Source organism: Dipodomys merriami, unplaced genomic scaffold (assembly GCF_024711535.1).
Source record: "Dipodomys merriami isolate MVZ:Mamm:240054 unplaced genomic scaffold, mDipMer1.0.p SCAF_4, whole genome shotgun sequence".
NCBI classification, from domain to species: Eukaryota; Metazoa; Chordata; class Mammalia; order Rodentia; family Heteromyidae; genus Dipodomys; species Dipodomys merriami.
In genome coordinates this window covers 29,127,204-29,619,703 of record NW_027205603.1, presented here as the reverse complement: position 1 = coordinate 29,619,703, position 492,500 = coordinate 29,127,204, and the positions used below count along the sequence as shown (strand labels likewise).

Sequence of the window (492,500 nt, the reverse complement as noted above, 5' to 3'; positions counted from 1 at the left end):
GTATATGCTTTCAGATGGCCTATACCAGGCAGGGTATGAGCAAATAGTATATGGTTGAATGATTGAGTAATTGGTGAGAGTCTTCAGGAGACTTGAGTATAATCCAGGCCTCTGCTTTCTCCTCTAATTAATTGGTCATGGAAGATTCCTGAGATCATGGGATTGGGATAGAGGAAAATGGCAAATATAACCTCGAGTTAGCTGTCAGTACTATTCTCTTGTGCCATTATATAACAGGATATTTGGACAGACACACTTTTACAAATCGGTAGACTGTATATAACCCATAGGGTATGAAGGTCCACCCTATCACACATTCTCAAACAAGGAAAATAGCCATCCACAAAACACTCTCAACGTAAAAAGCTTGGCATGGTTGTACATGGCTGTCATCTCAACTATGATGGGAAACATAAATAGAAGGATCAAAGTCCTGGGGGAAAAGTAAGACCCTACCAGAAAATTACTAAAACAAAGATTGGAGATGTGGCTCAAGTATTAAGGTATCTATATGTTTAGCAAATGTGAGGCCCTGAGTTAAATTATCCCAAAACTGATAAAGTTACAGAACAACTGATATAGAGGTTCATGAATCATTCTCCCCTTATCATACACAAAATTTAGAAGCAAATTAGTGAGTTTTACATAATTATGTTGGTTATCAATACCATCTTATTTCTTCTAGATGAATGTTCTCCAATAGAAACATAAATGTGCATGATAAAGATACGCAATGTATGAGATTTAAATTTTATTTATTTTTACCAGTCCCGGGGCTTGAATTCACAGCCTGGGCATTATCCCTGAGCTTCTCAGGCTCAAGGCTAGCTTTCTACCACTTGAGCCAAAGTGCCACTTCTGTGATTTAAATTTTAAAATACTCTAAAGAGTAAAAAACAATAACCAAAACTACTTTAATAATACTTGTTTCTTAACTCAACACTTTCAAAATACCATCTTGGCATATTATCAGCTTTAGTAGTTGGGTGCTAATGACTCATATATACAATCCTAGCTACTCAGGAACCTGAGATCCAGAGGATTGAGGTTCAAAGCCAATCCAGGCAGAAAGTCCATGAGACTCCATCTCCAAAGAAATATTATCAAAAAGTAAGGGTGAGCTGGCTGCCAGTGGCTCATGCCTGTAATCCGTAGGAAGCTGAGATCTGAGTGCTGTGGTATGAAGCCAGATCAAGCAAAAAAGTTCATGAGATTCTCTCTCTAATAAACTACTCAGAAAAAGGCTGAAGTGGAGCTGTGCCTCAGTGGTAGAGCACTAGCCTTGAACAAAAAGAAGCTCAGAGATAGTACCCAGGCCCTGAGTTCAGTCCCCAGGACTGGTACACAAAAAGCAAGGCTGGAGGCATGGCTTAATGGGTAGAGTACTAGGCAAGCAAGCTGAGTGAGAACAGACACCCTTAGTTCAAACTTCATTGTCAGTATGTATGGAGGGAGTATTAGTGGAATCTTTCATATATTTCATATATTTCAATCTTAAATTAAATTTCTACTCATCTCAGCCATATTACTAGTAGTCCACATGGACACCTGCTACTGAGATAGCCAACATAGCCTAAGGGTCTATAATGACAAAGAGCAGAGAAGTTGACAGAGGCTTTTCTTTTATCTTTACAATCAACTGTTTCTGATTAGTTATGCAGAGAACAGTAGAGAAACACAGCACTTGGTAGTAAATAGGCAACAGGAGCTGTGTTTATTTCTGCAATAAAGAAGCAACATCTGTATGGACATCTGCAATTGAATCTCTACCTGAGAAGGTTTGTGGGAAGATAGACTCTTGCCCCATGGTCCATCTGGATTTGTGTGCTCTAAATAGAGTAACTAAATGAGAATGTGGTAGGAATAACTATCTTAGTCCCTCTCAAGTTGTTGATGACAAAAACAAAAAACTCATAGTTTCCTTAGGAATGTGGTACTGCCTTTGGCTTGCATTTTAGAACTGGAGGTAGCTTCAGTGTTACTCTTTACTTGGTCTTTACTCCATAAGTCAAGGAGTGAGTTACTTTATTCCTGCCATACATTCAGATGTGTACAACAGGGTAGGGTCCACAGTTCTCCTAGACAGTCTCTGAGATGAGCTCAAGCCAGTACTCTGCTCATCACTGACCTTTCATAACCTCTCAATCAGGGGGATATTTTTTTATCTCTGTATATTGGTAATACTTGAAATCTAATCAAAACAATAGTAATAAGCACTTGAAAAACTAGGCATTTCCCCTTTCCTAAGGTTGTCAAGCTACCTCTGATAAAGGTTTGAAGGAAGAATCACCATATCCATTGTCTTGTCTCAATTACCCCTCCAGTCAGAAGGTTTCATATTTAGAAACTAGCTTAGATCTTCATATTAGATAAAATGATCTAAGACCTATAAACATTCCTTGTGACCCATGGGAAAGAAGCCTGGCTAACAGGCTTTAAAGGGCAAAAGGATCCTAGATTCTTCCCTCCCACATTCCCTCTTATCTCTTCTCAGCAATCCTTCTCTGTAGAAACCACCAAAAAGAGAATTCACAGCAGGAACATGTAGGAGAGCTCATTGATGTAAATAATACAAATCACCCTCCCAGAACAGGCGTGAAGCCAGGAGGGAGGAGAATGGAGTGAGACAGAAAGACAGGAGCTCTCCAGCACAAAATTCAAACATTGAAAATAAATATATGCCATGGCACCTATTATTGTTTCAACACATAATATCTTTGCCATACTGGTTGTCTTAATGTGCATCTTAGGGGACACTCTGGATTTTAATTTTTGTTTTTGCTTGTGCCCACAGTTCTTGAATGTCAGCCAAACTATGTCAGAATCCATTTTGTATTGAGATACATAGCTGTTTCATATTTTGCCTATTGCTTGTATTGTGTAGCAGTAGCATAATTTATTTTACTAGTTCTCTAATGATAGGCATATGAATTGGTAGTAAGGTTTTGACAGAAAATAATGCTATCGTTAATATCTGTGTGTATACATAGGCAAGCACATGTATACAAGAATATTTAGGGTATTCATTCATAACTATGATAATATCGATAGAGAATATGTTCTACTTAATTTCTTCCTTAAAGATTGCTTCTCAATAGATATTTTGCAGGTCATTTGTTGGTGGCTTGTAGATATGTCATGGCTTACTAACTGGGCAGTAGGTAGGGCTCATCTCTATGCTGCATTTGGTCTGTATTCTTTTCTATGTGGCTCACAATATGCAAAAACACCATTGTAGATATTTATATTCTGAACAAAGATGGAATTATTGTGTTTATATCTTGTATTTGTCCATTCTCTTTTCTTTCCTACATTATCCAAACTTTATGGATTCTATTATTTGCATTAGTATTCTCTTTTATGTATTTTCTGATTGATGTGATGGTTGGTCCTACCACTTTTCTCTTAGCTGCTGTCCTATATTGCAGTGGCTGGAAAGTAAATCATTCTTACCTGCGGGTCCTTTATAGCTAGAGCTTGTTATGGTTTGGATATGAATAAAGAGTCCCTTACAAGGCTCATGTATTGAGTGTTTGGTCCTTAGCTGATTGTGTTATTTTTGGGTTCTGGAACATTAGGAGGGGGAGCCTCGCAGGAAAATGCAGGTTACTTAGGGGGGAGGTGTTGGAGGACTTTTAAGGTCCTTTCCTATCCCTCTCTTCATCCTGTCTGCCAAAAGATGAAGAAGCTTCCTCCACCACATTACCATTCCCATAATATTCTGCCTTATCCTGACCCCAGAAACAATGAAGCCCAAAACCTTAAAATGGTTCCAACAGATATTTGATCAGAGTGATGCAAAAGTAACTAGCACAGAAAATTGTTAGCAGAGAAGTAGGGTTGTTGCTGTGACTACCTGACAATGTGGTTCTAATCTTTGAAGCTGGTTTGTGGGAGGAATTTGGAAGGGATTGGAGAAGCAAGCTAGAAAAAGCCTAGGCTTCTATAAGCAGAACATACTGGAGATTCGGGTGGGAACCCAGACCTGGGTGCTGACAGGAATGTGGTCAGCCAGGGTTGTTCAGAGTTTAGGTGAAAGTGAGGACTCCATTGGGAACTGGGCTACAGGTCATTCATATTACACTCTGACAAATCCATGTATTAAGATTTTGAATTAGACCAAGTTTAAAATTAATGAAATAACTAATTTGGCAGTGGAAATTACAAGGCAGCATAACATTTAGGCTGTGGCACGATTATTCCTAGCTGGTTTCAGGCAGCTTTACAGTGAGAATTAAGAGCAAAAAGCAGAATAAAAAAGATTTGAAAAATATGCAGTCTGCCAGAGAAACATCAGTTGAAAGTTGTAGACAAGTTGCATGTGGTTGTTAAGGAGATTAACACCATTAAAAAGAAGCCAGGTACTTTGCAATGAGACAATGGAGAAAAACTTTAGGATAGCTTATGAAAACTGGCCAAACCCTAACCATCAGCAGGCTTTAGAGTGTAATATAATGAAGTTATTTGAAAGATTTTTCTCTTAAGGAAAGCCCCTGGGGCACCCTGCTTATACACTATCACCAATGATACTATTTTATTGTTGTTGTTTTTGTTGTTTTGATGCTCAGACACTCAGAAGCTATTACAATTGTGGTTCAAAGGAGCCTGTATACTGCTCAAGCTGATGTCAGACCTGGGTGTCATTTATATGATGCTGATCTTTTCAAGTGTACATGCAAGTCATGGGATCATGGAGATTTTCACCAAGATTCCAAAGGAAATCCTGGCAGCACAAGTGATGTGTGGCCAGATCAGGACACCAATAGAAAGCCCCCGTAATATGTGAAGCTAAGAAGGTGAAGCTGAAGATGGAGTAGAGACCCTAGTATATTAGACATTGGACACATCAGAAATGTGGAAGAGCTGATGAGGAAGGCCATAGGCAGAATGGACCCAGCTCAAGAGAGAAGCCAGGAGATGGCACTGCCCAAACCCTTTAGGGTCCAGATCATGTTGCCTTGTTTTCTGTTTGGCAGAAATAGAGCTACAGGATTTAATGTTTGCCCTTCTGGGTTTTAGCCTTGCTTTGGTCCCATTCCCCCTTCCAATGCTCCATTCTAAAACTAAATGCTTTTTCTATGCCATTGTATCTTCAAAGCATGCAACTGTCCTTCTCATAGGGGCCTACAAATAAAAGTTTGCCTTGAGTCTCAGGAGAGTTTTTAAACTGGGACATTTCAACAATGTTGGAATTGTTAAGGTTACTGGAAATTTAGTGCAGCTAAGTCAACCTCAGTCCTTGTGTCTGGCATGATAAAAGTGACAGAAAAGTTCATTAAGAGGGGCTGGAAAGGTGGCTCAGTGGTAGAGCGCTTGCCTTGCATGCATGAGGCCCTGGGTTTGATTCCTCAGCACCACATAAGCAAAAAGAAAAAAGCCAGAAGTAGTTCTGTGACTCAAGTGGTAGAGCACTAGCCTTGAGCTGAAGAGCTGAGGGACAGCGCCCAGACCCAGAGTTCAGGCCCCATGACCTGAACCACTCCCCTCCCACCCCCCTCCCGCAAAAAAAAAAAAGTTCATTAAGAAAGGTATGTGCAGCAAAAAAGGATGGTATATGGCATAGACATGCCATGGGCAAACAGCAATTCAACTCTCAAACAAGGCTTACCTAGAATACATTCTGTTTGTAAAGCTAAGTTTAACAGATAAATATTTGATAAATAAGTCATCAGCTGTGGGCCTGAGTACAAATTCTCCAGAGGAGAAACAAATATCTAATGACAAAAGACTTTAAATAGCCATGATAAAAAAAAGTTAAGACAAGCAGCAATCTAGTTATTTCCACTCTGTACAGTATTTTAGGATACTAATTAAGATTGACAGCCTTGTTAGGATCGCTAAGCTTTTTCCATTACTATTAGGAACATATGGATGTAAACCTGTAATGGGCTGTTATCATTAACTTAGAGCGCACCTGCTCAGGGTGCCTTCCTTCCCCTTGTAACCGGTCTGCATAAGCGGCCCAACCTAGCCTGGGGTGGTGGGCGGCAGCGGCAAATGACCCTAGGGCCCTGGTTCCTCTCCCCCACATCCCCCCCCCAAGTCTGCGGAAGCAACTCAACCCAGCTCAGGACGGCGATGATTGCAGTGGGGCAGCCCCAGACATGCAGTGCCTTGTGGTGCCTCTCTACATAGGCCCGTGTAAGCAACCTGGCTCCCAACAGCAGTAGGGTTCCCTTCTGGCTACATCCCATCCAGCACCTGTTGTAATTATATTTTGTAATTCTAGCCATTCTAACTGGGGTGAAGTGGAATCTCAATGTTGTTTTGATTTGCATTTCTTTTATGGCTAGAGAGGTTGAGCATTTTTTTTTTTTTTTGTCGGTCGTGGGGCTTGAACTCTGGGCCTGGGCGCTGTCCCTCAGCTCTATCAGCTCAAGGCGAGCGCTCTACCACTTGAGCTACAGCGCCACTTCCGGTTTTCTGGTGGTTTATTGGAGATAGGAGTCTCGCGGTCTTTCCTGCCCGGGTTGGCTTTGAACCGCGATCCTCAGATCTCAGCCTCCTGAGTAGCTAGGATTACAGGCGTGAGCCACCAGCGCCCGGCTTTTGAGCATTTCTTTATGTGTCTATTGGCCATTTTTATTTCCTCTTCAGAGAAGTTTCACTTTAAGTCTTTAGCCCACTTATTAATCATGTGGTTGTTTCTTTGAGGATTTGTTGTTGAGGGATTTAATTTTTTGAGTTCCAATTATATTTTAGATATGAGACCCTTGTCTTTTATATGGCTAGTGAAGATCTTCTCCTAATCTGTGGGCTTTCTATTGATCTTGCTGCTATGTCCTTTGCCATGCAGAAGCTCTGCAGTTTCATGCAATTCCATTTGTCCAACCTTTCTTCGATTTGTTGTGTTTCTGGTTCTCTATTAAGAAAATTTCAGGGGCTGGGAAGGTGGCTCAGTGGTAGAGCTCTTCCCTCGCATGCATGAAGCCCTGGGTTCGATTCCTCAGCACCACATAAGCAAAAAGAAAAAAGCCGAAAGTGGCACTGTGGCTCAAGTGGTAGAGCACTAGCCTTAAGCTAAAGAGCTGAGGGACAGCGCCCAGGCCCAGAGTTCAGGCCCCACGACCGGACCCCCACCCCCCACCCCCCAAAAAAAGGAAATTTCAGCCTCTGCCAAGGAGACCTAGGGTTTCTCCTGTAATATTTTCAGGGTGTCTGCTTTGACTCTGAGGTCTTTGGTCCATATGGAGTTGATTCTGGTTCAGGGTGATATATAAGGATCTAGCTTTAGTTGTCTACAGGTGATTAACCAATTTTGCCAGCACCATTTACTGAAGAGGCTTCCTTCCATTCTATTTTTTTAGCTCCCTTATCAAAGATTAGGTGGCTATAGGTCTGTGGGTCCATTTCCAGGTTTTCAATTCTATTCCATTGGAATAGAATTGTGTTCTTGTGCTAGTACCAAGCTGTTTGGATTATTATGGCTTTGTAGTAGAGTTTGAAATTTGGTATTGATATTCCTCCAGCAGTGTTCTTTCTGTTAAGGATCATTTTTGCTATTCAGAGTCTTTTATTCTTCCATTTGAATTTTTGGATTGCTTCTTCTATTTCATTGAAGAATGAGGTTGGAATATTGATAGGCATCACATTGAATTTGTAGATAACCTTCAGAAGTATTGTCATTTTCATGATATTGATCCTTCCAATCCAGGAGCATGAGGGGTTTTTCCACTTTCTAAGTTCTGTTTGGATTTCCTTTTTCAGGTTTTTGAAGTTTTCATCATAGAGGTCCTTTAGTTAAGTTAACTCCTATGTATTTTATTTTTTGTGGGTCTATTACGAATGGAGTTGCTTATTTCAGCCATGCTTTTCCCATTGTTGGCATACAGAAAAGCCATTAATTTTTGAGGGTTAATTTTATACCCTGCTACTTTGCCAAAGTTTCAAATCAAGTCGAGTAATTTAGGAGTGGAGTCCATGGGATTCTTTAAATACAAGATCATGTCATCTGCAAAGAGGGAGGGTTTTACTTCATCTTTCCCTATTTGGATCCCATTTATGTTTGCATCTTGTTTTATTGTTGTAGCTAAGCATTCTAGTACTAAATTGAAGAGAAGTGGAGAGAGTGGACATCCTTGTCTCATTGCTGAGTTTAGAGGAAATGGCTTTAGTTTTTTTTGCCATTAAGTATAATGCTGGCTGTAGGTTTGTTATATACATGTTCAGCCCCTTTGGAAAGCAGTATGAAGATTCCTCAAAAGACTACACATAGAGCTCCCCCCATGACCCAGCAATCCCGCTTTTGAGCATTTACCCAAACTATCACAAACAAGGATATACTAAAGCTACCAGCACAAGTATGTTTATCACATCATTCTTCATCATAGCTAAGATATGGAACCAACCCAGATGCTTCTCAGTAGATGAACGATCAAGAAAATGTGATACACACACACACACACACACACACACACACACACACACACGCAATGGAATTCTATGCCTCCATCAGAAAGAGTCACATTGCCCCATTTGTTAGGAAATGGAAAGACTTGGAAAAAAATTATATTAAGTAAAGCAAGCCAGACTCAAAGAAACATAGGTTCCATGGTTTCCCTTATCTGCAATATCTAGTATATATCTAGGACAAGCACAAGAAGTCAAAAGCTATGTATACAAGATGTTTTAACTTTGTTGCTATTATTTTTTATATACTTATAATGTACTATGTGATTTTTTTGTCGTTGTTTCTTTGTATGTTTTCCCCCCATGGTACAACCTCTGTTGTCACTATTTGATTCCGGTGTACTGCATCTTGTATATACATTTTTCTAATTTGGGGAGGGGAATGAAATAACAAAATGCTGATATAAGGATACAAGATGACCCACTATAACAATGAGATGGACAAGACACTATGTTGAAAACCAACTTTACAACTTAGCTGGCAGAGGGGGAGGTGGGAGATGATGGCAGAAAGGGCAGGAGGAGTTGGGGAGGTGAGGAGGAAAGGAATGGTAGGGGAAACATAAAGGAGGAGGTAACAATGCTCGATAGGAAGTGGACTCATTACCTTGCTCATTTAACTGTAACCCCTCTGTACAGTATCTTTACAATAATATATATATTAAAAAGAAAAAAATCTCTTATATGAATAATCCTGTTTTGTATCTGGTTGTGGGAAGACACACATTAACAGAAGATGCACTGGGAGTGATTCAGGGAAACAGTACAGAAAATGAAGATAAGGACACACTACAGTCCATCCAGTGAAGAGACTGACAACCTGATGGGGTGGAGTTATGTCTGGCACAAGATAGAGCCTAATTATGTCATTGATCATAATCAGGGAAGTTTCCTGTTTCAAGGAAATACGCCTGTAGGTGAAGTAATTCAAATATTTGAGAAATATAGAGCAAATACCAAAAGCCACCTTATCCCACTGGTGACTGGGGGATAAAGAGGAATGGAACTGGATAAACAAGAACTCACTGATACATTTTCTTCAGGGAATCAAATTTGATACCTTGATAACTCTCAAGTGGATGAGCACACTCACTATTAGAGTAACTTTTAAAAGCCCAGAAAAAAAGTGTATTTGGGGGAAAAATCTGCCCCCCTTTAAGTATAAAAGAAAAAAAGTTCAGAGAAGGCAGCACAATGAATGTTTTATGTGAAGCCAAAAGACCCACTAAAGGATAACATCCTTCCAAAGATTATGCCTCATAAGAGGACCAAGAAGACACATAATTCACTGGAGTCACAATGTCACTAAGAAGCTAAGTGTGATATCTACACCAGAGATGACAGGAGGAGGGGATGTCCTGGGCCATGTTCAATGTATACATAGGAATGTTATATTCACAGTCATTGAGGCCTGATAGTCACACATACCTATCTGAATCAAGCATTCTACAATATTGTAGCTGGTAAAAACAGAGGTATATCGTGGCACCTGACCCAGTAGATTTTGTATATCTGGTTAGCCAAGGATCATATCTCCATAGGTAACACACAGGGGCAGCCAGTAACTACTACCCAAACAGATAAAAATGGAAGAGAAGACTGAGGGAATTCACTAGATAGTATGTTGGAAAAATGAACTATGTAACTTGGAGCGGGAGGGTGGAAGGAGAGAGAAAAAAACTGGGAGAAAATGATGGAAGGTTGACACTGTTCAAAAAGCAATGTACTCAATATCTGGCTTATAAAATTGCAACCCCTCTGTTAATCACCTTTACAATGAAAATTGAAAATGAAAGTTAAAAAAGTTATAGTCTCTTGTTCAGGTCTTAGACCTGAGTAACTTCAGGATTCAGAATCTAATCAACTAATGAAATTTCCAATCTTATGCATCCCAAATGAGTGTATGCTCTAATGACGCTCTTAAGTTATCTGAAGAAGACTTACAGTCATTATATGTTAATGATAATAGACTGAAGAAAGGTAACTCCTCAAACTTTAGAGTACAATCTAACAAAGCGTCTCACTTGATGCTGTTTCTAAAGACCCAATGTGTCATCAAGGTTCCTATTAAAATAAGGGATGCTCTTTTAGGGGAAGCAGTTATCAAATGAAATCTGGTTGAAGCCCCCCATAAACTCTAAGCTATATATGACCCATGGCTATTTCCTAAATCCCCAAATATATAATTGGGAATATTGCACTCCTGTTTCCAGGGGAAAGTAATCAAGAAAGAGCATCATCAGAAGGGATCATTCTGACTAAAATGTAATGTTCTTCCCCCATGGTATATACCCTGTTGTCACTGTATTTGACTCTGGTACCTTAGAATTGTATATACGTTTATTTGAATTAGGGAAGGGAAGGGGAACAACAGATTGGTTAGACAAAGGACAAGGGATTAACCAATGCAACAGCGATATACACAAGACAATAGGTTGGAAATGATCTGTATAACTTGGGTTAGGGGTGGGGAGGAGGGAAACTAGGAGAAAAATGAGGGAAGGGGTAACAAGTTTGACAAGAAATATACTTATTACCTTACTTATGTAACTGTAACTCCTCTGTACATCACCTTGACAATAAAAAAAATAAAAAATAAAGCTAAAAAGAAAAAGAATTATCATGTGTCAGAAGTAACCAACTGCTGTGTAACAGGTAGTCATGCTTTTCCATATAGAGGTGGAGAAAAATACATGGGAGGTGCTCTACTTTGGCAATTCTGGGTACTCATTTCTAGCACAGTAACTATGAAAATATGGACAGTCTCTTCATCTTAAGAAGGGTATGCTGCCCAAAGGCTCTGAACTTGGAGGACTAGAGATTTGGATGACCTCACTAGATCTGCCATTTGATAGCTCAAAGTCAAGGAAATTTAGAATGACTACAAAGTCCCCAAACCAACTTCAGTAGCAGAAACTAAAAATTCCTCCCACTAACTCTTCTAAATTTCTCTATAAGAGCAGGTCTAAAAGCTGTTCCCAAACCTTCACGGAGAATGTGAGCTATGCACAGTTCAAAGTGTGGACTGTAATAAGCGTGCAAATGCAACTCTCAGGGCTCTGCTGTGGGATATGGGTGCCTGATGGCCCAAGTTTCTGGCTTTGGAATCACCACTGAGATCATACTTCCTACTGTCTACTCTTAGTAACAAAGTGGACATGTGTGAGGGCCACTCAATACTACTTCAATTTAGGACTACATAAAATGTCCACTTTTGCTTGAGAATTATTTATTGGCATGTCTCTTTCAATCCTTCCTTTCCTACAATACAAATGAATGCTGTTTTTCTTACTTTCTTCTTCTTTCATTTAAAATTTTCATACACTTAATATTTCTATCTTGAGATCTTTTCTTTTCCTCAGCAGATCTGGACTAAACAGAATTAACATATTATCTCTCCTATTTTTTTCTCTGTTGGTTACTTCTATTTGCTAATGCTTATTATAAAATATTGGGGGGCTGGGAAGGTGGCTCAGTGGTAGAGCGCTTGCCTTGCATGCCTGAGGCCCTGGGTTCGATTCCTTAGCATCACATAAGCAAAAAGAAAAAAGCCGGAAGTGGCGCTGTGGCTCAAGTGGTAGAGTGCTAGCCTTGAGCTGAAGAGCTGAGGGACAGCGCCCAGGCCCAGAGTTCAGGCCCCACAACCGGACCCCCCAAAAAATAAATTAAATAAAATAAAATATTTGTACCCACAAAATGTACATTTCAATTGTAATGGTTTATAAGCAATAGTATAAATTGAGTGGGGAAAAGTTGAAGTATCTACTGACACATTCATTTGGTTTATTACAGAATTTTAAAATGGCAGATTTTCAACATATTTGAAGGGAAGGATAAGGGAGAACCAAAATGTTCTTTCATTGGCCAGAGTTTTCTATTGTATTTAATTATAGGTTTCAGTTGTTTAAATTCAATTGATCCAGATGCCATGATTTGATTGTCCAAACCTATCAATGAAAGCCATGTAAACTTCCATCAAATCATTTAAAACCATCTTTTTAAACATTGTTTTTTCAATTTTTAAATTCACTTTTTATTGGTATATACTATTTGTGCATATTTTGCATATTTATGGCTTCAATGTAATGTTTTGATTTATTACTTTTGGTAATATATTGCTTTCTTATAAGTAGCTTTAGGCATGTATGTCCTTCAGTTCATAAATCAGAACTCCATTGTTGTAGCAGATATATAAAATTCCTAAAAAAAAAAAAAAAAAAAAAAAAAAAAACCTGCACTCTGATCCAAACGGTTATCTCTATCTTGAGAAGTAAGAAGTGAGAGATAATGTTCCCTTATAAATGGGCAACAGTACAAAAGAAAAATTGAAAGCTGTCCTATTAAACTGGAACAGATTAATCTCATAAATGTATTACTTTAGTCTTAGATTTTTCTCTCTAATATTATCAGTTACTTTCCTCTCGGATTTTATTAAGGTTTAAGCTTTTTCTTATTTGTGAGTTTTAAGCAATTCCTGATTTGACTTTGATATCAACAGATATGTTCTGACTTCTCTCAAAAGTAGGTTTGCATTGCCTTGTGAATATAACATCTACGCTATTTTAAGTTGTTCAGACCGAAATTACTGTGTCATCACAAGCATTGTATACACTTCAATTTTTCCATATCTGATATTTCAGAAGAGCAACATACCCTTTACTAGTTTTCTACCTCAGCCCCAAATCAACCAAAGGAAAAATAAAACAAAAGGAAAACAAAACAAGGGTCTGGGAAGGTGGCTCAGTGGTAGAGCGATTGCCTTACATGCATGAGGCCCTGGGTTTGATTCCCCAGCACCACATAAGCAAAAAGAAAAGAAAAGCCAGAAGTGGCGCTGTGGCTCAAGTGGTAGAGAGCTAGCCTTGAGCTGAGCTGAAGATCTGAGGGACAGCGCCTAGGCCCAGAGTTCAAGCCCCACGACTGGACCCCAAAACAAACAAACAAATAAAAAAAAAAACACAGGACATTAAAAAAAAAACAAAGAAGCCGGGCGCTGGTGGCTCACGCCTGTAATCCTAGCTACTCAGGAGGCTGAGATCTGAGGATCGCGGTTCAAAGCCAACCCGGGCAGGAAAGACCGCGAGACTCCTATCTCCAATAAACCACCAGAAAACCGGAAGTGGCGCTGTAGCTCAAGTGGTAGAGCGCTCGCCTTGAGCTGATAGAGCTGAGGGACAGCGCCCAGGCCCAGAGTTCAAGCCCCACGACTGACCAAAAAAAAACAAAAAACAAAGAAACTCTCTTGTTTCCATATCTTGGAGTTCATTTTGATTACCATCACCTACATGGCCATATGTACATAGTCCTCTGCTAGGACTATGCTAGGCATGTACTGATGATTGCAAATGAGGGAAAATATGGAACCTATGTGTCTTTGGGTCTGGCTTACTCCACTTAATATGACTTTTCCAAGTCTTTCCATGTCCGTACAAATGAGGCAATATCATTTTATTTTCTGATAGAAGCAAAGAATCCCATTTTGTTTATATACCACATTTTCTTGATTCATTCATCTACTGAGGGGCATCTGGGTTAGTTCCATGTCTTAGCTATGGTAAATAATGCTGCGATAAACATAGTTGTACTGGTATCTGTTAGGTTTTTAAAAAGAGGACGCCGAGTAAGAACTGCACCAGCACGCACGTGGTATTCAGATAAGGGGTTTATTCAGTAGACCTGCTTGGACCAGGCAAGGGTGGCACTCCACGTGGCTGGGAAAGGCCTGGGAATGAGAGAGAGCTGGGAAGAGAGGAAAGAGAGAGAAAAGAGCAGAGAGAGGGGTAAGAACAGTAGCACTCACGTGGTATTCAGGTAAGGGGTAGACCTGCTGGGTCCAGGCAAGGTTGGCACTCCACGTGGCTGGGAAAGAGAGAGAGCAAGAGAGCAAGAAAAGAGCAGCAAGAGCTAGAAACGAACAGAGAGAAAAAAGAGGGGGCAGCAAGAGAGCAAGAGAAGAGCAGCAAGAGCTAAAAAAGGGAGGGTCTGGGCCTGGGCTAGCCCTTATGTAGGGTATGGGTGGGGAAAGGTGTGGCCACATCAAATTCAGATGTGACATCAGCAGATGCAGATGTGACCTCTTCCAGGTGTCCCAGTTGCCTAGGTAACGCAGGTACTGGGTGGAGACTTTGCTGCGAGGAGGGTGGAGTCTGCTAGCCATCCAGGAGCGGACTTTACATTCCAGCCTTTTAATAATCATGAAATAGGGCGAGGATTCTCTCTGGCTACTTCCTGCTGACAAGGGGCGTCGACAATAGGGGTAAAAGGCTGGAATTTGGTCTCCTCCCAGAGAAGGCAGTGAGCAGCAGCTGTCCCTTGGTGGCGTGAGTCCTTAGATGAAATCTGGAGAAGTCTCATGAGCATTGAGGGGCTGGAAAAAAAATACTAGAGAGCAAATAAATGGCAAGAGGAAGGACTTGGGGCTGAAAATGTTGGTAGAAATGTCCCTAGTTACTTCTGACATCTGGCGACTAGGTAGAGAAGTCAGGTGACAAAGGCAAGAATATAAATTCCTGTTCAGTTAATAGGTAGACAGGTATAGACATTGGCTGGGTAGGCTTCTTACTTCTACTGACCTCCCGGCTCAGGTTAATTTTGAAAGGGCAGGCACAAAGTAGCTGATGTGACATCATCTCCTCTTACTCCTTTCCACGTTCCCTTGTTCCCTAGACTGGCTGAGTCTAGGTGCTCGTTGCTGGGATGGCTTGTCCCAGTTGGTATTCAAGATTTGAACTCAAGGCCTGGGCACTATCCCTGAGCACTTCTGCTCAAGGCTAGCACTGAACCACTTTGAGTTATAGTACCACTAGTATTCAAGGAGGTTTGAACTCAAGGCCTGGGCACTGTCCCTGAGCACTTCTGCTCAAGGCTAGCACTCTATCACACTGAGTTATAGTACCACTTGCAGAGTTTAGCTGGGAGACGGAGTCTAAGGGATTTTTTAGCCTGAGCTGGCTTTGAACTGAAATCTTTGCCACAAAAGCCCTTTATTATTTCCAATTAAAGCAACAAGGAGATCAAGTAGAATAAGTAGAACTTACCTGGTTCTTATCAAGAATTGCCAACAAATATTCTGAAATGACAAAACTCATTAGATGTGATGAAAATTTTAGCATAGATATGCCCAGTATTTTAGAACCATGTAGTCAGTAGTAGAATACACAACACAAAACAAAAAAGGCAAAACTCAAAACCTAAAATTTTGACAACATTTAGACATCTTTGCTAACAAAGCACATCAGATGGTTGGGCCTCAGTTACTAGGGCCTGTGAAAAGAGCAACTTGTTAGCAAGGCACCTTAGAATAGATGGAGTAGTAAACTTAGTGGAAGGTTAAGGGTCAGATGGGGCCAAACCCTTAACCCACCACGTGGCCAAGATGGCGAATTCAAGATGGCGAATTTCTGAAAGAATGTAAAGAAAGCCTGAATAGATTAAGCCTACACTGGCTAGCCTTTGAGAGGGAACCTAGAGGGGGGTCCCTGGGACCCAGCCTGCGTCACACTCTTCAGGGCACAAGCCAAAAAGTAGAGTCAGTCTGGTGAGTGAATAAGAGCTGACCAGGCAGAAGCGGCGTCCCGAATTCCCCCAGAGCCCTCTAGAGAGAAATGGCCAAGCCCCCAAAGCCAAGCGTCCTCGGCTTCAGAGGTGACCGCCTTTCAGCTAAAGGCCGTAGGAGCTCTCTGGCGTAGCGCCACGTCTGGACAGAGACTGAGTAACAGAGAGCCGTAGAGTAGTTTCACTCACCAGAGTAGAGAAGTGTGGACGTGGATGTGAAGGCAGCAATGGTATCGATGCGTTGATTCCACCGCAGACAGATGGGTTCGCAAAAGGCCGTCAGAACTGCGGGTATTCCTCAGAGCAAAAAGGGAAGAACAAAAAAAAAAAAAAAAAAGAAAATGAGGGGAAAAAAAACAGAGAAATCCCAGCTATCCTGACTTTAAGCCTTTATCCGAGTCACGGCACCATTTATGTTAGGTTTTTAAAAAGAGGACGCCGAGTAAGAACTGCACCAGCACGCACGTGGTATTCAGATAAGGGGTTTATTCAGTAGACCTGCTTGGACCAGGCAAGGGTGGCACTCCACGTGGCTGGGAAAGGCCTGGGAATGAGAGAGAGCTGGGAAGAGAGGAAAGAGAGAGAAAAGAGCAGAGAGAGGGGTAAGAACAGTAGCACTCACGTGGTATTCAGGTAAGGGGTAGACCTGCTGGGTCCAGGCAAGGTTGGCACTCCACGTGGCTGGGAAAGAGAGAGAGCAAGAGAGCAAGAAAAGAGCAGCAAGAGCTAGAAACGAACAGAGAGAAAAAAGAGGGGGCAGCAAGAGAGCAAGAGAAGAGCAGCAAGAGCTAAAAAAGGGAGGGTCTGGGCCTGGGCTAGCCCTTATGTAGGGTATGGGTGGGGAAAGGTGTGGCCACATCAAATTCAGATGTGACATCAGCAGATGCAGATGTGACCTCTTCCAGGTGTCCCAGTTGCCTAGGTAACGCAGGTACTGGGTGGAGACTTTGCTGCGAGGAGGGTGGAGTCTGCTAGCCATCCAGGAGCGGACTTTACAGTATCTTTATCTGTTCCAAAAAGAGGTTGTACCTCTGTATGGAAAATGGACAAATAAAGCACATCTGCTAGAAATGTGGGAGAAAAGTAAAATCCTAATGAGAAAAAAAAGCTGACTGCAAATACTTGGAAAAACCTCATTAGTAGATATTTATTACTTTCTGGATCTAGAAAAATTATTAAGAAATATTTTGTCAATGCTACTTTTCCTTGAAGTATGACAGTGAGTAAACTCATATTTATTTCTCCCCAAAACATCCACACAGATGTTAGAACTTTTATTGAGAGGACTTCTACAGATGTTGCCCTGTTAAGTATTCATTTTATGTCTTTATAGCCTGTCAGTTTTTCAGATACAAAGACTCCAAATCCTTTTCAATATTCTGGCTTAGATTTCTAAATAAAGCATGAGACATCCCTTTGATCTGGCTAATTATAGTTGTAATACTCACTATAAAACTTTATTAATGAAAAGAAGAATTTTTTTACCATGATGTATTTCTATCCTTTCTTTCCAATTAGAGGCATTTGGTATAGATGGTCAAAGAGGTAATCACTGCTGCTTACAATCAATGTGGTTGGGAAAGGGGCTCCATTTTTCAGATCCTATGCTGCATTCAAGTTTTTCACACAGGACAGTAATTACCATTTCCTATTTTTCAAGTTGACAACATATAGTTGATAATACATGCTCCTTATAATATATATTATATATAACATATAATACATATATACTATATTATATATACTTATGTAATATGTATAATGAATTTACATATTTATATTATAAGAAATATATTATCAATATGGCATCATATATGATATATATTATAATATATTACATATAATATAATAATACATGTTCCTTAGGCAGCATGTTAAAAATACTTTAATCAATGGCCACAGAAATTTTTATAGAATTAAATGCTATAAAATTCCTATTTACATTCAGAAATACATTGGGCAGCCAACTCTGATCAACATTCCTCTATGTAGACACAGACAAGCATATTTCCCATGGGCCTCAAAGAGTACTTATTTCTGTGTCCACAGCACAGATATATATACATATATATATACATATATATAATGTGTATATATATACATATATATATGAGTCTCATCTGAAATGTTAAAAATTATGTTGTCAAAACTATTTCTTTCAAACATCATTCCTTTTTTTTCCATTTGGTGTTGAAATTCATAAAGAAAAGTATCATTAGACTGGAAACACTTGCAGTAAAAGCAATTTCAGTTTTTTAATGTGTATTTAATACCAAATGCTATTTGCCTAAAAAATAGATGTAGAAATAAAATTGAGTCTAGACTTCCCAGAATAGTGAGATAGTGAAGAATGCTTAAAATCAAAATGTCTAACTTTCAACAGTTGTCTATCTTTACTCAATGTGAGGCATGAGGAGGAATTGGAAGATATTCAGCTGGACACAGAAAGACAAATACAGCATGAGCTCACTGATATGTGAAAACTAAGAGTTTATTTCATAGAGACAGAGACCAACAGTAATTAGCATAGCCCGTGCTCAGGAGAGTCTGGGAAGAGTAAGGGGAAAAGGGGTCGGGGTAGATAACAAGCACCAAAGTCCAGCTACACAAAAGGAATTCTGTCTTTCCAGTGTTCTATGGTATAGGGTGACTATGGCTCTATATAGGATCTATATGTTCCTAGAAATGCTAACTTATCAGTAAAGGTCTAGAACAGAGAAATTCAAAGAAATTCAAAACCCACAAGAGACTGAAGATGCTAATAACCCTGACTGGATTATCTCACAAAGTGTATCACATGAAAGTCCATAAGTATGAACAAATAAATTAACTAACTCATTAAATAAATAATTTTGAATGAAAAAAAGGACCAAGGAGTCTTAGGGGTATATTGCAGCCTGTAGAGCATTGCCCTTTCCAAGCATCTCTTCTGAACATCCATGCTGAGCCAAAGTTATATGAAAGAAAATCATTCCAGTCTACACACAAACTCACTTTGAAATTAAACCCAGTCCTGCAAGACTTATTTACTGCTATTTCTGATTATTACAAAGGCTCCCCTCCCTCTCAATTCTACACTGTCTGTGCTAAAATTTTGTGAAGTTGTCAGGATTCTGGTGTTGACACTGCTTTCTTTAGGGGCAGTTTCCTTCAGTCATTAGTCAAAAAATGTGAAATAATTTGGAAATCATAGCCAATCTGTTATATGTCATGATGGAAAACACCATAGAAACGATAGTTTGCTAGTTTTATTTTCTTCTTTCACAAAGATTTTACTGTCTATTTAGAAGATGCTGATTTAACTAAAATGTAACTCTCCCTATCTTGCCTAAACCCTTTTAGACTAATTTACACACACAGAAAGAGAAAATTTTGCTGTAAGAGCTAGTATGAATTTCATTTTATGAAGGCCAGTGGTAAAAATGACATTAAGCTTTTGGTAAATGCATCACCCATGTTAGAATCTGCAATAATAGCAAAAAATATTCCAAAAGAATATAGTTTTTTTTTTCACATTTGACTGGGAAAACTCAAATCTACAACAAATCTGGCTTCTGTGGACACCAGTCCAAATAATTTATGTAATTCACCACTTGCAACATTTTTGCTTTATCTTCTGGCATCCGTACCATTAGCTTTGTATCCCACATGCCAGATATTTAATGTTGATATATGTATAGTGTTGCTGTTTCCACAGGGACTACAGCATGTGGAAACTCCATACACTTATATAGGGCATAGGGGCATAGAAGACAAGGCTGTAGTCAGGGGCAAACCTCAGGACAGGAAGGTAAACAACTTGAAGGAAAACAACTTGGAGGTAAACAACTTGAAGGTAAACATCTTGAAGTGAAACAACTCTTGGGGGATAATGGAGGATTAGAAACTTTTAATCTGTGACTGAAAAGAGTCATTCAGGGCAACAAAAGAGGAAGCAAAGTGCAGGTGGGGATCTATTTAGAAGAACATAAAAGGAATCTTGATGCATAGTTCTACACAATTAACTAGGAGGAACATGAATGGCATATCCTGAAACACACCACCTGAGCCTGGCACTGGGCACAGGACCTTTGCCTTGCAAGGAGGAAGGGGTGTCCCACTCCCCCCCCCCAGAGGAATGCATGCCAACATATACCCTCATGGCACACAGGAACTCAGATGGGGTCTTGAGAGTCAATGCCTCCCACATATAGAACATATTAAATCATCCCAATTATCCCCAAACTTCTTTATCTTTACAAATCCAAGTAAGGCATTTGATTGGCACTCTCATTTAATCTCTTTTAATCTGATAGGATCCTTTCTACCACTCTGTCTTTTTCAATGTTGCCATTTTGGAGTAGATGAGTTCTTCACAGAACACTCCATGGTGTGGACATGTCTTATTGCTTTCCCTTCATGGTTAGATTCAAGTTAGAACTGTGGGTAAGAATCCCACAGGGGTGATATGTTCTTCTCAATCTGTCAGCAGGCAACATATGGAAACCTATGTCATATGTCTTTTGACTGGTGATGTCAAGTCTGGTCATGTGGATAAGGTAGAGTCCACTAGATAGCTCTGGTGGCAACACTGTTTTTCATAAGCCAGTTGTGAGATGATGCTCTTAAAAAGCAGGAGAATGAATGTTGTTCTAGAAATCTTCATCCAGCAGATGTGCTTTATCCAGGGCAAAGTTTAAGAATCCAGTATGCTTGTTGCTTTCTTTCTGTTTCCACTGGCTGGATACAGGTGAACACAACCATAGGAGGAGGCAGAGTTACAAGGTTATAGACTGGTGCTATGGTTTGGCTGTGTCTTGTCCCTTAAGGGGTCATGTGCTAGAAGCATGGTCTCAGTATGGTGCTAGGAGAGGTGGTGGAATCTTTAAGACACAGGGCTTCGTGCAAGAAGACTAAATTATAGTGACATTGTACTTGGTCTTTAGGGTTGAATTCTTCCAAAAGTGAATAATTACAAAAAGAGTAAGACTGGTCCCTCCTCACTGTGTGGCTTCCTGACTTACCACCTGACCTTTTTTCCAGTGCACTCCTATCATGGTGATGTCACCTGTAACAAAGTTTTCATCAGAGCAAAGCAGAGATCAGTGTCATGCTCATGAACCCTTAACTGTGGACCAGATAAACCCACCTTTCTTTACTTAGCTTCAGGTATTTTTTTAATAGCTACTGAAAATGGACTGATGCATCTATGCCTCTTAAATCACAGTATGGGAGAAGGTCAACTGCTCAACCAGAACACCTATTCTGGGAGAATGCAAGTAAAATAACTTCTTCACAAGACCCTAAGGTTTTTGGCCTATTTGGAAATGTGATTGTCATCATTCTAAATAGTACTTCAATAACTACCAGCATGTTTCTGTTCTATTAGTTTGAAGAATTGGTTTTAGTTTGTAATTGTGCTTAGTAACAAGTACAGCTGAGGAAGAGCCTTCATCAAACACTTCATAAGTACTGTAGTGCACAGATTTTGTACTAACTGGATTTTGTACTGTTGTTCAGTTCTATTCATCCACAGAGGAGTATTTTCCTGTGGAAATTCAACTAGTAATTATATCAATCAATTCTTCCTGAAAAGTGACAGGATGTGTTAACTTTGATCTTTCAAACAAATAGACTATTATCTATGGAGATCCTTCATCTGAAATTTTTATTGAGGTAAAACATCTGTATTTAAAATTTTAAATCTACATTCACATACTTATTTAAATGTATCATATATATCATTCTCAGTAAGTAATTCCTTAAAGGAGGAAACATTTCCAGACATCTATTTTCATAATTCTCTTTTTATGACATAGGTTTCTTTTGAGAAGCACTAAGATTTTATGTCTTTAAAATAATATCTATCTTGAAAAAGGAATTAAATTCATTTATTTTTTTTTAAATGTGTGCTTGCCAATACTCCCAAGGCTATCTACAAATTCAATGTGATACCTATCAATATTCCAACCTCCTTCTTCAAGGAAATAGTGAGAGAACAAGAGTAACTATCTTGCTCAGGCGAAGTTTCATGATTAAGCCCTGCTGGCCAAGATGTTTCTGAAAAGTGTAATTGTATTGAGAGGTATTATTATGTTGAAATTGACCAGAACCTGCGCAGATTACGGAAAGAGGTTGATTATACTGAAACCATCAGGCCCTAACTACCTCCCCACTCAGATGACCCATCCGGTTCTGTAACCCACTGCTGATGCTAATCGTCCTGGATTGTTACCCTTAGCACCGAGCCAATCAGATTTGTATTCACATGTAATTCTGTTTGAACACCTGGATAATGTATCTTTTTGTCACCTTGCCTTTATAAACGCTGCTGGAATGTCACTCGGGGTCTCCTCCCTCCCTCTGCTTTGTCAGAGTGTATGGGACCAGGCCCTCGCCTAGGCTTGTTCAGAATAAACATTGCGTTTTGCAGTTTGAGTGTCTGAGTCTCTGGTGGTCTCTGGTGGTCTTTAAGGAGTGGACATTTCAATAGAAGAGGCAATCCAAAAATTCATATAGAACAATAAAACACCCTGAAAAGCTAAAACGATCCTCAACAGAAAGATCAGTGCTGGAGGGATATCAATGCCAAATTTCAAACTCTACTACAAAGCTATAGTAATCAAAACAGCTTGGTACTGGCACAAGAACAGACCTCAGGACCAATGGAATAGAATTAAAAACCCAGAAATGAACCTACAGACCTATAGCCACCTAATATTTGATAAGGGAGGTAAAAAAAAATAGAATGGAAGAAAGACAGCCTCTTCAGTAAATGGTGCTGGCAAAATTGGTTAACTACTTTTAAAAAACTAAAGCTAGAACCTTATATATCACCCTGCACCAGAATCAACTCTAAATGGATCAAAGACCTCGGAGTCAAAGTAGACACTCTGAAAACATAGGATGGAATAGGAGAAACCCTAGGTCTTCTTGGCACAGACTGAAATTTTCTTAACAGAGACCCAGAAACACAACAAATCAAAGAAAGATTGGACAAATGGGATTGCATGAAACTGCAGAGCTTCTGCATGGCAAAGGACATAGCTAGCAAGATCAATAGAAAGCCCACGGATTGAGAGAAGATCTTCACTAGCCATACAATGGACAAGGGTCTCATATCTAAAATATACCTAGAACTCAAAAAATTAAATCCCCCAACAACAAATCTTCAAAGAAACAACTGCTCAATAAATAAGTGGGCTAAAGACTTAAAGAGAAAGTTCTCTGAAGAGGAAAGAAGCATGGCCAATAGACACATGAAGAAATGCTCAACCTCTCTAGCCATAAAAGAAATGCAAATCAAAACAACATTGAGATACCACCTCACCCCAGTTAGAATGGCTAGAATCAAGAACTCTAATAACAACAGATGCTGGAGCGGATGTGGACAAAAGGGAACCTTACTGCATTGTTGGTGGGAGTGTAAACTTTGGAAAGTAGTATGGAGGTTCCTTAAAAGACTCCACATAGAGCTCCCCTATGACCCAGCAATCCCACTTTGGGGCATTTACCCAAATGTTCACAAACAAGACCACACTAAAGCTACCAGCATAACTATGTGTACTGCAGCATTATTTACCATAGCTAAGATCTGGAACCAACCCAGATGCCCCTCAGTAGAGGAATGGATCAAGAAAATGTGGTATATATACAATGGAATTCTATGCCTCCATCAGAAAGAATGACATTGCCCTATTTGTTAGGAAATGGAAAGGCTTGGAAAAAATTATATTAAGTGAAGTAAGCCAGGCCCAAAGAAACATAGGTCCCATGGTTTCTCTTATTTGCAATAACTAGTATATGTCTGAGTCAAGCAGAAAAGGTCAGATAAGTTGATGTTAGGGTAAGATATGTATTCAAATTTTTTTTCTTTCATGCGATTGTTTCTAACACATTTATAAGATTATTTCTTTGTTGCTTTGTATAATCTCTGCTTTCACTGAATTTGATGTTGTTATAATTTGTGGAGTGGAAGGGAAAAAACAAATTCTTTAAATAGGGATACGGGGGACCCATTGCAACAATGAGATGTACAAGTCGTTATGTCGAAAATGAACTTTACAACTTTGGTGGGGGGTGGGGAGGAGGGTTGGGTGGGGGGGGCAGAGGAAGGATGGAAAGGGATGGGAAGGGGAAACAAAGGAGGAGGCTACAATGCTTGATAAGGAATGTACTCATTATCTTGCCCAAGTAATTGTAACCCCTCTGTACAGTATTTAAATAATAAAAAAAAAACTCTGAAAAAAAATATGTGCCTGTTAGTATAATATATATCAGTCACTTTCAGAAAATGTCTGCAACTTTGGAATGTTAGCTTTTTGGGTAACTGCAAAAAATACTATCTTCAACTTTAGTAACTGTTTTAAATACTTTGCCATAAAATGAGTCTTACGTTAAGGATATTTTAATAGTTATTTCTCATTTTATTATAAAATATTGTAAGCATTCCATCATGCTTTAAAGGCCATGTTTAAAGTTTTAGCACATAGATGTTCTGTAGAACTTTGTATACTCTGGCTTAGCTTCTTTCCTATAATAACCTGCATATGAATAATTCAATAAATAAATAATATGAAAGGTTCATGGTTTTGGACTTTGTCTTGTTATGCCCTGCTTTTTATTGAGGTCAACCTAACTGCTACATTAATGATCACTTATACATCTTTGTCACAGATGATCATTTTATTAAAAGAGATAACTTCTTGAAACATAGTCCTCCTTTTGTACTTCCTTCCTTCCTTTCCTCCTTCCCTTCCTTTCTTCTTTCCTTTCCTTCCTCTTCCTCTGTTCTGCCTTTTTATCATTGCCTGTACTGGCACTTGAACTCAGGTCTCATGTTGTTTCTCCACTTTTTCACTTATTTTAGGTGCTCTAATACTTGATTTATGCCTTTTGTTTCACTTTTTGCTGGTTAATTGGAGATAGAATCTTGCAGATTTATCTCCTTTTGGTTGGCTTTGAACCACAATTCTCATATCTCACCTGCATAAGTAGCTAGGATTACAGGCATGAGCTACCATTGCCTAGCCTCCGTTACTTATTTTATGGTAGATTTTTCACTTTAGTGAAAAGAGAAGTGATGTATGGTTTGCGTTTTATAATTTCTTCTTTGGCCATTGAAAAGCACAGCTATAACCTGTCAGTGACAGTGTGTACTTCAGTTTAACAGTATAGTTAGCAATTGTCTAAAATTACATAATGTAGTTGAATATATTTTTTCAGTTTTCAGTGGTATTTTCTATTTGTACTTGTTCACAAAAGAATACATTTCAGTTGGTCTTCATAACCCATTGATTATTTCAGTCCCTTTTATTGCTGTAACAGGAGGAACTCATGTTTCCCCAAACAGTTGTGTGGCTTTCTGTTATCTTCTGCTACATACAAAAAAAATCTCAAAATGAACAATTAAACAACATAAAGCCTGGCAAAGTTTTTAAACGTGTAAGTACTATAATGCATGTTTGAGACTTGGTAAAATTAGTGGACCTTTTGTTTTCAACTTCTATATGCTCTTCTTTTTACTACATTTGTGTGTGTATGTGCATGCGTGTGTGTGTGTGTGTGTGTGTATGTGTGTGTGTGAAAATACCATACAGAAGGGTTACAATTACATGAGCAAGGTAATGAGTACATTTGACATAATGTCTTGTACATCTCATTGCTGCAATAGGTCCTTTTTTATCAGGTCGTTAGCATGTTTTCACAGTACTGCTTGCTAATAGTAGAAGTGTCCATACCTACTTTGAATTTATTTTTATTGATGTGGGTAAGGCAGTGGGTAGATTACAGTGTTCATCATAAATCTGAGGTTTTGTTTGTATAACTTCATGACACATTCCCACCTAGTAGCATGGCCTTCAAAAAGTAGTATTAGGGATGTCAGCATTGTTCATGCTTACTATGTCTGGCATTGCTGCTCTGCCTTTAATCACAGCTTCTCTGGAAAATCCCTTTTTTTGCAGCCTATTTTGTTCATTTAGTTGAAAGTAGATAATAAAATACCTTTTTTACTTTTAACCTTGAATATTTCTTAAAACACAGATACTGGTAGAATTATTACTCATTAATGTATACTTTTCCCAATTAACCTTTTTTTACCCTATAAGTAGACCATAGGGTTTTTTTTTTACACTATAAATAGATAAGGGAGAAATTTGAATACTGTCTTCCCCAAACCCAGTGGATCATGTCACAACCTTGATTATGCATATTCTTCCTTAGAGACTATTAGCATTTCTAGAAATTAGAGTAGCAAGAATTTTAAAATGGATTTTTGATGTGACAATAGTGAGAATTCACTTTACATTATAACTCCTATTTATGCATATACCTTTGTTAGTTTATTTTGCATAATTGTAATAAAATACTTGAGGCTGTGTAACTTCATAAGTAAAAGAGTTTTATTAGTTCTGAAAATTCAAGAGCAAGCATCTGGTGATTGTTTTCTTGCTGATAGAATCTCAAGGGACAGGGGCTGGGAAGGTGGCTCAGTAGTAGAGTGCTTGCCTTGCATGCATGAGGCCCTGGGTTTGATTCCTCAGTACCACATAAGCAAAAAGAAAAAAGCCGGAAGGGGTGCTGTGGCTCAAGTGGTAGAGTGCTAGCCTTGAGCTGAAGAGTTGAGGGACAGCACCCAAGCCCAGAGTTCAGGCCCCACAACCGGACACCCCACCCCACCGTCCCCACCCCCAACTCCCCCCCCCCACCAAAAAAAAAGAATCTTAAGGGACAAAGGACACCACTTGGCATAAGGCAGGAAGCACAGTTTCATATGTCTGTATCCTCAGCCCTCTGTCTCTTTAATCATGGGGGCTCTCCTCTAAAGACTTTATCTAATTCTAACCACTTTCCAAAGACCCCCTTCTCTAAACCCCAAGTCAGAGTATGTGTCTCTTACTTTCTTGCAATGGGAATTAAATTTTAGTACTTGAAACCTTAGGAGACACTCAAACTATATTCCAAGCATTAACTATCCATAAATAAATGAATTCCAATATTACCATGTGTGATGTACTCTGATATTTTTACTGTTTTATCACACTATTGCATTATTTAAAAAAAGTATCTTTGACATAAACTTGGAAAAAATTTTGCTATTGTGCTCTGATACCACAGACTGTTAGGTTTTTAAAAGAGGTAGCCGAGTAAGAACTGTACCACGCACGTGGTATTCAGGTAAGGTGTAGGTTTATTCGTTTATTCAGTAGACCTGCTGGGACCAGGCAAGGTTGGCCCTCCACGGCCGTCTGTCCCCGGGTTAGGCCTTATATAGGGTAGGGGGTGGGGAAGGGTGTATCCAGGTAAAGGGAAGTGGGATCAGGTGGGAGAAAGGTGTGGCCACATCAGATTAAGATGTGACCTCAGAGGATGCAGATGTGACCTCTTCCAGGTGTCCCAGTTGCCTAGGTAATGCAGGTACTGGGCGAGGTCTGTTCACCATCCAGGAATGGACCTTACACAGACCCTCAAAAGAAAGCTGTCTAGTACAGCAGCAAAGACAAGTGTTCTGGAATCAGGTTGGTGTTGACATCCCAGCTTGCTTAAAACAGCCTTCAGATTCTGTATAACTTATTTAAAGTCTCAGCTCTGTTTTCAAGACCTGTAAAATGAGAATTTTTACTGATCTTTCCATAGTAATGATATTAAATAAAACTACATGCGGTAAAAATCAGTTGTCCAGCTCTAGGCATATCTTGTATGCTCAATACATAGTTAACCATTGTTAGAATAATAATAGTAAGGTTTGGACTTCTAGTAGCAAAACTCCAGAAATGGCAACTAGAGGTAGTAGAACAGTAATAAAAATTCAAGAATAGAGAAAAGAAGGCAGAAATGTGGATACAAATTCTGATTCTAATTTCTTGACTAACCCTTGAAGGGCAGCTCCATTACATAGTGTTTAGAATTGACTTTTGTTAAGACTCTGTTTCTACCTTTTTTAGAATTCCAGATGGCCCAGATTCATTTTCTTCTTAATGATACTCTTGTCACTTTTACCCTGTAAAATACATAAGCACATTCATTTTATCAATGAGAAAATTAGGACTCAAAGACACTGTCACTTCTTCCTTATGGTCCTAGACTTTTAAGACCATGCTATGAAGGCTAGGAGACTAGGAGGAAGTTGGCAATTATGTGGATGTGATACTTCTTCCTGGAACAAAGAGCTTTGCTTTGCCCATTTTTCTAAATTTCAAAATTGAGTCAGATATCTATCCCACAAGAAGTGGGAGATCAACAGCTAGAAAATCTGTATCTCCAGAAGAGTATGGAAGGGCTCTGAGTGAAGACAAGAAAGGCAAAGTGGGCGCTTGGGTCAAAAGAAACAACACCAAAGATGCTACCTTATCTAGCAGGAATCTGCTACACACCCTGTACACATCCTACACCATCCCAGGGCTACAACATTGTATGCCATGTTCAGTTAACAGTAGTCTTACCAGTCAGTCTGCATAGGTAACTCTCTGAGTTTGGGATTTCACCCTGGGCCCTCATTTTATATATGTGCCTTGATTGTTACCTTTTCAAAAAGTAAAACTGTAGAAAGGCCATTGATTTAGACTAAGTTCCAGCACTAGGCTCAGCAGAACAAAGCAGTACAGAATGTAATCACAGTAGCTTCAGCATTAGTTAATTGCAGGAGGATCTGTAGCCAATTAAATTGTCTCTCTCTGTTTTCTACAAATGCTGTCAGATCATATTGTTTATAGTAGAGTTCTCTGAACCTGGTCAGGTTATGTGGGTTTCCTGGTCTAGTGATCATTTGGTTAGTTTCATTTTTTCTTATTCAAATAAACTCTGCAAAATTCAGTTGGTCTAAGGATTTTTTCTTTTTTAACAGACTTGGTAAGAATGTTGAGTAATCATGTGTAGAAATTTATGGAGCCATTGTGTCTATGTTTCCTATAGGTCATGGTTTACCCTCAGATCCCAAGTTCCATCAATTTGGGTTTTGGAGTATCTGACTGTGAGCAAGTTTTGTCTGGAATGATCTGGAAGTCATGTTAGACTTACTGTCATGGGACCTGTAGGCAAACCTCAGATGTCTGACAGGGTCAGACAGAAAAGGAAACTGAACTTAATTCAGTAGAAAGGTGTGAGGCAGGTTAGGATGAGGTGACAGAGAAACCAGAAAATAGCTGAAAACAAGCCAAAGTCAGGAACTAAGTCTAAAAGAAATTGATAAATGATTTAAACATTTCATGGATGAATAAAATGCCATATTGCAATAGTGGCCAACTCATTGGGATTCTCCTTGGCAGAGTGACTGGTGCTTCCCCTCTCTTTGTCTGGCATTAGATAAAGAAGCTTCACCTAAATTATTAAGATGCTGTTTGCTAAATAATCTTTCTTTTAAAGCTGCAAAAGTTAAATTAATCCTTTTAAGAAAGTACATGAATCTATCACATCCGTCTTTAAGACATTAAGCAACTTACAGTTTCCTTAGATGAACCCTATTTCAGTGATACTTTGGTCAAAAAGAGATATGGGAGCAATGGACAAGAAGACTATATGCTGAGCAAGAGCTTCTCATCCATCTTTAGCTTCATTTCCTAATTCCTACACTTACCCTCCAGCTAGAATATTACAATTGGCCTTAATCTGCTTGAGCTAGTCCTTGAAATTCTTTAGGTAAAAAATTAATTTTTTTCAAGTTAAATATCACAGTAATTTCTATGCTTCGTGTTAGGAAAATGGAGGAGAATGGAAAGGGAATAGGCCAGACTCATCATCAACAGATGAGGACTGTTTATTGAGGAACAGCAAGGGGCCCAGACCTCCCCATGGGTTTGGAGGTTGTGCCCAAGAGATGGGACAGGAGCTGGGTTTTTATAGGAGGTCCAAGCAAGCAAGCAGAGGTTAATGGAAAAAGAGGTGGGGGCCTTTCAGTTGGGCCCACAATGGGATGTTTACAGCTGGGCTTAGGTGGATTGCCCTGCCTGCACTTCAAACAAGTTCACACATACCTGCGATTTTGCCTGGTGTCTGTATGGGCCTGGGAAAATTGGGAGAGGTCAATCATTCATTTGCACTAATTTATACATAGGATAGGACTAAAAAATAAGGAGAGACATTATTGATGTAAAGTTAACTAAAGGTCACCAAAAGATCTTAGGTCCCTTGAAAACAAAGAGTACTTATTTTGTACTTAACATCATCATTTAAGAGTGAGGCAGAATAGATTAGGGAAAGTGAGGCATGGTAAACAGCAGCCAGAAATTCAAAACTTCAACTTAAATACAGAAAACTGATCTTCACTCAGCAACTTCCCTTAAGATTAAGGAACCAAAGTTGTTTTGGGAGAAAATGAGGCAAGATAGAATAGGATAAATAAGACATGGTGAATGACAGCCAGGAATTTGTAAACAGTGGACTTATAAACATAGTAGCAGCATCTTCTTTATTTTAACTCTTGAATTCTTTCATAAACTGCAATATTAGCACAAGGGGAAAAAAAAGCTTTTTTCCCCTGACTTTGCTTGTCTCAAACAATTAGTATGCTCTAAAAACTGAGAAAGGCTGTCATTTTTTAAAAGAAGACATGTACCACAGAGTAGCAAATACTTGGAAAAATGGCTCCTCATAGCACACAGCACTTATTGCAAAGGATGAATGTTTGTAGCAGTATGCATTCTTTATGTCAAGGATAAAACACCAGTTTTAAAATATATGGCAGAAAAAAGTCTTTCCCAAACATAGTGGTCAAATTGAAAGTATAGGTCAGTCTTAGAGACCCTGAGCCCAATTAATAAAAGTGGAACACCAAGAGTAATTAAACAAAGATAAATACCTATCTTCACAGAAATTTAAATAAGTTAGACCCTGCCTTTGACATATAAAAACCCCTGATACCAAAGAGATCAGTCTCTCCTAAGTACCCACACTTTGTTAATGTGCCTCTGCTTTTCTGCTTGCCTGCTTGCCTGTTTGTCTGCTTGTTTGCTTATTCAATAACGTTTTGTCATGTTTTCTTGGCCTTGTGACTTTTCCAGAAATTCTTATTCTGAGATCAAAGTCAAGAACCCTTGCAGAGACTCTACTTCGAAAGGGAAACCTCACAAACCCTCATCTGGGTGACGGGAGCAGTTCTTTAGAATTTAGAATGGTGGGCAGCAGAAAGGAGGTTGTTAGCCTGACATGCTTCTTTCCCCAGATTTGCTGACAAGTCGCCCTTTTGAAGCAGGTGGCTGATAACCAGCTCCCTCTCTATTACCTTGGTCAGTCACAGCCATAAATGGTAACAGCAGGCCCCCTATCTACCAGTCAGGCAGCTGCCATAAATCTTAGCCCACCATAATGAAATCCTCTGCTTGCATGTCCTGCATGACTTCTGCCCTTAGCTTCTCTAGGTTGTAACCCCCCCCCCCCAACAAAGGACAGGCACCATTTCTCCCTCTCCATGAGGGAGATGGCCTTGTCAGCCCCTTCTGACAATAAACTCCTTTTGCTGTGATTGTGTGCCTGTGTGATTTTCTGGGATGGTGCTTTCAGAGGTAACTAAAATTGGACAACTCTTAAAGGAGCAGCGTTTGTTAGATACCAGCTAGGTGCTGTGTAACAGAACATGAGCTTGCAGGTCCCCACCAAGGGTCTTTTTGTTATGAAAGGAGCAGATAATCTGTTGGGGGTTGTAGATGACCTTGAGTCAGTTAAAACCAAATTTGACCCAGGGTCTAGAACTCTTCCATTTGAAACTCCAGTCAACTTTAAGTATGCAAAGTCCAGCACTGTTATCTTTTTTTTTTTTTTTGAGAAATGGTTAAACTTCCCCAAAATAATTTATAGTGACCACACTGAGGAGTTCATTAGAAGATCAGGGATTGAAAACTGGATGGAAATAGATATATTTTTGCATTTGAAGGTAGATACTTTTAAAAGACTAAGTAAGAGAGGGAAAGTGTTTTGCTTACATCAGTTGGATCTGTTTCTTGGGCCTCCTTTAGGCCTTGCTTAAAATGTTTAACTCTGAACTTTCTTACTTAGCATGGAAGAGGCTTTGTTGCCCTAATTCCTTCTCCCTAAACTGAGTTAATTTAGAACAAAGTAGTGAAAGAAACCTCACTCACACTCCTTTCCTCTCTCTCTCCCCTTCAGTCTCCCCTCTCTTTCTCTCCTCTACCCTCCCAAAAGAAAGGACTTAAGTATGAAAGACTTCTACAATAGATTGGGCTGAAGAGTTAAGTCTGCACAACGAAAGCCTCACCTTTGACTCCTAAGTATTAACTAAGTTTCCTGAATATGCTTTTCTTCCTCTTGGTAGATAATTATATTTATGCCTAACATTGATTAAAATGATCAACCTAGTTAACAATTGTTTTAGGGCAAGAAGCAGGCAGGTTAACAAAGAAAAGTGCTAACCAATCTTTGCTCTTGGTGAATTAAACAATGATTAATGATCATGAATGATCAAGGAGGGAACAAAATAGACTCAGAGTGGCTAGTTTTGGAAAAAGATGAGTGGAATCTTAGATTATGGTTTGTATCATGGCTGTGAAAGTATAAAGAAATACACTCTGTAGTGATGTATCAGAGGTCTGACAATATGTGAGGAAGGTCCTTTAATGAAGTAAATGGAGGGAAACAGATATCCTTGCATTTTGCTGTTTTTCAAGTATATGTATTCACCTTAAATCGCTCTGTATACTAAGGTATTTGGGGGTGGTATTTCCTGAACTGCTTCAATGGCTAGCCAAGCCTAGTAAGCAATTCAGGCTTAATTACTAAAATCAAGCTGATTAGGCTAATGTAAATGTAAGATTAGTTTATGAATGAACTTGCCATATATTCAGAATTTTCTTCCCAGTAACAAGAAATATGTTGGATTAGATACCACTCATCCAATAAAATCTAGTATTAGATAAATGTGAATGTCTAAGTCATTTATTTATTTATTTATTTATTGTGAAAATACTGTACAGAGGGGTTACAATTACATGGGCAAGATAATGAGTACATTTCTTATGAAGCATTGTAGCCTCCTCCTTTGTTTCCCCTTCCCATCCCTTCCCATCCTCCCCCTGCCCCCCCCAATCCTCCCTGCCACCCCCCACCAAAGTTGTAAAGTTCATTTTCGACATAACTACTTGTACTTCTCATTGTTGCAATGGGTCTACCTGTATCCCTATTTAAACGATTTGTTTTTCCCCTTCCCCTCCACAAATTATACCGACATCAAATACAGTGAAAGCAGGGGTTCTACTGTGGGGGAGGGACATACAAAGTGTTAGGTTTTTAAAAAGAGGTAGCGAGTAAGAACAGCAGCACTCACGTGGTATTCAAGTAAGGGGTAGGTTTATTCAGTAGTCCTGCTGGAACCAGGCAAAGTTGGCACTCCACGTGGCTGGGAAAGAGAGGAAAGAGAGAGAGCAGAGAGAGCTAGAAAAGAGCAGCGAGAGAAGACAGAGAGAACTAGAAAAGAACAGAGAGAGAGGGTCTGGGCCTGCACTAGGCCTTCTGTAGGGTATGGGCAGAGAAAGGTGTGGCCACATCAAAATTCAGATGTGACCTCAGCGGATGCAGATGTGACCTCTTCCAGGTGTCCCAGTTGCCTAGGTAACGCAGGTACTGGGTGGAGACTTTGCTGTGAGGAGGGTGGAGTCTGCTAGCCATCCAGGAGTGGATCTTACACAAAGCAACAAAGAAATAATCTTATAAATGTGTTAGAAACAATCGCATGAAAGAAAAAAAACATTTGAATACATATCTTAGTTAAAATATGAATAAACCTAGTTTATCTGCTTCTTATTCATTCTGAACATGCTGTGCCTTGGAGGGGATGATCCGCTGAAGACAGGATTCACCCAGTGACTCACTCAGGAGTATCTCCCTAATTAGCTCTAATGAAGGGGTGGGCCACTAGGACCAATTACGAAAAAATAGCTGCTTACTGCTTTCATTGAGAAATGTGTACTGTGTTTCAACTAGTTGGAAAACCCTGCATAATTAAATGCATTCATATAGCAAGTATCTGACATCTATATGTAACACATTCTATTAGGGGAAAGGACAGAATGGCAAGCAAAGTTAGATTATTTCCTTCCATCACCACACATCATAGAAGACCCAGTTGCACAAATATACATAGAATAAGCATGAAAACACATGACATTAGTAATTGTGTTAAGTGCTTTGAACAATCGCAAGATAGTTCCTTCACTACTCCCTGAGTTATTTAACCCCAAACATAGTGCTGGCCTTGTAATTCAATATTTGATCACTGAATACATTTATGCTAGTGGTAAATTTTGTTTTTGTGCGATATAGAAAAGCTAGGTGTATGTGAAAGTGTATGAAAAATTTCCTTATTAAGAAACATGCTCCTAAAAAAAACATGAAATGGTACTCAGCCATAAAATATTTATATAAAGTAGTTCAAAATTGCTTGTTTCCTAGGCTGCTACTTGAAATTTGTTTAAAAAATTCTAATCTATTCTAGTTTTAAGGAAAACCTAGAAATTTGAATCATACCCATCTCTTGTACAAAGAAGGTAAGATGTTTTGATATACAAACTGTAGGATATGGAAGAGATATAAACATATGCACACACATATGTATGTGTATGTATACACACATACACACATCTTTGATATTTGTGCTGGTATTGCAGCTTGAACTCAGAGCCTCATACTCTCACTTGACTTTTTTGCTCATGGCTGATTATCTAATACTTGAGCCACACCTCTACTAAGGTTACTATGACTACTTTTCTTTTCTTTGCATCTTTGCTTCTTTGCTCTTTCCTTCCTTCTTTCTTTCCTTTCTCTTTGCTTTCTTTCCTTTTTTATTTCTGCTGACACTGGGACTTGAACTCAAGGCCTCACACTAGCTTAGCTATTGTGCTCATAGCTGGAAATTTATCACTTTAGCCACACCTCCAGTCCAGTGTTTTCCTAGTTAATTGGAAACAGCGTCTTAAAGACTTTTCTGCCTGGCTGGCTTTGAGCTTCCGCTCTCAAAGTCTCAGATCTTGAATAACTAGAATTACAGGCATGAGCAACCAGCACCTAGCTTGCTTTTAATGGATGAAATAGTCATAATTTTTAGTGACCTATGTCACTAAGAAGAAATTTTAGTATCACCTATTCTCCTAAATTCAGTCACAAATAAATACTATAGGACTTTGATGTATTAGGACAAGGCATGTTCTTCCAGATCAAAGAAACTGGGATTCATCAATTGAAGATTCTAAAGACTGTAGCTTCTAGAAATAAAATATGCTCTTGACCCCAGTGAAAAGGAGGATTGCAACTTCAACTGCAGTAAAGCTGCAGGGCCTCTAATCTTGCAGGCTGTGCTGACAACTTAAAGGATCCCTTCTTAGCTTTAGATATGAGCAGCTTTTCTATGATATCAGAACAAGGCTGTTTCTATAGATATTTTTCTTGCTCCTGCCTTCCTCCTTCCCTTGGAAGGATCAGCCTGTAAACAGATGTTTGGATGCACTTGTTCTCACTCCCTAATTTAACAGCCTGGTGGTGGAATGTTAGATTACCTAGTAGTTGAACAGGCAGGAATCTGTGCAGTTGCTAACACTCCTTGATAAATGCATTGGGTATTGTAGAGCCTCATAAGAAAATTAATGAACAGGTTATTTGTTTAGAATGGATAGACTCCTTATCTGGCTCATTCTTTGCTCATTTGAATTTGGTTGCTTTGATTCCTTAGAGACCTGACTGGGGAGCCCACTCCAAGATCTTGTTATTATTCTCCTGATAGTCACAATAGCCAACTTCCTGGTATACCATAGTCTCTTCAACAAGCAGCCATGTGCTAAATGGAAATGGCCTCTCTCTGGCTGGCATAATTAAAAACTTTACTGGATCATGAGGATACTGTAATCTTTGATGGACATATGAGACTGGAAATTCAGGCTAAATATGATGACTGAGAACAACATCCACATGAGAATCTGAGAAGAAATTTCCTAGGAGTCTGTTGACTTGGATGAGGTTCTTGCACCAGGCTTAATAGAGCAGACTGATATCATGTTAAATCTAACTAGCTGAGTGTTAATTACAGGAGACTCTTATCAAATTAAGCTGTAAACATTTAAGTTGTTTTTCCTTCACTCTGATGTCTATATACACTGTCAGATCATATTGTTCCAAAGAGTTCTCTCCACCTGCTCTGGTTTTGGCAGCTGCCTAATTTATAAGCTATTTTTGTTTTCCTTTGTGGAAGTAAATTCTACAAAACTTCAATGGCCTAAAGATTTTGCCTTTCAACATCTTTATGAAAATTTGAAAGCCTCCAAAGATCACAGAAGTTTTTCAAAATACAGCCTTTCTGCAAAATGATATGCTTTCAAATTTCATTATCTTTTGTTCCATCCAATCAATATTTTATATTAAACTGATCTATCAACAGTATTATAACAAATTCATGTGTGGCCCATTAGCATTTTTTATAATTACTGGAATTACTTATTTTAAATCTGGGATTTTAGCTGGCACCCATGGCTCACACCTGTAATCCTTGCTACTTGGGTGGCTGAGATCTGGGGATCGCAGTTCAAACCATCCTTCATGAGATTCTTATTTTTGATTAACCAACCAACCAACCCAAAAATAGGTCAAACTGAAGTTCTGGCTCAAGTAGTTGAGTTCCAGGCTTGAGTACAAAAGATAAAAGTAAGGGAGGATACACAGCCCTGAGTTCAAGACCCAGGAGCAGAAAAAAATAAACTTAGGATTTTATCATCTCCCAGGAGATTCCAGTATTGGAATTTGGACTCAGTGGCTTTAGTTCTTGCTTAGGTTCTTTTTGTTCAAGGCTGGTTCTCTACCAGTTGAACCACACACCTGGTCCTACACAATGGTTGTTCTGTACATTTTCTTATGACAAGAGACTGATCTCCCAGTCAATCTCTCACTGTGGGATTCTTTTCACTGTGTAATGTTGCAGACTCCAGAGATGACTTGTGCTTTTCATATTGGGGAACAATCCTTCCTGAGAGCTATTAAAATAGTCCACTCAAAATTTCCTGTCTTGCCATCTGTATTGTTTTTCTTAAAAATTAATATCTTATTATGGTTCCTTCAATTGTATTAAAACTAGCTCTTATATGCTTTATTTCACTTTGAATATTATCATGCATCAATAGCTTTAAATAGATACAGATCCAACCTGCTAAAGTTAATGGTAATGTTTTCTTACTGATGCTCAAGTGTGCACATTTGGGAGCAGTGGAAGCTTTCAGCTGGTTCTCCCCTCCTTTCTACCCACAACTGCTAAATGTTGATTAAAGCACCTTTGCAGGATCTTTGGGGTTCTTTCCCATTCCTAGAATGGAATTAGATATTCTCAGAGAAGTCTGGATTCCTTAATGCAGAAATAACCCCAAAGAATCTTGTTTCTGGTGGCTTTCTGTAAACACTGCTATTGGAATAAAGGTTCAACCATTGCAGAAATGGCCAGAGAAAAAGGTGGTTTGTTGTTGCTGATGCTTTTTCATAGTGCACATGACACTTCCAAATTAACTTGAACATTACTGGATCATTTTGAAGGATTTTGTTATCTTACATTAACCAGCTAATTCACTGATTTAATTTCATAATAAAATTATAATTTCCTGCATTGCTTATAATTTTAACCCCTAACCAATGAAAGCATGTTTCAATTATGTGAAAATCTTTATTACATTGGGAAACAGACTTTCATTCAATTGTCAATAAAAATATCAGAAAAAGTGGGATGTGTAATAGTCCTCAAGGGCTTTTGATCTGTTAATAATACGCTAGATATATTCATCTGTCCCAATGAGTAATATCTGGGATAACTTAATTCCTCTCTAGTAATTAACTCTATTTAGGCTAGATGACAGAAAAAGAGATTTTAGAGTTTAGCAACATATCCTCTCAACCTGCAAGTCTACAGCAAGGTTAAAAACGAAAGGCCTTATGCAGAAGAATCTTCCTATAGTAAAATCCAAAGAGTGGGGTTTTTTTTGCCATTTTTCTAAGGAAGGATGGTATCTGAGCAGTTTTGCTTCCTTTCAACATTCTTGCATGTAGCATCACAAAGCTCGGGCTCTGGAACATGAGTTCCAGAAGCTAGACGGAATTATCAAGGAGTCTGCCAATATTCTCTGGCATTTGGAATTTGGCAGCAAGTTGCAAAATATCTTTGCTTAGACAATTCTGGTTTTCTATAAACCCAAATGTCTGAGAAGTAATTCCAAACTTTCCTGACCACAGATTTCCTTCCATATCTTTCAATGATATTGCTTTTCATCTGTGTGGGTTATGGCAAATGACAACCTTGTAGAAACATCTCACACCACACTTTTTTGTTCTCTTTCTGTAAGCTCTTTCAAATTCCCTAAATAATTCATGATTTTAATTAATAATTTTAAGCATAAACTTCCAGCTTGGCACTGGTGGTTCAGGCATATAATCCTAGCTACTCAAGAGGATGAGATTTGAGGAACACAACCACAGCAGGAAAGTCCATGAAATGCTTATCTCCAATTAACTACCAAAAAACTAGAAGTGGAGTTATGGCCTAAGTGGTAGGGCACTAGTCTTGAGGAAACAAAAGCTCAGGGATAGCTCCTAGGCCCTCAGCTCAAGACCCATGGGCACCTTACACACACACACACACACACACACACACACACACACACACACACACACACACACATGATAAACCTATTGTTGTAAGGTGAAATTATTCCAGAAACCATATCTTGGAAGATAGAATATAGGAGTCTGCAGTCTGCAGGCAACCAGTTGTTACAAAGGCCTGCAACACCCAAATACACTTAATATGGATAGGAAACAGGCTAGAGGCAAAGAAAGAGCAAAACAATACTTACAAAGAAATTCAGCTTGCATGGAGTGCTGAATTGGGACGCCATGATGACCATAGATGAGCCAGGAGACAGAAGACAGGACATGATCACAGAGTCACAGGTAGCATTGCATAAGATGGCTGGGTTGGGTTGGGCTGAGCCTAAATACAGTCTCAGCCAGGGGGTGGGGGGGTTGGAGGTCCACAGGAAATTCCTAGTCCCAGGTACTGGACTGACAGATCCTAACAGCCAAGTGCCGGCCCCTTCCTCCAGGGTTCCCGCAAGCCCATCACTTGGGAGGCAGTTGATGGGTGGGGGTGTTTCCTTCCTCCAGCATGAAGACAAGATGCCAGACTGTACTATCTACCATGGGGCCAACATGGTGCAGGCCAGACCTGATTTCCTTACTTCACTATCAAATGTAATTCATTTTTCAAGTCTTTATCTTCCTGTGCCTCACATTCTAACATAGTCTTGTGGCCATGGTGACCCCTGATTGGCATAGAGAATGTAGCTGTCACTTGGTCCTTCTTCCCTTCATTTATCACAGAGGATACCTGCTGAGTTCTTGAATTTGAAATAACCATGAACATGGCAAATGCCATTTATTATAGGCAATACAGAGCAATTTCCTTATATGAAAAGGGTTTTCTACTTCTTCCCATTGTGTTGCATCATTTAGTCGCTGGGTACACAGCACATTATTGTAAGGTATATTAAATAGGTAGGTTTCAATGAAGAGAACACCACGTGCTATTCAGGTAGGAAAAGAAGTTTATTTACCGAACTGCTTCCTCTGTCGTGCATGGTGGACAAGCACTGTCCCAAGGCCAGGGACAGGAAGAGGTGTGGCCAGGTGGGGGAAAGGTGTGGCCACACTGGATCCAGATGTGACCTCAGGGCCTGGGACCCTCCTATGGTCAGATGGGAGGCACGTGACCAGAGGTGGCTCAGGATGTGACCTCACAGGAGGGGGCGGTGACTGCTTCCAGGTGTGCCAGTTACCTAAGTAACACAGATGCTGGGTGGAAACTTAGCCAAGAAGTTGCACAGGGCCTGCATAGCCTGGGGCAGACCTTACAATTATAACTTATAACAAGCATTGAAAATCCAAATGTATGGTAAAGACGTTGTATTTGTGGAGTTCAAGAAAGGAGGAAATGGAGGTCTCTTCCAGCTGCAATGCCAGTGGGAGCACCAGACCTCATGCTCGGAGTGTCGCTGAGAACTGTTCTAAGAAAATGGCAGACAACCCTGACATGGGGGAAATCACCAGCTTCGATAAGGCCAAGTTGAAGAAAACCGAGATGCAGGAGAAGAACACCTTGCTGACCAAAGAGACCATTGAACAAGAAAAGCAGAATGAAATTTCCTAAGAACCTATAGGGTCTGCCACCCCTTTCCCCTAACCACCACCCCCATCTCAGAGACACCTCTTGATGTGAAGAAAGAGCCACCTGAAAAATGGACACAAGCCACCAGCCTGCACTGTGAACCCTGGGCGCTCCGTGCCACTGCCATCGCCCTGTGAGTCTCTGAGGGGACACCACTCCCCCTCATTGGACTGCCAAATTTTGTTTGCCCTGGGATGTTACAGAAAATTACTTGCGTGATGAATGAAAATACACCTCATGGCAGAAAGAAAGGAAGAAAGGAAGAAAGAAAGAAGGAAAGAAGGAAGGAAGGAAGGAGAGAGAAAGAGAGAGAAAGAAAGGAAGGAAAGAAGGAAGAAAGAAAGAAAGAAAAAAAGAAAGAAAGAAAGAAAGACAGACAGAAAGAAAGACAGAAAGAAAGAAAGAAAGAAAGAAAGAAAGAAAAAGAAAGACAGACAGAAAGAAAGAAAGACAGAAAGAAAGAAAGACAGAAAGAAAGAAAGAAAGAAAGAAAGAAAGAAAGAAAGAAAGAAAGAAAGAAAGAAAGAGAAAGAAAGAAAGAAAGATGGAGAAATACAAGAGGCCATGGGGAGAAACTTTTGTAAGGAATGGAGTTTGCAGGTATTTTGAGAGATGATTGCTTTCTGGAAAACCCAGGAGGCTAGACATCAAAGAAATGGGAAGTATCATTAGCATTGAAAAAAAGGAGGCTGAGTCTAAGTAATTTCTCACAGCCATCCTGGTGCCTCTTGCTGGGTAGAGCGAGTTCTCCATCCAGTGCTGAAAAAGCCTAGAGGTAAGAGAGGCCATTCAGTTGGGCACCCAGTGCCTCACACCTGTAATCCTAGCTACTCAGGAGGCTGAGATTTTAGGATTGCGGTTCAAAGCCAGCTCGAGCAGGAATGTCCGTGAGACTCTTATCTCCAATAAACCACTAGAAAACCGGAAGTGGTGCTGCGAAAAGCCACATTTTGAAAGATCAAATCTTGGAGGCTTTATTAGAGTGCAATCTGTCTGCAGGCAGCCAATTGTTTCAAAGACCTGCAGCCCACAAACACACTTAGGAAAAGCCTAATCCCACATTATGAGAAAAGCCTGAGAGTTAGGAAAACAGAGGTGGAGAGTGAGAAGCTTGCTTGACATCTTCCATGTCAGTTCAAATTCTCCATTTGCCATAAAATAGTTCTGAAAAATGCTATATGTTAGTTTTGGCTTCCTTTGTGTATTTGCTTTGTGGGGATAGGCGTCAAACCCAAGGCTTTGCTCATGCTAGGCAACTGTTCTACCAGTGAGATACCACACTCAACTTATTTCACACACTTTTAACTCAATGTAAAACCATTGTTTTCACTTTGGTTATAAATAAGTTTATGTCCCTTAGAAGGTAGAAAGCCAATAATATAAAATGTGAAGTTTATATACTGAAAATGTGTCTGTCAGAATAGAAATGTGAATAAAGGCAGGCTGATGGGAAAAAAGAATTATGCAAAAAATTATTTATTGGTTAATGAGTCTTGAAAACTTTGATCGTCCTGGACAATTAAGTAAATTCAAATTATTGCTGGATATCAGCTTTTGTAGGAGAAACTATCACTTTTATTCCTAGCTGCATTAATGAAATACTGCAATCCAAACAGTAAAACTGAAGATATTCTCAGCAAGAGAAGCCAGACATTTCCTCTTCCCCTATAACATTCACACCAGGAACCAGTCATCTAGGTATAATAAATTTCAAAAAGGACATGTTTACTTACTGAAACATTAAAACACTTTCCCCAAAATTACACCTTTACCATTGTAATGGAATGAACATGTCAAATAAGTTGTAAAGGGGATCAAAACAAATGAAATATAAACTCTGAAAGAAACCCTGGCATCTTAATTTGATGAAATCCTCAGTAATTTCAGTGTAAGTAACCTGTGGTATGCAGTGTCACATGTTTTAACAGGCTGCTTTGACATCCCATGAATATCCCAAAGGTGTGTACCTCATTCTACTCATAGGAAGGTGCTGAAGGTCCAGCCTAAGACATACAATTAGAGAGAGTTGGATTATTTTTCCATTTGACACTTGACTTCCTATCAACAAGAAAGAATTATATAGCTTTACTATATTTATGACTCTCTATTTGCTTAGCTCTTCTTTATTCTAAGAGATAAAAGATGCCTGAAGATGTACCCAGTGCCCTGTTGACTATCCACATTTATTTCATGTTTCCAGATGTCTGAAAGACAACTAGCTGCCCATCTACCAATTTTCCTTGTGGTGTTTCCTGATTTTGCCTAGGGTGGAAATATGACCAAATAAAATTTCCCTGGCACAGGATAGAATCCCAGCTAATGATATGATCACAAGCTACTGAAGTGTTGCTACTTCATAGTAGAGAATAGCTAACCTCCATTACACCATTTTCTCTTTCCCTTCTTCTTACTTGGTTGTGATGATGGGGTGTCCTCATCTTTTTCTCAGAAAAAAATAGGTTGTTCATCCTAATGTGGTAGAACCAAGACCCGAAGACAGGTTTGGGGGGATTCAATGACACCACAGAGTCACTACACAAATCTTAGGCCACCTGGCAGGAGACTGTCACATGGTGAGAGAACACTAATCTTTTTCTTCCATTAAGCCAAACTCCATTCTGAACATCTGCACTGGGCTCATTGCTGTATCAATCAACTTAAATAGGAAAACTAAAAATCATAAGTATTGGTGGGCACTGGCGGTTCACACTTGTAATCCTATCTATCTACTCAGGAGGCTGAGATTTGAGGATTGAGGTTCAAAGCCAGCCCTGGTAGGAAAATCTGTGAGACTCTTATCTCCAATTAATTACCAGAAAACCAGAAGTGGCTCTGTGGCTCAAGTGGTAGAGTAGTTGTCTTAAGCTGAAGAGCTCAGGATAGCACCCAAACCCAGACTTCAAGACCCACGACCAACAACAACAAAAATCACAAGTATGATTTTAAAGCCTTTGCATTGTAAAAAATATAAAGTGATTTTATAACACCAATGTGTGTATTGTGACAATTTTGAAAGAAGGCATACAAAAGAATCTTAATTTATAAAAATGAAAATACATAAGAAACAGATTTTGTGCAGCTTTATTAAAAAGAGGAGATTACATAAAGCCAAACTGTAATCAATATTTACTGCTATTGTTACCATTTGATTAAAATTATAAGAGAGAGAAGGATCCTTTAAATTGGACTGTAAATAATAAGGCTTTGGTTTCCAAAATATACATGGCCAGAAAAAAAGAGCTTTCTCTCATATGGATAAGAAATGATAATACCTGCCAAAATCTTGAAAATGATTTTTGCCAAGAACTAGATGAGTCAAAAGAAATTTGCTGGCAAAAATAAATGCACAAGTTTTGAAATTAATCACATTCTTTGAAAAATGTTTATGATATACCCTTACCATTTATGATCCCTATGAAGCCTGACTAGATTACTAAAGCCAGAGCCAGACTGAACATTGGAAATATAAAACTAGATTCCAGAATGGAGGGGTTTATTCATCTCAGTGTTTTGGCTCAGATTAATAGCAGTGCATTTTGCACACATGAGTTATCTCACTCTCCAGGGTAACCAAAGTATACAAACAGGCTTACTGTTTATTGTTTAATTGGTAAGAAAGCACACTCCCCAGAGATAGAAATGGACTGAAATGCTCTGCTATGAATGAACAATTAGAAAGGTGCGCTTGAGTTACAATGGAAGCATACTTACTGATCTCTGTCATATGTTTTCTGCTGCCATGTTCCTGGACATGTGCATTAACATGATAATGTCTCAAAGTTCTTTTGTTGAATCAAGACTTTCTCTAAGCACCTTCTTTCACTGATAACCAATATGCCACTCATAATTAAAGCAGAGGAATGAATAGAGGATATCGTTTTATACGGCGAGAAAACAGAGAAGACACATCTTGCAAGATCGAATCTGGAGTCTTTATTAAAAGGCCACTGACTGCATGGACGATACCTATCTCAAAGACAAGCAACCAGCAAGTACATTTATACTCTTAGGAAAGTGCCAGAGATGAAAGAACGAATAAAAACTACCAAAGAACCAATTCAGCTCCAATGGAGAGCTGAAGTTAACACCATAGTGACCAGAGAAGAGCTAGGAGAAGAGAGACAGGAAATGAACACAGAAACGCATGGCATGGTATAATGGTTCCTGAGCTGGTCTGGGCCTAAATAGGGTCAGGTCAGGGTGCAAGGTCACAGGAAATCTGTCCCAGGCATTGGACTGACTGGTTTAGTAACCTCTCATCCAAGTTCCCACCCTTGCATAAAGGGATTCAGGTACTTGCATCACCTGGGAGGCAGCGGATTCACCTTCCTCACCATGAAGACAAGAGGCCAGACCCTACCATCCACCATGGGGTCAAGATGGTGCTGTCCAGACCCTATCTCCTCACTTCAATAGTTAGGGAAGAGAAAAAGAGAACTTCATATGTCTCATCCACAAAGCCTCTAGCGTGCATTCTATTGCTGAGCCACATTGGCAGTCTTTTTTTGCACTGGTTATGTTTGAAATAGTATCTTACTTCCTACCAGAATATGCAGTTGGAGTACAGTCCTCCTAGTTTAGGCTTCTCCCCATAGCTGGGACTAACCATGTCAATTTCTTCTGCTGAGATGGAGTCTCCTAGACTTTTCTGCTATGGCTGACCTTGAACCACTATTCTCCTGTTCTCAACCTCTCAAATAACTAGAATTAAAGGCAGGAGTCACTAACGCCCAGCTGGGTACATATTAATTGGCATAATGTAATAACAAGTAAAGATTAATTCATACACCAAATTTGCTGAGTGTAATTAAAATGTAGGGCCCAGGGATCCAGGCCCAGTAGCTCACAGTTATAATCCAAGCTGCTCATGAGATGAAGAGCTGAGGATCATGGCTCAAAGCCAGCCTGCAGAGGAAAATCCATGGGACTCTTGTCTCCAGTAAATTATAAAAATAAAATTACTAGAAGTGGAACTGTGTCTCAAGTGGTAGGGTACTAACCTTGAACAAAAGAAATTAAAGGATAGCTAACAGACCCTGAGTTCGAGCCCCAGGACCGGAACAAAAGACAAAAAAAGAAAGAATGACATTGCCCCATTTGTTAGGAAATGGAAAGACTTGGAAAAAATTATATTAAGTGAAGTAAGCCAGGTCCAAAGAAACATAGATCCCATGGTTTCCCTTATTTGCAATAACTAGTATATGTCTGAGTCAAGCAGAAAAGGTCAGATAAGTTGATGTTAGGTGAAATGAACCCCAAGATAAGGACTCAAATAGTTTTTCTTTCTTGCTATTGTTTCTAACATATTTATGAGATGATTTCTTTGTTGCTTTGTATATCTATCTCCCATGGTATAACCCCTGTTTTCTCTGTATTTGATGTGGTATAATTTGTGGAGGGGAAGGGAAAAAACAAATTGTTCAAATAGGGATACAGGTGAACCCATTGCAACAATGAGAAGTACAAGACGTTATGTCGAAAAACAAACCTTACAACTTTGGTGGGGGTGGGGTAGGGATGGTAAGGGGGAAACAAAGGAGGAGGCAACAATGCTGGATAAGAAATGTACTCATTACCTTACTCATGTAATTGTAACCCCAATGTACTCATTACCTTGCTCATGTAATTGTAACCCCTCTGTTCGGTATTTCCACAATAACAAAAAACATTAAAAATTAAAAAAAGAAGAAATTAAGGCTTAGGGTCATTATGTATCTCTTGCTTGTACTGTGACCAAATCATTGTTGGATTTTTTTGCTTAAAAATAAATTGGAAACAAGTGCAGCAATGGTAGTCACTAGACACTATGATGAAAATGAACTAGATTACTTGTGGGTGGGGACTGGAGGGAAAAACTTGGAGAGAGGGAAGGGGTTACATTGTTCCAAAAAAAATGTATTCATCATGTAACTCCCTCTGTACATCACCTTTATAATGATAATAAAAATGCATTAAAAAAACATGATTTCAAAAAATTTCAGAAAAAAGCAAAAATTAAAAAATATAAAAAGTTTCTCTCCAAATACTATGCAGTAGAATAATCAAGTATTTTTATTTATGCTCTATAGAAGGACCTATAATTTATGTCTTGATTTGGGAAACCTAAGCAACTCCATTTTACTTAAGACCCCATCTCAGTTCTGAGACTTAACTCATGACCCACTTTAGCCCCAATGCCAGGAATTTATGACAGAAAGCCATGCACAAACAATTCTTGGAGCCATAGATGGTGTTTGCTTAAGGCAGGTGTTTGCCCCCGAGTGATTTTGCCCCTGAGTGACCATGAGCTAAGGGTTTCAGTTAAAACCATATAATATTGAGACCAACAGGTGCTTCAGAGCCCAGGGCAAAACATACCATGCATACTGTTGGTCCAGGTGTGACTCATAACCATTTGTGGTCAAGCTGTGGACATATTTTTCTATAAAGGTCCACCAATCATATTTGCCCACCTTAGCTTGCTTTAAATGTTAACCAATCATATAATTTTTATGTGAAAGTTTCTTAAAGTTGTTTGATCAATACTATAAAAAAAACTGTGCTGATTCTATGCTGGGGGCCTCTTAGCGTCACCGGTTACCGAGTGCGCCGAGGACCAGGCTCGAGCTTGCAATAAACGACTCTGCTGTTTGCATTGATCGTGGTCTCTGGTGGTCTGTGAGGGGGCATTTGAAAATGGAGTACTTCACCTTTATTTTTGAGATGAGGAAAAAAGGGTATCTTGATGTCACATGGCATATGTCGGAGGCATTGACTCTCAAGACCCCATCTGAGTTCCTGTGTGCCATGAGGGTGCTGCATTCCTCTGGGGGGAAGGAGGACACCCATTCCTCTGTGCAGGGCAAAGGCCCTGTGCCCAGTGCCAGGCTCAGGTGCTGTTTTGGGATATGCCATTCATGCTCCTCCTAGTTAATTGTATAGAACTATGCATCAAGATTCCTTTTGTGTTTTTTAAATAGACTCCCACCTGCAACTTGCTTCCTCTTTTGTTGCCCTGAATAACTTTTCAGTCACGGATTAAAAGTTGCTAATCCTCCATATCCCCAAGAGTTTTTTACCTTCAAGTTGTTTACCTCCAAGTTCTTTTCCTTCAAATTGTTTACCTTCCTGTCCTGGGGTTGGCCCCTGACTATAGCCTTGCCTTCTATGCTCCTGTGCCCTATATAAGTGCATTATGTTTCAATAAACTTTGTCGGGCTGGGAAGGTGGCTCAGTGGTAGAGCGATTTCCTTGCATGCATGAGGTTGTGGGTTTGATTCCTCAGCACCACATAAGCAACAAAGAAAAAAACCGGATGTGGCACTGTGGCTCAAGTGGTAGAGCGCTAGCCTTGAGCTGAAGAGCTGACCTGACCAAAAAACAAAACAACAAAAAAACTTTGTCTATACCCACATGGTATGGTCCCTTTCTACCTACCAGACACCGAGTTCCCAGGTCTCGCTGTGTGAACAGCAACAATGAGTGTTTTCACACAACAGCATATTTTGAGGTAATAAATTGGACTCTAATGTCAGCAATCTAAACCACTTCTAAACTGTAGTAAAAATGAGTAAAAATGGATGCTATGTTTTCTTCAGTATCTCAAGATTTAAAATGAAAGCAAACTTACGTTCCAGATTCTGGAAAATATAAAAAGAGGTTTGACAATTGCAACCATTTTCACCATATTTCTCTCTTCCTGGTTTGTCATTCCCAAATGAACCTGAGGGATATATGTCATTCTCTTCTTTGAACTCTGGTACTTTCTGGTATGAAAGGCCATTGTTTGGGAGTCTATTCATAGGAAATTAAGCTTGTAACTCATACCTCCTAACTTACAAGATTGCTGAAAGTGATGCAGCTGTTTAGAAATTAGCTTTTTCTCTCTCTACCGCTTTGACAGAGGTTAATTGTAAATAGCTAAACAATAATACATAAAATCTACTGGCAAATCTAGCATTTTCCTTTTACTTTCTCAAAGAGAGGAAGCTATGATTCTTTTTTTAAGAAAAAATCTTTTAGGTAATTGTACCAAGGGGTTTTTAACAAGTAAGTTTGTGAACAGGATGCATCTTCATTGATGTCACTGCTTCCATTGTTCTCCCCCATCTCTCCAAACCCCACCCATTTCTTTAATGTTCCTAGTTCTATTTTCATATGTATACACTGAACATTATAGGCTTGCTTAAAATAATGTTACTAAGATTAGAAAGAGATAAGTCATCTATCATTACAATTGGTTTGATTTCATTATTTTAGAAAGGACGTGATTACATTTTGCTTTGTATTCCTTAAGAATGTTAGTCAGCTTTCTCTCACTGTAGCAAATACTTGTGATAAGCCAACTTACAAGGACAGTGTTAGGTTTTTAAAGAAGAAGCCAAGTAAGAACAACACCATGCACATGGTATTCAGGTAAGGGGTGGGTTTATTCATCATTCTGGCTGTCACCAGCCATGTTGGCACTCCAAGCAGCTGGGAAAGAGGGGCATCTGGCCCTGGGCTTGGCCTTATCTAGGTTAGGGGCAGGGAAAGGTGTGACCTCAGCAGATGGAGATGTGACCTCTTCCAGGTGTGCCAGTTGTCTAGGTAATGCAGGTACTGAGCGGGAACTTTGCTACGTGGAAAGTGGAGTCTGCTCACTATCCAGGAGCAGACCTTACAGACAGGTCGGTTTGGGCTCATGATTTTAGGGGTTTCAATCCACAGTTACTTGACCCTGTTGCTCTGGGCCTGTAGCAGCCCAGTATATCAGGATATAAGCTTCAAAGTGGTCAGGAAGCAACAAAAAGCTAAGAACAGACTAAATCCTGCTAGGCACAATAGCTGATCCCTGTAATCCTAGTTACTTAGAGCCAGAGATCAGGAAAATTGTGGTTCAAGGACAGTCTGTACAAAAAGTTGGCAATACAAACTTGTGGATCCACATCTGTGCATATATATACATATATATGTATATATGTATATATATATATATATATATATATATATCACTGTTCAAAGCATTGTTGATTGAAACATCATCATCACTAGGTGCAGGATTGCATTTAATATATCATCAAGGGGCATGGTCATCTCAAGACCCTGAACCTTCTGTACAACTCTATGATGTCACATGAACTGTGCCACCTGCCAAGAGTCATTGCTCCAACTCTGAAATCAGCTCCCTGTAATGAATGAATAAGCAGATTCGAAATACTGAATGAATGATGCTGTTGTATACTACTTATTTAAAATATGCTTTTTGCTCCCCATTCGGGTTACTTGTGAATATTTTTACATATATTGAACTTGTACTGATTTCTCTTCATTAAAAAGAAAATTACACCACTGTCACAATTCAGATACTCCTATTGTATTTGATGTCTTTAGGAAGCTTGCACAGATGAAGAAACCTTTTACAGTCAGTGCAGGAAGCTGGAAAGAGTTGGTCCCTAGGATCAGAGCTGGTAGAAGGCAGCCAGGGTGAAAATTTAGGTACCCCGTGTTTCTGTTGTGTGGTTTCAACTGCATAGCTGTAAGAGATGTTTAAGAATGATAAGCACTGCCACTGTTGGTGATATACAGTGTTTTCAAAAGCATCCATGCTCTGTTTAAAGTTCCATGAAGCACATCATTGCTTGTCAACTGTCGGGATGTACATAACTAAATAAGATGAGGCATGATAGCTAGTAGAGGGAGGCATGCAGCATATCTTCAATGAGAACCACAAGGCCTATCAATTATTTCAGCCTCTAAATACCCAGCATGCCACTGCATATGCTCATGGTACCACAGTGAATGATTTAGGATTAATTTTAAATCTTGGCTCAAGTGGTAGTGTAACCAAGCACACGTCCTTGGATTCAAACCCTGCTAGGAGCAAAATATTTTTTAAAAAACAATCAATAAAATAAAAGTAAATTATTAAGTCAGGTGCAGGTGGCTCACACCTCTAAGCCTAGTTACTCAAGAGCCTGACATGAAAACGTTGTGATTTCAAATCAAGCACAGGGAAAAAACTGCCAGACTACAACTCCAATTAACTAACCAAGAGCTGGACAGGAGATGTGGCTCACATAGCACCAGCTGTTTATGCAAGCTGAGCCAGAACTTGCAGCTTTGAATTTGAGGCTCTGAGTTTCAGTATTCAAGCCCTGGTAACTACCACCATTAAAAAAGAAGAAGAAAATAATTTTTTTAAAGAAAAGAAAATTAATTTTAAGTCTTGCTAGCTAAGAACAATATTCAAAGGGCACAGAAGGAAACCAAACTTGGGCAATTATTTAATCATACCATGAATAAGATATACAAGAAAGGAAGAAAAGTAAGTTTTTCCCAGGAAGTATATTTCTTCAGAAAAAAAATTTAATGGTAGATCATTTGGCAAATGAGCAATCCATCTCATCTTAATGAAGAGGTGTTTTTCCAGTCTCAGGGTAAATAAGGTACACTTATGTGTCACGTTACAATGTTTCATCAGTAAATATTTGCATATATGTTTCATCAGAGAAGATCTGCATATAACACAGGGTGCTATAGGACTGTATCACTCGGTGATACATCAGTGCATCCTACAATGTTTGTGCAATGACAAAATCAATGAATGATGTCTCTCAGCCATGTCCTTGTCATAGAGTCATGACCACAATTATCATCATCTACTCAATTTCCTGTTCATATTAACTTCAAGTTCAATAGAGTAGGACATTTTCATTGTTTGATCAGCACTGGACAAAAAATTACATTTTAGTTTATTCATTACTAGTTCATAATTTGAAAAATGAACTATTTGGGATCAAATAAGATGATGACTTTTGAACAAATTTTAAAGTACTACTTTATGCCATCCTGGTAATTTCCATGTTCAATGGATTGAATGACAATGTTTCCCTTACTCTAATCCACTAGTCTTATTTGGTCATGGTATGACAAATTGGCTGCCTGGGACTGGTAAAACTCAGCTATTTGAGATTGAATGAAACTTAGCGATTTGTTATTAAAAATACATTTGTAAGTTAGGTTTTGATTTGTTTCTGTACAAAATTGGATTGTAGTTTGCTATATAAAAACACCAAGAAGAGACTATATAGAGATAGCCTCAAGGTAATGACTTCTTTGCTTATTGAATTAGTAGAGGTCAATTGGTGGTTCTTTATTATCCATCATCAATGGCTCACCTATTAACAGTTCATTCAAGATCACTGACTTTTGATATTACCTCCAGCACATATATGGGTTTTTTTTTCCGGGCCTTTAGTGTGCCTCATTCTGTTTACTTAAACAGTGCCTGTACTATGTTGTTCTAATTATTAAGTTTTAAAACATATGTTGCTATCTAGAGGTTATTCCCAGATCAGTCGTGGGGCTTGAACTCTCGGCCTGGGCGCTGTCCCTCAGCTTTTCAGCTCAAGGCTAGAGCTGTACCTACCACTTAAGCCATAGTGCCACTTCTAGCCTTTTCTGTTTATATGGTGCTGAAATTGAACCCAGGGCCTCAGGCATACTAGGCAAGCACTCTACCACTGAGCCACCTGCCCACTCCCTCCTCAAAATGATTTTACCTCTTCTTGATTTTCTCTGATCTTACATTAATTCCAGCATAAGCCTGTGTAACAAGTTTGATAAAGAGAAAAAAAGTTTTAAAAAAAGAAACAAAGAAGGAAGGAAAGTAAAAGAGATGGGTGAATGAGATTGAAGCATAAGGGACAGAAAGATTTATAGTTTTGTGTTATTTCATTAAAATTGCACTTTATTATGTAGATTAATAACATTAAAGTATCTATGAATATAGTATTACTTCCCATCTAAGTATAACTTTGACTTAAAGTATTTGTTAGGTGTTTGTTAGGAATTATTGCTATAATCTTATGGGCTTTTGTTCTATGTACCATAGATTTTAATTCATGGTTGTCAGCATAAACAAATATAGTTGATATTTCCATATGAACCTGAAACACAGCAAGATTTTTTAGCCTTTCTTACTTGTATAGAATTCTCTTAGACTTCTCATTTAGAGAATCATATGGTCTTGTGAATAAAGGCAATTTTAATTCTTGTATTCTGGTGCACATTCATTTAGGTTTTCTTTTTTCTTATCTTATAGCTCACAATATATTTTTAAAAGGTACCCCTTATCAAGTTAAGGAAGTTCTCTTATATCTGCAGTGTACTAAGGGTGTGTGTGTGTGTGTGTGTGTGTGTGTGTGTGTGTGTGTGTGTGTGTGTGTGTGTGTGTGTGTGTGTGTGTGTGTGTGTGTGTGTGTGTGTGTGTGTGTGTGTGGTGTTGTTATTGTTGTTTCAACATCAGTGGAAGTTGAATTTTTTTGAGCCTATTTCAGCCTATTTTGAGATCACCATGTAAAGAAGACTGTGTTGACATTCCTTATCAATTGACTGCAATTTTCCTCCTGGCCAGCCACATGAGACACAGGATTGTTCTAAATGCCAGTTATGTCAACACTGGGTTTTATTTCAACATCACAATGGCCTAAAAAGACTAAAGGATCCTATATCTCTCAAAATAGTCCAAGACAGGAAGCTGCACTGGAGATTCATCTTGAACGTGGAGCACCTCAGCTCTCTGCCCCTAGTAAGATGACCTGTCAGGAGTCACCACAAATTGTCCTGAAATAAATGTTCTCCCTTTGACAAATGACTCCCAAAAGATATCACAATATATATATTGCTTTCTCCTACATCGCCTTAAGAATTATGGAAGTGACTGGAACATAGATGAGTAGCCAATGTGAGATTAACATAGAAGTTTTAGGTTTCCTTATCAGCATTCTCTGCTCTTATAGAGGGAAGAAGATGGCTTCCCTTAGTGATAAAGGGTCTTCAATAGGCTTTCTAAATGTTAAATCAGCCAGCATTTTTGCAACAGAAATAACTTTCTCAGAAAATTATTGGTACTGTCACTAACTTCTGTTGGTTGATATTTTATTTAAGTTTTACTCAGGTGTGTGGGTTTTTTTTATTATTATCTTTAAGTCGTTGTACAAAGAAGTTCCCATTCTACAAAACAGCTTATGAGTACAAAGTGTCTGACAACATTGTCACCATCTCTCTTAACCCATCCCTTCTCTCTTTTTCTTTGAGATTAGGTGATTACCGAAATGTCACATATTTCACAATATTGTGGAACAATGTTTGTTTAGGGCCTTGCACCTGCTAGGCAAATGCTCTACCTCTTTTGTCATGTGCTAGGCCTACTCTTAGGTCTATACATATTTGTGAGTTTAGATAGATAGATGATAGATAGGTTGATAGACATATAATGTGTACTTTATACATAACTTATTTGTATATGTATTTTATGTTAGTTGTTCTCATCTATCTTCTTTCCAGAGGCATGCCTATTATATTTATGTTCCACAAAATAATCAGCTTTATCTATACTATTTTGTGAGAGGGGCAACTAAAGTTATCTTGTGATGTTTCTTTATTATGTCCTTCATCTTTCTTTAGGCTTGTAAGGTTTTATTTCTAACTTCTTGAATTGAAATGTAAAGTCATTTACTTCTAATCTTTCTTCCATATTTTTTGGAAGATAATATCCTCAGGCCATTTTGCTTCATCTAAAAAGATTTTTTATGCATAATATCTTTTGTTGTATACTTCTTTGTGACTCATAATTTCCATTGTGTTTTGAATTCACAAGTTATTCATGCATGCTTTCAAATATCCATTCATTTGGCTTAGGCCTATTCTAATTTGCTTATTTTCCATTAATAATTTCATTACATTTTAGCACAGAGTGTTTTCAACACCCTTTTACATTCTTACACCTTCTGAAGCTCTTCCTTTCAGAAGCATCTTCTAAATTTCAGAGGGGACATTTTCATTTATCATTCTCTTCAATCTTGTTAAGTCCTCCTACTTTTAAAATGGCACTCCACTTATTTGTTTTAGTATTTATTTTTTCCTTTCACAATCACTTCAAGTAGAATTATTTAGTGATGCCAGAGGGTTTATTGTCAAGAGTCTAACACATCCTCCTTTTGTCATGGCTCCTGTCATACACTGGATATGAGTTTCCAGGAACCCTCATCTTTTCTTGAATGTTTCTTTCTTGTAGAACCAAGCTAACTTGTTTTTGAGAAATCCTATTTTTCATCTTATGCCACTTCCCACTAAGTCGCTAAGGTTAGATTCGCTCTAATATCACCTGGAAAACATTTTTCATTAGCTCAGGGTGTTTACACAAGAAAGACAGAGTTAGAAACAGACACCCCGAGGGAAATGCAGATCCAACACTTAATTGTATAGACATAATATGAAATTTATCTTGCATCACAAGCCACAGCAGAATCCAGACTTCTTTCTTTTCTTTTCTTAGACTATGAGGCAGAATGATACTATGAGAGGCAGACTGTCCTTCTCCAGACTATGCCAGAACCTCATTCACCTCAGTCCCAGGCCCATCTTCTGTTCCAGTGTGGCATAGTGGTGCAGATCAGGGCATTTCCCTGATATCTCCTCAGAGACTTTTTGTGTAATGGAGTCAGGAAGATTAGCTCATCTATTTCACTGTCTCCATGGAAATGTTTTCCAATACTTCCTTTCTGATTCCTTCTCTAAGTTCAGTTTCTCCCACATTCAAATAAAACAAACACTTATGAAGCCTGGAGACCATATTATCCCTATTCTTTTCATCAAGTTACAGACATGGTCATCCCTCAATGTCCCCCTCAGATACCAAAAGCCACAGATGCTTAGGTCACTTATATACATACAATGGTGTAGTATTTGCATTTAACCTACCCATATCTATCTTCATATCCTAGAAAGCCAGGTACCAGTGGCTCATGCCTGTAATCCTAGCTTCTGAAGAGGTTGAAATCTGAGGAACATGGTTTGAAGTCAGCCTAGGCAGAAAAGTCAATGAGACTCTTATTTCCAATAAACTAAAAAAAGAATAAAAATAAAAATCCCAAAGTGGAACTGTGACTCAAGATGTCGAATGCCAACGTTGAGCAAAAGAAGCTCAGAGAGAGCACCTAAGTTCAAGCAAAAGGACTGGAAAACAACAACAACAATCTCTAGATGAGTGTAGCCCCTCATACAATGTAGTCACTGGGCAAATAATTGTTACATTAAGTTGTTAAAGAAATAGTGATGAATAGTCTATTCAGGTGAGATCTATGCTTTGCAATACTTTGTCCAGGTTTTGTTGAACCAGGGGTGTGGAGCCTATAGATGAAGAAAAGCCCTGCCTATACATATTTGGTCTCCCTTCCTATAGACATCCTTGCACCATTCCTCCTCCAAACTACATTTTTCGGAAAGCAGAACTTCATATCACAGTCAGGTCAGAAAGAAGTCCTTAAACCCTGTCACAAAACTGCTACAGCTGCTCATTCTCACTCCAGGCAAAAGTTTAAACTCCTTGGCCAGACTGGAAAGCTTTCTGAGCAGCTTCTGCCTTCATTCCTTTCTGCATCATATTGTGTTTAGAAGAGCAATGAAGCTTTGTGCCTCTTGTATTTCTCATATGGTTTTTTTCACTTCTGAAATTATGTCTCCTTAGCCTTACAGGGAACTTCTATTCATACTACAAAACTTAGTAGATCCTCAAGTAAAATTAATCTCTAGGTGGTGTGCATGCATGCGTGTGTGTGTGTGTGTGTGTGTGTGTGTGTGTGTGTGTGTGTGTGTGTGTGTGCGCGCGCCAGTCATGGGGTTTGAACTCAGGGTTTGGACACTGTCCCTGAGCTTTTTTTTTTTCTCTCAAGGATAATACTCTAACACTAGAGCTATAGGTCCACTTCTGGGTTTTTGGAGACTACTTTGGAGGTAAGAGTTTCATGGACTTTCCTACCTGGGCTGGCTTCAAGTCATAATCCTCAAATCTCAGCTTCCTGAGTAGCAAATGAGCATGAGTGCCTGGCACCCAGAAGTGGGTGCTTAAATATATAGCATGATAAGTATTTCCCTAGATATTCCTTTCCATCTATTCATGATACTTTCTTTAACTGATCATTTATCAACAGGTTTCCACTAGGTGACTACAGACAGAAATTTGGTGAAATATAAGAACTAGATAGTTTGGTTTGTTAGTAAAGAAAAAACTTGTAAATGCTGTTACAAAATAAGAGCCATTTGTATTTCTTGTATATATTGTTATAAAATAATGGCTAAAAACTGACTTGGCATTAGAAATCCAATCTTGAAATTCTCACTTTCCCAATGAATTTTTTTAATAAGTTTTTTTTAATTGTGAAAATACCATACAGAAGGGTTACAATTATATGAGCAAGATAATAAGTACATTTCTTATCAAGCATTGTTGCTTCCTCCTTTGTTTCCCCTTACCATCCCCCTCACCAAAGTTGTAAAGTTTTCTTCAACATAAGGTCTTGTACATCTCATTGTTGCAATGTATCCTTATTTAAACAATTTGTTTTTTCCCTTCCCCTCCACAAATTATGTTACCAATGATCTCTGAATGCCTGGGGTTGGCTATCAGTGCTGGCCAAGAACCTCACAATAAACCACAAGAACAGCTCAGTTCTTCTTAATGCAACAAGTATTTAAACTGCTGAAAAGCACTAGATCCTTACTTGAGCCCACAATTTCACTAAAAGAAGAACGAAAACATGGTCTCCTTGCTTCCATTTCCTGTCTGTGTCTGTCCTCAGCTGTTTACCTGTTAGCCACTTTGGAATCCAAGAACAGAACTACTCAATGACACATTTACAAGGTAAGATATAGGAATATGCCCTAAAGGAAAGGAGCAGCAAGACTTCCACAGGGCAGAACTTCTGCTGGGCAACAGTGATGAATTGGGACTAGATGCTCCTGTCAAGGGAAGATAGTGATAACAGCTTCTAGGAACCTGAACCTGAGACAATGATCACCAAGCCATGTTTGACTCGGACTATTCAATCATTATGCATGCATTTGTACACTGTCTTAAGTTATTTCTCTGTTAGGACTTCAGGCTCCTGTCAGCACTTGAAGAAGGGCTATAATGCTTAACTTACCTTTCCTGAAGCTCCCAGGTCATGTAATAAACCTCCTTTGTCTACCTTCACCAATTTTCATCTTATTATTTAGTGTGTGTGGCAAGTGGCTGGACCTGATATGAGGAACCTCTCCTGGTAGCTGGGCTTGGGCCTAAGACTGCAGCCTCATTAGGAGTTGAACATATCTCTGAAACATAAATTATATGATAGATCTATGCAACATTTGGACACCTACTGACACCATCAGTAGGCCTAATCTGAGGATAATGGGTATAGAGGAGCACCTAGAGACTGAAGTTAATGGTTTAGGAAATTTATTTCATAGGATCCTACAGAGAACTTCCCAAGCATGAAAAATGATAGGCCTATTCAGATACAAGAAGCTTTTAGAACCTCAAATAGACCAAAACAGAACAGGATATCCCACTGTCACATTATAATCTGCACAGGATCAATTCAGACAAAGGAAAGGATCCTTAAAGCTGTCAAGGAGAAAAGATCAATCACCTATAAAGGGAAACCAATTAGAATAACGTCAGATTTCTCAGAAGAGACAATTAAAGCAAGTAAAGCCTGAAATGATGTAAGCCACTCACTAAAGACAAACAACTATCCACCAGAAATACTGTACCCAGCTAAACTCTCCTTCATAACTGAAGGTCAAATAAAAACTTTCAATAGCAAAGAAAAACTGAAACAATATATCTCCACCAAACACCCCTACAAAAGATATTTAAAGATGTCCTACACATAGAAAACCAACAAGACTACAATAAAGGCCAAGAAACTGCACCCAAACTGAGAATCCAAGAACCATAGGAAGAATCCTGATGTTGCAGCCCCCAAGATGGTGGAAAACTGTCAGGAACTACCAAATACCTCTCAGTCCTAACTCTCAACATTAATGGACTTAACTCTCAAATCAAGTGACATAGGCTGTCTAGTTGGATTAAAAAGCAAGATCCTTCTATCTGCTGCCTTCAGGAGTCATACCTTGCCCATAAGAACAAATTCTGAAAGTGAAAGACTGGAATAAAATCTACCAAGCAAACGGCCCCCATAAAGAGGCAGGAATTGCAATCCTAAATAATAAGATAATAAGATAAAATAGACTTCAAAATAAAATTAGTGAGAAGAGATAAAGAAGTTGCTACATACTAATTAAGGGATCTCTCCTTCAGAAAGATATTACAATTCTAAATATCTATTCACCAAAAAACGGAGCACCCAAATTTATCGAAGAAACACTACTTTCCCTCAAATCTCACATAGATCCAAAGACATTAATTGTTGGAGACTTTAACACACCCCTCTCCCCACTAGATAGATCAACTTGGCAAAAACTCAACAGAGAAACCACATATCTAAACAACTGCATAGATCAACTAAATTTAATGGTCATCTACTGAGTATCTCACCCAGTAGCATCATAATACACATTTTTCTCAGCAGCACATGGAACATTTTCCAAAATAGACCACTTATTAGGTCACAAAGCAAACGTCCAAATTCAGAAACATTGAAGTTATCTCTGCATTCTCTCAGACCACAAGGGAATAAAATTAGAACTCAACACCAAAAGCCAACAAAGAAAGTCCTGTAACACATGGAGGCTGAACAACACACTATTGAATCACCAGTGGGTCATGGAAGAGATTAAAAAGGAAATTGAAATGTTCATGATATTCAACAAAAGTGAACACACAAATTACCAGCTCCTCTGAGACACAGCAAAGGCAGTACTCAGAGGCCACTTTATAGTTCTGAGTTCCTACATCAAAAATTGGAGAGATCTGAAACCAACAATTTAATGAGACATCCGAACCTCCTTGAAGAAGAACAGCAAGCTAAACCTCAATCCAGTACATGGAAACAAACAGTTAAAATTAAATTAGAATTAAATGAATTAGAATTTTAAAAAAACATAGAATCAACAACAAAAAAGAGTTGGTACTTCAACAAAATTAACAAAATTGACAGACCCTTAGCAAATCTTATCAGAAAAAGAAGAGAACACACCCAAATAAACAAACTCAAAGACAAGAATGGAAACATCACCACAGAAACAACCAAGATTCAGAACATTATAAAGGAATATTTCTCAAACCTTTATGCTCATAAGGTTGAGAACCTGGAAGAAATGGATGATTTCCTAGCAAATATTGACATGTCAAAACTAAACCAAGATGGGTTAACCCAACATAACAGGCCCGTATCAAGCATTGAAATAGAAACAGTAATGAGAACTCCCATCTAAGAAAAGCCCAGAAGGACCAGATTGATTTACAGTGGAATTCTACAAGGCCTTCAAAGCAGAGCTCACACCAATAATCCTCCAACTCTTCATTGAAATTGAAAGAGAAAGTTCACTAACAAACTCTAAGAAGCCATCATAATCCTCATTCCAAAACCAGCAGTGACTCATCAAAGAAAGAGAATTATAGACACATATCTTTGATGAACATCTATGCAAAACTTCTCAACAAAATTTTGGCCAATCTACTTCAACAATTTATCCAAAAAATCATATACCAGGAAAAAACAGGATTCAACTCAGGGATGCAAAGCTGGTTCAATATGTGCAAATCAATTAATATAATTCATCACATCAAGAGCAAGGATAAGAACCACATGGTTGTCTCAATAGATGCAGAAAAAGCATTTGAAAATATCCAACACCCCTTTATGATGAAGGTTCTGGAAAAACTAGGAATCCATGGAACATTCCTCAATACAATAAAGGCTGTATATGAAAAACTTACAGCCAACATTATACTTAATGGCGAAAAACTAAAGTCATTTCCTCTAAACTCTGGAATGAGATGAGAATGTCCATTCTTTCCACTTCTTTTCAATTTAGTACTAGAATGCCTACCTACAGCAATAAGACAAGATACAAACATAAAGGGGATCCAAATAGGGAAAGATGAAGTAAAACTCTCCCTCTTTGCAGATGACATGATCTTGTATTTAAAGAATCCCATAGACTCCACTCCCAAATTACTTGACCTGATTCGAAACTTTGGCAAAGTAGCAGGGTATAAAATTAACTCTCAAAAATCAATGGCTTTTCTGTATGCCAATAATGAGAAGAGTGCGGGGGGGGGGGGGAAGCAACTCATTTTGTAATAGCCCCACAAAAAATAAAACTTAACCAAAGAAGTGAAGGACCTCTTTGATGAAAACTTTAAAAGCCTGAAAAGGGAAATAAAACAGAACTTAGAAAGTGGAAAAAACTCCCAGGCTCCTGGATGGGAAGGATCAAGATCATGAAAATGGCAATACTTCCTAAGGCTATCTACAAATTCAATGCGATACCTATCAATATTCCAACTTCATTCTTCAAGAAAATACAAGAGGCAATCATATGGAACAATAAAAAGACCCTGAATAGCAAAAAATAGCACAAGAACAGACCTCAGGACCAATGGAATAGAATTGAAAATCCAGAAATGAACCCACAGAACTATAGCCACCTAATCTGTGATAAGGGAGCTAAAAAAATACAATGGAAGAAAGACAGCCTCTTTAGTAAATGGTGCTGGCAAAATTGGTTAATCACCTTTAGAAAACTAAAGCTAGATCCTTATATATCACCCTGCACCAGAATCAACTCCAAACGGATCAAAGACCTTGGAGTCAAAGAAGACACCTGAAAACATTACAGGATGGAATAGGAGAAACTCTAGGTCTCCTTGGCACAGGCCAAATTTTTCTTAATAGAGACCAGAAACACAACAAATCAAAGAAAGGTTGGACAAATGGGATTGCATGAAATTGCAGAGCTTCTGCATGGCAAAGGACATAGTTAGCAAGATCAATAGAAAGCCCATGGAACGAGAGAAGATCTTCACTAGCCATACAATGGACAAGAGTCTCATATCTAAAATATACCTGGAACTGAAAAACTTAAATCTTCCAACTACAAATCCTCAAAGAAACATCTGCCCAATAAATAAAATAGCTAAACACTTAAAGAGAAACTTCTCTGAAGAGGAAATAAAAATGGCCAATAGACACATGAAGAAATGCTCAACCTCTCTAGCCATAAAAAGAAATGCAAATCAAAATAACATTGAGATACCACCTCACCCCAGTTATAAGGACTATAATCAAGAACTCAAATAGTAACAGATGGCTGGATGGGATGTACCCAGAAGGGAACCCTACTGCAGTGTTGGTGGGAGTGTAAACTTGTTCAACCACTTTGGAAAGCAGTATGGAGGTTCCTCAAAAGACTCCACATAGAGCTCCCTTATGACCCAGCAATCCAACCTTTTGGCATTTACCCAAATGATCACAAACAAGACCATACTAAAGCTACCAACACAACTATGTTTATTGCAGCATAATTTACTATAGCTAAGATATGGAACCAACCTAGATGCCCCTCAGTAGATGAATGGATCAAGAAAATGTGGAATTCTATGCCTCCATCAGAAAGAATGACATTGACCCATCTGTTAGGAAATGGAAAGAGTTAGAAAAAAATTATATTAAGTGAAGTAAGCCAGGCCCAAAGAAACATAGGTCTCATGATTTCCCTTATTTTCAATAACTAGCATATGTCTGAGACAAGCAGAAAAGCACAGATAAGATGATATTAAGCGAAATGAACCCCAAGATAGGGTGGCAAGTGGTTTTTTTCTTCCTTGCTATTGTTTTTAACGTATTTATAAGCTACCATGTGATTTTTTTTGTTGCTTTGTATGTCCCTCCCCCATAGTATAACCCCTGTTTTCACTGTATTTAATGTTGGTATAATTTGTGGAGGGGAAGGGAAAAAAGAAAATGTTCATCCCTGGGGCTTAAACTCCAAGCCTTGGTTCTGTCCCTTAGCTTTTTTTTTCTAACTGCCAGTACCGTACCATTTGACTCCACTTCTGTGTTTTTGATAGTTAATGGAAGATAAGAGTCTCACAGACTTTCCTATCTGGTCTTGCTTCAAACCAGGATCCTCAGATCTGTCTCCTGAGAAGCTATGATTATAATAAACATGAGTCATTGGCACCTGGCTTTGGGCTATTAATTTTTTTCCACTACATATTTTGTAACTTCTCTGATCTGCATCATCTCTCATTTTTCGTTTCTTTCAATCTCTGAACTTTTATATATTTTAATCTCTTTTCCTCTCCTCAGTATCTCCTTTTGCTGTTTTTATACACTGCCCATTGACACAAAATGATAGTTGATGTCTGTCATTTTGCAACAAAAACATAAGAAAATGTTCTATAGGAAAACAAAACCTTATGTATTGTTTTAAGTATACAGATACAGGTTAATCCAGGGGGTTAAATATTCCAGAAGGATTAAAATATCATCACAGCCTTCTAAGATAATCCATTTTGGATCTCACAGCACCCTGGTAATAACAAGGCCCAGCTATTTCCCTGATGATCTATAGGTTACAGGGCTACATGGAGACTGTTTATTTGGAAGAGCTATGTGCCTTCTCATATTTATCTCATGCGAAGATTCTGGTGCAAACAGCAGTCATCAAGACCTGATTTGTATTCTGGAGAATACAAAACTGAGTCTACCACATGGTATGACACAGTACAACCTCTCTAACTTGGGCCATACATTCATCTCTATAAATCCTAGTCAAACAGCAACAAAACCAAAGTCCTTGTAGGCTCCTCTATGTGTTACCTTAAATTATTGTTATTACAATGTTGCTTAAATATACACATATAAAACCTAAGATAAAAATTGCTCAGGCATCTAGTTCTGTTATTATTCAAAACTGAAAGCAGTTATTCATTAAATAAAAACAATATTAGAAATCAAGAAAATTAAAAGTCATTCATGTGCATTTAATGCAATTGATAATGCCATTTTCTGAATACAAATCATGACTTCACTAAATACCAACTATCAAGGTGTAGGTTGGTTTCAGTTGGACAAGTTTATATTACCATGCATCCTAACATTTCCAAGATGCTCTAAAACATTAACACGGAATGTCATCCAGTCAACAACAGAAACTTTTACTCAGTTCTGGACATTGGAAACTCAAGATGAAGGTGCCAGCACACTTAGTGTCTGGTGAGGGCTACCGTTCTTGTTCATTGATGGCATCTTCTTACATAGGGCAGAGCCCCCATGGTCTAATCACCTTCCCAAAGTCCCTCCTTACTTTGGAAGTCAGGGCTCCAACATGGGAACTTAAGGAAAGCATTCAGATCACAGCACTATGTAGCACATGAAACCTCATTTCTCTCAACTTTAGTCAATCTATTATTTAACTTTTATACAGCAAAGATACAAGGCTCCACCCAATCACATCATCTGTTGGGAGCCAAAAGGGAGTCTCTCAGGGTGATAGGCTTGACTATCTCACTGGAACATCTTGAGGCTGTTTACAGAATCCGGTCTTTTCATCCTGCCCCAAATACCCAGTAGCTGCTAACGACCACCTTTTCACACTGCCCTAAGCAAACATCCTGCAGCTGCTACGGCCAATGAAAAAGCTTCCTTATTCTAAGCCTATAAATACCCCTGTGTGAAAAATAAAAATTTGCTGCTTGATCAGAATCCTTGTCTTGCTGTCATTCTTTGTGTCTCTTGTCCCTTCATTCCTTCTCACTTAGGTTCATTGCCCTCATTGAAGTCCTGTGGGTTGGGACAATCATCTACATACTAAGTCTATTTCTGAGATTTACTCATTGACAAACACATACAAAATAGTTTTCTGATGCCAATATAAGTGTAAATGGAGGCATTCTTATAGTCAATGCCCTAAAATCGTGTGATAGCACTTGGTTATATATTAGACATCTGGAATAACTCACTATTAGTTTTTATGGTTGGGATGAATATGAAAATAAGAAAGCATAATTTACAATATATCATAATTAACTCTGAGATCCTTTATAATATATCTGATGCGCCCAGAGGTCCTCAGACAATAGATTGTGATGACCTAATGCACTGAGAAAATTATTTTAACCTGCAACTGGATTCACCCCAACTAGAAGAACTATAAAACAAATTTAAAGGACTCAGGCATGGCTCATAAATAGAACAACAGTCTCTGAGAGAGGAAATGGGATCAAGTGATTATTTTACTTAGTTTTTTAAAGTAAACAATTGGTGAAGTTTCTGTGGAGAAAGGAAAACCTGAGGTAAAGAGGCAGAGATCAGTCAGGCTGGACCTGAAGAGGAGAGGAGAAGAGGGAGGAAATCCAGAGGGCTTCATGTTAAGTTTGTGGCTGAACATTGGGCTGCCCATGTACAGAACAAGTTTCCTCAAGGCTAGGAGAGAGAGACTCCTGAAACTGGAGAGTAGAACACAGGCATCTCAGATTGCTAGCTTCAGCCACTTATCCTGCATAAAATAGGGAAATTCAAGAAGATTGCCCTTGAACTTGAAGGTAATCTAAAACCTGGAAAACAGCAGAAATTCACCTCTGTGAGGTCAAGGTCTTAAGAGTTAGAAATGAGATTTGAAAGGGTTTCCACTATTTAAAAATAGCAGTCACATGCATATAATTTTCTTTAATTGTTTAGATACTTGTTTTATGAGCTAATTTTAAGTTCTTACCATTTTAATTGGAATTGATACTATAGTCTTTAATTTGCATAGTAGGTATATAAACAAAGAAGTACTTAAGTTAGAGCCAACTTCCTTTGGAGTTTTGTTGTCTCTAATTTGACAGAACTAATGGAGTAGATAGCTTTTTCCAACTTTCATGTTAGATACTCTTATTTTCCTTTATTATTATTGTTATTGTTGTTGTTCTATTCCTGGAGCTTGAACTCAGAGCCTGGGCTTTAACCTCTAAGCTTCTTTGGCTCAAGACTAGTGCTCTACCACTTGAGCTACAGCTCCACTTCCAGATTTTTTGGTGGTTATCAGGAGATAAGAGTCTCATGGACTTTCCTGCTCAGGCTGGCTTCCATTCATGATCCTCAGATCTTAGCTTCCTGAGTAGCTAGGATTACAGCATCCAACTTACTCATTTCCTTTTAAATCAAAAAGGGCTCTAACCTAATGTACAACAAAGAAAGGCAAGTCCAGAGTAGATCCAAATAGCATTGGTTTCTGAAGCCATGGACTATCTGTCATCACGGGCCATCCATCATCTTTGCTTTACCTGTATCTACTTCCAGTGCTATAAGGTGAATTATCCCATAGGCCACATTTAGAAAGACGGAATATGGAGTCTTTATTACAACACTAGTAGTCTGCAGGCCACCCATTGTAACAAAGGCCTAGAGCCCCCAAATACACATAACATTGTTAGGAAACAGACCAGAGAGGAAAGAAAGAAGAAAAACAATACCAACAAAACAATTCAGCTCCAATGGAGAGCTGAGTTGGGATGCCTTTTACTAATTGTGCCTTGCATTTTAGATAACTATTCTCATGGGAAAAGTGAGGACCCATACCAACCAAACTGTCAAGCGAATACTTCTTAGACGGTACCCAGCCAATTTGAGTCAGGAACCTCTGAAAACTTCGCCCTTTACATCAGGAAGTAGCTCCAGAAGAAACGATCTCTGATCATACTCCAAGCCTGGAATCCCTAGTTGTTGTTGTTATTATTATTATTGTTATTATTATTACACAAAGCAGGGAATATTAGCATTCTTCCCACCTCTGGTCCTCAGCTCCACCCAGACCTAAACTACTTCCTGCCCTAGAGTTCCCACTAGAATAGCTGGCCACTCCCACTCTCTGCCCAGACCTACCTGTGCCCAGAGTACCTAACTGCACAGCCCTAGAACTACCACCCAGGCCGACACCATACTGTGCTCCCTCTCCCGGGGGAGATATGGCCCCTTTAATAAACCTTATAATACTTTCTCCTGTGCCTGGCTGCCTCTGTGTGGGCTCCTGAGATTGCCAGGATGGATCCTAACAGTTTATCCTGCCACTTGAGTGTAGAGATAGAGCATCCCTCTTCAGTCCAGCCAAGAGGGACAGTAGATTGAGTGAAGGAAATTATTTAAGACAGGTCCCTTCAGTTTTTAAGCCAGGTAAATTCCAGGTGTTCCACTGCAGAGTGTAATTGTTTATATCTAAGTTCAAAAATAAATAGTGCAGATTAGAAGCAGATCAAAAAACACATATTTAGAAAAGATACAACCTTCATTTAAACTAACAAGTGGCCATATCTGACAGTAACTGTGGGTATCTGTGTAGGCAGCGAATTCAGGGCTAACCAAAGCTGCACACAAGGGAAAAATTATAGAGAGCTTAATTTTGTGGGTAGAGAGAATTTGAAGAGACTTTGCCCAAATCCAAAAGAAAAAAAACATGAAATATTACACACATACATGTACTTATGTGTATGTATATACACATGTGTACATGTGTACTCACATAAGAGACACAGAGAGGTGTTTTACCAGATGTTCAGTTTGTTCCTTTTTCAGTCTGCCGAGAGCTTTCATGACTCCTGATGGGACTTAACCTATTAGTCAGTGACTGCTTTGTCCCAGTTTACCATTGCTACCACCGTGGTGACAAGGAGAGATACAGAGAATAAGCCCTTTCCAGAAAACTCAATTTATTTCCTAAAAAGAAAAAAAGGTCAATAATTGAATTATGTAAATTAGCCAGTGTTTTGAGGGTATGAGGAGTACTGGGATTTGAACTCAAAGCCTCTACCTTGCAAGGGAGGTGACTACTTCTACATGTCAACTATGTCTCTGGCATGTTTTTGCTTTAATTCCTTTTTACATTGGTCTTTGCATTGTTTCCCAGGGCCTACCTTGGTCCAGGATCCTCCTACCCATGCTTCTGACATCACTCAGATGACAAGCACATACCACCACTCATGGCTTACTGATTGAGATGGAGACTCATGAACTTTTGTTTTGGACTGGAAAAATATGTGAGTCTCCTCATCTTCACCACCAGAAAAGCTAGGATTACAGGCAAGATCCATAGCTTTCAGTTATTTGTTTTATTATAATTGTTGTGATTAAGTAGTTATGCAAAGGGATTACAATTCCATAAATCAGGGCATAAGTAAAATGCTTCCTGGTCAATGTCATTCTTTCCTTCATTCTCTCCCATTTTTCCCATCCTGTCCTTACCCTCAAGTTGCATAGTTCATTTTTACATAATGTTCATTGTATATAATGACTACATTTACTTATCCTCTTTCCTCTATTTCTGTGCCCCTCTTTGTTCTATCTCCCAAAATAATTTTGAGGGCGAAAATAAGGTTGTTGATCTTATTTAGAGATAGATACTTATTTAGAAGATGGCATTTACCTGTGGGCTTAATCTTCCATAGGAAGAGCTAAGAAAATTATGGGGAAAAGGGAGGCCAGGCCAGACTGACTTTGAATTTCAGCTTTAAGCCACCTATAGGCACAGCACTATGTGGGTTCAGGACAGCTGCAAATGGACATTATGTCCAACTTCAGGATGGAGGCTGAGGCAGGAAGGTTGACCCAACACATTGTCTGAATCCACTGCCTCCTCATTCTTCAGTATGTCTGAGCTAAACACAGCTGATATCACTAACTGGTGCCTGCTATACATGAAAGAGATACATACAAGACCCAGGAAGTAGGAAATGTTAGACTCTTTGTTTTCCTGCTCTTTAGCCAGGCCTCTCAGTTCAGGGTGAATTCCTGCTCCTTTCCCTGGGGAAGGAGGTTTCTAGATCCGTTGCCATATGTCATCATGTCAATGCATACTTCCCTATCACCTGACAAGTCTATATAGACCTTCTAGTTTGTCACACTGCCTCCTGAGAGCAGTCTTGTCAAGTGATAGGACAAAGAGTATGATTCCATTTTGTCTATAAAGCAAGTCAGATGGAGTGATGGGAGGTGACTTCCCAGGGCAGCACAACTAGTCAACAATGAAAATGGTACTCAGACATAGTGCTTTAATCTGGTTACGGACTACATGTCACTCTACTATCATTGGTTACAGTGCCTTAATTTCCTAAACTAAACCACACTGTGAATAAACATTAAACTGCTTCCATTCTGATGAAGCACTGGGCCAGTGTGACCACTGCTCACAGGATGAAGACACAATTATCCACAGTTTTCACTGTCTGCTGAGAGCTAGGGAACTTGTTCCCAACCTCTCCTCCACTCTCTCCTTCCAGCCTACCCTGTACCCCACAGTCCTCTCTTCTCCAGGTCATCTCCTTTTCTAGTGACCTCACAGATGCCTGGTGTTGACATCAAACATGAAGTTTTAAGAATTCTGCCTTTTCTTGTTGGGATCATTAAGGTTGTACTAGGTTATACTTAGCTTTAAGTATAGCATATGATAGCAATAAATGTGGTATAAATAAACTATTTTTTAAAGTTAAAAATCAAAAGTAACTTATCTCACAAAAAGTGTTATCCCTTAATATATAAAGATGATGAAGGAAAAGATCCAACATTGGTATAAGAAAGTGAGGCAGAAAACAATTATACAGTATTAAAATATGCAAGTTTCTCCCTAGGAAAATACACAAGACCTCATTTATAATAAGCAAATAAAAATCAAAACTTCATTGAGACTTTAACTGTTTAGTAGTGTGTTAGCTAGTAGCCTAAGTTTTATGACTCCACACACGAGACAAGCATTGTGTTTTCTATTTCTATAGAGTTCAGTGTTATCAAATATCAGAGGCAATGATGAGGAACTATTCTGTGGGTGTACTAAGGATAAGGATATTATTCAGGGTTGCCACAGCCTTCAGAAATAGAAAAAGGGCAATAAGTTATAGACTCCAATGGGAAAACATTGTTATTTTCTTTGACCTGACTGAGGTAGTTCTACTGTTGTGAAATGGCTCATAAAGTTGTCTTCTTCTCTGGGTACAATTCTGAAAAGAAAAAAAGACAAGAAATTCTCAATGTTGTGTACGTTTTTGTTCTTTTTCTAGCAGTAAAGAGAAAGCTCTGGAACATTCTGAGTAAGCTCCTAAGCATAATGTGGCTGTGAAAGGCAATCTCAGTACTTTCCCTTCTCCTTTCACAGGGGTGTAGATTAGTGCAAATCACAATGTGAAGGGTTTGTGTGTTTGGTACTGATACTGGGGCTTGCACTCAAGGCTTCATGCTCTTGCTTGGCTGGCACTCTACCACTTAAACCATACCTCCAGTTCTGGCTTTAGGCTGGCAAATAATGGTAGTTTCGAGTCTCCTGTTTGGCTGTATTTCCTGGTTGGCTTTGAATTTCAGTCCTCAGGTCTCAGCCTCCTGAGTAGTAGTTAGGATTACAGGTGTGAGTCACCAGGACCCAGCTTTACAAAGTGAATTTTAATCTTGAGAAGCAGGTATTTGTAGGACCTGGAGGAAAAGAGACTGAATATGGGATCTCATGGCAGTGAAGTGGAGCAGAATTAAGGACATAGCAAGATCACAGGTGATTGGAAAAATATCTCCTGGATATTTATTTTCAAAAAGTCTTCCTGGGGCTTTTTTTCAAATGCTTTTCATATTGAATGGTATCATGAAAGGGCTGAACTCCAAATATTGTGACACTTTATGGAGTCATTATTTAAAATACTTCTAAAATGCCAAATAGAACATAATGTTAATGAAAAAATCCATTTTTTCATAGTGCTGACAAAGTTAGAATAAAAAGATAATCCCTAATGGGAGGGAGGTTACAGCTAGAATTAATATACATAATGAAGGGGTGTCATGCTTGCATTGATACAAGTCTGTAAGAGAAAAATAACATTCTGATCTCCTTTGAATTATACAAACCTGTAAAAGAGAAGACTAGTTTTTATCATAACTGGAAATTTTCATTTTGCTCTGGGAATGAAGCACAAACATTAGCTATGCTACATATTGAAACTAGAAGCCTGACATCAAAAGGCATCAGTCCAGAGTGGTTAGGGTTATAGTCTGTAATCAGAGGTACTTACGCAAAAATTTCAAATGGAGGGCTCAAGTTATACAGCTCAGAAATATTAATACCCTTTAGAATTGGATTAAATGTCTTCCCCAGATTCACTGGTTCCTTCTGGTATTTATTAATTTCAATGTTTGTCCAAGGTGCAATGGGACATGCAAAGAGAACCACAGGCAGCAGGATTGGGATCCAGACCCCAAAGTCTCTCATGCTGAGGTTTGGAGCTATGAGCTTTGCCTAAGAGATCGATGGACTCCAGAACCTATTTAATAATGTGGGGTTTCCTTTGGACCTAAATAAGAGCTCACAATTTATATTTGCTCTAAGAGGGAGAGAGTGCTTTAGGACAACTCCAAGACAAGGCACAGGGCTCAGAGCTAATACAAGAGAAGCAATTTGAAATTGAAAGGTGAAAAATGACTTTCCTAGTGGACCCTAGGCAACCAGGTTGCTGAAAAATGAGGGAGGGAAGCAGTAAGTGGCCTTCTTTGTCCAGGATCATAGGGAATAATGTGGCGACGAGGCAACAGTCCCTGCTGTGGAACTTGCCTAAAGCATATCCACTAAACTTCAGCCGACTTCCATCTGAAAGTGTTTCTTTTGACCTAAATCTGGGACTCCAACTGGAAGAAGGATTCGAGCCATTACAGAGTACAACTTGAAGTAAAGCAGAATATATAATACAGCTCAGGATTTGGTAGAAATAGATGACAACACACATCCTAGAAGTCAAAGAGAGAATGAGAGATATGGTGATGCTTCCAGAACAGCTAGGCAGCAAAGAGGAATGAATGGTCCATAGCATGGTAGGACAGAGTGTGTGCTCAGATGGGGTAAAGGAGGCAGGCTCCTGTGCGAACAGCAAAGCCATGCAGTGAGGGCAGTGGTGCAGATGTGTGCAGGCTGGTGTGGAGCCCACACAGAACGCTGGAAGAAGAACAATTAGTGAACGCTTTCACAAGAAGTAATTCCTGAGCTGAGCAGTAATAGGGAGACTACTGGGAGGCACAGAAAAGGGAAATTGGGGGTTTAACTGTGTCAGATGGGATGAGAGCAGAGATTGTCTTGGTCTGTTGCTCATTGCTATGACAAGATACCTGAGTCCAGCTAGTTTGTAACATATTGAGTTTATTTGGCTTCTTCATAGTTCTGAAAGCTAGGAAGTCCATCATGCCCACATCTGCTCTCTGCATCTGATGAGGCCCTAATTCTGCATCATAACATGACAAAGGAAGTCACATGGTGAGGCAGAAGAGTGTGAGCTCATGCTCTCCTCCTCTTCTAATAAAGCCATCGTCACCATAGAGACCCTGACCTCACCTAATCCTATCTCCCAAAGAGCCTACCTCCAAATATCATTAGTACTTAAAGTTGGGGGTTAAATTTCCAACATTTGTATTTGGGAAAACACATTGACACCATAGCCAGTATATCCTAGAGGTGAGATGAGGGAGAAAGTAAGTCTTGCAGAGTTTGAGCTTACTTTCTACCTAATGTGTTGTCACATGACCAGAGATGCCTCTAGGTTATAAACTTCCAGCAGTAGAAAAAAGGAAAGGAAAGAAGCTGATAAAGTAGGGTGGCTGGCTGGAAGCTGGCTAAAGATGAGGGCAGTTTAGGGAAGTAGTAATGAGATCCGCAGCAAGGCATCACAGCCATGGATTGCATGTACCAAGAGAGGGTGCCCAGTCTGTACATCTGGGATTGCAGTAGACAGGAGAGTAGTCATACAGGTAAAGATAAGGGTTCTGTGTCACGTGAAAACCCTCCCACCTTCAGGTCTGACCACTTTCCTGCATTTGTGTCAAATCTGGAGCTAGGAAGGTTTCCAAAGGCACAGCCTAAGACACAGGATATGAGACTCACATGGGAAAACTACTTCCTTTCTGTCACCTGTGTGATAATACCTTTAAATTAATGAAGATTCTTCCTTTCTTAGGTGATATGCAGTAGTAAGCAAAAGGTTCAGGGCTTTGATTTATGCTTTACCTCTTGTAATTTGCAGGAGTATCACTGAGATTTAAGTGTTCATAAAAGACTAAGTGGAGCTGGAGGGGGTAGCTCACACCCAATAATCTTAGCTACTCAGGAAGCTGAGATTTGAAGATTATGGCTTGAAGCCAGCTCAGGCAGGATAAGTTAGTGAGACTCTTATCTCTAATTAACCACCATAAAAGCTTTAAGTGGAGCTGTGACGCAAGTGGTAGAGTACTAGCCTTGAGCAAAAAAGCTCCGGGACAGTGTTCAGGTCCTGAGTTCAGGCTCTAGGTCAGGCACAAAAAAAGAGACCAACTGGATAGAACTATCTTGATTCTGTGTCCAGAACATCTCTAGTGTTCATTACCATAAGCCTGGGAAATGCTCTGTGATGGTTAATGGGTAGTACAGTCCAAAAACAATCCTTTCACATTATAAAAAAATGTAAAATGAATGAGACTATGACTCATCTGTGACTCCATTAGATGAAGTTGTAATGCCTAAGAACCAAGACCTGAATGCTTTACAGTCTAAACAAAGCTCTATTTGCAAATAATGTTTATGCTTATGACAGAAGTTTACACGAACCACTGCATTTTGTGTTGTGCATAGTCAATTCTGGAAGGATTTAACACTTGAGTGTTGTTAGCTGTTTTAACCCTTTCCAGAGAGATTTTCTTTGTTGCCAAGTTACTTTAATTTCTTCCTTTTGGGACTACTTGTAAAAGGGAAAAATATTCTTAAAATTTATCTTTAAAATGGTTGATAGAATAAACAAAGTACTCTCATTTTATTTAGAAACGAGTTGTGCTTATGAAGAAATACTATTGATCTTATTAACCATAGAGCTTGTTCATTTAGTATCCAAAAACAATTCTACAAAAGTTGCTGCTTTAAAATTCTCCATGGACATGTGATCCTGAGGTTTTTTTTCATTTCCCTGAAAGAATCCCCTTTTTGTTTCACTGTGACAACACTGGGGATTCCCGTTCTCCCCCACAGCACAGACCCATGTGGAAATGAGTCCTCTCCTAACCATCTGATCCATTGTCCCTAGCTGTTGCTTGAACTCAAGTTTTAATAAACTTCTAAGAAAGGGAGTTGAAGACAGTGAATCTTAACAATGTAGTAATGAAAACTCTGAACTGGTTCATTTTTTGATACCTAGGAATCTTGATCCTGAGTAAGCCCAGCCTTCTCACTCATTTGGTCAAAGTAAACAAAAGAAAAATAAAAGTAAACTTGATTAAAATATTATCATAATAAATAAAAGTAACAGTAGAAAGCCCATTCTAGTTTTAAGATAAGCTTCACACAAGCTAATCAGTGGCCTTCATCACTCACCCTTAATCCTTAAATTTTCCTTATAGCACTTATTGTTAATCACACTTTATTTTCTAACTCTCATTCCTGGTCCCATCCCAACTAGTTTCTGATAGACTGAATACATGCTCTCTTTAGCTCAGTGGGTTTTCAGACTCTGGATCAGAAATTGGAATACACTTATGCATTCAGCATGTAACTGCCCACTTAGTACTTTCTCTTACCATTGTATTGGATATGCCTTCTCTCTCAACTTCTGCCCACTGTGATATAGTCCTATGAGAACAGAAATGATATCATCTTCATTTATGATATTTTCAATGTAAGATGTCACCAAGAAGAGCTAGAGAGTGCCAGGCATCTCAGCTTCTGGACAGTTCCCTCTGGCAGAAATACCCACCTGAGTAACAGAGCAGCTAGGCTGACTTAGGTAGAAATTAGTTTCAATTGTTTCTTAGCTTAATCATGAAATCATAGGGAGCTTTGAAAGATTACACTGATTTTTTAGAGGTTTATACCATACTGGGAGAAAGTCACTAACCACACCTTTTGGCTTGCTGTAAGCAAATCTGATGGTAACCGGGCTGTGATATGCTCAGTTTTAAAGTGGGTGTCAGCCCTAGTGTGTGTTGTCCACAGCTTCCTCTAGAGGCCCTGTCAGGGCAGAGGGCAGCTGCGGCCTGGGCTCTAGAATTACATTTTGATTCAAATATTAGATCTTTATTTGAAAAACTAGGGTAATAGTATTTACTTCATGTTTGTTCAGGGGAGAAATACATCAATAAAACAGGACAGTGTATATTTATACTTGAAAACCTGATTTTCCTCCTGTTTCATTCCACTTGGGACCATTCATGTAAAGGCTCAGATTGATGATGGCATTTGGCCTAGAAAGGCCTCTGGAATGATTTGCCATCACCCTAACTGGGTGTAGAAAAGAGGCGTCTCCTGTTCTTGCCAGTTTCATTGTTGTTTTTATCCAGCCTAAGTGTAGACACAAGTTCTGGAGCTCCCAGACAAGTCTCCAGTCAGCCACAAGATGGAAAAAGCCACTCATGGTAGCATCTTCCTACCCCAGAATTTCTACCAAGTTCAAGTTCAACCCAACTCCATGAACTTCTCCGTCAAGTCCTATGATTATCACCTGTAAGCAAACGTGAAGCAGATTTCTACCAAGAGTGAACTAGCATCAGAAATAAAATGGTTGAAAGGATTATGGGATTGCCTGGAAACAGACAATTCAAACAATGCAGGCTATTAACCTTGAGTACTGAGAAAGAAACCTAACAACTCAGAAAAAAAATCTAAAGAATAATTTTTGTTGTAAGCACTAAAGAGATTATTATATGTATATATATACATACATATATATATATATATATATATATAGATGCATACATAAACAAATAGATGGAAGCTTTTCCTTGAAAAAAACCAGTCTGGAAAACATTGTAGACTGCAAAACTCACATAGAATTGATTCCTCTGTTATGACAGTGAAGCATCTTTACATAAGCACAGGGGCCCTATGGCATGCTTGCCAATACAGTGAGATTGCCAGCTGTCATAAGGAGTCAAGAGCATCAAAGCCTGAGTGTCAGTCCCATTGCCTAGAAAATGGGAGCAATACCATATCTACATTAGGACCAAGTGAAATTAAATAAAACAGTTCTAACAGTGTTCCCAGTAATTACTCTAAAAGATAAGGAGACAGAAATTCCACTGAGTGAACACTCATTGCTCTGGCCCTAAAGCTCTCACACCCTTCATTTTGTCACAACTCATTCCAATGTGAACAGAACCCATGACCCTGGGAATAGAAGGGTAGCAGATCCTCTGGGTAAGTCTACTTTCTGTGAGACTCAGGACAAGTGAACTTCACTATTCCATCCAACAAGCAACTCAGCTTGAAATAGTGGTATGGCTACCCCCTTACAGGGTTGCTATGAAAGTTAACCATGAATGAAACATGATTAACAGCCTCTCCCCATCTTTTCTTTATCTTAGACCCCCACTTATTTCCTTTTTAGCATTTCCAATTTTATTATTCATGTCTGCCCATTTTTCATTTGTATCCCAGAAGGAGAGACAAATGGAGCTCACTGTTCCAGTTCAACTAAATTCTCAGCCCCAACATAGAACTGAGAATATTTGTTGGTTTGTTTATTTGTCAGGCTTGAAGTTAGAACCTGGGTACTGTCCCTGAGCTCTTTTTGTTCAAGGCTAGCACCACTTTGAACCACACTACCACTTCCAGTTTTGTGATGGTTCATTGGAGATAAGAGTCTCACAGACTTTTCTTCCCAGACTGGCTTTGAACTGTAATCCTCTTAATCTCAGCCTCCTGAGTAGCTAAGATTATAGACCTGAGCCTCCAGTGCCTGGGCCATGGTGATACATTGAGTGATTACTTTGTATAGGCACTTGGTGTGCATGAATTCATCAATTTATCTAATCTTATCAATGCTGTGTGGGAGGATCCTCAGCTCTGTTTTACAAGAGAGACACTTGAGAGAGTGTAGTGCTCTCAGATGTGAGAGACAGGGTTTGGCTCAAACCACCTCTGTCTGAATGAACAATGCTTGCTCCTGCTGTCCAGTCATGGACCTGAGTGGACATTGACTGTCCTGGGGCAGGGAAGGAAGTTTTTCTAGGCTCCTGAAGAACCCACTTCTGGCATGTGGATGTTGACACCAGGTCAAACTGGGAACAGGATTAGTTTTTATGAATAAAGCCTATTAGGAGAATTGCTTCTAAAGTTATTTCTTCTCATTTTTCTTAGTAAATTGTCTTTCTTTTTTTAGTACATTTTTTCATCTTTTTTTGTATATATTTTTATTGTAAAGGTACTGTAGTTGTCTTTCTTTTTGCTCAACCTTTTAGTGTTAGATAATTCTAGAGCTTAAGCTATGGACAACTTGTGTTCTCCATCCATACTCTTTAATTTGTGATCCCGTCCAGTCTCTAGCTTTGTAGACCACCTAAAGCTGCTGACACACAAGTCTGCCCCACCCACCTGGATATCTCCATATCTCCTAGGAGTCGTTCACTTCCATATTGTATTGTCAACTATTTCTACTCATATGTCAAAATTTACTTCTCTTGGCCCTCAGGTTGAAAGTGACCTGAATGTCTAGCCATGTAAATAAATCTTGGCATCATCAGCCCCCTCCCCTTTTCTGTTTCTTACACCTCATTAAAAATTCAACTAGTCACTTTCATTGAATCTAACTCCAAAAATACCCAGAACCCAATCACTTCCCAGCATCTCTCCTCCTATTTCCTGGCTCATGCAACCAGAAGTGTTTGCTTGAATAACTACAAATAGGTTTCCTGGTTCTATTTGGACCCCTTGTTTCCTAAATCTATTCTCAACAGAGTACTCAGAATGCTCAACATAAGACAGATCATGTCACTTCTTTGCTACACTCACCCATTATGCTTGGCTAAAAGTAAAAGTCTTCTGGTGAGTCTTACTTTATCAGGTCCCTGTTGTTTCTCTGAATTCTTATCCTTCAACTTTCCTTCAAGTCGCTTGATCCCAGTTACCCCAGTCTTCCTCACATTGTCTGAACCTGCTCTTGTTTATGGCCTCGTTCTTATCTATCTGTCCTTCTGCCTGGAAGTCTACTTTCAGGTCTTATTCCCAATCTCACTTTTTCAAATGAATCTACTTTGCCCTTTATGTTTGCCACTTCCTTTTACCTTCTACTGTCATCTAGTTTTTAGTTTTCCTGTTTTCATTTTTTCACAAAACCTGTTAACACTTCTAAATGTAAAATAAGAATTTATAATTTATATTTATTACTCACTAACTGTCCTCTACCCCTAGAATGATATGAAAGAGGTCATGGGACTTTATTTTGATCACAGAGGTATCCAAATCTTAAAACAAGAAGTTGTAAATATTCAAGAAATATTTATTTGGTGATCAACATTAAAGGTACTAAGGCATTTCTATATCTCAGAGTTTTCCAAACTTATGAACACTTTTGAGAAAATAGAACTAGAAAAACAGGGGATTGGCGGGATTTGAGCAATGAGGGAGAGTGATGGAAGGGTTTGCATCAAGATGCATTGTGCTCATAAACTGACATTTGTAATTGAAAACCTTCTGAACAACTACTTAAAGGTAATAAGAAAAAAAGAAGATAGTTTCTAAACTATTATGCTAAGTGGGGAAGATGCCATGAAAGCATAAGGAATGAAAAAACTGAAGGTGGAAAGAATAAAAGGCTGAAGCAGAAGGCAAAAGGAAAAATTAGAATCCAAGAAGAAAAGATGGGCAAGTATGAATAAGAAACTAGCAAAGTTAAAAAAGGAAATCCCATATATGAATTATGAAATGAAACCAGAAAGCGGGTGCCATTGAGTTCAGATTAAAAGTAGACTTATAGAAATCTTCCAAAATTACTGTTCAAACCCTTTTTTGTTGTAGAAGAACAACCTTGATCTTTTTTCTAGTCTAATCATAACACAAATAGTTCTTTAAGTACCAGTAAGAGATTGTATTCGATGTCAACATATTACTAATCTTGTTATTTGAAAGTTTCATATGACCTCCATATTATTATGTTAATTCAAATATTTAGCATTTTTCATACTCATTTCCCTGCCCAGACCTATGACCACATGTGAAGGATTTTTTTAAATAACACTTGCATTAATGATCTCCATGTGGTGAATTCTGTTAACATTTGTGTGTTTGAAAAGTATTTTCCCTTCATTTAGGATACAGGATGACCCATTGTAACAATCAGATGTAAAAGACAGTATGTTGAAAACAAAATTTACAAATTTGTGAGGGGGATAAAGAAGAGGGAGGAGTTGGGGAGGTGAGGAGGAAAGGGGTGGTGGGGGAAAAATAAAGGATAGGATATGACAATGCTGGATAGGAAATGGACTCATTACCTTGCTCTTGTAACTGTAGCACCTTTGTACAGTACCTTTACAATAAATATATATATTAAGAACAAAAAAACCCTATCTTACTAGGTATGGGAATTTGAAGTTGACTCTTTTTTCTCAAAAGAAGTGTAAACGGCCATGCATGACCCTACATAAAGAAATCATCAACATCCTTGTTCATTTCGATAAACATTTTTTTCTTTATATGTTTTTTATTGTAAAGATACTGCACAGAGAAGTTACAGTTACATGAATAAGGTAAATGAGTACATTTCCTTCCAGTACTGTTACCCCCTCCTTTATTTTTCCCCTACCATCCCTTTCCTCCTCACTTCCCCAACTCCTCCTTCTCCTCCCCTCCGCCCTGCAAAGTTGTAAAGTTTATTTTCAACATGCTGTCTTGTACATCTCATTGTTACAATGGGTCATCCTGTATTCTTATTTCAGCATTTTGTTATTTCCCTTCCCCTTCCCAAATTAGAAAAATGTGTATACAAGATGCAGGACACTGGAATCAAATACAGTGACAACAAGGGTTGTACCATGGGGGAAGACCATACAAAGAAACAAAAAAAAATCACATAGTACATTATAAGTAAATTAAAAAGAACAAGAAAGATAAAATCTGTGTCCCTATCCTGGGGTTCATTTCACTTAGCATCAGGTTATATGGTCATATGTACATAGCTTTTGACCTCTTCTGCTTGTCCTAGACATACACTAGTTATTGAAGATAAGGAAAACCATGAGACCTATGTTTCCTTAAGTCTGGCTTACTTCACTTAATAAAATTTTTTCCAAGTCTTTTTATTTCCTAACAAATGGAGCAATGTCATTCTTTCCGATGGAGGCATAGAATTCCATTGTATATGTATACCACATTTTCTTGATCCATTCATCTACTGAGGGGCATCTGGGTTGGTTCCATATCTTAGCTATGGTAAATAATTCTGCAATAAACATAATTGTGCTGGTAGCTTTTTTGTGATCATTTCGGTAAATGTCTGAAAGTAGGACTGTTGGGTCATAGTGGAGCTCTATGTGGAGTCTTTTAAGGAACCTCCATGCTGCTTTCCAAAGTGTTGAACAAGTTTATACCCCCACCAACAATGCAGTAGGGTTCCCTTTTGGTCACATCCCCTCCAGCATCTGTTGTTATTAGATTTCTTGATTCTAGCCATTCTAACTGGTGGAAGTTGGAATCTCAATGTTATCTTGATTTGCATTTCTTTTATAGCTAGAGAAGTTTAACATTTCTTCATGTGCCTATTGGCTATTCTTCTTTCCTATTCAGAGAAGTCTCTCTTTAAATCTTTAGTCCACTTATTAATTGGGTGGTTATTTGAGGATTTGTTGTTGGGGGATTTAGTTTTTTTGAGTTCTAAGTATATTTTAGATATGAGAACCTTGTCTCTTGTATGACTAGTGAAGATCTTCTCCCAATCTGTGGGCTTTCTATTGATCTTGCTAGCTATGTCCTTTGCCATGCAGAAGCTCTGCAATTTCATGCAATCCCATTTGTCCAACCTTTCTTTGATTTGTTGTGTTTCTAGGTCTCTATTAAGAAAATTTCAGCTTGTGCTAAGGAGCCCTAGAGTTTCTTCTCTTCCTTCCTGTAATGTTTTCAGGGTATCTGCTTTGACTTCGAAGCCTTTGATCCATTTGGAATTGATTCTGGTGCAGGGTGATATATGGGGATCTAGCTTTAGTTTTCTTAGCAGAAAGAACAGTGCTGGAGGAATATCAATACCAAACTTAGAACTCTACTACCAAGTCATAGTATTCAAAACAAGAACAGACCGGAGTACCAAGAATAGAACTGAAGACACAGAAATGAACCCATAGACCTGTAGCCACCAAATCTTCGATTAGGCAGCAAAAATAATAGAATGGAAGAAAGACAGCCTCTTCAGCAAATGGTGCTGGCAAAATTGGTTAAACACCTGTAGATAAACATCATTTTATATGATCATTTGCACATAGCTATTGAGCCATTATGATCCTCTCCTAAGCATAACCTCCTTTGGACTTCTGTGTGAATGTTTAGAGTTCTATTCAATTTATCATTTCCAAGTGTAATTTTTTGCCTTGCATTATCCCTTGGGTTCACTTGTAGATTTTTAGGCACATTCTAATTATTACAAATGAAGGAAACCATGGAACCTATGTTTTTTGGGGGTCTGGCTTACTTTGCTTAGAACATATAAAATGATGTTTATCAACATGAATTCCAAGAAGTGAAAAACGATCTTTTTTCAAAATTTTACTCTTTGTGGGCTTTTTCCCCCCTATTTTTCACCTTCTGTTGCATATTTGATTTCTGTACCTTTTCTCCTGCATGTAAGTTTATGTGATTTGGGGAGAGTAAGGGAAAACACAGAAATGGGGGGGGGGAAACGGTGAACTAATTCAGCAATGATTCTCACTAGACACTATGTTGGAAGTAAATTATACAACTTGTGGGGAGGGGGAACAGAAGAGGAAAATCTGGGAGAAAATGAGGGAAGGGGTAACGCTATTCAAAAGAAATGTACTCAATACATGACTTACATAACTGTACACCTTCTGTACATCACCTTTACAATAAAAGAAAGAAAAAGAAACAATAAAAATAAAATAAAGTAAAAAAGACTAAATGTAGGATTTTTCTCCTCATAGAATGGTAAGAAAATTGACTTTTGACCCACTATTAGCACTGGAAAGTGCCATGTTTACAGTAATTATGAAAACAAATATGTGCAACTAAATATCAAGGGAGGAAGAAGATTGTACAGCAGGTCTATACTGAACTGCTTCAAAGCCAGGCTGACACTGTTCTCCCTTCGCAGTTATTTTTACCTGACAAAAATACCACATAAATGAATACTTTTTTCCAATTTCTTGCTCTCTGTTGAGAGGAACAGCAGCTACAGTCAAAGTTCACATCATGTTTTGTACGCTCTTTTCTTAAAAAAATATGAAAAGATTTTAAATGTCAGCTCTCAAAGACTGAAGAGGGTTCTCAGTGAGCTTGAGCCTTGTACACATCTCCCACACCAAGGATGCAGCCTAGAATAGAGTCAGGAGTGAGGGAGAAAAGTGGGCATACTTGACTGGGCCATGTGTACTGTTATTAATAATATTTTAAAGCAGTGGAATAACAGGCTATATAAAAGCCACTTACAATTGATTCTCTCATCCTCACAATATCCTTCATTGTAAGCTCTATTAAGCTCATTTACAAAGGAATAATTTGGGGTTCAGTCAATGGAAGAATTGATATTTATATTCTGATTATTCTGATGCCCTAACCTACCATCCAGTCCATCTATATGTATAAATTTATGATCCTTATTAGCAATTTTGATAGAACCTAACAAGTTATTTAGCAAAACATCATCTCTTTATTGAGTTCTTGGTTACCTGTCCTTTAGAAAATTATATTTAATTAGCAGAATACAACAGCAAAGATTTGTATTCCATGTATTCTGGGGGACAGTGTGCTCTGAAGGCATGAAATATGCAGTTGGGTGTGTCATGACTTATTTGTAGAAAATTGATAAGCCAATAAACTGCTAATAGGTAGCTATTGCTAGTTATACAAGTAGGAAACTTAGTTTAGTTCATCTTTCTTTTCTTTCTTTGTATGTGTGTTATACTAGTTCTGGGGCTTTTGTGCTCATGGCTGGCACTCTATCAATTGAGCCATGTAAGTTCTGCCTTTTTGCCACCTAAAAGGAGTTAGAGTCTCTCTGATTTGTCTGTCCTGGTTGGCTTCTAATCATGCTCTTCAGATCCTCTGAGTAATTGGATTATAGATGGATATAAGCCACTGGCATCTGGTCATTAGTTAATAAATGAGAAGCTACATATTAAATGTTATTATTCTGAAATACTTAAATTCCAGTAGCAGGTTTTTTTTAAAGTGGAGCATTATAAAAGTTGGCTCCTCACAACTATTTATGTGTCCTAGTACATAAGCAATAGAGGGAAATAAAGGATAAAAGTCAGTGAATCATCCAAGTCCAAGAAAAAGTCATAGTGTCCACTTTCAAGGAGTTTGGAATTACCTAGTGTTTGTCGTGGGGCTCTTTCTTTAAAAAAACAGATAAGAAAACATTAAACAGATAGGAAAAACAGCTCAGTATTGGCCTTTGTGTGTTCCTTGGAGGACATTGTGAAGAGCATGGTGCTACCCTTTATGGTGCTGTTGTGACTTACACATTGTAGGAACTTGTTGAAGAGATGGACTTCACCATTTTATCCAACTCAGGATTTTTATTAAAGGAAAAGCTCTGAGAAAGCCATTTTGGTAGCTATTTAATGGTTCACAAGATTTAAGTTTCTTACACATGTAACAAACCATCTGGACACTTTGAATCTGAAATTACTGGAAAGTAACCAAAACAAAGCTTAACTCATACAGACCATCGGGTCTTTGGTCTCAGGTTGGCTGCTATGCTGAAAGCATGTCACCACAGCCTATTCCCCACCTTCCAGGACTTTGAAGAATCATAGAGCTACTTAGCAACAATGATGTAACAGTTTCCCAGAAGATTCACAGATCTTGTGAGTGGTTCCCTTGTCTTTGTAGCTTCTGAAGCACAAGACTCCAAATGTTTCCGAACTACCATTCCTCACCTTGCTTGTGACTCAATGTCATCCTGTCTACAATAAGACAAAAGACACCAGGATAGTGATTGGCTCATTAATTCCAAAAAGATATGCCATTGTAGCCAGATCTGACTTATTTTTAGTAAAAATTAGCTCTAGTAAAGCATTCTTTCATTAATAAAACATCAGTGATACAGATTTGGAACCACACAAAAAACATATGCTATTCCCCTTCCTAACCTCTGTAAGGTGAGAGCAGAAATGATATTGATATTGATGTTTCACTGACAGATTTAGGTTTAAAATGTTCACTGTTGGACAAAAGAAAAGTTATTCAATACTTTGAAGTGATGTTTATACTGTAGTTAATAATTAATATTGAATAATTAATAGGTTGTTCATAATTAATGGGTTGTTCATAATCATACTATTATGCTAAATTAGATATATAGATATATAGATATATAGATATAAACCAAAGTTGGATTTCTCATTTTAGCCCATTATTTTTAAAACTAGATAAAAGTAAAGCTTGGGCCAGGCACTGGTGGCTCACTTCTATAATCCTACTATTCAGGAGGCTGAGACCTTAGGGTTACAGTTCAAAGCCAGCCTGGGCAGGAACATCTGTGAGATTCTTTTTTTTTTTTTTTTTGTCTTTACATTTTTTTATTTTATTTTATTTTATTTTATTTGAGAACATACTGTACAGAGGGGCTACAATTACATGGGCAGGATAATGCATACATTTCTTACCAAGCATTGCAGCCTCCTCCTTTGTTTACCCTTCACCTCCCTTCCCAGCCTCCCCCCTCCCCCCCACCCAATCATACCCCCCTCCCCCCCACACACCGACATTGTAAAGCTTGCTTTGACATGACATTTTGTACTTCTCATTGTTGCAACAGGTCCACCTGAATCCTTAAACGACTTGTTTGTCCCCATCTCCTCCACATGTTATACTGACATCAAATATAGTGAAAGCGGGGGTTACACTGTGGGGGAGGGACATACAAAGCAACAAAGAAATAATCTTATAAATGCATTAGAAACACATGCATGAAAGAAACGAAAACATTAAAATACATATTTAAGGGTTCATTTTCCTAACATCACATTATCTGACCTTTTCCGCTTGACTCATACCTATACTAGATATTGCAAGTAAGGGAAACCATGGGACCTATGTTTCTTTGGGCCTGGCTTACTTCACTTAATATAATTTTTTCCAAACCTTTCCATTTCTATCTGTGAGATTCTTATCTTCAATTAACCACTAGAAAACTGGAAGTGAGCTATGGCTCTAAGTTGTAGAGCACTAGCCTTGAGTCAAATAGCTGAGGGCAGTGCCCTGCCACAAGTTCAAGCCCCAAGACCAACAAAAAAGCAAAAGAAAAAAGAAAAGCTTGGGCAGCTACTTGTTTTTCTCTGTGCCAGTCCCTGGGCTTGAACTCAGGGCCTGAGCACTATCCCTGAGTTTTTTTGTTTTTTTTTTGCTAAAGACTAGGTCTCTACCAATTGAGCAATAGCTCTACTTCCAGCTTTTTGTTGGTTCCCCAGAGATAAGAGTCTTGTGGACTTTCCTACCCAGGCTGGTTCCAAATTGTGATCCTCAGATCTCAGACTCATGAGTAGCTAGAATTACAAGTGTAAGCCACCAACACCTGGCAAGCTTGGGCATCTTTTGGATATAGAGAGCTTTGTCTTACTGCCTTTTGGCCTGGTGACCCCCACAGCAGTGATGAACTCACTGTGGTCATCTTTAGGAAATTTGCAACCACATCTAAGCTCCTCAGTGTGGCATTCCTCCTTTTTCGTGCTACAAAAGCTTTTCAATATAGGATTCAGCTGAAGGTAAGGCAAAGGGTAACAGACTACACTCAGAGATGACTAGTAACTGAAGCCCCAAGTGTGCCCAGAGACAGAGCACAAGTACGAGCAAGAATTTTTTTCTAATAAACTGTTTAATGGTTACTATCATTATCATATTAAGAGGAATTCTACATATTTCATCCCATTCCATCCTTGCTCTAGGTCCATACAGGTGAAGAATATTACATGATAAAGGGGAAAATAGGTTTTGAAGACAGACAATGATTTGCCTAAGACCATTTGGGTGAGGAGTCACAATGCCTGAAGCTCATGCAATAGAAGAAAAATTGCAACCGGAAAGGGATTATAAGTTTTGTTAGTAGGAGTTCTGTCACTGGAAACCTTAAAAGTATTCTAGGAATTTAAGAGAAATAATAAAAATAACAATGTTGTTCTAAAAAGCGACATTGCAAAGCTACACCTATGTGAAATAGGAGCTGTTCTCTCAGGAATGTGATTTCTATATAAAGCAGACAGACTTGCTTTCCTGGGTTAATTAGCTGGCCATCTAGAGAAGCCTTTAAGGGCTTTAAAACCTAAGTCTTATAATTCATTACACTCAAGTCTCAACATTGCAATGATCATACTGGATCCATCAGAATAAAGTGTGTGTGTGCGTGCGTGCATGCGTGCGTGCGTGCGTGCGTGTGTGTGTGTGTGTGTGTGTGTGTGTGTGTGTGTGTGTGTGTGTGTATGTGTGTTCCAGTACTGGTCTTAAACTCAAGGTGTTATGTTCTTACTTTGCTTTTTTGCTAAAGGGTGGCGTTCAACCTTGAACCACACCTCCACTTCCAGCTTTTTTCTAGTTAATTGGAGACAAAAGTTTCATGGACTTTTTTTTTTGCCTGGGCTGGTTTTAAACTGGGTTCTTAGATCTCAGCCTCCCGAGGAGCTAGGATTACAGATATAAGCAACCAGTGCCAAGCTGAGAAAAGTTGTATTTGAAATTTCTTGGTCTAGGAAAATAATGATTCTTACAATTCAACCCTCTGGAGATGGAGAAATACTTAGAGGCTAAGAATCATGCTCTGGGCTTCTCATTTGTTCTAATAAGGGATTTGAAACATCAATGTCTTCACAATTCTGTTTCCAATCTTTCACAAAAGGATGTTGTCACATACATTGTGTACAGACACTGAAAAATACCAAAAGTCAGTGAAAAGAATATTTTACTGGCCGGGCGCTGGTGGCTCACGCCTGTAATCCTAGCTACTCAGGAGGCTGAGATCTGAGGATCGCGGTTCAAAGCCAGCCCGGGCAGGAAAGACTGTGAGACTCCTATCTCCAATAAACCACCAGAAAACCGGAAGTGGCTCTGTAGCTCAAGTGGTAGAGCACTCGCCTTGAGCTAAAGAGCTGAGGGACAGCGCCCAGGCCCAGAGTTCAAGCCCCACGACCGACAAAAAAAAAAAAAGAATATTTTACTGTACCGTCTTTGAAGTGCTATCAAAATTACTTTTCTTGTTGTGCTTTGTTTACAGTAGATTCTCAACGTCATGGTTTTTCACAAGATATTTTTACTGCATTGCATGGACAACAGAGATGCATCTACAACCAAATATTCCTCTTATCAATTTTACTGTGCTCTTAGATAAACAGACATTGGTTTAATATTTAAGTATTTTAGCTAAATCTCTTAGAGCTTCAGCCCTTATTTGTTGGTTCATTTCTTTGCCTCAGATTTTCTTTCTTGTTACTCAGAATAAAGTGGATTTTTATTTCATAATTAGACCTCCAAATATTTTTCTAATTTGCTGCCTGCTATGTCCCCTTCTTCAGGATGTGGTTTCTTCATCCTGCCAACGTGTTGCTCCCATGTTAGTTAAACTGCTCATTTCAAGCCATCCCTATCACTCAACCATTAAAGATGGTGATATGCTAAGCCCTTCCAATGTTCTTCAAAATGAATATTCCAATTCCCACCAAATCTCTATCAATGAAGAGAGAACAAACAAGATTACAGTGATGTAGCATAAAGATTAAATTCTTTCTAACTAGAGTGTTTCCCACAAAACAAACTTTTTAAAGTCTTTTTAAAATCAATTTTACAAATTGATTTAAAATATAAAAATTCATTCAAGAGGAAAACTTTAAGCTTTGAGTAAAAAAGTTTAAAAAAAAAGAAGCCAAGTGCCTGTGACTCTCACACCCATAATCCTGGTTACTTTAGGAGGCTGAGATCTAAGGATCCAGGTTCGAAGCTAGCCCAAGCAGGAAAGTCCATATGACTTTTATCTCCAATAAACTACCCAGAAAAGCTGGAAGCCGTGCTTTGGCTCAACTGGTAGAAAGCTAGCCTTGAGCACAAAGAGGCTCAAGGCCAGCTCCAGTCCCAAAGTTCAAGTCCAAGGACAGGCAAAAACAAAACAAAACAAAACACAAAAAAGCTAAAGGACAATGTCCAGACCCTGAGCTCAAGCCCCAGTACTGGCACATAAAAACAACTAGGCTGGAGATGTGGTTTTCAAGTAGCAAAACACATTCCTGACAAGCATAAGTTCAAATCTCAGTATCATAAACAAACAAATTAATCAATTTATTAATCAATAACTTTGAGGATATTAATGTACTAATATTCTAGCAAAGTCACGTACAAGCAAATGATGACATCATTTTTCTTCATAGATCTTGAGCAAAAAAAATGCCATGAGTTTTCTAAGTGACTGCTGAGCCACCACTCAAGCACATGTGGAACAAGGACACAATAGAGCTAAAAATAAAACTAGTGCCAACAGTTTGCTGACCAGTGTCCCCTGAAGGATGATTCAGTGGAACAGAACTGAAGTAGACATTTCTGAACAGGGAACTGCAAGGCTGGGGAAATCTAATCATGTTCTCTATCCATTCTATTTTATGAAATCCTCAAGTTGCATATTTTTTTATATGACACCCAGACCATGAAATAACCTAAAGTCACTTAGGAACGGTTTGGCACACTGGGGGCAGGGATGGAAAGTAGGCTTCTATGCCCAGTTACTCTGTAGATCTGGATGAGCATAAAAGCAGAGCATGATTGGTAAAAGTACATTTTACGATAGTGGATGAACAAGAGAAGGTTTTTCTGGTTCCTGTATCTGGGCCAGTGCCTTAACTGTCACACCAGGGGAGAAGAACATTGTCTAGTTTCCACAGAAAAGATCAATTTCAACATGCAGGAAAATTCTGAGATTTAAAGTAGCCTTTGTAGATAGGAGAGAGACTTGATAAATGGGGTTACATCAGAATAAAAAGTTTCTGCACAGCAAAGGGCATAGTCACTAAACTAGAAAGACAGCCAACAGACTAGAAGATCTTTATACATCAGACAAAGCCCTAATATCCAGAATATACAAGGACCTCAAGAAACTAAACCCTCCCAAAGCTATTAAACCAATCACCAAACAAATGAGTAAAAGATGAGACTTCCCAAAAAGAGAGGTAAGAATGGCAAGGAAACACATGATGAAATGCTTATAATCCTTGACCATAGAGGAAACGCAAATCAAAACAACTCTGAGATTCTATCTCACCCCAGTTAGATTAGCCAACATTGTGAATTTTAGCAACATTAATCCCTGTTGGAAGGGATATGGGGGAAAAGGAATCCTACTGCTCTGTTGGTGGGAATGTAAATTAATATAACCCTCTGGACAGCATTCTGCAGATTCTTTCCTTCTTGCAACAATGAGATATACAATACGTTATGTCAAAAAATGAACTTTACAACTTTGGCAGGGAGGGGGGGAAATGGGAAGGAATGGGAAGGGGCAACAAAGGAGGAGGCTTGATAAGAAATGTACTCATTACCTTGCTCAGGTAATTGTAACCCCTCTGTATGGTATTTTCACACACACACAAAAAAAAACAGAAACTAAACATAGATCTTCCCTACCACCTTCCATACCACTCTTGGGCATCTACCCAGAACATGACAAGCCAGCCACTATAAAGGCATTTGCACATTCATGTTCACTGATGCATTACTCACAATAGCCAAGTTGTGAAAACAACTCAGATGTCCTAAAATAGATGCATGGATCCAAAAAATGTGTACTTAAACACATGGAATTTTTTTGGGGGTCAGTTGTGGAGCCTGAACTCTGGTCCTGGGTGCTGTCCCTCAGCTCTTCAGCTCAAGGCTAGAGCTCTACCACTTGGGCCATAGCGTCACTTCCAGCTTTTTGTGCATATATGGTGCTAAGGAATCAAACCCAGGGCCTCATGCACGCTAGGCAAGCACTCTACCACTGAGCCACCTTCCCAGACATACACAATGGACTTTTATACATCTATTAGAAAGAATAATATATCATTTGCAGGGAAATGGATAGACTTAGAGCAAATCATGTTAAATGAAATAAGCCAAGCTCAGAGAGACAACTGGTACATGTTTTCTCTCATATGCAGAAGCTAGATCTAAAATACACCAGAACATAACTGATATAGGTCTCTAGGTATTCATACACAGTGAGAACAAAGCAGAATACTCTTAGGAGAGGAACAGAAAGGCATAATGCTTGCATCTGCTTATATAAAATACCATTTATCAAAATGAACTCCAGGAAATAGAAATAAGAGGGTTTTTTTCTTTTTTGCTGCTTTTCTTTCCTTTTTATTCTGTTTGTTCATTTATATATCTTGGGAGTATAAGAGGAGGGATAGAAATGGAGGGACAAAGGGTAGACAAATGCAGCAGTGGTACTCACTATATACTATGTTGGAAATGTACTTGCACTTGTAAGTGTGTATCAGAGGGAAAAACTGTGACAGAGTGAGGGAAAGGGTGACATTGTCCAAAAAGAAGTGTACTCTTTTACTGATGTATGTAACTGTAACCCCTCTGTGCATCACCTTTATACTATCAATTGAAAATTGAAAAAGTAAACTAGCTTTAGCTGTCTCAGCAAAGAATGATAGCCTTCAATGGTAGCCACATTGGTGGAGATTTGGGATGTGCCCTAAGTACCAGCTTGTTACTTAACAAGGTTATTATACAAACTATTAGACTCCGTGTAAAAATATCTGCCACTTAAAACTAAAGATATTGCTGATGAATAAACATCAGTGATCTGGTGTGCCAATTAGCAATCAACTCATATTTTATCCTTTCTTGTAATTATGAGCCCTCACTCTGTGCAGACAGGCATCTTGGCCTTGGGGACTCTGCTCTGAATGGAATGGCATGATGACTCTTAGGAAAGCCAAGTTTTGTTATACTAGGAGTAGGAAAGGGAAACAGTAAACAAATCACGAGCCAATGCAGACTATCTTGGAGGATACATTCTACAAAGAAAGGAGGGTCTTGGTGGAGGAAGAAAGGGGCCACTAAAAGCAGCCAAAGAAATCCCTTCTGTATAAGTGTCTCTAGAGCTGGCAGGGGTTAGATTAAGAATGTGGAGGGGTGGAAAGACCCACAGGAGCAGGTCTAAGCGGATGCTGTCAAGATCTGAGTCAGAGCTCAGTAAATGCTATGATGTTGACGATTTACCCTGAAAAGTAGCCCATCTAATGTGTTCCAAATTAAAACACAGAGAGAGAGGGCTGGAAAGATTTTGTTTTAAAGTCCATAGGAGACACCCTAGGTATTTGAATCTAAAGAGCTCCAGGTCCCTTCTTAGGAACTCTTTCTGTTGGGTGCCCACAAGAAAACACACAAGCAGTAGCTGGTAGCTTCTAGAATACTTTGTGCTATGTGATGATGATGGTGAAATGGTGATGATGGTGATGGTGATGGAAATTATGGTGGTGACTGTGGTTAAGGTGGTGATGATGGTGGTGATGAGGAGGGGGATTGTGATGATGGTGAAGGTAGCATTGGTGATAGTGATAATGATGATAACAATGGTAATGATGGTGATGGAGGTGATGATGGTGAGGCTGGTAATGATAGTAGTGGTGATAATAATAATGAAGGTGATGAGGGTGGTGATGGTGATAATGATGGTGGTGATGGTGATCATGATGTTGAGATAGTAATTGTGATAGTAGATTGATGGTGGTGAAATGTTGTTGATGATGGAGAAGGTGATGATAATGATGTAATTCCTTTTGAATTATAACAACCTATCTTCTTGTTTTCATATCTTCTCTCTTCAGCTTCTGTACATTTTTAAACTATCCTAACTTGACCATCCCATTCTCTGCTTGACAGGTCAGATGTTTATGTTTGTCACTATTAAGGGCTTTGAGGCATTATGTTATATCATTCTCATTTCCTGGAGAAAAATGAAAGGGAGACATATTCATATCAAAAATGTAAATGGACACCAGAGTAACTTTTAAACTTAAATGTTCAGTTAATACATTTAAAATATATTTAATTTCTAATTGTAAAAGGCCACTTAAAACCCAGTTGTTTAAAAGGCTTGCATAACTGCAGTGTCAAAAACAATTAACTGTCACATACTAAATAGGAAAGGTTGGCTTCTAAAGACCTCAAAATGCAATAGCAAAAATGTTTGCCAACACAAACCTGTGAAATATTCTAGGTACAAATATCCTTACATTTGGGCAGCTTGAGTTGCTGTTTACTAAAGGATATCCTTTGAGGAGTAGCATGAACTAAGCATTAAAGAGAAGTGAGACTAAATAAAATCTATTTTTACTCCAAGGCAGCATTAAGGAAATAGATGCAACATACAAAAAGCTGAATTTGGGGAAATCTATAATATAGATATTTCCTCCTTCTTTCGCATCTGACTACTTTTGAATCTTCCAAGTGCCAGCACGGAAACCGGCAAAGCTCTGAGGCATTCCATGCCTGTACATGCTAAGTAGTTGGCCAATGTCTACAGAATGAGTGGCAGCAGGGATGTGGATGGCTCCCTAACAGTAGCACATGAATTCCAAACCTTGTTTGGAAATTATCTGGAGCCAATTGTAATTTCCCTCCCTGTTCCCAGTGCCCGCCAAGTACATTGAGAAAAAGACATAAGCAGCAGATGAAGATAAATGTATGAGCCTTATCATTGGTGAGGCTGAATGGAGTGCATGCCTTAGGACTGATGTCAGAGTGAGTTGTCAGTCCGCATCTCACCAATGGGCACACAACGTCTCACACAGAGTAAGATGTCAGCCAGCATCTCACCCATGGGCACACTGGGTCTCCAGTGTATACTTGTGAGCTAACTGAGTGCTAATCTCTTACTGTAGCTCTCTTTCATGAGCTGTGAGAGCAAGGGATGAGAGTGGTGATTGAGAAAAGCAGAAGGACCACCTGCTCATAAACCAGACCTACTAACTAGGAGCAGGAAGGTCATTTTCTTCTCCTGTTACCCACTAATTGGTGGTGTTATCCTCCACCCATGGAGATTGACTAAGTGAAGAACAGATGATACCAAAGTAGCTTCTCAGGACACAGTGTGACTGGGGATATCCTGTCTCATATTTCCATTTAAACTCCCCAGGATTCCTCATCATTACTTAATAAGTGGGAAAGGGCTAGAGGAAAGAAAATCCCTTAGTTTAACCTCTCAAGAAATGTGAGATGTAGAGCAAAAATAATATCCTCTTCTTGATCAATATTTGAAAAACAAGAAAAGATATTTGAAAATTAATCTTAACCTAATGAAAAAAATAGGAATGATATTTGCACAGATATAGGATCCAAGGAGAGATGCACATGAAAAATAAATATTTGAAAGATAATAAGTATCTTTATAATTTTTTCCAAGTTTTTCCATTTCCTAAAAGATGGGGCAATGCCATTCTTTCTGATGGAGGCATAGAATTTGTATAGATAGATAATTTGGGTAAATGCCCAAAAGTGGGATTGCTGGGTCATAGGGGAGCTCTGTGTGGAGTCTTTTGAGGAACCTCCATATACTGTTTCCAAAGTGATTGAACAAGTTTGCATTCTCATCAACAATGCAGTAAGGTTCCCTTTTGGCCACATCCCCTCCAGCATCTGTTGTTATTAGATTTCTTGATTCTAGCCATTCTAGCTGGGGTGAGGTGGTATCTCACTGTTGTATGGCTAGAGAGGTTGAGCATTTCTTCATGTGTCTATTGGTCATTCTTATTTCCTGTTCAGAGAAGTTTCTCTTTAAGTCTTTAGCCCATTTATTTCTCGGGCAGTTGCTTCTTTGAGGATTTGTTGTTGGGGAATTTAATTTTTCGAGTTCCAGGTACATTTTAGATATGAGACCCTTGTCTGTTATATCGCTAGTGAAGATTTTCTCCCATTTCGTGAATGTTCTATTGATCTTGCTAGCTATGTCCTTTGCCATGCAGAAACTGCAATTTCGTGAAGTAAGCCAGGCCCAAAGAAACATAGGTCCTACGATTTCCCTTATTTGCAATAACTAATATAAGTTGAGTATAAGCAGAAAAGGTCAAAAGCTATGTACATATGACCATAGAAGATGATGTTAAGTGAAATGAACTCCAAGATAGAGACACAAATTGTTGTTCTTCCTCCATGGTATAACCCCGGTTTTTACTGTATTTGATTCCGGTGCCCTGCATCTTGTATATACAATTTTCTAATTTGGGGAGGGGAAGGGAAATAACAAAATGCTGAAATAAAGATACAGGTTGATCCATTGTAATAATGAGACACTATGTTGAAAACGAACTTTATAACTTTGGGAGGGAAGGGAGGAATTAAGGAGGTGGGGAGGGAAGGAATGGTAGGGGAAAAACAAAGGAGGAGTTAACAATGCTCATTTCCATGCTCATGTAACTATGACCCCTTTGTACACTATTTTCACAATAAAAGAACATTTAAAAAAGTATCATGGGGCTGGGAAGGTGGTTCAGTGGTAGAGCGCTTGCCTTGCATGCATGAGGCCCTGGGTTCGATTCCTCAGCACCACATAAGCAAAAAGAAAAAAGCCAGAAGTGGCGCTGTGGCTCAAGTGGTAGAGCGCTAGCCTCGAGCTGAAGAGCTGAGGGACAGCGCCCAGGCCCAGAGTTCAGGCCCCACGACTGGACCCCCCCCAAAAAAAAGTACCATTAGCCAGTAGGGAAATGAAAATTAAAACATCAGTAAAATACCACTCTACAGTAGATTATTTAAAATTTGAAAATTAACAGTAGCATGTGTGGGCAAGAAGGTAGAGTAACTAGAACTCTCATTCATGGTTGATAAAAATACACAATGGCATAGCTACATTTGAAACCAACTTTGCAATCTCTTATAAAGTATGCCATTCCCATTCATAGAAAAATACCTAAGAGAAATGAGGCAGATGTCCACAGAAAGACTTGTACACAAATGTTCACAGCAGCTTTATTAATAATTAAAAGAAAAAGCTAAAATGTCCACCAACTGATAAACAAAAAAATAAAGTGTATCTATACAATAGCAAACTATACATAACAACAAAAGAAATAACCATTAACATATGAGACAATATAAACAAATCTCACAAGCATTATTTTAAATGAAAGAATAGAGATACAAAAATCTCCACACTGTACATTCCATTGATAAGCTAATCATAAAAAGGCACAAGTACAGGGTCAGGAATAAAACAATGGCTACCAAAAGCTTGCAATTGGGAACAGATGGACACAGAAATTTGGGGGTGATATAAATATTCTACATCTTCATTGTGATGGTGCTTATACAGCTAAATGATTTGAAAACTCAGTAAATTACATACTTAAATTTTTTTCGATAAATTCTACCTTAAAAAAATCTTGCTTTTTTTGTTAGGAAATGGATAGACTTGGGAAAAAATTATATTAAGTGAAGTAAACCAGGCCCAAAGAAACATAGGTTCCATGGTTTCCCTTATTTGCAATAATGTGTAGTGCAAGGAGAAAAGGCCAAAAGCTATGTACATATGTCATATAAGAGGATGCTAAGTGAAATGAACTCCAAGATAGGGACACAAATATCTTTTTTCTTTCTTGCTATTGTTTCTAATGTATTTGTAATGTACCATGTGATTTTTTTTTTATTACTTTGTATGTTTCTCCCCCACAGTATAACCCTTGTTTTCACTGTATTTGATGTCGGTGCCCTGCATCTTGTATATACACCTTTTTCTTTTTTTTTTTTTTGATTCATCTCAATTTTAATTATCCATTATGAATGTCTTTCTTTTTTTCTCTCTCTCTTTGAGTTGGCAAATCTTGTTGTTGTTTTTTTTATTGTGAGAATACCATACAGAGGAGTTACAATTACATAGTCAAGATAACGAGTACATTTCTTATCAAGCATTGTTGCCTCCTCTTTGTTTCCCCTTCTAATTCGGGGAGGGGAAGGGAAAAAACAAAATGCTTCAATAAGGATATAGGTTGACCCATTGTAACAATGAGATGCACAAAACACTATGTTGAAAATGAACTTTACAACTTCGGCAGAGGGGCGGGAGTAGTTGTGGAGGTAGGAGGGAAGGGATGGTAGGGGGAAAACAAAGGAAGGGGCAACAATGTTCAATGCTCTTAATTCCTTTTGAAATCCCTGATCTACATTTAACACACACATTTGTCTGAATATGACACAGTGTCAATGATAAGAATTCCAGGGCATTTTTGACCTACTACTCCAAATGGAGGAGGAATGTACAAATATTCTGTGAATTTTGAGAATTAACATATATGTGGGTAACCGCTCATGTAACTGTAACCTCTCTGTACAGCATTTTTACAATAAAAAAAAACACACAAAAAAAGAAATCTTGCTTTGGAAAACAATGAATTATAAGTGTCAGACACCACTGTCCAAACTGCTCAAACCATCTTTTAAAAATGCACAGTAATTTTTGAAGTTAACTGAAAAGAACACTTGAGCTACACCCCCTCACAGAGTACAAAGACATAGTTTACAGTGACAGACTTTCCAACAGGCTTTTCATGTAACATTCCTTAAATTGTATTTCTAATTTTTCTTGTGCTAGATCTAATCCTGCCTTGTTTGTTCATCATGGCCACAGGAACAATTGACTAGCCCCTGGATCTACCGCACGGTCTGTCCAGTGTCGGGGAGCTTAGAAGTTCCCTGTTCTTTTACTGAATTGAATGTTCTGTCCCCTCTTACTTTTAAAATTAATCATGCATTGCTTGGCTCTATTTGCCTTTATCCCTACTATAGATTTTGCCCATCAACTCTCATTTTAATTCCTGATTTATCACACTTGCTGCAGATTTCCCATATTTGTTTCAAAACTCCCTGATGCTTCTGCCAGATACACAACAGCCGGCTTCAATATGGTCGTAGTCTGTAGGGTTTGGAGAAGCTGTCCCTGTGGTAACAAAAAGGAGGCTCTTGTCATTAGAAGTCACTCATAGTGGAAAGGCTGGAACATGCGTTGCCTGAAAATGCAGCCTTTGAAAAGAAACAAATTTGAGGATATGAACAGAGAAGGTATTTCCCCATTTCAACCTTCTTACCACTTGATTAATTTAATGCCATTGTAATTAAACATATTTAGCAAAGGGATATAATTAGTAAATTTGAATAATCTGGAATGTTTGAAGAAGACTGCTTGCTGATGTATCCCTACAGGAGATTTACAAATACTAAAATGAAGCAAAAAATTCTGAAAAGAAAAAAACCACCCACATATATGTTAATTCCCAAAAGTCACAGAATATTTGTACATTCCTCCTCCATTTGGAGTAGTAGGTCAAAAATGCCCTGGAATTCTTATCATTGACACTGTGTCATATTCAGACAAATGTGTGTGTTAAATGTAGATCAGGGATTTCAAAAGGAATTAAGAGCAATATATATGTTCTCTGTCTGTCTCCGTCTCTGTCTGTCTCTGTCTCTCTCTGTCTCTCTGTCTCTGTCTCTCCCCCCCCCCCCATTATGTGCTACAAAGGGAGAACAATTGGGCAGAATTATGTTTGGTTTCAACTCAGATATGTGACATTCCTGGTCTAAGGCACCTAGCAAGTTGATGCCAGGACTCGGGGTATAGCTGCCCATGGAACTCCTGCTTGTTCTGTTGTATTGCAATGCCTCCTTGCAATGGAGGTATTTGTGGTACTAGGTTTGAATTCCCAAGGCCTTATGCTTGCTAGGTGAACACTGTAACACAATGATTACTGCTCCCAACACATTTTTGGTTTTGGTTTGTTTTTCAAATATAGTATCATGTTTTCCCTTGGGCCAAACTCAGACAAAAATCCTTCTATGCCACTTGATAAGACCAGAGGCCTGTATCACCAGACCTAACCCTCTCCATATTTATTATAAAACTACAATCATGCATCTTTAAAAAGTGTAGACAAGTTGTTAGGTAGATGTTATGAAACATTTTAATTGCTCTGACAGAGTATCATAGAATCTACGTTTTTAAAAAGTATATGGGTTGTCTCCTATACTCCTAGAATATATGGTGTGGTAGGTAGGTAGGTGGATAGATAGATAGATAGATAGATAGATAGATAGATAGATAGATAGATAGATAGATAGATAGATAGATAGATAGATAGATAGATAGATAGATAGATAGATAGATAGATAGATGATAGATAGATAGATAGATAGATAGATAGATAGATAGATAGATAGATAGATAGATAATAGCTAGATTACATTTATACGTATTGTGAGGGGGGGGATACAATATTGTTTAGTGCTGCGAAGGACATGATGAAAAAACAGTTTGAGACTGAGCCAAACAAAGCCAGGCATCTCTGGCTCATGCCTGTAATCCTAGCTACACAGGAGGCTGAGATCTGTGGACTGAAGTTCAAAGCCACTCCGGGTTATCTCCAATAAACTACCAAAAAAAAAGCCAGACGTGGAGCTGTGGCTCAAGTGGTAGAACATTAGCCTTTAGAAAAAGAAGTTCAGGGATAGTAGCCAGGCCCTGAGTTCACATCCCAGGACCAGAAAAAACACAAGTGATGCCACAAAAAAAGCACATATGCACAAAGCTACTGCTGGCTAAGCATGGTATGGTGTTTTATAATAAGTAAGTGGTAAATACTCTGAAATAATGAAGAAATGGTTAGTGCGGCATATGCATAAACTAGCAACATAATTGTTCATTATTCAGTGCTCTGCACTATATGTAATTGTGTGTGTATGCTGGATTTTTTAGTACTGGCTTTCAGAAGGTTTGTTTTAACCAAGTATTTCAGTGTGCTTTAACAGTTGGGGGTGACAATGTCACTAGACAAAAGGAATTTTTTTAGCTCTGCTACAATCTTATGGGGCCGCCATCACCTACATGGCCTGTCACTGGCAAAAACATCATTATGTGTTGCCTAATTGTATTTTTAGAGTATACTAAATCAAAATAATATAGTGGTTTTAACTTGTTCTAGAAACTTTAAATAGCAGTTGGCAAGTGTTGGTCTATAACAGGATACAAAGTAAATATTTTAGACTTTGCAAGCCACATATGGTCTCTGTCACATATTCTTCATTCTGGTTCATTTGTTCATCTTGCAACTCTTTAGAAAAGCTAAGAACCATCTTTACACACAAAATAGGCTTCAAGCCAACTTCGGCTCTCAGGTTATAGTGTGCAAACTCCAGATTTAAATCACCATTACTTCAGGGGAGATGGAATCCAGGGCCATTCACAAAGTGCGTTTGGCAGAGGCTGAGCACCTTAAGGGTGAGCCCCTCCCCGCCACCAGTGGAGCAGAACTGTGGGTATTCAGATGTGTGATCAGGAAATTCACAGGCCATCGCTCTCCCTGCAAGCATGTGCACTTCTGAAGCACCTGACATGTTGTAGTAAAGATAACATAAAATGAAGGCAGTGTGTCCCAAAGAGAATAGACTGGGAGAATATTTATACATTTATTTAACTCTGTATTTACAGTGTTTAGAATTTATTTCCCATGATTGAAGCTACAAGAACCTTTGAATATGTGAATATTCTGTCGATCAAGCTTCTACCTGTAGCACTGGACAGCCTAGATCAACAAAGGAAATTGAGTCAGGCACCTAGTTTTTCAGGAGGCTGAGATTTAGAGGTTCAAAGGCAGCCTGGTCAGAAAAATCTTCCACTTTCCATAAAGCATCTAAAATGAAGGTGGTAGAGCACAAGCTGAGTAAACAAGCTGAACAAGGTTGAGGCCTTGACTTCAAACTTTGGTACTAGAGACTCTGACCAAGAAGCACTGGACATTTAGATGCACATGTTAAAATGTAACCTTTCTGTACAACATTTTGAAGTTCAGAAAATAAAAAACTTACCAAAACAAGCATATTCTTCTGCAGATGCCCCAAATGTCCTGAGTGAGTGAAAGAAACAAGCAAGCAAATGAATCTACACATGTAACTAACATTTGTTTGCCATAGCATAGATTTGGAATGATCTGGAATGTCTCCAACCATAATGGTATTGAGAGTGGGGATGGAAATTTTAGGAGGTAGGGCCTAAGTAAAGGAAAAATGGTAAGTCTTTGGTCATGCTGGAAAATGGGCTCAGTGGAGATGTCAAGGTGCTGGTTACTCCTCTTCTTCTCTCTTTGCTTCCTGGCTTGCATGAGGCGAGATGCTCTCTCCCTCCTTGGGTTCCTGCCAGGGATAGACTGCCTCACAAAGGCCCAAACACAATGGATTCAGCCTACAACAAACTGAAACCTCCAAAACTGTGAACCATAATGTTTTCCTTTTTATAAGCTGATTCTCTTGGGTATTTTATTATAGTAATAGAAAGCTGAATAATATACCACTTTGGAAGAAACGTTATAAATCATGTATGTTCTTACAAAAGAAATAAACTGATTTCAATCTTCTGAAAGAATGAAATTCTGTAAATGGTGTATAAGGTGATAAAATGCATATGTATTCAATGAATTTCATGATGTCAATTGTCCAATTCATTATATTGAAGAAAAGCAACCTATCAGGAAGGGACCTGATGCACAAAATATAGGATAGGGCAGTAACTCTTCTAAAGAGTCAGTGGGACTTATCATCTACAGGTAGGTGATCAGTCTCAAAATCATACCCTAGCCATTGCTCTTACTGTCCCATAGCATCTGCTTGGCCACATAGAGACTAGAGTTTCAGTATTTACAGGAAAATGTTTTAATTAAAATGCATAATCAATGTAACATAACTGGCTATCACATCACACATTTGAGTAGGTAATAAAAGTAAAAAGATATTTACTAATTACTAAGATGATTGTGATCTGTAAAACTCAAAATAGATACACATATCAGAATATCACATTGCGCACTATAAATACAGAAATTTTTAATTGCCAGTAAAATTGACAATTAAAAACTGTAACACCATTCTTTGTCATCTATGACTCCAAAATGCTATCTTAAGAAACTGATATGTTAGGGTGTACTGGTGGCTCACACCTGTAATCCTAGCTACTCAGGAGGCTGAGATCTGAGGATCATGATTCAAAGCCAACCCAGGCAAGAAAGTCCATGAGACTCTTATCTCCAGTTGACTACCAGAAAACTGGAAATGGCACTTTGGCTTAAAGAGGTAAAGAACTAGCTTTGAGCAAAACAGCTCAAGGATAGCACCTAGGCCCATGACCAACAGAAAAAAAGAAAAGAAACTGATATGTTGAATGGTAACTCCTTTCACAATTAAAGATTTATATATATAAATATATATATATATACATATATATGACATATGTGAACTAAATATGATAGTATATATTTATGTGTGTATGATAGATAGATAGATAGATAGATAGATAGATAGATAGATAGATAGATAGATAGATAGATAGATAGATAGATAGATATTGCATTACCATAGCAAGGCACCAATGACTCACTTTCAATTATTTTATTGTTTTAGTGTGCTGATGGGTTAAAGCAATTGTATTCTTCTCTGTCTTATACTTTTTTTATTAACATGAACTAATGTGATTGGTTTTCATTAGTTATGTTAAAGGCTTCATGAGTGTGTGTGTGTGTGTGTGTGTGTGTGTGTGTGTGTGTGTCTGTGTGTGTGTGTGTCTGTGTCTGTGCGTGTGCACGCATGGTCCTTGGGTTTGAACTCAGGGCCTGGGTAGTGCCCCTGAAGTTTTTTTTTTTTCAAAGCTAGCAGCCTACCATTTTAGCCATAACTCCACTTCCCGCTTGTTGGTGGTTAACTGGAGGTAAGAGTCTCACGGATTTTCCTATCTGAATTGCCTTTGAACCACAATCCTAAGATTTTAGCTTCCTAAATATCTATGATCATAGGTGTAACCCACTGGCACCTGGCTTATTTGGGGTATTTTTCTTTTTCATTTGAAAGAACAGGTACTGAAGCTGGGCAACGGTGGCTCATGCTTGTAATCCTACCTACTCAGGAGGCTGAGATCTGAGGACCATGGTTCAAAGCCAGCCTGGGTAGGAAAGTCCATGAGACTCTTATCTCCAATAAATCTCTCAGAAAACCGGAAGTGAAGTGACACTGTGGCTCAAGTGGTAGAGCACTAGCCTTGAGCTGAAGAGCTGAGGGACAGTGCCCAGGCCCAGAGTTCAAGCCCCATGACCGGCAACAAAAGGAAAGAAAGAAAGAGAGAAAGAAAGAGAGAAAGAAAGAGAGAAAGAAAGAGAGAAAGAAAGAGAGAAAGGAAGAGAGAAAGGAAGAGAGAAAGGAAGGAAGAAAGGAAGGAAGAAAGGAAGGAAGGAAGGAAGGAAGGAAGGAAGGAAGGAAGGAAGGAAGGAAGGAAGGAAGGAAGGAAGGGAAGGAAGGAAGGAAGGGAAGGAAGGAAGGGAAGGAAGGAAGGAAGGGAGAGAAAAAGAAAAAAAGAATAGGTACTGAGTTTTATTTTTTCTTAATATATATTTTTGTTGTAAAGATATTGTACAGTGGGGTTACAATTACATGAGCACAGTAATGAGTCCATTTCCTATTAAGCATTGTTACCCCCTTCTTTATTTTTCCCCTACCATCCCTTTCCTTCCCACCTCTCAACTCCTCCCTCCCCTCTATCCACCCCCACCCCTGAAAAGTTGTAAAATTCATTTTCAACATACTGTCTTGTATATCTCATTGTTACAATGGGTCATCCTGTATCCTTATTTCAACATTTTGTTATTTCTCTTCCCCTTCCCAACTTAGAAAAATGTATATACAAGATGCAGGACCCCAGAATCAAATACAGTGACAACACAGGTTGTACCATGGGGGAATACAAAGAAACAAAAAAAATCACATAGTATGTTATAAGTACATTAAAAAGAACAGCAACAAAGATAAAACCTCTTGTGCCCCTACCTTGGGGTTCATTTTGCTTAGCAACAGGTCATATATACATAGCTTTTGAGCACTTCTGCTTGTCCTAGACATATACGAGTTATTGCAGATAAGGGAAATCATGGGACCTATGTTTCTTTGAGTCTGGCTTGCTTCCACTTAATATAATTTTTTCCAAGTCTTTCCATTTCCTAAGAAATGGGGCAGTGTCAATATCTGGGGTATTTTCAAGCCATATGGTTAAACTGATAGCTGGCTCTTCTCATTCAATTAACCAAGCTCTGCAAAACTGCCCTTCCTTCAACTTTCTAACATTGTAAAATGTGTTCTTTGTACTTGCTCTGGGTTTGAAAATTTTGTCATGGTGTTTAAAGACAAAAGTAACACAGTCTGTCCTTTTATACTTTCTTTAAACTTGCCTCCCTTACATAGTATAGTTTTTTTAATGTATATACACACAGAGAATAAATGGGAAATTGTACATGTTGCACAATTTCCAAATGTCAGAAACACAGCACAAGTGCACCCAGGAATGCAACATTTATGAAAGAAGTGAAGGATGTGACAGTGTCAGTGTCCCCAGCCTGAAGCAGGGAAATTCTGACTTCAGTGGTTGCCAAGTGCAAGCCCTAGGGCCCACCCTGCCAGGCTGTGTCACAATCACTCAGGATGCTTCTATACTAGTGAACCTACAAAGGACTCTGGACTGTCTCCGAAGGTTGGTGCACTAATTCTGCAGTGGGACACAGGGCATGGGTTTTAAATAATCTTTCTAGGTTATTCTGAAGTACACACACACATTTGAAAAGAATACCTTGATCAGAAACACATAGGGGAAAAAACTTATATGGACTTTTTGCAGGCTCACTTTAAAAGGTATTTAGCTGCTATACAATAATAAAGCATGGAGTAAAAAAAAAGATATTCATAACCAGAAAACAGGATTGAAAGGGATTTCAGAATCTTTTTCATGTGTAACCCCTGATTACTTGCATTTAGCGACTGCAGACATCAAACAAGAGTTTTCATTTGTTAAAACAAAAATTATCATGCTCTTAGAAACTAACACTCTTATTTTCAACAGGTAGCTTTGGAGGAAAAACAAAGTTATTTCTAAGCACTTTTCCTCTTTGCATTGACAACAACAGGAAAATCTTGTGAATAAGAGCAAAGAAAATGTTTAAATATAAATAAAACCTAAGCTAAGTACTGATTAAGACTATATTTCAACAAAAAAGTAACAACATAGAACCCAGTGCTGGTGGTTCATGCTACTCAAGAACCTGGCATCAACCGGGCGCTGGTGGCTCATGCCTGTAATCCTAGCTACTCACAAGGCTGAGTTCTGAGGACGGTGGTTCAAAGCCAGCCCGGGGAAGAAAGTCCATGAGACTCTTATCTCCAATTAACCACCAGAAAAACAGAAGTGGCGCTGTGGCTCAAGTAGTAGAGTGCTAGACTTGAGCTGAAATGCTGAGGGACAGCTCCCAGGCCCAAAGTTCAAAACCCACAACTGACAAAAAAAAAAAAAAAACAAGAACCTCACATCTAAGGATTGATGTTTGAAGCCAGCCCTGGCAGAAAGATGGTGAGGTACTTATCTCTAATTATTCACCAAAACACCAGAAGTGGAGCAATGGATCCAGTAGTAGAGCACTAGCCTTGAGCAAAAAATAGTCTCAGGGACAGCATCCAGGTCCCAAATTCAAGCCCCAGGACCAGTTACAGAAACTAATAATGAAATTAATAATAACCACACATATCAAAAGCAGTTTGGTCCATGACCTCTGTAGCCCAGTTCAGGAAGCTGAAACACATCCTCTGTGACAATGGCCCCAAAAGTCACAGAATGGATTACTAATTGCCAGGTCCTATGCTTTTAGTCTCTTAGTAACCAGAACAAAGCAAGTATCCATCCTAACCATTCCCATAGGCCATCCTGCCACTAGTCAGCTGTCTCTAGCTTACCCCAACTGATGATCTCATCTTGAGGCACACCTGGTGAATCCCTTTTCCCACTGCAAGGCTTTCCAACTTCTCTGCTTACCTTTGAGTCCCTGCAAGCTAGCTGACTCCTTGGCTATGTAATATGCAAATACACAATAAATACCGTTTGCTTTTTTCATTAGATAACCTTATTTCCATATAATTTTCAGGATACCTTAAAAGGAACTAAAAAAGAATTAACCCTATTATTTAAGAACTTCTATTTTATAGAATGGAAAAAAGACAGCCTCTTCAGTAAATGGTGCTGGCAAAATTGGTTAACTACTTGTAGAAAACTAAAGCTAGATCCTTATATATCACCCTGCACCAGAATCAACTCCAAATGGATCAAAGACCTTGGAGTCAAAGCAGACACTCTGAAAACGTTACAGGGTGGAATTGGAGAAACCCTAGGTCTCCTTGGCACAGGCCCAAATTTTCTTAATAGAGACCCAGAAACACAACAAATCAAAGAAAGGTTGGACAAATGGGCTTGCATGAAATTGCAGATCTTTTGCATGGCAAAGGACATAGCTAGCAAGATCAATAGAAAGCCCATGGATTGGGAGAAGATCTTCACTAGCCATACAACAGACAAGGGTCTCATATCTAAAATATACCTCGAACTCAAAAAATCAAATCCCCCAACAACAAATCCTCAAAGAAACAACTACCCAATAAATAAGTGGGCTAAAGACTTAAAGAGAAAGTTCTCTGAAGAGGAAAGAAGGATGGCCAATAGACACATGAAGAATGCTCAACTTCCCTAGCCATAAAAGAAATGCAAATCAAAACAACATCGAGATACCACCTCACCCCAGTTATAAGGGCTATAATCAAGAGCTCTAATAGTAACAGATGCTGGAGAGGATGTGGACAGAAGGGAACCCTATTGCAGTGTTGGTGGGAGTGTAAACTTGTTCAACAACTTTGGAAAGTAGTATGGAGATTCCTCAAAAGACTCCACATAGAGCTCCCCTATGACCCAGGAACCCAACCTTTTGGCATTTACCCAAATGATCACAAACAAGACCATACTAAAGCTACCAGCATAACTATGCTTATTGCAGCATAATTTACCATAGCTAAGATATGGAACCAACCCAGATGCCCCTCAGTAGATGAGTAGATCAAGAAAATGTGCTATATATACACAATGGAATTCTATGCCTCCATCAGAAAGAATGACACTGGAAAGACTTGGAAAAAATTATATTAAGTGAAGTAAGCCAGGCCGAAAGAAATATAGGTCTCATGGCTTCCCTTATTTGCAATAACTAGTATATGTCTGAGACAAGCAGAAAAGGTCAGATAAGTTGATGTTAGGTGAAATGAACCCCAAAATAAGTATTCAAATGTTTTTTTTTCTTTCATGCAATAGTTTCTAACATATTTATAAGATAATTTCTTTGTTGCTTTGTATGTCCCTCCTCCACAGTATAACCCCTGCTTTCATTGTATTTGATGTTGGGTATAATTTGTGGAGGGGAAGGGAAAAAACAAATGGTTTAAATAGGGATACAGGTGGACCCATTGCAACAATGAGATGTACAAGTCATTATTTCGAAAAACGAACTTTACAACTTTGGCTGGGGGGGAGGGGGGAGAGGGGGGAGGGTAGGAGTGGGGGGTAGGAAATGGGAGGAGTTGGGAAGGGAAAACAAAGGAGGAGGCAACAATGCTTGGTAAGAAATGTACTCATTACCTTGCCCATGTAAATGTAACCCCTCTGTACGGTATTTTCACAATTAAAAAAAAAGAGTTGTAAACTTGAAAAAAAGAACTTCTATTTTAAAGCATACATACCAAGTTGGGGTGATAGGAAGTGGGGGACCGGGGATTCGCAATGAAGGTCTGGGAGAGAAGTCCATGTACAGAACTGCAGGAGGGAGGAAGAGGAGGGAGACAGCACAGGCACTGGCTCAATAAAGCATTTGAATTAGTTCCTTGAATGAAGAATGAGTGAACAACTGATGCTTTTATCATTAGTTCATTTCTTTAGTTACAGAAATGAATAACTGATGCTTCTATCCTAAGAAATACTAGGAAGGTACATTCAGAGGAGCAGCTCCTGAATGAAGAGCCAGATGGGCAATGGGAAGAAATTACACAACTCACATAGACCTTAGCAGAGTAGCTGCGACTGGGGGTGAGGGGGTAGTGTTAGGCTGTATATTGGCCTAGTTTACACTGAAGTAACCAAATACCTGAGGCTAGGGATTTTATAAATTTATCATTTAGCTGAAAATTCAATATTCATGGATCCATCTGGTTGTCCTCTGTTAAAAAAGACCCAGATGACATGGTAATGATGGGCATGTGCACAGAAGAGACATCCAGAGACCAAGTTCACTCTGCTTATAACTCACTGTCAGGGAATTACCCACTCAGGGGGATCAGTGGTAATCCCTTCCAAGCTCCATAATTGAATTACAACAGGCCTCACTGCTTACAGCTTCCAGCACCAAACTGACAATGAAGTCTTCAGCAGCAAATCTTTGGGAGACACCCCAACCTATATCCAAACACATCAGACTACTATAGCATTTTTTAGTCTCTTTGCCTTTCAAATTTCAAAAACAACTTTAAGCTTTATCCCAGGCCAAGAAGAAGCTGAGGTGAAAGAATACTGTCTACTACATTAGGAAGAGCTGATTCCACCTATGGAAAATGGGGATATTCTTGCAACATGAGCATTAAGGAAGCTGAAACACAGTGCCCATTCAAGTCCTTACACTTGCTTGGCTTGCTTGGTTGAATGGTGCTCTATACTTGAGCCATGCCTCCAGTCTGTTTTTGCCAGTTATTTTCAAAAAGGAGTCTCATGGACTTTTCAACTATGGTTCACTTCAATCTATGATCCTCTGGATCTCAACCTTTTGAGTAGCTAGAATTAGAGGCCATTAGACCTGGTTGAGCCTTTGGGATTTTGTAACATATCACACCACTATTCATACCACTAAAATTAAGAAGAAGGAGGGTTTTTAAGTGTTTTTTAATCTCCTGAAAATGTAAATGAATGTGAAATACCCAAATGATTGTATAATACTTATATCTGATTTCCAATAATCACCAATTTAATTGTTGAAAATATCATCTCCAATAGCTAACAAAAAATAAGCAATAAAATGGAAAGACCAACATCAAAATAGCACAGAGCTGGAAGTTTGTGAAATTAGCTAAGTTCTAAGTTTATTTTTTTAAAAGTCTCCTTTTCTCAGTAGTCATTTGTGTTTTTTATTGTAAGGATGTACAGAGGAGTCACAGTTCCATGAGTCAGATAATTAATGAGTACATTCCTTTTTGAACAGTGTCACCTCTTCCCTCATTTTCCCCCAGGTTTTTCCTCTATAACTCCCTTCCCCCACAAGTTGAATAGTTCATTTTCAACATAGTGTCTAGTGAGTATCACTGCTACATTTACTTACCCTTTGTCCCACCATATCTGTGCTTCACCTTGCCCTCTCCCAAACAGATAAACTTACATATAAGACAAAAGGTGCAGAAAGCAAAAACAGCAACAAAGGAGAAAAAATTAAAAATAACATAGAATCTCTTGTTTCTGTTTCTTGAAGTTTATTTCAATAAATATCATTTTACATATGATCATATAAAATGCTGCTTATTGAAATCATCAGTGGTTTATTATCACCACAAATTGTTTTCAGATTTCAGAGACAGATTACATTCACATGGATTCTATGTTGTAAATGGCCAACATATTACATTGAGCCTTACAAACCAATTTGATAGTTTCCACATACTCTTGTTGATGTTTGAACCACCACTGTTGGAATCATTGTCTCATAATATATTTTCTTACCTTCTAAATCATTCGGAGGAACCTCTACCATTCTATAAACTGGAAGTGACACTAAGCTAAAAAAGAGGCTTCTCAAATCTCTTTCCTAAGAATACCTCTCAGGCCCAGAGAATCTCAAAAAGAGTTGGGATGAAAAGAAAGCAATTCCTACATTCTTGACAATAAATTCCTCCAAACATTCCCATTTTCTCGGCCTTCCTATGTTTCTCTGTTGCTCATAGAGCTGTTTAAATTCTACTAGCAAAATGATGATTTTTATGTGTATACTAACCCAGGCACTGAGCTTGGGAAAACAAAGATATAAGATGAATATTTCTGGTCCCAAGGAATTTGCTGTCAAGAAGGGGAAATCAACAAATAGATCAAGACCATAGCTAATCTATTAATTCTTTACTTCTTCCATTTGCCCCCTTTCTTTTTTTTCTTTTCTTCCAGGTAGTCCAGGATAAATAAAGCTGGATCCGTACGATTTGGGTGGGGATGATCATCCAAGCTTCTTCAGAAATCTGTCCATGTGTATGTTGGTAATTAAGACATGCCCCTTATTTCATTTACCTATTTGTATATTTATTGACTGTCTACTTACAAAATACATGATAAATTCAGTGATTCAAAACAAACAGGATAAAAAAATTTATTCCTACTCTTGTCTTCTGTTTTCCTCATTCCCTCTCTTTATTGCCATAGATGACTGGTATTCCTTATTTTCTTTTTCAAACTAATTTCTCTTATTTTTATTTGTGAGCTATAACATTAAGACAAAGGAGTACAGAAAATATATATGATAATAAATTAAATGTTGTCTAACAACACAATGGATTATTACACAGCATGAAAAAGGAATTAAATTCTGGGACACATTACAGTGTGGGTTTACCTTTAATGAAAAAAAAAAAACTCGACCCAAAAAGACAAAATAATGAAAGATTCCATTTATACAAAATGTCCAGAATAGACAAATTGGTCGGATGGAAAGTAGGTCAGAGCCTTCCAAGGCTGGAGGAAAGGAAGAATTGGGGTCTTTGACAGATACAGAGCTTCTGTTCGCAACTATGAGAACGTTGTGGTAAAATGATGGTCATGCCTGTGTCTAATGCTACTGAATTGCACAACTAAAAATGGTTCAAGCTGTAAATTTCTTTTTTTATTTCTATTTAAACATTTATCTTGTGGGCTGGGCACTGTTGGCTCATTCCTGTAATCCTAGCTACTCAGGAGGCTGAGATCTGAGGATTGTGGTTCAAAGCAGAGCAGGCAGGGAAGTCCATGAAACTCTTAAATAAAGTACCAAAAAACTGGAAGTGGTGCTGTGGCTCAAGTGGTAGAGCATTTGGCTTGAGTTGAAGAGCAGAAGGAAAGTGCCCAGGCCGAGTTGAAGTCCCACGACAAAGAAAAATTATCTTTAAGTAATTGTGCAAAGGAGTTGTTATTTAACAAAGCAGTTTATAAAACAGTGCAGCTTGATCGGTGTCATCACTTTCAACATTCTCTATTAAGTATATTTTATCAGAAAATTATATGAGCAGCCAAAAGAATAATTATAAAATTAACACTCATGTCAATTTATTTTTATATCATTATTTTTATGACACATAACCATATGATAGATGCAGCTATAGTTCATTCAATTTTGATTGAATTCAATAGGCAAATATGTCCTCACATTTTGTAATGTCCCATTCACATTCTAGAAATAAAATGTACCCTGGTATTTGTTCGACATAGAATTTTATATCGATTAGGTCATCTGTTAATTGTACAATTTAAATCTTTTATGTTATTGATCTGGGTGCCAGGGGTTCACACCCTGTAATCCTAACTACTCAGAAGGGTGAGATCTAAGGATCATGGTTTGAAGCCAATCTGGGCAGAAAGTCCATTCAACTCTAACCTCCAATTAACTATCAAAATGCCAGGAGTAGAACTGTGGTTCAAGTGATAGGACACCCACAAGCTTTGAGCCAAAAAGCTGAGACAATTCCCAGGCCCTGAGCTCAAGCCCCAGTACTGGTAAAGAAAAAAAAAAGCTAGTGTGTGTGTGTGTGTGTGTGTGTGTGTGTGTGTGTGTGTGTGTGTGTGTGTGTGTGAGAGAGAGAGAGAGAGAGAGAGAGAGAGAGAGAGAGAGAGAGTATTGTATTGTTTTTGTATCATTGATATACAGATGAGTTATAGTTACATGAATCATGTACAGATAAACTCCCTCGGTGTCTCTGATCGAACAGAAATTTAGGGTCCCAGCATACACTTTATCTCAAGAGATCCACACAAATCAAACTTAAAACAGATAGAGACTCATTCTAAAACATAAAGAATCTCAACAAGGAAAACTTCAAAAAATATTTATTTATTTATTTATTTTTGCTGGTTTTGGGGCTTGAACTCACAGCCTGGTGCTATCCCAGCCAAGGCTACCACTTGAGCCACAACACTACTTCTACCTTTAACATTTGTGTGTGTGTGTGTGTGTGTGTGTGTGTGTGTGTGTGTGTGTGTGTGTGTGTGTGTGTGTGTGTGTGTGTGTGTGTGTGTGAGTTTTGGGGCTTGAACACAGGGCCTGGGCACTGTCCCTCAGCTCTTCAGCTCAAGGCTACCGCTCTACCATTTGAGCCACAGCGCCACTTCCGGCTTTTTCTGTGTATGTGGTGCTGAGGTATCGAACCCAGGGCCTCATGCGTGTGAGGCAAGTATTGTACCACTGAGCCACCTTCCCAGCACCCAGTTTTAACGTTTTAACACCCTTTAAAAAAAATTCTCTCAACTAAGAAGAGAAAATATGTACTTAAAATTTTCTTCCATGTTTATTTTGACTCCTTGTCATTTGAGTTTATATTACAAATAATGTTAACTTAAAATTATATATTTGTAGTGAATTAAATACTTCCATTTCACTATACTTGTTTGGAAATGTTATCCTATTGTTACACTTTTAGTGTAACAATACACAAGAAATTCTAACACATTTAACTTAATCACTCCTCCTTCCTTTTTCTACCTTTTTTTTTTTGTCATGTACTGGTTTTCTTTAGAAGACAAAACTTCAAAAAACAAGGGGCTGGGAAGGTGGCTCAGTGGTAGAGCACTTGCCTCGCACACATGAGGCCCTGGGTTCGATTCCTCAGCACCACATAAGCAAAAAGGAAAAAAAGCCGGAAGTGGTGCTGTGGCTCAAGTGGTAGAGCACTAGCCTTGAGCTGAAGAGCTGAGGGACAGTGCCCAGGCCCAGAGTTCAGGCCCCATGACCGGAACCAAAAAAAAAATTCGTTTAAATAGGGATACAGGTGGACCCATTGCAACAATGAGATGTACAAGTTGTTAGGTCAAAAAACGAACTTTACAACTTTGGCTGGGGGGGAAGTGGTGAGGGGTGGGAGATGGGAAGGGATGGGAAGGGGAAACAAAGGAGGAGGCAACAATGCTTGATAAGAAATGTACTCATTACCTTGCCCATGTAATTGTAAGCTCTCTGTACGGTATTTTCACCATTAACAAAAAAAGACAAAGCTCCAATGACCCTCATCCAATTTAATTCATTTTAGATATAATTCAGGATTATTATTTCAATGCAGTGAGTGTTATTTTAAATTTGCTGTCATATTTTCCACTTTCTGAGTCATAATTCATTCTGTTTCTCAGTCTTTTCTTCTAGAATCACATTCTTCCTGCTTGTTTTGGAACTTCCTTTAATAAGGACATGGACACATTGTATGGCTGTGGTTTATCATGTTTGACATGATCTTGTTTGCATTTATTATTTTTCCCTTTTTCCACTGCATTCTAGAAAATTCCATCTGACCTATATTCTGATTAACATGTTCTCTTTTCCACTAAGCTTAACTTGCTGGTAAACACAAACGCATAACTAGACTGAAATTTTAAGCGTTGTGATTTTTACTTTTCATGAGTCTTATATGCATGTTTGATTTTTTTTTCAGTTTTCTAGGCTAATTTTATAGTTTTCCACACTAGCAGATATTGTTAAACCTCTTGCTTATTGTTTAATGCAGCACTATTGATGATTTTATGATCTCTGTTGACAACTGCAATATCAGGAAGCTCCTGTTACTCTTTGCTATTTGTTATTTTTGATGATACTTATTAATGCTTCCTTAATTTTAGATTTTTGGTAGTTTTGAGGTTTTGAATTCAGGACTTTATGCTTGTTAGGCAAGTGTGCTACTATTTCAGACACTATCTCTGATAGGGTAAATTGACTTTGCCAGAGAACCACAGAGACATCCAGATTCAGAGAAGAAAGCAAGATATATTGCCAGGAAAGGGGCCGGCAAGACCCCTTCTCACAAGGGAGAAGCGAGAAGCAGCACCGGCTATTGTCTGAGGTGACCTATATAACCTAGGAGTTTCGGAGGGTCTAGAAGGGGCTAGGGAGTGGAGATGCTGGTGTGGACATGAGGGCCAGGGGCTTCATCATGGCAGACTAGGATTTATGGCTGCTGTCCAAATAGTAGCTAAGGGGTCCTGCAGCTGCCCAGACCTGAAGGTCACTCTAAGGGGCTCTTGTTGCCTTATACGGTGGTAGCTGCCCCAGAGAAGTGCCATCCCAAGGTAAAAGGGGTTGGAGGCTGATTATTTACTGCCTTTGCTAAGTGTTGCTTAGGAAGGGAGCATGCTAAACTGTGGAGAGGGGAAGGAGTGGACTAAGCTATGGGAAGGGAGCTCATTTCTCTAACAATCTCAATCCTTTCTTGTTTAGCTCTTTTTCAGATAGGGTCTTGTACTTTTGCAAGGACTGTCTTCAGACTACAATCTTTCTATGCATGTCTCCCAAGTAGCTGGAATTACAAGTATGAACTACCATAGCTAGTTCTGTTTCTCCATTTTCATTGATACTTTAGCTTCGTATTTACCGTAGCCTGTTTGTTTCCTTTGGCAAGTTTATTTGTGGGGACTCAGACATAATAAAAGAGATATTCCTTTTCAACCTCCTCAACTCATCCCACTTCAACTCAATTCCTACTTTATCTCCTCCTTCTACTCAGGTTCTCCCAGGCCACAGCCCATCCAGCGCCATTCTATACAAATTATATCTACAGGCATCCTTCCTGGTTGGCCCCACTCTCTCTGGAAGTTTCTTCTGGTGGTCATCTCTAAGACATGTACCACTTGGCCACTAAAGCTTCTGTATGCTACAGAGACTGTTGGCAGGCAACATTGAATACTGGAGCATTGTGTGCATTCACTACTTACAATTTTTATTAAAAATTGGAACTATGATTTTCATGTTTTGTTAATTTGAGGAAGAAAACTACATAAAATATGTTTACTCTGCCATCATCATTTTCCATTGGAAACAAAGACTAGTTTTTTCATAAAACATACCAAAACACATAAAAGAACATCATGTACTGATGAAGGAAGAGAAAGGGAAAATGGACCTGAGAGACAATGAGACAAGGAAAGGAGGTTTCCATCTACCAGAAAGGAAGAGGCCTGTAGGCTACAAAGCAGTGGAGTACTGGGAGATTCCTTGTTTTTGTGTAAGGGGCCATACAGAGGAGATGCAAAAATCAGGAACAAAGGCCTCGAGGAGAGGGCTGACTAGAGGGAAGGACCTAAGTACTCACCAAATCCCCTCTAGGACTTTGTGAGTGGCCTAGAGATGAAGAGAGAACATATTCAGCAGGGGCAACTTAGATCATAGGAAGAGGAGCATTTCCTTCCCTTTCCACATAAAAGATAAGCCACCAGGATTCTGTTGCCCTTGGTCAAGGAACATGTGTTAAATATGACAAAAAGGAGTTTTCTACCAGGCTAGGTAACAGACATTTGGAACCAGTCATTAAGTTGATGCATAGAAAATAAAAAAAGTAGGGGCTGGGAAGGTGGCTTAGTGGTAGAGTGTTTGCCTTACATGCCCAAGGCCCTGGGTTCAATTTCTTAGCACCACATAAGCAGAAAAAGCAAGAAGTGGGACTGTGGCTCAAGTAGTAGAGTGCTAACCTTGAGCTGAAGAGCTAAGGGACAGAACCCAGGCCCAAAGTTCAAGCCCCACAACCAACAATAAAGAAGGAAAGGAAATGAATGGAAAGGAATGGAAAGGAAAGGAAAGGAAAGGAAAGGAAAGGAAAGGAAAGGAAAGGAAAGGAAAGGAAAGGAAAGGAAAGGAAAGGAAAGGAAAGGAAAGGAAAGGAAAGGAAAGGAAAGGAAAGGAAAGGAATAATATTGACCACATTTCAGAGTTTATGAGATAAGAAACACACCCATTATGAAAATGACCATTACACTAAGAAGGAAGACAGACAGACAGGCAATGTGTAAATGCAGCAGAATGGAGGGAGGAGGGTTTATTTGTGACTCAGGTGGAGAACTTGAAGATTGGCCTTCAGAAATGAACAAGAATTTTCTACTCAAAAAGGAGAGCTTTTCTAAGCCAACAAACCAACAGGGCAAAAGGCCTAGTTTATGGTGTGTTTACCACCATAGTTGAGCTTGCAAATATTAATGTTGATCTTATAATCATGAGATTGCTACATTTAATTTAGCACTATAATCAATTTAATTGATGCTCTCTAACTACTAGCATAGGGGCATCAAATAGAAGTCCAAGGAAGTTGATGTTTCAGCTTCAGACTGAACATAGTAGAGACCAAGATTAATTTCTGAATTTGAGATCTTTGCTTTGTTTACTGTCTGAAAGTTACAATAAGCCTCCATATGGGCAAAAAAAATCAACATACCTGGATGTGGTGGGAGGCCTACTTTACATCATTTCTCTGTTACTAGAAGTAACATAAAATGTAACTATTCAAAAGCATTATCATCTCTGATAACTGAATGATGAACCTAACTATGCAGGGAATTAGTGAGCTTTCTGACTGCATGTCTTCTATTAAAGACTAATTAGGGAAATTGTTTATGAAAATAGAAGCACTAAGAGAAATTCTTTATGAGTACTTATCCCAAGAGAAAGTATATTTGGTATAATCCAATATTTTGCTTACTAAAAGGGTGTGATGTATTGTAAAGATGATTCATGCATTTAATACACACAGGTAGTGTGCCACCGTCCAAGTATTCAAAGTGGAGCACAGAGCTACTTCTACCTGCAAAGGGTTTGCGATCTCATAGAGATCACTACTGTTCTGCATTGAAGTGTTTTCCATCCAGGCCTTCCCCAGAACATCTACACCTCTTAGGACAAGAAAATGATGTTTGCAGGTTTGTTTTCAGAACCTGTTTCTGTGTCTAGCATCCTTAACTTCTGATAAACAAACAAGTGTGCTTATTTGCTATCTACTTTATGCCAGGTATTATAAAATAAGTGTCCTTAAGAATAAGAATTGATTCTCCAAGTTTCCTCTATTCCAGTTATCTTTATCTTTAACATGGTGTTCTGGCTACTGTAGGACAATGTGTGTATTAGTCAGCTTTCTGTTACTGTAACAAATACTTGAAATAATTACTTATAATTGGAAAAGGTCTATTTTGGCTCACATTTTTACAGATTTTAGTCCATGAGCTGTTAACCCTGGTTGTTTTGTGCCTTCATAGAAGGAGCATGTAGTAGAACAAAAACGTTTGTCTCACAGCCTGGCAGTGAATGGCACAAAATGAAGAAGAGATTCAATCCCATAATCCCCTTCAAGTGCACACCTCCATTGACATAAAAACCTCCAATTAGGTCCCACCATTTACTATTCCCACTGCCTCCCAATAGTGCCATACCAAGGACCAAGCCTTTAACATTTGGGCATTGGGAAATATTCAAGTTACTAAACTATACCAAGCTATTAATGACAAAACTGTGAAAGTAATTTTGATGTGTATTTATTGTTAGATGTAAAATACATACTTTGCAAGAGAAGAGTAATCTTTAGTACCAGGTAAACCATGGTAATAACTGGAATATAACTTGCTTATTAGGACATGTTAGGCTCAAGCTATACATATCTTTCATATATCCACATACATAGACATGGATGTAGTGATAGACACATATTCTCAGGGCTTTTTCAAATGGTAAAATGAACATGTAGTATGTTTAGCCTCAAATTTTTGTTAGATATAGATTCATTTTAATATGTTATAGGAAAAAATTTAATGAGCTGTTAAATCATTGATTTTGTGGATATTATTAACATAGTTTAGGATGAGGAAACTCTTGTCCACCCTTATGGAACCTGATTTAACTACAATTTAATAACAAAAATGTAAGTGTGTAATAGTGCATACGTTGGTAACTGCATATGACAAAAATTATGAAGGCAGTTTTTGTGGGAGATTTGCCTCTTGGGCCATCTAGGTGATGTCAGGGGATGTTGACAGCACAGGAAGAAGAAAGTGCCAGGGCTGGGAAGGCGGCTCAGTGGTAAAGTGCTTGCCTTGCATGCATGAGGCCCTGGGTTCGATTCCTCAGCACCACATAAGCAAAAAGAAAAAAGTCGGAAGTGGTGCTGTGGCTCAAGTGGTAGAGCACTAGCCTTGAGCTGAAGAGCTGAGGGAGAGTGCCCAGGCCCAGAGTTCAGGCCCCACAACTGGACCAAAAAAAAAAGACAGTGCCAGTGAGAAGTGGTGTGGAGCAATGGCTGGTTCAAGGCCACTGGGTTCTTGTGCTTCTACTTATTTCATCCCATTAGCCTGGGAAATCACTTACTCTTTCCAAGTCTCAGTTTTCTGAATGTTGACAATCTACCTTGAGATGGTAGAATCGACTGAAATGCAGGAAACTTTGATGTCAAGTGCCATTCTGATCTGGCACCAGTGGCTTACTCCTGTAATCTTGGCTATTCTGGAGACTGAGATCCAGAGGATAGTGGTTTGAGGACAGAGCAGGCAAAAAAGTCCACGAGACTCCCTCTCCTAAATAACCAGCAAAAACAGGGCTAGAGTTGTGGCTCAAGTGGTAGAGCACCAAACCAAGCAAGGTAGCCAAGTGAGGCCTCTGCATTCAAGCTCCAGTACTGGCAAACATAAATAAATAAAACAACATGAAAAAATTCCTGAAATCACTTCTGGACTGGTAATATGTTCATATGAAATACTACAGGAAGCTGCCTATATACTCATACTACCAACGATTTGAGACCCCATGGGAAAACATGGATAATAGATGCTGGTATCTACATCAACAGTCATTCCCTGCATGGCACTCGTACTGTCTGCCAAAGGCCCTCCCATTCATCAACTCACAGAGGATCCACTCCCATGAGTCACAGCCTGACTTACAATCCACTTGATTGGCTTCTTTCCACAGTTTCTTATTGATATTACCACCAACGCCATCATCTAAGGTTAAGGTTATACTTTGAAATTAACATGCATCAACACTAAAGCATTGTACATGTATTAAATGTTATTAGGTATCTCTTTTTTCACTTTGCATAAGGAATGGCTATCTGAACACTTCAGTAAAGTTAGCAGCTGTCTAATTTTTCTGAAAGAAGAAAGAAGGAGGAGAGGGGGAAGATAGACAAGAAAGAAGAGGAAAGGGAGGACGAGAGCAACAGCAACAGGTACACCCAATGAATGCTAGACTCATCTTAGGAAAGTATTGGCTGATGGTCTCCAGGTATTCTCCAAATTATGGAAGTTCTCCAAAATACTGAATCTGTCCAGTCTGAACTGATTGTCCACAAGTGTTGGTTCCAATCTCAGCAAAGAGCAAACACATAGTGGCAATTAGATCAACAGGCACTTGAAGCACAGTGTAGCAACAGATCCCAGCAAGCCCTTCAACATGTGGTTGGTCCTGATCCTCCACCTGCACTGTGCCTCCTTTCTGGGATCAACTCTCGCTCTGTCTTGCCATCATCTTGATATTCATCTAGCCATCTGTCATGGAAAGAGAAGACAACAAAAGAGAGACAGTACTGAAAGTGTGATTATTAAAAAGAAAAATAAAATATGCAAATGATTAAAGGGGGCATCAGAGATAGGCTCAGAATTGTAAAAAAGCATTTAAAGCTGAATTGCCCATGGTTCTTGCCTGTAAACCTAGCTACTAGAGACTGAGATTGGAGATTTGCTGTTCACCAGTTCAATGTCAAGAAATATCATTCAGGCAGGAAAGTCTATGAGACTCTTATCTTCAATCAACTAGGAAAAAGCCAGAAGTGGAGGTGTAGCTCAAGTGGTAGAGTATTGACCTTGAATGAAAAAGTTAAGGGTTCAACACCCAGGCACTGAGTTCAAGCCCCTGGACTAATACTAAAAAACTTAATAAGACTTCAAGTCACATTAAATGATCATTAGTTAACTTCAGAAAATACTTGTTGTGTACTTACATGGCAAAGTCAACTTGCTTTAGTTTAAGAATTTGGAAGTGTTTGGGAGATTCCTCTGCTAGACTGCAAATATATATTTTAGTATATCTTAGAACTGGCACCAGTGGCTCAGCTATCATCCTAGCTACACAGAATACTGAGATCTGAGGATCATAATTTGAAGCCAGTCCCAAGAGTTAATTAAGTCCTGAGACTCTTATCTCGAGTTAACTACCAAAAAGCCCTAAGTGGAGCTATGGCTCCAGTTTTAGAGTACCAGCCTTGAACACAAAAGCTCAGGAACAGTGCCCAAGCCCTGAGTTCAAGCCCCAGGACTAGCATACATACACATACACACATTGGTAAATATTTTTCATTTGATGTGTTCTTTGCAGTAGATTTTATTCCTCTCCTGTCCTGTGACTGCTCAGTGTATATTCAGTGCTAACCCAAGTCTGTTAAAACTCTAGAGAAATACATCATGAAGCAAGACATGAAAAAAGTGATAAGAAAGGCACACCTTTCAGTATTTGTTTTCATAAATCCAGTAGATTAATCCAACACATAATCAATATAAAATAGTATGACTTTTTAATCTTTGAAATATGGTGTGTATCTTGTACCTTGCCGCACATTTCAATTCATATTAAACACAGTGCATGAGTTCAGAAGATCCACAGCTTGAGGCTTTCATGTGGGACCCATAGTTCAGGAGGTGGACAAGCTTTGATGTGAATCCTGACTCTACCAATTATATTTTACTAAGAAACTTTTCCAATTTTTGCTGGACTTCTTTGACTGAGAAGTAGAAGTACCACAGAGCCACCATAGGCTTGTGGGAGGATCAAGTGAGTTCTTGTGTGGAATTCTGGGTCTAGCAGGGAACCAATTCCTGAGGAAGAGCTCAGGGATCTTCGAACATTCCTTCTAGCTGACAGAAGCCAAGCAAAACTTAGATGATGATGCACCACAGAATACATCCCTCTGTTGTGTTTAAAAAAAAAACTCATAATAAAGTTATAAAGAATTTCTCTGAGACCTTCCTTTGCTCATAATCAGAAGGGAAATTGAGTTTAAATAGCTGATACTCTATCCTGGGAAAAGAGTGAAAATCCATGTGTTCTAAAGTCTCCAAAACCTAAGGAGAATTTTCAGACAAAATAATTTTAGAGCAAAGCCAGCATTTTCTTAAGGAATCTCTTCCTAGTAAGATAATTCACAAAACTATGGTGGAATAATGGCAACAACTGATGGATACACTCTGAATTAAAACTTTCTAAAGTGCACTTTTTCAAGGCACTTGGAAATCTGGCTCCCTGGCTGGCTCACCTGGTAGCCATACATCACCAAACTCTTCTGGACCAGTTTTCCCATTTGTCAAGGCATGAAGCCAAATGTTACTTCTGGTTTCTTCCACCTCTGAGAGACTAGCAAGAACATATTCCTCTTTTTGTACTTCTCTAACCCTAGGCCCTCAGAATCAATGAGCAAGAAGATAGAAATATTGTCATGAACAACTGCACTGATAGTCTTGGTCTGGTATTTAATTATGGAATGCAGTAAAACACCTTAATTTTTAATTAAATCTAATTCTCAATGTTTTGAATTATTCTGAAATATAGGAATAGGTTACATCTATCTTGTACTTCTATTTCCTTGCCTTACCAGTGACGTTAATTTTGGCTCTTCCTTTCTTCCTTCCCTCCCTTCCTTCCTGCCTGCCTTCCTTCCTTCCTTCCTTCCTTCTTTCTTCCTTCATTCTCTCCCTCTCTCTCTCTGTCTCCCTACTTCTCCCCTTCTCTCTTTCTTTGTACTCAGTACTGGGGCTTGAACTCAAGGCCTCATGATTTTGCTTAGCTTTTTCACTTAAGGCTGGTACTCTATACTTGTGCCTTACCTCCACTTCTGGCTCTTTGCCGCTTAATTGGAGATAAGAGTCTTGAGGATTTATCCACTTGAGTTACCTCTGAATTGAGGTCCTCAGATCTCAGCCTCCTGAGTAGCTCGTATTACCAGTGTAAACTATCCATGTACACCTTAATTTTGGATATGATGAGTATATGATTCTTATCACTGCTTTACTAATTCTTGATTTTGTTAAGTATCATACATGGAAAGGATAAGCTATCTTTTTTATTTCTTTTATTATTTCATAGTCACTTTCACATGCAAAGCAAAAAACCTATACTGTATAATATTAAACATAGCTTCACATGATACCAAATAACTAGAAGTGATATAGAACCAAATGTTGTATGAATACTGGCCAATATAGTAGTCAACAACCATCTGTGTATGTTGATCATTTAAAATGTAGCTTAGTACAACCAAGTAACTGATTTTTAATTTAATTTGATTTTAATTAATTTAAGTTTAATTAGCCGTATGTGGCCAATGTCTACCATATTGGGTTGTGAAGACACCAGATTTAAAAAAATAAAATAAAAATCAATTCTTTGGAGAATTAAAAATACTTAACATATTATAATTTATAAACAAAGGTGAATGTTCTTCCAACATTTGCATGTGTGGCCTTCTGTCTAAAATTTTCTTTATTTTGCTATTGCTTTAATGACAATGACATTTACCATCCTGGAGCCTATAATAACTGGAAGACATTTATGCAACTACATTATGCACATGCTTTGACACCTTCAAACAAAACCTAGAAAAATAAAAATCATTACTACTATTTTACATAAGAATAAGCTCAGAGGTAGTTGATAATGAATTGTAATTCAAAGGTAGTCCCCAAAACTGTCAATCTTTGCTCCATCCATTTCTCACTAATAAAAAAAGAGATTCTTGAGAAAAAAAAAAGGTTTCTTCCCATAGTTTTAATTTTATAACTAGTGATAACTACTCTGATGCATGTGAATTTTAATGAATAGAAGATCAGAGACATTTTGTGAATTTTGTTCATAGTAATTCTTCACTAAGTTTCAAATGAATAGATATTTCTTTTAACCAAAACCAGTAAAATAACAAAAATAATAATAAAATAAAATCCAGTCAGTCAAGTAACATATCCCTCTGCAGTTCTGGCAGAGTGTACACTAGGTTAAGGGACAGTGATGTCAAACCACCTGTAAGCAGCACACCCATCTCTTCTGCTTCATTTAGAGCTTATAACTTCTCATCAAGCAAGAAATGGTTGAAGACAAAGGGGCTCTTTATTATTATTTTAATCTCTATATATCCAGGACTTGAGATAGTACCTGACATCTAGCAATCTTACAATAACTTCATATAAATAAACAAATGAATAAAGTAATGTATACAATGCAATGCACAAGTTCTCTCCATTTGAGGAATATGGTCCTGAGTCCTAGCATTAGTGCTCATGTAATGGATTAGGTTTCCTGTGGGGCTGCTAGAACTGCCTTATTGTTGGACCCCCCTTGTCTACTCCACTTCATGATAGAATAGAATAGAATAGAATAGAATAGAATAGAATAGAATAGAATAGAATAGAATAGAATAGAATAGAATAGAATAGAATAGAATAGAATAGAATAGGTGGTCAGTTACAGTTGCCCAGAGATTGAATGAGTAGATGAACATCTCTAGGTCAATTGGTAGTGTACAGATATCAATTTTTAAATTTCTAATTTTAAGGTACCTTTGATATTCTATTCATGGCAACTCTATAAAGTATGTAGAGAATATTTAATTGTTCTTATCATAAAATTTTAAAAAGTGAGGATCAGGAAGCACACAGCTACCCTTGAAATTTAATTCTCTTACCATATCTATATTTTACTACGATGAATAGGAGTTTAGAATTCACACACATAACTAAATTTATATTTAACTGATTCAAATAAACTAAGAGAAATAGACATTATTGTCATTTTACCCATACAGACATAGAACCTCAGTGAGATTGAGAGTAACGTCCAAGTTTTCAGAACTAGTAAGGGGCTTTACAAGTATATGAGATCTGGAATCAAAAGCCTGTTTTCTAGTTCCAATCCAGGTTTCTTCCCATCTCTGCAAACTTAACTCTAGAAGAGAAAAATATTGACTACTACAAAGTGGAATGACTAGTGCTGATAAGGACAGCTTTCTAAGGAGAGGAGGCAATGTAGGATGAACTACAGCTCAGCAGCTGGGAGAAAACACAATGGATATGAGTTGAAGGACAGAAAGGACATGATCCTGCATGATTTTGCATAAATATAACATCACACCTGTTGCACAGAAACAGCACTTCTTGACTGCTCTCTTCCTCTTCAGACTTAACAACAATGCTCTCAAGAAACCATCCATTACCTATGTAAATGGACAAAAATATTAATTTAAGTCTTTAGTATAAAACATAGTAGACTTGTGATTTTATTCATGGGGTCTCCAAATGTTCTTTCTGAAGTACATTTGACAGCTGATTTGGGAATAGAAGTTTATGCATCTAATTACACCAGTAGAGAAATGAAAGCATCAATGAATGACCTAATTACTCAGAGTAGTAAAAAGAGAGAAAAAGATTTCCTGCTAGGGACACAAATTCACTATCAAGTCATTACAATTATCTAAATTCACATGAGAAAAAAATCAAGAGAGAAATGCATGCTCACATAAAAGCACTTCAGCTATGTTAAGGTATAAAAGATTGATATGTTTTAACAATAATGGAAGTCACAATCAATCAGCACTCTTAATGTGAACATTTAGAAGTTAACACTGCTTATTGTACTTGTCAGGGTAATTAAAGAAAAGAAAATGAACTAAGGAACAAAGGGGAAGAGAGAAAGAGGGAAAGTGAAAGATAAAAGAGAAGAGAAGAGAAGAAGGAGGAAAGAGAAGAAGGAAGGAAGGAAGGAAGGAAGGAAGGAAGGAAGGAAGATGGGAAAATGAAAAGAAAGGAAGAGAAGGGGAAAGAAAAGTGATGTATTGAAAAATATAAACAGAATTGTCATTATCAAAGATGATATTATTTACTAAATTAAAAATCCAAAAGAATTGGTGACTAGTGCAATAAGAGAGATAAAAGGGTTATATAATATATATTAATATAAATCCAGTGCACTTCTATTGATCATAAGGACCAGTTAAAAATATAACCCAATGAAAGGTATGATATCAAATTTCTGTAAAAATGTAAGAATCAAAAAACAAACCTTTAAACAGATATGGTATACTTGATGTAACAATTACTTAAAGAATGACAGAAAAACAATCATAGAAAACAAACTGCTCCATATTCACAATTAGAAAACATTATATATATATATATATATATATATATATATATATATATGTATGTCAGCTTCACATGAACTATTTGAAAAGTTGAATGCAATTAAAAACCAAGTTCATCCGAATGTTTTACCAGAAAATCAACACGCTGATGGCAACATTTTTTTGTGCATGATAAAGGCTCAAGCACATAAGAGGAATGTTTGAGTTACAGTAAGGCTCAAGGTATCCAGTATCAAAATTTATTATAAATCTATAGTAATCATGGCAATGCAGAATTGGTGCTGGCATGGGTAAGAATAGACAACAGAGAAAAGGATTCGGAATTGACCTACGCCATTATACAACCTAGACACAGGCAGTCATTTTTTTGCCCAGCTAGTGTGAAACATTAACAGAGCTACAAGTGGAAATCATGTGAACCATGATAATGATCAATGTAGAAAATTCCAATTGCTTGAAGACCATTGAACACTTTTGTAAATACATCAAGAACTCTCCTGCTGTTAATTAACATGTATGTGATGATAAAAAATAGCACTAATATTTGATACACAATCATTTAAAACATTAGACCTCCTGAAAATCAAAAGGTATTATTTCTTGAATAAAGGAAAAACAAGAGGAAAAAAAATCACTTAATAGTAATTTGAACAGTGTTATCTCTTTTTTTGTCAACTAACTTGCAATGCCGAGTAAGCATCTTTTCTGTGCCTTAAGCTTCTTTCTAAGTTTGCATCAACGTTCAACATCTGATCTTTTGTATTTTCAGTTTCATATAATTCAATGAGAATACTTTAATTACAAATGTTATCAACACTTTTCATCCTTTTGTCATGATTACTTTCCTTCTTTATAGTATAAATTTTTCACTGGGTCCTCTAGCTGTCTAACCACAGTACGGTAAAAATTTCCAAGGTCATAATTTTCTTCTACAGTACAACTTACGTTAGATGGGAACTTCACTTCCTGTATTATCATTTTCATTCTATGATGCAATTTATCTTTCATTTAGATATCATTACAAATTGTCCAATGCCCTTATCACAGTGAACAAGAAGGCCATATAATTACATACTTTGCTGTCTGTCCAAATACTTAATAATAGAAGTGTGGTGACCAACAGATGGGCTTTGAAAAAGCAGTGTGTTTGGTCACTGGTCAGGACAGGCATTTGTTATTTTTGTAATAAATTGTGACCTAAGATGCTGGCAGCATCTTGTGTTTTATGTAAACATATTAACATATTTACAATTAGTGGAGTACAGTAACTGAATTTAACCACGTGGTAGTGGGACTTGTTTCAGGTAACAAAATCCTCCTAACTAAATTTTACATATGCATAAGCCATGTAAAACAAGAACTACTCACCTATGACAAAGGTGACTTTGAAGAGCCCTCAGATAAAGATGAGTAGCTCATTAACAGTGTTGATATCACTGGTATTTTCCAAGTTTTTATTGAAAAAATGAAAGTGGATTCCACTTTCACATCACACAAAAAAAATCAGTTACAGGTGGAGCAAATATTTAAGTCTTAAATATAAGGTTTAAAATAGATAGGTATGTGTGTATAGGACTGAGGGACACAGAAGATGGATAATATAAAATATAAATACATAATACAAATGTATTGATCATATTTAAAATAGTGGTACTAAATTAAGCAGAAAAAATTAAAGGTCTCCATCACCAAAGTTCTACAGAGCAGAAATGCTATGGCAGTCCAGCTAGTTCCTGTATCCTTTCTATATCTGTGATGTAAGCGCTCATGTTCTCCAGGTGTCTCCCAGCTGCAGGTGCTATGTAAGTAATGTTTCTGTGGTGAAGTATGGCCAGTACCCATCTTCCTTGCCTTAGAGACATGGTTATTTGGGGCTTTGTTTCTCTCCTGTATTCTGTGACCTTCTCTGACAACCCAGAGGTGATGGGATAATAACAAGATGAAAGGACTTTGTGTCCTTGATGGCAGGCTGGACAGAGCCACCACAAGCATCAAACCTTGGTCTATTACTTGATGTGAAATAATCTTATATTTTTAGAACAGATTGAGTCTGCAATCCTAGGTACTTAGGAGGAGGCTGAGATCTGAGAATCAGAGTTCTAAGTCAGCCCAGGCAGAAAAGTGTATGAGATTATTATTGCCAGTTGACCACTAAAAAGCCAGAAGTAGAGCAGTGGTTCAAGTGCTAAAGCACTAACCTTGAGGGGGGAAAAAATAAAGGCACAGGGACAGTTCCCCAATCCTGAGTTCAAGCCCTACTACTGAAAAACAGAAAAGAAGCAGCAGCAACTTATATTTGAAACAAATGAATTACAAAATTGAAAAATATCCTTTAACTTAGCAACTGAATTCCATGATTTTAACCTAATGCAGGACTCCTCAGCCCCAGAACTATTGGCATTTGGGGCTTAATAATCTCTTTATGAGGTTATCTTTATGCACTGTAAGATAATTACCGGTATTCCAGGTCTCCAGGGATTCTGGAAGTGTGTGCAAATGCGCACATACGCACACATGCATGCCCGCATGCACATGCACACACACACACACTCTTACACACACAAAACAAAAACAAAAAACAAAAAAAACAACTTCTAGGCATTGCCAAATGGCCCAGGATTAGAAGTGGCAAATTATACCCATTAGATGATGTGACCACATGATTATGTCAGAAGCTGTACTTCTGTAATGAGACATCTCATTTTTTTTTTGTCCAGAGTTGAACTGGCAGCAAAAAAAAAAAAAAAAACAACTATCCATTAACCAGAGATAGATCTATTGATTATGTAAAAGCATGGAATAGAATATCACACAGTTGAGCAAATAAATTATATAAAGTACTATGCATGAAAGCGAATGAATCTCTGGAATGTAAACTTAGTAAGAAAAATATCGTCATAAAAGACTTTATATCAGACATCACAGTTTTCACAAAGCTGAGTAGTATTTTTAAAGATATTTACAATATGAATCCAACTTTTTAGTGCAAATATTTTTGAAACAATTATTTTTTAAAAATCAGTATGGATACACTGGGGAAGAATAGGAAAATCAACTGCAGGGAAAATCCTTGGAGATAGTAATAGTCTAACCTGAAATTAGACTTTCTATATAGAACATATTTTGACAAGGAAAGAAAAACATTATCCTGGATGCTCTGCTTATTGTAGCAATACTTTTCTTTTACTAAATAAAGTATAGGATGAAGGGAGGATATAACAGTTAAAAATTGGGGGGGCCAAGTGTGGTGGGACATATACTGAGTGCCAGTGGCTCATGCCTGTAGTTCTAGCTACTCAGGAGGCTGAGATCTGAGGATCACGGTTTAAAGTTAACCTGGGCAGGAAAGTCCATGAGACTCATCTTCAATTAACCATCAAAAAGCCAGATGTGAAATTATGGCTCAAGTTATATAGTACAAGTTTGAGCAGAAAGCTCAAGGAAAGAGCACAGACTAAGTTCAAGCCCATGGAACCCCTATCCCCACCCCCAAAACAACTAAAGCAATAAGGACTGGATGTATGGTTCAAGCAGTAAAGTACTTGCCTTTCCAGTGCAATACCTTGATATCAAAACCTATTACCACCAAAGGAAAAAAGTTGAATTTTCAGGCCATGTTATATAATTACTGGCAACTTTCCCTGAGTTTCTAATAGCCTAATTCCATCAGAGATTCTTGTCAAAATTCCCAAGTGTCCAGTGAACACCTGGCTCTTTTCCTAGTCTGCTTCCCATGCTTTATCTTTCCTTGGAGGGGGTTCTTCTGTGTTCAGTATGACTCTTTACCAAATGGGAAATATTTACTAAATACTTTATTAAATTTAATAATTACTTCCTATGTGTCTCCCACCAATAGGCCCTGTCCACCTTTTCAAGCCCGGCCCCTGGCAAATTGCCTGGCACGAAGCAGCCCTTTGGGAACAGCTCAACTCTGGGAATCAGTCCAAGACCGCATGAATCAGAATCTCCTAGTGCGCTTGCATTAAAACAAACAAACCAAAGCTGCATACTTCAGGTCACTCTATACTGACTGAATCTATACTGACTGAATCACGTGGGTCCACTTATAAATCTTTTTTGTTTCAGAAGCTCATATAATTCCTAGATATTCTGAAATTTCATAGTTTGCTGACATTTGGAGGTTTAACTCGTTTTCTTTTTGTCCTCTGTGGCTAGATAGCTATAGACAAGCTGTGTTCATATAAAAAGAAAAAGCAACTGATATGTATAGCTGTTTTTATTTTAAAGAGCAGTAAAGAAGCCAGCGATATGGTACACTCCTGTAATCCCAGCGTTACAGCGGGCAAAGACAGGAAGATTGAGAGTTCAAGGCCAGCCTAGGTGGAATAAGTAGATTTGTCCTAAAAAAAAATGAATGAAAAGGAAAAACATTAAGCCTGAGAATTTCACTGAGGGCTTTCCCATACCTGCAGCAAGCTTTTGTTAATGACTATTTCATTGAAAGAAAAAAATGAATATGTTAGAAGTTTGTTGCTTGCTTTCTAGCAAAACTCCTTTTGATATGAGTGATTTAGAGAGCGCTCCAAACATGTTCAAAGTTACAATGTTCCCCCTCTTTTTTTCTTCTGTATTTTTTATAGAACTATGTTGGTTATAACAGCTTCCCTTTGAATGTTCAGTCTATTTCTTACAATAAATCAATAGTTCTTTCCTTTACCTGCAATAGTCCCTTGCCAGGATGGACTATAGTTTTGTCTCTTGTCACTTAGTACTCTAATTTATGTTTTCATGGTATGGGTTCCATCTTCTACCAACATTTCCTACTATCATCACCAATGGAAGGTGATTATTTATTTATTTATTTATTTATTTATTTATTTATTTTTATTGTGAAAATACTGTACAGAGGGGTTACAATTACATGGGCAAGATAATGAGTACATTACTTATCAAGCATTGTAGCCTCCTTATTTGTTTCCCCTTCCCATCCCTTCCCATCCCTCTGTGATCTTTTTTTAAACTACAGTTAGTAAAGCCTGAAATTTCTATTACTGCTCTGTTCAGATCCATGCCCAAGTCTCAGCCCTCACTCTACCATTCTTTGTGAAAATCATCTAAAAGGCACAGCTCTCTACAATGATGATCTCTGCAGCAACATGTACTCCTCAGTGAGACCCCTCTGCAGTTACACACTTCTCAGTTACTGACAGCTATCAGAGACATCGCCCCACTGGGGAGCCATAGAAGGCAGCATTCTATGTCATTCCTTTTTTCAATTGCCCATTTCCGGCCTCCTTCTAATAATTTATTGTATTGATCTTGAACTTATTTACTTTGGGTCACTTTTCTTTCTACTGACTACTACTACCTTCCCCTTCCTGCTTCCATTCTCTTTGGATCTTGTCAAAAATACATAGGCTTCTTTTTTTTCCCCTTGAGATGAGCATTGCAAGCTTTCCTAACTCCTTTTAGAAACCATTACTGAAAGTTCATTTGCTGATTTGACAATTTAATAAATGGTCATTAATTAAACTGTCTATACTACCAATACCAGGCACCAGGAAAATAATGATAAAACCTGGATGATTCCAAATTTCAAAACTCAAAATCCAGTCTACAGAGACTACTGATATAAACATAAGAAGCAGAAGATAGGAGTGGGGAGGAGGCTCAAGGTGTAAAGAAGAAGGTTGTGGTTTATACCTGTAACCCCAGCACTACTCATGAAGCAAAAGCAGGAGGCTTGTGAGTTTGGGGCCAGTTGGAGCTACATGGAAAGACCTTGTCTCCCAAACACAAAACAACAACAAAAAACAGTAATAAATGATCTCACTACTGGGATATAAGTTGATACTTGCAATTGCATTTTAGTTAGCTGTGAAGAATATACATTCTAGGATCAAACTGAAGTAAATTTAGTGGATATAAATATGATGAAAAGTGTCTTTGCTATCAAAGTAATTTTCTTCCTTTCTGTTTATCTTGAGAGACTGGTTTTCCTGATGGGTTCCTGCTTTGGTCAGGTGGTTTGGCCCTTATTAATTACATTTCAGTTATATGTATCCTATTTCTGAGCACTTCAATTAAGACATCCTATTAGAATCTCCTTGACTTTCAATTACTTCCTGTTAATTAAGCCACATCCTTTTGCAATTTGTGAACCTGAGCTCAGCCAGTGTGAACAGAGGGGCGGAGCCTGCTGGATTAGGGATAAAAAGGGAGCAACCTGGCTGCTCTGTGTGCTTGCTTGCCAGATTCTTGGCTGATCGCACCCCTACTGTGGAAATAATCTTTGTGTACCGAGTTCCTTTGGAGCTAGTGTCTTTATTCTTACATGACAAATGAACATTGCAAGTTATTTTTAACATAAGAAAGTGGTAAATAGATTGTATTAATGAAATAGAATTGACAGGAGTTGTTAAGAACTGTGGCAGAAGTAAAAGATAAAGAGAGGGGGGAAAAAGACCAAGAATGATCCCCAAACAGTTAGCTTGCTGAGGGCTGTGGGATGAGGGCCACAGAAGAGGTATATCTGTAATACTATCCAATACACATGAGCTCTTACTTTCCTACTCTGCATCTTGCCTCTCCCCTTTACCCTCTCCCTCTTCTCCCACCCATCTCTCCCTTCCATTCTCTCTCCCCCTTCCTCTCACCCTCCCTCCTTCTCTTTCTCTCTCATATACCTTAGTATTTCCAGAAAATTCCCTTAATAATAACAACAATCTGTTTCTGTAAATTCTGTGATAAGCTAACCTTACAAAATTTCACTTAGCTATAATTTTTTAAAGAAAAAATATTTGCTCAACCTGAGTCTTACATGAGCTGTACATCTATCCCTTCTTTCTCCTTCTCTTAATAAATTTGCAGTACAAACTTCTTATCAAGAAACCAAATCTTACCTGGACCAGTCCCATCATGACTAATCACAACTGTCTTCAATTTTCCAAGAGACACTGCTTTAATGGAAAAAATGTCAACCTGTGCAATGAAAAAAACTAAACTCAGTGACCCCTGGGATCTTTCCTTTCTATAGGAAGCACAGTATCAATGAATGTGCATTACTATATTGCTGTAAATTACCACTACAACTCCTATAAAATTACTGCTTACTACTAATGAGCAAAGTTCTATATACTATGCTTTGTGGGAGACATACAAACACGTTCCCTGTAGTTCTTGGCTCTGGTCAGACATAAAGTCTAGTAAAAAGATTTCAGAAATTGAATCAAGACATTTATTTAAATACCTATTACTCTTGATGACAGTAACTATTCACATTAGCCAGACTCTTGTGAGAATCTTCATGCTTTAACTGATTTAAACTTTAGAATCACCATTGAGGTAAACACAACTCACCTGTGCCTCTTACAGGGAAAACAGCAGCACACATGGAGTCCAAAGTGGCTTACCCCATGTCATTGTCTTCTGGGTGACAGAGGCAGGACTCAGACCAGGAAGGAAGCCTCCAAGCATGCCTGTTCTCTACCATTGTTTTATCTCTCCATATAGGTATGCATTCAAATATGTATATACCCATATGTATACATGTGAAGTTTCACACTAAACTATATATAGAAGGTGGTTGAATTATAAGTGCACACTCATGAACACATTAATGAACTTGTTAGAATTTGGAGTACAATATTCAAAAGTAAAGCACTGCAAAAGTCTCAGAGCATTTTCAGAACAAGTTGTCTCTGACCTTCTCTTTCCCTCTTGTTTCCTGCTGTCTCTTACTCAAAACAATCATAAAGAAGAGATAAGTTAGGTCATGGAGACAAGAAATCCCCTCCCACAGAGCCCCTATAAAAACTCAGCATCACTACTCTGTCTATCTCTATTTTTCTGTGTAGGAACTGGCTATAAGGAAATTCTCAGACCTGCTTTGTCTGATAGGTAAGTTGTAAGATCCCTCACTCCAAAGGAGTCCTGCCCAAGCCCATGAGAAAGGATTATTGCACAGAGAGGCTTAGAAGAATCTGCACAGATGAGCTTTGCTGGGTTCACCTTTAGTTTATTAACATTACATCATACTTTTTTGTCTAGTCATATTTCTGCATGACTGTCCATCCTCGATCTTAAAATAAAAATGGATGGGAGGGGGAATAGCACAAACAATCCTTAGCAAAAAGAACAGTGCTGGAGTAATATCAATACCAAATGTCAAACTGTACTACAAAGCCATACTACTCAAAACAGCTTGGTACTGGCACAATAACAGACCTGAGGACCAATGGAATAGAACTGAAGACCCAGAAATGAGCCCACAGACCTATAGCCACCTAATCTTCAATAAGGGAGCCAAAAAGATAGAATGGAGAAAGGCAGCCTTGAGTAAATGGTGCTGGCAAAATTGGTTAAACACCTGTAGAAAACTAAAGCTAGATCCGTATATATCACCTTGCACCAGAATCAACTCCAAAGGGATCAAAGACCTCGAAGTCAAAGCAGACCCCCTGAAAACATTACAGGAAGGAACAGGAGAAACTCTAGGGCTCCTTAGGACAGGCTGAAATTTTCTTTTTTCTTTTGGTCAGTTGTAGGGCTCAAACTCTGGGCCTGCATGCTCCCTGAGCTCTTCAGCTCAAGGCTAGTGCTCTACTACCTGAGCCACAGTGCCACTTCTGGATCTTTCTGTTTATATGGTGCTGAGGAATAGAACCCAGGGCCTCATGCATGGGAGGCAAGCACTCTTCCATGGAGCCACCTTTCCAGTCCCTGAAATTTTCTTCATAAAGACCCAGAAAAACCTTTCTGGGATTTTGGCTTGCTTTGCCTTAAAACTGCAGCTCAATTGGACAGAAGTGAGTATTCTATATTATTGAGTATTCTGATGCAGGGATGTAGCATATCTCTGTATTAATCTACCCCTTTTTGAATGTCTTCAGTAATATTTTATAATGTGCCATGTGAAAGTCTTGCTTTGCCCACCCCAGAACCTATTGTGCAATGGATTCGTGGATGGAGTATGTGTGGTGGCAGGGATGGAGGATGTGCATGGTCCCAGGACTCGGACCTCACCCTAGGACTGCTCCAGCTCCCATGCTATGGTTCCCTATCTGTTGGTTGGGGTCCTAGAGGGATCCAGGCCCTGCTCCCAGTGTCCATAGCCTCTAAAATGCACATTTCTGTGGTTCTTTTCTCCCTTCTCCTCCTCATTCCTGCACTGCTTCATGATGTCACCTCCTCTTCTACATCCTGCAGGACTTATCCCCCTTCCATTTGGAAGACTTCCCAGGAAGGTTCCAAATTATAGAAGGGGAAGTATGAGGATCCATTTACTTCATAAATCTCTGCACAGCCTTCTCATCCTTCCCATAGCTACTCTTGCTGGATTCTTTTTTTCTGAATTGTTTCTTACAAATGATGGGACAGTCTGCTGATACCAAACTCCCTCTACATTGTCTTTCCTTCCAAGATCCTGGACTCTCAAACCCTAATTGCTTGTTTTGCTCTCCAAAGCCTTTAAACTCAATTGTAAGATACGTTGTTAAATATTTCCAGGCATTCTCAGCAGGACATCATTTTGTTACAAGCTAGTCTGCCCAATTTAAAGTATAACACTTGGTGTTTAGTTGTTGTTATTGTTGTTCCTTAACAGAAAAAAATCAAACTAAAACACTCTAGACTTATTTGTGGTTGCCTTGTTTCTGATTAAATCCATGTTCTATCAACTCCCGAGTATTACCTTGAACACCAAGAAATAACTGCAACCCGCTAATCCACCTGTATCCTGGTAGGTATCATCTGGGAAATTTTGTTTGCATGTCATTTGTGAAAGAAATTAGAGAAAGGATAGTGGGTGAAAATTAATGGGACCCTTCCACTTACCTGTCCACACTGAAACCTGGCTTTGTTGCTTTTGGATTGATGAAGCCTTCGTTTCCCTGAATCTCCTCTGGTTCCAATGAGATTGATAAATACATTACAGTCTGTTTCTGCTCCTGGTTTTCTGCCAGTGTAGATGTGAATTTCATAAACCACCACTGAAATGCCAGAAATATGATATACTTGAATGTTGTTAGAAACTCTAAGAGGGAATGAGAATACTCTTAACTTAGTTGATGGGAATTTCTCTACCGTACTTGGTCTCACCCTTTTTTTTATGTATACCCCCAGGCACACACACTCCTGACTGCATTGTTTCCTCATTCATAAGGCTCTCAGCTATTCTAATAACTATTTCAAAATAATTATTGTTACCAATTATGTACTTTTATGAACCACTACTACCACCATTAGTGTAAGAATTTGTGTTTTAAAAAAAAAACACCTCTCCTCTCTCTCTCTCTCTCTCTCTCTCTCTCTCTCTCTCTCTCTCTCTCTCTCTCTCTCTCTCTCTCTCTCTCTCTCTCTCTCTCTCTCTCTCAATTAGATAAAAGGGGCAAATTTTACCATAAAGCTTGACTGTTCCAATCACAGCTGGTCACTCATGCTGCTAGATTTTGGAGATTACTATTCCAATAATGGGGATTTTTTTCTTTATTGCTCCTTTTTTTAAATTTAATTTTATTTTATTTGTGAACATACTGTACAGAAGGGTTACAATTACATGGGCAGGATAATGCGTACATTTCTTACCAAGCATTGCAGCCTCCTCCTTTGTTTACCCTTCACATCCCTTCCCAGCCTCCCCCCTACCCCCAATCACAATCCTTCTCCTTCCCCCCTTCCCCCCCATAAAAAACAACTCTCTTGAGAAAGAAAAAGTACACGATCCTACAGAGATACAAATTTAAATATAATTTTTAAGAAAAAAATTTATAGCAAATTATAATCCACTACATATGACCTTAGAATTAAGGCCATTTATGATACACTGAGTAAAAGTCACTAATTATATAAGAGATTACTCTTGCTGATAATACCAATAAGAGCATCATTCTGTATTCCAAAATCCTTGGACTTTTATAAATCATATTCTGTGCAACTGAGCAGTTGCATTTATAGAAATTCACATTAACATTTTCCAAAGAACCCAGACATGAAAATCTAACAAGTAAGAAAACAAGGTAAGTGAGAGACTTCGTCTGTTTCTAACACGTCTGACCTTTAAAAAGACAAATGTGGTATATCGGGAAATGGTATAAGCATCGAAGATAAACCAGTTTCTTTGTGCAGCCTTACATATTCTAAAATACCCCAGAGTGAAACCCAGCAGAGTTTAAGCAGAAAATTAGAACACTTCTCATGAATTTAGGACACCCAAAACAAAGAAATCTTTCAAACCACTGATGGAGAAGAGCTGGTCAGAAAACCTCTAGAACTAACTGCTTGCCCAGAATTAAGTGAAAGCTAGAAATCTTTACGAAAGGAAAAGGATGTTTTCATATCTTTGTAGGTCTCTGTCATGTCTAATTTCTACCACCCTTCTGCTCATTTTCTATCTAAAATGGAGAACTAATTTATTTATAACTTTTTAAAGGGAAATATTGAAACACATGAAGTCAAATCATTAAATTAACAAAGGATTAAAAGGTTCATCTGAGCCAGGTACTGGTGGCTCATACCTGTAATGCTAATTGCTCAGGGGGCTGAGATCTAAGGATCATAGATAAAACCAGCTGGGGCAAAAAAAAAAGGAGAGATGAGATTATTCTTCAATTGAATAGCAAAAAATGAGAAATGGTAGTGTGGCTCATGTGGTAGAGTGCCAACCATGAACATAAAAGTCAAGTGAGAGCACAAGGCTTTGAGTTCAAGTCTTAATACTGGCACACACTGAAATTTATCCAGGATTATATAGTATTACATAATCCAGATTAATTAGTATGAATTATTCAGATTATATAGTATTAAGAGCAACACTCAGCCTGGCCCAGATTCTGTAAATGGCCCTTAATGATGTCCTGTGACTTACCTGCTGACCTGCACTTGGTTTCAGGTATTTCCTAACAGCCTCTATCCGGATTCTGCCATAAATTGACCAGGTTAAATATGCTCATATTCAAAAATAGTTACTGGCCATTTAAAACTCAAAGAAGAAGCAAATAGAATGAAAATCTAGAACAAAATGATTATCATAAATGGCTACTAAATTTTATCTTAAGTCTCATCAAAAAAGAGATACTAGTTTAAATTAGAAAATAAAAGGAAACACAATCCCACCCAGAAAACTATTTTGATGGAATCTGTAACTTTGGCTTTATTATATTTGATAGCATAATTTACAAAGCATTTGCTATAGTTCAATAACAGTTTATAGACTCTTTTTTTGCAATTTTTTTATTGTGATTACATGATTACATAAATTTCACAGTATTGTGGGATAGTGATACTTAGTTAAAGTCACAAACATTCTAACCTTCATGGGGCAAATTGTCTTTATCATGGTCTATAACATTTATACGTTCTATGAGCTTTGACAATACAGTTATTTCTTCCACATTGGGTGATCTGCACATTTCTTTCCTTTTGCTTAGTGTCAGCTGTCCCCTCTTTCCCACTCATTCCCTCCCTCCCATCACTGCCATTGAGTTGCTTAGTTCATTTTAATCAACGTCCGGTGCAGCATATTCCATTGTGTATAGATACCACAATTTTGGATCCATTCATCTGTGGTGGGGCATCTGGGTTGTTTCCATATCCTGGCTATAGTGAATAGTGCTGCAATAAACATGGAGGTGCACGTGTCCTTGTATATTGGTTCCTGTTGTTCAGGGTAGATGCCTAGAAGTGGTATGGCTGGGTCATAGAGGAGGTCCATATTTAGCTTTCTGAGGACCCTCCAGACTGCTTTCCAAAGTGGTTGTATAAGTGTACATTCCCACCAGCAGTGTAATAGGGTTCCTCTTTCTCTGCATCCCCTCCAGCATTTGTCGGTGGCTGGCTTTAGGATGTGGGCCATTCTGACTGGGGTAAGGTGGTATCTCAGGGTTGTCTTTATTTGTATTTCCTTCACAACCAGGGATGGTGAACATTTCCTCATGTGTTTCTTTGCCATTTTTATCTCTTCTTCTGAGAAGTCTCTCTTTAGTTCCTTTGCCCATTTAGTAATTGGTGTGTTGAGTCTGGGAGGGATTAGTTCCTTGAGTTCCTTGTATACACTGGATATTAACCCCTTGTCTGATATATTGCTGTTAAATGTATTTTCCCAGTTATTTGGCTGTCTTTCTAGTTTGGTGTTATGTCTTTAGATGTGCAGAAACTTTTATTTTAAGGTAGTCTCATTTGTCAAGTCTCTCTCCAATTTGTTGTGACCCTAGAACTCTGTTCAGGAAGTTTTTGCCTGTGCCTGTAAGTTCAAGTGTCTCTCCTACTCTGTCCTGCAGTAGTTTCAGAGATTCAGGTTTGATGTTAAGGTATTTAATCCATTTTGAGTTGATGTTAGCGCATGATGACAAGCTGGAGTCCACTCTTAGTTTTCTGAATGTGGCCACAAAGTTTTCCCAGCACCAGTGGTTGAAGAGGCTGTGCTACTTCTACTGTACGTCTTTGGCTCCTTTGTCAAATATCAGCTGACTGTAGGCGTGTGGTTTATTTCTGGATCGTCTATTCTATTCCACTGGTCTCGGGTTTGCTTTTGTGCCAGTGTACCAAGCTGTCATTGTTATTATGTCTCTATAGTAGAGTTTGAAGTCTGACATCGAGATCCCTCCCATGTTGTTTATCTTGCCTAGAATTGTTTTGGCAATTCTAGGTCTTTTGTTGTTCCATAAGAATTTTTGGACTGTTTTCTGTATTTCAGTAATGAACGACATTGGGATTTTAATAGGAATTGTATTGAATTTATGTATTATTTTGGCAGTATGGCCATTTTCATTATAGTAAGTCTGCCTATCCAAGAACATGGAAGGTCTTTCCATTTCCTGGTGTCCTCTGCAAATTTCTTTAAGTTTTTATAGTTTTCATTATATAGTTCTTTTACATCTTTGGTTAGGTTAATTCCTAAATATCTTATTGGGGGGTGTTATTGTGAAGGGTTGTTACCTTGATTTCCCTTTTTGCTTGTACATTGTTAGTGTACAGAAAGGTTTTTATGGGTTGATTTTGTATCCTGCTACTTTGCCAAAGTGGTTTATAAGTTCTAAGAGTTTGGGGGTGGAGTTTTTGGTATCATGGAGGTATAGTATCATGTCATCTGCAAAAAGGGAAGGGTTGTTACCTTGATTTCCCTTTTTGCTTGTACATTGTTAGTGTACAGAAAGATTTTTATGGGTTGATTTTGTATCCTGCTACTTTACCAAAGTGGTTTATAAGTTCTAAGAGTTTGGGGGTGGAGTTTTTGGTATCATGGAGGTATAGTATCATGGCAAAAAGGGAAGGGTTGTTACCTTGATTTCCCTTTTTGCTTGTTCATTGTTAGTGTACAGAAAGATTTTTATGGGTTGATTTTGTATCCTGCTACTTTGCCAAAGTGGTTTATAAGTTCTAAGAGTTTGGGGGTGGAGTTTTTGGTATCATGGAGGTATAGTATCATGTTGTCTGCAGAAAGGGATAGTTTAACTTCTTCCTTCCCTATGTGGATCCCATTAATGTCTTTTTCTTGCCTTATTGCCCTGGCTAAGGGTTCCAGGACTATATTGAAGAGGAGTGGAGACAGTGGGCATCCTTGCCTTGTTCCTGATTTTAGGAGAATTGGTTGTAGTTTTTCTCAGTAAGTATAATATTGGCTATTGGTCTGTCACATATGGCTTTTATTATTTTAAGGAATGTTCCTTCTATTCCTATTTTCTCCAGAGCTTTTAAAATGAATGAATGTTGTAGCTTATCAAAAGCCATTTCCGAGTCAATGGAGATAATCATGTGGTTCTTGACCTTGGATCTGTTGATGTAATGGATTACATATATTGATTTACGTATGTTAAACCATCCCTGCATCTCTGGGATGAATCCTACTTTGGTTGTAATGTATGGGTTTTTTTGTGGGTTTTTTTTTTGTGTTTTTTTTTTTTTTGATGTGTTCCTGGATTCTGTTGGCTGGAATTTTATTGAGGAGTTTTGCATCTGTGTTCATCAAGGAGACTGGTCTGTAGTTCTCTTTTTTCTGTTGTTGGTCTTTGCTGGTTTGGGGATGAGTGTGATATTGGCTTCATAGAATGAGTTTGGGATTGTGCCCTCTGTTTCTATTTCCCTGAGGAACTTGCAGAGTATGCGTATTAGTTCCTCTTTAAAGGCCTTATAGAATTTTGTAGTGATTTTCCTTGTTGGAAGACTTGTGATTGCTTCCTGTATCTTATTGTGATATTGGCTTATTTAATTGATTTATTTCTTCTTTTTTTTAGTTTGGGCAACATATATTTCTCTGAAAATGCATCCATTTCTGCTAGGTTTTTTTTTTCCTTTATTGAGTATAGCTTCTGGAAATAGTTTTTTATAACTGTTTGGATGTCTTGGGTATTTGCTATAATTTTTCCCATGGCATCCCTGATCTTATTGATTTGGGTTTCCTCTCTTCTTTTTTAGTTAATCTTGCCTGTGGTCCATCAATTTTATTTTTAAAAAAACAGCTTTTTGTTTTATTAATTTTATTTATAGTTTTCTTAGTCTCTATCTCATTGATTTCAGCTCTTATTTGGTTATCTGGCTCCATCTAGTAACTAGGTCCAATTTTTTCATGTTTTTCTAACAGTTTTAATTGCAACATGGTTTGTCTCTATTTTCTTGATGTGAGCACTGAGGGCAATAAATTTGCCCCTCAGGACTGCTTTTGCTGTATCCCACAGGTTTCTTTGTGATGTGTATTCATCTTCGTTGAATTTTAGGAACTTTTTAATTTCTTCTGTTACCCAGCCAGGTATTGCTCAGAAGTGTGCTGTTCAATTTCCATGTGTCTGACTAATTTCTACCATATGTTTTGTTATTGAGAACTAGCTTGATTCCACTGTGGTCAGATAGGATACAGGGGATTATGTAAATCCCCTTGTATTTGCTTAAAATCCTTGAATGAACTATGATATGGTCTATTTTGGAAAAAGTTCCATGAGCTGCTGAGAAGAATGTGTACTGTGTCATTTTAGGTTGGAAAACTTGGTACTGTCAATTAGTTCCACTTGAAATATGGCCTCACTTAAATTCTGTAGCCTCTTTGCCAATCTTCTGGTTGGTAGACCTGTCCTTTGGTGAGAGTGGGGCATTAAAGTCTCCTAGTATTCTTGTATTTGGATCTATTTTATTCTGTAAGTTTGAGAGTATTTGCTTCACATATTTGAGTGCCCCAATATTTGGGGACTATAAGTTGATAATGGTAATATCCTCTTCTTGGATTGTTTCCTGTATTAATATGCAGTGCCCTTCTTTGGCTTTTTGTATTGATTTTAATGAAAAGTTTATTTTGTCAGATATCAGGATAGCTACTCTTGTTTTATTGCTGGGGTCATTTGCCTGGTAGATCTTTCTCCAACCATTCACTCTGAGTTTGTTTTTATGTTTGGCTGTAAGGTGGGTCTCCTGAAGGCAACAGATGGATGGGTCTTGTTTTCTGATCCAATCTGCAGTTATTTGTCTTTTGATTGGTAAATTGAACCCATTAATATTTATGTGTATTATAGAGAGATGCATTGTGTTTCCTGTCAATTTCCTGTTTTCCTAAGTTTTTCTTCTTTCCTTTCTTCCTGTGCTTACTAAATTGGACTTCCAGTGATACCTGTCTGATGAGGATTCCTATTTTTGATTGCCTTCTTCAGGTTGTGCTCCCCCTCTTAATATTATTTGTAATGTTCGCTTATATTTAATAAATTCGTTTAGTTTTTCTTTACTATTAAAAATTTTAGTTTCTCCATCAAATGTGAATGCTAGCTTTACTGGGTATAACAGTCTGGGCTGGCAGTTATTGGTTCTCAGGGCTCAGATCGTACTTTCCCAGGTCTTTCTTGCATTCAGTGTCTGTGTGGAGAGATCTTCAGTGATTCTGATTTTTTTTCCCCATAATAGTATAGCTCCTTTTTGTTTTGTTTTTGATGCATGCAAGTTTGTTTCTTTATCATTCCGATCTATCGTTTTTACTATAATGTGCCTATAAGAGTTTCTCCTGGGATCGTGTGCCTAGAATTGTTTCTCCTGGGATCCTGCTTGTTAGGTGTTCTATATGCTTCTGTTATGTAGGTAAGATGTTCTCTTTTAAGATGGGGGAAAATTTTATTGATAATCTTGCTGAATAGGTGTTGTATTCCCTTGCTTTGATATTCTCAACTTCATACATTCCAATTATATGAAGGTTAAATTTCTTGGCCTTGTCTGCTTGCTCTTGGATTTTCCTTTGGCATAATGTGATTTTTCCATATCTGTGACTTTTTTTCCAGTTGCTGCATTTTGTCTTCCATATCCGATACTGTAAATTCCATTTCATTCACTCTGTTAACTATGGCTTTCATTATGGTCTGAATGGAGAAAATTGAGCCATTTATGGCTTCTATGTTGGTTCTCACAGTATTAATCTCATCTCTTAGTGAGGTGTATACTGCATCCACTGTTGCATGCATCCCCTATTTGAAATCCTGCATCTTTTGATATTTCATTTCTGTGTTCTTTAAATTTCTGATCTATTTCTTCCTTTAATTCTTGAGTCATTGCCTCCAGCATCTCTTAGATGTAACATTTGTCTTCCATTCCTGCTTTGCTTCCACTGGTGCTCTACCCTGGGTGGCTGCTGGCTTTTGGCAGTAGCTTGCTATCCTGGGTGTTGATAAATTTTGTAATATTTCTCTATGATTTTCGCATGAGGATTCAAGGATTATTGGAGACTAATCTGAAATTCTGACTGTTTTGGTCAGTAGATGGCTATCTTTGCTTGGTTCTTATTGATTCCTGGATCAATTGTTGAAGTTTGCTCTCAGCCCTGGGTTGGCTGAGTCTTTATCTGGTCTCAGTTCTGTTGGAGGAGAGGTTGACCTCCAGCTGCTAGTATGACCCACATAGGGTTCTCAGCTCTCTGCTGTAGATGACTGGTAGTTCCCGCCTTTAGCCCATGACCGAGCAGCCTAGACTGCTCATGCTTACTCCTACAGGTGCTCTTGTTGAGATGGGGTGTGCTGGATGTACTCCCCCAGTTGCTGGAGTCTGCTATAAGTTCCTGGCTATAATCAGGTACTGGTGGCCTGAGCTGTCCAATCCCCAGCCTGGGATATACAGGTCAAGTTCTGGTGAGCTTTGGGATTCTGGTTCTCCTGCCCTGGAGACACAGGTCTTTTGTTGTCACAGGTGCGATTCCCAAGGGTTGCGGTTCTCTGCTTTCCCCCAACTCCTGCTGAGGCATGTGCTCAGCTTTGTTTGGGACAGGTGGGTTATGCAGCTCAGGTGCCCTATGCCCAGGCCCGGCTCTGGCTCCCAATCCCCTACCTGGGGCATGCCAGTTGGACCTGTGCTGCTGGGTATCCCACCTGGGGTACACATCCTGGGGTACACAGTTCAGATTTCTTCCACTGCTGGCTGCTGTGGCCCACAGCTGCTGTTCCCAGCTTGGGCATTTAAACTCCCTTCCAGGGGTGCTCTTGATCTAGCCTGGCTGGCTGGATGTGCTCCACAGCTTTTACAGTTCCCAGTTTTAGTGGGACCTGTAGTCCAAGTGTTGGGGCAGGGGCAGGGTCTGGATCAAGTTCTGGGGGTTACCACCAGCACTGGTCTCCCTTGGGGGGGATATGCTGTCCCCTGCGGGGTACTCACCCTGGAGGTGTTTGGGAACTCTCCAGCTGTTGTTTTTGTGCAATGCAGGTCACTGGTTGCCACTGCATGTGTTCTGCCTTCAGTTGAGATGCTGTGGGCTCGGGCAGGTGGTGGCAGCTCTGGGTCAGTGTTTCTCCCCCTCTCTGCCTCTGTTGATGCTGACTGGATTTAGGCCTCAGGCTGCTGCCTCTGTCCAAAGGGTGGGGGAGGGCTCTTCATGCAGGTTCTGAGCTCCCAGGTTTCTGTCTCTGTTTGTGCTCTCCAGATCAGCACCAGCTTCTACACTGACATTCTAAGGGCAGACACCTGTACTTCTGGGATTCCTCCCTCTGGGTCATGGGGCTGAGTGGCTTTGGCAGGATGGAGACACACGGGGGGGGGGGGGCCGGGGCCTTTGTGCAGACTCTGAGCTCCAAGGTTTCTCTGTTTGCAATCAGCAGGTCTGGCACGAGCACTTCAGGTAGCACCTCAGGCACCTTCTGCACAGGTGATCTGCAGATGACCCCTCTGGCTCTGGGATCTCCGGGGTCTCTTGGGTCTCCAGCAGTACCCTCTGGACCAGGCTGGCCACGGTTTGGCGTGTTGCTGCACAGCCAGCAAGGGTTGTGGGAAGAGGTCTTCACACTTTTTTTTTTAATTTTATTTTATTTTATTTGAGAACATACTGTACAGAGGGGCTACAATTACATGGGCAGGATAATGCATACATTTCTTACCAAGCATTGCAGCCTCCTCTTTGTTTACCCTTCACCTCCCTTCCCAGCCTCCCCCCTCCCCCCCCACCCAATTATAACCCCCTCCCCCCCACACACCGACATTGTAAAGCTGGTTTTGACATGACATTTTGTACTTCTCATTGTTGCAACAGGTCCACCTGAATCCTTAAACGACTTGTTTGTCCCCATCTCCTCCACATGTTATACTGACATCAAATATAGTGAAAGCAGGGGTTACACTGTGGGGGAGGGACATACAAAGCAACAAAGAAATAATCTTATAAATGCATTAGAAACACATGCATGAAAGAAACGAAAACATTAAAATACATATTTAAGGGTTCATTTTCCTAACATCACATTATCTGACCTTTTCCGCTTGACTCATACCTATACTAGATATTGCAAATAAGGGAAACCATGGGATCTATGCTTCTTTGGGCCTGGCTTACTTCACTTAATATAATTTTTTCCAAACCTTTCCATTTCCTAACAAATGGGGAAATGTCATTCTTTCTGATGGAGGCATAGAATTCCATTGTGTATATATAACACATTTTCTTGATCCATTCATCTACTGAGGGGCATCTGGGTTGGTTCCATATCTTAACTATGGTAAATAATGCTGCAATAAACTTAGTTGTGCTGGTAGCTTTAGTGTGGTCTTGTTTGTAAACATTTGGGTAAATGCCCAAAAGTGGGATTGCTGGATCATAGGGGAGATCTATGTGAAGTCTTTTGAGGAACCTCCATACTGCTTTCCAAAGTGGTTGAACAAGTTTACATTCCCACCAACAATGAAGTAAGGTTCCTTTCTGTCCACATCCCCTCCAGCATCTGTTGTTGTTAGAGTTCTTGATTTTTGCTGTTCTAACTGGAGTGAGGTGATATCTCAATGTTGTTTTGATTTGCATTTCTTTTATGGCTAGGGATGTTGAACATTTCTTCATGTGTCTATTGGCCATCCTTCTTTCTTCTTCAGAGAAGCTTCTCTTTAAGTCTTTCGCCCACTTATTTATTGGGCAGTTGTTTCTTTGAGGATTTGTTGTTGGGTGGTTTAATTTTTTGAGTTCCAACTATATTTTAGATATGAGACCCTTGTCCGTTGTATGGCTAGTAAAGATCTTCTCCCAATCGGTGGGCTTTCTATTGATCTTGCTAGCTATGTCATTTGCCCTGCAGAAGCTCTGCAACCTTATGCAATCCCATTTGTCCAACCTTTCTTTGATTTGTTGTGCTTCCGGGTCTCTATTCAGAAAATTTCGGCCTGAGCCAAGGAGACCTAGGGTTTCTCCTATTCCATCCTGTAATGTTTTCAGAGTGTCTGCTTTGAGTTCAAGGTCTTTGATCCATTTGGAGTTGATTCTGGTGCAGGGTGATATATAAGGATCTAGCTTTAGTTTTCTACATGTAGTTAACCAATTTTGCCAGCACCATTTACTGAAGAGGCTGTCTTTCTTCCATTCTATTGTTTTAGCTTCCTTATCGAAGATTAGATGGCTATAGGTCTGTAGGTTCATTTCTGGGTTTTCAATTCTATTCCATTGGTCCTGAGGTCTGTTTTTATGCCAATACTAAGCTGTTTTGATTACAATGGCTTTATAGTAGGGTTTGAAATCTGGTATTGATATTCCTCCAGCAGTATTCTTTCTGTTGAGGAGCGTTTTTGCTATTCGGGGTCTTTTATTGTTCCATATGAATTTTTGGATTGCCTCTTCTATTTCCTTGAAGAATGAGGGTGGAATTTTGATAGGTATCGCGTTGAATTTGTAGATAGCCTTGGGAAGTATTGCCATTTTCATGATGTTAATCTTGCCAATCCAGGAGCATGGGAGGTTTTGCCATTTTTTAAGTTCTGTGTTGATTTCCTTTTTCAAGATTTTAAAGTTTTCATCATAGAGGTCCTTCACTTCTTTGGTTAAGTTAATTCCTAGGTATTTTATTTTTTGTGCAGCTATTACAAATGGAGTTGCTTTCCTAATTTCAGCCACAATTTCTCATTGTTGACATACAGAAAAGCCATTGATTTTGGGGGGTTAATTTTATAACCTGCTACTTTGCCAAAGTTTTGAATCAGCTTGAGTAATTTGGGAGTGGAGTCTATGGGATTCTTTAAATACAAGATCATGTCATCTGCAAAGAGGGAGAGTTTTATTTCTTCTTTCCCTATGTGGATCCCCTTTATGTCTGCATCTTGTCTTATTGCTGTAGCTAGGCATTCTAATACTAGATTGAAGAGAAGTGGAGAGAGTGGGCATCCTTGTCTTGTTCCTGAGTTAAGAGGAAATGGCTTTAGTTTTTCACCATTGAGTATAATGCTGGCTGTAGGTTTGTCATATACAGCCTTTATTGTATTGAGGAATGTTCCATGGATTCCTAATTTTTCCAAAACCTTCATCATAAAGGGGTGTTGGATCTTGTCAAATGCTTTTTCTGCATCTATTGAGATAACCATGTGGTTCTTATTCTTGCTCCTGTTGATGTGATTAATAATATTAATTGATTTGCGTATATTGAACCAGCTTTGCATCCCTGAAATGAATCCTGTTGATCATGGTGTATGATTTTTTGGATGAATTGTTGAAGTCGATTGGCCAAAATTTTGTTGAGAAGTTTTGCATCAATGTTCATCAAAGAAATGGGTCTATAGTTCTCTTTCTTTGATGAGTCCCTGCCTGGTTTTGGGATGAGGGTTATGATGGCTGTATAGAATGTGTTCGGTAGTGAGCTTTCTCTTTCAATTTCATTGAAGAGTTGGAGGAGTATTGGTGTGAGCTCTGCTTTGAAGGCCTTGTAAAATTCCGCTGTAAAACCATCTGGTACTGGACTTTTCTTAGCTGGAAGGTCTCTTATTGCTGTTTCTATTTCAATGCTTGATATGGGCCTGTTAAGCTGGTTTAACTCATCTTGGTTTAGTTTTGGCATGTCAATATTTGCTAGGAAAAGGTCCATTTCTGTCAAGTTCTCAAACTTATTAGCATAAAGTTTTGAGAAGTATTCCCTTATAATGTTCTGAATCTTGGTTGTTTCCGTGGTGATGTTTCCATTCTCATCTCTGAGTTTATTAATTTGGGTGTGTTCTCTCCTTTTTCTGATAAGGTTTGCTAAGGGTCTGTCAATTTTGTTAAGTTTTTCGAAGAACCAACTCTTTGTTTTGTTGATTCTTTCTATAGTTTTTTTTGATTCTAATTCATTTAATTCTGATTTAATTTTGATTATTTCTTTCCATATACTGGATTGGGGTTTATCTTGCTGCTCTTTTTCAAGGAGGTTTAGATGTGTCATTAAATTGTTAGTTTCCGATCTCTCCAATTTGTTGATGTAGGAGCTCAGAGCTATAAACTTGCCTCTGAGTACTGCCTTTGCTGTGTCCTAGAGGAGCTGGCAATTTGTGTGTTCATTTTTGTTGAATAGCATGAACATTTTAATTTCCTTTCTAATCTCTTCCATGACCCACTCATGATTCAGCAGTGTGTTGTTCAGCCTCCATGTGATACCGGACTTTCTTTGGTGGCTTTTGGTGTTGAGTTCTAATTTTATTCCCTTGTGGTCAGAGAGAATGCAAGGTATAACTTCAATGTTTCTGAATTTAGACAAGTTTGCTTTGTGGCCTAAAATGTGGTCTATTTTAGAAAACGTTCCATGTGCTGCGGAGAAAAATGTGTATTCTGATGCTGCTGGGTGAAATGTTCGGTAAATGTCTGTTAAGTCTAGTTGATCTATGCAGCTGTTTAGATCTGCAGTTTCTCTGTTGAGTTTTTGCCGAGTTGATCTATCTAGTGGGGAGAGTGGTGTGTTAAAATCCCCAACAATTAATGTCTTTGGATGTATATGGGATTTGAGGGAAAGTAGTGTTTCTTTGATAAATTTGGGTGCTCCATTGTTTGGTGAATAGATATTTAGAATTGTAATATCCTCCTGAAGGAGAGATCCTTTAATTAGTATGTAGCGACCTTCTTTATCTCTTCTCACCAATTTTAATTTGAAGTCTATTTTATCTGATATTAGGATTGCAACTCCCACCTGTTTATGAGGGCCGTTTGCTTGGTAGATTTTGTTCCAGCCTTTAACATTGAAAATGTGTTTGTTTTTACGGGCAAGATGTGACTCCTGCAGGCAGCAGATAGAAGGGTCTTGATTTTTAATCCAACTAGACAGTCTATGTCGCTTAATTGGAGAGTTCAGTCCATTAACGTTAAGAGATAGGACTGAGAGGTATTTGGGAGTTCCTGCCATGTTATCTACCTTCTTGGGGGCTGCAAAAACTGGGTTCTTCCTAAGGTTCTTGGATTCTCAGTTTGGGTGCAGTTTCTTGGCCTTTGTTGCGGTCTTGTTGGTTTTCTATGTGTAGGACATCTTTAAGACTCTTTTGTAGGGCTGGTTTGGTGGAGATGTATTGTTTCAATTTTTCTTTGCTATGGAAGGTTTTTATTTGGCCTTCAGTTATGAAGGAGAGTTTAGCTGGGTACAGTATTCTTGGTTGATAGTTGTTTGTTTTTAGGGCATGGCATACATCATTCCAGGCTCTTCTTGCTTTGATTGTCTCTGCTGAGAAATCTGAGGTAATTCTAATTGGTTTCCCTTTATAGGTGATTAACCTTTTCTCCTTGACAGCTTTAAGGATCTTTTCCTTGGTCTGGGTTGATCCTGTTTGGATTATAATGTGACGGTGGGATGTCCTATTCTGGTCTGGTCTATTTGGGGTTCTAAAAGCTTCTTGTATCTGAATAGGCCTATCTTTTTGTATGTTTGCAAAGTTCTCTGCTAGGATCCTGTTAAACAAATTTCCTAGACCATTAACTTCTGTTTCTAGGTGCTCCTCTACACCCATTATCCTTAGATTGGGCCTTCTGATGGTGTCTTTCAGGTGTTGGATAGACCTATCATATTTCTTGGACTTGTCTTGGATGGTTGTATGTTCTTTCTCTATAATATCTAGGCTGTCTTCAATCCCTGAGATTCGATCTTCTGCATGGTCTAACCTGCTGTCAAGACTCTCTACTTTGTTTTTTATCTCTTTTCCTTCTAATTGGTCAGCTTTGATGGCTTCAAGTTCTTTGTTGAAGCTCTGTTTTAGGTCTTGTATGAATTTCTTTACTTCCTTAATTTGGTGTTCAGTGTTTGTTCTCAAATCACTTAGTTGATTGGTTATGGTTTCTTTGGACTCCCATTCTTTCTGTTGGGTTCCATTTAGCATTCCCTTTGTGGTCTCCCTGACTTCCTTCAGCTCTTTGTTAATGGATTCCATGAATGCCTTTAGTGATCTTTGTGTATTCTCTACCTGGTCTCTCAATTCCTGAATTACTCTTTGATTAGCTTCCTCCTGTCTGTGAGATTCCTCCAGTTCTCTTTCTTCCCATTCGTGGGATTCCTGCAGTTCTCTTTGAGTGTTCTCTGCCTGCTCACGCCATTCCTCCCTTTCTCTTTGAGTGTTCTCAAGTTGTTCACCCAAATCCTGTATCAGTTTTTGAGTAGCTTCCTCACGCTTATGATATTCCTGTATAAACTTCTGGGATGCCTCCTCTCTCTCCCTATCACGCTCATACAGAGTCCTTTGTACATTGTCAAACTTCTCATTTATCATGTTTGCTAGTAGTGTTTGTAGAGCTATTTGGGAACTCTCCTCTGGATTATTCTTTATCTGTTCTAATCCCTGATTATCAAGATTGGGAATTGAGATACCCGAATTTTCCATTTTTCTTGTGTTTTTCCGGCTTACTCTGCCCATTTGAGATGAAGATTGCACCAGTTTTGTGCTAGAACACTATCTTAAGGCAACCATCAACCAAAGTTTGCGTTTGTACAGTCAATAGTCTACAGATACAATCTAGTTCAGCAGATACATCTATTCAACATCAAACAACTATATGTTAAAGGACTTCGAACCCCAGAAAAGAATTTGGAAAACCAGAAATTATTAGGATTAGGGAGAGATGTGGGTAAAAAATATGAATAGATTGGTGTGGGGAGGCACAGGGAGAGTTAACTATGTCCTAATCACAATGCAGGAAATGGGTTGGGTAGGATGCAAGTAGAGAGAGAGAGAAAAAGAAGAGACGGAAATGGGAATGAAAAGAGACCAGAAAAAAAATAGAAACGTAAAAATTAATGTATTTAGAGAGGAATGTGAATATGTTGAGAGAAGGGGAGGGACATAGAGGAGATGTGAAAGACTTTAAGGATGGGAAAGGGAGAAGAAAAGATCAGAAGTTCAGTAGAGCTAGACAAAAAACAAAAAGATAATTAAGAAAGAAAGAAAAAGAGAAAGAAGACAAGAAAAGAAAGGAAAATGCTCATTCACATATTCCTAAAATAAAAATTATAAGATGAGAAAAAAAAAGTTACTGGAAAACAATTATTTTTTCAGAAGAGGCAAAAATTAAAGATTAATAAAAGTTTTAGAAGGGAAAAAATTTATATATATATATATATAAGGTAACAAAAAACAAAAAACAAACAAAAAAAAAGAAAAGAAGAAGAAGAAAAGAAGAAAGAAAAAAAAGAAAAAAGAAAAAAAAAAGGGGTTGGAGGGGTGGGAAGAATCCTGTATCTCCCTTTTGTCTGTAACCAGTCTCTTGTTGGAGTCTCTGGTCAGCTTGAGGTCCTGTGGCTTGATTGGTTTCTTAAGTCGGTTGGTTGGAAGAGGCAGAAAAATGCTCTGCTTTACCCAAGATTTTGAGATCCCCCTCCCAGGTTAGTTTTCTGGGAGGGTGATCTGCTTTGAGAATCACAAAAGAGGGGGATGTGGTGATGAGGCTAGGTTCTGGGTAGAGTTGAGGCCTTTCAACAAACAGTAGCTTTTCCCTGGGGCTATTTTGTGATAAAGCTCACAGCGCCCAGCCTGGAGCCATTCTCAGGGTTTCTGTTTTTCAATTGATTGTGGTGGCTGCTAGAGGGAGGGGCAGCCTCTGGCTCTGGTTACCCAGTGAGGCAAGCCACTCTGGTGGCTGGCGCCTGAGCTGGGTGACTTTTCCCTGGATGGAGCTGAGTCTGGCAGGTCACTTCGCGTTAAGTTCTTGTGACCTGCTAAATGACTCCTTTTATTCCAAGGCCTGAGTTGGAGCTAGCAGCTCCTCCGAGCTTTGTCGGTATGTAAGATGGAGATCACCAGTGCTGGGGGGGGGAGGGGTGGCCTTCCCTCCTCTGCTCCCTGAGAAGGAGTGAGGACGTTGGGCTTGTACTCACGCCGCGTCTTGGATCTTGGGTCTCTCTGGTCTGCAAACAGCAGGATGAAGATGTCCGCTCCTTGTTGATTCTTGTTGGTGTTGAGTAGAATCCGCTTGTCCGCTGCGTCTGGCTCCTTCGTCCCGGACTCTCTGTGTCTCAGGTATGACCCCGCGGCCGCCGCCGCGACCCTGCCACCGCAGCGGCAGCTGATGTGTTTCCTTGGCTTCCCCTCTCTTGACTAACTCTCTGTCCTGTGATGGCACACTTGGTGTGATTCTCTGGCTTAGGACTGTTCACTGGAATTCTAAAACTGCTTTCTATGCGAGAGCTTGTTCAGATTCCAGCTTCTCCTCCGCCATCTTCCCGGAACTCAGTCTTCACACTTTTGTGTTCTGAAATTTTTCCTTTTCTTTCTTTCTCTTTTTTTTTTAACCTCCTGTTTTTTTTTCCTGGGTGTTCGTCTTTTTGCTGTTGTCAGTCTCTTGGGCAAATTAAGCATTTAAGCATTAAACTCAAACTCTTTATTTGGTTGGAGAGAGCTGTGGTGTTTCCCTACTGTCCCATCATCATCTTGGCCCCCTCCCTGTAGATTCTTTTTTAAACTGCTAGATTCATGCTAAAAAAATACAACTCTAAACTTTTTCATGATTCTTATGGCCATATAATTTTTCTCCTTTTCTAACATAAGCCAAAGGGGAATTTTAGAGAATGTTTGGTTAAGTCAGATACTAGTGACTCATGCCTGTAATCCTAGATACTCAAGAGGCTGAGATCCAAGAGGACTGCAGTTTGAAGCCAGTCAAGGAAGAAAGTTTAAGAGACTCTATCTCCAATCAATCAGCAAAATACCAGGATAGAAGTGTAGCCCAAGTGATAGAGCATCAGACAAACAAGCAAGACAAGCAAATATACAAATACTTGACTTCATTGATACTACAAAAATAAAAATAAAAATCCTTAGTTAACATGTCACTTGTATGCACCTAAAATATTAGATTTTATTTTGTTTTGTTTTGTTTTGTGCTAGTCCTGCTCTTAAATTTGGAGTTTGGATATTCGCCCTGAGCTTTTTTGCACAAGACTAATGTTCTACCACTTGAGCCACAGATATACTTCCAGCTTTATTGTTTGTTTGTTTTAATTAATTGGAGATTACACAAACTTTCCTCCCTGGGCTGACTTCAAACTGTGTTCCTCAAATTTCAGCCTTCTGATTAGGTAGGATTATAGGTGTGAGCCACAAGCACTCAGCTTATTAATATCCTTTTCGCCATAGCTTTTTCTTTCTGACAATTAGTAACTTCAGTGGTTTATTCATTTTGATAATATCTGCAAAGCACAGAACAAAATGATTTTCTTCCTATTGTTCACAATTATCATCCAACTAAATTGTCGTCCACACAATCCATTTCACCAAGTTTTCACTGGTGTTTGCAATGTCATCAGTCTTCAACCCTCTCACCCTTCTGTTTACATATTACCAGTTTTCTTCTCAACAACATTCTCATCACTCAAGCAATGAGTGATGAATCTGTGTCAAAGCTCAGCATTTTTTTTATGTCTGCTTTCTTTCTCTTATTTGTTCTTCAGGCTTATAAACAGGTGGATGATACAGTAAGATTGCACAGCATCTTATTAGTGACAAAAAGTCTCTCAAAATCTTTACTTGTGGGTTTATTCTCAAATACTATTATGGGCTAGAATCTATGACAAGTGTTTGTTAATGAAGATTTAACAGCATCAGCTCAAAGCATTAACATATCTATAAATAGCATCCTTTAATTCTTAGATTCTTCTATCTCTGCTAACTGTAGCAAATGCTGAGTTTCAAAAATAATTAATAGATACTTTTCAAGGGACATATCATTCATTAAAGATAGGACCTATTCAAAATGCTATATAGTTGTCAGGGAGTGTGCTGAATTAAATTCCCCTGATTTCTCATAATAGGAGAAATTTGTAGGATACAACAGGTAAAACATTTTTTCCAGGAAAGAAATGAACATTTTTCCTCTGGGTCAGTCTGACTGCAATGAATAAATAAACCTGATTAAAATTTGGGTTACTTTTGAACCAGTAAGAAACAAAAGGCACCACACACTTTTTTTTCCTATTTATATAACAATGCTCAGATGAGTTGCATCCACCTTGCCCACTTCCTCACCTCTGTCAGCTTTCTGTGCAGCCTTAGCCCACCCAAGAATCTTAGGCTGAGAATTGCATTCTTCTCATCTATTGACTTCTTATTAGTCTTTAGAAAGCCTCTTTAGAAAATCAGTGCTGGAAAAAAAATCTGTTGTTGATAACAAACATCTCAGTTTCTTTTAGAATATTCATTCTAGGTGTTTGGGTTTCTTTACCACAATGTCACTGGATCCAAAATCCAGTTTCTTGATTTTCTTTTGGAACAATTGATTTATGCAGAAGTTACGTGGTTTGAGCTGAGTGTTCATAAATTCCACATGATCAAACTTCTCTGTCCAAAACTGTGGATCAGGGAAGAGCCCAGAACCAGAAACTATGTCTTCTGTAGCTATGTCTTTGATTCTTACCAACACCAGATAAGGACAGAGCTCATGGCATAACAAGCCAACCACCAGAAAAACATAGTTTATGTCTCCTTATAGCTCTTAAAGGCACTCTATCAGTACTTGTTTTCAAGTACAGGAAGAAGTGGCATAGCAGGAGATACTTATTAGGCTCCAAGGAGTCCAACAACCTCAAGGACTAAGAGGGAAAAGGGCAAAAGCAGGTGGATACTGAGACTTCCAGCTTCTCACAGAGTAGGGCACCGGTGCCTCGATGATTTACTGCTACGGATGCCTGGACCGCCTCCTCAGGCCTGGCTTGTGTGAGGTCAAGAAGAAACAGGTCTAACTGAAACAGGAGGAAGAATCCCTGTTTCTCACCATTTAGAACTAGAATTTGGGGTTGTAAAGTAAGCGCCAACCAAGGATCAAAAGTGTCAGATACTGAATTTGAGTTCCAGTCTTGGAAAAAATAAGAAGAAAAGAACTAGGTTTTATTTGTCAAAAGGGCATTATTTGTCAGAATCCCAGCAAATATATCAGCAGACTATCATGACATTGTAACTGAGACTTTCCTACATTTTTTTTTACCTGAGGGCTTTAAGGTCCTCCATGGAATGACACTTACTGCTTGGGAGAATGTGGGCCTATGGAAGGCCTAGAACATAACTCCATTGATTTCTGAAACAGCTTGAAAAGATTTTAGATTGTGAGAGAAATATGCTAAATTTCATTTTTTTCAGCAGTTCTCAGATCATGAACTGGGGGCCTCACACGTGTGGTGGGCCATCTCTCTGATTCTTTTTTTCTGTGGGGTTTGTGTGTGTGTGTGTGTGTGTGTGTGTGTGTGAGAGAGAGAGAGAGAGAGAGAGAGAGAGAGAGAGAGAGAGAGAGAGAGAGAGAGAGAGAGAGAGAGAGAGAGAGAGAGAGAGAGAGAGAGAGAGAGAGTGCGCACACGTGCACATACATGCTCATGTTCTGGTCCTGGGGTTGGAATTCAGGACCTGAGCACTGTCCCTGAGCTTTTGTGCTCAAGGTCATCACTCCAACACTGGAACCACAGCTTCATTTCTGGTATTTTTCTGGTTATTGGAGATAAGAGTCTCATAGATTTTCCTGCCTAGGTTGGCTTCAAACTGCAATTATCATATCTCAGCTTCCTAAGTAGCTAGGATTACAAGCATGAGCCAATGGTGCCCAGCTTTCAACTCCTTTGTTTTGGAGAGGGGCTCATTTCCTATACAGATGTGTGCCTAGCCCATGTTTTTCTATTACTTGCTTTCCTTCCTATCTGGTATGACAAATTCATACCAGCATGCTCAGCTTCTCTTGCTGAGATGGAGTCTCATAGATCTTTCTGCCTGGGGCTGGCCCAGAAACATGGTTCTCCCAATCCCAGTCTCCTGAGTAATATGATTTCAGGTGTAAGCCACTGGAAACATCCTAAATTTGAAGTTTATGAGAAAGACTTCTGTTTTATTTTTATTTCCTGAAAAACACTTTTTTCTATCTTCTCCATATGTCCTCCCTACCATCTCTTCTTCCTTTGATGACTGAAGTCTGAGTGATAGGTTAACCAGTGGTCCTGGTAGCTAGGAGCAGTATGGAGAAGGCATCTGAGCTCCATTATCAGCTGTATTCCCAGGAAAAGTGTGGAAAAGGCTGAGCTTGAGTAATGGGCTCACTGAGACACAGCCCTCGTTCTGACAGAAGAACAGTATTCATGGACCTGGAAACCAAGGCCAGCCTGTGGCATGTGTTCCCATTAGCACTCATGACACCCAAGGACAGATGTAATGACGCATCTTGAGGGGACTCACGAGAAAAGAGGGTGACCCTCACACCAGAAAACTGCTGCAGATGAGAGGTGGACATCCAGGAGCCATGATGTTCACATGCAGCAAGAGAAGGCTCAGAAAGGAAAGAGCTTGAAGGGACCAGCTTTACATAAAAACAAAACAAAACAAAACAAAACTATATATTGGAAATGACTGAGTGGATTCTGAGTTAAAATTGTTATACTTTTCAGCCTTCAATGGAAATAGGGGCTTGGATTATTTTGAAGTCATTTTGGTGAAGTAAAATTTACATGTAGTAAAATTTACTCTTTTAAGCTGTATACTATTATGCATTTGGGTGAATATTTATAGTTCTGGAACTCTTACCATTATCAAGATAGATGATGGATAGACAAGTAGATAGATAGATAGACACATAGATAAATAGGTAGATATTTCCATCACAAGAATTCATTCATGAGGGCTATATATTTTAATCTGAAATTTAGAATGAAAAAAATTATGCTTTTTGCTTCCCTAAACATGACCTTTGTGAAGCTTCAACCCTACTGAATAATGGCAAATATAGAAGAGTTAGACTGACACCTGGACCACATATAGAAACATTGTCTCGTATGAGATACCTGTCTGTTTAAAGGAATTTACTAAATGTATTTGTTAAGGTTATGGGATTTTAATTTGAGTTCCATTCAAAGGATCATCCCTTAAATTCCTATACAGTTAAGGCCCTTTTCATTTCCTCAATGGCCCCTTTCTTGCTCACTCAAGATGAAGTGAAGGCATCAAATAAGTAAGGATAAGTCAGCCACACACAAAGCTGATTGGGGGATGAGGGATAAATACTCAAACATCACAACTTCATATGTAGAACTTAGTCCTGGCCCCTGTCTGGCCACTCCTATCTCCCATGTGTGTCTTTGCATGCACAGAGCATTAAGAACCAGTATACCTTTCGGAAAGAAATGACTGTCACCAATCCAATATCCAACATAAGCAGAAAAGTACTTAGGACCAAATAACATCAGTCCAAGAGATAAAAGTGGAAAGACACAGGCCAAATACATGATCCACACTCTGATGTTTGTTATTGTCAGAATATAATAATTAATTTGGTATGTCAGGTAATTTTCCTTGTAGATATAGGAGAACTTGTCAGAAAAAAAATACCCTCACATGCAATCTCCTCAACTTAGGCTAACTTTGAAAAAAGCATGAAAAGAATAGTTTGTCATTATATCACTTAAAAATCACTGAAAAGCATAGGTGATCTGCCATGCAATCATAGTTCACAGGACTGCCAATCCAGTTGGTATGAATGCATACCCTCTGCAGAGGTGTGCTTGACTACATATAGGGCAGTATCTTGGTATCCCACTCCTCAACTTTATTTTCTCAAAGGCAGGACCTATGTCTTTAAAAAAAAAAAAAAAGGTTTGATCCTTGACCTCCAAGAGAACGCAAATAAATACCATTCATCTATCCACCACTAAGGGTTACATATTGCTCTCTGCTGGTTGCCCAAGATCTGTGTAATGGGAATCATCTAGAGTTCTGTGGCTGCTGACACTAGACATAAGACTGACACACACAATTCTCAAAGTATAGCTCAGTCCCAAAGCAATCTCCATCGTAAAAGTAACAGACTCCATCTCTTCATTTTCAACTTTCACTTGCTCACCCGTGTATCTCAAAGTCTTCCTAGCTCCCTAACCTTAGTTCCTTATGTGCTGGTGAAGCGGATATCACAATTTTTACTTCCCAGACCTAATTGTTTCTAAGTACTGCTGTCCACTAGCCTATGAAATTAATGAAGAAGGGAGATGAGCCAGGAACTATAATAAGCACCATTCACTGTTCACACCAGTCTAAAAGTTCCTTCTAGGGGAATTCATTTAAAATGTGCCTTCATCTTCTTCAGACAGTAGGACTTAAAAATGTCATTGCCTTCTATCAAACCATCTATCTGAGAATGGATCTCTCAATTTGTTATCAGAAATGTCTCCATTTCTCAAATGAACAGTAGAGTCATGTAAAAATATCCTTTTAAGGCTATAGTGATATAGCTCTGAGGTAGAGTGAAATAGCTCCAAGGTAAGGTACTTTCCTAGCATGAGAAAGGCCTGGGTTCAAGTCCCAGCACATAAAAAATGATAATCTAACTATATCCCTAAAGCTGTAAATATTCTCCTGACAAGATACATTTCAAATTTCATTGGGGGGCTGGGAAGGTGGCTCAGTGGTAGAGCGCTTGCCTTGCATGCATGAGGCCCTGGGTTCGATTCCTCAGCACCACATAAGGGGAAAAAAAAGCCGGAAGTGGCGCTGTGGCTCAAGTGGTAGAGTGCTAGCCTTGAGCTGAAGAGCTGAGGGACAGCACCCAGGCCCAGAGTTTAGGCCCCACGACTGGACCCAAAAAAAAAAAGAAACAAACAAATTTCATTGGGAAATGACACACAAGGCTAACCCTTTACAAACATGTTGCATAGACAGTACACACACACAAACATACAAACAGAGAGAGAGAGAGAGAGAGAGAGAGAGAGAGAGAGAGAGAGAGAGAGAGAGAGAGAGAGAGAGAGTCAATGACTTGGAGCCTTGTGCTAGGGAAAATCAGCTTACAATTAGTTGGAATCATATTTCAAGTAGGTCCCTAACTGGAAGAGTCTTTGCTCAGGCCCTTCCTTCTAAATAGTTAGCTCCCCAAGTTAGAAATGGTGGCTGGTGCCAAAGGTTCTCTGAGCCAGTCAGACTCCTAATGCTCTCTAGATGGCAAATCATCCTGAGCCATGACCACTCAATACCCTTTGCTCCACTTGGGAGACTAGCTCTAGATACATTTCAAGTCCCATGCACTTGACAAAAATCACTTAATGAAAAAGTCCAAGGTGTCAGCTAGAAAGCCAAAAACTCATTTATCACCTAATCCTTGTTATAGTACACACAATATTTTCAGGGAATGTGTTTTGTTTTTTATTTCTGGGACACTTTCCTAATCAGAAAAAAAGGAGAGGGAAAAATGTAATTATTTGCATTTGGGGAACTACCCTAGACCTTTGCTTGAAATCTTGACACTTGGATTCATGATGCTCAACTATTGAATGATTTTGTCCTACTGGCTCCTTAAATGATCAGTTTCCCTGCAAGAGATCAGTCCTTTGCACATGTGCGCCTGCACACATTGCGGGTGGGCTAGGGGATACACAACCCCAGGGAAACCTTCTAGGAAGGGACTTGGGCACTGGCACTCTACAAGCAGTAATGATGTACTTCCTGCAGACAAACTCCTGGGCAGAATCTTTCATTTGAGTTAATTAATGAGCTTATTTAGCTTTCTTTCAGGTCTCCAAGAATTAAGCTTTCTCAGCACTCACTGTGGTGTGATCCTGTTGATACAAACAGCCCAAAGAAATCAGAGCTCAGAAACAGATGGTAAATGAGAGTCAGTGTTAAACACGTGCAGACAATCCTGTTCCAGCTTGTGCTGAAGGTTGTGGCTCAAGACTGTACTTGGTGGCAGTTCAGGGCTGAATCTGCATGCGTCTCTTGGTTGAAATATTTATCTTGCTGCTTTGGGATGTATAAAGAAAAAAAGTATGGCTAGGACTGGATGAGAAAGGGAATGAAATGTCTTGCTATTTAATGAAAGGTTGCCAAGAAGACATCACTGAAAAATTCCCTGGGATAGAGATCAGGCTGAATGTAAAGGAGTTGATCACACAGAGGCCTGGAGGAAGACAGACCACAGATAGGACTGGAAAGGTAGAGGCCTGAAGGCTTTAGGAACAGCATGTAGGCATGATCAGGGACCACTGGGACTGTAGTGGGAAATGAGTATGGCCTTGTAGAATATTGTGACAGACATATCTTTTATTCTCCATAAGATAAGAAAACACTGAATGGCTGAAGGCAAAGAATGCCAGAATGTGTTATTTTAAGCTGGGCACTAGTGTTATGTGTTTGAGGAGAGTAGGCACTAATCCTAAAGTATTCTTTGGGATACCATTCTCTTATGATAGTCCATAAGTGATCTGGAAGAAAAAGGAGAAGAAGAAAAGTTAACAGGAAAGGAGAAAAAATTAGTTTAGTCTGAGAAGTTCCTTCCTGATACACGCCTCACCTGCTCCTGAGGAAAATCCAGAAATTACTATGATTCAAGTTTTCCTGGAATAGTCTCAACATTCACTTGCCTTGGTATGATTATTAACAGAGCCATCTTCACTCTCAGAAAGGTCCTGTCTTAGATGGTAAATAGCATGGATGTCAGATAAGAAAGAGACACTCAGATATTCTACTCAGTTACCCTACTCAGTCTCAAAGTCAAGGACAGAGACCAACATGCAAAGCCAGACTGCTCATTCTGAGACACAACTGTCTTCTGGATGAAAAGGTCTGTTTCACATGGAAGTCACATCTGCCCTTGAACATGGATAGGCATAGTGATACTGGCAAAAGCATTACAGAATGCTCACTTTGATAATATTATGTCATTTTCAGGGGAATGGTTGGGCCTAGAAAAAGCAGACAGTCTCAGAGAGACAAAGGGCACATGTCTTCTCTCAATTGTAGAAGTTTGATCTAAATTATAAACATATGGAAATATATACACAAACAAATTGACTAAACTGTGGTATCTTCAGAGGAGGACTCCAATAGTATAACTCCTTTGAACAACTAACAAAATAAATACCAGAAAGCTGAAATACCTGTTTTGTTGGTGGGGAGGAGAAGATGAATAGAGAGAGAGGTGAATATACTTGTAATACTCGATGTATGTATGTGAAAGTAAAACCGGATGACTTGAGCAGATGAGTAGGATTAAGAGAGATAGGGGAGAATGATGAAAGGGGTGACATTGATCAAGATACATTGTCCTTATAAACTAAGATGTTTAATTGAAACCCCTTTTGTACAACTTCCTTAAAGATATTTTATAAATTAAAAACTTTAAAAAGAATGATCACTTTTTAAAATAATATTTTTAAATTAGTGAAAAAAATTAAAGCAAAAAATCATATATATATATATATATATACTGTAGTTATACAGTATATATACTTAATTATATATACTGTAGTTATACAGTATATATATTGTAATTATATATACTGTAGTTATACAGTATAACTGGAGTTATACTGTAGGGAAACTTCCTATAGAATGTCAATGGTTTTGAAGCAACACATTTCAATTACAGAAGTGTTTCTATGTATTTTCAGGGAGTGATTTCTTGAGTTGGAATAATCCCCTAAACACACCTTCTGCTGGCTTGCCAAAGACTAGCATCAAGCATTTCCTCACCCACAACTATGGCCTCAAACCTCACTTTCATTACCATCCATCCTTCCTCCTGAGAGCTGGACCTGAAATTGTGCCAAGGCCACCATGAGCTGAGTCGGCATTTCTACCAGCCCTGGGCACCCCTGCCAGGCCATCAACTAAAGATTCTTAAAGACAACAAGCCAAGGGCAAGCAGCCACTCCCTCATGCCTTTGACTGCCAACATGGCATCCGTTGAATAAATCAGAGGAAAGTATGAAACTAGCTTAGCTTGGCAGTGCTAGGCCCAAGAAGAGAAGCTGTGAATAACCAGCAAACCAGATCAGCTGCCAAAGTGTGGTGATTTATAGACTAATGGTCTCAAATACCCTTTCTTTTTTACAAAACTTTCAGTTAATCTTTCAAAAAGAAGAGGCAAAGTCACAAAATCAGCTCAGGAGGAAAGTGCTAACTGAAGGGAAAACACTTCTTTTGTGCCACTAAATTTTATGTATATATATATATATATATATATATATAATAACTATACATTATATATATCACTTCAGTAGATATATATAAATATATAAAATTATATATGTTATATATATAAGATATATTCATATATATATCTATATATATCTATATATATCTCACTCTTCAGTAGATGCTGGAGACTCCACTGAGAAGCTCAAAGATAAGCACTAATTAATTTTTTAAAAATAACTTACCCTTCCTCATCACTTCTTATGCTCTTCCCAGAGCCAACTTCAGAATATTGAAAGCTGGACAATCTGAAGATGGGACTTCCATCTTCCCTCTCCTGAACTCAGAGACAAGAGGAAGCCACAGTTCATTAGCCAATGGCTTGAATCTTTTGTGGGTTTTAAGTCATAGGAATGGTAAATAAAGCCCTTTGTGGCACGAAAAAGGATGCTTCAAAAGGTGGCTTTGACATGTCCAAATGCCTCCTTGTTCGGTGGTAAGTGTATAGTTACACTGATGTGCCATTATTTTCTCGTTTTTTATTTGAATAATTTTCCCCTAAATGAATAAATATTCAATCTAGGGCCTGAATTGTTTTTTCCAGAGCCAGAGAAAACCAAGACTGGATCAGCTTCTGTCTAAGGATCATGATCACCTTATATTATTTTGTTGGAAACAAATGCCTTATGGAACTAGTTAGTGTGCTTCCACTAAGAAACTACCATCTGAAACAAGAAATACTAATGGATGCAGTTTCATTTGTAGTTTGGAGAAAGAAACAAAGATTCAGGAAGACATGCTGAGCCTTTACTGCTGTTCAAGTTAAATGAGCCCAAAATCAATAGTTCATTGAAAGTACAATGTAGTTTCCTTTGTAGCTTAACTTTTTTAAAAACCTATATGACTGCTTTCCACAAATTTTGCATGTAACAAATTGTGAACGCACCAAGTAAGAGGCAATTGGAAGAAATACAAAGATAGTTGCCTAACAGAGTTTAAGTAAAGTTCATTTTAAAATAATGCAGCCTGTAAAGATTCTACAAAAGTGAGACACCATGATATAACAAGCCAGAAAGGTTTCTTCAGTTTTTATTTGTGTGATTTTCTTCTCAACGTCTAAACATTTTTATATATGTAAATACCATTTTTTAAAGTAGGAGTGGATTTTTAGCAGGTGTTAGCACTGGATGAATACAACGATTAGGTCTGAGTGAAAACCAGAATGTTATATATCTTAGGACCACTGTAGGTCTTCCATTTCATCACCTTCTGAAAATCCTTGGATATTATGTCCCTCACATGCCCCTCCTAGGGCAGACAGAATGAGAGGGCTCTGGAGCCTGATATCTGATGTATTTAATGAATTGTGGGGGGGGGGGCAATACTCGGACGTGAACTCAGGCCTAAGTGCTATCCCTTAGCTTTTCATTCAAGGCTGGTGTTCTACACTTGAGCCACAGCTGCACTTGTGACTTTTTGTGGTTAATTGTTGATAAGAGTCTCATGGACTTTGCTACCTGGGGTGGCTTTAAACTGCAATCCTCATATATTAGCCTCTTGAGTAGCTAGGATTATAGGTGTGAGACACCAGTGCCCAGCTTCAATGAAATATTTATATAAGAAAATGTTTTTTCAAACCATCAACATATAAGCAGATATGAAGAATTAGTGTTATTAAAGATTTCTCCTATCCTTAAGATTGTATTATTTAAAATCATTCTTGTCATATCTAAATTAGTTAGTACATATTTTCCTGTCCACAACCAAGTTCTCAGTGCCATCCATCTTTCTAACAAGGTTTGAGAATATATTTGATGGATCTCCTGCTGTCTAATCAATAGGGTGTAAGGAAGAAATCTAGACTCTTCATGGAAGTTTAGAGGAAACCAGCATGAAGTAGAGTAGCTGGTAGGACCACTTCAGTTTGGGAATATGTTGAGCCCAAAGCCTCCAAGAGCTACAGAGATAAGACTTGTGGAGAGAGTTGAAAAGAATTAAACTCATTCAGGGCAGAAAGAAGAGAGTCATTATTTGAGCCCTGAAGACACAGTAACTTCTGGAGATACAGAATGCTGTCTGAACCATCAGTGTTTCCTCCACTGCTCTCACTGTGGCACATGCTGTATACTTGACACCTGTACTTGTACATGTGTCTATCTTCATCTGGGCAAGGCAGGTGAATGAGTGGTATCAACTATGGCGCATGTGGATGGCACACTGGTAAACCACCTAATGGAATACAGACTTACACACATGAAAGAGAACAGGCATGAAGACAAAAGGATGCTATGCTCTGTGTAAACAGTAAAGTTAGAGGCTAAAAGGGAAGAGAAGAATCAAACATTTAAACTCCCATATTCAAAAGAAAAGAAGCAAATGGAAACAGTGATGATAAAAATACACAATATTTCTTAGACTATTACAACACACAAATAAATGAAACTTTTTTAACGAAAAAAAAAAATAGGATGAAGCAGCCCAAGAACAAGGTTGGTTTCATTTGCTGAAGGTGAATGGTAATGGATAGCACCTTTTGAGTGGTTACTGGGTGTTCCAGGAACACTGTTGTGTGTGTTTTCCTGTGTACTCTAAGTGCATTGTTACTGAAAACAATCCTATGATGTAGGCAACCCTACGATGATGACTTTATGCAAGAGATGTTGTTGACAAACAAAGGCTTGGTAGTTTACCAATGGTGATACAACTGAACACATAACAAAGCCAAAACTAGAACCCAGTGGGTCTGCTTTGAGAGCCTCTAAAAATCTCTGACTCTTCAACTGAGAGATCATGAGAATGGCCAAGTACAAGAGAGAGTCCAGAGACACTAAGAACACAAATTTACTCCCACTTATATCTACATATACACATTCTCTCACACACATATACATAGATGGACATGCACACACACATAGTCACATACACATAAAGGCATATATATGTGCATCCATGAATGCATCCATGTACATCTGTGAAAACAAACATGCACACATATGTGCACACAGTCATTTAATTTCTAAAATTGAGACCAAGGCAATATGTGAGTTATGCAACAACAGGAAAAAAGAATATTCTGGAAGAGAAGTCAGGTGCTCCTAATACTCGTGACTGATGATATTCATTAACATGATTTAGCTATGAAGAAAGTCACGTTTAAATGACAGCAAAGCAGTTTAAACAACGATGAGTTGGCCACACACAAACACCTGCATATACTCCTTTTCATCTCGGGCAACACAAAGCCCAAGGCTCTAAGGCAGGGATAGGCCAACTACATACCACTTGTGAGCAAAATCTGCTAGCTACCCAATTTTGTACAGTTCAGGGGGTAAAATTTCTTCTTATTTCTAAAAAGGTTTGAATAGTATTTATTGACAAAGGAAAGTTATAAGACATTGTAATCTCAATGTCCACAAAATAGTTTTATTGGCACCCAGATCCATTGTTTGATTCTATATTACATACAGCTGCTGCCTCGTGGTGCTGGCAGCGCTGAGTTGAGTAGCTTTTATAGACTTTACAATCCACAGAGTGCAAGATATTTAGTGCCTGGTGCTTTATGGAGACATGGCCATCCGCTCTTCTAAAGCATCTTAATTACTCAAATTTTGAAGCAAACTTCACAAAGGAGATTAAATTAGCTACCTGGCAATGGTGCTGCACTGGTTCTCACAATGGGTATTTCTCTCCATGTGTCTCCCTCATTTTCATCCTCAGCCAGCCAGGAATCCACAGGTAAACAAAAGACTTCAGATGTGGCTATGTTTTCTAGTCTAACTTCTTCCAGGTACCAGCTGGGGTCTTTCCCACTGTTGTCATGTCCAATGCGTATCTTGTAGATTTCTCCAATATCTTGGAGATTAATCTGTAAAGCAAAAATGGGGAACAAATTAAAACTCCTATATATCCGATTTGGCTTTTCAAATTCTACATTCATATTCTACCTTGAACTCAACACTTACATTTTAAGATCACAAATAAGTTCTCTTAGCACTCATTATTTATGCCAGCAGGAAATAATCTCTATTGCTGAGAAAATGAATGCCCTGACCATGGATAAAGCAATAGATTAAACCCAGCTAGTTCTGACTACATCATAATTTTAGTAAGCCACCATTATTATCTTGCAAAATAAGTAGTTTTTTATCATTGGTAATTCATGCAACTTGTTCAGTGGTGAGACCTGAAAAATAAGATAACGTAATTATGGGGTGTTACTCTGGATTAAATTTTGCTATTAAAGTAAGATCTCAGGGAACAGGGATCATATGTTCTACTGGACTTAAACAAGGATTAACCAGTCCAACCTGAAGCAGGCAGAATTTGTATTGGAAAGCCTGTAGTTTTGCAACAATTGGCAATGTGACTAAATCCCTATGTACTACCACCCCTTCCAAATACCTAACCAATGGGAACAACAAATATAAGCAACATTTTTTTCTTTTGAAAATTCCTAGTGGTCATTTGAAAAAAAATGGAAAAATACATGTCACTCATTTTCTCTTTCTGCCATAATAAACCACACAAAATGAATGACTTACAGTCGGATCCATAGTGTTTCTCAGTTCCATGAGCCAGAACTCTAGGCACAGTGGCTCAGTTAAGGCCACTATTCAAGGTCTCCTGGGCCAGGATCAAGATGGTAGTTAGATTGACCACTCTTCAGGGACTTTGGGAAAGTTTCAGCTCTCAAATTTATTCAAACTATTGTTAAGAGTCCAGCTCCTTATGGATATAGGAGTGAATCCCTGTTTCCTAAGCACATGGTCCTTGTTTCTTCCAAGAGCAAGGGCACATCAAATTTCGTGCTTAGAACTTCTGTCTCTCATTAGGAAAAAAATTCTAGAGTTGCATGAAATTTAGATTATGTACACTTGATTAACAGGCTTAGTCTCCTTACTTGAGGAAGGCTTTGTTTGTTTATTGTTTGCCAGGCCTTGGGCTTGAACTCAGGGCCTGGGCTCTGTCCCTGAGCTTTTGCTCAAGGCTAGCACTCTCCCACTTGAATCACAGCTCTTCTTCCAGCTCTTGACGGTAACTTGGAGATAAGAGTCTCATAGACTTTCCAGTCAGTCTGGCTTCAAACTCCAGTCCTCAGATCTGGGCTTCCATGTAGCTAGGATTGCAGGTGTGAGCCACCAGTGCCCAGACTTAAGGAGGCCTTTTAAGGCTACAAGATGTGGAAACCTAATTAAATCCATAAAATCCTTTTGTAATCAATTAATTAAGAGCAGGTCCAAAGATCATGAGATCAAAAATTGTAGCCAGGCTCAGGACACTCAGGCTGATAAGCCTAGATACTGAGGATGCTGAGATCTTGAGGACCACAATGCAAAGCCAACTTGGGCAGAAAGGTGTGTGGACCTCCACCTCCAAAATAACCAGCAAAAGCCAAGGGAGAGTCTCTACCACTACCAAACAAACAAACCCAGGCAAGCACAAGACCCTGAATGCAAACTCCAATGTGTTCAAATGATAATAATCTTACTGTCACATACTGTAACTAATGATCTGCATCTTTTTCACCCTTTGATATTGATTTGATATTCACCCTTTGATTTTGGTCCTCTCATATTATTGCTAGAACAAATTGTTTATAGAAATTCCACTATGCACAAGCTTCTTACTATCAGTGGACTCCAAATATTCTCTTCAACGTCACAGATAGTAGGGAATAGGATAGAATTCAGAAGCCACAACCCACCAGACACACTAAGAAAAATAGCTGAGAGGACAAAACTCCAGTTTTGATACCAAAACCAGAATTGGTTTTGAACGTTTCTTCTCCCCTTGTTGGTTCTTCAAGCTGCATCAAGTTTAGCAACATTTTTAGGCTTCAGTGTTGCCATCCAAACAACCATAGCACAGTCTGAGGATTCCTGATCCAAAGGTTCAAATTCTGAAATGCTTCACAATACAACACTTTCTGAATATTGCTATGACACCAGGAGTGGAAAATGGTATGCCATGAAACTCTGTTTCATGTGCAAAATAATGAAAATACTGTATTTAGGATATATGTATATGATGCAAATAAAACATAAATAAACTTCATGTTTAGGCTTATATTCCATCTCCAAAGTATCTATCTGTCTGTCCACCTATCTATCCTCTATTTATATCTATCTGTCCATATCTAGATAGATAGATAAATAGACAGATACATGGACCTAACATAAATGAGCTTCATGTTTAGCCTATCTGTCAATCTATCTATATATAAGTGGAGAGACAGATAATTACTGCAAAATCTGAAACATTTCATTCCAAGCTTTCAGATAAAGTATACTCAACCTGTATTACCAATCTTATAAAGAACTATAGCACTCACTATTGCCAGCAAATTTTTGCTCATTTAAAAGCATATACTGTAACTATAATAAAAAGATGGAAGGATACTGGTCAAGTTCTTACTGAAGAAAATAAAAATTAGTGTTTGGCCATCATAAGTGAAACTGAAATTGCTAGCCCTGTCTAACATTACTGGTAGAAGCAAAATTTGTAAATAATTTAATGAGGCCATGTTACAGGAGCTAAATTATCCATTTGTCATTATACATCTAGGTCAGCCAACTAAAACTAGAATTAAGATGATCATACCGTAAGCTAGAGCTATAATAGATTGCTCACAAAGTACATCTAGCATGTTAACCAAACTGGTTCAGAACTGTCAGTTCTACTTTAATACTGTCATCCTGAGCTTTACGTCATTTTCAATCAAACAAAATATATGCTATGGCAAGAAATTATTCTTTTACTTTACAGTTCTTCGTTTCTGCATTGAACTTCCAACATCTGAAAATAAAAGGACAGTGGTTGCAAACTGTAGGAGAGCTTTCATCATAAAGACAGACCACACCACGGTGCAGGTATTCTTCATAAAAAGGATTACGCTGAAAGTAGGGCAAGGGACAGATGAAAATAAAATTGTTTTCAACCTGAGAAATAAAGAGACACAAAAAGAGAAGCAAAGGAATCTGGAAATGTAGTGCATTACTGTTGCTCTAATGCGACATCCTGAAACCTGAAATAGTACCAATTAACTTCCACTAGACAACCTGTACATGGAGAAAAGAATTACAAATGGATTTGGTTCGTTGAAGGGGGGGGGGGGGGGTGCGCATGCGCACACACGTGCATTTGCCAGTACTGGGTTTTGAGCACAGGGCCTCACATCTTTTTATTTTAATCTCACAGCTGGTACTTTAACACTTAAGCCATGCCTCCATTTCCAATTTTTGCTGGTCATTTGCAGATAAGAGTTTATTGAATTTGTCGCCCTGGATGGCTCTAACTCATTATACTCAGATTTCAGCCTACTAAGTAGCAAGGATTATTGGCTTGACAGACTGACTGCTGGCATAGGTAGCTGAAATTCTTAACACAAAGCAGTTAAGTCTATACTGAGTTTAAGGGAGAAAATATTTTGTTTATCACATTTTTAGGTAATTCTACTTTTTATATATACTACTCCAAGAACATTCCAACTCTGTGCGGTTAAGTAGATAAAACCATTTGAAATAGTAAGTAGATGTAAGCATTTGAACATTTCATAGATAAGTCCTTCTCTAAGAAAGCACAAAAATGGGGGAAAACAGATGTTATAATTCCTATATGAAAACAGGTATGTAAAAAGTGATTGGATACATTTCAAAGAGAGAAATAAGCAGAGCAGAGGTACAAGAAAATGTGAGGAGATGATTCAGTACATAGTAGAGGTGAGGAGGCATCTGGACTTTGACGATAAGCAGCCTATCTATTTGGCAGAGAGAAGACACAGACCAGGCAACGAGGACCCGGGGCTGAGGGTGTGGCCCCAGTGGCAGAGCTGCTCAGCATACGCGAAGCCCAGTAAAATAAAGAGGGATAGTGCTTCTTGAATTGGATGTAATTGTTCCTGAAACTAAAATTCAAAGTGTCTCAAACAGTAAGAATCAATTATACTTCCAAGTATCAATAAGTACTTAAAAACTGAACATGCTGCTCTAGGAAATTAACTTGAAGCAAGTATTGTTAGCAGGCGAGGTGCCCAGCAGAACACTTTGGGGGTACGAGCTTTTGGGAATGGACAGACAGCATTCTTTAGCACTATTGCCTTGTAGTGTTGGGAATCTCAGGAAGATAAGCGATATATTAATGAACAAAATGGGGCAAATGGACTCATTAAGACTTCAATAAGTAGTAGAGATCATAATAGTCATTACTATGAGTGTTACTAACAGAGATCAAAAGAAGAGGGTGAAAACAATGGGAAAAAAAACAATTTCCTTTGATTCTACAAGTGTCTGTGTTTTAATGTTGTCCTTCCCACAGCATGCTGGAGATCAGAGAGGAGGACAGTTCAGAGGGAGGAGAGTTAAGGACATCAGTGTCTTAGTGTTTTCCATTCTCCCATGTCTTGGAGTCATGCAGGAGGTGTCTCCACCTTAGGCTTCTAGAATCAAATAGGCTAACTGGGACAGAATCCAACTCTAGGAAGCAAGGCAGCACTGAGCTTTTCTTTAGACAGAAGTTGAGGTGCTCTCACTTCATTTCATTTCCCTGTTGGCCAAATGGGAAGAAAGAAAAGAAAGAAAGAAAGAAAGAAAGAAAGAAAGAAAGAAAGAAAGAAAGAAAGAAAGAAAGAAAGAAAGAAAGAAAGAAAGAAAGAAAGAAAGAAAGAAAGAAAGAAAGAAAGAAAGAAAGAAAGAAAGAAAGAAAGAAAGAAAGAAAGAAAGAAAGAAAAGAAAGAAAGAAAGAAAGAAAGAAAGAAAGAAAGAAAGAAAGAAAGAAGGAAAGAAAGAAGGGAAGGAAGGAAGAAAGAAGGGAAGGAAGGAAGGAAGGAAGGAAGAAAGAAAGAAAGAAAGAAAGAAAGAAAGAAAGAAAGAAAGAAAGAAAGAAAGAAAGAAAGAAAGAAAGAAAGAAAGAAAGAAAGAAAGAAAGAAAGAAAGAAAGAAAGAAAGAAGGAAAGAAAGAAGGGAAGGAAGGAAGAAAGAAGGGAAGGAAGGAAGGAAGGAAGAAAGAAAGAAAGAAAGAAAGAAGGAAGGAAGGAAGAAGGAAGGAAGGAAGGGAGGAAGGAAGGAAGAAAGAAAGGAAGGAAGGAAGGAAGGAAGGAAGGAAGGAAGGAAGGAAGGAAGGAAGGAAGGAAGAAAGAAAGAAAGGAAGGAAAGTCTTTAAGTTAGTTATACACAGGAGTTGCTATTCAAAGATGTTGTGAGTACAATACATCTTGATCGATGTCACTGTACTGGCCAAGGTAGATTACCTTGTGAACATATTTTCACCACACAGGAGCAGCCCTTGAGGGCTGAGGACAGAGGGTAGAACAGGAAGGAGGGAAGGCTTGTTCACAACAGCCAGCACACATGTTCTGGTGTCTCATGTTCAAACCACCAGAACTCTTTTCATTTCATAAAGCTCATTTGACTGAACCAGTTGGAAAAATCATGTAGTAATTTGAGGGAAACTCCAAAAAGAATTTAAAACTTAGTCCAAGAAAAGGATACCTTCATTTGTTCATGAAAATGGAAATATTAATGCAAATAATAGTAGAAAAGACTCAAAAGTGAAAAAATACTGATTTCAATAAACTAAATTTCCTTATTTAATTAGACTGTACAGTGTTCACTCCATTTTTCAATAGCATTTTCTAATAGCATACTAGTAAATGGGTAGATATAGAAATGGGAATAACTATATTTCCTGGGCAAATAACATGTTCTGTGAATATTCATATAAGCAGTTTGGGGGGAAAGTTTTCCTTCTTTTAATATCTACTTATTTATTTGTTTGTTTATTTTTATACCATACTGGTGCTTGGACTCAAAACCTCATGCTCTTCCATAGCTTTTTTGGCTCAAGGCTCTTGCTCTACCACTTTAGTACCAGCCCTACTTCTGGCTTTTTGCTTATTTGGAGATAATCTCATGGTTTGTCGGACAAAGCTGGCTTCAAACTTCAATCCTCAGATATCACCTTCTTGAGTAGCTAGAAATACAGGTATGCATCACTGGTGTTTGAACAAATATCTACTTTTAGATTCAGCTCATAAAACAGACACTTTTGGAAAAAAAGCTGACCACCTAGTTAGATTTTTCTAATGACTACACTAAATTTCTTCATGAAAAGATTCTACATTTTCTCATTAAATTCTGTTCTAGACACAAATTTTATGTTATACAGACTATAACACATATTATCCTTTTAAGACACTTTCATGTTATAAAAATAGCCTTTCAATTACTTATTTTTCATGTATTGTTCGTGTAATTTACCTCCATGTCTCAATTCATACACATTTCTAGTCCTTCAAGAAAATGTGCTTGCTTCTAGGTCAGACAAGAATGTGGACATATCAACAAGACACTTGAGCTCCAATAAGTTAAAAATTCTGAAAATTTTTAAGTTAAATTTCAAAAGAATGTACATGACACCACCACCACTACCACAACAACAACATAAAAGAGAAACTACAAGCCCAAATCCAGCAACCAAACTTGACAGGCATGTGCAATTTGTCCTATTATACAACATGTAAATAGGATATTTTCTACATCTTGTCCTGGGTAAGAATTTTTGGCATCTCTTAAACACAGAGACAGGAAGCAAGAGTACCTCTCCTTCAGGGGCATTTCTTTTCCAGGGGCCCTTTCTGCACACCCATACTGTCATTCTTTTTGAAAGAACTGAAAAGGAAATCTTATCTGTTTTGCTGAGTAAATTATACTTAGTTTTCTTAAGGATACAAGCGCATAGACCATTTCAGCTTCCTCTTAAAACCAAACAGGGGTCCTATCATTCTTGGCTTTGTAATATGAAGCTTCTGTACTGTTTTTGTATCTTCCTGTGAATACTTAATTATATAAAAATGATCTGGAGATCATTATGTAATGTAAAATAAGCCAGGCACATAGCTTAATAAAGAGGCAGGAAGGACTGTAACTTGTTATCTATTGATCAATTTCTCCCCATCCTTCCCTCTCTTCTCTTCACCCTAGCCACTGATGACCACTGCTCTATTGCATTTTCTATGAGATCAATGTTTTCAGTTCGACAGGTAATATCAGGCAGTGTTTGTCTTTCTGTGCCTGGCTGGTACACCACAGCATGCAAGAAGTTCTGGTATGCTGATGCACAATAGGGTGACTACAGATAATGACAATAAATTGTACATGTCGAAGAGCTAGAAGAAAGGATTTTGGAAGTCTTTGACATGAAAGAATGATGAATGTTTGAAAAGATAGCTATGTTTAATCCTGTTTATATTGCCCAGTGTAACCATGTATCAAAAGATCATTTGTCCATCAATATGCTTTATGTTTGGACAGTCATGGGGCTTGAAGTCAGGCCCTAGCCACTGTCCCTGAGCTTTCTATGTTCAGTGCTAGTGTTCTACCACTTAAGCCACAGATCTACTTCTGGTTTTTGTGGAAGTTAATTGGACATAACTGTGTTACACACTTTCCTGCCCAGGCTGGCATCAAACCATGATCCTCAGATTTCAGCTGCTTATATAGGATTACAGGCATGAGCCACCAACATACAGATAATATGGTGCTGATTTTTGTGCTTTTTTTTACTAGTGAAAATAATGTTAACACAAGGATCTATTAACTCATGCCTGTAATCCTAGGTACTTGGGAAGCTGAGATATGAGGATCAAGGTTCAGTGTCAGTGTGGGCAAACAAATCTAAGAGTCTCATATCTCCAATTAATCCGCAAAGAACAGAGTAGAGGTGGCTCAAATAGTAGAGTGCCAGACTTGAACACAAAAAGCTAAGCAAGAGTGAGAAGGCCCTAAGTTCAAGCCCTAGTAACAGTACAGTAAATATTAACTAATTAATTAATAAAAATTAAGAAATTAAAGAAGTTTGTGAAAAATAGAAAATAAAAATAAAAAGGTACTTATTAACATTTTATTATTAGTTGTAGTATCATCCAGAGATCCATTTCTGGGAGATGAGTGATGGGGCCTATAGCTAGCTCCCCTTTAGTCATCTGTCTGGCTAAGGTACCAATTTTTATCAGGAAGTAAATGCCCTCCAATTGGCTACCATAGATAATGTGAGGTGCTGAGGTGGTCCTACCTCAACTTGGTATAGTTCCAAGTGTTGCCTGGACTACTTGGATTACTCATAATTGTGTGTTTTCCCCTCCCTATATTCACAGATAGAATCAAACTGCTATTCAACAAAGCCATTTATGATTACAATGCATCTTGATCTTGATCGATGTCACTGTACTGGCTCAGGCAGATAACCTTAGTACTTATAAACAGATACACTTATAAACAGATACACTTAGTACTTATAAGCAGATACATAATTAAAATGAGAAGCAAAATACTCATATATTCAAGATATTCATAAAATAAATGTGTGCTTTGAATTTTTTGCATATATAGAAGATGTAAATAACTTGTAAAACATAAAAGTGAGAGATTTTCCCCATCATTTAAACTAAATAGTTAATGATGCATTTTTTATAAACCTCTTTCTCTTATACTCCAGTAATAGAAACTATGCAGTACTGGCAAACATCAGGATCATTATCCAAAATCTTGGTGATTACATTGAGAAATGAGATTTCTGCAACCAGATATGCTTCTCTCTGAGTAACTTTTCTCTATGCCATTTTGCAGGTTGCTTACACCTTTTATGGAACTGGATTTACTAAAATTTCAAATAGCACCAGGCTTTACCCTGTAAAGCTTTACCCATTTATTAGCACTGCTTTACTTATTAAAATCAATAAATAATTAAATATATACTATTGTATATAACCTTCATTATAATACAACTACATTTTTGTAGCTTTTACCTCCACTTTTCTCTCTTGGACATAATTATTAATTCATGGCTTTTCACAGTCTCCACTTTCAATTATCTACAGTGATGATTATCACTATTGTGATTATGGTATTTGTACTTAGCCAATGAAAGCCTCTTCACATCTGCTCCTCTGTTTTTTTAGAACTGACCTTGACATTTTTGAACCTATCATTGGTTCCAGACAGAAAAAGGATATGCTAGAGCAGAATTAGCCTGGTAATTTTGTGATTATTTTTCTGTCAAAGACATGGAATCAATTTTTCTCCAGATATTGAGGTTCCTTTGAGGAAAATACATTATTAGGGGCAAAATATGGAAACTCCAAGACACAGGAGAATTGGTGACAAAAGAAAGAGCAGGGGCTGGGAAGGTAGCTCAGTGGTAGAGCGCTTGCCTTGCATGCATGAGGCCCTGGGTTCGATTCCTCAGCACCACAGAAGCAAAAAGGAAAAAGCCAGAAGTGGCTCAAGTGGTAGAGTGCTAGCCTTGAGCTGAAGATCTGAGGGACAGTGCCCTGGCCCAGAGTTCAGGCCCCACTACGGACCACCCCCCCCCAAAAAAAAAACAAGAAAGAGCAGCTGCTATTGAGACAATTAATGGTGACAGATTAGGAATAGGCATCTTTTTATTCCTGCACTGTGTTTACTTTTAATTAAGCAAACATAAATATCTAGAGTGGCATTACCTAAGCTTTGTGTTCTTTTTATTATATATATATATTTATTGTAAAAGTGTTGTATAGAGGGGTTACAGTTATATGAGTAGGGTAATGAGTACATTTCCTAGTAAGCATTGTTACTTCCTCCTTTGTTTTACCCCTACCATCCCTTCCCTTCCCACATCCCCAACTCCTCCCACCCCCACCCTGATACTGTAAATTTCATTTTCAACATAGTGTCCTGTCGTCACAATGGGTCAGCCACCATCCCCATTTAAATGTTCTGCTATATCCCTTTCCCTCTCCAAATTACAAAAATGTATATGCAAGATGCAGAACACCAGCATCAAATCCAGAGAAAACAGGGGTTATACTGTGGGGGAAGAACATACAAAAGAAACAAAAGAATCACATAGTGCATTATAAGTACATTAAAAACACTAGCAAGAAAGAAAAAAAACCATTTGTGTCCTTGTCTTGGGGTACATTTTGCTTAACCTTATCTCATGTGGTCATATGTACATAGCCTTTGACCTTCTCTGCTTGTCCTAGACATGTACTAGTCATTGCAAACAAGGGAAACCATGGGACCTATGTTTCTTTGGGCCTGCCTTACTTCATTAAATATAATTTTTTCCAAATGTTTCTATTTCCTAACAAATGGGGCAATGCCATTCTTTCTGAGGGAGGCATAGAATTCCATTGTGTATGTATGTGTGGGGGTATATCTCACATTTTCTTGATCCATTCATCTACTGAAGGTCATCTGGGTTGGTTCCATATCTTAGCCACAGTAAATAATGCTTCAATAAACATGGTTGTGCTAGTAGCTTTGGTATGACTTTGTGATCGTTTGGGTAAAAGACCAAAAGTGGGATTTCTGGGTCATAAGGGAGCTATATGTGGAGTCTGCTTTCCAAAGTGGTTGAACAAGTTTACACTCCCACCAGTAATGCAGTAGGGTTCCCTTTTGGCCACATCCCCTGCAGCATCTGTTGTTACTAGATTTCTTGATTATAGCCATTCTAACTGGGGTGAGGTGGAATCTCAATGTTGTCTTGATTTGCATTTCTTTTATGGCTAGAGATGTTGAGCATTTCTTCATGTGTCTATTGGACATTCTTATTTCCTCTTCTGAGAAGTCTCTCTTTAAATCTAGCCCATTTATTAATTGGGCAATTATTTCTTTGAGTATTTGTTGTTGAAAGATTTAATTTTTTGGTTCTAAGTATATTTTAGATATGAGACCCTTGTCCATTGTATGGCTAGTGAAGATCTTCTCCCAATCCTGTGCTTTCTATTGATCTTTCTGGCTATGTCTTTTGCCTTGCAGAAGCTCTGCAGTTTCATGCAATCCCATTTGGCCAACCTTTCTTTGATTTGTTGTGCTTCTGGGTCTCCATTAAGAAAATTTCAGCCTGTGCCAAGGCACCCTAGAGTTTCTCCTATTCCTTCTTGTAATATTTTCAGGGAGTCTGCTTTTATTTTGAGGCCTTTGATCCATTTGGAGTTGATTCTGTGCAGGGAGATATATATGGATTTAGCTTTAGTTTTCTACAAGTGATTAACCAATTTTGCCAGCACCATTTACTGAAAAGGCTGCCTTTTTTCCGTTCTATTTCTTTAGTACCCTTGTCAAAGATTAGGTGGCTATAGGTCTGTGGGTTCATTTCTCGGTCTTCAGTCCTATTCCATTGGTCCTCAGTTCTGTTCTTCTGCCAGTACCAAGCTGTTTTGAAATCTACGGTTTTGTAGTAGAGTTTTGAATTTGGAATTGATATTCCTCCAGAGCTGTTCTTTCTACTAAGGATTGTTTTTGCTATTTGGGGTCTTTCATTGTTCCATATGAATTTTTGGATTGCTTCTTTGGAATAGACATCTTTTTAAGGTAAAGAGTTTATATTAATTTCCAACTTAGGCCTGGCAGAATGGCTTCCCCAAAGAAGGGTGGTGAGAAGAAGAAGGGCCATTCTGCCATCATCAAAGTGTGACCCAAGAATATACCATCAACATTCACAAGCACATCCATGGAGTGGGCTTTAAGAAGCGTGCCACTCATTCACAGAAGTTTGCCATGAAGGAGTTGGGGACTCTAGATGTGCACATAGATATCACGCTCAACAAAACTGTCTGGGCCAAAGGAATAAGAAATATCCCCTATCAGATCCACATGAAGCTATCTAGAAAACACAATGAGGATGAAGACTCACCAAACAAGCTGTATACTCTGGTAATCTATGTCCCTGTTACCATGTTCAAAAATCTACTGATAGTCAATGTGGATGAGAACTGGTGAGTTTCAAATAAAGCTATGAAATTGCTTTAAAAAAAAAAAAAGGTGTTTATAAGCCAGGTGGTGGCTCAAGCCTATAATCCTAGCTACTCAGGAGGCTGAGATCTGAGGATCAAGGTTCAAAGCCAGCCCAGGCAGGAGAGACCATGAGACTCCTATCTCCAATAAACCACCAGAAAACCAGAAGTGGCGCTGTAGCTCAAGTGGTAGAGCGCTCGCCTTGAGCTAAAGAGCTGAGGGACAGTGCCCAGGCCCAGAGTTCAAGCCCCATGACCGACAAAAAAAAAAAAAGTGTTTATATACACTTTTCTAGCTTGGGGAAGGGAAGGGAAAAAAACAAAATGCTTAAATAGGGATAAAGGTTGACCCATTGTAACAATGAGATGTATAAGACACTATGTTGAAAAATGAACTTTAAAATTTAGGCAGGGAGAGTGGGGCAGGGGGGGAGTGTAGTTGTGGAGGTGGGAGGAAAGGGAGGGTAGGGAAAAAACAAAGGAGGAGGTAACAATGCTTGATAGGAAATATACTCATTACCTTGCTCATGTAACTGTAACCCCTCTGTACAGTATTTTTACAATAAAAAGTATTTTAAAAATTAAATTAAATTTAAAAAGACTTTATATTAATTTTTCCAAATGAACACATTAAATTGCTCTCCTCATGCTTTCCTTGGAGTAGGAGATGTCTTCAATCAATGAGCTTGCTTCCACTGATACTTTCATTCACACCCTTTCTACAAATCACAGTAGAGTAAGGAAAATATATAGTGAGACTCCATTTCACCTTAGGGCCTTCCATGGAACCAGACCCCATAATTTTTAGAATGTATTTTAGTCAACTCAAAGTTACTGAAATGAATATGAACATGTTTGTGTAAATTATTTAGGCGCCTGGGTAAATCTGTGTTTTTGGATGGGATATTGTGGCATCCTTAGCATTGGCCCTTGTCATGCTTTTGAATGGATGTTACTGAGCTCTCTCATGTGTCCCCCTCCAGAATCTTCCCCAGTTCTCAGCTTCCTGGGGCAGTGGGCATTGCTTTCTCATTTCTCTCTTCAACCTTATATTTAGGACTTTACTCCTGAAGACCTGGCCTGATAGGTGTTCCTTCACTGTCAATTTCCTCCTAGTTTTTGCTTTGTGGTTTGTAATATCTTCCTTCTGTAGAATTTTTTGCCTGAATTGAAAAAAACAGGAAGGACCCGTGCTAGTAGCTCATGTCTATTGTTCTAGCTGCTCAGGAGGCTGAGCTCTAAGGATCAAAGTTTAAAGACATCCCAGGCAGAAAAGTTTGTAAAACTGTTACTTCCAATTAACCAGCAAAATGTCAGACTGGAAGCAAAGTTCAACTAGGAGACAGCCATCTATGAATGAAAAAGCTTAGGGTGAGCACAAGATCCTGAGTTCAAGTCCTAGTACTATCACAAAGCCCCAGCAAGTATCAATTTACCTGCTTATATAACTCTTCCTAGGGATAAAGATAGGAAAGGGTGTTCTTTCCAGTGAGCAGGGATGCTAAGACTCCAGCTCATAGAAGCTAGTCAGGGAAAACAGCTCTCTACCACTTCTACGGTGGAGAGATCTCTCAATAGAGGGAGCTAAGCCTGAAGTCCTAACTCAGTTCTGCTTAGAGAAGAAGTCTTTTTCAAGATTCTTTTGATGGGATTCACTGTTCGGGTTTGATGTGAAATAGAAGCAATTTTAAACGAAAAATTTTCCATCTAAAGAAACCTGATTTGTTTAAAATGAAGTATCTCTTAGGGGTGATGGAAGTGAAAAGACAAGAAATCTCCTGTCAGAACAGGTCATCATTAGCATCACTTATTTCAGCCTCAACTTGTATTTTTGTAAAGACACTATTTACTGAATCCATTTCACAGTTGAGCAAATTGAGCTAAAGTAGCTAGTTCCAGGAAGCATCCAAATGAAGCACCCTGGCCTCCAGTGAAATTCAAATGAAAAGTGTCAGTTAAATTCATTGCTAATCACGGTAGCTTAAAATGACCTTGTCATAAAAATGACCTAGGTAGTTGTGAGTATAAGGCATCTGTGAAGTTTTTAAAAAGGTTGAAGATTTTTGGACTTAAATCTTGTGGAGCTTTGTTGTTTTCAATTTTCTTATCTTATAGAAAACTTTGGGTGTGACCAAAGCTTTTAGTTTGGGTTAAGCTTCACAATAGCAAATATAAGCTCTATAAGGGACTACCACATTTCTGAACTTTGAAATGACTTTCATGGTTCCTTTGTGAAAATAAATTGAAGCACAATGCATATTAATTATAACTTTCTGTAACTAGAGAATTTTCTAATACTGAGACCTGAGTGTAATCAGTTCAAATAGAGAATTAATGTTATTTCTCTACAAAGGAGAAAATTATTAAGCATTTAAATGTTTGAACATCATTTGAACTAATAAATGGAGTAAAACAAGGTATTCTAGAGTCATCAAACAGCAACAAAAATATTCTGTATTGGTGAAGAAATTGTTTAGAAAATTCTGACATAATTTAGAAGAAATTGTAACATAATTCCTTTTGTATAAAACCTACTTTTAATTTTGCATGAAAAATATGTACTTATTGTATGAAAAATATATTCACAGAGAATTACTTTTCTGTCTTGTTTTTAGATGCCCCTGACATTTCTCACATCACACCATCCAAAATCCCCACCCATGTAGCATTTTAGAATGGCTCATTCATCACCAGCTACATATACTAGGGGCTTTTCCACACCAGCATCTTTGTGCTCCTATTCTCTGACCCACAGTCTGCTCCCATGATCTGGTAACCAAGTTTTTCCTATACCTTTTCAAGATAAAAAGTTCTAGCTCAACTCCACCACTTCCAAACACATTCCATAGACACCAGCCCTACCTTATGGCCATGTCCTCTGTCTTTGGATTCCCAAGGGGGGTGTGTGTGTGTGTGTGTGTGTGTGTGTGTGTGTGTGTGTGTGTGTGTGTGTGTGTGTGTGTGTGTGTGTGTGTGTGTGTGTGTGTGTGTGTGTGTGTGTGTGTGTGTGTGTGTGTGTGTGTGTGTGTGTGTGTGTGTGTGTGTGTGTGTGTGTGTGTGTCTGTCCATTCCTGAAGCTTGAACTCAGGCCTGGGCACTATCTCTAAGCATTTTATTTTTGCTCAAGGCTAACACTCTACCACTTGAGTCACAGTCCTATTTCTGACTTCTTTGGTACTTATTTGGAGATAAGAGTCTCACAGTGTTTCCTGCCTGGGCTGGCTTCAAATCATGATCCTGAGATCTCAGCTCACTGAGTAGCTAGGATTAGAGGTGTGAGCCACTGACACCTGGCTTTTGTATGTTTTGATAGTACTGAAAGTCAAACCTAGGGCCTGGCACATGCTAGAGAAGTGTTCTGCCATTGAACCACAGCTCCAGCCTAAAATTTCCAGTTACTAATCTTCTGTTCAAGCACTTATTCACGGTTGTACTTGGAAAGCTTATATTAAGCAAAGTAAGCCAGACCCAGAAAAATTGGTTTCCCTCATTTATGGTAACTAGAATGTGCCTATAAATCTAAAAGTAAATACACTGGGTGGTGTGGGTCTCTAGGCAGTCACACAGTGAGACCAAAGGAGGATATTCTTAGAAGAGGATCACATAGGTGCAAGAGCTGTGTGCATTTGACCATATAAAACAACGTTTATCTAAAGGAATTCCAGGATATGGAAATAAAAGGGATTTTCCCTTCTTTGTTGATATTGTTTTCTATTTCCTTTTGTTTGTTCATTTATCTTTCTTGGAGAGGGTAAAGGAGAGCACAGAAATGATAAGACAAAAGATGAGCAAATACAACAGTGGTACTCACTAGACACTATGTTGAAAATGAACTATACAATTCATAGGTGTGGATAGGAGGAGAAAATTAGTAGAGAGCAAAGGAAAAGGAGACACTGTTCAAAAAATGTACTCTTTAGCTGACTTATGTAACCATAACTTCTCTGTATGTCACCTTTATAATAATAATAAATAAATTTTGAGAATTTGAGTTCATTATATTATCAGACATTATATTAGCAGACATCCCCACCAATGAGTTACACAGCTCATAGGTATGGATGGGAGTGGGCAAAGGAAGAGGTGACATTGTTCAAAAAATGCACTCTTGGGCTGGGAAGGTGGCTCAGTGGTAGAGTGCTTGCCTTGCATGTATGAGGCCCTGGGTTCAATTCCTCAGCACCATATAAGCAAAAAAAAGCCAGAAGTGGCTCAGTGGTAAAGTGCTAACTTTGAGCTGAAGAGCTGAGGACAGTGCCCTGGCCCAGAGTTCAGGTCCCACAATCGACAAAAAATAAATACATAAAAATAAAAAATAAATGCACTCTTTATCCAACTTACATAATTGTAACCTTTCTGTATGTCACCTTTATAAGAACAATAAATAATTTTTTAAAAATTGAAAGCTTATTATAGCATCAGGCATTATTCTATGCACTGGGAAGAGAGAGCAAGGAGTAAAGCAGATAAGGTTTGGGGACAGTCTGGGATTTTAAGCAAGAGAGAATATAATCTGGTTAATAATTTTTAGATGTGATGCCTATATTCTTTGAAGGAGGATTACAAGGAAACAATAAATGGAAAGCAACTATTTATGAAACTGATCTAGGTGAGAGAAGATGGTGACTTTGACTGATGTTTGGGAAGAAAATTGTTGGTCTGATTTTACTTGAGTCAATCTACAACTTTTTTTTTTTTTATTTGTGAACATACTGTACAGAGGGGTTACAATTACATGGGCAGGATAATGCGTACATTTCTTACCAAGCATTGCAGCCTCCTACAACTTTTATTTTATCAAATACTACACCCTAAGGTTCTTCCTAATAGATGGACTAAAATGCCATCTATTTGCTTTCTAGGTTAGAAACTATTTATTGAAGTTCCAATCTGTATTCAGTACCTCTTCCTGCCTTTTCTTCACATAATCTATTAGACCATTCAGGAAATTGCTCCCTCTATTAAATCTCTCTTTGTTTTCAGTGGCTACTAGTAATTTCCACATACCTCTTGTTGTATAAGTCTTTCCTACCTTCATAGTGACCCGTCCTGAAAGCTTTTTAGCATGCTTCTTTATACTTTTTAGAAAACAACTTTCAAAATTTTAGTTCATCCAAGAAATCTCCATATACTCACAGTCTCTATTAAATACTATTCCCCTTTTGCTCATTGCAACTGTTTATAATTGGAGCAGCAGTGTTTAATTTTTAAGCCTCTACCTTGCTTGTAAGCTACATCCCCCAAGGTTTCACATTTACACCTGTGAAAGAGCAGACTCAGAGCTCAGCAGTCATCACACAGCTAGCAGACAATGGGATTGTAAGTGGTGCTATGGTCACACTGGTAGGAACCAGTATGTTATCCTTTCATATTCATGTTGTATTAAAATTTCTGAAGTAATAAGATCCTAAGAAGCAAAGACAAAATGTGCATGTCTAGACATAAGTTAATCCCCATTATAATAATTAGCTACAACTGAGCCAAATATGAGCTCTCTTTCTGAGAAAAGATTGACAGTAGCAAATAAGCCATAGTGCAAACACCACTTTTTAAAATCTAAAATATTGACCTGAGATTGTTCCGTCTCTCTGTGACTGTCTGTCTATTTATCTGCTTATCATACTCACACACAGACACACATGCAGTTTCATTTTGTTCAAATAAAAAAGTTTCCAAAAGATAAAGGTCTTTTTTACTGACTTCTGGAGATTTCATGTGTTTTGCATTTAGTATAATGTTTGATAAAGGTTTGCTGATTTTTTTTCTTATATTGAGGTATACTACATCTATTCAGAGATTTTTATCAAAAAGGATGATGAATTTTATCTAAGGCTTTTTCAGCATCAATTGAGATTATCATGTGATTCTTATCTTTGATTCCATTTATGTGCCATATCACATGAATTGATTTACATATGCTGAACCAATCTTTCCTATCTGCATTGTGTACAATTTTCTCATTGTGTACAATCATTTTGATGTATTGTTGAATTACATTTGCAAGTATTTATTCAGAATTTTTGTGTCTACATTCATCATTGTGTACAATCATTTTGATGTATTGTTGAATTACATTTGCAAGTATTTATTCAGAATTTTTGTGTCTACATTCATCAAACTAATTGATATTCTCTCTCTCTGGTTTTCTGGTTTTGGAATAAGTGAGATACTGACTTCATATAATGACTTTTCTAACATTCCTTCCTTTTCTATTTCATGGAATAGAAATAGAACTTATAGTACATTGGTATTTGCTGTACTTTGAAGGTCTGGTAGAATTCAGTCATGAATCTATCTAGAACTCAGCTTTCCTTTTTTGAGAGGAGTTTATTATTATTATTGCAATATCATTGGTAGTCACAGATTTATTGAGTCACTTTTGGTAGGTCAGGTGCATCTAGAATTGTATTAATTTCTTGTACATATTCCAGTTTATTTGATTGTAAATTTGCAAAGTACAGTATTTCTTCTTGCCCTTCTTTCTGGATTACACTTTGATTTGTCATGGAATACAAATGGGTACATTTTCATCTCTAATTTTATTTATTTGGATTATTTCCATCCTCTTTTTAAGTCAGATTGGCTAAGGGTTTATCCTTACTTATCTTTTCAAAGAATCAACTTTTTGTTTCCTTGATTCATTGACTAGTTCTTTTAGTCTCCATTTCATTGATTTCTACCCTAATATTTATTATTTCTTTGAAATCTGATAGCTTGGAGTTTGGCTAAGTCTTGTATTACTAGGAGCCTGAGATATACCATTAGGCTATTTTGCCATGATATCTTTGTATTTTTGTTTTGTTTTGCTTTTTATGTGGGAACTTATAGCTATAAACTTCCTTCTTTGTTCTGTCTTTGCTATGTCCCAATGGTTCTGATAAGTTGTGCTTTCATTTTAATTAGATTCCAGGAAATTTTTAATTTTTTTTATTTCTTTAGTGACACACTCATCATCCAACAATGTATTGTTTGGTCACTACATTTTTCATATTTTCTGTAGTATCTTTAGCTGTTCTAATTTTATTCTAGTATAGTGTTATTGCATACAGGTAGTCATTTCAATTTTCTTCGTCTGCAAAGATTTACTTTATATTCTATATATTATCTATTTTAGAGACTGTACCATGGGTTGGTGAGAAGAATACATGTTGTACAGTTGCTTAATGAAATACTCTAGATGTTTGTCACGTCAGTTTGGCTTACAGTGTAATTTTTTTATTTTTATTTTTATTTTTTATTATGAACATACTGTACAATTACATGGGCAAGATAATGAGTACATTTCTTATCAAGCATTGCAGCCTCCTCCTTTGTTTACCCTACAGTGTAATTTAATTCTGGTGTTTCTTTACTAATTTTTTTTTAATCTGGATAATGCAGCTATTGGTGAGCATGTGGGTTCTGAAGTCTCCTATTATATGACTGTGTTGAGAGTCTGTGTTTTTAAAGTCCAATAGCACTTAGCAAATTTGGGTACATGATATTTGGTACATAGATGTAAATAATTGTTATATCTTTATGATAGACTTTTCCCTTTATTAATATAAAGTGACATACTTTGTCTGTCTTCTGACTAGTTTGAAGTCTTCTTTATCAGATATGAATATAGCTATTCCTGCTTGTTTTTGCAGTCCATTCACTTGGGAGATCTTTCTCTAGCATTTCACTCTAAGCCAGTATTTATTTTTATCTACTGATAAAAAATATCTTACTAGATGCACTTCTTATAAAGCAACAGATGGTTGGATCTTACCATTTGACCCAACAAATCATTCTATGTCTTCAGATTAAATAATTGAGTCAATTGAAGGTTAAAATTGAAAGGTATGTGGTAATTTCTGTGACTTCTTTGCTTATCTTTTCATCAAGTGGAATTTATTTTCTTTCTTGTTTTCCTGTTTGTATTGGTATTCTTCCTCCTCTTCTTTTTGCAAGACTTTAAAAAACTATCTTCAGCCGTGTTGAGTTACTTGGTCATAAATTGTTTTAGTTTTTCTTTCTTATGGGGATTTTTATTTGTTTTTAATTATGAACGCTAACTTCATTAGGTTGAGTACTCTCTATTGGCAGATACTAATTTTCAGCACTTAAAATTCAACAATTCAATCTTTCTTGCTTTTAAGGATTTTGTTAAGAGAACTGCTGCTTTTCGGATGCATTTATCATGTAAGTGATATGACATTTCTCTTTTGCATCTTTTGGTTTTCTTTTTTCATTTCCTGAACACAGTATTTTAATTATAAAATATTTAATTATAAAATTAGTCAGAAGACAGACAAAATATGTTGATTTATAAAAATAAAGGGAAAAATCTATCATGAAGATATATCAATTGTTTACCTGTATTCTTAACTTGTCTGTTGAATATTCTACAAGTCTCCTCTGTCTAGATGGGCTACTCCTTCTCATTAAGTTTTCAGATAGTACTTTATTATGATTCCTATGCCTTTATCTAACAATTTTTATCTGTATGATTCATACATTTTGTCTTTTAAAAAGTCTTTAAGTTCTTCAAGATTCCTTACAAACTTCTTTAATATCTTTTGTCTTCTGATTTTTTTTATGTCTCTCTTATTTTCAAGTTTTGAAATTTTTCCTTCTATGTCATTTACTCTGCTGGAGAGGCTTTCAACTACATTTTTTATCTCTAGGATCCAGGATTTTTTTCCCCTCAGGATTTCTGTATTTTACTTAGTCCCTTTTCCATGTGTTGTATTGACTTCTTCATTATCTTTAACTATTTATTTGTATCCTCTTTGAGTCCACTCAGCTGTTCGTGTGCATTTGACTTTGATTTTACTTAGTTTACCTGAATTCTCTTCAATTTCATTGAGTTGTTTATATGTATCTTCTCTCCTCTCAGTGATCCTTGTTGTTATCATTCCTTTGAGCTCAATATTTGATATATTATCCTCTTCACAATCATCCCGATCCTTTGTTTGAATTGAATTTTGGGGGTGTCATATTGCCTTCTTTTTTTTTTTTTTTACTATGTCTGTTGTATGTTGAGATTTTCTAACTTGAAGTCAATTTGTGGTTTGGGATTATAGTTGTCTGATATCTTCTTGTTGAATTATTTCCTATGCTGTGGCAGAATTAGGAATTGACTAGGTTGATAAATCATTTCTTATCACTGGTCTGTGTGTATAACTTAAAAATAACAAATTCTCCAATTCAATTCCAAAGTAAATAGCTATATAAAGTAAAATACAATTGGCCTGAACTCTGGGCCTGAGCACTGTCCCTCAGCTCTTCAGCTCAAGGCTAGAGGTCTACCACTTGAGCCACAGCACCACTTCTGGCTTTTTCTGCTTATGTGGTGCTGAGGAATTGAACCCAGGGCCTCATGCATACAAGGCAAGCGCTCTACCACTGAGCCACCTTCCGACCTAGCCTTGGCATTATTATTAATACAACCAATCATGTTGTATATAAAGTAAGCTAACATTCTTGCATGACATAATAAGGGGTTAGGAAAATAAAATCTCTGTAGGAGTTAAAAATTAGATAGTGAGCTGGACTCCAGTGGCTCACGCCTATAATGCTAGCTACTCAGGAGGCTGAGATCTGAGATCGCAGTCCAAAGCCAACCAGGGCAGGAAAGACCATGAGACTCTTATCTCCAATAAACCATCAGAAAACTGGAAGTGGTGCTGTGGCCCAAGTGGTAGGTCACTCGCCTTGAGCTGAAGAGCTAAGGGACAGCACCTGGGCACAGGGTTCAAGCCCCACGACCAACAAAAATTAGCTAGTAAAAAATAAGAAGAATGAGAGAAGCTGTAAAGAAGATGGGGAGAGAGGGAGAATATGTAAGATTACAGGTACACAAAACACTAGTGTGAAGGATATAGATAAATTGTGGACAAGGGAGTAATCGTTAGGGATTGAAGAAAGATAGAAAAGTTAATATGAAAAAGTCAATGTTTGAAAGTGGGAGATAGGATAAGTAAAAGAAAAAATAAGGAAATATGACCATGTGTAACGAGATAAAAGAATTTTAAAAGTTTTATAAGTTTTATAAGTTTTATCTTCCTTGAGGAGAAGAATGTATGTCTGCTGGAGTTCATCAATAAAACTGATGTTCTTCTTCAATATCCATACTCTCCAATATCGGGGATGCTCAGCTGATAGAGTAAGGTAAGGAAGATCCTGTGTACCAGCAGCAGCTCTCTGGAGTTGAACTGTTCTCCTTATTCAAGAATAGCAGGTAGCTGTTTGTGCTTTGGTGGTTAGTAACAGGATCTCAGAGACATGGTAGATAAGTACTCTGTCATTTTCATAGCCCACATTTTGCACCTTGCCCAGCTCTGGACATCCACTGGCTACTCTGGTTTCTTCCTGGTAAGCTCTTCTTTTCTTCACCTGAGATTTCAGTTTAATGTTTCTTTTGGAGGGTGAGGAGTAAAGAGCTCCTGTCACTAGATTATGTGCACTGGCTGCTGACTTTCTGAGCTTCCTTTGGGTTGGAACAAGAACATGGACCCCAAATGCTACTCTCTAGCCACTGATACTCTTGGGCTTGAGCAAAGGTGCAGCCTTCAAAATCTGTACTTGAAGTCCATCTGACTTTGGTTTGGGAAAAGGTTGAATTTGTCTGAAGCACAAAATGCTATGCTCTAGTTACAGGCATGTAAGCTTTTATCTCTTTTATGTTGTTTGTAGCCATGTAGCTACACTCCAACTCACAAGCCTAAGGAAAGATGAGTGGATTCTTATCCTAGCTGTTTCTCTGAAGGTTTTTGGTGGGCTTAAGAAAGTCTTGTTTTCCCCCTACTTTCACTGTATTTGATGTCAGTATAATTTGTGGAGGGGAAGCGGAAAAACAAATCGTTTAAATAGGGATACAGGTGGACCCATTGCAACAATGAGATGTACAAGTTGTTATGTCGAAAACGAACTTTCCAACTTTGGTGTGGAGAGTGGGGGGAAGGATTGGGGAGGGTGGGAGGAGAGGATGGGAAGGGATAGGAAGGGATGGGAAGGGGAAACAAAAGAGGAGGCTACAATGCTTGATAAGAAATGTACTCATTATCTTGCCCATGTAATTGTAATCCCTCTGTACAATATTTTCACAATACAAAAAAAAGGCCTGTTTTTATGTTAAGCTGGGCAGCACTGTGTACACAGTTGTCTGCAGGATTGATTTGACCTCAAACAGGTACACAGCAGCCATTCTATTTCTGTTTCTGTACAATGTCCTAGGTAGTTGTGCAGAAGTTTGTGGATGTCCAAAGACAAAAGAAGAGAGGAAAAAGAGAAAAAGAAAGGGAAAACAGATCCAAACCAACAAAGAGAAAATAAGAAACTTGTAAAAGTTAGGGGTAGGGAGAACAAATCATGTCCCATTTCTGTTGAGTGGATTTCAACTGAAGTTTACCTTTTTTTTCTTATAAAAACTGAAAGTTTGATGATGTTGAGTTTCTATAACCACTTTCTTTTTGTTTTTGTCTTTCTTGCCAGTCCTGGGGCTTGAACTCAGGGCACTGTCCCTGAGCTTCATTTGCTCAAGCCTAGTACTCTACCACCTGAGCCACAGCGCCACTTCTGGCCTTTTCTGTTTATGTGGTACTGAGGAATCAAACCCAGGGTTTATGCATGAGAGGCAAGCATTCTACCACTCAGCCACATTCCTAGCCCCTATAGCCACTTTCTAACTAGACTTTTGCTGGTACCTGTTCCTAGTTTCCTTGCTTGCCTCACTTTTCTTGACCATATAAGTGCAGTTTTATTTCAGTTTTCTGGAGATATGCAGAAACTAGTGCCTCTGTGCAGGCCACCATTTTGAGAATCCCCCACACATTTTACTTTAACAACTTTTATTGATATATAATTGATACATACAACTGTATATCACTAAGAATATAGTTTATTGAATACAAGAATATGTTTACACCCATGAAGTCACTACCATATCAAAGTAATATATATTTCCATCATTTTAAAAAGAAGAGTATTTTAAAGCTTGATTCCAACTTGTAAAGTGGTTTTTCTAAGACGAAGAGTCACTCAACAAGCATTCTATAAAAACATTTTGAAAAGAGTTCTTCCACTTTTTTTAATGGGCACTATCATTTTGTGATCCATGGTAAACATCTCTAAAAACAGAAATAAAATGGCCAAAGCAAACTAGCTAGGCAACTGATGTCAGCTTAAACAATCTACCAATAGAAAGAGTGTAAGTAATCAACACACTAGGAAAGTGCATTCTATAGCCAGTACCTCTCACAAAATACACTCTCAAGATGTATATCTAGTCTAATACCAATTAAAGTACAAGATATAATTATGAAGGGAAGGAATCCTCTGCAAATACTTCATGGAAGCTATTGAAAATCTTCTCAGGAACACAATGAGGTACACACAGTTCTCTTTAGAATAAAATACAAACAGAGCTTCTGAGAAGTTATATCATTTTCTCCAATCCCTAAGGACCTTAAGTTTCAGAACAGGGACTTGAACTCAAGATTAGATTTCATAACCTATGTCCTCTCAAGCCTATGTCACATAAAACCATGAGGACAGTTTGTCCCAAGATCAGGACTTACTACAGAGGAAAAGAAACAAAACAGGAAGAGTAAACTTCTATGTGTCATAGGTGTTCATCAGATAGATTCTTGAGTCATCCTTTTAAACTGTGCATGTCCTACATGGTCACTCATGTATGGAGACAGTCTAGGCCTCTCAGAGGAATGTGTAGGAATGTTTTGAACAAAAGTTTGCACAGGACTACATCTGAAGTCTTGCCAATATTCTAGAGCTCTCCATGGAATTAGGTCATATTTGCAAGAGCAAGTGATAAAGCAATGTTAAAACTGATAACATCTAAAATGTCCTTTACCTTTGCAGAATGGGAAAGTTTGTTGGGTATTTTCCCTTTTTTTTCTGGGTAAGCTAACAATATTCCTTCAACAACTCTTTTGCTCTGCAGCAGTGGCCTGGTTTTTCCAGGCAGTGTAATTTCTATTTGAATTACAGGCAAAGTTGACCATTTTTCTAAGTGCTGACAGTAGGCTATAGCACATTTCAACATATAGTCATGGTGATGCAAAAGTTAGAGTAAATGAGTGTAATAGAAACCCTTCTGAACCAGATCTCCAAGAAGGAGCAGGCAGCACAATTCTCCCGAGGAGAGGGCACAGGCAGGCATTGATCAGCTGTATCTCTGGAGTCTGGGAGATGATAGTGCAACTCTGTCCCCCAAGTTAATGTGACAAACAAGACCAGAATTCCTTTCCTAGCCTGGTTGGCCGTTGTCAAGTAATACACTCTGAATCTAGCCAAAGGAGACTGGGAGTATTCCACAGAAGCCCAGTAGGTATTGTGATTGCCTGTGGTTACTTGACTTAGGAAGTCCTGGAGAGAATTTAAGTGTGATTAGAGTTCAATGCCTGAGGCTTCACTGTCATGCTTGAACTGTAACTCATCTGCCTGGCTCACAAGCCATGAAGGTTGGACTGTACTAGGTTTCCCCTGAATGACTCTCTTCATTACTCTCAAGAAGATTCTCACAGATAATGAGAGTTAAAAACTCAGTTTTGACTTGTGGCACAGAAATGTTAATACCAATAAACTGTGTTGACTACATAGAATAGGGAGACTGAATTACCCCAGTTGGTGAAGAAATAGAAATTACTATATCAGAGAGTTGTATGAGTCTTAGGAGGATTGTTGGAAATATCACTCCTACTTCCTTAATTTCTAATTCAGTAGATACCTGAGATCAGAGAGAGGGGGGGGGAACAGAGAGACAAAGAGATAGGGAAAGAGTTCTAGAATCACATAAATGAGAATCCACTTATACATGAGACATGAGCTTGAATACTAGTAGAATTTCAAAAGGTAAAATTAACATATGCTTATGCTTATGAAGCAAAGGAAAACAGAATTGGAAACTGGATATTGATGGCTCACACCTGTAATCCTCGCTACTTGGGAGGCTGAAATCTGAGGATCATGGTTCAAAGCCTGCCAGTGCAGGAAGGTCTGTGAGACTCTTAGGTCTACTTAACCAGAAGAAACCTGGAAATAAAGCTGTGGCTCAAGTTGTAGAGAGCTAGCCTTGAGCATAAAAGCTCAAGGACAGTGCCCAGGCCCCAAGTTCAAGCCCCAGGACCAGTACAGAAAGAAAGAATCAGAAATAAACATTTATAATAAATTTAAACAACATTTTAGGTCTTCGTAAAATTCACATTGAAAAGTCATACATGTGGATGAGATATTTGAACATAAATGTATATATGGTATGCTTAGATTGAAACAGCTGGCAAAACATTTGCATATTTTTGTGCTAGTCCTGAAACTTGAACTCAGAGCATAGTAACTGTCCCTGGGCATTTTTGCTCAAAGCTTGCACTCGACTACTTGAGCCACAGCTCTACTTCCAATTTTTTGGTGATTAATTGAAGATAAGAGTCTCAGATTACCTGCCTAGGATGGCTTTGAACTATAATCCTCAGATCTCAGCCTCCTGAGAACATACACATTTTTTTAATTGTGAACATACTGTACAGAGGGGTTACAATTACATGGGCAAGATAATGAGTACATTTCTTAACAAGCAACATACACATTTTTAAAGTGAAAATAGCTAACGTACACATTTCTGTTTGTATTAATGGTATCTTTATGTTTTACTCAGAACTGATATGGTATGATTGTGTCTGCTGTGTATCAACAAGCTGTAGCAAAAAGGATACTAAAACTGTTCCAAAAGGAATGTCCATTTATAAACTGTTCTCATTTAATTATAACAGCTATTTCCACTCTAGGTGGAGTCTTTGGCCTTTGATGAGGAATAATTAGAAATTGAACTTTGCAGAAGAGTAGGAAGGAAGGAAATAAGTTGTGAGTTATCAATTTCAATTTATTTTTACAATCCTGAGATCATTGAAAAAAGTAAAAATGTCAAGATCAAGGAATAAACTTGAATTAAAATCTGCAAACTGTAGAGATTATGTCCCACAACAGCCATTTGAATCCCTGTATTTTTACCATTAAAAATAAATTACTGGCCTATCTAAACTTTGAAATCACTATTTTTTGGGCCCTAGGGGCTCATGTCTGTAATCCTACCTACTCAGAAGCATGGGATCTGAGAATCATTGTTTGAAGCCAGATCTGGAAGACAAATCTGAGAGAGACTCTTCTCTTCCACTAACTAGCAAAAAGCTAGAAATGGGGGTGTACCTTGAATGGTAGAGAACTGGCCTTGAGTGAGAAAGACAAGCAAGAGACCGAGGGCCTGGGTTCAAGCCCTTGTATCAGTACAAAATTTAAAAAAGAACTCCATATTGTGTTCACATTTATCTCTGAACACTTCACAGTACCCACAGATTACCACTTTGTGTTTGATTCTAAGCATATGTTTCAAACCTCTTACATTTGGAACAAATGAATATTTGGCCTGCTGACAGATTCTTCCAAAAGCTAGTGGTGCTTGTGGGGCTTGAACTCAGGGCCTAGATACTGTCCCTGAGCTTTCTTTGCTCAAGGCTAGCATTCTAGTGCTTTGAGGCACAGTTCTATTTCTATTTTTTGGGTGGTTAATTGGAGATAAAGAGTCTCGCGGATTTTCCTGCCCACGCTGGCTTCAAATCATAGTCCTTAGAGCTCAGCCCCCTGAGTAGCTAGAATGACAGGTGCAAGCCACTGGTGTCTGCAAGTCCTTTCTATGATCAACTGTGGTGATCTGCAATTAAGACTCTTCTATATCACCCTGGGCAAATCCATCCTCTTCTCCAGTGCTCACTCAGGCCTAGCCCCAGAACCAATGCCAGCATGCCTAGATTCTCCTCACCAGAAGAGTGAGCATCACATTTCATTTGTTGCCATCATGTGAAATTTATCTTTCAACAAAGGACACTCATAGATTTTGGTGGAACTAACTTGGAACAATACTTAGCAATTATCAACTACTCAGTAGAGGAAAAAAATAATTCAGTGCATGGTAAATTTCAAGGGACTTAATGTTTACGAAAGGAATTTAAATGGTCACTGGGAACTGCACTTTGACACTCAAATTCAGTAATGAATAATTATAATTATAAAGGTTGGAAGCAAAAAAGTAAAGGTGGTTTAAAATCTATTTATACAGTGACTGCATGTAAGAAAATGATTGGCCAAAGGAAAGGTCCAAGTACTCCAAATATTCAGAGACAGTATTTTTTAAAGTCTTGGTGTTGAGATCAACAAATCCAGCTAAGCCCCATCCTCCACCACTGATTGCTTTATGAGAAGCAAGTCTTTTCCAGTATGCAAGACATTTAAAAATATTGCTTAGTGTCATTTTTTATTCCAAAATAAGTACAAATTCATGCTGGTGCCATATGTAAATTATGTTTCTTTCCAAAAGCTGTGGCAAGGGTTTTAATGACATTTCCTAGAACATATGTTCAGGTATATGCATTATTCTAAAAGGTTGCTCATACATGTGTTCCAAACACATGTGCACACTCTGTTTAAGAGCAGCAAAAAGTGTTCTTTGCTCTGAGCTTTCATCCAGATTTCTCTTTCACAGAACTCTCAGCAGTATTGACTTATTAAAATGATACCGCCTGCCAACTGGAATACTGTCAAACGTTTTTCAGCTTTTCCTTCAACACTGTACATCAGAAGAAAATGCTCTCATGATCACACTGCATCACAAATGACTTTCTCATTCCCACCTTAAGTAGTATAGCACAAGTTGCTACCTACTTTTCAGCACTGACCTAAGCATTATAAATGGCATTCATCTCATCCCTGGGCTTAGGGTATGTTGTATACGCAATGCCCTAGGAGATAGTGCCATTGTTTTTTTAGCAAAGCTACCAAATGCAAAATAGATTCTTATTTCTTTTACAGTACAACGATTGTTAAATAGTCATCTTTATGTAAGCATGCACTTCCGACATAAAACTGAAATAAATACAGAGTGTAAGGCTTTTATGAATAATGCAGACACCAACTACTTACACACTGCATAGATCTGACTTTTCCATTATTCAGATGACAACAGTAGACTCCATGATGTCCACTGAACTCCTATTGTAGATGCCATATCACCAGGCTATTTTGATAGACTTGAGACTTAGGCCTCTTTTGGAAGCACATATATAAATCTCACTGATACTGATCCAAGTTGAACATTGCAGAATGAAGAAAGGGAATGCAGATACAACACTATGATTTGTTTACTTATGACAATGTAAGGGTTTATGCATACCTAAGCTGTATGTACACCTAAACTTTAGAAAGATATACAAGTTAATAAAATAAAATTCAATCTTGCATTAACCTACACTTGTTCTAGATAAAGGCGATGAAGAAAGTAAATAATATTGCCCAGATTTTAGAAAGAGAGACAAGGAAATATAGTAAAAGTCTTAAATAATGAAGGTTAAAGTACCAACTTAAATCACTTAGATACATACTGACTTAGTCAAATATTTACTAGAATTAGATCTTTTAACAGAATGGGTATCTCATATTCATTAGCATTATAACTATTAGCTGCGTGCTGATGTCTTATGCCTGTAATCCTAGCTGAACAGAAGGCTGAGATCTGAAGATCATGATTTGAAGCCACCTCAGGAAGGAAAGTCCATGAGACTCTATCTCCAGGTAACCAATAAAAAGTCAGAAGGGGAAGTATGGCTCAAGCAGTAGAATGCTAGCCTTGAAAAAGAATAGCTAAGAGACAGTGCCTAGATCCTGAGTTCAAGCACCAGTACCAGCAGAAAAATAAATAAATAGATACATACATACATATATACACATACCCACAAACACACATATAATTCATTGTTTATGCTACTTGATAGGTGATTCTGGAAGACACATATAATTACAAATTTAGATGACTCAGTGAGGCTCACTGAGGTAAAATGAGCAGCTTCCTGAAGAAAAGAATAAAGAAAAAAGCAATTCGAGTTGCTTTCCAGTACCCATTCATCAGACCCTATGTTAGTCTCTACATCCCTGAGACAAAATCCCTGACAGAACAACTTAAAGAAAGATTTGACTCAGAAGCTTTAGTGATCACCTAGCTGTCTCCATTACTCTGGGACTGAGATAAGCTGAGCATTATGGTAGCAGAAGCGGCTGCTCATCATACAACAGTGGTCAGAAAGCAAAGATAAAATGCCACACCAATGAGCTTTCTCCATTTTCCTTTTATTCTACCTGGGCCCCCAACCTATGGGATTGGGCTGCCTATATTCATGGCATGTTTTCCCCTTATAACTGCCTGGAAAGACCTTCACAGACATACCAGAGGTATGCCTTATTAATCTCCTAGGCATTTGGTGCATGAGATAGCATGCTATGAGCTTCAACAGGACTGAACAACTCTTCCTCTGTGGCATGGCTGTTTGTATCCCACATGTCCTCTCTCTTGAGTTGTCTCCACTCATTGCCTGTAATTTTTTGTTCATTATTGTTGACATCTCTGACTTTCTGGAATCTCAACTGCAGTTGAGGGTCCACCCTCTCAAATTCACACATTACCCCTCAGGGACTGTCTACAGGAGCTCCATCCTTGTCACACATTGTCTGCCCTCCCAGGCTTTCCTCTGAAGTCTGGGTAGCAGCCTCCATGATCCCATAATTCTTATGTCCTCAATGCTTACAAAATCTACATTATGTGCACAATGCCAAACTAGCCACCAGCCAAACAGTAACTAGGATTCCCCCAGATTATAGCTGTAGGGATCTCTGAGTGCCTAAGCACCTATCATGATAGAATCAAATCTGGGAAAACAACTTCATAGGCAGCCTTGTACAAACAAGGTGTCTTGGAGTTGGGTGTCCTAAAGTCGCTCCCTTTTCGAAGTCTTTCAAATGAGTTTACTCTTTCATACCTTTATACCTCTATTTTGTGAGGGTTGGCCACTTCCATTTGGCAGGGGTAATCTTTCCTATTGTGTTGAGGTAAAATACTTGACTTTTAATGGCACTAATCTCTTTACAAGTCATGCCTTCCTTAGTCCCCATTTTCCATGGTTTTTCTGACCAAATCACAATTTTCTTAAGTCTTCTGATCTGCTTTTTGCTCCAAATTTTCACTATAAACTTGGCTAAAAGACACTAGAATAACTGTATCACAACCTGGATGCTAGACTGATTAGAAATTTCCTTCACCAGATAAATTAGTCCAGTCACTTTAAAATTCAGCTTCCTGCAAAGTTGCAGGGCATTGATAAGATGTACACAAGTTCTTTTCCAGAATGTAACAAAATGGTCTCTGGGCTAATTCCCAGAAGAATCTCATTCCCATAAGAAAATTCAGGAAACTAGGCTTCAGAGTCCATACTTCTACTGGCATTCTGGTCTTCTAAAAACCCTCCAGAATCACCCACTGAGCTCTGCTTACAGCATTCTAGGGCTTCTCTAGCTCAGTCTTCCTACAATGGCTTAAGAGCCATGTGGTCAGGTTAAATCATAACCATGATCTCATTTTCTGTGTTATCCAGACGTCCCCTCTGTAACAACGTTTTAAAAAGTGGAAAGGTTTTATTTTGGGTATAGTTTCAGAGGTTTCCATCTGATCTCAGAGATTATGCCTGGCTCCGTTTCTTTGGGCCCAAAGTGAGGATGAACATTATGGTTATGGGATTCTATGGAAGAAAATGTTGCTCACCTCATAGTGGTCATGAAGCAGAGAGAAGGAATTGCCTATGCTAGCAGAACTTCTCTTTTTCCTCTTTTATTCTATCCAGGCTCCAGCCTATGGAATACTGCCAATAATTCTCAGGTAAGTCTTCCCTTAGTCAATCCCTGTGAGGGAAACACCCTCACAAACACACCTGGAAGAATCTTTAACTCATCTCTCAGCAGCTCCCTTCTAATCAAGTGGAAAATTAGTATTAACAATCACTCATTCAAATTCTATGGGGAATCACTGATGGAGTAACATTTTTTTAAAAAGCTGGAAAGTTTAATATGAAGGCAAATTATGCTCATATTACCTGATATATTAGGAATTTCAGTAATATAATAATGAACTATAAAAACTTGCTCCATAAAATATAGCCAAGTGTTTTCAGAAGATTAGGGTTATAGCCACATTTTTTTTGTCAGTCTTGGGGCTTGAACTCTGGGCCTGGGCTCTGTCCCTCAGCTCTTTAACTCAAGGCTAATGCTCTACCACATAAGCCACAGTGCCATTTCTGGCTTTTTTTTCTGTTTCATGTGGTGCTGAGGAATCAAAACCAGGGCCTCATGTATGCGAGGCAAACACTCTACCACTGAGCCAGCTTCCCAGCCTTAGCCACACTTTCTTTACTCCTGCAAGTTAATAAACCCAGAATGAAAACACATCCACTTGAAACTTAGCTAATTGCAAATCATAGAGGATGTGACACGACATAAGATGGTGATCTTTATGCTCATAGCTGAAGGATGCTACACAATGAGCTGAAGAAACACAATCTGCCTCCCTTCACCCAGAACAACCTAGAAAATCTTTCTAGAGAGTTACTGGGGACCTGGGTTATCTGGGTAGAGTTAAAGCTCCATGCAGTGGACATTAGTTTATTGAGGACAGAGAACTTCTTGAATAATCATCAAGTAGCCACCATATCCCTCATCTTGGTTCTAAGACATATTCTGGTATATAAAGTAACCCCACATCCTCTAAACCTCTCCATTTGGTTGTTGGTGTGTGTGTGTGTGTGTGTGTGTGTGTGTGTGTGTGTGTGTGTGTGTGTGTGTGTGTGTGTGTGTGTGTACACACACATTTCAGGGCTGTTTATGATGGTTAATTTTATATAAACCAGGCTGGGTCACAGGGCTCAGATATGTATTGAAAGGTTATTCTGAATGTTGCTATAAAAGTGATTTTTGATTTTTGATGATATTGGTGACTGAGTAAATTAGATTACCCACCATATTGTCCGTGGGCTTCATCCATTAGTTGAAGGTTTTAATAGAACAAAGATTCACCTTTTTCAAGCCAACAGATATTTTGATAGAGACTACTTTTGAATCTCAAATATGCCAGCCTACCCTACACATTTTGGACTTGCAACTCTATAATTTACAAATTTAATGAATTATTTAATATAAAATTCTCTATGAGCCAGACACTAGTCATACCCATAATGTTACCTAATCAGGAAGTTGAGATGAAAGGATCACAGTTCAAGGCCAGCCTAGACAGTGAAGTGTGTGACTCTTATCTCTAATTAACTATCAGAAAGCCATAAGTGGAGCTGTGGCTGAAGTGCTAGAGTACTAGTTTTGATCAAAAAAGCTCAAGGACAGTGCGTAGCTCCCAAGTTCAAGTCTTAGGACCAGCACGCATGCACACATATGTGTACGCATGCACACACACATATACAAGATATAGCAAATCTTGTTATTAATGTTTTTCTGAGAACCATAACTAGTACAGGGCTGTATATTCAGACATTGAGTGCTCCAAGAGATAACTTAGGTTATCAAAAAGTATGGTAACTATACACAATGGAATTTTACACAACCATTAGAAAGAATAATTTAATGTCATTTTCAGGGAAATGGATGGACCTAAAGCAAATCATGTTAAGTGAAGTAAGCTAAGCTCAGAGAGACAAACAGTACATGTTTTCTCTCATATGCAGAAGCTAGATCTGAAACACACTAGTACATAATAAATTACACAGACCTGTAGGCATTCAAATACAGTAAGACCAAAGCAGGATACCTTTAGGAGAGGAACAGAAAGATAAAATGCCTATGTACATCTGATCATACAAAATAATATTTATTGAAATGAAATCTAAGAAATGAAACAAGAAGTTGGGTTTTTAATGTTTGTCTTTTGTTTTGTTTGTTTATATGTCCTTGCGAATGTAAGGTGAGGCACAGAAATGCATGGACAATGGGTGAACAAATACAACAGTGGTACTCACTAGTCCCTATGTTGAAAATGGACTGTACAATTCATGGGTGGGGATGAGAGGGCAAAAGTGGAAGAGAGTGAGGGAAGGGTAACATTGTCTAAAAAGTAATGTATTCTTTACCTCACTTATGTAACAATAACCCCTCTGCACATCACTTTTATAATAATAAAAATTTTACAAGATAAGGTCAAATTCTAGAAAATAAGCTGATATACATTAGAAAGGCATATTAATGCATCTTGCATTCACACTGATATGCCTGAAGAAATAAATGGATACAGTGAGATACTGATCTATGTTACAACATGTTTAAATTATTTATGAAAGCCTGTAATGATCTAGCTGCCATAATTCCTCCTAAGTACAAAGAGGAATGCATCATTCTCGGTATAGCAATGTTTATTCTTTGAAGGACTAGTGATACTGCTATCCCCTGGTCTCTAACCTACATAGGAAATGCATGTAAGGAGAGATAGGAGAAGCTTGACAGAGCTCAGCCCACTAAGTGTATGTCCATCACTTCTAACAAGGAATCTGTCCTCTTGCATTCTGTATCTTGGCTAACCATAAGGAGTCATCATTCACAAGGGTTCAGATGCCTTATGCAATGACTGAATTCCCTAGCAGCCTGGAAATCATTGACAATATTCACTTGCCTCTGTGTCACCTGCAGATAAAGAACGAAGTCTGGAGCAAGAAGAAACATTTCCACCACGTGAGCATGCAGCTGGTGGCATTGCAAGGATTTTATAACAAAACACCCAGTGTTCAACCAGGTTACCTTGCTGAGTTGTATAAACTCAGTTACTTTTTGGAACAAAGTCCAATTATTAACTTGGCACAGTTTCCCTGGGTATAATATGTAACAGAAGAAACATTTAGAAGAATAGGATAAAAGTCATGGGGTAGAAGAGGTCATGTTGTGTATTAGTGCATTTTACTTGTCCTTCTACTTTTTGGAAAATTTGAGGGCATAAATTTTATTTATTCTGATGCTAGAGCCCAAACTTTATAAAGAATGTCAATAATTCCATCAAAAGATGGATATTACACTTAAAAGATAGCTAGGAATTAGAAATAAATAAACATCCAGGTAAAACTAATCCAGAATAGAAAACTAATATATGGGCACATTTATGGAAGTTATATTCAGATAGTTAAATAACTTTGGCAGAGAATAATCAGGGATGCTTATGAAGTACTCTGTCTGGGATGATCTGCACTAATCTCAGTATCAAATGTCATTAAGTTTTCTCCCAAAGCTCAGGCACTGCCCATGTACTGTATTGATTCTGTCTCCTTTGTGAGTGAACTTCAGATGTCGATGAAGCTCAGAAGAACTTGTGGAGCTTTTTCAACCTCGCGATCATGTCCTGCTAGAGCAAAACCCAAGCATCTGTACTGGAAAGTTCCAATGTTTCTATTGACACACAATTTTTTAAAATTCCCTGTGGATTTAAAAAGTAAATGTTCTTTATTTTTCCAGATGTAAAATTTGGTATAGAAACAAAAGATCTGACTTATTCATTGCATTGTTATTTTTAATATAATTTCTTGCCTTTGATCCACTTGGCCTGTCTTGAAGATTTATGTATTAAAGTCTTTTTTTACTATTAATGTGTTTTTATACAAATTCTGTAGTTTTGTTTATTGGTATTGCATCAAAGAAAGCTTTTAGAATCACAAGGTGTGTTTTTTCACATTTAATACTTTTTTCTTTAATAATTTTTGTTGTTAGAACTGTAACACATGCTTATTTTACTGTTTCTTTTTCCCTGGAAAAGATTGTCCACAAGCTTTAGTTGTTAGCCTTCCAGAAATAATTGGAAAAGTTACAAGTGATCTTCAGTGGCATTAACATAACCAACTACTCATGTAATCTATCCCACACTACACAATGTTTAGTCTCAGATTCTCCATATCAAACTACTAACACAAGGTTACACAGTCCAGTTACTGAATCTAAAAGTAATTTCAACTGTATTTTGAATATGTGGTTAACATCGGCTGTACACACAGGCTTGTTTGTCTCAATATATTCTTTCACCTTTAGAGCTTATTTTTCTTTAATTAATTCTAAAAGTTATTTTAGTTGTATATATTAATTGTACAAAGAAAGAGGTTTCATTGTGCTATTCCCATAAATGCATTTGGTCATATTTACTCCTCAATTACATTCTTGCTCTAAGTTTTCCTAATCCTTCTGTATTTAACATAAATAGATTTTATTCTGACCTTTTTCAGAAGTACATACAATAGCTTCAATCATATTACATTAAATGTATATGTTAAGTTGCAAAATAAAGCTTATTTTTAAAATCTTCCTTTGATTCTTAACCCCTTAAGCTAGCTCCTATCCTTCACACATCCCATATTTATTATCATATGGTTTATTATATGTATAATTTTAGTTTTTAATCAAAATATATGTGTATTTATATGTAACACATATTTACATATAAATATATCTTTATAGGTGCATTTATATGTGATATGTGTGTATTCACATAATACATTTCTTAAAGGAATAGCATACATATTTTCTCTAATTTTTCACCAAATAATATATGCTATAAATCAATTTGAGTATATATCTGTATCTATATAGATATAGATATATACCTCAGTTGTTATATAATAAGCAGCACTTTTAAGAAATTACCCATGACCTTTCCCTCCATCGCACTGAAGGGACAAAGCTGTGCAATGCCACGGAGCCTCAGTCTTAAGCATGTCCTCACTGTCACATCCACTCAGCTGACTTCTATAAGAGTTATACTAGTGTTCACAGATCTCAGGAGACTCCTCCCAAAGCCTGATGTTTATCACTTCTTTTTCTGTGATAACCTACACTATCTAATTATCTTACCAACAACCCCAAAACTCCACTCTGGTATTCCCCTCTAGCCCTTTCTGTGAGACAGCTAGAAACATGCAGAATCTAATTGTGTCAATCATCACATAAACAACCAAAGCAGCTCTGAAATTTCACTTGAAAACTGAGCTCAAATTAGACTAACACAAAATGTTTGGCAAGTTTTTAAAATAATATTTTATAACCTTGGTTGCCTGGCAAATTTAGGAGGATGTAGGAAACAGTCACAGAGGGATAATTGTGGCTGCTTTGAGGTTGAGATTTTTATGCAAAATCACAGAGAAAAAACTAAGCCATGCATATAAAGAAAGTCAAAGCTCTTTCTTCTCTTGAGATTAAGTGTAGTATGTTACCTAACTTCAAAGGAGCATACCTTCAACATACCTTTATCCTAGTGGAAAAGTCCACCAGCTAACTACTAGAGAAGAGTTTGCTTCAGACTATCCCAGGAAAGAGATGTAAATACTTTTCATGATCCCCTAAAGCTTTCTGCAGCCATAATTCTTAGTGGTACACTAATTGTTAACATTTGTGGAATCCCTTCCTTGTCAACTCATTTATTTCTTATTTTATGGTTCTGGACCATTCAGATCCGTGTTTAAATGTGTTGAGTAAAAAGGGTACATCTTTCTGAGTCTCTAACTTTAGGAAAAAAAAGAAACAAGGGGCTGGGAAAGTAGCTCAGTGGTAGAGCGCTTGCCTTGAATGCCTGAGGCCCTGGGTTCGATTCCTCAGCACCCCATAAGCAAAAAGAAAAAAGCTGGAAGTGGCGCTGTGGCTCAAGTGGTAGAGCGCTAGCCTTGAGCTGAAGAGCTGAGGGACAGCGCTCAGGCCCAGAGTTCAAGCCCCATGACCGGACTCAAAAATAAATAAATAAATAAATAATAGGCTGATGGTGGTAGAGTAGTTGTTTGGCAAGCACAAGGCCCCTGGGTTAAAACCCCAGCATAAAGATGGCAGGGCAGGAGGAATAAGGGAGGGGAAGAAAAAGGGGAAGTAGAGAAGGAAAGGGAAGGGAAGGGGGAAGAAGGGAGAGAAAGGGAAGAGGAGGGAGGGGAAAGAAGGGCAAGGGAAGGGGAGAGGGAAGGAAGGAAGGAAGGAAGAAAAGAAGGAAGGAAGGAAGGAAGGAAGGGAGGGAGGAAGGGAGGAAGGGAGGGAGGGAGGAAGGGAAGGAAAAAGGGTGGGAGGAAGGGAAGGATGAGAGAAGGGAGGTAGGGAGGGAGGGAGAGACAGAGAAATAAAAAAGAAGTAAGGAAAGAAGGAGGAAAGAAGGAAAGAGAAAGAAGGAAGGAAGGAACAGAAGGAAGAAAGAAGGAAGGAAGAAAGGAAGGAAGGAAGAAAGAAAGAAAGAAAGAAAGAAAGAAAGAAAGAAAGAAAGAAAGAAAGAAAGAAAGAAAGAAAGAAAGGAAGAAAGATTAATTATGTTTTCCTAAAATGCTTTCATAGCAACTAGATGAAACTTTTAGTTTTGCTTATCTTTTTTTTTTTGTATGCATTTTGATCAAAGTTTTCTGGTCTACCTATTCCAAATTGACATTTGAATGTATTTCTCCTTTTTTGTTTGTTTCCTCATTTAAAAAAGCCTATAATCTCAATATGTAATACTTTTTACTGAATACAGTGGCTGCATTTTCTTTATAGACCCATCCTCTTACTTACAGGTAGGTTTCATCTAAACTATGGTTCACTGAAAATGTCCATATTATTAATAGCCAGAGGAAAATAATTTCTCTAATTAATAGTCTACATCATTTATACTCTTAGAAAAAATAGAGAAGTTAATTTATGTTGTTAAAGTTTTACATGTATTCTGAAGCCCTTTAGTGTGCATAATTCTGTGAAAACTTAATAAAATGATAAATAAGTCTACTAATATAACAAACTTTTCAATTTGAGTTTTAGAGTATGAAGTTCAAACGAACATAACTGTCACCTTTACAATTACAAAAAGCTTGAACATACTTCAAATTAACAACTGTGTTTGTTTCTTGGTGCTGAGACAAAATGCCTAAGATAAATAACCTAAAAAGATGAAAGTTTTAGTCTGACTTATGGTTTCAGATCCATGGTCACATGGCTATTGTTTCTGGGCTTTGACCAGGCATACATGACAAAGAGAATGTGGTGGAGCTGAGGTGTTCATCTCATTGTGGCCAGGAAGCAGAGGGTAGCCATAGCACCAATGTTGGTGACATGACAGAAAGGACAGAAAGGAAACAAACCTAATTACAAATGGTAGCACAGTGTTATATATACTACTGGGTACAAGATATGTGGTATTTTACCTAGAAAAGACATGACATTTGTTTAAAAGAGAGGAGATGGAAAGAACTGAAGTTTGTGAGATACTGTTATTGTTATTGGCAGAAGACATCTGGAACTAGAAGGAGGTAGAAAAAATACAGTTTATAATATATACAGTAAACTGAAGTAGCTCATGGATTCTGAACTGTGTACACATGTGTGCATATGTGTTCTTTTGTGTGCACATGTGTGCATAATATGGCTTGTACAGAACTACTTGACCTGGATCTGCGGGCAAGTCTTCAGTGACCACCTAGCATTTGTCATAGACAAAATGTATATGAGCAACTGTAAAATTCCAATTATGCTCAAATTGTACTCTGAAACATCAATCATGTTGAAATGAATTCACATTTTCAAAACAAGAATTACAGCCAAATGGATTGTACTTTATTTTTACCTTAACATCTGTTGTTACATCTATTTCTTATCCGCCTTTCTGGTTCCAAAGATGATGGGGAGGACTCTTCTAATAAAAAAGTATTCTTTTAACTATATCCTTGATAGTAGTTCAATGCACAGATCTCTTCAAGTTTTGAGAGATCCGATTCTAACATTTACCTCATCTCTCCAATAATGTCCCCACTGCCACCATCTCTTTCCATTCAAAGATAGATGATTTTTCTTCCTTTGGGAAAAGCCCTACTTTGTACTATGCTGAATCCTCTCTCTAGTCACCTGTCTCTCTTTAATAACTTGAAGTTCAAATGGCACATGTCTAGGGCCCTGTTCCTCTGTCTACCATAATACATGCTTCAATGCCCACTAATCACTCAGCAAGATCTGTAACATGGCTCTTCAGGAAAGCATTAATATAGCCCTGCTGGCAATCTGTCCTTCTTACCAGCTCTCATTCCCATGTCTGATAAGTACCTGACATTTGATTCTTACATTCATTTCTTACGCCTTCTCTAACTAAGTTCTACCTCCTGGGTGGCTCAAAACAACAGAAATGTGCTCTCTCTCCATTCTGGAGGCTGAAAGTCTAAAGAGGTCAGTGGGCCAGGCTATCTCTGTTGCTTTGGGGAGATGCTGCTTGGCCTACTTCTAGCTTCTAGTGGTGAGGGTCTACACCTGAAGCTTCATCTCTCTAATTGCTGCCTCTGTGGTTATATGATATTCCACCATGGGTCACCAGTCAGGTTAAGGACTTGGCCTACTGTATGAACACATGTTAATTTACATCCCAAGCACATCTGGTAAAGAGCCCATTCCCAAAGAAGTTCAGATCCACAGACAGAAGAGTTAAGTTCTCAGTGTGTCTGGGGGTGGAGGGGTAGGAGGTTTAACAATTTAACCTTTTAACAGTAACCTAGATTTGATTGAAACACCTCTGTCCCTATGCTTTCCAAACACAATAAAAATACTCAAATTTGCACTTTTACAAAAAATACTAAAAATTGTACATTGATTTTCTGGTATTGTATAATCCTCACAGCAACTGTCTTAGAGAGGTTAAACTATTTCTGACTGCTTCATAGGACATAAAATTATAAAGCAACACTTCATAAACACTCAAGATACTCACCCAGCCAATATGTGAAAACAGAATATCTATTCCAGTTTTCACTTACCATGGCACTATGCCTTCCCAGTAAGTCTGCGGATACCAACACCAGCAGTAATTGATGTAGCAATCAGGACTTCACTGCTGGTCTTTGAAACCATGGTTAATACAGTGATAGGACTAAAAGCAAACAACAACAACAAAATCCAAGAGATATAGGACAAAACAGAAACAACTACAGGTTTCAAAAAGAAGGGAGGAAGTTCAGCAATTTAAGACTAGAGTATGGCTCACTTTAGAGCAGGGAAGATGTAAATATGTTGGTTCTTTGAAGGCAAGGTTTAAATAGAACCATTCAAACTGCAGGGAAGAATAACAATGAATGATGAAACACAGTCTTGACAGAATATAATGAAGTTAAGTCTGTGGTCAGAAGGGGTGGAGAGAGGAATTAGAAAAGGCCACTTTTTCTCTTTCAGGTTTTAGCTGTACTAATTACCTAGCATTTAGTTCAGCGTGTATAACAGTCAGCATTCTTAATCTTTTCTCCACACAAAGGATTTTGGCTGCTTAAGAAGTAGGCTAGGCCATACAGGCCAAATTCTTTTGGTGATACTCCAAAAATAAAAATGACTGTCATCTAAGGCCAAATATTTTAATATTTCTAATTTAAAAAATTTGGCCTTAGAACATCTTAGGGTGTTTGATTATTTTTAAAATTAGGTTTAGCTTTATTTGAGGCATGATTGGCAAATTATGTACTTTTAAGCATATAATGAACAATTGATCCAAGACCTACTATCATAGTAAATATATGTATGTAATACATGTTAACTATCATCATCATGCCATGTATTAGAACTTCAGAATTTGTTCATCTTATTCCTAAAATTCTATCATTTGACTAATACTTTCCATTTTTCTCATCCCTCTGACTGCTAACAAATACTATTGTACTGAGTTTCTATGCACTAAATGCTTTTAGATTCCATATGTGAGATTATAACATTTGTCATTCTCTTTCCAACATATTTCACTAAGGACAACACCCTTGAGTTTCAACTATGTTATATAGCAAATGACATCCATGTTGTTATTTATGGCTGAATAATATTTTTTTATGTATATATCCTACCTTTTCTTCATCCTGTGATGTACACTTTGAGAACTGTTCATGTTGTTTCTCATAATCACTATACACTTTACCTCACTACCAATATTATACAAAGGTTCTACTTTCTCCACACACTCACCAACACCTTTTATCTTTTTTTTCCTTTGAGGCAGTACTGGTGTTTGAATTCAGTACCTCAGGCTGAGAAGGTACTAGACCACTTGAGCTATACATTCAGCTCTTGTTTTGGTTGTCTTTGAGACAGGGTATTCTTTTTGCTTAGACTGCCATCCTCCTATATATACTTCCTGAATAGTTAAAGTGACAAACTTGTTCCTATATGCTGTTTCTTATTGGTTGAGATGGGCTCTCACTGATCTTTATCTAGAGCTAGCTGTGAACCATGATCCTGATTTCCTCGTACCAAGTAGTTTAACAAACTACCATGCCTGGCTTGCTATCTCTTTATTTTTCAATGGTATCTATCCTAACAGCTTGTCTGACTTAGTTTCCTAAGTGGTATTAGTGGCATTTAACACTGGAATTTCACATTCTTAGATAGTCATATTTAGTGCATAGAAATATAACTGATTTTTGATGTCAATTCTGTGTCTCACCAATTAATGTACCTATTAATTAGTTTTAACAGTTTTGTTGTGGAATCTTTAGAATTATCCATATAAAGATCATGTCCTCTGTAAACAGAAACTACTTCATATTTTCTGACTTATATGCCTTTTATTTTCTCACTTCTTGCATAATTGCTCTGACTAGGACTTACCACAGTACACTGAGTATAAATACCAAGAACATATAATGCTATCTTGTTCCTAATTTTAAAGTTTTCAGAATTTTTATCCAGGGCCTGGATTTGAGCCTAGGGTCTTGCATCCACTAGGTAAACACACTACCACCAAGCTACACACATATTTAACATTTAAAACTTTTGAGACAGGGTCTCACTACATAGCTCAGACTAGCTTAGAACTCCTTGTGTAGCACAGGCTAGTTCTGACTTCTAAATCCTACTGCCTCCACCTCCCTAGTCCTGAAATCTAGGCATGTGACACATTTTCATCATAAGTGATGATAACAATGGGCTTATTGTATTTATCTTTCATTAAATTGAAATACATTATATTACTAGTTTTATCACAGGATGCTGAAATTTATGAAATTCTATTAAAATGACATGATTGATGCCTTCATTCAATCAGTATGTCATATTACACCTAGAGATTTGTGCATATTAACTATCCTGGCAACCCAAGAATACACTCTACTGAATCTGTTTGTGTGGGAGAGTTTGGTTTTTAGTATTTAGTTATGGCAAGTCTGAACCCAGAGCCCTGTAGTTGCACAGACTTTGGAGGTTCCCACTCAAAGGTAAGTGTTTTCACTATCTCTCCTTTTTTGGAGATGAAAGTATATCCACTCCCTCACCAGGACACAATTTTAAGATAAGCACCAACTCAGAGCCCTGTAGTTGTGAAGTCTTTGAGGGTTTACAATCCAAATAGGTATTTCACTCTATTTCTCTTCTATTGGATATGTAAATAGCCCCATACCACCACTGAGCAGAGTTTTAAGAAAAATACACACCTGCGCTGTGTCTTTGCACCAATTTTAGAGGTTCCCAATCATAGACAGGTATTCCCTTATTTATCTCTGCTTATCTTTGTCAGGGAAGGTGTATTATGTTTCGGAAGTGGGGATTATAAACAGTTGTAATCAGTGAGTAGGTATGTTATAAGGTTTAAAATGGTTTGGGCCAATGGGAAAACACCATGAGCCAAGTTGGCACAGTCTCACTGACTACTACTAATCAACTGAGTAAAGAAAGCAAATAAATAAATAAAAGGAAGAAAGAAAGCAAAGTGAGGATGAAAGAGTAGAAATAATGGTAAATGGGTTGAGGTGAAGTTAGAGTAAAGATTAAGATATGCAATGAAATATAGTAGGAGAAAATCAGAGTAGAAGGATGTAGTAAAGGAAAGGAACAGAGGGAAGAAAACTAAGACCTAAACTCTAAGTAAAAGAGAAGAAAAATTTTTTTAAAGGAAAGAAGAAAAAAATATATACATAAAAATACAAAATTAGAACAATTATGTATGTTTGAAGTAATAATACTAAAGCTAATATTGCTCAGTAGAGAATTAGGTGATCAATTTATACTCTGAATTAAGTATATACACAGTTAAGGAAAAGCCTAGTGATCACCATAGGCTGTGTATCCAGTTGTGAACAGAACAACAATGAAGAAGAACAAAAAAACGCATAGGATTGTACCAAAAAAAAAAAAAAAGAAAGAAAGAAAACAAAAACAAGAAATGGACAGAGAATAACAATAGATGCAAAAAATAAAAGGAGTGAAAATTTTTAATTAAACAATAAAATAAAGTTATAATTGGGGAGAGGGGGGCGGGGAAAGTATTTTCAACTTATTTGGCGGGATCTTCTGTCTTTCCTGTGTCCTCTTTCCAGTCCCTTGATGGCGTCTTTGATTTGCTTGTAGTGGTTGGTTTTCCTTGTTGCTTGCTTGATTTCTCAATTCAGCTTGTTTGGGTAGGCAGAATAAAGTTGTGCTTTACAGGCTTGGGGACTTAGGTATGATCTGCTTTGTGTGTGTGTGTGTGTGTGTGTGTGTGTGTGTGTGTGTGTGTGTGTGTGTGTGTGTGTGTGTGTGTGTGTGTGTGTGTGTGTGTGTGTGTGTGTGTGTGTGAAGAGGTGGCTGGAGACTGTAGTTTGTTGCTGCTGCAACTGAGCTTAGGAGTGGGTGGGATTTGTGTGTGTGTGTGTGTGTGTGTGTGTGTGTGTGTGTGTGTGTGTGTGAAGAGGTGGCTGGAGACTGTAGTTTGTTGCTGCTGCAACTGAGCTTAGGAGTGGGTGGGATTTTGGTCCGTCTGGAGTCAGTGGCTTTTCCCAAAGTAGCCAGCCTGCTTTGGGGCACCAACCTGGATCCTCTGTCGACTGTTTTATAGGCTGTCTAGGTTTTATTTCTTATTTTTAATGAATTTTAGTGAGATTCCTGCAGGTGCTAAGGTGCTGGCTTGGCTGCGGCTGCGGTATGTTTGGAAATCCTTTGCTGCCTGCAAGGGGTTGTGGCCGCCTCCACTGGCTCACCAGGGAGTGAGTTTGTTCCCCCCTGGCCCTGTGAGGGCCTCTCTCAGATCAGAATCCTTGCCCTGAAGAAAAATGGTGCCACTGTTGCTCCTTTTGTGTGCTGCTATCTGCTTGCTGTTATGGCGAAGTCTATGCCAGTATCATATATGGCACTCTTCTCCAGTGGGAGAGCTGTTCTTTGGGAGGAGTGGGGATACTCACGGTTTCCCTTGGCTTTTTGGCCCATCTGCATCTGCGTCGGACAGTGATCAGCAGGATGTGGGATTCTGCTTCTGATCATCCAGTCCGTGCTGAAGGTGGGGGAAGAGATGCCCCCCAGTCTCTGGCGCCTTTACTTTGGTTTTGTCTGGTGGATCCCACAGCAGCCGCCTGGGGCAGCGACAACCACTTGTGCTCAACTCTGTCTTCTGGTGCAAACTGCCTGAATTTTTCCTCTCTAGGCAGAATCTCTGTACTATTACAGCTCACTTAGTGTGATTTTCCCGTAGTGAATTATTATTGAACTGCAAACACTGGTGTCTTGGGGGGAGCTCACATATAGCCCAGCTATATCCCCGCCATCTTCCTCAGGTCCTCGATTTTTTATTTTTCCTTTTATACTACTAACTTAGGGGTTAATTTGTTCTGTTTTTCTAGTTTCTTTAAAGTAAAGTTAGGTGATTTATACATGTTTTTTCTATTAAATGTAAGCCTTTCAGCTATACAATTTCCTCTTAGGATTGCCTTTGTTGTGTTCTTTATCTAATTTTATTAAGCTTTGGTATGGTATCTCCATGTTTGTTAAAGTTCATTTTTTTATTTTCTCTTTGATTTCTTCTTTGACCTACTCTAATAATGTTTAATTCCTATACAAATGTAAAATTTTCAATTATCCTCCTGTTATTGATTTGTAGTTTCTTATATTGGTGGTCAGAAAAAAAAAACCTTGATATGCTTGAAATGGGAAGACAGAGGGAGGGTGGCTAAATACATAAACAAAACAACATCCAGTGAAATTGTGTCTATAAGAAAATTATTTTATGTTTGATAAGACACATAGCTAGAAAGTGAGGTGCTTAAAAATATCTTCTTATCTTATGGTGGCTTTCCTGTCTACAGTGAGTAATTTATCTCCTGTTACCTTTAAAATTCTGTCTTGAGTTTTGACAATTATAGTATTTCTTTTTTTGATGTTTACATTTTTTTTATTGTGAAAATACCGTACAGAGGGGTTACAATTACATGGGCAAGATAATGAGTCCCTTTCTTATCAAGCATTGTTGACTTCTCCTTTGTTTTTCCTCTACCATCCCTTCCCATCTTCCACCCCCTCCCCAAAGCTGTAAAGTTCATTTTTCGACGTAAGGATTTGTACATCTCATTGTTACAATGGGTCCACCTGTATCCCTATTTAAACAAGTTGTTTTTTCCCTTCCCCTCCACAAATTATACCAACATCAAATACAGTGAAAGCAGGGATTATACTGTGGGGGAGGGACATACAAAGCAACAAAGAAATCATCTTATAAATAAATTAGAAACAGTTGCATAAAAGCAAAAACAATTGAATACTTATCTTGGGATTCATTTCACCTGACTTATTATATGACTTTCCAGGTGACACTTGGGCCTCATGAATGTAGCTGCATATTACTCAAATTTGAGGCATTTTCCACCATTAATTCTTGAAATAAACTGCCCTTTTCATTTTTACCTTCTAGAATTTCAAAAATGCATATGTTTTCACCACTTGATAATGTCCCATAAATCCCTTAGGTTTCTTTCACTGTATTATATCCTCTTTTCTTTCTTTTTTTTTTTTTTTTTTTTTTTTTTTTTTTTTTTTTTTTGGGTCCGGTCGTGGGGCCTGAACTCTGGGCCTGGGCGCTGTCCCTCAGCTCTTCAGCTCAAGGCTAGCGCTCTACCACTATGAGCCACAGCGCCACTTCCGGCTTTTTTCTTTTTGCTTATGTGGTGCTGAGGAATCGAACCCAGGGCCTCGAGCATGCAAGGCAAGCGCTCTACCACTGAGCCACCTTCCCAGCCCCCTCTTTTCTTTCTTGTCCCTCTCACTGGCTGCTTTCAAATCACTTGTCTTTCTTTCTTTTTTCTTTTTCTTTTTGTAGGTTATGGGGCCTGAACTCTGAGCCTGGATGCTATCCTTCTGCTCTTCAGCTCAAGGCTAGCACTCTACCACTTGAGCCATTGCACCACTTTCAGCTTTTTTCTGTTTATGTGGTACTGAGGAATTGAACCCAGGGCCTCGTGCATGCAAGGCAAGCGCTCTACCACTGAGCCACCTTCCCAGCCCCGAATCACTTGTCTTTCCCTTCACTTTTGTCATTATATTCTTTCAGGGTTAGGATTTCTCAGGTTTGTTTGTTTGTTCATGCTCTTTTTTTATTACTTATTTATTATTTCTAAGCAGTTATAAGAAGGGGTTTCAATTCAACAAGTCAGCTTATAAGTACAATGCACTTTGATCAGTTTATTTATGGTTTCTACTTCTTTGTTGAACCTCTGGTTTTGTGCATGAATTGTTTTTCTTAATTTCAGGTAGTTGTCTGTTTTATTGAAATTCACTAAATTATTTTAGGACTATTATTCTAATATTTTTTTGCCTATCAATTCAGAGACTTCCCTTTCTTTTAAGATACTTGTTTAGATTTGCATTAGTATACTTTGGTCCCATTGTCCTTTCTGATCTTTATACCATTACATTATCTTTAGTGCATTTAATTTGAAGAGGTAAACACTTCTTCCAGGCTTTAAAGGTTATGTTGTCAGGAAAAGATCATCATCCATTGCTTGGTTTCTAGATAAGCCAATAAGTAGAACCTCCAGGCATGTAGGGCTTTCAGTCAGGCTCTCTAGTTGAGGAAAGTCATTATTTGTGCTCTGAGATTGACTAGGAATGATACCTTGGTGCTTTAAATAGTAGGCACATTGGCTGGGCTCTGAATTAGCAGAGCTTCTGGAAGAGCTCTTTGGTCGTTCAGGGCCATTGACCAGACTCTGTGGTCAGACAGAACTACTGGTCAAATAGCAGAACCGATTGAATTCATGAATGGTTGGGGACAAGCCAGTCTCTACAACTATCTTTAGGTAGGTAGGAGCCTAGGCTATGGTCCTGGCCAGACAGTGTCTCTCACTGATATTTACATTCTGGTAGAACTACAAGATGGGTTCTGAAGTTGTGTTTGACTATAAACTCAACTCTGCAATCAAGCAGGGCTACAAGCTATTTCTCATAAATATGCAGGACCACTAACTGGACTCTACACAATTTTTATTGATGTTGTATAGCCAATTAGTGTTCATACTTGTCTCCCAGATTGGAAGTATTTACAGGTTTTGCCCTGTAGTTCAGCAGAGTGGTTTCATTGGTTGGACTTTCTAACCTACTGGGCCTATGGACTGTGCTTATCAATAAGGCAAGTCCATGGATTTGGTTTTATGGTCATTCATGACCATAGGCTGGCCCTACGACTAGGCAGAGTTGTTAGCCATTGAGACCACAAGGTAGACACACCATATAGCAAGGATGCTTGCTTAGTTTCTTTTCTTGGCAGTCTCAGACTGAGGTCTATGACAAGACAGGATCTTTGCATGGGCTTCTTGGTCAAGCAGGGCTATGAGTTGGGCTCTGTGGACATCCCATACTAATGGCTGTGGTCTCCAGCAGTAGAACCAAATATGCCATCCTCTGGACTGACAAAGTTGACCATTCCACAACATGAGTGAGGTCTGGTCTCTCTGGTTAGCTGATTATAATATCAGCAGGGTAAAGTGCCATTGTCAAGGTCAGCAAACTAGTCACTGTAAACCATGCTCTTTTTCTCTGCTCCTGGCTGACTCTAGATCTGGTGTTCCCTCTAAGGCAAGACAAAGGTGGGTCTCTCACAAAATGCTCTAGCACAATGAGGCTGTCTTCTACAAAGTGGAGTATTTGAGGAGCCCTATTGATGCAGAGCTGTGCAAGTGGAGGGAAAAGTCAATCTAGTCAGAGTAAAAGACCATCCTACCTTCCCGATGCTGCTCTTCCAGAGATTTATAGCCAAGGGGCCCCCTTAGCCTTACTTTTGCAATTTTCACCCAGCCATTCTTGTCTGTAGGAGGTTGCTGGTTGATCTTTCTAGAAGGGTACTAAAGTTGCCAATCTCTTGTTCTGCAATCTTTCTGAAGTTTGACTGCATTTAATTTCCAAGTTCATTATACATTAAAGAGAAACAAATACACTGACTTTTCTTGAAAATAATTCATAAATTAAAATTTGTTGGTACAGATTTAGATGTCACTTTGTGGCTGGGGATGATGAAGTTCAGTCGTGCCTAAGGTCCGTCATCCCCAGGAAAGCCAATGTGTGTCAGCAGGACACCACTGACGGCTGCTATTTCTAAACTGCTGCATGGTTTGAAGTAACATATTATTAAACTAGAAGTTTTATACCCACTTGAAAAATAAAAGGAGAAGAAAATAAGGAAGAAAGAAAAAGAGAGCGGCACATAAAGAAAAAAAAATAAAGTTGTACCAAAATCCAAATGACATGATGCCATCCATTTAACTATTTATTGGCTGACAGTTTGAAAGTACACATGGACATACAACTTTTAAGCGGTTTAAAAGGCCCAGGATAAATGTTCCTGGTATTACTTATGCACTCACTGGCTTGCTCTAGCCCAGCCAACCTCGTCTTGGCTCCCTCTGTTCCTTCCTCCTACTCTAGCCTCCAGACGTTTCTACTGAGACTCCAGTGCCAGCAATAGCCACCTACTAACCATCTGCCAGAGCTGCCTTCCCGCCTTCATTCATCTGAAAAACTGCTTGAATTCTACCCCATTGGAAGCCTACCCAAATTTGTGGGCAGGATCTTAAGAGTCAGTCTCAACAGTGTAATGATGTTTTAGACTTCATATAAAGTGCCTTAATTTCTAATTCTTTTAATCTACCTGGTATATTGTCCCTATTTTTGCAAAGGAAGAAAGTAAAGCTTGGAAATGGTAAATGGTTTGTCCATGTTCCCTTTAGGGTTGAGGAACATCTGACCTTCAGGCCATATAAGGCCCATGAAATCATTTGACACACGACAGGATAGACATTGGTGCTTCTTGTTAGCTTCCTGAGACCATTATACTTGTATTAATAATTGTGTTTAGTCCATGAGTGATGTTATAATACACAAATGCCCTGCTAGGGCATTATTCAGTCTATCATGAGGTATAGAAGACTTATATCAAAAGAATACACAGTTTCCCTATAAACTCATCATAAAAATTGACTTTATATAATATTAAACCAGATACATAAGCTCTTTTACCAAGCAATAGAAAAGTTGTGTTTCCACTTGAAAAAATGTGGTAAATAACCTCAGCTAATCTCTGGGCATGAATATAAGTAAATGGTAACCATGTAAGATACATGAGATGCCTTCATGGTACCTTCAAAATGAGAAATTATAGCGGAAATTCAGTGATGTCTCAACAAGTCATTTTCACTACATTTTCATGCTTTGAGTGTCTAGTGTATGAATTTCTAGCCTATATCAAGCAGTAGATAAGATTCAAGAGCAAGGAACTGAATGAAGACCAGTCCCTGACTTCTAGGAACTCCTTTCTCTTGGTCTTTCTAAACTTCCTGTGGTAATAGACCTTTTGGTCTTACATTAGACTTAATTGTCTTCTGATTGATATCTCATAATCCTTCAGCCTGGTTCTTGGTGACATTCTAGGTATACTATAGAGATGACTATAATCTGCCAAGGACAGATATCAAAATGACTACAAAGTCATTGGCATCATTTTTCAAACATTCATTTTAACTTTTTTTTTTTTTTACTGGACCAGGGTTTGAACTCTGGGCCTCACATTTGCTATATAGGTTCTCTTATTTACTTAGCTACATATCCAGTCCTGTTTTCAATTGTTTATTTTTAGATAGGGCCTCACTTCTTGCTCAGGTGCCTGAGTGAGTATTTGTGTTAGGTTTCCTATATAACTAGAGTAACAAATGTGCATCACTGAATCCAGCTTTTATGAGAAGAGGGGAAGAGAGGGCCTTGTAAACTTTTCTGCATCGACTGGCCTCAAACCACAATCTTCCCAATCTCAGCATCTCAAGTAGCTAGGATTACAGGCATGAGCCACCAGGACTTGGCTTGCAAACCATTTTTGAAGTTTACATCCTTCAGTCTCTATCCAGTCTTCTAATCAGGATACCCTTCACAATCAGGAAAATATGGCAGCTGTCCCACATTGTCACATGCTGTATGAGCCAAATACATAAAAGGGGATTTCTCATTGTTATAACATTAACTAGATAGTCAACTTCTCAATAACATCTTGGCAAGTGGCTCTTAAAATTCACAGATTTGGTCACATAACAGTGTAGGCTCAAAGTCAAACTTATATAGGGTCAGTACAAGTCATAATCACAAATAAAAGATTTAATGGAGGAATAGATATAAGCCAAGCACCAGTGGCTCAAGCCCATAATCCTAGCTACTTAGAAGGCAAATATCTGAAGATTGCAGTTCAAAGGCAGCCCGGGCAAGAAATTCCATAACCCTCCTATCTCTAATTAAACACCATAAAAACTGGAAATGAAGCTGTAGCTCAAGTAGTAGAGCAAAAAACTGAGAGAGACTATTCAGGTCCTGAGTTCAAGCTCCAGGACTGGCACACACACACACACACACACACACACACACACACACACACACACACACACACACACACGATAAAAAATAAGAAGATGTCAAGTATGATTTCTGAACTGACAGATTGAAGCCTCCATCAATCTGCTCCTGCATAAATGCAATGACAAATATTATTTAAATTCATTTTCCTACAAATCTGAGGAGCATTTATTCAATAGAAACTACAAGATGAGAAGAATTGTTCATAACTTGAGCTACGGTTCTCCATATCCACAACTCCAAAGTACTATGTACAGAAACTCTGTAATCATGTAAAACCAAATAATGGGAAGATAATGCAGTCAAGACATAACCGTCAAACTGCTGAAAGTCAAATTAAGCAGCGAATCTTGTAGGTAGCAAAAAATAAATAATTTGTTACATACAAGGGGTCCTCAATAAGCTTAGCAGGTGACTTCTCATCAGAAACCATGAACTCCAACAAGCCATAGGCTGGTCCCCTCACAGTACTGAAAATAAACAAATCATCAATCAAGCATTCTATGTTTGAATCAAGTTATTCCTAGATAAAGAAAAACATAACTCATCACTAACCAATCAGTCCCTCAAGAAATCCTAAAGAGAATGCTCTAGACTTATTTAAAAGAGCTTTAGAAACTAACACAAATGCCTATCACTGAGAAACTACCAAGTGGGAAAACAGAGAAACAAAAAAAAAATCAATATTCAGAATATATGAAGAACTCCAGACTCTTATCCAAAATATGAATAGAATGCCAAACTCATTACAAAAAGATAAGTAATTCAATTTAAAATGAGCAGGAGATGTGATTACAGATTTCTCCAAGATAAGCAAATGTACAGCAAGCACAAGAAAAGATGCTCAACCCCATTAGTCATCAGCAAGATGCAAATCAAAACCACATTGTGGTATCACTTCACACCCACTAGATGTCTTTTTTAACCAAAAACAGACAATAGTGAATGTTAGTGAAGGTGTGGCAATGGAAGAAACTTTGCACAGTCCTGGTGGGAATGGGAAAATAGGGCAGCTACTTTGGAAAAGTTTGGCAGCAATTCAAAATGTTATCATATGATTCAGTTACTATATGACCCAACAAATCTAGGTATATACCCCAGTGAAATGGTAATGTATGCCAACACAAAAACTTGTATAAGCTACAAAGTAGAAACAGCCCAAGTACCTATCAATAAATGGATAAAATGCAATGTTTCCACACAATAAAATATTATTTAGACATTAAAAATATTGATACATACTGCAATGTAAATTAACCTTGAAAACATCTTGTCAAATAAAAGAAGTCAGACTCCATGTTGCATACATCCATTTGTATGACATGTCCAAAGCAAGCAAATTCATACAAAGAAAGCACATTGCTAGTTTCTTAAAGGCTGGTAAATAAGGAGTTAGAGTTTTTCTAATTAGCATGCTTTTCTTTAGGGATGAATGTATTCTAATATTAGTAATGATAGTTGCATGAATTTTTAAATGTACTAAGCACCATGAAGTAGACACTAGATGAATGAATATTACAGTATATGAGTTGAATCTTGAAAAGCTCTTTTAACAAAATGATAACTTTCAGAGTTTTTCACATACTTGAACTTATAAAATGACCAAGAAACTTTCATTAGAAAATATTAATTACTCTTTGTGGACAGAAGAGAGAATGATTTAATGTGTTGTAATGATTAATAATGGCTAAAGTCTACCAATTGCTTTTGGTGTCTTGGTAGGCACTGTACTGTATAATGTAGATGCTTCAAAATTGATCAAGAATAACCCTATTTCTCAGAGTTTGCTATAAAAAAAAAGCAGCAGTATTAATTAAAATAATAAAAACTGGGCTTGGAAGGTGGCTCAGTGGTAGAGTGCTTGCCTTGCATACATGAGGCCCTGGGTTCGATTCCTCATCACCACATAAGCAGAAAAAGCCAGAAGTGGTATTGTGGCTCAAGTGGTAGACTGGTAGCCATGAGCTGAAGAGCTGAGGGACAGCGCCCAGACCCAGAGTTCAGGCCCCATGACCAACAAAATAAATTAAGAAATAAGTAATAAAAACCTAGATGCCATTTACATGTTGAACAATACCAAATATTCCATTAATCTATGACATCATACTCAATATTTAATAAATGAAAGCTATAAGCAGGCAGGTTATACAGCTCCTTTTGTGAGTTGTAATATATGCAAATATTTTTTGAGCACTGTGGACCCTACAATGAAGATTAATTCACTGAATCTTCATCATAAGGCTATTGAGGAAATGGGAAGCAAAGAGATATTTAAGCACCACATCTGGGTCAGCAAAATTCAAAGTGGCAGCCTTAAAACTTTCGTCATTTGACTGCTTATATAACTGAATGTTACACCCTTCCACCAGCGCATAATGAACCCTTGTGTACAGCATGTGTAAAAGTGCTATGTAAAACGCATGGACTTGGACAAGGGTGAGGACAGATTTTTTTTTTTAAACTGGTCGTCAACATAGGTAGTAAAGTTTTTCTACTCTAGTCTTTTAACTTTCTAAGATAAATTTTTTGACTTTACACAAATAGAAGAGAACCAAAATCATATATTTCTATTTTTACTACTGTTTCCAACTAATATAGGATAAAAGATTTCATGTATATCGAGACAATTTAATTGGGCATATGTGGATCTACCTACTTAGAGGGCTGAAATTGCTAGGATCCCAGTTCCAGGCTTTTGGATGGAAAATCTTTATGAGACCACTTTTTTTTTTTTTTTTTGCTATTTCAGGTAATTGAACTCAGGGCCTGGGCACTGTCCCTGAGCTTCTTTTGCTCAAATCTAGCTCTCTACCACTTAAGCCACAGCACCACTTCAGGTTTTTTCTGTTTATATGGTACTAAGGATTCTAACCCAGGGCTTTATGCATGCTAGGCAAGCACTCTACCACTAAACCACATTCCTAAGCCTCTAAAACCCCTTTTTAATGAAGAGCAGATGCAAAAGTGTGTAACTATTGTTGTAGCTACCAAGAAAACTAACCAGCAAATCAGGCCCAGGTTCATCATGGGACAGGAAGCATGATCCTTTCTCAAACATATCAAGCAAAAATGAGGCCTGAGGAATGGATCAGTGGTAAAAAGTGTCTGTTTAGCAAGTTCAAAATGAGCTTGCACTAGTGCCCACAAAAGGAAAGACATTTTAATGCAAATAGGACACTGAAACAAACAAAGTTATGCCATCTTTGGGAATTCATATTGTTATTTATCTTAGCAAAAATTTCATAGTTCACACCAATTTTACCTTGAATATATCTGCACTGTTGGAGTTAAACAGCTGGTGTTTTCCTGATCCAAGGATAATGGGACCCAAATATCTTGTTCCTCCATAGACATAAAGGGATACTGTTGCTGTGGTGCCTGCACTCTCAAGATCCCCAGTGATAATGGTCACCTTCCAGTCTCCATCTGCAAGGGAAAAAGTAAGTAGTAATGGAAGAAAGCCTCAGTAATAGAAAATGCAGATATCTACCCTGTCAGCTTGGTTAGGAAATGAATAGTTTGTGGAATCAAGAAGTACTAAAATAATTGCTTTTTATGAACCTTCTCTTTGGAGGCTAGCATGTGGAAAAGTTGGGGGAACAGTATACCATTTTAATTATAAAGCACATAGGAGTGAGCTCTTGAGAAACAAAGATATTACATGCAAATCAGCTGAGTTGCAAACATTTAGAAGCTGGTGTTCAGCTGACAGGATTAGGTATTGCTGTCCAACCTGTAAGGTGGACAGACAGATATGTTTTAATAGCCTGATGTTAGAGTATTGTTTACCCCAGGGGACAGGCCTGTCAGTGTGGGGTTAGTGACAGTTTGGTGAATCTAGCAGAAGAATGGTAAAAATGTAAGAGATGTAAAAAGAAGGAAAAAAGAGCTAAAATTTTTTTTCATGAAAAAATGCTGAATTCTTCTAGAGTTGAAATGAACCAAGTCAGGGGGACATGCTATACAAGATAAATAGAATCTTGCAGAAGGGTGAAGAGAGAGCACATTGGAAATAGAGAAAGACAACGCTTTGTATAAGCAGAATAAATAAATGCATTTCCTGCCAGAAGCCTAGGAAGATTGGACAAACAGAGCATGACAGAAAGCATTTTTTAAAACAATCTATGCATATGATTGGTTAAGTTGGGAAGATAAAGTGAGATCATATTTGTTTTAGCATTTGGTGTGCTTTGAGAGAAACCCTTGCAGCAAGAACTTTCCCCTCCCCCCTGCAATGGACCACTGTCATACAACCAAGCCTTACCTGTATCCTACAGGCCTCTCTACTAGAACTCTATGTAGGACTTGCTTCTCTGCCTGTCACACACTACCCCTGAATGCAGTAGCAATTTGAAGACACTTTTACTGTTATTTTCAGATGCTCTATAAACACCTACTGCCATGTACATAATTTTTACATTTCCAAAATATGGTTAAAATCCATCACCATCATGAACAGTTGAGTCCTCAGTAAGTTCTCTACTCAGAAGTCATCTTTCCTCTTAATATGTCAATTCTACTCCTTTCTGTCATCATACATCCATAAAGATCATCATTTGTTTGTTGCTTGCTTTTTTTTCTAATAGGACTAGGTTTTGAACTCAGGGCTATTAGTTGAGCCGTGCCACCAGGCCTTTTGGCTTTAGTTATTTTTCAGATAGAGTCTCATGCTGTTGTTTTTTAATTTTCTTTTGTTAGCCTTTGTAATGAGATCTTCCTTCTTGAGTAGGTGGGAATACAAGTATGCACCAACATGACCAGTTTATTGATTAAAAATTTTTCTCCTAGGTTAATCCCAAACTTTGATCTTGCCCAGCTCTACCTCCTAAGTACCTGAGTTTATAGGCATGAGACACTACAACAATAGGCCTTTCAAAGTTCCCTACCCAGTTTCATTAAAAAACACACATCAAAGAAATTTTGCATGAAACTTTGGTACCAAAACTCAGAAGGAGTTATAGAACCCAAAGGAGTGACCTCCACTACTTCTACCTCCTAGCCACTTTACTTTAAGGAAGTTGGATTCCTGTGGAAAAAGAGGAATCATGAAATTTTCAAACTATGATCTCATCGAGACTCTTATAATGATATTCATTCTTACAGGAAACCTCACACCTGTGATTTGATGCATAATTCAAACAAAGAATCTCTTCCCTCTTTTTTAGGTCTCCTTTCCTCCCTCATCCTTATCTCCTTCTCTGCAATTCTGGCCAGCCCTGGGATTATCTTCTGCAATCATGGGAGGAGAGAGTCTTGAGCTTGCATATAGGCTTGGATGTCTTGTTCACTAAAATAGAGCTGAGTCACAAAGAGCCAGATCACTGATTCACCTCATACTTCTGTGTTCCTCCTCTTGTAATTAGACTGTCACCATTACATAGCCTTTAGTGCAGGAATAACTAAAGAAACCTTTCAACCATCACTTTGGCTGATCTCTGATTTCTAAGCATATTTTTCTTTTTGGAAACTGGAAAATGTCTGTTTCCATAATTTTTATAATATATTAAAAAATCAGACCACTTGCCCCCTTTAAGAATTCTTGTTTATATGTGTGTGTGTGAGTGTGTGTGTGTATGTGTGTGTGTATGTGTGAAAATTGAATTAAGTAAACTGAGGGGATGGGTAGGGTTGGGAGAGGACAATGAAAGGGGTGACACTGATCAAGATGCACTGTACTCACAAACTGACATGTTAAATTTCAGTCACTCTGCACAATTACTTGAAGATAATAAAAATATAATTTAAAGCATAGAAATAAAAATAAAAAAGAATGTCTCACTATCCATAATAATAAAAATAATTAAGAATATTTGTAGCTGAGTATAGTGACAAATACTTGGACTCCCAGTACTCAGAAGTCTAAGGTAGTAGAATCTCCACAAGGACAGCCTGGCCTACTCCAAGAGAGATCTTGTCTCAAATAAATAAAATAACATTCAGACAGTAACATAGAAAAACATTCTAGTTCTATATTTAAATAAAAATTCCACTATCCTATAAAAACAGTCTATTTATAACAGAGCTAAAAATATGTGTGCAGCTTATTTTACTACTTATTTATGTCTCAAAACTACTTTTTTCTGGTAACTTCTAATATTAAACCTTCACACACCAAAAGAGAGAAAGAGAAAGAGAGAGAATAGTTCAAATACTTTATCCATGCAAGCTTCTATTGCTTGTTTTTTCTCTGTCCAAACAGCTACTATCTATTCAGGCCCAAGACCTCACATAAAAAAATACTGTTGTCTCTAAATCTCTTCAGAAAATTACAGCTCTCAAAGGAAGAAAGAAAAATTCCTTGTAATTGATTTTTAAACATTTATCTACATTTAGCAGTGTTCTGAAAAGGTTTTTTAAAGTTAGTTGGTTATGCAATGAGCCAATCTACCATAGCCTGCCCCGTTTCATTCCTTATGTATTGGCTCTCAAGCCTAACTTGAGACTGTGGCAGTAGCTTCATTTAAACAGATCTTTCTGCAGAAAAAATGGATATTTTTTCCTTAAACATTATATCCTAGGAGGTTTATTTTTCTTTTCTGTTAATATTAATTTAAAGCTGGGTGCCGATGGCTCACACCTGTAATCTGAAGAGGCTGAGATCTGAGGATTGTGTTTCAAAGCCAACCCAGGCAGGAAAGTCTGTGAGACTCTTATCTCCAATTAACCACCATAAAACCAGAAGTGGCACTGTGGCTCAAACGCTAGAGTACTCACCTTGAGCAGGGACAGACAGAGCCTGGACCCCAGAGTTGAAGCCCCATGACTGACATCATCATCATCATCATCATCATTATCATAATTACTAGTTATTATTATTATTATTATTATTAAAAGATAGTCTATATATACTCTCTGATCTCTAAATGTCTCATAATAAATTTGTATTTCTTTTCCATAATGTAGAAAAGCTGAATAGGAACTTTTGCTTTTATAATGAAAAGTAGGTGCTCTGCCATTTCCATTGTCATGGAGCAAAGTGCAATCAGTGTTAAGTGTAATTCAGCCAGGAAATCCTAAATGCCAGTGCATATTGTTATATCAACATGAGACTTTCATTAAAATATGTGGATCAGCTGACTTATCAGCTGGTATTAAATGTTCATATTATGCACAAGTAGTGTGTTGGTTATTCAAAAAGAACTCAGAGAGACTATGTGAGTTCTATACCAAATCAGACTTTACACAGTTGAGACATCCCACCTATTACCAAGATTATTAACAATTCAGGAGCAGGACAAGGACAAGCATTCTTCCTTTGAAATGATCATAGACTAGGGCTAGACAACCTATGGGTCTTTGGGCTTAGCTTGTAACTTGTTTTTGTAATTCAAATTTTATTGGAACAAAGCTATACTCATTTGCTTATGTTTTGCTTGCATGGGTTTTCTCATGCTATCACAGCCAAGTTAAGAGATGCAACAAAGACTACAAACAGCTATAATAGTAATGGGATTAGGAGGCTGAAACCTGGAGGATCATGGTTCAAAGCCATCCCAGGTAGAAATGTCTGTGAAACACTATCTCCAATCAACTAATAAAAAGCCAAGCAGTAGGCTTGCTGAAGTTGAAGAACCAGCTTAGCAAGCAAGTTGAGTAACTCCCTATATTCAAACCTGAGTGCCACCAAAAAAAAAACAAAACAAAAAAAAACAAAACAAACAGAAAAATCATGTAGTACATACAAAGCCTAAAATGCTTATGATCCAGCCTATAAATTTGCTGACCCATCCCTCAGACCACCCACACACCTCAAAATAGGCCCTTTACTATGCATTAAAACATGGGCTGTTCAGATTCTGTATATAGGATTTATGTAATGGAAGCAGAGGTTTAATGCTATTGATCTTTCCAGTTCACATAACAATCTCTAGCCATGCCCCTATCAAACCATAAATGCTAGGTTTATTACCACAGGCAACCTGACATACCAGTCTCATTCTTCAGTGACAGGATGCATTATTCAAAACCATCCTCACTGATATCCCAACTCCACTTGCTCTTTTGCAAGATGGCCATTTTACTAGTGTATGAAGAAGTGAAATCTATTCCCCCTTTTGAAGACTCTGGGCTGCCCTTGCTCAATGCAATACAGCAGAAATGACTTCTCATTCTCTGAGGTCAAGTATGTCTGGGTTTGTTAGAACTCTTACTCTTGAGCATTTCTTCCTGACAAAAATGGACAGATGAGGAGACTGGGAAATTATATTATTTTTAATAAATATTAACATGGCCAGCCTCAAAAGTGGAAATCAGGAAGTAAATTGAAAAGTAGCTACCATACCTTTTAGAAGCTAAATAACAGGAACTTGGAGGCCTAAGAGGTTATATCTAAGTCAGCATTCTCTTTAGAAACTATAAAAAGATGCAAACTATGAATAAAGACAGAAAACTAAGAATCATATGTAGGAAAAGGAAGACCTATCAGTCACCAATTGTCCCTGTGCTTTGGATCCTAACACATCACCATATTTTAGAACAATAAACAGCACCCAATTTGGCCACCTAGAGCCATTCTGTGATGGTTGAGCTTGCTAGAGGACATGACCAGGTATTGCTCCTAGCTTAGAAAGTATAAAGACTACAGATCAGAGCCTCTATTTTCAGTCCTTAATTTCCATTCCCTGTGTAGGAAGGGAACTGGTTCTCTTCTCCATTTCTTCCAATCTGCTGTTACAATAACATAAATCCTTGCTAAACCTTTTTACGTTGTGAGACTCCCTTTTTGTGAGATGCCCAGAAATGCTTTTCATGAGTGAACCTCTAAGGGAAAATTTTATTCATCCTCAGTGACAATCCTGGACCCCAGCAACCAAGCTGTGAAGAATCCTGGCACATGGAAAATCCCTGTATATTGTCAGACCATCAACCAGCAATATTGAGAAAGCAGGTGGGAAGCCTGGCCACACACTTCTCTGTCCACAACTGTGGCACTACCCCCACTAAAACCACAGGAGAGGATCCAAGCAAGAGTTCCCTATAAATTGAATCAACCCACTAAAAAGTGAAAGATCATATCAAAGTATTATGTGGACCCATTAAGTTTGAGGGTAAGTCCCTGAATAGCTGTTGATAATTCAACTAGCTGCTGGGAAAGCATTTTGCTAGTAAGGATCCACTCTTCTCTTTTTATGAATAACATTAGCAATTTTGTCACAAGATCTGAATATTAGCACATGTGCACTAAATTCCCTCTTTCATGTGCCCCAAGTAAATGAGAAACCATTTTTCTTAAGTGTTTTCTTTCTCTCATCGGATGTTGTTGAATTTCAGCATGGTACTAGTGAGTTATGTTGATACCTGTAGCTACTGGAAGTTCTACAAATCCTTTCTTAAGTTCTTCACATTGTACCTGCATCTTACTCTGTGCATTCCACTGCAGGGATTACATGCATTTGCCTTGCTCAGAAAATTAACCCTGTTGTTAGTTACAAAAACACCTGTGTCTGGAAACATTTTTAGTTACTTGGAAACAACCCTCTGACTACCCAGAGAAGGATGCAAATAAAGCTCTTATTGTGTGATTGTTAGTTTGATGTGTGTATAGTTAGTACAATTTGGTACAATTTTGTATAGTTAGAACAGTTTGGTAATTATATAGTTTAGTAATTGTATTGTTTGGTGCTTACCTTAAGATGCCACAAATCTAAGGAAAACTACAGAACAGCCATGCTTTACTCCACTCATAGACAGAAGGCATGGTCCTGTGAGGCTCTCTACAGAGTGGGATGCTGGAAGATGCACTGAAAGTGAAGAGCCCCGGTGGGCTTCTGCATATGGCAACATGCTCCTCCTAATTACAATCAGGAGTGCAGCCTGAGAAGTATCATTGTGCATAAATGTTTGTTTGGTGGTGGCTAGTGAAGCTGAGTGCTTCAGTGAGAAAGATGAAGAACTTGGGAAAGGAAGACCAGAAAGTTAGGCAGACCCATCTTAAAGAAGCCTTTCAAGGGTCCCCCAGACTTCAAGTAATGAATCCATCACACTCTGTGAGAGAGGTCAAGATAGATATTCCCCATCATATCCATGACAATATTTTGACGTTACTTCCAGATTAGTGTGCCTGTCAAATGTTTATTCTAGCTTGTTGCTTGTTTGTTTTATTGAGACAGGGTCTCTTGCCATGTAGCACAGACTGGCCTGGAAAGCTGGAACAGCAAATATGTGTGCTACCATATCTGCTCTAGTCCTTTTCATAGCACTGACGCACACTGCTCAGTTATCCATCACAAAGCAGTTCCTGCCCCTCTGCAGTCTCCTTCCACACAGTGACCTGCCTTGTAACATCCTCCTAACATCCAGATGGGTGCCTTTCTATCTCTAGGATTTTGCACCTCAAGTTTGCATGTACAGTTGAAATGTCATCTCCTCTAAAAAGCGTGTACAAACATCCTTCCTATAACTAGAACCAACCACCTACTCAAGTTGGACTCTTACAAACTTCTACCTTTAGTCATGCAAATAAGCTCCTCTATAGATCAGAGACTGGGCTTACCCCACCCTTCTTCCCCATCCAGATAACATAAACATTTCAGACAGCAAGTTCTGGCCTTAAAAAAATAAAAAGGTTTCCCCACCTCCAGTGCCTAGTACCAGAGACACACAACAGCTCAAGAAATCAGTGAAGATTTTGTGTCCCTCCTGTCAGACTAATAATAGATGCTGGCAGGGATGTGGCCAAAAGGGAATGCTATTACATTGTTGGCAGGAATGTATACTGGTTCAACCACTCTGGAAAGCAATATTGAGGTTCCTTAAAAGACTAAATACAGCCAGGCACCAGTGGCTCATGCCTATAATCCTAGCTACTCAGGAGCTGAGATATGAGGATCATGGTTCCAAGCCAGTCCTGGCAGGAAAAGCCATGAAACTCATCTCCAATAAACCACAAGAAAACTGAAAGTGACACTGTGGCTCAAGTGGTAGAGCACTAGCCTTGAGCTGAAGAGCTGAAAAACAGCGCTCAGGCCAGTGTTCAAGCCCTATGACCGACAAAAAAAAAAAAAAAAACTAAACATAGAACTCATCTAAGATCAAGCAATCCCACTTCTGGACTTTTACCCAAATGATCCACGAACCAAGCCACACTAAAGCTACCAGCACAACTATGTTCACTGCAACATTATTTACCATAGCTAAGATATAGAACCAACCCAGATGCCCCTCAGTAGATGAATGTATCAAGAAAATGTGGTATATATACACAATTGAATGCTATGCTTCCATCAGAAATTGTGGCATATATACCCAATGGAATTCTATGCTTCCATCAGAAAGAATGAAGTTACCCCATTCATAAGGAACTGGAAAGAATTGGAAAAAAATCATATTAAGTGAAGTAAGCCAGACACAAAGAAACAGACTCCATGGTTTCCCTCATTTGTAACAATTAATGTATGTCTAGGATAGTCCTAGCAGAGGATCACAAAAGCTCAAGAGCTATATTCATATGACCATATAAGATGATGCTAATCGAAATGAATTCTAAGATATGGAAATAAAAGTGGGTTTTTAATGTTGTTTTTAATGTACTGTATGAAGTTCTTTCTTTTTTTCCTTTGGCTTATCCCCTGTAGTCACTGTTTTTTATTCTGGTACCTTGTGTTTTGTACATACATTTATCTGATTTGGGGAAGGGAAGGAAAATAACAAAATGGTGAAACAAAGGACAAATGATGAACAAATGCAACAGTGATACTCACAAGAGTTAGCTTGGAAATGAACACTACAACCAGAGGTCCAAAGGGGAAGGAAAGTGGAAGAAAAACAAGGGAGCAGTTAACAATGTTCAACAAGAGATGTACTCATTACCTTGTGTAACTGTAACCCCTCTGTACATCACCTTTACAACAAAATTTAATTTAATAATAATAAAAAATCAGTGAAGATTTACAAAGAACATTAAGGGGTCTGTTAAGAAGTATTTTGAATGACACAGGCTACCTTATAAGGAAGAACAGTCAAGACCTGACTGAGATCTTCAGCACAACATATAACTACCTCATAATTAACAAAAACTAGGTCTTTCACATGATGTGTCATCAGTGTCCTTTTCTATAAAAAGGACAAGGACATCATTTGCCTCATAATCAGTCTTATTATTAGCACAAATATAATGGAAACAATATTGGCCTTGTATTACCACATTTTGAAAGGCATGTAAATACATTTCAGGGAGATTTAGCAAGGACTGTAAACATAGATTTTAATTTATTCTATTTTGAAATAATTTTATCTCCATATTATTCTATGTATCTAACCTCACAAGTCTTTCAAAATATAACCTTATAAGAGGATCATAGGATTTTTAAAAAAAATAAGTACTTTATAAATATTTTTTAATTTTTTCAAGAGACAAATAGCATTAATCTTATTATCCATGTAAAGCAATGGAGAAATTATATGCTGCTGCGGATGGGAGTAATAAATTTGACAATGAATTAGAAATGATCATGCTTCCATGAAGAGAAAGATGACCCATATTACAGGGATCAGAGAACACCACAATGGGTGACAGAGGCAGCAACAAGTTATGTCTGCTTCAGCCCAGGTGTGCACATACTGGGACCACTGCTGAGTGTTCAAGACCACAGTACATTGTGACACAGTGAAAAATGTAAAGCTAACAAATATTGAGCACCTAAGATGTAGCAGGCTCATTCAAGGTACTCTGTGCATGTTATTAACTAATCCTCACGTAACCCTCAGAGTTTCTAGTACTGTCTACCACTCATAGGAGAGTGAGGCACAGAGATTCCCCAAGCTGAGCACTGTTAACCAGGAAACCCAGTAGTTTCCCGGTCACTGTTGAAGTAGGATACTTGGTCTTAACTCAGTTTACCATGTAACACCTGCTTGCTTAGTGTTTTCCACTCCTTTTCATATGTTGCTCCTTGCTAGAGAGGATAGCATATACATACCAAACTCATGCCCAGTATTCCAGGTTCCCAAGGACCTCCCTCAATCTGGATTCCAATGTCTCAGAAATGACCTTTCTGACTTTACCTTATCTCAAGTTTATCTTTCCTACTGGATGCCAAACCTCCTGCATGTGTCTCCTCTTTGGTCACCAATATTTTCTTGATCTTCCTGCAAATATTTGCTATGTGTGCCCCCAAACTCATATGCAGCCTACTTTCAGCACTATATTGCTATGTGTTGGTCATTAGAATAACAATGTATAATCTTCAACCTATTTAGGAGCTAAGTGTTGGGGTACTCATATTCACATGACCTATCCAATTCTACCACTAGAGTTACCTTCTGCTGTGTAACAAAACATCCTAAAATGATATTACTTCAAACAGAAATGTGTTTTACCAATGAACCTGCAGAGTAGCAAGGTCTGGCAAGGACGGTCTTCTTTGACCTACAGTTTCAACTGAGACTGTTCAGCTATACACAGGACAAGCTGCTTCCAGTCTCATGACTGGCCAGGTAGGGTAGCTGCTGTCTGTATTCAGGATGATAGCTTTGGGTACTACTCCATGCCAACATCTCCATGTGGTCTGGGTTTCTTCAGAGGATGGGGTTAGGTTCCCAGGAGCAATATTTGTAGAGACCCAGCCAGGCATAGTATCACCTTTATGTGACCCACTATAATTCCTGATACACTGTGACCATGAGGGGAAGGAGGGGGGCAATACTAAAGGTTGTATTCATAGCCTCATGCTTATCAGGCAAGCACTTCACCACTTGAGCCCTAGCCTGATTAGTTCCATCTTTTGATAGAGAATGGTCAAGATCCTGAAGAAGTACATAAGATAGAAAGTGTTGTTGCAGTTATGGACATATAAACAATACTCAGTCTACCTCACAGGTATTCAGCAGCTTTTGGAGATGTCTTCGCCAATCCTTGAACATTGGATGATGTCAAGAGACATCCCTCCCTTCTCTCTCTCTCTCTTTTTCTCCCCTGTGTGTGTGTTTGAAAGAGAGAAAGAGAGAGAGAAATGTGTATATAATTAGTATCAAGTAGGTAGAAAGCGAGTATATTGTAAATACCCTGTGAAATCTATAAGGTTAACCAAAAAACAAACCAACCAAAACAACCAAAAATTATCCAGGCTAAAATGTCAACAGTCCTAAAGTTGAGAAACCTTGCCTTTGATTCATTCTGACAGAGTAATTCTATTTTGTTCCATATCATATCATCTTTCTGTGAATTATCTGTAAATGCAAATTGGCTGAGGAGTAGCTGTCCATGGCAACGCTTCTGCATGTCTATGCATATTCTGAAGATGCTGAAAGATCGGTGTTATAGTTACGATGTCAAACCCATCCATCCTGTTACTATGTTGAATTATGCTATCTGAAACAAGAAAACCTATGTACCAATGTTCTAGAATTGATGTAGTATAAATGAGTATCCAAACACTAGCTATTTAACATTAGGAGAAAACAAAGCTAAAGCCAAGCTGGGGCTTAGAAAAGACCATATTATCCGCCAGGCAACTCAGCTCCAAACAGCCAACTCGAAGACACAGCAAACAGCTTGGCTCCTGCTAAGAATTCCTTAAGCATCCCTTTCTCCCCTTTTGATTCCAACTTGTTTTCACATTAGCTTTTTTCCCCATGGACCCCGTTGGACGTCATTAACCTAGTTTCAAGCATGCATGTTGAAACTGATGAGACAATCCTGGAAGCTGTTTCTCTGGCTCTTGGCTTCACACATTTTGGACATTGACCCCATACTTTCCCAGGTTCCAGGTATCCACATGGGGTATATTCCTAAGAGGGAAACAAGACTGATGCAACAGGAAGAAGACTCAAAACAAAGGAGGTCAGGCAGTCATCTGGCCATTATCCATATATCTATAGCAAACTATGAACTTAAAGGGGCAATCCAAAGCCATCTACATTTGATTTGGAATGCATGATGTTAGTTTAGGATATTTATGCTCTGAATTATGTTTAGCTGAGACTAATCACTAAATTCAACTTTTTTTCCTTGAGCAGATACCATTTGAGTAGAGAAGCTAGCCATGCACTGATGGGCAAACAGAATGGAGAGTAAAAAGAAAATATTTTAATAATCTTTACCACAGATAATCCATCAAATTACTACTAATCCTACTACAAAGAGTTTTCATTGCCTTAAATATTTGGGTTAGTGTTGTAAGAATGTTAAAGTTCCTTAGGTCAGATCCCTGAGAATGAGTACAACACAGTTTCGCATCATGGTGAAAAGCCAAACTCCAGCACTGGTTTTCCATACACACTTCTTAACTTCACACAAGGTTTTCATGCTCCTCATTCCTGGAATGGTATTTTTAAACCCTCTCACTATATAACACAGTTCAATGTGGATAAATTATAAAAGAATCTCAAGCATCCAGCCTCAAGAAAGAAAGAAAAATCCCCTACTGCCAAAACAATAATAACCATAAAATGGACTATTAGCAGAAATAGAGTTGTAAGCTTTCAGCAAACCAGAAGGCTGGGATTGTCCTTGTCAACAATGCTAAGACTCTTGGCTTGGAGAAGAGGAAGCTGGGGCCACAAGGTAAGCCACAGGGGCTGGACCTTTAGCCAAAGTTTAGGATCCAAGTAAATTATAGCAAAGGAAGCTTAGCAAAAATGCAATCTCTCTACAGGAATGCTACAGAAATAAAAGGTTCATCAGAAAAACAGCAAATATTAAAAACATCATTGCACTTGAGCAGGAAAAATGTAGAAGGTCAAAGATCTAAAAATCTAGTCCAATAGGACAATTAAATAAAGACAACCACATAGAACATGAATATATACACATACCATCAATGATCCAAGTCTGAAGGAGTTCCTTTAACATAAAAATAATACAGACTAGAAAGACTAAAAACAGCTATACAGACAAACTAGTTGAACTAGTTGCGTTCAACTTCTGAATCTTGTGTTTGCCATTTGTGTTATTGTAGGAAAGCTGGAGAAAAAACTCATCCTTTAGTTTCATTGCCTGTCAAATGGAATGGTAATACTGCTTATAGTCTAGAATTATTATCAGAAAATTATTTAGTGAAACCACTTAGAATATAAAATTAGTATTCTCTTCAACATTGTACCCAAGACCTAGTAGATATTAGGAATATGATGGCTTGGGAGGGAGAGAGGAAAAGATGGAGGGAGGGAATAAGAAAAAGAATTAGTGTTAGAGTAAATTAGACTTTGCTGGAAAACCACGCATACTTCAGGGCACAAAGAACAACAAATGGTTTATTGCCAGCAAAGATACTGGCAAGACCCTTTCCCACAAGACAGAAGTACCTGCTATTGTCTTAGGTGGCCTTTTATAGCCTCTAAGGTTTGGGGGAACTTGCTGCCTTATATGGTTATTGCTGCCCCAAAGGAGTGCTCTCTCAGGTAAAGGGGTAGAGGCTAATCATTTACTGCCTTTACTAAATGGGTCTAATATTGCCCAGAGAAAGAGCATACTAAGATATGAGAGGAGGCTATTGGGCTAACAATTAGCGTTGAGGCTGGGCATTAATTAGTCACTCCCTAGCTACTTGCCAGGCAAATTTGGGGAAACTGTGGTTCAAGGCCAGTCTGGGAAAAAAAATGTTTGCAAGGTCTCATCTCTATTACTAAAAGTGGGATGTGGTGACTTGCACTTGTCATTCCAGCTGTGCAGGAAGGTTAAACAGAAGGATCATGGTCCAGTCTGGCTTGTTCAAAAAGCAAGACCACCTGTCCCCTAGGGCAGAGTAAAAGACCCTGAGTTCATACCCAGCACCAAAAAATATAGCATTTAAATTTATTATAGAATATACATTTATTTGATTCAATAAGTGGGCTTAGCATAGGGGCAAGACACAAGGGCAGCATGCAAAAGGCTTCACTTCAATTCAGTGTTGCATAGCACAATATTGATGCACAGTCAAGTTCAGTCTAACTCAGCAGTCTAACTCGGTAATGCAGTTAGTTCTTCTACAAAATATGGATATATATATTTAGAGTTGTACGTTGTCAAAGTTAGGAAATGCATCTTAGATGATCATAGGAATTTAGCATGGTTAGGCACTAGTAATGATTCACAACTGTACTTGGTGTTAATATCATAAAATTAAAATGAACTTGCTAATTCTTTTCCCTTCCACTCTTATGCTGAATAGCATTGTGGTCCTCTTTCTCTCCATTGTGATTCACAGAAAAAATGGTCTACATAAACATGCTTCTGGTATCTTCAAAGCCTTCACATCAAGATTGCTTTCAGCACTCTTTACCATGCTTCATGGACTCAGCCTTCATGGGCTCTGCAACTTAACTTTCTATGGCACAACTTAGCTCAGCTGCATAACTCCAAAACTCAAAATGTATTTCCAGAATTACATGCCAAGAAATATTAAAAATTATATTCTTCAGAATTTGAAAGCATAATAAAAGAGAATGACTTAAAAACAATACTGCCTAACATGAGACCTGTGACTATGAAATCATAATTTTTAATGAAGCCATAAACAACAGAAATTATTTATTACAATAAAACATGTAAAATAGTTTATTGTAATCAAAATTACATTTCATAAAGTACAACTAACCATCTATGAAAACACCTCTTCTGTCCAATGTATCTTCATTATGTTCAGTATTACAGAGTTGATTGATTGTGTGGCTTTTCTCACTGATGAAATATTTCCAACCTTTTCAGTCTTAATTATCATCTTCAGTTTAAAAGGATTCATTTTTACTACTCAAAATTCCCCACAAAATTCTAAAAGTGATGGATCATTGTTCCACTTAGAATGCAACTTCAAGCCTTAATACTTAAAGATTTTTTTGTAAGACACAATACTAAGCGATTACTAGAATATAGGTACGGGAATACTATGAGCTTCTAGAACATTAGTAAAGTTATGCTCATAGAAACAGATTCCACACAATTTTTTCCTTATAAAATAAATGGCACAATGAAGTACAATTTCTGGTATCAGTAAATACAAGTATTAGGTTAAGCTAGTCATCACAGAGGACAGAAACATCTCATTGGGTACACTAGTCAGCAGGGCATTAAGAATATCACAATATTAGCACTAGCCCTTGCCTAGTTTCAGCTTACTGAAAAAAGAACACATACATTTGAAAAAAACAGAGGCCTATTAGCCTGGCATGCTGATTAGTAACCTGTATTTATCCATCTCATTAAAATAAAGTTTAAAATGTAAACACATTAACTATAGAATTATAGGCTGATTTGAAGAGTACTCAGTGAAAAATGGTAGCAGAAAAGACTTAAATAACTTACAAACCAATATACATATCAATAAAACATAATTAATAGAAATTAATCACTTGCAAGATGATTGTTTTCCCCATACACTTAAGGAAACCTTAAGGAAAAAACTGCTTGGGATTAAAGTTGCTCATGTTCGTTTTTAATAAATCAGACTATAGTGTTTATTGTTGTATTCACTTGAAGTACTTTTAATCAGCAGTTTCAACTTAATAAGATTGTACTGTAAAATGTGCAGGGCAGGTAATCTGGAAATAGAAACAGATTATATCAGGTGATTAAAGGAAAAAAGCAGCGACAACATTTACCATTGGCTTCCTCTTGTATTTTAGGCTGATGATTTATTTGCATTTCTGCAAAAATAAAAATGAAGTGTAGTTAATAATAGAACTGTCTGATGACATTATAAAATGGGGAAGAAATAAGTATGATTTTAACTCTTTATCAACAGCAAATTCTTAGGCTGTTTTTTGTTGTTGCTGTTGTTATTGTTGTTTTCCATTTTGTTTTCTGAGACAGGGTCTTACTACGTAGCTCAGGTTAGTTTTAACACATATTCTCTTGCTGCTGTCCCCAGAGTGCTGAGATTATGGACAAGTGCCAGCCAACATCCCAAATGCTAGCCAAAATCCCGCTGATTTTTTGAGGTGTGGTATGCCCGTACCCACTTGAAATCTCTCTTGTGCTCAGCTTTTGCATTCACAGCTGGCACTTTACTATTGAGCCAAACTTCCAGCTCCTCTTCCACTAGTTAGTGGAAGAGTATATAGAGTAGGGCATGTAACAATTCTAAGGCAGAACTTTGCATATATTTGTACTTTCACTGTGACTAATAACCATACAGGAGACACAAAAGATAAATAGAAAAGGAGACACTCTAGGCAACTGGAGACTCATTTTCCATGCAGTCCAGATGGAACAAAATCATCTTGCACTTTCTCCTTCTGATGGTTTCATTGATCCTCACCTTGATGATATAGTTCAATTTCTGAATGGATTATGCCCTCAGACATGAAGGGAAGCCATCTGACAAATAGGAAAAAAGAAGAAATGAAGGAAAAGAGAAGAACAAAAGGAAGAAAATGATTATTTTACAATAAGCTCGAGTCACTGTCAGCTTTTATATAGCCAAACACAACTCAAACTATCACATACTCATCATGGTGGTAAAAGTGTTATCATAACTGTGGCTTGAAGAATAAAATATAATGGAGCCAGCCAGGAAGTGGATCAGTCCTTAGTTACAAGCTCCTGTGAGGGCCACAGAAGCTGTAGAGTTAGAACAAAAGAAAGGTCAGGTTTAAGATTTTGTGCCTCATATCTTGTCCAGCCTAAAAAGGATGGCCCACCCACCCACCGGTTTTAGTAATAAATTCTTTCATTTTAATCTTTCCTTTATCATTTCATCTTTCCTCTATCTTACTTTCATTTGACTTCCTTTAAAATCTTTCCCTGGTTGTCTGAAAAACTTATTTTCATTTGACTGTCTTTAAAATCATTCCCTCATTGTCTGAAAAAAGTTACTTTAACATAGTGACAACACTGCCATTTTAGAAAATATGCATTGGTCCAGTATTACCTCATGCTGGTAGATTCCCATTACAACAACCAAATTTCTGTGTTAGAAGCTATCTAATGCAGAAAATATTAAGTCTGGATTCAGAAAACCAGCTTCCCTACTTGTTGGCTTGTGATCTTACCCTCTTGAAGCTTAATTTCATTGGCTAAATTAGCTGCCTCATTTGAAGGACTGCTAATATGAAATGATACAAGAGTATTTTGTGTGCTGTTACAGAAATATTAGTATTATATGACTAGAACTAGTTCTTAGTATCCCATATTCATTCTTCCCATCCATCTGTCCATTCAAAAAAGCAATTGTCTTCTGAGTGCTGGGCACTTTTCTAACTGCTAGGCCTACAAAAACAACATAGGGGAAAAAAATCACCTGGAGCTTCAGTGTAAAGGAAGAGAACTCATATGTAAAAATATAAGTGAGACAAAGTACAGTGGGTAATGTAAGAAATACAAACAAATATACTTACAGTCTCTTTTTCTCCCTACAGCAAAGTAAACTGATCAACTAAATGGCAGAAATTGAGAAGTACAAAGGAATGAAGATCAATAACAATAACAATAACAAAAAAATCAATGCAAAGGAGATATCTGAGCTGAAGACTGGACAGTCAATGACCTTCTGACAGATACTCTTTCTGAGGAAGGGCACCATAGAGGGAAAGCAACAGTGACAAAGGTATAGAGATACATGGATTTTGTGTGGCTAAGGCACAGAAGGCTGGCAGACAAGGCAGGGTTGGTGCATATAAGTGGTTGTGTATCGATATGAAAATATCAAAGGAAAAAAAAGAAAATATCAAAGAATTTGGAGGCAGAGATACAGGGCCAACTTGACCACACTAACCTTAAAAATCACCACATGAGCTTGTGCTACCCAACTGTGATGATCACTTATCTCTCCCATATTTTTCCCCCAAAACTACAAGAGATCCCATTTCCTTTTGATCATTGCAACTCAGTGAGCTTTCTTTTCCTCTTCTGCAATCAACTGACACATTACAATTTATTTCACACATTTAGGTAGCCCCTAATTATGCAGTCTTGCTTTCTTAATTAGGTTTTGGTTAATGCATTGCATCTTTCTAGCTAGATTAGATCCATTTCTTTTAACTGCCAGATATGGTGGTACAGGTCTGTAATCCCAGCCCTCAGGAGATGAAGATAGGCTAGTGTTTGAGACCAGCAAGGGCTATATTGAAAGATTCAGTCCAATAACAACAACAACACACAAAAAAGTTTATTTTATAGATAAAATGAAGCTACTCAGCTTTATGTTTAGAATAAAAGCTTTTAATTAATGTAGAGTCTGACCTCCTTGTTTTAAAACCTATTAGCTTATAATCATAACATATTCTTGATCTTTCTAAGCCTGCTTTCTCATGTGAAATTATAGAAAATAAAAGTACTTACACAAGAAAAATACTGCATTAAATGCACACATTTATTGTGGTTTTGGACATGTTATCAATGATCAACAAATGCCAGTTAGTATTGTATGTCCTCACTGCCCAGTACTTGGTGCTTAGTTGGTGTTATAAGAAATATATTTGGCCTGATTGCCAATCAGCGGAAAAACATCTCCTATTTTTCAGATGTGCTGTAAAGAGATGGGCCTGGGATAGTAATACTTGTACCAGAAGATTTGGCTCTCATTCTAGTTGCCTAGAGCAGAAGTCTCTGACTAAGACCCCTGGCCCATGCTCAGCCAACCAGATGTCTCTCTTAATATCTTAATCTAAAAGATACATAAATTGTGACCAGAAGACACTGTATATAGAGCACATAGAGGCATAGAGGCTCTTTTGTGTGTGTGTGTGTGTGTGTGAGAGAGAGAGAGAGAGACAGAGACAGAGACAGAGACAGAGACAGAGACAGACAGAGACAGAGATACAGAGAGACAGAGAGAGACAGAGGGAGACAGAGAGAGAAAGAGAGAGACAGAGAGAGGGAAAGAGAGAGTGAGTATTGGCCTGGGGCCTTCACTTAGGAAACTGTGCACTATTCCTGAGCTTTCTTATTCTAGTACTCTATCACTTGAGCCACAGTTCCACTTCCAGCTGTGGGCGAGGGGGGTTAATTTGAGATAAGAGTCTCACAGACTTTCTTGGCATCTTGTTTTCATTTCTAATACTTATCCTTATTTCTTAAAGCTGGATTCCATGAAAGTCCTAGTCAAAGCTTTCTAAAACTAGTTTAGTTTAGTTTAGTTTGGTAAATTTCTCATTCTTCAAAGCAAACCAGAGTTTACTTACTGATTGAATTTTATCTATTTATTCATTTATTTATTTAAATAACAGATATTTTATTATCATGTACTAGTCGTCTAAGGAAGGTTTCATTGTGACATTTCCATACATGCATGCTGTGTACACATATGTGTTCCAACCAAACTCACCCCATCCCTTACATTGATTTTTTAAATCCTAATCTCTGGTCCTGTCTAGTATTCAGTACATTTCTAAAATTTTTCTTCTATGATTCCTTTTATCAGGAAATACTAAACAAAGCAGTGTTGTGATACTGAGAACTGTTTTAAAAGGCAATACTGGGAACAGATTAACAATGACTCCCTCTAGATTTGTGCTACACTCAGAGTCCTTAAGACATCAAGTCAACTAGACAACTTATTCTTAACTTCCTTCAGCAGCCATCAACTCCCTCAGTTGTTGATTTTTTATAGGTTTTATTCATATTGCCATCAAATCGTATCTGAACTATTTCTAATGAAGAGAACAGAATAAATTTTACATGCCTGGGGTGAAAATTGTTTGCAACGTGCATCTATTTTCTTCTATGTTTCCTCATACCTGCCCAGGCAAGCGTCCAAACCATCCTTCCACTCTTTAGTTTCTAAATCAAAATGTGCTGTAAGAAAACAGTGAAAAAGAAAGACAAAGAGAACTAGCCAAGGTTAGGAGTTGAAGAAAATTCATCTTTATTTATTTTTTAATGAGAGCAAGGAAATTCCTCCAAGGCCCCTTAGAGATGGGAGGATTGGAGCCTCAGGGCTTGAGAAGCACAGTGAAGGCAATGCTACCCAATGGACTACAAGGCAAGCTGGAGGGATCCCTGTAGTCACCAGAAACAATGCCTAAAACCCCAGATCTTCCAGGGGTGTCCTAATTAAGAAACAGAAAGGCAAGAAGGGAATTCTGTGTTTTAAGATTCTCTGAGACAAACCAAGGAACCCACTTGGGTGATACTGGGGAAGGGGTAAAAAGAAAAAGACTGAATGAGGTTAGATTTTTATCTGAGACATACATATTTTAGATAGGACAACCACTGTTCTCACTGAAAAAAATGGTAGAAGAAGCACTTAGAGTCTCTGACTCCACTCATCCTGGAAACACTGCCAGCCTAGCCCTGCGCTCATTCTGTCAGATTCTCACATCACCGCTTGTCACTTTCGCACCAAGGAATGGCTCAGACTGACAAAGAGCACCAAAGTCAGCAGCAACACAGATACATGCTCAGAATAGCAAGAAATGATTAATACTGGCCTCTTTTAGGAAGGAAAAAACTTAGTAAAGTTAAATGATTGCTCACTATCTCATGATAGGTTTTACTTCTAGTCTCCCCATTTTTGCACAGTATCAAAAGGTCTATATATCCTTTTTAAATTTGTATTGATCCTCATTCCTCTCTATTTCTCAGAAAGGGAAAAAAGTAAATCATTTGCACATAAACTAACTACTTTAAAAACAAATAAATGCTTAAAGCATTTTTAATGAGCTATCTGAAATGTCTTGTAAAGATAAACCTACATGAAGATTAAGGGACCTGTAAGGTTTTTTCCAACATGGGACTCCTTATTTCCTTTCTTTCCTTTGCTCTCTCCCTCCTTCCTTACCTAGTGGAGCTACCATTTGAGCCACACATGCAGATCTTATTGCTTTAGTTTATTTTTCACATAGGGTTTCATGCTTTTTGCCTGGGCCCAATCTCAGATTTGACTCTTCTACCTCTGCCTCTGACCTAGCTGGGATTACAGGTATGAACCATCACATCTAACTTGTTTTTTGAGAAACAGTCACATCATCATTTGCCAATCTAGTCTCAATATTTTTTTGGATTTTATTTTTATTTTTTATAGTCTCAAAATTTTGATCCTGCTCTTAGTAGATTTTAAATTGAGTAAAGATGAGCTTAGTCCTGGCTAGAAAAGTAAAGAAAACTTCATGGAATAAAGAGCAGTTTGTCTTGGGCCTTGAAGGAAAAAGAATTTCAAAACTAGATGAAAGGATAAAATAATCTAAACTCATGAGTTAAGAGAGGACATATCCCTAGAGAAGGTCTAAGGAAGAGAGAAAAATGCACTCTGGTGGGAAGAATTAGAAGGGAAGACTGGAAAGGTCAGTGGGCAAGGGGGTGGGATGATTCCTTTTAAAGCTGTCATTATAAACTAACTCCTTCATACAGAGCTGACCTAGGTAAAAACTGCCCTTGCTAACTGTTCTTGGGCAAAAGAAGACTGACATTTCACCAAGCCTGCCCCTGCTTCTACCCATCCACAGTTAATATACTCAGCACTGCCTTGCTAACTTAGCACACACAGCCTGAGCAGCTTCTATGCTCTATGTCCATTCTGTGAACACTGAAGGTCATTGATTACAATCTCCTGAAGGCCCAGATTTTCCTGTGTGATTTTCTAGAAATGACCTCCAAGTTGGCTCAAGGGCATTAAGCAAGGAAAATCCTTCATGAATAATGATGGAATAGTGGGCAATTATCAGCTTTTCACAAGTTCACAATCTTGCTTGCATCAAGATGTGATCCCACTGTGGCCTCAGTAGTGCAGTCATAGAAAAGGCACTAGCTCTCTCCCCTGCCAGCCAGTGAAGACTGTCATAGTAAATCAACAATTTTTAGTCTTTGGTTAAAAATCTACACCATTTTGACCCATTGCAACAATGAGATGTACAATATGTTATGTCAAAAAGCAAACTCTACAACTTTGGGCGGGGGGGGGGAGAAGGGGGGTGCATGTAGGGTGTTGGAGATGGGAAGGGATAGTAAGGGAAAACAAAGGAGGAGGCAACAATGCTTGATAAGAAATGTACTCATTACCTTGCTCATGTAATTGTAACCCCTCTGTATGGTATTCTCACAATAAAACAAATAAATAAATAAATAATTTTAAAAATGTACATCAGTGGGACATTAGTCTTTTCTTTTATAAATTCCTGTGTTAACTCTAGAACATCTCTTTGGCTCTTTATTATCACTAACACTTCAAAGTGGAAAGTAAATAATCATTTGGTTTATATGATACTCAATGAGATTGGGGCAAAGTTAGACCTTTTAGATTCCTTGTTCTATTCTGGATCTTTTGTTCACTATATTTTCTTTTAGTGTCTTGATTAAGACACCAAGAAGTGCCTATAGGACTCCAGAACAAGGGTTGAACCAAAAGTTAAGCAACTGAGATGGGACAGCATCAGCAAGGGCATTGAAGGAGGAGAGCAGAGGCCTGATCTGCTGACCCTGACTTCCTCTGGCTGTGCAGCTAATGTCCTTTTCAGCATCTGTGGTTCTCACTAGTGAATTCCCAAGGAAGCAGTGAAGGCCTTCCTAGTCTTCATGCCACAAGCTGACTTGTCTGCCTAGAAGGACCCTAAGTAATTTCACTTGAACAGCAACCGTCTTCTCAGCAATTAGTAAGAAGGCATTGAGGACTGTGAAATGGAGGTTGGGGTTGAGTGCACAGAGTGTGCCTCTCAGAAGGTTCCAGGACTTGCTAATGCTTGATTTACTCCATAATCTTCCTTTAGTCTTGCTAAATCCTATCTTACCCAAAAGAAATAAATGATCTCAACCTTTCTAAAAAAAAAAAAAGTGACGAATGCTGATTAGCAATGAGGCAAGAAGATTGCAAAGGTGCTAGTTGTGATATCAAGTTTAAGGAATACTGCTGCATCTTGTCCTTGTTCCTTAATTAATGTGCCTCAGGGTTGTTCCACCTTCCTGACCACCAGGTAGTTCAGGGAGACAAAGCTGCTCATGCTGTTGTATGGCTACAAGTCAAGTTAGTTTTGCGTGGCGGGGGGGGGGGGGGGGGAGTCAGTTGTTTGCATTTAACTTTTCAATTACTGTTCAGTCTCTTACTGTTTAGAACAGTCCTGAGTAGGGCCTTTATTTCAAATAAGTTGTGCCCACAAGTTTATGTCCATGTCTCTGGGAAGCAGATGAGGAACAGTGGAGGGCGACCCTGAGTAATTCTTCCCATTACTCATCTGCAGGCTAAAGACTTTGGCTGTAGTTGACCCTTCTAGACTGAGTGAGCTAACAAATGCATAAGCCACATTGTTTCTATTAAACACTTTTTTTTAACAACTATTAAAGTCACAGTTCACACTGTATAAATATATATAATACTACAAGTATTATATATATAATATGTATACACACACACACACACACACACACACACACACACATATAATTACTACAAGTAACACAGAAAACCTGAAGACCCCGAAATTGATGCTAACAAACCTTGCAGTACATACATAGCACATTATGGGATCCTCTCAAAGGATATTAAATAGTATATTAAATAGTGCTTCCCTGTGGGTAACTAGGCCTCAGAAAGTGACTTTATTGGAAGTAAGGTCTTTGCAGATGCAAATACTTAGGCTGAGGTCATACTGGAGTAGGGTGGGCCTACAAGTAAAAGAGATGTAGACAGCTGAAGGAAGACAGTCAATGACCATAGCAAGCAAGTGAGAGTAAAGCAGCTATAAACCTCTGGTTGTCTTAGTTTGCCAGCAACTGCTAGGAGCAGGGAGAAGCCAGAAAGATCATCTCCCAGAACTTCAGGGGGAATGTGGTTCTGTCAACACCTAGATTTCCAACTATTGGCCTTCTAGAAGTGTGAATTAATTTCTATTGTTTAAAAGCACCAGGCTTTGTGGCAATTTGTTACAGTAGCATAGGAAACTAATACAAATAATAAGAACATGCAAATCAATTTGTAAAGTCATTTAGATGTTGGCCTTCTTCAAATACAATCTCTTCCCACTTAAACTCAAATAACCAAACCTTCTGCACAAATGGCAAATGTTCCATGGTTTATACTCTTGTTGATATTAAACATATGAAAGGCAGAAAAAAGCAAGTATTTTCAGGTACAGAAATAACATGGAGCCATAAGGATGCGGGTGTTAGTGGAAAGAGTAAGGAAGAAGAGTGTGAAAGCTCTCGGGAAGCAGATGTGGCTCCCAGAAAGCTCTCCTCCCAAGCAAGCTCTTTGTATCGCACCTAGGCATTCCCCTGCCTGCTTGTGTTCTTTCTACCTGCATCCCAGCATGCTACAAGTGCTTGCTCTTTCAGGAAGCTCCAAAGAGCATAGTCCATGTGTCCTTTCCCTCTCTTTTCTGTGATGTGTTTACCTAACCATTTCTGCCCTCCAAATGCATGTCTAACTTCAGGTGTCTTCTGCTCTGGGCTACAGTCTTCCAGACTCCATCTGTTTTAAAGGACTTTCTCCTGGACCTTTCACATGCAGAGAAAAAGCTCTGGAAGTAATGAACCACTACAAGTGGCATCCAAGGAGTTTCTCCCTACTACAGAAAGGAATATACTGAATTAAGTCTTATTCTTGGTGCCACACTCTTCTCCTTCTTCACAAATTAGAGAAATAGAGTCTGTCCCCTCCTTATCTCTTTATATTTATAGAACAGGGAGGAATGATATTTAAGTTCCTCCCAAGGGTAGGAAGAAGCAGTGGGATAATGGTAGGGGTAAAAACTTATAATGGTAGGGGTAAATGTATGTACAGGCATGAACAGAGGTGGAGAATAAATCTACATTATTTCAAGCCGGGCACCGGTGGCTCATGCCTGTAATTCTACTTACTCAGGAGGCTGAGATCTGAGAATCATGCTTCAAAGCCAGCCTGGGCAGGAAACTCCATGAGACTCTTATCTCCAATAAACCACTCAGAAAACCAGAAGTGACACTGTGGCTCAAATGGTAGAGCACTAGCCTTGAGTTGAAGGGACAGCACCCAGGCCCAGAGTTCAAGCCCCACGACCGACAAAAAAAATCTATATTATTTCAAATTTAAAACAACACAACTAAGTTGATATGACATCAGAACATAATGAGAAGGCCGTGGAGGAAGCATTTCCTAGCTCTCTGACGTGGGACAAAGCTGAGCTGCCTGAGTACTGTGAATAGAGCAGACCTGGAAGAGTTACGTAGCTCCTCTTTTGTGCTGCATGGGCCCTGCCACACAGGGAGGCCTGTGGTGTGGGTTAAGCCCTGAGTAACTACTGAGAGACAGAATGATTTCTAGCAAGGCCATTAAATGCTAGAGGCCAAATCTGAATAAGACTCTGAAGGGTAGACAGGGTTATGGTGTGGAGTATAGTAAGGAAGGGCTCACTTCCTGAGTTTGAACAACTCATCCCAGGGGACAGAAGTGAAGTGCAATTTGTTCAAAGTAATGACAAGTAGTCTAATTTCTCAAGATCACAAAGGAAATTATAAATAGCAATTGTAAGAGATTAAAAAATGGAGGCCCTGGGGCTGGGAAGGTGGCTCAGTGGTAGAGCATTTGCCTTGCATGCATGAGGCCCTGGGTTCTATTCCTCAGCACCACATAAGCAAAAAAAGAAAAAAGCCGGAAGTGGTGCTGTGGCTCAAGTGGTCGAGCACTAGCCTTGAGCTGAGGGACAGCACCCAAGCCCAGAGTTCAGGCCCCACGACCGGACCAAAAAAAAAAAAAAAAAGTGGAGGCCCTGAGTTTAAATCCCAGTACAACGAAGGAAGGAAGGAAGGAAGGAAGGAAGGAAGGAAGGAAGGAAGGAAGGAAGGAAGGAAGGAAGGAAGGAAGGAAGGAAGGAAGGAAGGAAGGAAGGAAGGAAGGAAGGAAGGAATTAGAAGGCTTCCTTACAATGCTTAGCAAAACTATCATTTACTTAAGCAATCAATAAGAGTTTTGCATGATGTGCAATCCCAAGTAAATGACACAGGTCCACTATCTAAAACACACACACACACACACACACACACACACACACACACACACACACACACACACACACAGTGTTATTCACAACAAACACACTCTTTGGGAGAGACAAGAACTGGCAGTACCTTTCACAGGTGAAGATGGACTCAGATGCAGCACCTGGCTCCATGACTACAATCTTTTCACAGTACCAGTACTGGGATTTGTCACAGGCCTCGCAGCGCAATAGCACCTTCTGCAGTTTTCCAAGTGACACTGCTTCTACTTGAAATTTATCAATCTAGTGCAGGAGACAGAAAACCCCCACGGAAATAACTAGAGTCCACTAGATAACAAATGCTGGCAATAATAAGAGCCCAAGGCTGCCAGAAGCAGCCTTTAAAAGAGATCATGTTACTACAGTTAGCATCAAATAAGGAAATAAAGGAAGAAAAATAAGCAAATTACTTTTTTATCTATTAAAAATGTATTTCTGGTACTGCATTTTTTTCTCTTTGTAGGTTTATTTTCCCTGTTGTAGTGTCAGCAATCTAAAAACCAAACAAACAAAGGCCTCCAGTCTGTGGCTTGTCACTCACTGGGACCCTGCCCTTGCGAAGCAGCTCATTAGGCTAGGGGTATCATGTGGTCTGATGTGGAACATTTCTTTTCCACAATTGCTGGGATACTTGAAGAAATGTGGGGCACTCTTCTCTTTCTTGCTGCTTTCTTCAAAACTATTCTTTGCTCCTTTCTTTTAAAATGAAAATAAGAGTAAATTCTGGCATTTGCTGTGAAAGTGCATCCTTAATCTTCCTTCTTAAATATAATCATTTGTCATGTCAAAAATGCACTGACATTTCCAGAGAGAAGCAGAAGGAAGTGGTGTGTTGACTGAAATCCTTACACAACGTTTGCTCATAGTTGGCTGTTGTTAACAATGACCATACTAAAACCATCATCTGAGGTTAGAGTCATGAATTTAATTAACTCTGATGAGTGTCTAGAAATGACAGAGGGTCCTTGGCCACTGCTACTCTAGTTCACATTGAAAACAGAAATCCACCGTTGCTTGTGCTGTCCACTTGGGCCTGAGCTATTACTACGTTAAATTTCAATTTGGTAAGTGTAGACACAGTCCCTGTGTCTTGGGAAACTTGTTGCTTCTTTGGTATTTAGATGAATCTCATTTCAGCCAGCCCAAAACCTCTCCCAGGTCAATGCTGATGTTCCTGTAAACCAGATGAAAGATGTGTGAGCATCTCCTGAGCATGCCTCTAAGGATGGATGCCTTTAAGGGGACATTTATAATGCCCCATACCTGTTGTAACAGTGCTGCTGATTTAAGTACATGGTTTCTGGGACCAGCCTGGGTTTCATCTGCTGCTTTGGTAGACTGAGCAAGCTAGCCTTTTCCCAGCTCAATGCCCCTGTCTCCTACTTCTTGATCTGAGAGCTTCACCTGGTAGAAAAATTCTGAGAGATTTTGGCGAGGTGCCCCTGAAGGCCCCTAAGAAGAAGAAACCCCAAGACTCACGAGTGTCCCTATGTGGGCTTTTCTCCCTTTCCTACTTCTCTGCCCCCACTGCAGCTTAATGTCCTTCTCACAAGCTTAATGTCCTCATGTGCCAGCTAAACTACCTGTCTCATGGTCTTTTCCGGGACAATCCAAACTACAATATGTTTGCTTGTATCTTAAACACCTTTAAGTTTGAGGACAATTAAATGGAGCCTGTTAAGTATGTTGGGGCCTCTGGCCACACCACTGGAACATGGGTAAAGAAAATGACAACCATCCCTCATGTGAGCTGTGGCTGGAATAATTCTGATGAGGAAACTCCAAACTTATTGCCCAAATTTTACCCTCTTGAAACTATTTGCCATTTCCTTTCACATGCCATGCACCAAAGAAAAGAACTGAAAATATAAAATTTTACATGAAGCCCTGTGCTGGTGGCTCATGCTGTACTCTAAGCTATTCAGGAGGCTGAGATCTAATGATGGCAGTTTGAAGCCAGCCCAGGGAAGAAAAGTCCCCATGACTTTATCACCCATTAGCCATGCTAAAACCAGAAGTGGAGCTGTGACGCAAAGTGGTAGAGTGCTAGCCTTGAGCAAAGAACTCAGAGACAGTGTCCAGGCCCTGAGTTCAAGCCCCACAATCAACAAAAATTAATGAATTAACTTAAATTGTTTTTTTTAATCTAAAATGAACCAGGGAAGAAACATACTCTTATGTCTCTCACTCTAAACTTCAAAACTGAGACTACGAACCCCACAAATTTCTTTATGCACTGATTGCAAATATGCCTCCTACCCCCCCCACACACACACTAATATGGGCCCCATACACTCTCTAGTAAATGCTATGCACAAGGGTAAAATGACGACCAGTCATGCAGATAACATGCAATGTCATCTAGTATCATCAATCAATGAAGCACTGCCACAAAATGCTATGTGCTGGCTGGCTAGCTAGCAGGTGGCCAGATGCTCTGAAGCCCTCACCATCTATCAGAAAGTGTGGAGCCACCAGGGCTCTTCACAGGATAATGTCACCGATCAGTGAAAATAATGTTAGGAATATCATGATAGCCAAAACTTGTTTCTGCTGTAAATTCATTTGCTCATGATAACAAAAATTCGGCATAATTTTGTTTTTGTCTCATCCAAAACAGAACTAGCTTTCCTATTCCAACTAATTTTAAAGACCAAAAGGCACTTTTGTTTAACCTACACTGATAAATGAAAAGAATTGGTGGGCTTAGTTATTTTTGATTCTTTATAGTTTTTCACAAACAACAACAAGAAGAGTCTGAGAAATAGCATTCTCCAGCTGGACTAGCAAGTCTTCTCTTTAGATAACTACTATCCCTAAGTAGGGCTTTATTTTCATATACAACAAAATAACACTAAAATTAATTTGGTTAATAATAGATACACTATTTTAACTTCTCACGTATCTACCATATAGAAAGAATCATTCTTGTATAAAAAAAGGACAAAAGAGAATAATTAAGAGGTTTGAATATGACTATAAAACAGTTGGTTCCATTCATCCTCTTAAATTAAAGCCACTGTGCTATTATTTGAAATGGCCTATAATGATCCTCCTCCCTTTTAGAACTATGCTTTTTAGAACTGGCTTTCCATCCAGACAGAGCACTTTCATCTTCCCTGATATCTTTCAGCCTAGTTTGTTCCTTTTCTTATACTATTACTGATTTTTAATGTTTTTTTTGTTCTCTTTTTATCATAGGTTGGATGTGTTTCATTTTTCTTTCATGAACACTTTCTAAAACAAAGCACATTAGCAAGTCGGATCAGGAAAGATTTTTCATGTCAGCATCTTTCCGATGGTTAAATCACATGAGAGATTGCTAAGAACCAGGGAGAGTCCTTCCCACACACTGACCTGTCCTCTTCGAAATCTTACTGGCATGTTGGATTTATGCAGCAGCCTAAGGCCAGAATCTCCCCTCTCCCCGTAGAGACAGAGAGAGACCTCAGATTCCGTTTCCGCTTGCTTCAACTGCCCAGTGTAGACTTCAACTTGGTATTTCACTACTGGCAAGGGGAGAAAACAGGAAATAGGAGCTCCTTTACCTCAACATTCACACAAACAGAACCCAACTCCAAGCTATAGCTTTAAAAAAAAAAGCATGATTATTTTTCTAATTTGAACATTTGTATTTGAGGTATTTTAAACCCTTTGATTTTAACTTTAACAATAAATGGACATTTTTACCTCCAAAACAAATTCCTAGAGGGTTTGTAGCTTTTTCAGGAGAAATTTTAAAAAAGGTTAGTCTACGTACAACACAGGAGGATATTTTATGCTCAGTATTTTAGAGGAAAGGATGACAATGTTATTGTATATAATGGTTAAAGTTGAAGCATGTGAGGTTGGCTGATAAAGTAAATCAGTGAGCTGATGGGGGCCAATACAGTCAGGTGAGACACAACCATGACATTTCCTCTCTCACACAGCCTCGGACTGGTGACTGACTCTAGTTGGACCATAAGAATCACTGTGAGATATATTTTATTCAAGCTCCACCAATGGCTCATGCTGTGACATGAAAAAACTCAAGTCACTTCTAACTGACCAAAACTACCATTTTCTTAGAAGAAATATATTCTCCAACTAAATAGTCCAGAAGTAAATCTAAGTGGCTACAAAACAATTTATATACATATATATTGTGTATATACATGTAATGTTTGTAAATTTATAAAATTTATCTATACAATTTATATATATATACTTGTAATACATATAAATTGTGTATTTATTTATATATAGTATATATATATATAATATAGACATTATGTTGGAAATGAACTATATAATTTGAGGGGGAGATATGTCAGGAGGGAAAAAAACCGGAGAAAATGAAGGATGGATAACATTATTCAAAAAGAAATGTACTCATTACCTGACATATAACTGTAAACCCCTTTGTACAGCACTTTTACAATAAAATTTTAAAAATAAATAATATAATTTATAAATCTACAAATCTAAAATATAGATAATTTATATATAAATACATGCTATTGAAGATTAATAACACACATGGAAAAATAGGCTGTCCTTCTTTCATGACAGGAAGCTCACAGACACTGTCTCCATCTGCTTGGATCTGAGAGAGCCACACATCTGCTACAAAATCTAGTACCTTCTTGCTCTTCATATGTTGCATGGTGACCTGAGATTATAGGAAACAATGATCATTTGATGCAACACTCACAATTTCTGAAATAACCCCACTCATAGTGTGAAGTCCAAAATCCTCAAAACAATGAAAGTGCATGATAAGTTCCTAATCTCCTTATCTTAGCCTGCTGCCAGTGGCTCATGCCTGTAATCCTACCTACTCAGGGGACTGAGTTCTGAGGATAACAGTTTGAAGCCAGCCTGGCAGGAAAGTCCATGAGACTCATCTCCAATAAACTACTTAGAAGAGCCAGAAGTCATGCTGTGGTTCAAGTGGTGGAGTACTAGCCTTGGGCACAAAGAGTCACAAGGAGAAGAAACCAGTCCCTGAGTTCAAGCCCCAGGACCAGAGAAGAAATTCCTAATCTTGGTAGATACTTTTCTCTTGTCATTATATTTTAGTCTTACTGATCTGCTCATAGTTCCACAAACTGGATGCATTGCTTATCTGTTTTTGTCCGTAATTGTATCCTGTATTATCTGATTCATTACCATGATAAATCTAAGCCTTTGTTATATGGTTTAGACTTAAACTCTTCCAAGAAGTCTTTGTGATTCCCTAGTCTGGTATTCTTGATTCCCAAGTCTGATCCAGTAAGTTCATCTCGGTATTTCCTTGAGCTCTCACAAGGCAGTCTTTGGGTTGTTTGTTGAACTGAATAAGTGAATATATAAGTGAGTTACGTATGGTGACACACATCCATAATCCCAGGCAGACTTAGGAAGTCTGCAGACTAAGTCCAGCCAAGGCACGTGTGAGACCACTATCTGATAAACATTCTGAAAGGACTGGGGGTATGGCTTAGATGGTAAGGCACATTGTTTGCCAAGCTCAAGGTCCTGAGTTTAGCCCCCTGTGTTGCTAAATGAATTGCCAAATAAACAGGTATTTTTGTCAATGCAGGTGATAACATTAAATCATATATTTGATCGTTAAAATGATATGAAAATAATAATAGAGATAAATATACTCTGAGAGCACACTGGAACCTTGTTACATGCTTATATTTTTGACTTGAGAAAAGTAGTATTAATGTCTAACTTGGTGCTAGCTTTGCCTTACTCCCACAGATTCAGCTTTCAGAATAACCTAGACATTATCAATAGCCACCAAATGCCTTACTAAGTATTTGTGTTTATTTTTTAAACACTCTGTGTGTATATTGAGTATATAATGAGAATGTAAGTATTCTATATAGCTTTGCTTTAAAGAACAAGTGTTTGTGATACTTCATAGTCGGATATATAAAAGCATCTTTCTCAGCCTTTTTCACCCAATACTTCAAATCAAATGTCCTTACAAATCAATTCCCATGCAGCCTTTGCCTCTTAAGTCCCTGCATTTCACATTTCTTCCCCCTGCACCTTGTGCTAACACCCTGTTAGTTAAAGCACTGGACACTGGGAATCAAAGATGGTGTTTACATTTGACAGAAGGACTAGCAAATGCATGAATTTATCTTCGTTCAAATAAGCCAGCACAACTTTTGAGGGTATTTCTATAAACAGCTGGAGTCTTTTGAGATTAAATATTTGACTGGAGATTTTGTGAGAAGAAGCTTGTACTTCCTGCTGCTCACTGAACTGAAAAATCCTCAAAAACAAACTACTTTCCTTACTATATTTCAGAAGTTGATCATTCCCTTGGGTGATTATTTCTAGAACTCTCAAGTCAGGGAGTGATAAAAATAAAAGGAATTGAAAAATATTTGTGAGATGCCTTAAAACTTCTTGGTTCCAGGGCTTTGACTTTAGGGCCTGAAGTTCTCATTTAGCTTTCTTGCTCATAGCTGGAACTCCACCACTTGAGCAACACTTCCAGTCCAGAGTTTTGCTGATTAATTGGAAATACACTCTCAGACTTTTCTACCCTTGATCCCTTTCAAACCTAGATCCTCAAGATATCACGCTCCTTGGGGAAGGGAAAAAACAAATCATTAAAACAGGGATACAGGTGGACCCATTGCAACAATGAAATGTACAAGTTGTTATGTCGAAAAATGAACTTTGCAACTTTGGTGGGGAGGGGAGGATTCATGAGGGGGTGGGGGGAAGGATGGGAAGGGGTGGGAAGGGGAAACAAAGGAGGAGGCTACAATGCTTGATAAGAAATGTACTCATTATCTTGCCCATGTAATTGTAACCCCTCTGTACAGTATTTTCACAATAAAAATAAAATAAAAGATATCACCCTCCTTGTATCTAGGAGCTAGGTAGGAACCACTGGTGTCTAGCTGAATATAGCTATTCTTTGCTTAATTTAGCTAATCTCAAGATTATGTGTAGTTCATATCAAGTAGGTTATACTATATATAAATGGTGACAAATTTACTCAAGCCTATGATCCACTCCAACTCAAAGGCTTAGAAGATCCAGAAAGTTTCTAGAGAGTTACAATTCTATTGGAGTCCATTTGTCCAGATAAAATATACTGCTTTAAGAAGACATTGGGCCAGCATCAGAATTCCAACTTTGTCATATCTGTAGCATCAGAAGGATTTTAGCCTTGTCACCTCTGTTAAAGTATGAATGGACTACACCTCTACAAGGCTCTAGACTGCATCTTGGCCTTCTCTTTCTCCTAACCATGGCTAGACCCTGCAATATCATTTGCATTCCCTAAACACCAAGCAAGATTTTATAATTTCCCTTCAATTAGGACTAACACCGTACAGAGTATTTCATATATATTAAAAGCTTGTTAAGTGAACAAAATGTGTCTTATAAATTTATTTTATTCAACATACTTGATAGATGAAGTTCCTATTCTTGTGTTATTTTTCTAGTGGAAGTCATAAAGATATGGAACAATATCAGGGTTTTATACAGATTTTTTATATAGAAAATAAAATAAAACAGGTTGAGGTGATCAGCCACTGGGAATATACTTTAGGTTATGAGGCAAATGCCTCACTTGTGGCAGGAGACTCATGTGGTTTGAACACCAAGAATGAGGGCAGAAAAGTGCAAAAATTACACACACACACACACACACGCACGCAGGCATCAGAGAGGTGGTCAAGGGAGAAATTGGGATGAGGATGTGATTGGTTAATTTTCACTGAAGATTAGTTCAGCTGTTCTTTGAAGCCTGGTCACAATGTGTGGGAAGAAGAAACTGGAGTGCTATTATAGAAGTCTTTCGCAGTAAAAACGAGAGAACAAACTGATAATCTGGACTCTACTGATGGCAGTAAGATGGAGCAAATAGATAAAATGTGAGATATGGTTCAGCACTAGAATCAATTGGAATCGTTAGGGCCTGGATTTGGGGCTGGAGAAATAAACAAGTGGAGACAGACACTGCCTATTCAAGTGAGAAAGACTGAGAATAAAGCAGGCTGGTGGTGGTGATCAAGAATCCTGACAGAGGGCTGGGAAGGTGGCTCAGTGGTAGAGCGCTCCCCTTGCATGCATGAGGCCCTGGGTTCCATTCCTCAGCACCACATAAGCAAAAAGAAAGAGCCGGAAGTGGCGCTGTGGCTCAAGTAGTAAAGCACTGACCTTGAGCTGAAGAGCTGAGGTCCAGAGTTCAGGCTCCATGACCGGACCCAAAAAAAAAAAATAAAGAATCCTGACAGGTTTCATTTTTTTCCATTTGATATGCCCAACTTGTGAGACAGAGCAGGCATAATGAGCCCCATCTTACGCAAGGTTTACAGAAAAAGTTGCCTAAATGACTTTTTAGAATTCAAACATCTTTCAAGACCTTTAACATCAACCCTAAAGATTATAGCTTGATTTTAAATAGTCAATTCCAGGGAAGAAAAAAATAGGAAACCCAAGATTAAAAGACAATTATTAAATTTTACCTGGTACATTGGCTAAAATTCATTCCTATCATTCTTTTTCTTAATATTCAAACTTAGTTACTATCTGACTACATTCCGACTGAGGCCTCATCGCACATTACCCTATGTGTATCAAAAAGGCCTGAAGCCTTAACTTTTTGCTGCAGCTCTGAGGGAGTTGCCAAATGTGAATATTATGGGAAAGGCAAGATGACTGTGAAAGCATGCACTAATATCAAGCTTCAAAGCCAAAGTCAATGTTGGGATAAATAAGGGAAAGAAAAAGGGTGGCGTTTCAAAAATGTTATTTCATTGAAACACAAACTACTCATTTTCCTTTTTTAAAACTAAGGAACAGTAGTGTATTTATAATATAGAATATTCAGCACTTGCTTTAATTTCCTAAATGAATAGAAACCATTTTAGGAATGGTCTCCACAGAAACTAGAGTTCATTCACTGAGCTCCTCCTGCTGATTTACAATTGTACATATTAGTTGTGTCACAAGAGAACATTACAATAAAAATTCTTGGTTTCTTCAAAACTTAAAATTCCTGGATTACTTTAAGAAATTTCAGCCAAGTAGCTAAATACAGTCCTAAAAATAGCTGACCAGAATAGTTATATGGTGATATTTACAATGTCTGAATTAACATACGAGAATTCAACACTGGGATTTAAAACCCATCCATCATATCACCCACCCATTTTGTTCAGAACTCAACAAAAAAGAAGAAAGGAAAAATAAATTTAGCTCCTTCTAGAGGCCTTCCAGAAAAAAATTAGATAGCTCTCTCTCACAATACTCTCTCATATAATATATATATATATATATTTCTTTAAATAAACCTTTCAGAAAGATTATATAAAACATAATAGGTACATGCGTAGAGAGGGATAATTTCACTGGCTTAAGAAAATTAAAATGAAAATTAAAGAGAATCAAACATATTCTGGTTTATAGTTGGGTTAATGGTGAAATGACTTCTTTAAAGACATGAACTATATCTGAGCCATGTTGGCATGAACATGCCATCCTCTGAAGCAACACACACACTGAAAGGAATTTAGATTCCAGTGCAATTTTTCAAGGAATTCTTAATAATACTTGTGTGTGCTATGGCTTCTGCCCAATGGTCATACTTTTTCTCCTACACCAGTTCCCAAACATCTCAAGCCCCTACAAAAATATACACTATGCATTTCAAAAACTAGTAGTAGATTTTACCTGAAACATGTGTTTCATGCAATGTAGTTTTGGAATTTCTACAAAACTGATCTTTTCTACATTATAATCCACTGTGACTCTCCAAGATATGCTCTTTCATTATAGAAACACTGGGGGTCTTCTTCTTTTTTGGGGGGGTCCAGTTGTGGGGCCTGAACTCTGGGCCTGGGCACTGTCCCTCAGCTCTTCAGCTCAAGGCTAGAGCTCTCCACTTGAGCCACAGCGCCACTTCCGGCTTTTTTCTTCGTGCTTATGTGGTGCTGAGGAATCGAACCCAGGGCCTCATGCATGCAAGACAAGTGCTCTACCACTGAGCCACCTTCCCAACCCCTGGGGGGTCTTCTTATGAAAGCAGCTGCAAAGCCAGGCTGTCACATTAGGGAATTAACCTCTGGGAGGTGGGTGGGTATTAAAGGGGAAAATAACTTCTCTGGATGTCTCCTGTAAATACTGTTTTCTAAACACCCTTCTACACCAAGAGAAACCAGGGCTTCATGAACATTAGCTAATTCCAGGGTTTGGCAAAAAAAAAAAAAAAAAGTACTAAAAAGCCTGAACTACACTTTAATGAGTGAGAGTAACAAAGCTTCCTACAGTGGATGGTGAGATATCCAAAGGATAGAGAAGCTTAAAAGGCCAAATCAAAGATTATTTCAGCACAAAATGAACTATAATGAAAACAAATTAACCCTATCAAATAAAATAAAAATCTTAAATACATGCTCAGACAGTCGTCATACCTTTGTACATGATGACTGATTATAAGACCCACATGGATACCAATATTTGTAGATTCTTAACTCCTTATTTTAAAAAAAATGACATACTAGCTGGTTCCAGTGGCTCATGTCTATAATCCTAGCTACTGAGGAGGTTGAGGTCTGGGGATCACAGTTCTAAGCCATCCAGGCTCTTATCTCCAATTAACCACCAGAACTGGAGGTGAGAGAGTGGCTCAAAGTGGTAGAGCACTAGTCTTAAACAAAAAGCCAGGAGTGGAGCTATGGCTCAAGTAGTAGAATGGTAGCTTTGGGGCAAAAAAAAATGCTCAGGAACAGCACCTAACCCCTGAGTTCAAGTCCCAGGACTGACATAGATACATGAAAAGGAAAGATATAGAATTTGCATAAAACCAACTCATATCCTTGCATATAGTTTAAATCATCTCTAGATTATAAAATAATGAACACAATATAAATACTACAAAAGTAGTCCTATCCTGTATTATTTGGGGAATAATTATAAGAAAAAACTTTGTCCTTGTTTGGTACAGACACAATTTAAAAAAATACTTTCCATCTATTATTGGTTAAATCTGCAAATGAGAACTCAGATATAGAGAACTGACTATATAGAATTCTACTACATGTAGTAAAATGCCAGTTAATGAATGGAGAAGTAACAGAAAAATCAGAAAATCACTGTCTGGAAACCATCAGTAATAACTGATTCAGACAAAACTATCTATGGACGTTGTAATTAGTGGGGTGAAAATGCTACTCTAAGGAAGATATTTCCAGGACTGAAATGTCATTAGGACTCCTATCAGCATTTATCTCTCATGATTAAAAGACATATTACACATTCATAGTTTTTAAGAGAATAATAAAACAGGGTACAGAGCACAGTATAACAAATGGAGAAACAAAATGAAATAAATTATTTCTTCACTTCATCACTTCCCTTTTTTTACATCCCTTTGGTGTATAAATTATAGTTGTCATTCTCAATACTTTTGCTAAATCAGGTATTCATGTGCAACTGCTTTACTTTGCTCTTTACGAGAATTTATCCTCAAGAGGTGGAATGGACAGCCCCTATCACTCGGCTCCCAGAACTTAGCACTTCATCCTTCAATAGCTTCTGTTTGGCATGCTTTTTTCTTCCAGTTGGAAAAACATTTCATAGTGATGTTGCTATATCTTCTGCTACAGATTCAATATGGTTTATTCCCTCCAAAACTCATGTTACAATCTGCTAACAATTGTGGCAGTGTTAGAAGATAGGGTCGTTAAAAGATGATCATGTCATTATGAAGTCCTCATGGGATAGGATTGTAATGAAAGTAGGTTAGACTTTCCTTGTTTTTGTCTCTTCTGCAGGGACTCATTTTCCCTTCTGCTTTTTTCTATCATGTTACAACATAACTTGAAGTCCTTAGCAAATATAGCTGTCCTATTTTGGATTTCTATGCAGAACCACAAGAGAAATTTCTTTCTTTTAAAAATTACTCAGATTCAGACATGTTATTATATCAACAGAACTGGCTAAAACATTCAAATTTTTCTCAAAGGTCCTAGGGAAAACATAGTCTATACAATGATAACAGATTGACTTAACTCTGGGGTCTTTTCTAAAATGCTTCTCTTTCCCAGTAATTTACAAATATAGAAGCTGTAATTTTACGGACACTTTGAAATTTCTATGGGTTTTACATCTTATTAGAGCACTTTCCTTGTGTCTGTTTTGAAATCTCATTCTTCACAGCATCTAGCACAATGAAGGGATACATTAGGTATTCAGAAATACTCCTTGATTGACCGCAATGTAGTTATATATTTCTGTGTTATAAGAATATATCTCATTATATTAAGCACTTGATGAAAATGAATCAATAAACAATTCAGAAAAATCAACATTCCCTCATCTACTTTCATTATGCAACCAATGATGAAAAAGTAAAACTCACAAATACAAAATTATCAAAAAACACTTAAGTGCTTCATATTTTGTAACATCATATCAGTGGTATCTAGTTTCAGACTTCAAATACCTAAAACTAATGCAGCACATACTATAAAGCAATCAGTGACAGACAGTATTTAAAACTAGAGAGTAGTCAGGTGCTGGTGGCTCACACCTGTAATCCTAGCTACTCAGGAGGCTGAGATCTGAGGATCGTGGTTCAAAGCCAGCCGGGCAGGAAAGACCGTGAGACTCTTATCTCCAATAAACCACTAGAAAACCGGAAGTGGCACTGTGGCTCAAGTGGTAGAGCGCTCTCCTTGAGCTGAAGAGTGAGGGACAGTGCCCAGGCCCAGAGTTCAAGCCCCATGACCAACAAAAAACAAACAAACTAGAAAGTAGAGATGTTCTAGAATTTTAACTATGTTATCTTACTCTATTATAATCTACTGCTTCTACTTGGAAATCTCAAGGATTCTAAGAGTTTAACTCCTTTTTAAAAGCAACTAAAGCCCAAAGCTAGTGCTTACAATCTCCATTTCTAGATTTCAGCATATAATAAGACCACTGACTAAGTAATCTCAGTAAAATTAATTTTATTGGGCCTTTGACTTAACTTATCTATAAAACAGGGATATTAGTAGTGCCAAAATCAAGGAATTGCTATTAGGAAAATTTTGATAGTATTTGTAAGGCACCTACTGCATTGTAGGCATTTAACAAATACTAGTATTGCCATGGTTAACTTAAAAGATAAAAGTAAGGAGCCCCTGTGAATACAGACCATGACTCTGTTTTACTAAAAAGGCAAAATACAAATAGCTACATATACAAATTAAATATTAATACTGTAAGGTCCGCTCCTGGATGGCGAGCAGACTCCACCCTCCTCGCAGCAAAGTCTCCACCCAGTACCTGCGTTACATAGGCAACTGGGACACCTGGAAGAGGTCACATCTGCATCTGCTGAGGTCACATCTGAATTTGATGTGGCCACACCTTTCCCCACCCAATGTCTATACCTGTCTACCTATTAACTGAACAGGAATTTATATTCTTGCCTTTGTCACCTGAATTCTCTACCTAACATAAATGGTGCCGTGACCCGGATAAAGGCTTAAAGTCAGGATAGCTGGGATTTCTCTGTTTTTTTCCCCTCGTTTTTCTTTTTTTTTTTTGTTCTTCCCTTTTTGCTCTGAGGAATACCCGCAGTTCTGACGGCCTTTTGCGAACCAGTCTGTCTGCGGCGGAATCAACACATCGATACCATTGCTGCCTTCACATCCACCTCCACACCACTTCTCTACTCTGGTGAGTGAAACTACTCTACGGCTCTCTGTTGCTCAGTCTCTGTCCAGACGTGGCGCCACGCCAGAGAGCTCCTACAGCCTTTAGCTGAAAGGCCGGTCACCTCTGAAGCCGAGGATGCTTGGCTTTGGGGGCTTGGCCATTTCTCTCTAAAGGGCTCTGGGGGAAGTCTGGATGCCGCTTCTGCCTGGTCAGCTCTCCTTCACTCACCAGACTGACTCTACTCATTTAATGGGGTGCTACGAATCACGCCTGAGCCGTGAAACCCCTTTGAAATGTCTCCCGCGCTCCCTGGAAAGCCAGAGAGCCTCATTTTTATGCCATTCTCAGAAGCACAGTTTTTGCTACTGCAATGGTAAATGGTCAGAAGTTTAATTTCAGGCTCTTTGCTCTCTCTCTGCCATTCATGGGCAACTTTCTACCCTTTTTTTCTACAACTTTTTGGCTTGTGCCTTGAAGAGTGCGACGCAGGCTGGGTCAGGGACCCCCCCCCTCTAGGTTCCCTCTCAAAGGCTAGCCAATGTAGGCTTCATCTATTCAGGCTTTCTTTGCATTCTTTCAGAGATTCACCATCTTGAATTCGCCATCTTGGCCACGTGGTGGGTTAAGGGTTTGGCCCCATCTGACCCTTAACCTTCCACTAAGTTTACTACTCCATCTATTCTAAGGTGCCTTGCTAACAAGTTGCTGTTTTCACAGGCCCTGGTAACTGAGGCCCAACCATCTGATATGCTTTGTTAGCAAAGATGTCTAAACGTTGTCGAAATTTTAGGTTTTAAGTTGTGCCTTTTTTGATTTGTGTTGTGTATTCTACTACTGACTACATGGTTCTAAAATACTGGGCATATCTATGCTAAAATTTTCATCACATCTAATGAGTTTTGTCATTTCAGAATATTTGTTGGTAATTCTTGATAAGAACCAGGTAAGCTCTACTTATTCTACTTGATCTCCTTGTTGCTTTAATTGGAAATAATAAAGGGCTTTTGTGGCAAAGATTTCAGTTCAAAGCCATCTCGGGCTAAAAAAATTCCTAAGACTCCGTCTCCCAGCTAAACTCTACAAGTGGTACTATAACTCAAAGTGGTTCAGTGCTAGCCTTGAGCGGAAGCGCTCAGGGACAGTGCCCAGGCCTTGAGTTCAAATCTTGAATACCAACTGGGACAAGCCATCCCAGCAACGAGCACCTAGACTCAGCCAGTCTAGGGAACAAGGGAACGTGGAAGGGAGTAAGAGGAGATGATGTCACATCAGCTACTTTTGTGCCTGCCCTTTCAAAATTAACCTGAGCCGGGAGGTCAGTAGAAGTAAGAAGCCTGCCCATCCAATGTCTATACCTGTCTACCTATTAACTGAACAGGAATTTATATTCTTGCCTTTGTCACCTGACTTCTCTACCTAGTCGCCAGATGTCAGAAGTAGCTAGGGACATTTCTACCAACATTTTCAGCCCCAAGTCCTTCCTCTTGCCATTTATTCGCTCTCTAGTATTTTTTTTTCCAGCCCCTCAATGCTCATGAGACTTCTCCAGATTTCATCTAAGGACTAACACCACCAAGGGACAGCTGCTGTTCACTGCCTTCTCTGGGAGGAGACCAAATTCCAGCCTTTTACCCCTATTGTCGACGCCCCTTGTCAGCAGGAAGTAGCCAGAGAGAATCCTCGCCCTATTTCATGATTATTAAAAGGCTGGAATGTAAGGTCCGCTCCTGGATGGCAAGCAGACTCCACCCTCCTCGCAGCAAAGTCTCCACCCAGTACCTGCGTTACATAGGCAACTGGGACACCTGGAAGAGGTCACATCTGCATCTGCTGAGGTCACATCTGAATTTGATGTGGCCACACCTTTCCCCACCCATACCCTACATAAGGGCTAGCCCAGGCCCAGACTCTCCCCCTTTTTTCTCTCTCTGTTCGTTTCTAGCTCTTGCTGCTCTTTTCTTGCTCTCTTGCTCTCTCTCTTTCCCAGCCACGTGGAGTGCCAACCTTGCCTGGTCCCAGCAGGTCTACCCCTTACCTGAATACCACGTGAGTGCTACTGTTCTTACCCCTCTCTCTGCTCTTTTCTCTCTCTTTCCTCTCTTCCCAGCTCTCTCTCATTCCCAGGCCTTTCCCAGCCACGTGGAGTGCCCACCCTTGCCTGGTCCAAGCAGGTCTACTGAATAAACCTACCCCTTATCTGAATACCACGTGCGTGCTGGTGCAGTTCTTACTCGGCCACCTCTTTTTAAAAACCTAACAAATACATTATAAACATATTCATATTTTACATGTATTTGCATATATTATGTTTTCTATACATATTTATATAGATAGTGAGAGAATGCATGTTTAACCGTAAGAAAGTGTTATAAAAAAGATTTGTTAAAAATTAACCATCAGAGTGTTCATCTAGGATCAGTTAACAATGCAGAGTTTTTGTTTTTGTTTTTGTTTTTGTTGTTGTTGTTTTTTTGTCAGTCTTGGGGCTTGAACTCTGGGCCTGAATGCTGTCCATCAGCTCTTCAGCTCAAGGCTAACGCTCTATCACTTGAGCCACTGTACCACTCCCAGTTTTTTGAGTGGTTTATTGGAGATAAAAGTCTCACGGACTTTCCTGTCCAGGCTGGCTTTGAACCTCGATCCTCAGATTTCAACCTCCTAAGTAGCTAGGATTACAGGTGTAAGCCACCAGTGTCCGGTGCATTTTTATTCTTATACTCACTGTTCTTCAGATTTCTTTTACAATGAAAAGTTACCTTTATACATATTACCATAAAACATAATTTTAATCATTTATTGATTGATTTAGAGGGCAGGGTCTCCATTTCACCTCCAGTTGTACTGACTGATCTTTTCAACTTAGTTTTTCCTTGGATTACAGGTGTGTGCCATCAAACCTGATTTAAAAACCATTTTACAAGAATGAATCCATGGGCTGGGAAGTTGGCTCAGTGGTAGAGCATTTGCCTTGCATGCCTGAGGCCCTGGGTTCGATTCCTCAGCACCACATAAGCAAAAAGAAAAAAGCCGGAAGTGGCGCTGTGGCTCAAGTGGTAGAGCTCTAGCCTTGAGCTGAAGAGCTGAGGGACAGTGCCCAGGCCCAGAGTTCAGGCCCCCACGACCGGACCCCCCCCCAAAAAAAGAATGAATCCATATTGTGTGTGTGCATGCCTATACTAGGGGTTGAAGCCAGTGACTCTCACTCTTGCTTTGCTTTTTCTCTCCAGGTACTCCATTACTTGTACCACAGCTTCACCTCTGGCTTTTTTCTGGTTAATTAGAGATAAAAGTCTCACAGACTTTCCTACCCAAGCTGACTTTGAACCTTGGTACTCAAAGTCTTAATCTCATGAGTAGCCAGGAGACACTGGCGCCTGGCAAGAATAAAACAATTTTTCACTCTATTTACAAAAACTGATTTAAATTATTTCTCATTTGCTTCATGTGGCTTACTGGCTTCTTTTCATTATAGGATGATACTTAAGTACAAAACAAAAAGCATTTACCCTCTGTAAACTCCATTCTGGTTGTCTGCTGGATCCATCATGTCCTATTCTTATCTTATATATCTCCCCAATGCTTCCTATTTCAACCTGAAAAATGCAAAAGGGAAACATTAGCAGAATGTTTTACACTAAGCACATTAAAAGTTTATTTTCTCTTCTTCAAACTAAATGCATTTTATTGTTATTGTTGGTGGTAGTGGTGGACCTAAGACTTGAAAAGCTCTCTGGGACTCTTTTAAGTCTACCAATGAAGTCCTCTCAAACAAGAGTCATAGTCAGGTGCCACCAGTGGCCACACCTGTAATCATATCTACTCAGGAAGCTGAGATCTGAGGATTGTGGTTCGAAGCCAGCAAGGGCAGGAAGGTCCATGAGACTCTTATCTCCAATTCACTACCAAAAAGCTGGAAGTGGAGCTGTGGTAGAATGGTAGCCTTGAGCACAAAAATTCAGGGGCAGCAACCACTCCCTAAAGTTCATAAGCAACACTTAAAAAAGAAAAGAAGCTATTTATGAATCTCACAGAGAATCTGAGACAGAAATATCATGAAACTTGACTAAAAATACTCAGGAAAGACTCAGATGAAAGAATAAGATAAAGAACATGCATATGCTCGGCTTTCTGACTACCACACATTTCTCACTGGAAGCCAACACTTTCTGAATTCCAACAACAGAAAGATGGCTCTTATTTTAAGAATCAACTTTTACCAAAGAAAAGCTAAATATATAACAAATTTTACAAGTCTATGGGAAGTACCTGTGAGTCTAGAACTTCCTTCCACTCTGAAGGAGTCTCTTAGACTCCTAGGTAATGGGAGTGTTCTGAGATCTGAAGAAGAAAAACTTGCCCACAGCGTACATGCACATGTACATGTACACAGAGTGCATGATTAGCTTGGACACAGCCCAAGAATATTTGTTAAGCAGAACAATGGAAAACTGGACAGAATAGGCTTTGGAATTACTTTGACCTCAGCTGAAACGCTTGCTGTTGTAAACTGGTGGTGTTTCACATTTATGGGCCTATTTTCCTTACCTCTTGAATGGATATAATATATAACTTTCAGTTCAACAAATAAATGTTTATTAAAACAAGAACCTGGAGTTTATGCAAGGCCACACATATGAAATGATGAAAATGATGGTATAATCCCCAATTTGGGGATTAGCCTAGAGAAGGAGATAAATTTATAAATAGATAATTTACCTTATTATTTAATGGCTTAAATTTTACCCAGTATCATTGTTTATGTTGCAGATAACTGATTATAGATATGAATAGGCAAGTACTTACAGGTTATGTTTGACTAACATCATTGTGTACCTACAGACTAGATCCTGAAAGGGCTAGCACAGTCAAATTATCAGAAGCCATCATAATTCCTCTTTTATATATATCCCATGCTTTGAGAGTTCTTGTAAGTGCTACCACTGATGGAAAATAAACTGAAAGCACTCACCTTCCTTCAATATCTTAGTACTGTCCTTGCTGCTGACGCTGTTGAATCATCTCCCCTCCTCTGCCCCCTGAACAAAGGTGTACCCACTGGTCTTGGAAGAGAGTTTGAGAGAGAGGGCACCTCTGATGCTGAGGGTGCCTGGACAGCACAGATGCTGAGATCTCGAAATTCCTCAGTCAAAATAATGTTGCTCTCTCACCCTGCCTCCAACTCACCCGGCCTGACTTAACTTTTTCTGCCTACTATTTAACACGACCCTTGTTGTAAAAGGGGAGGAGTGCCATTTCCCCTTCAACCTGGCTGAAGGAGACTTTGGGTACCCTTTGCATTTTTTCCTCCTGAATAAAATCTGTTTGATTGTTGAGTTCATTTTTCTGCTCTCTTTCTTTTCTTACAACTACCATTTTCTACCCATAGACTCGTAGCTAGATCAGCCTTGGACTTCTTATGAAGCCAAGCCTAAAGAACCGTGCTGGCATCAGCTGGGGAGAAGGAAAAGAGAGAGGCTAATCCCTCACTGACAACCTGACCTACCACCCATTGCCTTCTTTCTGCAGCTAGTGTCCATGACAGAACATAGCTCTTCCCACCATTGGAAGTGGTAGATCATCCCACATTTTAGTTCTACTTAGTCTCAAGTGTTTCCTTTCTTAAATGAAAATAAACTGGAATATCAAGTGTGTGTAACCTCAAATTTGTCTAGCAAATAGAACTATCATGCAATACAATCAGCTCTGATCAGTATTAGCCAGGTGCAAATGTGTGACATGCAGTTCCTCACATAAAAGACCTGTGGAAAATAAGGCATTTTACAATCCATTTAAAAGACTTCTTTAACCAAGGCCTGATCCCATCACTAGAATAACAGCTTGGAAATGGCTGAGTCTCTGTTCTCACATCACACTTAGGAAGATAGGCTAGTAGGAAATATACCCTATGTCACTGACAAAGACAGGAAGAGTCTATGGCACTAGGAGCTCAATGTAGTCAGTACCTTATACGTTATCCATACATATTTTATACCTATCAGGCACCGTGCACAGAGCATACATTTCCAGCCTTCTCTAAACCTCACAATAAGACTTTCAAGTGAGGATTATCACCTCTTTGAACTAAGTATAAGACCGAAATTTCAAAGTACAGGTACTATTGATTTCAATTTAAATTTGATATCCAGGATCTATGGCCTCTGTTCTGAACCAATTTACTATACATAGAACATCCTATACAGAACATCTTGAAATTTGTACAGAATGGATATTATTTCCTCCATTGTACAAATAAAGATAATGCTGGCCCAAAGAAATTAAATGACATATTCAAGATGATGCAGCTCATCATATGGGAAAACAGGACTCCAATCCAGCTTTCTTGATTTGCAGCCTGGTGTTGTAACTAGGATGCTCAACCTTGACTGCATTTTAGAACTACTAGGGGAGCTTTTTAAAACATCACTGCCCAAACTACATCCCAGACAAAATAAACTAGACTCTCTGGAGGTAGAACTGGTCTTCATTAAACTTTAAACCTCCCCCAGTAATTCCAAAGTGCAATCATGAAAATGTATACCATCAACTCCAAGATTCTGCCTTGGGGAAAATTTCCTCAGAAAGATATCCATGCGATTTATCATCACACAAAGATACACACATCATATGTATATGCATTCTGAATTCTAAATAATTATCATTAAGTAATTATCATTAAGAAATATATGCTTACATTATAATTGAGCCCAAGTGTTTCTCCATGACGTCAGAGAACTTCTTTTATTCACTAAAATTTCATTTAATGATTGCAAAAATAGAATGAAAGGCTAAGGTCAGAAGATTCAGAAACCATTTGGGTGTTAGGAAGTGCACGTACTTTAGTGCCAAGTAGCCTTGGCTTCCTCATGACTAAGATTGGCTTCAATCATACCCTTGACTCAGACCATCTAAGAATGCAAAAGAGATCTTCTCCAGGGAGAATAACTGCTGTTTAACAGCAGAATGGAGAGGTATTGTAGCTTTCACCCTGTAGGAGGTTTCAAATTAGTGAAGTGGAATGTAACTGTCCTAATTGAAATTTTGCCAAAGCTCTGAGGAACTAGACAGGGAGCCAGCTGTATTCAAAACAAAGCATCTCTGTGGTATCTGACACCAAGAAATAAAAGAGAAAAATTAGAACAGGACAAAACTTTATAACACAGCCTGTGAAATGACAAAAAAGTGATTTCACATCCATCCAAGTCAGATGAATAATAGTTAAGAATACAGGCATGTATATGTAAGAGGGGTTTCCACTAGCAGAAGAAGCTCCTGAAAGTTTATAATCTGGTTATATTTTGAGTTGAAGCCTATGATCTACAAGGCCTTTCTCAAACCAATGGCCTGAAATAAGCTATGTTAAAAGAAAACAATTTTCTTGTATTAATTTCTTTGTCTATATAAGACACATGAGCAAAAGAGTATATTTTCTTTGATTATTATATAGGCATTAAGTTAATTTATGAGGATTATAGAAAACTAGCTATTTATTTGATACAAGAACAACATACATACATAGAAATGTTTCAACAATATTCAAAGAACATTAACGTTGTTTGAACATTATTACTTCTGATGTTGTTTACCTGAAACTCGGCCTTGTGCCTTGGAAGAAAGAGCTGTTCTGGGCTGTCTTTGCTGAGACTTATTGGTCCAGTAACTCCTTCGTCTCCATATATCCAGAGTGTGACACTGGCTTGAGTCCCTGTATCTCCTGTCAGCACTGACACTTTCCATTCATTCTCTGACAGAAGAGTCTCACTAGTTTGGGAATGTAGAATTTCTTCTGGGGGGATAAAAGTATTAGTGGCAGATCAGCTACAACACCAGGATGACAGAATCTTTTGTAATAAGGCGACCCAAGAATAGCAAGACTATATGGGGTTAGGAATAAGGACACTGAACTATAAGGACTCCAAGGAATTGTTTTTGAGCTTGTCTCCCCATAGCAAGGTTCTGGTCAATTGATATCAATTTAGTGAAATACCAAGTATATATTGATCTTTCACTGTCCTTCGTTTGTCCAATTCCTCTGTGTCCAAAGATTTTTTCATAAATTTGCCTGCCTGCTTGTCTTGTTCATATATAACTACTTACAACATAAAGTAACACAAAAGTGGAATTAAAACAAGTTTTCAAGTGAGATATAAAATAACAAATTGAACACAATTTTTTGAAATATTTCTGAAACAAAGCCTGAAGGGAGAGGACAACAAAATAGATTTGGAACTGAGGATTTTTCCACATATACAAAGGGTTCCTGAGGTACTCAGAGCAGGTGCCTGTGAGAACAGGTGCCACGTAGGACGAATATTCCACAAGGCAGTTCCAGTGGCCAGTCGTGCCAAAACAATCACTTTTTTTGTAAAAATGTTAGGAAGTTCCATGCTAGAAGTCTCCACACTGGGAAGTCTTCACACTTTCTTGAGCCTGGAGCATCATCTGTGTATCAGAGGCATAACAGTGCTAATAACAATTCCCAAGCAACCCATCACTGGTTGCCTGCATTTGTTCCAACAACAGTACCTTCATTTTTACAAGATCTTATAGATATAGCTTCTACAGTGATAACTACAAGCCCACAAAACAACCGAAAAATTCGTTTTAAGTTAAAACAAATGAATTTTAAAATAATAACAATGCAAGAAATTAAAAATGCCAACAATTGCTGTGAAAGTTTTGTTTTCTCCGTGTGTTGGGGAATCTCTGTGATTATGAAAACAGGCACTTTCTCTTCCATCCAATAACAACCATTATTCATCAAGCTCTTACTCTATGATGTTCTCTATGTGACTGTATAATATGCACTTTTCATTCCATCCTCATTACAAACCTATGAGATGAGTCAAATTATGAGATCCTTGTTAAGACATAGAAATAAGACACAGAGGTTAAAGCAGATTTTAAGTTGCATAAGCAGACCACAGAATGTTTAACTCAAATGCCCATGAACTCAAACCAGCTTGTAGGTATTTTAAGGTCACCTAAACACAATTTAATAGATCATAAAAAACAGTGGGCTTGCTAGTATTTGAGATATTATTCTGTGCCAGCTCTCTCCTAAGTCTTTAACATTCATTCTTGTGTCACTCTTACTCAATCCTAAAAGGTACTGCTTTCTATGAATGAAACAGGACTTAAAGACTAATGGTCTGCCCAGAGGTACACATGCAGAACCAAAGATCTAAGCTTCAAACCCAGCCCGATTAAGTGTAAATCCCAAGCCATTTGGGGGACAAAAGCAAAGGAGAGCAGACCTAGAAAACATAAGAATAATCGATGCAACAAAATTCCAAGCATCTTAATTTTCAAAACCAGATATTATATGTGAAAACCCAATTACATCTTAGTCCATCATTTCTAGTCAAATGCAGACTTTCCTCAGAACCAACAGCACTAAAGTACATCATAAATCAAAAGAGTAGAGATGCTAGTCGGCAGGGACTCTTTAAGGTACTGAATCATTTAATTAATATCATGTGCGTTTTTTAGTTATGTAAAAGGATAACTTTTAATTAATTCAAGAAAATGTTATTTGCACTGGGCACTGGTGGATCAGTAATCCTAGCTACTGAGGAGGCTAAGATCTGAGGATCATGTTTGAAATCCAGCCTGAGCAGAAAAGTCCCTAAGACTCTCATATACCAAAAAAGTTCAAGTGGTGAAACACTAGCTTTGAGCAAAAAAGCTCAGGGGCAGCACCCAGGCCTTGAGTTCAAGCCCAGGACCACCACAAAAAAGGAAAGAAAACTATTTAATTTCTATTATTTCCTGGGCACTATGCTCTAAAAATAATGGTATAATAATGGTACTGATTAAAAGTTTAAAAAGCAAATAATGAGTCTTCACTTTGAAATACACTCTTTTTAAAAATTCTTTTATCCTTGCATTCTGGGATTTGAAAAAATCTTTAAATAGTTATGCAGGGTTTCCATTCAACATGTCAATATATAGTACATTGCATTTTAATCATTGTCACTCCTTCCATCATTCTTTATAAGCCCCACCCATTCCCTCGTTACCTATTTCTATTTTCACATAAGTATACTGTATACTATATCTGGAGATACACACTTTCTAGTGAAATATTTGTATTTGAGACCTAAAAATACATCCATAGAAAAAAGTAGTTCAGCCAAGTTCAGCTGTAGCAGAGAGCAGGCAGTAATGATGGGCAGGTGTGTGTGTGTGTGTGTGTGTGTGTGTGTGTGTGTGTGTGTGTGTGTGTGTGTGTGTGTGTGTGTGTATAGGTGTGTTCATGAGTGAATAACTGTGTGTGTATGCACTTGTATATAGTTTAGTTGTTTGTTTTACAAAACTTGCAAATGTGTTGATGGTCTCTTAAGAGTACCTTCTTCCTGCACTAATATTTTTATATCATTTGCACAAATAAAACACACAAGGAGGATGCACTCATGTTACAAAAATGGATGACTTAATAGAGTATAATCTATAATACAGAATGATGCATTAAAGTTGGTCCTGTTATCAATTAAATATGAATCCCATCTAATGCCATGATCTTCTGGACATGAACCAAACCCCATTAGTCTCAGACAATAAATTTCTCCATCTAAGAACCATAAAAGCATTCACTTTTCTTGACATGAAGTATAAAATATTCTAAATTGGAAAAATATTTTATGAAAATGCTAGGTTAGGCAATTGACTCCTTTTGGATCTTCCTGAATAAAATCCATGATACCTAAATGACATTCAGATGACGCAAAACTTTCCTCTATGGGGTAATATAACATTTTAATTACTCAAAACAAAACAAAACAAAATTGCTAAACCATTGTTGTAGCTGCAGGTCTATTGTAGCTTTGTACCAGAAACATAAAGGATTAAAATAAATAACAAATTCATTGATTTGAACAATTTACAGGTAGATCAAAGTTGAGGTCAGCTTAAAACATGAATCACTGTCAGAATAGACCATTTAAAGATAAGCTATACAAAATTTCACATCATTCCAAAACAGTATTTTGAAAGCTAATTTATGTTCAAATGTAAGGCAACAGTAGAAAACAAATGCCATTTGTTACTTGATAGCTCAGATTAGAAAAATGGACATGGTTGAACCGTAACTTCAAAAGAAGTAGGATCATCTAAAATATAAGAAGAGCATTCTTCTCAATGTTATAATGCTACAATGGAAAAATACCTATTTCTACAAAACTGACATGTTCATGTCAGTGGTCTGTCATGCATGCATCATGTCTTCCAAACTGAACAACTGACTCTCAATTTAAGGTATAATAGACATTTGAACAAAAGCACAAAATGCACAAAGCTTGTAGGGCTAGCTAACAAATAAAAAACCAGATCAACTAATCAAAGGTATCTTGATATGCTACAAGGCTGAATGGATATCATGAAGATAAAAACTAGTCAGTATCAAAGTAGAAACCTTGATTGAAAACATCACTTACAGATTTTGCACTGAAAGCATACTATCTATAAAATATGCTAATGACGATAACATATACCAAAATGCAATGAAGATGCCTCGAGGACATATTACAGATTCATAGTATATTAACTGATATATCAGGTCCACATTAAAGGAACACAATTATTCTAATCTGCTCTGGTTTTTATGAGAAGATTGGCTCCTGCTTGAAGTTGACATTTTAAAAAGAAATATTCATAAAGAAAAGTCTTGAGTCACACTTTCAGCTTGGTATTTTGCTGGTTAATTAGAGACAGAATCTCACAGACTTTTCTGCCCAGGATGGATTCAAGCTTCAGTCCTCCAGGTCTCACCCTCCTGAGATTACAGGCAGAAGCCACCAGCACACAGTTTATTTCTGCACTCTTTTTTTTTTTTTTTTTTTTTTGTCGGTCGTAGGGCTTGAACTCTGGGCCTGGGCGCTGTCCCTCTGCTCTTCAGCTCAAGGCGAGCGCTCTACCACTTGAGCTACAGCGCCACTTCCGGTTTTCTGGTGGTTTATTGGAGATAGGAGTCTCACGGTCTCTCCTGCCCGGGCTGGCTTTGAACCGCGATCCTCAGATCTCAGCCTCCTGAGTAGCTAGGATTACAGGCGTGAGCCACCAGCGCCCGGCTATTTCTGCACTCTTAATGGGAACTTCTTACTCTTTTTGTCATATTAAAGATTACTTCAAGTCAGGCACCGGTGGCTCCTGCCTATAATCCTACCTACTCAGGAGACTGAGATCTGAGGATCATGGTTCAGCCGGGGCAGAAAAGTCAGTGAAACTCCAATAAGTCACCATAAAACTGGAAGTGGCGCTGTGGCTCAAGTTGTAGAGCGCTAGCCTTAAGCTGAAGAGCACTCAGTCCCAGAGTTCAAGCCCTGGGACCCCCGCCCCCACCCACACACACACACACAAGATTATTTCAAATTCTCACTCTATGATAAATGAAAGGTCATATCACCTTAAACTGTAATTAACTTGAGTATATTCCAGGGAGGGTGGGATGGAATGGTACAAAGGGTCAAACTAAAACAAGATGACATACATGCTAATGATAGCTGATGCTGAGTAGTGGGTTCACGTGGTTTGTTATTCCATTCTCTCTACTTTTGTATACATGTGAAATTATTTTAAAAATTAGTCTTTAAAAAACAAAATTCCTAAAACCAGGCACTATGGCCCACACCAGAAATCCTAGCTACTCGGGGGGCTGAGAACTGAAGATCATGGTTTGAAGCCAGCCCAGGCAAGGAAGTCTATGAGACTCTTATCTCCAATTAATCAACAAAAAAGCCTGAAGTGAACCTATGGCTCAAGTGGTAGTATGGCAGTCTGAGCACAAAAGCTCAGGGACAATACTAAGGCACTGAGTTCAAGCTCCAGTTTGGGCACAAAACAAATAAATTAAATGAATAAAAAATTCCTTCACATATTCTAATAAAGTTAATATTATAATATTATAATAATATAATATAGAGGAAAACCTCTACAAACATAATAGTAACATACACTTCTGCTTACTACAGCAAAAGCACTATTTATTTTATATGTAGGTTATAAGTTCTAAATTCTCATCCCCTTTTGGCATAAGAACTTATGTCAGATCTTTCTTTTGGATAAATAAGCATTTTGAACAAAAAAGAGACAAGTTAATTTTGCCTATAAATCCTCATCCTTAAAGCTATATGCATCTTGTTCTAGCCCCAAAGTGGGCTGACAAACACAATCTTCAATAAAGAAAACTTGCTTTTAGATCTCTTTAAAAGTAAGAAATAAGTATTCTAAAATATTGCAACTAATATGTTTTCATATAAGTGGCTAATTTAACCCAAATCTGTCCAACAAGACAGCCAAATTGTAAATATAAGGGAGAAGTATTTCTTGCAAACTACAGGACTCTTTCACAGATGAAGAAAACTGAACTACTGAAAGTATTTTATAGGTGTAAAAAAAGACAATTTTCTACTCAGCAGTGAATTACAAACTTTTAGGTAATACTCATACATGAAGACCTCTTCTTCCATATAAATAAAGTCATGGATGTCTGTAAAACCTCAGTTAAGACAGATCATGAGCTTTTCCTAGATGCCATTCTTGTCAGAGAAGCTTCATTAACTGGAGTTCCAGGGTCATGGTCAAGCCTAAAATTCTGTGTAATGTCAACAGTCTAAACAGATCAGGAAAAAGTTAATCTCCAACTTCTTATCTCAGTCTTCAGCTTACTGTCCATTTCTACCATATGGCCATTATCTACAATGAAGAACTTGTAAGTCTTTACAATGGATTAATGATTCAACTTTTATTTTGTATCTGGGATCCCTCTGTATCTTCAGATCCCTTATTAGTTTTAGTTTTATATCACTGTGAATTTCAGAATTTATCTAAATCATTTAGCTGTAAACTTCAAGAGGACTAAAATCTAATCTATTTGTCTATCACTGTATTTCTTTACATTTAACATTTAATTATGCATGCAATACATACTGGACAGCTGGTTACTTCAAAGAATGGTTTATCAAGATCTATATTTATCATAAAGCCTAATTTTTTTCATTTTTACAAATTACTTGATGCTATAGTTTTAATGATATGCCAAAGGTCCAGATCCATTGTTAAGAGCTTGGCACGTAGGGCAGTTCTCTTAGAAAATGATGAAATTTTTGGTAAGTAGGGGCTTTTAAGAGATTCTCAGAATTTCTCTTTCTCTGTCTCTCAGAGCTCTCAAGTTTGACACATAATCACTTGTTTGCCCCACTATGCATTCTCATTCCATCACCGCATCCCTAAGCTGATGCTGCTGAGGGCCATCCTCACCAATCCTACTCTATGCCACTCTGTAGACTTTGAACCTTCAAAACTGAGTTAAACCTTTTCTATTCATTAATTCACTACCTCAGATATTTTGTTTTAGTAAAGTTAATACACTTGGTCTACTTCAATTAAAAAGTTGTACCTTTCACGCCTTAGAATTTTAACAACAGTTAACACTTTTAATGGTTTTTTGAGAGCAGAAAAATTTTCATATACCATGTAGAAAGTTCATTTCTAGTGATTTCAGGCTGCATGCTATTTTCAATCAAGTCAATTTTATTTTTCTTTCTTTTGCCCATTGTGGGGTTTGAACTCTGGGCCGGGCGCTGTCCTTTAGCTCTTCAGCTCAAGGATAGCACTCTACCACTTAAGCCACAGCACCACTTCTGGCTTTTTCTGTTTATGTGGTGCTGAGGAATCAAATCCAGGGCCTCATGCATGTGAGGCAAGCACTCTACCACTGAGTCACCTTCCCAGCCCCCTCAACCAAGTCAATTTTTACTTGAGGTGGTCACCTCTACTTTATGTACCTTTGCTTCTTGATAGAAGATGGAATTCTTTGGTGAGAAATTTTTAACTAAGCATATGTAATGTTACCCTTTACACTGCCCACACATGGTATGACATGGAAATAAATATAGAACTTGACATGGAAATATAGAACTTGGACTAGATTAGTGCAGTAAAAATGAAAATGCTAATTACCTGTTGGTTGATGTGACAATACTATAGTCTTATCCATGAGATATCCACTATTTGTTACTGTCTCAAGATAAGACACTCAATTTTAAAAACCACTTTGTTCAAGATTCTATATTCTATATTATTTGTTTGCCAAGATTTTTTTTAACTTGGTTTAAAGACAGTAGTCCATGTCCTTTGCCCCCAAGAATGAGTAGATTTGACACATAGAATTTGTCAGATATATATTATACAGTTTCTATGTCAGAGTAATGGAGATTGTTTTTTGTTCTTTTTCACACTTCTGTTAGAATTAAGGTTTCAGGCATAAAATGTATTCATGAAATGTTTGGAACAGTTAAATATGATGTCATCATTTACCACAATCTTTTGTCAAGTCATTGTTTTCAGGTAAGCATTAAATTTTAAACAAAGAAGTAAACACATTTAATATCTATACATTTATTACAATATAAAACTAAATAATAAAGTCAGGTGCTGTAATCCTAGCTACTCAGGAAGCTAAGTTCTGAGAACCATGAGTCAAAGCCAGCCAGGGCAGGAAAGTCCATTAGCCTCTTATCTACAATTAACCACCAAAAAGCTGAAAGTGGAGCTGTGGCTCATGTAGACCACTAGCCTTGAGCAGAATGAGCTCAGGGTCAGCACTCAGGTACTGAGTTCAAGCCACAGGACCAGCACCAAAAAAAAAAAAAAGAAAGAAAGGTAATACTTTAGAAGTAACTCCTTTGGTATCACAGAATATGCACTATAAAAATAATGTGCTCTTCTGGAGTAGCTACAAGGAAGAAGCAACACAGATACTCAAAGCAAAAGAAGCAGCAAAAAAATGCTTTTGCTTACTTGTAGCTGAAGTAGGCAAGGGCCCTCTGACCTCAGAAGCTGGAAGCATTTTCTTCTGGTTCTCTGACTTCTGGATCTGTCCTTCTCTTTGGATGGGTGTTGCAGACATTCCCATTGGGTTTTCTCTGCCAACTGAAATTAAGAGTTTAAAAAGTGCCATCCTTTCAAAATCACTTTTTTCTTCTCTGAGGGTTCACCATATGTTCAGCTAGGGGAGTTTAAATTTCCTCATTGTTTTTACTTCAATGCCTACTAGAATCTTTTTATTTTGCAGTACATTGTTACCTAGAAAATGACTTTTTATTCTTACCAGAAGGCTCTGCATGGATGGTATTCCTATAAAATCTATTTGCTGCTTTGTAAATTCTAGCAACAGTTTAACATGACAATATGAACCAAATGACTTATTCAAGATGTTTTTCTTACAGATTTTAAAGAGGAACATTTTTGATAATCTACTACTTGGCTTTTCTCAAGAAACAGACTAAAGTTTTATTTAAGCAGAACTTCATGGAATTTTACTTGAATATGAGACTATGAGAATAAAAAATATACATAACTATAAGGAAAGAAAAACATTACCTACGTTAATGCCTTTATTGAGAAGCAAGTTGTTTTAGTTTTGTTCAAAAATGCATATCTGTAAATTAGTTTAATAAATACTTCAATTTTATAGCACATGCTCAATAGTAATATTTGTATTTGAGATTTCAAAGTTTAAGTTGCTCGTGTTTATTCTTTAATATCAGACATAAGGTAGGCACTTATGTTTTAAATGATAGTAAATCACTCTATGAATGTCAAGTTTATAGATCCCATCAGCAAAAAAAAACAATCTATGGATTTCAGATTCTATATAATATGAGTAATAGCAGCTTCTTAATACCACAATTGCACTCAACAACTGAGATGACTCATGAAGTAGGAGGGTATGCCCATCTCAGAGGTATGGAGTGAACAACTCAATCAAATTAGTAATAAACAGATGATACAAGATTGTTTTTTCTAAAGAACTACTCGTGACCTCATTGTGACTTTATATTCTTCCAGTACCATGTATTACAATTTCATAATAAGCTTTTAAAAATTTAATTTCTTGTAAAGATGCTGTACAGAGAGGCTACAGTTACATCAGTAAGGAAATGAGTATATTTCTTGTGGAGCATTAGTACCACCTCCTTTGTTTTTTTCCTACTGTCCCTTTACTCCCTTACCTCCTCCACTCCTCCCCCCAAAAAGCTGTAAAGTTCATTTCCAACATAATGTCTTGTGAGTACCATTGTTACAATGGGTCATCCTGTGTCCTTATTTCAGCATTCTGTTATTCCCCTTCCCTTCCCCAAATTAGATAAATGTATATACAAGATGCAGGGTACCAAAATCAAGTGCAGTGACAACAGAGGATATACCATAAGAGGAAGACCACACAAAGGAAACAAAAAAAATCACATAGTACATTAAAAACAACAACAAAGAAAAAAAACCTCTTGTGTCCATATCTTGGGGTTCATTTTGCTTAGTATCATCTTCTATAGCCATATGTACATAGCTTTTGAGCTTTTCTGCTCATCTACTCAGATTCTCCTAGACATACTCTAATTATTGCAAATAAGGGAAACCATAGGACCTATATTTCTTTGGGTCTGGCTTACTTCACTTAATATGATTTTTTCCAAATCTTTCCATTTTCTAACAAATGGGATTGTGTCATTCTTTCTGATGGAAGAATAGAGTTCAAAAATATGGAACACTTCACAAACTTGTGTGTCATCCTTGCGCAGGGGCCATGCTAATCTTCTCTGTATTGTTCCAATTTTAGTATATGTGCTGTCAAAGTGAACACTATAGCAGTAAGCTTTTAAATACCAAACCCTAAAAACATCAGTTATTCACATGGCTTATTTTTATGTTACAATACTTAGACATTAGATATTGATAATAAAAATGTTTTGATATTAAAAGTGATCAAAAGTAACTAGCTGTATGTTCACTGGGAGTAAATGACTATTAGGAGAGAAAAATATTCCTAAATATAACTAATTTAGCTATGTACAAATAATATAGAAAATCAAGAGTATAAAAGAATATAAACTAATCTTCCAGACACTATCATAGCCTTAGGAATAAGCAATGCATAAGACATTATTTTTTCAATATTGATGGGGTTTCCACCTAGAAGGCACGTATCTAAATACTAATCACTAAAAATAACAACAAAAACAATCACTGTGGAATTGATATGGGTTAAAATAAACCCATAAACAATGTATAAAGGGAACATAATGGAAAAGAATGTGTAGCTCAGAGATTTAAAAATAAGCAAGGAAAAAGGAGTCTGCTGTTTGTGGTGAGCACAACAGGGTTGAATAGGCAGAAATGAAAATGAACACTTCTACCTCTCTATTCTCTCAAGACTGGCCTCTCAAAATTATACCCTAACCTCCAAAAAAAGAGGCTAACATTTATTTGTATAACATAACAATAAGAAATTCAGGACATAGACAATGTCCCTTGGATATGTACCATCTATCCACCTGTACAGAGGGATTCTCACTTTGCCTTCAGGCCAAAGGAATCAGAAGGAGGTCCAAACTCCACCACCAAGGCAGCCCTCTATCATTATTCTGAATTGGAGCAGCTTCACCAGTGTACTCTTTGTCTCACATTCACAAATTTTAAAAAATGTGAATATTTATTAATAGCAATGTAAAATAGCACTCATGATGAAGGTTAAAGAACTAGACTTGTCTAGATGGAAATGATACCTATATCTAGATAGCTTGGGTTAAATAAGTAATTATTTACTTCAGATAGTATCTCATTATTTCCAAAATTTAAGCTATCCACCATACTTAAAAGGTTGTAACTCTATAAAAATCAACTAGAAAAAAATCTTTCTTTTAAAAGAAACATAAAACTACTGAAAAATTACACAATAGCAGCAACTAACTTCTGACAAGTTCTTCAGAATAAGACTGCAATATACATAATCAGTATCTGATGAACTGGATTACATGACAGTATTTCATTTTGATTTTTTATATTTGAATTCTCTTATTTAGATTTTGTTTGACTTAAGTGAAACTTAATTTTCCAAATACATCTTAACACAAACTTCTGGTTGAGCCTGAAATATTATCCTAATAAGAATGTAACCACTGACCCATATCTTTCATCTTGCATATATCAAGATACTAGTAGCAGGCACCTCATGACTTATATACAGAAAATGGGCTGCAGTTACAATAAAAGGAGGCAAACTTTTGTGCATTTTATACTCTACTACCTAACAAATACTTGAATAAGTTCATCATAACTCAGTGTCTTATGAAAGTGTCAGTACAATGAAGTTAATGAAAAATTACAAGTTGAGTGATGTAAATTCTTCTAATACAAGTGAGGGCTTGTATATGGAATTATAAGATCAACTTGTTATGTGGAGCAATGAGAACAAACAAGTTTTAAATAATCAATGGATAAGCTTCAGAATAATAACTGAGTATGAAAGCTTAAGAGAGCAGGTATCTTCATACTTTCTCCTGAACGTAAGAATCATAGGACTGTGAATATAAATTCATGAAAAAGAGAACAGAGAAATTTCACTGCACTAGCTAGCATAGCTAAATGGCACTGGAAAACATGAGTTTTTATTAGCAATTCTTTTTTTAAATTTTATTGCAAAGATGATGAGCTGGGGGTTACAGTTACATAAGAAGGCAATAAGTACGTTTGTTTTTAATCTTTGTTACCCCATCTCTCTTTATCTCCCACTTATTCCTCCCTAACCTCCTCCAAAGTTGTAATGTTCATATCCAACATAGTGTCATGTATTAATGTTGCTGTGGTTCATCCATTGTCCTGCTGTTTCTGTGATTCCTTTTCCTTTCCACATATTGCATTGTCTATTGTGCAAAACATGAGGGACCAAAAAAACAAGAAAAACGAAGAAAGAAAAACAATAGAGAAAAAGGAATGAACTATAACAAGGTCTAATGAGAACTCTTGATTCAATTAGTTGGAGTTTATACACAATAATTAAGCTAAAGCCTAACAAAATTATACACAAAGAAATTAAATCACAGAGAACTTAAGTTATTCAACGTGAGTTAAAGTGATGAGATGCATTTCTTGCCTCTCAGGAATATACTGACTGTTGTAAAAGGTACATTATAATGTACTCTTCCTTTCTTTAATAACAACAGCAGCAAACACTGTGCAGCACTTACTGAGTATCAGCCACTCTCCTACTAAGTATCTGGTATATATCACTTCATGCAATTTTTGCACTACCACTGAGTGTGTGGACACTGACAGTGTTGGCCTCAGAACCTATATGTTGAAACATTAGTCTTGACCCTCAACCCAATTATGCAGTCAAGCATATCACTGTTTGATGGGTAGACTCTGTCTAACTGGACCTAATCCTAGGCAGGAAAAAAAAGTGAACTCCATGTGATGATGGGCCATGCTAGACCAAACAGTGTAGACAGACAATGACATGAAGCACACGTACTTGAGATAGGTTGGGATCACTTATTCATGATATGTGATTAGAGACAAAGTGCATTCTCTATGAGAAAGTCTCCTCTGAAGTCTCTTCAAATACAACCTCTTCCCCTACACAAGTTTCCTCACAATACCTCACAATTCTGCTTTTTAGAAAAACATGAGGAAAGATTTATACTGTAAAAACAAACTCTAGATTTGGGCTGTTCTATCTCTCTGTTGAAATACAAATAATTAAAAACTAGCAATAATTTCAAGAGGATTCTTTGGTTTACGTGTGCCAGTATTGGCTTGAACTCAGGACCTCTAGCTTTTTCTGCTCAAGGCTGGTGCTCTACCACTTGAGCCACACCTTCAATTCTGGCTTTTTGCTAGTTAGTTGGAATAAAAAGTCTCATACGCTTTTCTGCCTGCGTTGTCTTTAAACCTCAATTCTCAAATCTGTCTCCTGCATAGCTAGGATTACAGACATGAACCACTCCCACCCAAGGGTCTTTTTTTTTGCATAGAGCAGATTCAATCAAACAGATAGAGATGATTCTAAAAGAATAAAGTGATCTGGAGAATTACTATAAATATTAGAATAAATGTTGCATCATTCTCAAAAGTAAAAATTACTATGAATCTGTTGTGGTGGGAAGAGGAGATCAAAGCCAGAGGCATGCACATGTTAGTCAAGTGCCACATCCACCTGTCTCTGTAAGAGATTATTAACACTTTCTGAGTCATTTAATCCTTTTGAAAAATCTGATGGTTGTGGTTTTTTTTCCAACTTCAAATGTACATTTGTGCATATCTGTACATGATTTGTTGACTCAAAATATGTTTACTCACAATTTCAAGTGTTCACAGATTTAGGCAAAAAGTTATTGTAATACAATGTTATTATTCTCATTTACATATGACAAAATTGAATTTGAGATGTCAAATTATTCTGCTAGCATATAAAACCCAAACATTCATTTCATTCAACAAATACATTCTACACGCCTACTTTGTGCTCTGCCCTAAGCATACCATGGGTATAGGACAAATGTTATCATTCATTAATCCATGGGGAGGGAAGCTAGGATAAATGTTAGGCCTATGGAATAACAAGAAGAAAGCATAGAAGGGCACATACTAGAAGAACATATAATCTTCATTTCCTCGATCTGGCAGAAAATCCATCATTTCTTCTAAAAGTGAACTTATTTAAGTGCTGGTGACTCATGCCGGTAATCCTAGCTGAGAATTGAGGATTGAAGTTCAAGGGCAGCCCAAGCGGGAAAGCCTGTAAGACACTTATCTCCAATTAACCACTAAAAAGCTGTGGTTCCAGTATTAGAATACTAGCTTTGAGCAAAAAAGCTCAGAAACGAGGCCTCAACCCTAAGTTCAAACCCCAGATGCTTCATTTAAAAAAGAAAAAGTGAAGGTAAAAGTAAGGCTAAATAAAACAGGACTTTCTGAGGAATATTCTAATGCAGCCAACCTAAGTCTTTGTACGGGAACCTCTGTATTTTTCTTTTGCCAAAGTGTTCAGAGTCTAATGATTAGTCAAAATAAATCCCTTAGAAAACTTACAGCAGATTTTTCATCAGGAACTTTTCACTGTTGTCCTAGATGGGAAGAAATACAAATTTCTGTGGAAGGCAAAGGTCTCAAGTACACATATGGATTTCTTTAATACCAGGATTTCCTTCTAATATAAATAGGGAAATATTGCCAGACAGTTTTTAAAAAAAATACGGATGCTTCCATGCATTCCTCAGATCTCTAAGAACTCACATTGCTCTAATAAAAATTATAAAACAATGTCTCTGGTCTTCTTGCCCTGACTAAAACAGGATGTTTTCTCTATAAAACATGGTGGGGGAGGAGAACACACCAATCATGCTCTAGTAATAAAACTAAATTTTGGAGTTGTAAAGAATTATTTTGTTTCTATTAGTTCTGGACTGACAAATGTGGACTCTTATCTTTTCATTATGTCACCAAAATTACTTCTTATTCTCATCACTTTTTCTGGTTATTGCTATCTTTTCTTTCTGTTCCCTTCCTTTTCATTTCTCCTTTCCTGATGTGTTGTTCCTCTGCTTCCTCTTTTCCATTGCTCTCCTGCTATACCACCTTATATCCTTTACATGTGTTCAAGACATCTGCTTCCCTCCAGAGCTCCAGAGGCAGATGGCTTACACATTTTGTTGAGTGGGAGTCCACTCTGTACCAGCCTGTGGGAAATAAAGGGTGCGGTGACTAGGGGTGTGGATGACAGCAAATTAAGACACATGAGCTCAATAATTTGCAACATTTTAAATATGATAACTAAGGGCTGAAAAGAAATGGGTTCAGATATAAACAGAGAACCAGATATACTGTCATGTCAAATCAAGACCATGTGCTTAATTTCTAAGATACTACACTTGCACATAAACACACACTCACATACTCGTACACACACACACACACACACACACACACACACACACACACACACACACACGACCATATGTGGACCCTAATAAAAGAAGACAGCAACTAAACAACTGTCACACTAATAAAGAAAGTCCAGACTTTAAGCCAAAACTTACAGAAGAGCAAATTGGAGATAACTTTAAAACTCAGTAGTTTTACCATATTAACTTTCTGCTCAAGAAAATGTATTTTAAGCCTTATCTGTTTAAAGATCTCTGATTTTTTCATTCCAATTTGCTAGAGTATCAAAACTTATATGAGAAAAACTAGCTGTAAAACATTTACCTTCCTATCCTACTTTAGGATTTTTTCTAAATCCTGTTTTTAATCCAAATCCTACTTTTTTCATATTTATGTTAATTCTTTGTACTAAAAACATTAAAATTAATAACAAAGAAGTTAATTATTTCTCATTCCTTCCTCTCTAAGAAACAAAAGATTCAAATATGCACACACACATGAGTACCCACACACATGCACTGCAAAAACTTACGAAGGATGCTAGGCACCTAAAGCTCGTGCCTGTAATCTTAGATACTCAGGAAGCTGAGATCTAAGTATTGTGGTCCAAAGCCTGCATGGGCAGGAAAGTCCTTGAGACTCTTATCTCCAAATAACCACACACATAAAACAAATTGTTTCAATAGGGATACAGGTTGACACATTGCAACAATGAGATGTACAAGATGCTATGTCGAAAAATAAACTTTACAATTTAGGTGGTGGGGGTGTAGTTGTGGAGATGGGAGGGAAGGGAAGGGAAGAGATGGTAGGGGAAAAACAAAGGAGGAGGCAACAATGCTTGGTAAGAATTGCACTCATTACCTTGCTCATGTAATTGTAACCCCTCTGTACAGTATTTTCACAATAAAAAATTTATTAAAAAAAATAAACAAGAAATCACATAATACATTAAAAACAACAACAACAAAGAAAACAAGCCAGAAGTACGGCACTGGCACAAGTGGCAGGTCACTAGCCTTGAGCACAAAAGCTCAGGGACAGGGCCCAGAGCCCTAGGACCAGCACTAAATAAATAAATAATTTTTAAAAAAGAGTTCAATATTATATCTAGAATTATGTAAAGCATTGGAGAATTTTTCTTAGTAAAATTGGATGAAATTATCATATACTATATAAGTCATTATAAAGCAAACCAAATGTAAAGTATTTTACATTACACATACATTGGATAACTTGTGGATAGAAACAAACATTCTCTTCTTTGGTATAAACAACTGCTTTTGCCTTTCCATCTGGTTGAAGTCCAACAAACAGCCCTGGGCTCTTCACAGATTCCAAGCTTATAGATGCATTTTCCAAGTTCTTCTTAATTTTAAAATGACAATCAGCATCTCCGGTACCCTATAATTCATATTACATGATTTTTTAAATGTGAGAAAACACAGAACAACAAATTGAAAACCATTCACTTCATAACAATATATTTTTGGCTCTTGAAACACCTGAAAACATATGAACCTCTGAATAAATGGCATCCTGTTCCATAAGGTCCAGAAACAGATCATATGATGAGCTTAGTTAAGGGCACATACCTCTGCCAAAGGATCCCAAACCACAGATATGCAGTTTGCACTGCATTTCATTTCAGAAGTTGTTCACCTCTACAGTGTGCAGAGAACATTAAAATGTGAATGTTTATATATATATATATATATATATATACATATGTATGTATATATATATATACATAAGTGAAAATGCACTATTAGGCTATTTTATCATTTTGTGAACATCACAAAATGCATCTACACAAATATGCATAGTATAACCAACTGCACACACTTAAACTAGGGGTGTGTGTATGTGTGTATAAAATATCTATTCTTTCTAGGGCTATGATGATCTAAACAAGAATAAATCAAGCAGAAGAGAAAATGCTGTAATCAAGAGATGCAACATATAGAAGATAGTGTAGCACATCACACTATCTTACACAAAACCATAAAGTACTAATAAAAATATAGCAAGTGAACTTAGTGGGGAAAAGAGTCAGGAGGGACAAAAATGGGAGAAAATGAGGGAGGAGTCGCACTGTTCAAAAAGAAATGTACTTGTTACCTGACTTACGTAACTGTAACCGCGGTGTACACCACCTTTTCAATAAAATATGCGTATATATTTATATATACACATATGTATATATATATATATATATATATATACATTTTATATAATAAGTAAGTAGGAGAATACCCAGCATCTGGTCATGGTATGAGAAACCACCAGGCATCTGGGTGTGGTGGAAGACTACCCAGTGTCTGGCCATGATAGGGGACTACCCGACATCTGGTATTCTGGTAGCACTCTCACACTGTAGAGAGTGTTGACTCTCAAGACAGTAGGAAGTTTGAGTTATGGCAGAGGTAGAAGTAGCCCACCCAGCCACCTTCCTTTTTTATGTTCCTGTCTTGTGGATCCTTGTTTTCTATGTTTTTTGTTGTTCATCTGGTCATCTCTGGGGAAATGCAAGTCTAGCCTCCAGCTGGGCATGGTCCAGGACTGCTGTGTCCCAGAGGTAGGGCACAGGTGGCCTTGGCAGGCCTGGTTCAGACATCTAACTAAATCCTGGCAATGTGAAAATTGTCTAAAATTGGGTAAAAGTCAGCCAGCCCACCAGGTGGGTTAAGAGATTAGCTTCAAGTAACCCCCTCCCTTCCTCCATAGGAAAGTATTCAAAGGCCGCCTGGTATGCTAAAATGCCTGGCTAACCTGGAGAAATGAGGCCCAGCTAAAGTGTTTCTTCAGAAAGTTTTGTCTTAAATCCTGATCATCTGCAAGGGTAAGATTGGAAAAAATCCATGGGTTTGTTGTTGTTGTTGTTTTGCCAGTCCTGGGACTTGAACTTTGGGCCCAGGCACTGTCCCAAAGCTCCTTTTGCTCAAGGCTAGCACTCTACTACTTGAGCCACAGTGCCAAGTCCAGCTTTTTCTGTGATTAATTGGAGATAAAAGAACTTTCCTGACCAGGCTGGCCTCAAACCATGATCCTCAGATCTCAGCCTCCTGAGTACCTAGGATTATGAGTAAGAGCCACCTGGCACCTGGCAAACATCTTTTTTTAATGCATGAAGCTGTTAGCATTGTAATCAAGAGTTATCTGGTTTAGCAAAAATGTAAATATTTTGAGGACTTAGGCTATATTTCCCTCCCCTGTTAAAATTTTGGGTAAGTGTCAGAAATTTGGGTATAAAGGTTTGTTTGTCACTGTTAAAGACATTGCCTATTCTGCCTATTTGTTTGGAACTGTTTTGGATTTTATCTGTCGGAGATCAGGAGGAAAGAATATGAAAAAAACTTAGGATGGGACTATCTTCAGGGGTATGGGGTGATCTGGCAAAGGTGTAGCTCAGCCAGACAACACATGGTGGAACAGGCCCTACAGAGGACCCATGCATGATGGGATAGGCCCTAGTAGGGGCTCCACACATGGTGGGGGAGCTGGCAAAAAAGTGTTTCATCTAACCCTAAGGAGTTGGATGGATATATGCCCATTCTATAGGATGTGTCTGATGGCTCATCTTCATTATGTCTCTTTTCCCTTGCAGATGGACATTTAAAAGCTGATGGTAAAATGGGTAATGTAATTAGTCTTTCTAAAAACTGCCCATTAGGATGTTTCAAAAGTTATAAAAGTTTTAAAAGAGGGTTATAAAGGCTTAACTTTTGATGTAACTTGGTTTCTATGCTATTTTGCAATTAGATGCATTTTGGTAAAAAAGCAAAAAGTTTCTCTGTTATTCATTTCTTAAGTCTGGATTCTTGGTGCAGTGTATAAAACTAATTTGAGTTCAAAGGTTTTCTGAGAGAGCTCAGATACAGAAGAAAAAAAACTGGCAGCTTTAAAAAATGAGGCTGTGAGGACAGAAAGGTAAAACTGACCTAGTGCTTCAGGGTTTCTAAGAATTATTCAATGCAAATGAAAGCTAAAGTATAAAATGCTAGGCTTGGAAAGGAGATCAGAAATAGGTTCCTGAATTTAAATTTGGAAGTAAAAATTGTCCTGTTTGTTTCAATGTGAAACAAAGTGGAGAAAGGAAAAATTAGGGCTAACAAAATGATTGTTTAATTGCCATTCCAGTTAGCCTTACAGGTCTTTTGTAGCAATTAGTTAGGCCCACAGAGAAACAGATGATTCTTACAAGTTTGCCAGAAGTGACTTTGACGCTTAGTAAGTTCCACATAAGACCATGCTTAGGGAGTATTTCTACTGACCTCCTTTAGTTGCTTCATTGGAGTAAAGTGTTTTTTTGTTCTCAGATCAATGAGAACTGCTGTTCAAAGCCAGCCAGGGCAGAAAAGGGTCTCTGTGAGACTCTCATCACTAATTGGCCAGCAGAGTGCTGAAAAAAAGCAGAAGTGTGGGGTTGTAGTTCAAAGTGGTAGAGCATTAGCCATGAGCTAGAGAGCTCAGGGACAGTTCTCAGGCCTGAGTTCAAGTCCAGCAGCCAAGCAAGGGAAATGCCAATGGAGCATTTATTCCTGTGTGAAAAATACACTCCTGGGACAAAGCAACAGAATGTCTAGAAGCAGCTAAAAGGCATTGCTCAAATCGTAGAGATGATGTCAGATCCTGGAGTCATGTGTTGGAGGTCATGGGAAAATAGTTTGTAAGCATTCTTTCTAATGCCCATGTCTGTTTACTTCATAACTGGGCAGACTAGTCACTGACTAGTCACTATCTGTGATAGTGACTAGTAAAAAGCTAAGGTTTTCAAATAGGTGTGTGTGTGTGGGGGTAGTTTAAAATCCCCCCCATCTGTTCAAAGCCCTAACTGGCAGTAATTTGGGGCTGGCACCATCCACACAAATTCAGGAAAAGAAGTTTGTGGAGTTTGTGGACCTAAGATCATGTCCCTATTGAGAGCTGTCTAAAGGCCTGCACACGTAACTTAGACATTATTAAGGTAACCAGAGGTCAGGTTCCCTAAGCAGCCAGAAAAATGCTTTTACAAACCAAAGTGCTAACAGGCTACACTGTAGACCCAAAAAGTCTGTGTGGTTGTTAAAAATTAATTGTTGTATGTACCTTACAGTTTGGAGTAAATATTGTTCCTTAATGACATCTGATCCTGGGAACCTCTTGGTAAAATAGACTAAGGTTTATAGATCCCTGGCTAGTCATGGTCAGTATCCCTGATGAAGTTACAGAAGATGAATCTTCTCCCAGCAACTCCCCTTAAGATCAAGAGAGTAGAGTCATTTTTTGAAAAATAAGGCAAAATAAATTAAAAGAAGAGGTATGAAAAACAGTGGTAACAAATGGCAAGTGTGGAGACTGCACTTGGATGAGATGGTTACAGGCTCAAGCCTTCTATGTCTGTCTAGAAAATCCTAACCTTATTAAAAAGAAATCTCATTACCAAAAGTTGTCACCCTGGTAAGTTGCCCCAGGCCACTGCCAAAAAATTTGCACTGATACTACTGTAGCCTAGCCCAGATCCAGCCCATCTCTTCCAACTTGGAGATTCCATTTGGGTAAAGTTCAAGAATGGCCTGACAGTTATCTGGAGGGGACTCTACATCTTCATCCTGACCCTCGGCACCATGGTGAAAGTAGACAGGAATCCTGCCTGACTCCATCACATGCAGCTGATTCCTGGAAGAAGGCCACTTTGGATCTGCTGGAACTAAGACTATTGTGGGACATTCTCTCTGTAAATCTTACCCAGCCTGACTGGGTAAGACTGGCTATGTCATTATGCTACTGAAACAGGTATATGCCAGGAGAGCCTCATTTGTAAAACTTTGGTTAAAGTAACTTGGGTAGGCTCTCAGTTCTAAGGGCTTGATGCAGCTTTCTACTTGAGAAATCAATTATCTGATTTTATGTATATAAAACCAGTGGGGAATGAAGTAAGGGAAAGACTATGTCTAAGTGGGTCATCTTGTTTTCACAACCATCCTAGCTCCTAACCAGATAACAAACGAGGCTGTCCACCCAGATTCCAAGGTCTAGAGGTGAAACAAGCCATCCTTTGGATTGCAGATGCTTAGCTCAGTGGATGGAACAGGAGGGGTTCTGTTTTAGAAGATATGCAAATCAGATGCACCTGTTGTTGAGCCCTAGAAAAGATATGCAAATTCAGGAATCCCTGCTTCTGGTGCCTCTCCTGATGCCTTTATGTTAGGGCTTTGCCAGCACCCAAACGTTTGGTCTTTTTCTTTAAAAGTTTAGTGGTTTTTTTTTTGCTACCCTTTGTCTTGTATATATGTTTATCTGATGTGGGGAAAGGAAGCGGAATAACAAAATGGTGATGAAAAAGGACAAAGAGTGAACCAATGCAACAGTGATACTCATAAGACAATGTGTTGGAAATGAGCTTTACAACTTGAGGGGGAAGCTAGAGGGAGTGACAATGGGAGAAAAATGAGGGAGGGGGAGTAATAACGTTTGACAAGAAATGTGTTCATTACCTTATGTAACTGTAACCCCTCTGTACATTCCCTTTACAATAAAATAAAACAAAATAAATTTTTAAAGAGATAGGATATAATTCACTGAAAGAAAAAAATTAGTGTGAGCTATATTGGGGGCTGCAGATATTTGAGACAAGAGTACATCTGTAGTCACCAACCTTTAAAAAGACTCCAAATTTGACCTTTCAAAATGTGATGTCTTTGTTTTCTCATGACTGGACTTGTATCTGATTTATGATACAACCCTAGCAACTATACATAATAGTATTCAAATGCACTATGATTTTCAATCACTAGCAGCACAAGTTTACACCAACATTGACCATATACATGTGAATAACTCATTACACTCATAAAATCATTGAGTAGGCAAAAGAAAATAGGATTTCTCAGATCAAGATGAGATTTGTGAGAATGAATTAAAATTACCAATAGCAATTTTTTAATGTTTAAGTAAAATATGATTTATATTTTATTGTAATCTTATTTATTTTATAATTCATTATAATCTTATTTATTTATAATCTTATACTTTTTGTAAGGGGTTAATTTTGCTAGGAAACACAGGCTCTTTACTTTGGCCTACAAATTAACTGGAAGCAGGATGAAGGCTAGCAGTCCCAGAATCCTCCATTTTGTACCTGGGTCCTGTCATTTATTCTGAGCAATTATTCTCTGTAGTCACCCTGGAGCCATCTCAGAGTCCAGGAAGGACTAGAACAGCTGCCAGGCATCAATGACTCTTATTGTAACAAATCCTCACTTGTTAAATTCTGAGACAATTGACTGTCAAACCACCTATCACTACCTCTGACAACACACACATGTAACTTGGGACCTTTCTAACTATGCCTACTTTTTCACCCTCTACTCCCCAAAACTCTCTATTTAGTCTAAGGTAAATGTCTATGTCCCTGAAGATGATTGGAGATATATTGAACTGTTGTCTTTCCATAGCTGCCATCTAATAAATTTTTTCTCTGCTTTTCACCATATCTCTTTGTCATATATGGGCAAGAGGAACTCCAACATGTGGAACTGGACTTGGTGTCTAAAAGTTCATTTTCATTTTCAGCACTGTTCTAGTATTATATAGTGACTAACAAAAATGTAATTCTGACACATTCTAAATTTAAAGAGTTAGAAGAACCAGAAGGAAGAAAAGTTAGGTGAGGTGAACTGGTTCACAACCAATGGTCCAAACCAAGGAATGGTGATTAAACTCTAATACAAATCATATCATGACCCCTAGGTGCCTCAGAGTGGACTGTGGGAGAGCCAGACATGGCCTGAACTCCCTGCCACCAGCTCCCCTAAGATGTCAATGGTAGCTGTTAGAGGTCCCTAGAGTGGGACCCAATTGAATTTGTGGGCCCTTCTTGTTTGTCTTGTCGATTTGAGTTGTTTGTCTCTATTTCCCTTTGTGATATTGACTGGCTTTATTCTTCCCCCAAGGATTTGGTTTCATGGTTTGCTCTCAGGGCAGAAGAGACTTGTGGTTAGGGCTAAACTGGGGAAGGCCCACTCATGGTGGGAGAGGCCCCTACTCAGCCTTCAATTTTTGTGTTCCTGTCTTGTCTGGTACTGATTTCTGTGTCTTTGTTCGTTATTTGGATATCTCTAGGGGGAGTCAAAGTTCTAGCATCTGGCTGTAGCCTACTCAATGGCCCAGCTGGAAGTTGGAGGTGGGGCACAGGCAGCTTCAGTCCTGGTTCTGATCCTTTGTTAACTTTGGCAACTTAAATTAAAATTCTAAAGTGCTCTTGTCTAAAATTGAGTAAAAGACAGGGTCAGCCCACCATGTGGGCAAAGGGTTAGCTTCAGGTAACCCCATACCCTTCCTTTATCTAAAGGTATTCAAAGGTTAATTGTTATACTAATAACTTGCTAACAGAAGCAAACCCTAGAGAATGGGGCTGAGGGATGCTAAGGTGATTTATTAATTTTTTAGCAAAGTTTTGTCTCAGATCTTGGTCATCTGTAAGAGTAAGATATTTTGTTTGGTTATGGGCAAAAGTACCTCTTGCCACTAAAATTCCAAAAATGTATGGCCAATATTCATTTTTGAGTGCATTAAGATCTTTATGCACAAGGGTCTATGTGTGAGAGTGTGTGAACATGTTCAAAATAAAAGCTCTTAGAACTATAATCAAGCTGGGTGCTAGTGGCTCACACCTGTAATCCTAGCTACTCAGGAGGCTGAGATCTGAGGATCACAGTTCAAAGCCAACCCAGTTAACCAACAGAAAAGCAGAAGTGGCACTGTGGCTCAAGTGGAGAGTGCTAACCTTGAGCTGAAGAGCTCAAGGACAGTGCCCAGGGCCAGAGTTCAAGCCCCATGACCAATCAAAAAAAACAAAAAAACCTGTAATCAAAAGTTGTGCTTGGGCTGGGAAGGTGGCTCAGTGGTAGAGTGCTTGCCTTGCATGCATGAGGCCCTGGGTTCGATTCCCCAGCACCACATAAGCAAAAAGAAAAAAAGCCAGAAGCAGTGCTGTGGCTCAAGTGATAAAGCGCTAGCCTTGAGCTGAAGAGCTGAGGGACAGTGCCCAGGCCCAGAGTTCAGGCCCACGACTGGACCCCCCCCCCAAAAAAAGAGTTGTGCTTGATAAGAAATGTACTCGTTATCTTGCCCATGTAATTGTAACTCCTCTGTACAGTATTCTCACAATAAAAAAAAAGGGGGGGCCAAAAAAAAAAGAGTTGTCTGGCTTATCAAAAATGCAAATCTCTTGAGGACTTAGGATTTATTTCCCTCTACTGTTAAAAAAATTGAGGTCAAGTATCAGGAATTTAAGTATAATAGTTTAATATTGTTAAAGACATTGCCCATTCTGACTAGTGGTCTGAAATCGCTTTGTTATTGCAGTCAAAAATAAAGAGAAAAGACTAAAAAACAAAATGCTAATGGGCCAGTGGTGGCCCATCTTCAAGGCATAAGGGTTGATCTGGCAAAGGTGCAGCTTACCTTGCCCTAAGGATGGGTGAGAGGGTAAGCTGGCACAAAAGCAGATACTCTAACCCTAAGGAATCAGATGGGGTTGCCCATTACATAAGATGGCCCATCTTTGCTTCTGGTCTCTTTTTTTTTTTAATTTTATTTTATTTGTGAACATACTGTACAGAGGGGTTACAATTACATGGGCAGGATAATGTGTACATTTCTTACCAAGCATTGCAGCCTCCTCCTTTGTTTATCCTTCACGTCCCTTCCCAGCCTCCCCCCTCCCCCCCCCTCTTTTCTTACAGATGGACATTAAAAAAACTGAGGTGTGGTGGGTGATAGAATTAGTAGTTAATATTTCTAAAGCTGTCCCTTGGAATGTATGAAATTTTAAAAAGCTTTAAAGGAGGTTTGAAAAGGGTTTATCTGTGATGCAATCTGGTTTCAATGCTATTTTGCACTTACATGCATTTTTTTTTTAAGTGAAGAGGTAAAGGGACCTAATGTTTCAAAGGGATTATTCAAATGCAAATAAAAGCTAAGCTGTAACATGGTAAAGGAGAGGATAGTAAAAAGGTATGGAAAAAAGTCAAAACTGGGATCCTGGATAAAAATAAAAAAGTAAAAATTGTTCTAAATGTTTTTCAAAATGAAAAAGAAAAAAATTTAGACTAATGAAGTTCACTAAAGTATATATGTTAAGGCCTTTTTTGGTGCATAATGTTTGCTTCTCAAGGATGTGCATTTCCTTGGATCCAGAGCCTATTCTCCTGCATTCTTCATTGTAATCACAAAGGTTTGATTTGGTAATATTGGTTTTAATTAGTGCTATATTCAGTGAAAAATTAGAAAATAATTGTTTAATAGCTGTTTAAGTTTTTGCCTTTATAAATTTGTTGATGAATTACAGGCAGGCCAACTGATGACTACAGATGATTCTTATAAATTTGTCAAATATAACTTTGCCTCTTTATAAGTTCCAGGTAAGACCATGTCTGGGGACTATTTCTACTTATCTCCTTGTTGCTTCAAGTAGAAAAAAGGGGGCTGTTTGACAAAGACTCTATTTTGGAGTCAGCCCAGGTAGTTCCCATGTGAGACTCTCATCTCTAATTAACCAGCAGAGCACTGGAAGAAGTGGAAGGTGGAGCTGTGGCTCAAAGAGTTAGAGTGCTAGCCTTGAGTTGGGGAGCTCAGGGACAGAGCCCAGGCCTTGAGTTCAAGTCCAGTGACTGACCAAGGAAATGCCAATATGGAAAAGACATTCCTAGCTTGTGTTGGAAATGACAGGTATCTAGAGGCAATTAAAAGATACTGCTTAGATGGCAAAGATGACATCAGATCTTGGAGTCACTGTGCTTGGCCCTTCAAAATTAATCAGAGCTGGGAGATCATAAGAAAATAGTTTATAAGCATACTGATCTAATAATGTCCAGGGTTGTCTGTTTTGTAACTGGGTGGGAACTTACACCCTTGCCTGTCAGTCATCTGTTATAGTGGGTAGCAAAAAGCTAAGGTTGTCAAAAAGGGGATAATTTTAAGTTAATAAAATGCCAGCCCCCAGTATCTGCTCAAAGCCCTAATTGACAGTAAATTCATCTTTTCAGGAAAGGAAGTTTGTGGACCTGAGATCATGTCTCTATTAAGAGCTATCTGGGAACCTGCACAGGTTGTTATTATACATTGTAAAGGTCACAGAGGTCAGGTTCCCCAGTTAGTCAGGAAAATGCTTTACAAACCAGAGTGCTATACAAGCTACAGTACCATAGCCCAAAAAGTCTATGCAGTTGTTAAAAGTTAAATATTGTATGTTCTTTCCAGTCTGGAGTAAATATTGTTCCTAATGACATATGATTCTGGCAACCCCTTGGTAAAAGAGGCTAAGGTTTTAGGTTCCTGGCTAGGTAGGGTCTAATGCCCCTACCCACCTTGAAGAAGATACAGAAGATGAATCTTTGCCCATCAACTCCCCTTAAGGTCAAGGAACCAAAGTCAATTTCAAAATAAGACAAAATAGATGTAAAATGAGGCATGGGAAAACAGTGGTAACAAGTGTGCCAATGTGGACACCGCACTTGTGAGAGATGATTACAGGTTCAAGCCCTCTACGTCTTCCCCCACTCAAAAATATTCTAACCTTATTAAGAAATATGGTTAATAAAAGTTGTCACTCTGATAAATTACCCAGGGATCACTGCCTAAAACTGTCCTAAAAAACCAGAACAGGGACAGCCTCCAAAACCTGTGTACTCAGGGAAAACAAGGAAATTATTGGGACATTTCATTAAAGTCAAGCTCCCACCATAGGTTAAGTTAAATATGCTTTCTTAACCAGTCTATAGAACATGCAAGCAGGCCAGCAAGAGGTATGCAATCAGTCTGAAAGATGCTGGGAGATGCTGCTACACGCTGCTATGGCCCAGCCCAGATCCAGCCTAGCCCTTCCAACCTGGAGATTCCATTTGGGTTTAGAAGTTCACCAAGAATGATCAATAGCCATCTAAAAAGGACTCTACACCATCAGGTTGACCACTCCTATGGCAATGACATCCTTAAATGGCTACATCATTCCCGGCTCAAAGGAGAGAATAGAATAGAAAGTTCAAGCCTCCCAGTACCCTTTAGACTAATACTTTTGCATGTGTCCTAATTTTTGTCTTTGAGACTGCACTAGTATCTGGAAATCCACATGAACCAGTGATATAGGAGAAATGGCATTACTAGGGAGGTACAGACAGACCTCTATTCCCTCCTCCTATAAAGGGGGTTCTTGCAACCCAGTAGAGTTTAAGCCCAAGATAAAATATAGCAGAGACAACTGGGACACAGGGTAAACACAGGGCATAAGACTATGTAACAGGAAGGGATCCAGACATTCTATTCACTATTCAAAGAAAATACCAGGCTAGCCCAAGGAGGCCTACTTGGCTGTAGCGAGGAGCATATTGCTGGCTTTGTTTAAACTCAAAACCCCCTTACTCTATTAGGCTTGGTCTTATCAATTCACTAAGTACGACCAGGGATGCTAGCTGCTGCCAATGGTAACCAGCCTCGACTAATGCTGGGAGATGTGCAGGAAACTGGGACTTGCTCCCCCCTTTCAGCACTCCTCCTATACTTCAATTTGCAATAAAAAAAATTGTAGTAAATGATAGTTTTGAAGTATTCTACCAATTACCTAACCATACCCGGTTTACCTGTACAAATGGGCTAACTAGGTGTGCCTCCTCCTCTATGCTTAAAAGCATCCCTCTATTATGCATTCTAGTGTATATTCTTCCCCAAGTGTACTTATATGATGGGGATGAGGGAAGAACCCTAATCTACCCTCCACCTTCCTTACCCCAATGGAAAAGAGTCCTCATCTTGGTACCGGTTCTAATGGGACTGGGAATTGTGGAGTCAACTGCAGTTGGAACTGTGGTTCTAATAAAAAGAGAAAAAAGGGGGAATTGTCTACTTAGGTACACACTGATCTTAGCCACCTAGAAAACTTCCCTCAGCTTGAGAATCAAGTAAATTCCCTAGCTGCAATGGTCCTACAGAACCAAAGGGGCTTGGATCTCCTCTTTCTCCAACAAAGGGGTCTATGTGTGGCTCTAGGAGAGAATTGTTTCTTTTATGAAAACAATTCAGGGATCATAAGGAATAGTCTGTCTCTGGTGAGAAAGAACATCAAGCTACAATGGGAAAAGGACAAACAAGAGAAAAGATGGCTCCCAAATTTGTTCACTTGGTCTCCCTGTATAACTATACTCATTTCAGCCATTGTAGATCCACTCGCTCTGTGACTGCTGGCCATCATGGTTGGGCCTTGCATAATAAATTGGATTATTGGAATAATTCAAAAGAAAATTACCTCTATCAAACTCCTCATGCTCAGACTGACCTATTCTCAAATTCCCCCAAAAATATATGGGGAAAATGAATCAGTGATTTAATTCATGCACAAAAACCAGTGGGGAATGAAGTAGGTTATACCTTTAATCCTGAAGTCTGACAAAAGTAACACCATTTTGTGCCTCAAAGGAAAAAGGCCTCTGACCCCCAGAGCTGTTGTTTAGTGGGTTCTGCAAAAAAAAAACTGCAAGGTGTTTGATCAGTGAGGTTCTGTGAAAAATCCAAAAATGTTCCATCCCAGTATTTGGGAAAGTAAGTCTAAATTTACTAATAATGCTCAGTTTTGCTTCTGTATGTGTTTCACAAAACAAAAATAATCTATACATCATTTATCAAAAAGAAGGTGGGTTTTTTTTCCTTTAGAAGACTAGCTCTGAGCTTTCTCTGGGCTGCATGATTTGGGAAGCCTATACCCCTTTGCAATAAACACTTCTATAATTGGGCTTATTAATTGTAGTGCCTTTGTATTCACACTGATTGGGTTATAACACTTTCCTATTTCAACCTTTTACAAATATGAGGTACCATTAACTTTTTAATTATTTGAAAGTATATTCTGAGTGAAGAAGAAAATTTAGTTAAATGTACAATGAGAAAATCTTCCCTCTATTTATATAAACTAACCTCTTGCCAAAAAAAAAGTACCCTGTTAGTGTGGGGTGTTTCTCTGTGTGTCCCTTGGTAATGATCACTTTGGTACATTAAGTTTGTTTTTCCTACACCTCCTACAGCTGTTTTTTCCTTTGATTCCATGTTAGTTCTACCCAGGCATTTGTGACTAAATTTTATTCTTTTAATTAACAACGTTAGAATCATCCTTCGCAAACTGCATGTTGTTTGTTTTTAACTTGAATTTCTACTACACCTACAGGATAAGAATTTTATGGTAACAGTAGGAAAAAACATTTTTTATAGAATCAACATTCTTGTTTTCCTATAAGAAATGCTTCGAATATATAATGTCAAATATTTGGAATTCAGTTTTTTTTCTTTTCAAAGGATTATAATAAGAATTTGTTGAGTAGTACCCAAGATTGAAGCACTATTAAGTTTTTAAGATACAATGATATGATTGTGCATTACTATTTACCTCTATGCACTCTCAATCCCTTTAGACACTGTGACCATGTTTTACTATATGCAAATGATGAGGATTGTAGCTAAGAGGATTGTTATCACTGTTTCCAAGAGCACTGTTATTCTATAGTTTAGAGATTTCAGATAACTCACAGAATAAGTAAAAAGTATGTTCTTCATTGTTAGGCGTCAATAGTATTTCTTCAGAGTACAGAAGAATGTACATTTTTACTAAAACTACAACCAAAATTGTAGATAGTGAATTTTAAAGTCAGACAACCAAATCAATGAGCTATTAAATCCACCATAGCATAAAGAAACTACAATGAGAACAGAAGAATTAAAATAAACTGATGAGTTTTCTATGGAGTCTTTAAACCTGAGTACTGTCCCTGAGGCTCCTTTTGTTCAAGGCTAGCACTCTACCATTTGAGCCACAGAGCTACTTCCAGCTTTTTCTATGGTTAATTGGAAATTGAACTTTCCAACCTGGTTTCAAACTGGGATCCTTAGATCACAGCCTCCTGAGTAGCTATGAATACAGGTGTGAGCCACCGGCTGAGTCTCTTCTTTTTAAAACTACTCAAGTAGGAGTTTAAAATTCAATGTTGTTGAAGTGACAGACACCATTGAAAGGAAGCATTAGAGTGCTTATTTAAGTCTCTGTTGGTTACCCAGGTCTGTTGACTCAAAATAATTGTCTACCTGGAATCCAGAGGAGAAGCCTCCTCTAATCCCAGTGACCAGAGACAGCCTGTGTGAGATGCCATAGCCAAGGAGCCAAACCCAATGGAAATCAGAGTAAAAATTGTAGGCATTATGCCTACCTTTGGTCCTCAGCTCCATCCAGACCTGGGCACCTCCCAGCCCTGGATAGTGAAGGGTGCCATGTGCTCCCCCTCCAAGGGAAATATGGCTCCTCTATTAAACCTTATGATAATCTTTCTCCTGTGCCTGCCTGCCTCTGCGTGGTCCCCTGGGATGGATGTGAAGGATCCTTTCAAGAATAAGCTGGATCATGCATGATGATTATGTTGGGGTATAGGAAATACACCAAAATATGGCACCTTGGAAACCTGAGAAGTTCTAAGACAAAGAAATTGAGAAAAATCCAGAAGCAGGAACTGCATACTCACCTAATTTGAGTCACAGAAACTTTGGTTTAAACCAAGTCAGAAAACCTAGGAAAGTTATTCTTTCTGCTATATAACATATATATTCTATATCCACAGTGAGAAAATCTCCCACAGAGATGCTAAAAAGTATTTGAACAGACAATCTTTTCATTCTCCAAATTACACAGTCACTGTAGAAGGGTTTGTAGGTGAGAAGAATGGGATTCTTGACTAGCCTCTCCATTGTCTATCTGAACAAGACTCTTGAATTTAAGAGTGTAAAGAATTTTGAAAAGAGTCATGAATGAAACTCACAAGATAAGGAGCAAATAGAAAGGAAGAATAAAGTAGGGGCAAATAAGACAGGAAGAAAAGGCATACAGCATGAGAGATGAGGGCTCAAATAGGCAGTCCTCATCCCAGGAACATTTACTTCCAAACTGAGGTGAAGGAGGCTCTGTTTAAACTTTTCCTAGATAGTTGTTGTGTAGCAGTCTTCAATCATTTTACTAAGTTCCTGTTTTGATGTTATCACCCAGACAAGGAGAGAATGGATATACAGTAGCTTATAATCAAGGGGTCTTGTAACATGTGTCTGATAGGATGGAGAATTAGAGATGAATTATAGTACTTGACTTGAATTGTATAAGGTGGACAATAAATGAATTTAATGATGTCATGGGGAATTAGAAATAAACTGTAGTATTTGACTTAAACTGTGAAGTGAATGATGAATGGATTTAAAATATGAATGTAGTAACTGTAACTCCTCTGTACAGTATGTTCACAAATAAAATCAAATTAAATTAAAAAAATATGAATGTAAGTAAGCTTCCTCTGGCTAAGACTTTCTTGGTACCTAACTAGTTATTTTAGGTTTTGTAACCCTACTACTGCTCTTTCCTGAACTATGTGTTCCCCAACTAAGCTGAGCCATTAACATCCTTTGTTCTGTTCCTCTGCTTCCCACCGCAGCTTCGGCAGGAAGCAAATGATATCCTTGGGTGGAAAGTTTATACTTAAAACTGGCTGCGGCGTTGGTTGGAATCCGAAAAAACAGCTTTATGATGTACGATTGTAGCTCCCCTTTTCCTCCCCTTCCCCCGCCCCTGTGGAGTAATGTTTAAAAAGCCAAGGTAGGCCGGTGGTGCCTGGGGCCATCTATCACCTGGGAACCCTATGTCAGGTACAATCCTGGCATGTCAGTGCTCCAGGGCTCAACAAACTCATATGTTTTAATTGCGGATTGTGTAGTCTTCGCTGCTGCCATTCCCTGCTACTTGTCTATTTATTGTAACCTTAAAGATTCCTTTTTGGCCAAGGGATTACTGAAATGGGACTCATCTAAGACAATTGTTTAACATTTAAAAGAAGGGTCTGTGTGCCATCCTGGGGCTTGAACTCAGGGCCTGGGCAATGTCTTTGAGCTTTTCTTGTTCAAAGTTAAGGCTCCACTTTTGTATTTTTGGTAGTTTATTGGAGATAAGTGTCTCACAGACGACTTTCCTGCCTGAGCTGGCTTTGAACCATAATCCTCAGATCTCAGCCTCCTGATCAGCTAGAATTACAGCTGTGAGCCACTGCAGTACTTTCTTAAATGTACCTTCTTAAGAGGATTAACTTTTGCTGCTCTGAAATAAAGACTATTTATGTCAACATCTAAATAATTTAGGTATGGTTTCAATTTTGAAATTTAGAATTCCAGGCAAAGGAGGGGAAGCAACAGTTCACTCTGCCAAGGACAATACCCAACGGAGTGGCCAAGGTCAGTGTGACATTTTATTCATACATGAAACATTTAAATCTTTTAGCTATTTCTTTTAGTCTTAGTTCTTGATTCTCAAGATGTCTTCTAATTTCTGTCACTTTCTTCTATCTATCTTGGCCCAATTCTACATAAAAATACACATCCCCACACACACACACCCAGGTCAGGCTTATTTTTGTGGGATCCTCCAATAAAACTTGTATTAAATAAAATGTCATACTTTTGTTAATCTGTCTTTTAGAGAGATATCAGTCATAAAGTATAATAATTAAGAGCATCAAACTGAAGTGAAGAGGCTGAGTCTAAGTAACTTCTTACAGCCATCCTGGAGACTCTTGCTGGGTATAGGAAGTTCTCAGTGCTGAAAAGCCTAGAGGTGAGAGAGGCCATTCATTGAATTGTAGATGCCCAGCTTTAGGTGAGCTGGAGAGCTCTACTTCAGAGAAATACAGGTGTCATAGCCTTAGGAAAGCTTAGCATAGAAAAATGCTCTGATTCTGCCTTGATTACTTCCTTAAATGGCTTGAATCTAAGATTTCCCCTATATGGAAAGGTCGAGGCATATTCTCCCTATATAAAATAAAGTTCTGCTGGTACCTGAGCTTGAACCTAGTAAGATCTGTATTTGCTTAGCACCCACCCCACGCATGTGGTCTTTGCTTTTAAACTCTTTATGTAACCTCTGTTCAGGGCTGCAGATCTTGGAGACAGGAGTCCATCTACATTCTCTGGCCTCCAAAAAAGACTCCAAATTCAACCTCTCAAAATGTGGTTTCCCTGCATTCTCCTAACTGGATTTGCATTTGATTTGGTGTACAACAAAATTTAGAATGGAAATACTTCAACTGTAGTTTTTAATAACTACACAAAAGGAGTCATCAGACCACTTACATATGTCAGTTTGGGGTTGAAAAATTGCTGTTACTGTTTGCTTTTTGGATTGTTTGCTATGTAAGCATGGAATGAAGAGTGCCACAGCAGATGTTAAGAATGTACTCAGCTTCGATCATGCAGTAGACACTGAAATATAATCTGCCTACTCACTTTACTTTTCTTGGTGACAGATCAGGAAATTCTGTTGGCTACAAGGAGCTACAAGGGAGGCACACTATGATTCCTATAATTTACCAAGGATTCAAGAGGCACTGGCTTAGCAATATCTTATTAATTATAAATAACTGTTCCAAAAACGGATTGGGATTTTAAACTGAAATAACAAGAAGATTAAATCTTCCACATTTAAGCCCACATTTTATTTATTTTCTTATTGTAAAGATACTGTACAGAGGGGTTATAGTTACTCATGTAACTGTAACGTGTACTCATGTAACTATAGTTACATGAGTAACTGTAGTGAGTACAAGAATAAAGTAGTGAGTACATTTCCTGTCCAGCATTGTTACCCCCTCCTTTGTTTTTCCCCTACTATCCCTTCCCTCTCCACCTCCCAACCTCCTCCCTTCCCCCTCCCAAGCTGTAAAGTTTGTTTTCAACATAGTGTCTTGTACATCTTATTGTTGCAATAGGTCAACCTGAATCCTTATTTCAGCATTTTGTTATTCCCTTTCCCCTCCCCAAATTAGAAAAATGTATATAGAAGATGCAGGGCACCAGAATCAAATACAGTGACAACAGAGGTTATACCATAGGGGGAAGAACATACAAAAGAAACAAACAAAGAAAAATCACACAGTACATTAAAAACAACAGCAACAAAGAAAAAACCTCTTGTGTCCATATCTTAGGGTTCATTATATTAAGTGAAGTAAGCCAGACCCAAAGCAACATAGGTCCCATGGTTTCCCTTATTTGCAATAACTAGTATACATCTAGGATAATCTTACCAACAAGCAGAAAAGGTCAAAAGCTATGTACATATGACCATATAAGATTATGCTAAGTGAAACAAACTCTAAGATAAGTCCACATTTTAGAAGGCAGATGGCCAGAGGAAATGACTTGAATGACTTCTTAAACTTTACCTTAAGCAAAATGTTTCCACTGATGTTTAGATATAACAAGATTTTATCTGCCACTCTGAAACGATGCCTGTGATGCCTGTGTCACCTTATGATGGGAATGACACTGAACTGGCATGTATTTATAAAACAATCCTTATATTTTAAACACTGTAATATTTCCATATTAAATGGTGAACTATAGACTGAGCCACCCAGTGTCTTCTTAATTCTCTTCTACTCTAGCATAAGAGACTCCTGGAAGTCATAGCCCACTGCTAGGGTAAGAAACCATGGGCTGGATCCCAGAAGGAAAAAATGGTGCCCTGATAGTCACACAATGCTTCATACCCATCTTAGAACTCCCAGTGTCACCTGTTCTTTCACAAAGTTACACTCTAGGAGTTGCAGTACCTTAAGGTAGTTAAGTGTAGTATGCTGAATAAAATCTATACACATATGTATCTATGATTTCTGATTTTCCCTTTTAAAGGTTCTATGTAGCTGTTTCATTTTTATTTAGCTCCTGCTTCATATATATATATATATATATATATATATATATATGTATCTTGCTAAGTAGGTAGTGACCCAATCTCTCTACATATCACATATAAGGTATGTTCATCTTCAAAAGGCTAGAGAATCCATATTTTAAAAAAATATTGTAGGGCTAGGAAGGTGGCTCAGTGGTAGAGTGTTTGCCTTGCATGCATGAGGCCCTGGGTTCAATTCCTTAGTACCACATAAACAGAAAAAAAAAGCCAGAAGTGGCACTGTGGCTCTAGTGGTAGGGCACTAGCCTTGAGCTGAAGAGCTGAGGGACACTGCCCAGGCCCATGACTGACAAAAAAAAAAGTATTGTAAAGGTGATGATAGAGGGGTTATAGTTATGAAAGGCAGATAATAAGTATATTTCCTTTTGAACAATGTCATCCCCTCCCTCATTCTCTACCAATTTTTCCCCTCCTGACTTCCATCCCCAACACGCTGTATAGTTCATTTCCAACATGTGTCTAGTGAGTGTCACTGCTGAATTGGTTCACCCTTTGTCCCACCGTTTCTTTGCTTCCCTTTCCCCTCCCCAAATCAGATAAATATATAAGACAAAGGGTATAAAAATAAAATCAGAGAGAATAAATCAAAGACAAACAGAAAAAATGCAAACAGTACAATAAAAAACTCTTGCTTTCATTTCTTGAAGCTCATTTTGATAAGTATCATTTTATGTGATCATATGTGCATAGGAATTGAGCCCTTGTGATCCTCTCCTAAGAATATCCTCCTTTGTTCTCACTGTGTGAATGTTTAGCATGCTGCTTAATTAATCAGGTACAAGTGTAATTATTTGTCTTTTCTATCTGTTGGGTTTCCTTGTAGATTTATAGGCACATTCTAAATACTACAAATAAGGGAAACCACACAACTAATTTCTTTGGGTCTGTTTGGCTTACTTCATTTAGTATTTTTTTCCATATCTTTCCATTTTTTATGAATGGGACAATGTCATTCTTTATGATGTAATATAGAAGAATTCCATTTGTGTATATATACCTCATTTTCTTGATCCATTCATCTATTGAGGAGCATCTGGGCTGATTCCATATCTTGGCTATAGTAAATAGTGCTGCAATGAACATGATTGTGCTGGTTGCTTAAGTGTAGCTTAGTTTGTGCCCAGGAGTGGGATTTCTGAGTCATAGGGAAACTCTATGTTTAGAGTATTTTGAGGAATTTCCATATACTTTTCAGTTTAAATTCCCATCAACAGTGTAGTATTGTTCCTTTTTAGCCACATCCCTGCTAGCATCTGTTATTGTTAATTTTGTTGATAATAACAGTTCTAATGGGTGAGGTAGAATCTCAATGTAGTTTTGATTTACATCTCTTTTATGGCCATAGATGTTGAACATCTCTTCATGTGTCTATTAGCCATTCTTATTTCTTTTTCTGATAAGTCTCTCTTTAAATCCTTAGCTCACTTATTAATTGGGCTGTTGTTTCTTTGAGGATTTGTTTTGCAAGGGCTAATTTTTTTTTAGCTTGGAGTGCATTTTAGATATGAGGCCCTTGTCTGATGCATAGCTAATAAAGATTCTAAGATCTCAGAGTTAGCTTGCCAATTAAGGCCCTGCCCAGGGTCCCTACCTGTTTACAAAAAATCTGTTAAGTTTCTATTTCTCTGAGGTTGTATTGTTTGTCTGGTGTGACAAATTCCCACCCCAGTTACAACAGTCTCCTTACTCTCTTTCTCGGAATGTGACAGTCTCCCCAACTCCTGCAGTCCACAAAACACTTTCATAACACCTCTTCTTGGAACTGACTCTACTCCCAAATTCCCATAGTCTGTGTAATGTGACCTATGTCACTGTCCATGTGACCCATTTGACTGCCCCCTAAAATTCTGTTTAAATTCAGCCTACACCTGTCCATGGCTGCTGTCTCCCAGGTCTGCCCCCTAATAAAGCCTTGAGCTCATACTGGTCACTCTCACTTGCCTCTCATTTCTTACAAAGATCTTCACCCAGATCTTCACTAGCCATACAATGGACAAGAGTCTCATATCCAAAATATACTTGGAACTCAAAAAATTAAGTTCCTCAACATCAAATTTTCAAAGAAATAACTGCTCAATAAGTAAGTGGGCTAAAGACTTAAAGAGAAACTTCTCTGCAAAGGAAAAAAGAATGTCTAATAGACACATGAAGAAATGCTCAACCTCCCTAGCCATAAAAGAAATGCTAATCAAAACAACATTGAGATTCCACCTCACCCCAGTTAGAATGGCTAGAATCAAGAACTCTAATAACAACTGATGCTGGAGGGGATGTGGATAAAAGGCAACCCTATTGCATTGATGGTGGGAGTGTAAACTTGTTCAACTACCTTGGAAAGCAGTATGGAGATTCCTCCAAAGACTCCACATAGAGCTCCCCTATAACCCAGCAATCCCATTTTGGGGCATTTACCCAAATGATCACAAACAAGACCATACTAAAGCTACCAGCACAACTATGTTTATTGCAGCATATTTACCATAGCTAAGATATGGAACCAACCCAGATGCCCCTCAGTAGATGAATGGATCAAGAAAATGTGGTATATATACACAATGGAATTCTGTCAGAAAGAATGACATTGCCCCATCTGTTAGGAAATGGAAAGACTTGGAAAAAAATATATTAAATGAAGTAAGCCAGGCCCAAAGAAACATAGGTCCCATGGTTTCCCTTATTTACAATAACTAGTATATGTCTGAGACAAGCAGAAAAGGTCAAAAGCTATGTAAATATGACCATATAAGATGATATTAAGTGAAATGAACCCCAAGATAGGGACACAAGAGGTTTTATCTTTCTTGCTATTGTTTTATAATGTATTGTATTTATAATGTACTATGCGATTTTTTTTTGTTTCTTTGGTATGTTCTTCCCCCACAGTATAACCTCTGGTTTCACTTTATTTAATTCTGGTGTCCTACATCTTGTATATACATTTTTCTAATTTGGGGAGAGGAAGGAAAGGGAAATAACAAAATGCGTAAATAAGGATGAGATATACAAGACACTATGTTGAAAACGAACTTTACAACTTCGGGGTGGGGGTGAAGTTGGGGAGGTGGGGAGGGAAGGGGTGGCAGGGGAAAAAAACAAAGAAGGAGGTAACAATGCTCATTAGGAAATGTACTCATTACCTTACTCATGTAACTGTAACCCCTCTGTACAGTATTTTTACAATAAAAAACATATATATATATATATATATATATATATATATATATATATAAGATCGTCTCTCGTTTTGTGGGCTTTCTATTTATCTTGCTATCTATGTCCTTTGACATTCAGAAACTCTTCAGTTTAATGCAATGCCATTTGTCTAGTCTTTCTTTGATTTGTTGTGATTCTGGATCTTTACTTAGGAAGTTTCAACTTGTGCCTGTGAGCCCTAGTGTTTCCCTTATCCATTCCTGTAATATTTTCACACTATCTGGTCTTACATTGAAGCCTTTGGTCCATTTAGAATTTATTCTGGTGATATATAAGGATCTAACTTCAGTTTTCTGCATGTGTATGCCAGCACCATTCATTGAAGAGGCTGGCTTTTTTTTTTTTTTTTACTGTTTTTGGTTCCGTTATCAAATATTTGGTGGCTATAGGTCTGTGGGTTCATTTCTGGGTCTTCCATTCTATTGCATTGGTCCTCAGGGCAATTCTTATGCCAGTACCAAGATGTTTTTATTACTATGGCTTTGTAAGCTTGGTATTGATATTTCTCCAGCACTATTCTTCCTGCTAAGGACTGTTATTGCTATTAAAGGTCTTCTATTAGAGAATATCTGTCTTTTATCCTGAATTCCTGTTATAATGTTCTATATATGGAATTTTGAATAACAAAATCATTTATGTTCTATGCTCTTATCAATGTAGATCTACACTTTAGCTATGTTCATCCAAAATCAAACAGAACAGCTGCCTCTGTTTTTTTCTCTTTTATAAAAAGAGAACTGTGAAACTGCAATGTATGATTGTCTGTCTTAGTTCCAAAGTGTGCAGGAAATTGTGAACCTAGCATTTTATATGAAGAAAGCCATCAGGAAGGGCAAAAGGATGGATTGCCAGCATTGACAAAAAACATCAGCTGGGATGTCTCAGAGTAGTGTTCTAGCTACTCACTTCAGACTCCATCATTTACTTGACAAATTATCAACAAGGCTAATTCTTAGACTGCTAAAGAAGAAAATACAACACCACTCATGGTATTAATGTGGCACTGAAGTTCTGCATGTGTCTTGACTTTTGTCTTCTCATAGATTCTTTTTTTTCCATCTTGTTATGCTACCTTCAATCCTTTTCAATGGCTAGAAAGTAGACTGCCATAGGCAGTCTCACTCTGACACAGCATGAGAGCTCTGAGCAAGTTATTGAACCTGACCTAACACACAGCTTCTGAATCTGAAGAATGACTATGCCAAAACTTCCTCTGTGGCAGGACAATGTTCCTGTAATCTGTATGTTCTTATCCTCCTACCCATGATAACAAGCTTGTTTAACAGAGCATCAAGTTCTTCATTCTCTCAGCCTAATCAAATAAATCTGACTTTCATGAAGTAAGGAAAAGAAGGAGGCATGCGATCAGGGTTTTAGGGAAAGATGATAATAATGACATAAGTTTTCAATGTAGGACAAAATGATTCTGCTATAAACTTTCAGAAGGTATTCACTTTCAGACCAAATAAACAGTGCACTGGAGAAAAAATGGTAAAAACAGAAAAGGGGCACACAGAATGAAAGGGAAGGAATCAAAGAACCATGAAAATTACCTTCTGATAGCTAATTTTCACTCATCTTGACTAGAGAAGGATACATAGAAAAAGCGTGGCTATGTCTTCCAAAGATAAATAATGTGTAGGACAGTGAACTAAGTGGGAAGAACCTACCCTCTATGTGGATGGGTTCATCCAATAGGTGGGGGCCAAAATGGAAACAGAGCTGAAGAATGGGTAGCTTACATTCACTCATACTCAATCTTTTTTAGCAACTCAACCTTTGTTAGCAATAAGCAAAGATACTTCATTCTGTACTCAAGGCAGAGACTCTGGAGACTAAAAACATTCTAATTTCTCCCTCCCTCTATCTTCTAGAAACTTACTCAAGTTCTCCTTTAAAGCTAGATGTTCTATTAGTAAGAAGGGAAAGGGAGGAGCTCTGAGTTTATGCAAGTTTAAATTGCTTCAAAGAGAAATAGATGGAAAGAGCATTAATATAAAAGCTAATGTTGCAATATAAAAATCAAAATTGCAATTTGCAATTCTCCATAGGAAAATTATGAACATATAAAAGATGCCATCTTAGTTGTCTCCAACATACCCTCCTAACACTCACGGTATTAAAGAAGGACCCTAATAATATCTAGAATTTAAAATTACTTCTTGTCAATATATTGGGTTTCCAGTGGTGAAAATCTAAGAATTAAAAGGAGCTGTAAGAAAACATTGAACTGGACTTTCTGGAGCCTAGAAACATTCTTCTAAAGGTGATTTTCAGAACAGCATCAGTAACTATACCTGAGAGCTTATTAGAAATGTAGAAACTCAGCAAGCATGAAGCCCTAAATTCAGCCCCCAGTATAGGAAGGGGAGGGGAGTAAGGAGAGGGAAGAAGGGAAGGAGAGGGGAGAGGAGGGAAGGACAGGGAACAGAAGGGGAGGGAAGGTGTGAGGAGGGGAAAGACAAGGAAAGGGGAGGGAAGAGAACAGGAGGTTTGAGAAGAGGAGGGACAGGGAGGGGAGGGAAGGGAAGGGAACACAGTAGAGAGTGGTGGCACATATCAATAATCTCAGCACTTGGGAGGCTAAAGCAGAAGAACCATAAATTTGAGGACAATATAGACTATATAGTAAGTCCAATGGTAGCCTAATTCACTAAGTGTGACACATTATCTAAAAATAAAACTATGTAGGGACTTGTTCTCATCCCAGTTTTTTAAACTCAGAATATGCTTTCAATTCCCAGCTGATCCCTGGGAACCAGAAAACTGCCTACAATGAGAGGCTCCCCTCTTCTGATACACCCCTCCCTTGTAATACCAGACCTCCCCATTTATCAAAAAGGGGTCCACCCATAGAACATTCAAGTTCCAAAATGTCCACAGGTAAAGTAAAAAAAAAAAACATTTAGGACATACTGTTCTCATGTCTATTGCTAGTGAGTTTAAAATACGTGCTAAGAGACATAAGAGCAGATGCTTACTGTTCCATCACACAGGCCATCCTTAATCCTCAGATACATCTGTGTGTTCTTTGTACTTTCAAACATGCAAATCCCAGAACTGATTTTATGCACTTTCCAGTAAGATTTTTCGGACTGGTTTCCTGCTCCAGTGCAGGTCCCATCAGACTGGAGACACAGGGCCTGACACAGGCTTGTAGCCAGCAGAATCACAGCACTGTTGAGGAACACGCCCTTTAGAGGGACAAACAGAAAGGCAGTGATTAACAGATTCATGTGGTGTTAGAAAGAGAAGACTACAGAGTCAGTTTTACAGAGGTTGCAGTGACCAGGATCTCACTAGAAACGTGGATGCTAAAAATAAACACAAGAAATAACTAGTTTAACTGTAGTACTGAGTGAAACAAAACTACAAGAGCTTAATTAACATTAATGATTATGTATTTAAAGTGTAAGCATGAGCATCATGTGCTACAGCGATCTTTTTTTAAGTAAGATACAAAACACAAGTATTTTTCCTAAGAAATTTATAATCACTATAAGCAAATAATTTTGATATTAACATAAAGCAGAATAAAACAAAATGTGCTATAAGAGAACAATATAATCCATGAACATCAAATTTATGGCATAGGAATGAATGAAAAGAGTAGCAAATACATCTAAGGTATACTTAAGCAAATTCAGTGTATCATTAGCTTAAGAAAATACAAAAACGGGCTGGGCACTGGTGGCTCATGCCTGTAATTCTAGCTACTCAGGAGGCTGAGCTCTGAGGATCATGGTTCAAAGCCAGCCTGGGCAGGAAAGTCCATGAGAGTCTTATCTCCAATTAACCAACAGAAAACCGAAAGTATAGCAGTGGCTCAAAGGTAGAGCACTAGCCTTGAGCTGAAGAGTTAAGGGACAATGCCCAGGCCCAGTGTTCAGGCTCCACAACTGACAAAAAAATTTTCAAAAGAAAAGAAAATACAAAAGCCTCCTGAAAGCTAACTAGAAATGTACTAACACTATAGAAAAATGGATAAAATACAATCATAAAAATCACAAAAGGTGTATTTTTAAAAGTAACCTAAAAGTAGATGCTTATTTTTCTAGAAAAGTGTCAAACAAATTCTTTTTTAGAACCATACTCAATGCTGAGATCGGTGAGATGGGTATTTTCCTACAATGTGGAACAAAGTATAGCAGTAAAGAATTTACCCGGTTGTGCTGGGAAGGTAGCTCAGTGGTAGAGTGCTTGCCTTGCATGCATGAGGCCCTGGGTTCGATTCCTCAGCACCACATAAGCAAAAAGAAAAAAAAGCTGGAAGTGGTGCTATGGCTCAAGTGGTAGAGCACTAGCCTTGAGCTGAAGAGCTGAGGGACAATGCCCAGGCCCAGAGTTCAGGCCCCACAACCAGACCAAAAAAAAAAAGAATTTACCCTTACGTAGAGAGGTCTATAAGCCTTTGCCTTAGCTTCTGAGAGGTAGATTGTCATGTCTACTAAGAATGCCTTTGACCTATGAGCCAGAGAGTAACAATATGGCCTAGGGTAGAAGGCTTTAGGTCACAAGGTGTCACTCTCCTGACACTGAGATCAGACACTGACTCCCTACATTGTGGAACTCCAGTAAAGATTCTAGACACCAAGCTTCTGCTGATGTCCTTCTTGCCTAGAAAGTAGCTCTGCCTGAGTTCATGGAGAAAGGATGAGTACAAATTCCAAGTTGGTTTTTCTCCTAGGCTAAAGCCTGTATGTCCCTTCACTTAGCAGATTTTAATCCAATCCCACAATATTTGGTTGTTCTGTAAGTCCTGGTTCTATAAGACATACTAGTGAATTGTCAATCCTGAGACAGTGCTCCAGGAGCTCCTGGTGTGAGAAGTAAAGTGGCAGAATAGACACTTCTATCTACATGTGGGTTTAACTTTTTTTTTTTTTTTTGTCAGTCATGGGGCTTGAACTTTGGGCCTGGGCACTGTCCCTCAGCTCTTCAGCTCAAGGCTAGCACTCTACCACTTGAGCTACAGTGCCACTTCCGGCTTTCTGGTGGTTTATTGGAGATAAGAGTCTCATGGCCTTTCCTTCCAGGTTGGCTTTGAACCACTATCTTCAGATCTCAGCCTCCTGCATAGCTAGGATTACAGGCCTGAGCCACTGGCACCCGGCCTATGGCTTTAACTTTGACAGGGGTAAAAATTGGGGAGAAAGAACAGATAATATTCTCTAAGAGCATTAAAAGTTTTAAATTCTTATTTTTAAATTCAATTTCTAGTTTATAAACTAAAGTAACTAATCAAACATACAGTCAAAGGTATATTTCAAAATATATATTGCAGGATCAGATCTAAAAAGGTAAAATGAAAAGAAATTAAATGTTAAATACATACACATACAAAGTTCTAATGTTTGCATTTTATTGAATAATGTAAAATTGTGTTGCTTTGAATAAAATAATGAGAAAAAATATTTTTATATAGTACGTATTAAAGGTTTGAAAAGCAAACAGACTTTCAGTTTGAAACATGTTCTACCATCTACTAACTACATTAGGCAGACCAAAACTCTTAATAACCCTGAAAGTCTTTTCCATAACATTTAAAATATAGATAATTATATTTGTATTAATCATCAAATATAATATATTCATCATCAAAATATAATTATCAATAAAAATATAATTATCAGTATTCTTATGATTAATAAGTTTAGTCTTGTATCTGGGGAGGTTCTCAGTAAACAATCTAAACCAAATATGCCTTCTCAAAAAGTATAGTTATTGGGCTACCATGACAATATTTTTAAGATAAATTCATAGACATACTCTATAAAGAATCAGATAAGAGCATCAGCAAATTATCATATATACATAATCACTGAAATATATAAATCCTAATTGTTAGAACAAAGTCTAATATATCCATCTGTTTGACACCACATACGTGATTCTCTGACTTTATTAAGAATCTCCACATTCATAGTTTTCTATTCCAATTTCATTTAGGCAGAACAAGTTTCTCCCATAGTAGTTTTGCTGCTAGGATCCTTATTGTTTTTCAATGCAGGTAAACAGAACAATAATAGACATAATGCCACCTAGTGGAAAGAGATCTGACTGTAGCAGTATGGCTCAAATCATGGTTCAAATCAAGTTTTCTTCAATAAGACAAACCAAAGGAACTACTTAGAAGCATAAACTTAAATGACTTTCCTAAAGTTCACCTTGACAAGAATCACGAATTCTTTTGAAAGGTCGGCATAGCCTGCTGCTGATTCTTCAGCTCTTCTGCCTTGGCGATCAAAAACTAGTGTGTGTCCAGGCACCAGCGCTGACTCAAGAAGTGCACAGCGGCTGTGTTGATAAATCACTCGCAGCTCAGTAGGGGTACCTCTGCCAGCCTAGAAGAAAATGGGTAAGTTACCAGAAAAAAATACAACTGTCTTAAGCAAAGTCAAAGCTCGACAAAATAAGCACCAGGAAATCAGTATTTGAAGGGGTAATGTGCGGACCAAGGGGAGAGGAGTAGACAAATAAAAAGGAGAAGTTAAGGAGAATGTAGTCAAGAATTCAATGTACTAAAATTAAGAAAAGTGAGGAAAGAGGAGAGTTGGGAGGTATGCATAAGAATATTGAATGGGAAGACATTGATCAAGATGTGTTGTTATTCATAAACTGTTTTGTTAAGTGTGAATAAATAAGCAAATAAATAATAAAAATGCCTTGAGGGATTCTGGGAAGATGGTAGAGTAGTAACAAAGAAAAGTCAGAGCTTGCTCTGATCAATTAGAGGTATGAAGCATTAGCAGGAAATCCAGCCAAGAGAAGATATCAGGTAAATTGTAAGCAGTAATGAATTGTAAGCTTCTAAAGAGGAAAACAGCAAACAAAACATTTTCACTTAAGCAATCACAAATCCACAGCTTAGTGCAGACTGGCAAGAATATCTGCAGGCTGGCAGAAACACTGAGCAACCCCTGGCACACTGGGTTCTGTGGTTCAGGATTTGTATAGGCTAGTCTCCTGAATAATCTTGGTTGGTGGTTTATTGTAGCTTCATTAAGATGGGGTGACAGCTGGGTGATGGTGTATGGATTGTGAAAGTGGGTCTTAGATGGAAATTAGTTAATTTCCATGCTTAAAACAATTGTCATTTCTCCTTCACTGTATGGAGTTTCAAAGCTGTGATAAACCACAATCTTGTTTCTGTTGGGTTCTAAGGTGTATGACCTAAGGTGTATCTTCATAGTCTAGAAAGACATTACTTACCCGGGAAGTAGGAAGGAGATAGAGAAGAAAGTCCTGTTGCAATAATTCTAGGTATAAAGGTTAAATAGAATGGGAAGAGGAGGGATTTAAGCTTTATGAAAGGTTAATAGGAAAGTGTAATAAGGTAAGCAGAAAAAAACCCCTAAAGTTGTGTCATGTTAAGGCACAGTAGAGATGATGTTACTAGTAATTTGTGTGTGTGTGTGTGTGTGTGTGTGTGTGTGTGTGTGTGTGTGTGTGTGTGTGAGTGCAAGCGCGAGCAGAGATAAAGAAAAATACATAACACTAATGATCAAGGAAGGGAACAGAGAAAAAGGGCAAAAAGAAAAAGATAAGTAAAAAAGGCAAGCAGGCAAAAATAAAACAACCAAAAGCAAAAAATAAAACAAAACAATGAATAAATGCTACTTAGGTAGTCTAGTAACTACATAAGTATTTAAGTACTTAGATTATGAGGTGGGAGGGCTGGGAAGGTGGCTCAGTGGTAGAGCGCTTGCCTTGCATGCCTGAGGCCCTGGGTTCGATTCCTCAGCACCACATAAGCAAAAAGAAAAAGAACAGAGGTCTTAGATTATGAGGTGGTAGAAAGAGAGCATGAATAAGATTTTCTCTCATAAACGTAAGGGAATGTACATGATGAGGGTTATGGGGAAAGGGATAAAATTATGACTTGAAAGAGAAGACGAAATGATAGGTAATGGTTTTTCAGTTAAAAGGAAGGGAGCAAAGCAAACTCCAAGGTTATATGGCAGAGATTAACAGCAGAAATTAAAAGATTTTTCTGATTTACAAAAGACAGAAAACTAGAGTTTAACTACAACACAGAAAACGAACAGTAGAACCAATACAGGAACAAAGACAAACAGACTTATACACAGCAATTATGAATTTCCCTGTAAGTTGCAATCATTTTAGGTGTAGGTGTGACCATGTTGCTTCCCTCAGAAGGCCTTATATGGAGGACAGGCTTGAGGTTAAAATGAGGCTGATACCTCTATTATTTGGCTCAGTGGGAGTCTAAGGCTGTTTAACCGCCAGGAGTGGCTTGGCTACCTCTATAAAGTGGCAAGATGTGCCAGACTTTTTGAGTCTCTGTACCTTGGTGGCACATTCAATGCATGTACTAGGTTTCTTGGGGGCATCCTGGTGCTTCCTGTGGCCTCTGCTCTGGGTTGGCTGGTAATCTCAAGACATTGTCTCCTGGTATAGCTGCCCACAGGCTTTTGCAGCGTCTGGTTTCCTGGATGTGGACTTCACAGCTTAAAGGGTTGGTTTTTTTGTTTTTGGGTTTTTTTTTTTGTACTTGCTTTCCAAGTCTTTTATAAATGATTTAAATACAAGCTCTATAGCAAGTTGCCCTCTATGCTGCCAAACTGCACCTGCCTCTTATCACTGGGTTCTAAAAGAAGCCCTTTCAAAATGGTTACTGTCTCAAGAACACATACCTGCTGGAGGACATGTCCCATCTTCCCTCAGTGCTCCAAGGAGGGACCAGAGCTCACTGGTGAACTTGAGTGACTAGAACAAAGACTATCTAGTAATCTCAGAAAAGTTCAACTGACCTAGTAGAGCAGGTAGTAACATAGCTGGTCATATTTAAGAAACCATCTAAGGACTGAGCATGCTGGCTCCTGCCTGAAATTCCACTATTCCTGAGGCAAAGGTGAAGGATCATGATCCAAGGCTGGTCTGGGAAAAGCACAAGGTGCTATCTAGAAAACAACTATAAGCAAAAGGACTAGGTTATGACTCAAGTGGTAGAATGCTTGCTTAGCAAGAATGAGGTCCTGAGTTCAATCTTTAATTCAAGAGGGGAAGAGCAAGAGGGGGGAGGGAGGAAGAAACCATCTAAGGTTCATTTAGTATATCATTGCAACTAATGTAGATCAAAACTATAAAAACTGTCACTAGGTATTCTCACATCCATACCAGGTGTGAGAAGTTAAGTTTCATAGTAAGTAAAAGGACTCTACCACCACCATAGGGTTACCTAGTGAGAGGCTTAGAATTTTAGTAAAGAATGGTGATGAGATATTACTTCAACTGTTGATTCAGAGTAGATTCACATACTACAAGTCCACAGAAGATGAGAAACAACTTCTTGGAGAATATTTAATTAATTATTTAACCTGTACTTACAAATAACATAAGTACTTCTTTCAATAACTATTTCCTTTCTTAAATTAAATGAATTAGAGTTATTATGTACTATTGTATTAGAAAGCTGAGGTACAAGTCAGATTGACTGAGTTATATTACTGCCTCTACACTTGCTACTCTGTGACCCTTGGTAACTCAGTCCTTCAATTTTTCATGTTCTGCTTCAGATAAAGAGCAATAATGATGAATTCTCTCACAGGACAGATTGAGTATTAAATATTATAATACATATCAATATTTAGAACAGTGCATACTAAAACATGTTTATATTTGAAATATGTTTATTTTAAAAACTATGTTTCAAACCTATATTAAGTAACATAAAGCATAATTAGGCAAAATTATTCCTTCCCCCCTAACAATATGGTCCCTAAAGGGAACATGGTCATGTCAGGTAGTTTCCTTTTCAAACTTTATTAAAAATGTTTCATTGTTATCAGAGAATTGGTCTACTTTCTCTAGTTTAAATTTCCATTGTTAAAATCTTGAACCATTTGTGCATTTGTATCTTAAATTTCAGTGAAGCTAACAAAAAAATGTAGAAAGTGCAAGGAAAATATAATTTATTAATCTCATCAAAGTATCCTACTCAAAAAAAACCTCAATATAGGCACAATAATACTTCCATATGACAGATAAAATATAGTACTGCTAAGTCTAGTGGCACCTATCTGTAACCCCAAGACACGGAATGATCAAGTGGTTGAAGGCAACCTGTGAAGTACAGTGAGATGCTGTCTCACACACACATACAGAAAGATGATGATGATGATGATGATGATGATGATGATAATAATAATAATAATAATAATAATAATAAATAGGAGGAGGAGGAGGAAAAAAAGGAAGAGGAGGAAAAGGGAGGGAAGAGGGAGAATTCTACTTACCATTCCAGTGACAAATCCATTGTCAAGAGCTAGAGAAAGATGCCTCATCTCATGACTTCGAAAAATACATATATTCCCCTTGTTGAAGATAACATCAAAAAGACCTAGAAAACATTTTTAAGAATTAGAAATAATGGGAGTCTGAAGGAAGATGGCAGAGGAGAAGCCGGAGGCTAAACAAGTTCTCATATAGAAAGCAGTTTTAGTGTTCCAGTGAACAGCCTAGGCTAGAGAAGCACACTAAATGTGCCATCACAGTACAGAGAGTCTGTCCAGAGAGGAAAAATCCAGACAGCTTGGTTAAGGAGACAGATGTGAGCACTTGCCAGTGTCCACAGTGGCAGCAGTGGCTGCTGCCGTGGCTACCATATCAACAGAAAGAGCCCGGGACAAAGGCGCCAGACGTAGTGTGTTAACAGATTCTACTCACCACCAGCAAGAACTGACAAGGAGCAGAAATCTTCATCCTGCTGATTGCAGACCATGGAAGGCTCGGAAACCAAGAAACTGGCGTAACTCCAAGACATCCTCACTCCTTCTCACTGAGCAGGGGTGGGAAGGTAGCCCCTCCACCACCACCAGAGAACTCCTTCTTTGATATTGACAAAGGCCTGGTCCTAACAGCTAGCTCCAACTCAGGCCTTGGAAGAAAACAATAGGCCATTCAACAGATCATAGGAACCTGACCTGCACTACTCACACCCAGGGGAAAGTTGCCCTTCCCAGGCAGAGAAAGCTCCACCCCCAGAGGAGTGACTTTCTTCACTGGGTAAACAGAGCCAAAGGCTGCCCCTCCTCACTGCAATTGAACTCAGTAAACATAAATCCTGAGAATGGCTCCAGGCAGGGCTTTGTGTCTCAGGAGATAGCCCTTCAGGGAAAAGCTACTGATTGCTGATAGGCTCCAACCCTACCCAGAGCCTAGCCTCATCAAAGAAGCTCCAAGCTTGAAGAAACAGCCATTTCCCTCCCACTGAACTAGCCTGGGAGGAGGACCATGAAGTCCAGGGTAAGGCAAAGCTTTCTGCCTGCTCAAGCAAACTGACTTAAGAAATCAATCAAGTAATAGGAAAACCAAAAACCAAACGCAAACCAGAGACTCCACCAAGAGACTGGTTACAGACACAGGGGAGATACAAGATCCTACCCCACCCCCCACCCCCACCTACCGCCACCTCCGAGCAAAAAAGAAAAATCAAACAACTCTATTCTCTACCTAATTTTTTAAAATTAAAAAAAAATTGTTTTCTATTTTTTTCACAATTTTTACTTTAGTTGTGTGTGTGTGTGTGTGTGTGTGTGTGTGTGTGTGTGTGTGTGTGTGTGTGTGTGTGTGTGTTGTTTTTGTTTTTGTTTTTTGAAAAATCTCTTTTAACCTTTTGGTACTTTTTTTTTGCATGACTTAATTGCTGTTCTGCTCATCTCCAGATATATAACCATCATCAATTAGACCTCATCTTTCATTGTGTGCATACTTAATTCAGAAATTGATTACTCAATTCACAACCTCTTAGACTTAACTCTTTTAATAATAGTATTATTTCTTTATACTTATATAATTTTTAAGTATTACATTTTAAAAGTTTTTATTCTTTATTTTTTCATTTTCCCTTTTTATCTCTCTCATTTTGTACATTTCTTCTATCAGTACTACTTCTTTATACTTACATAATTTTTAAATGTTTCATTTTTTTACATTTAAATTTTTGTTTTTTCATTTTTTCTTGTTTCTTTATCTCTCCTCTTTCATTCTGTTATATCCGTTTCCTCTCTGAAATGAGGGAATGATGAAATTCACTCTTTCCTTTACCTCTCCACATTCCTGTAATCCTATTTTTCCCCACAATTTTCCCTAAACCTATTAATTTCTGGTCTGCTGAATCCCTCTTTGACATTCTTAGCTCATTAATCCATAATTGTTTGATGTTGAATTAGATTGTATCTGTTGAAATAGATTGTATTGAAGCCATTTGACTACATCATTCAATCTGTGCAACTACAGGACTCTGATTGATGCTTGCCTTAAAATAATGTTCTAGCACAAAATTGGTGTTACTTTCATTCCAAATTGGTAGAAAAAGCCAAAGAAACGCAAGAAAAATGGCAAGTCCAGGTATCTCAACTCTCACTCATGAAAATCAGGTGACAGAACAGTAAATGAAAAATCCACAAGAGAGTTCCCAAAAAACTTTACAAACACTACTGGTAAACTTGCTGAATTAAAAGATTGAAAGACTGCAAAGGACTCAGTGTGAGCATGATAGTAAGAAAGACAAGGCTAACCAAAGATGAATACAGGAACTTCACGAGAATAATGCATCTAAACAAAAATTAATACAGGAATCTTGTGAGTGTGAAGAAATGAATCAAAGATTAATACAGGAATTGTGTGAGCAGGCTGAGAACAGAGAGAAATACAGGCATTGTGTGAGCATGATGAAGCAAATCAGAGAGAATATAGGAATTGCGTGAATGGAATGAGAATAGACAAAGATCAATGGAGGCATTCATAGAATCCATAAACAGACAGCTGAAGGAATCCAGAGAGGCCAGAAAGGGAATGTTGAATGGAGCCCATCAGAAGGAAAGGGAGTAATGAAAACATAACGAATCAACTAAGGGATTTGAGAGTGAACACTGAAAACCAAATTAAGGAAGAAAAGAAGTTCATAAAAGATCTAAAACAAAGCTCCAACAAAGAATTTGAAGCCATCAAAGCCGACCAATTAGAAGGAAAGGATATAAAAAAACAAAGTGGAAAGTCTTGACAGTAGGTTAGACCATGCAGAAGATCAAATCTGGGGGAGTGAAGACAGCCTAGATATTATAGAGAAAGAACAGACAAATATCCAGTGCAAATCCAAGAAATATGATAGATGTATTCAACATTTAGAAGACACCATTAGAAGGCCTAATCTGAGGATAATGGGTAGAGAGGAGCACCTAGAGATTTTAGTGAACAGTCTAGGAAATTTATTTAACAGGATTCCAGCAGAGAACTTCCAAAACATGAAAAATGATAGGCCTATTCAGATACAAGAAGCTTTTAGAACCCCAAATAGACCAGACCAGAACAGGACATCCCACCGTCACATTATAATCCATACAGGATCAATTCTGACCAAGGAAAGGATCCCTAAAGCTGTCAAGGAGAAAAGATCAATCACATATAAAGGGAAACCAATTAGAATAACCTCAGATTTCTCAGCAGAGACAATTAAAGCAAGAAGAGCCTGGAATGATGTATGCCACACCCTAAAGACAAACAACTATCAACCAAGAATACTGTACCCAACTAAACTCTCCTTCATAAACTCTCCTTCATAACAGAAGGTCAAATAAAAACCTTCCATAGCAAAGAGAAACTGAAACAATATATCTCCACCAAACCACCCCTACAAAAGACACACATAGAAAGATGTCCTACACAGAGAAAACCAACAACAAAGGCCAAGAAACTGCACCCAATCTGAGAATCCAAGAACCATAGAAAAAACCCAGTTGTCACAGCCCCCAAGAGGGTGGATAACATGGCAGGAACTACCAAACATCTCTGAGTCCTATCTCTCAATATTAAAGGACTTAACTCTCCAATTAAGCAACATAGACACTCTAGTTGAATTGAAAAGCAAGATCCTTCTATCTGCTGCCTTCAAGAGTCACACCTTGCTCATAAAAACATATTCTGAAAGTAAAAGGCTGGAATAAAATCTACCAAGCAAATGGCCCCCATAAACAGGTAAGGGTTGCAATCCTAATATCAGATAAAATAGACTTCAAATTAAAATTAGTGAGAAGAGATAAAGAAGGTCGCTACATACTAATTAAGGGATGTCTCCTTCAGGAGGATATTACAATTCTAAATATCTATTCACCAAACAACGGAGCACCCAAATTTATCCAGGAAACACTACTTTCCCTCAAACCTCACATAGATCCAAAGGCATTAATTATTGGGGGCTTTAACACAGCACTATCCCCACTAGATAGATCAACTTGGCAAAAACTCAACAGAGAAACTGCAGATCTAAACAACTGCATAGGCCAACTAGACAACAGAAATCCATACAATATTCCACACAGCAGAATTAGATGCACAATCTTCTCAGCAAAACACAGAACATTTTCCAAAATACACCACATTTTAGGTTACACAGTAACTTGACCAAATTCAGAAACAATGATATTATGCCTTGCATTCTCTCAGACCACAGGGGAATAAAATTAGAACTCAACACCAAAAGCCAACAAAGAAATGCCTGTAACACATGGAGGCTGAAAAACACACTTTTGAACCACCAGTGGGTCATGGAGAGGATTAGGAAGGAAATTCAAATGTTCATGATATTAAACAAACATGAACACATGAATTAGCAGCTCCTCTGGGAAACAGCAAAGGCAGTACTCAGAGGCAAGTTTATAGCTCTGAGTTCCTACATCAACAAATGGAGAGATCTGAAACCAAAATTTAATGAGACATCTGAACCTCCTTGAAAAAGAGCAACAAGTTAAACCCCAATCCAGTTGACAGAAAGAAATATTAAAATTAAATCAGAATTGAATGAATTACAATCCAGAAAAACCATAGAAAGAATCAACAAAACAAAAAGTTGGTTCTTCGAAAAAATTACCAAAATTGACAGACCCTTAGCAAATCTTATCAGAAAAAAAAGAGAACACACCCAAATAAACAAACTCAGAGATAAGAATGGAAACATCACCACAGAAACAACCAAGATTCAGAACATTATAAGGGAATACTTCTCAAACCTTTATGATCATAAATTTGAGAACCTGAAAGAAATGGCAATTTCCTAGCAAATATGCCATGCCAAAACTAAAGCAATATAAGTTAAACTAACGTAACAGGCCCATATCAAGCACTGAAATAGAAACAGCAATAAGGGACCTCCCATCGAAAGGCCAATCGAAAGGACATACCTAGAAAAATCAATAGAAAGCCCAGGGATTGGGAGAGGATCTTCATTAACCATACAATGGAAAAGGGTCTCATATCTAAAATATACTTGGAACTCAAAAAACTAAATCCCCCAACAACAAATCCTGAAAGAAACAACTGCCCGATAAACAAGTGGGCTAAAGAGAAACTTATCTGAAGAGGAAATCAGAATGGCTAATAGGCATATGAAAAAGTACTCAACCTCTCTAACCATAAAAGAAATGCTAATCAAAACAACATTGAATTACCACCTCACCCAGTTAGAATGGCTATAATCAAGTAATCTAATAACAACAGATGCTGGAGGGGATGTGGATAAAAGGCAACCCTGCAGCATTGATGGTGGGAGTGCAAACTTGTTCAACCACTTTGGAAAGTACTATGGAGGTTCCTCAAAAGACTCTATATAGAGCTCCCCTATGACCCAGCAACCCCACTTTGGGGCATTTACCCAAATGGTCACAAACAAAGCCATACTAAGGTTACCAGCACAACTATGTTTATTGCAGCATTATCTATCATAGCTAAGATATGGAACCAACCCAGATGTCCCTCAGTAGATGAATGGATCAAGAAAATGTGGTACATGTACACAATGGAATTCTATGCCTCCATCAGAAAGAATGGCATTGCCCCATTTGTTAGGAAATGGAAAGACTTGGAAAGCCAGGCCCAAAAACATAGGTCCCATGGTTTCCCTTATTTGCAATAACTAGTACATGTGTAGGACAAGCAGAAAAGGTCAAAAGCTAGGTACATATGACCAGATAAGATGATGTTAAGCAAAATGAACCCCAAGATAGGGACACAAATATATTTTTTTTCTTTCTTGCTATTGTTTCTAACATATTTATAATGTACCATGTGATTTTTTGTTTCTTTGTACGTTCCTCCTCCATGGTATAATCCCTGTTTTCACTGTATTTGATTTCAGTGCCCTGCATCTTGTATATACACTTCTCTAATTCGCAGAGGGGACAAGAAAAACAAAATGCTTAAATAAGGATACAGTTTAAACCATTGTAATGATGAGATGTACAAAACACTATGTTGAAAACGAACTTTACAACTTTGGTGGGAGGAGGAGGTCGGGGGTTGGGGAAAGGATTTGTTGTGGAGGTGGGAGAGAAGGGATGGTAGGGGGGAAACAACGGAGGAGGCAACAATGCTCAATAGGAAATGTACTCATTACCTTGCTCATGTAACTGTAACCCCTCTTTCTATACAGCATTTTTACAATAAAAAGTACAAAAAAATTAGAAATATTGCATAGCTTAAAAGCAATTTAAATGCATTTTAGTAATATATATTTCCATCTTTCAATTAAATGTTTGTGATTTATCAAAAGACAAAGTGTCTCTTTTAGAATATTTGAAAAACCATAATATAATAAATGTATATCCTTTATTCTTCATGGGTATATTTTTGCACTTACATCCATTTGATTGCAGGTAAATTTCTCTTCAAAGTGATTTGTTTCATTGTTCACGAATTGTTCATTTTTATTGTTCCCTTCAGACAGTTGTACAAAGGGGTTTCAATTTAACATGTTCATTTATGTGTACAGTCCATTTATGTGTACAATGCCTTTTGAACAAAGTTATCCCATCCATATTTATCCCAACTACATCCATCTCAAATTTCCTTTTGCAGTTTTCACATATGCAAATTTGGTATTGTGACTATTTTCCCATCATTTCTCTTTTTATTCATCTATCCCACTCCTATTCGATTTCCTCAGTCAAGATATGTTTCAGCTTCCTGGTATTCATGTTGTTGCAGTGCTTCATAATTGCTCAAAGGCATCATGGACTCTCACTCCTATATATACCATCCTGTAGTTGGCTTGAACCATCTATAAATGCATATGGCCCTAAGTGTCTTTTCAAATATGTGTATGTTTTAGGAATAACTTCCATGTATGAGAAAACATGTGCACTTGGCTTCTCTTTGTCTTTGTGAGGCTGGCTCACTTCACTCAGTTTGAGTTTCTCCAGGTCCATTCATTTTTAATCAAATGACATAATATTATTCTTTCTGATAAATACAATTCTATTGTATCTATAAGGTCCCTGTAAATAAAATGAGCTTTTGAGCCATAACTCATTTCACTTCCTAATGAGTTGAAGTGAGTTTTAAATATGTATGTGGTCTACAAACTACATAATCACACACATATAAATATATAATATGAAGGTATACAAAGTATGTAATTCACTATATTGGTATTTATAGAATGATTTTATAATAACCAAATTTGATTTCTAAACTGAACTTCTTTCTTTTCTAATAAACATGGCTAATTTTTTAATTATCAAGGTGATGTTCAGAAGGGTTACAGTTACATAAGTAAGGTAATAAGTACATGTCTTGTCAAACTTGTTACCTATTCCCTTATTTTTCTCCTGCTTTCCCTCCCCACATCCTCCCCAACCCCAAGTTGTACAGATCATTTCCAACATGTTGTCTTGTGTTCATAGTTATTTCATCTGTTCTTTGTCTCACCATTCTGTTGTTGTCCTTTCCTTCCCTAATTCAAATATGGCTCATTTTGTATTAACTCAACACTTTAAGCCTAGCCAATATATACCAAATAAAAGAGGATTTCTGTAGCTATCCAGTAATTTAGGATTCCCACATCTCAACTTTTAATATAAAATTACCCACCTTATTATACTGAATTTTTGCCTTACATTAAGAAATGCAATTTCCAAACTCTACTTTTTTTCAATTAAATACTTAGTCAACCACATTTATTTAAGAGTAAAGTGCACAGGATACCTACATTTTTAATGGATTTCACTAAATATTTAAAGTAATATTTTTAATGTAGGTTTGGAAATTAGATCAACAGTCCACTCCAAATGGGAATCTTTTTGCATGATCCATCTCTAAGTTATTTTTGTCTAACTAATAAAATGCATTTTAAAGACTGTATTAATTAACTAAGGAGGTTCATAAAATTAAATCATGATGATGAGTGATTACAGATATTCAGAGAGGTTAGAATGGTACAAAAATGAGGAAAAAACCAAAGCACCACTATCTAGCTCCAGAATTTTTTCTGAGGCATCATATCATGATGTATGCCTTGCCTCATTATTTGTGGTCATCCTATCTCAGCCTCCTGAGTGCTAGAATTGAAGTAGGAAAAACGATGTTCAGCCTAGTTCGAAAGCCTTTTAATCACCCAAAGGAACCCACTAAGAAGTTGATCCCTATTCCTACTCCATACTCAGCAAACGTTTTACTTTCTACAAATTTACTTCTTCAGAATACTTCACAAAGATGTAATTCGTTTTATGTGACTTTTTATGTCTAGCTTCATTCATACAGCACAAAGTTTTAATAGTTCATGTTGTAGCAGTACTTCATTTTTTCACTTTTATTCAATTTTATTGCATTTTTGTTCATTTGTATTGTTAAAACTTTTGTTTATGCATTGATTCATTGATATGCATTTGAGTTGTTTCCATTTGGAGCTATGGTGAATAGTCCTTCTAAGAACATTTTTATATACACTTTTGTTTTCAATTCTCTAAGGTATATTCCTAGTATAGAATAGTTAGATCACAAAATGATTCTGTTAACTTTTTAAGGAGCCCCTAAAATTATTTTTCAAAGCCACTGAATCATTTGTACATTCAAACAAGTAGTACACAATAATTCTAATTTCTCTGTATCCTCATCAATACTTGATATTTTCCTCTATGTTTGTGTAACCAGATGAGAAGTAGTATATCACTTTGGCTTTGATTTATATTTCTGTAATGACTGAACAGCTTTTCATGTTTGTTGCCCATTTCTATACTTCTTTTGGATCACTGTCTACACAACCTCCTGGTTAATTTTTTAATTGGGTTGTCTTTCATTATTCAGTCATAAGAGCTCTTAATATATTCTGAATGCTATACTCTTACCAGGTCTGATTTGCAAACATTTTCTTACTTTTGTAGGTTGTCCTAGAATCTTTCGAAATTATCCTTTGATTTGAAGCGATTTTTTTTTATTCTATAGTGTTCCATTTATTTTTCTGCTGCTTGCATTTCAAATAAAATGGTGACTCTTTCAAGGACATGCAACTTACACGTATATTTCTTTCTCAGACTTAGTTTTAGTTCTTACATTTCAGCCATGGGCCCATTCTGAGTTAAATATTTTATAAGTAGTGAGGCAAGGATCCAACATCATTCTTTCGCATTTGAATATCCAGATGTCCCAGCACCATTAGTTGAAGAACACTATTCTTCCTTACTGGATAGTCTTGGCACTCTTATTGAAAAACTGTAGATCATTTCAATTTTATTCTATCCTTATACCAAAACCACATTATTGTGATTATTATTGCTTTTGTGTTGCTTTTTTAAACCCAAATGTAAGTTTTACAAATATGTTCTTTATCAATAAGGAGTCTCAGTGGTAGAATGCTTGCCTTGCATGCATGAGGCCCTGGGTTCGATTCCTCAGCACCACATAAGCAGAAAAAGCCAGAAGTGGTGCTGTGGCTCAAGTGGTAGAGCGCTAGCTTTGAGCTGAAGAGCTGAGGGAGAGTGCCCAGGCCCAGAGTTCAGGCCCCAAGACTGACAAGAAAAAAAAAAAGATCCCTTGAAATTTCTTTTAAAACATAGAAGCAGCTTTTCCATTTTATTATAAAGGAGTATCAGAATTTTAATGATAGTTGGACTGAATCTTTAAATCACTTTGAGAAATACTGCCATCTTAATAATACTGAGATTTCCAGTACCATAAACACGGATGTCTTTCCCTTGCTAAGTGTTCTTTCTTCCAAAATGTATTCTTGTTCTCAGCATACAAATCCTACTTCTTGGATGAATTTATTCCCAAGAAATTGGTGCTATTATAAATAGACTTATACAAATGACTTTTGGCATTGATCTCATTTCCTACAGCTTTTGTGATTTGACTTGTTAGATGTAATATTATTTTGGTATAAATCCTTGGCGATTTTCTATATATAAGATCCAGTTATCTGTAATAAAATTTTACTTCATTTTTCAACTTGGATTCATTTTTTTCTTGCTAGAATATTCAGTAAAATACTAAAAAGAAATTGTAGAAACAAGCATTTTTATCTTGGTTCATATTTAGGGGTAAAGATTCAGTCTCATCACTAACGATAACCATAGCTTTGAAGTTTTCTATAAATGTTCTTTACCATTTAGAAGACACTACTATCTATTCTTAATTTATGTAGTCATTTTTTAATCATGAAAGGATGTAGTTCATTACTTTTACCTTTTCCTAATCCTTGCACTGCACTATACAGGGAACATTTTATGAAGTGTATCCATGGTCATTAATGAGGCATCAATTTTAACACTGCAGACAATATGCATGGACCTTCCCATTGCAACAGTGCAAAATGGAGACATGGAACAGTGGCACAAAGAATGAAGCTGGGGATCCAAATTAGGGGCAGACCAGATCACTGTCCTTTCATTCTTATCCTTTACTGTGTATGAAGGTGGAGCTCATGCTAGTGTCCAGAAAAAGAAACAGTGTAAGAATCTATCTTTCAGAAAAAGCAATGTAGGAACTAGTCAGTTAATGATCTATTACTCTAAAACTTCACACTTCAAAACAAGAATTTATTAACCTACAGTTTCTGAAGGTCAGGGGTTTAGAAGTAACTTTTCTAGGTGTCTTTGGGCCAGGATATCTCATGGGGCTCAATCAGGTTGCTGGTTGTAGCTATCTGAATGCTTGACTGAGGCCAGAAGACCCTCTAGAGAAATGAGTCACTCACATGGATATAGGCAAGAAGCCCTGTGAGTTCCTTGCCCTCCAGCCTTTTAAAAGGTGCTTGCATCTCTTTATGACATTACATTTGGAGTCCCACAGAGTGAGTGATCCAAGAGAGAATGACAGCAATAATCTATAATGCTTAAGTTATTAGCATAATTACTTTCACAAAAGAGTTTCATTGTGATATTTCCATACATAGATAGTATGTACTTTGATCAATGTCACCCTATCTAGATTATTCATTCTGAAGCCCCATCCTTCTGCCTTCCTCCATTTTAACAGTTTCATTGAGTTTCATTATGTTATTTTCATGCAATATGTAATGTGCTTTGAGGAACACCATATATTGCTTTCCCCTCCCCTCACAAAAACTTGTCTCCCAATACAGTCCCTTTTTAATAATCATGTCCTTGTAATACCTTCTTTGGTGTACTCTTGAAAGTCATTTTCTCCCATACTCTATTTGATAGAGGGAAGTCACTAAGTCCATCCTGTACTCAAGGGAGAAGAATTAGAATCTTCCTTTGGAAAATATCAGTCCTATTTATATGGGTTTTTTTGTTGCTGTTGCTTGTTTTGTTTTTTGTTGGTAGAGGGGTTTGAACTCTGGGTCTGGGCACCAGACTCAAGGCTAGCGGTCTACTACTTGAGCCACAGTGCCACTTCCAGTTTTCTGGTGGTTAACTGGAGATAAGAGTCTCACGAATGTTCCTTCCTGGGCTGGCTTTGAACTGCAATCCTTGGATCTCAGCCTCCTGAGTAGGTAGGATTAAAAGTATGAGCCTCCGGTGCCCAGCTTATAAGCATGTTTTAAAAACCTATACATTAAAGAATACAGTTTCCAGGAAGCTGGAACATGTGTTTGGCAAGGGGAGGGAATGAGCTCAAGGGAAGTGGCATAGATAAATGGAAAGCAGAAGGGTAGGCAAATGCAGTCATAATATTCAATATACACATGTGAAAAATGGAACTAAGAAAGTTGAGGGGGCTGGGGGCTGGTGGCTCACGCCTGTAATCCCAGCTACTCAGGAGGCTGAGATCTGAGGATCACGGTTCAAAGCCAGCCCAGGCAGGAAAGTCCTTGAGACTCTTATCTCCAATAAAGCACTAGAAAACCAGAAGTGGCATTGTGGCTCAAGCGGTAGAGAGCTTGCCTTGAGCTGAAGAGCTGAGGGATAGTGCCCAAGCCCAGAGTTCAAGCCCCACGGCCAACAACAAAAAAAAAAAGTTGAGGGGATGAGTGGGGTTGGGAGGGATGGGGGAGAATGATGAAAGGGTGACTTTAATCAAGATGCATTGTACTCCTAAACTCAAAACTCACATGTTAAATTGAAATCACATTACTTGAGGATAATAAAAATGAATAAAATAAATTTAGTATTATTAACTTTCCTTTTTTTTTTTGTCCGTTTTGGGGCTTGAACTCTAGGCCTGAGCTCTGTCCCTAAGCTTTTCAGCACAAGGCTAGCGCTCTACCACTTGAGCCATAGGACCACTTCCAGTTTTTTCTGCTTTTGTGATGCTGAGGAATCGAATCCAGGGCCTCATGCAATCAAGGCAAGCACTCTACCACTGAGCCACCTTCCCAGCTGCATTATTATCTTTCCTGTAGAAACATATATATCATCATATATATCATCAAATAAACACTCCCAAATTAGAAAATAAAAACATACTATTAAAACCCAATACAACTATGTACATAAACCATCCAGAAATAATCCAGAAGGCGGAGGACAATGATATATTATTAACTCCCAGTTGGGTGATATTGAAAATACTTTAAATGTATGCTTAATCCTTTCAGGAATAATTAAAATTAAATCAGAATTAAATGAATTAGAGTCCAAAAAAACCATAGAAAGAATCAACAAAACAAAAAGTTGGTTCTTCGAAAAAATTAACAAAATTGACAAACCCTTAGCAAATCTTATCAGAAAAAGAAGAGAACACACTCAAATAAACAAACTCAGAGATGAGAATGGAAACATCACCACAGAAACAACCAAGATTCAGAACATTATAAGGGAATACTTCTTGAACCTTTATGCTAAAAAATTTGAGAACCTGGAAGAAATGGATGATTTCCTAGCAAATACTGACATGCCAAAACTAAACCAAGATGAGTTAAATCGACTTAACAGGCCTATATCAAGCACTGAAATAGAAACAGCAATAAGAGCCCTCCCATCTAACAAAAGCCTGGACCGGATGGATTTACAGTGGAATTCTACAAGGCCTTCAAAGCAGAACTCACACCAATACTCCTCCAACTCTTTAATAAAATTAAAAGAGAAAGTTCACTACCAAACTCTTTCTATGAAGCCATCATAACCCTCATCCCAAAACCAGGCAGGCACTCATCAAAGAAAGAGAACTATAGACCCATTTCTTCGATGAACATCGATGCAAAACTTCTCAACAAAATTTTGGCCAATTGACTTCAATAATTCATCCAAAAAATTATACACCACAATCAAACGGAATTCATTTCAGGGATGCAAACCTGGTTCAATACATGAAAATCAATTAATATAATTTATCACATCAACAAGAGCAAGGAATTACATGATTTTCTCAACAGATGCAGAAAAAGCTTTTTTTTTTAAATTTAATTTTATTTTATTTGTGAACATACTGTACAGAGGAGTTACAATTATGTGGGCAGGATAATGCGTACATTTCTTACCAAGCATTGCAGCCTCCTCCTTTGTTGACCCTTCACATCCCTTCCCAGCCTCCCCCCTCCCCCCAATCCCAATCGTTCTCCTTCCCCCCTTCCCCCCACCCCCGCACTGACGTTGTTGTAAAGCTAGTTTTGGACATGACAACTTGTACTTCTCATTGTTGCAACAGGTCCACCTGTATCCTTAAACAACTGGTTTTTCCCCATCTCCTCCACAAGTTATACTGACATCAAATATAGTGAAAGCAGGGGTTATACTGTGGGGGAGGGATATACAAAGCAACAAAGAGATAATCTTATAAATGCATTAGAAACACATGCATGAAAGAAAAAAAACATTAAAATACACATCTAAGGGTTCATTTTCCTGACATCACATTATCTGACCTTTTCCGCTTGACTCATACATATACTAGATATCACAAATAAGGGAAACCATGGGACGGGACCTATGTTTCTTTGGGCCTGGCTTACTTCACTTAATATAATTTTTTCCAAGTTTTTCCATTTCCTAACTAATGGGGCAATGTCATTCTTTCTGATGGAGGCATAGAATTCCATTGTGTATATATACCACATTTTCTTGATCCATTCATCTACTGAGGGGCATCTGGGTTGGTTCCATATCTTAGCTATGGTAAATAATGCTACAATAAACATAGTTGTGCTGGTAGCTTTAGTGTGGTCTTGTTTGTAAACATTTGGGTAAATGCCCAAAAGTGGGATTGCTGGGTCATAGGGGAGTTCTATGTGAAGTCTTTTGAGGAACTTCCATACTGCTTTCCAAAGTGGTTGAACAAGTTTACATTCCCACCAACAATGAAGTAAGGTTCCTTTCTGTCCACATCCCCTCCAGCATCTGTTGTTGTTAGAGTTCTTGATTTTTGCCGTTCTAACTGGAGTGAGGTGATATCTCAATGTTGTTTTGATTTGCATTGCAGAAAAAGCTTTTGACAAGATCTAACATCCCTTTATGATGAAGGCTCTGGAAAAGTTAGGGATCCATGGAACATTCCTCAATATAATGAAGGCTGTATATGATAAACCTACAGCCAGCATTATCCTTAATGGTGAAAAACTAAAGTCATTTTCTCTAAACTCTGGAACAAGATTAGGATGTCCACTCTCTCCACTGCTCTTCAATTTCATATTAGAATGCCTAGCTACAGCAATAAGACCAAATGCAAACATAAAGGGGACCCAAATAGGGAAAGATGAAGTAAAACTCTTCCTCTTTGCAGATGACATGATCTTGTATTTAAAGAATCCCATAGACTCCACTCCCAAATTACTCGACCTGATTCAAAACTGGCAAAGTAGCAAGGTATAAAATTAACCCTCAAAAATCAATAGCTTTTCTGTATGCCAACAATGAGAAGAGCGCAGCTGAAATCAGGAAAGCAACTCCATTTGTAATAGCCCCACAAAAAATAAAATACCTAGGAATTAACTTAATGAAAGAACTAAAGGACCTCTATGATGAAAACTTTAAAAACCTGAACACGGAAATCAAAACAGAACTTGGAAAGTGGCAAAACCTCCCATGCTCCTGGATTAGAAGGATCAACATCGTGAAAATGGCAATACTTCCCAAGGCTATCTACAAATTCAATGTGATACCTATCAATATTCCATCCTCCTTCTTCAAGGAAATAGAAGAGGCAATCCAAAGATTTATATAGAACAATAAAAGACCCCGAATAGCAAAAACGATCCTTACCAGAAAGAACAGTGCTAGAGGAATATCAATACCAAATTTCAAACTCCACTACAAAGCCACAGTAATCAAACAGCTTGGTACTGGCACAAGAACAAAACTCAGGACCAATGGAATAGAATTGAAAGCCCAGAAAATGAACCCACAGACCTATAGCCACCTAATCTTGCGATAAGGGATCTAAAAAAAATAGAATGAAAGAAAGACAACCTCTTCAGTAAATGGTGCTAGCAAAATTGGTTAATCACTTGTAGAAAACTAAAGCTAGATACTTATATATCACCCTGCACCAGAATCAACTCCAAATGGATCAAAGACCTCGAAATAAAAGCAGACTCCATGAAAACATTACAGGAAGGAATAGGAGAAACCCTAGGTTTCCTTGGCACCGGCCAAAATTTTCTTAATAGAGACCCAGAAACACAACAAATCAAAGAGAGGTTGGACAAATGGGATTGCATGAAACTGCAGGGTTTCTGCATGGCAAAGGACATAGTTAGCAGGATCAATAGAAAGCCCACGGATTGGGAGAAGATCTTCACTAGCCATACAACAGACAAGGGTCTCATATCTAAAATATACCTGGATATCAAAAAATTAAATCCCCCAACAACATATCCTCAAAGAAACAACTGCCCAATAAATAAGTGGGCGAAAGACTTACAGAGGAACTTCTCTGAAGAGGAAAGAAGGATGGCCAATAGACACATGAAGAAATGCTCAACCTCCCTAGCCATAAAAGAAATGCAAATCAAGACAACATTGAGGGAGGCAACAATGCTTGATAAGAAATGTACTCATTACCTTGTGCAGGTAATTGTAACCCTTCTGTACAGTTTTTTAACAATAAAAAACTTATTAAAAAAAAAAGAAATGGGGGCTGGGAAGGTGGCTCAGTGGTAGAGCGCTTGCCTTGCATACTCGAGGCCCTGGGTTCGATTCCTCAGCACCACATAAGCAAAAAGAAAAAAGCCGGAAGTGGCGCTGTGGCTCAAGTGGTAGAGCGCTAGCCTTGAGCTGAAGAGCTGAGGGACAGCGCCCAGGCCCAGAGTTCAGGCCCCACAACCGGACCCAAAAAAAAAAAAAAAAAAAAAAAGAAATGCCATGGGTCAATATTCAAGACCTGAGTGCATGTCCAGGTAAAAGTATAAGATCAAATTAAATTCATAAAATAAAATCCCCTTTTCTCCTAAAAACAAAACAAAACAAAAATATTGAGATACCACCTCACCCCAGTTAGAATGGCTAGAATCAAGAAATCTAGTAACAACAGATGCTGGAGGGGATGTGGACAGAAGGGAACCTTACTGCATTGTTGGTGGGATGTAAACTTGTTCAACCACTTTGGAAAGTAGTATGGAGGTTCCTCAAAAGACTCCACATAGAGCTCCCCTATGACCCAGCAATCCCACTTTCGGGCATTTACCCAAACGATCACAAACAAGATCATACTAAAGCTACCAGCACAACTATGTTTTTTGCAGCATTATTTGTCATAGCTAAAATGTGGAACCAACCCAGATGCCCCTCAGTAGATGAATGGATCAAGAAAAATGTGGTATATATACACAATAGAATTCTGTCAGAAAAAATCACATTGCCCATCTGTTAGGATATGGAAAGACTTGGAAAAAAATTATATTAAATGAAGTAAGCCAGGCCCAAAGAAACATAGGTCCCATGGTTTCCCTTATTTGAAATAACTAGCATTTGTCTGAGACAAGCAGAAAAGCTCAGATAAGCTGGTGTTAGGTAAAATGAACCCCAAGATAAGGACACAAGCGGTTTTTTTTTCTTTCTTGCTATTGTTTCTAACGTATTTACAATGTACCACGTGATTTCTTTTTGTTGTTGCTTTGTATGTCCCTCCCCCATGGCATAACCCCTGTTTTCACTGTATTTGATGGTATAATTTGGGGAGCAAAAGGGAAAAAAACAAATTGTTTAAAAAGCGATACACTGACCCATTGCAACAATGAGATGTACAAGACCCTATGTGGAAAAACGAACTTTCCAATTTAGGTGCAGGGGGGGCGTTTGGGGGGATGTAGTTTTTGGGGAGATGGGGAGGGAATGGGAACGGATGGTAGGGGAAAATCAAAGGAGAAGGCAGCAATGCTTGATAAGAAATTTACTCATTACATTGCTCATGTGATTGTAACTCCTCTGTAGAATATTTTCACAATAAAAAACTTATTTAAAAGAAAATATCCCTTGAGGTTTGGTGTTAAAACCTGAACAAAAATAGCAACTGAGTTTTAGGGTTAAAAATCTTAAAAGTTACAGTTGTCCAGACCTTCCTCTCAGTTATAGTATCCCCCCAAAGAGGGCAGAAGAAGCTGGACACTGGTGGCTCACACCTGTAATCCTAGTTACTCATAAGGCTGAAATCTGAGGATCATGTGTCAAAGCCAACCCAGGCAAGAAAGTCTGTGAAACTCTTATCTCCAATAAACTACACCCACAGTAAAGCTAGATGTGGAGCTGTAACTCAAATGGTAGAGCACTAGCTTTGAGCAGAAGAAGCTCAGAGGCAGTGTCCAGGCCCTGAGTTCAAGCCCCAGGACTGGTACAAAAATTAAAAAGAGTAAAGTAGACTTGTCTGTGACTTTCATTGTATAAACGATGCCGTTTATAATATCTTACAGCTCCCATGGCATTTGAAAGAATTTCTCATGCTATGTGTCTGCTTTTAGGTCCAATATTACCAAGATAAGTTCAACAGCACTCAGGAATACAAGATTCTAACTTAATAACTATGAAAATAGCTACATTCACAACTGGCTTAATAAATGAATAGAAGGACTAGCTTATATGAGAACATAATATTGTTCTGTGGAGAAAATTATAAGTAAATTATAAACTATATCTCAGAGATATATTCTTAAAATAATTTTCTGCAAAGATGTCCACTAGTCAGCATTCATCACAACACTTTCTAGACATATGAAAATTCATTCATTAGTGTGAACTGATGGGACACTGAGCTCAACATTAGGTAATAATCCTGCAAGTCATCATTATGATTACTTGTCAGTTGCACTGAGAAAAATTATTCACTTTCTTGCATCTGCATTTTTAATGCTGTTCATTCTGCTTTCTGTATTACAGGACTAATGTATGAATATTCTAGAAAAATGAAAGCTAAAAGCTTCTGGTTTTGTCATGTATTTGTGTCATATGTTCCCTAGGGCTTCCTCATGGAACCAGAGCTTGTATTCCAAGAACATTAATACAAGAAGGGAAGGCAGTGGTTACTGATGAAGAAATTTTATTCAGTCTCAAACATGGAAGCAAACTGTTTCTCTTTTTCCAGGTCTTTGCGATAATTTTCTCCATCTTAAGGAGCTTCATGTTGTTCCTGTATATGATAGAATAATCCAGATGCCTCCAGTCATAGAGGTTGTTTACCAGAGATGACTGCTGATTTCAAGAACCGGATTTACGCAGAGACTGGGATCGATGAGGAGAGTTAAACATTTTGCCTGCTCAACTGTAGGTTGCTATCATTGATCTGAAGGATGAGACCATGCAAATAGGAGCCTCAAGCTTTGGAGAATATTAAAGGAAAATTTCAGACTGTTTTCCAACCCAGTTTCAACTTGCTTCATTCTCATTTCCTTAATAAAGCTGCATTTCTATTGTGAAAAAAAAAAAAAAGAAGGGAAGGCAGAAGATGCAAATCTTATTTTTTGTTACTCATAGCTGGTGCTCTTCCACTTAAACCACACTTCCAATTCTGGCTTTAAAAATTCTCATTATAAATGTGATGTACAAAGGTGTTACAGTTATAAGTCAGATAATGAGCACATTTCTTTTGGGACAATGTCACCGCTTCCCTCACTCTCTCCTACTCAGTTCTGGCTCTTTGCTGGCTAACTGAAGTTAAGAGTCTCCTGAATTTGTCTGCTTAGGCTTTGAATGGAGATTCTCAGGTCTCAACCTCCTGAGTAACTAAGATTATAGGAGGGTAGATCAGAGGAAGATGATGAAGGGACCACAGGGAACCCATACAATTATCTTTTAGAAATCAGAGCTTTAGAATTTTACTGAATAGTCTGCACCTAGAGTCACACCAAGTGAGACATAATTGTACAAAGACTTTTGCCAGAGAGGAAAATTACAGGAAGCCTACTTAAGAAGTCAGATCCGAGTACACATCAGCAGCTACAGCTGCAACTGCACAAAGGCAGCCAGAGAAAGGCAGGCAAAGGCAACACCAGAGACAGAATGTGCACAGCTTTTCACTCACCTTCAACATGAACTGGATGACTGAAAGCAAAAATCCACATCCTGCTGGCCACATCAGATGGACATGAGAAAACTCATCACATCACAGAGTCCAAAACTCCAAAGCAATGTGTGAGTACCCCACAAAATCCATCCTCACTCCAGCCCAGAGGAAAGCTTCTGGAACAAAAGCCTCTGCCCACCTGAGAAGAATGCCAAGTCTGATACTGACATAGAGCTAGCAAAAGAAGCTAGCAGGTAACACAGGCTTGCAAAGCAGCAAGTGCAGCACCATTTCTCAATGAGGCAAAGCAATCTGACCAGTGAGATACAGCTCTACCCAGAGGAAGGCTGCCCCACCCAGAAGGAGCTCCACCCAGGGAGGGACAACTTTACTGCCCCTCTGCAGCAAACAAAGACATTCCAGTCATATGGCAGCTAAATTTGCAGCTTTCCTGGTGCAGGAATCAAAAACCCAAAAGTCTGTAAAATTTCACTGAAAAAAAAGGAAAGAAAACTGGATAGGCTATAAAAGCCAAGAGCAGCTACAGGCTGGGCCAAAATAGTATTAGAACCTAGCCCCTCTGGGAAAAGCCACTGATTCCAGACACCACAATCCCACTCACACTCAAGCTCACCTGCAGAGACTCCAACCTACAGAACTGAATAACCTCTTTCCTGCATTATACACAAAGTGGATCCCCTCTCTTGCTTAGTCTGGGAGTAGGATACAAAAATTCCAAAGTTTGTAAGGCAGAACATTTTTCCTGCCACTCAAACTGATTTGAGAAGCCCCTGAGCCACAAGGAAAACTGACTACTGCAAGGAAACCAAAGGATCCATCAAGAGACAGGATAGTGGACATAGAGGAAACACAAACTCCCTCAACTAAATTGAAGATTTTTTTCTAATTCTAATTTTAATTTTTTCTATATTTATTTTTTTCCTTTTTTCCAATTCCTTTCCTTCTTCATTGCTGTTCTGTTCATTCCTATATACACAGTCTATGACGATTACTAAGCTTCCTCCTTAATTATATGCATACTTAATACAGGCTATCTTTTGATTACTTAATTTTCTATTTCTCAATCTTAGTATTTTTATTTTAGTATTATTACTTTATAAATATATAAAATTTTAAATTTCTTTCTTTTTTTACTCTGAATTTAGGTCTTAGTTTCTTCCTTATTTTCATTTCCTTCTCTATATTACTCTATTCTTATTTTCTCCTCCTTCTACTCTTAATCTTTCTTCTAATTTCATCTCAACCAGTTTTCCTTTATTTCTGGCCCTTCACTCCATCTTCATTTTCATTGATCCCTAGTTGTTTGTCTTTGAGCTAGACTTTATCTGTATCCATTTAGACTATGTCAAAGTGGCTCACCATGCTAATGGTTCAGACTGCTTTAAAGTTCATGACACATTTGTTCATTGATTACAACTATATATAATCGCTACTCCTGAACCATAATATCCTTCCCATAACAAAGAAAAGGAAAGATAGCTCAGGAAATACCTATGACTGTGAACCTCTAGAATTGGTGCAATTACAGGGCTTGGGATTGGTTTTTGTCTTAAAATTGTATACTGTGGTGGTATTGGCTCTGCTTTTGAATCCAAATGGAGAGGTAGGCTGAAAATACCTATCTATGATTTTGAACCTCTAAGGTCTGTGCTATTGTTTCCAATTGGGCAGATCAGGCCATAGAAACACCAGTAATCTAAACTCCCACTCAAAATAAACATGCAACAGTCTTCAAATTAAAATCAGTAAGAAGAGATACAGAGGACACTGCATACTAATAAAGGGCAACAGACTTCAAATTAAAATCAGTGAGGATACAGAAGGATATTACATACTTAGGATATTATATACATAGGATCTTTCCTACAGGAGGATATGATAATTCTAAATATCTGTACACCAAATGCCAGAGCGCCCCAATTCACACTTAAATCACTTAGATCCAAACACATTGATTGCTGGTGACTTTAACATACCAATGTCAACTCTAGATAGATTAACCTAGCAAAAACTGAACAAAGAAAACTCAAAAATTTAAAAAATCTGCATAGACCAACTAGACTTAACAGAACTCCACAGAATATTTTACCCATCACTATCAGAATATATATTCTTCTTGGAAATACATGGAGCATTCTCCAAAACAGATGACATTTTAGGACACAAAGCAAATCTGTACAAATTCAGAAATGTTGAAATTACTCCCTGTGTTCTCTCAGCTCACAATGGAATAAAATTATAACTCACACCAAAAGCCACCATAGAAAATTCTGTAACACATGGAAACGGAACACTTTGTTTAATCACCAGTGGGTCAGTGAAGAGATCAGAAAGGAAATTCAAACATTCATGGTATTTAACAAAAATAACACTCAAAATACCAGCTCCTCTAAAACACAGGAAAGACAGTACTAAGAGGAAAATTTTTAGTTCTGAATGGCTACATCAACAAATTGGAGAAATCTCAAACCAACAATTAAATGATGCACCTTAAGCTCCTTGAAAAAAGAGCAACAGGGCAAACCCCAATCCAGTAGACAGAAACAAATAATTAAAATCAGAATTAAATAAATTAGCATCCACAAAAACCATAGCAAAGATCAAAAAATGAAGAGTTAGTTCTTTGAAAAACTTAACAAAACTGACAGACCCTTAACAAATCTGACCCCCAAAAAATAGATGGAGATCCAACACTTCTTTATGATGAAAGCTCTGGAGAAACTAGGAATTCATGGAACATTCCTTAATATAATAAAAGCTATATATGACAAACATATAGTAGTATTATACTTAATGGTGAAAAGTTTGAAACATTTCCTTTAAAATCATGAATGAGATAAGGATGTCTGCTTTCTCAACTCCTCTTCAATATATTATTGGAATTCCTAGCCAGAGCAAAAAAGGCAAGAGAAAAACATAAAGGGGATTCAAATACGGAAAGAAGTAAAACTCTCCCTCTTTGCAGATGATATGATCCTGTATTTAAAGACCCCCATAGAATCCTATCCCAACTACTTAAGCTAATCCAAAACTTTGGTAAAGTAGCAGGGTATAAAATTAAACCACAAAAATCAGTAGCTTTTCTGTGTCCCAACAATGAGAAGATCAAGACTGAAATCAGAAAAGCAATTCATTTTGTAATAACCTCAAAAAAATAAAATGTAGGAATTAACAAAAGAAGCAAAGGACCTCTATGATGAAAACTTTAAAAACCTGAAAAAGGAAATTAAAGCAGAACTAAGAAACTGGAAAAATCTCCCATGCTCTTGGATTGGGAGGATTAACATCATGAAAATGGCAATACTGCCCAACGCTACCTACAAATTTGATGCAATACCCATCAATATCTCAATAACATTCTTCAATGAAATAGAAGAAGTAATTAAAAATTCATATGGAATAAAAGAAGACCCCAAATAGTAAAAAAACAATCCTTAGCAGGAAAAACAGTGCTGGAGGAATATCAATACCAAATTTCAAATTCTATTATAAAGCTGTAGTTATAAAAACAGCTTGGTACTGGCACATGCACAGGCCTGAGGACCAATGGAATAGATTGAAGACCCAGACATGATCCCACAGACTATGGCCACCTAATCTTTGATAGGGGAGCCAAAATCATCAGATGGAAGAAAGACAGCCTCTTCAACAAACGGTGCTGGTAAAATTGGCTATACTAGTGAGGGAAACTGAAGTAAGATCCTTATAGATCACCCTCCACCAAAATCAACTCCAATGGATCAAAGACCTCAAGGTAAAAGCAGAGACCCTAAAAATATTACAGGAAGGGATAATGGATACATTAGGGATCCTTGGCACAGGTTGAAACTTCCTAAATAAAGATCTGCATACACAATTAATCCAAGAAAGGCTGGATAAATGTGATTGCATTAAACTTCAGAGCTTCTGAATGGCAAAAAAGGAAATAGATAGCAAGGTAAATAGAAAGTGCACAGATTGGGACAATATCTTCTATAGCTATACAACAGACAAGGGCCTCATATCTAAAATATACTTAGAGCTCAAAAATTAAACCCCCCAAAAACAAATCCTCAAAGAAAGAACCACCCCATTAATAAGTAGGCTAAAAAACTAAAAAGATTTCTGGAGTGGGAACAAGAATTGCCAATAAAAACAGGAAGAAATGTTCAACATAGCCGGGCGCCGGTGGCTCACGCCTGTAATTCTACCTACTCAGGAGGCTGAAATCTGAGAATCACGGTTCAAAGCCAGCTGGGGCAGGAAAGTTTGTGAGACTCTTATCTCCAATAAACCGCTAGAAAACCAGAACTGGTGCTGTGGCTCAAGTGGTAGAGCACTCGCCTTGAGGTGAAGAGCACAGGGACAGCACCCAAGCCCAGAGTTCAAGCCCCACGACAAAAAAAAAAAAAAAGAAAGAAATGTTCAACATATCTAGCCATAAAAAAATGCAAATCAAAACTACATTGAGATTCCACCTCACCACCGTTAGAATGCCATTATTAAGAAAACAAATAATAACAGATGTGTGCAGGGATGTGGCCCAAAGGGAATGCTACTCCACTGTTGATGGGAATGTAAACTGGTTCAACCAGTCTGGAAAGCAGTATGGATGTTTCTCGTTGGAACTGCCCTACGATTCAGCAATCCCATTCCTGGGCATTTAGCCAAATAATCACAAACAATACCACACTAAAGCTACCACCACAACTGTGTTTATTGCAGCATTATTTACCATAGCCAAGATATGTAATCAACTCAAATGCCCCTCTGTAGATGAATGGATCAAGAAAATGTAGTATATATACACAATGGAATTTTATGCTTCCATCAGAAAGAATGACATTGCCCCATTTGTAAGGAAATGGAAAGACTTGGGAAAAAATCATATTAAGTGACCCAAAGAAACATAAGCTGCATGGTCTCCCTCATTTGTTATAATTAGTATATGCCTAGGGTCACAATAGCCCAGTAGCCCAATAGGTATGTACATAAGACCACACAAAATGATGCCAATCGAAATGATCTCCACAATATGGAAACAAGAGGTTTTTTTTTTGTGGGACAGGGATTATTTAGTCTTTCTTCTTTTCCTCTCTGTAGTGCACTATTCACAGCTATTTCTTTTGTCTTTTTTTTCTCTTCTGGTTTATTCCCTGTGGTCACTGCTTGTGATTTTGGTACCCTTTGTCTTGTATATAAGTTTATCTGACTTGAAGAAGGAAAGGGGAATTCACAGAAATGGTTGGACAATGAGTGAACCAATGCAACAGTGATACTCACTAGACACTATGTTGGAAATGAACTTTACAACCTGGGGAAGGGAAGCTGGAGGGGAGGGCAAGCAGTAGAAAATTGCTCAAAAAGAAATGTATTCATTACTTTACTTATGTAACTGTAACACCTCTGAACTCACCATCACAATAGAAGAAGAAGAAGAAGAAGAAGAGGAGGAGGAGGAGGAGGAGGAGTAAGAGGAGGAGGAGGAGGAGGAGGAGGAGGAGGAGGAGGAGGAAGAAGAGGAAGAAGAGGAAGAAGAGGAAGAAAAAGGAGAAGGAGAAGAAGAAGAAGAAGAAGAAGAAGAAGAAGAAGAAGAAGAAGAAGAAGAAGAAGAAGAAGAAGAAGAAGAAGAAGAAGAAGAAGAAGAAGAAAGAAAGAAGGAGGAGGAGGAGGAGGAGGAGAGGAAGGAGAGGAAGGAGAAGAAGAGGAGGAAGAGGAGGAAGAGGAGGAAGAGGAGGAAGAGGAGGAAGAGGAAGAGGAAGAAGAGGAAGAGGAAGAAGAGGAAGAGGAAGAAGAGGAAGAAGAAGAAGAAGAAGAAGGAGGAGGAGGAGGAGGAGGAGGAGGAGGAGGAGGAGGAGGAGGAGGAAGAGGAGGAGGAGGAGGAGGAGGAGGAGGAGGAGGAGGAGGAGGAGGAGGAGGAGGAGGAGGAGGAGGAGGAGGAAGAAGAAGAAGAAGAAGAAGAAGAAGAAGAAGAAGAAGAAGAAGAAGAAGAAGAAGAAGAAGAAGAAGAAGAAGAAGAAGAAGAAGAAGAAGAAGGCATGAGGTACCAATGATTGGCAAGAATGAACTACTTAAGTGGCCTAATGCTGGTTTAAATTCATATGAAAAAGAAGCAAATTTATAAATTAATCCATGCCTAGAAATCTTCCTCTTTTCAGCCCCCAGAACTGAAGTGACAAATATTTGATCCACTGGCTTTACCATATTTGTCTGTCTTCTCTCCAATAGCATCAACCGTGCCATCCGGGTGCAGACGGACAAACCCTCCAGTCAGCCTGTTATAGAACTGAAGAGTGTTTCCTTTTGTAAACTTCCAGCTCTCTGCAGCCCACTAAAAAGAAAAGCAAAACAAACATGCCTTATGAAAAGATACTACTAAGAATTATCTTTACCAAAATTACAGTTTTGTTTAACACATAATATAGCTATTTCAATATTGAACTAAATAATTTAAAGTTCAAGGCAAAATCTTACTGTTTCTTTACTCTTAAGTTCTAGCTTCTGCCCTGAGAAGATGAAGCAAAGAGAGAATCATTAATTTCCGCAGTCATGCTTTTTTCAGTCATCATAAAACGTAATTTTCCAAGAACCAAGAACACTTACTTGCAGAAAAGATACTATTATCCCTGGCATATATTTCTCTGACAATTTTTCCATCACCCTCTCCTTGATCCAGCCATCTGCGGAAATAAAAATGTGTCAATGATTTTCAAGCTAAACCTAAACCACTAACACTTATCTAGCCAATTCAGCAGGAGCTTGGGAAAGGCACTGACATGTAGTAAGAGTAGCATAGAGCAATACAGAATAGAAAAAGAAATCCTAAAATGACTGTAAGAATGAAAGGCGAGGTGGAAGAAGCTGTCTTCTGGTGAGATAAAATTCTTTTCCCTCATCCACAGGTGAATCAACCAGTTAGCCTGATAACCGCCAACTGAACCAAGCTCCAACCCAAGTCAGTTATTTGACACATGGTCATTAATAGCTGCATAAATGAAGTATAAAAGACATAGCAAAATAATTCAAATAAAGTCAGTTATAAGTCAGTAATGTCATCAATGTTTAAAAAGCAGCATTTACCATGCATATTTACCATTTGGGACCTCGGCAAGGGGAATATACTTGCATGATAGAGATCTCACCCTCCTAACTAATGTGTAGAGAAAAATCACATACTAAGGACCTGTCTTAAATTATCAGTAAATATTCCATTACATAACCATATAAATATTCCATTTGTATAACATTCTAAGGAGCTATCTCAAATTATCAATACTCTGTTCATATAACTATTCCATTTATATAAACATAATTGATGATATTTCTCTATAGAAGAAGTGAATGTTCATAAAAGTGATGCACTGACATATCAATGACCCACAATAACTGAATTTGAGCTTGAGTCTGATTCTCTGAGATGATTTTGCTGGGCAATTTCACGAACCTGTGACAGAAGAAGGCATACTCGTGGTTTGTGGTTGGATCTTTGACCACAACATCATCAAGAAACCAGCCATTTCCTAAACACAAATCAGAGGAAAATGTAATGCAAGTAAGTGTGTTTGTATTTTGGGGGGATTATTTCAAGGTTTTAGGTCTTACTTCCAAATACATATACAGGTCTGTCCAACATAAAGTTTTCCTACTGCAAAACCATTTATTACAGAAGTAAATGTTAGAAACATTTCAATACTTTTGTTACACATGAACAAAAGCACAGAATTATTCTAAAGCTGATTATTCTAAAGTGATATAAATTTCATATTATTTTCCAAACAAATAAAATTTAATAATTCTGCATGTGCTCTTAATAACTATATTCATAATCTTAGACCTAAGATCTTCCAAATAATGTGCATTTAATGAGTTAGTAATATTATCTATTTCTAGAATATTATTAAAATTCAAATTTGGACTAAATCTGTATGAACGAGGCCATGTGTGGTGGCTTATGATTGTAATCCTAGACATTCCGGAGGCGGGGGAGGGGAGAATGAAAGGTCAGAAAGATGGTGGTGCAAAATGTTAGTGAAACCCCAGCTCAATAAATAAGCTTGGCATAGTGATTTATGCCTGTAAGGATTCATGCCTGTAATTTCAGCTACACACAAGATACTGGTAGTAGGACTATGAGCTGAGGCTGGTACTAGGTAAAAACTTAAGAATTTAGGGGGGTATAGTACCAGAATCATATGTGTGGTGTGTGTGTGTGTGTGTGTGTGTGTGTGTGTGTGTGTGTGTGTGTGTGTGTGTGTGTGTGTGTGTGTGTGTGTGTGTGTGTGTGTGTGTGTGTGTGTGTGTGTGTGTGTGTGTGTGTGTGTGTGTGTGTGTGTGTGTGTGTGTGTGTGTGTGTGTGTGTGTGTGTGGTAAAAGAGTAGCCATTCTCCCTCTGACCTTGTCCAAATGATTACCACATTCTGGGAACTGAGCAGAAATATCTTTATAAGAACTCTTGTCCTGGTGGTAGATGCAAACATTTGATAAAATGCCTCCTCTAATCAAAGAAATCAGTATAAAACCAAAAGAAATGACTGAATGTACCACATGGTATACTTACTCTAAGATAATTGTAACCACCCACCCTCTCCCACCCACCTACCTTCTCATAATAAAATCCCTTGACGTTGGGAGAACTCACTGAGCCTAGTATCAGATGCACTGCACCCTTGTCTGGTTGTTCACTGTTCTCTTTTCCTTTTTTTTTACTAACACACTTTTTTAGTTTCTATCTAAATGGGTTTATAATTCTTTTTTTGTAATAATTTCATAAACTCAGTGCCTCAGGGTAAGGTAAAAGCCTCCTCCCTTTTGGAAAACTCCCGGGAGCTTCACCAGTTCTGGTAACACAAAGCATACAGGCAAGTGAATGTTATACTCTCCTTTGAAATGTTGAAGTTTAATTTTCTAACTAATGTAGGTTAAAAGTTTTATTTTATTTAATTCATTGATAAAATTTGGTAGCTTTAATTTTTTTGGGGGGGTCCAATCATGGGGCCTGAACTCTGGGCCTGAGTGCTGTCCCTCAGCTCTTCAGCTCAAGGCTAGCACTCTACCACTTGAGCCACAGTGCCACTTCCAGCTTTTTTTCTTTTTGCTTATGTGGTGCTGAGGAATCAAACCCAGGGCCTCAGGCATGCAAGGCAAGTGCTCTACCACTGAGCCAACTTCCCAGCCCCTAGCTTTAATTATTTTTAATTAGTCACCCTGGTTTTGTCTATGCAAATACTGAGCTCAAAATACAACCTTCCCCAACTAAGAATCATTAGTAAATGAGTGAACACTGATCAGCTTTTGGATAAAACTTTTTATCAAGGCGCTCAGTGGCTTTCACTGTCTGATGTCAGCTTGTTCTGCCATTTCACCCTTCATCATACACTTCTCTAACTGAGCAGAGACACACATCTCATGCTTCCCTAGATCATGGTTCTCAAACTTCAGCACACTTATGAGGTCAGCAGGAGGGGTTGTGGAAACACACACTGCTGGGTTCACACTCACAGTTCCTGATTCAGTTGACCTGACACAGGCAGCCAAAAGAATCATTTCCTAGTCTGCACAGGAAAGAAGAGTATCTCAGGGAGTGGAATTTTCAGGGCTAAAAAGATAACAGATCCAAGAAAATGAGGGTTGGCCTTCTAGCTAGACTATTATCCTAAGAACTGGTTTTTTAACAAAATCTCAGACAATGCTGAAGGCCTAGGAACCACACTTGGGCAATGACTGCCCAGGACAATGAAGAGATACACTGCTGTGCTTTGTAGATGCCTGAAATGTTTATCCCTAAATGTTGATTTTATTTTTAAATTCTGCCCAATAACTAATAATTACTTGTCTGCAGAGGGAAAAATGTTACCAGAATTCTGAAACAGATTTGAAAAGCTACTGAAAAGCTGATAAACTCGAAGGGTAAAGAGGAATTGACCTTAAAAATTTTTAAGTTAATAACATCATAAAGCTACATTTTTAGTGTACTGTTTCCATGAGTGAGAAAGAGTCAACTGGAACTAGAACTAACAAAGATGAGTTCCTAAAGAAAGCCAACTTTCTGTAGGGATTAGTGGGAAGAATAGGAGTCAAAGAGTGAATTTTAAGTTCTATTGAATGGATTATTTTCTCATATAAGGCATAGGATATTTTATATTATTCAAAACCCTACTCATTAATGTAATAATAAGTGAAATTACAGCACCCACAAAGATCAGTTATTTTGGTTTATACATTTTCAGACATTTGTATGCCTATGGTCTGTCTATATCCAATCAAATTGTGTCCCACTCTGTAACAGGCTGGTGCTCTGCTGTATGGCTTCAAGCTATGTGCTCATCATATTGCTCCCTCTTTTAGGTTACAAGAGACAACTCACGTTCTTTGGTCAACTCCATCTTCTATGCTGACTCTGGAAGTCATACAACACATGAAGTGTAGTACACTGGCCAGGCCTTGAGCCTTGAATGACTGAGAGCCTTTCCAACTTGTATCAGACTGTTATGTGAACAAACATGCTTTGTGCAAAGCCTCTTAGATTTGGGGAAACATGACAGAGTAATGCATCTAACATTATATAAGAATATTGCCACATTTTTCTTAAATATTCTTGGATATGATTTTTAAACTTCTATAATACTTTAGTGCATTGATATACTTAAAATACATTTCCTACCATAAGATTGGATACTATGCATAATACAACGACTATTCTGAAGAATTCTAAGAATGTATAGTATAGTGGTTTACTGAGGTGAAGACCAGAAAACTGACTGAGGAGAGAGTGCAAAGGACAATGATGTGGTTATGAGAGAGCAATGTGGGGGATATAATGACAAGACACTTCTGTGTCCTAACTGTATTAATATCAATAGCCAGGCAGAAAGTGTTCTAGAGCTTTACAGCATGTTATCATTGGGAGAAACTGAGTAAAAGCTTCAAGTCTCTCTTCATTATTTGATACAAACTTTATTTGAACATGACATCTCAGAATAAAAGAGTTAATTAAAATCTATCTTAGAATAGCTAAATCTCAAAATGTTTATCACTTCAAATATGAAGTATTTTTGGTCATATGGAATTGACTTAATTAGTATCAGTTGCTTCTTTGGTATGAAATTCACTTAAAACTCATTCTGTACCACTAATTTGTCTCTACATCACTACGACTGTCACCAAACTATTTTAAAAGCTGTCATTCTGAGACATTGTAATGAGATTCTTCCTTCTTGATCTTTCCCAAAATTTTCTTGGCTATTATTGTCTGTAGACTTTTCTGGGTAAATAATAAAATTATTTTTACAGTTTTACTGTAAAATAATTTACACAGAAAGTTTACCCATTTAAATAGGCTCAGTGGCCTGTAGTATATTTGATGGTTATAGCTGTAACTGCAGTTGAGCACACACCACCATACCCCAATTTATTACACATTGTCATCATCATCCCCAAAGACATGCTATACCTATCTACATCTTTCCTTACCTCCATCCACCTCATCATTCAGCTCTAGACAATGGTTGTCCCTATTCTAGATAATTCTCTATTCTGCACAATTCCACTCTAATACAATTGGGTTTACATTTCTTATTGTTAATGTTAATTTCTTACATATTTTATCATTTCTGATAAAATATCATTTCTGATGCTACGTTAAGGTAATATATATTTTCTAACAAATTTACTAATATGTAAAAAGATAACTTCACCAGTGCTCTTGTTTCTTTTATTCTTTACTAGTAGTTGTATATAGAAACCTCAAAGTTTTTTCATTTATGTGTTTATAATTGTATGCAACTTCTCAATCTAATGTTGGGTATCTACTTTCTCTTTTTCATTAATTTATCAAGTCCAGTTTAAAACAGTTGACTTTTTCTAAGATCCAGTTTGTATTAGTCAGTGTTTATTGCTATGACTTGGTATTAAAAAAACCTTAAAAGAAAGAAGGCTTTCTTTTGGCTCATGGTAGCCAGGAAATAGAGAGAATGAGAAAGAGGCCAGGAAAAAACACATCTTCCATCGACTCATTGGTTAACAGTCTCCAGAGAAGCCCCAACTCTAAAAATTTCCAGCACCTCTCCCAAGCAGCATTACCAGCTGTAGACCAAACCTTCAATACATGATCCTGTAAGGGGCATTTTATTCAAACTACAAACACCATTCTTATTGATTCCTCTGTTTCTTTAAATGTTACATCTCTGATAGCCATTTTTTTCTTTTCTTTTTTTTAATTGTGAAAATACCATACAGAGGGGTTACAATTACATGGGCAAAGTAATGAGTACATTTCTTATCAATCATTGTTGCCTCCTCCTTTGTTTCTCCTTCCCATCCCTTCTCCCCTTCCTATTCCTCTCCCACACCCAAAGGTGTAAAGTTCGTTTTTTCAACCTAACATCTTGTACATCTCATTGTTGCAATGGATCCACCTGTATCCCTATTTAATCAATTTGTTTTTTCCCCTCCCTTCTACAAATTATACCAACATCAAAGAGAGTGAAAACAGGGGTTATACCATGAGGAAGGGACATACAAAGCAACAAAGAAATCATGTTGTAAATATGTTAGAAACAATCACAAGAAAGAAAAAAACCATTTGAGTCCTTATCTTGGGGATCATTTCACCTAAAATCAACTTATCTGACCATTTCTGCTTGTCTCAGACATATACTAGTAATTGCAAATAAGGGAAACCATGGAACCTATGTTTCTTTGGGCCTGGCTTACTTCACTTAATATAATTTTTTCCAAGTCTTTTCATTTCCTAACAAATGGGGCTATGTCATTCTTTCTGATGGAGGCATAGAATTCCATTGTGTATATATACCACATTTGCTTGATTCATTCATCTACTGAGGGGCATCTGGGTTGGTTCCATGCTGCAATAAACATAGTTGTGCTGGTAGCTTTAGTATGGTCTTGTTTGATCATTTGGGTAAATGCCCAAAAGTGGGAATGCTGGGTCATAGGGGAGCTCTATGTGGAGTCTTTTGAGGAACCTCCATACTACTTTCCAAAGTGGTTGAACAAGTTTACACTCCCACCAACAATGCAGTTGGGTTCCCTTCTGTCCACATCCCCTCCAGCATCTGTTGTTATTAGAGTTCTTGATTATAGCCATTCTAACTGGGGTGAGGTGGTATCTCAATGTTGTTTTGATTTGCATTTCTTTTATGGCTAGGGAGGTTGAGCATTTCTTCATGTGTCTATTGGCCATCCTTCTTTCCTCTTCAGAGAAGTTTCTCTTTAAGTCTTTAGCCCACTTATTTATTGGGCAGTTGTTTCTTTGAGAATTATTTTCTTTTATACATTTTCTTAAGACTTCCTTATTTAACATGTATCTTCTTGACTTAGTGCTATTTTTTTAATCTTATTTTATTGTAAAGATGCTGTACAGAGGGGTTACAGTTACATGAGTAAGACAATGAGTACATTTCTTGTTAAGCATTGTTATTAATTTTTACTCTTTTTTAAATACCACTTAAAGGTTGTGATTCATGATAAGAAATTCATATTTTAGCCTTCTAAATTTCCTGCCACATAGCTCCTAAAAGCCTCAGAATCTCCAAAGTGATGTACTTTTTGTATGCTGAGAAGGCAGGCAGCAGGAGACTCGGTGATATGCATTGCTTCCCCCAGAGGAGCCTACCTCCAGAACTCCAGGAGAGATAGATGTCTTGAGTGTGGAACTGATTGTCAGTGCCTAATGACTTAATCAACTGTATGTATGCAATAAGTTCACCATAAAAAAAGAACAACTTCAAGGCTGTTGTAAATAGTTACTCAGAAAAAGATAAAATCTAAAAATGACATGAAAGCTACAGAGCTTTTCCCAAATACCATGCCCTGGGTACTTTTCATCAAGCTATTCATCTGTATCCTTTAAAATATTCTCTATACGGGGCTGGGAAGGTGGCTCAGTGGTAGAGTGCTTGCCTTGCATGCATGAGGCCCTGGGTTCAATTTCTCAGCACCATAAGCAAAAAGAAAAAAGCTGGAAGTGGCTCTGTCGCTCAAGTGGTAGAGTGCTAGCCTTGAGCTGAATAGCTGAGGGACAGCGCCCAGGCCCCAGAGTTCAGGCCCCACGACCAGACCCCCCCCAAAAAAAATATAGATATATAGATATATAGATATATAATAAACCAGTAAAGGAGCCAGATGTCAGTAGCTCACACATGTAATCTTACCTACTCAGATCTGATAGAGGTTTGAAGCCAGCCTATGAAGGAAAGTCAGAAAGACTCTTATATTCAATTAACCACTGAAAAGCCAAAGGTGGAGCTGTGGCTCAAGTGGTAGAGCATTATCCTTGAGCACAAAACCTAAGGACAGTGCCCAGGCCTTGTGCTCAAGTCCCAAGAGTGGCATAAGAAGTCAGGAAGGAAGGAAGGGAGGGAGGGAGGGGGGAAGGGGAAGGAAGGAAGGAAGGAAGGAAGGAAGGAAGGAAGGAAGGAAGGAAGGAAGGAAGGAAGGAAGGAAGGAAGGAAGGAAGCGAAGGAAAGGAGGGAGGGAGGAAGGGAGGAAGGGAGGGAGGGAGAGAAGAGGGAGGGAGGAGGGAGGAAGGGAGGGAGGAAGGAAAAGGAGGGAAGGAGGAAAGGGAGAGAGAGAGGAAAGTAATGTTTCCTTAGCTCTGTGAGTTACTCTAGCAAATGACTGAACTCAAGCAAGGAGTTGAGGGAACTCCCACTTTAAGTGTTAAGCAGTTGATCAGAAAATTTGGAGGCCCAGTCTTGCACGTAAGGGCACTGTTGTGGGATACAGCCCCTAGCCTGCAAGGAAACTTAACCTCAGATTGGGTCAGAATTAAATTAAATCATACGACACCCAGTCCACTAGAGAATTGCCAGCTGAGGGGGCAAATACATTTGGCCAAAGAACTATTCTGGGTAAAATGTAAAAAGACTAGTAGGACAAAACAGCTAATTATTCCTACCAAAAATACTCAAAGTGAGTTTTTGAATATGCTTTTGAATTTTTATAAATGATGTTATTCTTTTCTAATAGTCATTCATATATGATCCTATGTTGAAAGACCAGAACCCAGAGGAACAGATGAGAAAATTATTTTTTCATCCCAATCCATTTAAATCTAATCAAAGAAATTCTCCTTGTCCCTTGAAGAAAATCCAGAAAGTTTAGAGTTATACCTTAGTATGTCTGAGGGAATAGTTGTAGGACCTGCAAAGGGTAGAAAAATTTATGGATGTTCTAATCTCTTACATAGTATTTGTATACATCTGACAAATATACTCCCAAAAACTTGCTTGCCTCTAGATTGCTTACGATCCTCAACATTTTTGTTGGTACTAGGGTTTGAAGACAGAGACTTGTGCTTGCCAGGCAAGCTCTCTACCATTGAGCCATATCCTCAACACTTTTTGCTTCTGTTATTTTCCAAAGAGTATCTCTCTTTTATGCACAAGTCAGCCCAGACTGTGACCAGACTGGCTTCAAACCATGATCCTCAGATCTCAGCCTTCTGAGTAGCTAGGACTACAGGTGTGAGCCACTGGCATCAGAATCACAACTTTTTTTTCTTTCTTTCTTTTTTTTTTTTTTTGAGGCTCAAAGTGTGATCTGCATGATCTCTACCTCCTGATGAGTTAGGATTATATGCATAAGCCACACTCCTTGACTTTAATTTGTTAATCTTACTCATTTTTTGTCTTCATTGATTATAGGTATATACTTTTGGGTTTCTTGAAGCCACATTGAACCAACATTGTTAACTAGATAATTTCTTTCATTAATTATTTAAGTATATGTTCACTATGAGAACTTTGTCCTTTATATGAAAATTAAACTTTGGTACATTTTAGGCAGAAAATGTATTGTTAGATATTTTCAGCTTTTTTAATCTTTTTTCATTTTGGTATGTAATCTTTAAAACTTCTTCGTCAAATGGAGGTTACTTATGGTTGTTTATATAGCAAGAAAATATATTTATTAGAAAAATGTATCATCTCCTGAGAAGAAGCATAAACAAAATGGTAGCTAAAAACACTGCTGAGACCTGTCTGCCAAAACAATCTCTTTTTGTTGTTGTTGTTGTTGGTTGTGGGGCTTGAACTTTGGGCCTGGATGCTGTCCCTCAGCTCTTCAAGCTCAAGGAGAGAGCTCTACCACTTGAGACAAAGTACCACTTCCAGTTTTCTGGTGGTTAATTGGCGATACAAGTCTCATGGAGTTTCCTGCCCAGGCTGGCTTTAATCCACAATCCTCAGATCTCAGCCTCCTGAGTAGCTAGGATTACAAGCATGAGCCACCAGCACCCTGCTCAAAACAATCTCTTTAACAAATTTCTATAGAACAACCATTAACCTTCAAGAAATGTCACCCACAGAGGACAGTATTGATTTCTCAATCACCAGCATACTGGAATACTGCCTTCTACTACAACATATATACACAGAATCCACTGATTTACTTAAATCATCCTTTCTAGCATGTTATGTTTTCCTAGAGCAGCCATTTAGCCAAATCTATGTAACTTTGAAGAAAAATAGATCAATTTTAAAGGACATTTATGGATACCATTTTTTTTGGTAGGTCATGGGGGTTGAACTTAGGGCCTAGGCAGTGTCCCTGAGATCTTTTGCTCAAGGCTAGCGCTCTATCACTTAGAGCCACAACTCCATTTCCAAGGGAAGATAATATTTTTATTTCAGATATTTATTACTTAGAGATGAGGTTTTTACAAATTTTTGTCATCATTTACTGATCATGCACAGGGTTCATGTAGAATCAGACTCCATTATCTCTCTGTGAAAGAGCCTTACCTGGGCCAAGTCCATCATGACCTATCACAATCTTGTACAAATTTCCAAGATGTACAGCTTCTAAGAGGAAGGAATCAGTCTATAAACCAATCAAAATAGCATAATTAGACATAGATTATGGCTTCAATTTCTACCAAAAGCATTAGTTCAAATGTAGTTAAAGTAATTGCAAGGGCTACTAAAGGCTTTCAGTAATTATGTAATCATGAGGGGTCAAGTGGTAGAATGTCTGCCTAGCAAATACAAGTCCCTTAATTCAACCCAGTGTTGCCAGAAAAAAGTAACTGGAAAAAGTACATCCATTAAGCAAATATACAAATCTATGTATATTTTTTAAAGTATGAACAAAAACAATACTAACTTGTAGAACATAATAAATTTTCAAGTACAGTCATTTTCATTTCTATTAAAAAAATTGTCATAAGAGTACAAATTTGGGGTCTCTACAAGTAATCATAGCATAAATGCATTATTTAGAAGATACTATATATATATGTTCCAAGATAAACAATTCTTGTCTATTTTAGGATGGAATTTTTTGGCACATCAATGAGTCATTTTCAATGTAATGCTTCTGAGGAAAATATTAAGATACTGATGTAAAAAATACTATAACGTGGGCTGGGAAGGTGGCTCAGTGGTAGAGCGCTTGCCTTGCATGCTCGAGGCCCTGGGTTCGATTCCTCAGCACCACATAAGCAAAAAGAAAAAAGCCGGAAGTGGCGCTATGGCTTATAGTGGTAGAGCGCTAGCCTTGAGCTGAAGAGCTGAGGGACAGCGCCCAGGCCCAGAGTTCAGGCCCCACGACCGGACCCAAAAAAAAAAAAAAAAATACTATAACGTTTATCTTAAGTTATAAATTTTAGGCCAAATAAAAAGCCATGGTTGTGCTCCAATAGTCTACATAGTATTACTATGGATAAAAGTGAGCCCTTTGATATAATCTGCAATAATGTTGTAAGTCTCTACTTTTGGCGTGCTGGACAGAGGTTGAACACAGGACACTGTTTGCTCACTTGGGTTTTTTTCATCAATGCTGGTTGGTCATCTATCACTTAAGAAAATTAGAAACTCTACCACTTGAAACAGCTGGAAGTTCTACTTTTTTCTGGTTAGAGATAAGAGTTTCTTGCACTCTTCTGCCTGGGCTGGCTTTAAACTACAATCCTAAGATCCAAGCCCCCTGAATAGCTAAGATTGTAGATATAAGCCACCAGCATCTGTGTTTTAAATTTCTATGAAAAGAAAATACATAGTATAGAATAGCTGTTGAAACAATCAAGAAATAAAAGATAATCTTTGGGTTTGGATAGATACTATATATTTTTAATTTTTTTCACATACATTTTATCCTTAAAAGCTACTCAGGAAGAAAAACATATTTTCTATACAGAAAGGTGAGGTGCAGATTTAGAAGCATCTGCACTACTTTTGAATTTATTCTATAAGTAGAATCAAGAATAAAACTAATAGTTACTAAAATAATTAACATTTATTAATAAATATAATACTGCATTATGGATATAGGTTCACAGTATGGTTGTTACCTTTTTATCCATCACACAAATCTTTTAGAAAAGGAGGAATGTCAGAGAAGTAACAGATATTAGCGAAGAACTGAAGAATTGTGATATCTATAATAAAAAATGCAGTGGCACTTTAAGGAAAATGAAGTATACAATTAAAACATACTAAGGACTAGTTGTGTAATCAAGGAAAGCTTAAAAAACAAAATATGATGGAAAGAAAAACATAGGAAGCAAGGGAAAAAAGAGGAAGGAGGGAGACAAAAGAAGATATATTAATATTATATGCATATCAATAGTAATTGAAATAGAAAAAAGAAATAATATATTCAGTTCCTATTTTCAATAGTCGAAGTGGTATAGAATTATCCACATTTAACAATCTAATGATAGGTTTAAAAATCAATAAAGGCAGCAAAAGACTAGAAAGCTCAAGTCCCCATTTCCTCATAGAGACAACTACAACAATACAAGAGCTCAGAATATTCTCTTTGAGAACTTTAGAAACCACTTGACAGTAGAAGCACAGACCAATGTATAATCAATAAGGGCTTTATCTAAAAAGAAAAGGAAGTTAGATATTTCTCTTTCCAACTCTGACCAGGTGTGTGCAGTACAAAAAAAAGGAGATCTCTCATATTCCAAATCCTCTCTCTGAACAAAAAGAGAATGGAGGCTGTATCTAAACCTCTGACTTATCCAGAACCTGTCTGAGAAACAGGTGGTCATGTCTCTTCTGAATTAGAACCATGATGGGGAAAAAATAAAATCCCTGAAATTCTGGAAATTGGAGTCTACAGCTTGATGCAGCTACAGAAATTCCTCAGTACAGCAAGGAGAGACAACACATAGATGAAAAGAATATAGAGTACAGATGTAAGCTTTTAAAGGACTTAAGATAATTAAAAGTATAAACACAGACTAACTATCAAGACTTCCAACCTAAGGAAGCAGATCAGAAGCTTTCTCAACATGACTTTGAATGAGAAGAATCAGGAGAACGAAGGGTAGACTATGTTTCAAAGAGAAAAAAAGGAGGAACATCAGAAATCAAAAATGGGTGACAGGACTGTTAGAAAAGCACAAACAGAAAGGAGATGAAAAAAAAAAGGAATGGAAAAATCGGTCCACGATTCCAATTCTGGCTCCCAGGTGGAGAAAGGACACTTCAGTTACAACTACTAGGCAAGCCAAGCAGCCCTGGTGAACAAAGACTCTCAATTAGTTCTTGGAAGCTTGAAATCCAGTATGTGTGATTTGTTGTGACAAGGATTTTGTTCTACAGGTCAAGTCAGAATAAAAAAGAAGCCGGGCGGGCTGGGAAGGTGGCTCAGCGGTAGAGTGCTTGCCTTGCAAGCCAGAGGCCCTGGGTTCAATTCCTCAGCACCACATAAGCAAAAAGCAAAAAGCCGGAAATGGAGCTGTGGCTCAAGTGGTAGAGCGCTAGCCTTGAGCTGAAGAGCTGAGGGACAGTGCCCAGGCCCAGAGTTCAGGCCTCATGACCGGACCAAAAAAAAAAAAAAAGAAGCCGGGCGCCAGTGGCTCACGCCTGTAATCCTAGCTACTCAGGAGGCTGAGATCTGAGGATCATGGTGCAAAGGCAGCCCGGGCAGGAAAGTCCGTGAGACTCTCCAATAAACCACTAGAAAACCGGAAGTGGTGCTGTAGCTCAAGTGGTAGAGCGCTGCCTTGAGCTGAAGAGCTGAGGGATAGTGCCCAAGCCCAGAGTTCAAGCCCAACGATCAACATTAAAAAAAAAAAAAAAGAATTATGCTACTTTCCATTTCTTAGATCACTATAAGCACCATCTTGAAATGGTATTAACTGAGTTTGAGAGCTACTAAAGATAAACAGTTGCAAGTCAGAGAGCCTAAGGACATATTACTACAATGATAGACAAGTAATATATTCATTGCCTACCTCATACAACTGTAACCCCTCTGTACAGCATCTTTACAATAAAATAAAATACAAAATTGAACTCAAAATCAATGGATACATATCATGTACTCATTTTTTTTTCTTTCATGAGATTGTTTCTAACACATTTATAAGATTATTTCTTTGTTGCTTTGTATGTCTCTCCCCCACGGTATAACTTCTGCTTTCACTGTATTTGATGTTGTTATAATTTGTGGAGGGGAAGGGAAAAAAACAAATTGTTTAAATAGGGATACAGGCAGACCCATTGCAACAATGAGATGTACAAGTCGTAAACGAACTTTACAACTTTGGTGGAGGGGGGGAGGAGGGTTGAGTGGGAGGGGTGTAGGGGGAGGATGGGATGGGAAGGGGAAAAAAAAGGAGGAGGCAACAATGCTTGATAAGAAATGTACTCATTATCTTGCCCATGTAATTGTAACCCCTCTGTACAATATTTTCACAATAAAAATAAAAAAATAAAAAATAAATAAAAATTTTTAAAAAATCAATGGAGAAATAAAGACCTTCCAAGATGAGCATACATTGAAGGAGTTCATGACCATTGAGCCTGCGTGCACAAAACACTGAAGATTCTTAAAGAAATCCTACACACAAATGAGAAAGCTAGTCACAACAGAGCTCAGAAAGAGACAGACATTTCACAAGAGGAATAGAGGAATAAATGAGAATTAGGAAAGGATCAAACATGTTCAACTCATAACTCCGAAGATAAAGTGAAAGAAAATAGCAGAAAGACACTAGTTGTTGAAATGAAACAGCTTTTAAGAAATGTATTTCCACAAAATAAAGTTATAAGAAAAAAATTTTAAGAACTATACTAAAAACAACCAGAAAAACAATAACACCACAATAAAATTTTATGACTTGGCAAATACCTCTCAGTAATAGCTGTAAACTGTTTTAAATCTCTAGTTAAAATATACAGATTGGCTGAATGGATTTATAAGTAAGATCCAACAATTTGTTGTCTGAAAGAGACAAAGACAAGCTGTACTCCTATTCAACAAAGGACACTTTATACAAAACTTTAAAAAGATAAAGGTCATTATTTATTTAGAAAGAGAACAACCATCAAGAACATACAATGATTATAAATTTATATGTAACAAATGTTGGTATGCCCAATTTATGGTGTATTTATTTATTAACCATAAAATAAAAACTATTAGACATAAAGGCACAGATAAGCCCAGGTACAATAATAGTGTATGACTCCAATATTCTAGTCTCATCAATAGATAGACCATCCAGACAAAAAGTCAGCATAGAAACTTGGCAGTTAAGCTAACAATAGATTAAATGGTCTTAACAGATATCTACAGTATCTACAGATATCTGCAACAGCTCTAAAATACAAATTATTTTTCAGCACCAATGATACTTCCTTCAAAATTAATCACATATTGTAGTCCATTAAGTGGGTCTGAAATAATTTTTAAAGAATATGGAAGACTATTTGAGAAGAGGCAGGAGAGCAGTGGAAAGGAGGATGGGAAACAAGAGAGAGTAATGGAGTAGAAAATATAATCAATAAACATTATATGCACATATGAACATATGATGATGAAACCCATTAAAAATTATGGGAATTTTATACCTCTCCCCCAACAACATTGAAGTTCCCTTCATTCCAGGCTAAAAGGCCGTCAGCAACAAAACAAACAACAAATATTATGAGGATATCAAGGAGAAATATTGTTGGTAGGAATGTATATTAGTGCAGCCTCTATGGAAATCAATATGATATTCCTCAAGAAACTAAAAATGGAACTCCCTACCAAATAATCCTGCTGTATTATTTCTGGACATATACTGAAAGGAATGCAGATTAAAATATAGAAGAGAAAGCTATACACCCATACTTATTACTACTCCAAATAACCAAAGAATAGAATCAAAAGCCCATCAATTGATTAATGTGTAAAGAAAATATGATATGTACACACAGTAGAGTTCTATTCAGCCCTAAAGAATGAAATTATGTCATTTACAGGAAAATGGATGAAAATTGAGATCATTGTGTTATACAAAGTAAACCAGACCCAGAAAGAATATTATGTGGTTTTTTTTAATATGTTAAATTCAGATCTACAAAATATCTATAGAATATATACAATGGAAAAAGATAACCAAAGCAAGTCACTGTGAAAATAAGAATGTAACACTAATAGAAGCTTTAAGAGAGAAAAGGAGACAAGGAAATTTATAAGGCATACATAAACTAAATGACAACACTAACTCCTTCACCATCAGTGAATTTTTAACTATAAATTACCTTCACCAAAAATATATTATATATTATACATTTTATATATACTATTATATATAATTACATTATATATTATATTATATATAATTATATTATATAATATGCAGAATTATACATATTATAATATATAACAAATATTTATATAGTGGTATATAATTATATTATATAGTATTATACATAATATTATAAAATATATAATAAATTATATTATATATTATACACATTAGAGAGTTAAAAAGAGAGAAAGAAACAAATGTAGAAAGAAAGAACAAGAGAGAAAGAAAGAGAAAAAGGAAGGAAGAAGGAAAAGGAGGAAAGAAGGACGGAAGGAAAATTGGAAATGAAAAATGAAGGAAGTGAAAAACCTTAAAACTATAGAAGGTATCACCAACTGGCCAGATATAACAGAAGAATGTATATCATGAAAGTTTACATTCAAACAGCAATAAAGAAAAAAAACTTCTTAGCAAACACAATCACAGCTTATATGTTATAATATATTATAATATATAATACAAGCATAATCACAGTTTATATGTTATAATATATTATAATATATAATATAATATATAACATACATTATAATATAATAACATAATATCTATAAAAATATTGTAATGTATTATGTATTATAATCACAGCTTACATTATATATAATACATATATAATCATATTATATATGTAATATATAATATATAATATTACACATAGGGCCAAATTTTGTTAGAAAAACATCTAACTATATGCTCTCTATACAAAACTGATTTTGGATCTAAGAACACAGACAGAAGCTATAAGTGCATGGAAGGGAAATAATATGCCATGTAACAGAATTTAAAGAGAAAGTGAGTGGTCATACTTATACCCAACAAGCTACACTTTAAGTCAACTTTTTCAGAAGAAATAAGATTGTCACAAAAAAGACATTATATGTGACAAAAGAGTTAACTCACCAAGAACCCACAACATTTATGATCATTTATGAACCTACTTTCAAAGTGCATACTTTGACAGAATTAATGGGAGAAACAATCACAGTAATAACAAGCAACTTCAATGTTCCATTTTTAATAATGGAGAGAACAATAAAACAAAGTTTATTTCTTATTAATAAGAAATTAATTAAACCCATTACTAGTGTAATTACACCCATTACTAGTGTAATTACACCTGTAATCCTAACTACTCAGGAGGCTGAGATCTGAGGATCGCATTTCAAAGTCAGCCAGGGCAAGAAAGTCTGTGAGAATCTTATCTACAATTAACCACCAGAAAACTAGAAGTGTCACTGTGGCTCTAGCCTCGAGCAAAAGAGCTAAGAGACAGCTCCCAGGCCCATGACCAACAACAACAACAAAAGAAATTAATTAATTTTTTATTTAACAAAGCCATAGAGCTAACCAACATATACAGAACCATCAACCAACAGAATATGTAATCTTCTCAAACACACAGGAAACATAATTCAGAAGAGATCACAAGTTATATCTCAAACAAGTCCACAGATTTAATCACATTAAGATTATATGCAGAATTTCAAACTGGTGGAATTAAACTAGAAAAGAAAATATTACAAGAAAACTGGAGTATCTACAAATGTGTACAAATAAACAACTTCCTCTTTAAATAACGATTGGGTAGAGTGACATCAGCAAGATGGCAGAAAAAGAGGCTCCTGCTTTCCCTACTCCCAAAGAGGTACCAAATAAACACTACACATAGATCAATAGCCTTAGTGAAATGATACATGTATTGAAAAGATTTTTTTTTGTTTTGTTTTGTTTTTGTTTTTTTGTCGGCCGTGGGGCTTGAACTCTGGGCCTGGGCGCTGTCCCTCTGCTCTTCAGCTCAAGGCGAGCGCTCTACCACTTGAGCTACAGCGCCACTTCCGGTTTTCTGGTGGTTTATTGGAGATAGGAGTCTCACGGTCTCTCCTGCCCGGGCTGGCTTTGAACCGCGATCCTCAGATCTCAGCCTCCTGAGTAGCTAGGATTACAGGCGTGAGCCACCAGCGCCCGGCTACATGTATTGAAAAGATTTTTACAAGTTGAAAACCCACATCAAAGCAAGCAGGAAAAAGCTGGCACATATATTAACCCTACCAAATAGTGCTTTGGTTGAGAGAGAATTCCAACTTCTAGCTTCTCCATGAGGACAAAAGTTTTCATACCCTAAGTAGATGGCACCTGAGAGACAGACCACTGAGACAACTATCACAGGGAGCAGCTAGGGCTCAGCACCTCAAGACTCAGTGCAATCAGCAGAGGAAACTGGCTACTTCTAGTCTCACCCTGAAAGGGTTTTGACTGCACAAGTCTGGATAGATAAGTCCCTGAGACTCTCATCTCCAATTAATCACCAAAAAAAGCCAGAAATGGAACTGTGGCTCAAATGATAGAGCACTAGCCTAGAGCACAAAATCTCAGGGGCAGTACCCAGACACACACACACACACACACAAAGAGCTCAGACACACACACACACACACACACACACACACACACACACACACACACAGAGCTCATGACTTAGTACAGAGAAAGTGGGAGTTCCCAGGTTCTCCCTAGAGAAGGAACTAAGTCACACATCAGACATCCCAGCATTTCTATATACTTCTTACAGGATTGCCATCTATCCTGTCTAGTTGGGGCACTAATGTACTTTGAATATTCCAGTCTCATGGAAGCTACAACAATAAACAATGAACAGATACAAATGTTTTGAGACATACACTGAATTTCTTTATGCACACTAAATCTCTGGCCAGGCTTACTGGTGAGTTCACTTCCTATATGAAGCCAGTGTGATAATGTTATAAATGGTAGCTCTTATCTAATGTTTAGAAATCAACATAAAGAGTCAAGAAACAAGGAATTATGTTCTAAACCAAATAACCTGATAAATCAGAAATTAACTCTAATAAAATGGAGAGAAGTATATTACTTAACAGAAGATTCAAAATAATAGTCACAGAGATGTTTGGTTAGAAGGGACAAAGAATGAACAAACAAAATTTCAACAAAGAAAAAGTACAAAGAACAAATAATCCAAATAAAAAACAAGCAAAGGACCTAAAGTGACACTTCTCTATAGATGATATGGAAATAAGCATAGAAAGATGCTCAACATCACTAATTATTAGATCAGTGAAGATCAAAACCACAATGATGTATCATCCATACATATTGGGAGTTATTATTTTAAAAATTACTGTGTCTTGGCAAGGAAGTAATTAAGTTCAAAACACTCTCACTAGACTATAAAATAGTATAACTACTATGGGAAAGACTACAGTAGTTTCTCCAGCATATGATCCAGTAATCTCACTTTCAGACATATATCCAAAATAACTGAAACACTGATTTCAAAGAGATATTTACATTATTATTCACAATAGCCAAGAGTTTAGAGGCCAGCCATATATCCCTTGATGGATATAAACTAATAAGTAGAATGTGATGTGCATGTACACACAGTAGAATATTACTCAGTCTTAAAAATCTTATCATATGCTATAACATAGAAAACATTAAAGGCATAACACAGAATGGGAGAAAAATAAAAACAAAGACTTTAGAATCTCACTTATCTGTGTCATAGAAACAGGAAGTACAATGGTGGCTATCTGGCACTACCAGAAAGTAAAAAGCAGTCGTTATTGAATAGTTGTATATGTCCAATTGTGAAAGATGAAACAGTTCTGAAGATTTGTTGCGCAATGGGAATATAGATGCATCCTGACTTATGATGGGTTACCTACTAATAAACCCACTGGAAGTTGAGAATGCATTTAATATTGCTAATATACTGAACATCAGAGCTTACAGTAAGTGCCCTGTAAGTGAGTGGAGCCTTAGCTCTCTCCTCTGGTGATTACATGGCTGACCAAGGGCCCCTCCTGCCAGCATCCTAAAGAAGCTCCATGTATGCCATCTTCAATCCACTTTCTTATGAAGTAGAAACTTAGTTAAGTAGTACTTAACAGTGCTCAACTTTAAGTGCATTTAAAATGCACTTAAAACATAACAAAATCATTTAGATGTGGAATTTTATGGATATTTTTACCACAACTTAAAATTTTTTTTAAATCAGACAAAAGAATGTCTATTTACTTACTTGTCCTCTTAAAAAATTAAAGGAGCTCTTTGATCTAAGTAGTTGTCTGGATCCTGAATCTCCCTTTTTCCCGTAGACTGAAATGTAGACATTTGCTACTGTTCCAGCATTCCACAGTTCACCCGTTGCCACGTATACTTCATATGTTGTTACTAACAACAAAAGAAGCAGCTTTAGGTGCCTAAGATTACTGACATAACTGACAATTAAGTGCAAAATCTAATCAAGAGTTCTAGGTACAGGTGAGATAAAGCATCATTGGCCAGTGAATGCAGCTGTAAAAACTACATGAGGATTCTGAAAAGAATAATTGAACAATAGTGTGGAAGAAGTGGATTGGGCAAGGATAAATTTTTAAAGTAACCCCAATCATTAGGGTTTACCATTTTTTTCTTCCTAACAATTCCTCAGCTTGGACTTAATACATGAGAAACCTGAAAATAGGCACTGGGATCAGAAAAAACCCTCCAGTTCTGGCTTAGGAGCACGAAATGGAACAACTCAATACATAGAGCTGGTAAAAATGTTCTATCCATTCCTTCTCACTTCTCTATTCTATTACATCTCAGTGTCTGTGAAGAAACTTGAACCCTCTGCACTTCTTGTGGAAGTGTAAAATACAGCAACTATTATGGAAAACAGTATAGTGAGTTCTTAAGAAATTAAAATAGAATTACATATGATCCAGCAATCATACTTCTGAGTATATTGCCCAAAGAATTCAAAGCAGGATCTCAAAAATGTAGTTATATTTGTACATACACATGCACTGTGATATTATTCATTTTATGTAAAAGACTGAAACAATCCATATGTCTTGATAAATAGACACTGTAGTATATCCCAAAACACATTAGTAGTCAGACTTTAAAGAGAAATAAATCTGGTTACAGGCAACACCATGGATGGGTCAGAAGGACTTCACAGTAAATGAGATAACCCAGTAAACAAATGAGATACTTATGATTATATTTATATGATATATCTAAATAGTTAAGATCATGGAAGCTGGTTGTAAGGCTGGGAATGAAGAGAAGGGGAATTGCTACTTCATACACATAAAAGTTTTGGCTTTCAAAGTTCTATAGACCTTTAGCCCAATAGTGTATATACACTGACCACTACTGAAATGTATACATAGGAATTTTTAAGACAGTAAATTTAATAGTTATGTTACCACAATTAAAAATAAAGTTTAAAATAAATAAAAATAAAGTTGGAAAAATAGCTCACACTGCTTAGGAGAGCCACATTTGCATTGTTTCCTTAGCAACTCTATCCTCCAAAGGAAAATAATCACATAATTATAAAGCATTTCTTCAGGTATATATGATCGTATCGTGGCAAACAGTTTTACTTTTTAAGTGACAAACACTGCCATAACTCTTTAAAGAACGAAGTGCTGCTACACCAACAGAGGTAACTGATAAGAGAAAAAAATTATTAATGCAGTATTCCTTATTTTTAATCTTCCAGTGGAGGCTGTCAGTCATCTTTAGAGACACTGTTTCAGCATCATTGCTAGCATATTAGGTAAAAATATGGTTATCATTTGTTATATCTAACACTACCCTAGATAACTAAAGGCTTACCAAATTTGTACATAATATACAAAGAACACAGAGAAACTGAAAAGAAAATATACAACCAGGTGCTGGTGGCTCAGGCCTATAATCCTAGCTACTCAGGAAGCTGAGATCTGAGGAATGTATACATATATGCATATATGAATACATACAAATATATATGAATATATACATGAATAAGTACCAAAAACTGCAAGGGAAGTGATACTAATCAGAGTTTTTACAATTAAAAGAGTTGAAAATAAAAGAAAACTGATCTCTGCATCATTGCTAACAATGGGCAGAAATAGGACACCTAAAAAACTTCTGCTGGGTGATGCTGTAGGCTGATGAGGACTAATAGTGAAAATGATTACCAATGGTAAGCAAAAAGTACTTATGAATGATGACAAAAAGCTTGTGCAAACTCTCTCTTTTCAGTAAATAGGGCTATTTCTGTCTTTTCAAATCATCTTAACTTCAGAAATGTAACAGTATATCTTATTTAAAAACTACAAAGGCTTCCTCAGCCTGTGCAAATGCTGTGGCAGCCTATGTTCTCTTACAAGTTTATACAAAAATTTGATTATATACCTAAGTATAACATTAGAAAGAGCTCTTCTGAATTGTCAGAAAATACTCATTTCATTGAAAAACTCAGCGACCACATTATAGTGCAATATAGCTAAAACTGGGGAAAAAAGCCATTTTTATTAGTTGTCCACTTACTAATTTCCACATGCATTTTCCCCTTTTTATTCAAAGCAGAAGTTTTTGGAGCCAAAAGCACAAGTTCAGGTCAATTCAGGACAGTAACACCTGAATTTATTTATTTATATTTTTACTGTGTAGTTTTAACATCTGAATTTGATGGTAAGAATCAGTGACTTATTTCACACTGAGTAGGTCAACAGCCTATTTATTCTCAGCTTCATTAAGACAAGATTTGACATATCTCTGCCTTCGTACAAATGTTAATAAAGTCATTGAGCAATTGTGTTTTCAATTCCTAATCCAAAATAAATTTTCAAAACTAAGAGAAGCCTGATAGGAAAAGTACACTCATTTACATTTCTTAGCCCAATGTTTTACTGGTCATCCAATTTCCTCATGGCCTTCTAAGAATTAATTTTCTTGTTTTGATTGAGAGGCATTACTGTTGACCTACCAAAAGACTATGTGATAAGAACATATTACTGAATTCCAGCATATGAAACAACTAAAAAATATTTAGATGCTGCTGCTACACCAACAGAGGTAACTGATAAGAAAGTAGAGTTTAATTCATTCAGTTATAGAGTTCTGCATTCAGTTACAGAGTTCTCTTGACCTTCAGCATTTCAGCAAGTATTATCTGTGGTGATTCAAGTTGGATCTTCCCTACCTGGAAGGACCCACTGTCCTTTACTTAAAAGAGGAAATTCTCGGCAGATTTCCCCATCATCTTTATCTCTGGCCAGCCATCGTTGAACAGGTATGTAAAATTGTTTTCCACAATTCATGTTCTGCAATTGTATCTACAACAGAAATACCATTACTTGCAAAAAATTATCAGAATCAAATAAAAGGTTTTGTCCAAGCCTGATGTTTATGCCAACAATTGTTTTTAATATGAGAAAACTTCAAATTTCTTCTATTGACATTCCTCTATTTTGAAACTTTTCTGATTTCTCTACTTTGTTTTGTTTTGTTTTGTGCCCGTCCTGGGTGCCCCAGTCAGGACACGGGCACTGCCCTGAGGCTTTTTTTGCTCAAGGCTAGCACTCTACCAATTGAGCCACAGTGCCACTTCTGGCTTTTTCTGAGTAGTTTGTTGCAGATAAGAGTCTCACAAACTATTCTGTCCCGTCTGGCTTTGAACCATGATCCTCAGATCTCAGCCTGCTGAATAGTTAGGATTACAAGTGTAAGTTACCAGCACCTGGCTAATTTCTGTACTTTGAAATGCTTATATCAAACATCAATTTACACCAAATTTTTGTGTAATTAATTTATAATTTCATTTATAAAGAATTTCATTTTATAATTTTATTTATAAAGAATTTAATTAATAAAGAAATTTCATATATAAAGTAATTTCATTTATAAAGAAATGTTTTTTTAAAAAGAAATGTTTATAGTTTTTAAAAGTCTATTATTTTAAATCTACTATCTGTACATCACCTTGACAATAAAATTAAATTAAAAAATACATCTACTATTTAAGGTGAAACATTAGCATGAAGTTAGATTTCACACACTATAGATTTAAATTGATACAGTTCTCTTCTGGATCTTTAGCAATGCTTGCGATTCAAGCAACTTGTGAGTCTGTGACATCATATCTAACCCAAGGAGTCAAACAAGGATGTTAATAAATCCTAGTAGGAGCTCAAAAATGCTTTAAAAAAATTACCTCACAATAGAAATTATGTTTCCTGATTCTAAAATCTAGCCTTTCATAAATGTACAATTACTCTTTTAAAAGCTTCAGTGGAGTGTTATTATTAAATTAACCTTATTTTCACTAGCATTAAAGACAGATATTTTTACTTTAATGGGCTCAAGAAGTAACTCTGTTAAAAGATTTTCAGCACCCCAACCTATTAAAATCTGTGAGTCCCAGACAGGCCCAGGATTCACATTTTTAAGTGTCCATCAATGCTTCTAATGCAGTGTCACTTCAGCAAAGCTATCTTATAACAACATAAGAGATCCACCTGTTTGCAAGATGGCTACTGCCATGATTATTTGAGTTGACTTTTTTTTCTTCTTTTGTGCCAGTACTGGGGCTTGAAATTAGGATCTCTTTTACTGATGTTTTTGCTCATGACTGGTGCTCTACCTCTTGAGCTTTGAACTTCTGGCTTTCTACTGGCTAACTGGAAATAAGAATCGGTAGGTTTTGTTTCCCTGAGCTGGCTCTCAACCTTAATCCTCAGATCTCAGCTTCCTGGCTAACTAGGGTTGTAGATGCGGGCCTCTGGGAGCTGGCTGACTTAGGTTTTGTAATAAAGCCCAAAGCTAGTCATTTAAAAAACAAAGTGAACTAGCATTTTGTACTTTTTTATTTTGTAATCTTCCCTAACTAAACATGAAAGAATTAGTTTCCTTTAAAAAGTGTGATTGTTTTTGCATATATTGAATCATATTTTGTTTTTATTCAAATCCATTCAGATTATAGGTACAATTTTCTTACTTAACAATTCAACTTCTAAACTGTATAAGATTTGAAGAAAAAATTCCAAACCTATCATCCAGCATTTAATTTGGCCAAATGAATAAATATATTAAGTATGTTGTATGCTTAGAATAAAATGTTGAACCAAGAATGTATCTCAGGGCTGGAGCACAATGTAACTCAGTAATATAATACAGGCTTAACTTCAATACCTCTTTCCTACAAAAATAAATAAATATATTATCTCTCCACTGGTACTGAAAGAGATGAAGAAAACTTCAGGCAAACAAGTTGCCTTACAATGACATAGGATTTGCCACAGACAAAAAGACTTAGAAATTTCAGCCTGATTTTTATAGCATTCCTTTGTAATACTACGTAATCTTTTCAGATCACTTAAAACTGACACAGCTTCCCAGCTTCATGAATATAGTATTGTTTATCAGTTATCAATCAAGTGAGATAGCAGAAATATTAATGGTAACTTTCATAAATTAGTTTCGTTTATTGAAAAGGAAAAAGGAAAAAGGTAGCATTATATAAGTATCAGTTTCCATGAATCTTTTCTCAAAAATTATAAAACTGTAGAAAAGCGTTTGCCAAGAATATCAAGATGTTCAATGACTTCTGAAACTGTACTATCATTTGTTTTGAAATGGCAGAAAATGCAAATGCAACATGCACAAAAATGAAAATGTTGTATGATTTCCAGTGTTGGGTGATCTGTTTCTACTGTCAATCAGAGAATAATAGAAGTTTTCTATGCTAAACAAGGTAGGCATTTAAGCTATTTTTCCTCTTAAAAATACCCAAGAATAGCTGAGCACTGGTACCTCTTGCCTATAATCCTAGCTACTCAGGAGGCTGAGATCTGAAGATTGCAGTTCAAAGATAGCCCAAGCAAGAAAGTTCATGAGACTCTTATCTCCAATTAACCTCCAAAAGGCCAAAAGTAGAGCTGTGGTTCAAGTGGTAATCATTAGCCTTGAAAGAAAAAGAAAACCACTCAGGGTCAGTGCACAGGCACTGAATTCAAGGCTTAGGACCAGCATGTGCGCTCTCTCTCTCTCTCTCTCTCTCTCTCTCTCTCTCTCTCTCTCTCTCTCTCTCTCTCTCTCTCTCTGTACATGACTTGCTTTGTAGAGTACACTGAATTCCAGTATTGGCATCCATGTCTAATAACCAAGACAATGCTGTGACTTTGCAAATCTTTTTTTTTTTTTTTTTTTTTTTTTTGGTCCGGTTGTGGGGCCTGAACTCTGGGCCTGAGCACTGTCCCTCAGCTCTTCAGCTCAAGGCCAGTGCTCTACCACTTGAGCCACAGCGCCACTTCCGGCTTTTTTCTTTTTGCTTATGTGGTGCTGAGGAATCGAACCCAGGGCCTCAGGCATGCAAGGCAAGCGCTCTACCACTGAGCCAACTTCCCAGCCCCCTTTGCAAATCTTTTTGAAGAAAATCTTATGTACTACTAGTCACCACATAATCAGCAACCTAAGTATATAAAGAAGCTCTGTGAGTTGATCTGAAGTCCCAAGGATTCTCTTTTCTTCACGCACCTCATGTCAGGTGCGTCCCTCAATCAATTAATGAATAAGATTATATGATATATGACACTGTTTTCTTGAGAAGTGAACTGACTAAAAACATTAGGTTTGATTTTATAAACTCACTATAAGTATGAAATACTCCTCTGAAAGATGATACCTTGGAGGAATCTGCAGAAATTTTGCCAGAAACATTTATACATCTTTAGATTTTGCCAAAAGTTTTGATAGATCTTTACCTCTTTACAATGCCAGGAAGGTGCATGTCCAGAGTTAGTATGACCAATACGAATCTTAAATGGTACTCCAATATCCCCAACTGTGATCTATAAAAATCAAGAAAATTTCTTTCAGTGTAATTTCACAAAATCTATTTTAAAACAGCACAGATTAGACATTATATATTGATTATGTGGTACATTCATCCAGAAGAGAGATGTATAAGCCAGGGACTGGTTGCTCAGAGAGGAGTTTACTCTGGGAAAAAGAAGAAAAAAGAAAAGAAGGAGGAGAAGGAGGAGAAGGAGGAGGAAGAGGAGGAATAGAATAAAAGAAGAAGGAGATGAAAAAGAAGGAAAAGGAGGAAGAGGACGAGGGGGATGAGGACAAGGATAAGGAGGTGGACAAGGATGAGGAGAAGGAGCAGGAGGAGCAGGAGGAAGAAGAAGAGGAGGAGGAGGAGGAGGAGGAAGAAATATAATTAGAATTACAAAAATGTACACACCTAACAGAGCACTAAAATACATATCATCTTCTTTAGGTGCTATGGGTTGAACCCATGATGAGCTATATCCTCAGCCCTACAAAGCAAAAATTTAACAGAACTGAAAAATAAGAGACAACCTACTATAATAAGAATATTTTGAATAATGGGTAAACAACTACAGAGAATAATAAGGAAACAGACTTGAACATTACACTCCAACTATATCTAACATCTATAGAGTATTCCATTCAACAGCAGAATATGCAGTCTTTTCAAGTGTACAAAGAACATTCACCATGACAGACCGTATGTTATGTAACAAAATCGAAAAATAACAGAATCAATGAAACCAAAGTTGACTCTTTGAGAGAAAAGATGAAATTAACAAATTTATAACTATCTAACTAAAAAAAGATGTAAATTGCTAAAATAAAAAATGTAAGCAAGGCCATTACCATACAGAAATAAAAAGGGTTACAAAATATACTATGACATATGAGGAAATTGTAGCTACTGGGTAGGGGGAATCATGGTTAGAGGCCAATCCAGGTAAAATAAAAAGGTTGTGAAACACCATCTGAACCATTTAAAAAAACTGGGCATAATGGTATATTCCTATCATTCTAGTTATGCAGGAATGATACAGAGCCCAGGCCAAAAAAAAAAAAAGCATGATCCTATTCAATAAATAATGAAAGTGAAGAGGGCTATTGGTATGGCTCAAGTAGAAAAATACATGCCTAGCAAGTGCAAAATCTTGAGTTCAAAACTGCAGTACCTCAAAAAAATGTGTATAATCGTATATCAACAAATTAGATAATCTAGATAAAATGAACAAATGTCTAGAGCACACCCCAAAAGGAAAGACAAAACACAACAGATCTATAACCAGTAAAGAAAATGGATTAATGGTCAAAAACCTCCTTGCAAAGAGAAGTCTCAGACAGAAGTCTTCATTGGCAAATTCTACCCAATGTTTAAAGAAGACAGAGTAATACCAGTTGAGTACAAGTCTTCTGAAAATAATATTTTAAAGAAAACAAGTGAGAACACTTCCTAACTCATTCTGCAAAGCTAGCATTATGCTGGTACCAAAGCCAAGCATGGATATGATAAGAAAACACAATGATAGTCCAATATGCCTAATAAGTACACATGCAAAAATTTTCAACAAGGGGCATCAGGCCTGGCTGCCAGCTGAGCATTGTGGGAAAGGAGCTCTTTAGGACCAGCCCGTGTCGATGTGAGGGCACAGGGCACTTAGGGCAAGGTGCCTGTCTTGCCAAACACCCGCCGCAGGGCCTGGGCGAGCTGCTGCTGCAGCCGGCGGGACTGAAGGATCTGGCCAGGCAGCTGCGGCCCCAGGCGCTGGATGCCGGATGCCCGATGCCGGATGCCCGCGGGCCCGGGGTCGGCAGCCACGCATGAGCCTGGGGGATCAGGGGGCTCGGGGCGGGGCCCCAGTGGGCCTGAGGGCGGGGATCCCCCGGGGCTGCTGGTTGCAAGGCCCCGGCTGGGTCTGTCTGGTGCTCAGGACGCTGCCCTGGAACAACCCCGGCCGGGCCTGGACAGCACCGCGCTGCCTGGCCGAGGCGCAAAACGTGGCCTTCACGCGGCCCAGGCACCCGGACAGGCGTCGGCCCAGGTACGTGCCCAGGTAGGTACCCAAAAAACAAACAAAACAAAAAAAGTTCAACAAGTGAGCAAACTGAGTCATATTGAACCCACCACATTATCCCACTATAACCAACTGAGATGTATCCAGCTCCATGGAAACTTATTTAATACACAAACAATATAATAAACTACATAAACACAATGAAGAGGAGAAACCTGGCATCATCATAATGCAAGAAAAAACACCTGATAAAATCCAACACAATTTCATTTTTAAAGTAGGGCTCAAAGAGAACTTCCTGAGTATGATAAAAGACACTTCAGAGTGTACTATGTGATTTTTTTTGTTTCTTTTGTATGTTCTTCCCCCTATGGTATATCTCCTGTTGGTTTTGGTACCTTGGTATTGTATATACCTTCATTCAAATTAGGGAAAGGAAGGGGAACAGAATGGTGAGAAAAAGGACAAGGGGGGAACCAATGCAACGTGATATACACAAGACAATATGTTGGAAATGGTCTATACAAGTTGGGGGAGGGAAACTAGGAGAAAAAACAGAAAAGGGGTAACAAGTTTGACAAGAAATGTACTTATTACCTTACTATGTAACTGTACCTACTCTGTACTTCACCTTAACAATAGAAAAGAAAAGCCTATAGATAAATGTCCAAAGACAAAAACCTTGCATACTATCCCATAAACTAAGAATAGGGCAAGGATCCCAGTTTTTAACATTTCTAGTCAACATTATACTGAAAGCTCTTAATGGAACAATTCAGCAAAAAGAAAAATTTTAAATACCAAATTATCTGTTGGCCATTAGTGGCCCATGCTGTAACCCTAGCTACTCAGAAGGCTGAGATGTGAGAATTGCAATTCAAAGCCAGATGGAGCAGGAAAGCCCAGGAGATTCTTATTTTCCATTAACCACTAAATAAAGCCGTATGTGGCTCAAATGATAGAGCACTAGGCTTGAGAAAAAAAAAGAAAGAAAGAAAGAAAAGAAAAGCCCAAAGACAGTGCCCAGACTCTGAGTTCAAGCCCCAGGACTGCAAGCGCGCGCGAACACACACACACACACACACACACACACACACACACACACACACACACACACACACACACACACACACACACACACACACACACACACACACACACACACACACACACACACACACACACACACACACACACACACACACACACACACAGAGTATCCAAATTAAAAAGAAACACTTTTGGAGTTGTTAGGGGTCCAGGTAAAAGGGAATCCAAAGCGATCACATAAAATGACTAACAGGGGCTGGGAAGGTGGCTCAGTGGTAGAGCTCTTGCTTTGCATGCATGAGGCCCTGGGTTCTATTCCTTAGCAGCACATAAACAAAAAGAAAAAAGCCGGAAGTGGCGCTATGGCTCAAGTGGTAGAGCACTAGCCTTGAGCTGAAGAGCTGAGGGACAGCGCCCAGGCCCAGAGTTCACGCCCCACGACTGGACCCCCCCCCAAAAAAATGACTAACAAAGATAGAGGTATTGTTGAAAAAAATACTAGGAATGTACTACAAGTCACTGAGTTGTATGCTTAAAGCTATAAAAATGGTAACTTTTGTGTATTTTACTGTAATAACAAAAGAGCTATGAAAGCAATAACAAAGAAAAAGAAAAAAGGGGAAACTCAAGTTTGTCTACAAATTCTTTTAATCCTTGCTTTTGTAATCCTTGCTATTCAGGATGGAGGTTCAAAGCCAGCCAAAGCAGAAAACTCCAGCAAAATGCTGAACCAGAGGTATGCCTCAAATGATAAGAGCACCAGCAAGAAAGCTGAGTAAAAAAGCAATGTCCTGATTTCAAGGTTCAGTACCACTTCCCCTTAAAAATTAGAAAGAAATAAAGAAAACTATTCATATGAACAAATCAAGCCATGATCAAAATTGAAATGAAATTACTACACTTCATGATGTCACTAAACTTAATGAACCTAGAATCTCTATAAATGAGTAGTGTAAGTCATACTGTGGTATAAGTAAGCCATGATGGGCTTACAAAACAGAAAGTGCTAAAATGTACACTGCAGAACTCAGAAAAAAAATTAAACTATGAAAAGTTTCCTGTTGGAGAAGGAAATGGATGAGGGGTTAAAGGTGCTTTTTTCAAATTATAGAACTATATGCAGCCCTAAAAAGTGCATGAATGTACTATTTGATTTAAAGGAAACATGAGATAATAAAATACAAAACAAAGTAAGCAGCTCATACAATTAAAGATATAATTACTTTGAAATATTTCTTATACATGAAAAATAATGACTTAATCCTTTTTTATTTATACTGACCACTAATGCATTTTGACTTTATTTTTAAAATGTATAGAAAGAATTGTTACATTAACTATGTGATTTTTTTTGTTTCTTTTGTTATGTTCTTCCCCCATGGTATAACCCCTGTTTTCACTGTATTTCATTCTGTGTCCTGCATCTTGTATATACATTTTTCTAATTTGGGGAGAGGAAGGAAAATTTAAAAATGCTGAAACAAGGATACAGTTTTGCCTATTGTAACAATGAGATGTACAAGACACTATGTTGAAAATGAACTTTACAACTTGAGGGGCAGGGAGGAGTTGAAGAAGTGGGAAGGGAAGGGATGGTAGGGGAAAAACGAAAGAGGGAGCAACAATGCTCGAGAGGAAGCGTACTCATTACCTTACTCATGTAACTGTTACCTCTCTGTATAGTATCTTTAATATATATATTTAATATATATATAGAGAGAGATAATTGTTACATTAGTCTAATGGGAATGGTTGTTTCCAATGGTTCAACCTTTCCTGTGAACTAAGTACGCAGGTTATAATAGATCAAACACAAAGTGGAGGTAGATATCCTAAAAATATAAAAGGTTTTTTTTTTTTTTGGGGGTCCAGTCGTGGGGCCTGAACTCTGGGCCTGGGCGCTGTCCCTCAGCTCTTCAGCTCAAGGCTAGCGCTCTACCACTTGAGCCACAGCACCACTTCCGGCTTTTTTCCTTTTTGCTTATGTGGTGCTGAGGAATCGAACCCAGGGCCTCAGGCTTGCAAGGCAAGCGCTTCTACCACTGAGCCAACTTCCCAGCCCTATAAAAGGTATTTAAAGATACCCTTTTGATCATGAGTTGATTTTCTCTCCACCTGTTTCAAGACAGTCCTTGCATATATCCAATGCTTAATTCAGACTGACATTGTAAATTATTAAGTCTGTGTTGACCTATTTTAAGTCCTTTCATTGATTATCATATCTCTGATTTTAACTTCACATGGTACTGGTCTCCCTGCTACATCTTTGTTCCTCTTTTTCTTTATAAATGCTGAGCTCGGTGAGTCTAGTCATGGTCTATGAACCTGATATGAAAAAATAATAAGTAAAAAGTAGTAACTAATAACTTAATAACAATTTCTTTAGGTTCCTTGTTTGGTCATTTTGTTTTTCCCTTTTGACTTAAGACTTTGAAGCTTATCTCTAGTGTTGATGAAAGCCACCTATACACAAACCATAAATGTTGAACATCTCATATTTCTGTGAAGATGTTGTCTCTTCCCATATGGCAGATTTATGTTAAATGTGGCTGAGCAAAACTGTCATGAGTTTCTTTTGATTGATCTTCTACAGGCATACTGTGTTATAATAGAAAGAGCCCCATTTTGATAAATTGTACTTATTCCAAGGTAGCTGCTAGCTGTAGAACTTCTATTAACAGATTTTACTCAGTTTATTACTTACAGTAAAAATGTCTTCATGGCCATCCTGAAATCGAACTCCATCTGTTCCATAAAGATATATGGGAGCTGAACTTCTATGATGTCCATATAATACAATGTAAATCTGTGAGCTGGTCCCTGCATTTGGAAAGTCACTAGTGATTATGGAAATTTTCCAGTTAACACCTATGAAAGCACAAACAGAACAAAACATTATGGCTCCTTATAGAAATGATAAACTCAGAACAGAAGATCTTCAAAAAAATAGAAGAATACAGGGCAGAGATAACTTACTCTTCTACAACTGCCTGGAAAATCGCCTCGCCTCAGCAGAAGATTTCAGTTGTTGTTTTTAAAATACTCAATAGAATTACACATTTGTAATCCTAGCTACTAAGAAGACTAAGTTCTAAGAGTTGATGTTTAAAGACAGCCTAGGCAGAAAAGTCTCTAATTACCAGCAAAATAACTAGATTAGATGTATGGCTCAAGTGGTAGAATGCCAGCAATGAGTGAAAATGCCAAATATGAGTATAATGAAAAATAAACAAATAAATAATAAAAATTAAAATTAATCAATTAACTAATAAGGTGAGAGCAAGATGTGGTGGCACATGACTGGTAATCCTAGCAGCTGGGAGGCAGAGGCAGGCCAATTACAAATTTAAGTCTAGGTCTCCCTGATATATGGATGCTAAAGCCAAATACAAGAAGATATGGCAAAGTAACAGGACTCAAGAAACAAAGGACAGCCACCCATTTTGTCATATCATTGCTAAATGACTACGTGTTCTTGACCATATATATAGTAGATATATACACACAACAGAGGGGAGCCAGGAAGAGGAACAGAATAATGTGGAACAGACTACACTAAAATAACTTGTATTATCAAAGCTCATAGAATTCACAAACTGTAGACCATGATAATGACAATTTGCCTTGTGAAAGTTAAAATGTGTTTGTGACTCTAAGTATCACTATTCCACAATACTATGAAATATGTGAAATTTATGTAATCACCTAATCTCAATTAAAGAAACAAAGTAAGAGAAGGGATGGGTTAAGAGAGATGGTGACAATGTTGTCAGACACTTTATACTCATAAGCTGTTTTGTAGAATGGGAACTTCTTTGTACAACTACTTAAAGATAATTTAAAAAGAAAAGAAAAGAAAAAAACAAGTTTAAGTCTAATCTGGGCTTCATAGCAAGTTTCAGATAACCTGGGCTACACAGCAAGGCCCTGTCTCAAAAAAAAAAAAATAATAATAAAAACAAAGAAAACAGCTAGAGAGAGACCATTATCCTACTATGATTCGTCATGAGTAAAATCTGAGTCACCAAAGAAATTCCCTGATGCTTACAGTATTTTGACAAAATATCTCTAGTATTTTTAGCTCAACCATGTATACAATCAGAATTTTGCCTTTTAAGTTTTTTGAGTTTAGATATTTTTGAAACATTAAATTCCAAGGATAAAGTGAAATTGAAAAATTATCTGATATAATTCATTATTTTAAGTAGCCCTAATTAACAGATGAAATAATTGAATTTCACAAGCATTAAGGAAAATTTGCATTATCTAGCAACAACTAAAACCAATACCAGAAAATATATGATTCATCAGGAATATTACAAAGACTGATTAGTCATTACAGTATCTTAATAGTAATAAGACATCACTTTCAAGATTTCAGTTTAATTTTTCCAAGGTTCTTCAAAGAAAGCACCAAAATGTTATTGATAAGAAAAATGAAGTAATGAGAAATCAAGGAACATCCTAAAGATCATATAAAAAAGAATATAAAGCAAATCCTAAAAAGCTTCTACACACTGAAGGATATAGTTACTATGTTTTTTAAAAAGGTGATCTTTGCCATCTATACATCTGACAAAGATCTAATAACCAGAATATACAAAGAGCTCAAAACCCAAACCCAAAAAAACCCAACAACCCAGTTAATAAATGGGCAAAGGAGCCAGACAGACAATTCTCAGAAGTACACGTGGCCAATAAACACATGAAGAAATAGTCAACATTTCTGGCCACAGAGGAAATTCACATTAAAATAATACTGATGTCGATCTTCAAGAACAGAACAACAAATTATGCTGGCAAGGATGTGGGGGGTGGGGGGGAGGAACTGTTGCTGGGAATGTAAATTAGTGCAGACACTAGAATTCAGTATGAAGATTCCACAAAAATAAAAATAAAAATAGAACTATCTTATGAGCCAGTAGTACCATTCCTGGGCATTTTTCCAAAAGATTACATCATAATATAAAAAGACACACACATCCATGCTCACTGCTGTAGTATCCATTATAGCCTAGTAGAAAAAGCTCAATGTCTACAATAAATGAATAAATCACTTCGTTAAATGGGAACTATTTAAAGTATATAATTTTAATGAATAAATCAAGAAAATATTAGATGATAGTAGATAAATGGATAGACATAATTATATCTAGATACTATAAATATTGATATAATGGACTTGTATCCATCTATGAGGAAGAATCATGTCTTTTCAGGACAATGCATGTGGAAAAATGCATGAATGTGGAAAAAACTGTAAGTGAAGTCAGACTCAGATAGACAAAGGTTCCTATTTTCCTTCTGAAAACATATACCGGACTATTCACCTATACACACAAAATATGGAAGAAGCAGGGCTGGAATCTCATAGATTAAGTGCTTTGAACAATTGACAGCTTAATAAAATGAAAACCAGAAAGCTGAAACATGTTTGTCTAAGGTGTGTGAAGTTTAAGGGAAAGGGACAGAGGAATGGAGAGAGAAATGGTATGTAAATACAGTCTTAATACTCGATGTACATACATGAAAATGGAACCAACTAACTTGAAGGGATGGGTAAAGTTGGGATAATGTAGGGGGGAGAATAATAGAAGGGGGTAACTCTGATCAAGATGCATTGTAATTATAAATCAACACATTGAATTGAAACCCTTTTGTAAACTAACCTACAGATATAAAAATAAAGTAAGATAAAGTTCAAGAACAACCAAATTTTAAGATGAGACATTTGAATTCAACAAGGGTAAAAGAAAACGCAAAAAGTTTAATGAATCAAGTTCTTTTACACCTTGTAAATATATATTTTGTTCTTTTTGCTCTTTTCTAGCATTTAGATTTTTAGATTTTTTTAGCATTTAGATTTTTGTTGTTATATTTCCATACATTTACATAGTGAATTCCATTCAATCCCACCCCATCACTGATATATTTTGATTTCACAATTGCATTTAACATAACCAGTCTTAGAAAATTCCTACATATCAGCATTTATAAATATATCATTTGAAATAAGGAAAAAATATAAAAAACAATTTTTAAAAACCTAGAACCAAGGATGTAAATAGGATTCTACTTACTATTAGACTGTGTTTTTCTCTTCCCCAAATTTAAACCAAAGTATATTTTTCACATTGGTCATTCAAATAAGTAATCAAACCCTAATTGTAAAGCTTACTTTATATGGTATAATAAGTATATGTTAAAGTAATATTTGTTTGGAAAACTCCAGTTTAAAACAGAAAATTACATTTTGTTTGTTCAATCATGGCAAAAAGCCATGATAGCCATAATAGGCCACCAAATTATGTTGGCAAGCAATCCTTTATTAAATAAAAAATCAGTATAAGATAATCACCTTTGATATATTTATTTTGCCAATCTCAGGGCTTGAACTCAGGGCCTGGGCCTACTCTGATGTTTTTGCTCAAGTCTAGCACTCTACCACTTAAGCCAGAGCTCCACTTCTGGCTTTTATTTTTCTGATGATTAATTGGAGATTAGAGTCTCATGGATCAAAAAACGAACTTTACAATTTAGGCTGGGGGGCGGGGGGCGAAATGTAGTTGTGGAAATGGGAGGGAAGGGATGATAGGGGAAAAACAAAGGAGGAGGTAATGCTTGATGAGAAATGTACTCATTACCTTTCTCATGTGGTTGTAACCCCTCTGTACAGTATTTTCACAATAAAAAACATTTAAAAAATAAATTAATTTTTTATAAAAGTCTCATGGACTTTCCTCCTTTAGTTGTCTCTGAACAACGATCCTCAGATCTCAGCCTCCTGAGTAGCTAGGATTACAGGCATAAGTCACTTAATACCCAGCAACAACCTATTTTTAATAGCATGAGAAAAAAAAACTTCAATTGAAAACGTAGAGATGTTCTAGCTATTTTCTGCAGAATGTCTGGTATGTCAGTGCTCATTGGAATAAAATGAAATAAATGTTTTTTCTGCATCTATTGAGATAACCATGTGGTTCTTATCCTTGCTCCTGTTGATGTGATGAATTATGTTAATTGATTTGCATATATTGAACCAGCTTTGCATCCCTGAAATGAATCCTGTTCGATCGTGGTGTATGATTTTTTGGGATGAATTGTTGAAGTCGATTGGCCAGAATTTTGTTGAGAAGTTTTGCATCAATGTTCATCAAAAAAATGGGTCTACCAGCAATCCCACTTTTGGGCATTTACCCAAATGTTTACAAACAAGACCACACTAAAGCTACCAGCACAACTATGTTTATTGCAGCATTATTTACCATAGCTAAGATATGGAACCAACCCAGATGCCCCTCAGTAGAAGAATGGATCAAGAAAATGTGGTATATATACACAATGGAATTCTATGCCTCCATCAGAAAGAATGACATTGCCCCATTAGTTAGGAAATGGAAAAACTTGGAAAAAATTATATTAAGTGAAGTAAGCCAGGCCCAAAGAAACATAGGTCCCATGGTTTCCCTTATTTGTAATATCTAGTATATGTATGAGTCAAGCGGAAAAGGTCAGATAATGTGATGTCAGGAAAATGAACCCTTAGATGTGTATTTTAATGTTTTTTTTCTTTCATGCATGTGTTTCTAAGGCATTTATAAGATTATCTCTTTGTTGCTTTGTATGTCCCTCCCCCACAGTATAACCCCTGCTTTCACTATATTTGATGTCAGTATAACTTTGTGGAGGAGATGGGGGAAAACCAGTTGTTTAAGGATACAGGTGGACCTGTTGCAACAATGAGAAGTACAAGTTGTCATGTCCAAAACGAGCTTTACAACGTAGGTGCGGGGGGGGGGGGGGTAAGGGGGGAGGATTGGGATTGGGGGGGAGGGGGGAGGCTGGGAAGGGATGTGAAGGGTAAACAAAGGAGGAGGCTGCAATGCTTGGTAAGAAATGTACGCATTATCCTGCCCATGTAATTGTAACTCCTCTGTACAGTATGTTCACAAATAAAATAAAATAAAATTTAAAAAAAAAATGGGTCTATAGTTCTCTTTGATGAGTCCCTGCCTGGTTTGGGGATGAGAGTTATGATGGCTTCATAGAATGAGTTTGGTAGTGAACTTTCTCTTTCAATTTCATTGAAGAGTTGGAGGAGTATTGATTGAGCTCTGCTTTGAAGGCCTTGTAGAATTCTGCTGTAAAACCATCTGGTCCTGGGCTTTTCTTAGATGGGAATTCTATGCCACCATCAGAAAGAATGACATTGCCCCATTTGTTAGGAAATGGAAAGACTTGGAAAAAATTACATTAAGTGAAGTAAGCCAGGCCCAAAGAAACATAGGTCCCATGGTTTCCCTTATTTGCAATAACTAGTATATGTCTGAGTCAAGCAGAAAAGGTCAGTTAAGTTCATGTTAGGGAAATGAACCCTAAGATATGTATTCAAATGTTTTTTTTTTATCATGCGATTGTTTCTAACACATTTATAAGATTATTTCTTTGTTGCTTTGTATGTCCCTCCCCCACGGTATAAACCCTGCTTTCACTGTATTTAATGTTGTTATAATTTGTGGAGGGGAAGGGAAAAAAACAAATCGTTTAAATAGGGATACAGGTGGACCCATTACAACAATGAGATGTACAAGTCGTTATGTTGAAAACGAACTTTACAATTCTTCGGTGGAAGGAGGATGGGATGGGAAGGGGAAACAAAGGAGGAGGCTACAATGCTTGATAAGAAATGTACTCATTATCTTGCCCATATAATTGTAACCCCTCTGTACAGTATTTTCACAATAAAAAAATGAAATAAAGCCCTGTAACTGTGCTCCCTTAGAAATGTACTGAAAGGGCAAGAGAGAATCAATGCTTGCTAAACGTGCAAGAATCAAATCAATAGGGAAAAAAATTGTACTTCGCCTTTTCTAAACAACTAAAATTGAAAAGGATGAAAAGTATAAACACAAAAATCAAAATAATGACATATGATGTGTATTTACTAGGGGTTTTTGCATCTCCCTAAATCATTAAGTTCATTAAAGATGTAGATTTGCAAGGGAATACCTCAAAACCTGAAGAAAATTTTAAATGTGAGAGATTCATCTTTTAGTTTACAATTTACACTTCAAACAATCAAAAGGCATCATTGAGTGATTACAGGGGCCCACCATCTGAAAAGCAGGAGATAAAATATATGATGTCTTTGTGAAGAATGAAAATGAACTAAGATTCCTTGTGTTAAGTGAAACAAGCCAGACTTAGAGAGACAAATACCATATTTTCATTCATAAGTGGAATCTGGACTAGTACTCCAATATCAAAGCAGAAAAAGATATTATTAGAAAATTACAGAGCAATAACCCTCATAAACATAAATGGAAAATATAATCAACAAAATGTTGTCAACCACAAATTTTAAGCTTATCCCAGGAATGCAAATTTATTCAGAAATACCTCAAAGTAATTCATTTTGTTAAAAGAAGGAGAACATGAAATTATACTCAGCATCATTACTCATCTGAAACCACAGTGAGAGACAGTGTGACATATACAGAAAAATTATGTACAACTGAAAGCAGTGAAAATACCAAACTTGATAAGAAATGAGAACAACTGCATTCATATACAAAATTGGAAGCAATAAAATGGTAAAACAATTGGAAAGATGGTCAATGAAAATGTAATTTGATATAATTTAAGAAGACCCCATAACAAAATAAGATGAATCCTTAATCTAGAGTAAATCAGAAGAGAAATGCATAAGTAAATTCTCATGTGAGGAAGCAGATAGATTAGAGTGATATAGTTACACACTAAAGAATTCTAGGAACTGCAGGACACTACACACAGAACAAACTGTCTCTCAGAGCACTCAAAATGAACCAATCCTGGTGACACTTGATTTCGAACTTCCAGCCAATGAGTGAACAAAATTTTGTCATTTTAAGACACCAGTCAGTGGTACTTTATTACAGCAGTACCAGAAAACTGAGTAAGTTTTTGATAATAAGAAGTAGGTTGTTGCTGATAATAAGACTGTAACTGTGGCTTTGGCACTGGAAATGGATACAGGTATATATTTTGAAAAAGTTTAGATTGCCTTGAAAAAACAATTGTGAAGTCTCAGATGAAAAGGAGAATCATGTTACTAGAACCTTGATGAAATTAATTCTAGTTCTCCAGTGAGGGAAACTTGAAAAAAATTATGATCTGATGATAAATGATGAAAAGAATAGTTACAAACTTGGATATTTAACTGATGAGACTTCCCATAAATATATGGCATAGTTTCTTCTTGTTTCTCTTACTAAAGTTCAAGAAGAAATAGACTAAATGAAAAGAATTGTTAGGCAATGAGGAATAAGCAACTGATGATTAAGAGAATTCTCAATCTTTCTACATATCATGTTCTGGAAACATGCTCTACAGACATGCAATGTCATGCTAATAAAATATAAATTGTATAGACAAATATAAAGTGATCATTAATTATATCATTAGGCATTTGACTTACTAATCCATTGAACAATCCCAGGAGAAAATGAAGATGGAGATATCCAATAAGGTGCTAAGGAGTTTTGTTTGTTTAAAAAACCTCACCATATAAGAAATGTACGCATTATCCTGCCCATGTAATTATAACCCCTCTGTACAGTATGTTCACAAATAAAATAAAATAAATTTTTAAAAAAAAACCTCACCATACAAATGAAAAACAATTTCCTTCATTTGCAAACAGCTCAGATAATCAATGCAACAAAACTAAACTTGAATTTCACAATAAAAATCGGCAATAATATGAACAGGAAATTTATTAAAATTTTAAAAGTGACTCAGTGGTCAAGAAAATATGCATAATTTCCTCTGTAACTAGAGACAGGCAAATCCATATAATACATTTTTTCATCTCTGAAAGGGGCAAAAGTCTTCCATTTTAAAACTGACAATGTGGAAAAACACATTTGTCATCAATATAGTTTCAATATGCTATTTTTAATGACAATGTCAATGAAGAATATAGAGTGATAGGCGATCTTCAGTGTCACACAGAACCATTTTGAGGTCTAGACATGTTAATTTAGTTTTACATAAGTAATCATTCTGTTTTAGTTTCTTCATTTGGAAAATGGAAAACTGCATTTCTCGTGTAGTTCTATTCACAAGATCCTTTTTGCACATAGTTCAGTACCTGATACATAACTGCCACCCCAAAAAAGAGAACTTACTGTAATTGTAGTTGTTTATAGAATTTCATCATTTGTAGCAATTAGAACACAAATTCAGTAGAGGCCTTACTACTCCCAAAGTGAAACTCTGGCTCTTGGAGGGCAAAAAACAAATATTATAAATATTACAAGGGTTTATACCCTCTAAAACTCAAAATTGACAAAATATCATTGCTTAGTATTTAATTCTTATTATTAAAAAAAAAGCAATGGTAGACAAAGGCTTAGTAATTAAGGTTTTTAAAATTACATCTTAAGGGGCTAGGAAGTTGGCTCAGTGGTAGAGTGCTTGCCTCACATGGATGAGGCCCTGGGTTTGATTCCTTAGTACCACATAAGCAGAAAAAAAAAGTTGGAAGTGGTGCTATGGCTAACGTGGTAGAGCGCTAGCCTTGAGCGCCTTGAGCTGATGAGCTGAGGGACAGCACCCAGGCCCAGAGTTCAGCCCCCATGACCGACAAAAATAAAAATTACATCTTAAGACAGGACCCAGTGGCTCATATCTGTACTTGAGAAGCTGAGACCTTAGGATTGCAGTGCAAAGCCAGACAGGGCAAGAAAGTCTGTTAGACTCTTAATCTCTAATAAACCAGGAAAAGGCCAGAGTGGAGATATAGGTAAAGTGGTAGAACTCCAGCCCTAAGCATAAAAACCTAAGAGACAATGCTCAAATGCTGAATTCAAGTCTCAGTACCAGCACGTGCACGCGCAAGCACACACACACACACACACACACACACACACACAAGTTACACAGAAATCATCAGCCTTGTACACTTCAAACAAAATCATCACATTAATAAAATTTAATCTTCTGAAATACAAAATGGAGAAACATTACCTGTGCTGTCAAGAAACCTGAATGATTGCAACACATACAGAAACTTATAAACAAAAAAACAAAACAAAACAAAAAAATAGTAAAAAGAGGGATCCAGCCTCCAGGACACAACTATGTAACAACTAGATTACAAAAATATCTATAAGGAAATGTATATTAAATCACATTGGCCAAATATAAATTAAAGAATATTTGGGGTTAGTCTATGGCTTAACATTAGAAGTAAAACTCCAAGAAAGGCAATAAAGTGTTTGATCTTAGCTATTGTGCTTGGGAAATTGATTGTGTGAATCAGAAGTAGCCATAAAATCACTTCTTGGTAGCTCAAGATATAGAATGAATGGAAGATAACTGTTTCTCTTTTCATGCCAGAAAAACCTTCATCTCTACCCCTTGCCTCTTAACACAGCAAGATACCAACCTTGAGTGTCCAAGACATTGATCCACTACTTTACCAAATGGGCAACATCATTCTTTGGAATTTTCTCTGACTTCCTTCTGCACTTTGCTTATAAGCATTCAGCTGACTTGCTTCCTCCATCTTTCTGAGGTCTCTTTGCACCCAGGTGCATAGGTCCAAGTTCTCTGGCTATCAATAATTTGCTTTAAAAGTTTTTTCTTAGGGGCTGGGAAGGTGGCTCAGTGGTAGAGCGCTTGCCTTGCATGCCTGAGGCCCTGGGTTCGATTCCTCAGCACCACATAAGCAAAAAAGAAAAAGAAAAAAGCCGGAAGTGGCGCTGTGGCTCAAATGGTAGAGCGCTAGCCTTGAGCTGAAGAGCTGAGAGACAGCGCCCAGCCCAGAGTTCAGGCCCACGACTGGACCCCCCCCCAAAAAAAAGTTTTTTCTTAGGCAGTTTCCTAACAGTATTTAGATATCCCCTTGAATGTTTGTTTACTCACTTTAATCAGGACAAACTGATGGTCTTACTGAGATTTTTGTATTCTTTTTTTTGGGGGGGGGTCCGGTCGTGGGGCCTGAACTCTGGGTCTGGGCGCTGTCCCTCAGCTCTTCAGCTCAAGGCTAGCACTCTACCACTTGAGCCACAACGCCACTTCTGGCTTTTTTCTTTTTGCTTATGTGGAGCTGAGGAATCGAACCCAGGGCCTCATGCATGCAAAGCAAGCGCTCTACCACTGAGCCACCTTCCCAGCCCTGAGATTTTTGTATTCTTAATACAAGACAGGCCCTAAATATATTGTATAGTTTAACTTTGTTACTAAATTCAAGAAGATAATAGACCAAGTCAATACTTTTATTGTAGTATTTTGGTAAGTACTCCTTGAAATGCATATGGATTTCTCTGTTTTTCTGGGCCTTTAATTTCTATGGTGCTAGGATATTTGTTTCTACAGCTCTTCGCCAAGTTGGAAAGCAAACTTTGGAACCAGTGAGTGAAGTAACTGGACCATCCACTTTTTTTCATTCAATACACCATAGACCCTCCCAGTTAGTAAGATAATAAAGATGCTAGGAAAAGCCTGATAACTAAAAAAGCACATGGAGGTAGTAGACATTCTAAACCTAGGAGAAAAACCATGCCATTAGATAAGGCAAAGCTGTAACTGCTGGCGAAAACCGAATGGAACTTCCACTTACTCTAAAGCCAGGGAAATTTTAACTGGGTGTGATCTATCTATAGATACCCATAGTCTGTAGATAAATACTTATTCAAAGTAAAGGTCTTTCAGTTGGTGATCCACCAGTTTTGGCTGTTCCTAGTTGTGAACATTCTTTCTGTGTGGTACTCAGCTATATTCTATTAAGATTGCAACTTTAATTGAGGAGGGTGGGTGAGAGGGAGAAGGGAGTGGGATGATAAGTCTTTTGAAGACATAAACTCACTGTGCAGAGAGAAGGACCAAACTCAAGGAAATCTCAGATCTATAAGTTAAACTGTTGCATGTTTATAAATGCATGTAAATGTCCTGATGTAATATTTGATCTTGGAAATAAAAAGTTTTCAGTTAAAAAAAAGCAAATTAAAAAAAAGCAAATATATTTACATATGGGGGAAAATTCCATTCAGACATATAAGCCCTCAGTCTCCTGAGCAGACTCTGAAGAAGAGGGAGATGAGAGATACTTTACTAGCAAAAGCAATTCAGAAAAGGAATAAAAGTTGAAATATTTTACAATAATCAGTCTCAAGGGTTAGTATATAACTACATTAACCAACAAGACCCATTTTGACACACAAATAGACAAATAAATGAAATGAATGAAAGCATAATTTTATTTTCACCCAGAAAACTCAACTTACCCTTTATAATTCAAAGAAAGAGAAAGACTACATAGCTTTTTCAACAAAAAGTAGCTGGAGTATTTCATATGGATTTCCATATGAAATAAAATCACAGCCCTTACCTTCTTACCATTTGCCAAAACAAAATAGCTTAAAGTACTATGAATAGACCCAGTATATCAATTAAACTTGTGAGGTTCTTAAAAGAATCTCATTCTTAAATGAATGTTATTAAGACCAAAAGTTCTTAGATAAGACTTCTAAAACATGAACCATTAAAAATAAACAATTTTACCAAATGATAAATCTTTTACTCACTGAAAGTCTTCACCACTAGGAAAATAAAAATGCAGCTAATTAAAAATGGCAAAGAAACACATGAGGAAATGTTCATCATCTCTGGCTGTAAAGGAAATGCAAATAAAAACAACCCTGAGATACCGCCTTACCCCAGTAAGAATGGCCCACATCTTAAAGTTAGCCAACGACAAATGCTGGAGGGGATGCGGAGAAAGGAACCCTTCTGCACTGCTGGTGGGAATGTATACCAATACAACCACTTTGGAAAAGAGTCTAGAGATACCTCAGAAAGCTTAATATAGACCTCCCCTATGATCCAGCCATACCACTCCTAGGCATCCTGAGCAACAGGAACCAGTATACAAAGACACATGCACCTCTATGTTTATTGTTTATTCACAAATAGCCAAGATTTGGAAACAACCCAGATGCCCCACTACCGATGAGTGGATCCAAAAATTGTGGTACCTATATACAATGGAATATTATGCAGTCATTAGAAAGGACAAAATAATGGCATTTGCATGGAAATGGATGGAACTAGAACAGACTATTTTGAGCAAAGTAAGCCAAGAAGAAAGAGACAAACAGCACATGGTCTCCCTGATGTGTGGATGCTAAAGCCAAAATACAAGAAGATATGGCAAAGTAATAGGACTCAAGAAACAAAGGACAGCTACCCATTTTGTCATATTATTGCTAAATAACTCCGTGTTCTTAACCATATATATGGTAGACCTATGCACACAACAGAGGGAAGCCAGGAGGAAGAACAGAATAAATGGGAACAGCCTTCACTAAGCAAAAGGAAAGAAAAAATAACTTGTATTGTCAAAGCCCATAGAATTCACAAACTATAGACCCTGGTAATGACAATTTGCTTTGTGAAAGTTAAAATGTGTTTGTGACTCTAACTAGGTATCACTATTCCAAATATTGTGAAATATGTGAAATTTATGTAATCACCTAATCTCAATTAAAGAAAAAAAGTGAGAGAAGGGATGGGTTAGGAGAAAAAAAAGAAAAGTTACTTTCTAAGAAATCAATTTTTGTTTCATTTGGCTACCAAATGTATGAATGTAGACTGCATTACATGTCTTTTATTTAGAGCATTATAAAAAAAAACCCAGAAATGAATTAACAGAATAATTAAATACATAAATTTTGATAATTGTTATTGTACTCTTTGCAGTTCATTTTTTTTTCTTTTCTTCTTTGGCTCATTACCTTTCCTCAATGTTTTTGATTTCTGTATCCTTTGTCTTGTATGTAAGTTTATCTGATTTGGGGAGGGGAAAGAGAAGCCCAGAAATAGTGGGACAAGGGTGAACTAATTCAATATTGATACCCACTAGATACTATGTTGGAAATGAACTATACCACTTAAGAGGGAGGGGGATTGGGAGGGGAAAACTGGAAGAAAATGAGGGCAGGGGTGATACTGTTCAAAAAGAAATGTACTCATTACCAGCCTTATGTAACTTTAACCTCTCTGTACATCACCTTTAGAATAAAAATATTCTCAAAAAAAATATATATATATATAATGCAGCCTATTAGACTGGAAGCAAACATATTCACAACATACATATACCTAAAGATATTGTACTCATAATATATAGGAACTCTTGCAACTCTAGACTTCAAAAACCATATAGAAAATAGTATTTTCAAAAGACATTGTGGGGGCTGGGAAGGTGGCTCAGTGGTAGAGCACTTGCCTTGCATGCAGGAGGCCCTGGGTTCGATTCCTTAGCACCACATAAGCAAAAAGAAAAAAGCCGGAAGTGGCGCTGTGGCTCAAGTGATAGGGACAGCGCCCAGGCCCAGAGTACAGGCCCCACGACCAGACCCAAAAAAACAAAACAAAACAAAAGACATTGTGACAAAAGTCATATGAATATTAAGCACATGTAAGGATGTTTGGCATCATTAGACATTAGAAAATGACTAATGAAAATTAAAACATAAAAAGACTCTACAGAGCTGGGAAGGTGGCTCAGTGGTAGAGCACTTGCCTTGCATGCATGAGGCCCTGGGTTCGATTCCTCAGCACCACATAAGCAAAAAGAAAAAAGCCAGAAGCAGTGCTGTGGCTCAAGTGGTAGAGCGCTAGCCTTGAGCTGAAGAGCTGCGGGACAGCGCTCAGGCCCAGAGTTTAGGCCCCACGACCGGACCAAAAAAAAAAAAAAAAAGACTCTACAAAGCACTCACTGGAATAGCTAAACTTGAGAGACTAATAGTACCAGGGGTAATTAAGTGAGAGCAACTAGAATTCTCACACATTGAGGTAGGAAGACACCTACTTTGTAAACAGCCATTTCTTATAAAGTTAACATACAGTTAGTATAAAAACCATCAACCGGGGCTGGGAAGGTGGCTCAGTGGTAGTGCACTTGCCTTGCATGCCTGAGGCCCTGGGTTCGATTCCTCAGCACCACATAAGCAAAAAAAGAAAAAAGCCGGAAGTACTGCTGTGGCTCAAGTGGTAGAGCGCTAGCCTTGAGCTGAAGAGCTGAGGGACAGCGCCCAGGCCCAGAGGTCAGGCCCTACAACCTGACCAAAAAAGAAAAAAAAACCATCAACCTCACTCCTATTACTTAGAAGTAATTTTTAAAAAACGTTCTTCAAAAAGATTTGTACGTGTTTATATACCTCATATTCCTACTAGCCAATTAACTACTGAGTGTTGTTTACAGAGAATGTATGTATGTATGAAAAACAAACAACAGATTGAAGTAACAATGAATCAAAATAAATTACTAAAAGTGAGGAAAGAGGGAAGGGATTGGCTGCAAAGGGGCACAAAAACCACTAGCTCTAATGTACTATGAGTTTTTTGTTTCTCTTGTATGCCCTTCCCCCATGGTATAACCCCTGTTTTCACTGTATTTGATTTTGGTGCCCTGAATCTTGTATACATTTTTCTAATTTGGGGAAGGGAAGGGAATAACAAAATGCTGAAATAAGAATACAGGATGACCCATTGTAACAAGGAGATATACAAGACAGTATGTTGAAAATGAACTTTACAACTTTGTGGGGGGAGAGGGAAGGGAGGAGTTGAGGAGGTGGGGAGAAAAGGGATGGTAGGAGAAATATAAAGGAGGGTGTAACAATTCTTGATAGGAAATGGACTCATTATCTTGCTCATGTAACTGTGGCCCCTCTGTACAGTATCTTTACAATAAAAATAAGTATTTGTAAAAAAATACACTGGCTCTGAAAATATCCTCTTTGTTGAGTACTTCTATTTATCAAACTTCATTAATTCATATGTTTGAAACTGAGGATACAATGTAAATTATACCAGAACTTTATTCCCATAACAAAAAACAGATGAAAATTTATGGTTAAGGAATTATTCCAAAGGTTCATCATCTGCGAGTGATATTAAGAATAGTAATTCTAAAATGAAAGAACAAAGAAATAAAAGGGAAAGAAAAACCAAACAATATAAAACAAATTCCCAGAACTGAAGAACACAAACAAATGCATAGTAAAACAAATGTAAAAAAATCTACAAATGATAAAATTGCATTATTTCTAATGTATAATACTGTATCATTTTAATCAGGCATGAGAAAAAATAAAGGCATTTTATACACTCAAAATTTTAAATAAGGGGCTGGGAAGGTGGCTCAGTGGTACAGTGCTTGCCTTGCATGCATGAGGGCTTGGGTTCGATTCCTCAGCACCAGATAGGCAAAAAGAAAAAAGCCGGAAGTGGCACTGTGGCTCAAGTGGTAGAGTGCTAGCCTTGAGCTAAAGAGCTGAGGGACAGCGCCCAGGCCCAGAGTTCAGGCCCCACGACCGGACCCAAAAAAAAAAAAAAAAAAGAAAGAAAGAAAAGAAAATTTTTTAAAGAAAAACATAACTCCCATATACTCTATCTTACAAATTATCAGAAATTGATCCATCAAAACTCAGCCTAAAATAAGAGTAAGGTCTAAGTTTCAAGAAGCAGGACTTTACAGAGATTCTCAGAATATTGCTGAAGAAAAGCTCCAAGGTAGTGTTATATAGCAGGCCTGGAGAAAAAACAAATCCCTAATGGAGAGTTGGAGGGAGAGGTGAGAAGACATTCTGATGAAAGTCTCCAAGAAAAACAATGTTCCAAGGGGAAAAGAAACATGGAAACAAATATACACATCTGTACTGGCAGAGATGTAAAGTGCTTGGGAAGGATTTAGTAATGAATTTTCTCTCTATGGAAAACAAAAGGTAGCTCAATAAAAAGGCAATGTAGAAATATACTGAAAGCTTACGCTGGAGAAAATGTTTACAAGGTTATCAAAATAAAAACCCTGATGTAACAAAAAAAATTACTGGTAAAAATACAAACAGAAAATGAGAGATTGAGGACAAAGAACATCAATAGAAAAAATTTTAATGGTATTAAAAAACACAGAACTTAGTAAACAACAGAAGAAAGCTTAAAGGAAGATGCCTCTAATGGAGAAAGAATTGAATATGCAAAAAGTCAGAACATAAACAATCATTTAAGACCTAGATTTCTGATTAAAACTGGCCATAGATGTGTAAATTGATAAGTAACTACAATGGAAAATTCACCCAATACATGAAACTTCTGAATTACTTAGCTTTCAGGGCAGATATGCTGTGGGCTTTTAATGTCAGGCAGAAATGAGTGGGTCAATTGTCTATACATAGTCACATCCAACTTAGCATAAACTGTAGACTTCATTCCTGTCTTGCTCAGGACCAACCAGGTCCATCATGCCACATACTTCATATCAATCAGACACTTCATTTCAACCCAATTTGCCAAAGTCTACATAATTATGCCTAGTGGGTGACTGAACAGGACATACCAAGCTGAAACTAATATTAACCCTGTGAAAAAAAATCAAGAAACAGACTGCATCTCCATAATGCTACATTATTCTGTGCCTTTTGGAAGGATATTAAGAACAGAACCCACTATGTGCAGGGAAATAAACAAAAGCCACAAAATGACAAATCTAGAGAGATCTCAATTGGTCTTTCTTAATGAAAGAGAAAACTAATTGGGCTATATTTGGTATTCTGAAACAAATTCCAATGTCATTCAAATGGCAAAACAAGTAAATAGAAAACTTAAAGGGGGAGTGGAGTGTGTAGTGGGATCATTCCTTTGCTACAATCCATGGGAATTATCCCTTAAGTCTGCACTAAACTGCAGATTTGCTCAGTTAAACTAGTAGCTTCTCCCCATCTCTCCCATAATATGTATTTATTTACATGATTCTGGTGTTGACCATTTGTTTTATCATGGTCAGTAATTGTAAAATAAGGAAGAAACAGACTACATGCCAAACAACCAGAAAAATTGGCAAGGCTTTAATTAGGCCAAAGGTAACAGGCTAAGATTGGATTTCAAGTAATTTATGTCAGGCCTAAAATAAATGTCAAGGCAACCACTATATTAAATACATTTATAACCATAAATACATAAAGTAGTCATATATAAGTAGTTTAATGGTACCCATTTCTCATTCTCATTAATAACTATCAGTATTGATACAATGAATTCTTGTGTGAAAGTCATGTTTTACCACTAAGTCAACATTCTATTTTAATTTACTTAACTTTATTGATTCACCTGAGCTTCAAAGAGTCTTACTTAGGTAGCAGTATATAGATCCCAGCCATTCATCAACATTAGTGTTAGAAAAGATAAGAACTATTCTCAAGAGGAAAAACAGTTAATAATTTTTACTACTTGCCTTCTGTTGTTTTGTAAAGCTGCATAAATCAGAAGTAAATATTGGTAAGAAATTAAAATATCTATGCTTAGAGAAAAGACTGATGGATGCACATGTCAGGAAGATTTGTAATCGTTAAAAAATCCATCATTATATATTGTGTCTAAAGTCTCTACTAAATATTTTTGTCATCCAGGACAGGATGAACAGATCTGCTCTAAGCCATCAAATATCCTAAGACTTGTCACTGTTTGGAGGTTTATTTTTTTCATCTTAGAAAATTTTATCAGCCATACGTTGTTATGTCTTCAGGAAATTCTTTTACAAAGCACAAACGTCTCTGAAAGATAAACCTTTAGGAAGAAAAAAACAATGAAACACCTTGAAATTGACAGCACAAATATGCCTTGTCAAGCACACTGTCAGGAATTTTCTCTGTGATTCATTATCTTTAAATTATATTTGGGGGGATCACGGCAGGGGAGGGGGTGGAGATGGGAAGAGATGGGAAGGGGAAACAAAGGAGGAAGCAACAATGCTTGATAAGAAATGCACTCATTACCTTGCCCATGTAATTGTAACCCCTCTATATGGGAATTTTCACAATAAAAAAAAGAAGAAGAAAAGAAAAAAATTATATTCCAACCCTGAAAGTTGTAAAAAAAATTAGATAATACAAATTATTCTTTTTTTATTGTGAAAATACTGTACAGAGGGGTTACAATTACATGGGCAAGATAATGAGTACATTTCTTATCAAGCATTGCAGCCTCCTCCTTTGTTTACCCTTTCCATCCCTTCCCATCCTCCCTCTCTCCTTACCCAATCCTCCCCCCCCCAAGTTGTAAAGTTCGTTTTTGACATGACAACTTGTACTTCTCATTGTTGCAACAGGTCCACCTGTATCCTTATTTAAACGACTTGTTTTTCCCCTTCCCCTCCACAAATTATACTGACATCAAATACAGTGAAAGCAGGAGTTATACTGTGGGGGAGGGACATACAAAGCAACGAAGAAATAATCTTATAATTGCGTTAGAAACAAATGCATGAAAGAAAAAAAACATTAAAATACACATCTAAGGGTTCATTTTCCTAACATCACCTTATCTGACCTTTTCTGCTTGACTCATACATATACTAGATATTGCAAATAAATTATTCTTATGGAAATATAAATTAGTTATGACCAACAGAATATAATAAATTATTTTCCAAAACAGACCCATGTTCATTTTAGCATTCCTTATCACTCTAGTTTTGGAGATAGTCTAAATTTGCTTTTGAACTTTTTATAATATGCTAATGGCTCCTTAATTTTTAAGTAAAATAAAAATGTTCAGTGCATATTCATGCTTTATCTGTATGAAATTTATGTTTTTGCTTTTAAAACTATTCTCAAATATGCTAGTATGAGGAAAGTATTCTACTTCGGATTAAAATAACTTTGACTTACTATTCAGCCCTGCAGAGTGACAAAAACTCTCAGCCTCAATAAAAGTGAGTAAAAAGTGTGTTTTCAGGGCTGGGAATGTGACTTAGAGGTAGAGTGCTTGCTTAACATGCATGAAACACTCAGTACCACATAACCAGAAAAGGCCAGAAGTGGTGTTATGGCTCAAATGGTAGAGTGCTTGCCTTGAGCAAAAGAAGCTCAGGGACAGTGCTCAGGCCCTGAGTTTAATCCCTAGGACTGGCAAAAAAAAAAAAAAGAAAGAAAGAAAAAGTGTGTTTTCAGGGCTGATCTGTATACAGAGGATCAAACCACAAAATTCAAGACTATTTATGAAGCGAAATACAAACATTAAAGTGAAAACCCTTCTTTATTAGACTCTCTCTGTGAGTCTTAGACCCCCCCCCCCAGTCACACTGCAAACACTATTGTTGATCTGAGGTGGTACTCTGAGAATTAGCTGGCAGTGTACATGTAAAGAACCCAGAATACTTGGCATCAAACAAGGCCTAAATGTTAGTCATTTTTATCTTTAAAAAAAAAAACGTCATACTGAATGTACATTACATTTATTTTAACTATCTCAGGACCCAACTGAGTACATGTGCTTCCTGACTGGAAGAAGACCAACTTTTGAGAAGTATAATAAAGGCATTAACATTGATGGACTTTTTAAATAGTTAAAATACATTTAGCATTGTGTGCCAGGGGTCTATGCACAGAACAAGTTCTTTAGTACTCTTATAACCTAAAAGGTAATTCCTCATGAGGAATGTTGTTGTAATGGTCCCATTCTCCAGATGAAGAGACCCACACTACAAACATGAAATATGGCTTCAGTGCTTAAGTTTAAACACCTTGAAAATAGTGTTTTTTGTCACTGAAAAGAGATGAAAGTGTCACATAAAAGTCACTCTTACACACCAAGACAATGACTCATTAACTCAATTATTGTTAAGAATTGTAAGGGCCCCTACCCTCCTTAAAGCAGGCTTTTCCTTGAGATCAATTTTGATCTTTTAACAGTTCAACTTCTGAACTGCAACTTTTGGCTACAAATAGTTTATTTTATTCTGAAAACTCCTAAACTTCTGAGTTTAACACTTGAAAGTTATCTCTATACTGTTGGGCCATCACCCCTCTTCCAAGCAGATTCAGCCAACCCTGAGACTGCCAGAGGGCAAGTCTCCATTTCAAGGTGATTGAGCTTCTGAAAATGTGTTGCACAGCTGCCATCTGGTGGGCATACATAAAATTTCACCACACCGCCTTAAGATCCAAGAGCCTGAACTCAGGTAAGAAATGCAAGTCCTGAATTACTAATTCATGATTATAATTTCAGTTTAATTTTCACAATATTATTGGAGCCGCCCAGGACATTCTTTGATGTAGTATTATTGTAAAAACCATATGCTGACAGCCTGATATTTCTTAAATCTTTGGTGGTTGTGATTTCTCCAACCTCCTTCAGTATATCTAAAAGGCACACTCATTCTAAATTTAAAAGAAAAATAATCCTATAGCCAGCATTATACATGATGGTGAAAAGTTAAACACCATTCCTCTAAAATTAGGAACAAGACAAGGATGTCTGCTCTCTCCACTACTCTTCAATATAGTACTGGAACTCCTACCTAGAGCAATAAGGCAAGAGACAAACGTAAAGGGAATCCAAAGAGAGAAAGAAGTGAATCTCTCCCTCTTTGCAAATGACATGGTCCCACAGAATCTGTGGGATTAAGGATTCTTTAATCCCACAGATTCTTCTAAGTTACTTGTGCTGATCTGAAACTTTGGAAAAGTAGCTGGGTATACAATTTAAAAATCAGTAGCTTTGGGGGGGGGGGCGAGGGGAGGTTGGGAAGGGGAAACAAAGGAGGAGGCTACAATGCTTGATAAGAAATGTACTCATTATCTTGCCCATGTAAAGGTAACCCCTCTCTACAGTATTTTCACAATTAAAAAAAAAAAAGAAATTAATGTCCAAAAAAATTCAGTAGCTTTTCTGTATGCCAACAATGAGAAGAGTGAGACTGAAATCAGGAACTCAATTCTACTTGTAAAAGCCTCAATAAAAAGAAACCTAGGAATTAAATTAACCAAAGATGTGAAGGACTTCCTGTGACGAAAACTTCAAAAAACCCAAATAAAAAGGAAATTAAAGCAGCTTTAAGGAAGTGGAAAAACCTCCCATGCTCCTGAATTGGAAGGATTAACATGGTGAAAATGATAATACTGCCCAAAGCTATCTACAAATTCAATGCAATACCCATCAAAATCCAAAAACCAATCTTCAGTAATATAGAAGTAATTCAAAAATTCATATGGAATTAACAGAAGACCCAGAAAAGCAAAAACCATCCTTATCAGGAAGAACAGTGCTGAAATAATATCAATACCAAGCTTCAAACTCTATTACAAAGCCATAGTAATAATAAAAATAAAAAACACCTTGGTGCTGGCACAAGAATAGGCCTGAGGACCAATGCAATAGAAGACCCAGAAATGAATGCACAGACCTATAGCTTCCTAAAATTTGATAATGAGATGGAAGAAAGACAGCCTCTTAAACAAATGGTGCTGGCAGAATTGGCTATACACATGTAGAAAACTGAAGTTAAATCCTTATATATCTCTCTGCACCAGAATCAACTACAAATGGATCAAAGACCTCAAGGTAAGAGCAAATACCCTGCAAATATTACAGGAAGCAATAGGAGATACATTAGGACTCCTTGACACAGGTCGAAACTTCCTAAGATCCAGAATCACAAGAAATCAAAGAAAGACTAAATAAATGGGATTGCATCAAACTCAAGAGTTTCTTCATGGCCAAGGACACGGCTAGCAAGATAAATAGAAAGCCCACGGGCTGGGAGATTCTTACTAGCTATTCATCAGACAAGGGCCTCATATAAAAAATACACCTAGACCTCAAAAAATTAAACCCCTCAAAAACAAATCCTGGGACTGGGAAGGTAGCTCAGTGGTAGAGTGCTTGCCTTGCATGCATATGGCTCTAGGTTTGATTCCTCAGCACCAAACAAGCAGAAAAACTAGAAGTGGCACTGTGGCTCAAGTGGTAGAGTGCTAGCCTTCAGCTGAAGAGCTGAGGGTCAGCACCCAGGCCCAGAGTTCAAGCCCATGACCAACCAGAAAGAAAGAAGGAAGGAAGGAAAGAAAGAAAAAAAGAAAGGAAGGAAGGAAGGAAGGAAAGAAGGAAGGAAGGAAGGAAGGAAGGAAGGAAGGAAGGAAGGAAGGAAGGAAGAAAGGAAGAAGAAACAACAACCTAATTGATAAACGGGCTAAAGATTTAAAGAAAGACTACTATGAAGAAAAAATAAAAATGGCCAATAGACACATGAAGAGATGTTCAACATCTCTGGCCATAAAGAAATGCAGGTCAAATGAACACTGAGATTCCACCTCAGCCCAGTCAGAATTCCATTATCAAAACTGACAATAATAGATGTAGCAGGGATGTGGCCAAAAAGGAACACTACTACACTGTTAGTGGAAATGTAAACTGGTTCAACCACTCTGGAAAGCAGTATGGAGTTCTCTCAAAAGACTAAACATAGAGCTTCCCTATGACCCAGAAATCCCACTCCTGGGTACAAACTAGGCTACTCATTGCATTATTTATCATAGCCAAGATATGGAATCCACCCAGATGCCCCTCAGTGGATGAATGGATCAAAAAAATGTGGTATACACAACAGAATTCTATGCTTTCATCCGAAAGAATGACATTGTGCCATTTCTAAGTAAATAGAAACACTTGGGGGGAAAAAAGTATACTAAGCAAAATAAGCCAGACCCAAAGAAACTAGGCAACATGGTGTCCCTCATTTGTAGTCATTAAAATACACCTATAAAGCTACAAGTAAATGCAATGGATAGTAAAAGACAAATAATTACACCTGGACAGAATTAATTAAACAGCACTCTTAACATTCACACAGTGAGAACAAAGTAGGATATTATTAGGAGAGGATCACAAGGGCTCAAGACCTATGCACATATGATCATATAAAATGATGCTTATTAAACTCCAAGAAATGGGGCAAGGTTTTTTTATTGTACTATTTGTAGTTCTTTCCTTTTTCCTTGAGTGTACTCGTTTTTGTCACTTTTTTATTTCTGTGCCTTTTGTCTTATATGTAAGGTTGTCTGATTTGGAGAGGAAAGGAGAAGCACAGAAATGGTAGGACATACAGGTGGACTCATTGCAAAAATGAGATGTACAGTCGTTATGTCGAAACGAACTTAACAACTTTGTTGGGTGGGGAAGGAGGACTGGGTGGGGGGTGGGGAGAGGATGGGAAGGGATGGGAAGGGGAAACAAAGGAGGAGGCTACAATGCTTGATAAGAAATGTACTCATTATCTTGCCCATGTAATTGTAACCCCTCTGTACATATTTTCACAATAAAAAAATCTGTAATGCTAAAAAAGAAAAAAGAAATGGTAGGACAAAGGGTGAATCAATTCAGCAGTGAAATCCACTTAGACACTATGTTGGAAATGAACTATACAATTTTGGGGAAAGGAAAGTTGGGAGGGGAAAACTGGGAGAGAATGAGGGAGTGGGTGACACTGTCAAAAGGAAATGTATTCATTACCTGACTTACGTAATTGTAACCCATCTGTACATCACCTCTAAAATAAAGTTTTTTTAATGTTTAAAGAAAAAGAATTTTTTTTTCCAGTCATGGGGCCTGGGTGCTGTCCCTCAGCTCTTCAGCTCAAGGCTAGCACTCTACCACTTGAGCCACAGCGCCACTTCCAGCTTTTTTCTTTTTTGCTTATGTGGTGCTAAGGAATCAAACCCAGGGCCTCAGGCATGCAAAGCAAGTGCTCTACCACTGAGCCACCTTCCCAGCCCCAAGAAAAAGAATTTCTCTACCTCTCTGCCTAAAGAACAAGGACAAATATTTTCAACCTTTTATCTCTTCTTTCTTCATGTGAAAAAAAAAGAAATATGCAGTTAAAAAAAAGGGGGGGAGGGCATTAAAAAAAACAGGTTGGATCTAAAATATACCTGGAACTCAAAAATCAAATCCCCCAACTACAAATCCTCAAAGAAACATCTGCCCCAAAAATAAGTGGGCTAAAGACTTAAGGAGAAACTTCGCTGAGGAAGAAAGAAGGATGGTCAATAGACACATGAAGAAATGCTCAACCTCCCTAGCCATAAAAGAAATGCAATTCAAAACAACATTGAGATACCACCTCACCCCAGTTAGAATGGCTAGAATCAAGAACTCTAATAACAACAGATGTTGAAGGGGGTGTGGACAGAAGGGAGTGTAAACTTGTTCAATCACCTTGGAAAGCAGTATGGAGGTTCCACAAAAGACTCCACATAGAGCTCCCCTATGACCCAACAATCCACTTTTGGTCATTTACCCAAATGATCACAAGCAAGACCATATTAAAGCTACCAGCGCAACTATGTTTATTGCAGCATTATTTACCATAGCTAAGATATGGAACCAACCCAGATGCCCCTCAGTAGATGAATGCATCAAGAAAATGTGGTAGATATATACACAATGGAATTCTATGCCTCCATCAGAAAGAATGACATTGCCCCATTTGTTAGGAAATGGAAAGGCTTGGAAAAAGTTCAATTAAGTGAAGTAAGCCAGGCCCAAAGAAACATAGGTTCCATGATTTCCCTCATTTACAATAACTAGTATATGTCTGAGACAAGCAAAAATGGTCAGATAAGTTGATGTTAGGTGAAATGAACCCCAAGATAAGGACTCAAATGTTTTTTTCTTTCTTGCTATTGTTTCTAACATATTTATAAGATATTTCTTTGTTGCTTTGTATGTCCCTCCCCCGTGATATAACCCATTTTCACTGTATTTGATGTTGGTATACTTTGTGGAGGGGAAGGGAAAAGAAATTATTTAGGGATACAGGTGGACCCATTTGCAACAGTGAGATGTACAAGATGTTATGTTGAAAAACGAACTTTACAACTTTGGCGGGGGTGGGGGGACATGGGGGAATGAGATGGGAAGGGATTGGAAGAGATGGGAAGGGATTGGAAGGGATGGGAAGGGTAAACAAAAGAGGAGGCAACAATGCTTGATAAGAAATGTACTCATTACCTTGCTCATGTAATGTATGGTACTTTCACAATAAAAAAAAAATACAGGTTGGAATACTGATATGATACCACTATATGCCATCAGTAATGAAAGAAATTTATCTCTCTGTTCCCAAGTTCATTTATATATTGAAAAAAAAAGAAGAAGAAGAAGAAGGCAGAGGTAAGAAGATCAAGGTCCCAGGCCTTCCTCAAACAGAAGTACAACACGCTATCTGAAAAACAAACTAAATTCAAAATGGGCTGGGATGTGGCTCAAGTAGTTGAACACTTGCAATCAACAAAATGCAGGCTGAGTTCCAACCTAAGTACTATCAAAAAATAATGAAAATAATAATAAAAAAGCTAGACATTGTCTTAACAAGAAAAAATTACAAAAATAAGCCTGAAATTTCACCATAATTCCTTGTATACAATAGATACAAAATTAGTGTTGTCTCCTAATATTTTTCTAAAGTTAGTGACTGTTTTATTTCATTACAATTTCTATAACTTCTATATTTTGATTAAAAAAGGAACTCCCTCAATGTAGATAAAGACTATTTGATGTAAAGGTGGTATTCATTTGATAAAGTAGCATTCATAAATTTATGGATTTATGACATTATGAATTAAAACCAAACAACTATGCTTTATGTAATTACTTTTAGCTCTTCAGTACTAAATATATGTTATCTTACCACCTCCATGTGTTCTTCCAAGAACATCAATCATTCTACTTTGTGTCAGTTCTGGACAGCAGGCAATATATTTCCATGTTTTATAAAACCTGTTCTTTAAAAAATATTTATTCTTCAACTATCATATATTTACGGAATGGAAAGGAGTCTTAAAAAGGTTTCCTGGTTAATACAACAACAATATACAATTATTAAAAATAACTTGACTCATAGTCAAATTTATGTATCTAAGCAATTACATGTTTTTATTTATATTTGTTTTATTAAAGCAGACAAATATACAAAGACTCTCAACTTGAAGAGAATTTCAAGGATAACATTCTTCAATCCTCCAAACTTCTTTAATTTCCCCTCACAGAGAATGCTTTGATTTTTCCTTTTTTTCTTACTTCTTCAGATTTCTTGACCTTTTACAAATAATTTTATAAAATTGTAACTCCTTTTTCCCACAATTTTATTAGCATGGATTAGTTGTATTATTGTGATATGTCCATCATATATACATATATATATATACATACATATATATGTATAAAGCATGATTAGGCTTACCCCCATCACTCTCCCTCACTTCCCTCCCCAATTTCCAAACCAGTTTCAGCAAGCTTCATTGTTCCACCTTACACATGCACATAAAATATTTTCAGCAATAATTTATGTGCATATGTGAAACACTATGATAAAAACCTTTTGAACAACTAGAATACACTTTTAAAAAAATGGACAAGACTGTAAAACAGGTCCTACCTGTCAGGGATGCTACAGAGATGGAGTAAGAACAAGAGTGTAAGGAGCTGTTCATAAGGTTAAAGGATGTGATTTCTAAGAAAGGCAGCTTATGACTCCTGACCCATGAAAGTATTGAGAATTCCATTGGATAGATGCTCTGAGGGAAATAGCCTAACATATTTGGCACAAAAAAACTAGGAGACTGTGGTGAAAGCCTTTCAGTAATAACTTTTATCAAATCAGGAGTTAAAATTAATAAATGAAGTACTGTAAGGCTATATCTATTCAATTTATTCACCAGTAGAGTTTATACAAATGTTAAGACAAAGCTGACAGTACAAAAAAAGAAAAAAGAAATTCTAGTACTATGCATAGTTTGATGTCATGGAGTAAAAAATACAGATACAAGAAATTATATAAGTTTAGAAGACACCACATTAAAAACTGTAATTCTTGGGAAAACCAACAGTGGAATGACAAAAGTGAAATCAGTTTATCAAAGCTAGATTTTCTATAGTGAGGTCATTTTGAAAGAGTTAAGAAATCCTTACTCTTGAAAGAATACATTGAAAAATGTATTAACAAAAAAGTCGAATTAATACTGAAATTATAAATTATCCTTCATTTCTGCTTTCAAAATGAGTTAAATTTTATTGGTTATCCTCTTCCCAGATGAAAATATTTTCACCCTCAAACATATAATATATCCTTAATATATTTCCATTGCTAATATTTAAGGCTATCACAACTTGGAAAATACCTAATAAGTAAGCTTGACCAAGTATAATGAAACAACAGTAACAGTTAATATTTTCTCTTGCTGCTTGGTTGAGATTTGTTTTTGAGTGCTGCAATCTGTTTTTTAATAAGTTGTTATTCCCATCAACCATTTTAAAGGTATTATTTGTCCAATTGGTATGACTTTGTGTGTTTGAGTTCACACCACCCACAACTAATGATGTATGCAAGAACAAACTTTTCTTTAAGTATGATTGAAATTTCTTTAAATTACTTTCTTCTTCTATGTCCATGAGGTTGATGCTTTCTGGCTTCCTTCTTTTATACACCTTATTGAAATAAGTCAGATCAAATGAATTACCAATAGCATCACTGGTGAAGTCTTTTCTCATATTTGCTGTACTCTTCTTAACCTTGAGTATGTTTTTGTTTGACAGTAGTAAACATGGATGTATTTTCATCCATAAATGGAAACCCAAGGAATTTTCAATATCAGAATCTTTTCGATAAGCAAATCCTCGGTCTTCATTTTCTGACTTGATAGTAACAGTCAGGATCGGGCAGTGTTGACCACAAATAGCATAGAGTCTATCCAAAGAATCGCCTTCTTGAAGTGCAGCATGAGACATATTACTGCTAGGTAATGGTTGGTTTTTTATGGTATTATCAGAGACAGGGTGGACTTTGTTACTAACAGTTGTAAAGGAATGAGTGACAGATGTGCACACTCTTTCTGACCCATGATTACTCTTTTCCTCTGTGTGATGATTTGGTACACTCTCTTTAGCACAAGTTTTATTCTGAACATCTGAAAAATCATCCCAAAAAGGCTCAGAGTCACTACCATGAGGTAAGTTAAAATAATTGCATTTCAGTTCCGGAGGTTGAGTCATTTCCTCCACTTCTGAAGAGGACAATTCAGCCATTCTTGGGCCTGGGGCCAGATTTCCAAAATGTGAATATGGCACATCAGTACTGCTATTATCAAGCAGGGTATCCACTGATGTGGTGTCTGCATTGCCGTACATACCAGGATGTTCAGATGACACCCTGAGCAAATGATTTTCTCTAAGGAGCCACTTACCTTTGTCAATAAGTTCTCCTTCCTCTTTGTCACTAAGGATCCAGTTAGGATCATTTTGTTTTGCATCATTTTCCACAATGTCATGAGCATGATAACTGCCCTGCACATCATTAACATCACATTTACCTTGTCTTTCATTCAAGGGTTCCTGTAACATAGGTGAACTACCAGATACCTGTGCAGAAGAGACACAAGACTGACCTTCCACATCATAAAATCTTGCTTTCCTAGCAGAGTGAAATTCCACAGAATTATAAGGATAAACTTGAGATCTATGTATAGACCCAGGAAAAAGGGATGGCTTAATAATGTCTGCTTTCCCATACAGCTTTTCTATTGTCCTTTTAACAAATCCTTTGTTGTATTCTTTCTCTTGAGCAATATCATCACTATTGTTGTGGTCATCACTAGATGTGTTACACGGCTGCTCACTCTCACTGTGTGGTCTATCATCTGTCCAGTCAGAAGTCACTGAACATTTGGAACATTTTTTTAAATCAACAGAAGACTTGCAATAACTACTGTTTTCCATGCTTTTCACCATTGTTTTAACTCTCGACTTAGTTTCTTTTGCACTGATGTCCTTTTCAGTACTTTGCTTGGAATCATAACAAAAATCTAAAGATGGTGGTGTCACTTGCCTCCCACTGGCTGTCTCAGAAATCACACCTTGTCTTTTTTCTCCTGTTATAAGATTCTTATTAGATTTGTCTATCAATTCCAAAATTTTATTGGCTTTTAACTCTTTTTCAAATGATTCTTCAGTAGAATTCTCTCTTACATTTACTGTATTAAATATATCAGTGTCCTGGTTTTCTAATTCCTCAAAGGACTCCAATTCTGAAATGTTATTTCTTTCACTTGATATGCTGTTAGTTACGGAACCTGGTTCTTCAGAAGTTCTAGATTCTTCCCTATCAAAGGATGTACTTTTATCCTGAAATTTCTTTAATGAATGATTTTTAAATTCATCTATAGAATTACACTTATCAACTTCTGGATCAGATTTATTTAGGAGAAGGGCACAAGGACTTAAATTACTGTCACTTTGATGTGACAACGATATGTTTAAGTCATTATTATATCCAGAATCTGCTAAAATATTTAGGTCTTTCTGGACTTCATTAACTCTTTTGTACTCTTTGGTTAATTCCAAATTATCTGTATGTTCGTTTTCTTTGGAATTTAAAAAGCTGATGGTATTGGAGACTTGGATGGGACTATGGTTATCATAAACTGGGCAAGCTGCCTTATTGATATGATCCTCTTGAGCATAATCCTTATGGGAAGATATACCATTGGTAGCTAGAAAATAAGCCTTATTCATGGAAGTCTGATCCATTGTACAACCATCACTAGTGAAAAAAGTATGACTGTGGTTACATATAATATTCTCAGTACATATCTTACCTGGAGAATCACATAACTTGCTAGTCATCTCTGAAACACAGAACTCAGCGCAACAGGCCTCACTGGAAGAGTGGCCTCCATCCAAAGACTTTCTTTGTATTCTTTCACTTTCACTGCACTTAGGAGCTTCCTGAATGTTGTCAGTGGTACAATTTGAAGAAGGACCTGCAGGTATCATACCTTGCCTTTTCTCTATGGATTCACTGCAGTTTGTGGTAGATTCTACTAAACAAGCAACAGCAGCCTTCAAGTCATCAGCTTCCTCTGTAATAGCAACATGCTTTAGAAACTCCAACAATGCAAGTATTTCAGATCTGTTAGTAAACTCAGGTGCATCACCTTGATGGAAACTATTCATACTCTCCTTTAGGTTCAGCACCAAGAGCCAAGCAAGAAGGAGATTGGTGGATACATTATATATTGCTGAAGGTAAAGAGACACCTGAAAGTGGACCTGGCATTTGAAGAACTCCATTCTGAATCTTATGAATACTAGGCACTGAAGCTTGTAGTTGGCGAAGCAAAAGGAATGGTAAAAGGTCTTTTGTCATGTTGTCTTCCATATAATCTACTTGAATGGCAGCCTCTACACTTTTCCCTTTTATTTCCTGGTACACAAGGCTTACCTCTGGTTCAGGCTTTTCAGTAGATATCTGAGTTTTAGTGTCATGATCATTAATAGCTGATTTTGTCAAAGTACAAAATTCATGCAGGGAAATTAAATAAGCATCCTCCAGAGATAAATCCTGGCTTTCACAGAGATCTTTGTTAAGTTCTTCACCATCCTCTTTGGCAATAAGAGATTTACATACCTCTTCACATACATTATCTCTTACCAAAGTGGCATTTTTAGTTACATGCTTATTTCTTTCCATAACAAAATTATTTCTTTCTTCAGAACTTGTATGAGAATTATTTCCTGGAAAACCATTACTATTATAAGTTACCACATTCCTTTCTTTTTTGGATAGTGAAGCTGATTTCCTAGTTTCTAATGTTGAATATGGGTTTATGTTCTGCAACCATCTCTGTATATAATTTTGAACTGAATGATGCGCTATATCCTCAGGAAAATCAGCTTTTTTCAAGGAAGCTAAAGAATTTTCTCTGGTTGTGACATGTTGTTTACTTACAATAGCACCTGATTTCAATTTATCCCCTTTTTGTTTTTTCTGGCTCTTCAAAGTTATACGTGAATCATTAACTTTTGGAATGGAACTCTTTTTTGCCATTCCTCTCAAGTTTCTAGATGCCATTTCTTCTTGAGACTTTAGTCCATGAAAACCTTTTAGTTTTTGCTCTAGGCTAAACACATGAAATAAACTTCTATTTTCCATGGTACTTTTGAAATATTTAGACTCATTAGGAAGAAATATTTCATCTCCTTGACCAACTTCTCTCTTTTTAGGTCCTCCCAAGCTTACTTTCTGTAATGTTTTGAATTTTCTTTTGGCTAAAAGTCCTTGGGTCTTAAAATTCTGAATCGTATTTAATTTATTTCTGTGGATATTCTTGGAAACTGTGGGACTGAGATTACTTTGGGAACAAAAAATATTTGATTCAATTGCCTTATCATCTGTATGGGTATCTTCCTCACAAAGCATGCCCCCTTTAAGGGGACTGCCTGAATCTTGCAAGATGGCTTCCTGTGTAATTCTACGTCTGTTTATTCTTGCACTAACATTGGAGAGTCCTTTGGCTGCAATAGCTCCATCCTGATATCTGGAATTTATCACTTGCTGGTGATATTTCTTCTTCTTCCTTTTGCTGGCAACAGATGGCAAAATCTGCTTTTCAATTTCTGGAGGATTGGTTAAGCCACACCGAGCAAATTCATTCACTAGTCTACCAAGTTTTGTCGTGTCAGTAGAGGATCCCAGTGAAGCACGAACCTCAGAAATACTTCTGTCAGTTTCAGAGCTGCTCCTTGAAGAATGAGCTGCATCTGCTGAAGCAGGATCTAATCTATTGGTGGAATTATCATAAGTTCTCAAGTTTTTGCTATCAGTTTTGCTGTCTGATATTACACTATTAACCACACACTCCTCTATAGTTGAGCTTTCTGATATGGTTGGTGGTAAACCATTATTATGTGACATCTTTAACGTCTTCTGACTTGTAATTTCTATAACACCAGAACTTATTGCACTTGACTTAAGGAGTCTACTTTCCTTTTTTCTTTCTAAAGGTGACTCCATCTGCTCATTGTTACTAATCTGAAGAAGTACCGGTTTGTTAGATACTGATGACATTTTACTGCAAGAATGTGTGAACATGTGATACTCAGATTTGTTTTCTCCACCTTCTCTTTCTTCACTATAAGAAAATTGTTTCTCCTGAACTTCTGTTTCAGATACTAAGGTCACACTCCCTATCACAGATTTCTTTTGTCTTACTCTCCTTGGTCCAGGTGTAGGGGGCCTATAAAAATGATTCTTTACTTGATTCTCACTCTGCTGGATGTTATCTGTGTCCACAGCAGTATTTTCCCAACTAGCAGAACTGTAAGTCTCAGCCTTTCTATCTGTCCCTTGCATGTTTATTTCCTCTGTCAAACTACCCTCTTGCTTGCTGCCTGAAACATCTCCAGTAAAGGAACATGTTCCAAGTTTTAAACTAGATGACTGATTATCTGTTCCTCCTGAAAAACTGTCACTCTGTTCAGCATTATTAGAAAGATCAGCTCTATTAACAGTGGTTGTCCACTTTACGGTTTCCTCCTCTTTTATCTTGAATCGAACTTTCATCTCAATGGTCACAGTACCATCTTGATTAAAAACAATTGATTTCTCAATATCATCTTCAGAAGGATAGATTGTTAAGTTCTGAGAATCATGTTTTTCTAAAGCCAAGCAATTTTCATTAGCAAAAGAGTAGTCTGAGTAGTAATGTGTTTTGTCAGAAGAAACAGAATAAACCTGGGAACTTGGGATTGAAGGCATATGTGTGCTCACTTTCAAGATTTTTAAGAATAAAAAATGCCCACATCAAAGTTCAATATGGAAAGCAGAAAAGTTATAAATATCCAATGTAAGAGGCAGCAAAAAAAAAGAAGAGAAAGGAAACATTAGTACAAAAATATATGTTTTCTGTATTTCATAGTATAGTTATGTATCCAAACTCTATGCATTCAATAAATATTTGAGAAAACTTACTATAACACCTGGTATATCCTGTCTTTAAACCACTGGTAAAGAGAAACCTACAATTCTATGTCAATGAGGAAATTAATAGAATTTTAGCAACTTCAATAACATACTTTAATCATTAATTTAATATTCACTACATAAACATGGTAGTTGTGTCATATATTAAATATGACACAAAAGAGAACACCATTAGACATAAGTCTGGATTTTTACTGTTGTTGCTTTGAGATAGTTCTTACTACAATAGCCCAGACTAGCCTTAATCTTCAAGTGTCTCAGTTATAGTTATGTGCCACCACACACACCCACCTTCAATACCCACAGCCCTTTTTTTTGGGGGGGGGGGTCAGTCATGGGGCTTAAACTCTGGGCCTGCACACTGTCCCTGAGCTCTTCAGCTCAAGGCAAGCACTCTGTCAACTTGTGCCACTGCACAACTTCCAATTTTCTGGTGTTTAAGTGGATATAAGAGTCTCATGGACTTTTCTGCCCAGGCTGGCTTTGAACCACGATCCTCAGATCTCAGCCTCCTGAGTAACTAGGATTACAGGCGTGAGCCACTGGTGACCAGCTTTAATATCACTTTTAATGTGCTCTTACCATTAATTCTGGTACTTTTGCTTCTCAAATTCAGTCAAATTCTTAGTTCACCATCAGCTAATCACATTTAATGTTTCAGTTTAAATCCAAAAATATTTTCATTATTTTTTGGTATACTTTTACCAAAATTGTAAGTGAAAATGTTTCACTCTTAATTTATTAAGCAAAACTTAAAGCCCACAGATTTTTTTAAACGATCAAAAATCCTAATCAGAAGCCACCATCAGACACAAAAGAAGGGTAGGCTTGATGGCACACACCTGTACTCTCAGCTCTGGGAAAGTTAAGGCAGGGGGACTACAAGTTCCAGGCTACTCTGGTCTAGTCCCAGATTATCCTGGGCTATTAAACTGCATTTCGTCTCAAGAAAAGAAGGGAGATGGAAGGCAAAAAAAAAATGAAATTATTTTAGTGAAAGGGCCAACAGTTCTATCAATGTGTAACATACAACTGGCAGCCTAATGCCTATAAAATAAGTGCACAATGATGATATATTGAGTACACTGGTGAAATAATTAAATGACAGCAGTGTGTTTTACCCATATAAGCAAAAAGAATATTACTTCTTAAAACGCATATTATTCCATTTATAAAGACAATGAAAATTTAAAATTGGAGTATAATGTATATCAGTATTTTAGGATAGAGCTAAAGTTTCTCTGTAAATACTAAACACAATGAATAATGAGATTAGCACTGACTTAAGAAAGCCCTCCTGCTTTGATATCCGAAGATAATGCCTCACAAAGCAGCAAACACAGGGAATTAACCTATATTACTGTTAATCAGCATGAACTGGTTAAATGAACATTTCTGTTAATAAAAAGAGGTCCTATGGACTGAGAGTGTGTGTGTGTGTGTGTGTGTGTGTGTGTGTGTGTGTGTGTGTGTGTGTGTGTGTGTGTGTGTGTGTGTGTGTGTGTGTGTGTGTGTGTGTGTGTGTGTGTGTGTGTGTGTGTGTGTGTGCGCGCGCACCAGTCCTGAGGACTGATCTCAGAGCATGAGCACTGTCCCTGAATTTTCACTCTACCACATGAGCCACAGCTTCACTTCTGACTTTTTTGGTGGTTAATTAGAGATAAGAGTCTCACAGACTTTCCTAGCCAAGCTGGCTTTAAATCACAATCCTCAGATCTCAGCCTCCTGAGTAGCTAGGATTACAGATGTGAGCCACAGGTGCCTGGCTGAACAGATTATTTTTACAGGAATAATTTCAGAGGACAAAGCATATAAATTTGAAAATAACACAGCATCTCCAATACTCCACCAAGCTCAGCTATGAATGCTTCATGATACTATTCAGAAAACAAAAGGCAACTATCAGCTATGTCACTTAAACAGGTTACATAAAATTCCTCTCCAAAACAATAATTAGGCTACTTTATTAAAAAAAACTGTGTATGGCTTGCCCATGTAATTGTAACTCTTCTGTATGGTATTTTCACAATAAAAAAAAAAACTGTGTACAGTAACTTGCACCTGTAAATCTAGCTACTCAGGTAGCTAAGAGGAGGAGGATTCAATTAAAGACTAAACCAGAAAAAAGATTCCTAAGACCCTCTTTCAAGCAATATCTGGGTATGCTGGAACACATCTGCCATCCCAGCTTTAGCTGGGATGAGCTTGGGAGGATCAAAGTTCTAGGCAACAGGGCAAAAAAGTTCACAGGTCCAGACAAATAACAAAACTCTATCACAAAAAAAAAACAAACCAGCAAATAACCATTGCAAAAAAAAAAAAAAAGAGTTTGAAATGTGGCTCAGCAGTAGAGTGGGTTCAAACCCTAGTACCATAAAAATTAAAATATAAAAGCATAACTCCTCAATTTAAATATATATATATCATTAGTTGACTTGGAAAAGTCTTTAAAAATTACAATAATCTCTTTCTGACTACAATCTCTTTCTAACTATAAATACCCAATTTCATTTTAGGATTTTTTAAGCCTCTCATGTGTTCTGTGTTAAATAAAATTGGTCATTAAAGCACTGTTGAAAACAAGAAAAAAATCTCTAGACTAAAGGCCTACATATTTATAAGTTACTTACTCTTTCTGTTTTCTGACCTAGCATTTCCCTTCCGGTGCACACGGTGAGAGATCCCTGGTAATCTAGCAGGAAGCAAGTACTTTTGGACGTCATAATTTCCTGGTTTAAATGGCTCTTTTCCTGCTGCCACCACAGCTCCAGAACTCAGAATCACTGCCTGGAGACTAGGAACCTAGAAGAAACCAATGAGTCATGGTCCTTATGTGAGCAAGTTTTCTTCTTTTCATGTAGTAATTTTATAACTGAGTGAATCAATTCACCATCTTCAAGGCTTATAAAAAGATAACCACTCATTTTCTTAGGCCTCAATGATATCTACAAAAATAAGTGAAAATAACAACCACAAAAAAGCAGAAACATAAGCCATTGGGAACCTACATACTAGCTGAAGCTGAAGAGAAACAAGTTGGTCTTTGGTCCTAACTGAAAAAAGTCAAATATGCCCTAAGCTGGTCGCTGGTAGCTCAAGCCTGTAATCTTGGATAGTCAGAAGGGTGAGATCAGAGACTTCAGCTCAAAGAGTCTGAGAGTCTTCATCTCCTATTAACCCAACATAAAAAACTGGACAGAAGACAAAGCTAAAATGGCAGAGCATCAGCCATGACCAAGAGCGTAAAGAGAAAGCATGAGACTCTGAGTTCAGGCCATAGTACCAGCCAGGGGGGAAAGTCATACATTTCTGCCCAAAGTCTGATGCAATCAAGTACATGGCTGTACTCAGAGCCACCTAGGAAAGGGCTTATTGAAAACAGTCTGGATAGGAAATGTGGTCTCTTGAGAACATATTATGAACTAGAGATCTGCTAGGAGGCATTCCAGGAAAATGTTTTGTCTAACTAGATTGTCAGAACTTGATTCTGTGCCAAAGGAAGACATAATAGAAGAGGAAACTCTCATGACCAAAACCCAGATTCTAAGGGCAAAACAAAATCACTCTATAAGCTCAACAAGGGGTACAGGGAAACTAGAGAGAAGGCAAGGAAGGAGTGATGAGAGGAGGGAGAGAAAACTTGCCCACTAATGCAGAGAGAACTTTAACAGAGAAATGGAACTTTAAAAAAAGAAGGTGGGAGACTGGAAAGGAACAAAGAGATCTAGAACAGAAACAGAACTCTAAGAGAACTTGAACAAAGAATTGGAACTCAGAGAGAAAATCTGAGCATAGAAGATGTGGACAGAAGAGAGAACAAGAACAAAGAGAACTGAAGTAGAACAGAAAGAAAAGAGAAAAAACTAACAGAGAACTGGAAGAACACTAACAGGGAAGTGGAACATAAGGAAGGAACTAGAACACGAGAGAGAGAAGCACAAGAGAGAGCTGGAATGCAGAACTAGAACAGAGAGAGAACTAGGGCAGAGGGAACTGAAACAGAACTATAACTGAGAGAAACGGAAACCATATATGAAACAGAGAGCAAGCTGGAACAGAAAGAACTAGAACAGAGAACAGGAGGAACTTAGAAACTTATAAGAAGAACAGAGAAAGAACTGAAATTCAGAGAGGACTGGAACAAAGAGAAGTAGAACAGGGAAAACTGTCACAGGGAGAACTGGAACTCAGAGAGACCTGGGAGCCAGGGAGGTCGCTAACAGAGAGGACTGGAACACAAGGCAAGAACTGGAACTTGCAAGTGTAATAGAACTAGAACAGAGAGAACTGAAGCGAAGGGGGGGGGGCTAGGACACAGGGAGCAGGGGAACAGTTGGAGGAGGCCAGGGTGGAGGAGGCCAGGGCGGGGGAGGCCAGGGCGGGGGAGGCCAGGGCGGGGGAGGCCAGGGCGGGGGAGGCCAGGGCGGCCTTTTCCAGGTCCTGACTCCCACCTGGCCCCAAGCCCACCCGGTGCCAGCGGGACTTCCCCACCTCTCCCCCACCATCCACCTGGCTCACCTTCCTTCCATCCGTGGCATACAGTTTGGTCACTGGGCGCTGCATGACCACGGTCAGGTGCTGTAGAAAGGCCTCAAAGCTCTGAGTGACCCTCCTGGTCAGTAGGACTGTGCGCCTGGTCTTGGGGTCACCATTCCGGAACACCAGGAGCCGCCTCGGGGCGCAGGGCATGCTGGGAGCGGCAGCAACAGTGGGGTGGCGGGACGCATGCGCACTTATGGCGAGGCTGCTGAGCCAGGGCCTCGGGCGCCTGCGGGCCCTGTCCAGGTCCACCGGCTGCACCTTGCGGCCATGCGAGCACAAGTAGGACTCACCATCCTCCAGTTCCTCCAGCCTAGTGATATTATGCCGGCCTCGGGGGGTGCTGATGTTCCTCACCCCGAAAGGCAAGGGCACCTTCCTGGACAAATTATCCAGCAAAGCGTCGAAGGTCTTGAAGGAACGAGGGTTGATCACCACCCTGACTCCTCCGAACTGGGGGTCTCCGCTCTTATAGAAGCTGATCCGCTTGGCCACCACAGGATGAGTGATGCTTAAATGACGGCGGGAGGGAACTTGACCTTCAGAAGTTCTATGAATGGTGGAAAAACTAGTAGAAGGAGTCTCACTCATGTTGGTTGAGACCTATAGAGGAAAGCAAATTGTTCAGAATAACATTCTGCAGATGCACCATAGAGAATATATGATAATCCTAATGCATGCTAATTATATTTGATAGACATGCAGGATATCCCTAGGATTGTATTTATTCATTATGCTAACAACTATTGAAGGAAAATTTGAAACAACCACAGTAAAAAAAATATATACACAAAGCAATAAATAAGAACATTTATAATTGAAAAATTAAAAGGCTGCAGACAGTAATAAGGACCAACATAAATTATAATGTATACTCCCACTCAGTGGAAAACTTCAGCCATTAAATATGGCTTTATAGATGTGTAATTTGGGTCATAGGCCAATGACCATGACAAGTTGGGCATAGTGACTTGATTTTGTATTCCTACAACCCCAGCACTAGAGAGGCTGAGGCAGGGAAATCACAAGTTCAATACCAGCTTGAACTACATACCCAGACCTTGAAAACAAAGATGATAATCATTACATATAACTGAGAAAGTAGTTTGAAAACCATATATGCAATTATGTTGACTTACATAGGAACATCCTTATACTAATTGGGAAAAGTCCATAAATATACATGTAAGCCAGTGTTAATGCACATTACCACAGCAAGGCAGAGCTATGAACATTTGTAGGACTTATTTTCATTTTTGTTTTCCTTCTACTAGAGATATAGCCCTGAGGCTCTTACATGCTACACAAGCACTCTACTGCTAACCTACCTCCCCAGCCCCATTTCATATTTATTTTACACTGACTGCTACCTTTCTTGAGACTTTGGAGTTAATAAAGTTACACAATTTACAAAACAGAAATCCAGAGTTTTATAATTCATCACTGGGTTCTGCTGGTCAACAGTAAGGGGGGAAAATAGGAAAAGATTTTAAAGTTCATATTGTCCTTTGGATGGAACCAAATGAGTATATCTGAAGGATAATATGTACCCAGCAATAAGTTCTAGAAGGAAATATCACATAGACCTTCAAATATGAGCCATATTTAGTACCAGATGTTTCCACTGTAAATTAGAAGGGGGTGGGGAGATGCAGGCAAATCATCTGACACATCAACCTGAGCTGGCCATTTTTCCTTTACAACTTCTCCATCAAGCTAGTCTTTCTTGTGTTTTTTATTTTATTTTATTGTAAAAATGCTGTACAGAGGGGTTATAGTTACATGAGTAAGGCAATGGGTACATTACTTGTCAAGCAGTGTGTTACCCCTTCCCATGTTGTTCTCCCACTATCCCTTCCCTCCCTGACCTCCTTCACTCCTCCCCGCCCCCCACCCAAACTTGTAAAGTTCATTTCCAATATACAGTCTTATGGTTATCCTTGTTGCAAAGGGTCATCCTGTATCCTTATTTCAGCGTTTTCTTATTCCCTTTCCCCTCCCCAAATTAGACATATGTATATACAAGATACAAGGTACCAAAATCAAGTACAGTGACAACAGGGGATACGCCATAGGGGAAGAAAATACAAGGGAAACAAAAAAAAACACATAGTACATTAAAAACAACAACAAAGAAAGACCTCTTGTGTCCCTGTCTTATCTTGGGGTTCATTTCACTTAGCATCATCTTATATGGTCATATGTACATAGCTTTTGAGCTTTCTGCTCATCTGATAAAATTATCATAGATGTATACTAATTATTGCAAATGAGGGAAACCACAGGACCTATATTTCTTTAGGCCTGGCTTATTTCATTTAATATTTTTTCCAAGTCTCTCCATTTCCTAACAAATGGGGCAGTGTCATTCTTTCTGATGGAAGCATAGAATTCCATTGCATATATGTACCAGATTTTCTTGATCCATTCATCTACCGAGGGGCATTTGCTATGACCATGTTCATCGCAGCATTATTCACCATAGCCAAGATATGGAACGAAGCCAAACTTGCAGTTTAGCTTCTACTAGGATTTATCTGGCTCTAGACTCGTTTTTCAGTTTATAGCCTTTTGTGACTACTTTCTATTGTTTTAAATCAATGTAATTATTAGTGTCTTTTGATAATAAACAGCCCTGCAAGCCTTGAAAACAAATTGAACAAATAGATGTGATAGGTATTGTGAAGATACAGAAAGGCAAAACTACCTTCTAAATCTAGCCTGGTTCACTCACTTAAATGTTCACAAGCTGTCAGTGAAGACTTTTCTTACATCCCCAAGATTTGCAAATCTTATTTGTATGTAATTTAGGATAAAGCATTGGAAGATCAGCCTGAAAATTAGATGTCTCCTCCCTTCCTGAGAGGTTTAAAGTGTTTACAGTTCTTAAGACAATAAAGGGAGCCATCACAGACATGTGCATCAGAAGCTGGGAAATCCAGCTTTGCAGTGGAGTCAGCAAAACTACAGCCTCCTCTCATCCCACTCTCATAAACTGTGGTCTGACCTTGGGCAGCCTACATAATCTCCTTACCTTCATCAACTATTAAGGGAGCACCTGGCTCAAGGGTACATGGATACAGTTGGATAGGAGGAATAACTCCCAATGTTCTATAGCACAGTGGGATCTGTGGCTGACACAATTAATTGAGTAGTTCAAAATAGCTAGCAAAAATGATAACTCTCCTCAGTAATAAATGTCTGAGGTGGCAGATATGCCATTCACCCTGGCCTGATTATTACAAATTATATATGCATGTCAAAATATTACAGTGTACCCATAAATATACACAGTTACTGTATGTCTATTAAAAATAACATGTAAAGAAGATTGGTTTCTTCTGAATTTAAATAAAAGATTCCAGAGCTCTCTACCACCAATGAATTTTTAGTTTGATTGACTTATATGCTAAATCTGAAAATATTTAACATGAATAGTACTTGAGACACATTTTCCATCCCATTTTGAAAATGATATTTGTCAGTATATAATTGTAATTTGTGTGTGCGTGTGGGTGCGTGTGTGTGTGCGCGCACATGCATGCTTGCCATGGGTACTGTCCCTGAGCTTCTTTTTGCTTAATGCTAGTGTTCTACCACTGAACCACAGTTCCACATCAGCTTTTTCTGAGTTTAATAGAAACAAGAGGCTCATGGACTTTCCTGCCTGGGCTTCAAATCACAACCCCCAGATTTCAGCCTCCTGAATAGGCAGGATTACAGGAGCTCTGGTAACCTGGTGACTACATCTGTGAACATATCTGTGCAAGCCATATGCTAAAGTTTTAGAGGAGTTTTGTGTTTGCTTTTAGCTAAAATAAGACACAAGAAATGTTGTACGGGCACCACAGAGAACTTGGAAGATAAAAACAACAGAACAAGGATGAAGATATGGCTTAAGTAGAAAAGTGCCAGCAGAGTAAACAAGCTGAATTAATGAGAGATCCCTGAGTCCAAGCCCCAGTACCAGCAAAAAATAAAATACTTGCTTTTGTAATCATAATAATAGTAATAATAATAATAAGGAAACACCCCCACATTGACCCTGTTCCCCTGCTATCAGCCCTGAACATAGTTTTTGAGACCAATACATTCTAGGTAGAAACTGAAAGCTCCATTCCTTGTCCTGAAAAGCTGCCATATGTCAGCAGATGAGGAACATTGGCAAAGAAAGTATCCACAGCCAAACAATTCCCATGAACCTTGACAAAGAGATTATAGCAAAAAACAACATCCTGTGAGTCCACACCATCCATATCACATTGAGAGCTTCTCTGAAAACTCCCAAAATTACTAGAAAAAGTCTTAGGCAATGTTGGGATTTTCCATAAATGTGAGCCAGGATTAAGAGCCCATACCTGGTTAAGTTGGGCCTTGCATGTAAATCACAGAACACAAGATTTAAAAGTATCATTAAATAAAAGCATCTATGTTCATTCAGTGCACACTATCATCATAGTGGAAAAGGGCGCAAACCAAATTTCTTCCTGAGGAAATAGGTCAGTCTTTGCCCTAATGTGCATTTCCTGGTAGTCCATGGGAAATTCAGAGAGTAATTCAAAAGCACAATTGTGGATGAGTGCCAAGAGAATATTCAAAAAGGGATTTCTAACCAAGATTGAAGGTAGGAATAGGAAGAAAGCAATTTCCAGAGGAAAGTCCTATAAAGCTGAAATGCTGGATACAGGGTGATGGAGATGCCCTCAGCAAATAGACAGGAATAGTGCAGCATCTAGCCAGTGTACCAGAGTGAGCCCTTATACCACATGACAGTAGAGTGCCCCTCTCATGACACTGAGCTAGGTTAGGTTAGCCTGTGTTAACTACAGTCTTTTCTTAATCAGTTGCTCAGGCTAATCAGAATTTGGCTGGAAATTAAACAATGTTTCTTCATATATGTTTTAATAATAAGGTAAAGTTTTTTTATATTCTCTGAAAATGGGATAGGGCAGTGATATGCTCAGGAATTACCTAGGCAACAAACCAACTAAAGAGCTTAAGATGGGTTAATTCTTCTCCAGAAGTTTCTCCTGAGGAAGAAGTAGAGGTGGGAACAGGTAAAAAGAGGAAACTGTAGAATCTAGAAGCCTTCCATTTTCCTCCCCACTGACCCCTGGATGTAGCAAGGGAGTTGGCTAACAAAAATCTCTTTCCCTGTAGCTCAATTTACATTAAAATATGTAACTAATAACATGATATCAATAGCTTCCCCTCTTCTCTGGTGAACTTCTTATTGCATAAAATGACCATGTAGCCACCATGAATACTTTCATATTGACATGAGGCAGGTTTTTTTAGTTAATTTATTGTTATTATTATAGAGGTGATGTACTGAGAGATTGTGGTTACATGAGTCAGGGAATGCAGCAGACTTTTTAAACATTCTCTGGTTCACATATTCACTATTCCTATGCTTATCTGTGATGTTATTGGTCTCAATCAACAGTGTATTTAAACATGCATGACAGCACATGCATACAAACATTGTGGGAGGCAGTGTGGGGGAACAGAAATGGAGGGAGGAAAGACGAGCAAATGTAGTCATTATATTCACTGTACATTATGTAAAAATTGAACTATGTAACTTGAGGATAAGGATATAAGGGGTTAATGAGGGAGAATGATGGAAGGGAGACATATACTCACAACTTGACTTATGGAATTGAAACTTCTTTGTGCAACTACTAAATAATATTTTTAAACTATGTTTAACTGTGCCCTGCTCAGAGACCAACAGTAAACTCTGCCAATAGGACTATACCTTTGCACCCTCATTTTACAAAATAAATGGCAGATCTGCAATATGCACAAATAATTTTACTAATTATATTTTACAGTTAATTTTCTACTTTATGGTAAGATATAAGCAATTTAGAAAGAATAGCATAGAAAATAAAACTGATATATTCAGGTTCGGACTTATGGCAATTCAGAGACAATGTTAGAAAAGTTTCATTTCATTACAAATATATACTTTTGTTTAGTGGAAAAGAGGGAAAGGAGATGCAGAAAGTAAATATACACTAATTATTCACTGTGCTATGGGTATTGTTGAATTAAAAGCTGCTTATTTTTTAGTATTGCACAAATTTCTATACTGAATACATATTTCTTCTATAACCTGGAATAAATAACCTAGAATCATATGATTTCCTCTTATAGAAATTCCACCTACTTCAATATCAGCATATTTCAAAGGTTGCTGGTTTGAGTAAAAGACAATAATTCTTGGTAATATGTGTTCCTTATCTAATAGTAAAAGATAGAATACAGTATGCTATCTAGACAGATTAAAAAACAACCAAAAGTAAAGCCAGCAAAACATAGATAATTTTCAAAAGAAAGATTTTAAAATAGTTTTATACTTACCAGAATATGAAACTTCCTTTATAAAGAAAAGAAAAGGATGTTTAAGCTGTTTGAATAGTTCAAACTGGCTATGTAGCCTGCTCATTTCGTGTGAAGAAGCTAATGTCTTTGGATTTATTTTTAGCATGTTCACCAGGGATTGAGGATAGCCAATTAATTTAATCCAAGGTGATGCTAATCACCACACAAAATTCATCTTAAGGGGACAGCCAGAAACAACACTGTTCCAAGCATGCTAAAGCCATTTGGGAAATCTTTCTGATCACAGTCCCTTGTACGTATCTCTTTAGCCTAGGGTCATTTGCCAGAGAAAATATTTAACCACTTCATAAACATTTCTCTTCATTTATTTAAGTAAAGGGGGAGAAATGAAATTGTTTGACATTAAATTGTTCTTTGATATGTAATTCTGAGTTATTTTCTCATGATAGTTAGAGAAGGACTTAGGTCTTACTATTTACTTAGCTACTTCTGCTTATGACAGAATCAACACAATTCTAAATGGCCCTGGATACAAATGTAGCTGATGTGGTCACTTAACAGATGGAGTGAAGTCTGTGCTGCAAACCCATTACCTTCCATGTTACTTAGACACCAAGAGATTTGAACATGTGTCAGGACCTCATCCCACATGAAGTCTTTAATGACTGTTGTCTAAGCTGATTTGAAAATGCCTCAGTTAATCGGGTTTTCTACCAGGTGTCCTGCTTCCTCTGCACAACAAGAACAAAGTGAGGATCCTGTGAGGGAAGGAGGGCCAGGTTTAGCTTCTGCAGAAGAATGTCGTCTCCAGAGATACTATGAAAACACAAACAGTACAGGCCCAGACCCAACCTCATGATACTTAAAAGTATAGGGAAAGCAAACCCAAATACACTTCACTCTCCAGAAAGTCAGTTGATGAAATATTACTTGAAAGGAAGCTAGAACTGTCAAATATTAGAGTGTACAGAGAATTCAGAGATTGTTCATTAGGACAGCAAATATATTTGCTTTATTCTCTAATTCTCACTAGATTCCCTTCCCCTCTCTTTATTTTTTTACTATGTTTAACAAATATAAGTGTGCAAACATTTGTTCACAGTCAAGATGTATGTAAAAACATATACTATTCTTTTCAAGCTTTGGTTGGTTGGAAACAAATAACCATTTCAACAACAGGGTAGAAAGGTTTCTGCCTGCTTGCTTGAGCATTTCACTGGGATCATCTATCTTTCTTTAATACTATAGTAATATATGGTTTACATGCTACAAAATTAATCCATTTAAACTGGCTGATTTGAAAGTCTTGAGAATATTCACAGAGTTGCCTTAAATTACATCAAATTTTAGAATAACTCAGATCTTTGTACCAACTCATTACCTCTAAACTAGGCTTAAGCAACCAGGAGTCTACTATTTCCCTGTGGATTTGTCCATTTTTAGCATTTCATATAAATTGAATCATGCAATACATGGTCTTTTAATGGCTGATATTTTTGATTTAGCATGGTATTTGCTGAGTTTATGTAACTTATATCAGTACCTCATGACTTTTATTGTTAAATAATGTTTCATTTCTAGATTTTTGATTTATTCATTTTCCTTTGCATTCATGTTTTTTTTCCATTTGGGGAATCTTACAGATAAAACTTCTGTGAATGTTCCTACAAGAGATTTTGATGATATTATAAGGATACTGTAAAGACACTTGAACATTCATGATCATTGCTACACTATTCACAATGGCCAAGTTATGGAAGCAGCCCCGGATGCCCTACAATAGATAAATGGATCAAGAAAATGTGCTACATATATACAATGGAATTTTACTCATCTATTAAAAAGAATAATAGTATGGCATTTTCAGGGAAATTGATGGAGATTCAGAGAGACAAATGGTACATATTTTCTCTCATATTTGGAAGCTGGATTTCATACATACAAACAGCTTAACGGATGGTATACTTAAGGTAGGAGTTCAAAGGTGTAACCCACTGCACAACTAATGAATACAACAACAAAATGAATACTAGGAAGCAGCAACATGTTTGGGGTAGAGAATAGAGGCACAGGAGTGGAAGGAGGAAGAGTGATCAAAGATAGTCATATTTAATGGACATTCATTATGTAAAAATTGAACTATATAACTTAAAAGTATGGAGAGAAGGAAGAAAAAGGGGAGGATAAAGGAGTAACATTGATCAAGATGCATTGTACTCATAACCTGACTTGTTGAATTGTAACCTCTTTGTATAACTACTTAATAATATATTTTAAAAAGAAAAGTATATATAATATCTACATGTTGAAATACTTTAGATTTTATTTCTATTTTGCTTGCTTTTTTATGATAAGATTTCAAAGCTGGGAGAGGGAAGGGATAGTGGGAGAAAAACAAAGGAGTGGATAGCAATGTGCAACAAGAAATGTACTAATTACCTTACTCATGGAACTGTAGCCCCTCTGTACAGTAACATTACAATAAAATAAAATTTTAAAAAGATTTCAAAGCTTTATTTTTACACAAAGATGTCTCTGATAAATCTGATTACTTGCCTTTGGAATATCAGTATATAAGTCATGTAGGATACACCAATCATTGTATTCACGTTATAGAGTAAAATGGCACAACAAAATGGTCAGAGTAGTTGGCAAATATTTATTAAACATGGCTTATTGCTATCTATTCCTTTCAGTGAAACAATTAAAAATCATTGACATTATATATGAAACTAACTCTTAAAGATACCAACAAGGAGTCAGAAGGGCTAGAGATCCCAAGACCCAAGAAATAATACAGCAGGCCTTCTTTGGCTTTTCTTTCTATCTCTGGCTCCCAAATTAGATACTAAAGAAGTCAACGATCCAGAAACACCAAAGAGAATAGATTAAAATTTCTCCAACAAAAATTATCTCACTCTAGCAAAAGATCCAGGAAAGAACTAATCTCAAAAGACAAAGTAAATAGATAAATTAGGCAATTATAGCCCTACCCCAGGCAAATACTATCAAAACAGCCACCTCATCACCATCTGTCTGGGAAAGCTTTGAGCTCTCCCCTTGTCCAGTTAGGATGTGGTCTTTCCCTTTTCTCCACACACTGTGGTATTAGTGAAGATCAAGTGAGGATCCAAGACATCCATCCCCACCTGACAAGTTACCACACTTCCCCCTGATGTCATCAGAGAAAACCCAAAGGGGAGCCAGAACTTCTACCACTATCCAGTGGTAATGAGGGCCAGGATTAATGATAACCCTAAAGAAAGCCTAAAATCCCACTCTGCCCAGCAGTTCTGAGACACTCTTACCCAGGTGTCAATGAGGCATCAATCCACACTCAGTATCTGGCACTAAAGAGACATTCTTCATTTTCCCTGCCAGCAGTTTTAGGAGGCTGGTTAGAACAGAGGATCTGAAGAGGACCCAGTCTCAGAACACAGTAAAAAAGTATCCACTTAAAAAAATCATTTCAGGGCTGGGAAGGTGGCTCAGTGGTAGGGTGCTTGCCTCATATGCATGAGGCCTTGGGTTTGATCCCTCAGCACTGCAAAAAAAAGCCAGAAGTGGTGCTATGGCTCAAGTCATAGAACACTGCCTTGAGCTGAAGAGCTGAGGGACGGTGCCCAAGCCCACAGTTCAGGCCCCCCGGCTGACAAAAAAAAAAAAATCATTCCAGAAACTTAAAAAAAAATCATCTTCACGGGCTGGGAATGTGGCTTAGTGGCAGAGTGCTTGCCTAGCATGCATGAAGCCCTGGGTTCAATTGCTCAGTACCATATAAACAGAAAAGGCCAGAAGTGGCACTGTGGTTCAAGTGGTAGAGTGCTAGCTTTGAGCAAAAAAAGCTCAAGGACAATGCCCAGGTCCTGAGCTCAAAGCCACAGGACTGACCCAAAAAAAAAATCATCTTCAATGATTAAAAGACAATGTATATACATCTGATCATATAAAATATTATATTATATATAAAATACATTATTCTATTACATTTATCAAAATCAACTTCAGGAAATTGAAACAAGAGGCGTTTTTCTTTGTTGTTGCTTTTGCTTTCTTTTCTTTTTGTCTTGTTTATCTGTATTTGAGAGTGCACGGGAGGGCACAGAAATAGAGGGACAAAGGGTGAACAAACAGCAGAGGTGCTCACTAAACACTATGCCAAAAATAAGCTATACAACTTGTGAGTGGCGATGGGAAGGAAAAACTGGGAGACAGCAAGGGAAGGGATGCCATTGTCCAAAAAGAAATGTACTCATTACCTGACTGTAACTTCCCTGGACATCACCTTTAGAGCAGCAATAAAAAATGTTTAAAGCAATCAACTCCAAATGGATCAAAGACCTTGAACTCAAAGCAGACACTGAAAACATTACAGGATGGAATAGGAGAAACCCTAGGTCTCCTTGGCTCAGACCGAAATTTTCTGAATAGAGACCCGGAAACACAACAAATCAAAGAAAGGTTGGACAAATGGGATTGCATAAAGTTGCAGAGCTTCTGCAGGGCAAATGACATAGCTAGCAAGATCAATAGAAAGCCCACGGATTGGGAGAAGATCTTTACTAGCCATACAACGGACAAGGGTCTCATATCTAAAATATACTTGGAACTCAAAAAATTAAACCCCCCAACAACAAATCCTCAAAGAAACAACTGCCCAATAAATAAGTGGGCGAAAGACTTAAAGAGAAACTTCTCTGAAGAAGAAAGAAGGATGGCCAATAGACACATGAAGAAATGTTCAACATCCCTAGCCATAAAAGAAATGCAAATCAAAACAACATTGAGATATCACCTCACCCCAGTTAGAATGGCAAAAATCAAGAACTCTAACAACAACAGATGCTGGAGGGGATGTGGACAGAAAGGAACCTTACTTCATTGTTGGTGGGAATGTAAACTTGTTCAACCACTTTGGAAAGCAGTATGGAGGTTCCTCAAAAGACTTCACATAGAACTCCCCTATGACCCAGCAATCCCACTTTTGGGCATTTACCCAAATGTTTACAAACAAGACCACACTAAAGCTACCAGCACAACTATGTTTATTGCAGCATTATTTACCATAGCTAAGATATGGAACCAACCCAGATGCCCCTCAGTAGATGAATGGATCAAGAAAATGTGGTATAAAAACGAGCTTTACAACGTCGGTGGGGGGGGGGGAAGGGGGGGAAAGGAGAAGGATTGGGATTGGGGGGGAGGGGGGAGGCTGGGAAGGGACATGGAGGGTAAACAAAAGGAGGAGGCTGCAATGCTTGGTAAGAAATGTACGCATTATCCTGCCCATGTAATTGTAACCCCTCTGTACAGTATGTTCACAAATAAAATAAAAATAAAAATAAAAAAGAAAATGTGGTATATATACACAATGGAATTCTATGCCTCCATCAGAAAGAATGACATTGCCCCATTTGTTAGGAAATGGAAAAATTTGGAAAAAATTATATTAAGTGAAGTAAGCCAGGCCCAAAGAAACATAGGTCCCATGGTTTCCCTTATTTGTAATATCTAGTATATGTATGAGTCAAGCGGAAAAGGTCAGATAATGTGATGTCAAGAAAATGAACCCTTAGATGTGTATTTTAATGTTTTTTTCTTTCATGCATGTGTTTCTAACGCATTTATAAGATTATCTCTTTGTTGCTTTGTATGTCCCTCCACCACAGTATAACCCCTGCTTTCACTATATTTGATGTCAGTATAACTTGTGGAGGAGATGGGGAAAAACCAGTTGTTTAAGGATACAGGTGGACCTATTGCAACAATGAGAAGTACAAGTTGTCATGTCCAAAACGAGCTTTACAACGTCGGTGTGGGGGGGGAAGGGGGGGGAAGGAGAAGGATTGGGATTGGGGGGGAGGGGGGAGGCTGGGAAGGGATGTGAAGGGTAAACAAAGGAGGAGGCTGCAATGCTTGGTAAGAAATGTACGCATTATCCTGCCCATGTAATTGTAACTCCTCTGTACAGTATGTTCACAAATAAAATTAAATTAAATTTTAAAAAAATGTTTAAAGCCAGTCTATGCTTACAAATAGGTTTTGTTGCTTATTTTGCCATGGAGAAAATGTTAAGTCAAAAGAAAAAAATCAAAGACATTTATAGAACTGTATTTTCTCAATCTGAACATGTGGAGGCATGGACACTGAGTTTAGCAATCCTTATGCTTGATTCTTATAAGAGAGAGTTATTTACATGAGTATGAAACATTATTTCTACCCATACCATTGTGTATTTATACACAATTTTACCTGTATGGCCTTCTCCTTGCAAAATAAAACAATACTGCTTATAAAATGAATATCAGGAAGCAAAAACGTTTCTTCCCTGAGAGTGGGAGCTAATGAGAGGACAGTGGATGATGGAAAGAGGAATGGTGGGTAAATACAATCATAATATGCAAACTTGAAAATGGAACTAGGAAACGATGACACTGCTGAGGGAAAGGAGAGAAAAGGGTGAGAATGGCAGAAGGGGTGACTCTCGTGAATCACTGTACACATAAATAGATATATTAAGTTGAGCCCTCTCCTTGTACAGCTATCTAAAGATAACAATATGTTATTATAACAATACAACTATCTAAAGATAACAACAGCTGTTTTTTAAACAGTTAATAAATGCCAATGCAGACGTAACACAGAAGCTTGAGTTCTCTGAGAAGTAACTTTTAAAGTAACACCGCAAGCCTATTTCAACACAAATGCACTGAAACAAATGAAATAAGTAGAAATAGTCAGCAAAGATATAGAAGATATAAAGAACTTAGTGGAAATCCTAGCACTGAAAAATGTAATAACAATGCAGGAGATGGACTCAACAGCCTAGTGAAGAAGACAAGAAATAATCAGTGAATTTGAAAATAGAACACTAGAAATTACCTAAGCTGAGCAAGCAAGAGAAGAGATGTCAAAAAATTGAATAAATCATATAGGACTAGTGACCATAACAACTGTGTCTGTAAAAACTTCTGAAATTTACCATATATATTAATATGTATATATACTTTTATGTGTATAGACATTATACATAAGCATATACTTATATATGCATATCCCTGCTACAGATTTAAGAAACTGAGTATACCCCCAAAGACAAGAAGCCCAAAGAAATTCACACCGAGATACCTCATAGCCAAACTTTAGAAAATGAAATCAAAGGAAAACTATAAAAGCAGCCAGGAAGAAATTATACATTACCCATAGGGGCAAAGGTAAACAATTCAAGTATCAGTAGATTTCTCATCAGAAAGATGTTGCAACCATTTTTCAAGTGCTGAAAAAAAGACAAAAAGCTAGAGTTCTACACCAGAGAAAATGTCCTTGGGGCATGCAGGGTCACCAAGACATGTTTAGATTTTTTTTTGAAAGCTCAGTTTATCACCAGTAAATATATCTTAAAATAGTGATTAATGTGACTTATTTAGTAGAAAGAAAATTCTACAAGAAGAAATCTTAGAAGGAAGAAAGAAAAAGAGAATGATGAAAATGTAAATAAACACAATAAACATTCTGTCTTGAATTCATTAAATTATTTATGATAGTTGAAGAAGAAAGTATAATGTTATTCGATGTGGCTCTCAATATGTATAAAGGAAATATTAAAACAATTATAAATGAGGGAGGGTAAAGAGACATTTTACTAAATGTCCACCTCAGTACATTGAAAGTTATGTATGCATAATGTTAATTCCTTCAACAACAACTAAAAAACAGACAAAGGATATACTCTAAAACAGTACAGATAATTCAAAATGTATCTGTTCAAGTATTCCACAGAAAGGCATGAAAGAGAAAACAAATGGTAAAGGAATATGAGCAAACAAACAGAAACAAAACAAAAAATAATATGGCAGGCATATTCCTTAAGGTACCAAAAAATACATTTAATACAGACAATCCCACATAGCATAATTATAGAAATAAGGAATAGATTAGTGGGAGAAGGACGGGAAGGGATGGGAAGGAGAAACAAAGGAGGAGGCTACAATGCTTGATAAGAAATGTACTCATTATCTTGCCCATGTAATTGTAACCCCTCTATACAGTATTTTCACAATAAAAAAATTCTTTCTCATAAAAAAAAAAAGAAATAGATTAGTGGCTGCCAAAGGTTATGGGTCATGTAAGGATAAGGGATGGGACATGACCCCAAAGAGAATCGGAGTGAGATCAACATAGGAACTGGACAGTTCTGCATCTTTATTGTGGTGTTGTTGACATATGTGGGAAAGCTATACAGAACTATAAACACTTATTTGAATCAATTCAAAAAGACACTTTGTCCCCAACTGCAGTAATTTCTCTTTTCTTTTTTTTTATTGTGAAAATACTGTACAGAGGGGTTACAATTACATGGGCAAGATAATGAGTACATTTCTTATCAAGCATTGTAGCCTTCTCCTTTGTTTCCCCTTCCCATCCCTTCCCATCCTCCCCCCCACCAAAGTTGTAATGTTCGTTTTCGACATAACAACTTGTACGTCTCATTGTTGCAATGAGTCCACCTGTATCCCTATTTAAACGATTTGTTTTTTCCCTTTTCCTCCACAAATTATACCGACATCAAATGCAGTGAAAGCATGGGTTATACCGTGGGGGAGGGACATACAAAGCAACAAAAAAATAATCTTATAAATGTGTTAGAAACAATTGCATGAAAGAAAAAAAACATTTGAATACATACCTTAGGGTTCATTTTCCTAACATCAACTTATCTGACCTTTTCTGCTTGACTCAGACATATATTAGTAATTGCAAATAAGGGAAACCATGGGACCTATGTTTCTTTGGGCTTGGCTTACTTCACTTAATATAATTTTTTCCAAGTCTTTCCATTTCCTAACAAATGGGGCAATGTCATTCTTTCTAATGGAGGCATAGAATTCCATTGTGTATATATACCACATTTTCTTGATCCATTCATCAACTGAGGGGCATCTGGGTTGGTTCCATATCTTAGCTATGGTAAATAATGCTGCAATAAACATAGTCGTGCTGGTAGCTTTAGTGTTGTCTCGTCTTTTCTATCCTCAACCCAAAGCAACCACCAATCTACTTCCAGTCTTTTGTAGAGTTCCCTATTCTAGACATTTCAAATGAATGAAGTCACTCAATATGGAGATTCTTGTGTCTTTCATTGCTTGTTTAGCACAATATTTTTGATGTTTAACTATGTTCTCAACATACTGTTAATATTTAGAGTACAGAGCATTTGTTTATCTGTTCACCAATTGATGGACATCTGGTTGTATGAACATAGGCAAGAAGTTATGGCAGTTTTCAGTGTGTTCCATTCAGCATAATATGCATCGTTTTCCAACTAGAATTAATTGCTAATGAGTAATATAAGGAACTGAATCACAAATAGAGTTCCTAGCTCTATAAAAATCTCAAGTTCTTAATTCTAAAGCATATAATGAGAACGAACTGATACTAGTTCCACAAATGAACAACATTTATCTCCCAACTCATCTAGTAATGCTGTAACAATAAGTAAGCATCATAATAATGATTAGCAATAAATGTACTGATTACTTACACTGTACCAGTCACCATCCTTAATGCTTGAATGAAGTATGTCATGTAATCTCATAACAGTTCTAGGAGGTATGAGTGTTACCTACCTGTTGTTCAGGTAGGAAAACTGGGGTTGAGGATAGAATAGGGACTTATCAAAAGAAATTAGGAAATACACAATTAGGAACACATGATTAAGAAACAGTGAGGCCTCAAAATCATTTTTCAGCCATGTCTCCTGTCTAATGTTAAAGCCTGTCTTTGCATTGGGGTAATACTGTGTAGAGGACAGAAAATGTCAGGCTAAAGAGTTCTGAATCTACCATTGAGGACGTGGAAATTCCCTGAAGGATCTGCTTGAGCACGTATTTAGAGCAGAGTGTTGCTATGTCAGATGATTTGGAGGAAAGAGACTCTGGTGAGAGACACTGATGAGGTCGCTTCAAAAGTAGTTAAATCAAGAGTTCATGAGGGCTTGACTTAGAGTAATGAGAACAGGAAAAGTAAGGAAGGAAATTATTCCTAAAAATTTTTCAGAGGTAGACTCAAAATAACAAACAATGGATTGGTTATGGAAACAAGGAGATAGGAAATTTATTTAATCTTTTAAATAAGCAGTATAAGTAGAGATCTCTGCATAGAGAAAAGTTTAGCAATGGTTGGATGAAGTAGGAGAGTAACAGATGACAACAAATTGTTTTTACTGAGTACTTGCCATGTTCCTGTTGAAACAGAAAATTTTGGTTGTATAGGCCTGGAAAAATTGTGGCGTCATTAACAAAAATAGGCAACATAACAAAGAGAAGCAAAACTTGAGTTAATCCATTCCATTTTTTACATTGTTCAAATTATAGGAAGACATTCAGGTGCTGATGTCCAAAATTCAGTTGTTAATATAATATTAGCATTTGGGAGAGAAATCAGAATAAGAAGTAAATTGAGAGGAATCAAGTGATGAGATAACTAATTCCTGTCATGGAGTAGCTAAGAGCAAAAGAACTGTGAATGTTATATATGCAGTGAAAGTAGATATTCTACATATACAGCTGTGATATGGTTATGACTTATAACAAACAGGCTAGTTTCAGTTTTACTGAGAAAATAAATAGATGTTAATGTCACAAATAATTTTACATGTCCATGAATGTCGGATCAGATGAAACTGATCTAAATGTACTATATAAGTTAAAAATCAAAATGAGTCTGCTTAATGCATAGCACAGAATGTCAAGTTTCTTGAAGTGGAAAATAGTCCTAAGGGGAAAAGTATGTTAAATTCAGTCATAGCTACATGGTTAGAAATGTAGCTGAGTGGTAGAGCACTTGCCTAGCATGCACAAAGCTCTGAGATCACTCCCGAGCACTACAAAATAAAACTAAAAATCACAGTGGTCATTGTATGACCAACAGAGATTACCTAACAATCTAAGATGGCTATGGTGTCACTGGGCTGTACAATCTGGGTCCACCATTGCACACGCAGCCTGGGTGGATAGAAATGTCCTTGCAACACAAAATGTCAGATATGTATAGATCCTAAGACTCTCTTAAGTATTGCTAAACTAAAGTGTATATTACTCTTACTAGACTAACACTTATTTTAATCAGAATCTGCTAAATGAGAGAATGAAAGCAACAGGTTTCCCCAAAGAATTTTACTATCTCTGTCCATAAGTTGACTTTCAGAGTGTGTGAAATATTACAGAAAAGTTTATTTTATTTTACTATGGGAAGAAAAGATGTTACTATTTGTGGAGGTAAACAGAGGTATCCTCACTATAGATAACCAAGTTCTTTAAGAGACAAATCAATCCACAAAATAGTTCCTAATAATAAAGCAAAACTGCAGCCAACAGTGATCAGGGAAGCTGAGCTTAAGCCTATTCTCCAATTTATAAACAGTTCCTAGGATCTGAAATAAATTATTAGAAGCAGCCAGTGGTAGGCATGATTTTGAATAAATCTTCCCTGATTCTCCTTAGCTCATGGCCACGGAGATGCTAGAAGGTTTCAACTGTGAGGAGAGATGACACTGGAAAGTCTCATTGTCTTCAAGCACTTAGATGAGTTGCTAGCCTTCCATATTAGAAAGATTCTTCTGACTGAGACTAACAGACATCCTAAACTGAAATAGTAATATAGAGAAGAAATTATTTTAAGGTTTTTTTTTATTAAAATAAGAAAAACAATTATTTTAGACTGAGTTGATACTTTACCTGGAAAGGTTGTTTTAATATTCTTTCATTATAATAGCAGTATTTTTTTCAGGATTGTTTAATATTCTGGGCCCATACATAACATGATTAAAGTGAGGAATGGAAAAAAGGAATGTCATGGACTTTCTTGTCCAGGAGGACTTTGAACTATGATCCTCAGATCTCAGTCTCCTGAGTAGCTAGGTTTACAGGTGTGAGCCATCAGCACCCAGCAAAAAAATATTTTTATATCAAACAGTACAAGCATAGATAAAATTGCCATTCTGTTTTTCAGACATGATTAAGAATTAAATTTCTAAAGCTGGGTGCTGGTGGTTCACAACTATAATCCTAGCTACTCAGGAGGATGAGATCTGAGGATTGTGGTTCAAAGTCAGCCCAGGCAGGCAAGTCCGCGAGACTCATCTCCAAGTAACCACCTGAAACCCAGAAGTGGCGCTGTGACTCAAGTGACAGAGTGCTTGCCTTGAACTGAAGAGCTCAGGGACAGCATGCAGGCCCGGAGTTCAAGCCCCATGACCAACAACATACATATTCTTTTCATCATACAAATTGAGATGTATCATGTAATATTCTTTTTTTTGTAATATTCCTTTTTTTTTCCAGGGCTGAAGACCGAACCCAGGGCCTTGAGTGTGCCGGGCGGGCACCCTTCTGCTGGGCTAAACCTTCAGCCCCTAAATTGAGATGTATCATAAATGGCTCCATGGCTTTTTAAAATGTACCTCATAACATACATGTAAAGAATGCATCCCTTATTGTCACCATATTTCATTTTGGTGTCCTCTGTCTTGTATATATGTTGATCTGATTTGAGGAAGTGAAGGAAACAACAAAATGGTGAGACAAAGGACAAAGGGTGAACCGATGCAACAGCAATACTCACAAGACATACGTTGGAAGTGAACTTTACAATTTGGGTGGGAGGAAAGTTGTTGGGGAGGGAAAATGGAGGGAAAACAAGGGAAGGGGTAACAATGTTTGACAAGAAATGTACTCATTACCTTACATATGTAACTATAACACCTCTATACAGCACCTTGACCATAAAATTAAATTAAATAAAAAAGAATGTATCTCTAAGAAAAAAAAAAAGCAGAACAATTCTAAAGGAAAGAAACAAAGACAAGGGAGGCTGGACCAGTCCTTCTGTGATCCAATGCACTGGCTGCCAACAACAAAGACCTATAGCTGGGGACCCAGCCTCCCAGCTGTCCACTGTCCCACTTTAAGAATTCATAACTGACGGTTTCTATTGAGCTCAATAGTGACCTCTTAGACACTCCCATTTCTCTGATCTTCAGCTTTTGCTATAACCTCTTCCCTTTAAACTAGACTATGGTCTTAATATTGGTTTATAAGCCCCTTTCTCCTCAGAGCTGACAGCTAAAACCTCATGGTTTGGACTGACATAGTCCAGTCCTATTTCAGTCCAGTCAGACCGGATATGATATTAGTTCCATCAATGAGTCTGCAGACCCAGCACAAATCCAAAGTGAATGGTGATTTGCCCTGCCTTTTTTAACAGAGCAGCTTGACCACTAAGGCACTATACTTTTCCCATCCTGGACTCTTTATTTCATTCACACTGCAGTCTGATGCCTGGTCTCCTGCATATACTGGGCACAGTAGTGCATACCAGATGGTCCTGAGATTAGCTGGACTTGGGAGTGATTACCAATTAAATTGCTGATGTAGGGGCGATAACAGACTAACTAATGCAAGGAACTGGATCTCAAGCTGAGAGAGTGGGATGTACTTCAACAGAACTACAAGTAAAACAGATTCTTGAGACAGAAAAAGGAGGAAAATGGGATTTAGGGTGGTATACTAGCAGCTAAATGTATTGACTGGTGAGAGAAATAGATTGAAAGTAAACATTTACTTATATACTGTGGCCTGGAAAAAATAGTAGTTATATAATGAAAGCAAGAGAGAAGGCATATTTTGAAGAATTAGGAGACATGGTTAAAGTACTCAAAATCAGTCAGTAGGGGCAAGAGAATGATTAGAAAATATTGTATACATTCATAAAAATGTCGATGCAGGAGCTGGTGTCTCACACCTGGCAATCCTATTCAGGAGGTTGAGAGCTGAAAATCGTGGTTCAAAGCCATCCCAGTCAGGAAAGTTTATGATACTCTTATCACCAATTAAGCACCAAAGAAACAAAAGTAGAGCTGTAGCTTCACTGGTAGGACACTAGCCTTGAGTGAAAAAGCTCAGGGTCAGCACCCAGGTCACTGTGGGCATGGTCTCAAAGGGCATATTGGGACCCTGGTCCCTCCTCTCACTCTTGTCAGCTGCCACAATGTGAGCCGCTTTACTTCACCAAACACTTCCCACCATGATGCTCTGCCTCACTTCAAACCCAAAATAGGAAAACTAGAAAACAAGGGTTTGAAACCATGATTCAAAATACATCTTCCCTCTTTGTAAGGTGATTTTGTCACAGTGGTGAGAAGCTCCTCAATTGTCCATCACTTATTTTGACATATCTTCTAAAGTTTTCTCCCTTCATGCCTTCACAGATATTAGAAAACCAAGCTTTCACCTCCCAGTCACTCTGTAGGTAAGGAGTTAGATGATTTATTTAGGCAGAGACAAGGCGTAGTGTAGTCTAGAAGGCCACTTCCCACTTCCCAGGGCCTTTTCTGTGCTCTTCCTCTTCTTCCCCCAGGCTTTCTGGAGCACAGAAGTCGTAGTGCCAAGAGATTAAAAAAAAAAGTCAGGAGGCTAACAAAATATTGTCACACTAAGGAATCCCATTAGGAAGGGAAAAGGGAATCCTTGATAGCTGGATGAGCAGCTGGACCAATATTGCTACCACTAACTTGGTTCTTGTTACCAGCTTCTGAAAACAGATCTTCATGCAAGCAACCAGATCTGACCCTGGGGAATCCACAGAAAAAGAACCTACTTGAAAAATATTGAGTGCCTTACAAAATATTTGAGAGAGCTAAAAATTAAGGCTCAAAGTTATGATTCTCAGAACAACATAAAAACCTTTCATAAAGCAGGGGCTGGTGGCTCACATCTGCAATCCTAGCTACATAGGAGGCTGAAATCTGAGAAACAAGGTTCAAAACCATAGGAAAGTCCTCTATCTCCAATTCTATTCTCAATTCTCCATTGAATTCTTCAATTCTCCAACTCTGTCTCCAATTAATGAGCAAAATACTGGAAGTAGAACTGTGGCTCAAGTGATAGAGTGCCAGCCTTAACTGAAAAAGCTAAAAGAGAGTCCCATGTCTCTGAGTTCAAGTCCAAATATTGACACCAAATAAACAACAACAAAAAGACCACACCTTTCATAAAACTAGCCTGATAAAGAAACCTCTAGCATGCTGCAATGGGCTCATAGTTTCCTTGCTCATGCGCCATTTTCCCAGTAGGCACTTAGTGGTACTATAAATAAGACCAACGTGTCACCATCCCCTCTGCTGTCACCGAACCAGAGATTCAATTCCAGGGGAGCCTGTTATCTTACCTTTCTCACTTCCAAATGGCACAAGTACCTAAACCCTCAGAAGGAAATGATGAAAAGAAAGCATGTAGCTTGCTTAGCATCTATAGGAAGAAATAAATATGCTTGGCCCTACAGTGTTAGGGCCAAAACAGAAGCCAGACACTAGTGGCTCACATAAGTAATCTTAGCTACTCAGGAGGCTGAGCTCTGAAGACAGTGGTTCAAAGCCAGCCCAGACAGACAAATTTGACAGATTCTTAGCTCTGGTTAACCAGAAAAAATAAACAGAAGCAGAATGTGGTTCAAGTGATAAAGTACTAATTTGAGAGAAAAATAAACAAGAGCTCAAATCCCTGAGTTTAACCTCCAGTATTAGAGGGGAAAATCAGATGCTAAGAATCCAAAATTAATTGTAAAGATCCATTATGGTAGTCTAGGGTCTGCCAAATGATTTTAATTCTTCTCTCCCTCTATCCACATCCCTTGGCAATGCTATCTATTGTTTTCCTCCCAGTAAGCAGAGACTGTCTTTAAGTGTGGCTGCTTTGACTCACAGAATAAGGCAGAAGAAACATTTTAGTGCTAAAAGTACATATCAAGAGAACTGGTACACTTGTGTTCTCTCAAGAGCCCTGTTTTTCTCTTATATGCCTAGGCTAGTGTTAGCAAAATGAGCTCCCTTCCCATAGCTTAGGACACTCCTTCCCTTCTCCACAGCTTAGCATGCTCTCTTCCTAGACAACACTAGCCCACTTAGTAAAGGCAGTAAATAATCAGCCTCCAGCCCCCTTTACCTTAAGATGGCACTTGTCTGGGGCAGCTACCACCATATAAGGCAATAAGAGCCCCTTAGAGTGACCTTCGGGTCTGGGCAGCTGCAGGACCCTTATCTACTACTTGGATAACAGCCATAAATCCTAGTCCACCATGATGAAGCCCCTGGGCCACATGTCCACACCAGGGTCTCTGCCTCCTAGCCCTTTCTAGCCCATCCTAAACCTCTTAGGTTATATAGGTCACCTCAGACAATAGCTGGTACTTCTTCTCACTTCTCCCTTGTGAGAAGGGGTCTTGCTGGCCCCCTTTCCCGGCAATAAACCTTTCTTTGTTCTCTGTACTTGGATGTCTGCATGGTTCTCTGGCAAAGTCTAATAATCTTTCATTTAATCTTCCAGCTAGCCTACAGAAGGAAGAGACAAACCTACTCCCAATGCTACTCATAGCCCAACTTACACCACCAATTGCCAGGAGCAGTTCCACTTACCTGACCACTAACACACGAGCAGACCCAGAGAATGCAGGAGTCCCCCATTGGAATTCAGTTCAGTGGGCCAACCAAAGCAATGCCTGTTTATAAATGCTTGGTTTAGATTTGATGTAGTTTGTGTGTGTACACTGGTCCTGGGGCTTAAACTCAGGGCCTGGACTTTTGTGCTCAAAGCTAGACTAGCACTCTACCAACTCTACCACACCTCCACTGTGTGTGCTTAATAGGAGATAAGAGTCTAATGGACTTTTTTGCTGTAGCTGGCTTCAGGTCAAGATCCTAAGATGTCAGCCTCTTGAGTAGCTAATATTATGGCATGAGCTACCAGCTCCTGGTCTGGTGTAACTATATTTTTATGCCATCAAATTTAGTCAATAGAACTATGGGTAAAAAAATAATTAAATTAACAACACAATTTCAGGTACAGAGTGGTTTGAAAAAAGGTGAAGTAATTTTGCAAACAAAGATGATTAGGGATAATCAATTTATCAGGAAAGGTGACAAGTGACATGAAACTTAAATCTGAAGGAGAGAAAACTACTCAAAGGCTGGTCCAAAATGTGGAAGTGTTTCCAAACAGAGGGGACATCAAGTGAAAGGCTCTGGAACAGAAATAGAGATACATCGAGGATTGAATTATAAGGCCAGTGTGTCTAAAAGCTATGAACAAGATGGGGAGAGAAAAAAAGATGGCATCAGAAAAATCAATAGGAAGAGACCAGATTATTCAGGGCACTTTAGTCTACAATTCCAAATTTAAACTCTATTCTGTTGAGGTATTCAGACTTACATCTTGAAAAGACCACGTAAGATGCTATGGAGAGGACGGAGTTTTAAACTGCAGAGATGTCAAAACAGACACCTTCTCAGGTAATCTCTAAAATAGTTGGGATAAAAAAAAAATCATGGTGGCTTTAGATTAGGTGTGAAGCATGAGGAATGAGGACCAGTGAAGTATGCTGACACATACTGATAATGCGAACTGTGAGAACTTACAACTGTGGCTTACAGGATAGAGAAAGGACTTGATTTCAAGGTTTGCCTGGTAGATAGTGAAGTAAAGAGGCTGAGTCTAAGTAATTTCTTATAGTCATCCTGGTGCCTCTTGCGAGGGGGAGGGAATTCTCCACCCAGTGCTGAAAAGCCTAGAGGTGAGAGAGGCTGTTCATTGAATGCAGATGCCTAGCTCAAGGTGAGTTAGGAAGGCTCTGCTTCAGAGAAATGCACATGTCATAGCCTTAAGAAAACTTTGCATAGAGAATATTCCTATTCTGCCTTGATTACCTCCCTAAATGGCTTGAATCACCAGCCTCTAAATTTATGCTATATGGAAGGTTAAGGCCTATCTTCCCTAGATGGAAAAGTTCCGCTGATACATGAGTATGTCCATTTAAGATCTGGAATCTTGTCTTCACGGTAGGGGATGGTGACACAGTCCCTCTTCCCCTCTCAGGTGATGAGCATACCTGGAACCCTGGAGACAGGGGCGGGATCTTGGGTGATAGGTCACTGAACCTGTCAGTCCAGTGCCTAGAACTAGGAGTGTCCTGTGATCCCAGCACCCTGGCCTAATCCTATTTAGCTCAGGACAGCATAGGTGCCCGGACTCCTTGCCATGTGTCTCCATATTTCTTGTTCTGTGTCCTGTCTCCTGGCTCGTCTCTGGTCTGGTCACCATTGTGTCCCAATTCAGCTTTCCATTGGAGCTGAACTGGTTTGTTGGTATTGTTTTTGTTCTTTCTTTCCTCTCTGGACTGCTTCCTAACAGTGTTAAGTGTAGTTGCAGGCTGCAGGAATATGTGTGTGTGTGTGTGTATACACACATATATATATTACATATACGTATAAAAGCAAGTGAGGAGGGCCAGCAAAAGTGCAGACTTTTCCCATGATCAGGAATGATAGATGAGAAAGCAGAGTAGAAAATTAGAGATCTCTAGAGAAGGAATATGAGTTTCAGGCCTGTGAAGCTAACATGTGTTTTGAGATAGCATGTTTCTGTCATATATCAGAAAAAAAGGAAAAGCTCGTTATTTTATGAATTTCTTCAAAGCCATTACATCTTGAGAGTCTGCAAGTGTGGATTTAAAAAAATAACATAAAGTTATGTGCCCTTGCTTAATCCTCCCTTCTTCCAAAATTCTCCAAATTCCAAGTTCAAAGTATTCTGCCTCATGGAAAGGAAAGAGAATATGTAGGTATTGTAACTTAATTCAGTCTCATTATAGAATGAGGTAAATTGTTGTGGGGGTAAGAGGGCTGGGATGGAAGCCAGGACCTTGAGCATGCTAGGTAAGTATCAAGTACTCTACAACTGAACCAATTCCCCGGTTGAGATCATCTTTAAAAATAAAATAATGTGCTCGCTTCAGTAGCACATATACTAAAATTGGAACGATATAGAGAGGATTAGCATGGCCCCTGAGCAAGGATGGCATGCAAATTCATGAAGCGTTCCATATTTTAAACCCCTGTTTTCACTGTATTTGATTCTGTTGCCCTGCATCTTGTACATACATTTTTCTAATTTGGGGAGGGGATGGGAAATAACAAATGCTGAAATAAGGATACAGGTTGACCAATTATAACAATGAGTGTACAAGACACTGTGTTGAAAACGAACTTTTCAACTTGGAGAGGGAAGGGATTATAAGGATCCCTCACATCCATCCCAGGGGACCAGGGAGAGGCAGGCAGGCACAGGAGAAAGAATATTACAAGGTTTATTAGAGGAGCCATATTTCCCCCAAGAGGGAGCACATGGCACCCTCCACTATCTAGAAGGAGCAGAGTCTTGGGTAGGAAGTGAGATAGATGGGAGCTCAGGTGGTCTGGGGAGAGAGAGGGAGGGGCTGGCTACAAAGCAGGAACTCCAGGGCTGGGAGGAGCTCAGGTCTGGGTGGAGCTGAAGACCAAAGGTGGGCATAATGCTTACAGGGATGGTAGGGGAAAAACAAAGGAGGAGGTAACAATGCTTGATAGGAAATGCACTCATTGCCTTACTCATGCAACTGTAACCCCTCTCTCTGTACAGCATCTTCATGATAAAAAATATACAAAATAAAATAAAATAATAAGCCAGGCCTTTAATCCTAGCTACTCAGAATGCCAATATCTGAGGATTGCAGTTCCAAGCCAATTTCAAGCAGGAAAGTCCATGAGACTTTTAGTAGCCAATTAACCAGAAAAACAAAAACAAACAAACAAACAAAAAAAGACCACAGAGATGTAACTCAGGTGATAGAGAACCAGGACCTGAGTTCAAGCCCCAATACCAGCACAAAGAGACATACTAATAATACATTAACTAGTTGATTTTGATGAGGTTAGAATTAGTAGTTTTTTAAGAGGTGAAGGGAAAAACAAATGGTGGGGGAAAAGAAAGCAGAAGAGGGAGAGAAGAAAAAGGAAGTAGAGAAGGGAAAGAAGGAGAGAAATAATCACAACAAAAAGCAGCCTCTCTGACATCCCATCCTAAGTACTGTCACATGGTGGCATTGTTTCTGTAAGATTACAGCTTTAATCTTCGTGGCATGAAGTCTTTCTTCTGCATTTGTATCCCAGCCTTGTTATCCTAGGGAATAAGTTAAAATGAAAGCTGATCTACAATTTTCAATTATACTCAGAGCATAGCATAAGGTCACCAGTGGATCTTCCAATGAGTATTAAATTCCTTACCAAAAGTGAACTCATTCTACTGGAAATGTAGTTTAAAAATAGCAACAGACAGGAGACCACACTGATGGGACAGCTTTGCTTTATAGGAAGAGAAATTTATAAGACAGGATTTTAAATGGATTAAACAGAATTCGAAATGGCATTTTTTATCATTTTAACTTTTGTTGGTAGAATCTATAAATATATCTGAGGACAAAAGAAAATTCCTTCTTGGGTAAATAAAAAATGCACTAGAGTATATGGAGAAGAAATAAACCTTGCATAGATTCACAAAAATTAGAAATGGAAAAGGCCAGAAGATCACCTTGTTCACCTCCCTGGTAGCATAGCTCATTCTCCAGTGTGAGGCCAGTCTAACATGAAATAATCCAACAGCTTTGTCTTGTAGCACTTCACCTGGACATCTATCCTGCAATCCAATGGAACAGAAAGTTGTCAAAGCATTCAGTGCTTCTGCCTAAGCATTCAACTTACCCGTAGGTCCCAAAGGTTTCTTTGTGTTTTGGTAGCTACAACTGCAGATCCAGGATTGGAGGGAGAATTTTCATTTTCTTGTCAGATCTACCCTTAAAATACTCAAGAAAGGTGAAATCTCCTAAAGGACCTACAGACGTTCCTCAAAGATCACCGGGGCAAGTGGATGATTTTCTTGTTTCCAATATCACAAACTATGGTAAAGGCTTAGGAATGCCTAAATTACATTTTGCCTCTCAAATAGTTCATTGAAAAATGTAATAAATGCTAACTGGTTATGAAGGGACTGTTCCATGGCAGGCCTTGCAACATCTCTGCCCTGTAGTTATTAGCATCATGCTACAGAGGAGACATGTGACTTGCCAGTGGTCCCAGAGCCAGGTCAGAGTGTGTTGAAGTTAATCTATCAGTCAAGTCCATGTGCAAATTCTTTGATACCCTGTGCTATTGCTAGGGCATCTTTGCCAAGCATGGTTGGTACCTGATTTAGGGCTCCTCAAATCCAAGCTGGTTTTCTTCTGATCGGGAAGATGTACGAAATAAAGCAGGGCCCTGCGGGGCACCGGTGGCTCACGCCTGTAATCCTAGCTACTCAGGAGGCTGAGATCTGAGGATCATGGTTCAAAGCCAGCCTGGGCAGAAAAGTCTGTGAGACTCTGATCTCCAATAAACCACTAGAAAACCAGAAGTGGTGCTGTGGCTCAAGAGGCAGAGCGCTTGCCTTGAGCTGAAGAGTGCAGGGACAGTGCCCAGGCCCTGAGTTCAAGCCCCATGACTGACCAAAAAAAAAAAAAAAAAAAGCAGAGCCCTGCATATCCCAGGAGATATGTAAAGGGTCTTGAAACAAGCTTGGAGAGAACCAAGGAGAATCACAGCTCTACTTATGTAGTTGAATTTGAGAGGAAAAAAACTTTTGCAGAGAGTTCAATCAAAGGATTAAAAAAACAGGCCCCATAACCAGAAAAATGCCAAGATATGGAGTGGGATAGGAAGGTCCCTGCTTCCCTAATTCTAAGCAGACCAAAGCAATACACAGTGATCACATTTAGATTGCATTTCATGGTGGCTTCAGAGATTCTGGATCCACCCAAAGCTTCAAATCAAAATCAGAACAGTCTATGAGCATGTTGGCCCACATTTATAATTCCAGCATTCAGATGTGGTAAAGGAACAAAGATAGTGAGTTCTAGGCCATACTGGGTTATATAGCAAGACCCTGTCTTAAAACCAAACAAATCAGAACAGACTTATAGGATGATGTGTTATGGAACCTGATACAAGCTGGATAGGACTCATTTCAACAACCAACTCAATCCCAAAAGGTTTAGCGTAACCACACACTGTAACATACACCACAAAACTTCCTTTGTACAGGAAGTAGCTCTGTCCAGGAAGGTGAGTCATTGATGCCTCCCAACTACCTGCCTTGCAAAAGCCACCTTTTACTCCAACTCCTTGAATTTTTGTGGATAAAATGTGCTGAGCAGACTCATCATGGGTTGGCTGTGTTTTCTCTTTCTAAGGGAATTTCAGGAGTCGTTAAGTGAGGCTGTCTGCAGTTACTGATTTGCAGCTGTGTGTCTACTGAGATAACACAAAAACATGGAAATCTGGGCACTTCCGGCTCCTGGTGTCTGTTTCCTAGACAAAGCCTATGCTGGCTTGATTGATAGTTTGTGAAACAACACACCAAGGTAGCTTGGCAAACTTTGTAGCAGATTTTGAATTGCAATTTAGAGTAACTATAATCTAGCCTAACCTAAAGAATGCAGCTTTGGAGACAAAAAAAATGGAAAGCAAACTAAACTTATCAGCTCATTTGGGGATATTGAATTCTCCCACTTTTGGGGAGACAGTAAACTTATCTCTGTCTAGAGAATGATGCAGACATGGATTAGAATCCCAACCATTTGATCAAGATGTGTGTACTCATAAACTGATATGTTGAATTGAAACCCCTTTGTATAGTAAAGGTAATAAGCCAGGCCAGGTGCCTCATACCTGTAATCCTAGCTACTCAGCTGATATCTGAGCATCACTGTTCAAAGCCAGCTTGATCAGGAAAGTTGGGGAAATTGTGATCTCCAACAAACTGCCAAAAAAGCTGGAATTGAAGCTGTGGATTAAGTGGTACAGCACTAAGCTTGAACAAAAACACTCAGGGACAGTGCCTAGGCCTTGAGCTCAATCCCCAAGACCATAACCAAAAAGTAATAATTTGTTGTTTTTGTTGTTGTTATTATTATTATTATTATTAGCAGCAGCAGCAGCAGCAGCTGGGTTCTGTTCACTCACACCTTTAACCCTAGCTAATAAGCAGACTGAGATCTGAAGATTGTACTTTGAAATGAGCCCAAGCAGAAGAGTCCAAGAGACTCTTTATTTTAATAAAAACTACTAAAAATGCAGAAAGTGGAGCTGTTTCTCAAGTGGTAGAGTGCTAGCCTTGAACAAAAAAGAAGCACAGGGACAGCTCCCAGGCCCTGAGTTCAAGCCTCAGATCTTCAATGTGCACACACGTGCGTGCGTGCGCGCGCGCACACACACACACACACACACACACACACACACACAAGATAATAGAAATTTTAATATGAAACAAAAATCATTTTAAAATCATTTCAATGCATACACCAAATAAAAAGAAAAGAATCCAACAGGCTTACAATATGTATGGCTTTTGTTCAGCATCTAATATCCCTGAAATGTTTCATCAACTGAAACAGTAGTGTGGCCAATACCTATCTGTGTTTGTGGGGATTAAATTAATAACTTGCTTAGCTCAGTCACTTGTGCTTAACAAATGTTGGCTGCCTTCCTTTGATTAACCATACCACACAACAGAGCAGCTAGATTTGTGAACCCATGGTATATTTCTCATTTAAAAGGTACTACATGAGCCTAAGCTTTTATTAGAGATTTTCAAATTTTTCATTTTCTAAGTAAGCATTCAGAGGTAAATTAAATAAGAGATAACCCAAGATAGGGCTGGGTTTTTTTGGGTTTTTTGGGTCCAGTCATGGGGCCTGAACTCTGGGCCTTAGCGCTGTCCCTCAGCTCTTCAGCTCAAGGCTAGCGCTCTACCACTTGAGCCACAGCGCCACTTCTGGCTTTTTTCTTTTTGCTTATGTGGTGCTGAGTAATGGAACCCAGGGCCTCAGGCATGCAAGGCAAGCACTCTACCACTGAGCCACCTTCCCAGCCCCAGGGCTGTTTTTGTAAAATTTCATCTAATGTTTGTCAACTAATGTTTTTTAAAAATGAGTTGACTTTTCTGAGTCCCCACTTCTCATTTGATAATTAGAAAATATTTGCACTGTTTCTATTTCTTCATTTCTAAACATGACTACCAAGCTCTAGTCATAGGAATCTGTCCAAATCTGAAGTTAAGAAAGAACTTTCTCAAAAGCCAGGAAAGTACACTAATTAAAAGCCTGATTTGATCATGAGAATATCTGAATTTGAGCCTGTTAAATTCATATGCTTGGCCTAGGCCTGTTTTCTGTAGCTGGGCTTTTGTACATAGCAAACTGATGGACACTACATTCTTATAACACTACATTCTTGTAACAGATGACTGAGTGTGGGTCAATCAGAGCTCCAGCCAATCATGGGCAGCTCATAGTCAGACCATGTCTATAAAAGGCAAATACCTCACCACCCCATGCCTATATAAAGCAAATGCTGCAATGGCAGCCTATCAGGATATATCTGTATTCACTTCCTTTTCCCTAGCTATAAATATACCTAGGAGGTGTGGTACATAACAGCATTCTAAACCAAGTGGAATGCTGCTTGGTTTAGAACATTTTTATTCCTCAGATAAATTTTATCACAATTAACTCATATTTTTCTTTAACACAAAACCCGCCTGTAGAATTATCAGCTATGTGAGCTAACTGTATATCAAGCCTCTGTTTGCACATCTGCAAATAGGGAAGCTACTGTAGTACTTACTTCACAGAATCATTCTGAAAATTAAATGAAGCATCAAAGCACCTCACAAGAAATCATTTTCACCATTATTATTAATAAACCATCTATAACACTTCATTGGCAGTCTGACTACTTCCTAATATATGACTTAATAAGGAAATGGAAACTTGGTAACTCATTATTCTCAAAACTCCACAACTAATGAAGTTTATATTCATAAAAAGAAACTCAGACTATTAAACGTGAATTCCTTCTTTAATCATTATCATCTCTTATTAGTTATACAAAGGGATTTAGTTCAACATGTCAGTTTATGAGTACAATGCATCTTGACCAGCATTACCCCTTTCATCATTTTCCCCATTTCTCCCAACCTTACCCATCCCCTCATGGTGCTGGTTTCATTTTCACCTATGCACATTGAAAATCTTGGTTGTTTTTGCCCATTCTCCACATTTGTCTGTCCTCTCCTCTTGACTTCCTCATATACAGGAAGCATGCCCCAGCTTCTTGATAGTCATTTTCGTAAACTGCAAGTTTGTTGTTCATAGAACCAACTTTGAATTCTGATTATTTTGCTTCCAATGACATAAATTTCACCCCTATGTATACCAAAAATTGGTACACAATATTTCCTATCTATTCAGATTGGTTCCTTTTATGTAAATTTTGGTTTTATATTTACATCTTTAGAATAGTAGCTGGTACAATTGCAAATGAAAACATTACAAGAAGTTTAAAAGATATTCTAATCAATCAATTAATCAAGCCAAGTTTTCAGAAATGTCTGAGAATCTAACCTTGGATTACTGATTGTTCCACTTGTACCTAGAATTTCCTCACCACAATAGCCCTACTGACTGGGGCTGTCGAATTTTATCTAAGAAATAAAATCCATAACTTTACATGTGCAAAGGAAAAAACAGACTAACTCCTGCTTTGAAAACAAATTACTTCCCAAAGTTTTTACTTCCAGGCTGCTAACATTTTCCCCTGTCACTTCAATAGTGTCTTGAGCTACTACCTTCCCAGAACAAGGGAAATCAATTACACATTGATCCTAAATTAACGAGGGAAATGGTGAGTTAGAATCTCTTCATTGTGACCCATATGGCATTATTTTTCTCACAAGGCTGCAATGATTTTTCTGGCATCTAACATGTCTTTGATGTATGTCTTTACAGCATGAAAAACAGGCTCAGTGTAAATCAGCTTGCCATTAAGTAATGCAAAAGAAGTAGAACACACACTTGCAAGGCTGTTAATGAAGTTGTTAAGCCAGCAGCTGTTGCCAGGCTGATTACCAGCATTAATCAGTGGTAAGACTCTGACAGAGTCATTCTTTCTTTTTTCTCCCTAGGATCTGTAAATAGCAGACAGATTCAGAACCTTTCTAAAACAGCATCTACAGAGTGCCTACAGAAATAGTACCTACCTGCTTTCTTTTAACACTGTCTGGAAAGAATGCCTGTCTCACCATTTGGAAACAGACATTTTCCGTGCTTTTAGTCACCAAGTGAAATATACCTTCTAATCTTCTCCACCTCAATAACTTCATTCCATTGGGGAACAAATATATCAAGATTCTTTGCTTCTGAGTCATCAAGATACCATCCTCTACAGCAAAAGTTCTGGAGTAAAGAATTTGCTTTTGCAGAATTGCTGAGTCACAATAATGTATTCTCTTTTAAAATTTATATCATAGTAAAGGATTGTTTAGCTCAGGCCCAAGTTCAGGGTGGAATAGCTCTGAGACTTCATCTCAGCTAGTAGCTGATCATGTTCTTGTTTTCCCAAACTACTAGAGAAGTGCAATGGCTGGGTGGAGTGGCCCCGTTTGTCATCTCAGCAACGCTGGGAAGCACAAATAGGAGGACTGCAGTTTACCCAGGCCTGGCTGGGAAAAAAAATGACATGCTATCTACAAAGCAACCAAGCTAAAAAAAAAAATTGGTGGAATAGCTCAAGTGGTAGAGCACCTGGCTAGCAAGCATGAGGTTCCTGAGTTCAAATGTCATACCACCACAAGTACCACTCCTCTCAGAGATGTCCGCTTCTTTTGCATAAGTTCTGCACATGACTTAAGTGTTTGAGTTCCAGTGTGAATCATAGGCAGATACTAAACACGGAGACACTTGACAACAGGTGGTGATGCCCACAGCAGGCTGCTGTGCTGAAGCAAATGTGTCCTGCTGCCTGTGCCAGCCCAGATGGCTGAGCCTTGCAAAGTGGGAAGACACTGTTGTAAGCCAGTTAATTTTTAAGTTATCTCTGCAGTGATTTTTTTTTTGCAACAATAGATTACTCAGTCTTAAAATAAAACCTCAACAGTCACTGAAGCCAATTCCAGGCTCCTTAGAGAGATCTATAAGGCCAAGTTCAAACTCTGAAGAATGGCAGGCTCCTAGGTCCCATTCCCCAATATTTATTCCAAGCAAGGGTCCACCACAGAAAGAGCCCCTGTTATTCTTCAGTTTGTCCTCTCTGCTCAGAGTTCATCCCTATCTCCTTTCTCCCTACTGAAGTCCTGACAGTCCTCAACCCATTCCACAGGCCCCCTTCCTCAGATGGCTCCTTCCCTTCTTTCTATCCTTGCAGTCCACCACTGGTCAAATGACATGTACACAGCAGGCTCTCGCTCTGCTGGCGCTCCCAGTAGACTTACTGCACAATCAACCCATTGCAGTTCTAGTTTCCCATCCCCAAATCGTTCTGAGGAACTGCTTCCCTCATCTCTCTGCATACCCCCACGGGGCCTCGCTCCAGTTCTTCCAACTGACTCCACCAGAACTGGCCAGCTGTCTTTGGAGAATGTACCAATTAGCACATGCAAGACTTCTGTGTGCACCTGGTTCCCACATCTGGATAGAAGACTCTGATATTTCTATTGTTAAGTTGCTGAAAAATCAACTTTTTTCCTCATAATCACCTAGTTGTGGGATCTTTTCTTCTTTCATTTTTTTACCAAAATAAAACCTCCAGAACGTCCTATTGAACTATGATTTTTAAATATTGTGAAATATGAAGGCAAGGCTAGAGGAAGGAGAGCTAATTTCCCTAACTCCCTAATGATATCTAGGCTCCTGTCAAACACTTGACAGCTAAGCTCCTTTGTCAATTCTCTTTGTTATTTTTTGGTCTCTGTATGGAAAAGACAGAAGGCTGTAAGTTTGACTCCCTTCTTTTTCCCCAGTAACAAGGGCCACACCCTTCAACCTGAATACCCACGTGACATGACTAACACAGAACAGTAGATGTGGATGGCTCCATTCTGTTTGTTTTGGAAAGACCAAATGGAAAGCAAAGTCTGTAGCCCATTCTTCTTGAGAAAAAAAAAAGAGAGAGAGAAGGTGCTGACTGATTTAGTCCAACTCAGTAAGATATGAGACTATTTTAATGTCTCCACAATCAAGGGCCACAGCTTTACGGCAAAACAAACAAAAAAATCATGATACAATGAGCATTGTGGCAGGCAATACAATAGGATAGGACAGCTAAAAGTATTTATAGTCAAGATTCTATTATTAGCAGGAGTTTTTGTTGCTAAGTGTTACACCCTGAATGCTCCATTGCCTAAGAAACAAGTAACTAAATCTCTGCCTGCTTCAGTTCTTAAACTTGTTATCAGACATTTGCAGAAATAGCTCTGTGGGGTGTGGTTGTGGCTCAGCAGTGGAGAGTTTGCCTATCACACAGAAGGCCTTAGGAGTCCCACATCTGACACTGCAGAAAAATAAATGAATGAAGAACTCATTGGAAAAGTTGGTTATTTTGAAGATGACAGGGACACATTTGATTCATGCAAATTGTTCCACAGCATGCCCACTGTAGGAGGGTTAGCGTGATATATTGTTAGCAGAGGCAGGCAGACACTCTATGTGCTGGTCCATCTGTTGCAAATAGTAGACACACTGAATGCAAAAAGGTAAGCCAAAGGATAGGAGAGATAGAATACACTTGTAATCCCAGCACCCAGGAGGCTGAAATGAGAGCATCATGAACTGGTAAACAGGTAAGCTACAAATCAAAACAAAACTATGCCAAGGCTAAATCCACCCTCTTATCTATTAAGAAAAGTAATTAACATGTTTTTGTTTGTGCACTTGTTGTCTGGGTCTTGAATTCAAGGCCTTGAGCTCTTGCTTAGCTTTTTTGCTCAAAGCTCCACTTCCAGCTTTTTGGTGATTAATTGGAGATAAGAGTCTCATGGACTTTTCTGCCCAGGCTGAGCTTTGGGCCTGGATCCTCAACTCTCAGCCTCCTAAATAGTTAGGATTATAAGCCTGAGCCACCAGGGGTGCCCAGCCAGCAATTAACTTTTTATACATAAAAAGCCCAGAGCTTTTGAGAACCTCTCTGCATAACATAAAGAGAACCACATAAAATAAAGAAGGTTCCAGCCAAAGCAGTCTTCTGAGGACACCTGATCCAGTGCCTTAAATTCACAGATGGTACATTAGTATCCAGATGTCTTTCAGAGAATTTCACACTCATACTCATAGGTCCTAAGATTCAGGATGCCCATGTATTTTGGGAAACTCAGCTCAGCTCATAGCAGCAGCTAACATCATATTATGTGATTAATTCCCCTGCTGTAAGATGCTTCTGCTGGCCCATCCAACATGGGTGGTATTATTTTCCAACCTACACATTAATCTTGCCTTATTTGTGAATTCACTACACAAAAATATGACCCAATATAATAATAAAAATTAAATTTTAAAAAATCAACCAAAATTTCAAAACCAACAGTTTTAAATTCCTAAGCATGCAATCTAATCACTAAGGCTTGTCTAGAGCCTACAGCTAATAGCCAACAAAACTCAAAGGATGAGTGACTTTAATTAAACTGTTGACAGGGTCACTTTCTCTCCATAATTGTGTATTGATCCACAGAATGAATAAACCCCTTGACCAGGCTCCTTCATGTGGTCCAGTTTCAGTGAGTCACAAGTACCAACTGAAAACAATTTTCCCAACTTAGTCAATGAGCTATGACACCAGAACACACCAGCTCTTAATTAACACCCATGTTCCACATTGTGTGTGTATGTGTATGTGTATTTGTGTGCGTGCATGCGCACGTGTGTGTGTGCGCATGTGTGTATGTGCCTGTGTTGGGTCTTGACCTCAGGGCCTAGAGGGTCTCTTAGCTTTTTCACACAAGGCTGGCACTCTACCAGTTGAGCCAGACCTCTACTTCTAGCTTTTTGCTGGTTAACTAGAGATAAGAGTCTCGCAGACTTTCCTGCTCAGGCTGGCTTTGAACAAGGATCCTCATATCTCAGCCTTCTAATTACTAGGATTACAAACATGAGCCACAGCTCATGTTGTTAATTCCTGTTCACAAAGAACAACAGATGAGACTACAGAAGCTCTTGGCATTCAGGTCTAGGGTTCCCATGGGAACTCTGTTGAGGGCCAGCTGCTCATGCTTGGGGCACAAAGTCCAGGGCTGCTCTGGGGACACTTGGCCATTTCCCCTTAACCCCATCCAACTTCAACTACAGACATGCTACTTTTCAGCAAATCGCAAATTTCCACTTTGTTTTTTCAACAAAGCAGTCACTTTTACCTTGTTTTGGGGCCACCATTTGGTTGAGGGGAAGCACATTGTATTTTTATAAATCTAAGGACAAGGGACTCAGCCAGCGAATCACATGACAACTAAATCACAGCTGAGGTTGGCGTGAGACAGGGTGCAAGCTTCTCCGCACCTCCTGAACTGCCAAAAGTGTGCGTGGAATTTCAAACTGCTGGTTCTGAAATTTCTTTTGGTTTTTTTTTTTAAATGTATTTCTATGACTGCATTTGGTCAATATGAATGCAGTAATCCCCAAATGAAGCAAGTTTACTGTATAGCATGGAGAGTAACAGCACACTACCACTCCACATTGCGCGAGTGTTGGATCCATAAGAGCATCCCGGGGCTGGGAATCACGTATTATGAACTTAGCTGCTGCTTTGGGCTGAAATGGACCCCCCAAAATATGTATGCATCCCAATCCAGGTGAGCTGGAGCTTTTCTGAAAGTAATCAAGTTAAGACAAGGTCATTTAGGATATGAAGGCCTCAATACAAAAATTGGCAAATTTACACAAGAGCCACATGGAGAGACAGCTTTACTCTTGCTTTATACGCCATAGAACCAGACAGCTGGAGAGACATGGGCAGGTTGTCCCTCTGTTATTCAGAACTGGCCTCCAGAACTGTCAGACAGCAAGTGGGTACCATCTACACCACCTTGTGTACAGGTAGATTGTCTCTTATCCAGAAGTGATTTAGATTTGGGATTTCATTCAGATTTGGAGACATAATGCAACCTCTTGGAGATACCACCTAAATCCAAAGACTAAATTTCTCTTTCATATACCTTATTCACCTAGCCTGGCAGTAACTCAACACAATACTTTCATTTTTAAATAAGTTTTTTATTGTGAAAATAGTGTACAGAGGGGTTACAATCACATGAGCAAGGTAATGAGTACATTTCTTATCACGCATTGTTGCCTCCTCCTTTGTTTTTCCCCTACCATTCCTTCCTTCCCATCACCACAACTACATTCCCCTTCTCCCCCCCCCCCTTTCCTTTTTGTTTTGAGCCTCTGCTGGGGCTTGAACTCAGGGCCTAGACGCTATCCCTTAGCTTTTTCATTCAAAGCTAAGCCCTCTACCACTTGAGGCACAGCTCCACTCTCAGTATGTTTTAGTGGTTAACTGGAGATAAGAGTCTCACAGACTTGCCCTACCTTGCTTCAAGCAAGCATCCTCAAATCTCAGCTTCCTGAGTAGCTAGGGTTACAGGCGTGAGCCACCAGTGCCCAGCTGGTACAATGCTAAGAAAACAGCCAGGGATGGAGGCATGCCCCAGCACCACAATGACACGGCACGGAGGCAGACAGAAACAGAGCCAGGTAGCTCTGTCATCAAAGGGAAAGGAGATCCTGAACAGGCAGGAAAAGGAGAGGAAATGTGGGGCTAGCAACACCAAATCTAGTGGATCCTCTGGTCTGATAACAGCCACCATGGCCCCAAGACGGCTGTGTACTGGTGCACCAGGCACACCACCTTGAGGAGTACTTACTAGAACAAGCTGGTGTTGTTGAAGCTAGACCTCAAAGGCAGTCTTCCTCTCCAATACTTTCTGACCACTGGGTTCCTGGAAGAACAAACTCCAAGCTTGCTTGTCTCTATGGAAACAGGCAAGAACAGCTTTGTACTTATCCAAACTATACAAAAGGAATGTGTCACCAAATGCTCAGCACTCATTACATTTGCTTCTGAAAAATGATGCCAACACCACGCTAGGGCCTATGTTGCTGCCCATTGGATCAGCCCTACCTGTCAAATGACATCCACTTCCCTGCCTTCCTCCAGCCCAGCCTCCTTCTCTGCTACTTTGACTTTAAACAATTCATTGCTTGCACCGATTGTTTACCAACTTTCTTCTGCTGCACCATAATTTCCACAAGGTGGCGATAGTGGTCCCCTCTTTTTCATGGTAGGATCCCTATCAGGCGCCATACCTGGCAACCACAAGGCGGTCAGCAAATATGTGGTAAAAGCTTCCTGCAAAAGCTACTTAGTATAAAAATTACTGTAAGAAAGTTCCCAAAAGAAGTGCCATTTGACAACCAAGGTAGCTAAGCAATGAAAGTTTTCTAAATTTTTGCTGGCAGATTTACATTAACCAGCCTCACATAAAATGATGCATAGCATCAGAATGCCAATTCATTCATCAGACAATGCAAATTGCAGCTGAGTACTCATGCCAATATGGCAGCTGTACTCAGACCTACAAGGCAAGCCAAGTTACAGTGACAAGTTTATATAGCAAAAGAAGAACTGAAATCAAATACAAAGGATATTCCTATTCATAAAAGAGACTTACAACTGTGACCCCAGCAACCCAAACCAATTCAGTGAGTAGGCCTCTCTGATACACAAGCAGGTTAGCCTTTGCCAAGGCCCCATCCTGTCTATCTTACCAAACTTCTGTTTGCTGCATTGTTCTATAATGACATTCACTGTCCAATCAGGACTTACTTTCCCCTGAGAAGAGGTTCTATTATATTAGTAATAAATTTACCCAATATAGTAATAAATACCCAATATTTATTGGGTATGTATGTGTGCCAGGCACCAAAGGGAGCTGTTTGCACGTACTTGTGTTTGTGTTTGCCTCTGTATACATCTCTCTGTGCGTATGTATGTGCACACACGTGTGCGTGCATACACACACACACATGCACATGCCTGCATGTACTCACTCACACATGCCAGTACTATAGCTTGAACTCAAGGCCTAGTCACTGTCCCTGAACTTTTTTGCTCAAAGCTGGTGCTCTACCACTTGAGTCCCACCTTCATTTCCAGTTTTTTGCTGGTTAATTGGACATATGAGTTTCAGAGGCTTTCCTGCCCAGGCATGAACCATGATCCTCAGATCTCAACCTTCCAGTAGCTAAGATTACAGGTCTCTAAATCTTCACAACCACCCATGAAAGTGCAGACCTTCATTGTTTCCATCTTCAAATGACGAATCTGAAGCTTAGTAAGATTAAAAAAAAAAATCCCCAGTTATTCAGAAACTAAAAGGTGAGACCACGTATGAAGTCAATGACTTAGAAATTCACACAGGAACTAAAGTGGTCCCCAGACAATTTAATGGGTTCTCAGTCTTCATCAGCACCCTGGATCTTCATTTTATAGAACTTAGAGACATTTGTCTAGTGCTCTTCATGTTCACACCCCATTTCCTCAAGGATAAACAAGCTCAAGGGTTTCAACATCCCAGCCTAGAGCAATTCAGCATCAGCCCTGGATGCCTTCACGAGTAGAGTCTTTTCTCCCAGGTCTCCTAGGTAGCACCTTGATCCACTACCAGTGCCATCTAACTAATACAATTCTATGCCACAAATATATTTTGAGCAATGTTGTAACTGAAAGCTGATGTCTCTTAAAATCCATTCCTCTCTCTTCTCTCTTCTTTCTCCTCTCTCCCCTTTTCTTCTCTCTCTTCCTCCTTCCTCCCTCCCTCTTTTTCTCCCTCCTTCCCTCCCTCTTTTTCCCTTTCTTTTTCCCTTTCTTTCTTTCTTTCTTTCATTTGTTCATTCTCTCCTTCTTTCTTTCTTTCTTTCTTGTGATGACTCTGGGACTACAACTCAGCTCCTGGGCACTGTCCCTTAACTTTTTCTGCTCAAAGCTAGCATTCTAACATTTTTGCCACAGCTTTACTTCTGGCATTTGGGTAGTTACTTTGAGATAAGACACGTGGACTTTCCTGCCCAGGCTGACTCTGAACTGTGATCCTCAGATCTCAGCCTGCTGAGTAGCTAGAATTACAGGTGTGAGCCACTGGGGACCAGCTCCCTTTTCATTTTTAACAAAATGTTCTTTTCTTTTATTGTCCAACCAACAAGTCCCACTCTGCTGCAGCCACTGACAGGCAAGCAGTAGTAGTACATAATAATTTCAGGAAGATTCTTGAATAAGAACCAATATTCTTTTTCTCCCTTCAGTCTGCCCTAGAATGTGATTTAATGGCTGGTGCTCTAGCAATCATATGGACCATGAGGAGTGTGGCTTGGAAATGGTGGCTACTCACAGCAGAATGAAAAGACAAAAGGCATCCAAATTTTGTATGCAGGTCTGTACAAGCTTTGAACTGTCATATTTTAGTAGGAAATATATGTATACATTTAACTAAGAAAAATAGGTGTGCATTTAAGTCTACTTGTCTTGCTTCTGTGATTTTTCGGTCAAAATTATATAAAAGAAGCCACTGCCAGGAACTAGATATCAGTGGAACTTTCTCACTCCCAATATACATACACAGAGACACCAACAGTTCAGTTATTTAGATAAGGCCCAACCTAATGATATTAGACCAACCACAAACATTTTATCTAAGACATTACAAAACTGGCTCAGAAGACACCAAAAATACCATCCCTTTCTCTCAGTCTTTCCCTCATAAGGAAAGTGATTTTCCCTTTAACCTACAATGTGATGCCCATTTCCTGCACTTTTCTGCATTCAAGGTTTGTTACACCCAAAATTAATTATCCCTAACCAGCACAGTTGCTCAGGCCTGCGATCATAGCTACTCCACAGGCTGAGATCAGGAGAACTGTGGGTGGAGGCCAGCATAGGCAAAAAGTAGGTAATACCCCCATCTCAGCCAATCAAAAGGCTGGCTGTGATATCATGCACTTGTTATCCTAGCTAGGGGAGAAGTGGAGATAAGATTGTGGCCCTGAAGTGTCAGGTATGAATCCGGCAACTCTCTTGAGAAAGCAAGCACTGATTAGTCATCCTTTTCAAAATGAAAACATGTTGCACCCATTTTCACTGGTATCACATGACAAGACGTGTAGCTATTTCAGCTAGATGCCACCACTCCTTGCTACTCAGGAGGCTGACAGCAGGAAACTCACAGTTTCAGGCAAACCTTGGACAGAAAAGTTCAAAAGATCTCTTCTAACCAATATCTGGGCGATTGCACATGTTTGTCATTCCAACTACAACAACTCTAAAATAACCAGACTTTAGTCTAGGCTTCTGATTAGGCAGGATGTGATATAACCAGGGCAAATGAATTGCTGTTGGAATAGATGTTGTGGATATATTGAATTTTTTGTCCATGTGGTTTCACAATAAATTACAATACTATAGGCTCTAGGACTGAAAACAAAATAATCAATGTGCTAAAGAGTCTGGAGACATGGCTCAGCAGTAAAGCACCTGCCTAGCAATACTAGGTCCTGAGTTCAAACTCTAGTACTGATGAAAAGGAAGGAAGGAAGGAAGGAAGGAAGGAAGGAAGGAAGGAAGAAAGAAAGGAAGGAAGGAGGGAGGGAAGAAATGAATTTTAAATTCTGTTATGGTCATTTTAATGATAGAAGACTACTGAATTGGGTGGGGGGAGATTTCATTTTAAATTAATTTACCATTGGGAACCATCTATTCATCCAACAATCAATTTCCCATACTAACTATAGCTACATTACTTTATTGTAATAAGTGAAATTACTGTTAAGAGTTATGAGATGCTATAAAAATTTGAAATACTTTCCCAAAGAAAAACAACTTTGTTTAATCTTACTGTATTCCACTGAGTATACTAATTATATATATACATATATATGATACCATGGTAGTTATTTGTATATTGTCTGCACATATAACTCACTGACATACAGCATTCACCAACTGAGAATGCAAAATAGCTTACTGATAGAATGTTCAAGCAATTAAGAAAAATAGTTTGCACAAGAACTGGTGGTATTTTTGAGCAAAAAAATCAAAGCACAAGCAAAAAAAAAACCTTGAGTTCAAGCCTCAGTACTAGCCCCAAAAATCAAAAATGAAAAAAGAAAAGCTTGCACACCAGCACACTGCCAATTCATTACCCAGAAGGCCACACTTCTCCATTTGCCTAGTCTGCAATGTTCACTCTCCATGAAATGTGACTAAGTCCTGCCTGCCCCACTTCTCCAGCCAGTTTTTACTAAGGGACCATCCCACAGTGCTGACCTTGTACTAAGGGACCATCCCACAGCACTGATACACAGCTCTCCACAATGTGTGCAGGTTTCTAAGGTGCTGTTTTGTTTTCATGATACATTGCTATTAAATGAATCTAAGATACTAGATAAATAGAAACTAAACATTTATTGCTATGATGTTGATGGCAGATAATTTACACACTTCGTTTACTCAGAGACTGAGTTTAAAATATAATCTTATGTATCAACTCTGATTGGCCAAAAAGAAGAAAGAGATTTTATGGCATATTCTTGTGACAGAAAGAAACCATTGGCTGCAAAGCCACCAAATAAATTAAGGAGTGGAGGTTTAAGTAGCTCTGATTGTAGACACTTTTGATGGATCTGGTTTTAAAGTCTATGAGGAATACCATTGGCAGAAATGACACCAAATGTGCCCTTAGCCATGTTGGTATCCCTGCTCTGAAGAGAACAAATAAGTCTCCTTTGTTTCTAGGCTAAGTGCTTACAGTGTGCTCAGTGCAGAATGCAGTGGCCTTTCCTGGCCAGTCTCTTAGTATTCTCAATTTGCATATTTGGAAACTGTACTGTACAGAGTAAAAGAACTTAGAGCAGGCATAGTGAAGCACCGGGCCATACTGCCTGTCATACAATAACCTTGGGGGTTCAGAGACCCTTACCTCTCTTATGAAGAGGCTATATGAAGTTTGTCTATTAATGATGCACACTGAGTCAGCTTTTGGCTTCTCCCTTTCCGCCCCTGCTCTAAGACTTGAGCCTGTTTCTGCATCTGTAAATAGGACATGGGTACCCAGTGAATCCCCAATGCTCCATCCAGTCCCAATCTTCTAGGCACTGTGTGGAAAAGCGTGCTCCTACCAAGTAGGTGAGGTGACATAAACACAAGGATAAACACCTACTTTCTGGTCTCCAGTGGCTCATACTTCTAATCCTAGCTACTCAGGAGACAGATCTGAGGACAGATCACAGTTTGATGCCAACCCACGCAGCTAAATCAAAGAGAAATCCTATCTCCTCTTAACCACCTGAAATTTGAAAGTGGAAGTATGGCTCAAATGATAGAGTACCACCCTTGAGCATAAAAGTCAAACAAGAGGGCTGGGAAGGTGGCTCAGTGGTAGAGCGCTTGCCTTGCATGCATGAGGCCCTGGGTTCGACTCCTCAGCACCACATAAGCAAAAAGAAAAAAGCTGGAAGTGGCGCTGTGGCTCAAGTGGTAGAGCACTGGCCTTGAGCTGAAGAGCTGAGGGACAGTGTTCAGATCCAGAGTTCAGGCCCCACGACCGGACCCAAAAAAAAAAAAAAAAAAAAGAGTCAAACAAGAGCTCAAGATCCTCAGTTCAAGGCCCCAGTGCAAAACAACTTCTTCTTGAACTAGTAAGAAAATAACCTAATATCAGAACTGGATATAATAGTATATTCATCTCATCCAACTCTGGAACAGGAGTGAGAGAGAGAGACAAACAGATCAGGCCTCTTGAAGATTCTCTCCAGCTACATTCGCAAACTGCATGTGGTTTGGTGACATGAGTATTACTAATTAAACATGAAAAATTGTAGCCTCAACAAAATGAGAAATTAGTATCATCCAAATCACAAATCAAAGAGTAGTCCAAAGCCCCTTCTCCTAGGTGGGAACTGAGTCTCTAACCATGTCTCACTCCAACTCATCCTCTCCTCATACTTCCCACATTGTAGGGTTTGACCCCCTTCAAGCTCTAGCTGGCCCCCCAATTCACACTGTCTCAATAGCCGCCTACTGGTCTGTATGAATCCATTGAGTCCCATACCCCTGTCAGCTAATCTGCGGTTGTCACTATAATTAATAGTTACTTTGAAACCCTAAGGCTGTTCAGATTTTTTCCCCTCTGTTTATCAAGTAGTTCCCGAGGACACAAAGATCAAGTCCAAAATGCCATTCATACTCCACAGGCTCTTGTCCTTAAAGATACTTGTCCAGTCTCTCTGTCTGTGTCGATCTCTGTCTACTCTCTGTCTGTCTCTCTCTGTCTCTCTGTCTCTCTCTCTAACTCTCCCTCAACCAAGAATGTCTTAGAAATATAGAAAAATAGAAAATATGTCACTCACAGGAAAACCAGTCCCCTGCCTTGCCCTTTCCCACAGCAAGCAAGACATGAAGTAATTTAGTTCAGGCCTTTCCTGCATTCTCTACCATCTCAACACAGTCTTCAACGTTTAAATAAAAGGCAAAGATACCAACCTTTTCCAAACCCAACCGGGCTTGGAAAACAGCCTTTAAATTACCATTTCCGTACCTTCTTCCCTCTTCCTCAAAAAAGGCAAATGGAGGGTGAGCATCTATTTTACCTGTATTTTCTAAAGCTTATGTAGAAATCCCTCAATTATATCAAGAGAACCAGAGTCTGGAAGAATCCATGCAAAAGGCTCCCTGTCAGCTTGGCACTGAGGATAAACTTGGCCTCTTTGTGGTAGTTAAAGGAAACAGTGGTGTTTGCATTGGCAACGGCAAACACCTCAGCTAACTCCTAGGCCATACACTGGCAAGGAATGCTGCTGGGCTAGAAAAGAATTCACAATTGTGAACTGTGTAGCAGAGTGAGCCCCCTCGTTCTGATAAAGAAATATTCATACTCCAATGTAAGATCGAAGATAAAGTCACTTAAAACCAGTGGACCTTTGGGGGTTTCCAAGAATCATTAAAAGATTTATAATGTTCATAGGAGTTTTTATATTATTTTGAAGCCCATATTTTTAGAACTCATTTTGTGAAGTATTTTAGACACCCTCAAGTGAGACCACAGACCCATAAAAAGTAAATTGAGTTAACAGATTTTTCAGGAACTACTTCTTTTCATTATTCCCATGATGAAAACAAACCCTCTGATTTACCAGAATTCACTAGCTCATTTTTATAGGGAGTCAACTGCCAGCAGGCATACATTCTCTCTGCTTTTCATTTATTCTTTCAACAAGCACATATTTAATCAGGCCAGGAAGCACAGGTACTCTGAATTGAGAAGTGAGGAGTCAGAGGAGAGGAAATAAATATATCAAAGCACAACACCATTGCTAAATTGACTTCAGGGCTGGAAATGTGGCTTAGTGGTAGAGTTCTTGCCTAAACTGACTTCAGTCTTCTGGGCCAGTGTCTCATGTTGTTCGTGTGCTTCTTTTTCTTTTGTTTTACTTTTGTTTTGCTGGTACCGGGGCTTGAACTCAGTACTTAAATCTCTCGCTTGAGCCTGGCACTCTACCACTTGAGCTGCAGCTCCACTTTGAGCTTTTTGCTGGTTAATTGGAGATAACATTTGCTCTTGGATTGAGCTGGCTGGCTTCAAATCTTAATCCTCAGATCTCAGCTTCCTGAGTGGCTAGGATAACTAGCTATTGGGTGGCAGCACCCAATTGTGGTTTTTTTCTAGACAGCTTTATTGGAGTCTAACTAACATACAAAGAACTACAAATATTTAATGTTGATTAATTCAAATACATATACATACACTGTAAAACCATTAAAACCATTACAAAAATAATAGACATATACCATATCCCTCAAAGATGCCTCTTTTGGGAGGTTGTTTGGTGATGAGAAGAGCTAACACAAGATATTCTTTCAAATTTTTAAATCCAGTACTTATTATCCAGAGGCACTACATAGCACAACTCTAAAATTACTTCATCTTGCCTTATTGAAACTTTATACTCCTTTAATAATAGCACCCCACTCCCCACTTCCAATCCAATCACTTTTCTACTTTCTGCTCCTATGAGTTTTCTCTAGAAACATATAACATAGTCATGGTGATTATACTTTACCTGGCTTTTTTCCTTTATATTGTCCTTCAGGCTATTCATGTTCACATGGCAGAATCCCTTCTTTTAAAAGGTGAATGGAAAGATTAAGGTTGGGTAGGGTCCAGGCAAAATGTTTGTGAGATCTCATTTCAACCAATAGCTGAAGGAGGTAGAATGACTGTTAGCTGTATCAGGGAGACTAAATAGGAAGATCACAGTCCAGATATGGGGCTTAGCAAAAATGTAAGATACTATCTCAAGACAGAGTAGGAAAACAAGGAAAGGAGGGAAAAGGCTTAGTTCAATAGTAGAGAATTTACCTAGAAAGCATGCAGCCTTATGTTCAAAAGTGTTGACAAAAAAATTTAATTGTATGCCATTATGTGGAAATGGATCACACTTAATTATCCATTTAACCATCAACTGATAGCTAAAATGTTGCTCCCTCTAACAATTCTACAATCATCACAGGAATGCTCTTGTGTCACCAAGAACCAAATTTCAATTTTTTTGTACAGATGGCCAGAAGTGATATATGGATCATATATAGATATGGATATATATATGGATCATATAATAGCCCTATCTATTTTTTCAGGACTACCTACACTGTTTACTACTTTCCATAGCTTGTTACCCCATGTTCCATTCCTGCCAGCTGTTTATGAAGAATGCAATTTCTTCACATCCTCACCAACATTTGTCATCTTCTGTTTTGTTTCATTGTGTTTTTGCAGCACAGAAGATCCAACCCCAGGCTTCCAGCTAAGTATACCAGTGCTCTGTCATTTGAACTATATCCTTCACCTTTTCTGTTTCTTTAATGATAGTCACTGTAAGGTCCATTCCTGGACGGCGAACAGACCTCGCCCAGTACCTGCGTTACCTAGGCAACTGGGACACCTGGAAGAGGTCACATCCTCATCCGCTGAGGTCACATCTTAACCTGATGTGGCCACACCTTTCTCCCACCTGGACCCACTTCCCTTTACCTGGACACACCCTTCCCCACCCCCTACCCTATATAAGGCCTAACCCACGGCCAGACCGCCCTTTTCTTTTGCCAGCCGCGTGGAGTGCCAAGCTTGCCTGGTCCCAGCAGGTCTACTGAATAAACCTACCCCTTACCTGAATACCACGTGCGTGGTGCAGTTCTTACTCGGCTACCTCTTTTTAAAAACCTAACATAAATGGTGCCGTGACTCGGATAAAGGGCTTAAAGTCAGGATAGCTGGATTCCTCTCTGTTTTTTTTTCTTTTTTTTTTTTTTTCGTTTTTGTATGTTTTTCCCTTTTTGCTCTGAGGAATACCCACAGTTCTGACAGCCTTTTATGAACCTGTCTATCTGCTGCGGACACAGTGCATCAATTCTATTGCTGGCCTCTGCATCTTCCTCCACACTTCTACATTTTGCCCCCGATATTAGGAAAAAGTTAAAAAAGGCTGAGAACGGTCCTCAGACCCCTCAACGAGATCTGGTGAGTATGGCATTTAAAGTTTTCAATAATTGAGAGGAACAGGAGATTGCCGATAAGACAGCCCGTGAGAGGGAGAACTATCAAATCTTGGCTGCTGCCGTCCGGCCTCCTCTGAGGAGACGCACCCAACATGCACCACCTGGAGCATGCTGCAAGTATGGGCAAGAGGGCCACTGGGCAAAATTCTGCCCTTCACCATGACCTCCACCTGGACTCTGCCCAAGGTGTGGGCAACAAGGACATTGGGGAGTCTATTGCCCCTCCTCCCCCTCCCCCACCCCGCCCACCCAGGAGCCCAGGGTGTGTTTCTATGTAGCCGGTAAGTTAATATCTTTTCTCTTGGATACGGGAGCGACTTACTCGGTGCTGTGTCAATATACAGGCAAGACTTTTCCCTCCCAGATTTCGGCGGTGGGTGTAGATGGCCTACCTACCTGTCCCCCAACTACGGGACCAGTACCATGTAAAATAGAAGACTTTCCTTTTTCACACTCCTTCTTAATCCTACCTCACTGTCCTACCCCACTCCTAGGAAGGAACTTGCTCTCTAAATTTCAAGTCTCCCTTTCATTCCATATCCCCAAACAGCCTACACCTGTTCTACTTTTTTTTTTAATTTTATTTTATTTGTGAACATACTGTACAGAGGGGTTACAATTACATGGGCAGGATAATGCGTACATTTCTTACCAAGCAGCACCCTCCTCCTTTGGTTTACCCTTCTCCTTCCCCCCCCACCCCCCCCACCGACGTTGTAAAGCTCGTTTTGGACATGACAACTTGTACTTCTCATTGTTGTAACAGGTCCACCTGTATCCTTAAACAACTGGTTTTTCCCCATCTCCTCCACAAGTTATACTGACATCAAATATAGTGAAACCTGTTCTACTTTTATCTTTAGATGAACCTCCACCTGTAACTTCCCAACTAAATCCTTTCCCTTTACCTCCAGATCTTGTCAACCCTCTTATCTGGGATACTTCCACTCCTACTATGGCTAGACACCATACTCCTGTCCTCATTAAACTTAAAGACCCTACCCATTTCCCTGGTATTTCCCAAAACCCCATTTCCCTTAGGCACAGGCAAGGTTTAAAACCCATTATCCTTCACCTTCTTAAACAAGGACTTCTCAGACCCACTAACTCCCCCTTTAACACCCCTATCCTGCTAGTAGTTAAACCTGATGGGACCTACCACCTAGTTCAGGACCTGCGCACTATTAATGCTGCAGTCCTTCCCATTCATCCTGTTGTGCCTAACCCATATACTCTCCTTTCACAGATACCTCCTGGTACCACCCACTTCTCGGTGCTGGACCTCAAGGATGCATTCTTCACAATCCCCCTGCATCCCGACTGCCAAGATTTCTTTGCTTTTACTTGGGTGGACCCAGACACTTCAAGGGCACAACAGCTGACCTGGACAGTCCTCCCTCAAGGGTTCCGAGACAGTCCCCATTTCTTTGGACAGGCTTTAGCAAAGGATCTCCTCTCTTCAGGTGTCTCCTAGCATTGTTCTCCAGTATGTGGATGATCTTTTGCTTTGCAGCCCTTCCTTTGAGTTGGCTCGCCAACATACAGCTGACCTCCTCAACTTCCTGTTGACAAAAGGATATACAGTCTCCCCTTCAAAGGCCCAGATAGCGAAGTCAGAGGTAACATACTTGGGTTTGTCCATAACTCCTACAGAGAGAATTACCCTTGATAGAAAAGCCTACATTGAGTCTCTCTCTGTCCCACAGACCAAGGAGGACATTCTGTCTTTCCTGGGACTTGCAGGCTTCCTTCATATTTGGATACCCGGTTTTGCTACATTGGTCAAACCTCTTTATGAGGCACCCAAAGGTCCCCTACTGGAGCCGCCCGCCAGGCCCCACAAAGCCCATTGACACCCCATTTAAAGTTCTGAAACAAGCGCTTCTTCGGGCTTCAGCACTGGCTCTACCCAACCTCAAGAAACCCTTTATACTCTATGTCACTGAAGTGGGGAATTGGCCTTGGGGTTCTTGGACAAATGTCAGGCCCCTCCTTTAGACCTGTGGCCTATCTCTCAAAGCAGCTAGACCCAACGGTAAAAGGCTGGCCAGCCTGTCTTCGAGCTTTGGCAGCAGCAACCACCTTAGCACTGGAGAGCACAAAACTCACTTTTGGCCAACCCACTACCATTCGCTCTCCCCACAGACTAAAGGACCTTTTGTCTCATAAATCCCTGTCTTCCCTTTCCCCTTTCCGCCTACAGCTGTTTCATGTTACTTTTATTCAAAACCCTGACTTTTCACTGGAAAGCTGCTCCCCTCTCAATCTAGCCACCTTGCATCCATCCAATTCTAACCCTCTTTCCCATTCCTGTACAGAGACCTTGGAGGAATTCACACTCCATTTTACAGCTATCTCAGAAACTCCTCTTCCTGACCCAGAAGACACCTGGTACATCCATGGCAGTTCCACATCTACCTCTTCAGGAAGCCGAGTTGCAGGCTATGCTATCGTGAATAACTGTACCATTCTTGAAAGCAGCCCTCTGCCCCCTAGCACTACCTCACAAAAGGCAGAACTTATAGCTTTAACTAGGGCCTTAATTCTAGTCAAGGGTCGGAAAATTAATATTTATACAGACTCAAAGTATGCCTATCATATTCTCCATTCTCATGCAGCAATCTGGAAGGAGCGTGGCTTCCTGACCACCAAAGGGACTCCCATTACTAATGCCTCACTTATTCTTAAACTATTAGAAGCTGCTTCCCTTCCCCAACAGGTTGCAGTCATTCACTGCAGAGGACACCAGACAGGATTGGATGCCATTACAGTCGGCAATTCAAAAGCAGACCGGGAGGCAAAGCTAGCAGCCCAGAGACAACTCCAGGGACAACTTCCAGCTCCCTTGCTTCTGGTATTGCCTCTTTTTAAAAACCTAACAGTCACCCTAACTGTAACATCTCATTGTGGCTTTGGTTTGCATTTCTCTAGTGATACACAATTGAATGGTGGTTTCATACTTATTGGAATGCTTGGATCAAAAGCATATTTGTTTAGTTTTCCTTTCCATATAGAAAATATCTTTTCCAGGAAGCAACATCCCTTCTAATGTGACCTTGAATGCTGATGACAGAGAGGAAGAAATTTTATCTGAAGACCAAGGAAGCAGCAGGGGGCAGGATAGTGCAGTGGAAAAACCCAGGCCTGACCCTCTAGGAATCCAGGTCGGCTTCAATTCCTACAGGAACCCTTTTTACCTCAACTAAGTTTTGCTTAATTCTTCTGCAAAGGAAAGAGCCAGTACAGACAGACCCATTGCTTTTCTTTCATTCCATCATGTTATTGCAGGGTTGGGATATAGTTCAGTGCTAGAGCATTTGCCTAGCACGCTTGAGGCTTGAGGGTTGTACCTCCAGCATCACAAAATAATGAGAATGATATTATCACATACCTGCTGTGTGCCAAGTACTAGGTAAAGTAGTGGGGGGGGAAAGTAAGCAAACTTTATTAAGTTTACTGAAAGAATACATTCATTATACTTCAAATTTCAGTGCTAGCAGATAATATTTGAATAAACTGGGCATCCAAGATCACAGTACAGGCTCAACAGCCTTACTCTGTTCACTTCAAGCCAGGCACATGTGCCCACGGTTGTAATTCTAACTACTCAGTAGGCTGAGATCTGAGCATGACAGTTCAGAGCCAGTCCAGGGAGGAAAGTGTAAGGTCCACTCCTGGATGGCAAGCAAGCAGACTCTACCTTCCTTGCAGCAAAGTCTCTACCCAGTACCTGCGTTACCTAGGCAACTGGCACACCTAGAAGAGGTCACCTCTGCATCCGATGAGGTCACATCTGGATTGGATGTGGCCACACCTTTCCCCCCTATATAAGGCCTAGCCCAGGGCCAGACACCCTTTTTCCAAGGCCTTTCCCAGCCACGTGGGGGGAGAACATGGCCTGGTGCCAGCCGGAACGAGGAATAAACCTACCCCTTACCTGAATATCACGTGCATAGTGCTGTTCTTACTCAACCTCTTTTTAAAAACCTAACAGAAAGTGTGTGAGACTTATCTCCAACTTACCTCCAAAAAGCCAGAAATGGAGATATGGCCTAAGTGGTAGAATACCAGCCTTGGGTAAAAAAGGTAAGAGGTAACACCTAGGCTCTGGGTTCAATCCCAGGACACGGACACACACACACACACACACACACACACACACACACACACACACATCCACTTCAGCTCTCAAAGTTGACCATTGGGTAAACAACAAGCAAGATCAGCACCTTCTCTCCACTCCAGCATTATCTCAAATACTCATGGGCACAGCAACAATTCTAAGCCACAAACAGCTTCACCAGCGGTTTGGTCCCCACCATGTCTGGGCCTTCAGTCTTTCTGCTTTGTTTGAGTGGCCCAGTTTTAAAAGCTCCATAATTCCCCAGCTGAGTAACTTTTGAGTCACACTTGACTCCTCTCTCCCCTTTCCTTCCTGAATTTCATAACCTCCCAACAAACCAACTGATACTCGTGCCCTGCCACCACAGAGCCTTCCTCTCCTAACTAACACCATTCCCTGGGAAGTTGAGCTGTTCCTGGGAACCCTGTGGAAACCCAGAAAGGATCACTCATGCCTTTCACTGACATTTGCGGGAAAAGGAGGGACACCAGAGGTGGTAGGAACAGGGGCTTTCCCACAGGACCTGGCCAGGCCCTGTGCAGAGAAGCGTCTGCATCCCAAGGCTGGAGCCGTCGCCACCCTCCCAGACCCTTTGAAGCTAGGCAAAAGTCTTGCCAACAAAACGCCCGGCTTTCTAGCCTCTCTGCTTGCCCAGGGAGCGGCCATTTCCTGCCTGCCTCACCCAAGGGAGGTACAGCCACTATACTTATGCAGGATTTTCACTTTAGACACCAAGAACGTAAGAACTTAACTGACATAAGTTTTATATGTGATAGTATGTCAGCCCAGAGGGGCCAAGACCTATTTAATCCTGAAAGGTGATTATACTAATTTAGCAATCTGTTATCATTTTTTATTTTATTTGTTATTTATTTTATTTTTGTTGGTCGTGGGGCCTGAACTCTGGGCCTGGGTGCTGTCCCTCAGCTCTTCAGCTCAAGGTTAGTGCTCTATCACTTGAGCCACAGAACTACTTCTGTCTTTTTCTGCTTATGCGATACTGAGGAATCAAACCCAGGGCCTCATTCATGCAACACCTAAAACACAGAAAGAAAAACCACAGATGGAGGTAAGAGTAACATCATAAACAACGCATGTCATCATGAAATTCACTGACCTGCTGGCTGCAGCACTTTACCCGACAGGACAAGCACCAAGCTTCACTGGCCAGCAGTTCACAGACCACACTGAATAATGCTATGTTAGGTGACAACTATGCTAATCATCACTCCCATCATGATTATTGATGCACTGTCTGGGACACCTGTCTCCTCTTTCACTGTACAAAGTTCTTTTCACCACTTCCTCAAACAGGAACCTGTGCGTTAGCCCTGTTATTTTCATCAGTCCATCTCAGACTACTGAAAGCCTCTAGAATCTTTACAATATCACTCAAAGGTACCAATGATCCTCCCTGGGTCTGTATCATTTGCACACCTTGCTGAGCATTTAGTCTGCCATCTGCATCTTCCTGGAAGACTTTGATAACATTAATCAAGAAAGCAAAGGCAGGTGTGCTTTCCTCGTGTAAACAAAGTTCTGCAGATCCCTGGGATGCCTGAGCACCTACCTCTTCCCTGTGTTTGCTTCTTTTTCTCAAGCCTACACCTTCATTTTCCAAAGTGGGTCCTCTGGAGAGAAGCCCTAGGAGATAAAACCGCTTTAGTAGCTCCACCTTGTGGTATATGTGCATCATTACATGTAGAGGATAAGATGTGTGACAGGGTTTATAGTGTATGGCTCTCTTAATCAGCTAATCTGTTTTCCTCACGTTTCCAAGTAAAATCAGACTTGTCTATTCCATTGGTTTACCACAGTGAATAAATAAATAACGCTATAGTAAAAATATTTGTGTTGTTTTTATTTGTTTTTGTTTGTGGAGATGATGTCTCTTGTGTAGCTCAGGCTAGACCTCCATTCTTCCTACCATGGTCTCCTCAGAACTGGGATTACACAAGGCTGCTAATAGGTCTGGCTTTAGGAGAAAAAAAATACAGTGAGATAGAAATTTTTGAAGTGTAGTTTCACCATCCCTAGTTCTAATTTGAAGTGAAGATTTCTTTTTGGAAGTTAACGTTAAGAAATCTTTGATTTCAAAGAACAGCAATAAAGAGAAAGGCCGTGATGACTTAGCAAAGCAGCTTCCTTGTGCTGTCACCATTGTTGATGTCCTGGGACACCAGCCTGATTCCCCACAGCTGGGACCCACCCCCTGCAGGTGGAGCTGTGTTGCCTCCCAAGCTACTCCTGTCTCTGACCTGTCGAGTAAGAAGACAACTAGGACTAAGAAAATATTCCCATCATACAAGTGGGCATGAGTCTTCATTGGGAGATAATCATTACTTACTGATCTGAATTGGAGGCAAGGATCAACTGTTGGACCTGCTGTGGCTTCTATCATGTTTCTTTTTCTTTTTTCTTTTTTTGTCAGTGGAGGATGAACTCTGGCCCTGGGCACTGTCCTTCAATTCTTCAGCTCAAGGCTAGCACCCTACCACTTGAGCCACAAGGCCATTTCTGGCTTTTTTTCTGCTTATGTGGTACTGAGGAATCGAACTCAGGGCCTCATGCATGCGAGGCAAGCACTCTACCACTGAGCCAATCTCCCAGCCCCTATCATAAGTTTCTTACAAAGATCCCCATGCTGAAGACTTGATCCCCATCCTGTTTTGCTATCCTAGAAGTTGTAGTGTTGTAAGATGAGAAATCAGAGAAGCCACATTTTGAGAGGTCAAATCTTGGAGTCTTTATTAAAAAGTCGGCAACTGCATGGTGAACTCCTGTGGCAAAGACCAGCAGCCTGCAAATACATTTAACACAGTTAGGAAACAGGCCAGGGAGGAAAGAACAAAAACAATACCAACAAACCAATTTAGCCAGGAGACAGGAGACAGGACATAAACACAGAGACATACGGCATGGTATAATGGCATCTGAGCTGGTCCAGGCTTAAATAGGGTCATGTCAGGGACAGGGTCACAGAAAAACTCCAAGTTCTAGGCAGTGGACTGACAGGATTAGTAACCTATCAGCCAAGTGCCCACCCCTGTCTCCAAAGATTCAGGTGTACCCATCACCTGAGAGTGGGAGATTCACCTTCCCCCACCATGAAGACAAGATACCAGACCTTAAATGGACCAGAAGAACTTTTCCATCTAAGGAAAATAGGCCTCAACCTTCCATATAGGGTATACTTACAGGCTACTCAGAGGCTGGTGATTCAAGCCATTTAGTAGGGAGCTAATTAGGCAGAATCAGAGTGTTCTCTATAAGCAAAGCGTTCCTAAGGCTTCCAAGCTCTCCTAGTGCTAGGCATCTGCATTCAATGAATGGCCTCTCTCACCTCTAGGATTTTCACCACTGGGTGGGGAATTCCCTCCCCTCAGCAAGAAGCATCAGGACGGCTGTAAAAATTTACTTAGACTCAACCTCTTTACTTCAGTAGAATTTTTAGGAGGAATAACCTCCTGAAGGAAGTTACAGTATTGGGGGATGTTCCCTTGAAGTTGATATTAACCCACACACACACCCTTCCACACTCTCTCTTTGCTTTCTGGTCACCATGCAGTAAACAGCTTTCTCTACCACATGCTTCCCCATGATATATCACCTTGCCACAAGCTCAAAAGCAGTGAGCCAATTGATCATGAACTAAAACCCCCACAATGTGAGCCAAAATAAAGTTCTTCTCCTAGTAAGTTGATTGTCTCAGGTATTTTATTACAGTGACAGAAAACTAACACAGAAGTGAGGAGTGATATTTTATTCCTGATACCTGTTTCTCAAACCAATCAGAACTCATGATCTAAAATAGCAAGTGTAAAAGAGACAGCAGCATCTTTAACTCAAAGTCAATTCTGGCCATAAGCCTGAGAATCAAGAACACTGAAACGTGTATCCTGCACACTTAGGCTGTGACTCTCTAGAACAAGCAGCCAGCAGAGCTGAGGTTTAGCCAGACTTCTCCTCAGGCCCAAACAGAGGCCAGTTTACAAGATGATCCTCTTTGTTATTAATTTATAAGTTCTGAAATGGTAATATCTCAATCTTCAAAGAAAGAAAGAAAGAAAGAAAGAAAGAAAGAAAGAAAGAAAGAAAGAAAGAAAGAAAGAAAGAAAGAAAGAAAGAAAGAAAGAAAGGAAAGAAAGAAAGAAAGGAAAGAAAGAAAGAAAGAAAGAAAGAAAGAAAGAAAGAAAGAAAGAAAGAAAGAAAGAAAGAAAGAAAGAAAGAAAGGTAATAGTTGAAAAGATTCACTGGATTTTCAGATCAACTTGAGAATATAGAGAGCTACAGAGACCATCATACCCACCCTTACAATGGAAAAAGCCTAGGAAAAAGGAAATTAAAGGCTTTTCTCAAGTCTACTAGGAAAATGAAATCACAGGAACAAACCAAGCAGAAATCTTCAGAAATGTGTGCTTATCTAAGGCAAATGTCACGAGATGCTATATAAGTCAATAAAAAGATTCACCTATAAGGTTTTTTTTAATTTTTATGTTATTTTTTTGTCAGTCATGGTGCCTGAACTCTGGGCCTGGGCGCTGTCCCTGAGCTCTTCAGCTCAAAGCTAGCGCTCTACTACTTGAGCCACAATGCCACTTCCAGCCTTTTCTGCTTATGTGGTGCTGAGGAATCTAACCCAGGGCCTCATGCATGCAAGGCAAGCACTCTAGCACTGAGCCACCTTCCCAGCCACAACTATAAGTTTTTAATGAGTTGCTGAAGGTCCAATGTGGAGGCAGAATACAAGGTGAATGGAGGCTGTAGATACAGGGGCAGAGCAGGAGACCAGCTTGCATGCCAACCAGCCAGCTCTACAACAAACATTAAGAGATGTTCTTCTGTCAGGAATAATATAACAAACACTGAAAAAATCTATACATATCCAATGTCTTAGAGATAGAAATATGAAGCTGAAGTAAAATGTTTTTTCTTATTTTAATTGCTTGAAAAGTTAATATAATAACAAAAATTCTAACAACAATGCTCTATTGCTATTTTATATAAAAGTAAAAAACAACAATGATAAAGAATGAAAAGTAGAGTATATGCTTTAAGATTCTTATTCAACATGTGAGTGGTAGACTATTATTTGAAAACAGATTAAAATTATTTTTAAAAGTAAATATCTTCCTTTGGTCTCACTCTGTGTGAATTCCTAGAGACCTATATAATTTATCATGTACCAGTTTATTTTCTTTTGCTATCCAGTGTGTTTACTTACAGATTTATAGGCACTTTTTAATTACCACAAATGAAGGAAACCATGAAACATATTTCTTTGGGTCTGGCCTACTTAGCTTAATGTAATTTTTTCCAAGTCTTTCCATTTCTTTATGAATGGTACAACATCATGTTTTTTGATGTAACATAGAATTCCATTGGGTGTATATACCACATTCATCCTCTCAGGGACATCTGGGTTGATTCTATATCATGGCTATGGTAAACAATGATGCAATGAACATGATTGTACTGGTAGCTTTAGTGTGGCCTCGTTTGTGTTCTAAACGCACAAAAGCCATATGCATTTGATCATATAAAATAATATTTATTGAAATGAATTCCTAGAAATAGAAACAAGAGGTTTTTCTTTCTTTGTTGCCAATTTTGTTTTCTGTTTCTTTTGTCTTGTTTGTTCATTTATCTGTCTTTAGGGGGAACACAGAAATGGTGGGACAAAGGATGAACAAATTCAGCAGTGGTACTCACTAGACACTATGTTGAAAATTTACTATATAACTTGTGGTGAAGAAGAGATAGAGAAAAGTAGGAGAGAGTGGGGGAAGGAGTGACATTAAAAAAGAAATGTACCCTTCTTCTGACTTATGTAACTATAACCCCTCTGTGAATCACCTTTACAATAACAATAACGAAATTTTTAAAAATGAATAATCATTCTAGTTACTCAGGGGGCTGAAATCTGAGGATTGAGGTTCAAAGCCAGCCCAGGCAGAAAAGTTTGTGAGATTTGTCTCCAATTAACCAGCAAAAAAAAAAAAAAAAGCCTGAAGTGGAGCTATGGCTCAAGTAGTAGAGCACTAGCCTTGAGTAAAACATTCAGGGATAATGCCTAGGCTCTGAGTTGAAGCCCTAAGACCAGAGCAAAAATAAAATAAAAATAATAATAATAATAATATTTATAAAATGTACATATGAACCCTAAGATTATAACTTTTTTAAAAAGATGTTTACAATGGAAAATACCATCAATAATAAAGTTGGAGTAAAAAAATGGAAAATGCTCTAATTAGCCCAAAGTAAACATTTATTTTTTTGTTAGTCATGGGGCTTGAACTCTGGGCCTGGGTACTGTCCCTGAGCTCTTCAGCTCAAGGCTAGCACTCTACCTCTGAGCCACAGTGCCACTTCCGGTTTTCTGGTGGTTTATTGAAGATAAGAGTCTCACAGACTTTTCTGCCCAGGCTGGCTTGATCCTCAGATCTTAGCCTCCTGAGTAGCTAGGATTACAGGCATGAGCCACTGGTGCCCTTCCCAAAGAAGAAATTTTAAAAGGAAAGAAAAGGTAAAATAGAACAAACAGAAAACAGTAAGGTAATACATGATGACTTCTAATCCAATTTTATTAATAATCACTTGAAATGGTTTAATCTAAATCAGTTTTGTTTAATTGTTAGATTTTTAAAAGAAGAGAAGATGGGGAGAATGCAGTCAAGAATCCAATGTAAATCCTACAAAATTAAAAAGAGGGAAGGAGTAGGTAAGGGAGGGATGGGTGAGGATGTTGAAAGAGGTAACATTGATCAAGATATGTTATATTCACAAACTGCTTTGTTAAATAACAACTTTTCCCCACTGATTGGGAGAAGATCTTTACTAGCCATACAACGGACAAGGGTCTCATATCTGAAATATACTTGGAACTCAAAAAATTAAACCACCCAACAACAAATCCTCAAAGAAACAACTGCCCAATAAATAAGTGGGCGAAAGACTTACAGAGAAGCTTCTCTGAAGAAGAAAGAAGGATGGCCAATAGACACATGAAGAAATGTTCAACATCCCTAGCCATAAAAAGAAATGCAAATCAAAACAACATTGAGATATCACCTCACTCCAGTTAGAACAGCAAAAATCAAGAACTCTAACAACAACAGATGCTGGAGGGGATGTGGACAGAAAGGAACCTTACTTCATTGTTGGTGGGAATGTAAACTTGTTCAACCACTTTGGAAAGCAGTATGGAGGTTCCTCAAAAGACTTCACATAGATCTCCCCTATGATCCAGCAATCCCACTTTTGGGCATTTACCCAAATGTTTACAAACAAGACCACACTAAAGCTACCAGCACAACTATGTTTATTGCAGCATTATTTACCATAGCTAAGATATGGAACCAACCCAGATGCCCCTCAGTAGATGAATGGATCAAGAAAATGTGGTATATATACACAATAGAATTCTATGCCTCCATCAGAAAGAATGACATTTCCCCATTTGTTAGGAAATGGAAAGGTTTGGAAAAAATTATATTAAGTGAAGTAAGCCAGGCCCAAAGAAGCATAGGTCCCATGGTTTCCCTTATTTGCAATATCTAGTATAGGTATGAGTCAAGCGGAAAAGGTCAGATAATGTGATGTTAAGAAAATGAACCCTTAAATATGTATTTTAATGTTTTCGTTTCTTTCATGCATGTGTTTCTAACGCATTTATAAGATTATTTCTTTGTTGCTTTGTATGTCCCTCCCCCACAGTGTAACCCCCGCTTTCACTATATTTGATGTCAGTATAACATGTGGAGGAGATGGGGACAAACAAGTCGTTTAAGGATTCAGGTGGACCTGTTGCAACAATGAGAAGTACAAAATGTCATGTCAAAACCAACTTTACAATGTCGGTGTGGGGGGGTAGGGGGGTATAATTGGGTGGGGGGAGGGGGGAGGCTGGGAAGGGAGGTGAAGGGTAAACAAAGGAGGAGGCTGCAATGCTTGGTAAGAAATGTATGCATTATCCTGCCCGTGTAATTGTAGCCCCTCTGTACAGTATGTTCTCAAATAAAATAAAATTAAATTAAAAAAAATAACAACTTTTCTTGCACAACTACTTAAGTTTTCAATCTAAATTGTTATGTGTTTTTAAAGTTTAAGAAAAATAAAGTGTGTATATTAATTGTTGGGGTCTGGTAAGGTGGCCCAGTGATACAGTGCTTGCCTCACATGCATGAGGCCCTGGGTTCAATTCCTCAGCACCACATAAGCAGAAAAAGCCAGAAGTGGTGCTGTGGCTCAAGTGGTAGAGTGCTAGCCTTGAGCTGAAGAGCTCAGGGACGGCACCCAGGCCCAGAGTTCAGGCCCCACACACCAACAACAACAAAAAAAAAATTGTTGGATTGTTCTTTCTTTATTGCAAAATAAAGCAGGACTCAACTGTCTACAAGAAACCTACATTAAAAAGTAAGATAAAAATAGGTTAGATGCAAAAATGCAATATATAGATATAAATATCATGCTGAAACTAACCCAAAAAAAGAGTAGCAATGCTGATTTCAGCAAAGTGGCCTTCAAAAAAAATGGAATAGTATTAAAACTAAGTACAAAGTTAACAATAAATGTATCCATTTTCCAAGAAAATGTTCTAAGAATAACAGTCCTGAGTGTGTATACACCTAATAAAGTTTCAAAATAAAGGAAGCAAAACCAAATAGGTCTAAAGGTAAAGGAGGCAAACCCATAATAATAGCTGGAAACGTGGAGCTCACTTTCTTGATAACTGATAAAACAAATAGAAAATCACAGATTGTATAATTGACCTACATACACTATTAACCAACCTGATCAAATAGGTATTTAGGAAGCACTCAACTCACCAACAGCAGTCCAAATCTTCCCAATATACTCACCATGATGGGCCATGATATAAATCCTGATAATTTTTTATTTTTTATTTTTATTTTTGCCAGTCGTGGGGCTTCAACTCTGGACCTAGGAGCTGTCCCTCAGCTCTTCAGTTCAAGGCAAATACTCTACCACTTGGGCCACAATGCCACTTCTGGTTTTCTGAGTGTTTTATGGGAGATAAGTTGTCTCACAGACTTTCTTGCCTGAGCTGGCTTTGAACCTTGATCCTCAGATCTCAGCCTTCTGAGAAGCTAGGATTACAGGCATGAGTCTCCAGTGCCTGGCTAAACCGTGATAATTTTTAAATAATAGAAATCATACAAAGTATGAACTTAGAGCACAATAGAATTGATCTAAAACTTAAAGTAAGAAATTGAAGTAAATTTCCAAATATTTAGAGGTTTAATGATGCACTACTAACTCATGTCTAAGAGGAGGCCTGAAGCAAAAACACAAAGTTCCAAAAATTTTAAGATATAGATAAAACAAGTACTCAGGAAAATTATAACATTAAATCTTAAGGTTAAGAAAAAACAAAGATCTAGAATTAATTACCTAACTTTCTGCCTTAAGAAATTAGAAGCTGAACCCTACTGCATTGTTGGTGGGAATGTAAACTTGTTCAACCACTTTGGAAAGTAGTATGGAGGTTCCTCAAAAGACTCCACATAGAGCTCCCCTATGACCCAGCAATCCCACTTTTGGGCATTTACTAAAATAATCACAAACAAGACCATACTAAAGTTACCAGCACAACTATGTTTATTGCAGCATTATTTACTACAACTAAGATATAGAACCAACCCAGATGCCCCTCAGTAGATGAATGGATCAAGAAAATGTGGTATATATACACAATGGAATTCTATGCCTCCATCAGAAAGAATGACATTGCCCCATTTGTTAGGAAATGGAAAGACTTTGGAAAAAATTATATTAAGTGAAGTAAGCCAAGCCCAAAGAAACATAGGTCCCATGGTTTCCCTTATTTGCAATAACTAGTATATGTCTGAGACAAGCAGAGAAGGTCAGATAAGTTGATGTTAGGTGAAATGAACCCCAAGATAAGTATTCAAATGTTTTTTTTCTTTCTTGAGATTGTTTCTAACATATTTATGAGATGATTTCTTTGTTGCTTTGTATGTCCCTCCCCCACGGTATAATCCCTGCTTTCATTGTTTTTAATGTTGGTATAATTTGTGGAGGGGAAGGGCAAAAACAAACCATTTAAATAGGGATACAGGTGGATCCATTGCAACAATGAGATGTACAAGTGGTTATGTTGAAAAATGAACTTTACAACTTTGGTGAGGGCAGGGATGGGAAGGGATAGGAAGGGGAAACAAAGGAGGAGGCAACAATGATTGATAAGAAATGTACTTATTACCTTGTCCATGTAAATGTAACCCCTCTGTATAGTATTTTCAAAATAAAAAATAAAAATAATAATAAAAATTTAAAAAAAGAAATCAGAAGCTGAAAAGTGAATAAAACCCAAAGCAACCAGATGAACTGATAAAGTTAGTTTTGGGAACAGTACTCCGTAAAATAGAAAACAGGAAAACAATAGGAGGAAAAAATGAAACCAAACCCTGATTCTCAAAAACAAAATAAATAAAGTCAATAAAATTAGTAACCTCTAATTAATGAGTCTGGCCAAGAAAAAAAGGGAGGATATAAATTACAAAAGAATTGAGTAAGTTGCCAGACGCTGGTGGCTCACGCCTGTAATCCTAGCTACTCAGGAGGCTGAGATCTGAGGATCATGGTTCAAAGCCGGCCCGGGCAGGAAAGTCTGTGAGACTCTTATCTCCAATAAACCACTAGAAAACCAGAAGTGGTGCTGTGGCTCAAGCAGTAGAGTGCTTGCCTTGAGCTGAAGAGCACAGGGACAGCACCCAAGCCCAGAGTTCAAGGCCCATGACCGACAAAAAAAAAAAAGAAGAATGGAGTAAGTGTATATACATGTTTGATGACTTATATTCCACAGGTTAATTCTCAAAATACATCAACAGAAACAAAACTCCAGGCCTAACGATTTGCTTGGTGATTTTACCAATGTTTGAAAACCAAATTTAAATTATTGCCTTCAGAAAAGAGAACAAGATAAAACCTTTCCAAGTCATTTTATAATATTGGACCCTGACAAGGCATGTGCCAATGGCTCAGTCCTCCAATCATAGCTACAACTAAGACCTGGAGGATCAAAACTAGAAACCAGTTTTGGCAGAAAAATCTGCAAGGTTCCATCTCCCAAATAATCAGTAAAACTGGACTGGAGGCATGGTGCAAGTAGTATAGTCCCAGCTATGAGTGACCAAGAAAGTCAAATGAGAGTGAAAGACCATAAATTCAAGTTCCGGTACACACACACACACACACACACACACACACACACACACACACACACACACACACACACACACACACACACACACTTAGAATTTGAAACTTAATATCATTTACAATAACACTAAAAAATGTAAAAACTTAGATTTAAATATCACAAAACTTTGCTGGGTTTGTAGGCTAAAAAATACAAACACTAGTGAAAGAAACTGAAGTAGGAATAAACAGATATGTCACACTTATTAATTGGAGGAATCAATATTATAGTGCTAGTTTTTATTTCACTGTGGCAAAATACCTAACATAAATAGGTTAAGAGAGAAATGACTTATTTTAACTCACAAGTTTCAGTCTGTAGTTCTTGGTTCTGTTGATTCTGAGCCCATGAGGAGTAGGAGCAAGTACAGAGCAGTAGTTCATCAGCACACTCATGATGGACAGGAAGGGGCAAGGGAAAAGATATCCCTAAGGACCTGCCTCCACTGTCTTACTTCCTAAATCATTCAAACCACAGGACTAGTTAGGCTCTATCTCTTAAAGTTCCAGCATCAAACTTGGGGACCAAGTCTTCAATCCTCAAGTACTTTTGAGGGGCACTTTATATACAAACCATAACATTAAAACATCTACTCTCGGTTTAACATACGTAAGTCAATAAATGTAATCCAACACATCAACAGAGCCAAGGTCAAGAATCACATGATTATCGCCACAGATGCAGAAAAGACCTTTGATAAAATTCAACATTCATTCATGCTAAAAGCTCTGGAGAAAATAGGAATAGAAGGAACATTTCTTAAAACAATAAAAGCCATTTATGACAGACCAATAGCCAATATTATTCTTAATGGGGAAAAGCTACAACCAATTCTCCTAAAATCAGGAACAAGGCAAGGATGCCCACTATCTCCACTCCTCTTCAATATAGTCCTGGAAACCTTAGCCAGGGCAATAAGGCAAGAAAAAGACATTAAAGGGATCCACATAGGGAAAGAAGAAGTTAAACTATCCCTTTTTGCAGACGACATGATACTATACCTTCACAATCCCAAAAACTCCATCCCCAAACTCTTAGAAATCATAAATCACTTCGGCAAAATAGCAGGATACAAAATAAACCCACAAAAATCAGTTGCCTTCCTGTACACTGACAATGTACAAGAAGAGAGGGAAATAAAGGGAGCAACCCCATTCACAGTAACCTCCCAAAAAATAAAATATTTAGGAATTAACCTAACCAAAGATGTAAAAGAACTATTTAATAAAAACTATAAAAAGTTAAAGAAAGAAATTTCAGAAGACACTAGGAAATGGAAAGACTTCCCATGCTCTTGGATAGGCCAACTTAATATAGTAAAGATGGTAATACTTCCAAAACTAATATACAAATTCAATGCAATTCCTATTAAAATCCCAATACATACATCACTGAAATACAGAAAACAGTCCAAAAATTCATATGGAACAACAAAAGACCTAGAATAGCCAAAACAATTCTAGGGAATAAAGACAACATGGGAGGGATATCCATGCCGAACTTCAAACTCTACTACAGAGCTATAATTACAAAGACAGCATGGTACTGGCACAAAAACAGACCCGAAGACCAATAGAATAGAATAGAAGATCCAGAAATAAATCCACAGGCCTACAGCTAGCTGATATTCGACAAAGGAGCCAAAGACATACAATGGAAGAAACACAGCCTCTTCAACCACTGGTGCTGGGAAAACTGGGTGGCCACATGCAGAAAACTAAAAGTGGACCCAGCCTATCACCATGCACCAACATCAACTCAAAATGGATTAAAGACTTTAACATTAAACCTGAATCTCTGAAATTACTGTAGGACAGAGTAGGAGAGACACTTGAACTAATAGGCACAGGAAGGAACTTCCTGAACAGAGTCCCAGGGTCACAACAAATTGGAGAGAGACTCGACAAATGGGACTACCTTAAAATAAAAAGCTTCTGCACAGCTAAATCTATCGCAACCAAGCTAAAAAGAAAATCAACTAATTGGGAAAAAATTTTTACCAGCAATATATCAGACAAGGGGTTAACATTCAGTATATACAGGGAACTCAAGAAACTAATCCCTCCCAAACCTAACAAACCAATTACTAAATGGGCAAGGGAACTAAAGAGGGACTTCTCAGATGAAGAAATAAAAATGGCAAAGAAACACATGAGGAACTGTTCATCATCCCTGGTGGTGAAGGAAATGCAAATAAAGACAACCCTGAGATACCACCTTACCCCAGTAAGAATGTCCCACATCCACAAATCAGCCAACGACAAATGCTGGAGGGGATGTGGAGAAAGAGGAACACTATTACACTGCTGGTGGGAATGTACACTTATACAACCACTTTGGAAAGCAGTCTGGAGGGTCCTTAGAAAGCTAAAGATTGACCTCCCTTATGACCCAGTCATACCACTTCCAGGCATCTACCCTAAACAACAGGAACCAATATACAAGGACACATGCACCTCCATGTTTATTGCAGCACTGTTCACAATAGCTAGGATATGGAAACAACCCAGATGCCCCACCACAGATGAATGGATTCAAAAACTGTGGTATCTATACACAATGGAATATTATGCAGCCATTAGAAAGGACAAAATAATGGCATTTGCAGGGAAATGGATGGAGCTAGAAGGAATCATGTTGAGTGAGGTAAGCCAAGAGCAAAGAGACAAACGGTACATGGTCTCCCTGATAAGTGGATGCTAAATCCAAAATGTTAGGTGATACGACAAAATAAACAGGATTTAAGAAACAAAGAACTCGGGTTGGGAAGGTGGCTCAGTGGTAAAGTGCTTGCCTTGCATGCTTGAGGCCCTGGGTTCGATTCCTCAGCACCCATAAGCAAAAAAAACAAGCTGGAAGTGGTGCTGTGGCTCAAGTGGTAGAGCGCTAGCCTTGAGCTGAAGAGCTGAGGGGCAGTGCCCAGGCTCAGAGTTCAGGCCCACGACCATACCCAAAATAAAAAATAAAAATAAAAATAAATTAAAAAAAAGAAACAAAGAACTCCCACTCATCTGGTCGAACCACTACTAAATATCCCCATGCTGCTGATCACATGTATGGTATATTTGTGTACACCGTTATATGTTATAGGCTGTGATAGACAATTTTCTCCAGGAAAGTTAGAATGAACTTATGACTTTAAATGAGCATCATTATTCCACAATACTGTGAAATTTGAGAAATTATGTAATCACTTAATCACAATTAAAAAAAAAAAAAAGAACCTCGGGGAAGGTAGGGAGGGAAGGGATGGTAGGGGGAAAATAATGGAGGGGGTAACAATGCTCAATAGGACCTTGCTCAAATGACCTTGCTCATGTAACTGTAATGCTCTGTATAGTATCTTTACAATAAAATATTTTTTTAAAAATCTACTCTCTTCAACTGATGCATATATTCAAACTGCCAGGTGCCAGTGGCTGACACCTGGAATCCTATAAAGGCTGAGATCTGAGGACCATGGTTCAAAGCCAGCCCATGAAGTAATATCCATGAGATCCTTACCTACAATTAACCACCAAAAAGCCAGAAGTGGAGCTGTGAAGAGAGCTGTGGCAAAACTAGTGGAGCACTAGCCTTAAGCCAAGAAGCTCAAAGACAGAGCCCAGGCCCTAAATTCAAGCCTCAGGACCAGCACTAATTAATTAATTAATAATAAATAATAAAAACCAGCAAAACTTTTGTAGACATAGACAAACTAATTGTAAAATTTTAAAGAAAGACTTAGAAAAACCCAACACAATAAAAAAAGAGGAACAAGGATGAAGGAGTCATTCTATCAGATTTTAAAATTTATTATCAAGCAACAGTTACCTAGATTGTATGATATTGGTGAAAGGATACATAAAAATAATAGTGAAACAAAACAAAGACTGATTTTCTGGCCAGGATACAAAGGCATTCAGTGGAGAAAGTTTTATCTTGAAGAAAACGCTGCTGGCATGATTGTTCCAGCATCCAAATGCAAAGCAGAATCTTGACACACAGCTCAAATTTCACAATGGGCTCAGAATAGATCCCTGACTTAGCTCTGAAACTTGAAAACAAACAGGAGAAAATCTGTGAGGCCTTCAGTTTGGTGATAAGTTTTCAGATGTTCTAAAATCCATAAAAGAAAATGAAAAGGTTAGTGGAATGGCTCAAGTGGTAGAGTATCTGCCTAGCATGTCTAAGGCCCTGAATTCTAACCCCTTGAACCAGTAAAAATGAACAAAGGAAAATTAAGAAATTGGAGTTTTAAAAACTTTTAAAAATATTTACTTTGTATAAGCTAATGTTAAGGCTAGGCACAGTGACTCATGCCTGGAATTCTAGCTACTAGGAGACAGAGATTAGGAAGGTCATGGTTCAAGGCCAGCTCAGGAAAAAAGTTACAAAGACACCCCCCCACACACACACCTTAACCAACAAGTTATGCTTAGTGGTCACATCTGTGATTCCAGCTATATCAGACACAATAGGTAGGAAAGTTGTGGTCTCAGGCTGATCCAGGAAAAAATGTGAGACCCTAGCTGGAAAAAACAACCAAAACAAAAAAAAGGGGTAGTTGTATGGCGCATGAGGTAGAGTACCTGCTTAGCAAGCTTGAGATCCAGAGTTTGAAATTCTAATATGAAGAAGATGGGGAAGTAGGGGAAGGAGGAGGAAGAGGGGGAGGGGGAAGGGAGGGGGAGGGGGAGGAGGAAAGGGAAGGAGGGAGGGAATAAGGACTTTTATCTAGAATGCTGCTTGGTTTGAATGATGCTGTCCACTTCAAAGTTTGTATTGAAATTCAATCCCCAAAGCAATAGTATGAAGCAGCCCCAACCCTCATGAAGGGGATTATTAGCACCTTGGAAAAGAGCACATAGATGAACAAGACAGTTCTTGCCACCCATCCTCCCTCTCACATGCGGACTCACTCAGTGTCTGGCCCTCTGGAGGACACAGCAGTGAGGTACCATCTTCAAAGCAGTCTGGACTCTTACCAGGCAATAAACCTGCCTGGGCTCATTCTTGTACTTCCCAGTCTCCAGAACGGTGAGAAATAAATTTCTGTGGTTTATAAATTACCCAGTCTGTGGTGCTTGATTTTGAGCACAAAGACAAATATACAAAAAATAAAATAAATTCAACACAATTTTCCTAAAAAATGAGCAAAATATCTGAAAATAACAACACAAATTGCTACCCAAAATGACTAAAATTGAAAACGATTGTCATTAATATCAACCCTGGAAAGAGTTCAGAGCAACAGTGTCCTCCTGCATCATTGGCAGAAATACAAAGGACTTAGCCATTTGACAAAACAGTTCACCAATTTCTTATAGAGTTAAACATAGGCTTACCATACGACCTAGAAATCTCATTTTTAGATATTTATTAAGCTAAACTGAAAACATATTTTTACCTAAGAACCATTTTGTAAGTGCTTATAATAGCTTTATTTATAATGTACTCAAACTGGAAGCAACACAGGCACCCTTCAAGAGGTGACAGTTAAATGCTCTGTGGTGTTTCCACACAACCGAACATGTCAGTAATAAAAATGGAAAAATCTACTGTCTCATTCAGCAACCTACATAAATCTTAAATGCTTTTTACTAAGTCAAAGAAATCAAACCCAAAAGAGGAAATGTTTATTGTGACTCAGTGTTTCAGAGATTCTACTTCATGATCAACTGACTCCATTGCTTTTGGTGGAAAATGCAGAACAAAGCATGCAGCACCTTATGGCAGAGAAGCACAGAGAGGGGATGGGCTGAGGTGCTGATATTCCCTTCAGGGTCATACCCACAATGACTAGAAGACCTCTCACTAGGCTCCACCTCTTAAAGACTACAACAAAGCCACAGTCTGGGGACCCAAACTTCAATACATGGCCCTTGCAGGACACTTAGCCAAAACCTAATACTCAACTCACCTATTTCTCTGAAATGTACAAATTAAAAATATGCCGTGTCTTTTCATGCCTATCAAATAGACCACAGCACAATTCTAAATGTTGAGAAGGTGGCAGAGGAAACAGAATGTTTATAAATGCATTGTTGTGGGAATTATAACATTGTTCACCTATTTGTAATAGCAATGTGACCAGTATTACTATAGCTAAAAATGCATTTTCTACACCCCAGGAAATCCACTTCCAAACAACCAGAACCTTGTGTAAGATGAATAGATAAGCACAAGTACTGGAAAAGTCTGTGCTACAAGCAGTAAATAAATTCCATATTATATATCAGAAAGAATCAATGAACCAGATCCACATATATCAAAAACATTTGCAATCTAAAACCAAGTTTTAAAAGAGTATATATTAGCTAGGCACCACTGGCTAACACTTATAGTCCTAGCTACTCACGACGCTAAGATCTGAAGACTAAGGTTAAAATCCAGCCCAGGAAAAAAAAAAAGCAAGCCTGTAAAAACTCCTATTGCCAACTAAGCATCAAAAAAGCCAGAACTCGCCGGGCGCTGGTGGCTCACGCCTGTAATCCTAGCTACTCAGGAGGCTGAGATCTGAGGATCGCGGTTCAAAGCCAGCCTGGGCAGGAAAGACCGTGTATATCTCCAATACACCACCAGAAAAGCAGAAGTGGTGCTGTAGCTCAAGTGGTAGAGCGCTCGCCTTGAGCTGAAGAGCTGAGGGACAGCGCCCAGGCCCAGAGTTCAAGCCCCACGACCGACAAAAAAAAAAGCCAGAACTGGAGCTGTGGTTCAAGTGATAGAGTACTAGCCTTGAACAGAACAGCTCAGAGATAGCACCCAGACCCTGAGTTCAAGTCCCAGGACGGGCACAAGGAAGGAAGGGAGGAACGAGGGTGAAGGGAAGGAGGAGAAAGGGAGGGAAAGTAAAATTTCTAGGAGTTTGTTGCATATTTTCAAAATACATATAAGAAATGAAATTTCCTTCCAGTTTTTAGTGTGTCTTTTCAATACTTTATCTGGTGAGATACTAACATTTTCATGTTCCTAATTTATCAGTCATGATTTGTGCTTTTTTTGGGGTCCGGTCATAGGGCCTGAACTCTGGGCCTGGGCGCTGTCCCTCAGCTCTTCAGATCAAGGCTAGCGCTCTACCACTTGAGCCACAGTGCCACTTCCAGCTTTTTTTCTTTTTGCTCATGTGGTGCTGAGGAATTGAACCCAGGGCCTCATGCATGCAAGGCAAGCGCTCTACCACTGAGCCACCTTTCCAGCCCCATGATTTGTGCTTTTGTCTTGTGCTTTCTTAAAATGCTTTTGCCCTAATATTATAGAATCTTGTCCTATTTTCCCAAATAATGTTCAAAATTATATTTTCTAAAATCACGTTAAGTAAGTCAGACTCAGGGAGTGAAGGGATCTCATATGTTCTCTTATATGTCAAAATTAGATCTAAATTCTAAATATGTGTATGTAAAAATATATAGGCTCAAATGCATATATATGCAAACATGGTGACTAAAATATGATATATGTGGGCTAGTATTGCAACGGTGTCACTCCTTTGAACACCTAACAGTTTAACAAAATGAATAATAGGAAGCTGAAACATGCTGTTGGGGGAGAAGGTATATAGGAGTGCAGATGGATGAAGAGAGGAATGGTGTACCAAGCAGGCATGATATTCAATGTAGATATGTAAAAATAGAACTAGGTAACTTGAAGGGGTGGGTGGGGCTGGGAGACGTGGCAGAGAATGATGAAAAGGTGACATTGATCAAGATGCATTATATTCACAAACTGAAATGTGAAATTGAAACCCCTTTGTAAAACTACTTAAGGGGTGGTGGGGAGGGCACTGGTCCTAGGACTTGAACTCCAACTCTGAACACTGCCCCTGAGTTCTCTTGCTCAAGGCTAGTGCTCTACCACTTTAACCACAACTTTGCTTCTGGCTTTTTTTGCTGGTTAATGGAGATAAGTCTCTAGGAGTTTTTGAGGCACAGTCCTCAGATCTCAGCTTCCTGAGTAGCTAAGATTATAGGCATGAGCCAAAGATGCCTGGCAAATAATTGTTTTAAATATAGCTTTCCATAAACTGCTTTGTTAAATGGCAACTCCTTTGTACAACTACTTAAACATAATAAAAAACATTTTTTAACTTTTTTGAAGAACCAAGTGTGAGTCACAGTGTCAGGGGAATGTTACTTCCTTCCATTTCCACTTGCTTAACTTCTTTCCTGAACCCTGAAGATAAGAGTAGATATTATCAGAACTGACAAATAAAGTGATAGGCCTGAGGGCATGTAGTCCAGAAGGATCAAACTGAGTATCTGCATCCACCTAAATGACCCCAGGGTACATCAAGTTCAACTCCTGGTGATTCTGAAGTCTTCTTTTCCCCTCATTTCACCTCCCCACCTAAGCTGCTGCCCCTCTTTCTGCCCTCCCATTCTGCTATCTGGCTATCAATAGCTGGTTATATATCTAGATTTCCAAAAAGCTGAATGGGTAGCCTCCCCCAGATTCCACCAGAGATTCTGACCAGGCACTGGAGGCTCACGTCAGTAATCCCAGCTACTCAGAGGCTGAGGTCTGAGTACCGAGGTTTAAAGCCAACTCAGGCAGGAAAGTCTGTGAAACTCTTATCTCCAATTAACCATCAAAAATCTAGAAAGTGGAACTGTGGCTCAAGTGGTAGAATGCTATAGCCTTGTGCATAAAATCTCAGGGGCAGTGCCCAGGTCCAGAGTTCAAGCCCCAATACTGGAACATATACACACTCACTGAAAAAAAATCATTCTGGCCAGAGATTCATAGTTCCTAATGTGTCCAGATGAGTTCTAATGTGAAGCCAGAGATCACTAGTAGAGTGCCCCTCACTGATTCTTGGATAATTGATAATGCTTAGAAATTTGTTTGGCTATAGGTCTCTCCTCTGATGTATGTATGGACAATGTGGGGTAGGGAGGGTAGAGGGAGGTTTATAGCCGGAGATCAGAAAACAGGTGGTCAAGTGGTCAATGCAAATAAATTACTAAAGGGATTATTAACAACGGAGGCTGAGACTCCTGGGCCTAGATGTGGAGAAGAAGAAGCTGGAAGTCTAGGTAATCTCGGTCTTCTCCCCACTTCCACCAGAACCCACATTTGAATGGGAGCCATAGTGATTCATTTGCATACCAGTGTTTGAGAGCCTCTTCCCCGTCTCTCCCTTAAATGCAATCAGATAACAGCCGACCACATCTTTAATCTCCAGTAAATGGCCCAGGTGTTCCACCCTTAGGGCACCTTGCTCAATCCAAGACTTCATTATTTGGCAACTCAGCTATATCAATAACCTTCCCTAATGACCACCTCTTCTGTCCTGTACTACTACTTAATGGAAAACCAAAGCAGGATGTTCCCAAGAGAACACACACACACACACACACACACACACACACACACACACACACACACACACACACACACACACGCACTCACGCACGCCCATGCGCGTTTCAGTTGTATTGCAAACAATTCCACAGATTTACCATGCCCCTGAGGCTCCCTTCAGTTCCTTCCTGTCGTGAACTCCCACCTGTGTCAGTGCAGAGTACATGCCCTGAAATGCAGATGTGGTATCTGAATCCCCTGCTGAACCACCCCCTCCTTGGGTTTGATAACTCCAGCCATCAGCACAGTCCCTGTTCCCTTACCAGCATGGCCTACTCAAGCCAACCAAGTTGATGACTGTGAGTCAGTGTTCTGTACCATCCCAGTAGTTGGCCAGTGCTATCCCTATACCTGGCACCCTTCCTTCCCTAGGAAGCCTGGCTTGACCCTCCTCTTCTTACACTCCTCTCAAGGGCCTTTCTCTGAGAATCTTGTAGGGTAGGTGTTGATAGCCGTGTGTGTGTGTGTGTGTGTGTGTGTGTGTGTGTGTGTGTGTGTGTGTGTGTGTGTGTGTGTGTGTGTGTGTGTGTGTGTGTGTGTGTGTGTGTGTGTGTGTGTGTGTGTGTGTGAAAGGTTATCTTTCATCTTTGGAACCTTGTGCTTGACCCAAACAAAGCTCACTGAAGGCTGCGAATAAATTCAAGGGACAATAGCACTAGCATTCTTTCCACTCAATCACACTGCTTTCCAATTTATGCTTTGATACCCTGGTATTTTTCCCTAATACAGGCTCAAGCCTGTAACCCTAGCTACTCAGGAGGCTAAGATCTGAGGATCATGGTTCAAAGCCAGCCCCGGCAGGAAAGTCCATGAGACTTTTATCTCCAATAAACCACCAGAAAACCGGAAGTGGCGCTGTAGCTCAAGAGATACAGCACTAGCCTTGTGCTGAAGAGCCCAGGAACAGCGCTCTGGCCCAGAGTTCAAGCCTCACTACCGACAAAAAAAGAAAAGAAAAGAAAAACAAGTGTGTTGCCTTGTCTTAACTTGGTGCCGACTATATGGATGTCCACAATACTATTCTTTTACATTTTTATGTTCATGAAACATCTTATGCTTACCAGTTTTTTAAAAGACTAAAGTACAGTGACAATATCAAGCAAATTTTTGGTGCCACCTTGGTTCTGTGAAAATGCACACCCAGATTTGGGCTTCATGAAACCCAGTCCCAGTTTTCTCAACTGTTTTTCTGGCAATACAGAGCAATTTCAGCTGATTGTAGAAGGTGAGAAGTTCAAAACATTTCCATGTTTGAATGCCCATTAAAAAAACTCATCAAGAAGGTGAGAATTCAATTTTGACATAAGACAAGAGAAAAAAATGCAGTCTAATCACAATTAACATTTGAACATCCTTGTGGAGACTGTACAGAGTATTCAATTGTTTGATAAAAGGATGAGAGCTTCACTCATACTGTGTCACGGATTTCCACCAACATTTAAACACAATCACTATCTCAGAGAAATGTGGGACAAGTTCTTTAATAAGACCTAGACATGCTCATTAAAGAGAGGCTTTAACAAACAAACAATTTTAAAATCTCTAGGCAGTTTGGCTTTGTGTCTTCTACCCTTTGGCTATTACAATAACTTATTTCTTTCTGCCCTCTAAAACAAACAAACAAAAAATGTCCTTTGCTTTTAAAATGTCACCTCTTTTCCACTTTGATTTAGTGCCCTTTGGCCTCAAGCCCACTGGCCCTGGGCCAAGGGGTCGGATCCTATGTATGTTTTGGCAACGGAAGGTTGCCAATTGGACGCTCAGGAAGCCTGCTGGGGCCCGGGCTCCTACAAAGTGCCCGCTACGTGTCAGCTACCTCCTGTCTGGCTTTCCCTCCTTACTCAGGGCCATCCTCCCTCTGACTAAGGCTCTGTCTGCAGAACCACCAATCCTCCTCCCCGGCCCCCACAACCCAAAGAGAATGGAAGGCAGATCTGTGTAGGACCCCCTTGAAAGAAACAAACTAGCTTTTAAAGTATGGACAGGGACCGGTACAGGGAAAATATCTAACGAAACAGAACAACCTTCTTCTCTATTAAAACCCCCAAATCTGGAATGAATGATTTCCTTGTGGTCTCCATGAGGTAGGTATATTACACTGAATCTGTCCCTGCAGCTTGGCAAGTCCACAGGCTCCACAAATACACCTTTGCTCCTTGCATAACGTAAGCATTTCGCCAATGTATGGGGAACCAATGTACCTCCTTTAAGATGGGTTTCTCCACTCATTGGTTCCTTCTAAAACAAATCACAGACTTTTTAAGAATTAATTGTCTCCCCTTGATCAATGGACTGAAGATAAAACATCACCTTCTAGTAACCTGCCCATCCTCTCTTACTTCATTTAAGGAGACTTTATGTTTAGGTAGCTCATGCTTATAATCCTAGCTACTCAGAGAGCTGAATCTAAGAATCATGGTTCGAAGCCAGCCCAGGCAGAAAAGTCTATGTGATTCCTATCTCCAATGAACTAGCAAAAATCTAGAAGTGGAGGTGTAGCCCAAGTGGCAGAGCACTAGCCTTGAGTGAAGCAAAGCTCTGAATTCAAGCCTAAGTACTGGCACATTAGAAAAAGACTTTCTGCTTAAATTATCAAAGTAAGAATTTAAACCATCTCATTCTCCTTGCTAAGTGAAGAGCTTTCGCAAGAAACCATTGCCTGGAAACATACAGGCAGGTTCTCCAGGAAGAAACAATTCCAGATTGTGCTTAGAGAGAAAAATAAGATGAATATTAGGGACATATATTTTTCTCCCATTTGAGCTTATAGTCTCCTTTCCTTAAGAGTGTGAGGAAGAACTATTTTTTAAGATTATAACATGCAAAACTTTATTTTGTTTTGTAATATCTACCTAAGTATGCATGTGATTAATTTAAATCAATTAAAATACAAAAACTGTACACACATACACATGCATACATGTAGGTGCACACACATGTATATATGGAGCATATTCATTAGACTAAGAATCGATGTGTTTCTCTTACGATGTAATGGCCATTCAACATTGGGGATGTTTTGTCTCCTCACTGGATGGGTAAGCCAATGGATTGTCATGGAAGACTCCATGGTGTACAATTCAAACTGGTCAGTATGACTTTTCAGAAAAACAAAAACCTTTGCATCTAAGGCTCTACTTACATCTCTGGCTCTGAGGTCAATTATTCCCTTCCAATAAACAACTTCCTGTTTTGCTCGTTAGTATCCTTTATCATGCTTGACTCTTGACTGCACTATTTTTGTTCTGCTTTATTCTACCCATAAAAAAAAATCATTGCACCTGAACAAGAAACCAACTTTTTTTTTACATAAGTTTTCTCACAGAATCCATGACATAAGAGGATTAATTGTTTGTTTTCAGTCCTAAGCTTTTCTCCTCCTAGATCTATTTTTGAAACCCATTTTATTTTGGGATGTCCTGACTGGGATGATACTAAATTGGAAAGCCTGGTGCAAATTTTATTGACCTTCATTTCCGACTATAAAGGATGTCCCCCACTAATCTGTCATCTACAGGGCAGACAAAGGCCAGAGGCCAGGGAAGCCAAGCCAGATGGTGTGTGGGAGAAACCCCCACCAGATGCTTTCTGTTTTGTTGAAAAAGGAAAAAACACATGGGCATCCTTCTTATTCCAAGCTGAGTTAAACAAATGTTTCTTATGGGATCCACAATACTTGAGAGTAAGGACTGGTCTAATAAAACAGGTAATGTTTATTGCCTATGACAGAATGAATAACTGAATTGATGGATAGATGAATGGTTGAATGAACAGTGTTGGATGAATGAATATTATTGATGTGTTTTAATCTAAACAAAACAGAAAACACAAAAAGAGCCAGGAGCTGATGGCTAACACAATGTAATCCTAGCTACTTAGGAGATTGAGATCGTGGTTTGAAGGCAGGTAGGACAGGGAAGTCCATGAGACTCTTACTTCCAATTAACCACCAAAACGTCAAAAGTAGAGTAGTGGCTCAACTGGTAGGCCACCAGCCTAGAGCTAAGCAAGAGCATGAGGCTCTGAGGTCAAACCCCAGTACTAGCACAGTATGTGTGTGTGTGTATACATATATATACATATGTACATCTATACACACATATACACATATACACATATATACATATACATACATACATACATGTGTGTGCTATCGCTTAGGAAAATTTTATAAAGCATAAAGTGAATGGCTTCCATGTCTAGTTTTCAGAGGTGAACAATGTTAACTTTTGTCTGTATTTTTTCCAATTTTGTCCACATTTTACCTTATTATATTATCTATCTGCCTATCTCATTCATTTTCCCAAAATTTTGATCACATTGTCCATAGTGATCCCTTTCTCTTCCTTTCCACTCATATATCAAGGACATTTGTTCATGTCAGTGTAGAAATCTGAGTTGTATCTTGTTGTTGTTGTTTTGTTAGTCATAGGCTTAAACTCAGGACCTACGTACTGTTCCTGAGCTCTTTAGCTCAATCAAGCCACAGCACCACTTCTAGTTTTCTGATGGATAATTGGAGATAAGAGACTCACAGACTTTCCTGCCCCAGCTGGCTTTGAACCATGATCCTCAGATCTCAGCTTCCTGAATAGCTAGGATTATAGGTGTGAACCACCAAAGCCTGGCAAGTTCTTCTCTTTTAATGACTACATGATATCCTGTCATGTAAATTATTCAATCAGACTCCAGTTAAAAGTAATATCTCACAGGCCCAGAGTTGTATCCTTAGCACTACCCAAATAGCGAAACATTTTATGACAATTTTTGTGCCATCAGTGTAAGATTGCAAAATATTACTTTATACATGTTACTGGGCCATCTGTATTTTTGAATCATTAACATTCTCTGCTTTTTTTCTATTGATTTTTTTTCATTTTTCTTTACAGAAATTCTGCACATTAGGTATTGTACCACCTGGCATCATTTATGTGTGGCAAATTCCTTCTCTCAATCTGTCACTTGTCTTTTAAGTTTGTTTGGGATGTGTTTTCAGCTTTTAATTCTACAAGCTTTTCTTCAGTTAAATGTCTTTTGTTGTTGTTGTTGTTGTTGTTGTTGGTCATGGGGCCTGAACTCTGAACCTGGGCGCTATCCCTCAGCTCTTCAGCACTTTAACACTTGAGCCACAGTGCCACTTCTGGCTTTTTCTGCTTATGTGGTACTGAGGAATTGAACCCAAGGCCTCATGCATGCAAGGCAAGCACTCTACCACTGAGCCACCTTCCCAGCCCCTCCTTTTTTCTTTTTATCACTTTTTCTTTTCCAGACAATCTTCAGAACTCCTCCCCAGCCCTGAGCTGATATAAACGTGTACATTTAGCAGTATTGCTCAATAGGTAGACATCTCAGGCTAATCAAATGTCCTTTCACAGGTTCACATTTTCCAAGGCTCTTCTAAAATCACATTAGAAATGTGTGACTTTGTTCTGATGAATGAGGTGTGATTAACACACGTGGGTCTACATCATTTCTACCCTTGACCCTCCATGGGATCCTCTAACTCACTCTTCTCTTTGAGTGTTCTATCACAAAAGCAAATATTCCAAATTACATGGGAACAAGACAGAAGCAGCCTGGATCTCTGGCATAACAAAGCAGATTACACGGAGGAAGCTGCTGCAGTCTCCACACACTTCAGATGTTTTTCTATGATAAGCCCCTGGGATTCTGAGATTTGGGGGGTTTTTTTGTTGTTGTTGTTTTTCTATTACAACATAGTTAATCTAATACTTAGTTAACCTAGGACTGTGGTATTTTCTTACATTCAGACATTTAAATCATGTATAGTTTTTATAAGTACTGTACAATGTGAGAGTAATGTATTTTCAAAAATACCTCTTCAATCATGCTATTAATTGTACTTGGTTTAGTGTTTCTGTTTTCTTCTCTACCGCTCTACTATTGTCCACTACTGTGATCTTGGATCTTAATGTATTGAAGAGGAAAATTCCACTTCATGATTTTTTTTGGCCAGTCCTGGGACTTGAACTCAGGACCTGGGCATTGTCCATGAGCTTCTTTTGCTCAAGGTTAGCACTGTACCACGTAAGCCACAGAACCACTTCTGGCTTTTTCTGTTTATGTGGTACTGAGGAATCAAACCCAGGGCTTCATTCATGCTAAGCAAGCACTCTACCACTAAGCCACCTTCCCAGCCCCGTGATTTTTCTTTCTTCAACTCTAACTTTATTTGTCCAAATAAATTTAAGAAACAACCTATTTTCCCAAACAGTCCACTTGTGACCCTCGACAAATTTGCAGTATAGTTGTCTATTAATTTGGAAATGAGCAGCCTGTGTATGCTATTTAGTATTTCCTGGAGGAATTATGATATTCCATTGTATCCTTGGTTTGTCTCCTTATAAAAACAGATAATTCTCTTATTAAGTTCTTTTTTTCTTGTGTGTGTGTGTGTGTGTATGTGTGTGTGTGTGTGTATGTGTGTGTGTGCTGGTCCTAGGACTTGAATTCGGAGACTGTGTGCTGTACCTGAGCTTCCTTTGCTGAAAGCTAGCACTCTACTACCTCGGCCACACCTCCAATTCTGGCATTTTTGGTAGTAAATTGGAGATGAGAGTCTCACAGACTTTCTCCCTGCCCTGGCTTTGAACCCAGTTCTCAGATCTCAGCCTCTTGAGTAGCTAGGATTACAGATGTGAGCTACCAGCACCTGGCGATATTAAGTTATTCTTAGATGATTTGTGGATTAATTTGAAATATCTTAAATACATTTTTCTAATTTCAGTTGCTAATTGTTCAGTGCTAGTAAACAGGAAAGTAACACTTTTTCCCTCCCTTACCTCTACTCTGGTTGCTTGTCTCCAAGGGATTTAATATCTTTTCAGTCCACTAGTCTTGCACACTACCAGGTAAAACATGCTGTATCATTAACAATTCTCCTTAGTTTCTGTTGAGATAATATTGAGTTTTTAGGAATACTGTCACATAACTGCAACTATGAGCATGTTTTCTTTTTTCAGTTATTTTCTTCTCTCCCTATTTTACTTAAAGCTCCTTCTAGAATGGCAATTAGAGTTTGCCTCTAAGTTTAATCATTTTCTGTTTCTGTCATTTATTAATATAATCACAGTTTCCTCCTTAAACTTTTGTGTAATCAATACAATTAGTAGACTTTATTTTTCCTGCCAAAAATTGGGGCTCAAACTGAAGATCTCAAGCTTTTGCTTGGATTTTTCATTCAAGGGTGGCACTCTACCATTTGAGCCAGACCTCACTTTTGGCTTTTTGCTAACTAATTACAGATGAGAATCTCATGCATTTTTCTGCCCAGGCTAGTTGTGAACCTTGATCATCAGATCTCAGCCTCCTGAGTAGCTAAGATTACAAATGAGCCACCAAAGCCCAACCTATAAAATTTTCTTTTTTCTTTTTTAACCTTTTTTGTGGGTTTGAAGTGAATATCAGCTAGGCTGATGCTTTACCATCTAGCCACACCTTCAGCCCTGATGCTTTCGAATGATGAAACATTTTATATTTCTTTCCTAAACTTCCCGTAATGGTGCTATATTTAAATTTTAACTGGAATAATGTAAAATTTTAAGTCTGAAAATTGAAGACAACCAGTTAAGTCCACACTTGAGGAATGATTTAGTAAGTTAATGAGACAATATTATGAAGTATTTTTATGCCCACAGTATTATAGTCAGTTCCCCCTTGCTGAAACAAGACCTGAGAAAAACAACTGGATAGGAGAATGGTAATATTTTCTCTCACGGTTTCAGAGACTTCATCACATCATGGCAGGGAGGTCATGGCCAGGCAGCAGTCAGGAAGCAACAAAGAGAAGGCCTGCACTTGCTGCTTTTCTTCCCCCTTTTATTCCATCCTAGGCCCAAGCTTATTGGATGGTGCCATCTACACTCAGGGAAAATCTTGCCCCCTAAATTAATCCTTTTATACACCCCCCCCAGAGGTACGATTTCCTAATATTCTAGGCACATCTCAAGCCAATCAAAGTGACAATTAAGATTTACCACTTCACACACTAAAAAATAGATTAATTATAAAAAAGGATTAATTAACTCTTTTAGTGCATTTCAAAGGAGGGAAATTCTGATACATGCTACAACACAGATGAAAATTAAGATGTGTCAAACTAAGTGATTTAAGCCAATTATGAAAAGACAAATATGAGTAATTTTACTTATATGCAGTATCTAGAGTCATCAGCTTAATCAAGACACACAATGACAAATTGTACTTTTGAAGGACTGAGGAGGGAAGAGTAGGGCATTATTGTGTAATGGGTATAGATTTTCTATTTTTACAAGAAGGGAGAGTTCTGAAGAAAGGTTATATAGAAATGTCATATATTTAATATTAGTGGATGTTTTCTCTTAAAATGACTAAGATAATAATTTGATAATAATTTTAAGTATTCTGAAGGCAAAATAGAAGTGGGAGAGTAGATCTCAGAATGAAAATAAAATCATATAGATATAAAATCTGAGGTCAAAACTGGAGGTGACTAGATAATGGAGCAAAAAGACTTGTGTAAATATCTCCTGCAGAAATTTCAATTGGTTCCACCTGGGGACTGAAACAAGACGGTGTTGGGCCATGAAGCCAAGGGAGTCAGCAGTACTTAAGAACACGTGGTGCACTAGACACCAAGGAACCCAAGGTATTTGCAGCATCATTAGAATCAAATGCTTAGATTTTTTTAAATTATCAAGATAACTTGAGCCAGGTTCCAGTGGCTCACATCTGTAATCCTAGCTAGTCAAGAAGCTGAGATCTAAGGAAATTCAAAGCCAGCCCAGGAAGGAAAGTTCCTGAGACTCTACTCTCCAATTAACCACTAAAAAAGCCAGAAGCAGAGGTGTGGCTCAAGTGGTAAAGTGCTAGCCTTGAGCAAAAGAAGCCCAGGAACAGACCCCAGGCTCTGAATTCAATCCCCAGGACTCACTCACTCACACACACACACACACACACACACACACACACACACACACACACACACACACACACACACACACACAACACATACACACACACAAACATATACACATAGTTTATGATTATCTATATGGAATTACATTTAGAAATTTTAAGAATTACAAACTCCTGTAATTTTATTATTCATAACATAAAATAGTTCATTCTATTTATACCAAATCAAAATGTACATGTTCATAACACTTCATGAAAACAGAACTAAAACCCATTAGAAAGCGACCAAATGGTCAAAGCTTTTAATTTACAAAATAGGTTAAGGCAGTATTAATTTTAGGAGTTATAACTATGATGATCTCCTGAAACTTTCCTTCTACATCAAGACATCAATGTCTTTGGTAAGAACTGGATACCTAGAATGCATTGAAAAGGATCTGAGGTCTGTACTAGATACACAGAGGCCATGTAATAAATCAGTGATAAAGAGGAGGTCAGAGAGTGGAAGGAATTCTCACCCAACTGGGGCAATTGCTTCATCCTCACAGCAAGCTCTCTCCAGGCTCTTCCCAGACTGTGAATAAATGCCTCTCACCAAGAAGCCTCCTCTTCATTCCGGCCATTTTTGTTGTCCTAACTATCACACTGTACTGGAGGTTATACGTGTGCTACCTACTGTGTCATCTGTTTAAAGACAGAAGATACTTTAATTATTCATTATCAACTATTTCATTTAGTAACTGTGTGCTAATTTAGTATCTTGTTGGAAAAAAACAAACAAACATCAAATTCCTAGAAAAATTCCCCTTGCTATTCTGAGTATTTGGCTCATTTTATTTCATAGTACCCCAGGAAATGCATCTATTCATCTAGATTTGGGTAACCAACACCACTATAAAAATACAGAATAATTTTAACCCCAAATTTCTCTCATGATGCCACTTTAAAATTATCCCTTCTCTACAGGTGGACCCATTGCCACAATGAGATGTACAAGTCATTATGTCGAAAACGAACTTTACAACTTTGGTGAGGCGGGGGAGCAGGGAGGATTGGGTGGGGGGGCCGGGGGAAGATGGGAAGGGATGGGAAGGGGAAACAAAGGAGGAGGCTACAATGCTTAATAAGAAATGTACTCATTATCTTGCCCGTGTAATTGTAATCCCTCTGTACAGTATTTTCACAATAAAATAAAATAAAAAAATTATCCCTTCTCCACTGTCCCAAAGACCTGGCAGCCTATCCTGTTTTCCACTTCTCTGGTCTTGTTATTTCAATAAGAGATGATTATAGGGGTTGGGAAGGTGTCTCAGTGGTAGAGCACTTGCCTTGCATGCATGAAGCCCTGGGTTGGATTCCTCAGCACCACATAAGCAGAAAAAAAAGCCGGAAGTGGCACTGTGGCTTAAGTGGTAGAGCACTAGCCTTGAGCTGAAGAGCTGAGGGACAGCGCCCAGGCCCAGAGTTCAGGCCCCACGACAGGACCCCCCCCCCCAAAAAAAAGAGATGACTATACTTTGGGTCCGGAGTGCTCCTCAAAGGCCTACATATTACAGGGGCTGGCTCCAAATTTGGCACTATTGAGAGGTGACGGCACAGAGGGAGGTCTTTGGGTCTTTGGGACATGACCTCAACAGAGACTGTCAGACTCAAGTTTCTTTGTCTTTTTAATTTCTGAGCCATGAAATGAACAGTTTTTCTTTTTCACGTACTCCTGCCACAGGCTTAAGTGCAATAAGGTCAATTAGCAATGGTCTGAAACCACAAATTCCCTTTTTAAGCTTATTATCTCAGATATTAAGTTACAGTAGTGAAAAACTGACTAACATGGGTATAAAACACAAGAAGCACACACAGTGTCGATCTGTAGGTACTGCTTTTATTCACTCAGCATAGACTATGAGCTCTTCATTCTCTTTTATTCAATTAATTAATTAATGCTATTCTAAAGGTGACGTACAATTACATGTCAGGTAATGAGTACATTTCTTTTAGAACATCCCTCTTTCTCCCAGTTTTCCCTCCTGACCCTACCCACAAGTTGTATAGTTCACTTTCAACAGTGTCTAGTGAGTACCACTGTTGTATTTGTTCACCTTTTGTCCCACTATTTATTGACTAGCTATTCCATAGAATTGATGTGCCAGTTTTTTAAATTCCTACCTATGGAGGGAAGTATTTGTTGCCTCTTACAAGCAAAAGTTCTGTCTGGGATCATACACCTTTTCACTTCTCTTACATAAAATCCCAAAGCATGCCAT

The 492,500-nt window shown here is 38.3% G+C and overlaps 2 protein-coding genes, 1 long non-coding RNA gene, 2 other non-coding genes and 1 pseudogene across 16 annotated transcripts; 4 read left to right on the top strand and 2 right to left on the bottom strand.

Annotated features, from left to right (window-relative positions):
• The first annotated feature begins 39,979 nt into the window (after positions 1-39,979).
• LOC138806234 (thymosin beta-10-like) lies at positions 39,980-40,114 on the top strand. The gene has a single exon (XM_069991769.1). It carries the CDS (start codon positions 39,980-39,982, stop codon positions 40,112-40,114), a length of 135 nt encoding a protein of 44 aa, XP_069847870.1.
• A 75,220-nt stretch (positions 40,115-115,334) lies between these two features.
• Positions 115,335-453,711, bottom strand: Rp1 (RP1 axonemal microtubule associated). 12 transcript variants are annotated; one of them, XM_069990725.1, is made up of 32 exons: positions 453,542-453,711; positions 446,874-446,979; positions 435,684-435,788; positions 408,859-409,482; positions 406,971-407,142; positions 371,399-371,562; positions 365,560-365,646; positions 362,001-362,133; positions 359,052-359,203; positions 349,197-349,275; positions 339,878-339,953; positions 339,037-339,113; positions 338,908-338,939; positions 338,635-338,764; positions 313,071-313,174; positions 308,979-309,155; positions 305,793-306,005; positions 281,027-281,204; positions 272,877-273,008; positions 264,665-264,864; positions 260,588-260,674; positions 247,947-248,079; positions 246,783-246,934; positions 243,514-243,668; positions 233,801-233,859; positions 233,142-233,186; positions 217,888-218,051; positions 163,034-163,253; positions 132,668-132,822; positions 129,736-129,814; positions 121,864-121,945; positions 115,335-117,239 (listed from the first exon to the last, which is right to left on the bottom strand). In XM_069990725.1, exons 3-32 carry the CDS (start codon positions 435,711-435,713, stop codon positions 117,140-117,142), a joined length of 4,191 nt encoding a protein of 1,396 aa, XP_069846826.1. In that variant the 5' UTR covers positions 435,714-435,788; positions 446,874-446,979; positions 453,542-453,711; the 3' UTR covers positions 115,335-117,139. The 12 variants fall into 12 exon arrangements, with proteins under 12 accessions (XP_069846826.1, XP_069846827.1, XP_069846828.1 ...); XM_069990726.1 differs by having other exon boundaries at positions 246,783-246,931; XM_069990727.1 differs by having other exon boundaries at positions 264,665-264,861.
• LOC138805522 (large ribosomal subunit protein eL31-like) lies at positions 174,785-175,152 on the top strand (annotated as a pseudogene).
• LOC138806410 (U6 spliceosomal RNA) lies at positions 274,613-274,719 on the bottom strand. The gene has a single exon (XR_011365853.1). It is a non-coding gene; the product is annotated as a U6 spliceosomal RNA (small nuclear RNA).
• LOC138805729 (uncharacterized) lies at positions 359,226-369,507 on the top strand. The gene is made up of 4 exons (XR_011365627.1): positions 359,226-359,568; positions 361,953-362,090; positions 364,439-364,550; positions 369,375-369,507. It is a non-coding gene; the product is annotated as an uncharacterized lncRNA (long non-coding RNA).
• On the top strand, positions 434,061-434,167 carry LOC138806422 (U6 spliceosomal RNA). The gene has a single exon (XR_011365865.1). It is a non-coding gene; the product is annotated as a U6 spliceosomal RNA (small nuclear RNA).
• Positions 453,712-492,500: the final 38,789 nt, after the last annotated feature.

Bases quoted from the DNA above. Each gene is read 5' to 3' on its own strand.
- Rp1 (XM_069990725.1), bottom strand. From the start codon at position 435,713: ATGAGCTATGCTACCAGGGAGGTGAACAAG. The intron at 313,175-338,634 runs GTAAAGCCAGTG...AATGTTTTCTAG, and splicing joins AGAGAAGACAGACAAATATG to GTCTTTTTGATGTTATCTTC. The intron at 309,156-313,070 runs GTAAGTAGAATT...ATTTTCTTCTAG, and splicing joins ATGGATTTGTCACTGGAATG to GCTGGCAGAGGTACCCCTAC.
- LOC138806234 (XM_069991769.1), top strand. From the start codon at position 39,980: ATGGCAGACAACCCTGACATGGGGGAAATCACCAGCTTCGATAAGGCC.